At 37.3% G+C, this 576,716-nt stretch overlaps 2 protein-coding genes and 1 long non-coding RNA gene across 7 annotated transcripts in view; all 3 read right to left on the bottom strand.

Moving 5' to 3' along the window:
* The window catches only part of LOC138104601 (uncharacterized), a 7,630-nt gene extending 5,780 nt beyond the window's left edge, over positions 1 to 1,850 (bottom strand). The window contains exon 1 of the long non-coding RNA XR_011148154.1: positions 1,730 to 1,850. This is a non-coding gene — a long non-coding RNA (uncharacterized lncRNA). The remainder of the gene's footprint in view (positions 1 to 1,729) is intronic.
* A 99,747-nt stretch (positions 1,851 to 101,597) lies between these two features.
* On the bottom strand, positions 101,598 to 414,742 carry GRM8 (glutamate metabotropic receptor 8). Its single transcript, XM_068996167.1, has 10 exons — positions 414,137 to 414,742; positions 357,408 to 357,624; positions 274,793 to 274,928; positions 274,156 to 274,310; positions 273,079 to 273,216; positions 223,280 to 223,480; positions 169,042 to 169,178; positions 144,767 to 145,702; positions 106,749 to 106,995; positions 101,598 to 101,735 (listed from the first exon to the last, which is right to left on the bottom strand). The coding sequence occupies exons 1-10, from the start codon at positions 414,644 to 414,646 to the stop codon at positions 101,686 to 101,688; spliced, it is 2,727 nt and encodes a 908-aa protein (XP_068852268.1). The 5' UTR covers positions 414,647 to 414,742; the 3' UTR covers positions 101,598 to 101,685.
* Positions 414,743 to 454,296: 39,554 nt separating this feature from the next.
* On the bottom strand, positions 454,297 to 468,157 carry ZNF800 (zinc finger protein 800). Of its 5 annotated transcripts, XM_068996156.1 has the most exons (6): positions 468,083 to 468,157; positions 467,374 to 467,484; positions 464,984 to 465,079; positions 461,420 to 461,563; positions 457,260 to 459,015; positions 454,297 to 455,853 (listed from the first exon to the last, which is right to left on the bottom strand). In XM_068996156.1, coding segments are annotated over exons 2-6 (2,058 nt in total). In that variant the 5' UTR covers positions 467,435 to 467,484; positions 468,083 to 468,157; the 3' UTR covers positions 454,297 to 455,852. The 5 variants fall into 5 exon arrangements, with proteins under 5 accessions (XP_068852257.1, XP_068852230.1, XP_068852236.1 ...); XM_068996129.1 differs by having other exon boundaries at positions 454,297 to 459,015; XM_068996135.1 differs by having other exon boundaries at positions 454,297 to 459,015; positions 467,374 to 467,481; positions 468,083 to 468,154.
* Between the last annotated feature and the right edge of the window lie 108,559 nt (positions 468,158 to 576,716).

Genomic DNA, 576,716 nt, shown 5'->3' with positions numbered 1-576,716 from the left:
ATCACTGGCATCTCCTGTAGGGGCCACGTGGCAGCCTCTGCTTTACTCTGGGTGCCACCAAGCCTCTGCATGCTGCCAGGTATGCCAGCTCCTGGAAGAGGTGTCTGAGGGCAGCAGAGGTGATTTCCAGCTCCGAGGAGCTCAGCCAGGAGAGTTGGTCTCCATGGGCAGCCCCAGCTCAGCACACACACCAACGTGCCATCTTTGTGCTCTCCCTGGCCAGCAGCCACATGCACAGCCAAGAGGTTTGTGGAAATAAAGTCTAGAAAAAATGGGAGCAATCATTTGTTCATCTCCACCAAAAGATCCTCAAAGATTTGTGCATAAACAAGCAAAAAGACATGTATTGCACTATGTAAACACTTGATCACGCTTCCTGAGAGGCAAAGAACTCTCTTTCTTGATGCCATGTGAGTTGTCACCTCCACGTGCTCATTTAACACTGGCTTGAAACTCCTTTCCTTGCAACTGCAGTAGAAAGGTAATTTATTAGTACAAGAACTTTAAACAGCCTATTAATATGCTGTTAAAATATTATTACTGTATCACTTTTTAGTTTTTCAAAGAATCTATTTCCTGGAACTTTTAATAGAAATGTTATACTGAAGGAAATGTTTTAATAATAAGTTTGTGAAATGCTACTCATTTTTTTAATTGGAATTTTGTTAACTATATCCTAAATGTCACTAATATTAAGAGGTTCTACTCAAAATATTGCCTCTGACTTATAAGTGTTCTGTCTTTGATTTATTATTGTTTAAAAAGTCACTTTTACCTGCATTAAATGAATATGAAACTGATTAGATATAGGTATTTACAGTAAATAGTTTTGCTCTTGGTTTTGGTTTGGGGTTTTATTTAATTTTTGTCTAATTTCTTTCTTTCCTCTTGTTTCTTTTCCATAGCTTCAATTTTATTCATTTATTTATTATTTATTTATTTGCTCAGTTATTTTCGTTTGGTTGAAGTCTGCGTTACTCAGTGTCACACCAGCTTAGTCAAAAAAGTAGTTTACAAGATGTGGAAAAAGACAGCCAGTGATACCTTATAAATAGGCATTTTAAATGCTGGAAAGTTGTTGGAGAAAGTGAGGGAAATTAAATTTCCCCGAACACTAGCACCTGAAGAACATTCACAAAAGTCATTGATTGCCACAGAAAAGACAACATTATGTTTTGCATGGGTTAGTGTATTTTTTACTGTATTATTTCCAGTCTTGAAGTTTCTGTGTAAAAGTATCCACTGGGAGATCTTGATATTAAGATACAGAGGATATAGATAAGTGGCATTCGTGCTTATATTCAGAACCAGAACATGGGTAATTTCTCATGTCACCACCCTCTGGATATTCTTCACAGTGTAGGGCTACAAACAGGGTTTTAATCTGTATTATTAAAATCCAATAACTTTTCAGTGGATTTTTCTTAGGGGGAAAAAAGTATTCTCTGTGGAAAAAATGGTTTTTCTGTCTCTCTCAACTTATATTGCGATCTATAGAAGGATAAAAAAAAATTGCAGTTACAGGCTACCTATAACAAATCAATAGAATTCAGAAAAGTCAGATGCAAAGTAGACTTCTCCACGTTGGTTATATTTCCTATAACAGAGGTAGAGTGTGCTAGTTTGAAAACAAACCAGTGGGAGGCACCAAGTCAGAATAACAATTTAATGGAAATTAAAGGAAAGGAAAAGAAAGTAAAAGAAAACACTGACAGAGTCAAGATACAACCTGAGTCCCTGTCAGGCAGGGTAGTGGTAGCAGTCTGGTAGAATGGTAGCTGCAGTCTTCTGAAGTGGTGATCCTGTAGAAAAAAGGGTCTGCTCTTCCTCAGAAGGTCCAGTGGTGGCTGTGGGGCTCCTGTCCTCTGGAAATCCAGTGGAAAGAGTGTCTCTGGTGCTCAGAGTCCCAGATTATATCCAGGATGGGATGCCTGGTTCCTCCCTCTGGGCAGAGCATCTCACAATGGGGTAATGAGTCATGAGGCCAAGTGTTGATTAGGCTCGTTAACAGAAGATGGTCTGGAGGGAGTTATCTCTGAGTCATGCAGCAGGACAATGATGGGCCATTAACAGCAAGATAGTCTGGGGGGAGGAGGCAAGGAAACACTGCCCCACCTGATTTCAACAGCTCATGAGGATGGTAATAGAATACACCTCAACCCAGGACACAGAGCCATGTGACATTGCTTTTGCTATCCTCTTCACGTATTTTTTCTGCTAAATCAGCTGTATTGCATCTTGAGGTTCTAGTCCTTCAAGAAGCATGATTTATAGAAGACTAATGGACTGAATTAGAGCTTCTGTAACACAAGGACTTAAAAAATATGCTATAATAATTTCTGTTCTTTTACTGAACTGGGGATATTTGCTTAAGTTGTGTATTTAGGATTATGCCCATGCAGCAAAATATTCTGACTCAGGTCAAACATACTTAAATAAAAATAGTTATTTTTACTTTCTTGCTTTTTCATTCTTTCACTCCCAATACATATATTTAAACACACATGTATATGAAGCTAAAGCTGTTAATTTTTTTAAATTTACTATTTTTATAATATTTTAGAACACTGTGAACTCATGGATGTATTACAATAAAACTACTTGGTTAAATGCTCTACACTGTAAAAAAAGCACAGACAACTAGAATTTATAGGTTTTTTAGTTACATTGCTGGAAAAAGCCCCACAAAACTATCCCTCTGCATGGCTCATCAGAATACAGACATGTCAGGAAATATGACTGTCTAATCATATGTCTCAGTAAGCACTGGAACCTAGTGGTTTCCCAAAATGCAGTGGGAAAATTCAGTGCTCTGTAATCCTCTGAATCTCTAACTGCAGTTCTTAGTCAAAGCACCTGCTTATTAGCAGGAAAATGGTGCAGAGGGAAGAAATGCAGATAGGTAATTCTTCACTATTTTTCTTATGCATTTTATTTAACCTTAAATCTATAATGCGTAAATTCATTTTTAGCAAGAATCAGTTGCACTAGGACATTTTTTCTTTCCTTTTTTGTGTTGAAACAATTGGTTCACAAAGAGACCAAACTGATTGATTTAACTAGATGGAAGTAATAGCTTTTGTACTGAGAGAAAAAATGTGGAATTAACTGGTGTATAACATGAATGACATTTCTGTATCTTTCAGAGCATCATACACAACCAGCTGGAAAGTGGGTAGAAAAAATCCTGGGAATGCTGGCTGAAAACAGTAGTTGATGATCTGTCACAAAATCATTTCCTTTCCTCAGTAAGATGTTCTTTAGAAGGTGATATAAGGAGATTAAGATGACGGATGATGTTAGTGTCACATCTAAACAGTACAGGTATTTCACTGGTCATATGTGTAAGGCTGAAAGTCACCTGGAACTTCTTCAGTTTTTGTCTCTTCAGTTTTTGTCTCTGCAGTTTTGATACATTTTGGTAAGACCCAGCACAAAACAAATAACCTAAATTAAAGCAGCCATTCACAATAATAATACTGGTTCCTTCTTATCATTCATGTCACATCAGAACAGTGCTGATTGAACACTTTAACAACTTTTCAATATAAACAAATGGACAAATCCTGCTTCAGAATTATTTGCTACACAGAGAAACTGCTGGTTCTTATGAAGGCACTTCTCTTTTTCCATTTTTCTTTATATGTGAAAAAACCATTTTTTTTAATATTTTAACCTGTGTAATAAAGTGTCTTCATCAATGACTTGGGTGATGTGATGGAGTGCTCTCTTACAATGAGACTGCAGACTTGGCTGAGTGGAGTGGTCACTATACTGTAGGTTCAGAAAGGCTTCACCAGGCTGAAAACTCAGGAAGTTCTACAGAGGCAAGTGCAAAGCTTTGCATCTATGATGGAATTACCACATGAACAATAGAAAGCAGTGCCAAGGAAAATGAGCTGATGTACAAGTTTAATGAGTTGAACCCTTCTAGCAAAGAAGCCAAACTGTTGCCAGCAGCTCCAGGGAGGGGAACCTTTCCTTATGTTCAACACTTGTGAGACCCCATCTGGAGTATTGGGTCCATATGTGGTCTCTCCCACACAAGAAACACACAATATTGTCATATTGGAACAAGTCCAGTGGAAAGCCAACAAGACGATTGAAGGTTCGTGACTTGGAAGGAAAGGATGAGAGAACAGCATTTATTCAACCTGAAGAAAACAAGGCAACCAATGAGAGTGAAGAGAAGGCAAAGCCAGACTCTCTGCTCCAAGGTGCACAGGGATAGGAAGAGAGGCAGTGGATAAAATTTGGAGCAAAGAAATTCCGATTAGATACAAAAGGAAAATTTTTTCTCATAAGGATGGTTGAACACTGGAACAGGTTCCCCAAGGTTATTGTGGTATCTCAATCACTGAATTAAAAACTCATCTGTACATGTGCCTGAGCAACCTGATGTAATTCGACCTTCTGTGAGGGAAGGATCAGACTAGGAGATCTCCAGACATCTCCGTAACATAAAATACTCTATGATTCTGGAATATTAACACATGTTTTTTCTTTAAAAAGAAAACAACTTACTGCTTACTTGTGGTAACAGTCAATACCTTTCTAGATCTATGCATAAAAATCAGCCTTTTGGTGCTTCTTTACAACTTCTTTTACTTCTGCAACTTTTCTTTTTTCCTCTATCATTCCATCAGAGTTGCTATATAGTATGTAAATTCTAGTTGTTAGTCTTTAAGTAGCCAGCAACTCTTCCCTTTTCCTCATACAATATCACTGTCTTCAAGCCTTCTGTGCTTCTAAATAATGAAAATGGAAGGGAAAAAATTATTGCATTATAGCAATATGAGATCTCTGACTCCTGCTGACTAAATTTGCATCTCTATCAAAATTAGGATCCCAGTCACTTGCAGCTGAAATCTTCCGAAGCATGAAATTCATTCTTTTTACATTTTAATAGACAAAATAGACTTGTGAAATCACATTATACTCTTTACAGCATAGCATTAAATACACTGTCCACTTTATTAATACCCTTACAGACAATCAGGCCTTTGAAAGTTTGTAGACAAGGAATCAGAAACCTGATTAGAATAAGCAGGTTTTGATCATGCCAGTACAATAGCACTGCAGGTTAGTTACCTCTAAACTGCTGCTATTGTCTCCTATTGTACTCATATATGTACACAGATATTAATGTTAGAAACACCTGCTGATGTACGTTTTTGTTCTTTGTATGACTGGACTTGATGGATTTCAGTCACTGAGTGACTTCTTTGAAACTCTGCAGTGTGAATATGAACTGTTGGCACTACACAGAGAGACGAATGCCTGAGCATCAAGGACTGTGATCTCAAGTCCCATTAGAATCAATAGGAATTTATCATCTGGAAGCAAGAAAATTCCTGGCAGAACCAGGTCCTTAGAGTGCCAGGACTCAGACAAAATACTTTTCGTCTCATGAAAAACTGACAGAATTTTTCCCCAAACAGACAAAACCTGCAAAACAGGATTAACAGTGCCTGGACAGAGATATTATGAAGCCATTCCCCATGATGTTACAAGGACTATTAAAAAAAAAAAAAAAAGTGGGATAACACTATTACCGTGTTGCTAGTGCCCTATGGCAGAGCAATAATTAATAATAGTAGTGTACTGATAGCACTAATTAACCGAGGGTATCAAGCTGCTGAGTGATGTAGAAGGAAAAAAAAAAAAAAGATGAAAATTAGAAACAAATCAAGCACAAAAGGGTAGAAAAAGAGCTGAGGAAACAGGCAGACCTGATGTGGAAAAAATTATTTTTCAGGGACAAGAGTGCTTGAAAGAATTGATCATCTTGAAGGGAAAAATAAACTATTGATTCAAAAGCAAAGGAACATGGTAGCAAAATTAGATTGAACATATGTATCTTCATAGAGATAAATGGAAGCAAGATGAAAAATGTGAGAAAAGAAAATTATCATCTTTAACTTTCCAACTCTCCAGTGATACAGGGACACATAGAAATGGTATAATAATAGTCTTTTTTTTTCAGACATACTAAAATAACTTCAAACCTGGACAGATTTTAACAGTGAAGGCAGAAAACCTGGGAATCAATGGATGGCAGCACATGCAGTTTTAACTAGTTTCAGCCATATAAATGGTGGGCTCCTTACAGGTATTTTTTAGCCTTATCTACACCTTTGGGTGTCTAAGCCAAAAGTTGTATTATAAATTCATATACTGGTTAAATGTTAGGGATTGGAAGGAACCTTAAAAGTAATTTAGTCCCAATCCCACCTGCAATGGGAAGGGACACCTCTCACTAGACCAGGTTGCTCAAGTCCTTGTCCAACCTGGCCTTGAACATTTCCAGGGTTGGGGCATTCACAGCCTCCCTGTGCAACCTGTTCCAGTGTCTCATCACCCTCACAGTGAAGAATTTCCTCCTGATATCCAGCCTGAATTTCCACTCTTTCAATTTCTACCCATTATTCCTTGTCCTATTATCTACAGTGAACAAGTATTCTGTTTTGTAATATTCTTTCCAATTAGTACTGAAGCTGTATTTAATTTTATTTTACTGTGAGAGTTTAATGAGACTAGCCATAGTCACCCAGATTTGATTAATATTTCTCTTACCATTATTATGATGCTAAAGTCAGGACAATTTGAAGTGAAAAGACTGAAACATAGGGAGGTTGCAAAGCTTTTCTTTCTGACAGTGTAATTTAATCACTGGAATAGACAGTCTCAAATAATACAATATTTGTGTTGCAAAACAATATGCACTCCTGGGGTTTTATCAGTTTTAGTTTGGCTCTTGTTAAAGGTCAAGGTATGTTTCTCTGAATAGAAAACAGCTGGGGATCCTCAGAATGACACAGCATGTTTTTATAGATCATATTACAGTATAATATATACACTTATTGCTAAGACCTAACAAAGCTTTGTGTAAATCTGAACATGTCGATTTTTATAATTAATCTTATAAAAATAAAAACATGCAAAGTAACAATAATTTTCAATTAGCTCTTATTTAGGTATTTTGTTGCATGATCCCTCAATAACAGACTTGATTCTAAAAATAAATATATAGTAGATTTGTAGATAGAGAACGGCTTTGTGAAACACACCAGCTCAAACTGATACATTACCCTTTCTGTATTTTGTCTACTTCACAGAGAAATCACAAGTGAGTAAAATAATGCAATCTAAATATAAATAATTTTAAATACATGTTAGTTCAGCCACTTGGATATGAGAATATGATGTGTGGGAAATATTAAGTGCAGGGCAAGTCATGCAGAAACTATAAAACTCAGAAGGATGATGGACATGCCTCTGTTGGAAGTGGTCACACCTCACAGCTCATAGTCCAAACAGCAGGTCTGGCATGTAAGAAGTATATTTCTAATGAGCAATATTCCTCAACTGAGAAAATCACCTCCTACTTAAGCTTGAGCTTTAAAGCTAATTTGGCAACCAAAATAGTCTTTGAAGTAGTTTATGTGTTTTGATTATCAAGTTCTTCAGAAACACTGGTACCACTCATGCTGTGTTTGCTGGAGTTCAAATTCTCTCAAAATAATCCAGCAAAGGAAAGGAGTTAGAAACATCAGATTATCCATCACTGAAACATGGGTTGTGCTCATTCCCCATCCTGATTAGTTCTGGTTCAACGGCTGGTGACTTCTTTTGAATGTTTCACAGTCCAAAAAATAATGGTCTGTTACCAGTTTCTCATAGAGAAGATTTACCTCTCTCATAATTTTGGCAGGAAAAAATTAGTACTGCTTTGCGGGTGATGCCCAGGGAATACTGGAGGCAGTACCTTGTGCTAGAAACAATGACTGAACTGTTCTTCTGGGTTGCTATGACCACTCAGTTGCTTGAAACATCAACAAGTTTGCATTGTTGTCTTCTGCTGAAATACATTGCAACAATACTTTTCTTTTACTTATGCTTAATTCCCTTGCAAGACTGTATGACCATTGCTAGTATGAAATACTAGCATTTTCCACTTAATCTGTGGTTTTCTAAGAAATTCAGTGCTGTAGCAAAGAAAGGAGGTGAGGAACCAAAGTCTCTCATAATTGCTGATCAGTATCTTGCATATGTCTGCTCTTTTGCATAGGCATATAAATGTGTGCATATGTGTGTATACAGACTATTTACTATAGAATAAAAATTTTATTTATATTAGAAATTCTATGCCATTGTCAAATAGCACCTCCCCATCTTAAAAACATGGTAATACCAAATATATCAAAATATTGGTTTATGTATTTAAGAAACAGTTTAGTGGTGAACTCAGTAGTGTTAATGGTTGAACTCAATGATTTTAAGGGTATTTTTTCAATTTTAATGATTCTCTGATTCTATTTCAGTGTGTTCCTGAGAGGGAAGCCGGGAGAAGTAATACATGCCAAATTTCTCACTGAGACTATACATGATTGTACTTTACAGTAGCAAAATCTTGCACAAGTATTTCATAAGGAGCAGGAGCTGTATTTCACAAAGAGTGAGTTACATCAAGTTAGTTGTTTCAGGTTTAAGGTTTTATTATTATTCTCTATTGAATTTTTTGGACATGATGATATGCATCAATATAATATCCATGCAGCAAAAGCTATTTCTTATTCTTAGGAACTTATTAATCCTTGAAATTGTCTTTAGTATTATGAACTTTCTTTGCTAGTGATTTGTATTTTCCAACAAATTTTGTTAGTTTACAGCCTTAAAATAGATAGGCACTGATGAGTGGTTTTTTAATATTGAATAAGTCATATTTTCTTATTGATAAATGTTGATTATATCTTTGCAATATCTGAGTTTTACACTTTCTCTCCTTGTTGACAGTATTTAATAAATACCTCTATGTTTATTAAATCAATGAAGTTCATCAGTTAGAGAGAGTAGGATTCCATTCCAGTAAAGAAATATAAAAATACAGGGGAAATATCAGTCTACCTATTGAAATATCTATTGATCTACCTAGCTATCTATGGGGCATCACCCACCTGGTTCAGTTCTATGGTATCAATTACCCTGTCATGTATAAAAACTGGAGCAAAAACACATGTTCAACTTTTAAAAATTCTTGATTTCCTCACCAAAAGATCACATTACATATAATTACATAGGAAAATAGAGTGAATGCAGGTGAAAAAAAACAATGTTCTTTGTCTGGCAAACAGAACAGAAGAATTGCTGCATATAAACAGTGGCATTGATCAGGCATGACATCCTTAAACCAGGGGTAATATTAGAGGTATTTATATGTCCCCTCCTTCTTTCATTCATAGCCCGTTCCCTCATCATTTAACTTCCAAGTTATTACCTTTGTTTTGACAGCAGATGGGGTGATTTACATTTGCTGCATGTATGTTTTTTGTTCTCTTCATACCTCCATAAACCAGCTTTCAAGACTGCTTTCCTTTAGTGAGAAATATTGACTGTTTCTGATTTGCAGCTACATGTCCAGAACCCCGGGGTTCATCTGCACCGTGTTCATCAAAGCGTTTCTTGTTATCTCATGCTCACACAGTTCGGGTACCATGTTAAAACCTGTGTTGTATCTGTCTTGATAAAAAGATAGGTTGTATTTGTGCGTATGGGAAATTTCAATTATTGAGGGGTTTTTCCAGTGTTCATCTTGTATTCTACCACTCCCTGCTGTCACAAGAACTTCTGGGTGTAAAACTGAGGCTTGAGCAAAAGAAATCATTAAAAGAGAAATGCTCTCTGGGTTTTTGAGCGATTAGGAGTATAAAAAGAGCTGGTCTGCAGCATATGTTGAAGCAATGATAGAACTGAAAGACTGGAGTGATAGCTGTGGGTGTTCTCAGACTGTGGAAAAGGCAGAACTCCCCCAGGAATACTCTGAAGACCCATCAGCCTCTTCCTGCTTATGATTTTCTTTTTACTGTTGTGGAGCTGGCACGTGGTAGTGGATCCAGTTTTGCATCTATGGTCACAAGCCAGAAAACCCTGCTCTGTCTCATTGCTTATACAGAGAGTTATTGAGCAGTTGTACTGTCCCAAATTCTGGACTGCCTAGAACTCTATCAGAGAACTGAGATGATTGTATGGTAAATAAAATGCAGAAAAAAACCCCCAGGAGTTGACAAATCCCTATTTTAATGGAGGTCTGGGAGCTATTTAGCCATTGAGTTGTGTTACACAATTCAGGAGAATGCACCAGAACCTACTAGTTAATGGACGCTGTGTTGTATTAGTCCTGTCCACGTGCATCTGTAAAATCACCATGTTTTTTTATAGGATGGAAACTGGACTTTTAGAAAAGTAAGAAATTGAAACATTATTACTTTTCTGGATGTGTTTTATATCTGCAGGAAAGATATCATCTCACTTTGCCTCACTTTCTTATACTTTTGTAAATTTGGTTAAGCAGCAAAATATTAGGTCCTGAATGACACTGTCTAAAAATCAATTCAGTGTTGATATGGAGAGGTTAAAAAAAAGCCACAATCCATGTAGAGTTCCAAAAAGTACTTTGGCATTGGTATTGAACATTACAACATATAATTTACTGGCAGGTGGTCCATAGAGCAGGGTTCACAGCTCACAGATGTCCTCAGGAAGCGTTGACTGCATAAACACCGGACAGGAAATGACCGGCTTGGTAACAGTTCTTCAGAAAATATTTTAGATCATGAGTCAACAGTATCATGCTGTTGAGAAATAAAAAAAAAGCATCACACAGATGCATATGAACAGGAAAATAATTTTAAAAAGGAAGATAAAAAAGAGAGAGAGAGAAAGAGAGAAAGAGAAAGAAAGAGAGAACGAAAGAAAGACTTGCGTTACACAACATGCGGAAAGATGACTGCCAACCCTGAAGATGCTCCAACTTCAAGAACAGAAAAGACTCTCAAAAAGTAATAGAATAATCTCTCATGGCAGATGGGAAGTAAAAAACAGCTTAAATTGCAGTGAGACCGTGCAAGTCTTGTTAATAATAAAGGTGGTAACCATTAAACAGACTGTCTGGCAAAGTTATAGCCTTTGTCACTGAAAATCTAATGGAACAAGTTAAGTTTATATCTGAGGGGGAAAAAGAAGCCTGAAAAAGATATGGGGGAAAAAATGGAAAATAGAGACCAAAAGAGGTGAATTTTGTTCCAACTTCAAATATGTGTATTTCAATACTATATTCAGTAACACTATATCCAATGACTATTTCCTAAAGAATACATCGGTCCCTGAATTTAGCCTCAAACAAAAATTTCATGATTTCTAAAATAATGTTCTAAGACCATAGAAAATGATCATAGAAAATCATTTTATGTCTATTTCATCTCTGTGGTCAAATGAATCCTTAAACATGTTTGCTTAAATAGTGCATTATGTGTATTTCCTCTCTTTAGCCCCAAATCTGGTTGTTAGGGTATTTATATGGAGGACAGAGCTTTCATCTTCCACCTTCTGGCAAAGGAAGATACTGAAAATGGTCTCCTGGTGTCTGATGTTTGATCAGTTTGTGATATTTGTGAGTTATGTAAGTCCTAATTCTGCTATCTTTACTTTCCCATTAATTTATTAAGTATTACTGCTATTAAAAAAAAAAAACAAACTAAAAATCACGCACAAAAATTAAAACTGCTATTGAAAGTACTGCTATTTTCAATGACATTTGCTGATTTTGCATTGACATAGTCAGTTTACAATTCCTATTAACAGTTGCTGAAATTATAGATTTATAATCCAAATGGTTTGACATTATTGTCAATAGCTATTGTTTACAGATGATTGAAATTAAAATGTCATTTTAAAAAGTAAAAAATTTCAATACTAATTTCCATGAAATGTTGATGTTTAAACAGAATGCCATTTTCAAGAATGACCTTGAGCTCAGCTTTGAAAAGAGAAAATCTTTCCTATTTTCTGTGAAAAATGTGAAGACTTAATGCTTGGGAAGTGTGGAGATAAATGCTTATTGATGACTCAGTTAACGTCGTGGAGTGAGCAGAGTATAAACAGGCAAAATATGTCCTCTTTTTTTATAGCTCAACAAGCAAGTCATAAAAAAAGGAAATGTAATGAAATTAAATCAAAACAAAACAAAGACTGACTCTCAGACTGTGGTGCTGATGACTAATTTCAACCTCCTTTTCAAACTGTCACTTTATTTTCTAGGTTTGACTCCTCACCTGGCGACTGCTTGTGTGACATTTATAAATGGAAATGTGGGACTTAATTATGTGAGCACTCCTAACGTTTCATGTGCATCTTTCATGTATTTAATTGCACCTTTGGATGTGCAAGATAGACTACTTCTAGCTGAGGTGAAGGCTGCCCGATTGAAGCGCTGAGTCGCAGGGCAGACCGCCGCTCGGGGCTGGGAGACCGATGCCCACCGCGCCCTCGGCGCGCACAGCCCTCGCGGGGCCTGTGGGACGTGCCTGTGGGAGCTTGCGTCCCTTGGACGCAGACTGATGGATACTGTAGTTGCTAGACCGATGAGGGAAGAGGACGATCAGCTCCACAGCAGCCCAGCAGCAGCGGGCATTGCAGAGGAATTTCAATTAGTCAGCTGACAATCAGCTGCAGTCCCCAAGGAGACAGCTACCACCTCTTCTGCACAGTGCTCTGTCACTGCTACAAAAAGCTCTGTTGTGACACCTCTAACAACACCAGGTGTAGAAGTAGCTACTTAAAGGCCTTTGTCTTCTCTGCATGGTTTAATTTAAAAACTGAGATCTTCTATTCTGTGTTTGAATATGAATGAGTCAGTTGTAAACAAAGAGCTAAAATAGATGAGTCTGACACGGAGAGGTAGCTGAGTCATTCTGTAAACCCTGTTCCTTAAATGTCAGTGGCAGAGGTTTTCTTTTTTGACACAATAATTGCTATTTTAGCTTAATAAACTATGAGGCTTATGCAGCAAAATGGCTCCTGAAAGCTACTGGCCGAGTCGGTGCCTCCACTTTTAAACTTTTCTATCCATGATTTTACTTCTTGACCACTATGAAGAGAAACTCAAAATATTTTATTCAGGAGCTTTCTTTTCATTTTAGCTATTTATTTTAATAAAGAGTGTTTGACTTGTGTACCTCTTTATCTTATGAAGATAGCATTTCTTCATTGCACTATGCCTTTTATACCGTTTAAAAGGGGGACACAATCAAATATTGGTATTAAATCTTTGGAGTTTTCATTCAGAAGAAGAGGTTAGCACAGAAGAGGATTGTTCTATTTTGGTTTAAAATAACTAAAATAGTTCTAGAAAACATTACAGGTTTCAGCAAATATATCCACTGTTTGAATGAGAAAAACTTTCCACAAAACATGAAATAAAATTTCTTTTCTTTCCTCACGACAATTTTGAAAAGACACTATATTAATAAAGCAATATTATTCCACAGAAACTGATAAAACTTATTTTCTGTGAAACATTATACTTATCTGCTATATTGTACATATGCTTTGAAATTTTTAAAAAATCTATTTTCTTAAAATACCTTACCTAGATAGATTTAATGCTTTATAAGGCTAAAGAAATTGCAATATCCTCTAATAAATACTTTGAAAAAAAAATTAAAACTGTTTTGGATGCATATTTCCACTAAATTTTTTTTGCGAGCAAAATGAAAATCTAAATCAGAACATGTTCCTCTTGTCACCCTTGACAAAATTAGTAGTAGCCACATAAGACAGGATATTTAAAATTAGCAGAGACCAGGATTCTCTAGAGTAATAGGTTGCAGCATTAGTTGGCAAACATTATTCTTGGGTCCACGAGTAGAAATGTTAAGTGTAAACCAGTAATTTTACTGTGTTTAGAGCTGATAAATCCTTAGCATTTCAAATCTGGGGCAATGCAAGTTCAAAGGAGTGGTTCTACTAAAGAGATTCTCAGGGAGGGCAGGAGGCTTTTCAGAGGTCTGGAAAAATCAAACACTGAAAGGAAGATGGAAGGTTTAAGCATATTTAGGCTAAGGAAAGAAAAAGAAAGCAGCAGTGTTCATATATATAAAACATAGCTTCTAAGGAGTTTATGCCCTTCTCAAAACTCATTTCAGATCAGACATTAAAGAAAAGAAGGGAAAGTCTGTGTTGGGACGTGCAGCAGTGAGGACTATGAGTACTATAGCTGTTTCTTGGGAGGCTGTGGCAACTCCCTCAGATCCACTTAGTCAGAACAGGTTGTAAAGGTGTTTGCTCAGAAATGGCACAGATACAGCTGACCCAACATTTGCGAAGGAGGTGGGAAGAAAAACTCCCTTCTAATATTGTTCAGCCTCAATTTCTGCTATTTTGGTGATTTTATTATCCAGCTTCATCATACATATTATTAGGCAGAAAATAAAATATTGAAGTAATTAATTCAGAATGTTGAAGTCAAAGCAAAATTTTTGTAATAACTGAAACACAGGGCTATGTCCTGGAAATTAACAACCCTTTCATTTAAACTTTACAGCAAATATTTTCAGATTGAAATATTTTTTTATCTTCACATGTTCTAACTTTCCCATAATTATTATATTATTACTCCATAGAATTATTTCATTGCTTGCACACTGGCTTTTTACACATCATATGTGTAAATACCAGTATTAGGCATTAACACCAAGGCTGATAAATGTAATTTCATGATGCCAGCTTGGCTTAGTGATGGGTTTAGAAATTTCATGCCAATCCAACTAAATAGTACAAAATATAGCTGTAAATTCTTCTTTTTCTTTTTTCAATCTCCTTAAATATTTTACACTGTTCAGTGAAGATGAGACAAATTATAAATTAATTTTAAGAATTATAATGGATGGCAATTACATCTGTATTATTTCATATTTTCATTATTCTAATTATCCTGACAATGGGCTGATGGTGTTCTGCCTCATTGTTCTCATGACAGTTTGCCAAAGTGCTGTATCAGAATGCTAATAGCTTGCCACATCTCCTCTTTGACAGTCAATAGTAAACCTCAACTACCTGATTTTACTGATGTTCAATACTTTTGTTCAGTGGGTCCATATCACTTTAAAGGGGTAGCAACACACATGGAAGAACTAAGAATGGACTAGCTATCAAAATACAGAAAAGGATGAACCATGCTTTTAAAATGATATATTTAATATTTTATTAAATAAGGCATTTCAATTTAAATATGTATTTTTAAACTATAAGGTGAAGGATATACTAGCCCATTTTTCAAACAAACCATTTCCAGCCATATTTTATCTAGGAAATGTATGTGTGATCACTTAGGTCCCATATATTTTATCTGAAAAATATTTTCTAATATTCAACCAACTAAATATCACATGCTTTTGATCAAAATTGATCAAACTTTCTCTTGCAGTGTATTTCCTCAATAATCAAGCAGATTTTCTTTGGCTAAATTCTGTTCAGAAATATGGTATCTTAGTAAAACATAATTGGCTTATTTAATATTAATATACTCATGTACATAATCCACAGCTGTATCCATGTCTGGGGTCCCCAGGAGAGGAAGGACATTGAACTGTTGGAGCAAGTCCAGAGGAAGACCACCAAGTTGATTAGAGGGATGGAGCAGCTTTCTGACAGAGAAAGACTAAGAGAATTGGATTGTTCAGCCTGTAGAAGAGAAGGTTACAGGTTGACCTAAAAGTGTCCTCCCAGTACTTTAAGGGAGCCTACAAAAAAGCTGGAGAGGGACTTTCTACAAGAGCATGTAGTGACAGGACAAGGGGGAATGGCCTCAAACTGAAAGAAAGTAGGGTGAGAGTCAATATTAGAAAGAAATTCTTTGCTGTGAGGGTGGTGAGGCACTGGAACAGATTGCCCAGAGAAGTTTTGGATGTGCCGTCTCTGGAAGTGTTCAAGGTCAGGCTGGATGAGGCTCTGAGCAACCTGGTCTAGTGGAATGTATCTCTGCTTATGGCAGGAGGGTTGGACCTAGATGACCTTTAAGGTCCCTTCCAACCCAAATCATTCTATGATTCTATGATATCAATTGCCCAGCATAATTTTGCATATTCATTTCAGCATGCACATAAATGAAGCTGGTGGATAATCATCCCACTCTGTAAAATATAAATATTCATTTGATTTTAAGTTCACTTAGACATTCTGGCTTCCTTAAATGTGAGAAGGTGTTTAACTGCTATGCAGTAATGGGGCCCAAAGTATTTAATGAGTCATTTATTCAGTGTGAAAGATAAAAATAAGAAGCTTGTTGCTAATCATCTAGCCTTTATTTCTACCATTCCCCAAACTCCCAAGTTCATGAGAAACAAGCTTAACCTTGGAACCAGACTGAAATTAATTGTGGTGGATCAAAAGTCGATTCTGTCTTTGGATGAGAATAAATTAACTGATCTTTATGGAGTGGATTATTATGGTTTAAAAGAAAACAGCTGAAAGAAAGGACAAAAAGAAGGGTGCAATTTTTCTTGGATTTGACAGAAGTTACTGAAACAATAGAATTGGCACAAAAAATAAAACTTCCTTGGTACTTTATCAGTATCTTCTTTAGAGAAAATTTCAGCATTTCTTATGGGTTTACTAGAGGCTGTTGCCATGAAACAGAGGGGCTGCATAACAGTGCTGTATTGAAGAATTGAATTTGAGACAAGATCAGGATGTTCATCCACTTAATTCAGCTCAAGATATTGTTTTTGATGGAGACCACTTATCTGCCTAAACATTTGGCACAAACATTTCATTTTCATCAATTTAGTATTATCTGAAAACAGGAAGGAGTTCAGGGCAAAAGAGGAGATATTTACACTTTTACATATGTGGGTAATAAACCTGTTCTTCTTTTTCTTGTTCTAACATAATTTACATTGGAATAGAACTCAATAATACTAAATTCAGCCTACTGAAGCACTTCTCCCTGTTGAATCCTGGGTATCAGATGAAGCCAAATGTCACAGGAGTATGAATTAGTCATGTTTCTGCCCTCATGATCATCATGAACCTGGAACTCTTTGAAGCAGTAGTAGTGAAATAATTAATTTCCCTGGTCCCTTTGTCAGTTAATTCAAATGTCAAAGGACAATTAGAGTTTCTGCACTCCAAGGCTCTTCACTATATCAATCTTCATGGTTCTTCAACAGCCTCACCTCACTGAGACTCCAAAAACTTACAAACAATTTGTGAATTTTTAATAAAAGAAATTGCCCAAATACTGAAATAATTCACATAACAAAGTTGCCTATCAGCCCAACTGAAGTGACTACGTTTTATAGTCAGTTACCAGATCCGTCCTTTTTCTTGAATAATGTTATATCACCTGTCTTCAGAAGTCTATGAAAACATCGTGACACTGTCACCTAGGAATTTTAATTGTGTATGTAAAGCTCATTGGACTCATTGATTATCTTTCAGTTTGTTCTATCTTTCACTCTTCCCCATTTATCATGATGTACTTAACAACTCAGAATAAAACACAGCCTAAATCAAAATATTAAACATTTTCTACATTTTATTTCTGCTATGTATCTGTCTGTATAGTTAAGGTCTTTTTTATATTCTGAAAATGCAGAAATGATGAGAGATTCATGCTACCAAGCTTAATATCGGTGGTGCAACGAAGTTAAAAAGAAGTACCAAAGCCTCAGAATCAGAAAGCATTCATGATTTCTTGCTTAGATTAGGTTTTTTAGATATCATTTTTTCTTAATATCCTACCTTTAAAATTCATTTGGGAACTTATCTCACAATTTCTGGAGCTTGAAATTCTGTGTAAAATTGTCTTGAGAAGTCTTGAAAATATTTTTTTTCTGAAGGTGTTAATGAGTGATGAGTTATTACTATGTGTGACAACAGCATTAGAAGCAAAAGAAAATGTAAGCACTCTCTATATATTACTTGATTCCCTAAAACTTGAAAGTAAATAGTATGAGACAGTTCAAACAACAGTAACTGAAAGTTGAAGCACTAAATGCAGAATCCTCTCTCAAAATCGCTTGAATAGTTTCAAAAATATATAGTGATATTTTAATATTTCAATTTTAGATTCAACTTCAGTGCTACCATTTAGACAAATTAGTGCAAATATGATGATTTTTTTGTATAAATTTCTGAAGAAAAGAGAAGATAGACGCATTATACAGTCCCACTCTAAGTGTAATTTTTCATCGTTTTATGTTTCATTTCACATAATATGCTAAAGAAAAAATCTGCATAGGCTGTTTTTAACAGTGGTGCTATTTTCTTTGTTTCTGTGCATTTGTGTTCTGTTTCTCCTTTGCAAAACTGACACAACTATTACTGTAATTATGATTTTTAAGAAGATTTCTGAGTATTTTAATTGAATAGTCAAGAGTATTCTTTCAACCCTACTCAACTTTGCATTATGTATTATTTAATCCACTAGATGCTTTAGGCCATTTATATAAAAAGTCAATTCAATGTTCTAATGTCTGGAACAAAGGGAGAAATACTTTGTTTCTGTTATTGAAGCAAGACCTCACATGCAAATTCCCTTTTTTAATTATGAAGGACTTAGCACATACATTCCATTCTCATCTTCTATATAGTAGTGAAGGGTTGGCAGTAAGAATTGTGAGTCTAGCCAGCAAAGGAAAGTAGGAAACTTTCAATGTCTTAGCTTAAATATTTTCTCCAGAGTTAGAAGGCTTAAGTGACTCTGATCAGGCAGCCTGTTTCACTCCTTGTTATGGCTTCAAGTATTTTATCCTTCTCTGTACAGATCAACACAAATTTGGCAATGCTTGTTGTTTTATCTTCATGTCTGGATGTCTTAAACCATATATTAAGGAAAAAAATCTCCCCTTAGAGTATCCTAGAAACTCTTCCTGCAGGGCCAGTCATTAAGAGAAACATAATAATCAGTCAGAAAAATATCTTCTTTAGTGAACTTCAAGGAGACCCTTTTGAGGTAAGATCTAACTATAGCTTAGGAAGCAGGCAATTACTAATAGGATGCTGCAATTGGAGGCAATGCTGAACAGCGCTGCTCACTGTGCTTCTCTGGGGTAATTCCTCTCTGCCATTAGGTAAGGTATATATTTTACACAAAGAAAAATTTCTTCAGTATCTACTAATCATTTAATTAAGGGCAGTGTGAGGATGTTATGAGCACTTATCTGTACACAGTAAAAATTGCAGAAAAACAACTAGGTTTTATCCTGATAGCCTGTCTAAAAGTTACTACCTCAGTTGAGAAGCAGACCTTCATTGTTTAGAGCGTGACCACAATCACACTGGATAATGACCATATAATGAAAAGTCAATTTGCATCACAACCTCTCTTTTCATCAGGAAAAATTTACTCAGAAGAGATAATTTAACAAGATTTTAAATTCTTCTAGGGTCAGAATGAAATATTGTTCTTATCCTGCTCTCAGATCTCCTTTGCAAAGAGGAAAAAAACCTCTCAGTTTTTTAGAGATCTGAGACTGAATGCTGAGAAGAGATAAATAATGACCATTAGTGCCTCTTGGGGAATGCAAAGAATTTTATAAAACACAATTAATTGGCTTTTACTCCAATCATTTGTATATACCTAGGAGGCTTTTTTATCAAAGTATCACCTTTCTGTTCTGGCCCTACAAACAAGAGTAATCACAAGCATTTAGACTACCAGATATGACTGATTAATAACAAATTTTTATTATAATATTTTCCTGATTTTAAAAATGTTTTTATTTTATTGAATAAAAAGCCTCATTTTTATTCAATAGAAGTTTCAGTTGTAATTCCACCAGGAAATAGCTTTAGCACAGCCCTTCTACTAATCACATACTCACAAACCTCGATTTTCAGGAAAGAAAATTTATTAACCTGAGTTAGTTTTCCCTACTTTCTTGGACTTTATTTATTTCTTCTGAAAAGAGATTAAACTCTTGATCCATATTTCCCAGTATATCTGCACCCTACAGCAGTAAACTGCTCTGCGTGAAGAAATGGTGCCATAGCTACACTTTTGGAAGGTGCAAGTAACAGAGTGTTAAACTGAAAAAGAAGAAAAAGAAATGCTGACATCCATGAATCACAGTTCACCTAAGAGCAAACATGATAAAATTGTTCACAGGAAATAAAGTGGTACTGAGATTCTGTGTGAGATGGCACAGATGAATCATCACCAAATAGGGAGCTTCTGTGCATGTCTGTTCATCAGAAGGGACAGCTGAATAGAGCACACAGTAAATATAAGGCAATGACATATATGGAAAACTGAACTTTGCAATCAAGGCTTGAAGCTCCCTTTGGTGACATAAGAGCTGTTATTTAGCTTTCTTGTGTTATCTTTAAGTGTTCTGGTACAAAATCTTTTTTTTTGGGGGAAGATCACCTACACATTAAGATCTCGATTATGAATGATAACATTTATTCAGTTGTTCTTTTCTGATTCTCTGGTATGTTTCATATATTTTAATTTTTTGAGACAGGCAGGCTGCCAAAGTATATTTTCCTCAGTAGTTTGACTTTTATAGTGGCAGCTGGGAACCACAGAAATGTTTTATTCTTTGCTCAGTGTATAACACAGGTGTTATAATATCAACAGCATTTTCCACTCACTTGAGAGACCTATGTGAAAGGAAGATGAAAGGCACGTTGACTGAGTAGGAAATATAATGCAATAGAACTAGCTCCAAGCAGAAAATGTAGAGATTCTTCATCAGTGATTTATGCTTCGAAAAAGAGGGCAGATCAAAAATGTATGGGTTTATACGAGGACAAATTATACCCAACATACTCATATGACTGTTCTTGCAGCAGTTTGTACTCTATTGTAACTTTGCTGGTTAACTGGAAATATTTTGGATTAAAGAATCGATTTTATGTTCATGTGTTTATTAAAAACATATTATCTCTCAACAAAAATGTTAAAATACACTTCTTTCATGATAAATAATTGAAAAGCCCCACTTTAAATATACCTGAGTTAAAGAATTTGTGATTCTTCCCCATTTTTTGAACCAAATATTGGCCAACTCAATGCGGGTATAGAGATAACTTCAACAAAACCAGATCTTTGTGTTCTAAAGGACAAAACTGGTAGATAAGATCTTTCTCAGCAGATTATAGTGGTTGGCACGTGTCTGCCTTGCTGTTAAAACACTTCTGAAGTCTGTGCTATTGAAGTTCTTTGCAAGAGCTACAGAAGAATTTTGCAAAGAATTAATGATAAAAATACAGTTTAGAAATTTAATAGCAAAAATTTATTAAAATAGGTGTGTGGGGGAGGGAACAAAATTTATATCTCAGATATAAATTAAATTTTATTTATTGTTATTTAAGGGATTCAGTTGTTACTGAATGCTCAAACATAATGATTGAAAAGTGTTGATGATCATGAGAACTCTTTCAGCTTTATGAAATAGTATTTTTCCTTTTTTTTTTACCCTCTGAAATGAACTCTTAAAATGGTCATTCAGTCTCTAGAAAAGAAAAAAAACAATATGAGAAGCACTAATGCACAGTCAAATTTTATAATTTGCAAATAGATAACAGACTGAAAATAGCTTCTCTGGATTATTCAATCAATATATGGGAATAGTGAATATACTCACATGGTACATCATGGGATTATGTACTTGTAACAATATTAGATATTGATGGACTCATAAACTTACAAGTTCTAAAAAATCTATTTTGCTGTTTTTACTTTAAAAATCCACATATAGGCAATGCAGCTCTTACAGCTCAACATTAATCCATGGGGTTTAGCATCACAGTGCATCCAGTAATCAAAGTCTACAAAAACTGGTGAAAAGGATTCTTGCTTTCCAGAATCTAACTGTATAGAAGAAACAACATGTTCATGCATGATAGAAACTGAAGGTCTTGAAAGTTTAAAAAAATTCTTCAACTGTAGTTATTTTTTTTCTTTTCTCAGTTTCATAACTCTATAGCAAAAGCTAGCTTTCTAAAAGCCTTCTGAAATGTCTATGTTATGATATTTATTGTTGCACCGTCTCTGGGATCAACTTACTCAAATAATCAATCTCCAAGTAAAAAACAGATTCAGCTATTAAAACTGAATACTTGATTAGGTTTAACATTTTTAACATTCTTATATTTAATATTATTTATTTTATTATCTCTCTCTCCTCTCAGATGTTTGTGTTCTTGGTTTTTATTCCCAGAAGCTACTTTTCATGAGCCTGTAAATGTTTATATTCTTATATAAGCCCAAATGTTTTTCATACTACTGGATGTTATAGCTTAAATGTGCAAACCTAATATTATATTTTAAATTAAGTATAAACTTTAATAAAAACATATTACACAGATAAAAAAAGAGTAAAAATGTCTCTAATACATTTTTCTTTACAAGCAAACCGAGGTAATTTCTTTTTCTAGCTTATTAATTGGTCTGTGATATGCTACCTTTTACAGGTTTTTTACCGTCTGTTTTCTGAAGTTGTTTTAAAATTTCTATGTCAGGGATTTTGAACCTTTATCAGAAGTGAACACCATGTATATCCTTTCATTTTTGACATCTCTCATTAAAGTAGTTAAAAGCTTTTGCACAAACAGTTCTGTCTTTGGAAGCTGAAAATAGATTTCCATCATCTTGAAACCTGAAAATCCAAAATTTGGTCTTTGGATGTCTCCTGAGAATAAGGTCTGATACTGTCAGCAAAGGCTACCAGCATGTCACAATGTGTTTAAGAATCAAAATAATTTTAAAAGAAGGAAGAATAACAATCAAACTGCTGTGCATTCTATTTTGGAAGGGTTTGGTCTCATCTATTTTAAAAAATGAAAGAAAAATCCTGCTTTTCTTTCCTAATTGTCATTTGAAAAGATAAATTCAAATGGTTTTTCATGTTTATACATTGTCAGCTAAATGCATCTAAGAAGTCTGAGAAAACTTTTGGAAAGAGGAATTTACAACCTGAGAGAGAAAGAAGTAAAAAATTAATAAACTATAAAAAGTAAAAAATCTCTAAGCAAAAAGTTAGTTCTTTAGGTTTCCTCTGAGACATTCACGACAGACTGAAAGTAAATGGAGAATAGATATCTGTATTAGCAAACTTTCATCACAAAGACATTCCAAGTAGTGACTCAGAATAGAGAGCAATATCACTGTAAGCAAATGCACCCATTATTGTAGGTAACTACCTAAATGAAGAGGAATTCAGGCTGATGGTGGAGAAGCAACAAGCTTTTCAATTCCAGTGAAAGACCTTTTAAGAGAAAGAAGCTTTCAGAGCAGTTCTTTTCCTAAGATAGCCTCAGAAACACAGAAAATCGTGCTCTGTCTTCAGGCCCTCTGTGGGCTGCTCTAGCACCTGCAAGTTGCAAAGAAGTGCAGGGATCATATTGATGCATCAGTACGGCATTATATGTTAACTCCAAAAAGAAGTGGCATTATTCTGAACTTATAGAACCACTGGGTGCTACTTATGGATTAAATTGTTGTTAACATTCTGGTTAAACTGTTTTTAGCCCACATAATTGCAAAGATAAAAAGATAAGAAATATATGCTATCAACTAGGCTGTTTTGCCCGTCCAAGAAAAAACAGTCTAGAGGAAGATGACTAAAAATTACTAGAAAGAGATAATTAAAGATGTTGTATCTTGCAAACAATTAAAACACAGGAACAGTTCTATGATGATGAGGGAGAGTTGGGGTTCTTCAGCCTAGGGAAGAGAAGGCTCTGAGGAGGCCTCATTGTGGCTTTCCAGTATTTAAAGTGGGATTTTAAGGAAAAGGAGAAGTGATTTTCATATGGGCAGATGGTGACAGGACAAGGGGGGCTGGTTTTAAACTAAAAGAGATTTGGATTAAGTGTTAGGAAGGATTAATTGCTCAAAGGGTAGTGAGGCAATAGAACAGGTTGCCCAGAGAAATTGTGGATGCCCTATCCCTTGTAGTGTTCAAGGCCAGCTTGGATGAGGCCCTGAGCAACCTGATTTAGTGGGTGGCATTCCTGCCCATGGTAGGCGGATTGGAACTAAATCGTCTTTAAGGTTCCTTTCAACCCAAGTGTTTCTATAATTATATGATTCTCTGAAGCTATTTTTAGCTCTAAGTACAAACCAACTTGATCTTCACTTCCTTCCGGTGTCACAACAGGATTACCTTTCCACATTTGCAAACAACATTTAATTTCTCTACACATCTTCCTACATTTACATGTTTTCACGTTATCTTCTATTTACTTTGGAAATAAAGCAATACAAAAATTCTTAAATGGGGTATGTATTTATCATGATTGTTTTCACTAAGTTGTTTTCTTTTTCTTTAATCTTGTAATTGCAACACTAATGGGACCCCTTGGGGATTAAGACATTCCCAAGGTATTTTGTAACAGTATCTTCTCTTTAAGAAGGATACTGAATGTCCCCTTGTGGAAATACTTGCTATTTTTCTGCTTTAGAAGTTCTTTTCTATTCCAAAGTATGAAAAAATTAAGGCTGTGTGTACTACAGGGCTTAGGTTTTATAATATTAAGCAGTAAATTAGGTGACCAGGATCTCAATACAATGAAGAATTAGATACCTTTGGTAGGAGTTACTGACATAAGCAAAGAAGGTTTTACATAAATAATAAGAAATGTTGAAAAGCTGATATATCTTTAAGAAATGTGCCTTCACTGCACTTCAGCTTCAGGAGTGAGCTAAACTTACATATGGATTTGCATACTTCTACCAGTCCAACCAATGAGATTGACTGTCAACTGACTAAAAGGTGTTCATTAAAATCCTTACAAGGGAAATAAGTTTCATCCATCAGGAGAAAGTTACTAGAGTATGCTTGAATTGTTCAAATCCAGAATCTGATGATAAGTTTTTTACTAACAAATTAACTTTGATACTTTATTTGAAAAGTATCTCAATAATTGTTAGTACTTCACATGGTAGGAGGTATTTAAATATGTGTTTCTGTGAATGAGCCCATTTATCATAATTTTAAAAATTTTAATCTACTTCTCATATTTAATTGCATAAAAACACAAATTAAAACAGCCTCTTATAGACCTACTGCATTTATTCTCCATTTAGCTTCGTGCCAGTTCTTGTTGATTTTCCTTCACCCATAAAAAACTGATCTTAAGGAAAATTTTGGTCATCTTTATATAACACCTGGATCAAGAAGCATTGCATAGAACAGAATAGTATATTTACAAAAGTCATAAATGGACTAGCAAATGTTGGGCATAACAAGTTTATAAATCTCTTAATAATTATCACTCTAATGCAGATGACATTCAGTACCAATAAATTACAAATAAAGCATATGAGGAAAGAGTACTCTGAACTAGGTATTGCCTTAGGAAAACCAAAAAAGAAAAGTTATAATAATTCTTTGAAGACTGTTCAATATCAATACAGAAAAACAAAAAAGTAAGCAAAAAAACCCCCTCAAACACTGTGCAGTTAATACAGAAAGACATAGAATAAAATATGAAACATCATTATTCCAGTACATAAATTAATAGCAGATATAAATATTTGACAGTTAATCTCTGAAAGTAAAGAATATTATTGGAAAGTCGTAATTGTGGAGGGCTTTAACTAGAAGGAGATCAGATAATTTGAGGTATAGTGTGAGTTCCATGCAAATAGAAGTTACACAGACAGATTATTTGGCCTTGTCAAAAAATGGATATATCAAAGTCTGATTTGCACAGCGAAGGAGATAAATTAATTATTCACAGTTTCTCAAAAAGTAGGCAGAACCAAACTATATTTTCCATGACAGGATGAAAACAAAAGGTGAAATCTAGAGTTCATTATAATGAGACAAAGTAAGCATGAAGAGTTTACATGGGTTCATAAACTGATTGTACCAATTCATTGAGGAGATTCAGAGAAACTTGGTCTCAAGCACTTCAGACACAAATTTTAAAAGGATGTGTCAAAAAAAGTGTAACTGTCTGCTTACCTTGCCCTGCACTTTTTCCTAGACATTCATTTATGACTCAGTGTCAGAAATATTGGACACAGTCTCTGACAGAAAAAATGAAGAAACCTCTTGATACCAGAAATATGTTCTATTTTTATTTGTTTAGCCATGAGTCATCTGCAATGTGATGACTATTGAGAACTGGCCCCATGGGCTCTTTTAGACACCACTCAGGATATAAACTTACCTGTTACTTAAGGATTTGGGGAACAGCAAGGGCCAGCAGCTCCAGGAGGACTGGTCAAACTCAGCTTGTCTTGTGCCCTCACCAAGGAGCACAGTCCCATGGGGTATGGGCACACCAGGCAGTGCCAGATGTTGGGAACAGGTGCATCAACAGATGCAAATATGGCAAGTGATGACCTAGGTCCAGAGGATGTCCAGAGACCCAACTTCAGAGAAAAGTAGATGAGGTCTGAGGTATAAAAGTGAGGTGATGTGACTCAATGTATCTTAGGGAAAGAACTTCAAGCAGTGTCAATTTATGTCCCCAGTTCAGATGTGATAGGTGACAACTCATAGCACGGCCTCAGGTATTGAGTCTAGATATTAGTGCAGCCCTTTGTGCTCACAGACTTGTGCATTTCACTCTGCTTTTTGCAGACCCCATAAAAGAGCAAAAGGCTGGATTTGAGTCTTTCAATGTACATATGCTAGTACTTATCTGAACACCATAAGCATATAGCAAGGTACGAAATCACAGTAGCATTTGACATTGATATAGGTTTATTCTGAATTCAAAAATTAATCAAAAAACCTATTCTGCAAACACATGGAGGTATTAGTAAAACTGACACTTCAAAGACAACTGACAGCTAAAATTTAATTTAGATTCTATAATGTCAAGAATGAGTTGCCTTACATCTAAATAGACCATAAGAAATCATCTTAAACTTGAAGGAAGTCATATGTAATCTTTCTGAGAAGAGGAAATGAAAATCAAATTCTCAACTCTAGTTGAATTGAAACATCCCAGGCAAAGGTGACAGAATAGATAAAACATTTATATTAAAAATGCCATGTTGCCTGGAGCTTATTGATAAATGCTGCTTTATTAGACTCAGCTATTGCTGACGATAAACGCATACAACTTCCATTGATTTCCTTCAGCTTATATTTTGATAATCATTCAGAGTACCAGTACAACATGACATTTCATGCTACTGAGTCAAATTGGTCTTACTGAACAGTCATAAAAACTGTAGAATCACTGAATCATTCATACTGGAAGGAACCTTGACAAGTCACCCAATCCTGCTCAAAACAGAGACAACTTTAAATTCAGACGAGATTTAAAACTTTGTTCAGAAGAGCCTTGAGTTACTAAAAGAACTCAGATTTTCTGGGAAATACATAAAAAATCTTAATAATTCTGATAGTGATTTTGTTTTGTTTCAGTTTTGTTGGATTGGTTTGATTTGGTTTTTCCTAGCTAGGCTCTCAGAACCTCTTTTGATTCATTTCATGTCCCCTGTCTTTCATTCTTTCATTGGGTCCCTTAGTAGAAGGCTTGGCTCTATCTCTTTGGTTACCTACTAGTAGGTATCAGAAGTCTGCTATTTACTGTCTCCCTATATTTTTTAACTTCTTCAGACAAAAAAAACTTGATCAATTCCCAGTAAGACAGAATAACATTTCTTAATTTGACCAATTGACAAGTCCTCAGGAGCTGTTGGCCACCTTTGTTGCCAAGGCTCTCCTGGCTCCTGCTCATCCCACTGCCCACAAGCACACTCAGATCCTTTTCACAACAGCGGCTCAGCCAGCCTGCCCCAGCCTGTGCACTGCTCAGAGCAGTGCACAAAAGGCTGTGGCTGCCAATTTTCCTGGGGTACTTTCTCCAATCACTGATGGGGACTAAGCCCCATGGTGTATTAGCACCCTTGTGATTTCAGAATTTAGAAATTTATTTTTATTACTATTATTATTATCTTTTTCATCGTTATTCCTTTTTCTTGCCAAAGTTAAATCGAACAAAGCATGTGCACATACACACACACACACACAAAATACTTCTTAATTTCACTTTCAAAACCCTATGATTTTATTTTTAAAGTAGCCATTAACACTTTTTGTTATTATTGTTCTACTAAGTGTAATAAAATGTGTGCCTCACAGGAAGAAGTACAGAAAAAAGACAGATTGTTGCTTAAAATAACAAAGCATCAGGGAAAAAAATTGCCCCAAAATCTCTTGATGAAATGTTATGTCTAGTCAGGAAAATGGTAAAACTCCTATTAACTCTGATGATAATTGTGATTCCACTTCATCCCACCACGTAAGGCCTGGGTCAACTCTTTGGCACAGTAAAATATTATCTTGGGAAGCAGCCAGTAGAGAGTTTTCTTCTGCCTGATGCTGATAGGGAAGGACTCAATAATCTAACCTAAACAATGTCCTCACATAATAAGGAGCAGCTGGACCTTATAAAAAGGTGGCTATACTTCAAAAGCAGCCTTCCTTAATGCAGAAGTCATGTCCCTGTACCTGTCCTGAGTATGTTTTCTGAAAACAGCAGGAACAAAAAGCTCAAGAGGAGAAGGCTGAAACATTTTCAGTTTAAGAAAAGAAATTGACTGCCAGGAAATGACACTAGTTTAAGGTCAAAGTTTCCATATAAAATGTAGTTATTTTTGTTTATGTGTTTTGAAGTATTGTTACAAATATACTTTATTATTACAGGTTTTGAACACGTTTGTTTATATAGATGATAATATTCACATTAATTCTGGAAGAAGGAAAAGATATCAAAGTCAAGAGAAAAATTTAAAAAAATAATCAGAAAAGGACAAGCTATAAATCAAATATTTTCCTGTGATGTTTTACCAGATAAGAGGCAGAAATGTAACTTCACTTCCCATTTGGCATCCATATTTCCTGTAAAGCAGCTAACCACTTTCGCATGACCTCAGAGGTTCATCATTCTTTGTGAGTCCTTTTCTCTTTGTCAGCACTTACCTATTATTGCTGCTACAATCTATATAACCAAAGAGACTCTGATGACACAGCTGCTGCAGAAAAAGGTGGCTGCAGTGATTATGGTAATGAGATCACTAATTTCTTGCATAAACATACCTTAAAGCTGTTGCTCTGCTTCATGTGTCACTAGCTGGGTTGATGAAATATCTTGAACAAAATATAAAAATTTTATTAATTCAGTTGTTATTTATTTTTATTTCAGCAACATCTACAAGCCACAATAAGCTGAGACTTCAGCCAAAAATATCCTGTTCCCCTATAAAAACCTATATAATCAATAAAACAGAACTTTAGTCCCTCCGTCTACGTGCTCTTCTATCCCTCTACCTCACTCTTGTAAAACTTCCAGCTGAGGTCTCCAGTCCAAAAAAGACATAGACCTGTTGGAATGGGTCCAGAGGAGAGCCACGAACATTATCAGAGGCCTGGAGCACCTCTCCTGGGAAGAAAGGTTGAGAGAGTTGGCATTGTTCATCTTGGAGAAGAGAAGGCCCCAGAGAAGTTTGCAGGCTTTCAATATATAAAGGGAATTATAAAAAAGGCAGAGAAAGACCTTTTACAGGGACCTATAGTGATAGGACAAGGTGGAACGGTTTTGTTCTGAAGGAGGAAAGATTGAATACAAGGAAGATATTTTTTACAATAACAATGGTGAGACACTAGAACAGGTTTCACAGAGAAGTTGCTCCATCTTTGTTTAATATGAGATTTGACAGTACTCTGAGCAACCTGGTCTAGTGGAAGGTGTCCCTGTTAATGGCAACGGGGTTGGATCTAAATGAACTTTAAGGTCCCTTTCAAACCAAAGAGTTCTATGATTCTATGGTGCTATGAAAGAGAGATAAGAGATCACAAGGAAATAGAGATATAACAATCTTATGTACCTAAATACACCATTTAACTTGCCATCAATAAAATTTTGGAAGCCTCTTCACTCCTAAATTTATCATGTAATAGAGAAAAATATTTGTTTCAACATTAACAAAAGGAAAGGTACATTTTAGTATGTAAGAGAGTCAGTTTTCCTGACCATAAAAGCTTAATTCCTCAGCCCATAAGATATTCACCATCTGTTCCATCGATCAAGACACAGGAGAAATCTAGGATTAGTTCATACATGTGCTGACTCTGGGACTTAACAATTTATTTTTTCATTTCTGCAGGTAATATCAAATTTTGTGGTTAATTACCTCCCATAGACAAGGCCTTGGGCTGCCCACCAGTCCATGGCACCACTGCAGATATATACACAGACACGTGTTGTGATTCCTGCTTTAAAGCCTTTGTTGGCCTAAAGTTGGCCACATAGAGACACAGCTTGCATATTCTTGAGGTACATCTTTTTTGATGATAAGATTTTGTCAGGATTTTTGCCATTGATTTTATTATTTTAGATATGTATTTCTCTTTCAAAGTATTCTTTAATTTTCCACTGATGTTTTGTCCTGTTAAAGTTTCCAACAATATCTGCACAGCAAAACATTCAGAGAATTCACTGAGAATCTGGTCAGGACCTGTTGCTGTTGTGCCTGAAATAGCCAAAGTTCTGATGTAATGCAAGGTGACATAAACAAACTGCCAGAGCAGCATTCCCTTCTAATGACAGCTCAGTGATTGAGCATCTGAATCTATGGTTCAATTATATCTATCTAAAGGTAATTCAGGAAACAATAATTGCTGTTCAGATGCACACTTATTATTAAATATTTTGATTACTATTAATTATAATTATTAATTTCCAAACTCTCTTTGTTTTCCAGAATCGTTGGAATTTTCTGAAGTAAGCCCACTTGTACAATGTCCTCTGGAAAGTCTGTCTGCTCCTTTCAGCTCAAGTCAAAATCTTTTGCTGGCTTGTTTCCATTAGACACCAGATATGAAACTGTTGATCCTTCTGTGCTTTCACTAAAGGAATGTGGTTTATGTTTTCTCTTCTTTTGACAAAGGGCAAGAAAGTCACTTTATCACAAGGATCTTGACTTCAGTAGACCCTAACTCACTTTGATATCAAATTCCCTTTTATTTAGGCAATTTATATTACTGGCATTTTTTCTGACCAAAGCACAGTACAGGAACAGTAATTCAGCCTGCTACAGCTATAATTTCTATTTTTACCTATGTATAAAATTTTATCCTTCATATTTTACATTTCTCAATGTAAATTTTTGCACTTTAGACAATTAAACATAAATTTGATACATATAAAGCTGCCAGCCAGCTTGGTCTGCTTTGGAAAATCACGTATCAGTCTCAATTGATTAAAACTAGAGTTTTGAGTACTTCCTTCTATTTATTCAGGCTTGCTAATACCTTCTTTTTTCATCGACATTCATGTACAGAATTTATGTTTTGCTGTGCAAATACCCTGTTAGTATTTTAGGCATTCTTACTGATACACATATACTCATCTACAATTTATAGACATAAATCAATGAAGAATCTGAGATTATTGAAGTGTACTTTCAATATATATATTTAGAGGTATTGAATACAATACCTGATCTTAAAAACAGTATTTTAAAATAAGTTTCTGCTTACATTTCCTTAGTTCCTTTCTGCTACTCAAATTTGATTTGTGGGCTCTGAACATGCTATTCTACAATTTCAGAATCACTATGGGTTTAGACATTCCTATGGGAGAGTTCAAGGTCTTTTCCATTGTCTCCTCCCTCCTACTGGCCTAGTCCTGAGCTATATGAGATTTTATTTCAAGGAAAACTGAAATAAACAGATTCTGTCATTTAGGATCATGAAATTGTCCAATTTATAAAGACAGCTGAATTTTAAAAATAGTTAAAGTTCCAAAGCAATATCTTTACATATAAACTATTAACTAGTATGATGACCAATTTTTCCAGCTGAGACTGTTTCCCTCCCTATTAAATAATTAAACATTCAATGGGACTGAGAAAGAGAAGGAGAAATTGCAAACCTGATTGTACAGCTTGTTGTTTCGTGTTCTCCTTTGGGACCAGAAAAGCCAGGTTACAAGTTTTTGCTTCAAAATCTGTTTTAATTATTTATACAAAGAGAAATAGGTTCAACTGTATACCGAGAGGAGTTCACACTAGGATATCCAATATCTTGATTATTAGGGTTCTCCCATGGGATGTTGGAAACCTCTCTTTCCATTCCTAGGCCAGTGAATATTTAATAACTTGTACAGAATAAAATTGCTTCAAGACAAACTCACAAAAGATGATCCAGTACCTCAAAGATTAGCATACTTATTTGCAATTGAAAAAGATGGATTTCAACCCTCTCATCAAATCAATACACCAAATCAAGAAGCACAAATGTTTGGAAATGAATTCCTCTCTCCTAATGCTTTGAACTCTGAACTGCAGAGTAAAATAAAGAATTTTTGTGGAACGGAGAATCTGTGGGACAGCTGAACTGGAACGGGATATTTTTTCCTGAAGAGGATACTTTATTGTGAATATGTAATACCAAGAGCTCTTGATACCTTTCTTAAAGTGCTCCCATATCTTGGCATTCTCATTTTGTGAACAGGTATTACCTTTTGTGAATCTTACTTTTAGACAGCTGGTTTCCTATATTATGCATAAGAAATCTGGCCTTTAAATTTGGAACCCAAGGTTATAGCAGTTTGCAGTGTGCCTAAAAGTTAGAAACACTAAAATCCAAAACTAATTTACTTCATTTCAATGCACAAAGAGAAAATATTCATTTGTATCCGAATTGCTTGTACATCTATACCACAGATGAAAAAAGTCTACTTCAAGATGTGTAGCAGTACAGATGAATTCCAGCTGGCCCTCAAAAGAACAGTTTACTTAAATCTATTCTCCATGTAATGCTATGGAAATATTTAGCAACTAAAAGTTCTCAAAAGATTTTGTAGAAATAGAAATAACTTAGAGAAAAGCTATGCTTTTTCTGACATACTATGGTTCACTTAATTGTTATAGGCTTTATAATGTGGATTTATTTATATATTATTTGCATATTTATAGATGCATCTACAAGTATTCATTAGCATAAGAGGTAAATAAAAGCACCAATAGCCTTGTTAAACATTGGAAAGCAAAATAAAGGAAAAAAACCCTTCTTCTTGACTAAAGGTGAAATACATTTCTTTCTCTAAAGAATATTAGCTTCTAAGTGACAAATTCATAGTATGCATGAGTCAATAAGAGTCAGGTAATTGTATAGTCCAAAAATATGCTTATTCCCCTTGAATACTTGTATTACTTAAATATACATATGGTCTATAAATTTCTCAGATTATCTAAATAAAGCTATTCAATAAGCATTCAAAGCAAAACAGGAAAAATGGAAACTTTAAGCACTATCAGAGTGAAAAAAATGACTGCAATTTCAGAGAAGACCTCAGATTTTACTTTACATTACTGTTACAGAGAAAACTGGAATTGCACAGCAAGCTATTATTCTAAATGATCACTATCAATATCATTGTAAATAATAAAAGGAATAATAAATATAAAATGTGCATTATAATTTTATTTATTTCTAGTAGGTGAATCTGAAACTCCTAAGTGAAAGAGAAACTGTTTAGAAGAAACTGCCAATTTTAATACCTTCCCTGAGCAATGAAATAATTTACTCAATAACAATAATATTTGAAATTTATCACCATGAAACAAAATGTATAATCTACACTGTGCAGGGAAATAATTGTAGTAGTAACTGTAGTAATATTATTAATAATGTTACAATCCATAAAACATATTTTCCCCATACAATCACCAAAAAAAAAAAATCAGTAAAACTTGCTTATAGGGGAAAAAGTGCTTTAATTTAACATATTTTTCCCTTTTACATGCTTATTGTGTTATATCACAGAAAGCATATAGCTCATTTTCTTTCCAATTGGTCTGTCACACCATTTCAAACTGCATGTGTATCTCAGGCTTTGATCAGCACAAAGGTAAAAAATTAAACTGGAGTATGCAAATAATTAAAGGTGGATGTGATCCCAATGCACACTATGACCACATCAATTTTCAAAGAAGGCTGTGTCAGAACATACTAAGAGTGCTCTAATTTACTTTTACTGAGAGTTTTTACTGTGTGACCTCCTCTCCATCCAGGAGCTATTCATTTTAGTGTCACTTGCCAGGGAAACAGAAATTGAAGTAGCTAAGACTCCTGTTTGTACATCTGACCAATATGTGTCCAGAACAGCCAGCAAAGGGTTTTCTGAACTGAACAAATTCAGTGTGAAACTGCTTAGAACTAACTGATGAAGATGAGGGTAAATATTGGAATATTATGGCATTTTATTAGCAGATCACGGCAGCCAAATCTATTACTTTCTGCATTCTCAGAGGTGTTAAAAAAATCCCCTGAAATTCTGTCTATGTTTCTTTTAAAATTTTGAATAGAGCTTGAATAGAGTTAAAATATGGTCAGTAGTTCATACTGCCCTTACTTAAACCCTTAATCTTACACAAAACTTGAAGGGAGGTTTATATCAAGAAATTGTTAACTATCTAAAACCAGCATGTACTCAGTATTAGTTAAATAAATCACCTTTTTAGTGCCCTTCCGAGCTTTACAAATAGACCTACTAGGGTCTCATGATTTGCCAGCCATCCTCTGCTACCAAAAAGACCGTTGTGGTTTGACACTGGCCCAACGCCAGGCACCCACGAGAGTCGCTCGCTCACCCTCCCCTGCCACAGCTGGGCAGAGGAGGGAAAAGGAAAAACAATTAACAAAGGCTTCATGAGTGAGATAAGGGGAGGGAGAAACACTTCAATGGCAAAACAGGCTCGACTTAAGTTGTGAATTTATTACTAACAGAATCAGAGGAGGATAATGAGAAATAAAATAAGCCCTTGGAGCACCTTCCCCTTGCCAGCCCTCCTTCCTTCCCACCGACAGCACAGGGAGACAGGACATGGGGGTTTGGTCAGTCCACCACTGAGATTCTCTTCCGCTGCTCCGGGAGAGGCATCTTCCCCTGTGAGGCCGTGGGGTCCCTCCCACGGGAGACAGCTCTCCCTGAACCTCTCCGATGTGGGTCCCCTCTCAGGAGCAGCAGCCACACCGCACCTGCTGCAGCGTGAGTCCCTCCCACGGGCACACAGCCCTCCCAAAATTGCTGCAATGTGGGTTTCTCTTTCCATGAGGTACAGTCCTCCAAGGTCAGGCTGCTCCAGCCTGGAAGCAGGGCCCTCTCTCTCCACCATGTCTCCCACTGGATCACAGCCTCCTCCAGGCATCCACCTGCTCCGGCATGGGCACCTCCCCCACGGGCTGTGGGTGGATCTCTGCATCCCCCGTGGATCCCCATGGACTGCAGGGGCACAGCGGCTTCACCATGGTCGGCACCATGGCCTGCAGAGGAATCTCAGCTCCAGCACCTGGAGCACCTCCTCCCCCTCCTTCTCCACTGACCTTGGTGTCTCCATGTTGTTTCCCTCACATGTTCTCACCTCCTCCTCTTCTCTGACTAGAAACCAAAATCTTGTGACCTTGTTTTGATTTTCTTAACTGTGTCATCACAGAGGTATTAGCAACCTCTCTCATTGGTGCAGTTTTGGCCAGCAGCATGTCCATCTTCAGAGCCATCAGCCATTGGCTCTGCCAGACATGGTGGGAAGCTCCCAGCAGCTTCCTCACAGGAGCCATCTCGGTGGCCCCCCTGCTACCTAAAACCGTGCTGTGCCAAACCAATACACAGGGTACTTTTGTGGTATCTTTTGTACCGCTCAAGACTGATATCAGTTATTACTTTATGGGGAAGAAGGTGTTCAATAAGCCATTTCTGCCTTAACAAAGAGAAAGAGACTATAGTAGATCAAAAATTTTAAATACCAAATACCATAGTTTCAAATTAAGAATTGTGACAAATGATGATCTTCCTTCTTTCCTTCCTTCCTTCCTTCCTTCCTTCCTTCCTTCCTTCCTTCCTTCCTTCCTTCCTTCCTTCCTTCCTTCCTTCCTTCCTTCCTTCCTTCCTTCCTTCCTTCCTTCCTTCCTTCCTTCCTTCCTTCCTTCATCCAATCCTACAGCATTCTTCCATGACAAAATTAATTTTACAGTGTTTCTACCTGCTTGGTTACCTGTCTCCATGAAAGTCTTGAAACTGTCTGAGACATGAGAGCTCACTGTACCTGACAGATTTCCTCCAGAATTCCTCAGTAAAGCTATATCTATGGCTTACCTTGGTTGGGGAGTACTGTTAAACAGCTGTTAAAAGATAAGCATAGCCAGGTTTCTCTCCTGGAAAAAGCAGGTTATAAAATCCTTATGCTGAGTCAAGGTTAGTTGTGCTGAGCATTGTCTCTGCTCTCCTATCAGGCAGCATAAACAAGTAAAGAATAAGACCTAATGACAAACCTGGAAACATAAACAGAACTTTTCAATCCAAAGTATAAAGATTAAAAATATAGATTTTTTCTTATGACAATATTCTGGGTATAATATTTTGGCATTGGGCAGGTAGTTTATATTAAATTCCATTTATATGAAGCACAGTTTGGAAAATGAACATCACTTGGAAATAAGAGCATCATTATTTTTTTGTGGCTTATGATGTAAAGCATGGGAGAAAATCAGTCCTTTGCTTTCCCAGGTTAAGGAAAGGGCAGATCTTCATCAAGAAAAACTTGCTTATGTCTGTGGTTTGGGAGAGACAGGCTACTAATGGTGTTTAACAATCCCAATCATGTTAATTCTTTAAACTGTTCAATAGAAAATGTACTTAACATCTTGAAGTAAAGTATATGGGAAGCTATTATTCAATAAGAATTGATGTCCAATACACAGTTCAAACTGCGGTTTGAACTTGAGATTGAGATTTTGATTTTTTTACTTGGGAGAACTTTTTTCCATCAGTAAATTGGTGAAGTCATCAATTTAAAAAGAAAATGAGAGGGGAAAATAGAGAGCTCTGGTCTAAAAGGTAAGATAAAAAAAAATAAAAATAAAAGAGGACTTGAAGAGTATTTAGCAAAACTGTTTCCTGTTTTAACTGTTTTCTAAGTAATTGTCCTAAATAATTCCTCTAAAAATTGTAGTTTGCACAGCATACTCACGCTATGATATATACACACAGACTGAAAGTAAAAAAGTGTTACAGTGAAGAACTTGAAGCTCTATGAATCATTTTATTGTGAAATGATACAAGAAATTGAAATTCACAGGGAGAATACTAAAGTTAGTGGCTTTTAAGTTCAATGAATTATATCTTGATTGTGTTATGAAAGTTAAGGAGGCATTTTTATTCCAGGAAAGCCTACATGAAGACATGTTGAATGATATCTTCAATTGTAATTTCAGAAAGATTCTGAAATTCTTCTCATCATTTGAATGTTTAACTGTTTCAATTTTGCATTCCCTCTGTTTAGAGATCAGCATACGGAATACCCTTCCTTGTGTCTGGAGAGAAGTACGATCATGGCAGCTGCTACAACCCTTTATGCTATCCTGGGAACCTTAGCAGGTTTCCTTCACTATGCTTCAAAAGACCAAATGTTGCACCCATGTAAACATTGCAGATTGATAAGTGAATGCCAACCAGAGTTATGTAAGTGCTTAACAAAAAATTGTTTCACATGAGCATCATGCATTTTGAAAAATTAGAAGTTGTGCATTTTTTAGATGTGAGGGCTACTAGCGAATAAGACTGGCAGAATTCACCCAAAAGATCTCCTGAGACAGCTTTGCAAAGGAGACACAATCATATTGCTTCTACCTTGCAGATGGCTACAGTGTGAAGTGCTAAACCAGTGTCTAACAAGGTTAGGACTAGAATATGTATCACACAGAATTTTGTATTACTGAATACATGTACTATAAGACACAAACTTAAAACTCCCTATAGAATAAGTGAAGAAAAAGAGACTAGGTAATCCCATTTACTTCAGGCATTTAATTTAGGGTATAAACTACCTTGTAAATCTTCCTTGCTCTCAAGCAACTACAGAGGAAGCCTCCACCACTAGATCAGATAGGATACACAGTATTCAGGCAGATACAGTTGTTTTATGATCCCTATCATACAGTTTTTGAGTTCTTCTTTGAGGCAGTAGCCAAAATGTAGTACTAGTTTGGCCGTTGGTATATTTATATTTACTAACTAAATATTGAATGGAAAATTGTTTAGCATTTAGGATGAAATGAGATTGAAAGTATGCTTGTTTTATTTGATAATTCATCTCATGTATCAGTAACATTTTGTTTTAATGATATAGCTGTATATAAGATAAATTTCTGTGACCTATTTTCTTATCCCAATCTAAGAACCCCTATGAAGAAGGAGAGTGGGCTATAAAAATACATTTTTGTAAGTGTGTTTTCTCTGTTAAATGAAGGCTTTTGGCATGTCTTAGTGTCTAGTGTAAGTGTTATCTGTCAGTGTGAGAACTGAATCAAAATCAGCAGGAAACAGAAAACTTGCAATAAGAAACACTGTCAGGAACAAAGGAAACCAATAACAATTGACCAGTAGCTAATGAAAATGGATGGAAAAAAGGAGAAGAAAGAATTGACAAAAGAAGACTGCTCATACTAAGGATAAATAATGAAGTAGTATTGTTTATCTTCATTTGGCTATCCATCTTAAAGGATAAACCCCCAATGTAAAGAAAGATAAAATATGAACCCTTTCTAAATTTGCTCTGAATGCAAATTGACTCCTGTTGTGGAATCTTCTGTCTCTCTTCTTTTTCCACCTTAAAATTTATTTTTTCCATATGTGTTACAGACACCTCCTCAAAAAACAAACAAGAAAACCCCCCCCCAAAAAAAAACCAAAAAAAAAACCAAAAAACCAACCAACAAAAACAACCCCAACAAAACAAAAAACCAACAAGCAAATAACTAAACAAACATGACGCTTTTCTGGATTTGTTTTGTGTTGTGCAGTTAAAAAAAAAAAGGTTGTTTAGCTCAAGAATAATTTTGTAAATTTGCTTTTATCTATTCCATTTTTTAAATTTCTCACCTCTCTGATTTTTCTAAACCTTGTTATGATTATAATAAAGAACAATTATGTTTTCTTTGTCTTCTAAACTGAGCATATTCTACCAAGCATCTCATTTAACAATTGTTCAATTACTTTGGGTGCCAAGATCCACAGAAAAATCTGCAATTTTGCTTTTCCTTGGTTTATAATTTTATGGCTGCCAAAGATCAGTAGAAAACAATTAAATCACATAGTTTTATAATCTACCAGCTGCTATAGAATTACTTTAGCACCTTTTTGTTATTGCTGTGCTCTTACTCTTCTTTCCTGATTTTAAATGATCTATTTAATGATCATACAATCTATGATCACACAAATTAAGACATAAACAACGTTAGAAATATTTCACCTGTTCCTCAAATATATATAATGAAATAAAGTGCATTTGGAACTAAAATTCCTTGAGAAACAAGGCATCTTCATTTAATTACTCTAAAAATGTAATCATTCTTGCATTGAGAGGAAAATGCCACTACCTAGGATTTATGATCCAGATCTAAAGACCTGCTAGACAGATGTCAGTCATTTATGGTAGGTGAAAACTAAGTAAAAAAATCAGAATAATCATGACTTTTTCTCTAAAAACCTTAAGGGTCTTGTCCCTTGTGCTTGTTTTGGCTGGGATAGAGCTAATTCTCCTCATAATGATCTGCTGGGGGGAATGACTGAATGTCTGAGTGGTTCTTAGTTGTCAGCTGAGGTTAAACTGACATCCTTGACAACTCAAAAATTAATCAAGTTTGTCCACTAACTGTTTTTGAGACCATAATAATCACCACAAAATGCTTCTGCTTAAATACAGGATAGATATCTATTCCCAGTGGAAATCTGAAATTACAAAAAAAGTTATTTTTGACATACTGGAAATATGTTATCAGTTATTATCAAAACTTGTTTAGAATCACTTTTAAAAAGTAAAAAATAAGCATTTTTTAAAATATGACTACTCTTGAGGTATGATTCATCTCACCTAGACTTTGCTGTTAAATTCACATATTTTTTGTTCCTAATGCCACAATGTAGGTTATTCTAGTCCCTCAAGAAGTCACCTTCAAAAGATGATTCATCCTACCAAAGACATATAGCTTAGGAAAGTAGGAATCACACTCTAGAAGTACGTGTGTTGCTTTGTCTGCTTTGGAAGGAAGACAGACAAGCAGCTGAGACAACAATGCAAAGGCTAAAGATGTGACTTGAGTGCTATTTCCAGTGGCTTTTCTACCTTCCCATGACAATCAGAATTTGAAACGTCTAGTATTTTAGACAATATACACATACATGGGTCAACCGTTGGAAATTGATCTGTCTTGATTTTAAATTCACTCTGAATGAATCATTAGGTAATTTAAATTTAATTTAACATTTAATGTTAATGCTTGCAACTACTGACTTTTCAATACATAGATTTCTTCTTTCTCAGATTCAGAAATGTATGTCCTGGTCATTCATGTGCAGCTGTCAATGATGGCATTTTGTCCTAGATTTATGCTTCAAGGTTTAGTGTTTCATTCATTTGCTCATGATTTGCATTGCCTTGTATGGCAACTGCTGCTGCTTTTTAAGATAGTAATCATTTAAATCACATTACCTGGCATTATTTGAAGAAGATAATATTATTAATATGCCAAGTGATAGTCTGCAGGCAGTAATTGAATGAAAACTGATTTCTTACTTTATTTCTGAATGATAACTCTAGGTTTTTCTTGATGACAATAAATAAAAATATTTCAAGAAATCCATGAAAAGATTGTGCTGTAAAAACTTTATAAAACCCAGCACAAATAGTTTGCAGTTTTCCTAAGTCAATAAAAGTCTTCTGGTTCTACTCTGATCTACTGTATCAAGACAATAAAATCTCACCCAGAAATTCCCTCATTCAGCCACTATCTTCTGCTTAGCTTTAGGGCATAGCTTTATGACAGCCAGCTTGGATTTAATGTGGTCTGACTTACAACAAAACAAAACAAAGCAAAACCCCAAAGAAATTTAACTTTAGACTGAACTTTAAGGATAAAATCATTAATTCAGTGGAATGAATTGTACTTTTGCCACTGATGCCTTTCAGATTACTATATCTACAGAGAAGATTTTGAAATGCATAAAACCATGTCCCAAGTCTGGGAATCAAGCGATGAAACTTTTATGGTGGAATCAAATTGGTACAAAGAGCTGCTTTCTACTTCCTTCCAATTTATACACCAAAGACATACAGATAATTCTGCTGTAGTACCCTCATAATCACTGAAAGTTTATTATATCATGAATATGGATAGCAGTTTTTAAAGCTCTGCAGTTGAACATCAGTTTTTACTAAATTTCATATGACTTTACTATGTGAGCTGGCTTATACAATACTGTGTTTTCAGCTGCTAATGAAACATATTTTTAAGCAAGATGCTTTGAGACTGATTTTCCCTTTACCTTTCCTGTCCTCTGTTTAGTGAATATTGATTTTCCACTAAAGAGTTTCTAATGAACTGGAAGCCAACCTATCTTCCTTTATTCACACTTTGCTTCTATACAGTACATTAGCATACTCAAATTACATGTAGATATGTGTAGTGCAAAATATTATTTTTTTTGAATTCAGAAAAATTTGGAAACCCTTTTTAGCAACAAAAAAAGATACAGTATCACTTTTTTTTTTTTTTTGTACAGAATTATTCTAATCCTATATTAACTGTTAAAATTAGAATGTTCCTGCCTTCCATTCTATTGCCTTTACAATGACTCCTACTTAGGATTTCGTATTTTTATTCTGAACACCAGCCAGCATTGAGGATATATTTGTACTCTACCACAAATGATTCTGTAGAGCAGACATTTGAGATCATATTGCTAACTCGGATATTATTAGCGAAACATCATGAGCAGTCTGGATCTCAGGGAAGCACAACTGATCAGCCAAGCTACGCAAGAAATGCTGAATCCTGAGCTGTCACAAAATATAGATAGATGTATCCCACCTCCTTTTTTTTAGCTCTTGCCTTATATATTTACTTTAAACAAGCAACATGGCAAGGGCAAGTGGGTATAAAGGGATAACAAGAAAGAAAAGCTGCTTACCAGTGTAGGATCTGTACACAAATATTCCTTTGCATTACAGAATCTCAATAGTATTTTCAGAAGTCAATGCTGTCAAGAGAAGCAAATTTTGTCTATTATTTAATGTGGAAAAACACTGAAATTTCCAGAAAAATGGAAATTCCAAAACAAATTAAGTTCTTAATGTATTCAAAATTTTATATATTCACTGGCAGAACTTAATCCTAGCCTGAGAATAGGGACAGGCATCACTATCTAGATTGATGGTAAATAGAATCTAAACACTATTAAATCTTAAATGGAGCAAAGAAGCTTCAAACAGTAACGCAAAACATATTTAAGACTATTCTGCAATTTAATTTTAATAAGCTTCAGTATATTATCCATCTCAAACAAAAAAATTGTGGAGATTGAAAAGCTAATTGCATTTCTGTATTTTTTGTTTTGATAGAAAAGAGAGAGAGAAACTTTGAAGTTTAAGGAAGATTGTTGGGGACAAACCCCAAAGAAATGAAAAACATATCCCCAAAGAAAGTCAGAGTCCTGAAGAGAAATGCTGCTGTGTTTGTTTCATGTGTACTTCAACAGTCAGAGCAATACCTGATAGAGCATGTTAGTGTAGGACATCTTCATGAAACCAATTCCAGACACATAAAATTGTTGTTTTTTAATAGAAATAGTGGATGAGGTGCACTGAATTTTGAAACAAAGGGACTAGATTTGAGCTTTAGTTGCTTTTTCTATTTTTCTCTGCTTTAGACTGTAACAGAAATATGAGAGACTAATATTTTAATATCTTGTACATCTTTGATGCTAATAACTACTCCCTTCAAGAAAACAAGTGACCCTGCTTACTTTACGCGTCTATCTAAAAAGCATGTATCAGAAAATTTCAGAAAATGGCTATTTGAACTTGTGTCCTAATGGGATCTCTTTCTACGCAGAGAACAATTTGGTTTGAGACAAACAGGAGTTTCCTACTATTGTCAGTGTGAAATCAGTGCTGAGTAAATACAGAAGGAGAATATTTTGGCACCTTGAGTATTTAAAATATTACCAATATTGTGCAGTTTACACACTTCCACACTTAGGCATTTTTTTAAGGCAGTAGATATTGTCAAGATTACAGGATTAGCACTGAGTCCCTGAAGTGCCTCTACTTCTTTGGTAAGTCCCAATCCTTGAAAATTTAATTACTAAATTTTCTAAGGAAACGGGTTAAGATATTTCAACACATGCATGTAGTTTTAGGTTTTCTATTTAACTAAAAAAGCATCAGTATATAATTTTCATTGTATTTTACATAGATTTATTCAATAAAGTTACAACCAGCCATTAAAAAGTGAAGAGAATAGACCAATATTCCAGCCCACAATACATTTAGTGCCAGGAATTCAAAGTACACCATTACTAGATCAAATGGCAGCCTTTCAGGGTTAAACCCCATGAATTATACCCATAGCAGGCACCCCATGTCCATCAGAATTTGCACAAAGAAATGATAATTCGGATGAGCATATCCAGTTATACCATTTTGAAAAGATAAAAACATATGGAAATTTCCTTCCTAGAATTCACCAAAACCCCTCATATGTGTTATATGAACAATAAATTCTTCAGAAAGATCACACATTTAACATTAGTCTTCGTATTAGTGTCTCAAAGCTTAAAACAGCATGAAATTGAGCATACCATGAGATGAATAGCTGAGACACTTTGATGAACAACTGCTCTACACATTTATCCATTAATGCACTTCCCATTGGGCTGTTCAGAAAAAGATTAATTGGAATTAACATAAAATAAGAAAAAAAAAATAGTTTTGTGTGTCAATTCTCCAATTAAAGAAACAAGCACTCTTCCAAACTTTCTTTTTTTCTTGAAAATGTTCTGAAATCCTTTGCCATAATCTTCTGTGATCTTAGTGATGGATGGAAAGTCATTAAAGATCAAAACAGGCAGAAAGAAACAGGTTTGGAAGTTTTACAATGGTGTATTTATACCAGCCTTCATGGTTTTTTCCCCAAAATGAATGAGAGCTGCTTGTAGTATTTCTGCAGGCTTTGCCAGAAGAGAGTATAAATGTGCTTATGTTACAGTCAGACAGACAAGAGGTGAGGTATAAAGAAAAATCACGTTTTCTAGGACAACATGATTTATTGACTTCTAGAAGAATTGATAAAAATAAGAAAGGGGAGAAGCAAAAAAGAATGAAAACTCAGAAGCTTGTAAAAATGTTCTTGTTGTCTATGTCAATATAAGAAACTAGTGACTGCCTTGCTATGAAGAGATGTCCTGTGTATTTGGGTGAATAATCTGAAATAGTCACTAGACTAACCACTAATAGTTGTTTGGATTTTGTTTTTAATTAAATACAAACTTACACATTTTTGTTTAATTATTAAAAAATTTACCAACACCACCTCCATGTGTGACATATCTCTGAAATCAGGACAAATTACTTGATTCTGTTCTGTGTTTCCTTAACATTTGTTTTGTGAAACAATAAACATCACTCTCATATAGTATCGTAACACTACATCAACGACATACCTTGTTCCTTTTCCATTATAACGCAGCATACAACTTATTCTACTGCACATATTTTCTATTTTGATATTCAGAATTCAGATTCCACAAACAATTGCAACAGTTTTAAGTTCATTCTCTGAACATTTTCCAGCAAACAAATAATTGGAAAATTTGTGAGCAGAACAGAAACACAAACCAGTTTACAAATGGCATAATGGATTTAATTAAAAAATACAAATTAAAATTTGATTTTTTTACAGTATGTAGTTGCTTTGTTATATTGTGTGCACAATTCATTTTGAGAACTACACTGCAGTTATGAGTCAACATTTAATAACTTTTTTATTTTTTAGTTGCTTCATTGTAAATTTTAGAGACTTTCTTGTGAAGGAAAAACAGGGGTTTTTTGTTCATTAAATTTTGGCATATATGGTTCTTTTTCTAATACTCAGAAACTTCAAGTACTAGTAACTAATTCAAAAAATATTATTCTTCTACACAGTAATGAGACAACTTCATTGAAAAGAATACCAGTGTATTGATTTTTTTTCCCCTGCTTTGGATGTGGGGACAAATTTTGCATTTGTTGTTAGTTTTCTGGTTAAGATTTATTGAATAGGATTCAATGCAAAATACTTTCAAATACTGGGGCATGAAATTATTTGTATTTGACAGTACTGAATCTGGTGCAAGAAGAAAAAATGGATATACGGAATATTCTCACAGGCTTCTAAGACTATTGGATAAAATATCCTCCATAAAACAATATGAAAACACATTTTTTTATTCAGGATCTTAGTTGTTCTGTTATTCCCAATGAAGCTTTGTTAGGTCAGATGCCTTCAGCAATAACCATTGCCTGTTTCAGTGTCAGCAAAGGCTGTGCAATTCCTGTGGCCATAAAGGCTTTACAGTATTGTAGTTAACAGGAAAGGTTAACCACAAGGTTTTAACAAGTTTGCTATCCACCATTGTTTGCTATTATACATCATCAAATACCGAAGAGATTCTACCCAAGGCAATGCTGCCTGCTGATTTGGAATGGCAGACAAGTGACTTAAAGAGTAAGAAAACAACATCAGTCAACATGACTGACCCTTACACCAGAAATTTAAAGTTTGTAAGACAAAAGTCTTTTGCTTCACTAGGCTTTGTGGATTCACTGAAGCACACCATGTAGAAGCTGTGATGGGAAACAGAAATAGACGTGTTGCAAATAGTGACACTAAACACTAATACATTTACATATTTTTTTTAACTACATTGATATGACACTCTTACCTGGAAAACATCCAGCTGTCTATTCCCTTTATTGAACATATCAGTGAAATTTAATGTATAAATACTCAATATTATTGTATATTTATGTTAAAAATTATTACATAATTATATATTAATCAATGCATTAAATCAGTCTGGTTTAATTTTCACCTGTATTTTAATGTCTTACTTCATGAAGTGTAAGACTGAAGGCTGCATGCTACTGACATATTGAGTTCAAAGGCCTATGCTCGTCCTTTTTAACAGCAAGCAATGCTAATAGAATTAATCATTAACAACTTTTTAATAGGGTCAACTGCAGCTATGGAATGGGAAGGATAATATTAGCTTATACTTAGCTATGTCCCATTGCAATCAGCCACATATTAGAGCATCAGCATGAGGCATTCAAAACAGTGATTGAACAACAGAATTTTCCTGAAGTGTCCACAGTTTCTTCTATGCAGAGGCTTTCTGACAAATCCTTAAATAAGTTTGAAATTGCAGTTTACATGAAGAATACTAAAAATATTTTTTTATTATCACTTTCCAGTTTTGATTTCAGTTGAAGAAGTCTGTTATTTTAATCTTTGAGACCCAGTATCATAATTGTCATAAAGTATCATATTGTATCAAAGTATCATTGACTTTCATACACAGGTGCATACCTTTTAGGATATGCTCAGAGAATTGAAGGATTTTTTTAAAGTATTTAAAACTTTCCATATTTTCAAAGTTAAAATTTATATTCAAATTGATGAAAGTGGGAAGCCACAAAAGGAAGAATGGAGGGAAAAGTGAAAATTCAAAAACAAAGCTCAATTATTATTTTCACTTTTCCTCTTTTCCCTTTCATCTTATGAGAAAGAATTCATTAGCAAATGTCTCTAGTGTGACCTTGGTTTTGTGGCAAAGTTACTATAAATAGATTGTACTTCGATGCTGTTTCTGAAGTTGAGTTCATTGATCATTCTACTGTCTTGCAGGAGGACAGTGTCCGCTATGACTCTTTTAAAGTCTGTAATGAAGAGTACAATGTCAGTGATGTACCTTGGGATTTCCATAAGTGCAAGAGCTCAAATCTGCAAAGTGCTGTGGAAGAAAGGACCTACTGGTGGTATAACAATGCTTGGAGCAAACAGCACATGCCAAAGAGTACTCAGCACCTTGCTGGACTATCCCAATGGTCAGAAGATTACAAAGGATGAAAAAAAGCATCACTAATCTATAGCTCATCTAGCATATACATTATCTGCAGAACTAAGCACTACCCAGTCACTCTTACATAGAGAATTTTGCTCTTTTTTTGGAAGAAAATATAGATTATTTTGATTCTTCAAACTGTCTGCTATGTTTCTTTGATAGAAATAAGACATTTGCAGAGTAATTCTTCTAGCACTAGTAGCATTATGACAAATGCAGCAAAATTCATTCTTTGTTCCATATTTTTAATGTGAAAAAAATTGAGTAATTTTTCTTCTGTTATATCCTCTGTCATCTAAAGTATTTGAAAAGTATCAAAAGATCCAGGTAACTATATATTTGGCTACCAGACCTAAAGAATCTAGTGATCTATTTTGCAAATTCTGGATAACCAGTGGCTGGTTAAATAAGGTTATTGAAATAAAGTTAAATAAAGTTCTTGGGACACTGCTCTCAAGTTCTGATTTAAATGGTAGTCACTAAATGTGTTTATCTCTACTACATTTGCAGTCCTATGCAGTTTACAAGGATTATTCAGGTAATTAAAATGCTATGTGTTCTTAAGTAATATTTAGAGTTTAAGTTTAATCTTTGCTTTCAATACTCAGGTGGCTGCTGAGAGAAGATTTTGGGTTTACATTATTCTAAAAATAGTGACAACTTTAATCCTTGATTAATCCTAAACATTCACAAAAAGAAGAAAAAGGCAAGATACAGGCCCACAATGCTCTTGATATCAACCATCCTGAAAAATGACCCTGTGCAAGATACCAGATTCACACAGCAGTCCGTTCCTCTGTTTTATCCTTTTGACTTTGCAGGTGAGGTTAAGCATTCATAATAACTTAATCTGCTCTTGAAGTTCCTTTTTCTTTTTTTCATTCTTCGGATAAGAGAACACAGACTAAAGGAGATTTACAGTTAGGTAGTCTTGGTCTCAAACTGCTGAAAGTTATTAAATATAAACTTACTTTTTCTATCCTCTTTTATGGCCCAGTGATCAGAATAATTGAGCTTCATGAGCAGAAGGTGTCTGTATTCAGTCTACTAAATTCATGGATGTTCCAGCTAGTAGAACATTATTCATCAGAATATTTTGGACACTAGTAGTAATCAAAGAACAATTGTTGTTTTCAAAATTTATTACTGCAAGAGTGTCTATCCTAAAAAAATTCGTAGTTTAATAGGCAAAGCTGTTAAGGTTGGAAGGCAGAAAGAGTGAAGCATTAGTTTAACACTGAAATGCAGTAACTCCCTACTAAGGAAAGGATTTTTTAGGCATTAGGTCAGTAATATGTTGTAAAAAAAATACATGAGAAATGAGAAGCAGTACTTTTATATTTCCTAGCCATGGAAGGGTACTTCTTTTTAAAGAACAGGCTGGAGTGTTAGAGTAATAAGAGAAGTGAAAATGCCTGGGATTAATTAAATTACTTAAAAGGCAGTGCAATGATTGTGTATAAAGATATCTGAGGCAATTGGAAATGACCATAAAAATGCCTGAAATAACAGATGCTTAGGCCTGAAAATGATCAATAACATGACTGTGAGACAGCTGGTTTCATTAATTGAAGAAATTAGCTAACTGGTTAGGAACTTGCATCAGTTAGATCAATTAAAAACAACTAACTGAATAGAATGAGAATTGTGCTTCATTGGTTCAAATAAAATAAGTTTAGTAAAAGATTTAAGAAATCACAGATGGGTGTCTAATTAATAACAGGAACAATGACAAGAAAGGTCTTCAGTGGTTAAATGAGGAAAAAAGTTTGAGCAGATGTAAGGGATTGAGTGCATCGAGGGCAGATACCTGAGGACCTTAGAGTAAGGGTTAGGTTAATTGAAATCTATTGGATCAGACTATAGGGGAAGTGAATGGCTGTCTTGTGTGCAGCCTTTAGGATAGCTTAATCCTCATCCACTTTTCCAAGATAGGATTTTGAAATATGTGTCACAAAAATAGTGAGAGGCATGTTTAAAACATCTGCTAGGGTGCAAAAAAGTAGAGGTAGACACCATTCGTTTCTAACTGGAAAAATATGATCCATAAAACTTCATACCATGGATTTCCTAGGAGCACCAGAGTTAAATAACAATTTTCATTTCGGTGTGAAAGTTGGTTAAAACATAAAAACAGCTCCAGCAAGACATTAAAGAGGCCTGCCAGTACCTAGAGGGGGCTACAAGAGAGCTGGAGAGAGATTTTTAAAATGTTGTGTAGCAACCTGGTTCAGTGAAAGGTGTTACTGCCCAAGGCAGTAGGGGTTGGAACTAAAGGTTCCTTAAGGTGTCTCCCAAACTAAACCATTCTATGACTTTTTTTACTGTAGCTGCCTATTGCCCTTATGAGTAGGTAGTGCCTGTGAGATATGAGTTTTCCAGATATTACTTAAACATATATAAAGAATTCACATGAAATACAGGATATGTATAGACTACATTTTACTATAGATAGAGGATATTATTAGTATGTAGTACTAATATGGTTTGAAAAGTGCCAAAAATTATTTTTTTTCATTTCCTAAGTAAACCAATAGCTAAAAATAAACAAAAGAACCTTTTAAAATGGTAATGTGTAGAATTCTCAAGTAGCTGTTTTCAGCTTATTATTTGGGACTGGAGGAGGGAAAAAAGTGCACAAGTTTATTACTCCTCCTACTCTACAAATAATTATACTAATTAATTTAACAGTTGTGGTATGTTCTTTTGATGGCTCTATAACTAGCTTCCATTTGCATTAATTCTCCTGGTAATTATGCTTATTAGAACATCATATATTTAAAACAACATTACAAGCACCCATCTCCTAAGGCCACGCCAATATAATAAAGGTGTAGTGTTTTTAGTTTTGCCACATTGCAAGTACTTGACTCCAGACTTGACAAAAAGCATTTTGTATTCAATTAACCCTAATGATGAGCTATCAGACCTGTAAAATGCTGCTAGACATTACATTACCTAACACAACAAATGAATCCAAATTCTCAGCAATAGTAGGGTCTGATTCAGAACATTTGTTCTATATCGGAGCTTAATTCTGATAATTGTTTTTATACAGAAAAATCCTATCATGGTAATTCTGTGCAAACCCAGCTATATATGAGTATTGCATTTTAAAATTCCAGCCTCGCAAAGTCATGCAATCAACAAAGAACATTTTCAAACTTTTTAAAAATTATTTCTGCATTTTTACCTCTGAGACAAGGCAATAAGCCCTATGACTCACTGATAAACTTCTTAGGTTCTAATGAGAATGTTCTATAGCTTTCAGGTACATCTTCCACAAAAGGTTTGGAAAGAATTCGTCTTGAGGATAGAACATGTCTGCAAAGTAAGAACAGCAAATCTCTTCTACAAAGGGAACTTTTTACCATTTTTGCAGGCAAAGGGAAAGAAGGAAGGACTTCATTCTTTCATGAGAGTTGCTGTGACACTCTGGCATCTGTTTCTAGAACCAACCACTCCTTGTTCCCATGATAAGGACAATATTGTATTGATCCCTTTTCAGAAAATATCAACAGAAAGAGAGGGAATTAAATGACAGGTCTAAACTCAGAAAGTTGAAGTCTGCACCAATTAAATTCATCAGAAAAGAGTTCTTCCACTCTCCTTAAAGGAACTAGAACTTCATTCCACAGATTCCACAATTATAAAGCCATAAAATACTACTTGTGCAACAATTAACTTCATCACATCAAGTGAATTCTATTAAACAGACCAGAGATCCCAAAAATAGGAAAAGAGAATTTATAACTCTTGAATGTTGTAGCTATAAAAAAGAAGACATATTATACAGAAAATGCACATTATTTTCAAGGAGATTTGATTTGTGTTCTCTATATAGATACTTCTACTTTCTGTTCATCATCTTTGCCTTTTTTTGCCATCTAAAAATAATGTTGGTTTTCCTACTGAAAACACCTGTTGTTTTAATTGGCATGGGCAAAATACTTTTAGTATTTAATTTAATTCCTGCTTGTCATCCATAGTGGCTTCTTTACTCTCCATCTGTTTCTCTTTTTGAAGTCTGAGAATCTTTGGAAGAGTGGTACAACTCTTTTGCCCCAAGTGTTTTTTTCTCATCACAGACAGGGACTGCTTTGGATCTTCTAATCCCAAGGGGTATCAGTCTCTTAAATTTAAATATTAAGAACATAATAGCTTTTGATTTCATATGTATAATATTAACATGTTAATTTTTTATTTTGCCTTCAATAACAAAGCATTAATTGCTGCTCTAAAGTTAATGTATTCCCCATATTCTGTTTGCTCTAATATGTATATTTTAGCTATGTGTCCTCAGAACACTCTGGATACCACTTTGAAGTGTTGTTCATTAATTAATACAGGGTATTAATTACAATTGTTCCAACTAAGTTTTGCATGTGCAAGCTTGAAACTTTTTGCATTTTATTTCATGAGATAGACCAGGAGAGGGATGAAGAACTTGTGTTACAAAGCATTTTATGACAATCATGTTTCTACGACACTAAGTGTACAAAAACTGGGGTGCTTTCATATCTGGATAACTTCTGAAAAAGGTCATACACTTGTGACTATGTGATGCCTTTTTGATACACATACATAGAGTTTTAACAAATGTACTGAACTGTGGTTTTCTTGCAATATGAATAGAAATTATACAATCCAGTTTCAAAATATCAGTAAAGATCTATTGTTTCCACAGCATGAGAAGAAATAAAATTCTCCTTTCTGAAGTTCAGATATGTTGCTGATACTGCAGGAAAAGATCTGGTGGAGGTTCCCCAGGCCTCATGCCAAAAATGTCTTTGAAATCTTATTGGAAAAAAATCACAGCATATGTCCTGCTTGCATCTTCTGATTTGAAGTTAGAAACTTGAAGTTCTTACAGTAATCAAGTAGTGCAAGATTTTTTTATTTCAATAGTTTTAATGTTTTAATATATTTAAATCATTAATTTCCACCTTGGAAATTGGTGATGGGTTTTCTCTGCTTTCTAGGTAAATAGTTGTAGTAAAAAATACGGTTTTGATTTCAGCAATCATTCTGCAAAAGCTCCTTATAATGTGCATATGCCTTCAGTTTTTCTAGTACAAACATTAGCAGGTGTTATCCTGTGTTCTACACACAAAATATTAGTCCCTTGTATTAGCTCTCACCAGCAACACAGATATCCTTAAAAAACAGCAAATGAAGTCCTGCAGAAGCTTGCAGATAAATGTTCTGAAGCACTGTGATAAAGGAGCCAACACAAGCCCACTTCCTTTCCTTTGCCTTTCTCATTGATTGCTTAAACATCAAAATTACTTAATGTTCTCTAAGCAGGAAATTTTATATGCACTAATAGAATTAGATTCACTTAGGATAACATTTTTTAATTAAGTAAGGTACTGGGAAATTCACCTTGAGAAGATATATTAGGATTGGTTTTCATGGATATCTCTCTACTTGCTGGAACTATTTGCATGAAATTCAGTATTCATTAAAGGATTAATAACATTGTATGAGAGGGCCAATAGGAAAAAACTCTTGAAATATATATTTATTTATAAAGGGTTTTTTAAATTGCTGTATGTCCTTATAAGAATAATAATAGATATTTCAATGGGGATTTATATACAAATTGGAGTAGCATCTAGGTGGGAATTCCGAAGGAGGAAAGATGCAGACCAAATGTTCGTCACAGCCATCACAGAGAACTAACTGCATAAGGGTTTTTCATCACTCCAGATAAATGGGCATATGAGCTCCTTCTGGGAATGACTGGAAAAATATATCTACCTTTCCTGTTATGTCAGACTATGTAACACATTGCTGCTTAGCTTAAACCTACTTTCTATCTTTCACTGTCCTTTGAAAAGCAATGTAAATTTTGACTGAGTAAGGAAAGCAGAACTGATCTCATAAATTCTGCGTTCACTTTTGTACTTCCATCTGATGACACTAAAACAAATATATTTTGAATGTGCCATATTGTATTTAAAATAAAATAAAGTAGGGTGATTATTTTTGATTAAACAACTAACAGTTGGACCTAGCAGCCCCATAGAATGGTAAGAAGTTTCTAATTTTAAATGTGATTCAGAAAATGGAATATTAATCTTTTCTGATATTAAAAGAGTAACTAGCTATATAAAGATACTCAGTAAAATTGCTTTATAAGTTATACACAGCTACTGTGAACTAGGTCCTAAAAATCCGTTTATCCTCATGGTAAAAATTATGATTTTGATCACATCAAGAATGAATGACGCTGACATTCTGTATAAACGGAGCTGAGCTCCATTGCCCTGCAAAAATAATTATATTTAAGTAATAAAACATGTTTTAAACTCTTTTTCATTTTTTTTTTCCCCTCAGTTGATGAAGTACCTCTTTATGTACTATCACTGGTCTCAAAATCCTTATGTGATTTCATTCAGGCTTTCCTCACTTGAATATTCACTGTTAAGGATCTTCTAGTGGGCTTTTCATCTCTTTCTACTCCGTGTTCTTGGGATGCACTAAAAATTTGACTTTGCCACCAAATATCTGTATCCCAGTATTACATTTTCTAATGCAGAAAGTGGCCAGCAAGCTTTCAGATGGGTCTAGAGTTTAGTACAGCACTACTGGACACAACAGTCTGCTTATCACTCCACAGAGGCCAGGGCTGGGATGATAATGTCACAGATTTGATTTTCTCCTTTCACCATCCTAAAATGCACTCAGCAGTCTGACTCTGTCTTGTTTTCCAAATTGTGGGGGTGAAGTCAGTTAGTGATTTTATATAGATATGGTAGTTAATAATTATTGTATGTGTATCCATGAACCAGAGAGACAATTTGAATTATTAATTATCTTCCTACCAGATCGACCTGGTGATCTATCCAATCACCACTAGGTAAACAAATTCCTACATAAAAGACTTCTGTATCTATTCTTCATTTAAGCATTTTTCTGATACAGTAAGATAATATTATGGCTAGTGATCTTAAAATTTTTATCAAGTTTACATCTCTATTACAGAGCTTTGCACAAGTCATATTTAGTGAATTTTATAAAGTACTCAGAATTTGGCACTGGAAAGCAGAAAGCAGACTATGATTTATATTGATAGAAGAGTGACCATGCTCTGCAGAGAGAAGTGTGTTATACTTTGATTTAGGTGAAATAATGATTTGCTGTGACTTATGTATCTCAATGCATATAGATATCTAACACTCTTTGAAGAAAATAGGAAACTAAATGAAGAACAGGTAACAAACACACTATTTAATTCATTGACAGTAATTTAAATCTGAATTTTACAATTTTTTTTTTTTTTTAATTCTTACTACATAACCAAATTAAGCCACAGGGTCTAGAAGCTGAATTCAAGGCCCTCAGATTGATCATTCACTATATAAATGCCCTTTAGCTTCTGAAGTCTAAGTCCCTAATTTTCCTTCTATGCATGAAACCCTTTCCTTCAACAGGAAGCAAAAAGAAGGCAACAGAAAAGATCATTCCACAGTTACTACTTCTGCTGTTTCCTCTGTTAATCAACCAAGATCTTAAACTGTTTACCTAAATACCACTTATTTTCCTAATGTTTTGAAGTAGGTTGAGTTGCAAATGCATAAGCATTATTACACATATATTTAGGGACATACAAAAGTAAAAGAAAATGTGATCCCTGTGAATGTGTGACAAAAACGTTTAATAGCCTTTGGGAGCACAAAATAATAGATACTGTTGCACTTATAAAACTGGTCTGAATCTGATGTTCTTTTTATATTACAAAAAAATATATATGTACACTGTCCACATTTATTTTCATTTTTACCTTCTGCTCCTGGTATTGCAAATCAAAGGGATTCTTCTTACCATTTCTTTTTTATTTAGTATTTCACACATTATGTCCAATAATTCTGGTTTTAGAGAATAAAAGTATTACATCCATAAATAGTGGTTTTAAACAATAAATAAATATCAAGAAGGATCTAGGCAGAAAAACTAGATCATATGCAACAGATGGCAGAAAACCTCTTGAAGGCCCTAAAGTCCTTCAGGAACAGAAAATTATACTACCAAATATGCTTGAAAAGGTGCCTGAATTAATGAGGATCTTCATGATGCAAAATATAAATCTCATTGATTTAAGGCATCACATCAAGCTCTTAGTATTATGTAATATTATTTGTTTTGATGTATCAATACATATTATTTTCAGTGGTTAAATTAAAAAAAAACCAAAACAATATTTTGTTCAATGATGCTAATTTGTGATTTACAAGATCTGCACTAACATATGCTGCACAATACCCATTTGGTATAGATGTCCTTTTATGTGTTTCTTAGATGTTTTCCCACATAATTTTTGGTACTTGGGTCACCTATGTTAGAATCACGCAGTACCGTACAGAGTAAGGTTGACACCACCAGAAAGGGGTTCAGGTCCTGTGATTCACACTTTATAGATGCCTTTCTCTTTTCATTTGGCAGTTATACTCGTCAGAGTAACTAGAATTGTAGTAAGACTAGAGTCTTACTGAGGGAGCCCTTAATTGTAGTATATATGGGATACTTTAGGTGAAAGAGGTTTGCCTACTTCTAGTTATTACTATAGAGCTTCCTCAGTGTTGATATCTGTTCTAGGAAACCAGAAAAGACAAAGCCTACCTTTCATAAAGTCATTATGACTGTCATTATTGAATTATATTTTCAGCCTTCAACTTATTATTGGAAATCCTAAATTGTCTTCAGGTCTTAGAAGTGATATTAGTTACATTAAAATTCAAAACAGTTGTTCCCCCGCTTTGCCCTTTTACCCTTTTTCTCCCTTCTGTTTCTGCTACTAATAAAATGGCAAATACAGCACTTAAAGTTTTTTACTGGCAGAATAAAAGTTGTTTGTCACTGGAAAACCAGTATGGGAAAAGCCCACAAGTTGCATCATTTCTGTTTTCAGACAAAATAGAAAGAATGTACTTATACAATATGGTTATGTAAATAAGGAAGAAGTGATACAGTTTTAAGATTTCATCCTGTTAAGTCAAAAATCCCTGATACTTTAGTCAAGAATCATAAGGCAATTACCTTGGGAACTCCTTGCACAATTCAGTTTTAACAAATCTTAGACAACTGGAACAATGCTAAGGAATAAAAGCCTAGTAACATATGCTTAATCTTATAAAAAGATAAAAGAGGATAAACCAGAGGACAACAGTTTGGTGTTACTCTTGTGTAAAACAGCCAAATGGTTGTTTTTGCACTGTACTAATAAAGATTTAAAGCCAGCATGGTTTCATGAAAGGATGGTCTCAGTTTTTTTGGTAGGATTGTTTTTCACAAAACTGCACATTTGTTAAAGTAATTCTATTGCTTTGACACACCTTCTCCTCCAAGGCATTTTAATTCTACATAACATTTTTATTAATAAGATTGCATTAGGGTATTAATCAGTAATGCATCAGAGGGACTAAAAATTGTATCTCAAAATATAATTGTTACAGATGGGGTAATAATGAGCAGGGACATTTCTGCTGGGGATCCTTAAGTGACAGACTTTTGGCTCACTCTATAGTACTTCCTGTTATGATCTCCATAAATATAGGAAATCTTAATTGAAAAAATTTGAAAATTGCATGCAAAAGGATAGAAAATATTGAGAAGGAAAAGTTACTAATGCATACTCTGCAGTCACTGGACTCTCTGACATCCTCATATCCTTCCTAAAGTCATAACTCTGTTCTCAGTGTAAAATCGTACTGCCTCTCACTGAAGTGCATGGAAAGGCACTACAAATTATTTTAAATTATATTTCTACCTTACCCCCCCCCCTCAAGAAAGAGGGGACTCAAGTTTTGCACAATATGTGGGGTTGGAATAGTTTCATGCATTCCTGATAGTCCTTTATCTTTCACCTTTGTGAATTGATTCCTATCCCTCTTAGTGTTTCTCTGCATGGGCCCCAGGGAGTATAGGATCACCTGTGCTGTCAGTAAACATAACATACACAGCTCTACATCTAGATGGTGGCTATAATCAAATCTTGTGTTTCATGGTTTCAGCTTGGTTCTTGCAGAAGTCAAGATTTTTTTTCCTTCTTTTCCTGCAGAACTGACTTGAAATAATCAGCTTTTCTTTCTTTCTTTTCTTGTCCCTATGAAACATTACAGATTTTAGACCAAATAAACTGCCCTAAAGTTTACAGAGAGAATAAACAATGTGTCAAGAATTCCATTCCCTTGACTGACTCAGCAAGTTATGATCACAATGAAATCTCAATCTGGGAACGAAAACAATTTTTCTTTAATATTGGCAGAGAAATCTCTTTCAGTGCCAAAACTTGGATCATTTTCTTGAATTGTTTGGCTATATCATATTCCAAACCATGATTTCAAAGTCCTTGATTTTCTCTCCTTATGGTGCAATCCAAAATTTAAGTCTTGACAGGCTTTAATCAAGCTAAAAGCTGTATCATTTTTTATCTAGCAACATACCAGAAATTATAATTAAAATATCAAGGTGTCCTATGCTTTTAACTCTATGAAATAGTTAATCATTCATAGTGCCTAGATCTTGTAAATTACCAGTCTTAGGTTTAATTGAAGAAGTTATATTGTTCCAAAGAATGAAATTTTAAAAATGGGTTTGAAAACATTTAATTCTAAATAATTTTTAAAAATCATATGACTAGTTTTGGTTCTGCAGAATATTAAAGTTTGCCATACAATCATTGGAGAGGAAATTACCATCTTTGCTCGGCATATCTAGAACCAGAAGTCACTCTCTGAATAGCATATGAAGTCTGATTTCTACTCCCCACCCATTCAATGAGTTTGGCCTCTTTAGAAAATAAAGAAACTGCTGTCAACCTCTATAAATGGAGTATAAAGGCAGTGGTATTTCTTTTCAGAAGCTTTATGAATACAAAGGATACCTGTCCTCACCATCTACAGACCAGTAAGAAACCAGCAAAATAGAACCAAATCAGAAATGCCAAGTTAAAAATCTTTTGAACATACATGGAAGTAACTCTTAAAATTTAATTCAGTATGATGCATAAAATGGATATCAATAGACAGAGAATCATAAACTCACATTAGACAAGGTAGTGATATATTTAAATTTTGGGAGCGTCAGAAGGAGTTGAATCATAAGGACACAATATCTATCTATCTATCATCTATCTATCTATCTATCTATCTATCTATCTATCTATCTATCTGCTTGTCTGAATAAGAGCCTTGGGTTCAAGGTGAAATCAAAGCTCTATGTAAGGTTTCCTACATATCTGGGTTCTGTCTAAAAAGCAGAAACTCCACCTCTTCTGATCTTATAGTGATAGGATAAGTAGCAACACAACATCAAGCTCTGTAGCCCTTTCATTACTTAACCTTGATACAGAACTCTGAAAATGCAAAGTATAAACATAGCGTACTTTTAAAAGAACTTTAAACACATGCATACGTTGCTTTTCTTCTATTTTGCTTCTGTACTTGTTTTTGGTTTTTTGCATTATTATCAAATCAGTTTCTAGTGACAAAGAACTCTGTTATCATTTTTTTCTTGTTGACAGTGGCAGATTTATTGTAAAATTCTGAGGAAGTTAAAAAAGAAAGTAGATATTTTTAAAACAAATACATTTCTCCAACATACTGAGTGTTCATAAACAATCAGTATGAAAAATTAATAAACACCATACACAAAAAAATACAAAACCAAAAACACAAGAACCCCAAACAAACCACCAAACAAACAAACAAACCAAACAAAAACAGAAATCCCATCTTGCAGGATGAATCCTTGATGTATCCATGGATAAATGCTGTGCGTCCTGGTCAACACCTCTGAACTGTGGGCCCCAACCTTTGTCCATACTGGGAGATATATCACAGCAAACCATCACTCCCTCTCTGCTGCCATTCTCTGTTTCCTTTGAAAGAAAACTCAGGGGCATAATGATGTGCTGCTCAGGGCAGTCTCCTCACTATGGACTTGTATTGTACTCTTGTATTGACAGTACTGTATAATATAGTCACAACAGCAGTTCTGAACAGGAAGACTGCTTCAGAAACCAGGCATGCCTATTGCTTTTTTTAATACTATGATCCATTATACTGTTGTTTTAAATATTTATATAATATTATTTTTGCAACATTTTTCCTTGGACAGGACAGAAATCAGTTCACCATATTAAACATGGCCTAATCTGGCTGTATTTTTTCTTCTCCTCTGCCTAGTTTCACCTGCTTTATTATTTTTCCTTAAAAACCACAAAAGTCTTTATTATATATGTGCCTGAAATATATTCACATATATGAATTCCTGACCTATCTGGTTTGTGTTTGACATAGGAACACAGCTCCCACAGAATGCATCGGGCAGAAAATCAGGCAGCGCAGTGTCATTAACACAGTGCTACCGCAGCTGGTAGTTCTTCTGAACATCCCTTAAACTTCAAGTTATACTCACTTCTAGATAGCACTAAAAATTACTAGAACATAATTTTCTACATTTTTTTGGTAAGAGCAAGAAGAGTTAATTAAAGTTTGTAGCATATAGTTATCTGCTACTTTTCATAAATTAGAGCAAATAACATTTTCTCTTTGTTTGGTTGGGGTTTCCTCTGTTTTATCTGATTGGTTTTTCTCCAAAATGATCATCAAATAATGAAGAACTTTTAATCTCTCACAAGTGACCTCAAAGTGTAGTACAGTGAATTTTCCTTTTCTACTTCATATATACTGTTCTAATTGTCAGAAAAAATAGACTATGTGGTGAAAAGTGTCCATGCTCTAGCTATACCTTAGGCAAAAGGACAGCTTAAAAAAAAAAAAAGGTGTCACCAAGTGATTACAAACTAGAACACCTGCAGTAAAACTTTCCTTTTTTTTTGTGCTTGACCCTCATGAGTCACCTAGCTGCCAGTACTGCAAATCATTTATTGATTTTGTTGTATCCAAGGTTTTTCTTTTCTCCTCTTTCACTTATATCAGAGAGATCTATGACACAGCAACTGTTATTTTGCCTAACACTGTGAAGGCACATGAAAATATAATTGCACATCAAGTATGTTTATTACAGTATGAATAAATTAAGTGAAGACTCAACAATTGGAGGAAAATGTATTACTTGAAGAAAATATATTTCATAAACAGTGAAAAACCCTCAAACACTAACAATATCAAAGAGCCACAAGGCTCCATATTCTATTTTAAATGTCTAGTTTCTCATTGGAAGTAGTACTCTATGTTTCATTTTTCATTTTCTGATGCACAGTTACACATGCAAAGCATGTATGAGAAATTTTAGATATTGCAACTTGTTACAGTGTCACTGCTAAAAACCATATACATGCATCATGTTACCCAGGCCATTTCCTATAAGTATGCCCACCTCCAAAGAGCATTAAAATCATTTATAACATTTCTTCTTTATAGTTTTAAAATATTTCCATTTTTACAAAGGCGTGGCAGATTTTGCTCAATCCAACCCTTTTTTTAAAAAAAATTATGTACAGAGAAGGTCCACAGTGTTATGCTTTAATTCTGAGGTATAAAACCCCCCCACTTTTATACAAATGCATTTTAAAAGTCTCTCTATCTGTCTTCTGATTCCACACACAGAAGAAATCTATCACTACATTATATTGTGGAACTACTGCAGGCTATCGTTAGCATTTTAATAAAGTCTACAACTGGGTGTCATGATACAGAAATACAGAGAGCTATTCTTTTAATATCTCAAACGAAATCATTACTCTTGTGATAGTGTGAATCTTGTATTGCATGGCACAAGCCACAGAAAAACCCCTACTCTCAGGGTGTTTAAATCGTTTATTGGCATATCAGTAGTATTTTATTGATCTAGGTACAGCAGACTAGAGACCTATAAATTGGCATCTGTCTTCTTTTTTAATCAAATTTCCAATAGTACAATATTCAAACATTTTAAAACGGTACTGAAAGAGTGAAGCATTTTGCTTTTCATAAAGCAAGCTGCAGTAAGGTGCTTTGTGTCATGAGATTGAATATATCCATCATTACTCCATAAGTATGCTTATTTTAAAAATGAAACAACTTCCTTTTCATGGTGTACATTAATTTTCAAATCCACTCTTGCAATCTGAGTGTATATACTAAAAGACCATCATTTATATCTTAAAAACAAATAATTTTTCTGGCCTACACTTTCTGCCTTTAAAAAAATTGACTGTTAGCTAGTTTTAAGTGTCAACCTCATCAATTTTCTCAGTGAAAAAGGAAGCAAATGTAATTATTTAATTCTGCAATTCTGTAATTTGTTATAACTGCCTTCCTTCATAAATCAAAAAAACCTGCTTTCATTAAAGTCAGAATAAATTTCAATTTTACAAGTATGCAAGAAAGGGCAAGATAATATAGTCATTTTGATGTCAATTTGGACAAAGAGAGGCAGAAACTTTCCTGATTATTACTATGGATATGTGTAAAAAAACAGTTGGCATTTTCAAAATCTGGTGTAGCCAATCTGATACTTTCAAGTCTGTAATAATCCATAGCATGCATACATGTCAGTATTTTATCTAGTAAGTGCTTTTGCAAATGATGATATGAGCTCAGCTTCTGCTTCTATTAACAGTGAAATTTCTTGCAAAGTTGACAGAGGAGGTGCTTTGATGAGAAAGCGGTTATTATGCTTAGAGATCATTTACCCTCTCCATGGATGTTAAAGCTGCTGATGGATGCTGTAAGGGCCACCAGAGGACCAAGGGATTCCTCCTGCCCAGGTGCTGGTGCCTCAAGGCTCAGGGTTATCCAGAGCTGGATGATGGGCACAGCTGCTGCATTCCCATTTACAAGTCCAGCCAGCAGCAAGGCTGAATGTCCCTCCCAGACATGCACAGAGGACACTGACACAGCTGTCTACCTCACTGCCACAGCCAGGTAACAGTGGCATTTAACAACACCCATGTGTACTGGGCGTATGTCAGTCACCAGAGTTGATGTCACACACAACCTTACAGAGCCCACTTCTGTTGTCCTTCAGTCAATCAGGCCTGAAGCTCACATAAATGCCCCTGTGCTCTGGATTTGCACATGCACATGCACGCACATGCACATGCACACACACGCACATACATGCACACACATTCACAGATCCGTCGAGCATCACCATCCTCTGTCTGATCACTACCCTTATGGCTTTCCAGACACTCTAACCTGTTCCACTGATTTCCCACTCACTGGCTGGTCCAGCCTGGTGATGTCTAGCTAACACAAATGAACTCTCCCACTTGCCTTAGTATCCACACTCATTTCCCCCCCCTCTCCCCCCCAGTACTCGCATGGACCCTCTGCATTGTCCTGAGACCACTTCCTTGCCATCTGGCCCACACACATCAGGTCAGAGGCAGCCATGCAGGCAGTAGTCCCTGTGGCTGCTGGCCTGTAGGTACATGGATCCTATCCGTACTCCACCTGGTGCTGGGATCCTCACTTGCTCCAGCTGCCTGGCACCACGGGCACAAGGGCCCTGTGGCCAAAGGTTTGAGTCTGGTTTCTGGCACTTGCACCAGTCACTGCAAACCTCCAGCTGCTCCACAGCTAACACATGGAACTGTATGAGCCAGGTGCCTCCCAGCTGCTGACTCTGAGCTCCTCATTCCCAGTTGCTGGGACCATGAATGTGTGGGCTTTTTCCAGGGTCTTGCTCCTACTGCTGGTACTTCTCTCAACTGTTCCAGCCTCTTAGACACTGCAGTACCCACATATGGGTTGAAAAGTGAGATTATATAGAAAGACCATTAGGAATGGATCCAGAAAGAAGATTTGATGGCTGCAGCTATTGAGCAGCCTAGCAACTGTTTACATGATCATTTAATATTTGCTTCTCTCTATTGTTCCTCACTTGTTACCGCACCTTAAATATTTCTCAGTAAGTTTTGCCTAGTACCACAGGCTCCCTCAAATATCCAAATCCTCACATTCATCTTATTTCTGCCTTATCAGTTATAAAGTCCAGGTTCTTATCAGTTTTAAAGTTCAGGCTGGCCTTCTCCAAGCCTGTGTTCCATCAATTGGCAGCTGAACATTTTCCATCATGGTTTATCAGGTTTGTGACTCTGATTTTGCTTATTGCTTTCCCTTTCACTTATTATCCCATTGAAAGTAGAAGTTCCTTGATCTGCCAATCTTATCAAAGCAGATGGTCTCACAGACCACACATCCTTACATAAACATTTTCTCAGTTTTCTCAGGTGAGGGCTATTCCTACAATTGTTGCATGGTCACCTGATGCTATGAAATGGAAGTGCAATCATAGCAACTGTCCTTTTTTATTTACAGCTTGAATTATACCAAACCTAATTACTTTGATGTATTGTAGCCCACCTGCAGAGTATAGTGGCATTTTTTCTTATTAATAAAGGATGGGGTCATTTTGTACACCTATAGAAACAATAAGTTGTTTCTGAATATTCAGTAATTTAATGTATGTCATAGATTAAATGTTTGTCTATTTTCAGGACTTCATTTATAACAGAACAAGCTTGAAGCATGAAAAGCCTTGAAAACACTAGAAAGAAACTAGTTTCTCATAGGAAGCCATTTTACAATATGTACGTTTTTACATATAATTTGGAATTCTTAAGAGAAAGAATCATCCATTACCCAGCATAAAGACATTTTAGTGAATATTCAATCTATTATGGCAGCCATAGTAGTTACTCAAAATGCATATAATGTAGTCAAGTCTTTAGAATTTATGACTATTAATTTATGCTATTATGTAATTTTGGAACCAGGGAAGTTTCCTTAACTATAGTTAGAAAGATATAAATACAAGAAAAGAAAAATATAGATAGAAAACAGAAAATAATCAATATTTATCTATGTTGCTGTTCTTTTCTGTAAATATCAACAGTATTTTAAAGGCAGTTGTTTTCTGTGTGTATGTGTTCCATCAACATATATGCTCTAAAAATCAATAAAATATCCACAAGTGAAAAGCTTGATATTAATTTTTTGAAGGGACACTTTATACCATTGCCCTGTATCATCTCCATGTCCTTCCTATACATAAATTGAGTATTTCCAAGAGTTCATTTTAAAAAGGAAAGGACAGAAACAAGAGCAACTTGTCAAAGTCCCCAGTCCATACAGCTTTGCTAATATATAGAAAGAAATTAGCATCCCACACATAATAGCGATCTGGTGAGTGCCTGTGGGACTTTGCAACAGAGTTTGGATCTGTATCTCCCTGCACAATTCTAAAACAAAGACAATGGATTGGTTTTTAATGAGGGCATATTGTTAGTTTCAGAAGAAGTGCAATAGCAGTATTTTTTGTTCAGGTACAGCTGAATAAACATCAACTTCATAATATTTAAAATATATATCGAGAAATAAAAAGGTTATTTCTTTTCAGCAATTCTAGATTGAACCTATTATTATTTATCATCTAAACTGTAATATCATTTTTCTTTTTCATAAATACTTAGGAGGCCTCTAATCACAGTATCCTGGAAAGAGTTATTGCTGTGGTGTTTCAAAGCTTGTGATTATCTTTTGGCAAAGATAGTGTTGTGTTTATGCATCCTATATTCTGCTGGTTCATACATACAAAATAATATTTCAAAATGTCAAATGGAACAATTTCTTTTAAGTTTGAAATCAACATACTTAGTCCTTCATTATGCTGTATGGAATACATTTGATTTCTGGCAGAGAAAATAAGATGTTACCGTAAATGTTTCAGGCTAGACCAATATGGAAATAGCACTGATTTAACATTTTAAAATTCAGTTGGGGCTGTAGACTTTTTATATTCAAGACTCCCACTGATTTAGAAATGGCTGGAGACACATGGCATGAATGTAGAGACTTAGGAATGGTGTCTTTATGCTTTTCTTTTCTTTTTTTTTTCCCTGTGGAATAGCACAGTCTATAGGCAAAAAAAAAAAAAAATCATTAGCAAACAAGTAAATTTTAGTGTCAAGACTTTTTGTTGCAGAAGATAACAACATGGAGGATTTTTGTTCATGTCAGCTACTAATATCTTTTTTTTAGCATATGCATTATGTTACAAGGTAATTGTACAGCCAATGATGTGTCCACTTTTACAAGTCATGAAGTGGGAAAATACAATATCTTGAACATCAAAACACACTCAGAGTTTAGATGGGATAAGAGAAATGGTATGTTTGAAGTTATATGGGAAAATTCCAAGAAAATGAGACAAAAACTGATTTCATTAATAAGAAGAAATTTAAAAAAAAAAAAAAAAGACTCATCTGAAGCTGTGTAAGAATCTGATGGAAAGGAAAAAGTTATATGGGGCTTTTTTCTCACTCATCTAGACCTTAAGATCACTGTCTAGCATATCAAAATATAGAAAGCACTAGTATAGATCAACTGATAAATCATACCAAGGCCAGGCTGGGCGGGGCTTTGAGCAACTTGGTCTCATCCAAGGTGTCCCTTCCCACGGCAGAAAGTTGGAACTAGATGATGTTAAAGGTCTTTTCCAACTCAAACCACTCTATGATTCCATGAGTGGTTCTTGTTCTTTAAAGGTGTTCATGGCAGCTTTCCTCTTATCATGGGTAAGATGCTGTTGCACAGCTGACGCAACAGTTGCAATCAAAAGCCCAACTCCCAGAGCTTAAATTTACAAATTAAATGAGATGGGTGTCAGAAACTGAAATATTATATTTTATGACTTAAACATTTCCTTAAAGGACTTTTTAAAACTGTATTACAAAAGCTGAAGAGAACACTACTGCACCCTGACTGAGGCCTGACACTGCTCGCTGATGAAGATAAGATAAAGTAAGAACTCAGGGCTGGGGACAGTCACTGAGCACAGGCTTAACACCTCCAAGATGAGGACCACAGCCCCAGGGCTATCAGCTGCCAGGCTCCCACAGACCCCCCTGCACCAAAGGGTGGAGGGAGGAGAGGCTCTGGGTATCTTGGAAAAGCCTCTGGTCAGAGGTGCAGTGACTGCCCATCCTCCACTGTGCAGAGCCCAGCTGAGGGGTGCTCACCACAGGGGGAAGCTCATCCACAGCAGAAGTGGTGACATGGCCCATCACAGGGGCCCCCCCAAGGGGTCCCCAGACCCTGCACCAGAGCACCAGAGATGATGCAACAGACCCTCAGTGTTGCAAGGGACAGTGTGTCAATCCAGCCCCTGCAAGAGGAGACACATGGACGTTCCCACCTGGCCCACAGTGTATATTAATCCACGGAGTTCTGCACTCTGGTGTGTGGCGGCGCGTGGTGTGGCACCATGTAGCGGCGTGGCCACAGCGGCAACGGGGGACCCTCACCACCAGCAGACCAGATGGAGGGGAGTAACAAGACGTCGTTGGGACCCTCAGATGGGTGATTGCTTCCACCTAACCCCTGTCACCTCTCCCTGTTCCCCCACCCCCCACGCACACTTCTTTTTCTTTCTCTCTTTCTTTTCTCTTCCCTTCTCTTTGCCTCTTTTGCTATTAAATAAAACACATCCGTTTTTTTGGCAACAACATCTAACCTCGTTTGGTTTTAATCTCATTTCTGGGGATATTTTGAACTTTCTAAGTTCTTTCCGGTTTATGCACAGAGACTTAGCTTGCTTTGCTTTCCTGGGTCTAAACCGGATCGTAACAATGGGGGAACAAAAGCAAAATCCAGAGTCCTCAGCTACATACAATATAGAGGAAGAATCAGGTATTTCAGAAAAAATGGATCCTGCAGAGTCAACATGGTAAGCAAGAGCTGCAGAACAAGTTTTACTAACACGGTCCAGCTCATGGCTTGAGCTGGAGCCGGATAATGTTTCTGTCAGGACGACTCCACTCTGCCTTCCTGCAGAGGAGCAAAGGAAGACTGCACCTGCTTCCCAGCAGAAAACGCCCTAAGTTCCCCATCTGCTTTGCTGTGTGGTCAGAATCCTACCAAACCTCCTGTTGCGTCCATTTGACAGCAGAAGCTGAGGTCGCACAAGGGAGGTCCAAGTCAACTTTCTTGCCTAATGGATCTGCACAATTCCTCCCCCTCTCTAGGCATCTCTGAGATGTAAAACCCTGCACTTCATTCAGCCCTTCTGTTACTCAGGCCTCCCATTAAGGGTGCAGCCCAAGTCTCCTCTTACAAAAGCAGAGGTCAAGTGTTCCCTTCAAATCAAAGTCAAGTGATTTTAGCCAACAGTTCCACAGTTGTGAGATTTAGATAGGCAGCGGTACACTTGCATCCAAATATTTCTGTTCCTGACAGGAATCAAATTCACTTTTTTGACTCAGTAAGGTCAGTCTAAAACCATTAAGCTATAACATATTTTTAAAAAGTGATAAAGCAGTTGTTCATCTTTGCTTGGCATACTTGAGGATTAACTGGAATCAGAGGAAGAAAGGACAGTCATAAGGACAATCGATTCTCTGACCGAGTGATAAAAGCATTTTTTGGAGAATGAACTATGTTCTATTCCCCACTTTTAAGAGTGATTAGAGTTTTTTGTAACCCTTTCCTTTATTTTTATTTAATAAAAAGTGCATTAACTTTTTATACAAAGAAGCATAATAGCTACACATTGAAACACAAATTTGCAACCCATTTCATTTCCTTACCAGGCATATTGGGTGAGCTCTAGCTGACCCAAAGGCATGAAAAGAATATAATTTTTAAAAAGTGGTGATTCTTATTATGATTATAGAGGAGTATGCAAGATTCTTGTTGTAGTAAAAAGAATGTACATTCAGTGGAATAATAATCTTTTTATTTTGAATCTTGAACTATTTATGTGTCTCCTCTGTGGTACTTCTGTGCCACCCATGCTTGATATCATTTTTGAACTACACAGATATAGCAGGACTTTTAAGTACCTACTGTACCTAGTCCCCTCATTGTGATGAAAATGAGAACAGCTACAATGCTCCTTCCTAAAATGCAACTGAACATTCTCTGACTCTTAAATCAATTGTTTGCTGGAAATCTATTAAAATACCTACTTCAAAACAAGGGCTTCCACACTAGCTTTTGTTGAAATAATGACACCAGAGTAGATATTTCCATACCTTGTCTGATGCAGGAATCCTGAGACATATTATTCTTAAATTTCCTATGCCCTCATTATTATTTTTGATCTTTACTCCCTGCCTCCATCCCCATTTCCTCCAAATGATTTACTGTTAAAAGGTTTAATAGGATAATAGAAGCCTACAGAACAACCTGTGCAAACCTGCTCTAAACAGTAATAACTTCAGGTTGTTTTGAGATTAGGAGGAACACAGGAATGCACAGAATTTAATTAACAAATCTTTTAGTAGTGCTAGCAGAATAGACCACCCTTAATAAGAATCCATCACTGATAATTACTTTCTAGCCTGAGTAAAAACTTTGTATGTCAGAATGGTAAAACAGGATTGTTTATCTATTATAATTTTATGGAGAAATAAAGATATTTTCAGTGATCAGACTAATTGCTTCTGTACAGATAAAATGGAAGAATAAAGGATAAAAAATAGAAAATATGTGGGTTTTCTTATAGAAGTAATTGAAGAGTTGACTTAAGCTAATGAGCTATAACACAAGTCATAACTTGAGAGAGAAGAGAAGAAAAAGAAAGAAGAAACCCCAGAAACCTGAGTAATGTAAGTTGATAACAATAGATTTCAGACACTCAGTTTTCTTCTTACGTATTTTGTCCAAACTCTGTGTTAGTTATATAGAACTAAACTGTCCACAATAAGCAGAGGACTTCTAGGCCTCATTAGATCTCAAGTTTCCCAGTTGCAAGGACACATATTCACTAGTCCGCCCTTAAAAAAAGAAACATGCTTTTTCTGTGCTCTTAATTGGAGCCGCTTTAAAGATCTATAAAGCGATAGCAGCAGCACAAGTCCTTTGGAATAATTCTTCCAGCAGTTGGCTTCTCTGTGCTCTGTCTGAGCAAGTCACAGGAAACAATGAGGTTGCTTCCTGAAGCCTATTTTCTCAGTCTAGTAGTTTCTCCAACAGCTACTGAATAATGATTTATTGGGAATCCGAAATCCATCTGCCTTTTGAACTCCAGCAATGAGATAACATTTTTTGAACTCTTTTTTTCCTTTATTAAGTCTTGCAGTATTTATTTAATCAGTACTTTTTTTCCCCCTTTCCCTCTATTTTTAATGAGGAACAATTTGCTGCTTCTGGAATTTACAGGTGAGCTTGGCAGAAAAATATACCTATCCCTTTTCATCTGCATCACCTACCCAGAAACTAGCTCTTGTAACTGAACTAGTTAGTCCTGCTTCTTCATACTGTCTAGTGCATTTGGATGTTCTTCTGAGTTCAAGACACATAAGAATTTGATGCATTTTCAGCCTCCCTGGAAAAGAATTTCGAGTGAGGGGATAAATGGAAGGAGCATCAATTTCCCACCCTTATGTTTAACATAATACAGAAAAGCAGACAGCTGTGAGCTTTTGCAGTGATAGACTAGCAGTGTAAATAGCCATCCTGAAGTAGCAACATACACATCACCTTTAATTTAATGAAAATAAATATAGTGTTTGCTAATTTTAAATCATATTTCAAATCCTTCTAAATCCTGGACCTTCTCCTATTATTTCTACGCAGCAGCAATTTGTTCTAAATTGAATTTGGACAAAGTAAATCTAATACATGCCAGTCTTGATGGCTTTCTTGCTATTTGCAGTACCTGTTCTGTCATTCTTAAGACTCTTCCTCTAACCTGAGTGACTATCTTCCTTCATGTCTGAGTGCCAGCTAAGCTCTGAAAGTTAACCACAAGATCCCTATACTCAGAGAACTGGGCAAGTCAGTAGTTTTCTGCTATAGCCACTCTTGAAACACACTTTAATTTATCTTGTGGACAAATCTGCCTACTGATACACAACCAGAAGATGCATCTCTCTGTTAGAGTATCAAAACTGACTCTTCCCCTAAGAACATAAATAAAATATGCTGTTCTGCCAGTAATGTTTTGGAGCACAGACAGGCAACAGTAAGCAGTTAGCAAGAAAACAAGAACTGGTGTAACTCCCTCCTAGAGATAATGAAGGCTTAAGATCTCCTTGGAAAGACAATTAGTATCTAGGGAGTTTATCATGGTAATTAATTTTACTAGGCTTTCTGGAAAATAACTCCAAACTCTCAAGCCTGCTCCACGGAAAAGATGACATGATTATTTGCAAAGCTAATTGAAAAAATGTTACATAGCTACAGCAACAGGATTAGCAACATCAGAAGCAAAGCAGGGTGAATGAGTGGAGTGTCCTGTATTTACCAAAGTTCTTTACAGAGACTGGAAAGGCTTCTCTTCAGAAACAGTGTTGTGGACTTTCCTATTACTTCACAGTCAAACCTAACTAGCTGTGGTTTAAAACCAGCAGAACTGATAGGCTTTGCTGCCTAACTGTTCCACTGCTGCCTAACATTTTACATTTTATCACATTGCTTAGGAGGAATCCCCCATGGAGTTCTTAATGGTAGCAAATACTAGCAGAAATGTCAAATGAATGATTGCTGCACATGAAAGGAGGTATTTGATTTGCTGTACTGATTTGGTTTTGAATAAAAACAGGCTGTTTTTTATTTTAATGCAAAATATGATGTATGGTCTCAGAAAAGTCAAAAACTTTATGTTTTGTTTCAATGAGCATTTGATCTACATGTATTATTTGTACACACCCATTATCATGCTGAGCACAAAAGAACCCCCTTCAACTTGTTCATGACCTATTTTTGATCTTTCTCTAATCCTGCTGTTCAAAAATATAATGAAACAGACCATGATGTCACAGAAATCACAGAAAACACATCTTTGAAATTAAAAATAATATTGGAGAGTTTACACACCTTTGGAGTTTTTTCTGGCAAAATCTGTGGAAAACATCAATATGGCATTATGAAAGGAGAACCTTTACAAAGGACTGTTGGATAGACTTGTAGAAGGTACCTAGAAAGCATGGATGGTACATGGGGTTTCCAAGAATTTTCTGATTTCATTGATTTAAAGGAAAATTCTCTTCACAGGTTCCTTTGAAGATACATCTTGTAACTCCAACTGCAGTGAAACACTTTTGAATATGCCTTTAGATACCAGTTTGACACTTTAGGCATTTAAATTGTTTTAAATTCTTGCTCTACACCTCTGTTGGGGTCTCCTCCCCCGCCATGTAGCCCTGAGGGGAGGCACGGGGTTTCCCTGCCCCTGCTCAGCCTCGTTCCCCATTGGTTGGTTTGTGTTCCCCTGCGCGGGCAAGGACCCTCGGGTCCTGACTGTAAGAGTCCCTCGGCAGAGCCCGGCCATGCGGCTGGGGAAATAAACATCTCTGAAACATCTAGCAAGAGTCCGTCCATACATATTTCTTTTCCACGGGACTCCTGGTTTGATATAGGCATGTTGCAGTATCCCCACTGCAACACACCTCTAGCAAACTTCAAGGAGAAGGAAGTGGGAAACAAGGAAAAAACAGACACCAAGAACTCAAGGCTTTTTCCAAAGGTTACTTGACATTCATTGGATGCATAGCCAGTGGGCTCATGTTGGGTGTTGAGATGGGGATAAGCTTTGACACCACTCAGTTTTGGCCACCCAAATTGTCTATTTGCTAAGGCATTCTCTGTAGCCTTTATCATCAGCAGGTTGGAGTAAGTTCCTGCAGAGGGTAGTTCAAGGGATCCTGAGGTAGAGTGTTTTCAGTGCTGGGATCCTGGCTGGCTACTTTACCTAGCTAAAGCAGGTAGTGAAAGTTTCACAAAGTCAATAGACCCTATAATATATTTTTTTAACTATTAGTTTACAATACAGAAATACTATTCTAACAATAGAAACCATTTGAGCATTTCCAATTGTGGGCAAAGAAATTCAGCATAGCATGGTAATTTTTGATGCATGATTTAATTATTAAGGAGCACCAGCATTATATTAGCCATTAATGTTATTGAAAGCATATTTTCACTCCCTCTCAAAGTGGGAAAGCTTATTTTCAATTCCATCAATACTGACTTTGTATTCTCTGTTCACATTTAACATATTTTAGATTTAATATAAGTTCTCCTGTGTGAAAATTCAGAATTGACCATAGGGTTGCTGTGTTATATATAGAATACACAGAAGCCTGTTGTCTTTCCATGGATGCAACTATTTTATTTCTTCTTAATCCCAATTCTTTCATTAAAAATTAAAATGTGGACACCATTTTAATTATGAGTTTAAATGCATAATGAACTGAAAACTTAATCTTACTTCTACAGCTTTTGGCATGGAGTCCTGTACATCTCTAGACTTCATTACAAATAGAAGTAAGCAGGCTACAACTGACCCTGTGTTTGCCTCTAGTGAATTCCAGTATATTCTTTTATATTTATTGTCTTAAAAGCATAACAATTTCAACATTACTAAAGAATTGAATGAAAATTGGAGATACATAAGCCCTGAATAAATAAAATATGTTGCTGAGTGATGGGAAACAAGAATTTTACTCAAATGACAGTAATATATACAACGGTCCAGCCAGCTTCCTACAGGTATCAGAATGACTATTTAAGTATTTCCCAGAACAGAAAAAAATTCCATGAAGAGATCAGTAAGGGTATTATGCCTCATAATACTCAACTCATTTTACTAGAATATAAAGAATGTAAGAAAAAATACATTCTGCTCCCTCTCCTGCATTAGAGGAAGAACAGATTTGAACTTGGATCCTTTGCTTCAGCTGAACAGCTTAACAGTCTTTTATTTCAGAAAATTTCAAATTGGGTATGTGTGAGATGTCTCATATGGAGCACGGAACTATCCTGGAGGTTAGAACACACAAGTAGAAAAACTGACTTCCAGTTATGTATTCAAATTATTTAAATAAAGCAGAAAAGCAATGCATTCATAGATCCAATAGAGAAGTAAGAGCCACTTAATCCTTGCACAGAAAAAGAAGAGCAAGACAAGGTGGGATGCCTTTGAGTGAGGTAGGTGGGGTTGGTTGAAGTATTGATTAAAAATGTAACATTTATTTATCCTAAATTGACCAAGTGTGCTGCCTTTTGAAATGCTGTATGAGAAGCATGAAGTACTACAGCTTCAATCCCAGAAACTCTGAGACATCCCAAATTCTGTTTGATAGGGCATTTTTTGGTGAATTAACCACTCACTAAGGAAAAACCAATCATTCAGCTCCACTGTGGCTGCCCAGTATCCCAATACTGATTTGATATTTTCTAATATTGGTTAGCTGCCATTTGTCTTGGGATAACTTTCAGTGAGTGATACAATTGTGAATTATGTAAACACAAATGCAGTAACAAATGTCTCTTGCTAATGTTGATGGTTTCTTAGTAATTGTATGTATAATTCCTGTAATTACAATGTTATTTATAATGTTAATTTACTAGAGAGTTCCCATTAATTATTTCTAAATGTGATTGGACTGCTTGCTATTTCTGACACTTGATGCAGTTAGGAATGACGTGGACCACATTTTAATTAATCTTGCTATTGTTTTTTATGTGCTGTACTGTGTGCTGCTTATTTTACAAGTTTTTGTGGGTTTTTCTTCCTTTTCTGCCTTTCCTGGTGAAGTAGCTTGTTGTAAAGATTGTCATACATGAAATCCCTAATTAGCTTGGTCTTTGCATATTAAGTGTTTTAATTAATTAATTTTGAGTTAAATATTTTTAAATTGAGTGTTAAAATTAACCCATCAGCCCAGGTACCAAAAACCAAGTTCCATTAATCACTTGTACACCATAAGTTATCTTTCCTGTGTTTACTGTATACTTTTACAAGTGTTTTAAGATGTTGGATGTATTTTAGTACTTTTTTTGGTGTTTTTACTTGTACTTTGGTTCCAAGGCAAATTTCAAAACCCCAGTTCCAACAAACAGCCCAGCCCCCATAGCCATTACCCTGTAAGTAAGCACCATGGCAACCTGAATTTTAATGACCCTTATCTCAGCTAATACCACCCCTCTGACAAGGATGAGCCATTGGTGGACAGAGATAATCTGTCAAAGGGAAAACACCAATCACCTTAAACCGAAGGGGCAGGCTGTGGGCGGGCTGTGGGCAGACTGGGGCGGAGCAAAGGCACTATATAACAAGGAGCCAGACAAAGACACGCCCCCTCTCTCTCCAGCCTGCTGCGGTGGCGCTCAGTGCTGGGAAGGCCTACTCCTATTAAGGAGCCTTTAGTAATTTTTTTGGCTTTTGGACCAGCCAGAAGCCAGCCTAGCACTGCAAGCCCTTTTTCTCTACCTGAGGTCTAATGCTGTTTCAGCCAGAAGATCTAAAATCCCTGCGCTCCTGGGGCATACCATCTATCGAGCCATAGGATCCCAAATTTTTAATTTTTTTTCACTTTTCTGTTTTCAGTAAATTATTTTAATTTTTAACTAAGAGTTGTCTCATTTCTCACAAGATGCAGCATAGAGCAAAGGCATTTGCCAAGGCGTATTTTAAAAAGCAAGCAAGGAAACAGTAGGAGCCTTAAAAAAATTGTGTATGTATACATATAAAGATCGATCTATCTCAGAAACCAGATATAAATTACACACGTAAGGTCTTATCCTCATATTTGAAAATGGTGAATTAACCTCTTGGGAAAGGTACTGGAGGTGTTACTGAGCACTATTGAAAGGGTAACAAGGGAGTGCCCATCTTGATTGATTCTCAGATAACTGGGAAAAGAAGTGAAAAAGAGAAACTGCCTAAAGGCATTGCACTTTTCCATGTCTGATCCTCATTGTTCTTCAGGAGGTTATCTGGACAAGAAATGCATTTAAAAAAAAAAAACAAGAAAGAAATCAGCAAGACTGGACAAGTAAGGATAAAGTGAAAGAGGTGAATGACAGCTAAAAGTAATCTGAATGACTACAAATGGAAATTTTAACTTAAAGGATCTTAAAAGTGTCTTACTAAGCACAAAATATTTTTTAGCCTCAAAAGCTCCAGAAGACCATCTCCATGGCAGGCCAACCTATTTAAGCAGAAAGGTCAGGCTGTCAAAGAAACTAAACTGCCTCACAGAGCTGTAGAGCAGATGGTGAACTGGGAGGTAATTTAATGAACTCCTCCAACCTCCCATCCTTCAACATTTCACACTCGGCTCCACAGTTAGCAGTGCAACAGATATGAGTTCACTGAGTTCCAGGCACAAGTAATTATCCTGAGAAGAAGGAGGCAAAGCAAGCTTCAGCCCCTTTGTGCCATTAAGAGAACTCTAGTTTCATAAATAGTTGTCTTCCATAATCTGTTCACCTTTTCAGAGTTGTCTGCTTCTTCCTTTAAAAACAATGACCTTTGATCCTGGATAATGTGTTTGCTGCTGATACACAGGGAAGAGCAGAGTCCTTGGGGTAGAGCCTTCAGTTTTTTCTCCCATCCCATAGTTTCCCTGGTCAGGGACTATATCTGGTCACTTGGGACAATGAACATTGACCCTGGCATTCTGAGATACAGCTCAGAAGCAATCATGTTTCTAGCTGACTGCATAGTCCATTTCCTCATACAAAACTTACAAAGAAAAACACACAAGTAATGATTTTGGTGCAAAAATTGAGGTCAGTGACCAAATTTTTTTTTATATAACTCTCTCCTGTAAATTCTGGTACTTCTTCTCAGGTTAAAAATTTCCTTTTCATCAGAATTAAAAATTATGAAAGTTCAACTAAAAAGCAAATGTTTATATGTTACCATACTTTCTCATTCAATAGGCAGAAATATACCTGAAAAATGTGTGATTATAATAAATTTTTGATCAATTATTACTATGAAATTAACAGTGACTTACATTATCTCACGTGAACTAAATATCTGCTAGAGTGCAATTGTTAGCTACTGTGATGAAATAAAAAGCATAGTTAGGACCACAAATTCCAAGTACTTTCAGCAATCTCAGATAATATTACAATATCAGATCCCTGTATAATTTAAAATATTCAAAACTTTCATTGAAAAAGTGCAAACATTTGTGTTTATTTTTAAACTGACTCTGCACATCCTCTCCTATTTATTGCTTGTTTGTAGATTTTAGCAATTGTATTTGTTTAAGAACTACTATTTTTCTAAGCAAAAATATCATTAGCACTATCCTTCAAAATGTGAACTGGGAAAAAAATTGAAGAAACATGGGATTGATTGTGTTCTGAACCTTCTGACAAGACCTAATAATTCATGCTACAAATAGTTTGGTACCTTATGAAATTGTGTAAAAGCTAGCATTCAGAACAATAAAGCATAAGAAGTGAAGTTTTATATGTCCTTCTCCTAAAATGTATGCAATTCCTAAAATGTGTTAATAAAATAAAAAACTTTACATTTTTTTTCATAAAATAGAGAGAGTCAAAATGTAATTAGATATTACCCAAATTAATAAAGGTCATTATTTTTTATTATTTTATGTGTATTAATGCGGGTTGGGACCCTGATCAAAACTGTATAGCACAGTTCCATGCAGTCACTCATATCAGAGAAATCTTTACCATATAAAAAAGGACAAGGGTATCTGAAATCAACTGCAGTTAGAAATTGCAGCATTGTCAAGGTCAGAGCCACCAAAAAACAAGTTAAATGTTATGTGCTTCAAAGACAAACTGGTCCTGAAATACAGTGGAATCTCCTACCTTCCAGAAGTGCCCATGAGCTAGAGCTTCACCTCAGGAGACTGAAAGTTTGCTTTCTGAAGACTGACTGACTGCAGCTCATCTCTGTTCATTCCTCTGTCTGCTGACAGAGCTGTTATGAATATTTTTGATCAAATAATCAAATAATATAAAAGGGTTAGCTATGATTATAAATAGAAAACTGTGAAGTGTCAGGTACAGAAATATCAGGAGTGCTGTGCTTGGAATGTGTAACTGTAGAAACCTTGCCAAGAAGTTACTGGACCTTTATGTTTCGGTTAAGAAACTATGGAGACCGCCATGCTCACCAGTTATGCTGCTTGAAAACCTGCTACCCCTCCCATCTTGATTTTAATATCAAGGATTCCAATCCATAGACCTCAGAAGAAATAGCCAATGATTGTTTTAGGATAAGAATACTGATGCAGTTATTAACTATTGGAACCAATCATTATAAATGTTAAATTTAAGAGTGGGCATAGTATGCATAGTATGCAAAAAGAACTTATGTAACAATGATTTAGCAGAAAAAGTATATAAAAGGGGTGGGTTTGGTTTGTTGAGTGGGACATGTTTTGGAGGAGCTATCCCTGGTGTCCCAATAAAGAAGTGTCTGCTTATTCTCATCAAATTGTGTTGGATCCATTTCTTTCACCCCGTTTGTTGACAGAGCTGCCTATTAAACAGGTGCCAAGAAGTATATTGCCAAGCATTTTAAAATCAACCAAAATCAGTGTGCTGCACCAACCTGGCCTCAGAAACTCCACTTCTTGTAATTGCTAAATCCATGAACTAAATTCCAGTTCACTTAACTGTGGCAGTTCTAAAGCTACTTCAGGGGGCAAACAGATAAGGATAGCAACTCTATTATCAACCTCAGGGCAAGCTATTCCCACCTGCCGAGAAAAAAGGTCTATAGATATCTGTCTGCATTCTTCTTTTCATATGGCACATTGGCTATTATAACAGTCTGCAGGGAAACAGAATATTCAATCAGCAAATTCAATTTTCCCACTTGCAGGGAACAGGGGAGGGAATTAGGCTATATTTGCCTAACATAGTGTGCTGATTATGAGCTCTAAAGGGGTTTATAGGCCCTGTTGACCACTCCTGCCCAATGTTTTGTATGAGACAGTGATTCTGCAACCACAGGTTGCTCTAAACACATTAACTTTTGCTCAGTCTAGCATCTCCATGCTGCTTATCAGTTTTCCTAAGATTCTGCTTGTAGACTTGCATTCCCTAAGAGTCTTTGCAGCACACCACAATCCCACCTAATTAGTTGGAAATATTATTATTCAGACTGTGTTGCAGGATCTGAAACAACAGGCCACAGGACAGTGAGGTATAGGAGAGAGAAAAACTTACCTAGTAAAAATACCTCATTTTCATTTAACCCAAATTATTATATAAACTACATGGGGGCTTGGGAAGGCCGCAAGAAGTAGGACAAAATGCAAGGGAAAGTTGGCTGTCCCAGGTGGATGTGATAAAGCCTCCAAACCATAGAAAAATAAGTTTTTATGTCATCTTGAGTGATGGAGGGGAGTTCAGCAGTAGAGAAGAAGACAGTAGAAAGATGACTGACATGTGAACCACAAACCACAGAATCACAGAATCAATTAGGCTGGAAAAAACTCTGAGATCATTGAGTCCAATCTATGATCACACACCACCATGTCGACTAAACAATAGCACTAAGTGCCACATTCAGTCTTTCCTTAAACACTTCTAGGGATGGTGACTCCATCACCACACTGGGCAGTCCATTCCTATGTGTAATTATCCTTTCTGTGATGAAAGTCCTCCTAAATGTCCAACCTAAACTTCTTCTCATGCAGTTTTAAGACTACGTCCTTTTGTGCTATTGCTGGTTACCTGGGAGAAGAGGCCAACCCCACCTGGCTGCAACCTCCTTTCAGGGAGCTGTAGAGAGCAATAAGAGCCTCCTCTTCTCCAGGCTAAACAATTCCAGCTCTCTCAGCCACTCCTCATAGGACTTGCATCCAAATTTTTCACCAGCTTCATTGACCTTCCCTGGAAAGGCTCCAGCACCTCAATGTCCTTCCTGCAGTGAGGGGCCTCGAACTGACCACAGTACTCAAGGTGTGGCCTCAGCAGTGCCACGTAGAGGGAGAGAATCTCTTCCCTGGTCCTGCTGGCCACACTATTTCTGATGCAGGCCAGGATGCCATTGGCATACAGGCCATATAGAAATAATCACATAAGTGTATTCTCATATAGTTGTCTGTAAAATCAGATAACACCTAATTGTAAGTTCACCTGGGCAGATGGAGAGTTAATTTGATACATCCCATTGTTGCTGATGTGTCACAGTCACTCAGTCACTCGTCAGTCACACCATAACCATAAGTGACAGCCTGTACTATCTGTTGTTCTATTCTCTCTATTCATTGTAGTGCCAAGGGAAGCTTTTGTTGCCACCATAGGTCTCCCTTGCCACCGGTGGTCTGTAGGAACTGACTGGTGAGCTGGCAGCACCCCTTTCCTCAGTTGGCTGCTCTGACCCACGAGCACTCCCAGTGGTGCTCAGGAAGGGGGAGACTTCTGATAAGGCTTCCAGCTTCTGTACACCTGATACTGGCTCACTAACATGAGCTTTCTTGCCTTGCTATTTGATTAGGATAGGTTTTAGGACAAGATATTTTTGCCAGCATGTCTTTTTGACAGAAGATGAGATTAAATGTTGCAATGAGAGAATGTACAACAGCAAGCCTACTCCCACAGTGAGTACATCATAATATGGTTTATGAGATTTTCTTCCATCTTTTCACTATTAATATCTTCATAGGGCTAAGTACCAGCCTCAGTTGTATTGTATGTAAGATAGGTCAATTGAAGTGACTAATTTATCACCGAAATCTTCTAAAACTACAGATGCTAAAAAATAAAATTCCTCTTAAAAATTATGTTTATTGTGGTGTATGAATGAAAGCAAAATTGCAAACAACACTCTAAGATATTATAGCAAGAACATTGGTAGACAATGAAGAACATATTTGTTCTTTCAGATGTATATGTTTGGTTATTTCTTAATAAGCATGAGAATTGCATTATATAGAGATCAGAGAGCTCTCATACAGAGCATGTGGAAAAGCAGACAGAATTTTCAGTTCACATGTAAATATCTTTGGTATACTTCATCTGGATTATAGAGTTTGGGCTGAAGACTGATTATTATTAAGCAGTAGGCAACAGTATATAGCCTATAGCTGGTCACTTTACAGTAGGTTTGTCCTGCAGGCTCTCTCCCTGTGCTCTGAAGCATCAGTATTTTCATTTCAACAGGTGGAATGGAGACTTGCTCCCTCTTGTGTTACCTTACTGCTTTGTATTTAAACCACTTTAAAACTGGAATGTGTGCTAACATTTAAGCTACTGTATAAACCCCACCTTTGATTCACTAAGAGCTATGCTTGCCCCAAGAAAGGATTTTGCACAGTGACAGGAATGGAATGGGTCCTGTCTAAGCTGCTACAGCAGAGGAGGCATTTGCCCAGATCTCATCCTGTGCCAGTTGTTTCCCTCTGGCTGGGTCTCAGCAACTCACTGATCTGCATGCAAAAGCCATAAATTGCCTTGTGCAGGCATTTGGCACCATGAGGGAGGATGAGGGAGCCACCTCCTTCCTGCATGGCATGGTGCTGGGACAGTGGGTGACTGGAACTGGCTGGGGACAAGGATCAGAGCTCAGCCCAGGACGTACAAGAGGATGGTCTGAGCAAGAACATAGTGCCTCATACACCACTGGATTCCTTCATGGAATTGATTGTGTCGTATTTTGGGCATCCTGTGAAAGAAATTTGTAGCTGGGTAACACAGAGTATCGATCAGTATTTGCACCAGCTGGCCAGTAGAAATCTCTGGAGGGCAGACAAGATTGTATCATTCTTCAAGGCAAAGGGATGTGCTCTGTAAAGGGAAAATGGTGTGAAAAAGTCATCAGGCAGAGCAAGAAGGAAAATAAATGCAAGGAAAACCTTCACTAGGATATAGATATATAGATATAGATGATATAGATAAAAAACCTAAACAGAAAATTATAGAAAAATAAAAAGCAGTCACCAAAAACCCCCCACAGAAGCCAAACCTTTTGGTAGGTACCAAGGGTTTGGACAGTCTTTAAACTGAAAGAAATAAATTTATTCTACAGATCTATATATGACTGGGTAAATTTATTTCTAAGCTAGGAAGATTGCAGGTAAGATCTCTGCCAAATCATGGTGAGTGGAATTGTCATAAAACCTTTTATTTAAATACTCTTATTAAGCAGGGCTGAGTTTTTTTTCCTATAGAGGAAGAAAAAAAATAATGGAGGAATAGATGCTTTTAGCAGAGAGCTGTGTTTTAACAGAGGAATAAGGTAGAGGAAGAAACAGACCCTTTGATACAGAATTTCATATATATCTAATGTCCATGTGAGACATTTGGATACAAAAATCTATATTTTTCTGCTGTAAAGCTCCTGGTCAGTCCCCCATGAGGTCAAGTGAGCAATAAAGCATCCATTATGTGACCCTTATCTATGGGTGTATGTATACTTTAAGTATCTTACAGTACATTTAAGTAATGGAAAGAGCTGTTACACAGTTGCATGGAAGGACATAATTTATGCAACATAAGTAGTACAAGAAGAGAAAAAAAGAGTAAAAAGAATAAAAAATCGCATGGAAATAACCAATTCTTACCATGTGAGCATAGGATCTGCCTTTTGACAAATTTTCATCAAAGAGTATGAGGGTGAAAATCTAATGTCCTTAAATATCAATACTTTCTAGCCAATGGTTCAAAACAAGAAAAGGCCTTTAGTATATTAAAATCAAATGTTAAAACCCCAGAAAATAACTAAAAATTCAGAGTTTGATATCAGAAAGGGGAAAATACTACAAAACATTGATTTTTCAAACCTTGAGGAAAAAAACCACTATTAAATCAGAATAGATGATCACTAGTAACCAAGGGAGGACAACTTACTAAACTGATCACATAAAAGTATATTTCTGTCTTTTATCATCATTAATTACCCAATAATCTGAAATATAGGGGTGAAAGGTTTCACTTCTTCAGTAGGCAAATACTTCTGATGCATCATTTTCTGAGAATTTATTCACAGTTCTACTGCTCATTCCTGGCAAAACATGGACAGACTACAAATGGAGAGAGGGTTTGAAGGTACAAGTTAGAAAATGCAAACAGGGCAAAAAATAGAAATTGTATCTAACTTGGTTTAGTGGTAATTGAGCTTACCAGGTGTAGCTCTTTGGGCCTGTATTACCTTCAAATAACACAAATGACCTATGGAGCAGCACTACAGGAAACAAATCAAAGCTGCTGATAATGCAGATGTCCTTAAAACTGAGAGTCCAGTTATTTCAGTAAGCAAAATTTAAAAGTAGTAGTAAATAGGCTGATGAGGCAACTTACACTGAAGTGATGAATATCAGGATTAAAAGCAAAGAAGCAGACATTTGTAAGTGGTCTAAATCCAAACTCAAACCTCAGACATGCACTTTCATTGCTGTACAGGTGAGGGAATACACAAAAGCTCCAACAGCAGGAATAAATTCTTGCTCTGGAGGCAGACAGTTGTGCTGGAGGTAATTTCATTCTGGATGTACAAAATGATGATGTTCTTTTCTCGGTATGCATAGTTAATGGATTTCTTGCAACACAAATTCCTGCAGCTATAGTAGGGTCAGGCTGCTGTCAGTTTTGTCTTTGTTTGAGAGACAAGATCTTGTCTAAATGCTTCTCTTCTGAGTTCATCAGATAGGGAGCAGGTAGAAGGTTCATCACAAAATTATTTTAGCCTTTGATGAAGCTGAAGGAAAAGCAACTTTCTGACCCCTTGTCAGTACAGCTGGATTGTGGCATCCTTGGCATATACATCAGCTATTGTCACATAAATTGACATAGAACCCCATGCACTTCAATTTTCAAATGGCTGGAGTATTTTACTGCCATAAACCAGTATTTTCTGTGTTTGGTTTCTTTATTTGATATCTCAATTAAGTACGGTAGGCTCTTATAGCCTTGAGTATCTGACAGTTTACCAGAAGACCTTAATAACATGACTGAACTGCTTAGAAGATTGAAAATTTTATGCTTAATGACAATAAAATAAACATTCTGTGATAAAAGCTAAATAAATGTTTTTATTATTAAATATTTTAAAAATATATGGGGCTCAAAGAGTTGACTCTACTTTTAGCATGTTCTACCTTTAAGCAGGAAGCCTCAAGAATATTAATTCTGAATGAGGTAGATAGTTTTCAGCTCAGAAATAACACTTGTGCTCATCACTGGGAATAAAATGAGAAAAAGTATAAAGCAGCTTCTCTTCTATCTTACTTTGCTTCAAAACAAACGAGGCTAACACTCTGGACCCATCCAATTAAAAACAGCTGGAAAATGTTCTAGGCCAATTTTTCCATTAGGCAAATAGCTACAGGCTTTAACATAACACGTCAGTTTTCTCAATAGAAGACTGTAAACTGTTCCCTAGGGTCTACTGGCAGTGTGTGAGATGCTGGTTGGAGAAACAGTAGTATTTTAAACTTGTAGTGGAGCTTCCCTCTGGGCAATTAGACCAATACCATTCTTGCACAGACAAGAACTGGCATGAATGATTGGGAATGTGTTTTCCTTGTCAAATGGCTTAGTTCCCAGGGGTCTGATTCTTTAGTCCACTCTACTTGTAACTTGGTTCACTCCTGAATTCTCTTTTGAAGCCAACCAACTGGCTGCTTTTGCATATAATCTTGACGTAAAACTCTCATTACCTTGCTCCAGGGACTATTCTGTGTAGGAAAATAAGGAAGGAAACTGCAGAAAATTCTGCCTCCTTCACCCTGCCTTAGCCTATAAGGCTTACCCTGATTCTTCGGATTTCCTTCATGGAAGGAAAATAGGTACTTATATGCTACATATGCTTAATGTTATACCTGAAACACAAAAATATCATTTCTGAATGCCAGTGAAACAATACTGATTTCCAATTCTAAATGTTCTAATTTACAGCTTCATCCTGAGGCCAAGGGTGTATCACAGGAAATCCAGAAGCTACTTTTGTCCAATGCAGTGCAGTGTAACATCACTCCATGATGAAGGGTTCATCATTCATACAGACATAGGAGAATCTGCAACTCTTGACTTGGAGGCCTGGAATCACTCCCAGGCAGCACATCTTTAGCAGTATAAGTATAGTCTGTGCATTTGTCACTGAGCCAATGACTTCCACAGCTTCTGTCTGTATTTGATGCCTCCATTCAAGAATAGTCAAGATGATACTTTGCTCATGGCAGAATTGCAGGAATGATTCAAAGAGTAACTAAAAGTCACATTGTGACTTTCTATCTCTTTAGCTTTATAAGAAGGAGGTTAAAAGGCAAGCTCATTACAGCCTATAAGTAGTGACAAAGACACCAGAAGCCTGTCAGTGTGCCAGCACATCTAAGCAGAAAGGAGAATATAGATATATTCAGGTTAGGAGAAAAAAAAATTGGGATTTTTTTTTTTTTTAATAGTGAAGATATTAACCTTTGGAACATATTACTGAGAGGAGTGCTAGATTTATCATCACTCAGATTTTTTAAACTGAGATAAGATTTTATTTCATTTTTCCAGAGGACTTGTCCTGGTTCAAACTGGAATTAATTTAGGAAAGTTCTTTTCTTTACAGAAGGTCAGACTACATGGCCCTTTCTTGATGGGTAATCTATGAATCTATTAACATAACAGCAAATAATGCTGACGATAGAACTCAACCAGCCATTTGTCATGCTGATAAGATCCACCCTCTATAACATTTAGACTCATGTTGATAGAACTCTTAATTTTAATCACTAAGATTCTTCTTATTGGGCTGACTAACCACGTCTTTTTATTGTATAACCCACAAAATAGCAGCATCCTAGTTCTGTCATTCCTACATGTAATCCATATTTATTTCCATACTATTACTGAGACTTGGGATGTAATTACAATATTAAATCTGTTTTAATACTTTTATACTCTGTTATTTTTATCTCAATTGACTCTACTGATCACCTTCAACATACTACTCCATTTCAGTTCAGGTTTCTGGCCTTGCTATACTCCGTTGTACTACTTATGTTTTCCATTCAATAGCTCTCTTTTAATGACTTCTATGTAGATCTAATCTACCACACATAGGACCCATATTTTCTCTTCCTTTCACATTTTCCTCTCATCTTGCTAATTTCAGATTGTTCCTGCATGATTGAAAATCACCCTACTGCATAGAAACAGAAGAATTGATGTCAATATCAGATCGCTACTTAATCTGGCACATGAAAACAAGATTTAGTCTGTATGTATACATGTCTTTATTCATAACTGTTCTCATCTCTCAAGGAGAAGAGCTAAAGAAGAAGCATGTCTGAGTTTGCAGCAGGAAAAAATTAAAGTATGAAAAGTTTAGTTTACATGATTTAGAAAGTCGTATGTTGAACTGATACAGAGACATTATCCTCCAACTTTCTTTCATTTCATAACATGTTGTGACAACAACAAATCAGTGTTTCAGAAATCTCTTTACACAGGTCTTTGCTTTCATCTACCATATCTCATAACCCTCTATATGAAGGATATTATGTATGAATTACTATTCTGCACATGGATTTGCTATTTTCTCAACAAAATACATTAGCTTTGCCATTTACAAGTATCAGGGAAAACAGAAAGAAATTTTGTCTGGATAATTTGAAAAGCCCCTTCAGTTTCTTTTATAATATAGCAATCAGACTTGACGCTTCAGAAATTGGGATGGAGTGACTGGATTTTGATATTTGTTTTTCCTATTTCACATGGTTCTATTCAAATAATCATGGAAAGAAACATCTAAATTTTTGCAAGAACAGTCCATTTCTGTAACAGAGATTCAGTGCATACACACTTATTGAGTTTCTGATTAGTTTAGACATTATTTTTGTCATTTTTTTCATTATGGAAAAGAAATATAATTTTAAATTATTTTGATTTTTTGATATAACTTCTCTTTTTTTGTCTAAACATATGCATAAGGTCCACACCACTAAGATTTCTCAGTTATCAGTCTAACACATTGAGATAAGCATTATCTAAGATGCTGATTAAAATGATGTCTTTTTTTGATTAATACAGTTCTCTATAATTCTAACCAAGCATAACTTACAGGATATACATATTACATATTCCATGACCTGACTACCATTTTCACATTAGAATAAAACTTTTTTTTTTTTCCTCAGATGCACATCTTGAATATATTTCTCTTGTGAGGTTCATGTTCAGATAGTTTGTATTGCCTTTCACCGAGAATATTATCCATATTATGAACCGTATTCTTTCTTTCCCTTGATATATACTTCTCATCATATATATTTTGGATCAGTGCTGTCTTGCTTTGATTCCTATATTAGTTTTGAATTAATGCCAATTTAAATGGCTCTGGCTTGGCCTTCATCTGTGTTCCAATACTAGTTCTGCAAGAAGGAGACAAAGAGCTTGTAGGGATTTATGACCTAATAGTATCCATTTTTTTTGGTGTGGAAATAGTACCGAGGGACTGAACCTGAGAGGTAAAATGTTAAGCATGGTTGATACCAGGCAAGTGTGGAATAAAGATTCAACTACGGTTGATACTGGGCAAGTGTGGAACAAAGATTCTCTATCCAGAACCAGTTAACAAGCTGAACATGAAACAGAAGACAATACAGGATATATTGAGAAAATAGTTTTTGAGATTACAAAAATTCAAACTTTCAAAGCTCCTCTGCATGAAATACTGTTCTTCATTGTATAAAACAATTCATTAGTATAAAACAATTACTTACTCCCTAGTACACACACCAGATCACATAATATGGTGAGTTGGAAGGGTCTCACAAGGATCATCACACCCAGCTCCTGTTCCTGCACAGGATCATCCCCAAGAGTCACACCATGTGCCCCAGAGAAGATTAAATGCTGGGTTAGTCACTGCTATATTCTCTTGACTCCTTAGTCTGACTTTTTGCTCATCAGAATTCATTATTCTTGAGCTTGGAGGAAGTGAACCTTATGAATCAATTTATCAATCAGTATCAACCAATTCTCTGGGACATCTGTTCCCTACAGTGCCTCTTCCAACAGGATTCTTTTAAGAAGATCCCTGACAACACCAAAGTTAACTCTCCTGAAGTTCATGGTTACTATCTTATTTGCTACCTTGCTTCCTCCTTGCCCAATACTGAGCTCCACAATCTCATGATCATTACAACCTAGGATTCCCCCAGCCTTTACATTACAAACAGGGCCTTCCCTGTTTGTTAGCATAAGGTCAAGCAGTACACCATTACTTGTGGGATCCTCCACCACCTGTGTCAGAAAGTTGTCATCAATGCTTTCCAGGATCCTCCTGGACTGTTAGTGCTTTGCTGTGTAGATTCTCCAGCAGATGTCAGGGTAGTTAAAGTCCCCCACAAGAACCAGTGCGTGTTATTGTGAGGCTGCCTCAAGCTGCCTGCAGAAGGCCTCATCCATTTCTTCCTCCTGCTCAGGCAGTCTGTATCATATACCCTTAACAAAGTCATCCTTACTAGTCTGCCCTTTTTTCCTAATGTGTCAGGTCTCAGCTCATTCTTCAGACATCCCAAGACAGAGCTTGATACTTTTCAAGTGTTGCTTCACATAGAGAGCAGCTCCACCATTGCGCCCTCATAGTCTATCTCTTCTAAACAGGCTGTAATCCTTCATGACCACGTTCCAGGTATGCAAGCTATTCCACCGTGTGTCTGTAAACACAGGGATCCAAGCCCTGTGACTGCACTCAGATCTCTAGTTCCTCCTGTTCCCCATACTGCACACATTGGTGTACAGGCACTTTGTAGAAGCATTTGATTGTCTCAATATCCCAGTAAGGGTGCAAACGGATGCTCCATAGAACTGTCTTATGGTTACATCTGTGGCTGCTTTTGTTTGATCTGATGTATTCCACAGAGTATTTCCTCTCTGAAGCCCAACAAATCTATCATTATTTTCTTCACAGTGAAGCACGTGATAAGCTTATTGTGCTTCCTGCTCTCTCCTCCCTACCCTCATGTTCATAGCTCTCCATAACCTAGGAGTTGTTACACTGTGCGAGCAGGCACTGTGGAATGGAGTGCTTCCAAAGACAGGATCCTTATTTCACTGATAAGTGTGAGTGCCTCAGCACTGATATCTTCCTCTCACGTCTTCCAGAAAGATTAATGTTAACTAGATTTTCATATCTTGGATTCCTAAAAAACATGTGTCTGATGAGACGCCAGATCTGTAAATCCCTAGCAGCTGAAAGGTCCTATGCTGCCATGAAAAGGATTTTGGTGACCCTCTTGTCTTTTGCATTTCCCTCTAGTTAATGTAGTCATGTTCCCCCACAGGACCTTGCTTTTTACAGGGCCCATTCAGTGGCACTCTCCAAGTTCTGTTCTTGAGGAATCTGTGCAGCTGGTTTAGGTTTCTAGATTCTTCTGGAAAGACAAAAGACTAGTGACTCCTATTATACAATTTCACTACATGGTTAATCAGTGCTTACACAGTTGCATTAATTCAGTCCATGGCAAATAATAATGTGGTTTTTCTACCTTTATTTCCTAGCTGTGATTATTATCAAGATTATATAATGTCTTGTTCATGTAAAAAAGATTCTACGTGGAATTTTTTTGGTGATTGATTCGGATAAATTATCTCCTATACCCTTTTAGTATCACTATGCTCTCACCAACAGCTAGTGAGGTTTACAAGAAAAAGAAACCTTTTGTATTCCCAGATGTTCAGCTCTTCTGCCAAAATAAGAATTGATTTATGAACTGAGTAATTAAAAAGTGATATGTTACAGAACAAGCAATCTAAAATTATATCAACTCAATAGTCTTGAAGTTATAGGAAATGACTGGCTCCTTTAACATTTTACACAAGATTTTAACCTAAGTCTTTTAAGCAAGATGACACACTTATTCTTAATTCTCATTTAAATTTATGATATTTTTAATATTCTTAAGTACAAAGTGTTTGAGACATTAAAATGTACAAATTCAACTGTATGTTTTATGCCAGCTAGACAGGCAATTAACTGTTTGGGTTTTTTTTCATGAACACATTAATGTTTCTTAGTTACAAAACATCAGCTATAATAGAGAACACCTTTCTAAATGTTCACAGAACACGTCAAAAAGCTTAGAAATAAACCTGACCCATTTCCTATCACCAAAGAAAAATCACAAATACCTGCCGTCCCAGAAGAGGAAGGAGAGAGGGATTGCTATGTCAGTAGAGAAATAAAATAAGTATTATCAGTGCAACCAACATAATAAAGAATCTTCAATAAATGGTTTAATTTCTGTCAAGTTCAAGCTTGCACATATAGTTTGAGTACTCAAGCATATCTTCTATGATACTGGAAAACATAATGCAATTTTTCCTGTTTTGGGCAAGCTTTTGACTTCAGCTATTATACCCAATAGAGAAATAATTCTGCTGCCTCTTTTAAGTGAGTTTCCTTGACCAGTCAGAAGTATATTTGCACGTCCCCACTTGCTATAGCATTAGAATGTATGAGAGCCTTTATGTTTTTGCCTTGGTTACATCCATGTAGAATAAAGAAACATGACTCTCTCCATTCTATGGTAAAAATTCTAGCAGATAGTTCCACAAGGGTTTCTAGGTGTTTAAAACTGAAGATACCTTCATTAAAGCAAAGTTAGCATAAGCCTTTAAAGACCCAAAGTAGTATTCTAATCTCTGTGATATGTCCAAGATCCAGTTGCACTGTGCCTTTCTTCTCTTTGGCATTGTGGACACCTTAAATACCTGATCATCTTCTTGATGAGGCATCTGTTTGTGTAATACAGTAAAATGTACAAGCATACAGGCAAGTGTGCAACTCCTAATGCCTTCAGTGGAACAACTTGCCTCCTTGAAGTTATGTATATATAGATATAACTAGTTGACACTATTAATTTTTTTCTTTAACACACTTACTTCTTTTTACCATCACTTTAATTCACTATCAGCCAGTTAGATTATTTCATTCTTAAAGGCTTTTCTTCCACATATGAAAGCTATTCAGATTATGATCCTTCAAGGTTTCAAAAGATTTCATAGTTATTTAAGATGGATAAGTAAATAAATAAATAAAATTGGCATGTGAAGAAGAATAAAGTTTCATTGGGTACTCCATTTTATTGTGGCGAAATCCCATAGGATCCAGGTCTATTACTCCCAGCTTAACATGAAAAATTGGAAGCCTGTCTGTTACTGATATTAGCTGTATACACCTTGTGCTTCTATGCTTATCATCAGCCGGAAGTATTGCTGAAATGCATTTTTATTGGTGGGATTCTAATATTGGTTTTTAGTCAATAGAAATTAGACATTAATTCCTGCAGATTATAGAAGGAAATAATTCATATACTGCTTTCCTACCTTTTAAGTAAAATTCCCTTCCATACTTCGGTTTATGTTTGCATCACAACATTCCCTAGCAAAACCTTGAAGTAAAAACTGAGGTGAAGTCCAGAGACTTAAACCAGTCTTAAGCTGCCAGATGTCTGTTTTTTTGTTTATACCACTCCGAGAAAATAACGAGGCTTTAACAGAAAACTTGCCAAAATTTTACAAATATTTTCTAAGCTTTAAAGATATTTACAAGATTTTCCTTCCCAGGAATAACACCATCACATTTTTACACACGAAACTACGTTGATTTTTCCAAGTAGCTATGTAGTCAGTTGTTTGGCTTTTAAAAGGTTGGTTTTGTGTTGAAACAAGTTTGTAAAAATTTAATGGGTGATATTCACAGAATCACAGGATCACTGAATAGCTGAAGTTAACAGGCATCTTTGGAGATGATCTGGTTCACCCTTTGTTTAAGGAAGGTCACCCTTGGCTAGTTGGCCCAGAACACGGCTTTAGAAGATCTCTAAGGCTGGAGGCTTCACAACCTCCCTGGGCAACTTGCACCAGTGCTTGGTCACCATCACAGTAAAAAAGGGTTTCCTGGTGGTCGGAGGGAAACTGCTGTGGTTCAGTTCGTACTCATTGCTTCTGCTCCTTTCACTGGTCACCACTGAAAAGATCCTGCCTCTGTCCTCTTTGCCTTGCGTTCAAATTCATGCTTTCTAGAACTTTTAGGTCCCTAGTTTTCTGAGATATTTCAGAGAAGTGGACTGAATTATGTTGGAAAGCAAATAGAGTATTCTGTTTTACCATGAATTTTAAAATACCTGAACAGAAATATATGCTAAAACTTAGTTTTTGATAAAATATTTAGCAGCAAACATCTCTAAGTAAATGTTGATTACTAACAAGTTTGTGGCTGTGCTATTATCATTATTTTATATGATTGTTTTCATTTTAAACAAAATTATAACAACCTAAAATGTTTGCTTTTGAGAAGGTGTTTAATTCATTGTGTAACAGCTGTGAGATTTCAGTTCTAATTGCAGATAATCATCTTCATGAGGAAACTCTGTACTCAGTGGGTAAGTTAGGGGGTTTTTAGATCATTATGTATTTTTGTAATTTATACATTTTGTATATTTTTTATTTCCAATGGTACTTTTAGTTATTCATTATAAATACAGTTGTGATACTTTAACACACATTTTAGACCTGCTAATTGGATAAATTTTTGGATTTTTGTTCTATAATCAAAATGCTTGTCAAATTTAAGATTTTCTCATCTGTTTCACAAGCTATATATTCTTAACCATTTTATCATTCAGCTTAATTATAATATCATTTTCTTATCCTTAAGCTGCTCCATTTACTGAAAGAATATTTTATTCTGTTCCAAAGAGATTTTTTTTTTCTCAGACACGTTCTATATAAATTAAAGATAACTGTATTCACAATGGAAATATCTGTCTGCACCAGATTTTCTCTCTGGATGCATCTCAGTCTACAAGTATCTATTTTTGCTGAACAAAAGATATTTCAATTTTGTCAGTGTAACTGAAAAAATGCAACTATTTGACAGTTAAACGCTACTTTAAAGTTTCTTGGTAATATTTGAATGGCTGAACTAGTTCATTTGTTACATATTAAAACCACAGGGTTGATAAAGGAACACCTATGGAAATTTTTGCTTGTGAGAAAGGTTTTCCTTATGGAACAGAAGTGCATATACACACAGAGAAAGCATCCAAATCATCTGCCCTTGGAATCATCATGGTTTTAGCTGAACTGTAATAGTGGAGAATTGCTGCAGGTTTAGCTTCACTTTGTGTTCAGTGAAGAGCTTCATTCCAGTTCAAAGCCATTTAAAAACAAACTTTAGACTGGTTTGAACTGGGTTTTAGTGGATTTTAATTTTCCATGTGATCCTTTGATTGCAGCACTGTAACACCTAAATTGCTTTGTGCATTTACCCCAAAGCAGCAGGAGTTCTGTGGCACTGCTACAGGTACCAGGCACTCTGCCCAAGTCATAACCTCCATCACAGCTCCCAGGTATTCATTTTCTTCCTATTTCCAAGCTCCTCAGAAAGTATCACTTCAGGATCTCAATGTGGCAGGCAAGGTATTGTAACAGCCAGGTTTATTTTTTCAGACACTGATAATTTAGTGACCTGGAAATTATACCCTTCCTATTAAACTTGTATTCTCCCAGACATTTCAGGAAAAACTGGATGCCCTCATCTCTCAGGATACACCAGTATCTTACAGAAAACCTCAGATTAGCTTCACAGAGAGAAGAATTATTTGTTCATAAATGATAAAGCTACTTGATTTCTGGAAAACATATTCCAATCTATAGAAGAATTATCAGTAAATCATAATCAAAAAATGTGACATATACATAGAATCAAAAGTTTCAATTTTTCTTAGCTTCTAAAAATAAGCTTCTAAAACAAAAAGAAGCAAACTCCAAGCAGAAACTCTGAAGAAATTTTCATGGAAAAAATTATAAGTACATGGAGCATCCTAGCGGGCATTTCTATTAAAGCAAAATCACTGAAGCCATCCAAAAAACAATTACATTGAATGGCTCCCTGGGGGAGACTGGGGCTCTGAATAGAAATAAGTTCCTGAAGGATGAAAAGTCTCCAGTCCCTAAGCTTTGTATTGCATATTGTAGTTAAAAGTTAGTGGTTTCCATCATCAAAATACGGGCTACTATGACAAGGTCAATTAATAAAAGTCTGCTGCAGATAGATCACTGTGGCCTGACAAGCCTGTTCTAAACAAACAGGCAGGCAGACAGACACCTCTAGACCAACCATATAGTATTTCTTTGGAGAAATTCTTTAGTCCTGGGTTGTCTCAGAGTTTCTGATCCCAGACAAGCTAAGCAGACAGCACTGCTACAGAATGGACTGATGGTTGCCAATCACTTCTTTCCTGTTTTCTGTGAATCACACACAGGGAGCTTTGCAAACTGGTTGTGTCTCAGCTGCAGGCTAGAATGCTTCTAAAATCAAGTAAAATCACAGATTAGCCTCAAAAAGGGAATCAAAATTGACACACTACAGCAGTGCTGAATAATGGGAAATTATCTGAGCGTCTCAGTTATTGTCTGCTACAATTATCTATGAGAATAACTCACCAGTTGTGCTTCTCTGGATGTACTTTCTCTAAGCCCAAGTACTTTCTTCAGATACTGGTGATTAAATACAAATCAATGTATAAAAAGTGCTGATGAAATACAAAATAATAATAATAATAATAATAATAATAATAATAATAATAATAATAATAATAATAATAAAGAATTCTAGTAACTAGAATATGTCATCCTGCCAAAGTATTCCAAACATGCTCACCTAGGTCAAAAAGTTTAATGATATATTTCAATGGTATGAACAGTACATGTTTCATTTTAAGCTACTCTTCAAATTCTTATAGACTGTATTTTCTAGAACAGATTCTGTGGATTTATGTGCTTCAGTCAGCTTCTGAGCATGCAGTCTGGGGACTTGTTGCCGGAACAAGACATTTTGAAGTGGTGATGGAGACTCATATCGAAAGCAAGCACCAGTTTCTGATATCTCCAAACTCATCTTCTCTTGGAGGTGTCTGAAGGCTGACTTGCACATGCTGATTTATCTTGATCCTTACATACAGGGAAGTACCTGCCTGAAATTTTTCAGCTTCACATGGATCCACTTCTGCTTATGTCCTGGGCTTCTGTTAGTGTCAGTACCACTGCTTGCTGACATAAGCTAAAAGTTTGTAAGTAAGGAGTGGAACTACAGTAGAAAAAAAGTTGCTATTTTATTGTGATTAAAATATTCATCAGGTTCAGCAGTATTTTAAATAAAATATGGAAATTACCATGTACAAAATGCCAACAGCCAGCAATTCTTTGTAGGATATTCTAATTATTTCACAGAATGTTGGATAATTTGTTTTATCTTACTGCAGGAGATTTCTGCCTTTTTTGGTTTTTTTTCAGGAGTTGTGCCTCTGTAGATTCATTTAGTTTTTAAGCAAAGATCTGGCTTACTGAATACTTTGATCTCTTTGCATGTCAGCACATTGCTATTTGCATTTTATATCGGAATAGAAACCAGGGATACCTAGTATGTCAGTCAACCTACATTTTTATATTTTTTACTTCTTTTCTGAAAGGCTGACTCAGTCTACCCCATGTAAAATTTGCAATCCTGGGTTTGTATTACAAATCTGATTGTTTCCAAATTCAGCTTGCAGTGGAAAACAGACACGAGTGAAGACACTGCTGAACCTTAATTATGACTTGATACCAGTCTCTTCAGTTTAGTGTCTACAAGCAATTTTGAGGTCCTTGATTGTAAAATTAACTTCATAAACTCCCCTGTGAGGTTAGAGGGGCTTATCTATTGGAAATTTCATTATCCAACTGAAAGAAAACCCACAATCTACCTGTTGCTGTCACTTTACTGGATAAACAGTAACATCTACATCTTGAGTCAGGATGTGCTGCAAGCCCCACGCTATGCAAATGTTTTTCAGGTGACTTGTGTTGTTTCCCTACACCAGAGAGCTGAGAGTCTCATTTGCATCAGTAGCACACCAGCCCTTTGGCCCTGGCAGCTGGTAGTTCAACTCCACCGTACCAGACAGAAAAGCTGACATTACACTTTTGCTCTCCAGAAAAGGTCTTGCTTTGATCCCTGACCCATATCTATGGAAAATTCACCCACATGGGAAGTACTTTCAGTGATGTTTTCCTACCAGAAAAAAACATTCTTTTGTCATTAATGCTGCTTAGGGAAAACCTGGCTTTCAAGCAAAACCTCATCAAACGTAGGTCATAAGCTGTGTCGGGTGTCATGGTGCTAACAGGTAGGATACAGTAGGAGACAGTGATGGAAAAAGTGCAAGCACCTGCCTCAACAGTATTACTTCCCTCAAATGGACACACAGGGTTCACTAAAAAGAGTTTGTATGCATACAAACTGCTGACCCTCCTTGTTCTTTAAAGGAAAGGATGATGTATTTTAAAGAATTTTTTTACAACGGAACCATGAGCATGATTCTTTCAAGAAAAAAAAAGCCATGGAGCAAATCATAGGATTTCAGGTATGTGTAGCTCTGCTCTGTGTTCTTTTCAAGCAGAAAGCATGGTGTGATTACTTTTCAAGAGCATAGTACCTATACTATCTCATTTCTGTTTTCATGGCAAAGCAACATACATAACTATAACATGCACTGAATTCATCAGACTTTCTAAAAAAACAAGTGTTTCCTTTCATTCACCTGTAATATTTATGTTGTTGCCAGTGCTGTTGTTTCTTCCTTTTCTGGTTTTATGTGTGGTCTTTTTCTTGAAGTAACAGCTCATTTTTCTTAGGTGAAGAAACAGGTTCTGAAACACCGATATTTGAAACTATCTCTAGAACACACTTTCAAGCCATCTATCCTAAACTTTCAATGCTTTAGACAGTAATTTATAAAGTACCCTCAGTCTGGCATTTGAAATAATCACATTATTGTTATTTTATCTTGCAAATTGGGTGCTTCATAGCTGTCATTCAGTGAAGAATACCCCAAATTTCAAATAAAACTAATCTTTCTGTCATTCCTTGTTCAGTGTCACACTGCAAACAGTGACAAAGAATGGAAGCTCTCACTAGAAATGATAACCTCTATATCAAAGTTATTGCAACTTCTGTATTTTCAGGTAAGTGTATGAGCCACAGAAATGAAGAAATAAATAACATATTGTTTTTAGAAATGTTTATCACTTGTGATGAAAAACTATGAGGAGCTAGGACAGAATATATGGATACAGTTATATTTACTACTCTGTATCCTCTCAGAATTATGTGCACAGTAAGAAATGAACATCTGATTTAAAAAGAGTAGATGAGTAATATTGAGGTACCTTTACAGTCTGTAATATGTGAGATATGTAAAGAAATGGATAGATAAATAGAAGTATTGGTAGGCTCATCTCTGATTTACTATTTTAATTATTTAATTTTACTATTCTTGTAACAGGCAAGTTCTCAAAAATTTGGCAGTTCAATATATCTGATGCATTTCCAACATTTATTTTCACCAGTTAATTCTGGTTTTTTTCTTTATTTTATTAAAAATCAATCAAAATTGCCATTCAAAGTCTAATCCAATTGATAAGATTTTCTAAGAAAACAGTCACTGAGGAAGAATTCCAGCTGCAGCCTATGGAAACTGTCTTTAGATATGGATGGTTATTCTGTTCCTCAAAAGAAAGAAATCAGTTGTCAGGAGCAGTGTTACCTTCTTTAAGCAGTTTTCACCCTCTTATTCCTCCTATTTGTCCTTTTCTTGGCATGTATTTACTCTATTGATACGTTTTCTTGCATGATATCAAAGCCAATACTTGAATAAAAAACTCTAAATGGAGTATGACAGAACTACCAGAAGCTGTACTGAAGAAAGATTGTGGCCAATCATAAATCAAACTATAACTGTTTAAAAGTTCATCAATTCTCAAGCAAGATTAGGAAAAATAAAACTTGTAAGTTAAATAAATAAAGTTTATTTTATTAAAGGTCATACTTATTTGATATTGATGTGATAGTGATCACAAAGACAGTAAAGACACAGCAGCTAACCTGGGGAGTACAGTAGGCTTCCAGAAACAGAGCAAATGCTGTATCAGGTAAACAGGAAGAAAAAAAGGCTTTCAAACTAGCACTGTATATAGCACTTCTTAATGACATCAATCTTGAAGAAATATTTGCAGAATAACACTAAACTTTGGCTTGTCACTTATTCAAAGTACCTCCAAAACACCTGTGCATGAAGCAGGAAGTGATATCGGCCATGCAATTTACATTTTCCTTCCTCTGGGTTGAGGATGAAGTTAGTGCACTTGCAGTGTTGCAGATATTAGATGACGCTGTGTAACAAGACAGTCCTTAATGCTTGTACAGGCCAGGGTATGTTTCTAGGTGTGCATTTCTTCTATATTTGACCAATAAAGATGAGAACCAGCACAACTCTAACAGTAATTAAAGCTATCAGGCATACATAGTTGAATATGTAGCTGAATATGTAGTTGAATATGTTCAATATATTGGGCACCTGGAAATTTAAAGTTAAGTAAAAAAAAAAAAATCAGTTTCACAGAGAAATTTTCTCTTTATTTTGGTAAATATTGTCCAGTTCCCTCTCAGAACAGGCTATGATGGACCAGTAAAGCTCCAGAGTTTTTCTGAAATCCTGGCACTGAATTAGTCATTGACAAAAGAGAATGAGCTAATTCATTTGTAGAAAGACAGGTGTTGTCTTATTTGTTATGTTGCAACCTTTGATCACAGCTTACACCTTGTGAATAAAATGTTTTTATTAAATTTTCTTGAATTTCAAAGAAAATATGAGTCTATGTTCTTATTTGCTACCTCATCCAACACTAACTCTGATGGTTTCTGTTTGTTATTTTGTCGTGTTTTCTCACTGCAGTCCCATGGAGTATGTAAGATTAACACCCTCTCTGGGGGTGGAGTGTGTCATTTGCAGAGGTCAGTACCTGGAGCTGACACAGTCCTTTGACAGTGGCACTTTTCAATATTTTGTGCTGCTTCTGGAAGGGTTTTAGACACTGTGATTCTGTCACTGCTCTTTTCTTTCATGTCCATACTCCTCTGCATGTCATATTACTGCCCTTCTACAAAGAGACAAAGTATTTGTTTAATACAAACAGGGGTTTTGTTAGTCATTCAGGATATTGTGCATCTTACTGTACTTCTAACACTGTTTCAGCTTTGGAGACACTGCTCTTTTCCCTGCCGCTGTACCACTTAAAATATTAAGTTCCTGGGAGCTAGTGACCTGCTGTCACACTGTAATGTCAAATGAGAAAAGGCATTGCTCTCCATTAGTTTAGTGTTTCAATGTGATGGAGGAATTTACAGTTATCAAAATACATGAAATGTGGAAAGACTTCTACAGTAACCTTTTAAGACAAACTGAAAATCTTCATAAGATTCCACTGCAACAAGCTATGCACGCTCCTAATTTGTAGTTCATTTCCTGATAAAACTTTTAATATACTCATTAGTAAGGTTTCCAATTTCCTTCAAGTTATTACAACCAAAATGTTTCCATATTAATTTGTCTTTCACATCAGCCAGCTTATTTTCATTGCACAGATGCAACAGATTATTTCCACCAAAAGTATTTTTCAGTTCTCATGATCTTACTAGTAAATTTAAGACAAGAAAGAAGCTAAATTTTAAGTTAAGTAGGGGACAATACAACTTAACATATATTCAGAAGTACAGGATGCAGTCCACAGATAAGATTTGTTCCTTCTTGTATTTGCTGTAACCCATGAATAACAATAGTTTACTTTCCCAGGAAGCATAATAAGGATTAGTGGTACACATACCTTGCTCTCCTATTAGCTTCTGAAATTTCAGGAGAAAGTCTGAAAGAAATTACTTCTTGCTGAGAAAAAGACCATTTCACATTTAGTTGCAAGAAGTCATAATCCACAGCAAAGAAACATGCATGCGAAGAGGTGTTTTCTGGATGCAAATAATTGCAGTATCACAAGTGCTAAAGGTGCCATTAAATTAGATACTACCAAAACTGGTAAAAGTAATGTTTAGTTCTTCTGATATTGAATTTTTCTTTTCAAAATTCAACCAGAATATGTAATTTCTTAATTATGCCAGCTGGCACATAAGTTAATTGAAAGTGTAATGATAAGCTATCACTTTATTTAATGGCTGATGTGATAGTGAAATATGCTGGATCATTTATGTACGTTTTCAAACCAAAGGCTGCTGCTCCCTCCACCATTCTATGTCTTCTGCTTTCACATTCTGCCTTGAAGTAGATGGATAAATGAGTAAGTTGTCTTTCAATAAAATAGATTTACAAACTATATCTGTTAGGAATCTTTATTTCTTTTCTTGTTTAGTAATAAAAAGTTATCTATTAATTTGAAGAGAGATAATGCTATTAGTTGAAAACCCTTCTGTGGAAATTGCTATTTGGTCGTTTCTGGAAAAGGGGATTTTTGATGCAGTGGCTCATAACTCTTTCTATAGAACAGTTAAAGTATTGTCTGTTAGTTCTGTTTGATTCCTGGTTCATTGACCTGATACATAGAGTCATTCAGATCTCATTGTACTTATCCTGCAGTCACAAAACAACATTAAGGACTTGTTTATGCTGTCAGTAAAAAAAAGTTGTGTGCCCTGATAGAGTTGTTTCAGCACAATCACATAAATTATCAGTAATAGCAATTGAATAGTCTGCTTCTCCATGAGCAAAACCAAACTCTAAGTTTGTAGAATAACGACTTTTTATAATTTTTGATGGAAAAAAATTTCTGTGCCTAGTTATTAAAATTCAAGATCTCAGCTACTGAATGACTGTGAAATCCAAGTGGACCATTCTGTGCATTTGTATGAACTGCACAAAACCACCCTATTGAAGCAAAACCTGAAGACCAGTGCTGTTCCGTAATTTATGCTGTGTGCTTATTTATCTGATTAGTTACATTAATGCCAGTGGGACTTATAGCCTTAATATATGTTTCAGACAGAATTACACAGAAAATGCACAAATTAATTTACATTCCATTTTTAACCTACTGTTCAACCAAAAAAAAAAAAGTATATTGATCCTGGAAAATCTGTTCAGATAAAATTTTCTTCAGGCCACTATGAAACTGGAAGTTATTTAGATAACATATATTAATCTTTACATATATTTAACATATATTTATGTGTATATGAAATGTGCTTTTAAAGGCAATTCCCATTACTGCTTTTTCAAATGCACAGGGCTATGCTTAAATTATTAGGCATGGATATTTCAAAGTATTTGAAACGTCTTTTGTTCTGTATTGAAAATTAAACTTTTCAAAGGCTTCTTGAAAAGAAACTCTGTCAAAATATTGCTTTTCAGATAAAACAGATTTTCTTTCTCTTTTAGGAAATCCATCCTAGACATGAAAGTCTGTCCTGCTAAAAATTGATTCTAATCAATCTATTTTCAGACTAAAACTTCAATTTTATGAGATATCAGCTAACCAAATAGAACTAAAACTGTTTTATTTATCATTTTTTGCATGTTTCACTGCATTACCTGCACCATCTATATGCTTAAGAGTAAGCACGTTAGTTTATAGGTTTGGCTTTGATGTGCGTGTGGTATACACAAAAAAGGAAATTTCACACTAAATATCACACATACCAAACACACAATACCATACTATACCAAAGCAATCATCAGATAATACTTCAGACATGTAATTTCTGGGAAACACTAAGTATGTTTTATCAAATACTTTGAAAATGGAAAGTCACTGTCATACAGTTGCCAGCTATGCTGGAGCTTAATTATTGGCATAGTAATAGAAAGAGATTCAGTTTCAGATACTTCAACTTTCATTCATGTAATTTAGGACCAACCACAGCTCCCTTAAGATATGTTATAAAAATACATCTGCTGTGAGGATAAAAGCACAAGGAGCCATCCAGGCTAAGTCAGGAGACATAACATTTAATAATCAGCTGCATGTGAAGACCCATTGACTTGATGAATGGTAAGTACTCTACGGAGTGAAAAAGTCTTACAGAACATCCATCACAGGTATAGTAACAAAGAGGACCGTCCCTATCTGTATGTTTTAAATTCTTTGGAGAGGTTCATTAACACTATAGATATATATGTGATTTTCTCTTTCTCTTTGCATAGTTGTTTCCAACCTCACACAAGGGTGGGAATTAGAAGATGTGAAGATTGTAGATTGGCATTTATTTCTTTGATTTGTAAGTGTTTATAAGGCAATAGTACATATATTCACTAAGCTACTGCTTTCCAAATTCTCCATTGATTTCTCTTCTGTTATTTCAAAGTCACCTTTATTGAGATATGCATCTGCTACATTCCCCTGTCAGAGACAGGATACTAGGCTGAATAGACTTTCAGCTTAATCCAGTCTAGCTGTCATAAAGTCTTACAAACTGTAAGTTCCAGAAATGAAAAGGATCAAAATTATTAGTGGACACTCAAAAATATAATACAATCATACAAAATAATTACTATCAGGACTCCTTTACTTTACAAACATATAAAATGCACTTACTTTGAGGGTGAGAAGAGGGAAAAAATCCTTCCATTAGAAAATATAGTCACAAAGCTTTGAACAGATAAATTCACGCACTGCAGAGTACACACACACACGCATGCAGGCAGGCATGCACGTATGTACACACACAGGTGCACACATACACGCATACATACACACATGCTTAGAGTTTACACTGCATTCTTCTGATGCCATGATTATTATTTTATTTGTACACCCACCTTTACTGCACATTCTAAACAAACAATAGACAACAGTGTAAGGACTTTTCCTTAAAACTGCAACAAAACAAGTCTCAACATTTGCAAAACATTCCTTTATTATTAGAAATAAATTATTTTGTATAAAAATTAGCATGCGTTGACCATTGCATTTATTTTAGCATAACCCAGGACTTAATTCAGTCAGCCGTCACAAGAAACAAACTCATCTTCTTTTACGAGTTGAACAATGTAGGACAGGAAAGGAAATTGTCACAATCACAAAAAAGTACTTACAAATATAACATCAGACATGATTTATTTCAACAGCATTTTTTTTTTTTCACAAGCTAACATTTGTTTTCCTTTTGTGATTTGCTTCCTTTTGTGAGTGAACAGTTCAGAAGCTTGACACTCTGTCTCTATGTTATAAAACTGGACTTTTCCTTCCCCTGTCTCTTTTTGCCTTTTGCTCTTGTTTAATCCTTGTTCTTTAGGAGACTGACTATCGATTTGAATGTAGTCTACTGATATTTTCAAGACTGAATTCTGGTGGTGGTAAAGTCTATGTTTGCAAGATCCAGTCCTGCAGATCTTCCAGTGAATTTCATCCCTGCTCAGTTTGCCTGATTGCTGTAACTGACATAAGTTGTCTTGGTAGAGGAGGCTGTAAATCAAAAAAACCAAAAACAAACAACAACAAAAAAAAACAAAGTTCAGGATTTTTAGACTCAAGGGAGGAGGAAAAAAACCCATATTTAGCATTTGAACTCAAACAGTGCCCTACTATATTTCCAAACAATATGGTCCATGTTCATGGAATAAAGAATGTTTAAGGATGTATATAAGCAGTGAGTAAACTGGATCCCAAGTTCTGGGTTCTTCGTGACCACTTATTTTGTTTATGACTAGGGAAAGCAGAGGTCAATAGAAGGGAACAATGATGAGTGGTTTCAGCATACCCACAACAGAATTTCAACATCTGGTATTATTTTGTCTGAATTCGATATAAACATTTTTTAGTTTAGAGATTGGATTTTTCTTTCTCTTCTACTTGTTGAAGACAACTTTTCAGCTAGTGTTGGTTTGTCCATCTAGAAGGAGACTTATGCTCCTTGAAAGGAACAAAGCCTAACACAGGAAACATTTCTCCAAATTACAGAAAAGGAGTAGATAGTCCCTACAGAACATATTATCTGGAGAAAATTATGGTTTCCTTATGTTGATGGCCAGCTGATCATATTTCCTTTTGATCAAAGCTGACACTCCTTGTTCAGAATGAGACAATATGCTGAGAGAATTAAACAGCTCTACTATTACAAAAGTGAACAACTATGAATCTTTTATGAAAGTTTGTTTCAGGTTCTAGCCCTTACACCTTTGCTATTAAAAAAATATAAAAAATATGCTATAAAAATATGACTCAAGTCACATCACTCAAGGTTAATGTAATGGTTGGAGGAGGGAAGTGGTGACATCCGGTCTCGTAGTTAGTTCTCTAATTTTAAATCATTTGGGTACATGGAAAATCAGACTGCTGAGGGACTGAATATCTTTTTTTCTCTATAACAAGGTCTATGTTACAATGCACAAAGAGGAATTTGACTTTCTAAATATGTTTTATATTCCATCTGCTACAGATATGTTCTGCTTATGATAGCGAAGATTGCAGTTGGCAAGATGAAAATAACAGGATAGCAAAAATGTTGCCTGGTCTATAGATTCAAATTTTCTATTTCCATACCTTTCTTCAATTTCTTTCTTTTTTATATATAGAGTCTGGTGAGAACTGCTGAGATAGATAGGAAAAGCATTCTTCATGCTAACTCCTAAATTCAGCCCAACAATCTGATGATTTGTGAAGAACAGACTACAGAAACTGAGAAATGACAGTTTCTCTCCTCTGTATCAAAGATTAAACTAAATAAAGGATCACTAAAACTGATGCAAATAGTGGTTAGCATAAATAACTAAGTTTACTTCTTGATTTTTTGTCATGTTTTAGATTGTCTGAGCAATTTGAATCTAATACTGCATTTGCCATTTTTTAAAGACACAACAGAACCAGACCAGTTTAATTCATCTATTACTGTAATCTTTTCCCCTAAGAATGTATATATAAGAACGAATAATCAAAAGAAAGCTGAAAAATGTAATATTTCTTACTTTCATTCGCACAGGTAGCTCCAGCACCTCATGTCTGGAAAAAGCTAATTCATGAAAGGACTGCTATTGGCTCACAAAGCAAGTCTTTCTCATAGTTGATTACAACATTTGAGCACCAACATGAAATAGTTTTATTTGCATGTATTGGGACACTTGAAGCAAATATAGCCTCATTTACATCTTTCAGATCTTTCAGATGGCATGTACTGCTCCTGTCTGAACTCTCTCATGCTCCCACAGCTGGATTTCTGAGAGGATTCTATTTTTTCTTTTGCCCTGCTAAGTTCCTGCACAAAATAATGCAGGACTGATGAAATGGCACCAAGTTCTTCAACCATAGAAGGATTTTTTTCAGAGCTAATAAATAACAGATAAATGCACATCTGCAAACTCTGCACATTTCAGAACAAAAGGACAGAAAGATCAGAGCCATTTTTTTCCCCTTTCCTTGAAAGTAGGGTCAGATACATGATCAGGTTAAGTTAGCTTACCACATTATCCTGTATGAGCTGAGTTCTGTGATAACTTTACATTTGCATGTTTTTAGCCCACAGCAATGTAACATAATCAGATTTATCACAACTCAGTAATCTGAATAATGTGAGGATGTTTGCAAGAAGCTCAAAATACAAAAATAATAGTTACTACACCTCAGCTGATATAGAGTTATTTGTTAAATTGCTGTAACTTTGTTGGGTATCTGAGAATTAAACAGTTTTGATAGGATTAATCTAGAGCTGTCAACAAACAAAAATTACCTAGTTGAGTTCTGAGTGTTGTTACTTTAAAAAATGATAGCACAGGAATTTAATGAAGGCAGTAGTTTGAAATGCATTAAAACTAATCTCATCTCCAAACAATGTTTGGGTCTTTTTACTTGATAAATATTGCATATGTCTTTATAGTTATGTGGAATAAGTCTAGAGTTCATGTTTGGGGATCTGAAAGCTTCAGCAGCTGGTGTCCTTCTCTTTAAGACTGTTAGCATTTCACAATAATAACATGAACCACATTTGGCAAGCCGAGATGGCCAGAAAAAGTAACGGGCTTGGCTCAAAATATTTCTGGAAATGAACATTTTTACAGCTGCAGTCATTACTTTGCTGTTGGAATGAAACAAAAAGAAAAAGAAGAAAATAAAGAGAATCTAAAGCAATTTATAATCATTATTATGATCTGACCCATATTCATTTAATGTACTTGTCATTGCCTTCTGCAACTGCACCTGAACAGGTTTTTTCCTGTTTCCCAGAAACAATTTGTTTTCCACTGAATATGGACCTACTTCCACAAATAAACCCATGAACACAGGCATGTGGAAGACAACATAGAATAACGTGTTACATGGAACAGGACAAACTAGATGGAGCAGAGCTGCCTCTGGGCGGGAAGTAAAAGGGATTACATGCCTACCTCATCCTATTTCTCACCTAGTTATGAGCATTGCTGTCATTAGTAATATTTGTGCTTGGTAAATGGGAGGCAACACTCACTGCCACTTCTGGTACACTAGGAGTAGACTGATATTTTGCAGTCAGTTTCATATACTGTCACTGAAAAGAAAGATCTACCTCACGTGGAGTCAGCGCAAGAAAAAATTTTGTGGTGTCAAGAAGTTGTTACTAGTGACCTAGTGAAAAGGACGTATGCTGCATTGTGCACTTATAATTCACAGGAACCTTCAAAAGTTTTGACAATAACTATTTCAGGGAAGAGAGAAACCCATCTTGAGGTCTAGAACTCAATTACATAGGAAGAGCTTTCTGGAGTGCAAATGACTCGGACTGAATTTTTGCCTATGAAGCATTATGATGGATGAAAGCCTAGTCATATAGTCCTAGTGAGCTCAAAATTATATAGATGTGTTACTGTTAAAATCATGTTTAGAGCACAGTAAATAAGCATTACCCTGCATACACACACTACTGGAGAAGCAGACTGGTTTCCAGTAGCATCTGTTTCTATGAATTATGCATAATCATAGCTTAAGGAATACCAATCACAGCATTTCTTAGTTAGGCACAGTAGATAAACTGATCAGATACCCAAGACTTTATTAACACTCTTTCTCACCCTACTGTGAAAACCCTCCTTTATCCTCTCCTCAGAAGTTTGTCATTTTGCACACTCAGCAAAATCCACCTCTCTTTTCCTTCTCGTTTGGAGACTTCTGAAGACTTGCAAAATTATTGAGTCTTTCATATTTCTATTCTGTTATTCGATCCAAAAAGAATTTCTATGCCTTTCTTGTTTGTCCTTTGTTACATGTCATAATCTGAAGCTGTATAAACCCATAGTTCACTCTAGCAGTTTTACACATTTTGAAGGGTCATGAGTTTTTCCAGTGAAACAGTTTGTACTCAGTATCTTCCATGCATCAGCAACTATAGTATGGTAAACTTATGGGCTACTTTTAAATAGTCTTCAATCTATCTTGCAAACTCTGATAGAGTTCAGTGGGGGTTGCATTTTTCAGAAGTAAGTACAATATTTTAATGCAAACTTGCTACTGCCTCGTTTCAGTGTGCTTAAACAAAATAGTACTATTTAATCACCTATCACTATCATCAAAAAGTAATAAAAATTAAAAATAAACCATGCCGTTTGCAGTAAAATGACTGAGAAACTTAGCTGTTACAGCTGCTGCCCCTCTAATGTGACATCTAACTTCTCAACAGAAAACAATTCTCCATTGCTAAGCACTGGGGTAAGGTTAATGTCTCTGCTCGTATTTTATTATTATTGTTATTACGAAGTCCAGTTGATAAGATGATATGTTATGTGGTGGAATGGAAGCTGTAACCTCTGTTGTCTTCTATACCAGAGCAACTTAGAAATGTAGCAAGATTCAAGAACTTTCCTGACATGGGAAAGAATTTTTTTCCCACTACAAACCTACGATATATCAGAACATGTAATGATTAAGCTTCATATGAATTATCACAATATTGTACCAAGATGAGTAAGACCACAACAAAAACCTGGATGGCAAGCGTTATTCTGGGAAGTGTTAGTCATGAGTTGTGATAAAAGAACAATCCAACAAATTAAAGTAAAAAGATAAAAACCATTCTTTTCACTTCCTTATCTGACTTCAAAATAAAAACAATGTTAGCTGTTTTCATTATAGTTTTTTTCAACAGCCTTTGAGTTTTGAATATACAATGATGACCATAAATACACCTCATGAACTGTCAGGACATACCACTGGCACAGCAATGTACAACACATCAAAATAGCACTAGCTAAAACAAATAATTTTTAAAAGATGTGGCTTTTCAAAATCTGCTTGTGCTTTTTTTTTTTTTTCCTACTAGCCTCCTGTGAAAATCAATTTCTTGGAAACAACTCTAGACATTCCTGAATTCAGCAGTACATGTCTGACACATCTCTGGATTCATGCAGAACAAGCAACAAAAATAATTAAGTTTTTTATTAAAAGAAAGTGCATTCTTGTGAACGTACATCTATTAAGATGTGCTGCCACTCTTGACCAAGTCTACAGATGACTTACTGTTGGTTTCAAGACTTTCACAGAGTTCAGTCTTGACTTCGCCATTTGGTCTGTCGTTTCCTTTTTGTGTCAGTTTGCTTTGCATTGTAGCAGCTGTCACTACAGCCTTGAAGCTCCGCTTCCGTTTTTGAACATTCTGCTCTGGATGAAAAATGATAATATAAACCTTGGGCATGTAGAGCATGCCCAGAGACACAGAAGCACTTAAACTCATGGAGATAGTAAGTGTTGTTGTCTGGATGTACATCTGGGGAAGGAAAGAAACAACAACATAAAAATCATTGTTATATTGATTTAATATAAGAAGGAAAACAAAGAAATTATCTTAAAAGTACTATCTGGAAAGGGAACATACATCAAAAGAACCCTTGGATTTGGTTGCTTTTAATTATAGCTAAGTATGGCTGTTTCCTGTTGGGTTTATAACCTTAAGAGTAGGCAGTTGAAACAACTCAATATGCATGAAATTTCATTCTCATAAAAGTAACAAAGATGCTACAGAAAACACATTTTTAGAAAAAAAACAGTATGTCTGGACAAGAAAATAGGAACAATAGAGTTACCCTTGTGTCATCTATTTTAACAGACAGAAGCCTCTACACCAATATGCCACATGGTGATTCAACAGTGTGCAGCATGGCTCAACTGACAGCAGCATAATGAAGAATCTAATGAAATCTTTTATATAGTCTGTGAGTTTCAAGCTGGAAAAAAAAAGTTTTCCATAGTGATGCTTGAATATTCCTGTGTGTTGGAGGATTGTTTTTTTGTTTGTTTTTTTGTTTGTTTTCCATCCTACTTTTGAATTCTAATCGCAATTCTCCATTGGCACACCATAAAGTTATTAATATGTCATGGTCCTAACTAAGAAATCAGAAAACCATGAAATTACCTCACAGAAGACATCAGTTCCCCATAGATACAAAGGAAAAATCTGGCATTTCAGAGAAAGTCTGTCTATTTTTTGTTATCACCTACAAAAAGAAGGGAACTCTGGTCTTCCATAATACCATAAAAGACAATTACAATGATCACTCCATAAGAACAGCAGACCAAAGTTTCTATTTGAAGAAGTATTCAGCTAGTATATTAGCAATACCAATTGTAGTTCTGCTCAACATTTATTTTTTCTTAGGAAATTATTTTTTATTAGCCATATTATGAACAAAAAATTACAGTTCTGTGTTAAAGTAGGAAATATCTCAGTAATCCTTGTTATAATGAAAAAGATACTGAAGTAAAACATCCTCAGTGCCTTGGCAGACGATTCAGTGACATTATTGTCAGGCATGATTTTAAGCACGGGCCAACACCATCACATTAACCTGAAGATAAGATGGTAAGTCTGTCTGCAATGTCAGCTTCAGATCATCATTTTTTTTGAAGTGCCCTTGGGTGACTTGGCCCTTGGCAGAAAAGTAGAGATATAATACACTGTTGTGCACTATTATAGTTGAACATTTTTAATGTCTTTCAGCCTACAAAGTTTTTCCATTAGATACTTTCTCCTTAGAGATCACAAATAAACTGTGCTCTCTCACTTAAAGCAATCTTAGGTAAGAAAAAAAACGCGTTCTCAACCACCTAATAAAGTAACTGTATAAATGTACAGAAATACGAATACTATGCCAAATACTACATAGAAGGAAGGATACTCCAATCTACTCTTCAAGAAAACACTAACAATTCTTCAAAATCTGTAAAGACTTCAACCAGCTTTCAGGGACAGCACCAGACTGAAAAGACAATCAGGACTGTCTTTCTGTTGTACTGAGGAAAGTTATAGGAGCAACACCTTCCTTCATTTCAATCATACATCAATTCAATACTTGAGGAAATAATATACTCTTTTCTCACACCAGTGAAATAATTCCATTCCTTTCAATCTCCAAAATGACAGTGGTGTGCCTGAAAGCAGAGCTATATTGTGCATGAACATTTCTAATGAAAACATTACATGGTCAAATTAATAAACAGTTTTTTCCAGACTTCTGTGGGAGGACCTCTGTGCAGATGCATGTTCACGTGCAGACAGCACCAACACATCTGTTTCTCCCTGAACCAAATTGCCTGATCTCCAAACAAACTGCTACAGCAGTGGCTTTTAGGGTTAAGCATTGCTCTATGGAGCATCCAAAAGCAATATTTTGGTTCCTAAGGATGAATATATTTCCTAATGGGATTTTCAAAACTGAAATCATTGCAAGCAATACATTTAAAAAACTATATTGTGTATGAAAGTTCCATTAAACACAAAAATCCTTTTTGAAGTCTTACCATTTTTCAAAATCCAAGTCATAGCAGTTAAGTGCCTACCTAAGCCTCACCCATGCATTCTGTAACAATGCCTGGCATTTAAATATGTTTCGGACTTTTTATTTCTTATCAACTACACAAGTTCTAAGACTTTCTCTCCTGGTTCAGTGTAAGAGTGGCATGATAAAAAGGATAAAGCTCTGAATCTTATAGGATAAAATACATGCATTAATTTAATAGTAACATTAACAAATCTATACATTATAGTAGATCTCAATGATCCTTTTTTGCAATAAGAGGTGCCACAGTGCCAAGATCTTATAAATACTAAGGAGATTTCTCTTAGTATATCAACATCAGCTTGAAGGTTTGCAATCAACTAATCTTCATAAGCGAAACAACTCTAAATCTCATCATACACTGAAATAATAAGAGCCCATGGATTTCAACACAGGTATTTTTCATTAGATATGTCATTACATCTAATCTATTTTCTGTGGATTTAATTAATGACCAGCACAACAGCCTATTTTGAAAAATCCAAATCACAGTTAGTTTCATGTTGCCGATTACAGTTCATATGCAATGGGGTTTATTTCTAATGATTGCTCTGTTTCTGAACCATCACTGTAATTATTGAAATATTAACACTAGGGTGAGCTGAGAGTTTTCTGACAGAACAGTTTTCAAATAGTGAATCTAGTCTTTAAAGGGCTTCAGACTCTGGAATCTTGTTTTTCTTGGATCACCCTTACGACTTACTCTTTAATGAAGCCAATTAGAAAGAAGGACTTAAAGACACTTACGAGACCTTGAGAGAAAGGCTTTGAACATATATTAATGTACACATTGTGTGTGCGCGTACCTCAGTCTGACTTCATAGGCTAATGCAATCGCATACTCAGCTGGATGCTGAGTTGTCCATGACAGTCTAATTCCTTTTCCTACTGTAATCATAGAATAGTTAGGGTTGGAAGTGACTTTTAAAGGTCCTCTAGTTCAGCCCCCCTGCAGTAAGCAGGGATATCTTCAACTAGATCAGGTTACTAAGAGCACCAGACAACCTGACCTTGAATGTTTCCAGGCATGGGGCATGTACCACATCTCTGGTTAAACTGTTCCAGTGCTCACCATAAAAAAATCCTTAATACTAGTCTGAATCAACCTTCTTTTAGTTTAAAACCATTACCCCTTGTCCTATCGCAACAACCTCTACTACTTTTTTAAGTGGTCATTTGCAGGCTGAGAGTCTGTTCACAGGACAGGAACATCTCTTGCATTTAATTTTTCCTGTCTTTGGAATCCCCATTCTTGCAGCCCAATGAAGCCCAAGTCTAGCAAACAGGATACCACACACTTGGTTTGACTTTTGTCTGACTTTTACCTTGTTTTATTCCTGACAAGGGGACAATGATGTTTTATGGCTGTGCATTCTGGGTACTTTTATTATTCTGGGAACATAACTACCTGTAACTTTTACAGAATTAGCTGCTCTAAAAATCAAGGAGCAACAAAAGTAGTTCAGTTTAATAAGATATGAGGTCTGAATAATTTTTCATGTGTTTCACAGTGGTAGCTCACTCGAAGTTAGAGGAGAATAAAGGTCCCTTTTTTACTATGATTCATAGTTACACAGAAATGAATTTCAGCACTCCTCACACTAAAATCCCTTCTGAACTACAAACTTTTTGTCCAATAATGCCTTTCATAAATGTAACAAAGACTGCTATATCTATTCTCCTTGTTCTTGACAGCCAGAGGATATGTCAGAAAACGAAAATCATGGTAGCACAAGAAAAAAAACCCTTTAAACTACATGAAAACTTGAGGTCTAAATAACTTTCTGTCTCCATCCTTCACCTCAGCCCCACCCCAGAACTGATACAAGACTTCTTATGCACAATTTTAACCTCCACAATCGACAAAAGATTCCTCACAGTAGATAGTCTCTCATATGAAAGATTTAGATCCCCACTCAGACACATGATCTCTCTATCCCACAGGTGACCTGGACCCTTTCCTCATCAGAAGGATCCTACAAGTTTGGTAATAGAGCCTTCAGATTATCCTAACTCAGCAGCTAAAATGCATAATGGCCATTGATTCTAGGACTATGTATCTCATATCTTTCTACTTTGAAACTTAAAATATTACATAGGAAAGACTGGGCCAATGAAACACACTATTTTAGTAAAACCAGCTACTCTGATGAGTTCTTGAGTTTGAAAGTAATTAAACTGAATTGCCTTCTTGGTAACCTGAAAAATTTCTATGCATCAAAGCAAGTGTGTGCACTGAATTGTCCCAGTGCAGGCAGCTGAATGACTGCCTCTCAGCTAGGCTTTCCTGCTTGGAAATAAAATATCCCCCAAGTCCCCAGTAGTGTCTCATCAGTTTGGTGCTTGCTGAGGCTTAGTTCAACACAAAGCAACTACTTTCACTAAGGGAAAAAAATCATGGTAATGTCACAACCTTGTCCAGATTGCTTCCTTGTTTTGAGTCCTCCCCTACTTTTACATGTAAGATAATATTCAGGGTCTCTCCAGAATTGTTGATTTGCTCATGCTATTTATTTTTCTCTTCTACTCAGTTTTAATAAGTCAAATACAGTCAAACAGACTCTTACCCAGTCTGTTCCCTAATCTGGTTTTAATAGTATATCCTTGAAAGGCGGAACATATGGCTATTGTGATGCCTTGAGTAAATTGAATCTGTTTTCCACTTTGGCACAAGTTCTCTAATTCCTGGTAGTTGTAAGAACACAGATGAAAAAGTCCAGCAGTGAGTGAAGTGGTAAACCACAGAGGGAAGTCTTGGTACATCTCAGACTATGAGTGTGCCTAGCATAGATTCAACTCAGCTACTTGCAGTCCAAAGAGAAGTGGATGCTTGAAGAGACACAGCTGGTCTAATGACTTTCAGTGGCTAATTCTATACAATTTGCCCTTTAGAGGCCTCTTTCTCCACAGGATAGAGCAACAGCCTTAGTATCAAACACTGGAGTTTGAACCATCCTGCTGAGACAGATAAATACAGGCACTCTTGAATATGTCCCACATCACTAGTAACAGAGCAGAAGATTGAAATATGATTTAATTTTTCCTTTATCCTTGTTATCAAATTCTTTATGTCTCTTACGTGAATCTTCTCAGCTGCTTCAGGCACTTTCATATTTTAAGGCCAGAACCACAGCAAGCTTCATTTCCCAGTAGTTTTTTTTGATCTTATTCCCTCCTTCCACTCTTCCCTTCATTCTCAGCTGCTAGAAGCCTTTACCAGATCACTTCTGTCTAGGAGATAAATGATACATCATAAAATGAAGATACATATCACCTATCTACAGGCATCCCTCATATTGGGAAAGACAGCAAAATGTGCCTTCTTTCTTTGTGGTGGAGACAACATGAGTCTTTTTATTCCCAGGAAAACACTGAAAGCATTCATAGCCATCTTCCCTGTGCTGCAGAACATAGAAGGTTTAGGAAAAAGACAGTCCTTTTCTTCTTTTAAAGTAATGAACATGCCATACACTACAATTAATTTTGTGTGTGCTGCTGCTTGCTGAAGAGTTGACTGGCTGACAAAAATTGTTTCACAGTCTTGTTCACAGATTAGAAAGAAACACCATGGAATGGATTCCACACCAAAGTAACAAGAAAAACACTAGATACAGGTAAATAGATATGAAATACATTTGAAACCAGGAGAATGTAAACAGGGAGGTAACAATGCTGGCAAGGTGCCAATAATTGACCAAAGGATTCATGCTTCTCTGCAGAACCCCATAAGCTGACACCTACAGGTTTTTATTGCTTTCAGTGCAAAACACACTTTTCTATCTTGACCCGTGGGAAGAAAATTTTTTGAAGGAAAACAGGTACAAGTCAGTCATTGTTTAGCTCATATAACAAGCTTATTTTCCAGGTATAAGATAAACCTCACTGTATGAGTCTTCTTCAAACATTTGTTCAGTTAGAAAATGTGGGAAGCTACATTACTTATATATTTTTAGCCTTTAAAAAACATTTCTTACCAAACTAGAAATTAAAACGAGGCTTAAAGAAGAAATGTGAAAGCCTTCTCACAAACATGAAAGTACAACATTCATTAGATTATTATCTCAAGAAGTAAATGTAGGCTATGATTCTTCACACAGCAGAAGAAAACAAGTGCTGAAAAAACATATAATCTTTATTTTTATTCTTAAATTTCTGCTGCTTTCAGAAAGTTATGAGAAAGGAAAGCTCTAATAACAGATTTCAAATTAAATGTGTTCCACATTTAAAAAGTATGAAGTCTCATTAAAGCTTGGATGTGAGAGAAGCTATAAAAGCTTGGAGGAGTCTTAGTGGAACATATATATATGTGCACTTCAGAAACTGAATTATGGTGACTAGTTCACTTCAGATTTTCCACTTAAGTCTAATTTTGACCTTACCTGCAATATTTATAAGTATTCCCTTTCTACCCATAAATTATTTTATTCAAAGAAAGGAATTGCCTTAGTAGGTCTTTTTTTATCATTGCATTTATTATTTTAAGGTAAATAGATACAGAGAACTTAGAGACGAGAACTGCAAAGTTTGCATTGCATAGCCTTCCCTCCAAAGTTTTATTCCACCTCAGGTCTAAAGCTAATCTTAGTTCACTCAAACATTTCCCAGTGATTTCTCAGTACCTGATTTTAGCACAAAACTAGACTAGGACAGTTTTATCCCAAACAAAGGGGAGGGGAGAGGAGGGAAGAGTTCAAGGAGATTTTATTGTGGCCTTTCAATATATAAAAGTGGGGGGGGTGGTGGGGGGGGTGGGTAAGAGAGACACAGAGAGACTTTTTACCAAGGCCTGTAGTGACAGGACAAGGGAAATAGTATTACCCTGAAAGAAGGTAGATTTAGACTGAAGATAAGGAAGAAATTTTTTGCAGTGAGGGTGAGACACTGGCACAGGTTGCCCAAAAAAGTCGTAACTGTCCTATCCCTGGAAGTGTTCCAAGACCAGGCTGGATGGGGGCCCTGAGCAACCTGGCCTAGTGAAATGTCTCCTTGCCCATGGCAGGGGGGTTGGAACTAGATGATATTTAAAGGTCCCTTCCAACCCAAACTTTTCTATGATTCCATGATTTATAGCAACGTGGCACTTTCTTAACATGGCAGACAATAATGTCAGTTGTCATTTCTGTTGGCAAATGTAATCTCTTATCAAAACATTCTAGAAAACCAGATTTTTTGATTGGTTTAATTCCTTGTTTTTTCTTCTCTTCCCTTTGCCTGTTTCAATATGCCAGTTTCAGATGCTTTAGCTCCTCCAAAACTGCTAATTTCAAAAAGCATTCTGTTGATGTGCAACCCCTGTAGACAGTTTTACAGATAACATCACACAACATTGGCATCAGAAATTATGTTGTTTTTTGGTAAAAGCTGGAGAAGATTAGACAAACAAGTGTTGTATTATCAAACATTTTACTCACTGGAAATAAGCAACATTATTGAAGGGAAAGAAATGTTCAGCTTTACTTCATCTGCAACGTTTACTACATTTTATACTAAACTAGTAATAAACTAAAGTCTGATTCTTCACTGTGTTCCATCCTCAGGATATACATATCATGGAAAATCCTAAGTACTGCCTTGCAGACTTTCAAAGTAATTTAAAATATCAGTATGTAAATTGATTTTTTTTCCTCTCCTAAATTCTCATAATATAATTAATTTTTTCTTCTCCTATATCACACTATCATATAGCTAGCATATACCACAGCACAAAATTTATTGCAGTATTATGGTTTTTAAAGTCCATGTGAGCCATACCTTTCATTAACCTTACTACAAATAGAGCCAGTTTTCAGTAATTGACCAAAGACTTATCTCTGTTATGTCTCTTGTAATGTGCATGTCAGTCCTGATAGTCAGGAATACTGAGCTCCAAAAGGTCAAATAGAAATTTAACACTCATTTTTTGTACAGCTAAGCTAAAATACCTCCAAACACAAGTTAAAAAAAAAAAAAACAACTAAAAAAAACCAAACCAAAACAAAAAAAAAAAAAAACCAAACAAACAAACATAAAAACATATTGGAAAAAGACTGTGCTGCATGGAAAAAACTGAGGAATGAGATTAATTAAATTAATTCTTATTTATACATTAATTGAATCTTCAACATAATGTACAAGTAGGATTTTTATGGTATATTGTGTTACATTTATGATCTTCTTATTGACAAAATGCTAAGCAAAGAATTTGTCTAATTAAAATCTTAACAGCCTACTCAAAATCATAACAAATCTTATTATTAATCCAGTTACAATTATCCTAGCTTTTACTTTTCAAATTATTATTACAGGAAAATCTCATTAATAATGTAGCTAAATCTGTATATACATAAACTTTTGACTACCAGTCCCTTTTCTCCAGTGATACACACCCAGTCCCTGCTCCTCTGGTTCCTCAGGCCAACAGATTCAGCCTTCCACAAGATAAATAGAAGGAAGAGAAAATTTTGTTAAAAAGCCAGTATCCCAAGTCCTTGATGTTGATGTCTGGTATTCCTTCCTCCTTAGCCTTGGATCAGGCTGAGGTCGTATTTACACATTTTCTAACACTGTGCCCTTATTTCCTCTTTTTTAAAATGAGTTCTCCTCTAAACTATCTCCACCCATTAACTGCTTATTGATTGAAATTAAGTCCCAGTTATTTGTTACTGAGTCATTTTACAGGTTTGTTAGATCCTTACCATGTACAGTATTCAGAGACCTAAGCTGAAACAAGTTTGGCAGCACTCCCCACTGCTGGACAATTGTTACCACAGCCATCACAAGCTCAAGATATTAAAAAAAAATATTCCAAAAGCCCACACTGACAGGTCAATATAAAGCCTGCAGCCTTTTTCTATTAACAACACACCCCCCCATACATATTTATTGAGCAATAGCTGGGTACTCTATAAAGGCTTATTTCCAACTTTATTTGATAAAAAATACTCCTTTGTTATAAGATTTCCAAAGAGCCTTCAAATTACTTTCATATTACTTTCAAATACAGCAAAATTAAAACTCTCTTTTGTCAAATACATTCTATTTTGCACAACCTATCTAGATGAGATGCAGCATCATTTAGAGAATAATTTTACTTTTGCGCTTTTATCACTTTCACAAAACTTTATTTTTTCTATAAGTGGTTTATTATTAATTAGGTCTTCGGGTATCTACTTTGAATGCAGATTGAATTTAGCCTAAAGCTAAAAAACTAGCAAATGTGGCAGGTGGACTATTTAAAATAAATTCATGTCAATTCAAACATTTTCAATTATAGTCCCTTTGAAAACATGGGAGCTGCATTTCAGAACACTTTACACTCAAGGACCCAGTTGACAAGCCCAAAATTGTCACTTTCATATGCATAATCGACTAGAGATGAAAAAGGGAAAGCAAGACTGCCTTATAGTGAACTAAGGAAAGATGTTGCCAATAAAAATTAAAATATATGGTCTGAATTTAATTCAAATACCAGGATTAAAATAAGAACTAAATGTTCTGCTATAACACAAAGGTCATTGATGTTGACTGACACATTCTTATAATTAGAATATATCACTGAGTAGAAATTTTTTCTTGTCCAGGTTTGAATTACATTGAGTATTAAAATTCTGGTTTTTTTTAAATTCCAAATGCTTACTGAAGATCTATTATTTATGCTCATAATGCAGCGAAAAAGGTTAACCCTAAGTGCTGGTTTATTAGACTATTAACTACATTTAGTTTCTTTTTTTCTGAAGTCTTTTAAATATGCATAACACCTGAGCTAAAGAGATAACTGTGGTCTAGAAACCCTGTAAAACGGCCTCTAACTCTGTAATAATTAACTTGGTACTAGGTTTCATTTTAAAATGTGTTTGCTTATTATTATGCTGCTTATGTGTTGCACACATAGCTTAAGTGTCAGGGTTTAAATACCTGATAGAGACAAAAATTAAGTGAAGTACACTTGCTCAGAAGATAATTTTATTTAGCATCTTCAAGTGGGGCATAATTAAGTTACTCTGTCATAGAAAATGATGGAGGCTTAAATAAGTAACAGCTGGTTACCCCAATGGCTGTACAACTGAAGGGCAGCCTTTGGCAGGAAAAGCTGTACAAACACAATCAATACATTATGCTAATGGGAACAATGTAATGAGCAAGGAAGCAGCTAAAACAGAATGACAAAAAGAAAAACAAACAATCAAACGTGTCCCTGCAGCCCTTAGCAAGCGTTTCAATTGCAATTTGTGAACAGAAATCTTTCAACGGCTGTACTCAAGTACTAGTCTTATCTAGAAATGTTTGCTGTGTTCATTCCTTATGTTGGAATAAAGTTAATGGCAACCAGATGAATCAACTGATGGCTGCTTCAATGAATTTACACCGTATTACTCCAAGTGGTGAACTGGTCAAAACTTATAAACTTATAAAAATATTTTTCCATTAATTTTATCTCTGATATTTTAGCAAAACTAAATTAACTAAACTGTAGTATAAATTAGAGTTAAAAATCTGCACATTATAAAGCTATTTCCTCTCTGTTGCTACTAATCTCTAAAGGTCTTGCCTTGGTGTCATTCTGATTTATTTTGTCCCATAATTGATTGTGACATGTCTCCAGTACAGATTTTCTGTTAGATTTATTCACTGCAGAAGACCATTGTGAATTCTCTAATTCACTCTGGAACAGGAAAAAACACCCACTAACCTGAACTGGATTTTAGAAGCAGACACCAGGTTCCTAGCTTCAGTGCAGAGGGTAGGTATGTTGCATGCTAAATACATGTTCTGTGCTACAACTAACCCACAGCCACCCAAAGTCCACTTTGAAAAGTGGAAAAGCAAAAGACTTTCAAAATAAGTGTTTTCAAATAAGACTTTTGACTGAACCTATGTTGCACACTAAACATGATATGTTCTGTGCTACTCTGAGAAGCTTTAAATTTCCTCTTTGTTTACCTGGAGGATTCTTAAGGCAAAGCAGGATTCTATTGACTCACACAGAAATGTGCAATATGATCCTAGAGGACCATCCCTGTGCTACCTCAGGAGAGGATCTCTGGAGAGCAACAAGGTAGAGCAGTGATGACATATATGCCTTCCCCCTCTACCCCTCTGCCTTGCCCATGCAAACCATCCTTCTAACTTTTACCTTCTTTTTGCTATTTGTATGTTCAGGATTAATTGAATATAGGTTTTTTGGGTTTGGTTTTTTTTTGGTGTTTTGGGTTTTGTTTTTTGTTGGTTTTTTTTTTTTTTTGTTTGTTTGTTGTTGTTGTTTTTTTTCAACTTAACTGCAACCTTCTCTGGTGAGGTTTCAATTAGTTTATCCCAGATAATAAAACAGTGAATACAGTGTAGTTTTGCACTGTTATGATTTTATTATTGTTTATCTATTTGAACCCTCAGCAGCTACAATGTCAGTTACCTATCACAACAGGTGATACTGAATTTTTTCTAGATTCAGCATTAGAATATCTCTGATGTCATCATCCAACATTTGCTTTTCCTCTGACACTCCTACCTGTCAAGAATATTAATCCTGAAATAAAAACCCTAACATTTTAACTTTTGTGGGAGCAATGCCAGAAGATAGAAACTTATGTCTATAATGTATGCAGCAGGAAAGGTGTATAAATTGCACAGCAGAACCAACAACAAGGTGGGCTTGTGACTGATTCAGAGCTGACTCTAGTATGCCTTGGCTGCAGTATACTCAGGGACAAGATGAGTGACCCAAACATTCATGTTACTCTCACAAATGCAGTTAATTATACAGGGTGAATGTGGCAGACTGGGATGTTCAAGCATCCATCTGTTCTTGCTATGTTAACACTGTATAGAGAAGATAAGCCAGTGCATTTTCCTTTAGAGATCTGAAATACTTCCTGTACTGTCACTGTTATCATCTGCCACAAGACTAGGAGAGATTTGTTGTCAGCCTGAAAAGATATTGTCTACAAGGGCAGAGCAGACCTAGATTCAAGCAGAACGTGAAGTACAGCTACCAAGAGATTTCAGTTTCCAGCTGTTCAAATTTGAACTCTAAACTTGGGAATATGTCAGCCTGAGCCATGAGAAGCTGATGCAAAATCAACTCTTAGCTTTTTAACAGATGCAATACTCTTTGATCTTATACGATGGTGTCAGCATTACTGCTGAGAGGAAAATGGCTCATCCCTTGTGTGATATTCTCAGTGCTAAAAAGAGGTTTTGTACCAGATCAAGACCTGTTTTTTCCTGAAGCTGAAAATCCATAGAAACTTACAAAAATCCAAACCAGTTTAATTGAATAATTTAATTGCATTATTTCCAAAAAGACTTTTTTTTCATTTATAAGTATAGTTAGTTCAGGGTGGAAGGGACCTCAGGTCTCTAGTCCAACATTCTCCTCAAAGCAGGGTCAGCTGTGCAGTCAGACCTGGTCTCAGGTCTTTATCCAGCCGGGTCTTTCAAACCGCCAAGGATGAAGAGAGACTGCACAGCCTCTCTGGGAAACCTCTTGAACTTCACTGCCGTTGGAGGAAAACATTTTTCCTTTTAGCCAGACTAAATTACTTTTGTTTCAATTTACGTCCACGGATTCCTGCTCTCCTACCACCCCCACTGTGAAGAGACTTGCTCCATTCTCTCAGTGACCAAGCATAGGCACAAGGGGCTGCTGTTCAGTTTGTCCAGAGCTCTCTCTGCTCCAGGCTGAACAAGCCCAGTTAATCAGTCTCTCCTCACAGAGCAAGCACTCCAGTCACCAACAGTCATGATGGTCCTTGTGCTGAACTTCCTCTAGTCGACTGCTGTGTGTCTTGGGAGGTCAGTATTTCAGACGTCTCCTAATGAGAACCAGGTAGAGAGGGATAATCCTTTCCTTCAATTTACCTACCTGCTTCTGTTAACAGAGCCCAGGAGGCTGATGGCCTTGTTTGTGACCATGGCTCTGTTAACTCATGCTCAGTTTGATGTCTGTGAGGCCTTTGTGACCTTTTCTACAGAATTTCTCCCCAGTCTGTCAGTTTTCACCCTGTATCATTGCAAGGTCTCTAGCTTTCCATGTGCCAAACTTTGCATCATGCCTTGTTAATTTTATGTGGTTTCCTGTTGGTTCGTTCCTCCATCCAGTCTGTGTCCTTGTATGACAACCCCTTTCCTTTAACAATCATTTATACCCCAATTTGTTACCATCAACTGTTTGGTTGTTGGTAAAGATGTTAATCAGGTCCCAGAACAGACCTCTTGTGGCCTTCAAGTAGAGTATGACGTAGATCCATGACTCTCTGATCCCCTTCATCCAAACTGACTCTTACCTATCTGATGCACACCCACCAAGACTATAACATCCTAAACTTAGGTACCAAAATATTGCAGAACACAGTATTTGACAAAAGTCTTGCTAAAATCAAGGTGAACAACATCCCTAGCTTTCCCCTCATCCAAAACACAGATGTCCCATTGAAGAAGGCAGTCAGGTTAGATTGGTATGTTGACTATTTCCAGAAACTTTCTTCTCCTCCATGTGACCAGAAATATGTTCCAACACGGCTTGCTCAATGATTTTTCCATAGACCAAAGTGAGACAAATTGACTTGCTTATATACCCAAATTTTTTTAGCTTAGTTTTAGTGTTCTTAAAATCAAGAACTACCTAGCTACTTATCTGAAAATGGGGAAAGAAAAGGTGTCACCACAAAGCAGATAATGGTAGTAGTTGTAATTAAGAGGTGCTACTTCACAAGTCATAAAGTAGTAGTAATAGTAATTAAGACATGTTGCTGAATTATCTGTAATAAAAAATTGAGTGGTGTTACTGAACAACCAATGACTTTATTAATACTTTTCTTTCTTTATTTCTGTGGTATATGCTTGGCATTTTGACCTTTCTTGTTCCGTCTTCTTGAACAAATAAAGAAGACCGAGATAAGGACCATACTTTAATTTACTATAATTAGATTCAATTTGCTAATTATGGATATTTAAGTAACCTAAATAATAATTATCTCAATAACAAATTAGTATTCAAAGTGAGACAATGAAATATGGTGAAACTTGTGTAAAGCACATGGGATTCTGATTAGTTCAACTAATAATCTGTATTTTTATGGTCTATCTTACCTGAATACTATACATAAATTAGGGGGTTTTAGTCCTAAAGCATTTTATAAATGTTACTTATTAATATAAAGTCCTTTCTTTAGTATTGCATATCCATTGCTCAAAGCCAACTCAGAATTCAACAGATTGTATGTTTTAAGATGTTGCCAATGTTTTAAACAGAAAATCCCTTTGGTTTATATTCCTATATATTCAGATTGTTTTTGCACAGCTGCTGTAATGATTAAATAGGACATTCCATCTCTGGAGGAAAACCAACTCCATTAAGTGAAAGAACTAAAAGGTAGTTTTCCTTTGTCTTCCTTAAAATAAATTTTAAAAGGCAGTTCTGTTTTTTTCTACTTTTAAACTATAATTAATATGTCACTGTATAGCAAAAATACAAAGAGCAGTTGCATGCAAAATGGAACATGACCATGCAATTGCCAGTCACTAGATAGTGGTTTTCTGTCATTAAAGAAAAAAAAGAACCATCACTAGATTTGTTAGTTATGGTTGCAATGTGTCTAAATACAGGGACCAATACTCTTTTTTCTTTTAAACTAATGGGATTATCAATTTGCTTTACTTTCAGTGAACCTGATTCAGTGGGCTGGAATACAGCCTGCAGCCTACAAAATGGTGGCCAGACAAAAGGGCCAACCTTGTCAGTTCCCTTAACTGCTTTCTTGGACTGTTCAGATTTTAATACTTTACCTTGCAAGTTCACTCATTTTTCAATGTAAAATTTAATGCTTGTCTAAACTAAAAAGCCTCTGTCACTAGCCAGTCTGCTGGGGCTATGCTGTCAAATCCCCTCAATGTGTGCCAAATAGAGATACTCTCCTGCCAGCACAGTTACATCACCTCACTGAATGACAGATGCAAAACTAACATTAGCTTTCCTCTTTTGGCATAACCACACATTGGGATTTTGCCAGTGTAACTATATTAGTCAGGTTTGGTATGTGAGTGTGGGCTGGTTAACTTTATTTTCTGCTCTCCACATTTGTTGGCAATTCTTTGTAGACATGGCCTAAGAATGCTACTATTAATGATCAAAATGGCAGCTGACAACAACTTCCATCTATAAGGTATTTAACTTACTAAAATGTCCTGGAAGTTTAAAAAAAGTACTCTTAAGGACCACAGACTTCTGTTTGATTTGATTAAAAACAAACAGCTCACGGGAAAGGTTTCTTTTAGCTGTTTGATGAGAAATGCCATGGTCTTTAGCTGAAGATTTTCCTATATTAGACTACTCACAGACTCTCCTGCACTGGAAGGATAATATCCCATAATATCTTGTCAGGTGTAGTTCACACCACAGCTTGTTTCTCTCTTCTTTAGCTGTCAGTTTAGGAACTCCACTTCTACATAAAAGTTGGCTGAAACAGGGTGCAAAGATTTTTTTTTTTTTTTTTTTTAATTTGTGGTGGAGATACCTAGGGCTGGTCATATGTAAACTCTAAATATTTTTGATATATAACTGCATACACTGTCCATACATTATTCTGCCTGGCAGAACCTCACCAGTCCCTCACAGATTTTACTGTATTTCCTTCAATCATTGATATAAACCTGGAGAACCAACTAGCTGTTACTGTTATTTTATCAATGGTTAGTAAATCTGACCTGTATTTCAGGCATCTACAATATTCATTTTCCAATAGGAATGAAGTTGTTTTTTTTATGCTTTGGAAATCACAGTGAATAGCAAACAAAGAATAAACATGGTGCAATAAGATGTATGTAGTTATTTTTATTATTATTTAGCTTTATAACTGTATAAATAATCTGGCCTGGAGTAGGAACAGTCCAGTTAAATTTAGCACACCACTGTTTTTATGCAATAGTAGTTTGTGTAAATTGTGTTTGCGACAGACTATTATAGTACTAGGCAATATTTTGTATGGAAGTAACAGATGAACCCATGACAACTCTAACTAAAATATATCTTTGCTAATAAGCCCACCATATTCCATCTATTGAGCTTCACTGAGAGGTAAAATAATATACTAAATATCTATGGAAAGGAAATCCATGTTATTTGCCAGCTACACAAATCCTCTAACAGCCACAACATGATCCTAGCCACTGTCTCCCTCATGAGCCTTTAAGAATGAACCCTTAGCTCAGGACACTTTGTCTCCCTGTGTCCTACCTTGTAACTTCTTTTGCTTTTACCTCTGAAGGCATTTTTATATTGTTATTATCTGACTGGTTGCCTGCATCACTGACATAGTATCCTGCCTTCACTGGCTTTCCTGATTGGATGGCCTAATTTTTGCCAACAGTAGCACTGAATGAAATCATTATTAATGTCCTGAGACTATTCAGGTGAAGGCTAAGAGTACTTTAGAATGAAGGATATAATAGGAGACAGGAAGTATGGGAACACTTAGAAGATTAAAAATAATTTCCTTTCCTTCCCCACAGCCTCCCCACCCACCCCCGCAACAACAATTTCTTGCTTCTTTTGGGCTGTAAATGGGAACTCTAGAGTTTATATTAGCTGTGTTTCTACCTTTGAAAGGTAAAAAGAGTGAAATCTAAATCAGATACAATATTTATCAAATTTTGCAGACCCTTCCTCTTGTCATTTTCTTACCAATCAGTTGCTATTTCTGCCACCATTTTCAACCTCCCTTTCCCAGTGTTGTTCGCTCTAATCACTGGCAGCCCCTGGCTTTTACTCTTTAAATATTTCCAAGGAATGTTTAAAGGTTAATCAAAAGTGTCCATGAGCATTTGCCCTCAAGTGGTGAGCTCTTGTACCACAATATTGAGGAAGGAGGTGGTAGACAATTGCTCTGTTCCCAATAATTTTTCTATTGCTCATACATACAAAACCCTTCTTTTATTCAATGTTGTGTTGCAGACATTTTGCTTTAATCCACTTTTTAATCCACATTACTCATAATTGTCCTCCACTTCCACGAAAATACAAAATCTACAAAAAAGCAGGAATGCTAAAGAGGGGCTGAAAGTCCATTTAGCGTCCATATATATGCTCCAAGCAAAACTACATTTTTGAAGTTGTAACAGAAATGCAAGAAAATAGGGAGGATGCTTACTGAATCACAAGTCAAATTGTATAAATGGAACCATAAATATATTATTCCACTGTTTACTCAGCTCTAAACCTGACACTTAACAAGAAACGTTTAGCCACATGAGACAGGAAATTGAATCTTCTCACTTATCCACATTCACGCTCTGTCTCTTGCATTTGATTTGTGCCAGATTAACAGAAGAGAGTGAGTGATGAGGCTAAATTGTTCCTCCCTGTGCAGAGGGAATGCAGAGATCTCCCAACAGCAAGTGGCTTTCCTCACCATATGTGCTTTTTCATCTTGGCCCAATAGGGCAGGAAAATGAATTTGAGGATTTTTAACACAACACATTATGTAAGCTTTAGCTGCAGTGCTTTGCTCCATTTTTGCTTTTGGTGGCTTATTCACACACATTTCACAGAGAGTGGCTAAGCTCAAAAGTTGGAAAAGATTTAACAGTGTGGCAAGATCTATGGAATTCAAATTAAATTTTTTATATGAGGGTGAAATTCAGGTTAGCACTTTACATATAATTGTGATGTAGCTCAGTAAGCAGGGCTCTGTTTTTGTAGACATGCAGCATACTTAGTCATCAGTTCCCAAGTAGTCCAAAATCAGCCTACAAAATAGGAGAATTTCATGCACTTGCTGAAGATGTGAAACCAGAAAAAAACCAGTTCAGGGAGTCTTATCCAAACCAGCTGACAATGCCATTGTGAGGACTTAGTCAGTGACAGACCATTCTATTTGAAAGACTGCATCTCCACATGAACATGACCCTATGCAACATTTTTCAGCCAATTAGTGGATTCTTTAGTGAGCATTCTGTCTGTGAATGTTTGCAACACATGAACCAGACAATTCTGCATTTTTTTTAATGATAGACTATCTTGTTGTAATCTCACTTAGCCAACAAATGACCTGCCCTAATTTCAGCATTTCACATGCATCATTTAAAGCTGTTTCTTTAAATGCTGAATGTTCATGTCAACACTTGTTTGCACCACATTGCATGGTGGACAGCTTTGAATGAGGCACAAATGAAGTCATGGTCATCCTTGTTTCTTGACTTCATCATGTTGATTGTTGATGATCCCCATTACAAGGGTATATATAGTATTGATACCAAAAGGGATGAGATGAGGAAATGGCTGTAGTTTTGATGCCAGTTGTGAAGTCAATGAAGCTCAACAAATGCCCTTAAAACTACATGATGTCCACTTGCCTCCTAGAAAAAAAAATGGAGCACTGGTCAGACACCATGATGCATTTTACCTTTGTATCCCAATCCAGGACAAATCAACTTGCAATACCAGATGCTGAAGCCTGTAAATCTTACCTCTGAATTTCTGAGGAAACAGTAAGCTCCTTGCTACCATTTTTATGACTGTGTAAAGAAAGTTCCTGAGAACAGAAGAGATCTAATGGAATCCATAGTTTTAAATATTTTCTATAGGTATTCTTACATTAATATATCTCTGTACCACTTAATTCTTAAAAAGCTAAATGTATTTTGTAAGTGGACCAAAAGAGCTTTCTTTCATATTTTATCAACACAATTTATAAAGCAATCAAATGTTTGAAAAAGTTTTTTTTTCCTAAGCTATGGATGGAGTTGATTCAGACAATTCGTTTCTTCATAATAGATTTAGGGCTTTCTTCCAAAATTTAGATCATATTATATCAGGTGATCTTTATTACTTATAGACAGGCCCATGAAACAAAAACAAAAGTACAAAAGCTCTGTTCAGAGTGAAGGAACTTACACGTTATATTTTTGGGTTTATGTTTGGGCTAGTAATAAATAATCCTACAAACAATGCTTCCTCCCCCAAATAAATAATCCATCTATGTCTACTTATATTTTCACTTCTATTCAAAAAGAGAAACTAAAATTTAGACAAACAGAAGTACAAAGTAAGGCTTAACTAGCTACATATGCCTACATAACTGCTAAGCTAACTACATATACCCCTTTAATTAGGGATTCTAAAGTTATAGATGAAGATTCTGAAATTTATTATCTGTAATTCTAGGAAAGTCTAAAGATTTTGATGGCACTGATTACATGACTGAAGGGAGTGTGAATATAAAAGTTTTTACTTGCACCAATTAACTGAACATTGAAATCAATTTAAATAAAGCAAAGTGTACCTCAAAACATTCTGAATCTCAAAGTTTCAACAGAATAGTGATGCTATGTTACCATAAAACTTTAAACTCTCAATCTTTAAAATCACAACTGTCTCCATTCCTCTCAGTGAAAACCTTTCAAGTTAGCCGTCATTCGAAGTTTTTATTTTCCTATGAGTATCATGCTGTGAGGGTTTTCTGACAGTGCATTTGAGGGGGTAAAAAGTACACTAATTTTCATTCTTTCAAAATCCTGTGACTCTGCAGCAGTCAGTCCTTTCTGAATACATGTATAACAAAACGGGGGGTTTACTTCCATGCTCCCCCTCTGAAAACAAATTATCTTCCCAGTGCTCTGCCAAAGCTTAATCATATTTCTGCCACCAAGTTCTTCCACTATTTCATGCATTTTTCATTTTTCTTTCTTGTCAATACTAAAAAGTCAGATAATTCACAGCTACAAACTATCAGAAGTTACAGGTTTTTAAAGGATCTGGCAATAAAAACAGGATTTAAAAGGGACAAGTTTATGTGTGCAGATATGATTGACTGAAAATGTGTGTGGGATAAACTACCAAAAAGCTTATCTTATCAAAGTAATATAGAATATCAGAGACATGAAAAGACATAATAATATCTTCTGGAAGTCACATCAAATCGTATGTCTTCTGATAATCAAAAAAATTGAAATATTTCTTAAAGCTAATTTTTTTTCATGTAAAATGCATTCCATTTCTCTGATAAAGAATTCAACAACCACAATAATGTTCTCTATAAAAAACAGAAGTTACAAGGTTGATGTTTATGGCTTATGCAAAGGTTAAAAAATTGACATAGCTAAGATATTTAGTAAAATTATTGTATAATTTAGTAAGTGTTTGCTTGCCTAAAGGTCACCATTTCAGACTACTGAAGTACTATGAGTTTAAGGACTCCAGTTATTATTTTTTTTAAATCCCATATATATTAACCATTTTAGCAGATATAAAAGTTTCTATGCTATTGTAACATTACTTTTTATATTTGAAAACTTCTGTACATTGCATGTTCAGAGACACAATGTTTGATAAATACTGCACTTGTAAATGTGAAAAGATGACAGACAAGCCATTGACAGGTGGACACTGACATTTCTATGATCATTATAAACACAATTTATAGTAAGAATGTGGACTTGGGACCCAGCAAATTGACTAGAAGCCTAGGGTGACTATGTTCACATACACGAGTATATATTTCTAAATTTGGCCAAACCGGTACAACAACATGTCTGCATACTGTCAAATAAATCCCAGCTTTGGAGAACAAATATTGTCTTAAGCAAACTGCATTGTCCATCTCCCTTACAGTGGGCTCTTGTATTCCTTTATATTAGTATATTGCACTATGATCTTGCATTCCCTTATTCATTGAGCTCTATCCACCAACTCTGTACAAATACCTTGTGACCAGCAAGCACAGTGGGGGTTATCTCATTTACCCTTTTGGTTGAAATATAATGCAAACTTATTTTCCTACAGTAATTATTCATTTTTAATATTTTTTAAAAGCACAGCACTGTAACAGCTACTGAGAAAAAATTAATTCTATCCTAGCTGAAACCAGGACACAAGCCCTTTAAGAAAAAAGCCTCTGTGAGACAGACAGCCAGAAGAAAGGTCGACTGAGGGAGGTTACCTGTCCCCATCTTACTTCCAAGGCAGTAACTAAGCAGTCTGTCCACAAGCCACACAGCACTTTTCTGTCAGAACAGGCACCCTGTAGATGAGGAGACTCCTCTAAAAGAAGAGGTACTTTTTAAACTGTTGGTGTCACAACAATTATGTCAGATTAGGAAATTTCATTAACTGCATAAAACCTAAAAGCTTCCACTAGGATGAAAAGTCATACATTATGCATTTGAAAGGTATTAAACACAGTGGTTTGCATTATCAGATGAAAGCATCTTGGAGTAATCACAAATAATTGAACATTTTTTGTCTCCACTTAAAAATATACTGTTGCTATGCAAGTGGAAAATCACAGCATGTTTACAGATGCATATTTTTTTAGCTGCAGAGAATACAAAGTTCAAACTTCAGGATTAAGACATGAAGAAATGAAGACATAACTCTATATGAAGGAGTATTTTTCATAACCACAGCTACCTAATGATTGTAGGTGAGGTGCTGGTGTTTAGTTTTACTATATTATTTTTGTATGGAATGATTGACCAGGTCTCTCACATAAAGTAGGGTTGCAAAAAACAGATGGGGGACAAAAATTCAAAAGCTCAAAAAAAGCTTTTCAGGAGCTCATAAACACTAACAGCAATGCCATATAATGCAAAACGAATAAGAAGGAAAAAATGGTGGCACAAAAAAACCCACACAGTTCTATTCTTCTACTGCACATAGCAATTTTATTTTTAGAAATATATACTATAAAATGAAAAATACCTTATTTTTTAAATGTTAAGGTATGTAGAAGTTACTAGAGTAGATTAGAACGTGATCCATGTGGTCAAATGCCATGACTTACAGAGTGGCCAAAGCAAGGGGAAGGTAAAAAGAGACCTAGAAAAAGCCACTCTCTGAAGTCCTTATCTTCATTATTAATCACTAGAGACTGTATTAAGACCTCAAGTATGATATTTCATCCCTTAAAAATTGTTTCTAGTACTAAAAAATGGTACTGTGCACTATCATTATAATTTAATTATTTTTGAATATTGTTAGATTCTTGTTTTCTGACAGATGTGTGAAGGCTTATCTTCAGAATTAATAGTTTTTTGGGATCTACCTCCACACTTTTGTGAGTGTATAACATACCACAGTGATGTGCATTGGCATTCGAGTTTAGCCTCTTACTCCTCTGCATTCAGGTCCTGTGCATATTAGAAAAGTAAAATACTTATCCATTGGATAGACAAAACTCCTACCACAGTAGAATCCCTTCAAAGTTGGCTGCAGCTGAGCATCCATTCTGTATTTTTATATTCAGGTACAGCTGAACTTTTGATCATGAAGCTACATCAAATTGCTGAGGAATGCAGGCATTGAACTGCTTGTAAATGCCAGGCAGAGTCACGAGCGAACAAGTCCTGCCTTGGGTGCCAGTGCATTTAGAGAGGACTGCACTGAATTCTGCATGGAATCACCAGTAACAAAGACTGTTGTCATAATTTTTGATGTCACTAACAGATTCAAGGGCAGCAATCATCTCAGTGGAGATATCCTGAGATATTCTTTATCTCCTGGGAAAGGAGCTGTGAAATTTTTCTCTGTTAGTAATCAGCTCCCATTTACAAGTAACTGTAGCTGAAGGCTGTGTTTCCCCCAGGGCTAGTGCAGAATATTGTATACAGGACTCCATGAAGGAAGAATGCAAGATAATGAACTTAAGTCAATGACAATTTTTTTTCCTCTGATTTGGCAAATAAGCTGTCATTTAAAAATTGGTTGGGATTGAATCAGATGCATTTATTCTGGTTTTGCTCACAGAAAAAACAAACTCAATAACGTTAACATTTTTAATTAATATGTGTTTTATTTATCACTGTATATTTTCTTTTCAGGCCCTTGAAAGAAAAACAAATTAAATCAAATAGAGCTATGAGAGACAGAAGAGGTGGTGGCATCCTTTTACGTCATAAATATTGTTAAGATATTGTTGTTTTGCCTCATAACCATTCTTGAGATTGGAGGGACTTTGTCTCATATTCCCCAGAACAGTAGCTTCATAAACTTGCTACAAAGCACCTTGGAATTATATTTTTCCATATCTTCAAATGGAAATGTTTTATATGAATTAACAATTCAAGATTCACTGGAACAGGAATCCATTGGAAAACTGGATTCACTGAAACCTCGTAGGTTCCTTGGCATAATTAGCTCCTTTACAGGATATGATTCTCAGAGACAATGCTCAGCAGTAGTTCAGGGTTCCCACAAATTTCCAAATGCAGTATTGACAAAGCCTTGACAAATATGACTCTCTCCATTTTATACAGTCACTATCCCAGCAGGAAATGAATTCACAAATCCTACATGTTCCTATGATAAAGAACCCATATTTGATTCTATTCTATTCTATTCTATTCTATTCTATTCTATTCTATTCTATTCTATTCTATTCTATTCTATTCCATTCCATTCCATTCCCTTCCATTCCATTCCATTCCATTCCATGCCTGTTCTTGATGAACAGCACTTCTGATGACCATGTAGTAATGGCTAGGAAGATCATGGAATTAAATATAACCGTAAGTAATATTTGCTATAAAACTCCCCTGCATGCCTTGGGTATGCAATTGTGTCTTCAAACACATGGATATAGACTCAAAAAAGTGGCTTAACATACCTTAAACCAACATGGAAAACTGTTAATTAAACTGAAATTTTAAAGTAGATCTTCATGCCTGGACTTGTAGGAATACTGGCAACAGAGGTGAAGACCATTGACCTGGCATTCTCATGCTGTGAAAAAAAAATTGGGATCTGGGTACAAAGCAGCAACATTTTCTGTACAGTGATCATGTGAAAGTCTGTCCAAATGGCAAACTTTCAGGACAATGACTCCACCAAATATCCTGCCCACCTTAATTAACATTATAAGTGATCTAAACACCATTTGCTGAGAATTAATTCAATATTCCCACACATAATTTTCCATCTAGTGACAGCTAGTTTCTCCTCATTTTCATAATCCAGTCAGAACACAGAAATAAAAAAGAAAGCCATTACTAAAACTTTTTCCCCGTGCAGTCCTAGGAGACCTCTCATGACAATCTTTAGCTAGTCACTCATTTGAAAAAAGTCCAGGAAGGTTGTTCAGTGAAAACAGAAATTTGCTGCTTCCATAAACTTTCCAGAACAGCCATATACAGACAAACAATACAAAGGAGCTGGACTTTGCATAAACTGTATATATGTAGTAGATACAAAATTGTCAAGATTAGGAAATCAAGTGCTAGATGGCTGAATTTATAGCAGAATATCTTGGGCATGTAAAAATATTAGACTTCTAGCCTTTCCAAGAAAACTAGCTCCTTTTGTTAAGGTTCTCTCCAGCCAGAATGGCTCCCTAAACACAAACAACCTGTTTGTTAAAACATTTACTCAATAACTGTTCTGTATCTGTGAAATAGCTACATCTCCTATTAGATAGCTGTTTATTCATCTGAAATAAGCAGACATGATATCTGAAACTATCAGATATCTGCATATCTATCATATATCTGACCTTGGCAGACAAGTATATTTTGTCTCACCCCCTGCATCAGGGGGGACTTGCGTAAGTAAAGAAACAGAACAAGGGCCCATCTTTGAAAATTACATGTACACTACTTTCCTTAATGTTCTTTGACAAATCTAAGTACTTGAAGCTTCTAGGAAGTAACAGGGCTTCCTTTTCTTTTTCCCTTTCATTTTTAACACAGATATTAATCATATGCTTTAATTAGATTGTGCGCAAAATACAGTCATCACCTGAATAAGAAAACATGCACACCTAAACTTCTTAAGGAGAGAGTGTGATTCTTCAAAATAAGTAAAAGAGGTCTTGGTTAGGGGAAGAAAAAAGAGAGATGAACTGTGAATATATTGAAAAAGTTTTTTCGACAAGAAGTCACTAAGGCATAGAGTGTGGGGCCTCTGTGAAATATACTTCACCCAAGTGGGTGGCTTTGTAGGAGGAAGAGAGTATTGTTTACCAGAGCTGAAAAAGTTAGGATAAAAAAGGAAAAAATAACTGAGGAAAGAAGCACTCAGGTGCTCAGAAACACATCACTGCTGGCTAACCTGACAGGTTAGATCTAAGTTACTTGCTTACACTCTGTCATTTTAAACAGCATGGAAGTGCTAACTGCAGTAAAAAATAGGTCTCGTCACTGGCTCTCAGGCATTAGATTTGTTGGAGAGGTGCTGATGGTTTCATTTTACAACCATAGGGGTCTAGTCTTCTGTCAATATGTGTGCACAATAACTTTAAGAGGAATACCTGTGTTCATACGTGGGCAAAGAGACCCAAAGAGCTTGTGTTAATATTCAGATGAGAATTAAAATCAGGTTTAATCCTTTAATTCAATAGATAAGAAATCTAGCATAATTTTACAAAAGCCTTATTTCAGTCTTTATTTCTGTAGAGGAGACAGAAATTACTAATTAGGCTTATAGTCAAAGAGTGCTCTGAAAGGTATTAGTACACTCTATAAAATGAAACTGACAGCACTTAAAAATCTCTTCATTGCAATTAAAAAAAAAAAAATCTACCTTCAGCCTACTGTCACTGTTTTCAAACACAAATAACTTTTTCCAGCAGTGAGGTGTAGAAACCACATTAGCTGTTGACATATAGAAGAGGCTGGTTCAACTGCAGTTTTGACATATCCTTGTACATTCTGGTGACCCTGAGAGAAAATTAATATAGTCAAATCCTAAAATGTCTGGCTCTGAACCACCTTCTCAAAGCAAGTGCAGCTGGAGCAATGCCCACTGACAGTGCTTCCCTGTAGCCCCCAGTCTGGCATGAAACCTGCCAAACTACCATACAGAGCTATATGGGTACAAAGAGAAAGAGAAAAGCCAAAAAAAACCCCAAGGAAACAGTCAGTCAACTAGATCTGCTTGTTACATCCCTGCCAAGGAGAAAGGAGGAAGCATACCACATATTTCTCTCTCCTCATTTTATGCCTCCCTTGCACATAAAAGCTTCTACGCTAAAGCAATATTTAAGGATATAATGTACTAAACGCTTTCCCTGTTTTGGGCACTTAGAAAACCAGAACTGCCTGTAATGTATTTTTCATACCATTCTCCTTGTGTGCAGGAGAATTCAAACACACATGGGCTGTTTATTAAAACTACAAAAAAGCACAGAATAGCCAGCTCAAGTTAGAGCCAAGTCAAATATGACCTACATTTTAGATAAAAAATGAAATTTTTACATACAATGTCGAATTCCCCAGTTATATCCTTATATAACACAGATGCACAAAATTCCAGTTTACTCAGGTCCCTTTAGAAAAGCTTTCAACAGCTTGAAATATAAATGGGATGCATACAGAGGAAGTATTAAAGGAACAGCTCAGGTATCAACATTTCTTGACATCACTGAAAAAACTTCACTCGCTGCTTGTGGCTTTACCAGAACCTTTCAAAGGTAAAGCACTAAACAAAGGAACTGGAACTTGGACAAATGTGAGAATGCTGGAGGGAGGGGAGAAGGGAGGAAGGCAGGAAAGGAGGGAGAAAGGGAGGGCAGAAGGAAGGAAATGTTTGTAAAAACATCTAAATTTAAGAGTGAAAGTAACACCAGTAACAAAACGCCACTGTCTATGTCAGCAAGGGAGAGGAGGAAGATACATAGAGATAAGTGGAGGGTCTAAGTCCTACGTCACATAAAAAAGAACTAGGATTTTGGATATAAGATGTTAAGGATATAAGATATTGGGATGTAGGAAGAAAAGTAGCACTGGCTGCAATGACTGCTCTATCTTTGACAAACCATCAAGTAAGCAAGCAGGGAAACAAGTGAGGATTTAAACAGCAAAAAGCTGAAGGTTGAAAAGAACAAAGGTTATAGCTGTGGTAGTGATTGGAAACAAAGAAATTACAAGCCTCATTGACAAAGCAAATAATGTAGAGGAACAGCAGAAAAATTTCCAACTTGGAATCTGGAAGCCTTGATGGAGGTATGTGATCTTTGTAGATCAATAAAATTTTATGCAGTGTGATGGCTCAAAGGGATAGGAAGTGATGTGCTCTGGAGGAAGCTGCTTCAGTTTGTACCATAATCTAAAGCACCCTTTCAGTAGATCAGTTCTTAAGGAAAACATATGGTGCAAACAATTCCCTTACAGAGACTGTTTGTAAAGCAGTTTTGGGCTTTGGGACCAATTTCAGCCTCATGCCACATTGGTTTGCCTGTGTCTTTTTGATGACTAGATTAGGAGATGGATGCTTTGCCTGCTGTGAGCTCTTCTGCTATACCTCATTTAATTATGAGTTCTAACTTCTAGAAAAGACATTTGCAAAATGTAGTGTGCTCCTCAGCATCAGAGCTAAAAATCTTTTCCTTTATTTTCCATTGAACACCATCTCATAAGTAGCTCCCCTCTTTTAATCTCCTTCTGACTTTGCTCTTATGTAATTGGGAAGTGTTTGCAGTACATGAAGGAATGGCTTTCACAATACTTGTGAATACTTGCTCTTAATCTACTCCATGTGAGTTCGGTGGAGTTAAAAAAAGGAAAATCAAGTACTTTGTCTTTCTTCCCTTCATTGTTCAGTTATTCTTATTGTGCAATGGTAGAAATAAGGATGTTTTCCATAGAAAATAGATTTATACTGGTGCTGTGTCATCAGTTCTATCAACGAGCCTGATAACACCACTTTAAACCCATCCATATGCTTCACAACATCAAATGAACCTTGCAATGCATGTTTCTTAATGACCTTGGTAATCACCATGAAAGCAATCATTTGACTGTTCTACTAGGGTCATGTTTCTGGTAAATTGACTGATTATGAAATCACACTCAAGTCTGAAAAGCTTAGGAAAAGAAAAATTCAAACTCTATGGACACACTGAAAATTAATGTCTAAACTTAAGAAGATATTTCATATTTAATCTACTTTTATTTGGATTACTAAAAAAAAAATATATTATGTTCTGCTACATTTAAATTTTGACTCTCTTGGACGAGCTCACATAGATCTCTCTATTGTCATTTCATTCCCTGTCAGGAAGCTTCACTGTAAACTGAAAGATAAACTTAAAAAAATAAGTGTATATAACCAATTAAAGTCTTTTTTTTTTTTAACAGAAATTTCTTATATATGTATTAAAATTATTGCTTTTGTTGGGCCTTCTATACTAGCTATTCTCATTTCATGAAGAAACAGCTTACAGTAATGGGCAAATAAATACTTGTACGTACACACTCATATGCATATTCAGTATTAACAATCTAATTAAATAGTTATTCCCATAATAGACTTAGTTTTGCATTTTAAGAGTAAGCATAAAGGTCACTAGTCCATGTGAAATCAGACTAGCATAATTTCTGGTTTCTGGTATTTCTATCTTTATGAGACATGAATTTAAAAAATCACTGTCCCTTACATGAAATTTTAGAATTTTATTGTATTTATCAAATCTGTTACAAACTTTTACTGGGCTTATATCTCATTAGATTCTTTTTTGTCTGGATATTGTCTTTTGATAGGATGTCCAACTTACTGTCATCTGCTCAGCTGTACAAATTATGACAATTCTTTAACAGAATGGTCACAAGGGGCTGAAACATACATCAATCTACTGTGCTTTCCATAACAAACACTTTAGCTGAGTCAGCATAATTGTGCTTCAAAATGTTATTTGTCTAAAGGAAATACCAGGTAATATGGCATTCATTAGGTGCTGATCACCTAATGGTGATCAAATTCAGCAGTGTGGTGGTGAACTGGTGTCAAGTTCAAGATGTGGTATGTGATGAGCTTGTATAAGCATCGCTATTTAGGCTGAGCCTATGCACGACAACTAACCAGTCCACAGCATTTTATCCTATCTGTAAGACCAAAATATTGATACTGCTATGAAACCTATGCAAAATTGGAATTCTTGTCATGGGAGATAAGAAAGACAACGAGCTGAATATCTACCCAGAGCCAAGCTAAAAGCCTTTTTAGTTTTTTTCTTCTTTCATACATGTGTTTACTTGTTTTCAGTAAATTACAAGCATTGCTAAAGCTACAATAAAGGCTATTGATGTACTGCTTCCAACTTGGCAAGAGCTAGCAAGAACATGAAGTTTCACAAGACCATCTCAGAAACAGTTCCAACACAATTTCTAAACAGTGTTCTATTTAAAGATTTTCTATTTGTCTTAACAAGAGTATAAGTGTAAAACATAGTTCCAATTAACTTTCTCTTACCCATAGCTTTTTATCATATCATTCTTAGCTGAAAAAAAATCCCTCTTCCTGTCTACTTACAAACATTTTTCAGTGAATGACAAATTTGCTTAAAGATATTTTCTATACAGTTTGCGTTTTTACTAGTTTTATATTACGCAAATTAAACCTTGCAGTGCACCAAAATCCTAAGATTTTTTAAATGCTGGAAGGATTTTTCTTAAACTGCACTTTTTGAAGACAACCAGATTTTTGGCACTGAAGAAATCATAGCCAAAAGATCAATATTTTTGTGAGGTGAATCTCATTTCTAGAAATACAGTATCTAAGGCATAATTTTTTTATATTATCTCTATGAAACATTTGTGGTCTGTCACAAACTGCTTGCTGTGATTATTGATCTTTTTTTTTACAAAAAAGATGAAGAGTTATTTAGCTATCTGTGCTTCACAAAATTGTTTCTGCTTCTCAATTAGGATTAATTACTTATTACAGAAGCCAGCAAGTAGCCAAAAAGATCTTTTTAAAGTTCTTTAGCATGCAATTCCATCTTCATCTGTATGTTACCAACTCTCTGACATTCCCCAGGATGGGGTAGGAAGCTGATCACAGGCAAATTTAATTTTTTTGGCAGCTCTTTCCTGACTTATGGGAGAAAAGCCATCATTCATGATGGGGCCAGAAGCAAACATGTCAGACAGGCAAAATGCCAGTGTTTTCCATTCTGTGGCAGGTGCACATCTTTTCAATGTATACAGCTAGGTATGCCAGCTCAATGTTCATGCTGGAACAGACATGGAACTATGCAGAAATGAAAAGGGTTTGCAACCCTCAGGTGCACACATGAGCATCTCACCAGGCTAAAAAGAAATAGATATATTTTACTAAATACTCCACTTCTTTCTTGGAGGAGCTGGCATTTTCTCTCTTTGTGATATCTCCTAGGAAACTTGTAATTAAAATCAGTGCTCGGTGTACATAATCAAAATCCTAGTAGCTTCATTAATATAAAAGTAATCAGGGAAATGAAATCTCAATCTAAAAGCAATAGGCATATCTTAAAACAATTAAGTCCAGTCTTTAAAATTACATATTCATTAACTTTGCACCAAGTCAGTCATTCAGCAAGAACACTTGCTGAAACTCGGGTACCCACTATGCTGAATTAAAAAATCTAAACAGGGGCTAGAAATTTTAAAAAGTAGTATTTTCTAAAAAAGTCAGTACTTGGCCTGAAAACTCATAAAAAATCTTTTTATAAGTGTTTTTTTTAAAGTGCAAGGCTGGTGTTACAGTCAACAGTCCAGACATTTTTCAGTTTAAGAAAGTGGAAACAGTTTAAAACTTGTGGAATTATGCTGTTTAAATATCAGAAGTGCTCTGCTTCCAAAGTTCAATTTAAACTTACAAGGATAGAAAAGACAGAAACTGAAAAAAAGCTTTCAAAATGCCTACAATAATTTAAATTACCCAGTTCATTGGTTTTGTCTCAGTTATCAATTAATAAACTTTACAAAAAGAAAAATGTCATCACATTCTTTTCCTAAAAAATAACTTTTGGAATGGGTTCCCACAAAGCAATTTTTGAAAGAAAAGAGGATCTCTATATTTGACTGATTTCTCATTACAGGTACCTTTTGCAGTTCGTGCTGCCACCCATGAGAAGTATGACTATTCCTTTGTCCTCTAACACTAGCTCATGGGAGGGTGGGGAGGGAAAAGAGATTTGGGGGCTGCTGAAAACATTTGTTCAGCCAGTGGGTGGACCCAGCAATGGCCATGGCCTGCACTGCACTGAATATCTTGCAGCTGAAGGGGAACATGCTGCCTCAGGGATAAAGAAGGAGCAAAGGAACTTCCTCTCAGACAGAAACGGAGCAGAGGACGATTGGGCAATAAATTGCAATTTGGTCACACTCTTGTTCATGCCTTTTTTTGACACCCTGCTCCTACAGTAGAACAACAAAGTCCTAATTTCTGCCAAATATTAGATCAAAAGTTCGAGTAAATTATGAAACATAGAAATAATTTAGCTCATGAAATTTTACAATTGAAAAAACATGAAATGAGAAAACAGAATGAAAAGCTGCTCCATTCTTAACATGATTTCCAGTGAGAAGGAAGGATATTTCTATCAGATAATCTGGTGAATTTTAACTCATTTTCTGTTCCAAAACATAGAATAGAGTCATTGAGGTTGGAAAAGACCTCTAATATCATTAAGTCTAATCATTGACCTAACACTGCCAAGTCCACCACTAAACCATGTCCCTTGCAATATATATCTGTCTTTTAAACACCTCCAGGGACAGTGACTCCACCACTTCCCTGTTCCAATGTTTGACCACCCTTTCAGTGAAGAAATTTTTCCTAATGTCCAACCTAAACCTGCCCAGGCACAACCTGAGGCCATTTTCTGTTGTCCTATTGCTTGCTACCTGGGAGAAAAAACAACACCCTCCTCACTACAGAAAGTTGTAGAAACAAGCTAAACAAGTCCAGTTTTCTGAGGTGCTCCTTATAAATCTTGTACTTTAGACATGCAAAAATTCAAGTACTGAATTTTTTTTTATAATCTTGCAATTCCTCCCATATTATAAAAATTCTGAATAAAAACCACTAGGAGTGCAGAAATTGAGTTTTGAACGATGATAAACTGCTGAATTGTGGAATGTATCACTTCAGCAGTCTTCTAACTTTTGCTCCTGTGAAAAGGAAAATGGGAATCTATTTCAAATATCCCTCAGATTAATCTTCATGCTATGTACAGTGTTGGCAGCAGAGATTCGAGTTTAATCAAGCCAAAAATAATTCATAAAATGAAAGAAATGTTAAAATTATAAGTTGCCTGCCTGGACTTTTTCCTGTGATGTGTATTGCACGGACTACCTGCAGAGCTAGACTCCGAATATGATCAGGATTAGAAGAGAATGCTTAGAGGTGAAGAACAAGCTCAGTGCTGTCCTCTCCATTAACACAGTCTGAGGAATCATTAAGATGCTGCTTTCTTGCAGTCACAGGAATACATTTAGTCAAGAATTCCACATAATAAACATAAACACACGCACACAAAAGATGATTTGTGAAATTTTTTAGAAATATGGGAGAAGTAAGAGGTCTCTACCTGAACTATCATTAATAGATGTTTTCTTTAAACTAATGAAAATATATTACTACACTGATGGAACTACCTCTTCCTTCCTCTGAGAACTGAATTTCTTTATCTTGACAACTACAGCAGTAATTTACAAGTCAAATTAATAGTGGCATACTTTTAGTATTGTTGCTAACTTCTTTTAATGTTACTAACAAACAAATGGATATAACCGCAAGATCCACTGAACAATAAATCCAGCATGAAAACAGCTGGAATAGTAAGATCATAAGGATACTAATTTATGTCAAGACTTCTACTATAAAATTACAACTCGTTTTGTCTGTACTGCAGTTATGAAAAGAGAGGTCAGACTTGTCAGAACAATTGGAAATACATTAAAATTTGTCTGCCTTGTTAGATTACACCTTGCAATTGCTTCCAGTTGGAGGAGAAGAAAAAAATTATTCAGTGTTTTTAATGGTCTTTCCTTAGCAGAAAGTGAAACCTCTCTTCTTTCACAATATGGGAAACAATTATTCATCTTCTCATTCAAAACAAAATATTTCCAGATTAATATAATAAATTATGTCTGATAATAATGATGTGTGATAATAACCTGTGAATAAACATGATTTATCCACCTGTCAAAAATGCTAAAAGGAAGGAAATTTACTAAGTTCAGCTTATCAAACAGGGTTGTACTTCAGACAGCCATCTATCCTCAGAAGATTTTAGTGCAATCTGCCATTTTAACTTAATTTTACACACGGATTCAAACACATGTTTTAATCACTCAGCTATTCAATATATTTTTCAGTGGCATTCTAGTCATTATGACATTTCAGACATCTCTATCCTAGATGATGCCAGTACTTCCAGTGTTTTGCCATATACATGTGCATGACATAGATGAAAGCCATATTCACAGAACGCCTTTGGACAGAATTTCTGCCCTTTGCCTCTAAAGCACCTTACTGACATTTATGTAAGTGCTAGAAAATTAATGGTTTATGTTTTAGGGGTCCATTCTTCATTCAGTTTAATGATACACTGGAATAATTTAATTTTTTGTATAAAGTTCCTTTCATAAACAAGGAGCTGTCAAAACAGGCACGGACATGAATGGAAAAAATCATGAACTAGATTTAAAAAAAAAAATCACACAGGACCTAAATTCAAGGTTTATATTTTCTCTGCAGAACATCCATAAAAATGACAATCTCAAAATGGAATGTTTCATGCCACAGGGTGTTTATATTCTGCTTCTCGAAAATAAGGACAAATTAGTACATGCGGAGATCAATAAAAGCCACCAAGCTTGAGTTATGCAGGTTATTTTGGATTGATACTTTAATCTTTTTAAATTATGCATATGTATATATTTAATTTCTTTAATACTATACAGTAGCTTTCTCAATGTTATATTAGTTTCAAACTTATATGTAAACTGAGATAATACAAATTAAAAGAAACAGCATCCATTATAAAGCACTGTTAAAAATGTTACAAATGTCAAGACTATAAATCAGCATATTCCCATTGCATCTTGTCAAGTTACCTTAACTTTTACTATGTTTTTTCTTACGGATATGTCACCACATGCAAATTCAGGCATTTAACTCAGCTGCATTCACCAGCTAGAGACCCAAGGTTCCTCATGAGCACAGAGGAAAGAGAGGAGTTTCCCATTCTGTGCTTCACAGCAAGAACATATCATCAGGATTCCTAGCCTGTCCGCAGATAAGTATTTATGCTTATTTAAATAACCTTCATCATGCATATTTGAAGTTTGATTGGTGCCAACACTCAATTTACAGATTTACAGGCTTACACTCCTCTAGACTCTATACAGAATCCTTAGCAAACTTATACTTTTGGGAATTGATCCCCAAGGCCACTAAATATAAGGGTACCTTTTCTAGGGTGAACTTTGAGTTTTGGATCTAGACATCTACTTTCAGCATTGATGGTACTTTTTTTGTTTATCAGTGGTATTGACAGTGAAATAAAAGCTGCTCAATAGGTTTTTTATTTAACTAGTGTTGACTGAATATTTAGTTAACTAAGTACAGCCTCTTTTTCAAGAAATGCTTAGTAACTTCTGCTACTATTGTAAGCACTGCTAATGTCAGGGAAAACTGAAATTCCTCAAAACATTTTTGAAAAGTTTTAACTACTCATTATTCAAACAGAAGTGTATCAAAAGTTAGTAATTGGAAGTACCCCTGGCAAGTAATGAATTTCATGATAAATTTTTTTACTGTCAAAATTTCATAAGGGAAAATACTGCTTTAAAATAGCACTTTAAAATCCCCAGCTTTTATTGCTCTGTTCTCTCTGAGTAAGCTCAAGTCATAAAAAAAAAAATAATTTCAGTATTCTAAAATAACTGCAATGTGAGTAAGTACTAACAAAAAGTACGTGTACGTTTTTCATTTGTTTTATCCTCCAAAAAGATCATAATATCAAATTTCAAATAAAATATTCTAGAATACATTAGCTGGTCCTTAAAATGCTTCTTCTGGTGTTATTCATTAACTGACAAATTTTAAGTTTATTCAAACCGTGTATATATGTGCACTAAGATACTACATTTGTATCCCATTGTATTGGTTTGGCACAGCCCGGTTTTAAGTAGCAGGGGGGCCACCGAGATGGCTCCTGTGAGGAAGCTGCTGGAAGCTTCCCACCATGTCTGGCAGAGCCAATGGCTGATGGCTCTGAAGATGGACATGCTGCTGGCCAAAACTGCACCAATGAGAGAGGTTGCTAATACCTCTGTGATGACATAGTTAAGAAGAAAATCAAAACAAGGTCACAAGATTTTGGTTTCTAGTCAGAGAAGAGGAGGAGGTGAGAACATGTGAGGGAAACAACATAGAGACACCAAGGTCAGTGGAGAAGGAGGGGCAGGAGGTGCTCCAGGTGCTGGAGCTGAGATTCCTCTGCAGGCCATGGTGCAGCCCATGGTGAAGCCGCTGTGCCCCTGCAGTCCATGGGGATCCACAGGGGATGCAGAGATCCACCCACAGCCCGTGGGGGAGGTGCCCGTGCCGGAGCAGGTGGATGCCTGGAGGAGGCTGTGATCCAGTGGGAGACATGGTGGAGAGAGAGAGGGCCCTGCTTCCAGGCTGGAGCAGCCTGACCTTGGAGGACTGTACCTCATGGAAAGAGAAACCCACATTGCAGCAATTTTGGGAGGGCTGTGTGCCCGTGGGAGGGACTCACGCTGCAGCAGGTGCAGTGTGGCTGCTGCTCCTGAGAGGGGACCCACATCGGAGAGGTTCAGGGAGAGCTGTCTCCCGTGGGAGGGACCCCACGGCCTCACAGGGGAAGACGCCTCTCCCGGAGCAGCGGAAGAGAATCTCAGTGGTGGACTGACCAAACCCCCATGTCCTGTCTCCCTGTGCTGTCAGGGGAAGGAGGGAGGGCTGGCAAGGGGAAGGTGCTCCAAGGGCTTATTTTATTTCTCATTATCCTCCTCTGATTCTGTTAGTAATAAATTCACTTCACAACTTAAGTTGAGCCTGTTTTGCCATTGAAGTGTTTCTCCCCCCCCCTTATCTCACTCATGAAGCCTTTGTTAATTTTTTTCTTTTTCCCTCCTCTGCCCAGCTGTGGCAGGGGAGGGTGAGCGAGCGACTCTCGTGGGTGCCTGGTGTTGGGCCAGTGTCAAACCACGTGACCTATTCAGAGAAATATTTTAATTGTATGGAATATGTAAACTGTTATGAAGATGTCTGTAAGACTCTGTGGGGAAGCGTGTTTTTATTTGCAGAAAAAAGTAGAAGCACTTTGAAAAGTATTTGAATTACAGAGCTACTGTATTAGCATTTTTCCCTCCTGAAATCATTATCTGAAGAAAAACAAATCATTTAGATAGAAAAAATGCAACTAACAAGTGAAATTTAGTGTTAGAAGCTGTGTGATTTAGCATCATTTGTGTATTCGGTCTTGGGTTTCATAAAAGAAATGCAGAAGAGAGGTTCATTAATCTTATCTTTGGAGGTTGAATCCAAATCATCCTTTACTACAAGGCAAGGTAAACCAGAGGAGTAAATCGAAGTCACTGCATGGTCGCCAGCCAAGAGATATATCCTATTTCAAGACTCAATTCTTTTAGTCCAACTACTTGCCATAAACCTGATTGGACCAAGCTGTTAAAGGTACCACACATTTATACAAAAAACCCTTTTTTTAACTTAAGCCTGTACATATAAAAAAGTCATAATTTAAAAACAATTTACCTAAATGTTCTCCTATGTCAAATGAGATTTTTTTTACTTACTCTATCTGTGATAAGCTATTACCTTGGTACTCACTTCCCCTGACTTAATCCAAAAAGCCGTGAAAATAAGTCTGATCCAATTTAGTAAGCCTATTTCAATTTTTAGAGAGGAAAATGTTTTTTTCTGCCACACTGTCTCCCCCATACAATTCTTCTGTTTGAATTAGAAAGTATTTTATCAAGGTATACAAAACTGTTTTTTAATTCCACAGGCAAGGGTGCCCCCTAAACTAGAGACATGTCAAATCTTTGCAAAATTATAAGTGAACACATACTGACTTTTCCAATTAAATTAAAATGTGTATTTGAAAACATTATAGAAAACACTTGCTAGAAGGAAAGACAATTTATGTAAAAAGACTGTTGACTTTAATTTCTTATTTTTAAGATTTTCCATATATCAAATATTTGCCATTTTGAAGACTGATGGTCTTATTACTGCTTTTCCCTGCTTAACTTGTCATTTTCACCACTGTCAGCTCAATAAAAAACTCACAGTCTACATTTACCTCTGCCTTCCCATTAAAACTGAGAGGAGAGTTACGTGTCTGACATGTTTTGCATCCAAGTATGAATCATTTAATTTCTTATTAAAATATCAGGAAAGTGTTTTCTTTTTGCACTGATGTAATAATTAGTGAATTATGTATTATATGATTTGACACACACTTCATTTACCATTCATTCCTCCTATTCTATTTTTGGTTCTTTTAAATTTTTTTTAAACTTTTTTGTGTCAACCAGAGACAAAAGTAAATCTTTTCATTCTGCCCCGGCATTTTTCTTCATTATTTTTGACAAATGTAAGTTGATCTTCTTAGATTTGTGGAATGCAACCAGTTCTATCAGATCTGTGGATGATAACAAAGATTGATAGTGCTTCATGTAGCAGGCCACAGCATCACTGAAGGGCAATAACAAACATTAGAAGAAACAGTCATTTAAGGTTATATTGAGAAATTGTCAACATTTTTATGCCCATCACACAACAACCACAATCAGTTGATATATAGGAAACCTACCTTTTGAAACATATACCTTATTGTCTGTGAATTCTGACAGTTTGTTTGCCATTATCATTCAGAATTACTCATTTGTAAGAGTGAAAACATTTTAGTGCTGTAATTATTGAGAGATGAAAATAGAAAAAAGAGCAGTGTCTTGATATGTAAACATATCATCACTTACCTTCTCTGCTGATTGGGCTGTACCAAAAAAGATTGGAATGAAAGCTAACCAAATTATGCAGGTTGTGTACATAGTAAATCCGATGGGTTTTGCTTCGTTGAAGGTCTCTGGAACCCCTCTTGTTTTAATAGCATAAACAGTGCATGTGACCATCAAGAGAATACTATATCCAAGGGAACAAATGAGAGAAAGATCTGAAATGTCACATTTGAGAACTCCTCTGGCATTTTCTGGTTCAAGTGTCCTCTGCTCTCCATAGTCTACGATGGTATGTGGTGGATCGATAGCAAACCAGATGAAGACTCCAATAAGCTGCAAGGATATGAGGCTGAAGGTGATCACCAGCTGAGAAGCTGGACTAATAAATTTAGGAGCTGTGACAGATTTTTTACCTTGTTCAAATATTCTGTGAATCCTGTTTGTTTTGGTAAGAAGCGCAGCATAGCTGAAACACATGCCAAGTCCTAAAAAGATCCTTCGAAATGAGCAGACCACTGTATCAGGAGCTGCAATCATTAAAAAAGTAATGGAATAACAGAGAAAAATCCCAGTCAGGAGCACATAACTGAGCTCCCGCCCAGAGGCCCTGACAATCGGTGTGTCATTGTACCGGACAAATGTCACAATCACAAAGGTGGTGGCAATTATACCGAGAATAGCTATGAAGACAGGCACAATGGCCCAAGGAGAATGCCACTCCAGTTTGATTATAGGGATAAGCTGGCAATCCGTACGGTTGGCATTTGGTCTTTTATTAATGGGACACAGTTCACAGTTGAATTCATCCACCTGGTAATGGTACCCCTCACAGCGCTCGCAGTGCCAGCAGCAAGGCACTCCCTTCACGGTTTTCTTTCTTTCCCCAGCTTTACAGGGCAGGCTGCAGACAGATGCAGGATGTGTGCGTTCTCTGTTAGCCCACTGCATGTCTTCTACCTGTGGGTATAAAAAATTAATGAGACTTCTATTTTCCTTCATTTATACTATCCTAATCCTGGCCACAGGTTTGTCATAAATCACTACATGCTGACAGCACAAATACAGTTTACCATAATAAGAAACGTGTTTCTTTCCCTTGCACTGACTTTAAAAAAGTGTTAAATGATTGTGTCCAATAAATCATTCATGCCATAGGCTTGATGAGTATCATTAGTTTCTATTTACCTCTTTACTGCTGACTAAATTGACATCTGTAAAGATATTTATTAACTCCAGGCTAGTTTAAAAGCAAAAAAGCCCCATATGCAGTGCTGTAAAAAGTTAATCACATGCAAATATAAATATCAGTAGTTCTCAAACATTTAATTACAAAATAAGTCTATTTTCTGAGTGAGCTTCAGAGGAATTTCTGGTAGAGAAATAGATTAAAATCTCCATGGATCACCTCTGGCAGAACAAAGAGTGCCAGAAAAGAAAGATCTGTGATGCCACGCCTTCCAAGAATGTGGGTATTTTATACTTTTCCACCTTCAAACACTTGAAATGCTCAAAAGTGTTTTGTTTACATTTCTAGAAAATTAAAATAAGTATATACTGCTTTCTGAGTAATAATGGAAAAAGATGTAATGACTATTGCTTTATTTCTCCTGATATAAAAAGTCCAGGGATCCTTTTGTAGCACAGAACAATACAATCTTGTTTTAGAAATCCCAGCTTTCTCCACAGCACCATATTAACAAAATATCCTTTTCTTCATCCACCTATCTATTCTTCCTGCATGCCCTGCAAATAAAATCTGAATAGGAAACTCTGGGATTTAAAGAATTTCCTGCTTAAAATTATCACTCAGTTTGGTGCCAGCTGTCCTTAGCCCACCCTTAGTAAAGCTGTGTTCTGCAGAGGTCACTGTGAGCGAACCAGAGCTGTGGGCGGGGCAGAGCCACTTGTAGGCACCAGAACCACTCCTTGTTTCTTCAGGCCCCACCTTTCATTCCTTTGTGGGGCTGTGAGCACTCAAGGACAAAGGACTTTCCTTGTTCTTGCCTATTAAGTACTTAGCACTTTTGTTTCATCTGGAGTCTTTATTTATAAGTGAAACAGCAGTAACAAAACTTCAGGCGTCAGGAATGTTTTCAGTTCCTGCTGGAGGAGGACAGAATGAGGACAGCTTATAAAAAGGGATAATTTTGGCCTCTAAAGTTTATTTTTTCAGAAAATTTTTAACAGATTTGAGAGGAAATCACAAGGTAGCATTGCTGGCCTTATTTGCCTTCCCCAGAGAGCCAGAGCACCAGTTACAGCACTGCACAGGGTGAATAAAGCAGCAAAATGCAGCCCATCTCCTCATCTCTTCTGCGCCCCTCTGGTGTAGGACTTTGATGTTGCTCTCCACTCCAAGGGGCAAGCAAGGGACCACACAGCAACAAGGAGACAAGAGTCGCTCATATAACCAGCTCTGTGAGCCCTCAAAGTCACTCTAGGACTTCAGTGGGAGGGGATTCTGAATCCCCAGAAGTCAACCAGGTTTTATATCAAAAACTGTGACAACTATGCGGAATACATCATCTGGTGCCTATGGAAAAGAAAATAATTTAAGCAATTAGCTTCCTAAAAAACACAAGAATAACCCAGTTTTGTATGAAACAGCTTTGATAGAGCTACAGCAGAGCACTTGACACACTAAGAAAAAATTCACCCCTGTTCCAATCTCCTGATTTTAATCACTGAAATTCTCAAAGCCCACATTTTGAAACGCCTATTTTTCATCTACTAGACGTGAGAGAAAACATGCTATGATGAAATCAGCATGATAGGAAAGACAATTCTCCTTCACATTGTTGCTAGAAGAATAAATACAAAACTTGTGATTTAGTCACATACTACAATAGTGGGGGCAACAGTAGGCTATGGTCATTAATCCAGCTCTGTGGATAAATTTGGGATGACTCAGAAAGAACAGTACCACATATTGGCTAGATTATAGCACATAACACAGAATCACAAGGAGAGTAGACAACACCTTATCCAGCAAAAACTTAGAATGGCATGGACAGGCAATATCTCATCCAGCAGAAAGCCTGACAGGATAAAGCTTAGGTGTCCAATTTTCCAACACATTTGAACTAGCAAGGTGAGTTTACAGCAGATCAGTATTTAATACCATGAGGCTACAGTGGTTCTTATCTGGGATTAAGCATCCTAAGGTCACATTTACTGTATTGTGAATCGATGGCTTAGATAAGGACAGGGAACTCCCTTTTGTCTTTTAGAGCTTCTACCTTACTAAAAAAAAATTAAGAAAATCCTTTTATTTTACAGCTATTTATGATTTCACATACTTTTGTCTTGACACTATTTTAATTGACTAAAAACATGCTTAAAATCGCTTCCTGGTTGGCAAAACATTAAAGTGCCTGAGGTTATGCATCACATTGGCAACAACTAATAACACAGTCCTACTTCTGAAGTTAACTAGTAAAGATTCATATTATGTTTTTCACTCTGGTACATCTGAACAAACTGCAAAAGATATAATTTCCAGCATATGAAGTTATAAAAAGTTATGAATCTTGAGAAACTCACAGGATAAAGAATTTTTTTTTCCTAATAAGTTAATTATGAATATAAGCACTATTGACTGGTTAGTGATAGAAAAATTCAAACAGGAATAGACTCTTAAAGCATAAAAAATTCTAAATCAGTGTAGAAAATAACCAGAATGAATGGCTGGGGCAGGTGGATTTTACAAGGTATAAATCCTATGTTTTAAAACCTGGATTGTCTGGATTAATTTTCTAGGCACAAAAAAAACCCTCCATATTTGTCGTGACCTAGATTTATCAGAAAGCTTTTAAAAAAATATTATAAGTTCTTGCTCATTAGTTTTATATTTCATTTTCTATTTAAGAAGGAAGAGGAGATATAGTCCCAAGAAACATTGGCCAGTGTTTGAAATTGAAAGTCACTTCAAGATACTTGTACATCTGAGAAAATTCTGGCATTGTAGGATGTTAATTCTGGAAGTTTGTGGAAAGATGGGATTCTCCTATGAACACAACCATTGACAACTCAGTTTATAGCTACATTAACAAGCAATGTGCCACAGTAAGAACCAATTGGCAGAGCAAAGCTGTTAATTCTGAGGACTTGATGTTCACATTGGTCTGTATTTGAACTAGTCTGCAGAAGAAGGTTGTATTGACCTAATTTTAACATAGTTCAGTGGGCTGAACAGTGGTAATGATTAATGAAGATTGCTGACCTTCTGGAAGGCATATTCTGTTTTCATTTCAGCCAAAAGCACCCCGGTTCACATAGCCCAAGACCCACTCCACAATGAATGAGTGTGCTAAGTGGGAATAATTAGTAGATTCATTTCACAAGCTGACTCTTGGTTGAAACCGAAATGCTGATGTGTGTATATCCTCAGATTGCTGCTTAGACAATCCTGTAGTAGAGGCAGAGGACAGGGCAGGGAAAACTATATCTCAGAGTGAGCACTGGGCTTTTATTACACTTGAACATGTCTGTTAAGGGTTTCTGTATATGCAGCAGTTAATAACTGAAAAGCCATGCTAATTCTGGTCATCCAGTTCACTCCCAGCTGTCTTTGCCTGTAATGTATTTTTGAGCTATTATTTTGCATACTATCAAAGTAATAAGTAACTGCAGTACAAAACATAATTACAACATAGTCTTAAAGCTCTATCAGTTCTTTCATTGATGGTATGTATGAAAGATTTCAGTTTCTTGAACTTGTATAGAAGATTCACACATGTCATTACTTTTCTCTCTTTATGAGCTAGTACTGTTGATCCCAGTTCTCTGAGATTAACTTTATACAATAAATGACAGCAGGAATTGTTAAGAAACAAGAAAACAAAGGAGGATAATTTGGGAACATAGAACAAGGGACAATTATAATTTTCAGAACTACTGAAAACCTGTAATAGTCAAGCTTTAAAGGGAGTTTCTGGATGCTCAGCCTCTTCTGAAGAACATAATTTTTTATGTAGACATAAACACTTAGCAGTGGAACTTTCAAAAGTGCCAAGGGGAACTTGCTCAATACAGCTAATTAATTTAAATGAGAGTTAAGTGCCTTGTCTGTTTAACTGCTTTTGAAAATCCCACTATGCTTCCATCTGCAGTTTTCACAATATAAATACGTCGGAAAACTTGCCCTGAAGTGATCTAGAAGTTCAAATGTTAAAAAACTAACTTCAGGGGATCTTTAGGCACACATTTCTAAAGAAGAGTCTCATGGGGGAAAGAAACCAACAAAAAGGCCAAAGTCAGACAAAAGAAACACAGAAAAGAAGGTGCTTTTTGACATTGAAAAATGATTAAGTTCTGCATCTCTTCAGCTCTTACTGATTAAAATGTCTGGGTCTGCAGCACACTTTATACTGCTCAGACCCTGACAAGGCTGAGCAGGTCTCAGATTGTTAAGTAGCCTTGGGTAAACATGGTTTCAAGAAGACTTTTTTGGCACCTCATTTTCATGTGACATCTTCTAGATGTGGTTCACTACAGTATGATATATTACAAGGCAAAGTTTGTTGCTAAATGTATCTGACATCATCTAGATCAACTGGACTGGGGTAGCCTAGCTCTGGATCTATTATTAGTAATGGTTTAAACATTATTTCAAATTTCTTTGAGTAGCTTCTCTGAATTTTAAAGTGTCTGATAGATGGATGTGCTATAATGAAATACCTCACATTTCCCTAAGATGTGGTTCCGTTTCCTACTAGTCCAATACTTACCAGAGTGAAAATATCAGAAATACTTTGACAGCATGTCTGTAAGACATGTATTCATTTTCTATGAAATGCATCATGATACAAAAAGTGAATGGCTTCATTGCTCTTTCAATGGACATAAAAATCATCTCTACATGAGATATCTGCCTGATTGAGCTGCAATTTGCTTTACCATGTTAAGATTTGTTCAATGTGAATTAAGATTCACAGTTCACTAAACCATACAATGCAGACAAAATGCCATTTATATCAAAACCAAATAAACACCTCTGTCTATGGACATTATCAACACAATTCCCTCTAATATCTAATAATAGAGCTAAAAAATTAATGATGTGAGAACTTGACTAAAAGAATACAAGGTTGACATGATTCAGTAAGAACAGCACATTCAAGTTCCTGTTACCCACATTCTTCCAATCATCAGGCAACTCATTCCTTTAGCAATGCCCTCAGCAACTGGAGGAGACTGATCAAAAATGGTGTTAATAGGTAAAATATAATTTCTGAATTATGTGTCCAATTTATGTGTACAAAACCACTCTGTTTCCCATTCTTAATTTTCATGGAGAAATGTATCACTTACTTAATTCAGCAACCCATGAACAATACAAAGAAAGACACCTGGACACCTTCAGAGGGTTTTTCAGAGTGCATTGCTTGGGTAATATTTAAATGTTTCTGATTATGCTATATTATCACTTGCAAGAATTTTTATTTTTATTTTAAATCTTAGAACCTGATATTCATTTTAAAAAATGAAAAATAAATGTTTAATCGTCTTATTGTAACAAATGGAATTATATGAGTTCTGGACAGAGTAATGCAAGTGGTAATTATAAGAGTTGTGGGAGCAGACAGACATCTCATTTTGTAGTCAGTTAGCCAAGACTTTTCAGAAGCATCAAGAGTCTTACATATAAATTCATATGACTTTTAATAGATATTCAGATTCCTAGTTATTACAATGATAAAGAACTGAAATATCACCTCCAACTATCACTAAGATTTTTCTTATTTTTGTCTCAAGTTCCTGGAAGTATTTACCTTCTGACAAAAACGTCCATCAAAGGAGCATAGCAAGTAAGTGAATTAAGGGAATTTCATCTAGTATTTGCTTTTTTAATTGTCTAATATATCTCTTCTCACAGTAAAAGTTAAAGTCTTTAATGTACCTTGTCCAATCAAGTTATCTGAACCATCAAAATCCAAAATTAAACTGAAACTTGTTCAACTAAAGGAATTCATTATGAGTCTAAAGATAATGATCATTGCATTCAGTCTGCCAGACTTATCCCTCTTGAGAAAAGCTGGGTATAACTACAGACTAAACTTACAAGTATTTAAGCAGGCATGTGCAGAAGGGAAATAAGTCAATGACAAAAAATACAATTTATATTAAAATAAAACAAAACTCAGAGTTACTCCAGATTGCCATGGCAGTATAAAATCACTATCATTACAAAATTTGCCATAATTGCTCTAAACTATTTACATCATTCACCCTATCCAGATGTTTTTCCTAACAACTGTGATGTCATTTTCTGTAATTTTAGTCATAGCTATTCCAAGAGCTCTGCAAAGAACATGGAATTATATCTTTGAGTTTAACAGGTACTGGTTGAAAATAAATGCAGTCTAATATCAGTTTGAGAAGGAGTCTGAGAAGCTTGATGAGTATTAAAGGATCAGTCTAAAATACTACAAGGCAAATAATTTTTTCTCTTTTTCTTTAGGATCAGAAGTACAGGTTGTTGTTAGAATCCAGATGGAAGCTGATTTCTCCTAACTGTAAATCCACCTGCCCAAATTTCCTCCTAGGCAAACCACTTATCTCTCTCACAGCTTCCTTAAAGGAAAAACAGTCAATGTTATTTTCATTTGAATATTTACATTTGAATATTTATATTTACATACTATTTACATGAATGTATGTATGTATAATTATTTATATGCAAGTATGATATAAAATCTTCTGGACCACAGGAAGGAAGGAAGGAAGGAATTCGGAAGGAAGGAATTCGGAAGGAAGGAATTCGGAAGGAAGGAAGGAAGGAAGGAATTCGGAAGGAAGGAAGGAATTCGGAAGGAAGGAAGGAATTCGGAAGGAAGGAAGGAATTCGGAAGGAATTCGGAAGGAAGGAAGGAATTCGGAAGGAAGGAATTCGGAAGGAAGGAATTCGGAAGGAAGGAATTCGGAAGGAAGGAAGGAATTCGGAAGGAAGGAATTCGGAAGGAAGGAAGGAAGGAAGGAAGGAAGGAAGGAAGGAAGGAAGGAAGGAAGGAAGGAAGGAAGGAAGGAAGGAAGGAAGGAAGGAAGGAAGGAAGGAAGGAAGGAAGGAAGGAAGGAAGGAAGGAAGGAGATATTATTAGTGGTGAAGCTTTGGTCTCTAAGCTAGGACTTAGCCTATATTGCTCTGATACAGTCTGACTCCGTGACCCTGGGCAAATTTTTAACCTCCTTGAATCTCAACTTTTCAGTCATGGAGAGAAGCTGTCATGCAGACAGGAGGAGTGGAGGCACTTTCTCTTCAAATGTGGGTAAAAAGTTCAAGTAGGGATATTACTGATATCCATCTCTCAGGTCTATAAGGTTTTTGTGCCCGATAATTACTTGTAATTTAGAAAGTCTGGCTAAAACAACTTTTAAAACTGAGCAATATATTTTCAAAGAATTAATACCAGAAATTTCATAATATGTCAGTGCTTTCTCATCATGTCAGAATGTTTCTTGTCTTCTCCAGTTTTCAGAACTGCAATATCACCAGTCTCTGGAATTACTAAAATAAAGAGAATGTACTTTTATTGTTCCAAACATATTAACAAGTCATTCTCAGCTAGGGAAAAATAATTATAGGGAAGGATGCTTTAAGGCAATACATAAAAATTGAAAAGAACACTATAAAAAAATATAAAGTTTCTTATGTTCATAGAAGAAATGTTTAAATACTTGCCTTGCTTTATTAATGCAAGTATGTTATTTAGTGGGCTGATACTATAATTTTGCCTCAAAGAAACCAACCCTACTAATTAAGCCATATAATTCATGACTGCTGAGTACTTACGTAGAGGAACACACTATGGTAACCTAAACCAGGGAATAATCATACCACTGTATCACAATATACAGAGAGTGTTTATTAGTGCTATACAGTCTTAAAATGCTAGCCTTTAAATGGCTTGGGATCTATCTTACTTTTTTTCTTTTTAGTTTTAATTTTTTTTTACTTTTACTTTTCTCCTCCCATGATTTGATTTCGTCTCATGGGGTACAGAATTGCTGGCCCTAGCAGATACTTGGTACAAAGGTAGGAGGAGCTGCAGTGTAATACCTTCTTCAATTTGCCAGAAAACAAACATTAATGTGGTTGGAATGCTTGGGAAACATCATTTTATTCTCAAATGCCTTGGGGAGTAGACAGCACAAAGTGGAATGATTAGCAGGTCATCAGGTAAACAGCTACTGTTACTACACTGGGTAACCACCAAATGGAATTTTACAGAAATCTAGTAGGCACTTCCTTTCAATATATGCTTTTTTTTTTTTTTCTTTACTGAAAGCATGAATCACAATTAATTTTCAAGCTTCTGAAGATAGCCTCTTGATTTACAAAAGAGACAAAAAAATCACCCTCAACCAAATCAAAGAATCCAAACAAACCAAAATACACCACCACAGAAATATCCTATTCTAGATGACATTGGCAGATTTTTGAAAGCGCTTTCAGTGGTCTACTTTCTATATTTTGAAAACATATAACTAGTATCAATGTATCAGAATGAAAATCAGGTTTCCAAAATTATTCTTTACACAGACCATTTTCACATAGACAATCTCTATCACACATCCTTACCTAGAGGCCCTTACTGCCCTTACATGTCCCTGACATGCACTTGAAGAGAATTTTATGAGCATTTACAAATAAAACTCATTATGTACACACAGGGATTGAAGTCATTAGATGCTACCAAAAGCAGACTGTGTCAATTCTTTGCCTATATAAGTAGACAAGTGTTTAAGAAAAGACTGGATGTGGCACTAAATGCCATGGTCTAGTTGACAAGGTGGTGTTATGTCATACATTGGACTTCATGATCTCAAAGGTCCTTTCCAACCTAGATGATTCTGTGATTCTATGTCCACAAGCACTCAAATTAAAAACAAAGAAAGAAACAAGACCCCCAAAAACTTGCCAGATTTTGAAATAAATGGGCTTTTGAGAGGAAACCTTCCACCATCACACTTTTTTGTCAACTGATTAGTTTTGATCAGCTCTAGTACCAAACCATAATGCTTGAAGTACTTTTTTTCTTCCTGCAGTTGATCATGCAGAAATAGCCTGCAAGCATACCTTAAAGAATTTAGTGCTTTGAGAAAAGGAGCATAGTTCTGGCAAAGAGTTTTTTAACAGCACTTTGCTTGTGCCTGGAGAATCTCCTCAGTTCTGCCCAAGGACCATGACTAGTTTATTAGCTTAGTTGCATTTCTTGATGAATTTTTTAATACCCATAACCCATGCTCCTTCCGAAATCCATTTCTTTTAGCCACAGTTACTGAAGTTAGAGCTGGCTTGCCCCAAGCCCAGTGCTCCGTAGCTACTGTATTTCCCTCCAATCTGTGTCAGCTGCCTTTCAGTTCCAATGGCCCTCAGATTCTCCCTTCACAGCTCATAGTAGACAGAAGGAACACAAGGGGTTGAGTACAGTTGCCATTTGATTTTAAAGGAATTTAACATAGATTTTTTTTTAATTTTAAAACTATATCATTTCATAAATCTCAGTGTTTCATGAAAAATATTCACCATGGCATGTTTTTATTTATTGTATTGGTTAAAGGTGAGTTTAACAAAACAAGAGCTGTTGTCCCCAAAACTCCTTCATGATGGCCTGTGAAAAAAAGGTACTGGGCTGGACCTTTAGCTGATTTAGTTCAGCCCAATAACTTTAGTACAGTTATGCTAACAAGTTATTATTTCTTAAGAGGATGACCTGTCACAGTTTTTACCTTTAATATTTAACTGTTTTAAAACTAGAAATTAGCCAATCACAAAAGCCCCAGTTCAATATGAAGAAAAAAATGCTGATAGGCTTTAGTTTTAATCCTACCCCATTATTTTTAAATGGCTTCATCTCTTTCCTGTTTCTTTATCAGAGAAAAAGGTGCTGTATGCATGAAACTGAAAAATGAATGCTTCTAAATTCCATCCTGCACAACCCTTCCTACAAATTAATACCGACATACAGATAATATATTCTTTTTATTCCCACACTGCTCACAGACCAAGATGTCAGTTGCTCTAAGGGTTATACAAATCTACAAGAAAAAAAATGTGGTCTCAATCACAAAGAATTCACAGTCAAACAATAAGATAAAGGAGAACAGAATATTGGCAGAATATAGAACAGAACCTCCTAAAAGTAATAAGGCAATACAGATCAGCATGATAGTCAGCAGCCGTAGTACACCTCCAAACAGGGGCTCTTTGAGGAAATTTTGCCAAAAAATATTTTTAACAAGGGAACTGAAAGAAGAAAGCGGGGCAATTTTGCATCTATTTCCTGAGCTTTCCATCCAAGCAAAAGCAACTCCAAGATGGTCAGCACAAAGGCATTGGCTTCATCAGTGACCTTTCAAAAAGTAACATAAAACAGAGCTGAAATATCCTGTGCATCTTAGCTTCTAAACAACGGTTCAGCAAAGTGAAGCACTTGAAATTTTGGGAAAAGTTGCCCTCACCTCAGCAACCTTCATTGACTCTGGCTGGAATACATGGATCAAATTTATTTACTTGTTTCAAAAAAAAAGAGGCACTATAACTAAACTGTTCCTGACACATTTTTCAACCTGTTTTTAGGAAAAAAAAGCTGTTAATGTGTATTAACATTGTGTAGTACATTAATATGTGTAGTACATTCTACCCTGAAACACTTCAAAATCCTAAACACCAGGACACTACTTTAAGATGATTTCCCACTATAATGGCGCATATCTTATTTACAGCTCCTCCTCACAAAGAGTCAGATCTTTTCATGATAATGATTTTGAATTGTCAGCACTACATAAACAAAAGAAAACACATTGGCCCTTTAAACACAGTTCCAGACAGGTAGCAAAACCACATACACAAAATGTGTGAAAGTCTGAACTAATTCAGAACAGGCAGAAAACAGACTGCATTTTATACTGAGATTTCCAGCAGCAGGGGAAGAGCTCTCACTGCCAAGTCTGTGCTGTTGCTTAGAATGAAGAGTCAATAATTAAATTGAAAATTCTGCAGAGAGACCTAGTGATCTGGCAGGAACAAAAACAAGCACGAGGAAGAAGTTTAAGCTTGAGAAAAGCTACAGTGCATTTAGTCAGGGGGAAAAAAGCCAAACCAAAGCCAAAAATACTTCTTACTAAGGAAATAAAGGTGAAGATGGTCAAAATGAGAGGAAGTGGGGTTTCATATGGACTGAACATATTGGGATTTATTTTATAATATTTAAAGAATTGAGTAGATAGAAAGCTCTTGAGAATTTATGGGGAAGAATGGAGAATTTGCAAATGGGAAACCTTGTGCTTACATTCTGAAAAGGGAGGGACTGAAGAAGCCAGGGAATTATCAATCATTCATTTTGACTTGGATTCCAATAAAAATCCTGAAAGAAATAAACAAACACATTTCAAAAACACAGAGAAAAGAAACAAGACAACAGCCAAAAGGGATCTCTCATCAATGAGCTGTCACATTTCCTTCAGTGAGAGGGTAACAGGCAATGTGGATGAGAGACAAGCAGCCAGGTGTCATTTATCTTAACATGAGAAAGATTTTTGACACCATCTCAAATTACACTCTCAGTCATAAGCAACCTAGTGAAACAGATTTAGCCCCTAAGGGCTAGGTGCAAATTATATCAGAAAGCCGCAGAAAGATAAAATTTGCAGTTGATTTACTCTCAGAAGGGAAGGGATGGCACAGGGTGTGGCTTGGAAAGGTCTATTGTTAGTCAGCTGTTATTCAATATTTGTAATAACCATTCATTCAGTTTGGATGATAAAATAGAGTATATGATGATCAGATTTGGGCAGTAACACTGGAAAAGGCTGAAGCTATGCTGAAGGTCAGGATTCATATTTCAAATGATACTGCAGAATCTGAAAAAATGAAGCATACAGTTTAACAGGGACAACTAGCAGTACATTATGGGTCAGGAAGGACAGAGGTAGCAGCTCTTCAAAAGAAAAAGAGATCTCCGGGCTCTAGTAGGTTGTGATATATTGAACAAGTGTCATACTGTTGCAAAAGGGCAAAATGCCAGATAAATGCAGATAGATACAATAATCTTTCCCCTCTGCTCTCTACTCATGGCTACATGAAATTATGTTTCTCCTGTACTCTGCACTAGTGAGACTGCAGTCAGAACATTTTCTGAAGGTTAGATCATTGTGTTTCCCTTTGAAGGGGAATCAGATGGGGAGTCCAGAGGAAATCAGCAAAGATCAGAAGCATGTTTAGAAAACATGATCTATGTGACTAAATTGAACAAACTCCTGTTGTATAGCCTGAAGAAATAACATAGCCTAGGAGGTAAAACAAAAGTCTTCAAATACATGAAAAGGATTCAATGTACACTGAATAAGATAAGATATAGGCTTAAATTATAGCAATAAGGAGTAAAGTTAGGTATTTAAAAGACACTTCAGAGAGATAAGAGTAGCTAAAAAATGAAAGATAATGCCTTCAGAAGCTGCAAAGTCTTCACCCTTGGAACAACATAAGTGTAGAAGATGTTCACTTTATCCAAGGGCTAGAGAGTCTCTTGAGATCCCTTTAGCTGTCTTCTGTAACGCAAAGGCAGATTTCAGGTACTAAATATTTTGAAAAGAAATGAAAAGATTATAACTAGGCCAGATAAATAGAAAAATATCACTTACTCTCATGACAACTAAATTCTTTAGGCAGTCTTTTGCAATTTCACAGAATACCTATTTAGGAAAAAATATTTACAAGAATAAAGTAAATAAGAAATGGTAGTGATCCTACTTTTCCTATGTCTTGTATAATTAATGATGCATTTTAAATATTGTAGGGTAAATTGCTTTTGTTTATGGGAAAATGCTTCTCTAAGTGTTAGGGAAAGAAGGTCTTTGTAAAAGAAATCACCACTGCTGCAATAATAAACTGTTTTCCATATGAGGGAACTTAAATCAATTTGGGAATTATTAAGCACCTAGCATGTAAAAAAAGAAGTCCAAATTGGAGTCCTATATGTAAATGGAAAAGTCTCCAAGGATTGCTAGAAAAGTTGTCCTTACTCACTAAAGTGATGCACAACCTGAAGCAAAAGAATATCCTAAATAAGTAACCATGTTTCCAACTCAATAAATCTTTCATAGCTTTCTTCTAGAGCTCTTGCTAAAGACATAGACAGTCTTGTATTCACTCACAAAACTTCGAGTATAGGAGCCAGTTGCTTGTGTGCCTTCCAGCATTTGCTCAAGGGATACAGGACGTTGCCTTTGAGGGATTATCAGCAGATCAAACCCACCAAACAAATGAAAGCCAGAAAACTTTAGAAGTCACAGCACCATCTCTAAAGCACTTATGCAAATCAATCTTTACAGCTCACCTGCTCCAACCAGCCCAGAGTGCTGGAGATTGTCCAGCCTCCCAGGGCAGCCCAGTACTTAATTATCCTCATGCTTAGAATCTTCCAGCATGTCTGCATTAGATATCTCTCACTGTAATTCAAATCCACTACTACTCCTAATAGCCAAATTAACCATGCCTAACAGTTTGTTCTTTTCCTGAATAATCCTTTCTGTATTGGAAGAGATTAACATAACCCCCCTCTGTGCAGTTTTCTTCAGACTAAACAACCCTAGTTTGCTCAATCTTTCCCTAAAGGCACACTTCTAGATTGCTGATCATTATAATTGCTTGCAGCTGGACTGTCTCCAGCTACTTTACTTTACCAAGTGAAGTCTCAGTTCTGCTAAGAAGCTCACAGCATTGAGGAAGAGAACAGATTAATTACATCACAAGTCCAGGAGTTCCTTGCTACAATGGCCTCTGGTGATGCAAATCAGTTAACCATTCTAAAGCTATTGCTTAGCTTTATGCCTAAGTTTTCCATAACAGGGGGGTTCACTTCAATTCCTGAAGTTATCAGAAAGAACACTGCAATCCTCCTTCTTTGACCCAGTCATTTCAAGTGTATTTTATTGACATATTCAACACTAAATCTGTTTATTGCAAGCTGAAGTTACAATTAAATTAACAATGCATCCTTCATTCCCTGCCTTAAGATGTATTTACATCACCACTAAACTAGTGATACCATTTTGGGTATTTGGGAAATAATTAATTCCCTATCTTTAAATAATTTTAAAAAATAAAGTGTTTGGGGATTTATCAGGATGAAAAGTCCTGGATAAATATTAGATGGCTATGCTAAAGTAATTAAAATAATACTAGTGCAAGATGAAGAGAATTGCAGCAAAGCAAACAGAAAAAAATAATCATACAGTAATGTTCTGTTAACTGCTGGTTATTCTCTTTCATCATATAATAGCCATTGAAGACCTCTTTTGTTTTCCATTTAATGATTTTTAATTTAGTGGTAGACTTCCATTATGTACCACAAATGAACAATAATTAAAGAAATTTAATCATTTAATCTACAGGTTTTTTGCTTTTAAGGACTTTTAAACAAATTGCTTCAAGGTTCAAAGTTCCATTTTCAACTTACAAGACATATATAAGTTTCAGGGTGGGAGGCAAAGAAAAAGACGGAAGAGGCTGCGGAAGAAGCATGCTACCTTTCAGACTGGCACTTCATGAAACAATTCACTGCAGACTTGCTGAAACTGACTGCTATGCCCAGTATCTGTTTGTCTGTGCTAAAACTCACATTAGCTTGTACCAGGGGAGCAGCTAACCCTGCTATCAGGTCCCATATATGAAGGCAGAATTCTCTGGAAGTGCATATAAAAGTTCCTGAATTTGTATTGTTCTATCAGTGCACATTTTTTTACTGTGAAAGAGAAAAGAGTATTTTAAAACACAAGTGCTATGCTTGTCATTCCTTTCTGATTTATTGAAAAAATAGGAATACTCCTGGTCCTGTTAGCTATGGCTATTCAAAGAACAATTCATTTTAATCATAGCACTTTTACAAAGGATTAACACAAAAAGCTATAAAATATCTACCACCCATTCAAGAATCCTGTGACAAATTCACAGCCAAACATACAACTGCAGCTCCATAGTTCTTTTGAGAAACCTGACTTTCACTCACCCTGACAAGGTGAGAAAAAAATCACTATTCATCCTAACTCTCAAGCAGAGACTGTTTCACTGGCAATTTGCTATCATTCTAATAAAGAAAAAATGGTTATCAAATTTCAGGATATTTTCTCAGCATCTATCTTTTATCCATTTTCTTTTTTATTTGTTTGCTTTTCCCTAGAGAATCAGTCAAGAAGTCTATCTCATTGAGGGGGAAAAAGACTATTCAGACCAAAAAAGTAAAAAATTTCAGAAGGAAGACAAGTTGTCATTCTTCTTGTGTTCTTCTAAGGTCATTGGCTCTTGAATCCAGATTCTGTTTTGATTTTCAGTCATGTCTGAAATAGCATCTGTCTACTATGGGCACTTAAAATCATTTAATGCTTTTTTAACATCTGTATTCAGCCTATTTCCTCTCCATTACAAAGCTTTTTATATGAGTACAATCTATAACCTTTTGTCTTGGGTGACTTTATCATGTGTATCCCCTATTGCTGCTCTATGCCCAGAAATTAATTTTGTGCCTTTCTGTGCCTTTAAACTGAGCCTGAGAGGGGGAAGAGGAAAAAAAACTGAGCAAATTTTTCAAGCAGTTCAGCTACGGGCAACTGGAGCTACTTCCTTTTTGGTAGAACTTCCTTTCTGGGACTTGCGCTCCTTCAATTCACGCACTCGTGCTGCCAGGGCAGAAGTGGGAAAATTTCTTTTTTCCTGAACCTGGTGGGGGAAGGTTGGTTGTAACCTGCCTTCTATCAGAGGATATTTTTCCTCCAAATTTGTCCAAACCGGCACACCTTTCAAAATCATAAAATCTCAATTTTATTCCACATTTCTTGAATTTTTTGTCTTGTCTCTACTTTGCATCTGCTGTAGCCTACTGTTGACTTATCTCTTTAGTCTAGCACTGATCCTTAGCAGATACAATTTTCATATTGAACTATGACAATCCTGAGTCATACTACTTGACCAGTGCTAAGATCAGGACTAGCTTTGTGAAATCTAACTAGTATAAAACCATAATAGTCTCTTCTATTTTCAGCCTCGAATAGAATAAAGGAAGACAGCAGTATAATTTTGAGAAGAATAGAAGAACATAAAACATTTTTGCTTGTCTCACTGTGTTTTACTTTTAACCCAGCATCAACAATTTTCAGTCAGATAACATGGGTAGAGTGAAAGTTTGAACTCTACTGCCCTATTGCATGCAGGCAGAAGAACACCCTGCAGGCCATATGATTGTCATATTTTGTTTATAATCATATACAGCACTAAGTGCTTCTGTTGTGTATTTCACTGTATTGTGTTCTTTTGTTACAGACAGGCCTTAGGTTCAGCATTTTAAAAACATCTATCAATTATATAATAGCTACCACAGGAAAAAAAGAGGTTTTCTGACTTCTTTAATGAAATATCGTGGCCTACAGCAAAGCTTGAATCTTATTTAATGCAGTTACAGAAAACATCAGAAGTTTTTGGAGCCATTTTCTTTTACCATGTCACAAGAAAGGAAACTAATGCATTTTGAATCTGTAACTTCCAAAAACAATTGACTAATTTCAATGTTGATGGCTTCCTTCAGTATTAGGTACAAGACATGAGTCCTAGAAAAGAAGAGAAATCAAATACTGATTCAAATCTCTTTGTGATCTGGCTGCCTGCAGAGAAGCTCACTGTCAGCGTGAGGTTCCCAATTTTTACTAGTTCACCAATCACTGTGCTTAAGGCTGATGATGGTTATGGCTGTCTCTCTGATAGTTCATCACATCAGTGTAATTTTAATTTATGGTTTTCATAATAAATCAAGATCATTATGGAAAAATGGATGCCCCTGAGTCATTTATATCCTCAGTGCATACACTCTATAATTCTGAGACCTTATGCATCTTATTATTTCTAAGAGAATGGTAGAAATCTGTTATTATAAAATCTCTCTTTTCTTTTAACAGACCTCTTGTGCTCTGGTGAAAAAAAAAAACAAAAAAAACAAAACAAAAACAGAAACAAAACATACAAAAAACCCAAACCAAACAACAAAACAAATACAAGTGAATTCTGTCTTTAAAATTCACGGTTTTTGCTTGAAACACAGAATCATAGTAAGGCATGTATTGGAAGCAACCTGAAAGATCATCTGGTTCCAGCCCCTCTCCTGTGGGCAGGGACACCTTTCACCAGACCAGGTTGCTCACACCCCATCCAACCTGGCCTTGAACAGCTCCAAGGAAACATGCAGGGCTTTTATATGCTTTGGATTTCTTAAGGAGTAGTATCACATAAGTGGATACCCACTCGAGCATTTTAACGGCATCAGCTAAATGTGTGATTTTTGAAATCACCAATAATTGTGTCTGCCTGAAGACTCATCAATCAAAATCACTAACTTGGAAAAATATGGATTTGTATCTGCAAATTTTTTCATATTGGGATTTTTAAACACAAATTTTGGTAGACCAAAACAACATATAAGCTTGAAATGCAATCTGAGTGTGTTTCAAACTGTGTTTAAAATATGGGTCTTTTTAAAAAAGTCAAATATTAAAATTCTTTAATATTTAATCTTTTCTTTTTCCAACTGGTATTTAGCTTTAAAAATAGAGCATTTTTAATAGGAGAAAAAAAGATGTTCAGAAATGAACCAGAACAAACTGAATGGGTTTCTAAGGAGAGGAACTCAGAAACTTGTTATTAAAACTTTAGGACTGTGACTATTTCCGTCTACTGCCACTGACAAAAGCCACCAGTTGACATCTCAGTCGAACCCTTATAACAACACATGCGGTACAGAACACAGTTTCTAAAGGGGAATTCATTATTAATCATAAAAAGAAGTTGATTTCAAATCATAAGCACCAGGAAAAGCAAGCTTGTTTCTGACAACTTTCCTTGTACAGAGATTACATGGTTGAGAGCTCAAATTTGCTAAACCCACACATTTGTAGAGAACTTTTACATGTGACCTGGTATGCAAAATACTGTTGCAATATGAATAAAACATAACTTTTGCAGAAACAGCCACCTTTGCCTGGATTTTTATTCATTATAAAAAACAGAATGTTTTTTGGAAGAATGCATTTTAACAGTCAGACTTCCCTGAATATTGTTATCTTTTTCCACTGATAAAGAAAATAAAATTAAGAAAGTAAACAACAGAAAACACTGACAGTTAATGTATCATCAACAATCAGAAGTTCTAAGGCAATTATTTTTTCCTTTAAAATGATACGAAAAGTTTTAAAGGTCTGGTTGTTTCCAGTACATTAAGATCACTTAAAGTTAGGAAGCCTTGGAGAGTAAAAGGACTTTACTAAAAGAGGTGTAAATTTACATGGTCAGAATCATCAGACAATCAGGTTCTTTGAGACTATTGTTTGACATTTCTAAATATTTGCTTTCAGAGTTTCCTTGTGTCTGTCAAAGACTGAGATACATTATTCAAACTCAAGAATCATGAAAAATTTAAATTTGGAAGATCATTATTGTTTCTTAATTTAACTTCTCTACTGTATCAACATTGTCATGCATGTGTTTGTTTTGTAAGAATAACAAGAGTAGGACTGATCAGTAGTCATGAAGTGCCTGTATCTGGAAGCTATAGTTGTTTCAGAGGAAATCTAAAAGGTCAGTTGGCCTAAAGGAGAGCATTAAAGTTCCCAAAGTCTCCATGAAAAAAACAGCACCAGAGGGGTCTCTGCAGCTGGGGAAGCCTGCTGAGAAAGAGCCCCTCAGGGAGCGTCATACAGAGTCTTTATGCAGCCAGAGTCAGCACTTTCTGCCCAAAGGGAAAAAAATCCAGCACTGCAACAAGAAAGGAACAAGTCTGAGGCTTGACCACAAGGACCTTGCAGAGTCTGTGAAATTTTGAGGAGCCAGAGACATCAGGAGAGCAGTCATGAATCCTGAGGGTGGTGACCGGAGACAGACTAGGGCTGGCTGCCAGGTGTGAAGCCACAGCCCAGACAACTGACCTGCAGCCAAAACCTGATATAAACTAGCAAAGAGCATCCTAAGGAAGAGGAAAATGGAAAAGGAGGGGGAATGAGGAGATCAGAAGTAGAAAAGGGAAACATTTAGATTAAGTTATTTAGATGGAATATATGTTCTAATTTGTCATACATTAATTGTTCCAAGGGTTGAACTGTACTAAAAACCTGATGCTTTCATGATTTATTTTTCTGACACAGAAAATAAATGGATGAATAAAAACTATAAATGTTCTGAAGCACAATACCAGGTGTATAGACGAACACAATCGTAAATACATCATAGCTACAACGTTACCACACAATTTGAGGAAGAAATATCTGTAAAAACCAGTGTAGAAATATCTATAGAGGATATCTAGTTTACAAACATTCACTAAAAATCATAGTTACATGTGTCTTTATTAAAAGGAAACTGTAAGAGAAGGGATACAGAGGGAAAAAGTATTATATTTTAAAAGCATCTCCTTTAAAGAGCAGCAGGGTAAAAATTGGTCTGCCATCTTAATACTGCTTCACTTTCAATAAATATAGATGTTTTCACAGAAACTAATGAAAACATCCACTGTGTTCCCTATGATTCAGTGGCAATCAAAAGCACTATCTAATTTGCAATATGATGATCTGGAGTATTGACAATCATTCAAAAAGATTACTTGGCTTTAATATATTTTGTCTAGTAAGAGGAGGCAACAGCTTTACCACAGCAGACCATCATCTGTCATAACTGCCATCAACACCTGGCAAGAGTTTAGTGAATGTAGAAAGAGGGGGACAGAGCCCTGTGTGCCTGCGTGCACCCTGGTCCGTGTGAGCAGGGGTCTGCAGCAGAGCACGGGGCAGTGGGGCGAGAGCAGGACCCTAACACAAGGCTGGGAGCAGAAGCATCCCCTGCAGGGCACAGTGCCGGCCCATTCACACCTCCACATACTAGACAGAGCTTGCCTGAGAGTTTGAACAACCAGTTGGATCCAGCACGTGAGCTCATGGAGGTGAAAAAAGAGAGACAAACAACACTCTTAATACACCCTTAACTAACGAGAGTTAATGAGGGGCATTTTAGATAAATCCTTTCCTGTTAGGTTTGTGGTCAATGTGGTTACCATGGTGTGGTTTCAGTAATGTGAGTAGCCATCAATCCAGTCATATTTCAGAGTTCCCCCGAGTACATATACATGAGGCAGAAATAATGGAACTGAAAGCTACCAGCTTAATGAAAAAATTTAGCACTTTAGGGGGAAATAAAAAAAGGCAGATCAGAATGGAACTAAAATTGAAGCAAAGTTTTAGGTAGCTTTTAGATATTACTATGCAACAGATATGTTAGTACTAGCATTTGTGCAAAATGTATATATCAGTTTTGAGTTCATTTAATAAACACTAACTTTGCAGAAAAAATGTAACAATTATGAAAATCTGGAATGTATTCCATAATAGTTATGGTAAGGGTCTAACTGTGGTGTTTTCCAGAAATTAATGTTCAATATTAATCTTTAACTTGTTTAACCATTTTTTTCCTTTCATCCCTTTCAACAGACAGATAGCAGGTTAGTGAAGGGAAATAACACTGCCACACAATCTGCAACACACATCTTCTGTTGGTAGGATTTTTTTTCTATTTGGGCAGAAGAATTAAATAAATGAGTCCCTGACAAGTAGTTACAGATATTAAATGGTAGATATGCTAAAGTGGTTTAACAGCTGTGGCTGAAAATGGGGAGCTATCATATGTGTTATTGTGGATAGCACTGAGATAATTATTGCAAAATAGTCTGAACAGGAGAATAATTTGTAAATATTTTCCTACACTGTCTTTGTTAGTCTTCATTAGGAACATCTCACATGGAAAACCAGAGATATTTGAAACCTGCTTTTTCTGGTTTGACTGAATTCACTGCATAAACTCCCTTTGGTGGATCTAGTCATCAATTCACACTGTTGCCCATCTCATCAGCTTTTAGCAAAACAACATTGGTATTTCACATTTGCAGAAGTACCCAAATGGCTAACACAACTCAAGTAAGAGTAAATACTGTATAGCTAATAAGGAAAGAGATTAACTTAATTTTTCTTTTTCTCTCTTTACATAAAGACATCTTCTGCCAGAAAGAAGTGCCTTGGACCCAAAAAACTTTTCAAGTCAAAGCTTGATGCCTATCTTTCATATAAATACTACATAACATATCCTCTGAATTTTATTGGGATGGCGATTTTCCACCCAAATATAATTCCATGCCCAGGCAGAACTTAACTATCCCAAAACCTGCAAAAAACATTAAGACAGAAATTAGAAACACCATCTAAGGACGGGTAAATTGTGGCTTCTTATTCCTTCTGCTACGAAGTAATAAGGGACAGTACAAACCCTAGTTATTCATATAGAAAAACACCAAAGTCTCCCTCTATATTCAAGGAACATTTTTATTGCAGTAGTTCATCATCCCAATGTTTTAACTAAATCAGAAGTGGTTAGAATCCAAACTTGTCTTTTATTAAATACATTTCCATCATCCTATATTGTTTGGAATACATGGGCAATTTACATGTCCCTATCATTTTGTCTGACACCTTTTATTCAAGGAAGAATTATTATTTCCCTGCCTAACTTAATAATCACTCTGAGGAATAACAGATATGAAATGATTCAAAAATATCATCTGAAGGAGCAGATAATTACACAACCCATCTGACTTGAAAATATAAAGAATTTGGTTCGGGCTATTGTGCTATCTGTTACTGACTTCTCAAGAACAGAGAAGATAGCACAAGAAGAAAGAAGGCACAAGAAGAAAGGAAGAGCTTTATTTTGCCAACTGACAGAGAATAAATAATCAGTCTTTTTATGTGTTTAAATTAATTTAATATTCAAATGAGTATTCTTCAATATCAGTATTGTAATCAAATTGGTAGAATCATAGAATCATTTAGTTTGAAAAGACATTTAAGATCACTGAGTCTAACCATTAGTCTAACATGGCCAAGTCTACCACTAATCCATGTCCCTAAAGGCCACATCTACATATCTTTTAAATACCCCCAGGGATGGTGACCACTTCCCTGGGCAACCTATTCCAATGCTTGTTCACACTTTTAGTGAAGAAATTTTTCCTGTTGTCTGATCTAAACCTCCCCTGGTGCAACTTCAGGTAATTTCCCCTGTCCCATCACATCTTTCTTTCAAGTAGTTGTAGAGAGCAGTAAGTTCTCCCCTGAGGCTCCTTTTCTACCCAACAGAATAACCAACCCCAGATCCCTCAGCCACTCCTCACAAGAACTGTACTCCAGACCCTTCACCAGCTTCGTTGCCCTTTTCTGGACATGCCCCAGCACTTCAAAATCTTGTAGTATTCAAGGAGAACCTTACTGCTCGCTACAACTACCTGAAAGAATGTTGTAGACAGGTAGACATCAGTCTTTTCTCACAGGTAACAAGTGATAGAACAGGAGGAAATGGTCTCAAGTTGTGCCAGGGCAGGTTTAGATTTTATAATAGGAAAAAAATTCTTCCACTGAAAGGACAGTCAAGCAATGGAATAGGCTGCCCAGGGAAGTGATGGAATCACCACCTCTGAAGGTATTTAAAAGACTTGTAGAGGTGGCCTTAGGGACATAGTTTAGTGGTGGTCCTGGCAGATTAATGGTTGGACTCACTGACTTTAGAGGTTTATGCCAACCTTAAAGATTCTATGATTCTATCAGCTGCAGCCTCTCCAGTGCCAAATACAGAGAGACAATCACTACCCTCGTCCTTCTGGCCTCACTATTTCTGATACAGACAAGATGCCATTGGCCTCCTTGGCCACCTGGGCAAGTGCTGGCTCCTAATCATCTGAGTGTCAACCAACATTCCCAGGACCTTTTCCACTGGGCAGTTTTCCAGCCACTTTGCCCCCAGCCTGTAGCACTGCCTGGGATTGTTGTTACCCAAGTGCAGGACTCATCACTTCAACTTGTTGAACCTCATGCAATTGCCCTTGGCAATCACTCCAGCCTGTCCAAAGCCCTCTGCAGAGCTTTCCTACTCTCCAGCAGATCCACACTCCTGCTCAGCTTGGGTCTCGTCTACAAACTGACCAAGGGTGCACTTGATCACTTTGCCAAGTTAATTAATAAAGACATTAAATAGGCCTGGCCCCACTACTGAACCCTGGGGAACACCACTTGTGACCAGCTGCCAGCGGGATGTAACTCCATTCACTGTCATCTCTGGATGGCTTGGCCATCCAGCCAGTTTTTTACCCGGTGAACAGTGTGCCCATCCAAGCCATGGGTAGCCAGTTTCAGCAGGAGAATACTGAGGGAAACAGTGTACTTACATTTAGATGAAGCTGATTACTCCACTGACCAATTACTTTGTATTCTGTACTCTTGTTGGTGATTTGATACTGAAAAATATCATAGCGTCCTGGAGCATCTCCATTTTCATTGAAGACCACAGGTGTTCCAGCACTCCCTGAAAAAAATATTGAAAGCAATAAGTACCTTTAAAGCAATTAAAAAATATATATTACAGAAAAAATACCAATTAGAGATTGAACAGGTTCTTCATAGTGCAAGTCTAGTATGATAATAAATTCAAAAACCTCCCAAAGACAAAATGTATTCCATTATCATCATCACAAAATCTACCCTATCTATGCTTCTATGAAAATAATTTTAAAATATAATCCTTTGCAGTCTTTTTCTCTGGCTTTTTGGTTGTTTGGTTGGGGGTGTTTTGTGTGTGTATTATAGAACATTAGGAAATTCTAGGATAAAACAGAAGTGAAGAAATTTCTTTTGAAATTAAGAAAGACATAATTTCACTTTAGGATGCATATACTTGGTAGTACGCGAAAAATAGCAATCTTGTAATGAACTACATTAAAAATTTCCCTGTTAAGTACAAAAATATTATTAATATCATCAACTTAGGAACCAATACTCATAAAAGACCTTGCGATGCAAATGTTTAAATTGTGTCACAGTTAATATGCTAAGTTTCTAGCACTGACCACCTGTGCAAAAGTATTTTATCAAAATAAATTAGAGGCATCAGCTGTGCTTGTTGCACTCTCCTGTATACATGACACTGCCTGACAGAAAAGGCCATTGCTGAAGCTGTCAAAAGTTATAAATCGACACTCTGTTCTTACTTCAATCAACAAAATGCTCAAAGATTGAAAACTACACATCTACCTTGGCAACCAGACCATCCAAATTAGAACACATTTTTATGAATTCCCTCAAGGTGACATCAAGGACCTGCACTCCTACAGAGACTTTTCAAAACTACACCCTTTCCCCAAATTTTTGTATGTAGGTGAGTCATATTTAGAGTTGAGGTCCATTGAAGAAAAATTCACGTATGCTAATGTCCTATTTCAGTGACTGGAGATGAAATTTATCTTTACTGGGGGAAAAAGACAAACCACCACAAAATGCCCCTATAATGTTTTCATGTTTCTCCATGTAAATATCCAAGAAAATAGTTCACAGAAAATTCCTACACTATAACACATCACCTAGAGGCACTAAGTCCACTGTGAGTGGTTTCCAGAGAATGGGAAAAAAAAAAAAAAGCTTGAAATTCTGGATACATATAAAGCAGAAGTAAGCTAGTAGAAGTGGGAACAGTCTACACACTCCAGGATTTCAGCATAAATTCTTCTTGTATGGCTGTTTGTCTCTCTCCCATAAAGTATTTTGTTCTCATTTTGTATAACAGCTTTCGTATAAAACTGATATCCAGTGAAATAAACAGTGTTTTGAGAGTGACAAGTGGCACATTAAATACTGTGCCAATTTCACAGTTCTGCCAGAAAAATTCTGGCTGCAAAAATTGGACGTGAGCAACCATGGAAGAAGAGTATCAAAAATTATGTGTGGTAAAGACTTAAGACCCCATGAAGATAGAAAAGACTCAACAAAAATTTTTGAAAGCTCTTCATGCTTTGCTCCCAGCTCTTTTTGACAGAATGAAGGGCAAGAAAAATCCCAGTCTACAATTTTTCAAGCAATGAAATTATTCTTCACTGCTCACATAGCAGGTTGATGCAATAAATTTTTTCCACCCAATAAACACATACTCAGCCGTTCTTGGTGTATAGTTATGGAGGTAACCTTCAAAACATTACTCTAGAGTAACAATAGAATTCATCTTTCCACTCAGCAGCATTTGAAGACCTCATGGAAAAACTGTCATTTTTATGAACGGATAGGAAATGTCCTTTGTATCCCTTTAGACCAATGAGAACTTAAAACATTATTATGCTCACCAATATGAGTGTGAGCCTATGATATATAGCTGGCTTTAGAAATATCATCTTGTACTGGTTTTGGTTGGGATAAAGTTAATTTTCCTCATAGTAGGTTATATGGGTCTCTGATTTGGATTTGTGCTGAAACCTGTTAATAACACAGGGATGTTTTAGTTCTTGCTGAGGAGCACTTACATAGAGTTGAGTTGTTTTCTGCTTTTCATCCCACTGCACCACTGGGGAGGCTGGGGGTGCACAACGAGATAGGGGCTTGTGGACACAACCACGACAGCTGACCCCAACTGACCCAAGGGATATTCTCTAGCACATATCATGTTCAGCATATAAAACTGGGGAAGAAGAAGGAAGAAGGGACATTTGCAGAGATGGCATTAAGTCACTCTTATGTGTGATGGATCCCTGCTTTCCTGGGGATGATTGAACACCTGCCTGCCCATAGGATGTGGTGAATGAAGTCCTTATTTTGCTTTGCTTGTGTGTGCAGCTTTTGCTTCACCTATTAAACTGTCTTTATCTCAACCCATCTGTTTTCTCACTTTTACCCTTCCAGGTCTCTCCCCAGTCCAGCTGGTGGGGGAGGGAGCGAGTCTGTGTGAGGCTCAGCTGCAGGTGGGGTTAAACCACAACACATGTACAAAGAGACGGACTAGTCCAGACCAGAACCATCTTTTTTGTGTTCTCCGCTAGAGCAAACAGCATCTCATGCTGTGCACCACAGTCAATTGGGACATAGCAACTTGCTAAATTCAGCAGCCTCTCCAACTGAGTCCAACAAGATCTTTCTCATATGGCAAAAGTCAAACAATCCTTGTCAAGTTAATAAAATCAGGCTTGCTAAAAGCTGGAATAAGTCACTGAAGATTTAGACTCTCTAACACTGGGAAAAACCACTATCCCTTTGTTAAATAGCAGACTGCAGAAAGTACAGTAAGAGTCACAGTGCCTGCTGTAAAGTATATTTGGTTGTATTTTATCAACGATGCCATAACTTGTATATTCTGTTAACAAGGAGACTGTTATTTTAATCCATGTCTTATATCTTAAGACATATTCCATTGTGGAATACATATATATATATTTCACATATTCCATTGTGGAATGAAACATTTAATGAACTCTAACTAGGAGGCATTCATGACTGGATTGTGCTAATAAACCATTAGCTGCATAACCAGGAAAGAAAGGTTAAAGGCATTTGAAGAAAACTTGTGGATTATACCAGTGGTTCCCCAAATAATGAATGCAAGATGGTAGCAGGAGCCTTCAAAGCGTAAGGCCAGAATAAAAGTGTAGGATAAACTAGATGCCTCAAGGCTATAAACAAACCACCAAGATTTAATTAGTATTCTTAGAAAATGTTAATCTCATCTGAAGAAAAATATGCCATGGTTAATGATCTGGATGAACAGTTCATCTGAGAATGGACAGTCCTCAAATTGAAAAGGTTTTCTAAGAAAATATACTGTGTTGGATAGTCCATCAAAGTACATACTTCTGTGGAAAAACTGATTAACACTGTATAGCAATCAGATAATTAAACCACGTGGAGAAGCACTGTAGCTGACCATAATAACTAATTGCATGTGTGGAGGCAAACCTGGATTCAGTATATAGCACTCTAACAGATGCCATGGAAGTATACAAGTGCCTTGTTTTCTGACAACCAGATATGCAGAACTGAACATTCTTGATATCTGGTACTGCCACATACACTGTATCGTTACCATGGCAGGGAATGGCATCATAGTTCAAGATAGAGAGTGTTTAAATCCTCCTCTTATTGATCATTGAGGTCTGCCTGATAAATTTAACACACTGTGGAGAGAAAGCAACACAGAATACAACAATGACCTGAGGTAGTGAGCCAGAACTACATAAACTCCAGCTTAGATTAAAAAATATTTTGGGAAACCACAACAAATAGTGTTTGGATAGGTATTTATATTAGAGAATGAACTTGGCTAGCTTCATTTGGGAACCACTTTCATTGGAAAACATCATAGGGAAAATGTTACTTTTGCTTAGGATAAATGTTCCTATAATGCTAGTGTAGACCACCATAGAGAATAGAAAGAAGGATACTTTTTTTAAAACAATTTCACTCATATAAATTTTAGAAATATTTTTAAAGCAATCATTTAATATAATAGCTAAAAAGAAGTGATGAAACTATATCTTTGAGCCTTTTCACATTTTATCCTATATGTGGTTATGTTGCCATGTGTAATTTTAACTCATGAATGACTCAGGTAATTGTATTCAATCTGTCACCATTTTAACTAAATTTTTAATTTACTCTGGATGTTTAAAACAGAAGTACCTGGTAGAATTTCCAGACTACATAATAAGCTTGGCTAACTATGGACAATCATGTGTGAGCTTTCACCTTCTTCATCTCTCCTTTGTGACAATCTTTTTCAGTTTGGTTTGGCTTGGGTTGGAGTTTTTTTAATATAAAGACATAGTTACTAACTTATTTTGAGATCTGCTTCTGAAGTATCTCTTTGCTGAGCAAAGGACATATTTACATTTTTTAGGTATAAAATAATACTCTGGTACTGAAAGAAATTCTCCCTCCTCCTTCCCACTTTGCAGCAATTGGCATTAAACAACTCTGGGTGTTAAACTAGCACCTCAGCTAGACATTTCAGAATGTGTCTGTGACCTCAGCTGTTTATGAGCCTTTCAAAATGCAGGTTAAACTAGCCAGAAAAGTTATTTAGAGAAGGAAAAAATGGTAAAATGTATGAGGTTTTTAAATTGGATTCAAGGATGCAATGGATCCTTTTGACTTTTCAATGCCTTACACAGATATCAAGGAGGACCAAGATAAGCAACCATTGTAGTACAGGTCCTTTGTGCACTGGACTTGAAAATTCACATTCTTCTGAAGAAATCTTTAAATATATACCTTGATATTCTTGAGATGCTAGTGAGCAACTACCTAATCCTTCATGTGCCTACTTTGTCAAGTTACATTTCACATGATTCTAAAACATCCCTGCTTGTACTGCAGACTGTAATATTATATCCCTGTGAGGTTACAGTATGCACTTGGCCAATGCCTTCCAGTGAAATTCTCTTTACTTTTCAGGAAGTGGAAAAGAAGTGGATTGACTTGTGAACTTCATGTACAGTACTGGCCAAGTGCATATAAAAGTGATTAATATATAAAAGTTCTTAAATTAAAAACAGTGCTGAGCCTTATTTAAAAAAAATAATTCTTTTAAATTAAATCAGCACACTTGGATTCTTCTTATATGAAAATATTAAAAAAAGAAATTCTATATTATGAGGCCCTGCTACTTCAGTACCTTGACAAAAGGGTAGAAACGTGGCTGTGCTGATAAGTATCACAACTGCTATTTACAGAATATTCCAACTCTGGTGGAGCTGCTTTCATTATAAAGCTTGATATCAGATACAAATCTTTTATTTCTGAAATTAGATTTCTGTGGATTGATATTAATTTCTTTTTTTAAATCTGAAATTAAAATTACTTAAGCTGAGTCTTCATCCTTTGAGCTGTTCCACATAAGCTACTTTATCTGCTGTGAATCTAAAGAAGTAAGCCTGGAGTCAAGGGTAGGCTTAGAAGAATGGAAGTCAAGCAGCTGTGTAGTGCACTATAATACAATAAACTATTGGGTATCAAAACTTCAGAATGCACCATCTCTTAGCATTCAGCTTTATGGAAAGACTACTCAGATTTATAGGATCAACTCTTATTTCATTATTTCACGCAAATACTTTCAAGTACTAGAGTTAAGGGTTCCAATTTTTTTAAATTATCATTTCATTCTAAGCAGCTGATAAAAGGAAAAAGTACTACAGAGATGTGCATGAATTAAATTGTTCTTAGGAAAGTAAAAAGAGGGAGAATAACCATTTGAACTTTCAGTACTGAGAGTTCCCAGAGAAGAAAAATGCATCTGTAAAATTAAACAAGCTGTTTGTTGATGAGACAAATGAAATAGAAGGTTGAAATTGAATAAATGGAAAGAGTAAATACAGGCTGTTATAACATGTAATACTTGAAAAAAACAAAAAAAAACAAAAAAAAACACCAGAAAATTTTAAACAACTAATCAGAACTAGCAAAAGTTAATTTGTGAGTGTCAGGCTGTCAGAGAAAGAATACACAGTGTACCAAGCTGTGTAAGGTTTGTGATAAATGAAGCCGATATCTGCTCAATCTCCACACAGCAGACATTTTCAAACAATGAGCAATGTGGTTACTAAAATAAAACAATGAAGATTGTTTTATACCTATTCAAAATCTGAAAGGACTTCTTTTCATGCTTACCCTACATGTCTCAGTTCAAGATTAGGACAATAAAACAGGATTTCGTCCAGTTGCAGTAAACACAGACCTTTACTGACATTTTAAATATCCTAAGATATTGGATACATCCACTCAGATATGCAGAATATGCATATGACAGAGAATCTGTGCCTTTCTGAGGCAGCAGCTGGAGGCCAGATGGATACCCTGGGGTATCTTAAATGGCATTCGATGCCCATGTTTAGGCAATTTATCTTATTTACCACAGGGCACATTCTGGCTGTTCATGTATGAATGCATAAAACAGAATGAAAGAGAAACTAGGAATGCTACAAGAAATGAATTATATAAATATTTTGGGCATATGTAATACAAATTATGGTGGTACCCTTTACAAGGCTTATAGAGAAAGTAAAAAATTTGGTATTGAGATAAATTGATATAAATCAATTCTAGGTCAGGCAGTACAACTTTACATTTTTGAAGCTGATGGACAAGAACTTAAACTGTGATTTTGCACAGAAGGGTATAATATATTTGATGTCTTGGTCCTCAGCACAGTGAAAAAATAAAATTGTGCATTTCTGTGAAAGGAATAGTTCATTCCACTCTTGTACAAGAACATCAGGCAGGGTAGGTACCATAACCACAAGGTATTTAAAATAACAAATAAAAAGTAGAGCTTTTTTCCTTACAGAATGTATTAGAGCTCCTTCCCACATCAAGCTCAGAGACATATCTCATAAAACTTACCCTGAAATGAGTAAAATTCAGAGATGAGACTGAACTCTAGCCTTCAACAGTATAGGAGTAGTAAAAAACAATTTGCCCTATCATTAATTAGTTGGTGTAACAATGGTTGTTAAAAGCAGTGATCTAAATGCAAACTCTGGTTCATGCAGTTGTTCAGTTACAACTTCAAGTCTTTACAGGAGAAAACTTCATCTACATTTTCCATGTTCCCTACATTCACTGTCCCAGCATCTGCTCTCGGCTACTCTCAGCAAACGTACTGCAGTGGTGAAATTTTTGTTCGTACCCTCTAACAAATAACTAAACCTGGAATATAAAAACACAGAACTCTAGCTCCTCTCCTTACAGTACCTTGAGTCTACTATCAGAAAATATGTATACCTGTAATACAACCGTAGCACAGATTAAACTTTGAATTTTGGCAGATAAGGAATTAAAATAGGAAGACACCAGTCTGTCCCCTGCTGTGGTGTCATAGAATTGGGAAGGTGGATTTATATCTCCCAGTCTGTACTCAGCCTGTTCTCTGCTCAACAAGGCTATGCCTTGACCTCTCCTCCCAGTGATGGGGCAATGCTATGAGAATGACTTTCCCTATTCTGCTGCTAACAGGGAGGAGTAGGAGATGCAGATGAGCTACTTCACAGGTAGGTGATACAGCAAGGCAGGAATTATCACTGTGGCCTTGTCAGAAACATCCGTCAGTCCTAGGAAAAGAATGTGATGAAGGAAGTTCTGATGGGGAAGGAGCTACTGAGGAACGGAAAACGAGCCCCTTTGAACCTCCCCTGCCACTTTAGCTTTGTTCCTTTCACCTCCAGAAAAGAGACAGCTCTGTCCACACATGGGAAGGGGTTTTGAGGAGAAGAGAGGAGGCAGAGAGTGAGACAAAAAGCTTGCTGTTCCCTACATGTAGCCAAAAAGCTCAGTGCTACCAGCATATTTGAAAGAATCCAGCCTCTTTTTATTCTGTACTCAAAAAATCCACAGAGACAGATTTCATCTTGAAATCTACAGCACACATTGTGTGCCAGAGAAGATTGATTCAGTTCTACAGCTGAAGAATCCAGCAAGTCAGAAAAGCCAAAAGCTCAGGGAAGGGATATTGTATGCAATGGGAACAGATCACTCAATCCCCTAAAGACCAACACATGGTATAAAACTCAACTGAAAGATAAATACTACTCTAGTAACATACTAAAATAGTAGCAGGGTGATATGACATTATCTAGTACAAGCTAACAGCTTGTACTGAAAGAGGAAGTTATAGGAGGGTGGTTAGATTTCTCATATAAAAATGTGTGAATAGATGCATAAAGTTTTGTTTGCCCGGTATTATAGACTGGGTAGTATCAAATGCTCTTCAGTGGAAATTTTTTTTAAATTATGTGGTTGAGCATTCTTTCTTTTTAAATATATTTTGCAGCACAAGTAATAGCAAGCACATTTCTTGTAGTCCTTCTGAGAAGAGTTCCTGGTTATGATTTTCCACAAAAAAAAAAAAAAAAAAAAAAAGAAAAAAAGTAGCTTACACATATGCTGGGACATAAGTGGGAGTGAAAGTGTGAGGAATCTTTTCCACAAATACAACCACAAGTAATTTGTTTTAGTACTACCAAAATGAATACACTTTAAGTAGACATGAATTTCTCTATTAAATTAGGATCCGACCCCAGCAACACAACCATGTTATGGGCACAATATATGCCCAGATTAAGAGTTTTCATACCATTTATTTATGTCGTCATGATTCTTCTCGAAAAAAATACTCCTTTCAAGATGCTGTAGCTATATAAAGCCATTCAAAGAGGTCAGAAGAGTTTGAGGACACCCAGGAGTGCCCAAGATCTTCTGCAACTTTGTTACCTGTAACTCTAATTAGTAGTATAGAATAATTATCTTCTGACCATAATTCATCAGTTTATCTCAGTGGATACAAGGACACACCAAGATATATTTGAGAAGTACATGGCATGAAGAGCTTGGGTGCACCCTGCCTGTATCTGTCTTCAGCATTAACTATCATGAGATGCTGAGGACCTTCCTTACCCTACTTGTTCATTTTTCCTGCTGTGTGGCACTGTTTGGTAGGGGTGTTGCTGTGCTTCATCTCCCCCTTCCTTTTATTTTTTGGGGGGGGGAGCAGGGAGGTTGTTGGGGTTTGTTTTTTTGTTTTTGTTGGTTTGGTTTGGGTTTTTGTTGGTTTTGTTTTACTAGTCCCAGAAAGAAGTACTTATTTCAGCACTGCTGACCTCAGTGACATTTTTCATCATGTTTCAGGTAAGAGTCTATCAAGCTGACAATTGAGAGAGCGTCTTTCAGGTGATACCAGACTTTACTCATCATCTTGTGTATACTGAATACGAGAAGGCAGAGATGAGTTACAGCTGTCCCACTTCAGACTCCAGTCTGAGCATTTACTTCATGCCAGGATGAAAACACGCCAAGCAGACACATAAATACCTCTGTGAACTTCAGAAGTCAAAAGACGCTAAGATAAAGTGTTTCAGATAAGGAAACTTTAGTGAATATTAGTAACTCACAAGTGACTGTACAGTCTCAGAAAGAGAGATTTCTTCTCTTTCCACTACAGAAGAATACTCCTGCTACTTACCCACATGAGAGAAAGGAGATGTGGAGCTTAGCAAAAACTGTGCCCAAAAGGTAGTGGGGCTCATACAAGGAAGACAATCAAAGAAAGCCACACATTACTGTAGGAATCAGTACAGATTGTGATGTGCAGGAACTAGTTAAGCTGCAAGGGATGTCTGCAAAAAAGTGAGCATCTGAAGAGCCATCTATATTTCTAGGTGCTTTTGGACAAAGGTTTTTAGAGTTTGTCCAGTCCCTCAAGCAACTCCTCTGCATTAATAGATTCCTGAGGCCAATGAAAGGCAAATAAAAGTTCTTTGCCTCAGGTAATAGCTGCCTGGGGAGCAAGGCAGCATCCTGGTGAGTAAAAATAACAACCATCCTTAGAGTAATTGTTAAAATGTCATCAAAATGGGAAAGGGAGTAAATGGGCTAGCTAACAGGCTTCATCCCCAGTACAAGGATTACTCTGCCAGCTCCAAGAGACCTTTTATTTGTGATTTTGCTCCTCTGCCTCCAGGCTCTTGGAAGTCCTAGACCATGGCCATAGTTCTCAGATATCATTACTGATATCTTAGGATTCTGGTATTTCTTTTCTCAGCCTTCATTATTTTTCCAGATAGGATATATTGCTAGAACAAAAATTAACAGAGAACAGGCAAACAAAACCAGTGGCACATAATCATAGCTGAAATAATAGATTGCAGAGAGAATGAAGGAACTAAACAATTTCCTATTTAAGGTTTATATGAAGTGTAGTTTATTTACCAAAAATATCCAATACCCAACATACAAACCCACAGCTGAAAGCAATTACCTATAAGAATGTTCTGAAAGCACATAAATAATTTAAGAATTCTCAAGCAAGAAACATCTGCGTCCTTAACACTGTCTCATTGGGATTGTCATTATGTAACAGACATAAGTCCATTAACATTTCGTTAACAGACACCTGAAACATAAATGCCATTTTCTTCTCTGTCTAACCAAGCTTCATATGCAAATTATTATGACCAATGTACTCTCAGTCACCCATGAGGATAGTTCATCTTGCTGAAAAAGATCCTGTTTGACATTGAACTATTTCCTGTTTTTTTCTGGAGTGAAATCAGCTGTGTGTTAAGTAAAATAATTAAACAGGTTAAAAGTATATCAGGGCATATTGATTTCTATCAGTTGTCGGGGATGAAAACCAATCTTGCTCCCAGTACTTCAGCTGGGGCTTAAACTCTGACATTTAGAGAAGACAAAGCTCCAAAGAGGAACTGTTAAATATCCATAACCCATTTTGTAGCTCAATTTCTTTTGTGCAGTCTACATCAAAAATGGACTAAGTCACACAACTATGCACACATGCGCACACACAGAGCTTCTGGCCACGCTTCAATTACCACAAAAAATTTGGAGAGGCATCAAGCAGAAACATCCCTGTCTGAATCACAGTTTTAGGTTTTCCAAAGTATCCGAGGTAATGTTATTTCAGCCTTATGACCTTGTCATGTCTTGTTCTCTGATGTTTCTAGAATGCAAAACCATCTAATACAATTCACAATAAATGCTACGTTATTCATTAAAGTATTACCTTGTGCCGGAAAGAGGGAAAGACTAAAAGCAGTTACTGAGAAGCCTGATGTGCAAGGAAAAAATGCTTGAAATTCCTGAGTACTTCAAGTCTGCACAGCAATAATTAATATACTGAAGTCAAAGGATGAGTAATTTATAGGTTTTTACAATCTTGTTTCTTTTTAATTACAACAACCATTAGTGAGGAACTGATGTCCACTGAAAATTTACTCTGTTGCCATGGTTATTTTAAGGCACTTGTAAAGCTACTAATCTCCAAAGACATAAAACTATATTAATACTATAAAACATTTAAGAAGTAATTTTAGTTTACAATGTTTTAAAAGCAGTTTATGGGTCACAGTCTTAGTGAACAACTGACTTAAATTTGGAAGTAATTTAAAACACCTATAACCTATATACTCACTCCCATGCTTCCCACTTTTTAAAGACCCTACTTTAGAGATCATACTCAGTATGAGGTCAGTCCATGGAATCTTTCAGTATTAAATTTCCAGAGACTTTAATTTTATACCTTTATGGTTGTTGTGAAGGAGTATAACTGGAATTTTTTCACTGACTCTTGTCTAGGATACAAGGTTATTCACCTGTTTAAATGGATCGTATTAGAAGCTGTTGATATCTGGGGCAGTAATTTATTTTTATTGAAGACAAATGAGGACAATTTTTTTTAACAGGAGAACAAGTCTATATTAGAAGGACAATATAGTCTCTGCTCAGCTGATCTCTCCATTCAAGGAGACTGGTGATGAGTGTTCTTCAGTAACATATTTTTACAGGTATTGTTCTGTATTAATATTAGTGAACACAGGCCATATTGCTAATGCAGTAAGGTTTGATATCTCTATCTCATCTACCGGTATGAGAAATTCACATTCCAAAAACTGTCACTAGAAATAATAACTACTAACGTTTTTAGTATTACTGAAATTTTATGGCTAATCCCAAAAAACTTCATTTTGGATCCCAGATACTAAATTCATGTAATGTGAGAGAATCTTTTTAGCTGGCTTTAAAAAATTCTGAATCCTCAGGACCACGGAAAAAAGCTTTCATATGCAGCCAAACTTCTAGTCAAAAAAACCCAGATGGTGCAAAAGAAATTCTCCAAGAGTATTTTTAATCTTAAATTTTAAAGGCTTGTTTGAGGCCCTTGCTCAAGACATCTGAGCTCATGGTATTGGAACACTTAGTTAGAGCAAGTGATATGATGAAAAATGATAACATTAGACATCCTTCAAATCTTGGCATTATCTTCCCTATATATCTTAAATATGTAATAACTAAAAGGCATAAACATCAAATAATACTGATTTCTTCCTTCAGTATAATAAGGAAGACAGTTAAATTCAGTTTAACTAGCTAATTAAATTAGGCTTGCCACTGATTTATACTGTGGAAAAAAACACAGAAGTTTAAAAAAAATCTGAAACCCAAGAGATTTATTTTATAGATGTGTTGTTTGGCTCAAAATTTCCAAAATAAATCTTTCTAGTTGATCACTGTACAATGAAAGTAACATAAAAACATACATCCACTTTTTTTTTTCTTTTGCAACAGTTATCAAGGTTTTTAATATTTAATATGCTGGTTTGAAGTCCTTAGAAAGATATTATTTTCAGTTGGGCAAACAAAACAGACATCATTCTTCTTTGAACTCATACTCAAGCATAGTAATGACACTGTCCTGATTACGTGCCACAAAGGGGTTGTTTTTATCTGATTTAAATGTCAACCTACCGGAAGCTCATGGAGTGCAGGGACCTGTTGAATTGCCAAATGATGAAATCACACACATTGAGCTGGCAAAAGACATGCCTGGCAAGCAGGCTGAACCCAGCAATACTAGGTTGAGAAAGAGACTCACACATGAACAGAAGTTAAAAACGAAGAAAAGAAAAAGAGCATCTTGCTTCTGGTGCTATTCAGAATATCAAAATATCAGCTTCTAGGACTGAGTTGAAGGTAGTGTTAATCGGGTTGTCAAATTCATTTGATTATGCCCAGGTGTCCAAAATCTAAGATCACGGCATTTAAAAATAATTCATAAATTAAAATTTAGTACCTAGATTTAATGATAGATTCAATGCTGTTATTGGAACTCATGTAGCCATAGTTTCTCAGGTATTTAATATAAGCAGAGTCTTGCCAGCTGTTTGAAGCCTAGTGAAGTCTCTAATAATAGCCACAGAAAACAGCACTGTGTGCTTACTTATCGTCATGCAAAAGGCAGATCTTTTAAATGTCAGTAAATCTAGTGTTTTCACTGATAACTGTGATGCAATATGAAGATCTAACTGCTACCATTATTTCAAAGACCACATAAACCCCCTGATTTCTCAATTGTAGCTCTACCTGCTTAAAATAATTTAATCATTCTTGCAAGTGGTTAGAGGAAATGCTGTACTTATTTATTATTGCACTAGCTACCTGGCAGACATAAACTGGAAAAGCCTTGTATAGATTCTCATGTCCTTTTGCTATTTCCCTGTAAGAAAGCTGTACTTCTGTAGCCCTTAAGAGTAAAAATCAACATTGCCTCTGCAGCCTTCAGAGCAGAGCAAATCCCCTTTCAAAAAAAAAAAAATATATGTATATATAGTTCAGATTTTGGTGTGATTAAAAACACAGTAAAAGGTGTGATAATGGGCATCTCTGCTTATTATAGCCTGGGCAACTGTAATGAGACACAGCCTGTGTTAATTACTACAATTTGAACAAGCTTCAATCACAGTATAAATACATCTGTGTATTTATAAGGTAGTGTTAAGTCCTAAGAGAAGAAGGTTTAGGATTTGATGATCCCATTGTGTAAACTACAGCTAACACTCTACATAAGCAGTATCTGGGGTTTTTAATCCTATTGAATGATTCCATAAAAAGATGATTTACAGACTAATTCCCTCCCAAATACTTACAAGATAAGACTCTAGATGCTGATCTTACAGAAACTGCCAAAGAGCTACAAAAATTCCTTCAAGGAAGGATCCTACCCAAGAGAAAGAATACTCTGCCATTACCACAGCCTGTCAGCTTTCTGCTGCTTTCTCTTAAAGTAAAAACTCCAGTGCTTCAGCCCACTCAAATATTGCTGCTTTCTATGCCCAAATCATACCCCAATTGGAACAACAGCTTTATCACCCATCAAAATTCCAATAAAATGAGGAAAACAAAAGTATGACATTTTATTTAGGAAAATATTGCAAAGCCTTTTCAGATTCTTAATGCTATCTCTGCAGTTATCTGGTGCCCTTTCAGATTTGTTCCTTTTAAGGATAAGTTGACATATGAAACGTAGTTGCAAGCTTTAGTTAAATAAAAAGAGTAACGCAGATAAAATCCTGTTCTCTTGAAACTCATCTAATCTTTTGGCTGTTTCTACGGTCTGAGGAAGTATTAGGTCATTTTGTAGCTGATTGTCCCAACTCATCTGGGCAGGAAAGACTGCAGGAAGTTATCCCTGAGCTTCTTCAGAGGTGCCAACACACCCACTCAGTATAGTGCATTGTCCCTTGGCAGCACAACCTCCGCGACCAGCACAGCTTTCTCAGCATGATGCGGGGTCAGGGTGAGGCACCCGCATGTTGCAGTATTCCATTCTCTCCTGGACTCTGATCTCTGAAAGCATTATGTGCAGTTCTGCAGAGTTTATATGTTTACTTTTTTGCAACCAGGTATACAGGTGCCAGACTGAGAATTTTCACCTTTCTTCACCTTTCTTCTTGCAGTCGGAGTATATGCATTCACGTGCCAAGCTTCAGATGGAGTGCTCTCACTTGATCGTACCTCATACCTGTCTGATGATATTTCATATTTTGCCTTCTACTGCTCTTTTTCCACTCTCTTTCTCACTATGACATTTTTGTTTTAATATTATAAAATCTTGTTCTGGTCATTGCACTCCTTTCTTGCTCTGCTTTAATTTTTTGCTGCTTGTTTCTTTAGGATGAACAAAGCCACGTCACAGGGTAGAGCTCAGCTTCATAAAGAGTTATTTTATTTTTATTTTTAATAGTTATAAATATGATACTATTAAAGTTAAAAATAAAAAAAAATCCCAGCCAAACCAAACCAAAAAAACAACAAAAGCAAACAAAACCCAAACCTGTTTTGCAAAAAGGCACTTAAAAAGTCTGGTCATTTAGAAGATTTTCTTTCCATATATAATCCAACATATTTAAAAGGCTTCAAACTTTTTTATACAGACTCCATACAGTTACTGTAATCTCTATAAAAGAAGATCCTAATTTGCTCCAGTCAAGCTATGCATGGGAGATAAAATCCACCTGTACACCATCTGTTCCAGGACTGAGAATGTGAAGTAATGAACATTTAGAAGAGCACAATAATGCTTCAAAACACCATGAAGAGAGAATCACAGTATCCATCTAAGTCTGTAATGATCATTTCCTAATACAGTGACCTAAATCTAATCAGTGATGCATGGTAATATATGAAAACACAGTCTTTAACACCTGCAGCAATACATCTCACCTGTGATATGCTGCAGGTATTAAAGGACTCCAAGTCCTATTTAATTAATCACATTCTGCTTATCTAAATATTCCCCCCGTGTTCATATAAACTGTTATTTCTCCCACGTCAAAAATTTTACTGGCAGCTATGGAATTTTTGCTGTTTACTTCTGCTGAATAAATTTCTCCTTTTGTCTCTGAATTGTCATAATGAACATGTTAAGGTACAAAATTAAATCCTCTTCTTCAGAATTGCTTTATATCATAGGGAGAAAAAAATACCCTTTAGCAATATATTTTAAGTTTAAAGCTCTCTAAGTTTAATAACACAAATAATAATCAGATTTGCACCTAGGATGTTAATGCTGCATTTGTATTTTCTAATATTTCTTGTATTTTTTTCAATCCCATAGTAAATATTTTTAAAGATAAAGGAATACCCATCAAATGACTCTTTGTACCAGAACTTAAAAATAGATTTAAACAAAAGTATTTTTATTAAGAAAGATATCAACCAAAAATCTTTTTCAATGAAAATATTTTTGTGGTTTTTCACTGTAAATTTTCAAATTTTTTTTCAGTTAAAATATAAAAGGCTTATGAATTTTTTTTAAAAAGTGCTTTATTAAGATAATATCAATTCATATAAATCTGTATATATTTAAAGAACAAGAAATCCTTTTGAGTTAAGGCTGGATGCATGTCAGAAAACAAGCAAACAAATCTCATCTGTACATACTAGATATTTCTAGATCAAACCGAAATGCAAAAGGTTGAGCTAATCTTGGAGTAAATTTAGGAAGCTTTCTTGAACTACACACATTATCTAACTCTACAGCTATTTACTTACTACCAATTCTAGAATCATTAGGCAATTTGTGGGAAATTTTATCAGAAATCAGTACACAGAAATTGGTGTTCAGAGACATGAAACTCGATTTATCTGGCTTCCTAATAATACTCAAGGACTGTATTATGGAACTGTGAAAGATGTTATGACCTATGACAGTAATCTACTTCATATTAATACCACATGTACCATATTCTGCAAAAAGAAAAGAGGAATGAATGAATTTTTACTGTCCTAGTGTTGTGCAATACAATAGAAGTTACTCAAACAAGTCCCTTTTCACCATAAGAAAACATAAGAACGACATGGACCTGTTGGAGCAGAGCAAGTCCAGAGCAGGCCATGAAGATGTCCAGAGGAACAGAGCACCTCTCCTATTGAGGATAGACTGAGGGAGTTGTTCAGCCTGGAGAAGAGAAGGCTCTAGGGACACCTAATTGGGACCTTCCAGTACTTAAAGGAGGCTACAAGAGAGCTGGAGAAGAATGCTTAACAACGGCATGTAGCGACAGCACAGGAGAAATGGCTTTAAACTGAAAGTGGATAGGTTTAGATTAGAGATCAGAAAGAATCTGTTCCCTGCGATGCTGGTGAGGCACTGAAACAGGTTATCCAGAGAAGCTGTGGATGCCCCATCCTTGGAAGTGTTCACAGTCAGGTTGGATGGGGCTCAGAGCAACCTGTTCTAATGACAAGTGTCTCTGCCTGTGGCAGGGGAGATGGAACTGGATGATTTTGAGGTCCTTTCCAGCACAGGCCGTTCTATGACTCCATGATAAATTCATAATTTTATTATTGATAGAGAAATCCAAGGGTCTAGTTTTCCTGGTGTTTTAGTGCTTGGTTTACATGCAATGAATTATCAAATGCAGAAAATATATAATCATCAAAATGAAAAAATAAATAAAACTTTATCATTTTCAGGTATGGTTTTTCAAGTACAAATAAAAAAAAGCCTTTCCCTGATATTATCTTTTAGTGTCAGCATATTTAATACTAAATTGCAGAAACAGGTGCATAAAAATCTCCTAGAAAGGCAAATAAAATATATTCTAGTTAGATAGGCTTCAAAATTCAAAATTATGGTTTCTTAAAATTTACTGCATATTTCCTCTTTGTAAAAGGATACTGCCAGCATAGTGCCACAAAGACATTCAGTTGGTTACTGAGCACAGTTTCAAAGACATCCTGTGGAATTTATCTGTGGGTATAGTGAGGGACAAGGCAGCAGTCCTTGGACTGTGCTTTCCAGGGATTGCCAAATAAGCTAATGATTTTTTTTCTGGTAATGTCAATAGCAGGGAAAAGAACAAATATGCTTTCCTGAAGCTTTAAAAGACAAAGAGCTTTATGGTGAAACTAGAATGCACTTCAGGTTCAGCGCAGAGAAAAGTGAATCCATATATACATGGAAATGACTGATATTTTTGTGCAGCCTATGCTATGCTGACTAACATCCCTGTTCATTGATCTGTACATGTTTTGACAGATGAAAGATGGTTTTAGACCATAGCTGAACCAAATGCATTGTAAACAGAAACACAAAAACTAGATAAACTATCAAAAAATGTACTGTGATACAACACATGCAGTAGATTTTGGAATAGGTGCATTTTCCCCAAAATTGTTATAAGTGATAAATGAACCTGATAAAGCTATTATCTTCCATCAGAAGTTTGTCTGAATACAGAATTTGTGATAAATCAGTTTCCAATAAGGAGCTGTTTCTCATTTGGCGGCATAGACCCTTTCACACAGTAGCAAAATGTGATTTCATAACCAGCTCCAGTCTGTGGACAAGGCCAAGTTCACTGAAACAGAAAAGTCAGCTACAGCTATTTTTTTGCATCTAGCTCTCCATATCAAATTTGTCATCAGAAGTTTGTCTAGGCAAAATGATTCTCGCTTTTTTTACTTCCATTTCTTTTCTAGGAACAGTATGTCTGCTATTTAAAAATGAAAGCCGTGATTTTGGGTGAGCATTTTTTGCATGATTTCAGGGGAACGCAAATTAAATATTTGCTACAGATTGAAAAACAAGTAAAGAAACACTGCCTGTTTTGCAATAAAGTTTGAAGTAACTATAAAAGGAAGAACAAGCAGAATGGTAGAAAATTTCACGATACACTTAAGGTAATATTAATTGCTGGAAAAAATGCTTAAAGACAAATACTTCAAATTATACTGGATATCTCCACATTTTTGTAATAATTTTGGATTCACATTGACTTTTATCCCAGACAAACCAATTGTCTTAATTCTTAATTGGAAAGCTGTAGAAACAAGGACAGAATGATGCAACATCTTCTTCCATCCTTAATGCCTCTTTACAAATATTTATGTTCCAAATGACAAATCATGTGACTAAAGCCAAAAGTTTTTGAGTGAAAGGGAAGAGTGAAGGCTGCAGTAAAGAATATTGCCAATAAAATTATTCTCAGAGTATCTTAAAGTCTTTCATTATTTTATTTTCTCTTTATTTTAGCCTGACATCTGGATGTTTACACACCTATAGCATTGAAATACTTAATTCAGTGTAGTTAACTTATGACATTTTCTTTTCAATTGATTTTTTTTGAAGAAATAAGGAAGTTGCTGTTTCATCACCACAAAAAAACATGCAGAATTTATATTTTTTTACAAGAAATATTAAGAAATTAGTTAAAATTTAAAATGGAAAATTGAGGACAGTTATTTTAACATTCTCTTCTATGATATATTAGCTAAAACTGTTTAAATTTTAGCTAGTATATCAAGACATTTCTCTTGCATATTAAACAGATAGAAGATGCAGTTGATAAAAGTTCATGAAAGACTCTTGCTCAGTATCAGGCAGTTCAGGATAAGAAGTCTCATGATTTTATTTTATTTATAAAACTTAAACCTCAAAATTTGAAAGTAAGGAATTTTTTTTAAGTCCCAAGTTTCTCATCTGTATCCACAATGCATATTCATCATATGAATCAATTTATTAGCTTAAAGGCTTTCAATAATTTTGAAGTCAACACAAGATAATTTTCTTTTTATTTATCATAACTATATTTTAAACACAGTCAACATCTTGGACTTATATAAATTTTACATTTAGAACAAAGTGCAATCTGTTGTACAAAATTGCTGTTGACATAATTCAAAATACACATCAGACACGAACCTGACAAATCATCAAAATACAAAACATTAGCTAAAAAATTTATTTTAAGCTGTCCTCTTGTTAGTACCCTAAAAGAAATATCGATTGTTTTGGGGTTTTCAGTAACGCTTACTCTCTACTTAATTGTCTGTTCACCTGGCAAATATTAAAATTTCAGAAGTAAAAGACATTTAACTGTGGTTCTTTAATATATTATTGAAAATATTTTTTCCCCCCAGAAAGTACCTATAAAATAGAGAGAAAATAGCAGGGGAGATAATAGCATACACTTTCCCTTGTTATTGCTGAACATATCTGTCTGCATATTTCAGCTGTATCATAGTAAGGTACTTTGCTTTCATTTTATGTCTTATATTAAAACAGGTGGCCCACAGGTTTTACCATGAAAACTTGTATGTTTTGAACACACCTAGACTTCTACCTAAGGAAGTTATGCAATTGCAATTTCCCACATTTCTGTCATCTCTCTGGCCATTCTGCAAAGGTACAGAACCTATGACATTTGGGGCATCATTAAGGGGTTATGCCTGTCAGCTCAGGCTAAGTATTTATAAGTCTGAAATATCAGTTTCAGAAAGGATTCAAGTGAAAAAATGTAAGCCCACTGAAAGGGGCGGATTTCATTTGCCTAACTTATTTAAAACACTAAAGACCCCTTAATTTACACTCTGGTGCCTCAAATCAAGATGCAGGAAGACACTTCACTGGGCTCACATTTTTACTACGTGGAAGTAACTTTCAAGCTCAAAGTTTGATTTACCTTTGTTTGCTTAAAAAAATCCAAATTGAATTGAAGGATAAATGAGTAAAATGGTAATGCATTTATCTTATACACAGCAAACTTCCTATGGACTTAAGTCAGCTGCTGATGAATGGAAATGAACACATGGGTACTAAGCCATTCTTAATATGCTCATAATTGAGTTAACCTAGTTAAGTGAATTCACTTTTAATTTATAGCAATGGAAGCCTATTTCCTAGCTGGAATATAGCTATTGAAATGATTTACCAAGCTTGAGATGCAATGTCATAGGATGCACTCCATTCTTCTCTTTTAGCTAAAGATGTCCTACTGAAAACACGTTGTCTAAAAACAAAAGCAGTGAAATTGTATCAATTTACAGTATCATTGTCTTCTACTCCAGCAACTTTCCACTGAAAGTATATGCCACTGGGGAACATTCTGTTAGTGTCTATAACAAAAATTCCTTTGGAAATGCGCACCACAGAGAGCTGGAAGAGCTGTAAGCATCCACTGAGCAAATGAACATAGTGCATTGAACTCAGATATTCTGAAAGCGGCCCTGAGTAACAAGTACTAAAAGAAGCATGACATCCTGTCTGACAAGTACCAGAATACTTGAATATGTGACACCTGCCTCAAATCAATTATTATGGATTGGAGCATGTTGCATAAGCAGAAGCCTGATTCTGGTTAAGGAATTCAAGTGGTGGGAAAATGGCGTTGTCCCACCAAGCAGAGCAAGATGCACTTTTTCCCCTGCCAAGCAGGCAAGTCCTTTGCAGTCTACCCATCCTGTTTCCACATGTCTTATCTATGAGCTTCCTGTAAACTCTGCTGATGTCTCCTCAGGATCAGTACCCCCCTCCTCTTCACCTGTGGAGACATTATCTTTTCTTTTTCTGCCCCATTTTCAGCTTTTACTTGATTCCCAGGTTAACTTTTTTCTTGCCATTAGGGACTTATAAGCAACTTCACACTCTAAAAATATAACAACATTTCTAGTTTCAGCTTGTCTAGCTTCAGCATTCAAACTCTGCCATGCTGGCAAAATTGCAATGAAATTAAGTTCTTCTTTATCAGGGTCTATTTCTTCATGAGACAAGAAAGAATAAAAAAGACCTCTTAGCCTTTCATTAGATAAATGTTCTCAACTTTGTCATTGTACAAAGTGCTTGCTAAAATCTTGTAGCACTTTTTTTAATGTCTGCAATATGCAAGCACAATTTTTAAACAATGAATACTAGAAATGGATAATGACTTTCAGTGATAACACTAAAATGCCAAAGACAGTAATTTTAATGACACTTTTCATTATGTTATTTATACACTCAGAATCACATTTGTTTCCTTACTAAAATTCTTTCCAATGAACTGAGATTCAGATGATTATCTACGCCACGTCCTAAATTATTTTCTGGTTCCTCACTCATTAGGACAAAATTTAACGTTCATTAATTGTGTGTCTGTGGGTTTTTTATTAACAACAATAACAAAAAATGTTCCAGAATATAAATTCAAAGAAAAAAAAAATCAAAGAAATTGGGGTAATTTGCTTATTTTTTGTAATTTTTTTCTTAGGCCCACAGAAGTTGATAAACCACAAGCAATGTTAGCATTGAAGCAAAATTACTAATTGATTAATGCCCTGGTAAAGTGAGAAAAATGGGTCTTTTTATATCAAAAGATGCATAGGCATATTGCAGAAATGTTGATGGACTCATTAGCTTGCTTGCTTGAAAAGTGCTGTTAGCCATACCAACGTGCAGTGTAATGATTCCACTGATGCATAATAGAAGAGCAAAACCTGAAAGGGAGCAAATACAGATGCACCTGTTCAATGCCCAAGGTGACCGCTTAGATACTTTTGATTCTGTTAGAGCATAACCAAAAATTCCTTCAAGCATGATTAGATTTGCCCTCATTTTTGCATTTTCCTGTAAAATATAAACTAGCTTTGCTTTACATGTTTTAACTGTACTTGCAGTAAGGGAGTGTCAATATAATAATGTTTTCTTTAACCAGATAATATAAAGCATAAAAAAATTAAATTAGTAAGAAACAGAAAATACAATCTACTGAGTCATTTGAAAGTTGTCCAGAAAAGCAAACAGGATCAATGATCAAATGGTTAAAAACGCCATATACGTTACAGCCTAGGTAAGAAATTATCAAAGGAAAGCCCACTTTGAAGAAATCTGCCCCACATATGTGTCTGCTGGGCAGAAGAGACATCTTGATCTGTATGGCATATGATGTATTAGTTAAGGGAGCATGGACTCAATCAGTATAGGTAGGATTCATCACCTCACTTAGCTATTTTTAATTGATATATATATATAAAGCAGAAAGAGATAGCCAGTGTGATTCATGTTATTCTAAAACTGGTTTTAATACAAGCGGGCGAATCACCCCTCTGAAATTTCCTAAATTTTTGATAAATTGTTGGAAGAGTCTAAATGGCTAAATTAAACTAAATGCCTGCTTTTTCTGTTAAAATTAGGTGAAACAAAACTGGTGCCTTAAATATTTAGGTTATGTAAAGATAATTTTTTTAAAAAAGCTCATTAGACCCACACCATTGCTAATTTTCTCTAGACAAAGAAAAAAGCCCAACCTGAAAATTGTGAAAATTAATCTTAATCTACTTTTGAAATAAAAAGCTAATTTGAATTATTCAAATTAATTTTCTTTTCTGCAGATGAAAATGAGATCTTCCATTCAGGAAGATAAGGTTCAAGCATACTATATTTTCTAATTTCTTTTTATAGGATTTAATTTCAAGAGGATATTTTGAATTGAACAAACTCCTTATCAGGTAAAGACTTTCCTTCATTATATATAGCAGTAATTATCACAGCGTGAAAAATTCAAGTCTTGCTAATCATTAAAGACAAATCCCAATTTCATGGTTCCTATCCATTTTTCTTTTTCAATTTAGCAGGTTCCCCCCAGATACTTACTTTGCTTCTGAAAACCAAAGCTATTTTTCAGTGTAAGAAGAGACACTTGGGGCCCACAAATATTTTTCTGTGTCAAAAGGCAAACTTTCTCAATAATAAAGCTAATAGTAACTAAAGACAATTAATGCTGCAGTGTACATATACATATTCTCAGTATACACTGCAAAAGCTGCAGATGCTAACAGGAGCAGGCAATCAAATGAATGTAATGCTGCATGTCCAGACTTTCTTATGTAATTTCATTTTGTATAGAAAATTTATGATCTGGGCAATGCAAACCTGACTGCAAATCACCAGCCAGTCGTTATTGCCAAAATAATTGACAGTGGAAGCTATGGCCAAAAGCAGCTGCTTCACTCGACTCTCTGCACTGGATTTGTATGGCCAAGCTTTGGTAGTGGGGGAGATACAGGGGTAGCTTCTGTGAGAAGCTGCCAGAAGCTTCTTTCATCATCCAGCAGAGCCAATCCCTGGTGGCTCCAAAGATGAAAATGCTGCTGTCCAAGGCTGGGCCAGTTAGAAATGGTGGTAATGCCTCTGTGGTAACAGATTTAAGAAGAAGAAAAAAAATGTTATTGCACAGTTGTAGTTGCAGCCAGAGAAGAGCGGAGTGAGAGCATGTGAAGAACAACTCTGCACACACCAAGGTCAGTGGAGAAGGAGGGGAGGAGGTCCTCCAGGCACCAGAGCCAAGATTCCTCTACCACCCTTGGTGCAGATGTGGTGAGGCAGCTGTGCCCCTGCAGCCCATGAAGGACAACAGGGATGCAGAGGTCCACTTGCAGCCCATGAAGGAGGCTCATGCTGGAGCAGGTGGATGCCTGAGATGCTGTGAATCTGTGGAAGACCATGGAAAGAGAAGCCCACCCTAGAGCAGCCTGTCCTTGAAGGACTGCACCCTGTGGAAGAGTGACCCACACTGTGGCAGTTTGAGGGGTGCTGTTGCCCGTGGGATGGATACATGTTGCAGCAGTTTGAGGGGGGTCGCTGCTTGTGAGATCGACTCAAGTTGGACAAGCTCACGGAGAACTGTTTCCCATGGGAGGGACCCCATGGTGCAGCAGGGGAATGACTCCTCTCCCTGAGCAGTGGGAAAAACAATGGGTGATGAGCTGACCTCAACCCCCATTCCCATCTCCCTGTGTCACTGGCAGGGAGGACATAGAGCTGGGAAGGAGGAAGGGGTAGGGGGAAGGTGTTTTTAAGGTCTGATTTTACTTCATATTACCTGCTCTGATTTTGTTAGCAATAAATTCAACTAATATCTCCAATTCGAGCTTGTTTTGCCCATGATGATATTTCATGAGTGATTTCTTCCAGTCCTTATCTCAACCCATGAACCCTTCTTTTTTTTTTTTCTCTCCCCTGTCCAGCTGCAGAGAAGAGTAGAGAGGGGCTTTTATGGGTGCCTGGCATCCAGCCGGCCCCGAACCACTACACTCTCCTAGTTTTGTTGCATTCAACTTGACTAGTAGTCACAGGTCTATTTTTCAGCACCTTTGTATTTCTACTGTACACACCTGTAAATTAAAATCAGATTTCACTCTGAGATTATATAAAAGCAAGCAAGATCTGGTTTAGCCCATCATTTATTAAAATGCCGAGTTGCACTTTGCTCCTTTATTTTTCTATTTCTTATGGTGTTTCTTACTGTTTAAAGAATTATGGATTTCCTGGATAAAATGTAGTAATAAATATAAAATTCAGATCCACTGAACATGAAATTCAGGACTGGTGTTCTGCTCTAATAGATCTCACTTTATCTGTTTTCTCCAGATGCACTGAAAATATCTTCCCTAAGAAGGCAATAACTTAAACATTTGTAAAAACTTATTAAGAAGGCACAGCATCCTAATTCCTTTAGGATACAAGCAAAGGTTAGTTCCCAGGCTGCTTTTAAAAAGAAAGCTTACATTACAGTATTTCAGGAGTGCATGTTTTCTGATCTATTTTAACAGCCAATAACTATCCCAACCTCTGAGCTACCAGTCAGCAGAATGACAGGATACTTTTCCTTGTTGTGTGTTTAACAAAAAAGTTTTGAGTAATATTCTCACAGAACTTCCAAACTTTAAAAAATAATCTAAAGGTAAGAGTTTCAAGGCTAGTTAATGGGATCCAGATTCCCAATCTGTGCAGGAAAATGAAAAACATTGTTTGATAAAGCTCTGAAATTAGAGACTGGTGAACTACCATATTTTATATATATAATAAATTTATATACATATATATGTGTGTGTATAAGTATATGTCTATATAAGAAATTGTTGTAATTGTTTATAAAATATGGTGAGTGGGTGAGTACAGACAAAAAGAAATGAGTCTGATCATAAGCTAAGCACAAGTGAGTAAGAGAAGTATGCTCCACTAATTGCTGTAAGAAATATTACACCAACCATGCATTATTGACATCGATTTAACTAGAAAGTGTGATTGCCAAATAATGTTATGAGATTTTTCTACATTGCAAGTCATTTTTACAAAAAGGAGCTATGAAATTGAGCACTTCATTGAACTCTGATTGTAGGAGGATAACTACATAATTAGGTCTTAAATCATTACAACACATATGAACACATATTTTATATCAGCCATTTAGCAGACCTGGAAAAATACAAGCAAAACATATTAATATATATATTTTTAAACAAGATCTGCTATTAAATTTATATCTATAAAAACCCCAGGTATTTAAGCAAGCAATGAAATAATGTCAACAGAACTCTATGCTGTTACTCCCTCTGTTTCCCTGGAGGCCTCTCTCACTGTTTTTCTGTATCATCCAATTCTGCAAATGCAAGTGAGGGCCCTGGCTAAAGCAGCAGAGAGGCCGAGAGCCTCAGTACAGGAGGCTCTTAGGACAGAATTCCATTGGCTTTGACATGAGCTTCCCAGAAGGGAGCCAGGGCAGCCTTAAGAAAGAGGAATGCTGTGGTTTTGATACCTTCTCTGTCAATCTATCAGAACATTTATTTACTTCTGATTGGTTTTTTTTCTCCAGAATTTCTTTTTGTTATTTAATTTTGTAAAGGTAGTGGCATATAAGAAAATTTTTCTCACATTTATCCTGAATCTTCAACTGAATTGTTAATGATAACTACAGCACAGTGTAACCCAAATCCTACAAAGGAGTGCTGCAGTTTTACCTCCTGACCTCACTTAACTAGAGAAAAGGTTAAATTTCAGTCTAAAATAAAAATTTCTGTTAATTTCAAATACATGTTGCACTGAGTTATGCAAGAAAATAAATCTAGATTGTCCAAAGTTAAAACTTTATTTCCATTGTCAGTTGATTATTTTTTAAACTTCTGTCTTCCCTGCTTTGTTCATTCTGATTAGTATTTTTACATATACACATCTCTCATAGTTTTCTGCTTAGGATAGCAGAAATCTAATTCTGACTCAAACAAAATTTGCCATGCAAAAGCAAATTTTCAAGGCTCTGTCTTAGGCAGGTCTTTAACATGTTCCTCCTGGCTGGTAGTAATGCAAGGCTTGACATCCAAATGACAGTAATGGCACAGTGGGCTTGGGAAAGAAGTTTAAGGAGTTAATTATTCAGTAATGGAATGTTACCATATTTTTCAGGGGAAGCAACTTAAATATGTTTATTAGAAAAAATATGTACTGCCTGTCCAGAGTAATACTTGTGTTTCAGGTATTAGTTCTTCTGATTCGAGTAATAGAAACTTGTCAAAGAAGGCTGAGAGAAAAGAGGATGATTTATAAACATGTTGTGGTGTTTGCTAATCAAAAAAAAAAATTTAACTGCCTGGGAAAGATTGTGGGATTGCCAGACTTTAAAACACATTTTCCCTGACAGTGCTAGAAGAATGGAGTAAACAACCTCTCAAGGATTTACCTCACACTATTTAGAACATGATAAAGGAAAAACTCAATGGTAGTAGCATAAACATTATCCATAAGTTTACAATTACAATTTTATTTCACATTTAGATCACAGAGGCAAATATCCACTGCTTAGATACCCAATCAACATATTTATTTATTTTCATAACACTCAAAATTTCATTCCTCTGTGTTAATACTGCCTTGGATATCAGTAGATGAAAGAGCCATACCAGAATATCTACCCATAAAGAAGCTATATCACAATTACCAGTGTAAATACCATCTTTATTAATCTTGCATTTTTTTAAATTTCCCAGGATGTATAATTTTCAGCATTTAAGCAAGCAGAGTAGCCCAGCATACACATTAGTTTATTAGTGGGAGATAAAATTCAGATAGAGATCATTACCTTAGAAGACAGAAAGAAAACACAACTGCAATTATTGATCCTGATTTTAATGTTGTGTAAGGTATTATTTGGGCAAGGAAGCAGCCTTCAAAAAACACGAGGATTCTTATTAGGAGTCAGAAAGAAACAGGAGAACTGAAATAAGAGGGCTCATATTGCCATTGTTTTAAACTCATTGTGATGTCCAAAGGAGTATATCAAACCTCACATTTTCAGGTAAACTGTCATAATTTCAGAAGAACTGAGTATGATTGGTAAGTAATTTTCCTCATTGTCAAGGAGTCTAAAACAGTGAAAGAAATTAATCACCTGGCATCTACTTTGTGCAAAGGACTTCCAGAATTTATACCACTATAAATTCCTTGACTCTGCATCCAAAGTAGGATCTTAGGTCATTAAAATGGTTGTCACTATGAGTAAAAAAATTCATCTATCAAAATAGTCCTCAATTTGCATATCAGAGGCCATAGCCAATTTACAGTGAATGCACAACAATTGGGGTATTTCTGTATCCAAGCTGTCCATTGCTATGAAAATAATATTTATCCATCTCTTTTGCGAGTTTTTGCTGACATCACATAGATGAGGAACATAAAGTAATTATGATAGCTTATCATACCTTTCTCCTTAGAACTCTGTATCTTGGAGACCTCTGCAGTATTTAATAAACTGTAGCCATATACACAGTATATAAATAGATCATACAGCAAACAAGTAAATTAGGTTTGTGCAGGCATTGTTCTTATTGAAATCACAGGCAGAAATAGGACAAGGTCAGGCCTTACAATCCTTTAACATGCAACACTGACAAAATGTTGATATAACCATATTGATTTCAATAACTAGATTTTGCTCTATGCCAGTGTCAGCGCAGAAGCAAGTCTACACACATTTTCATGTCTGCCTCAGCTTAAACAAAGCCCACTGACAGAGTTGTTGGCACCAGCAACTACTTCACACCTTCACTGTAGACTGCTCACTGCAAAAGTGACCTCACTAAGCCACCAGTAAAACTTTGTACTAACATACTATCATGCCAACATATGCCAGTAAGAAGTGGGTGTAACTTTTCAGCAAGAAGATGGTGAGATAAAACAGTCTCATGCCTGAAAAAATTCAAGAAAATTGTGAGATGGCTGAGTTTTCTTCAGAGATTTCTAGTTTGGAGAATTTAAACCTCAGTCCCAGATGATGAGTCATTCATAAAATTATCTTCATTGACATCCTTTACACCAGTTTCTAATATCTGTTTCTTCATTATTTATGCTATCTATTCAATCAATGGCTATTACACATTTCAGTTTGTTTTTTTAAATGCTTATTAATGACACTACTGACATCTCTTTTCCTATCTGTGACACCAGGCTTTTACTTTCTGTGTGGTGAATTAATGACAGCAATTAGCTCTGTGCCTTGACAACACACAATTTCTGCCCAAGGGCTTCTTCAAACATAAAGGAGAAGAAGATTGATTAAAGCAAATGCAATTAATTTAATCTATCTTGAAGATAAATGGTCAGATGTAATACATATGACATCTTGAAAATCTAGATCATACTCTTGACTTGAATAATATGACTTCAAGTTTAGATTCTCATTATCAGAATTAGGCCAGGTATATGTTTTTAGTCAGGGAAAAAATTGAGTGAAATGTACATACTTAGTTTGGAAACAGGTTGGTTAAATGAATAATTTTTTTTTTCACTACCAAATCTACTAACCCTGATAATCCATAATGATTATGGGGGTGTTGTGGTTTGATGCAGCTAAGTCTCAAGCACACAAAATCTGTTAAATCTCTGGATTTCCTATTCTGGAAGTGCAGTTACCCACCTGTTGCTAAAAGCCTCGAAAGAAAATGGATGCTCAAAAATCAGTTTCTATGTTTAAAAGCACAGATTTTGTGGGAGGCACATATGCAAACATAAAGTAATGTTTACAAGCATGTGCAAACTTGAGTGAGTGCCCTCTGAGCAACAAATGTCAATTTCAAGCATGAATTCTGAAAATGAAAAAAACCCACAGATAGGCACTTCTAAGCAACAAGAGGCAGCTTTAGAAAAACAGTGAGGAGATGGCCCATGAAAATCAGGCCCAAAAAACCACACAAGTAATAATTTTATAAATTAATACTAAAACTGTATTCTGTTTGATCTGCAAATACCATTTACAGCCTGAGAAGCAAATTGTGTCTTCCAAGTATTGATATCATTGCATAAATGAAGATTTCTAGTACACAAATCATGCACAATGCATGACTCTGTGGAGATGGATGAGAATTTGGATCTAAATGTTCAAACAGACAACAGAAAAAATTAAAAGTACATTACGAGAAGTACAGAATTGTGATAGCATAACATCAGTCACACATAGTCATTAAAATGTTAAAGGAGTGCTTGGGCAATTCACATACCTCATACAAGATCAAAAAACTGCTTTCGAAATTGGAGCAAGATAATTGATTCCCCCCACCCCAGGATGGTTTCAGACATTTCCTGTCATGTTGAATTTCTGAATTTGAGACAATGATGATATCCAGTTATATTATTTTTGTTCTTTTATGCAGTGTGACATAAATGATATGAGGCATCTCAACAACACACAGCTGAACACCAGAAAACTTTACCAGGGGCTTCACAGCTTCTCAAAACAAAATGTATTTTGTGCCTTCTTTCAAATTTTTTATATAATGAAGATGATCTACATTATTGTTACACAATTAAGTGTTGCACATTTTTAGCACTTTATATTTCATTAGAACTTGATTTTCTGTAAAGCTCAGAAGAGAAATTGCATTCTGTATTTACTAATTTACATTGGGTGAGGGGTAAGGGGGTAAGGAATAAAGATTTACTGTATGCACTGTAATGCATATGACTGTAAGCACTGTTCAAACAGCACACATAGGAGTTTTGATCACCTTCAAAATTGTACTACGACTTCTAATATAACATTAACACAGTGCCACAGTATTTTGAAGAATTAAAGAGCTTGTTCTTACAGAGAACACCCTTCTGTTAAATACCAAGTAAATGGTGAATTAAATCGACGTTCTCCTGGTGCTGTACTGACCTGAGCATAGTCTTTACTATAACATTGAGGAGCTACAGCTCTGACAGAAAGCTTGGCTAAAACTTTATGAATTTTATTAAAATATTTTAGATTCCAGCATACACATCAATCACAAAATGGAAACAATTTTAAGGGGTTGTGGATTCTTTAGAAAAAGCAAGATAGAGAGGTTAAGTATCATGGTATCACCATACATCACCAATTCAAGTCTTTCTCTGAAGCAAGGTCTCACACATTCCAGCCAAAGAGTTATTTTTTTATCTGTACATCGTGTTTTTTTCTCATCCCACCCCCTTCTATTATTTTTATCCATCTGCATTTACTGGGAAGTGACTATACTAAAACATCCTGGGGAAATGGAATTTATATTTTTCGTAGTAAGGTTAGGCAAGGATTGATGTTACATTGCTGAAAACTGAAGGGTCTTGTAAAAGGAAGAAACACCCTCTTCAAAACAGGAGCCTAAGGGTTCTTATTCATCTCTGTTTATTTGAGACTCTGTATTGAACCAGACACATCTAATTAATGAGTTGTTTTTAAAATATGTAAACGACAATGCTACCTAAATATCCCAAGAGCTTTGGCTTCTATAAGCCCACCTTGTCTCATTATTTTCAGGATAACAGTAAAGCTAGCATAGACTGGAAGTTTTTGGGTTGTTTATTCTTCAGATAAAACACTACCCAGAAGCCAAAGTAGAGAGATCAGCAGAAATGTTGAGGTATCAATACAGCACTATTTTTGTGATGTGTTGTTTTGTGTAATTGGTGTATTTGGGTTTATCATTTCTTTTTTTCCTCTCAAAAGATACAGCTGTATCAGATAAGTCATAGATGATTCAAAAGAGAAGCCTGTTTTGACTAGACAGAAACACAGAAACAAAAAAAAAAAATACTGTTTTGATGAAGATGCATATGTAGATTATAAAATTTATTGAGAAATAATTTTCGTGGCAATGAAAGAACAAAATAAGCATCAATGTGATCAGGATGAAATTGACTTTTAAAAGCAGGTCTGAAGCTGACTCAGTGTTGAGGGTACTCTTTTCCTCTGCTTGTACTTACAAGAGTCTGCCATTTAGTATGAATTATGTAGGAAAAAATGCTTCAGTCCTTGGTTTGCTAGGATGAGTCTGACAGGAGATGCCCTAGAATTAGGGGCCTCCTGCAGTGCTAAAACACAAATTGATGCTAATCCCTCCTCACCTACAGCAGGCTAGCAGGTCTTCCCATTAGTATGCAAACCATTTGTTACTGGAAAAAATAGGGTTATTCCCGCTCTTGATATATTCCTTCTTGATTATTTGTTAGCTTTAGCAGCAAATGGATTTGGCTTTTATCACTGTTCTTTAAACCTTTTGGGAGATTAAACCTGGAATACGTACTGACCACATGCTCCTAATCCTTCCAAAACATTTTTGGTTTTGCATCACTTTTATATGTGCTATATAGGAATGAAACAAGTAAAAGTTAAGCCCCTAAAGGATTGGGTTTTATTACTTTGATAAATGTAAAAATTTAGCAGGCATATACCTCAAATCTGTGATTTCAGTGATGAGTACAAGTACATGCAAAAACTTACATTTTAATTTTTGCTTGAGACAAAAGCATTAAAAATCTTATCTATGTACATTTCCAGCAAAGTAGTATTTTTAGGAGTACAAATGCAGTAAATCCTGTGAAAATGCAAAGCATAAAAGGTAGTTAAGAAAATTATTAATGGTGATATCAGCTCAACAGTAAAAGTGTACCTATTATAAAGTGCTTCCTACAGAAATCCAATATGTTACTTTATTTTAATAAGTTCTGCCAAAGAATCAGACAATATACAGGCAAACTCTCCTCAAACATCCACCTAAGAATAGTTCGCACCTCCAAAATCTATCTGAAGCAATTTTCAGCCCTGCAATTAAGCCAGGTTTCATTCGTTTCTGTTTTCTTTTTAATTCTCCTTTTGCAGAGATAGAAGGTTTATGATTTTTAGAGAAAACTAACAGGATGAAAATGAGATACAGAAATAAAAAGGTATTTAAAGACAATCTATTGCACATTGCAATGGTCCTAGTTTCATTTCCTAGTGCATCAGTAATATCAGGGTGACAGCCTGGCAAACATTTCACATGGAAGGTTTCACAAAGAACTCAGTCACTCTGCAAATTAACTAATTCACATTGCAAACTCTCTAAAAGTTCAGATGTTACACACTTACATGAAATTCTATTCAAAAATTATCTAGATAAATAGAAATCTTCAGTTATCTTGAATCCTGTTAGTATGATGAATAAATGCTACTTCACTTCCTCCCCCCCTGCCCCTTCTCACATATGTACATGCACAATTAGGGTCTGATCTTCTACATTAAAATTCCCAAGCCAGAAAGGTTCTGAATATGTAATGTAAATTTTTTCTGACAAAGGTATTAATTTTAACGATTCTAATCTCACAAACTAATTATAACAGTTAATAATAATAATCTATAATAATATATGAATATTTTTTTTAATTTTTCCATTTAATTTTATCTTTTTCAACTACAAGAAGTATAAAAATAATTTACCAACACAGGAATTGCAAAAGTGAAGGGCAACTAATAAGGAAATGTAGAATAAAATGAGATTTAGAATAAATAGATGTTCATTATAGAGGTCTGGCTGATTTTTTGGTTCATCAGTGGCTGGTTTTTTAAACTAGACAGATTTGTAATGGAATGAATTCATATGATCATTTAGCATTATCAATTTGCCTCAAAATATCATCGAGCATTGCAGTCGAAAAGGAGCAACATTCCACAGCAAGGAAAGAAAGCAGTTGTTGAAATCTTATTTTTGATTCCTACTAAATTCCACTTGAAATATTGCAGTGAATATGTTTCCAAACACTACCTGAGGACACTGTAGAGATGCAGTACGACAGCACTGGCCAGGTGTCAATTATTTCACTCGTTTGCTAACTCAGAGTACTGTTAGAATGTCTGTTACCAACCTTGCCTTCTTTTAGTTACTGATGAATAAATTTATTATTTTCATTTTATTCTCTTAATGTTATCAAAAGATTAAATATTAGACTACTTCCTCCACAGAAAGTGCAGTTCATTCAAGAAATATTTTTAATAAATATATTTTAATATTTTATATGTATTTATATATTTATAAATGTATAATATTATGTATTATATATTATATAAAACTATGTAAAACTATATAAAACTATATAGAACTATCATATATCATATATCATATATATATTTGTGTTAAACATATCTTATATATTTATATTTTTATTTAAAAATATGAGTTCATAGAGACCAGCTGGCCATTGCTGGGACTTTGATTATTCTGCATTACCCACTTATAAGCCCTAAATATGAGTATTCTGGAAGTTCTCTGTAAGGAATCTAAAAAGCAAATTAGTACTGAAATTTTCTGGAAAGGATTGAGAAAAAAGTTTTCTCATGGAACAGTCTCAAAACTGTTGGTCACAAAAAGCAAATTGATGACAGTTTTATGAGAACAGCAGATGTTTCTGCCTTTTTAAAGATCACACCTTAAATGTCATTCTTAATACTGCAAGTTTTGAGCATTTTGGATTTGGCCCTTTTACTATATCTTCCATGATTCCTAGATGTCTCCTAAATATTATATTGTTCTAAGAGAATTCTAGATATTCCAAATAATTTATCATATGTAACAATGTGCTATATAGAATAGAGACATTAGTTCGTGCCTCCAAGTTTTATACACATTTCTTAAGGGCACATTTTATAAAACTACAAAGGAACGATGAGTTTTAACATAATTAATGTAAACTCTCACAGATTTTAATGATCTTAACAAATTTCAATAAATGACACTTTTCCACATTAAGAGACAATTCTTACCAGGGACTGAGGGAAGGTAAAATTCAAGGAAAATGGAATTAGATAAACACAGTTCTTATTTTAAATTGGGGGAAGGAGGGGAAAGTCACAAAATTAGTTCAATTTCAGTTCCTAAAAAGTGGTAGAACAAATAATCAAGCATTGTTTGAGCATTTACAAGAGAAGAAAGTTGTGAAGATGAGTTACAGTGACAGTGAATTCATCAAGAACAAGCCATGTCAAAATAATTTTTTTTCCCTCATGGCAGTATAATAGGCCTTTTGGATACAGGAAAAGCAGTCACATTGTCACTGTGCTTCCCTTTAGAAAGCTACCCAATGCTCTCTCTCATGGCCTTTTGATAGGCAAACTAGGGAAACAGTCCCTGGATGGAATCAGTGAGTGTTGTTATTAACAGCTCACTGTCAGGCTGGACAAGGGTTTGCAGTATGTTCCACAGCACTCTGAGTGCATTCAGTACATTCTTTAATAATTTGGATAAAGAAATCAAAAGTAGGGTTATTACATCTAGAAGCTGCCAGACACCATTCTGAGAGATCTGCAAATGCATTGTTTCAAAATAATCCCAACAGATGGAAGTCTGAAGAAAATTAGGTACAAATAAGGGCAAGGTCTGAATTTCAGGGTAGAAAAATGAACCACTTCATTGCAGAAGAGAAAAGACTGGCAGAGAGCAATAGTATCCCATTAGTACTGGTAGCTCTGTCACAACCTGGACATGACAACATTTTATGTAAAGATGGAACTTTGAAATTTTTAAAGATTATTTTTAAACATTCTTCCATCCCATCGAATACTAGCAAGACTATCAGTGGAATATTATAACCCATTTTGAGAACAGCATTTTAGGAAAGATATGGGACAAGAGAAGCTCCAGAGAAGATATTAAGAGAAGAAAACCTTCCGTAAGTGGTTAAAGGAAGCAGGTTGGTTAGGTCGAGAGAAGAAGAGACTGAGGAGCAATATGATATATCAAAAATGTTAAAAGTTAGGAATAATAAGAAAGCAAAAGTTCTTACTTTTGTCCCCTGTGGATTTGAGTTTAAAATAAACTGAAAAATTAGGCATGGCTTGTGGTGAAACTTAACCAGAGAATTTACTCAAATCTGAAACTATAAAAATCATTAAATAAGTGTCTCAATTTTAAATATAGATGTGAGGAGTAATGATGTGAATTTAAAACCACATATGACAGGCTTTACTAAAGCAGTTAAAAATGTCATTCTTCCTTAGACTTACATTCACCCATTACTTCTTAAGGTACTATAACACTGAATCCATTAAAATAAGAGAAACAAAAAAAAATCAAACAAGCAAAAGCAAATCCCAAAACCAACCAACCAATATAAAAAAAATCCAAAACACCAATCACAACTCAAGTCCTCTTTTTTCTTTCAGTTTTATGTGTTCAGAAACTCACAATATTATGTAGCTGGAATGGAAACAGAAATATTCCAGTTTTCACATCATAACTTGTAGAAACCTGTCTGACAAGTTTTAAAAGTGATTCTGAATCAGATTTCAGTCATAACCAGACTGCTAACTCAAACATGTCTATGTCTGAGGTGAGCCCAGGGGAAATATCTACGTCTGTGCAAGAAGTGATTTAGTTTTGCATTAGAACTCAAGGCTAAAAATCATACATCTGAGATCAATAGGAATTTTAAATTTAATTATGTTACTTTTTTGTTCATCTCTCTATTTTCTTAATGGGTTTAAGCGACTTTTTCGTTAACGTTGTTATGAAGTATTTACATAACCAGAACAAATATTGAGTATTATGAAGACACCAGTTTGATCTGCTCTCTTTCAACAACAGAGCCCATGTCCTCTTTCAGAAGATGAACTCCACAAGTCTTCAGATAACAGTGACTGACAAGATATCCAAGAACATCTGAGACTCTTAAGTCTTCACTGCACTGCTAGTGCCAGATTTGCAGTGGGTAAGGAGCCATAAGACAGGCTGTTCAAGTAGCAACAGTAATTTACAGCTGCTGCTTTCCCTCCTCCCTTCTTTCATTGGGCTCTCTACTCTTTCTTCATGCTTTGATGATTCTGACTGCGGAAACCTCATTGTCCTTTAACAGCAAATGAGTACAGTTCTGTTCAAGGATCAGCACCTGTCATTTCAGAACCTCGAGAAAATTAATAAAAGGCTATAATTTTAACTCTGACTAAAGTTCTTTAATTGTAAATATCGAGCAGATAACACATTTTTGAAAAAGGGTTGTGTTTGTCAACTGAAATCATATAATGATCTTTATAACTTATGTGTCATCTCTACTGTTTATAAGTATCTCTTTTGTTACTTAAAACTTCCTGAAAGAAAAGATATTCAGGTCACTGCCTCCAGAAAACCTCTTATATTGTCAAATTTCTTTCTATTTGGTGTCTAAAGTAGTTATTATCATGCTTATAATGCATCTTAATCACATTTCTGCCAGCTGAGTGCTACTTACAATTCCATTAAGGTGGCCACTAACAATAGTTAGACACATGCATAACTTTACAGGGATAATGCCACTAAATTCAGTGCATCAATAGATGACTTGCTTGCTAACAACAATTTTATGCCTCAAGAAGATTCTTAAGTGCTTGCCTAAATGAAAGGTTGTAACCTGGATTTTTAAATCTGACTATATGTTATTTGATATTCCATAAAAAAGCTTGAAATCAATTTTTCTTCAAGACTGTTAAGAGATTTACCAGGTGAAATAAATTATCACAATACCACTGTAACACTCAAGGACTGCACAACAATAATACTGTATACCAGTGCTGCTGTGTCTCAACATTTCATTAGGAATAAATAATAGGTAAAAGTCTGAATATCTTTATGTATATTACCTAGTTGTTCCTGTAGAATGAGACCTCTATCCTTGTCAATAAGGGTACTATTGATCATGAAGAGGAATGAGCTAGTTTGTTTCCACGTAAGTAAAAGTCTATTTAGCAACACCCCGTAGTTTATGGAGTCAATAATTACCTCTTCATATACATGCAAAACTCAAATGCTTCAGTAACACGGAAGAATCTTAAACCAGATACAAAAAGGGATATCATTTTTTTTTTTTTATCCCTTTTCAGAGGTAAAAAAACAGCCAAGGAAACAGGAATGACAAGGAAAACTGAGATAGAGGTAGGCCTCAGACACAGAAGGTTGCTCAGCGTTTTTAGGGCTCTGCTTGTGTATAGCCAGTGAACTCCTTCTGGGATAGCCAGGGATTTCTGGGAACTCCTGAAGAAATGTCAGGACACATGCTTCATCAGGAAAAAGCAGCCACGGGGCCTGTGACTTCCAGCAGTTTGTAATGAGGCTATTCCTTATCAAAGGATTGCTTTGAGCTTTGAGCAAGCAGAGACAAGTATCCTTTCAGCTTGTGCTGGGAAAGGTGAGTTTAAGGGCCAGCCCAGCGTGAAGTTCCCAGAGAAGCGTTTTCTGCAGATGATGTGCAAAAGCCTTCTGGAAACCCTGCTGCTGAGAGGAGTATTTGTGTGCCAGCAGTGGGGGGGAGTGACACAGTGTGTCCCAAGCACACACCAGAGCAGCTACCCCAGCTCCCAAGGGATGATGATGCATCTCTGCAGGCCCCTTACTGGGGGGGCATCCACCTTACCAATAGAGGGGAGCTGTGACAAAGGAGGGGCAAGAAGGGTCTGTGCTTATTTGGTGCAGAAATGGAGACTTGCAACATGTCCAAGCCAGAGACTTAACAAATGCAGGAGAAAAGTTCCTTCTCTGATGCAAAAGGGTCAGAGTGGTTGTAGCAGATGAGGTGCTAAGTCTGAGCAGCACACTGAGGAGGTGAGCCTTCCTGTCTCCTGAGCACTGGTGGGACCAGAGCTGGAGAACTGTGTCCAGTAAGAGACTTGGACTTACTGGAGTGAGTACTACAAGAAGTCATAAAAATGGTAAAGCAGCATCTTTTATGCAAGAAGAAGCTGAGAGAGCTGAGATTTTCAGCTTGCAGAAGGGAAGACTTGAGAAAGGAATCTTATATCAATGTGTGTAAATATCTCATTGGGTAGGGGCAGCCTCTTCTCAGTCGCATCCAGAGACAGGACAAGAGGCAATGGGCACTTTCCAAACCAGAGAAAATTATGTTTAAGCATAAAATAAAAAAATTTCAGTGTGCAAGAAGCTGAACAGTGGAATAGCTTACTCTAAGATGTTGAGTAGCCTCCGTCTCTGGAGATATTCCACATACAATTGGATGCAGATCTGAGCAAGCTGTTGCTGTAGCTCAGTCTACTCTGAGCAAAGGGGGTTGTACTAGACACCTCTAGAGGACCAGCCTGGTTTTGTGAGCAGTAACTCTGTTTCTGAGGTCAAGTGATCCAGATTTTCAGAAAGTTGCAAATGATCAATCACAATGACATGATATTTGCAACCATTTGGCCTCCCCACCAAGCCAGGAGAGGTGTAAAATAGCCACAGGCAACACTTTTTGATGACCCATTTCCTGCCAGTAAATACCAAACAAGGAGTATCTGAAAAATCAGCCTAATGTGTTTTATGAGCCTCATCCTTAAAAAAAAGGGGTATTGTTATTCTGTGCATGTATTGTCTTATGTGTGACTCTGTGCAATGCGGACTACACAGTGCAGAGTGAGAATGGAAGATGACCCATGAAACACCGACATTATTAATTGTTGTCAGTCTGGTGAAAGGGCTTCAGGAGCTCAGCCCTCAATAGCTTTATGTTGGAGGAACTAATAAAGGGTCAGGTACTTAAAAAATTGCACCTGTAGTCAAGGCACTCTTATGATATGTGCGATTCTTAGGTTTATTCTGGCGTGGAAATTTATACTACTTTCTCTTTAGAAGTAAGTAAGACTGAATAATAAACTAAGTAGCTGCAGATATGTGTAAATGGAAACAAATCTCTTCGTAAAAATGCAGCTCTAGATAATAATTAGAATCTAATAAGTAATTTTCTTCTAATTTTGAAAGCATATAAAACATAGATACTATCATAGCCAAATTAAGTTTACAATGACTCTTGCCATTTCAGCTGAGCCAACAGAGGAAGAAGCAGAAAATACAATCCATGTAACAGATCCAATGAAATTAAGAAAAAAATGCTTATAACGCAGAGAGTGAAAGCCTTTGTTACAATTTCACAGATCTCCTGTGTTACAGATGGAGGTCTTTTCTAGCCTTACGGTTTCTATGATTCTATGGTAATGCACAAAATATTCCCAGAAATTAGCATAAGTAATTTTAATTAAAACAGACACTTTTTTTTGAAGTGCTACTTTTTAAAAACATGCTTCCAGGAATGAGATTGGACAGGTAAATGTGGAAAATTGCACAGAAATTATATAACTTTAGGATATACACAGTGGAATGAGATGCAAAAATCTTCTGTTAGTCATTTTTCTCATTCCTGTGAACTGCTCTTTTAGGATCCATTTAGCAATTAATTGCCATCCTCACTAGATGCTAATATTGCAACAGAAATCTACGGAATAAATTGTGCCAGCGCAAACGAGGCAGTGATTGGCAGGCCATTCTTAATTATGGCAGTAGGTTTAGCACTTGTGTTAATCTGAAATTCATTAACATGTCTCCAGACACCACTAGTTAAATCCAGTTTGCCAACAGGCAGAGTCTGCTCTGAAATTAGTGCTTCAGAAAACCTTGCTTATTGCCTGCTGTCCCCTGAAAAAAATTCACTGAGGTCAGGTTTCCTGACATATTGTTTGACTGGATTCCCAAAACAATTCCACGATATTCTCAAGAGGCAACTCTGAACACGCAAATCCTAGAATGAGGTTTGTGCCAGAATCACTTATCTACAAGTAAATCTCTTATTTCTTCAAACAGATTCTTAATTCCTCTTTTTATACTTTATTGATGTGGTCTTCTGGGCTACATTTTCATGATCAATCATTATTCTACCCATATAGAAATCTCTGTGGATGAAACAGACAGAAATGCAAATAAGGATAAAAGCTACATAAATTTTTCAGAAATGGATCATGCCAAAAATCCTGGTGTCCTTCTTTGACAGACATTATTTACTTATTTACAAGGAAAGCCTGACAGATATAATCTCTCTGGATTTCAGAAATGTATTCCATAGGAGATGACTGATTAAAATTGAAAAGGTGGGGATCAGAAGCTGGACTGTAAAGCAGATCAAAAAGGAGATCAAATGGGTTGTGCTGAAAGTGTCCTGGTATTGGTGGGTTCCCCATGCAGTTCTTCAAAGTCTATTTTGGAAAATTTTAGTGTTTTCACCAGTGACTATGCCCTCAAGGGGCAAAAAAATGCCCTTTGGGGACATAGATGTCCTAAAGAAATGTAACGGCAGCATGAATATGGATGGAATACATTGGTAACATGGAATGAGAGCAAACACCACATGGCAGAATTTGGATAACCTTAGGGACTGAGGCAATAAAAATAAGATTTTATGTATATCCTGAGGCATATACGGGCTAATAATGGGAACTTTGCTAAGAGTGCAGAGTGCCCGTGCTTCTAGATACAAAAGAAGAGGAAATGTGTAAGAGTTCATATACGTCTCACACTAGATTCCTGCCTTTCTCTTCAGTCCCTTTCTTCAGGCACATTAAGGATTTATTACCTACCTCTGTAAAGTCATAGAATTATTTTTATCTCTAATATAATCACATTGGGATACACTGTATTATCCAAACTTTTCCCCAGTCTTATTCTGTAGACCTTCCTTATTACAATGCCAGAGCAGTAAATCTTGCAATGATTTTATGTAGCTCTCCTCAGATCCCTAAACAGGCCATCATATAAAGCCAAAAAGACAATGTGTCATTAAACTTTTTGATTAATCTCTTCTACATCTAGCATCCAGCTTTCTGTATACATCTTCATTCTTATTTCTTTTTCACTCATGTTTTAAATGATTTTTTATATATTTCTTAGAATATGCTGCATTCTTTCTTGGGAATGCTTGGTCATTTTGCACTGTATGGACAGATGCTGTAAAGATGGAAAGGGTGAATGCTGCAGAGCAATGAATTATATAATTATTTTCCTCATCTTATTTCTCTAGCCATGATTATCAAATTTCCTTTCTTAGCAGAGTGTTGACAAATGACAGTTGAAAAATAACATTATCTTGTTGGACTTCCCAGAGTCCCCAGAATTAAATAGAAGGCTCTTCTACCACACTCAGTCTTTTTTCCCAGGAACTTCTCCAGTTTGCTTAAGTTCCAAATAATAAATAACTTTGTAAGTACTGTTGCTTGCTCCCATGAACACTTTTTTTTGTTTAATGTTCAGTTCCCCAGCCTTGTCAACCTCCATCACTTATTGTCAGAATTACTTCTTTAAATGTATTACAGACACTCAAATGTCTGCATTTACATCTTTTTATCCACCAATTCTTCCTACCAATTTTGATAGGCTTTTTATGACCAATTTTATTTTTATTTTTCCTAAATTGCTTCATCTTCCTTTCCCTTTGCAAGCTTTGCAAACTGCAGATTATTTTCAGTTTTAAAGGTGTTTTCATACTGGTATAATTTAAAATCTTGTTTCACAAGATGCATTTAAACAATCTTCTTTAAGATTAACAGTTTTGTCTGTAAGGAGATTTTAGCATTTGGTTATGTCTTAATTAGTTCATACAATCTCTGTGCATGCAAGGAAGAATTCCATGTAGATTGCTTCTACTTTGCTTTTAAAGCAGACACAAAATAATAGTCTAATTTTATTATTAAATAATTTATGGTTATTATTACTGCATTTGTTACTGATAATTAGATTAATATCTCTTTGCAAAGTAGTGTTATTATATAACTTTTGCACATATTCTAAGTTCCTGCCATTTATTTTTTTTATGAGGTAGACATCTTTCCAGTGATGTACAATAATAACTCATCACTTTATTCCTAGCTTCCATCCTCCAGCTCATTTTTTCTCCAAAAAAAATGGGATAATATTGGAGTCCTCTGACATGTTTTTGGAAACAGATAACTAAAGCTCATAGAGTTTTATAGATTTGCTCTGTTGTCATTGGAGGCATCTATACAGAACAATTCATCTGGCATATTTTAGAGGATTAAATGATGAGGCAAACCATGCCCCACTAAATGACTTTCTCTCCATTCACTATAAAAGCTCTGTAATCAACTAGTTTGTGTGTAGACAGCTGCACTCATCACATCTAATGTGAAACAAATTGAATTCTATTCCTACACTCTTCGGCTATTTGATAGCTAAAGTCCCCATGTTCCTGTATTATCCATTTCTACACTTGTGCCCTCTTCCACTTTATCTAGTTGCATAACACACAAAATAAGGCAAACCCAATACATCATAGTAGTTTTGCTACTACCTTTCACAATGCTAGGAAAAACTGCCCCTTTTATCACCTACATCATCATGTGTCTGTACTATTTCTGTTATTTCTCGTGGGGAAAAATGAAAAAAGCAATACCATGTAAGTAGTCTTTTTCTCTAATCTATGTACTGTTCAATATTTGTAGTGTGTCAATCTGCTGAAGTTATAAGCCCTTCTGTTTTTCTGTGCCTAACCTTATTACTTTCCATTTCCTAGCAACAAATCATATGGTTCAGGCACAGGCTTGTGACCCTGTTCTATAGGAGTCATGTTCACTTGTTCTCACCCTCAGTGCTTTTTCCACAGTCTTCTATTATTGTCAGGTTTCATCATCCTCCAACATTTCCCTACTGAGAGCCCTTCTTGCTACATATCTGTCCAGCAATTCATACCAAGATCTGTGCTCATTCCTATTTAATACTCCATTAGAAACCATTACCAGTCAGGACCATGAAGATAAAAGATTTAAATTTTCAGAAATATTTTTTCATTGATCTGGTTGTTATTGATTCTGACAGAGAGATCTCTGAGGGAGGACAAAGAAGCAATTGTATCCGTAGCAAGGAAGAAAAGCTAAGAAAATTTATAGCCATCTTTACAACTTTAGAAGTGGCAGAAGGCCATAAAAAAATCAAGAAAATAAAGGTAGATAGATCTATATTAATTTTTCATATATGAGCCTTAATAAAAGATCTATATGTAATCTCTGAAGACAATGAACGCCATGAGAATTATTCCTGTTTTTGATCACCTCCCATTTAGGCACTGTACATCGACACGAGGTCTGTGTTATCACAGACTCCAAGGACTCCACAATCTGAAAATCACCCATAAAAAACAGGACAACATTTTTATAAGACAAGGAACAACAGGAAGGGCCGGTCTTCAGATGACTGTTTTAGTGACCAAGATCTGAGTTCAATTTAATTATCTAAAAACTGTCCACGTGGCAGCAATTTGCATTTCTAAGTTACTGAATTACCAGCATTTACAATCCCCTTTCCAGAGGCTCCTTAGCCCAACCAGTGAGGCACACATCTTCTACTTTACCCATATTGCAGCTCAGATCCAAGGGAGAGGCACACTTATTTTTGCCTATTTCTCCGATCTGAGTTGTGCCCTCCGGACAAAAATCAAGAGAAATGCAGCTCCAAAATCATAGGGATCCTGGATGCTGAGGGAGGCATCTCAGCTCTGCTGACATGGCAATACCTTGGCAGAAGGGTCCAAACACAGCAGCCAGTTGTGTCTGCGTACCATGCAATAATTCACAAAACACTGTATCTAAACCACACCTTATCCCTTCATTTGCTGTGCAAATTGATGTGTGCACTAAGAACTAGAATTAACAACTTTGATTAACAACTTCGAACGTCTGCTCAAACATTGCTTTCTTTATTTTACACATTCCTCAGAATTTTCTGTTTCACTGTACAAGGTTTAGAGGAACTCACTTATTACAATAAGAACAAAATCACGTGCAGTTTATGCCCAGGTAAGAAAGCACATTGTGCATAAGCAATATCCCTTGTTGGTAAGAAATGGTGAAAGTGACAAGCAGAAAAAATTACCAGTGTTTGAGCTGCAATTAGTCCATGCATAAGGGAGGATCAATACAACAATTTGTAACTATCAAAAGCTGGAGCCTTTAAAAGCCAACTGGCTTGGCAGAAACCTTCCCACAGTGGCTGTATGTCAATATAAGGATTATTTTCAAGCACCTTTAGTTGTTTTTCTCTAACATGATAAGCAGTGGACTCTAATATCCTGAGGCTTTCTCTTCAGATCTCTGGGTAGGACTTGGAAGTACCACACCAGAGAATGCACTAAATAAGCCTTTCAAGTTTGCAGAGTCTGGCATGTTTTGAGGAGTCTAACTGCCCTGTAGCCACATATCTTGCATGCAGATGATGACTTGAGGTTCCATATATCATTTTTGCTTTCCTTTAAAATGCATAATAATCATCTCTAAAAAGTGGGACACAGCTACCATAACTGGCCATATTATGAGTTGTGACTTGATGCTACCTAGGGATATATTTATAAAATGTGATTATGTGTGACACAGGAACACTGCCAATACATTTTTGTCTCTCAACTCAAGATCAAGCTATATTGGAGTGAGGCCAGGGTAGTCCTCGGGTAGCTGAAGAATCACACAGGAAATCCAAACATTGATCCAGCTGGAGCTCAGAGTGAGCAGTAATGTGTCTTCTGTGATTGTACCTGTTTGACTTGCCTTACAGACAAAAGAAAGAAATCTATTACTTAGGTCCCCATAAGATACAGAATTTTGCATTTCTTCTCATCTTAAAGAATTTGATGAGTATACATATGGCAAACCTTGAAAAAAAGAAATTCTGAGCAGGCAGCAGGGTGCAGTGCATGGGTGATATATAGCTACTTCCTTTGCACCAAGTCTGTACAAACTCCATCCTCTGCCTGCCACAAGCAAACACAAACTCCCTTGTCTTTCCACTGAAAAACATACTGCTCCCAGGGAAATATTAATTTAGTGAATGTCAAGGACTATCTCGTACTGCGCCGCTCTTCTACTCCTGCAAGTAAACATATGTGGCAGAGAGCACATCTATAATCTCAGGATGTTTTCTATCCCTCAGACAGCTCAGGTAACCATTATGTTTGTTATTAGGATGCTCTCCAAGCTCCTAGGAACTACCTTGCAGTATGCAGCAAGTGCAATACCCAAACTCAAAGCCACATTTAAGTGACTAGATGATGCCCATAACAAAAATAAGTAATTTTATATGCAAACTTTTTTCTATCTGTTTGCTCACCAGTTAAATGGGATTTTGGTTTTTCTTATCATTTTAGGAATCCTTTAAAGCTGTTAGAGTGACTACTTTTTAATAGCTTGTGTTCAGGTTGATGAACACTGGTAATCCAGACCCAATAAAATAAACACTAAATTTTCTATTGAATATAGTACAGTTGAAACTTTATAAACCTAGTGTTGATAAACATAATATTTTTGATATTTTTTTGGTTAGAATATGGATTTTTCCTTTTTTCAACTAAACAATGAACAGGTAAAATTTAATGTCTACTTTTCAAGAAATATTTGTGCAAACCACTGATGTTGCTCCATTTCAGAGTGTGAAATAAAAAAAGTGAGTCAATTCAATTAAGTTAAATACTCATAATCTCACAGCATTCAGATTGGCTTATTGGATTTTAATGCTTCCAAGCATTGGAAACTTCTAAAAAGTAAAGAAGTAACCAGAATCAATTTCTGTCTGCTGTGATATTTGAATTTTATTGCTCTTTTAGGAAAAGATCACAGATTAAAGATAAAATTATTGCAATCATCTTTTAAGAACATTTTTCCTTGAATAATGAATCTGAATAGATCAAAGTTTCTATTTCTTTATTATTTGTTCTAGTGTTAAATTCTACTTACAAATGTCTTGAGAAACCCTGAATCCTTATGTGCTTTAAGTTAAAACATGTGGGAAAATGTTACAAGGAGATATGTAGTTATTGTATACCTAGAATTGCAAATACAAAAAAGTACTGCAGCAATAGACATAACATTTTGGGTCCAATCTTTTCAGCATAAAACATAATGTGCTATGTGGCCAAAAATTATTGGATACCTTAATCGTCAGAAATAATAAGGAAATACTTCCTTTGCTGGGTTAGAGAAACTTCTAAGATACACTATCTTCCACATATTTAATATTTCATACTATTAGAAATGCTTTAACCAGCCATTGAGAAATCCTCTGACTCAGCTGACTGCAGAAAACATAGAGAAGTAGATGAGTTGTTATGGTGCCTAAATGCAGATAAACAGGATCTCTCTGGGAGCCTCGAGAGGTACCAGCCTTTCCCAGTTATTTAAAGAATGAGACTCTTACAGTGGACTTCACCAGCTACTGAAACAGGGGAACCAATCAGCCTGTAAGGGATGAACTGAACCCTGTCATTTTCCTCTTGAATACCTTGCTTAGATTCCTCGGATGCTCCCTGTTTTTGCTTATGGTCACATTTGGTAACAAGGTCTAACACATCCAACTTGCTCTTGAATCCAGTATTGCTTTGATTATACACCTGAATTTGGTTGATTACTGCTGAGTGCACCTGTCTAGAGCAGAAAAACTAAACAGCGCCATCTGATGATTTCAGCAGTGTCTATTAATTATAAAATTATTCTCTCCTCCTGTAATTCCTATGCTACAATATTTAGTCTACCTGATTCCACTGCCATTCCCTTTAATATAAAGAAAATATTATTTTCCTCTTTATATTAGAATGTAAGATTTTTCAAGATAATTTCACTGACAGTGACCTTCCTAAAGAATTACTCTAGTTTTTGAGTTTGTCACCTACAGGCAATTATTAGATAGATCACTTTTTACATGAATGAATTATAAATGCAGCTTATTTATACTATCAAATGCCATTAACACAATCTTTTTCCCTTTTTTCTTTGATAGTCTCTCTACTGTGTCTTATTTAATTTTTAAGTCAATTATGTAGGAAAATAAAAAAGGCTCATATTATTTAGTTACAGAGGTATTAAAACTAATCCATTTCCCCTCACATCTGTCCTGATGGCTTTCAGAACAATTGTATTATCAAACACGTCATAAATCAACAAATGGGAAAATTAAAAATTTGTACAAACATTCTCACTTAATTTGATAGATTTAAGAGGAGATTTTAAATCTAAACATTCAAGTTAGGAAGCTTTCCAAGGTATTCTTTTCCTCAAAACAGGGCTTCTTCCTGTTAATAAAGGTAAGGATATCTGAAGGGCTTAAAAATGCTGCAGAACTGAAACTGTGACTTTTTTACACAGACTAAAAGGTAAAAAACCACAGTTTCTTTGCACTCGTATACTTTTCTGCTTGGAATGACAAGGGTTAATTTGTTCTGCTCCTTGTTACAGCTTGAATTTTTCACTTGATCATATTAGAAAGGATATATCTGAATATCCTTACCTATCAGGAGATGCAAATCAATTTTCATTGAGTAATGAGAGTAAATCCTTTATCACCATCCCTACATATTAATTATTAAAATACCATATGAATTAGACCTTGTTTCTCAAAACAGAATTGACCTCAGTCAAGTTCTGCATCATGAATTTTGTATGTGGAGCATATATATTGCTCAATTAATCAGTACTTAAGATCTGTACATAAGCAAAAGCACAGCTATAAATTGCACTTGCTTTTAGGTTCTACCTTCTAATTTCACACCAAGCATTTTCATAATCACTGATTTTAATCACATGGATTCGTGAGGTAGCTCAGAATCACAGAAGCTCCAAGCTCTGCTTGCTGCGCCTGCTTACATTATGGCCATACATTACTTAAATCCATTAAGAGTGATTCAGATTACTCTGCAATCTTACAAACTTGTACAGCCACCTGGATTAATTCCATTAAAATAATTAGCATGCCAAAGCAGAATTTATTTGAAATCATTCCCTGCTAATTCCCAATAATAAATTAACACTGGTAACAACTCTTTTATTTATTTAGCATAAAGGCTTGGAAAGCTAGACATCATTTGTTACACATCGTGTGCCATAGTCCCCAATGCATTTGCAAACCAAGTCAGACACCTGTGAAACTATGACAAAAGTACATGAAAAGAGTTTTGAATTGGATTTTATGAATTCAGGTCCATGTTAGTTTAAGCTTTAGCCATGTTTTCAAACATTTTTCTGCACCACCAAGATTTCTAAAAAATTACATAGAATTATGACATGTGATTTAATTATGACAGAAAAAACATCACAGATCTTAATAAAACCCCAGCAGACATTCCCCCTGCATCTCCCACTTCTGCAGTTGAAAGCCGTATCTATTTTTTCAGCATGGTACTGATTAGGGAAAATAGATTTGCTACCACAGTGAGTCCTAGCAAGGTCAGCAGAGTTCAGCCCTTTCCAATTCATTGTCAATCTTATTTGGCCATATCTGATCTACTCATCTGCTATTATCTCACATTATACTTAGACATTTTTTTGACCCTATCAGAGTGTGGTACCAGTGGCATCCTATGATCCCAAGTGTTTCTGACAGTAAAAACTTCTATATTATGAGCTGCCTGTAAGAAGTCATAACTCACAAAAAATGCAAGATGTGCCTAATATAAACTATTTTTAAAAGGTTATTTTCTCTATGGGTACTTGTAGACTTGAGAGTAGGAATTTAAAAAACCTGAGTGAGGAGCATAGCACCCGTACATTTTAAGTGGCACATTTAGTTCTATTGTGCTTAATGCCTCAAAAAATGTCAAAACTTATCAGCCTGAAAGTACACCATTTTAAAGCTTCTGTTTTAATGATAAATAATTATTTGAGAATGCAAATTTTGTACTCAGTGAAAGAATAGAGAGGTGTCAGCTTTCTTGAAGAAAACATTTTAAAGAGTCTGAGCTGAATATTAAGTCAGGAGAGTTTTGCATAGATTGATGTCTTAGCAACTTCAAAAGATAGCAGAAGAAGATTAATTTTGTAAATGGCTGATTCCACAATAATGATTCTCTAGAGGGTTCAAAATTCTTTATGAGAAATCTCATTCTTCTGGGTTTTTTTAAATGTCCTGTATAGATATTGTTTTCTCAGTTAAAAAAAAAAAAAAAAAATTACAACGTAGAGGGATCATTAATTGTTATTTTAGTCGACACCTGGAGTTAGCCTGCTAGCTTCTGTTCTTTTATTCTCATTCTCTGGTATTATTCTGCCCTTTCAGGATGGATTTTTTTGATGTTCCCTTTTTAAACGGGGTTAATGCTTCCGTGTGTCTCTGTGTGTTCAGCCAAAATTAATCTTTTCTCAAAGGCATTAAATTAACATATCTAAAAACAAATAACAGCAAGGCTTACTCATCCACTCAGACTATGAAATTAGTTCCAGAAGGATAGAGTAAAACACTGTAAGTCAGGGTTAAGTGATAATATTTTTTCTTTCCTTCAAGTCCAGATAATGTTATAGAATCACAACAAGACTGAGGTGGGCAGGGAACCCTGGAAATAAACTAGTTCAACTCCTCTTCTTAGAGTAGGCTCAGCTAGAGCAGGCTGCCTGTGTCCAGCCAGGTTTTAAGTGTCTCCAAGGATGGAGATTCCACAACTTTTTTTAAGCAGCCTGTTCCAGTGTTATTGTAGATTTGTCACAAAATCTGAGAAAGCAACGTAGTTGTGTACTTTGTCCAGCAAGACCAAAGACAAGGTTGTACACTTAGAATATATTTCAAGTCTTTTCTTCACCAGGAGAGGGAAGTGATGTTGCAGTGCCCTCCTGAAGAAGCAGACAACTTTTACCTAAGCACTGATGGCAGAGCGGAGTCAGTGCTTCCCCCTATTCTCTGCTCCCTTCTCAATTATGCTTGCTTGCATAAAAAAGTCAAATTACCAAGTATCCCCATTACTCCTCAGGATAAATAACCCACCAAAGCAAATAAGACATCTGTTTCCAAGTATGTGAGTAGAGGTCAAATGCTGCCTTTACCTTTACAAGTGTAAAACTCAGATTGCAACATCTGTAAATACATTTTGTTACAGTGTTACATTTGTGCCTAAAAGTACTAAAATGTATAAATGTAAATGTAAATACAAACGTACGATTAAAGGTAGGCCAAAAACAGCTGCGCTACACTGCCTATAAAGAGAGAGTTTGGGAGGAGAGGGACACACACACAGAGGGGAGGTGGCAGGAAGAGTTTTATTCTCACCCAAGAAATAGCACTGTATCCATGCTGTAGTTCTTTGCCAGCAAGGAAGTATAAAGATAAATCTTTTTCTTAAAATCAAAACAAAACTACCTTTGAAACACTTCCATTCACTGGAATTGCATGTTGAAATCTTGTTCCTGTTAAATGATGAGCACTTATGTTGAATTCAACAGAACACTTCTCATGAAGCACTCAACACATGCCAGGGTAAAAACCCTTATAGAACACCTGCTTGTTTTGTAGATGGAAGTTAAATGAAGTTAAACAGAAGGAGAACACCAGAGCAATGTGATAGGAGAATATATTGAATCACACCACAATTATGTTATTGTGCATATCACCATTTATGAACCTAATTAGCAGAAAAACTCTTCTCTTTACAGAACTTTAAATACGGAACAGAAAATATCTCATTTGGATACAAAGAGTGATAGGAAAAATCTTTCAAATGTGGCACCTTATTAAAATAAGAACCCCTTAAATAATAATATTCACTTTTTTTCTGGGAAAAAGAAAAATAGGACCATGAAACTTTCAAAATGTCTAAGTATTCATTGATCAAAGAAACAGAATGGTCTGGTTATGGTCTGCTAAAAGTAACCATGAAGAACTCAAAGTACTAAGTGTGCCATATATCAGAACACTGCTTTTATATTTTCGTTTAAAAGTTCTTTAGAGGTGCACAGCAATAAGTTGTAACAAGTACATGTTAGAAGTTTCTTTTCCTATTAAATTAAGTTAATTTTTTAAATGCCCATTATGAATGAAAAGGAATTAATTTTAGAGACCATTCTTTCCTAGCTGTCCTATGAAAAACACTGGCAATAGTAAAACAGGAGTCTACAGTCAGCAGTAACTCATATTTTGTGTACAAATACATTTCTTTGTTTCTATTACCAATCAAGTTGTATCCCATTTAAAATCATGATGAACTATGATATTTTCTGCATTTATCATACAACTGAAAGAATATCTAAGCAGAAGCAAATGTCTTATTAATCACATCAGTTCAATGTGAGCTGGTGGTTATGATCACCCTTCAGTCATGAAGGTGTCATGGAATATTACACAGATGAATCCTTCAGGGAAGCAAATCTTCATGATTTTTAAATTAAAAAAAAAGTAAGCAAAAATAAATACAGTTCAAAGTGATTTCTTGCAATCCAAAGCAAATCAGTTACTCCAATAAACAGAAATATGTGTGTTTTCTTACCGTTGCAAATACCATCCATAAAACAGACAGAAGTTCTTCAGAATACAGATCACATTTTGTGAGGTGAAACCCACTAAGTTGAATGTGTAAGCATATTAACTGGACTTGAACCTACTCATTACTACCTGAGTGAAGAGGGATATACTGAATTAAGTGAGGTGAGAAGCTGGTTTAATATGCATAAGGGTAGGATCATGTGCGGAAATCAATACTGAAGAAAAGGAAAAACTGCCTGTCTCAAAAATGCCAGTTACTTCTTGATTTTTTTTTTTTTTTACTGTGAATATGATTGTATATTGTAATTGACTACTCAGACAGAATTTTGGAGGATTTTCCACCCCTGTAAATATTTAAAACCTGGTTGGGAATGGTCCTAAATAATCTGATTATGCTGATCCAGAACTAGGCAGAGGGTTGGAGTAGGTGGAGGTCCTTGCCAGCTTCAGCTGGGCTGTGGTCCTGTGATCACTAGGGTAGAAAAATGGTATCTTGAATGGCTAAGAAACCCAGGGTTTTCCTTTCATGTATCAATTAATTTTTAATGTAAGACATTGTTAATGATTGAGGCTAGGATGCACATCAAAACTGACTCACAGCATTACTGTTTATTCCCAGCACAGGAGGTCTTGTAACCTGTATAAATATTCACCTCTGTCAGACACAGCAGTAGTGCTGTCCTGAAGAACAGGAACTTTGGATTAATAGGAAAAGATAAAGTGTTTAAGACCATCCTCTGCTTATGCCTCCAAATGCATGACTAAGAAAATAAAATAATTGGTTGGGCATACAACACACCCAAAAAATTGGTACACCAGTATATAATGTGGACTAGCCTAGTACAGGGAACATTTAACATATCCTATGGGACAGGAAGTTAGTCTCAAATAAATGTTTCTTTTTCTTTCTTCTTTTTTTCCCTCTCTTTCAGTAAATCACTATTTCAAAATCAAATATATTTTTGTTTGTGTCCAGAATGCTTTAATCTCCCTTTATTGCCATACTTAGAGCCAGCAACAGAAATCATGACAGGTATTGATGAAATAAAATTCTCTGGGGAGAGGAAGCTTTCATATAAAATGTAAATCTTATTATGCTAAACTTTCATGCTCACCAAATGAAAATAGATCACTTTGTGCTTTAACAACACAGACCCAGAAAAACATCTACTGGAAATGTAGGTAATTATCACTGCAAACCTTACAATATGCTGCCTACCTTTGTAATCATCACAATATTTCCCATTTGCCAGCAACATACTATGTTCCAGGTGTTCTTTAAAATCACTAACGAGTCATTTAGACTCCTTATAACATTATAATCCTGGAGACAGGGTTTCCCTTTTCATAAAAATTGCATAGGAAGAAAAAACTGCGATCTGTAACCAGCATTTGTATGAACCAAATGTTCTGGTGTATTACCTAAAGCAAAAAAATCTTCCAGTCAGAAGTTAAATTCAAAATGACCTTGTGTTTTTTCAGAAGTGCTTGCAGCTGAGGTCATTGGAATAAACTGTGATAGAGAGCGCTTCTCTCCACATGGTTAGAAGGCATGTGCAGTACATGAATTACCACCAAGTAAGGAAAAGAACCCCAACCAAAACAGAGCAAAGCACATCACTCAATTTCTTTGTAAAATAATGGCAAATATTGTCTATAATAATTATGACTTCTAATGAAATAATTTAGGTTTTTGGCAACTCTATTTCTCCATCTAGTATGTTCTACACATTTCATATCTACATTAATAAATTAATCCTGTTCCTTATTGGCCTCTACTATTAACAGCATAAGCACCTATAACTGCATTTCCCCAGAAGGCAGATCCCAGCTGCATATAATCTTATGTAGTGTTGTTTAAAAATATTTATTGTAGTTGTGTTAAAGCTCACTAAATTACTGAGCCAAAAACAATTATATGGAAAAGAAGCTGGAACTGCTAGTGAGTATTTTAATTTAAATTTAAATATGTAAATTGAAAGTAATTTCACTATTTGCTTATGTAAGGGAATTATTAATCAATTTCAGAAGAAGGAGATTTTCAAAAGGGTATTTTTTTAATTCATTCTCTTGCAAACACACAAGCAACCACTGTCAAATGAGTTTAATCTGTCAATAAGACTGCACGAGTCCTCAATTTGTTTCCATAATAGTAGCTTTTCACTGGAGTATTTTGATCGACAGATTCATATTTTTAACATCTGCCTCTTTTGGGAGCAGCTTAATGTTAAGAAGAAAAATGTTAAGATGAAAAATACACTGGGGGTTTCAGAGCAGGTGGAAAAACTCACAGTTCTGATTAAATGAGAACTGCTTCTAATCCTGTTTTCCACTGTGCCTTAAATGTATCCTATATAAAGAATAAAACCCAACTTGTCACTTATGGAACATTTAAAGAAGAGAGAGGCAAAAAAAAGAGTACATGTAACTTACCATTAAAGTTTACTGCCCGGATATAGCTGAGTAGTTCTTTACCATCAGTTGTGCTCATCCTTGGGCACAGACCAATATATCCAGGACAGAGATCTTTATGCATGTTGTGCAGGGCATAGGCCATGGAATACACTGCATCAATGACAAACTGAACTTTCCCTTCTTGTTCATAGGCTGAATCTCTTGCAATTCTTTCTAAGCCTGTGGAAGAAAGAGAAAGAGTTTACTTCTATTTGTGTGTGCACAAGTGTGTACCTGCATGAGCACTTGCATGCAAAAATTCACAGTGGAACATAAATAACTACAGCTGGATTGACAGGTAAAGTCAGGATTTGTCTATCCATCACCTAAATAAACAAGACAAGGAAAAATATGGCCATCTGGTTTTGCCTCTAATCATTCTACACTGTGCCAGGTATGTAAACAGTATGTTGATTTCTGGGCTAGGAAAGAGGACAGAACATTTCACTACAAGAAAAAGATATATAGATGTATGTATTTCTGCAGTCCAGTAGAAAAATTATCTTTCCACCTTATTGATTTTCATTCAACAGTTGTTTATTGTTATTTATAGGACAGTTCTATAGCAGCCTGCCATTCTGTTTTAGATAAATTTAAGGCTATCTTGATTTTCACCCCCGTCTATTGTTTGATAAACATTATTTAAACATCTCAGGGAAAAAAGCTGAATGCTTGCCGAGTGATGTGACCATCTGTCTCCATAGTGAAAAGGGCTTATTCTAAGACATTTTCCTGTATTTACTAGTGAATTATGCTTCACATTGAGAACCATGTACTCTTTGCTGTTTCCTACAGGGACATTTATCCTTCAGAGGGAACACAGAGCAAATCAATACATTATATAACTTTTATTCTGCAGGAATTGTCAAAATTTATCATCTATGTCCAAGTACAAGGGAAACTTTAGATTAATAGGTGATATTACTAAGTGAAATTGTTAAAAATAAAGCTCAGAAAAATTATATTTTAAGTAAAGAATCAACATGAAATCCCATGTCCTATATAGAAATTCAGATGCTGATTTCAAAGCCTCAAACTTTCATTTTCCAAGGAAAAGTGATCTGCAAATCTTGATGTGAAATTTGCCCTGCTGAAACTATTATCAAGTTCCTGTTGCCTCAGTGAACAGAAGAAGAGACACCTAGGTTATCTACCAGGTTATCAACTCATTCAATTTGAAAATAATCCAGTCAATATTATTTAAGGTTATTTAGAATTGAGACAAAAGTTTATGCATAATTTAAAAAAAAATTTAACCCTCAAGCTTATTTGTATTGTTTCTTTTTTATAAACTAAACACAGGATTTTATCAGTTCAAGATATCCATTTTGCTGAATCCAAGTTTATAAAAGTACATGGTTTATGCCTGAAAATATACTGGACACAAGATCTTTCTTTAGATAAAGTATGCAAGCCCATACGACATGGGAAAAAAGCCAGGGAGCATACTCAGAAGCCTTTCTTCTGCTTGCCTGCTGCACTTCAGTACCACCATCTTGCATTACAGTGATAACATATGAACAAATTTGTAATCTGACAAGCAGTAGTGGTTTGTGCTTTAAACACCCCTGAGCACTGGAAGCAATAGATAGCCTTGAAAAATCATGGTGTGCTTTTATTTCTCCTCAGGGATTAGTTAAAAAAAATAAAATCACTACTTCTTGAAAAGCTAAAAACCATTTGGAGAGGAAGGCAGAGATCATTTTTGTGATTTGTACAAGTAGCTTTACAGACACTTTTTAAGACATGTTCTCTAATGAATGACAAATAATTAGTGAATAATGCAACTCTACTGCAAATAAACAAACAGGAAAAACCTTTCCTTGAACATGCTGAAAATTACACAATTAGTTGCAGTGCATTGCCCAGACATAAAAGAAGACATGAAGGATGGAAAACATGAAGCTTAATTAGTTTACAAATTTACTAGCTTATTTCATTTGGAAACAACCTTCCAACAGCAAATGATGGGTAGAACTCCTGCTCTCCACTTTAATTGTTCCTGCCTTGTTAAGGGCTGTGGGACAACAAGTGAAAGAAAGGGTTTACAGAACTGCTGCAGACACAGAGCAGTCAGTAATCTGTATGCACTCCCAGAGCTTCCACATTCTCTAAACAGGATGGCCAGGACAGGAAGAGTTAAAAGAAGATCCACTTTTATTTCCAATATAAATATAATTCCCATCACATAAATGGATATTTATGCATGATGAGGGGTGGAGGGTTGGTGGAAAACAGAGTGGAATCATTTTCTGTAATAAACTCTGTCATAAAAACTAAAGGTTGCAAACACTTAAGCAAGTACATTGTACTAAGTCATACAGATTTTAAAAGAAGGAAAAAAAAGTTTTATTCTTCCCTATGCTATATTGTAGTTTAAATGCATATAAAACATTTTTGCATAAATTTCCTCCATGGCATAAGATTTTACCTTTACTCTTCACAGATATGTTACTATAAACTAATTTTTCATATAAATTACAGAGGAAAAAACTCATTTATAGGGACTGAATAATGTGTTTCTATACATACAAAGAGGTAAGGAACATCACAGAATTGTCATATTTAAATCAGTCAGATCCAAAAGGCATAGGCAAAAGGAGTCTCCGTGCTTTGCACAACTGAAAAACACAGCAAATTGGATTATGTGCTCTTCTTGAGTTTTCATTTTCTCTTTCTGGAATTCTCAAACATCTAAACTAACAATTTATAAAGATGACAAGAACTCATCAACTTAAATTGCACTGCACTGCTCTAAATAAATGTTAATGTATAGCAATAAAATGATGCATATTGTCTAAGCCATAAATATGGTCAGCTCCTACAGATATTACTTGATTGAAAGACATGATTATAATTTTTCTTCAGACTTGTATGCAAACAATATTTTTTTCATTTATAGTTTCACTGTCAGCTCTATGAGGCATGTTTTTACACACATTGGTGACTTGAAAGAACATAAAAATTTGTAGCTCATAAAATAAAAGTTTTAATGCTTTCTTAATGATCACTTCAATTTCTTATTCTACAGTTTTTCTTCTGGAAAAATTGCTTAGGCTCTGTCATTATCAAAAAGAGTGAGAAGATATTCCCAATTCTTGAACTGCACTTGTCAGATCCATGGTCTGACAGTGTGCCAAGAACTGAGATGAGAACTGGGCTCACCAGTTCCTGACCATCTCTTTCTGATCTCCAAAACAACAGAAATCTGGGGAAATGTGCCATGGTGTTTTACAGCAGGTCTCCCAATCCAGCTGTTGAAAAGTGCAAACCTGACATCAGCAGGATGTCAAGGCTCTCCCCAACCAATGAAGTACATAGACATAAGTACCAATGCTATCATCCTGGGCTTGAGAAGATCTAGGAGAGCAATGACACTAGCCCAGGAAATGTCAGCCATTCCTGGACCAATCCATTTGAAATGTCTTTTGGGAACAGTAAAGCAAGCCACAGGAATGATCCTATAAAACCTGTAAATGTGGAAGAGTTGCTACAGGTACTCATGCACCTCCCGAGCAAGAGTGACAAGCTGGACTGTTGCTGGAGGTACTGCCTCCATACCTGCTCATCATTTCCCCTTTTCATCCTGTATTTCTTATGCTGCAGGAAAACTTGTGTGTCCTGCTCAGGGTGGTGTAACTCAGCTATGACAGGGAAAGATAAGGAGCATACAGTAGGAAGGTGAGACACAGATTGGGTGGATAGGGATGTGACTGGTGCTACTAGTCTGAGGGGGAAGAAGGTGAAGCAGGTAATATTGTCAGTTCCATGGGTATGAATTGGGAATCAAGAAATTTCAGGGAACATAATCCAGATAAATTAGGCCTTTACAACAATAAACTAAGATGTATCTTCATTAAAAAGTTAAGAGCAGGCAGGAAGTAAGTGAAGATTAATGTAAGATAGCAAAGGTAATGAATTCATACATAGGTGATGATAACACCTGTGAGAGAAAAGCAACTATCTTAAACAATCAAACTTAAGTTGCTGATCTCACCAGCAATAATCTGCTGCGTGATAAATGTTGCGTAATTCATCCAAGTTTTAGAAAACTTAATGATAATCTTAAAGCACATGTAGAAATAACTTCTGCAAACATATAAGTCCATGACAATAGGAAAACTTCAGAGCAAAGTTCCTAGCAATTCTTCTCTTAAGAATATAAAAATTCTAAATAAGGCAAATAGATATGCGTGTTTTGTAACTTGTGACATAGAGGGAAAACAATATCTTTTATTTAACTGCCCTGTTTCTGGAAATCACTAGTTCTCCTAACATTTCAGAGCAATCCCATTCCTTCTGTCTCACAAATCTTTCTGTTTCAATTTAGTATTATTGAAATCACTTTATGTAAAAAATGCAGCCTACATTATCTCTTATGATTATTTCAATATTTTTTAGATTCCATACTATATGTCTAGTTAAAATCTTAATTTACATTACTTGAAGACAAAAGGCTGAAGTCATGGACCTTGTATACAGCAGCTGGTTAGAGCTTCAAATTGAAAGAATGTTATGATGGTGTAGGGTTTGAGAAAGGTTTGGGGCACTACAGAGCTTTGGGAGGCAAAAGAAGGGCTCCATAGTTTAGGAGAGTAGAGATAGCTGGTGTGGGGATGCAATGTGTGTGGGTGGGAATAGGATCCTAATATTTACAAAATAATCATCAAATTTTCATGTTCCAAGGTTAGAGAAATACTGCAAACTTGACACTATGAACACAAGTCTGGAGTCCCATGTAGGAAACAGGATGCTTCAAGGTATTATCTCCTAACCTCTGGTCAATGGCCATTTTTTCTTCATCGTTCTCCCTCATTGTTTTTTCAGTGTCTAGAACTGAGTAGAATAAAAGTGGACAGTTCACTTTTTATTCTCAGTTCAAATATTGGCTCACTGTAAGCCTTCTTCCATGGTTTTGAGGAAATAATTCTCAAAATCTTATAAAAATAAAAGTTAAAAAACACAGAAGACATCCAACTTTCCTCTCTGAAAACTCTCAGGTAGAAATTATAGAAATGTTCTTTTTTAAAACTTTCTCTTATTGCAGTGTGTCATAGTCTTTCACTTAGAATGGAAATTACTTTTTCATCATCATCTGTTATAGATAGATCTTTTGTTTTACTAACCTAAAAATATTATACATGTGATTTTTCTGCATGATTATTGATACATCTAGCAATGGAATAATATTAATGGACTAATAGTAAAAATTGACATATTCTATGTCTACAAACTCAACTGCCAACTATAGATTAACCTTTATACTATTTTGAACCACTTATTTCTATATTGGCTATTGTTTGATTTATGTATATCATCCTTAAGTTTGGTAACCTTGGTCAAAATCAGTATTTATCAGGAAAAGGTTTAAAAAAAAATCCCAGAACAAAATAAAATATCAGACTGGCATGTCTTGTCCTTCAGCCAGTAAGAACAGTTGGCTTAGCAGTGACAAGGAGGGCCAAGAATCTCCTAACTGTAGATTTGTCACCAGCAAGGAAAGATCCTTTACCTGGAGCCCGTATCCTCCCTCATTTCCACAATGCCATCCACTCTTTTGAGACCTTGTCCCCTCTCATCTGTGCTGGGAAAAAAAAATCTTTTATGAATATAAATTAATAATTGGTTTGGGGTTTTTTTTTTTAGTAAGGGGAGAAATCTTTCTGGGATAATGATAGGAGGACAACTAACGTGGAAGAGGGGAGAAAAAATTACAATGATCTTAGAATGGTTTCTCATTAAGAGCTTTTATTCCATTTGCCTCTCTTTATCTGCCTTTTTTATATACACTTGTGCAGAATTTCTGCTCAAAGACGGAGCATCTCTGCAACAGTTGGGGTATTTTTCCAAACTTCTGTTTTGAGAGCTCTGGATTTTGGATCTCTATTAATATGTTTTTAGTTCATAGTTGCAATTCACATTTTTTACTCACTGCTAAATTATTTATCCCTATTACTTGGCTCTCAAAACAGTTTTATTTAAGCTGCACTTGGAAGCAAGGTCAAAGATAAATATTGTGTTCAGCTGATTGTTTCTGTGGGCCAATCCCGATCACAACTAAAACACAGTAATGTGTAAGTGGTCTCCCACTCTTCAGCTCAGGCATGATAATCTTCTATTTGTCAGAATTGGTTAGAACTCCCCACCTTTGCAGCAAGAGTTTTTTCCACAGAAAGCTGGCGTCTGTAACTAAGCCATTGCAGCAGGCTCAGCAGGAAGCACCAGGAGCATATGTTGCTCCTGTTGAAGTCTTCCCGATTATTCAGCTGTTTTCCTCACACATTACAGTTTGATCTCTCTGAACAAATAATGCAGATCTTCATCTGCTGTTACTCAAACTTAAGGGCATGATATACTTTTATGGTGGAGGAGTTGAGTTTTCTAATGGCTGTATGGTAACAGTGATGCATGAGTTAGTTTGCAGAGAGCATCACAAAACCTGCGGCTTCTCTGTAATAGTGTGGTGTCAGTTTAGGAAGCAATTCAGAGAGAAAGCCAAGGATTATATCAATTTTCTCAGCCATTCCAAAAAGAAAATTGAGAAAATTGAGAAGCAGAGACAGTGAAATGAAGCAGTTTAAGTGTCTGCTGTTCTCCAGCAACTGATGGATGTGGGTTTGTGGTTTAGTGAATTGTCTCTTCATGTAATTTTTTGGGGTTATGCCTCTTTACACCAACTCACAAATAAACCCCAACCAACACCCTAAAAAACAAAATAAAAACAACTACAAGACATCAAGACCAATTAGAAAAAGTCTGAGAAAAAAAGAGGTTTTCAATCCCTAGAATAAAACAGATATTTAAAAAACTTCCTATTCAGAGCTGGGCTGAAACTTCACATATTTTAAATATAAAAAAACTTAACTTTTTAAATACAAAATAGCAAAAAGAACATTTCACATTAAGTGAATATGTTTCAATAATTTTCACTTTAACACCAATATAAATGAAGGACTAACTTTTCTTTTTGCTTGGTCCTTTAATTGAAGCATCTAAAAAATTCTTGGCCTGCCCACAAACATTTTTCATTGGAAATATCATAGCATTTTTCCTGACCTTCACAGTTAATTGGACACTTCTTTCAGCAAAACATTTCTAACCATTGCACAGTAATACATACTAAAGTGGAATTAAACCACTGTCACAGTTATATTGTAGTGTTTTGTTCCTATTCCTATATGTGACATTTACTAGAGTGTTTTCTCTTAGGAAAGCAAACTGAGGCTGCATTGCTGATAGAAGATTCCCTATTTCCTCATTTATGTCCTTTGAGAGCGTCCCTAACAACAGTTTGAATGTTGTTATCAGGGTGAAAAATTTCCCTTATTCTAATTAGTGCCTTCATATTGCTTAATTATAGCTCCTTGAAGCAGTGTATAGAATTGGGGAACACAGACACTCAGAATTCTCATACATTTATAAAAGAAGTCTGCTACATCTAACAGGGAGTGTTGTGTAAATCCTCTTGCTGTGCCAAGATTTGCTGTGATGTACATGTTAAGCTGAACACTAATGTCTGCATTAAAATAACAAGGAGACACCATAGCATATGTTGTCTCCTTAGCCAAGCACACTAAGAACCACCCATGAATTTAAAGAAAAGATGTATAAAAGAATACAGTGGAATAAGCTAGATTTCTTTCAGGCACATGACTAGTCAGTATTAATGGAATTGCCCATGTTGGAATATAATATTTAGTAGGAACAGAACTCAAAAGCAGGTATAACATTTTCAGAAGTTATATTTCCTTGTTATAAACAGATTGCAGCTTTGAAACTATGAAAGTAGAAATCTGTTCACCTATACTGGTTCACTTTCTGCCTACAATGTGTCTGACAACCTGAGAGCAGAAAATACCTGCAGAAAAAGAGAAAGACACTTTGGAAGCTTAAATAAAAGGGAGAGAGACTATTTCATTACTAGGCAAGGACCCACAGTAATTAATAAATCTGACATCACAATAGGTTTTGTTAGATTTTGTCCAGTTTTTAAGCCAGAGAGCAAACCACAGCCAACTTTTTGCAAAGATTTCTATATAATATTTATGTGTATTCTGAAGATTTCCTAAATATTTACATGGTCATTTAAATATCACTCATTCCCCTCTTGCTTCTTCTGTTTTTATTTTAGAAAAGACACTGAAATCAGATATTTACATCTCAGTTTTGCTCAACTTTTATACTTCTGCAAATTTAGTACCATATATCATTTAGAAGTATTAGTGACCCACTATTTCTTCAATTCCTCTATATTTCTAGTTTCAGTACATATCAAACTTAGGCAGTTGATTCTATCTTATTATAGTATCCTATTTTTTTAAATCCTATAATTATATCTATTTTTCTTTACTTGTAAAAGTAAAAATTTAATGCAGAAGGTTAATATATATATGTGTCACATTTAAGGTTTTCTTTTGCATATATCAGTATGTGGTAACACATGAAATTATGTTTCAAATTTAAAATCATGAGTTTTACCATTAATTAACATTCCTTAAATTCTAAGCAAAAATAGGGAATTTCAGCCTCAAAATTTGTCAGCTTGAATTGTGAACAAGAAATGTTGCTTTACTGATTTTTCATCAAATAAAAACAGTACAGGAAAAATTTCTTAAATGTAAAAAGAGATGCACTTATCATAATTAAACCATGTCAAAAGTTTTAGTTTTGTTATTTCTGAACAAAAAAAACATGAAGATAAAGGAAAAATGCTAACACAAAGCTCTAAAGACTACGTTGGCAGAAACATTTTAAATGTTGTTCAAACATAGGTGCTTTATTTCTCTCTCAGAATACTGTCAGTATTAGTGTTAGCATGAATAGGTAACCAAATATTTTGCTGAATTTCTCAAGTTTAAAACAAATTATATCTCAAGGAAAGTATGTAGATAGAACCTACATTTTCTAACACAAATTACCCATGGGAATTTCTAACTATGGAAGAAGTTGCTAGTGTAACTAGTCCAGGCACATAGGTTAAAATAACTGGTACCATTTTAAAACCCCACAGGCCACAAGCAATTCTAATGCAGGCTTCAGAGTATGACTCCAAAGCCTACAGCAATGGCTATCAAGAGTAAAGATTCAGTACCAGGAACTGAATTTATTCATTTTCTGGTAGCATTTAAACTCAGAGGACCTTCAGCACATAACAGCAGTATGTATAAAAATCCTTTCTCTGCTTATTTACCATGAGAGCTTTTAAATTAAAGGTTCAGACAAGAAGCTCAAGGGACTTTTGTCCTCAGAAGTATTATTTTTAGTTACAAACTTGATTGATATCGTGCTTAGGAAAGGACTTTCTTGCAATTAGAAGGCACTTTTTGGAAGTATATACAGACAAAGAGGTATCCAAACACATCACTTCGTGAAGCATTTATGGCCACTATTCGTTATGAGTCTATTCGGAGACTAAAGAGTAAAGTTGTACCAAGTCTTCACCAAAAACATTGCAACATCTAAACTAATCACATTAACTACTACTTAACAGAGTTTTAAGCAACTTTCTTTAGTTTGATGAGAAGCTCCAAAAGAGCAGAACAGTGCGGGTTGGAAATTATTGTAGTCAGCTATTTATCAAAGTAGCAGATTTGAGATGTTTTTGTGCCCTTTTCATCACCTATAGATACTGTAGTAATTCAAGGCCTCTTCAGTTGGAGCTCCTTCAATGGAAGGAGCTTTATGTAAGAGGCCCTTTTCTGATATCAGAGTGCTGGGCTGAATTATCATGAAGGTAATGTGGGCTGGATGTATGTTCTGGCTTGGCTTGAAGTCTGCAAGCTAAGGGACAGCAACATCCTATCAGGGCCATTTCTGCAATGAATATTTGATAGCTTTTTGATGCAGAGAATTTAAATATAGATTTGGAATGTACTGTGAATTCCCACTCAGACTAAGTGTTTTGATGTCATGATTCACATGAAGTACTGAATAACTTTAGTCGCTCCTCGAAGGAGCTTTTATCAGCTCAGTGTATTTGCAGTTAGTTGCTGAGTTAGGATGCATCTCATGCAGCTTTAGTGATCTAAGAGTTAATTGTCTAACCTAAAGAAAAGCTTTTTTGCTTCCAAAGAAAACACTCACCCTCTCCAAAAATAAGCATTTAGGAAAACAAGTTGAAGCACTTCCCTGAACAGACTTTCTTGTGTAACTAGCTTAAACCACATAGTAAACTAGTAGAGAACTAGTGCTGTGCAAGATAAATATGTATGCTAGTTTAAAACAGTATCTTACATCCTATTTACTGTTTAGTCAGCTGCTATGTGAATAGAGACTCAGATCCAGCTGAAAAAAATTGTGTTGTTCTATTTTCTTAGAGTTGTTGCAGACTGACAATAGCTATATGTCACATTTGACTTAATTCACAGGGCTCCATGTTACTACTAAGGAGACAAGTATGTAAAAAATTTTCAAGACAAATGTAATGAAAACCAATGTAAAATGACAATAAATGTAATAATGAACCTTAAAATAATTTCACTCTAAATTACTGCTGGATTTCACAGCTTCAAACTTCGAAGAGGAAATTTTTGGAGCTAGACAAAATAGAAGTACCATGACAGAATTTTTATGTGAAAAAAGAGTGGAGTTTTTTCAGGAAGGAGCAGTGGGAGAATTTTTTCAACTGCAACCAAAAAGGAAGGCAATGAAAGCATACTTTTCACAGCAAAGGAACAACTATGAATTTAAGCATGTAAAAGATCCAATAGTAACACTTTACAATATTAAGAGCTGAAGAAAATGTTGCAGTAACTTTTGTGTTTGCCCTATCCACGATGTCTTCCTGCTCTGTCCCATTTTGATGAATCCATCACACTGCAAGTAGGGCATGATGAGGAACAGAAATAGTAGGTTTCACTTAGTGTAGCCAGCAGGAAAGGTGCTACGTGGTTACAGAAAATTAAATGCTTTCTTTTGTTTCATATCTTTTGTATGACAAGAGATAATTTTTGACAGACAAAATGGAAAACACGAGTTCAAGAGCTTTGGATTGCTATAGGCTATAATTTTTTCATGTATTACTGTCAAAGTAAACCTATGTGATTTACTGGAGATGGTGAAACATCATTTTGTCCTACAAGCTGCGTAGACAACTGCGAAACACATGATTTTCCACAGGTGAAAATCTGTAATTTCCCCACTAGTCTAATTAAAGGTGTTTTTTCAGGACCTGATAAAAATAAGAGCACCATCAATTAGAACTAAGGAGCTAGTTAATGGACTGCTTGATGCCATGAACAGGACATGGACGATTGCCTTCTGGAAGGGGATTTCAGTCTAAAACTGGAAGACAGTTTACCCAGTCCTCTTTACACAGCCTAGAAGATAGCTAGTTCTTTAATCACAAACTAATTAGAACTGATTGGCTCATTGCTAAAATTGCTAAATTAGGGACATTATAGACACTCTCCTTGAGCAGGTTGGCTGTACACACTCCATTGACAGCACTCTCACAGCTGCACATATCCCATCCTCACCGTGGTGAAACAGTGACAGCAAGCAACTCAAAGAAAAGTTCCCTTATGGGCAGTCCTGTCCCTTTCAGATAGAATCAATTTGCTCTACTTGCTCCCCCTGTGTGAATCAGGACAATTATCTACAAAGAGCTAAAGAGAGAGCAAAGAGGCTTGTCTGGAGATGGTATTTTGGAGGTGGAGAGAAATAGATATGCTGTCAGAGCTTGTGCAGCAAATTTGAGCATTACCTAGGCTGAGACATACTAAATTAGATGGTGCTGAACAGGATGTCTGTGACTAAGCAACAAACAGCATCCAGAAAATGTCCCCACAGTACACTTTAGGCATCTAATTTAAGAGGAGTCAAAAACCTGTTTAGCCACCTAAATACCTTTAAAATTCAATACTCTATCAAAATATCTGAATCATATATTTCACACAACTAAAACCACAGCCATCTTGAGAATCTGGGGGACTTTACCCTCTGTCAAGGGCCATCAAGAATTCATGGTTCAAACAAGTTTAATTCCTCACAGGGGATGAATCCAACAAATAAATCCAAGTCCACCAAATTCACACTTGGTTTAGCACTTGATAGATACTCATCTTCTGCTTAAAAATGTTAGTGATTAGGCATTACTCATCAATCAAATCTCTCCTTTAGGTGCTAGTACACTAATAATAATAGTAATACTATTAATGATAGTAATAATAATAATAATAAATATGCAAAGTACTGTTAAAGCACAGTCTTTCTCTTGATAGGAGGTACTCACATTGCTGTATTTTGCATACTTAAATCAGCAAGTCCCCTAATATGAACAACTATTAGCACAGTAAGGCTTCAAACTTGCAATTCAGTGTACAATCTTTTAACAGTATTCTAAGCCTGCTGGAAACATGTATCCCAAAAAAGCAGATCTTTAATTGAGTCTGCATGTCATTGTAATACTGAGACAGTGAGGACCTGCTTGGTTGTTTTCATGCACTCTGAAATCAAATGAGAAGGGCAGGAATTTTTAAGTATTCTGCTACTATGGTTGAAAAAAGAGCACATGTGATGAACATTATATTATCATAAGCTTATTTTAGGAACCTAAGGCTGGTCAAAAGTCTTGATCTTGAGCAAAACTGAAATCTTTCCATCTACTTTCTTATCGCTTATTTTACAATTATGGATTTGCTTTTGAAGAAATCCAAACTCCTCTACAGAATACTCCTCTACAAAATCTTGTGCAGTTCATGTTCCAATTTAACGAGTGCAGTTTGAACTCATTTTACCAAAGCTATTTCATTTCTCCTTATTCTTATAACTTGTATCATAACCTTTAGTGTGCAGACTGATGGTAAAATTCCCCAAATCATTTAAATGTTTCACCAGTACATTAGATGTGTAAATGTGTTTTGAGCCCTTCTATATAAGAAACACATCATTAAACTGGAGCAAGTTCAGCAGACAGCCATCAAGATGTTCAGGGGGAGGAGTCACATTCCCTGTGAGGAAAGGACAAAGGATATAAGTTTGGCTAGCCTAGAGAATAAATGGCTTTTGGGTCAAGTCCCACAAGCAGCAGATCCCAACAGGAGATGAACCAATACTCTCCACAATGGCGTACGATGCAATGGTGTACCACGCAGGACATAACGGGCATAGCTTGAAACAAGAGCTTTAGACTGGCAAAAGCTTTTTTCTCATGATGTTGCTCAGACAGCAGGATAGGCTCCCCCCAAAGAAGATATGCAGTTTGTCCCCATCCTCAGAGGTTTTCAAAACCTGACTGGATAAAGTCCTAACTCACCCAGATCCAACCTCACACTGACCCTGTGTTGTGGCTTAAGCCTGGATTGAAATTAGCATCCTGTTTTGAACAAGAGGTTGGACTAGAGACCTCCTGAAGTTCTTTCCAACCTAAAATATCCCATGATCCACTATTAAGATGCCACTGCACCAAAAATGTCTTAGCCAATGACACTGAACAATCTCAAGTGCCTATGTGCAGGTGCATATGTACAGGTGCGCATGCTCTTGCAGACAAGCATGTGAAAATCCACAGCAGAGGGAGTTCTGGGGATTTTTGTTGATTACTCTCTCAGTCCTTAGGTGATTAAATACAGTTCAAAGCAAAGAGAAAACCAGGTGAATTAACATTAAAAAATATTGTTATATTTGCCCTCACCACGTAAGGTATCTGCATCTTTAAGGACGTGTTACATAGATAGGGGTACACTACATTTAGTTTTACTAGTTTGGATGCCTTTTATTTTGACTACCATATCACTTACTGCAAGAAAGGTATAACTGACTTTTACATTCACTCCCATGAGCCTGGAATTCCATGACAGTTAGAGGGAAAAAAGTTTACTGATGGAAAGTGATGGTGAGAACTCTTGTCTCTTTTTAAATACATTTCGAACATTTTCATCAGTAGAGAGCTCACTCACTGTCACCTCAGTGGATACCAAAGTTTCAAAGAACAGAAAGAAAAAAGCCGGAATGTACTTTGGTAAGATCTTTTTTAAGCCATCCTAATGATCTGCAAGTGACTTGTTTGATGACTGAAAGCATTCACAGCTCTTGGCACTGACCTCTTCTGATGGCCTAAATCATCTCATTTCCAATGGAAGTCAATTGAGTAAGGGTGATTTACAGCCCCTCCAATTTTGTCTCAAAATCTGGTATAATGTGAGAATGTCAGAGAGGTAAAGAAAAGAATTTTTTTTTTAAGAAAAATTGCACTATTTTCTCTTAGGGTAGTTTTATTGCTTCCTTAAAGGAGAACGATTCTGATGTTCTCTTACTTTAATCAAAGAGAAGTCACCTGAAGGGATAGAAACTCAAACACAGCCTAGATCATGTAGCTCAAGGAAGCTGTAGTCAGCCTTTCATTTTAACATTCTCCAGTCTCATGGGTACATGCAGTTACACTAAGTTAATTAGTTAGTAATATATACTAGCTGATATACAATTCACAAGATGACCATTATTGTAAGGAATGTAAACAATATTTTGAAATTTATATTTCCCAAAAGCCATGTTAAAACCTAAATTAGATCTGATAACGGTCAGAAAGAGCAAAAGAAAAGGATGAAAGTGAAACACAGTAATATTGTAATTACCATTCAGGATGGAGACAATCCTTTTTTCTGGCCATAATCAGTATGTAATTATGGCCCCACAAACAAGGCAACACATAAAGAAACAGATAGAAAGTAGTGCCTTGCTCTGTGCTGTAAATTTGTGGTCTCTTCAGGTTTTTTATCTTCATTGCCTTTATGGACAATTGGAAATCTGTATTTTTTGGGCTGCAACTTTCTTCATCAGTGACACAAGCCAGAGGTAATGCTGTAGTGAAGCCAGATTACTAATAAAAGCACCTTGAAGAATGACGAATAAAATTATTTATTTGTTTTAAATAAGGCAACGAATGAGGACAAAGTGATTCCATACTGTGCTTGAGAAATAATTCAACAGAAAATCAAAAATAAAAGATTTTTTCTCTTACAAAATTCAATAATAAACATACATCACAGCTTCTTAAGAGGAATAAAAGCATCCAGTTACCTTCTGTTATGATTTCAACCTCTTAATGCCTTGGCATTGAGAAAACATTGTCAAACAAAGAGGGACAGGAACTTTATAAGCTGGTACTTCAGATTAAAAGAATATTTTCAGAATTCCATTTTCTCCATTGATTTATAAATATTATTTGTTAGGACACTGAAGGAAAACAAGTGAAATCTTAGTGAAATCCCAGTGATGCCATTCCACATTGATTAATGGAAGACTTGGCCAATAATATTTGCAGAAAGAGGTGCTAATTGAATGATTATTTGCTTCTTTCTAGTGAATAAACCTATTGATTTATTTTTTGTTATTGATATATTTATTAGTTCTCATCAGTATTCAAAGTAAAAATAAAATCAAACAAAATGTACTCTACATAGCATTAAAACTAGTTACCTTGGTGATTGGTAAAACAGGATGTTAGCTCTGTTACACATTTTTCCACCACAGTTAAAAATATATCATTCTTAGAAATGTAAAGATATAAAGATAAAAATTACACTATCATCCATGATAGACTGATCCCTTCTCAAAAGAGGAAAATTAAGTGTACATGACATATATGCAAACATGTTGAATGAATTGTACATACTGATTATATATCTACTTTTTCTCTTTTTGTTGCCTGGGAGGAAAAGATTTTATTAAGCTTTTTTAAGCTTCAAAGTCTTTGACCAATACCTTTACTATGTAGTTTTTGGTGGGAATTATTTTATAAAACAGATTATCCAATAATAAATGTCTCACAAATCAATGAATCAGCTTTGCATACATAGTGGCAGAATCTAACCTGTATTTTACATTATTTAAGGTTTCTGGAAATAATGGTTGAGATGTTATTTGCTCATAAAAATGCAAGTATAGCTAGTTGTGATTCTTGTCATAAGAACAATGACAAGAACTGTGAGTAAGGAAGAGTCAGCTCATACTCAAAATACATGTGTACCAGCATGACATGGAAAATGTATGTGAGAGTCAGGCTGTGCATGAACTATACAATTGCCATTACAAAATGACTAAACAGGCCTGGCATTGTACTGAACAAGGTGGTTGCAATCTAGGAGACCAGACATCAGTGATTGAATGCTTGCTACTTTTGAAGAAAAATGTTTGAATAGTTGTGACATGTAATGTGCCAGTGTGAAAAGCTAGTTCAAGACAACCACAGCCATGTGAAACCAAAATGCTCTTGCCAACTGTGTAGGGAAGAACCAATTTTTTCTGCCCCAGAATGAGACACTTTTGCCACAGAAAGTCAGAAAGAGAAGGATACAAATCTTGTAGAGCTCAGAAACACTAACCTTATTCCTAACACTGTCCCCAAGAGATGAAAAGGAAGAAAGCAGCATTTTTCATAATCACAAATTACTTCACACATTTGTCAGTTGAAGCCACTCTTTTCTATAACTCTCAGCTTGGCTCTCCAGGCTGTTGGGTTGGGGTGACATGGACAAGTCTCCAAACAACAGTTGACTTTGCCTAGGTCATATTTGGTGCTATCTTGCTTTTTTTCCTTTAGAAAGTTTGCAGGCAGAAATGCATGAAATCATTTGGGAGGGCTGCCTAAGAAAGGCAGCTAAATAAGAACAATGGGAGTGCCATAGTTTAAATCCATTTATTTAAAATAAATTCCCACTATATCTGAAATAACTTCAAATTGACTTGTAAAACTGGTCTGGTTTCAGTGAAACAGTAACAAAGACCTTATAATGCAATGCACAAAATTACTATTATGCAGGGACTTGTGTTTAGGTAAAACTCTCCCTGAGGGTTATCAATAAACATACCTAGCTAACCTTTTTTCAGGATTTGATCTTCAAATTGTTTTCTGAACAACCAGTCTGCAGAAAGCATGCTGTATGGCTCCTCTAGCCAAAAACAAAGGTTATATGTGAACAACAAGCCAGCAAAGGAGAGCTATGGCTGAGGAGGGCTTCTTTGAAACACAGACAATGTATAGATGAGAACAGTGGCAAAAAGATTGATGACTCTTCTTAATAGTCCCATCAGTCCCCTCATGCTATTAGGATGTAACTGTTTTAGTGGACTCATTGGCATCACTTCTGGCTTCATGGGACTGAGATAAGGCTAATTTTTTTCAAAGCACAGTTCTCAATTTCTAACTCAAAAATAATTATGTCTATCAGTAAACTGACCTGATGATCCTGATGTTACCAGAATATTGATAGCTTTTAATTTCTACAGCACTCAGAATTTCCTTTGGCAACATCACACACACACACTAAATAAAATTATTCACAAGAGTCACCTTTTTTTTTAAGCCTCCAGTGCCAATAGCTGCTCCTGAAACAACTCGGTATTTAAGAGAGGGAATACAATAAGGGATGTGGATTTTTTTTTTTTTTTTAATTTTAGCATTCTTATTAGTACAATCAAAGCATCTTACTATTTTATTTCTCTTTGTTCTAGACTCTTATTAAAGGAAAAGGGTGGTCTTTCTTTAAAGAGTTTAACCACTTATTCTTCACGAAAAATTTTAATCCAATTAAAAATAACATTAATCCCAGCATGCAACCACAATAACATGACTGTGGATATAATTATTAATATTGATAATAATATAAATTTTAAATGTGTTGTGCATTGTACCACCGATGCTAGAAAAGTAGCACATTAAGCAAAGTTACCACACTTGTTACCAGGAGACAAAACCAGTTCACCAGGTAAGAGTTTCAGGACACCCCTCTGCTCTACTGCTGTTTAACTGCATTAAGTTCACAAGCAAGGAGTGTTCTGATTTGAACCTTTGTAATTCATCAGAACACAGACTCTCAAAAGAGAAAGTCTGTTTAGTCCATCTCTATCATCATACTGACAGTAGGAACACAAAATAGCCTGTGGCTCTGGGTGAGTTAATTATCTACTTTTTTCCCCTAGGACACCGTCTTGAAGTACTAACACATTAACCTTGTGGACTGTTCACTTAGACCTTCTGCACAGCATGAGATTACTACTAGTCTCAACTGGTTAGTGTCAACTTCCCTGCTCTCTGGGGTCACCCAGGTCACTCCTCATTGCCTGGAAGATTAATTTCCCTCTTAGGGACAGAATAAGCTTAAGCATACAAACACTTGAGTTAAGTGAACACTTGAACATATTCTAGAAGAAGGAAAAACTACATGAATCTGATCTACTGTTTGTTCTGATAAAAATGGGACACTATCAGCAAACAAGGTCTTTTCTTCACTAGAATATATACTCATATCTATTCTAGATGTGTATCAAAATACCTATTGTAATGAAAAGAACGAACTCTTCAAAAGTGTGCTTTATGGTTTCCCAACACCATTGAATGTTATAAAGGTTTCTTTATGTATAGATACAATACATTTATATACAATACAGGCGGTGAATCTTCATCCACTGTAAGTCACCTGTATTTATAATTTCTTTGCAATGCATTATATAACTATCCTTCTAGTAGGATAGTGATTTTCCGAGCTGCATCAAATGCAAATGCAGTAAATGTTTATCAGACTATTTTAAGCACAATACAAAGATTTTAAGAATAAATATATAATTTCCCAGTTCTGACCACATGTTTTGGTTTAAGCTTTTACTTTTCACTTTTCAGCTACTTTGGACAATGGAAAGAGTTTCAGCTGATTTACATGTTGGTTCTTGGTGTAAATACTACACTATTGAGAGAGACATTGATTCATTTAACTGTGGAAGTATTGCTGTGTAGCTCCATGGAAAGACAGGAAATCTTTTAGTTCTTTCAGTTCTGAAGTATTGCTTGGGTTTGCCTTTTAAAAGATATTTTCTGATTATATTCTTGTTAGTGAAGCCATAATAACACTCTAGTTAATTAAACTGTGAGTTTTGTAAGACAGATATAATGTATTACTAATATAAGTATATTTTCTGAGCAGGACAGAGAGAGATTGCATTTAGCTTCATTTCAGAGTCCTCATCTTTTTTAATTTAAGAGCCATTTTCTTGGTACGAGTGGGGAAATCATTGATGGCTGATGAGCATGTGAGCCAGAAGCTTTTAGATCCCTATGCATCCTGCTGAATAGTGTGCTTCATCAGAAGCCAACATCTTTGTCAACATATCAGAAAAATTGCATCGAGACATCTGACCTTATACCTCAAAGGAAGAAAGTGATAAACTACTGAAAGATATGGACAGTGGTTTACATTAAGCCCTAACAGACATGGCTTTGCAAATTTTAGAAATTTTGCTTCCAAGCTCTCTCAGCACATATCTGCCATAGAGTTTCTGGGAAATACAGTAAAACTAGTATCATGTCTCCTTAAAGTTTAAATTTTTCAGGTAGCTCAGTGAAACATTTGGTTATGAATAGCCATAGGAGGCCAAATAATCTCATAAGGCTGGCTGAAAATTTGATCCCAAAGTTGTCTAGCTTCAGAATGAGCAAAATTTTGTCTTTACTAGAAAGAATTTGTGAAAACAAAATTATGCAAGACTCAGTCATATCTAGATACTGCATGACACCTACGGTGACTTAAAATAAACTCTATCAAGAACACTTCAGAAAGGAGACTGCACCAGTAGTAGAATTCCTGAGTTTAGGTGATTTACTAGCTGTACTTTAGCTACCCTTTGTATGACACACTTCTAACAAATTCAGTAAGATAAACAGCAAGTCCAGCCATTTACATGACATATTGTGAATAACACAATCAATTAGAAGGCAGTTCAGCTTTTACTGAAATTATTATGGATATGTCTTCAGCTTTAATTCCCACAAATATTTTGATACTATTTTGGAGGGATACTATTTCTCCAGTCCAAAATGAAACAGGGAAAGGTGATTTTTTTCTCTTAGAGTAATTTGTAATTATTAAGAGTAACATTATTAAAGTATATTGACAGGTGTCTCATGTCACTCAGTTCTAAAGTAAAATTTCTCACTCATTAAAACCCAAGAAGCACCCTATTAGATCCTCTAAGTCAACCTACTAGACATAAAATGAGTTTTAAAATAATGAGCTACTGATTTAAGATTAATGCTTGATTAGCTTTGTGAAGTTGATAATAGTGACTCTTACACAGACTTGCCAGAATTAATGGGCCATACAAAACTGACACAGAAAGGGCAGCCATTGTTCAATTATTTTCATTAGAACTTCCTTATTTAATGATGGAGTGTCATGTGAAGCATGGTATGCTTCACTTTCACTTGAGATTTGGAAAATATGACTGTCAAAAAGAAAGTATCATGGCTCTTTCTCATCTATACCACAATATTATCTTATTTTATGGTTTTTAATGTGTCACATATTTCGGAGATTGTAATGGGTACAGGGAAGCAAAAAGTTTAGGAGTTAAGAGACAAAAACTGGAAGAAACCACAAACTGTACACAGGAGTATAACTTTCTCTGTATGTCCTTCTGACTTGATAATGAATCAAAGTTACAACATAAATAAACTAATGTTTGGCTTTGCAAGACCAGAATGAGCCAAGAATGCATTATAGATGTCAATGATACAGGGCTAAGTGTATCCACTCTATCCAACAAGGGGACATACATGGGGTGTTCTTCAGGTGGGAGGGATTTAAATTCTCCTCTCTTTACTCCACAAGGCTATTACATTTATTACTGGTTTGGATTCATCTCAAGTTCGTGGCCAAGAGAAGATGCTTAAGGAAAGCAATTACACTGTCCTTATTTCATTACTTCCACAGACTTAGATTTACAGGTAATATGGAAAAATCAGTAAAGAACAGAGAAAAAGAGACTATTCTGGATTATGGTTGCAGCAGTCATCATAAACCCTCTGGGTATCTGACATATCCTCAAAATAGTCCACCTTCCTCACTAACAAGTTTCCTTCAAATTCAGTGGTCTAGATAACTCAGCCATGGTACTCTGAATGCTTTAGTAAGTATACATATACATATATATATACATATATATATGAACACACACATTTGCATTCTATTTCCCTGTGTACTCTCCCAGAGGAATAAGGACTTTGAGCAGAAGGACAGTCTCATTAACCTGCCTTTTTATAACAGGATTCTGTGTAAAGGTTCCAGCCCTGTAAAATTCAATGTAGTTGTACTACAGATAGAAATGAGGTGACTGCTAAGCACACAGCTTTTTAGTGTATTGAAGTGCTGAAATTTTTCATTCCTTTCCTCCCTATTCCCATCCTGCATGGCTTATTCCGACTGATGCAAACTGTGGCAAAAAGAAGACAAAAAAACAAGGCTGAGGTACTCCCATAAACCCCTACAGCTGCTCAGGTCTCCCAAAAGCATTGGTCTGGCACAGCTAAGAAGTTGCTGGTTTTTCCCAATGTTTAGGTACCCAGAGAATGAGAAGTAACCCATGAACACGTCACCTTCCCCAAGTCTTCATACCAAGTAAAATACTGTTATCTCAGTAGCTTAAGGATTCTGTAGGATGAATCTGTAAGCAGCCAGCTGAGATGAGTTTATGGCTGCTTTCTTCTGCAGAACATTGATAGTACCTGACGTAGACAAAAGCTCTTGCAAAAATACTAGTGCCATCTATTTAGCTTTGATAGAGGAAGAAAGAAGCTCAGCCACGCTTAACTAAATTACACTGAACACTGAGATGTGAATATGCTGTCAAAGTTAAATGAAGTGTTATGCAGAGATAATATTCTCTCTCTTTACAAAGACCCAGAGCTAATCAAAACAATTAACTAAGCTATTAACCATACCAAACATAGTGACTAGTACTGTTTAGTACTCATCTCAAAAGAATTTCTAATTTTTCTATGATTATGGAAGAAGGAAACACATTAAGTGTGGCAATTGAAAATTGTGACTATTCTAGAAGCATCTCTGATGAGTGTGTAGGAGACCTAATAGTAAAGGAATTATCGAGAGCAGACAAGTTGGTACTAGATGTGTCAGCCTGACACTGTTCATGGGGGTGAGCTGTAAAGTAGGTCGAGAATTAGTCCTTTTCAAGATAAAATAATGCAATTTTTACCCCACCTAAATGTTAAGCAAAGTACTTTTCTCACTAATATTCTGTCTTTGATTAGTAGACAGCAAAAATAATGTGGTAGCTCTTGTCCTGGCTTACTCTAAAATCAGTTAGAAGACCCTGTTTCTACCAAATGCATAGATTATCATCAATTACTAATTTATTAAAGTTCTGTATGGAGTTTCAAATTCTTAATAAACATGCAGCAATCAAGTTTTGTAAATTACAGACCCATCTGGATGTCAAGTATTTTTTTTTATTTTAAAGTGATTTTCAGCATATGCATGATTTGGCAAGGCTCTATGGGGTTCAGCTAACATGCCATTTGAATGGGAAAAGACAGAACTAGTCAGCTTTTTCATATCTCTGCCAGATCTCAACTGCACCTGAGACTAGCATCTGAAGTGGAGGTTCTTTGCACTTTTACTATTTATCTTCTCTTGATCTAATGCAAGACTGGATTTTTAAGTGAGAACCTCTCCTTAAGGGAGAATTCTATTTCAATTATATTGTCACTATTGTTGTGATACAAAGCTGTAACATGACCTTGTGCTGATTCAAAAGCTGAGTTATTTTGGGCACAAAATGCTGTATAATGAAAAATACTTTACATTACTGTAATTCTAAGCACCTTTTGAGCAGCCCTAAGTTAACAAAACCCACACTCTGTAATGTTATGTCTTTTTTTTAATCAGAGAAATCAAACATCAATGAAAATACTTCATAAACCAAATTGATATATGGCTCTTCTCCATCAGTCACCTCACTAATCTGTCCAAAGTTATGGATTAAAAGAAAAATGTGAAATCAACCCCACAGGGGTGTCTTTCCATTCAAGAACCACAAACTTGCTCTGAAAATTCAGAGTGATTGTTTAGTTTTCTCACTCATATAGACGGACATCTGTAAAACTACAGGTAGTTTTAGAGAAGCCTCATGACCAGTTGTTCTGCTGGGAATTGGATATTTAGGTCTCAAAGGCAGCTCCAAGAAATTCAGCCACAAAATACAGAGCTATCAAGTATGATTTTGAGTGTGTCTGGTCTACCTTCATGAAGAATGGAAATTGTAGGTTCTGCAACAAATAGATGGAAATAAATGTTAAAAAGACTGAGTCACAATAAATTGGGTTTGTTTACTGGGTGTATTTTTTTAATAAATAGGACAAAAGAAAAGTAATCTTGATAACTTTGTGAAACTATCCTGCTCCTCTAAGCATTAGTCTTTACCTGTCATTTCAATGATAGAGGCCCTGTAAGGGCCACTATCATTGTGTCACTTTTGTGTCAAAAGTGTCACTTTTATATTAGTGTGTCACTTTTATATTAGTATGTAATAACATAAGTTCAATCCTCAGAGTAAAAAGAAACAAATATGAAAAAAAATTATGGTAGATTTAAAAAAAAAAAAAAAAAAAAAAGGTTTTGGTTAAATCCTGGAAGCTGCAGTATCTGAAGGTCAAACAAGTAGTGCTGCACAGACACTGTTGGTGGTGGGTAACAGTAATACTAATACCAAAGTACTTTACATTTAGGAAAGCAAAATGCGAAGACAAACTTTAAGTGTCAGGGGATGGGAGAAGTGGGCTCTTTCTGCAACTTTCTGTGTTATGGGAAGCTCTGTGCCCCCCAAAGTGTGACAGCTATAAAAACTTCTGAAAAAAGGGTAAGTCAGTGAAATCAAGTCCAGAAGACATTCAGTTATTAGGACTGTTTCAGTGAAACTGGCAGACCTCTGAGAATCCTTTGCCTTTTTCTACTCTCTAGCCTGTATAAAACATAAAACAAAATGGTATTTTTTGCACAGATTACACATTGGCACCCAGCATGCAGTACTTGAGAACATACTGATGATAGCTGGCTGTGCAGATCAGATTAGTCTGGAGCATTTGGGGAAAAAATCTGCCAGTCAGTTCATCAGCAGAGAGACTGCTGGAATGAAGAGAGGCATTAGGAGGATGCTAAAGAGAAGAGAAAAGGAGAAAATAAGTTAATGAGAGGTGGATTGTAACAGACATAGTGGAAGAAGAAAGAAGAAATAGAACAGTACTGCTAGGCTGAAAAGAGAATAGCAGCAAGGATAAAGCTGATAGAGGAACAAACTCTTGAGTACTGTATATCTAGATGTTGTTTTGGATTTCTGTGCTATTTAAACTTTTGAAATTATTGGTTGTAAATCTGCATCAGAGTTTAAATTATATGAATGCTGCTATTCTGATTCACAGCTTGTTAGAACTGAGGAAAAATAGCATGTCCTGTACTAAGAGGGACTCTTTATATCTTAGAACCTATTTGTACTGTTATTTTTCAGATTACATTATTGCTGTGAAGTTCCAGACAACATTAGAATTTAAAAACAGTACAAAATACTTGGAGTCACAAAAAAATAATTTTAAAAAATGAATCTCAGAAAGTGATATATCCCTTTGAAAATCCTCATATGCCCAGCAGAATGCTCAGCCTCCTAATATAACCACATTTGTTTTATAACCACTGCTTTCCAGAAAGAAGAATATACATGATCTTAATGTTTAAAAACAACTCACTTACAAATCTGCAATAGCTATAAACACAATCAGCTGCCAAATGCAGCAGTAACCAATTACAACACTGAGTGCAGGAATGAGCTAGAGCTGTCCATTGGCATCTTCTTCCATTTTGCTTCATCCTCAAGGTTGAATATTCTAAAATCGTTCTTTTCTTTCAGCACCTGGTGGTGGTGCTGTTGCTCCTTGCTGTACAGTAGCTTAATCTCCAGGTTTTACCTGGGATATGACCTCGAATTTATTAGAGCTTGTTATCTAGCATAGAGTGCTGGAGTAATATTGGTATATTGTCCCCACTTCTTGGTGGGCTGTTAATTCAGGTGACCCTGCACTTCCATAGGTATATGTTAAACATTTGAAAAATCTCCTAGAAAACTACCTTCTTTTGTAATTAGGTTATAACAAACAAACAAACGAGCACAAAAAATGCCAGCTTAAAGAAGGAAAATTAGATATTAGGATGAGAGGAAAAAGAAAGGGAATTGATCAAAAGTGTTTGAGTTGGAAAAGAAGGCAAACACACTGTATTTGGGACAGTATCATATCTAATCACTCAGGCAGTTTTCCAGAGAGGAATTTCATTCATGTAACTATTCCTATTTAGTTCAGAGAACTAAACTTGCTCATTTAGGTGACTATAGAGATCATAAAAATGCAGAGCTGTAAATAGCCCCCAACCTGCTGTGAGTGTGCTCATAACCAGGAATTATAATTAAGAAGACAAGTGAGTGCTATGTCTGAAATACTCTTGCCAGTGTTAAACACAGTGTAATTCCTGCAAAAATTTACAGATCAGAATTTCTAGCATTTTATAAGACAGCTGAATTCTAACAGAAGAAGTGTATTCCTTTGACTTATTGTTTGTTATGAGTATCAGGTATACATCACAGTAGATGAAAAGCTTGCTTCAAATGTAAAAATAAACATTGCAGGCTGAAAAAAGTTAAGCCATAGCAACAAGAAAATCTAAAAAGAAAAAAGCAGCAGTTATGTAAATTTGCAAAATCCTGCTAATTATTTAACCTTATTTTAAGGAAAGCAAAACAAAACCCAAACAAATCCAACAAAAAAGTTCTGCTAAGTTAACTCTCATTTAAAAGTTCTCATATTTATGAGCTAAGGGGTACATAATTAAAATGTATGAACTAATATGAATTAAATAGTGGCAATGGCTTTTTCATGCTTTGAAAATCATCTACATGTCAAATTCGAACTATCCTATTAAAGAAAAAAGCAAACACAAAAGACAAAAACATGACTATGTCAAGCAGGACCAGATTAGCTCTTATGGACTCTAGGTTTGAGGTTAGGGTACCAGTTTGGGAATAACATTATGAGTTGAGAATCTCAACCTTCATTTAAAAAGTGGCTTTCATTGGTAAGAGCTTAAAAACAGAAATTAGGATTAATTAATGGCCATATATGCAGATAACTCCAAGGGATTTAACTATAGCACTGAAATCAGTCATCATGGAAAGAGCAGAATCACACCCAAGCAAAGGGAAATAAGCAGACATGAGGTTTGGTGTCCTGTATTATCTAATACCCTGAATTCTGTTCTTCAGTTGTTGCTGACTTACATCATATCTCCCTTCTTTCTACTCCTCAATAACAAATGCAGTTAGAAATACTATACTGAGTGATCTTGCTTTTGAAGCACATTTTCCTTGTTCACATACACACACACACCCCCCAATCTACTTCTTTGCCGGTGCACATTCACAATCTACACAACCTAGACAGTCCTAAAGCTCTAATAAAATCAGGAAGACAGAAAGTTCAGGGAGGATGAAGGAAATATAAAAATTGGGGGGGGGGGGGGGGGGAGGGGCATAAAAAAGCCCATGTAGCTAGAAGAAATAAAACCAAAAGAATAATGACTTGTAAGAGGATATGACTATAGTGATCATATTTTTCAAAACATTCAATGGTGAGAGAAAAGACAAAGCAACAAATGTGACAGTAGCATCATGAGCAGGAAGAGGCACAGTGATGATGTGAATGGAATGGTTATGTACCTGCACAATTGTATCTACATCACCTGAGAACAAAATTCAAGCTCTGAAAGTGCCAGTGTTAATTTGAAGAAAGGAGCTGCATCCCTCTCTATTAGTCACACTCAAATCCATGCTTGTGTAGTAGCATCCTTCCTTGTTTTGAACATCCAGCATGGAAAAAAACATTTCTTCTGGCAACCCTGTGACTATATGTCTATGTGAGGGCAATTCTTTCTTAAAGTGAACTGGGGTGATACATCCCTTCTTTGGTACTGCAGTTGCACAATTTGCATTATAATGGCATGGGTTTTTTTTATTTTTCACCTAAATAAAGTGCCTAAAAAAGAATAAGAAAATAGGAATTTAATAGTCACTGACACCCTTTCCAAGCACTTTCTCATTCATCAACAAAATAAATATAACATTTCTAATACCAAAAAACTCACAGGCAATCAGCTCCAGAATTTTAGCTAAATAAAAAATAGAAATTAGTATTGTCCATTCCTAAAGTTTGTGATTCTTTTGAACTGATTCATTTGCAGTGCAAAGCCCTGTACGTGGAGAGGAACACTCCCGTGAAGCAGGAAGTGCATGAGTCATGAGTCATAAAATAAAATATAGAAAATTGAAAAAAGGATTTTCTTTGTCCAGGGGAGCTGCATTTGGAGCATTCTAACATCCCATTCCCCCAGATCAGGCAAAACAGAGAGACAGAGGCAACTTTATAGTTGAAAACAGACCATCAGATTCATAAATTAGATTCCATGATCTAAGAGCCCACATTTACCAGGAATTTAAATCAGTGACCCATAAGACCTCTTCTGAGCTTTTATCTTACACAGATATTTTTTCTGATTGTTATGAGTAATTGAGGATTGCTGCCATACCACAGAACAGGAACCAGTATAATGTAAGGTCATTGCCTTTGATGTATATTTTTATATTTCTACATAGTAAAAACACTGAGGGTTTTGTGAAGAATTAAGTTGTGATGAAAAATACCTTTTGATAATTATCCATAAAGCTTCCAACCTATAAAACCAGAAAATGTTCAACATCAGGCCTCAATGCACAAGAAAGTGCATGGAACAGCCTCTTTTAAAGTATAATTTTCTCTTAGCGTGCTTTGCTTTAGCTCGGCTTGCCAAGCCTTTCTAATAAAAACATTTTTTCACTGTGTGAAATCAGTGTATGTCTTCCAAATAAAATTATGCACAATGTCAGGTAAACGTAGTAAGACAATCATATTTTTTATATTTTGATTAAGGTACCTCAAACAAAATTTGAGTTCAATTACCTCATTTTCTTGTAACCATGTATAAGACGGATTCTGTAGTCTTCCCCATGATGTGCTGTGTCCATAAAACTGACATGATAGGCAGAGTCTCCTTATTCATTTAGGAAGATAATGATATTGTCCCATTAGGGATCATATCAATCTTGGTATTGAGTAAGATACATTGTTCTGTCAGTAGAAAAGGATGTGAGAACAGGCAACTGGAAATGAATTCCCCTAGAGAAGTGTAACAGCAACCTCAAAGCGAAGTATTTCTGGAGATCAGTACAATGCCATCCTTTCCTCACACACTCCTGCTTGCAGCCGCTCTGGGTATTTTCGTGATTGGAACAACACTAATCCACAGCACCCAATCACCTCTGCCTCTCTTTCTACGTCGGATCCAGCAAGAGCTGAGACACTGCTTGTAAGCACGAGGGGGACCTGGCAGCAGCAGCTGCTCTAGTGCCTGGAGTCAGGAAAACGCTCCTGGCTGCAATCTCTGCTGATGGACACAGAGACGATCCATGTGGTCTGGGGAAACACACAGACGATGGTTTGGGAAACCTTTTATCCAGAAAAAATGGAAGTCTCCTCTCCCCTGAGGAAAGTAACAAACCCCTCACAGTACTCATGGTGTTGTGTTTACCTCTTCAGACACAGCTGCTTAGCATTGAACCAAATCCTATTTTCCTGCTGGCACGAGATGGAGCAGGTCTCCCACACAAGCATTGATAAACTGTGAAGGGCTCCCCATGTCTTAAAATGACAGGTACATGGTTAAATCCTTACCAAACAATGAATTCGGTCAACAGAAGTAACTCACAACAGCTGAAGAGCAGATGTCTTTGACTCTGCAATGGGGCCAAAGCTGCAGAGGTCAGATTCATCACAAATTCATCCACAATGAGGATAGTTTTTTTTTCACAGAACACTTTGCAACTCAGAGGTTAGATGTGCCCCTTCCATTGCCTGTTGCCATTCTGACTAGTGTCAACTCTTCTGTCAGAGAAGGCAAGTGATCTCATGCTACCAAAGGCAATTATTTCAAATTTGTTGCTAAATGATTTCTGGTAAAACCAGTATGATGAGCTACTAAACACTCAGTTCATTAGCTGTCATCCAGTTTGACATTTCCATCTTTCAAGCAGTATTGCAGAAAATCAAAGATATGCAGGGCTGTGCTCCAAAAGCTGCAGAGACAGCCATACTGTCTTCAAGAAAAGGGACTACGAAGGCTATTGTTAATGGAACATGGAAGATTACAGTAACCCACAGGCAGATAAAAAGTGTTTGAAAATTAATTCTTCATGTGCCCTTTAAGCACACGGTTAGGCAACTAACTAATAAAACAGAATAAGAATGTAATAAAAAAGAGAATAATAACAGAACTTAATAATAAAATAAGAATATTCTGGAGACAGAATAAGAAAAAAAACCCTTGGCACAAATGACTGGTCTTCTGCTGTGGCACTTTAGAAAGTCATCCTATGTAAATATGGTACTCTGTACCCATGTGGTAGTAACTATTTATAGATAATAGGTGAAAGCAAAAAAGTGCTTTTTAACTGAAGCCCTTTAGGACAAAATTGTCATACCAATATATATGCAAAGGAGATAATCACTATTCTATAGTACATTATATATGTTATGTTACAATACCTCTTTAATTACTGTTTACATTACCTACTTTAGTCTTTAAGCCATCAGATATTTGAATCATCTTCTGCAAGAGTTTAACTGGATTCCTTCCTTAGGTACTCTCTATAGAAATGGAAGAGAGTGTTCTGTTTTCTTCCTGTCCTTTTAGTTGAACTAACTAAATATTTTAAAAAACCCCTTTATTTTCATTTCCTAGTTTTATTTGTTTCTTTTGAGATTTCTCTTTGCCATGGATTTTAAAATCAATAATTTCTTGGTCCATTTAGAAAACACAAAACCTACTCTAAAATGCTTTAAAATCTTTACATTTTTAAAAAATTTTCCAGTTTTCCTCCAGAAGACAGGTATATAGTGTTTGCCAGTATCTGCTTAAGTGTTAAATGCATCTATTGCTTCCAGCCATCCTACCATCCATACCTCACCTCTTTTGTATTGTCACCTTCTGTATGTGACATGACAGGGATGACACAGATATTGATGTATTGAAAGAAATGTTTGATGCCTGTGATTTAATCCCTGGATCAGAAATTGTGTTCCTCTGTGTGCTGTTTATACCGATCCACTCAGGGCAATTCCTCTCCACTGGCATTATTAGACTTCAAACTGACTCCCACAGCTTTCTAAGAAAATAATTGCCAGCTCCTGAGACCCTTCAGAAACCACAAGCAGAGCAAGCATACACACTGTGGCACTCTTAAACTTGTGCTGCTCCTTAAGCAGGAGAGGTCTCAGTGCTAAATAACTTCTACAACTAGTTATGCTTAAGTTTTCATTTAGCAAAGGAAAATGTTAGATAATACATTAAGAATAGGAAATATAATTTTTAAAATGGTAAATACAAAATATGTAAAATATTCTTAGGACTTAACAGTCAGCTGACTCTGTTTTGCTCCTAGTTATTAACTGGTTCATCTATCTCAGTGATGAGACTTTGGAACAATTCTACCACCTTCTCCTGAAATTCTGCTTCCCTTGGCTCTCCATCTTTGACCACTGTACAACTTTAGTGTCTTATTGAGGAAGTCAAGCCTGCAAATCTGCTGCCTTCAGCCCAGCTCTGCTCAGAACAGACCCTTCTCTAAGAAAACCATCTTTCATCAGAGATACTCTCCCTTCTTTGTCTTTCAACCCACTTGTTCACTTGTTTGATTTTTTTTTATCAGCAGGACAAGCAGTCAATATTTATATAAAAAAATAGTTGTGACGAAAATGGCTTGCTGAAATCTCAGTCAATATTGAGTACCCAATTGCTACCCTCAGCTTATATGAACCAACCCTTCTACAAGTGCCATCTAAGCTACTTACATTCTTTGCAAGGGAAAAGGGCTGTTTGATTCCAGGATCTCAGGTGTAAGAACAGATTGCCAAATATAGATATCTAAATTGTAGTCACAGGACCTTCAAATGCAAATACATTGCCATTAAAGAACTGTGGCATTTTTTTAGAGACTAATTTGCTAGGCACTTAGTATTTCAGTACAGTTAACTGTACTGAACAGAGTTCCGATCTCAATTTCTCTCCTGCTTCCCTTTAGAGATGGATTATAAAAATGCTGATTTCTCAGAATCACAGAACATGCTGAGTTGAAAGGGACCCACAAGGACCATGGAGCCCAGATCCTGGTCCTGCACAGGACCATCCCCAGGAATTACACCATGTGCCTGAGAGCACTGAGCTCAGACAGGGCTGGTGCTGTGACCACTTCCCAGGGCAGCTGTTCCAGTGCCCAGCCACCTCTGGAGGAAGAACCTTTTCATAAACGTCCCCTGGCACTTCTTTTCCTTGCACTATGGATGAGGAGGCTTCTGCTCCCTCTTTCTAAACTTTGAATTTTTCTATCTAGTACATAGGTTTGAACATACTGCCTGTTTCAGACTTCTTTGCAGGAAGGATCATTTTCAGCATTGTAGGACCAAGTGACATGCCTGCTATTAGATTCATACATTTGAATTCACTGTGAAATCTTCAAAGAGTCTGCACAAGAAATGCTAGCAGCACAAACAACAGATTTGGGACCCAACATTTTCTTCTCTTCCTCAAATTTTGTGAACATTGTAGGTCCTCAACTTAGATTTCAGGAGTTGCTAAGATTTTTTTTTATAAAGTAATTTTCTTTTGAATAATTTGATGGATCTGTGATCTAAACCACATTTGTAGATTTTTCACAGGGATGACAGATCAGTGATTTCCTCTGACACTAAAAAGTGGCCATTATCTTTTACAGTTTAGTCATTTTCAATATTCAGTCTGCATTTATCTAATTCAAAGAAGAGTCACATATCAATGAGAATTTCTAAACATTTCTACATTCCTGCTAAGATCTCTTTATGTGACTTTGCATGCAGTTAAGTTTATTCCTATCCATATAAAAGCCTGATGGTTATATTTCTGCACAGTAAAACCCAAATAAATACTGAGAGTCATAAAGAGTTCCTTTTATTTCTTTAGGCAGTGTACTAAAGCAGTGCAGAAAAAGCTAATAGGTTCTGCAAAGCCATTGCTTTTTGCCCTTGTGCAAGTGAGCAGGACAGGAGAGAGAGTGACTGAAAAATTATTGTGACAGGCTCTCAGCTGGCCATAACTCTGAAGTTGGAACCACTGTACTCTTCCCTTAAAAGTGACCAGACTAAAGACACGAAAATAGCTTGTGGCATCAATGATTTATTAAAGCACACACTAAAACAAGTGACTTTTCCATGTCCAGTTAAGTATAATATGGTGAGACAGAGTAAAATAAAAGGGTTTGCAAACAAATCTTTCCCTTATTCACTACACCTCACAGAGTAGGTACTTCCATTCTTGTTTTCTAGGTCAAAAATTTTTATCAGCTTCCTGGACTGAAACAAATTTGCTGCGGTCTTCTCAGGGTCCCCATCAGGTTCCCCTTTCCTTCAAGGAAGCTTCTGCAAGCCCTTCTATATATTTCTGCCAGCTCCATGCTCCCCTCAGGAGTCTCTCAGCCTGTACTTGTGCAGCAGCATCCCCACTCATGACATTTATCACTCCCCGTCTGTCCTATCTCACTCTCCCCCATAACCATGTTCAGTTGTCCCCAGAAAAAAAAAAAAAAAAAAAGCAGTTTCTTGCTTGTACCATGATACTGCTGCTGTAGCAGTGTGAGCACTGCTGACAGGCAGCCTTCCTGCCTGCTGCTCAGCCACATTCCTTCATGTACACATACAGTAAAATGAGTGGGAGAGGATATTTATCACAGTGATTTCCAGTTACTTATCTGGCCCGTGTGCAATTAGCACACAGTTGCATGACAACTTATCATACTTATTATTTCGAAAATCAACATGTCATTGACTTCTTCAGGGCTGGAGGGAGGGGACATTTACATTAAGACTGACTACAGATCCCAGCTACAGCAGCAATCTTGTCCAAAGAGCAGTCACTTGTTCTCTGTAAGTTTCCAAGGATGCTGTAAGGCAAACCAAGTTGGAAATCACTGTTTCTCTGAGGTAAGAAGAGCACTGTTGTTCATTGTCTTTTAACACTCTCTGTAGCAAGAGAATGACTTTGGGCAGCCTCAGATTTGGACTCCAGTACGAACAGAAGCTTCTCTTCGAAAGGACATAAGAACCTCATTTACTTTGTGCAAATAGAAGTGCCTCGTATTGCAAGCGCCAGGAAATACTCCTTCACAAGGAGGCACAGTGCTGGAAGTCACTGGTATCTTCACTCTTAAAGAAGTAGGGTTTCTCTGGACTCGGAAACTTATGAAGGTACTGGGGAAGATGGGGGCTGTCATTTGAAGTACTGCTTGCATCAACAAACTGGAGATGCCATGAGAAATTTCAACCAGCATCAGGTTTTTTAGGTTTTTCCAAAGTAGGAAAAAGACAACAAAGACTGACCTACAACATTGCTGTCTCCCTAACTGCACCAGAGCAGTCCAAGAACAAGTCATACATTACTGCCAGCTACCCTGCAAAGGAGAAGAGGAAGACAACATGATCAGAATGTGCTATGCTGATGTAAAAAATTAGCTGTATTTATTTTCCTCTTAAACCAATTGATATTTTTTACTGAAGATTAGCTTTCTGGATATTATTTTTAAGGATATGATGGCTTTCTGCAACTGCTTTGAATTGAAATATTTGTTTCATGGTGAGAACTTTTAACATTAAAAAATAGCTTTACTTGCTTTTTTAAGCCCAGTTACATTTTTCCCCTAAAGCTCTTTGGCTCTTTGGCTCTCCTTTATAGCTGCAAGGAGAAGTATGTTATTATTTTTGGAAAGGTAGCTTTTCATATTCTTTCTTTATTACTTACCTTAGTCTCTTAATCTTTTCTGGATATGTTTGGGTGTTTTTTTCTTCTGGAAGTTTATTTATCTTTTTCTCTGTACAATATGTTCTGTACTTCCAAACCTGCTAGATACTAATTTTACTTAATTATCTCTCCTTAAAAGTTCACCCTCTTAAAATTATTATGTTTCAGGTTCTGGGGCTTTCACAAAATACATTAGAGCATTCATCACATTTTCCCTTTCTTTTCTCTCTCGACATCAAATTGCCTTTAATGGAAAAAAGAAAAAGGAAAAGAAAAGGAAGACTTAGCATCTAATTTGCAAATGGAAGGGAATAAAATACATTTAATAATGTGTTAATAGATAGCACACATTTTTAATTAAATTTTAATATGGAAAAAAGCACAGTATTTTCATAGTATAGATTGCAAATAGAATTGCAAATCTTATTTATGTATCAGTTGCCAGATTTACTGAGCTATTTCAGAAAAAGCTCAAAATTTTAATATAGATGGTATCTTTCATTTTAGTGAATATTAGTGTGTGAGATGATTACTTAGACTGATATGGCATAAAAATGAAGTTTAGTGTTTGCAATCAGGTTGACAATGTACTCATCGTAGGTGAAATTTGCAAAGGGTGGATCAGCCATGTAAAAGCCCTCACACCTTTCAGTTATTTACCTTCTAAATTTCCATGAAGCTATAAAAGTGGTGCCCAAGCACCAGTTTAGATCTGTGCTGGAGTCTGGCATTCTGGCTGCACCAGGGGAAGGTCCCACCCACAGGGGTCCCACCCTGGACACCAAGATGTCTATGATAGCATCAGGTATGAGACACAAGAGGTAACAGTATCCTGGACTACTTTTGTTCCTGACAAAACCTGATGCCGTAGAAGTACATCTTCAGTCCCATTCCTGCTCCTGGCCTTGCAAGACTTTGTGGCATAAACATGGATTACACTTAAGTTTTTATGGGTTACACTTGGGCTTTTAGTGGAGCCCATAAGTTGCACCTGTCCTGAACATGAATTCCTTGTTTGACAACAGAGTCAAGACAATGATTTTTGTTAGATTTCTGGAGGCATTTGTCTTTCTTTATGTCTATAAAGGCATCTAGGCAGATCAATAGCAGTTTCCTTTCACTTCAGACCTATTCACACTGGTTTTATGTACATTACGAGTCCCACAGATGTTTAGGTCTTAAAGTCCACCTAAAGACACTGCATAGGAGGTCTTCCTCACAGTCTCTAATCTTTCATGAAAATAAAGGTTATTAAAATTTTCCACCTTCTTTTTATTCACAATTTTCATTATTCCTAACAACTTTTATAACAGAACATTAATCGAGAATGAACATTGGACCTTACAAATGCCAAATATTACAGTCTGTAATCTTAAAGTATACATCTTATTTCTTTAAGGTCTCAAGACCAAAATATTTCCTATCAGTAGCATTTGGTTCAACCTGGACCTGAAATTATCAGTACCGTTCATGGGTCACAGTTTATAATTATCTTTTCTCTCTCAGACCTTATTAATCACACAAACCATCTATAATAGACACTATAAAAGGCTTTATTTTGCCTGGTTTTGCACATAAATACTGTGTTTGTATTTACTTCAGATACAAATGGTGCCACCTGCTCCTCTTAGTACCCTGACATTTGGTGCTAATTAGATGGACTTGCATTATCAACAGCACAGTAATACAGCGCTGCAGCAGGCTCGGTTACCATGGATCCTAATGCACTCAGCATTCCACAGGAAATTTAGCAGAGCATAAGAAATAAATCTATTTCTGTGTGAACCTGCACCAGTTCTGTGACACTATTAAGGTACATCCTCAAAGTCTTTTAAATTCAAGGGTAAACACCATTATTATTTCTAAACTTTTATTAATACATTCTACCACTGAGTCACCATGTAGGTGAAACAAAATTGCCAGTCGATTTTAAACACCCTGACAGTGCTAATGGAAACAAATCATGCATTCAAGCTGTAAAGGAGAATGACTCTCAACTGGGGATCAGTTGCCACAAAAGACTACTGGCATCTGTAAGTGAGAAAAGTCAAAACAATTCATACTCATAGGACTGTCACACTGAATAGTTGCTGTGAAAACTCACGCTATCTGTTCCTTTTGAAGCCTACCTGAATGTACCTAATTATTACACTCTAAGACCTAACAAATGGGCTAATCCAAAAGTTGCTTCTACAGAGTGATTTGATATCGTTCAATAAACTCGACAGATCAAATTAAATGAAAAGGGGGAGGAATGGATTATGGTGCAAGCAGAAGGTGAAGAAAAGATATAAAAATAACTAAGAAATCAAACCATTAAATAAGCAGACAATATAAAAATAGAATTCTTTCTCCCTTTCTTACAGTGAAATGCATATAATTCTCCCCATCTGTTCTAAGGCCCAAAAACTCTGTATTTCACAGTTGAGATAAATTAGCAATTTCTGCTTCAGGCATCACACTCTGATATTCTTTGGGGTTCCTCCTTCATTATCAGAATTATCTGCATTTCTGTCTTGTACATACCTTTGAGTGCTATGGTGCCAGAATTCCAGATTCTTTCAGAGTTGAACCCAAACACTCACATCTCAAAGGAAAAGTTCAGCACATGAGTGATGAACTGCACATCCTCTGTTCTCCGAATGAGCTTTTTTAACTACAAAAGGCAAGTTTGAAAACTAATGCCTTCCCCTTGTGATTAGAATGATTTGCAGTAGTATGAGGCAACATGCTGCAAAATAAGGTAAAAACAGAGATAGATCGACTTCCCAAAGCTAAAAGCCTCCCAGCACAATGCTAGGAAGTATGAGGTATGATACACAACCACACAAGGCTCAGGCTGCTATCTCCATGCAGGTTCTTTAAGCGTCATCACAATTGAGTTCTACTTAAAATATTTAACCTTTAAAAGAGGAAATTAATTTCAGAATCACCTTAGTAAGCTCAATTTATGTAAGTGACACAGCCCAAGACAAGTGGAGGAAGACAGGTCAGGCAGCATCTACAGGTCTAAAAAATGTTATGGGGTAGTACAATTAACAAACCACTGCATGCAACAGATAAGAAATCAAGCAGGTAAGTAACACATGATTTGGGGCAGGATAGAAGTAACATTTCATCTCTTTTCTTTCTCTCTCCTTTTTGCAAGGTATGAATGGACAATGGACCTCTGTTTGCATAGCATAGTTCTCACAGCCTAAGGTATTACCAATCTGTCTATATTTGAATTACCAGTTGCTAATTGTGGGAACATTTCTGTGCCTAAATTATCAATTCCAAGTGTCAGTGAAACCTCACAGCATGAACACAATGCACATTCCAGAAACAAGAAATCTCAAAGCTTGCACACGGCTTAACAAAAAGTAAAATATCCTGATTGACTGAAGATTTTGCTTTGTTTTGAGTCCTGAAAACCATTCATTCTCCATGGTCACTGGATGCTTCTCCTCCACCAAAGCCTGCCAGCTCACATAATTTCACAGCTGGAATGGTGTCTGTGTCCACATAGTTGAGTGCATCAGTGACTTATGAATAACCAAGAATTTGTCTGTTGTATGGCATGAATACTGCAAAGGAAAAAAGAGCTGCTCTAACACCTGGCCAAGAAAAGTCTGTCCATCAGAAAGAGGGGCTTGGTTTTAATAAATTTTTAGTGGTGAACATGGCAGTGTTGGACTAGATGATCTTAGAGGTCTTCTCCAGCCTTAACTATTCTATGAATCTTTGGACACAATAGTCCCCACAAATAAGGGAGGACATTAAGAAATCTTCTGAACGAGGAAAGCTTGTGATAAAGATGAGATTTCCACAATTACCAATGTACTTTGAATTAAAAACAAACCAAGGAAATCACATCTTTCTTGAACAATAACTCATTAGGAACCAAATATAGTCCATTTCTGATGTCATCATATTGCCAGAAATTAGTCTTTCAAAAAGCTGAATAACCTATCCCTGTGATACAAGTGCAGTAATTCATTAAAGTTTTCATCCTATTTTTTTCCAGGGACAATAGGCCATAAAAGAGGAGGCAGAAATGCTCCAATTTTTGGAAATGTTTAAAATAAAATAGTTCTACAAGAGCATTAAACTTGCATTCTTCACAGAGTTTCATTGTCTTGTAGGAATTGATATAGCTGGGTTTCAGGAAACACATAACTATGTGGTGAGTTTACCCAGCTCTCACATGACATTCTACTGCTGCAATCATATCTTTGATTTTGAGGAAGAGGTGAAATGCCTAATTTAGATAGTTTCTTCTGAAAAATAGACCCATAGAAGGATGTCTCTTTCCAGAGACATGGAAAACTACTAGACACCATTGTCAATGTTTTTATCTGTGTGATTCATCATAATCAGCATGTCATTCATGCACATGGTCATTATTGTCTCCATCAACTGTGTGTTAGATAAATATTTACTGTTCATTCATGTACTGTACACAATAAAATATTATACTCTTCTCTGATAACAATTTTTTTTTTTTCCTGGGTCTCAAATCATACATTTTTGTCCCCATCTTAAGCTATAGACTCACAGGGAGGCTTTGTTACAGAGTTACACTTCACTATAGAATGTAGTTCCATCACAATAAATATGCTTTCTAAAATACTTTGCAACATTTTGGTTTGTAGGGAAAACAGCAGAGAAAATCAGGACTATGTTGAAAATTGAACTGCTGCATTTTAGAACTGAACTGGTTTGAAGCTCTTGGTTACATGCATTTGATTTCTGTGTTAGAAAACACATTATAGTATCTTCATTGGAATGGGGTAAAGTTTAATTCTCTTTTGCTTTGAATTGTAAAATGGACTGGTTTAATTTCAATTTCAAATGTCAAAATCCTTTTTGAAATAGAAGATTGATCTTCTTTGCAGTTCTGCTTCTCAAGAGGATTTCCTGAATAATAAATCAAGAATAAAGGTTTTGACCCTTATAACACTTTTTCTCATTTTCCAAAATAGGTTCTTAATGTGTAACAGCAGTCATTGTAAATGTTTCCCTTCACCTAAGACTAGGAACAAGGGAGAGGGGACTGGGAACAGTTCTCCTGTGGCCTGAAAGCGCTTGCCAGCACAAAGAGGTCCAGCCCCAAGGCCCAGCTCCCACAGCATCAGGTTCCCTTACTCCAGGCTGCCTGCTATTAGTCTTAATAATTTCCTCAGTCCTTCACCTCTCACTTAGACTTTCTAACATGGATTGAAGACCAGTAACACAAAGATTAGAGACAGGAGACGGAGTTAGGAAAGGCAAAAGATTTTGCTCCAAAAGCATCCTCTGTAGACCTGCATACAGATAGGGATGACAGTGGAATTAAGGGAAGGGAGATTTTATACAGGAGATTAATGCATACTGAGACATATATACAAGCATGCTGCTGACCATGTTAATATTTAAAAATTGAATGCTCAAGAGAGTAGATCTGTATGAATGTCAAAACCCAAGGAATAGGGTTATATCATCATCACTTGATCAGAAAGTCCATCACATACAAAGTTGAAGAACATATGACCAATGAAAAGTATTAATAACGCATTTTTTCAAGTAACTCCCTGTTCTCTAGGGAGGTATCATAAGAACACAAAGTACAAGCACTTAAAATTACTATTTCCTTGTGGAACTGGCTATGGAACATTTCTACATGAGTAGAGAATATATTTAAGACATTCCTCAGGTAGTCATAATCATTCATAAGATCCTTCAGCTGTGAAATGCTACTGAGTTCAGTGCAGTCCTGCACAGATGCCTAAGTGGCCCCCATACAGCCTACCTTGCATGAGTGGAGCTGTATTTCTAAATATTGAACAGCAATTTATTTGAATGCATAATTACATCTGAAATGCTTGATCATAATGTAATTAACTCCTCACTCTGAAATAAGAATTAATTTAAACTAGCATTAAAAACTTAAAAAAAAATACTTTGGAAAACAAAACAAAAATATTCATAAACTTATTGATAAATGAATCAATAAACTGAGCCATAGCAAAATGTACATAGTCTTATAAAAGATTTACTAAGGACTTGAACATCATGAAAACATGATCATTTGAAATTTCACATAGCCACATTTCAGACAAGTAAATATCATAATTAAACATCAGCCAGAGATACTGTAAATGACCAACAAGAACAGAGAACCCCAAGAAGAGAAAGGATGCTGATCTTTATGTGGATGAATGCACTAGACCCTGTTTGAGATAGGATTAAAAAAGATCACCTTTGTAATCACAACCAATATACACTCAGATACACTATTCTAAAATTGAATAAAAATAAATATATAAACCAAGAAAAGAATTAATACAGGATTTTTTTAAGTCCCTATTTAAGGAGCACTGTAAAAAACTGAGGAAGGTTGTAAAACCAGCATTCACATTCTAAAAACACACTTTCTTTTTTTTAATGTCACATATATTACTGGAAGTAAACATAAAGCATTGATGTTAAAGGCTCAAAAAGCAAAAGGCAACATGATTCAATACTACAGTGAAGGAGGTTACAAATAGTTTAAATTCTTTTTTTCAGAAGAGTGATTCATGTTAAATGAGAAAAAGAAAAAAAGAATATATATATATATATATATATATATATATATACACTGTGGAAAACAGAACCACATAACAGCAGACCAAGAGAAATTTCAAAGAGTAATATGCACTGCCGTCCACTCTTACAAACAATTTTGCATTCACTGATACTAGAAAATTTCAGAATTTAGTATTGCTGAGATCAAATTCTTGGTTGGTTACCCTTTTCATAGGATGTTCAAACTTCTTGTCTCAATTTCAAGGTTCTGTTCAACTTCACTACAAAACCTGCTTATTTTCACCCTACTCATAAGATCTAACTCTTGACTTCTGAAGTGAAAAGCAATGTAGCTTTCCTTCTGATCATTCCTTTAAAGCTTTTCTTATCCTACTCAGCCTTTGATTACTGACCGCTTTGAGTCCACAAAGAATCAAGTTATTACTCTCATTTGGGGGTCCAGATCCTCTCAAATCTCATAACTCTTCATGTCAATAAAGCAACACTCATGTACAGCATTGAAGATCTGGCCGCTATATATCCTTTGTATTTTATCCTACGAAACTAAGTTGCAAAATCTTTGGTCTGGTGTTTCAAACCCTGTCTCCTTTATTATCATCATAAACTACATGTAAGATAATTTCACAGTGGAATGGGTAAAAACATTTCAGTTAAAATGGGAAGTGACCTTAAAAAATTTCAGATTTTACATGCAATATAAAATGTCATTTCTGAAATTGAAACAACTGGACATGGTGGTGTTTGGTCAAAGGTTGGACTCAAAGATCTTGGTGGTCTTTTCCAGCCATAACAATTCTGTGATTCCAACATATTCTTCATGGCAGTTCTGCAAATTGCAGGGATTATTCTATTGCTCTCCAACCCAGCACTTACAATGCTCTTAAAACTGCCACTTTTAGAGATCTGGTGAATTTTTCAAAATTTAAAAGGAATAAAATGAATTTGTTTCTTTTTTGCTGCAGTTTCAAAAGCCACAGTCAATTTAAAAAGTTAGCTTGAAGTGCTTCTGTTGCTGGAAACTATTTGTTCATTTCAAGATGAGAGAATAATTGTTGATCTACCTGAGAGTCTTTGAAGAACTGTTCTTTCTAGAGTATGGCTCAGGAAAAAATCTACCAATTGTCAGAATCTAGCACTAAGAGTGAAAAAGTGCCCTTATTTTCTGAGTCAAGGAATGCTTAAGTGGCACTTAAATTCCACTGGACTCCGACAAACAGGTTTATGACATGCAAATGCCCCCTCATTTTTCTTCTTTGTTTGAAAGAATAGAACAGGAAAAGACTGTTCAAAAACAAAATCTGAAAAATGCAATCTCTGGCCCAAATATATTATATTCAAGCACATGGAAAAGTAAAGAACAGATTGGAAGCAAGGGGACCCTGAACAGCATGACCTCAGCACACCACCTGCCCTATGACTGCAGAGTTTTTGAAGGCATTTGGATCTTCTTATTTTGCGGGGTCAGGTGGAATGTATGTACTGCATAGACTTTCCCTTTCACTATTTTACATTTTAACACAGTAACAAGTAAAACAATAACATTCTTGGCTCCAAAACTTCAGTAAATGCTGAAGTCAGAATAGAAAACCCCAGAGCATTAAACACCAATTGTCTACTGATACGACCAAAGATACCACCAAAGGAAAAACACCTCATTCCACGGTATTGCTTTAATAAACTGAAAGTAACTTATTTTCCACAGGGTATGTGAGATCACAACATCAGCTGTGTTTGTCTGAGTGACAGATCACAAACATTATGCAGATTCATCAAAGATTTTAAAACTTTAATTTCTCTGTCTCCTGGTATCATCTCTTCATAGCATAAAAGGATTTCAGCCAGAATAATTAAATATTTAATTTTTAAACAAAATCTAAATGTAAAACAGAAATATAAATCTTTTACAACAAGTCATTTTAAAATATTTTTGCATAACTCCACAGGATATTACATCCTCAAAATCTGTGGTATTATCAATAAGCAAATAGTCACATACTCAGATCTGAGGAATATTTTCTGATTATTTGTGAACAGAGGGCTGTCATGTATTGACTGCCCTTCTGTTTCTATGTGTGAAAGTACCTGTAAGGATGCTAAATTATCTCTAAACATTTAAGTAATACAGTCACAATTAATATAAACAAATATTAGAATTATCACTGGGATCTTACAGGAACTGGGAAGGAAGATTGCTTTGTTGAGAAGGTGATGATCAGTGCATGGAATGGGAGTCATTTCACTTGGTTCGAGCAAACTAAAAGTGGAACACCTGATTCAATTTAGTCATCTGGGTCTATTTGCAATCCCTAAAGAGAGATGGGCATCCTCACAGGGTAAGTCACACCAGTCTAAGCAGTTTACTGAGACATATGGAGGTGGCCTGCCAGAAGTTGGAGAATAAAGTAAATCCTTTCTCATGAGCTCCATCCAAGTGCAAGCCTGCAAGCCCTAAACATGTGTTACTCCAGAGTCCAAATCATTATGCCTAGTCATGCAGTTAAAGCCATATAAGCTCAGTATAACAAATGTACCTTTTCTCCCCTATACCCTGATTTTAACACAAATTAAGGACACTTGTGTTTCTACCTGACCTTTCATAAGAACCCTTCATACAAAAACACCTACCTCAAATATTGGATACAAATAACATTCTGGAAATACTGAACCATAATTGGTATATTTAATCGCTACATTTGACCATTGAAAGACAAATTCTGACCTCCTTTCCTACACTGAATTATACTAAAGTTCATTGTGTCTGTCCCATTGATTTTGCAGGGACTCCTTGTGCAATAAAATTCTAGTTGGTAGATTTAAAAGCATCTACATCTGTTTACAGGTGACCAGTCTGAACTGCCGTCCACAAAAGATGAGCAATTACTTATAAATCAGGGACATTTCATGAGTGAATAATTATTCAATGTATCAAAAATGTTCATGATATAAAAGTAATCCTAGGTATTTCCATTGCTACTTGATTAAATGATAAAATAACTTAGTTTACCCTTAGAAATTGTATTATAAAATTCATATAATTATTAAAAATATAGTTTTACTTCTGGTATTGGTGGTATCTAACATCAAAATAAGTTCAAATATATTTTAATATCAAACATAATTAATCAGTAATTAATCAGTAAAGATATCACAATAGAAAGATAAACAATTTCTTTTGTTTTACCATTTGCTTTGCCCTTGTTCTCATATTTTTTATTTAATTGCTTATATCCTGTAAATCAAGTACTAACTAATAGAGAAAAGACAGTTTTGTGGGAACTTTTGCATAACAGTTTATGTTGCAAGTCACTCCATATTCCCTCAAAGTCTTTTGGGTCCAATTGATGTGATGGGTAGCAAAGATTCAATGGTCAACTTGGCTCCTGCTTATGCTGCAGATCTGACCACTGTGATTTTTATGTGCAATTACTGTACTTACACGAAACAGACATTTCAGAAATATAAATAAAATGTCAAAAAATATTTTTTGATTTGTTCAGCAGATACTTTTCAAATGGGAATCAAGAAAATGGCAAGCAACAACAAAAGAATAAAAAGAATAAGAATTGCCCTTTCTAAATCTTATGCCTAAACATCCCAGTCACAACTCAGAAATCACAAAGAGGGAGAGCAACAGCTATTTCTGTGTATTCTTTTAGAGTCCCTCCTGAGCCTTAGTGCCTTTTGAGAATTGTGCTTAATGCATGTATCTCAACTGCACCTATGCCAGTTTTCTTAATTTTCTGTAGGTCTCATCAAGAAAAAAAACTACTTTAGGAGTGATTTGATGGTAAAGGAACCATTATTCAAACTAAGTAGCAAGTCACTGTACTTCTAAAAGATTCACATTCTGGTTTTCAATTTTCCCTATAAATTTTTCAGAATGTGACTGCATATACACACGAGTAAATTTACTTCTTTGTATTAATACTTTTAGAGAAAATTGTAATTTCAAAGAGGTTAGTTAAGAAAATAATTAAATACTGTCCTTGCAAAGTTCCTAGGTTTCCATGGTTTCTATTATACTGCACCATGATTTTTTTTTCAGTGAAGCAAACAGCTCATTTTGATAGAGCAAAGTGAAATTAAGCTAATTGACACAGGTCTCTATACTTTTGGAAACTCTTCCATCTTTATTTTTAGCAGCACAGTCAGTCATTATAGGCAGTTAAAGGCTGATTAGGTTTGCAGAGTAATTAGAATTCTAACCATACAAAACAGGAGGAAGACTCCTTCTGTGGGGATGTACATGAAGAAGATTTATAATTAACATTTTTGTTGAGGTTTTATGAAAGTGACACATTACATTGATATTTTATTAAAGACCCCATTTTGCTGTTCAAAGACCATAATGTATGCCTTCAAGGGATTCTATGGGCAAAATCCAGAAGAAATCTCAATGGAACTGCCTTCCTATGTCAGATATGAAATTGAGGCTATGATTTTTCCCATTAACACATGATATAGTAAGCAACCTCATTGCATGTTACATTTCTATCTGCTTATGCATACAAACACAAACATATATCTACTTGTATAGGCATACACAAACATATACATACAAATAAAAAAAGAGGACTTCAGAAATTTCTGTTAGATTGAAATCAAATATTAGCAGTCTGTGAGGTTAATTGAAGCAAATCTAAGTAGATTTCATTTAATTCTTGCCCTTCTCTCTTTACACTTCATCATTAATGCTGCTTTCTTTTACTATCACTGTTTTGCTTTTCTGAAAGAGTGACATTGTATATTGTCAGCACCTCTATTCAATGCAGTTATTAAAAGAGTATTCTGCAATATCTTTGTTTGATTTTCTAATATTTGAATTCATCCTTTTGTAGGCTTCTTCAGAAAGACAAGATCTAGAAATCTACATTAAGGTGGGACTGACAAGTAATAGCTCAACAACCAAGAGTCAGAGCTAAGAACAAAATGCCAGAAATAAGTCTGGTCAGTTCACAGTATTTCAAAGTAATGCTAAATCTTCAACTACCAAAAACTGGCCCACCGATCAGTTTCTTCCCAGTAGAGTCAACTGGGAAGCTGAGTGTGTGGGAAAACTCTCCAGGAGGTTAAATTTAAAGTAGAGCAGGAGGCATAGAGTCTCTGCCATCTCCTGCAACCACCATACATGCCCTTCCTCTTGAAGAATCAATAGGAATCAAAGTTTGAATGATTACTGTCTCTGCCTTTACGGTTTTCTGCTGGGGCACAGGGATGAGTGAAAACCTTTCCATCTCCTCACTTCTCCTCCCCACAGAGAACCCAGTGCTGGAGAAAGACTACTGATGATCTCTGAAAGGTGCATGTCTCACTGAATATGTTTTTATTGAAAGCAGAAAACCTACACCTTGAATAAATATGTGAAGTAAGGCTTCTTGTAACCTCTACATATGGTTTAATCTTGGTAGTGTTCCTTTCTTTTCAATTTTGTTGTAATAAGACAAATGAGTTTTCTCTGCAAATGTGTTTCTCCTTCCCCGAGTAAAATAGTTTAAGGGTAGTCATTGAATTATTGTTTCATGCTTACTAAGTTAATGGCCCAATTTTATATATTTTTAATTCCAGGAAAGTCAGAACAAGAAATCTCTAATATTTTTCAATAAAATATTCTAATATTGAGGATTTGATCAATGTACGTTCACATTCAGAAACACACAGAGCTAGCTTCAAATCAATAGTGGCAAAAAAATTACTTTTTCAAAGTTTAGGTGAATCATTGCTTTCTGTAAATGGCAAAAATCAGAAAACAAACAAACAGACAAATTCAAAAGAAACTTATTACTTTATGCATCTCCAGAAAACAAATTCTTTTATTAATAAGAATCAACAGCAACCACAAATAAACAGGATTTTAAAATTCAAATAAAGTGTTCAAGTTATTACAACAGTAGGCTGCAATACTCAGTAATGTATAAGAACAGAAGAAGGTAAGAAGGCTTATGCCCTTGTGTAATTCTTAACCTTAAAGGAAGATAAATTCTTTTCAGACTTCCAGTGCTTTAAAGACTGTTGATTTTACATGGAAAAGAAAAGAGAGAAAGGTTTTTCACTATTAAGCATTTTCTTGTATCTTCATAGGGAAAAAAAATGCTTGAAATTGGATTATATCAGTAGCATCCTCACTGCAGGTAGCAAAAATTTAAAGCTATGAATAACTTGACTAAATAGAGAACAGGGATAACAGTCTTGTTGTTGTTGGGAATTACAAATGTTATATGAAAAAAAGATTCAAGTACTTCCTAAGTAAGATAAACAGGAAGGTGTAATAAAACACATCTCAAGCCTGAGAAAATTTTATACCTATCAATTTGCCTTTTAATATCATTGGAGAAAGAGATTTTCAGATTGTGACTGTATCTCAAGCTTTTGAATTTCTTTCAGTGTACTACTGTCTACTGACATCATAATATCAAGAATCACAGAATCATCAAGGTTGGAAGAGACTTTCAGGATCATCTAGACCAACTGCCAACCTGGCACCATCATAATCACCCCTAAACCATATCCCAAAGTGCCACACCCAGACCCCTCTTGAATACTTAAAGAGACAGTGACATGATATACAAATTGGACTCGTGGGCAAAACAAAAAGAGAATCTTATTTTCTGCAGTGCCCAGACAAAAATACAGGAAAATTAGAATAAATTGTGGTTTTAAGGTCAGTCTTCAAGTTCTCAACTAGAGATGGGAATAAAGAATCAGATAATCACAGAACAGGTCAGGTTGAAGGGACCACCTCAGGTGATCTGGGCCACCCTCCCTGCTCAAGCAGGGTCATCCCAGAGCACATGGCACAGGACTGCATCCAGACAGTTCTTGAATATCTCCAGTGAGGGAGACTCCCAAACCTCTCTGGACCACCTGCTTGGTCACCTGCATGTGCCTTTTAAGAATTGAGCTGAAAATTAGGACTGAAAAACTACATATAAAATATCAGAGAAAACCCACTGGAAGGAAATACGGCAGTGGGGATAGGCCAAGGTTCAAGGTTTTCAATATTAAGTTATAAACAATTGAATGCAACAACTCATATTCTAATTTAAATTTGGGGATTCATTCATTTTTGTCCTTTACCACCATTGTTTCAGAGAAGACTTGGCCATGAGGTAATGCCTTTGGCCTCTCAAGGGAAAGATAAATTCATGGGTGGGATATTCTTTAATTTTTAGCAGACATAGAAGATCATAGTACACACTCCTCTGTTTTGAGGGCTGTGGTATGAAGAACCAGACAGGATTTCATTACTGCCTCTTTTTTGTGCTCGAGAGGCCCTGTCAAATGAACTGGGGTATGTCAAGATATCATTTTTAATTCTCTGAATCTAAACTGGGCTGAGGGTCATTCCCCCATTCTCCACCTACCCTTTTCCTTAAATCACAGGAGGTTTACTTTGAACTTATGACCACCACCACCACCTCTTGATTCAGTTTACTTAAAATGAACATATTTTGGGTACTTTTGTTAGCCAGTCCTTTAAATTTGAGTTAGATAACCATAGGGATCATGATGAATTGCCAGTTTGTGTCAGATCTGCTGCTGTTCAAGGGGAGACTTTTTCTATTGTGGCAAGCCACTTTTAACTGGTTTTAGTCAAGAGTCCTATCACTCATAGGTACTTTGAAGAAGAATTCATTGTTTTTTCCCCTGCTGGTAAAAATGCATGTGCAACCGTTATATGAGGACACCCATGTCTTTGTCTCATCACCTGATACCATGTTAACTTTCTGGGCACAGAAAATATGTTTTCTTTCTACTTTCAGGTTCAGAGAACATACCATAATTTTGTTTCATAAAATATACAGAAATCGGTTTCAAATTAGAAATTATTTTGGATCAAGATACAGCCTATGTATTTCATACACTACTTTTCACTTGGTAATTCAATTGACAGACGAGATGAGGCTGAGACAAGTCATAAAACCATCTGTGGTAGCATTTAGAGCTTCCAAAAGTACAACACATACACCAGTCATTCCACCTGAAGAACATAGAAACCCCATCTATTTTCCACTTAAAATAGTAATAACAAAATAATCCCTTTCCAGAGGTGGGTAACTATCTAGCCATGACTTACTGCTATATGAATCAAGGCCAAGGAGTAAAGGATTAATGAGCTATCATTTAGCTCAGTGAGGAACTGAATATTACCCTTTTGTGCGTGTGTAATATGTGGTAAAAGGCTGAAGAAAAGGCATTGCTGAAATGAGAGTGAATGCATGGCTCTGATATTTCTGTGTGAGTTGTATCTGTGCCTTGTGAAGCCCAGTGAAGTAAGTGTTTTGATGGCACAATACACATACAATAAATCTGATGGTCCAGAAAGGACCATGCAGGAATGCATGTTCTTGGAGACTTCACAGTGTTTCTGTCTGACAAGCCCAGGAGAAGTGGGGTGCTGGCGTGCAGAAAGTTTGGAAGAGCACCCCTATAACAAAGGCTGGATGAAAGTGTCAGCAAGCAGCCAGAAATCTTGGGACAGCACGTGAACAAAAAAGTTCATGTTTCATGGGGAAAATATTATTTGGTGAGAGAAGAGACTACCAGAAAAATCAAGGCACATCACAGATCACTTATGTATGTAGTGCAGCAAAATTGTGTACTGCTGCTGGCACTGCTCACAGAGATGGTGGTCACAACCAGGAATGCTGGGAGTGGTGGCAGCAATTAAGGAAATGACACAAGGAGTCCTGACATTATGTAAAAGTGTCTACACAAAAAGTAACATAAGCACTCTGCTGTAGTCACAGAAAGTAACACTCTTGTAATAAACTTTTCAAGTAACAGCGAGAAAACAACATCTCATAGAGAAGATCAAAGTTAGCTGCTGCTATGTCTGCTGTTATTAGCTGTTGTGACAATTGCATCTGGGTATGATGCCTGAGCAAGCAGGTTTGCAAAACTAGTGACAATTACTTCAAGTTTTTGCTAAAACTTTATAGAAGCTTTCAGTGTTATAATAATATGATATAGAATCCCTCTTTTACACATGGGGACAAGTAATAAGAACACATTGATTTGCTTTTTCATTCATCCTCAAACACAGTTTGTAAACTAAATAAGGAGTTCAAGATTGACCTACCATCAAGACCTCAATAGTTTAAACAGAAATTTAATTTTCACTGTATATACTTCAGGGTTAACAATATGAGAATTACCATGATGCACACACTTGCTAAAAGAAATCTTATTGACAACTACAGATGGGGTGAGAGAGGAGGTTGTTGAAAACATAAATGGAATTGAACCACTGCCACTGGTCTTTAATAAAATCTGTACCATCACTGGACTTGTGCAAATTAACTACTAAATTTCTCATACATTGTCCATGAATTTTTTTTTCAGGTTTAAGAAAAAATGTCACACATTTCTTACAACTCAGCGGTATGCACTGGAGAACTGAAGGGAAACAGAAGAGTGATGAAAAGAAAGCAGTTCCTTTCCTGCACTCCTATAAACAATTTACAGATAATGTTTTATTTTCACAGTTACCTGTGCATTTCTTGATATTGCTATTTCTTTTTCCATGTGATCCTAACTTGCATCCAAAATTCTCCTCCCAAAATTCTGCAAACCAGACATTTCTTCGATTGTTAGCAAGTGTTCTGCTCCGAAAATATCTATCAAATCCTACATTGAAGAGAAGTGAAAGAAGCATTAAAATATTATATGGTACAAAACCAGTAATTTAAAGACAATATCAGATTTTTTATAAATACAAGAACAAGAAAAATCTTTAGGCACAAACAATTTTATGAGCATAGTAGCATCTAAGGATTAGATTTCATTTCAAGAACACTTAAAAACATGGGGTACCTCTTTGTTGAAAAAGAGGACTTCCAGGACACCTAAAATTCTGCTTCTGTTTATATCGTTAATGACACCAGTTGAGAAACTAAAGATTCCTACTTAAACCTGATATCACCAGCCTTACCCTTGCAATCCAGCAGTCATAATGAAATCATGATTAACACATCCCATCTGGATTAGCTCCTTACAAGTATTTCCCTGTGGCTAAATTCTCCATGTAAATTCAGTGGTGCTTATTTTTCCTAATCAATTACCAGTTTAGCACACTTACCCAGACACTAAGAGGTGTTACTATATTCTGTACTCTCACAGGAATAAAGTGCTTCAAACCAACTTCCACTTCATCCACCAAGTCAGAATCTTTCTCAATACAGTGGCTTCATAAAGCAAGTTTAGGAGAGGAAAGCAGGACACAGATCAATCTCGTCCCCAGAGAATTATCTGATTCATTATCATCCATCCAATACTCTCCTTATTTGTCCCAAAGAATGAGCAGGCAGTGGTTAAGAAGCTCTCCACCCCAGGTGTCATCATTATTAGACAATTAAAAGATCGCCTAGTTACAGATTCAGCATCTCCTCATCTCAACAGATATATTAAATTATTGTTGGATCAGGCCAACTCAGGTAACTTGGTCAGAAAGCTTTCCCTGAATTCCCAGTAGTCAAGGACTACATGATATTTTAATTACTTTTAAAGAGACCTACAGTACTTGCACTTTGACAGAAAATGAAAGGTTTGTGCCACTTGTGTCCTTACCATCTATGGACGTTCTTTTGGGTAGAATGGTTACTGCTCCTTCCGCAATCTCCTCCTGCTGCTGGACTGGTGAAATTTTTGACCCCCAGCTGTCTGAGCCAATCCAGAGGAAATGTCCAGACTGATTAGCTTTTTTGGCTGCTTCCAGTACTCTCCTGCAAACAAATAGCAAATGACCAAGTAAACAAATCACATTTACAAAGAACCTGAGAAACCCCAGCATTTATTTTGGTCATGCACAAGCAATCTTACACTAACTAATTAATATGTAGTTTTCACACTCTAAAGTATATTCAATAACATCTGTAATGAATTCAAGATACAGCAATATACAAATTAATTTGTTTTATCTTTAGCCATATTTTTCTAGCATTCTTATTGGTTTCTTCCTTTTCGGTCATCAAATAACAATCTATTGACACTTCACTCTTAGGAGCTAGGGGCAGTCTAGAATTACAGAGAATAGAGGACCAGCATACTCTATAATTTCTACAACTCAGTTTCTTATCATCAGATTTACAAGAATTTTTATGTAGGATTGAATCTGAAACCTCTTTGTTAGTCTATTTTCCACCAGCCAACCAAGTATCTTTCTGAAGAGGAGCGTCTTCAGAACACAAAATTAGGAAACAGGCACCTAATGTCATCTTCATTCGCAAACATGATCACTGCTCGAGCATTTGGAGTTTCCAACAAGCGCTTAATGATCTTTTCAAATTCTCCTGGTCTTGGTTCCCGAGGGATTTTGAGTGACTGAGCAATGCAAACACCACCTAGGAAAAATTAAAAGGATAAAAAAGGAATTTTAACACAGTAAATACCCGCATTTCAAATAATTCTTAGCTAACCTGGCAAGCAGAGAAAGCAAGGTGCTAATCTGAGATACAACAGCAGGGCCAAAAGTAACATTATCTACATGTTTTGAAATATGCTCTGTACAGGCTTACACACTTAATGCTGCATTAAAGACTATTACACAATTACCTGTTACATTATATTTTAAATACATTTTTAAAAAAACCTTCTGAGGCCTGTTGTCAAGCATCACTCTCTGGCTCAACTGGACTGAGTTCCCCAGACCTACCTAATCTATGCCAACTGACAACCCAGCATTGCATTGAGCCATGGATCCACAATCTTACAGTTACCTTATGTTCATAATGTGGCTCTTCAGTATCAGGTACTGTCACACACCTCTGATTTGTCAGCAGAGAATTTGCAACGTTCTTTTATGAACGAATACACACAGACCACTTTTAATTGTTAGTAGGACACTCTTAATTGAGTTGTTGTAATTATTTAAGAAGTTGTCATTGAATATTCTAAATTACTAATCAGGAAATGAACACAAACTCAGAGATTACAGTTATATTTCTTCCTGACAGACAGTACTAATTGAAATCTTTATATTTTACCTGTTAAGAAAAAAGGGCCAATTTCTACAGAAAGTTAGAGTTCTATCAGCTTTCATAGACCAGTTCATGGGAATCTCTACTCCCCAATTACAACACTGTTATCTGTGTTTGAGCATGCAAGAGAAAAATTCCTTGAGCCTGTTTCATGAATCACTGAATCCATATTGCTACCAGCTTCCTATAGCATAGATGGTCTGACTGTTTGCTGATTTGCTTATTTTAATTATTTTTTATCTAAGAAATATTGCCTGATTCTCATAAGTACATCTAACACCCACCAATGTTTATTCTTGAATGTTGTGATTCCAAGCATAAGAGCCTATTGTGGGGAAACTAATCATGCATAAACCCAGAAAATTAAGAAAATGAGATGATATTTAGCTCTGACAAAAAGTGACATGTTACTAGACAAAGCCAAGAAAATTGTACATTTTGCATCTCTACATCTAAATACTTCTACATTGAAGATTGTTTTCAGTATGAATGTGTTTTAAAAGAGATCTATTTTTAATGAGTTTTAAAAGAGATATTCTATTTTTAATGAATGTTGGTATTAATCTTCTGATTTATAAGATCATTTGAGGCACATACATTTCTTTGCATTAAATGTAGTTAGTCAATTAAAGTTACAGTTAGATGGCTGTGTTGTATATGGGGAAGCTTTCCAACTTTCTCATCCATCTTGTCTGTCCTATTAAAATGTTAGAATTCTGTTTTTCCAAAGTACTTCACAAATTAGGTTGATGCACACCTTCAGTGATAGGATTTGAACAAGGGTCCAGCCAGGTGAAGCTTGGCACATAGATCTATGTGATGGTGTTATCAAGGTCCCTTGTGTAAGTTTTCTTAAGCTTAATGAATTAATCTTTAAGCAAAGACACAAAATTAAGGTATTTCTGAAGGTATTTTTCTTTATTTTACTCAAAAAAGTCAGTATGAATGGTTCAAAGCTGCCCCAAATGTGTCAGTGATTAAAAGGTACTTGGACAATGCCCTTCAGGACCTGCTTTAACTTTTTGGTTAGCCTTGATTCAGTCAGGCAGTTGGACTACATACATGATCATCATAGGTCCCTTCCAACTGAAATATTCTATTCTATTCTATTCTATTCTATTCTATTCTATTCTATTCTATTCTATTCTATTCTATTCTATTCTATTCTATTCTATTCTATGTAATATTTAAAAATGGTGTGAATTCATTCTCAGATTTTGTGCTGCCTTTGCAGAGTCTCATTGGCTTCCATAGCTCTCTGCACAGATCCTAAGTTTGTATCAAGTTCAGACATGGCATAAATGAAGCACGAAATTATCAACTGCCAGTTTAAAAATAACAACTTTCAAATTACATCACCCAGTTTTAGTCACAGGCAAGCATATCACCTTTTTCAGTTATGCATCAATTACTTGGGATGTTACATTATTATTTCATTTCATTGAGAAACTCATTCTACAGCACAGGCTTGTCCTGAATTCTTCTCTGGTTTACACAAAAGAAATAATATTTGCAAGTCAGAATACCTGCCATTTCTAACAAAATTTTTTTTTATATAGGTCTTTACCATCCATAAATAGTGCAAAAATATAACGTAAAAAATTTATCTGCTATAAAATGGAATATGGAAACTTTTTATGGCAACAAATTTCTTCATATTTTTATGAATATCCTGTCTCCCCATGATGGACAATTAATATGCCAACAAATAAGCCTATATAGCTTATGATCCTCATATTTACCAGGTATTTTTGAAAATCCAGTAATGAAAAAATGGACACTTTGCTGTGAAAACTTTAACCAGTTATCTAAGCTGATATTAGGCTATAGTGATAGACGCTTCAAAGTCCTTTACTTTCTTTCTCAAGTACCAGGGCTGAAATGTAAGAGAAATATTCAGCAGATATCCTGTGAATTTAACAAACAGTAATTCACTGTTAAAAAAAGAAACACTTGAAAAAAAAATGCCAAGCTCTCAACTGTCCCCAAAGTCATTCAGCACAAAAAGTAAAACAGATCCTAAAAATGATATAAAGGAATAATTTGTTACCTCATATATTTTGTAAGTGCATTTTTCAACTACTTCTATTCATGCAATGACCCTTAAGGAAAAAAAATTATTCTACCCACATAAAACTCAAATGCAAATATTACAAAATGCATATATATCATAAACTACATACATCCATCTACAATCTGTGTGAAACGGATATCAAGCAAGAATAACTGCAGTATCTAAAAAGGCTATTTTCAGTGAAAACAGTGTAGAAGAAACACCATTCCATCATTGCAGCAGCAAGTTCAGTCATGACTGTACTGTGTATCTCGGCATCTCTGCATTGAAGAATGTGTTAAGTACTACTAGGAGCAAAATAAAATGCACTTCAGCCTTGTTGCTACATGTATAATTAATTGTGTTGGCTATCTCTAACACACAAAACACTGTATACATCCTTAGCTATATATTGCATATACAACTGTTGCTCAAACAAATAACAGGACATCAATTTTCAGCTAATGATGAATTGCTAGATCCACAAAGGTATTCACAACATTACAGTGTCTAACCTCTTGGCACCCTGCTGCCTTTGAAATCTACAGACTGGGCTAAGTGCCCAGACACAGAGAGAGAGAAGTGGCTAGGGAAATGATTCCTGTCAGCCAGCAAACTAAATAAAGAATAATTATTCCTCCAAAATAGGTAGCAGAGGTACTTAAAGGACAAGTTTAAGGCTAGTAGTTAGGATTAATCTTATGAAGCACGAACAAAAGAGAGATCTCCCCAAACTACAAAAAAATAGGGTCTGAGAACAGATGTCTCATACGTGACACCAATGGATTTACCATTTGCTGCAGAGGTACCAAAGGGCAGATGGTTCAGACATCTATGGTCTCCAGAGAATTTATGGCTCTGAATTATAAGAACAAATAGTGTTTCACTCCGTCAGCATTTCTAACTGATTTGGTATGATGACTGCTTGTCTCTGTTGCTGGTTTCTAAAATCCTTCATTGTCTGGGGATGTACTTAAAAAAAACGCATAGGTCTAAATTTCCCTGGGCTAAAATGATGATAAATCTAACATTTGTATAAGGAAATGAGAGCTAACTTTCCTCTTACTGAAAAGAAAATTATATGTTTAAGCCCCATCAATTAAAAGGACCTATGATGAGGCTTCAGAGAGCACTGAACTAAAAGCTGTTATTGCAATAAAGGAGTCAGCCAGCCAGACTCATTTCAGGTAGCTACTACAAACAGAAATCAGTAATTGTACCCACTGCTATTGTATCCATTCCCTAACTCATATATGACACAGGAAATGAAATTAAGAGTTTGCATCTATCACACATTTCAAAGACATTAGGAGGGCACTGAAGGAAAGTAGTTCTTCAGCTACCGTGGAGGAAAATAAGTCTTACCCCCAAATTCTGCTAAGCCTCTTTTACCTGTTTTCAGATTTGTAAAGACAAGGCTGTCCTCAGCCAGCCCAGAGCTTGATTGGAGAAATAAAACAGTTAATATGAACTACCTTGTGTCAGTGGTGACAAGTATCCATTTGTCTTCTGTCCAGCAGCTATGAAGTGCCATACCCAGCACCTGGGGCAAAGGGATGATAAAAACAAGGAGAGCGGAGGTGGGAGCTGGAAATCAGGCTCATGGCAGGAGCTGCCTGACTCCTGATAAGGGGCTCAGTCCGGCCACTCTGCACCATGGTTACAGCTGGAAATTCATATGCTTTTAAAGGCAGAGACATAACCAGACTGGGTCTACAACAACAATTTTTTATCTCTGTTGAGATAAAAATCACGTCTTAAAACCAGGCTAGGCTTGCTTTGCTTATAGGTACTCTGTATAACACAGCTTGTGGGAAACAGGTTATCACTAAACAAACAAACAAACAAATCAAAACCAAACCAAACCAAAAAAGTGATATTTTGAAGCTATTGTCAGTACAGTGGATAAATAATGAGATGAATGGAAAAAATATGGATATGTAATACCCATATAATTTTGGTAAGTAAACATAATAATATGTATAATAATAAATACTAATTTTTGCTTGTGTGGGTTTTGAAGTCACAAGATGACATGCTGATTGTAAACTGTTAAATACTCAACTATATGAAGCTGTGTGTCAGATGTTGAAAGCGTATTTGGAAAATAGCAAGTGGACTTGGTAGAAAACTTGCACAAACTAATTAATTTCCTGAAAAAAAGACTGAATGATGAAGCTCAATGCAAATACAAAGGCTGAATTTTCTCCCACCCCAGGTAGGATTCAGCCCTATATTATGGATCAGTTAAGTAGGATACACAAGAATGGTCATTGTTTTTTTATCAAGAAAATTGAAGACAATTTTCAGTTCAAAGGATCACTGCTGGGACCACAATCATACACTAAGAACCAGTTTACCCTCTAAACTATTTCCCCACATAAATATAAATATAAATATAAATATAAATAGCCTTACCATTATAACAGGGAAGAGATCAAGGTATGCATTTTGACTACCTATTTGTTAGCATAAGGAGGTGTCCCTCACCTGACTCAGTACACAGCATTGCAAGTCAATTATTTCATGAGAGCTTCATCACAAATCACATTGTTCCTGAAAAAGTTCAAGACAAATAGCTAGGCCACATCTGGAATCCAGTCCTACCTGGCTGGAATTTCTCAGCTGCCTTCTTTTTTTTTACTGTGAGTTATATGAGTTATATGTCACTGGTCACTAGGTCAACAAAATTTTAATGTAAGTCTGTGGAAAGTTTCCAACAGACATGATAGAAATACGTGAAGGCAGATGAGTTCTTATTCCAAGTAGGGAAACACATGTCAGAAACTCAGAAGAAGCCTCAGCAAGAAACTCCTGTGAGACCCACGGGGTGCTGCTGCAGGCAGACAAAGCCTCTGTGTGACAGAAGACTGCCTACTTCTGACAATATGACATGACACAGAATATAAGGAAAAACACACAACTGCATTTCCCCTCCTCCTGTAGTCCTTCTACTGGTTATATTGAAAGTCTAGAAAATCTAGACCCGGTTATACGGAAAGGCTGTTCCAATGGCCAGAAACCTAGATCAGTATGATTATTGAAGATACTAAAAACTAGAAGATGCTCCAAACTCAAGTTGTGTTGACAAAAGTCAGAACAGTTTTGTCACTTAGTGAATCCATCAAGACATTCTTTTTAAGCAGAGAGTTCATTATATTAAGAGTTCTCAAACTTGGATGGTAAGAAATCAGATTGTTAAAGAAAAATAAGGTAAGTGACTGTTCTGCATGGGACTTTTACAGATGTTGATAATCAGTCACTTTTAGCAATTATTATTTAAACTAAAACCAACCTTCCACAAATCTTGTGTGTCCCTAGATTCCCTTGAGAATAATTTTCTAGCGTATGAGTCAACAGGGAGTGACACCTAGGAAGATATAATTACAAGATGAAGATAGGATTTCTCAAGCAGTAATTGTTCAAAATTAAATGTCTCCTTAATGCCAAAGTGCTGTTGCTGGGAGGTCTGAATGCAGCCATGCAATGCAGCCTCCAGAGCTACCTTTACTTAACTACCCCAAGAAATGGTACTCTCACTGATGCTGCTATATGGACTTCAGGGTAGCTTAGCTTAATGAGTAAGAACCTGAGCACTCAGCATGCTCTGTGCTTCCACCAACGCCAATGCCATGGCATTTTACCTGCTATTCATGTCCAAATCTGCTAAAATAAAATCCTATTCCAGTGTTGGAAGTCACAAACTAACTGCACTAGGGAAATAAACCAAACTCACTGACTTACTTCTGCAAAGGCAGTTCATTCTTCAGCCAATAGTGGCAGTACTTTTTGATGTAAGGTAGTAGAAAGAAAATAATTTTAAAAAATAAGTAATATAAACAGTAATTTACTCTGAATTGACAAAAATGGCACTTAGTATCCAATACACTTAAATATAATGAAGGATGAGAGATTTTGTTATAACCTTTGAACAGACAAAAATGTTCTGCATTTCAAACCCATATATTGGTGTTTTATTTCCTTTACATAAGTAAAACTGCATCTCCTCAAAATCCCTTAATATTTATGACAATTTTTTTTTTTATTGCACAAGCAGGTTGGTGATGCTTTTTCACTAACCTGTCAGGTAAAATTATGAGCTTTTCTACTCAAAAATAACAGCTGTTAGGAAATCAAGGTTTCTCGTTTATTATAGTGTTTTAGAAAAGGCTTTTTAGCAAAGGGTTTATTGTTTGGTCTTACATTTATTAATTCTTTGCCAAAAAAAAAAAAATTAGAAAGCATTAAACAAGACCATGAATGAACATACAACATTCTCATAAATGCAACTCACCCATTCCTTTTGAACCTGTTTTTCACATTCCTACATGTATTCACAGGCATACAGCCATGCATATTTCACAAGCACATGGACTCACACAGATCCTTACACTCTGGTCAAAGCAGATGTTTATTCTAAAATATGAAAGGAAGACAATAAACCAGCTCTGCCGCTATGTGAGACCACTGGCTACTGGCTTCAGTCATCAGAGTCAGTTTCTAATGTGACATGAAGCAACAGAGATCTGCTATTTTGTACTTCCATTCTGAAAAGTAAAATATTCTCCTTTCATTTTTTTTTCCCCTAGAAGAAACATTTCCAAATGTAGCACTTCGGATTCTGTTAACACCAGCATCTGATGGAAAATAACTGCAAAGAATATTCCCACCATTTCCAAACCTACAGATTTTTTTTTTTCAGATTTGAAAAAAAAAACCCACCCCAGCCTACAAACAACACATTTTTATCCTTTGATTTTTAGTGCTATTTGTGTAAATGACAGCCAGCTTTCACAGTCTTGAATGTGAGAGGCTAAAAGAAAAATCTGTAGTGGAGATGTTAATGAATGGGTAAAAATCACCTAGCCACCCAAAAAATATTCTGAAAAGTATGAATCCTGGGAGGTTGTGAGAGAGGATGTTTTTTTTCCACAGTGACTCCTTGTATAGTTACTTCAGAAAGGATATGGGATGCCCAGTCAAACTTCAAAACAATCTGTGGCCAAAACAATGTAATTGAAATAGGCCTCCACTTACATTTACTGGTCAGCTGTTGCAGTGCTTTCACAGCTATGTCTTTTTATCATCACAGTGGGTATAAATATTTCCCTCTGGGGAAACATTGTTCTTGCTACTTGCAGATTTAGAACTTGTAGAGGCATAATATGAAAAAAGAAATACACTGCTATTTTCTGTTTTCTGGCTACATGCCAGGTACATCCTTAACAACGAAAGGAGACCTTCTATATTTTTGGGGTTTTTTTTCTTTCTAAAGATCTGGGAAACCTAGGTTATGAAAAGAAATTTCATACATTCTAAAATATGTTTCAAATTTTGCTTTTAAAGTAACATCAGTTCTGACTTATATAAAAGTAATAGCATGAACTCAAAGCCTGGCATGTGGTTACCTAAAGCGTTTTCTTCCAAAAGTAAATTTGCTTGAATGTGGCCCTAGTTCTTTCCTCCATTTCTCTACAATTCCCCATATTAGTGGGCCTGACTAGTTGCAAAGATTTGGGTTTGATATTCTGGGGAGTTGAGATGCTAACAGCCAATTCAAAGAAATGCTAGAGGAGGGTCAGGCATAAAAATCATCAGTTTGCCCCCAAGTGTAGGTCCCAAGTCACAATACACAGTGGTTCCTAGAAAATCATGAAGATGACACAGGAGCCTATAGCATTCCTTATAAAAACATTTAGGCAGGAAAAGAAAATCTACCAGAAGAAGGATGGAATTTTGTTTAAACATTTATTTCTAAATAAATATAGGCTTTCTTCTTTTAGGATACTTTGCTCCCTGCAGGCCTCTTTATCAGTTTTTATTCCATTCCCCATCTTGCTTATTTTAAATATTTTACCACTGGTATAAAAGACTTTTCAGTTAAGTTGTCCTGGGTTGCCTGACTTTAATTGTAGGCTGCTATCCTACTTCTCCCTTACATGCTATTTAATGCTATCATGGTGTTCAGGGATTGCCGTCACCTCCTTTGAACTGAAATGCTGTACACGGGCAGGGAACCCGACTTTTAATCATGCCTTCTATGAAAAATGGCAGCTGTAATTAATGTTCTCATCCTGAAACTTCTTGGTCTGCTCTGTGAAGTAAAGACATTTTTCTTCTTTGTGGTATTAAAATAATCACAGTTTTCTTGTATTCAAAAAAAAAAAAATCTGCTTTTTGCTATCTTCAAGTAGAAAAATCAATTTTTATCTTTCTTCATGTATATCTACAACCCTAAAGTTCAATATCAATAAATTATTCTTAAAATTAAGTATGATTTATTTAGATTAGGTTACCCTTATTCATCCAATATTTATTTTCTCATAATTTGAACTATCCAAATGGTTTGCATATAAAGAATTACTTTAATGAAGATAAGTCTGAGTTTGACTAGTGATGTTAGAGCTTGAGTGTGACATTCAAAAAAAGCCTCAAATTGGAAATTCAAAAAAATGGCCTCAAAAAAGAACTGTCAGCTAATTCTTTTTTTGAAACTGGAAAAAGATAATTCTGTGGTTTTCTCAACATGAAATATGTGCACAAAATTGCAATGAAAATCAAGAAGGGATCACTTCTGACAGGGGATCTTGTAGTTAAATCTAATGCCCAGAAAGTAAATATGATATAGATTCACAGTCTCCTACAACAAAATGGACATGCACATGGATACAGTGGGCTATCCACATACGTTTTAAAGGATGAAATGACATAGTGGTTGGATTTCTTATCTTATCAATATTAAAACATTAAGATAAAATAGGAATTTTTTTTTATTTCAAATGAACAGTATTGCGGATTTGTTACTTGGGTTCTTTTTTTAACTCAGTACAAAATAACATGTCAGCACTACTGAGACAAAGCAAATAATACTTAAGAAATAAATGTTTTATTTTCTCTGTGTATTTCTGAAATTTCACATAAAAAATTTCAATATATGTTTGGTTTTTTGGTTTTGGTTTTTTTTTTTTTTTGTATCAGAGTTCTCAATGTAGTGGAAGTACAGTTTCTGAGTGGTTCCAAGTGTAGTCAGTCAAATAATGCTACCCTGTAATGTCTGGATCAAATGGTTTCCATATGAGCCGAAGTGTTCATATTTTAAAAATAAGCATTTTAAGGCATGAAGGGTGTCCCATGCTGCTGTAGAAGTTTCTCAAATTATTTATAATTATCTTTACCTAAAAAAACTCCCTTTTTATCAGTTTAATTTTTAATGTTTCTAACTTCAATTTGTAAACAACTCAGTCTGGTTATACCTTTTTCATCAAACACTGACATCCACCTCCCTCATTCTTCCAAACACAACAAATTGTACATTATTAAGTTTTGTGGTCAAGTTATATTAAAAATTAGGAAGGGTGGCTTTATTTCATTAAGTATTTAGGCTGCAAGTTACATTTTCAAAATTCATATATCAATATATATCTGTTTTGATGTTAGCACCTAACTCTATTTATCTGACTTCAAAGTTCCTTAAGAGCTGGACACTTGGGTAAAAATACCATTAGGATCTAAAAATATTAAGGAACTTTATCTGCTGACTTCTCACCAATGTGAGTAATAAAAAAATTGAGAGAATAAAGCTAAGTCTTATATATTGCTTCAGGTCTTTATGTTTCTTTACACCAGTTGAAAATACAGTGATATTAAGAATCAGCAATACTTCTTCTATAACACAGCAGTAAAATGAAAGAGTTACTGACTCTGCAGCTGTCCATGTATATAAACTTACAGAAGCCTATCTAATTTTAAAAATGTAACTGAATCCAAGTTGGCCACACAGATCCTGTAGCTTTAAAAAATTTTGCTGCACTCTCTATGCATTTAATACCAAGAGTCTTCTGTCTCTATGCCTTTAATAGCAAGTGGCAAGATGTCTCTTGAGAAGAAGTTCAGGAGTGAGCAGATCAGCTAATTGGTCATTTCTTGAAGTATGATGGGATAAAGGATTAACTGAATTCATAAAGGTCTAGAGAAAAAAAAAGCACTGGGTCAAAAATGACTAATCTCATTTCAGACATCCTCAGATAGCTTCAATAAGCCTCCGAATTTATAGCTGAAGGAAACAGCTGAAAAGTGTTCAGAAGACCTGTGCATGCAATCAAAGAGAGATTGCAAACTGAACACAGTTGCAGTGTCAGTCTGCTTTAAGGTGTGTACAACAATGTAGAAACATTGGGACAAGAGTAATGAAATGACAAGACACTGAAATGGCTTTAATTCATAATAAATGCTGAAAAGATTCTTGCCTTGTGTTCTTGGACAAAAGATACTATGTACATGCATCAGTGCAGGTGTCTCGGTGAGCAGCTGCAGTGAGAGCTGCAGGTTGAGCTCTGGGGGGCAGGAGCCTGAGGCAAAAGACAGTGAGCTGGTGCCAACCTTTTGCACAACAAAGGGCATGGGGACCTGTATCACTGCCAGGTGACTGGGTATGCCAAGCATAAAAGGCAAAGAAACCTTGTCTCTGACTGTGGAGTGAGCATAGGGAGCGAAGCAGGGCATCCGTTGGCTCACTGGAGCTGCCCGCTGCACAGGCATTTCAGATCTAGCCCAGCTGGTCTGAGAGTGACTGCCAGAGAGGCTCTGGGATGGCCAGACAGGAAAGTTTCCTTAACATATAAAATAAATTACAGAAATACAGCAGTGTTTACTTTTATTGAATATCTGTTTTTCATTTGAAGACTCAAATAACAAAACAATCTTCTGAATTAATCCTACCTTTTAAGTGATACAGCAGACATATACTAAGGTTTCTGGATAGGAGGTCTGATGAGTTCCTGTAACAGTGGGGATGCACTTGCCTTACTGGGAAAGGACCAGCAAACAGAATCAAATGTTATGTAGTCTGTCAATAGTTACACTAGGTCAGGATTTAAGCCTATCTATCCTTTTTTCAGATGCTAGAAACATGGCTTCATTTTCACTAACATCCATGTGAAAGGAACAAAGGTTCTACCTAACATCAAAGTTGGAAAAACATGGCAAGAAAGCTGCTATCCATGCAGGGAAAAACAGGAAAACCTGCTCTTTCCATGAAAGTGCACAGCTAATGTAAAATCCCCTGGAAAGAATGGAAGCCAGTGGGAAGAAGAGGTTTCGCTCTCTTACACCAAACTTGGAAAGTCTCAGCTAGGATATATGGATCTCACTCAACCCCAGCCAAGCTGCTCAGTGATATCAGATGAATGAATGCAACTCTGTTCAGAATTAACACTACAATAATACAGAAATCCAGATACTTCTACCAATGCACCTATCAAATGGAAGACAGGCTTAAGACATAGAAAACAGATCAAACACTAGGAAGGTGGTTGGACCGCAGTTTAATCCTTGCCACAGAGCGGCACCCTTCTTTGTTATGCCAGAGACAAAAACTTGTGAGTGCTCTATAGGCTTATTTCCATCTGATTTTAATGTTTTAGTATTACAGTACTCCAGATCTAACTCTTTCCAGGTGAATAATACCTGTGCTACAGTAAATCATCATTAGCTGTAAAAGAAATGGAAGGAAGTGTTTACTTTGTCATAGACTATATATTCACGGTATACAGTAACTGACAAAAGATGTCTGCATCTCACCCCCTTCTAATACAAGGTTTGATAGATCCACCACATTTTGTAGAGAATGAGACAAAAAAACATGCCAACAATGACACAAAAAATGTAGTCACCAAGTACAAAATTGCTTTTATGAGCATTGCACAATAGTGGACACTATTATGCTGTTAATACAAGATGAAATAAAAGCCTATTTCAGCATGTATCTAGTCTCCTCCACATAGACTTTTGATCAACAAACTGCCTCATCAAGGGCCTGAAGGATTTTCCTCTGTCCACACTACTCATCTGATCACGATTTCAGTAATTTGGGACAATTCACCACATGCAACATTTTTAAGCATCCTCCATTATGCTTTTCTTTTTCCCAAAAGCTATCAAAAATTATACCAGACAAAAATCTATTATTCATGGAGCACTTATATCTCACACATTATAAAAGAAAAATGCAGAAACACATGCTTTCAAAATTAATTAACACTGAAATGTATTGCCCATCAAATCTGTCAAAAGATGTAATGGGGAAAATGAAGGTTCTTAAATTTACTCTGACTTATACCTTGAATAAAGATATATGATGGGCCCTATGGACCATGAGAAAGAAACTCCACCTTGCAGTAACTAAAAACCCATTCTATATTATTTGACAAAAGTAGCAAGTGAGAATAAAAAAAATGAAGATAACACAGAAGACAAAGAGAAGATAACAAAGCAAGCAAGGACTGGAGAGATGTGCTGTAATCACTCATTGTTCAGTGTAATGCACAAATAACAGTGCTGATCCTGAAACAAAATCTTTGGCAAATGCCTACTGCTAAAATAATAATACACCTTTGTTTGCAATGCTTTATGATTAATCACTGTCAAGTTTTGAAGTGGAAAAAAAAGCAGTAGGAACGAATCCTTTATTCTCCAGACTTCCAAAGAACTCTCTTGCTCTGCTTATTTAAAAAAATTTCCTCAGTGAAATACATACTTCTGCTGTAAGAAAGAATAGAGAGACAAGGATCTTCCAAACCTTCCATAATAAATCTACTATGGGAGTTTGCATTGAAATTTTCAAGTCAAATGCATATTTTCAAATCCCAGAAGAATTCAATAGAAGTTAATAGAAATTTGAGTATTAAAATTTTTACTTTTTCATATTCTGATTTCTGATAGCAGCCAAAATACTACAAGTTTGAGAATATTTTTCTTTGTATTGGAAAGATCACAGTCAGCCAAAGATGTACGCAATTCCACTGAATTCAGTATTTGAAGAGACAGTACTCCTTTCCCACCATTTAGAGAGTTTTCAGTGATGGAAAGATGGAAAAGAAGGAAATAAATTTCAATTGTGTGCAGGTTTTGGCTGGAATAGAGTTAAATTTTTTTATAATAGATTGTGCAGTGCATGTTTTGGATTTAGGACAAGAATAATGTTGATAACATGGGGATCATTTCATTATTGCTGAGCAGTGCTTAGTCAGAGCCAAGGACTTTTCTGCCTTAGAGTCCAACCCCACCAGTGAGGAGGCTGGGGGTGTACAAGGGGACACAGCAGGGACAGCTGACCCCCACTGACCCAAGGGATATTTCAGATCATAAGGTGTCAAGCTCAGCATATAGACCTGCAGGGAACAAAAAAAGGGGGGGGGGGGGGGGGGGGGGGGGGCGCGTTTGGAGTGATGGCGTTTGTCTTCCCAAGTCACTGTTAACCCATGATGGGGCCCTGCCTCCTGGAGATGCCTGAACACCTACCAGCCCATGGGAAGTAGCAAATTAATTCTTTGGCTGGCTTTGCTTGGGTGCACAGCTTTTGCTTTACCTTTTAAACTGTCTTTATTTCAACCCATGAGTTTTCTCACTTTTACTCTTCTGATTCTCTCTCCCATCCTGCTGTGAGGCTGAATGAGCAAGGGGCTGGGTAGGGTTTAGCTGCCAGTTTAGGTTAAACGACAACAAACAGTAAAAAGCAAAAGACAGCTCTGAAGAGCACAAATAACTTCTGCCTCTTTTTCTTGTGCTTGTTTCTTGCAGAGGGACTAACTTATTTTAGAACAGAGTAGCCAAAAAATGAAAAGAAAAGGAATATAGGAGGAAAAAGAAAAATGTATTAACTGCAGAATATCACTCCTGATAGCTTTCCAATGAAGAAAGCAACATTATATACATACAGCAGTTTAAGACACTGAAGCCACTGTGTACAACATCTGTTTACAAGAAGAGAAGTCAGGGGCAGTGAGCTTGCTGTGCTCATGCATTTGCTCACAGTGGCATATGCACACACAGTCTACTGGAATCCATACCAGATATTTGTGTGCAATCTACAAGCCATGTTCCAACCTCAGGCTTCAGATTTAGGCTCCCTGGGTGAATGCATAAGGATCTCAGTGTCCAAATATAACTCATCTGAGCTTTTGAAAAACTGTAAAATGTTTAGCCTGGGCTAGCCCTTTTCACAATTACAACTTTACTTCTTGATTCATAAACTAATCATTGGCAGGTTTTCCATATGAAGTCAACTACATGCATAGCAGTCCTAGTAACCAAAGTCTAGCCATTTTCCACTCAGACTTGCACAATTTTTCCTCTCCTGTGAAACTTCTACTCACTTGACTTATGATTCATCTCTTGCATAGGAAGAAAAACATGAAGCATGATATTAAAGTTAGGGAGGAGAGGAATAGAAAAGGGACTCTAAGGATCTTCAGCTTCCCTGTTAGTCTCAAAAAATATATTCACAATACAGCGTTATTCTCTGGAAACTCCCTCTGGATGAGAAAACCTACAAAAACCTACAGTGATTCATAGAGTCTATGTCTGTTTCATATCATATCTCACCCCTGTCCCATGAGGAAGACACTGTCCTATACTGTTACATGTGAAACAGAACAGGAATGCTTAGTCTCCTCACCACCATAACTGTAGTCAAGACCAAAAGTACTTAAGGAAGGAAATGCATCTGTCATGCACTTACAGATTCCAGCAGCAAGTCTTTGTTGTAAAATCCTATCTGGAAAAAGGACATTAAGAGCACAAAACTATGTGCAAGAGAATTCACTATTGATCAGCTTCTTTTGATGCTGTCCGATTTTTTATTGGAAAATAATATACTAATATCCCAGAAATCACCTTTAGCCATCTGAATGGCTGTTAGATTCAGGTTAGTCCTTTAGAAGCTGAAGGGCAATGCTGCAGATGACAAAAGTCCAGAGGCAATCCCACATGGGACTTCCTAAATTGAATTCCTGCTCTCACAGTGTTGCTGTGTTTTCCTCCAAGTTGCATGCCTCAGACTGGTATTGCATGCCAAGCTCAACTAGGGCACAGTGAGAGCCTGATTTAAAATCAAAGCCAACAGATTTTTTTTTTTTTTTTTTTTTTTAACAAGGCACAGTGAAATGATGCCTATGGCATTGGAGAATTTACAGACAGTCCAGGTCCCTGAGACAGAGGCAGTGAAATGAAACAGGCAAGGACCTATCAAAAACTAACACAAGGACACATTGTACATAGAGCTGCCTTCTGAAGCTGCAAATTCTGAGAAATTATCAAGATCATGTCTTATTAGATAACTTAGATTTTATTCTCAGAGCTAGCCAAGAAGAAGCCCAGCTTCTCTCAAGTGCTAAATCTAGTGACTAGCAATGGAGAGGATAAGAAAAATGTTTTAGTTATACCTCAGTCTCCTGGTATTTTCCCATTGAGCACCTTCACACTATTTTCAGAATATCTGTCAAATTCTCTCATCAATTCTCCTCAGATACTTCTGTCTACAAAGCCAAGGTCATCCTTTCCAAGTATGAACCAGTACAGTGGAAGTTAAATGACTCACTCAAAATCAGTTTTCACAGACAGGATGCAACAGAAAAAAAGTTACTGTAATGTAAGGTTGGGTATGCAGAGTTCCACCCCACTAAGAGATGGATACCAACACTCTGTCAGACAAAAACTCTGTTCATTACAGGAAAACAGCATGTCCCTGAGCAGTTACAGTGGAGTTTGAACACAAATTCATTCTTCCGCTGATTTCACAGAATCTTCACAAAGAAATGAAAACTCTCACCATCACTTCTCAGACCACCTATGGGCAGCAAACACCTCTACACACTTTGACAGTAATTAATAATGAAAAATCAGATAAATTCAAAGAATAAAGGATTTGTTGCATTTTGTCACTGAAGAGACTAGGAAAAAGGACTATTACTATAACATGATTATTATGGTTGAAGTCTAGAATGGACAAAATTCTTTCCTTCTAATAAAATTATATGTATGTTATGTATAAATAGGAAAGGTTACTTTTTTGCATCTCTGAAGAAGGACTTAGTTTCATATTTTTATTTGGAATAGGGGTTTTTTTGTTTTTTTCCCCACATTTGTGGCTGAAAGTTCCCTGCCAGCTGTCATTTAATTAAATTTCGCTAACTGAGCTCATTGGATTTCCAGTTGCAAGGGAATCTCGATCGGACAACAGCCGTTATGGGTCTGACCAAAGGTTCATCTTCCCTGACAGTCCTTTTCTGGCTATGACTCATAATGGCAGAGTGGAAGAATAAACATATGTGCTGGCACATTGTCCTAGCCTTCGATAATCTCCAGCTCGAGGGCTTTTTCAGAGAAGGTGCCTTTATGCTCATCAAAAGCCCTCGCTAGAATTTTTCTTCATTAATACACTTAGTCCCCCTGAACACTGGTAAAAGCTATAGAATATGGTCCAGGGGTTCCCTCAACATCAATAAGCCTAAACTTTACAGTGACTAAAGATTAATTTTCCTTTTTCTCTTTTCATTATTACAGTGTTAAGCTCCAAAAAACACAGTTTGATCCCAATGCCGTGGCAAAGTCTTCCCAATGTTGCATTGCAGCTTTGCCTTCTAGTTAAGCTGGTGGTCTTATTCATCCTATATACACAACACTTTTCCCCCTCTGTTAGGAACAGATCTGCCAAGTATATTTAGATACATTTCTATGCAGCTTCCCAGAATATTCTAGTATCTAAAACTGTAGATATATTTTTATATTCCCATATGTGCGTCTGCAGATTTTTTTCATGAACCCCAGAAAACTGGCCAAGAAAAACAGCATATGCAAAAACCTGAATGTACAGTCATATATGCACATCTCTAAAGGCTGCATGAAAGTCTTTTTGAAGTAACAAGTTCTTTAGTTTCTAGCACAACTGAAATCAAGGACTAGATATATTTGACAAGAAATTTGGTGCTCTGGAATCAAGAGAACTTTATTTTTTTTATGAATGAATCAAAACATTAATTACAGAATAATCCCAGCTATATTTTCTTAGTGACTTTTTACAATGGCCTAGCAGTTGTCTGGTACATGTTGAACCCCTTCTTGCTATGTGTTCAAATATGGTGATTTCCTACATCTGTTTCTGTTTGTACCTATCCAGTAACTGCAGTGTTTTAAGGTAAAGTTCTCATATTAGATGTTGAAAAAATCTTTTCCCATGCACCTAAAATAATTGTATTTCTAACAATAAATTTAACAAGACAAAATTGGTTACTGATTTGAGTTTGCCAATTTCATTAAGTCTGCTTCTAGAAGTCCTATTTCATACTGCATAGCTCCCTCTGAAGTCACCAAAAGAGTTTCATTTTTCATAGTTTGGAATGTTCATTAGATATTTATATGAAAAACGAGAACAAATTATGCTACAGTAGATAGAACAAAAACAATTTCATAGGGCAGTAAACTCTCATACTCCAGGGCATAACCCAACTGGTAATTTATAGGGTTAGGCAGAAGTTTTGCTCACGGACAGATTATTTTGAAGAGAACACAATTAAATGTTAAGCACCTTCCATCAAAGCATCCATTCTGTTGTAAACTGGACAAAATATGGTACCACAATTTCTTTGCCTGTATCTTTGTGAAATCAGCTCCCTGCCTACCACCTTTGCTCGAGTGACTTCCACAGCAACCTTTCTCAGCCCAGACTGCTCTCAGTATACTTCACCCAGTCAAATTTCAATTTAACTAGATGATGATATTTTTTAGGATTTAAAATGTGTTTCCAAGCCTGTTTGCTTCTTCATTTTACTTTCCTACACCCTTTTTTCTTTAAGGTATGAAATGACCTTTTTTTTTCAAGTACCAAGGCAAAGGCTCTGTGTATTGCTTTCATACTGCATATACCACCCTGAAATACACCTACATTTGAAAGCATAAAATATCTTCTTTCCTCATTTGCACATGGACTCTTATGTGCAATATCTAAAACTGTATTGATCAAATTTATCCAAGGCTTGAGGTAAATGAAGATAAAGAAAAATCCTTTTTAAATGTAGAAAGGTTAAACATATACATACAATTATCTACCTTGTTATTAATACACTTTGAAAAATGTTGGAATAAGCAAAACTCCTTGCCCACTGCAACCACTGATCAAAGAGTTTTTACAAAGCACCAGAATTAACTGTCTCTGAAGTGATCATTAGTGTGATTGTCCCTTTAATTCAAAAGTGTGTTGCATTTGCTTAAGCACAATTTACCATCCAAGTACCTTATCATTTAACACCATTACATTTTGCAACAATTTTTCAGTGAATGTATCTCACGAAACTCCTCATCTGTAACTTCCTTCCCCTTCGGGTTGTATCATACTTCTGGCAAATAGGTTCAACCTCATACAATGGGAAAGGAATTAAAACAAAGGAAAGGACAAAGTGATTTAAAGTTTCCATGAGACTCCAAAGTAACTTCACAGAGTAACATAAGGACCTTTCACTCAATATATTGCAAAACCACGATCCAAACCCAGAGTGCAGCACAATGAACTATGAAGGCCTGGCCATTAGAAGTAGAAACATCCACTCTTCTTGTTTCTCATTTCTTGGAGAAGAAATGAGTTTGTCCAATTTTAAATGCAATAAATAAGGCAGGGAATTTGCTCTCATCACTCCCTTCCATCCAATAGCCACACAGTGACCACTGCAGCTGGCTTTTATGGGTGAGAGGGCTGGAAGCAGGTCCTGTGGAACATTCTATCAGCATCAAAACAAGCTGATGTCAGCTCCTCATGAAGAGGCAAGCATGAACTTCCAACAAGATGGAGCACAGGGGCAGCCTGAGGTGACAGCCATGCACTGGCCTCCTCCCTGCCTCCTCAGAATGTACATACCACTGTGGTGAGGGACCTGCCTTACAAACATCCCAAGCCTGTCCATAGCCAAAATATCCACCTTGTCCAGGTGCGTCAAGGTTGGAGACTGTGTCTGCAGCCTTCCACTTACCTCTACTTCCCCTCTCCCCAAAGCTGAGATTCCTCTGAGAGAAGAAATACAAAAAGTTTGCTTTAACAAGACCCTTAGCATAAGCTGCTTGATAACTTAAATCACGAAGATCTTCTGTGACATTACATTAAGTTCTGCCTGATAAGAAAAAAATTAATGTTGCACAGACACAGAAATGTTTGATTAATTGTGATTCTTGAATGGTATTTAAGAAAACTGTGCTTTCAGAATAAAGCAGCATGATTTGATTTCTGAAATACCCTTGTGTTTGAGATACCCATTAACTTTATAAGCAACTATTCTCTACCTCATTGGTATACAGTGTGCAACTATAGTTCTCTGAAATTAGAGCAAATCCTACCATCTGAACTTTAATCAAAAAATCTGTTAAATAATAACAGAAAGTATTTGTCACAGAGCTGTGTTTTAAAGAAAGGAAGTTCAAAGACCCTTCTTTAGGTTCACTGTGGTTTAGAACAATTAATGATAATAGCAAGAAAGAGTTCCCAGTATGGTGACAAATTACAAACAAAAGTTATTTGGTTACTTTTTTTACTGAAAATTCAATATCAGCCTGCTGATGGTAAATGAAAGGAAACCACAAGGACAGGTATTGACATTTTGTATTTCTGAACCCATCCTTAGGACATCACATTCTTTCTTTGGCATTTCTTTCACATTTACTTAGAACACGATAAATATATCTATCCAGGCAACTATATCAACACCAGGAGCTTATTTTATCTAAGTTCAGGCGCCTTGTGTTGTTATGTAGGTGGAAAGGCAGATTCGTTTCTCCTTCTTCCTTGAGATGAGTAGGTGTGTGGAAAAATGCCATATGAATCAAATTATCTTTGATTCATCATTATAACATTCACATCATACAAAATGATTTGTGCTTTGGAACCCATATTTTATCCATGCATTCCTGGCAAGTATACCATATACAAAAGAAAAGATAAAAATCCAAGGACTCCACTGATTGAAAATTCAGTTTACCTCTGCATGTGCTCCACATTGGTTTTTTTATAATTCTTTTAGCAACAATTTGTATAATAATAATAATTAGCAAAACCCTTCTTCAGTCAAATCTTTTTGGTAAATGCCTCCTGAAGGACTTAGAATCCCTTTCTTTGAAATACCTACGGTTAGAGTAAATCACATTAGCTACAACAGACAGCTGAGCTCAGAACTGAGAATGTTGTCTTTTAATCCACCTGGATCTCCTCTACTCCTCCCCACACATTTTGTGGGCAAGGAAAATCAAAGATCTTGATTACACAGAATGCCTCACAGTATTTTCTTCTAGAGAATTTAAGCATAATATTAAGTACGTGTTGCACCACTCCTGAAGTCTGCAGTACTGGCATTATCATAAATCTCAAAGTGACTTCCTTATTTGATCTTTTCCCAGCATGTGAACATGCAGACACTGGAAGCATCTGTGGGATTCTGAATACATCTGAAGTAATGTGCACATCAGTCTCCTGCTGAATGGGTCTAAATCTACAGCTTTTTTTGTTCAGGACATTGCTTCAAGTTGACTTGCAGTGCAAGAGGATTCCTGCAGAGGCTTTACTAAAGTCCAAATTCTGCAGTCTGACATAAATAAAATGCAAATTCTCAGCTTTTTACATGCAAAATATATCTGCTAACAACCCTCTATTTCATTCATGTGACATGCAAAACCAATTGGGAGAGTGATCTGTGGTGGAAGACATTGTTTTGTCATCTCATTCCAGTCAAAACACTGAGGATGTGTTTCTATCTGACCCATAAGCAACTCTCAAGAATCATATCCTCTTCTTCATCTAGAAGAAAAAAAAAAGTCAGTAGAAAAAAAGATATTTCCTATTTTACTTGTAGACCAAGCAGGGTAAAGTTTTGTTGATTTCTGATGCTATAGGAGTGAGATAGAGTATCCACAATAAAAATATTAGTAAAATAGCTTCCTCATCTGAATTAAAAAAAAAAAAAAAAGCAACAACAAAAACAAGGCCTCAGTTTTCCCAGGCTTATTCCATCCCACCACAGAAACCTCCTGAGCATTGCAAAATAGCAGAAAGATACTGGTGAGTAGGGTTTTGGGATTTCAAAGGGGTTATGCTTAATTATTCATACAGCAAATTCAGTGAAAGGTATTATTAGTTCTCTTTTTCCTCAGTTCATTTAACACAGGTCTCTCTGCTTCTTCACTTAGTGTTATTATTTCTAGGTGTGAATGTCTTTTCTGTCATGTGAAATTGAAATCAATCTCATTAACATACAATTTCTTTTTAGATTGCATTTTCTCTCTTGTCTATAGCTAGTATTCACTATTTTGCTTTTTGCTTTCCTTTTTGTTGCTGCTCTTCCTCTAGAATATGTTTTGTAATGTAGTTTACACAAAAGATTTTATACAAAAAGTAAAGGATAATCTAATTTCTTTTTACCAAAGAAAACAAAGTCCACTTCATACAAGGTTTATATCTATTATTGTTGCTATTCAGGGAGGGTAGATGATGAAAACATCAGAATAGCTAGTGAGGGTGTATCCTGCATTATTGCTGCTCTATAAGGACAGAGGGAATGGAACAGGAGACATTGTTGTGTTTGTGGTCATTAATTTCTGTGCTGCAAAAAAAGTAACACTGAGCAGATGCACTTTTTTTCTGAACAGAAGTGTTTTCTCTTCCTAATTAATTGGGGACTTATTCAATACTGGCTCAGCAATACGAAATTGACCTTTGAAGATCAAAGTGATAAGCCATATGGGGCTAAATCTTGTCTCTCTTATGCATGCTAAACTCTCACATATTTCAGATGAGTTTGCATCAGTATTTAGACAAGTGATCATCATACACCATGAAAAACAGCTCCTGGGGCAGTTTAATTTGTACATCCAAAACTTTCATGTTTCACTTTATTTTCTTCACCCTACCCTCCCTTTTTTTGGGTTTCTTCTGGGAAAGTTTCATCCCCACTCACATATCCCTCAATCATCCCATTTTGCTTTAGCACAGTTGGCAAACTTCTTGCAACACACAAAATCCTGGGAGTGAGAATACTAGCACTGCATAATTTAGGAGAGCCTCCTCATTACACTGCTTCTTCGTTTCAATTGTTTGAAATTCTTTTGCACCTACAGGCATATGTAGAAGCCAAACCAGGATCCAAGTGTGCTTACATTACATTACTATTTCTTGAATACCAACAGCCAGAGGGTTAAACTAATAATTCAGAATCAAGCAAACATTTTTCTTTCAAAATACTTTACAAACTAGACTGACTCTACAGTTTTGTAATGCATAATATAGTTTGTATTGAAAACCCTTATTACAATAATACTGTATCTGTCGTCATAAGGATTGTTTTAACTATTTTTCCCCTAAAATACTCTTAAATTTAAAGTAAGTTCTGCTGGTGTCAGAAGGGAAAACTTGTAAGACCTCAACACCAACAACAATAGCCAAAAATATTTTAGAGATTTATGTACTCAGTGTATTTTACTCCCTTCTCACTACCACAGTTGCATTTTATGATGAGCAACTATCTAGACACAGAATATAGTCTATGGTCTACAGTCATTCTAGTCTTTAAAAGAAGTCTAAAAAATTTCAGGCTTCTGACATTGTCAAAATAGCCAAATAACAGGTTGAAGGTGTTTCCAGTGGTCTAATAATTCTTCAAATGCATGATTACTGGATGACAGCCACACTCATGGAGGGCTGTACTGTACCAATCACAATCTAGATAGGGGAGAAGTTCTTTAAGTTTCCAGCAAAGTCCTGCAGTGGTATTGTTTAGACAATATGGGAATAATAGCTGGATGGTGTCAATCAGCATAGTTCCTTGATTGTCAATACAGATATGTTTGATAACACAATTGTGAATATAACTTTTTTAGACTGGTTGAAGATGGAAATAAGAATTATGCAACCTCACTGTATGCCATCTTAGAATCAACTAATAGCCTGAAAGGAATTTGATAATATTCATCAAGATGTTTTTAAATTACGAGATGGAAAGACAAGACAGATGGCGATTCACCTGGAAAAGTGAACAAATCTTTTTAAGGGTTTTCTAATGTCAGGTTCTTCTTATTTTAAGACATCTTTTTGAACGCTGGAAGCAGAGGCAGCCAAAAAACACTACCAAAACTCCCAATCAGTGACCTTAGAAGGTCAGATACTGCAGCAATAAACATAAAATCAGGTACAAAATGACATTCAAATCTGGTACTCTGTTATGTTTCTAGGTTACATTTTTAAAAACCCAACACATTAAAGTAAAAAATGGAAGACCTCTCAAGGGTGAGACACTAGAATGCTGCATTTGACCCCATTCTATGAAATGGTGAAATACCTACCTACAAAAGGGTGAAGCTGACAGGATATCCTAACTAATATTTTTGAAGTACCTCAGATCTCTGTCTACATAAATTCTGCATAACACTTGCAAAATATACTCAGGATACAGTTCTTCACTGAATTAAACCACTCACATTCAGTCCCACTATGGTAATCTGTTTCTCTCAGAAGTGACAAAAAATATTGCAAGACAAAAGAGCTATTTACATAAATTATGATGTTAAGACATGAAGAAATGGAGACATGCACATGGTTAGGCTAGAAATTAGAAGCTTCTTAATTAGCTGTGAAAGAGTATTATTTCAGTAGATTTAGGGAGAGGAATAAAGCCCAGGGGTTTTAAGAGAGATCTACTTCTTCTATGGGATCATACATCCTGATTACTCTAATCAGTGCTCACAATTTCTTCAGTCAGGTACATTCATGGAGTTGAGAGATGTTCCCAGAGCTCAAGTCAGCATTATAAGCAGTAAGAGAGAACCATAGTCCTTCCTGCAGACCCAGGAGGACTTGTGATGCTGCAAGCAAAGGCCATGCTCCTGGCTAGGGAGCTGAGCTGTGACCTGGATTCAGTTCACTGCTCTGCTATTCATCTCTCATGTTTCCTCAGGCACATCACCATCCCAGAAGCTTTTCATCTGTGACAGAAATAAATACTTCTTGCCATCAGAGGTAGGTACAAGGATCAATACTCTATGGATTTAAGATACCAGAGTAACAGGGAACATTTAACTACCTTTACAGGGTACTTTTAATTCCAAAATCTCAGTTTTTATTGGCATAGTCTCTCCAGCTCTGTTAGGCATTTACATTTCAGGCCAGGTGACAGAAGCACTGTTAAGAGGGCAGAGACCAGCAAGTGAGGCAGTTCCCAGCAGAGAGCAAGAGGCAGCCAGGGATGACTCACTGCCTGTGGTCCTGCTGCCTACTGAGAGCAGCCCGGAGCCTGGACTGCACTGCGGCTGCTGCACCAAGGGGAAAGGGAGTGTGTGTGTGTGTGTGTGTGTGTGCCTGTGGGGAGTGTTGAGGGGGAGAGTCAGGCTGGAGGGCAGAACTGGACCCCTCTGAGCATAAGGAATTGCTGTCCTCTGCCTCCCACAGCCCCCCGTACAAGAAACACGGCTGTTTCTCTGGGTCTTTCTCCTCCTGATTCACTTCCATCCTCCTCCACTCCGGGCCATGCCAAGAGAAGCGCAGCTTTGGCCAGGGCTGTTCTGCCGTCTCTGGTGAAACAAAATCAGTTTCACCTGCTCTCCTGGGAGGCACTGAGCTGCTGCTGGCTGCTACATCAAACAATTGCTCTGCCACTGACACCGTCACAGCTGCTTTTAAGTTCAGGTGCTGGCACGCTGCATGTCTGCTGCTTTGTTACTGCCTGGTGGATGCTTCTGATGACTGCATCCCCAGAAGAAAGTGTTGGGATTAGTATGCAGCTTATCTGTATTTAACAGTCAGCCAAAATATCAAAAAGTTATGTATAAAATTGTATCTCTGTTGCTACCTAAAGGAGTCTATACTCTTCTGTGTTTTTCCCATGAACACTGATTGTATAGTATTTTATTCTATTAGGACTTTTTGGTACATATTTTGTAGTTGAAGTCAAACATCCAGCTTGTTAGCCTAAAATTCACAGATTGCCTCCAGTGTTAAACTTTCACTTTTAACAGGACACTCAGATTTCTGTTTCTAGAACGTGAGGTTAAATCACAACCCCCTGTGGGGCATTTCAGAGGATGACTCTAAATAAGCCAAAGATTATAAATTCACAGTAACTGGCAAGAAAGGAAGGCCATATAAAATTCAAGAAAATAAACTAAATTCAATAAATATGCTTTATTGATGAGTTAGTGGAGAGTAGACAGTGCTGCAGAAACAACAGCTTAGAAGACAGATCACTGTCTGGGCTAGTAAGAGTTCACACCCATATCCGGCTGTAATTCTCTTATCTCCATACAGAAATCAGGTCTAACTCAAATAATCAAAAAGGCAACGTAGGATTTGGATCTAAGCCCAAAGTTGCCAAAAGGTCAAGAGTATAGAAGGGCTTAGCTCTAATTAGCAGTTGAGGATCTCATTTACATCCATGGTTTCTGCATGTGCACAACAACAGGAAAGGAAGGAAGAAAATGTTTTGCACAATGACTCACTGGAATGTTTACCTTGAAACACATCCTGCTTCAGAGCTTTTTAAAGTAATTCTCACCATAGGGCCTCCCTGCCTTTACAGCACTGAAGTTTGAGTCTCTTAAATGCTATGTAATCCCATGGCATCAGTATTTTAAAACCCTTTACCCTCAGATTAAGTTAATAAAATTTAGTGACTTCATCATAAAATTGGTCATTTGGCGGTCTTGTATCTGACAAGGTTTCTATGATTTTTTTGTGGTTTGCTTTTGGTTTTTCAGGGGGTTGGTGAGGTTTTTTGGTTAATCACGTAGGCCCCATCAATGTTTTTGTTTTGCTTAAGTAAGCAATTTCTTTGGGATACAAAATTTTGACTAAATTCTTTAATCAGCTTTTGCTCAGAAAATGTTTATTTCCATCTGCACTACAAATGCAGGATTAAAACAACCTATCAACTCAGCATAAGCAGCGAGTCATCTTGTCAGTCTGTCCTTTCCTCTCAGGGATGCAACTACTGTATTCTGTAGAAAGGAAATAATAGGATTAGAAAAACATTGAGGAGAAGGGGATGTCAAACAAAAGAAAAGCATGCTGCGGTTCTAAAGCAGTCTCATCTAGTACTGGGAATTGTAATCCATTTGTGCTAAAGACTTTGCCTCTGTTAATTAAACAAAAAAAAACCATGAAAGGCTTATAGAGTTTGATATTGTAGTGTGGCCTACAGGGAACGTAATTAAAACACGTTTGAGTGTGTTAGTTTTGGCTTGGATGGAGTTAATTTCTTTCATTGTAGCTACTAGGGAGTGTGTTTTGGGTTTCTGCTGAAAACAGGATTGAAAATACAGTTACTTTAGCTATTGCAGAGCAGTCCTTACACAGTCAAGGCCTTTTCATACTGTCCTGCCAACGAGGAGCCTGGGGGTGCATAAAAAGGTGGAAGTGACACAATTGGGACAGCTGACCCTAACCAACCCAAGGGATAATCCAGACCATATGGCATCATGCTCAGCAATAAAACTAGAGGGAAGGTGGCTCAGGGGCCACCACTCACAGACTGGCTGGGCATCAGTCACTTGCTGAGCAATTGCTTCCATTTGCATCACTTGTCTTTTTGGAGTTTTACTTCTAATATTTTTCTTTTCATTACTATTACCATAATTCTTAAAAGAAAAATAAGTGAACTGTTCTTAACCCAAAACTTTTCTCACTTTTCCAATTCTTATCTTTCCAATTCACTTCCACCTGTCCTGCTGGGGAAGAGAGTGAGTGAGCAGCTCTGTGGAGCTAAGTTGCTGGCTGGGGTTAAACCACAACAGAATAAATGCAATTTTAGTCATTAATAAGCATTAGTAAGTAATCTAAAGTACAGTCAGTCATACAAACATACCATATTTAAGGATGACAATGCGTGAGAGAGCAAGCAATCAAATAACCTTAGAGATCCTGTACTCACTCACCAAAAATATAATGCCCAACTACTTTAGAAAAGTGATTCTATACATCTTTGAAGGAAATGCAAAAATGTGGTCCAACAGGAATAACTAATTTAAGCACTTTCAGCTCTTATGCTTTTATTGCCATTAGACAGTTTTATTAAAAAAAAAAATACTATTTAAATAAGTCAATATAACATCAGATATACAGTATAATTTTAAAAGAAAACCTTGTCAGTCTATTTTCTTCATTTTCAGAGACACAAATCAAGGGTTTTTTCATGTACTCCTGTATTGGCTCAGCTTCAGGTAGTAGGCTAAATAAGCATTCACTTAAGACTTAGTTCTGTTGAACGAGGGTGGTATTGAGAAGAATGACCTTCTCTGCATATTAAAGTTTACATAAGAAAGGTGAAAAACTGTTTGTGACCTTGTAAAAGGCCATTCTTTCCATTTAAACAGAGCTGCAGGCAAGCACAGATCATCTTGAATAGTGTTAGGGCTGTGTGCTAATCACACTGAATCTGTGAGCATCTGAATATTGGTCAGGAAAACACACAAAATAAAGGCTGAAACCTATGTCTACTGATAATCCATCAGCTTTAAAAGCAGAATCAAAAACTGTTTTGAAACTCAAGGTTTACGGTATTTCTCCTATCAATACCAAACAAAAACCAGAAAGAAAACAAAACAGAACAAAAGGAACCATACCACACTTCCTCTCTGCCCTCCTCCCACTCAAAAAAAACCAACCACAACTTAAAAACAGACAAACAAAAAAACCCCAACCACTTTTTGCTCAGAAACTATTTTACTGTTCCTGGAATAAGTGAGCTGCAAGTCTCAGAAAAGAGGACAATTGGGATTTCAAACACAGAAAGTCCAATGAGACTGTGAGATGCGAGACAGCAGTCTGCCTCACATGTAGCTCAAGGTAATTCAGATGAGAATTCGCTGTTTCGGAGATGAGCTAACCCAAAGCAGAACGAGAGCAATTTGACATTCCCACTCGCCGCAGTTTGCAAAGACAACCGATGTTTACAGAGGTTTGCTTATTGTTCTCACAATGCCTTTTCTTGGCCAATTCTTGTGTGCAAACACCATAACAACACAGTATAATAACACCAGCCTGCTTTAGGCCCCTGCATTCCCCGGTGCACGTTCAAACAAGGCTTATGCAATTTGGCCCAGATGCATGAACATTTCCACGTACTGAGGAAAGGAGAGAAAAAGCCAAGATCAAAGCCTCTTCTCTCCCAGGTGAATCAAAGAGCTACAGACTCACCCTCCCACCCCACTGAGCTTAGTTATTCATGAGACACAGGATGTTCATCCTATCATAAAATACTACTCAAGCAGGGTAAAGCTATCAGTGAATACTTTGGAAAATGCTGCTGGAAAGTACTGTAAAGAAGTACTCTTAAGTGTCCATCTGCTCTCTGCAGAAAACAGGCTGCTGAGATGTGGAAATAAAACAAATGTTCACAGAGAAATACAAGTTACTGAATATTTCTGACCCTCTAAGCTGCTAAATAAATAATAGGAAAAATCATGAAGAGTCCATAAAGCTTTATATTTTAGAGCCATTCAAGCTTGCAGCTTTTGTAGTTTCACTAGCCAGCTCCATCACTGGTCTGATCAAGCTCTACTTCATAGGATTTCCACCAGACTGCTCCCTCCTCGAGTATTTCCAGGGCCCATCTAACAGGACTTGCCTGACAACTAATCTGCCTGCTTGTGTCCCTGGGCTAACCTTACAGATTATACCTCAACTCCACCAGCCAGCTGGCGCCCCAGTTCGCATGCCAAAAAGACAGGAGAGCTATTCCTCAACATAACCATGTCACACTGAAGGTATTCAACACCTAGAGTTAAAAGCAAAATTGTTAACTATGTAAGTATGAAAAATACATGGTTCTGTAGATAGGTAAGTCTTACAAACATGCCGAGTTTCTCACCCTTTTAAGCTGTACCTTAAGTATCTTCATGACATTTCAGTGCATCCTGAGTTACTTCTGAATCTTGGAGTCTTTTCAGCCCAGCTCACCTTAGCAAGACCAACTGTTAAGCCATGTACACACAGTTCCTCTCTTTTTACCTGCAGTGTTTTGTGATAGGCTTTCCAGGTGATGCTGGCAGTTTATCTCTATGTAAAAAACTTGGCCTCTTTATACTGTGTTTAGTCTTATTCCACCCTCTTCCTACAGATTAATAAAATGTATTCATTTTTGGTCAAGGGGCAGTCACTAAAATTTAAGTATTGTCCTGAGGCTGAAGGGTATATGTTGGAAAACTTGTCAGTAGATGTAGATAAATATTTGCCAAGTATTCATGACACAACATTTTCATGACTACAGAATAATTCTGTAATTTGATTGGAATTCATGTAACATATACAAGTTCCCCTAATCATCCCATGTACTGACTGACATCTCTTTGAGATGCTGCAAGGACAGGCAGCATCCGCAGTAGTTGCAAAATGTGCATTTATGTAACAATATAAATGTATCTACTCTAATTTTAGCTCCTGCCGGCAGGGGAAAGCATTTGCAGCTAAAATACAAGGTTTGAATTTTTTATGAACAATTTATTCTTACTTACTGTACCACCAACCATACTCACACACAAATATAATGCAAGGGATTTTCCTGTTATTTTTTTCAGCATATATGTCAAATCTCAAATATGTTCAATTACAGCTTAGTTAATTTTCTACATTTCTTCTGACTGTTCAGCCCCTGTCCTGTAAATGATGAGAAGCTCTCTGCTGTGATTGCAGTATAGGCTCTTTCCTTTCACTATTAATAATCCCATTGAGAAATATGAAGCAGCCATGCAAGGTTTGTTTAAGCTTCATTATTTTCCTAATTTTCCAAAACTGAGTATTTCCATTGTTATTACAAGGATAGGTTATACTGAATGTCAATTAAAAAAATATTTTCACATTCAGAAATATTTCCATGCTATACAGTAGCAGAATAAAGGGGCAGAGGAGGATGGACTGTCCCTAAAGATGGACACTACACTCCTTTTTCATTCCTTCAGTTTATATTATGTTCAGGTTTGGGATTTTTGTTTTGTTTTAACTGGTTGCCATGTGAACACTGGCAATAAAGTATACAGCCTTCTATACCTGCTAATGTCTTCCCATTTTGAGAAAAGAGAGGCAGCTTTTAATGTATCTCTCTCTGAGAACAGATTGTGTTGCCATCTCGACCTCATGCAAAATGAGAATTCAAAATATCATAAGTAATTCAGTAAAACTGCATCTTGCACCCAGCAAATCTGCCAGCATGCTTTAATTTGGGAGCAAAACTACTGAGTTTATTCTTCCAAATACAAAATCATCACTAACAGGACTAATAACAAGTGCTATCAGTGGAATAGCTTTTGAATATTGGAATTTGGTTATTCATCTGAACTTCCTGAAAATTGAGCATTTAGTAATGAAAAACTTTTATAATTAGTATCCAACCTCTGCACAAACCACATTATCTTGTAGATCAAGAATTAAGTAAAATGCAAAGGAATATAAAAAACATTTGTGATGGAGATGGAAGAAGGAAAGAAAGAAACATTCCTTACAGGAAAACAACACTTAGATTAATGCCAAAAAATAACAGGATTGCTAAATATGATGGGAAGGAACTTGTACATTCCAGCCATATGCTGAGACTAATCTCTTCTAGAAAAACTGCATTCAATACAAGTGTATCTGGAGAAGAGCTCTTAGCTGGGTACAAACCATAGACACTTGTACTCAATTTGTAAGGGGAGGAAACGGAAGAACAAGAGGGAGAGGAAAAGCTATATTAAGAAGTCAAATTGCAGGAGCCCTTTGACTGCTATTACAAACTGAAGATATCTTCAAAACTGAAAACCTGCCATTAATCTCTTATTTACATGGAAAGCACATGCTTCTTTTTATCTGAAATACTTACAGTAATGACAGGAGCTGAGACGAGACAGATAAACACAATATGTCTGGTTATCAAGAAATTTAGATTTCTTATCTAAATTTGGGGTTGAAGCTGATATTTGCTTACTGTGAGCAGATAGTGCATCTGCTCAGTGAAACTTATGTTCCCATCATTTTTATTGCTAATAGCAGAAGTGAAACAGCACTTTCATGGGGCCCATTTTTTCAGGAACCAGTCATTTCTAAGGGGGAGGAAGTCCAGTTACTGAATCATCTCCAAAATCAGAGATTATAAATCCCAAAAGTTTACAATGGCAAAGCCTAACAAGAAGCTAGGCACAAATCTATAATGTTCACTCAAAACTTTTTAAGCTAAAATTGTTCTGAGTGAAGCATTTGAGCTAAACAAACAGACATTCATAATGTGACTAATTACAGGAAATTTCCAGGAAGGACTGGATTTTTCTGCATTTTTAATCACACTTGGTAAACAAAGCAGCTGTATACATCTGCTTCTTTCTGTGCATATCTGCTCTAAAAGTGAGTGACTGTGAGTGTCTATGTTTATTTATCAGTTTGTTTAATTTTTTAGGAGTTCTGGAAGCATGTGTGATCTTTAACAGAAGATCATATGGTCCTTTCAGCAGCTGTGCTGCATAAAGGAAAACAGATATGTTTCTGCTTTGCTTAACCAGCTAAGTCAAAGTCAGGGAATATAGGAGGTACTATTCATGCAAGAAAGATATAAAGTCATCTCTAGTTGCTTTTTGGGGTTTTTTTCAATGTACTCTGCCATGCAATTTGTTGGCATTTTTATAGGCTAACACAAAAGACACACCTCTACTTTGATCAAAGAATTGATTTTGGTGGTCGGCTTGAAGTCTCCGTACGAGTACTCGTGGCATCCAATGTAGCACTTTTGAAAGCAAATGCAGAAGACATGCAAATATAGCAATTCAAGCTCAACCATATAATTCATTAAAAATCTGGTTTTGTCACACTCTGCTTTGTGTCCATCTCAATCTCTCTCTTATTTACATAAAACTCCCACTGATTACACAGATGATGGTAATTATTCTAAATCATTCTACGGGAGTGCTGCCAAAGACACATAAACCCAGGTCTTGCTGTACACGTGTCATATAATGGGGATATCAATTACAGAGCCCAAAATTGAGTTTATATTATTTCAACAGGCACACATGCTCTTACATTTATCAATCATTAGGCCACAGTTTATCTATTGATCTACAAGCAAATTCATTGCAGTTGGATAGCATTAAGTACAACTGCTAGAGAAGTGTCTAGGCATATCTCAAGATTTTACTCATTTGTTCTTTTAACACCACAGAGTTATACATAAAAAAGAGGTAGGTAATGTCAACATCATATCATTCTTTAAGAGTAAACACATTTCTATTCCTAATACATGAACAAAACATATTGATTCTTGAAATAATTAGTTTTGCTTATTTTGAGAACACACCCTTCACCAACAATTGAATGTCATGACGCCTATGAAGGTGTGAGGCGGGATGGACAGGAGGACTGAGTGACTACTTACCCCTCATAATTTGAATGCAAGACCATTCTGCCAGGTGCTCATGTCATTAAGGTGACTGCACCTCTGAAACGAGTTGGTTTATATTTCAATGATACCTTATTGTTTGGCCCCCTATCTTACATTTGCTGAATCAACACTATCACAAAACAGCAAAGTCTGTCTGAAATAGCAACGTTTTAATACATGATGATTCATCGTGACAGGACTCTGAAAGCCCTGTGGCATGTGCAGAAAAGCTTTAAATAGTACATAGTTGTTAACTTATTTTAATTAAAAAGGCAAATGCACAACAGAGATGAGAAAAATCTTTCTGTATCACATCACTTTTATTTGCTCCACTTACCAGCACAAGATTGTTTTTGTTCCATAAAGAAATTCTATTTTAAAAGAATGTCTTTTTCCCCACTTTCATATTTTCCTTTCTTTTCTGCATAGCATATCTAAAGGCATAAAGCTCCTGGCTGCAAATACTACAGAGGATCACTAAATATAGGACAGCATGAAAATATGTCGAATACATTTGTCAGCACTGTATTAAAACAGAGCTGCATAGCAGAAAGATTCCCTCCTTGTTAATATATACTGACTTTATCACCTTTCCAAGGTGAGAGCACCCACACAGGTATCATAATCAGTGACATTTTTGCAAAGTGCTTCAGGATATTTTATTTTTTCCTCCATAAAATGCATGTGAAAATGTGCTAATGAAGGTTACATTACTTTTTAATTTTATATTATTAGCAGAAATTCAGTATTTCATTCAAACTACAGAGGTTTGAATCTCCCTCGTTTGAAGTGCTGCCAGCACAGCTGCAGAGTGCATCTCAGATTAATGGGAACCATGACAAACAGAATGAGTTAACCCAGTGCAAACTTTCCATCACTTATGCACAGCAGGTAAACAATTGCAAACTTCCATATTTTCTCTGCACTGTGAAGTCATTGCAGATGACATTAAGTTGTTATGTAGCAAGGGACATCAAAGCAGTATGTCACATCAGCAAAAAGACCCAGAAATAGCACAAGAAATATCTCCACAAACTATTTTCAGTCTTTCTCAGGAAAACTACTGTGAAGCTGCATGGTAGAGCTAAAAAAATTACAAGAGTTTGCAGAAATGGACCAAGGTTTCTTAATGAACAACCTTTCAGCTTCCTAACAGCTCTGCAGAACAGAACTGCTGTAGAATTCTCTACCCAAAAAAAAAAAAAAAGAGAGAGAGAGAAAAAAAGAGTTTTGCTAATGATAGAATCCCATAATTGATCTTTTATCTTTGAACACATCTGTGAGATCCATGATGCCTCCTGAAAACCTCACATTAAGAAAAAAAAAGTGCCAGAAACCATCCCTTCACCAGACTTTAAAATTAACTAGTTACTTTTATTCTTACAGGTAGCAGAAGATCCACTGTGTATGCCAAATTGTGATGAGGCATGTTTTAGCACCATGACCGCAAGGGAAGGAAGCTTTTGGAATACACATTTAATCTGCTCTGTGCTACCAATTGCTGTTTCTTTAAAATCTGTTCCAGAGACTGGCAGGGTTCACTGTCTGCCTACATGTTCTACAGCCCTTGAACAACTAGGAAGCAGTGTAGGGACATCATCTTACTGGTACTTTTTGAAATCACCACAAAGGAGTTTGTACATCACCAGTGTCAAAAAGCTCAACTATGCTCACATCAGAAATTACAAATTTTCATGGTGATTTTGGTACAAGTACTTGCACCACTGGAAATATATAATGAAAGGCAAGTGGTTGTGGGTTATAGTAGAACAGTTTATGTCTGAGGATCTCACCAATAATCAAATACAGGTATATTCATTTTCTTAACATTGGCTACTTATTGAAGGCATATTTAGCTGTTGTAATAACCATAAAAACAAAACAAACAAAAAACCCAAATTCTCTTTCTCTTCATGACTGCATATTTGTATTGACTCTCTCCTGCTCCCAGCAAATTACTTGGGTCAAGTACAAGATACTCCTAATAGCATTTGTTATCATGCAGACTTCTGTCAAATAGCAGTATCTTACATTTCCACTGGCATTTCTTATCATTAAATGTCCGTGTAAGTCTCCTGGTTTTAGCAGATATCTTGCCTACTATTATTTTCTTCTCACATTTAAATCAATAATCCTCCAATCAAATTAGTCATACTTAAAAAGCTTACACCTACCTGCTAATTCACAATACTAGATGACAGATGAAATGCAATGTTATATGAAATATCTTGCACAGAAGGAAATATGTTTTCTACACCCATGGTATAAAGGGCACAAAGAAATGAGATTAAATTACAGCAAGAAAGATTCAGGTTAGAAACAGAAAAAGCATCCAAAGAAGCAGGGCACCTAAAACACTCAAGCAGGGTGCTTGAGGGTGCTGTGACACAACTGTCATTGGAAATATCTAAGAGCATAAACAAAAATCTACCTTGAAGTGTTACAGGTCTTGTCAATCTTGTTGTGGGTGAGATGGACTAAATAACTCCTTGTAGTCCTTTCTACCCCAGACATTCTAGAATGTGCAGGAAGCATGGAAAATTCAAAGTTCAAACATTGGATTAAAAAAAGTTTATACTACCATCTAAATTAGTATTTGAATTTATCTCTAGAGCCTACTTCGTTCTTTAAACACCTGTTACCAAAAAGCACACCCCTCGGGAACTGACACTTCTAAAGTAGAGTGTGAGAATGAAGGGGAAAGCAAAAGCATCCAATATAACCAACAGTACAACTGATGAGACATTCACTTTTATTCTTCTTGCCCAATTGGGATTTAAAAACTCGTAAAAGTGACATGGCTCAGGTGAAAAGAATTATAAAGAAAAGCTACACAGTGCAACATTTCTTAATATTATTTCCATTCATAATAGCAAGATCTTGTTTAAATATTAATGAAAACGCCACTGACATATAGCAAAGTAACTTAGACATGTCTCCTCTACTCACAGCTTCAATTTCTCCAGGGATTATCTTCATACCATTAGCTACATATTTTGATGTCAGAAACATTTGAAATGTAGTAAGACAGGAAGAACCTTAAAAGCACACACATATCCAGTGGGAGACAAGTAACACAAAGAAATCTGGATCTATGTTCCAGGGAGCCAAAGCACCACAGGACCATGGCAGCAACCATCCAGCCTGCTCCACTCCAGCAGAGGTGATCACCCTGTGGAGTCATCCCACCGTTCACCCCTTTTATCTACACTGCATTTCTGGACCTGCCAGTGCAGCTGTTCCTGCAGTGGCGCCATAAAAACCCAATCCAAAGGAATGATCCAAACCACTAAAGCTTCTGTACTCATAACTCCAGTAATGCTATTTACTACTACCTGCACTAGTTTAGCTCAACCTGAGTTCACTATGGTCAGGACATAATAGCATGAGTAGCTGAGTTTGTTACATGAAAGGACAAGGGGGGAGAATGACTCTGGTTGCAAGGTTTATAACACTCCCAGCTGGCCCAGCAGCAGCTGAATGAGACAAGTGTTCAGGCCTCCAAGGAGCAGAGAAAAGTGATTATGCTGTTTTTTCCTGCTAGCAGAATGCAACTTGGCATGACATTTCTGTGTTTAACAGCATCCGTCTTGCAACATTTTTCTCTGGGCAGATAAAAAAGTCCATCCACAAAGAAATTGTAATCCTCTCCCACACTGTGGAAAGATGAATGGAGATACAATTAGAGGAAACTGAGAAAGTACATTTGCATCCTAGAAGAAGTTTTAACGGTACAGAAATTATAGAGTAAAATATAGTTGCTGTTTCCTGAATGGGATGTGGTTGGCATGCTCGAAACCTATTCCACGATGATTCCCCATAAACACAATCTGCAACTGTGAGCACGTGCTAAAGGGGGATTGAATGCAGGGAGTGGAGAAATCATGGCGAGGCACTATTGAAATCCTTGTAGGGAGGGGAACTCGACGGTACTTTGCAGCTGAGAAACTGCATAGCACGTGTCAGCCAGGGGAGAGAGGGGAAGATGTCCTGCTGCTGAGCCAACAACTGTGGTAGAATCACTCTCCTCACAGGAACTTGGTTCATTGAAGCCAAATGGTAACATTAACACACCCCTCCATCCCAAAGTTACCCATCTCCAATGTACAACCACCCCTCACTGGGCATGTGCTCTATATTCTTTTTGACTGTACTCTTATAAGTGAAGGGAGAGAATTTTACACCAATCAGTAACAAAGGAATGCATGACTAGAGTCACTCAAGCTCCACCTAAACAAATAGTATGAAAGAAAGTCAAGAATGGGGGAAAGATCAGGGCAGACTCCATCATAACTGCTGGGATCAGTCCATGGGCTGAACCTGTCTTCACCCACAGGGAGGCCTATCAGGTGAGAACCCTACTCTATGTGTGCTGAATACTTTTATTGGGGATTAGAGCTTGCTGTGTTTTGCTTTGAATATGTTTTGGCAGTCACTACTATTACCAACAATCCTTGAACCTTAACCTGTCACAATTTTATATTAATAAAGACTGTATTTCCATAAACCATTGGTGTGAGTCCTTCACAAGAGCTGGCAGTTGCCTACAGCAGGGAATATACTCAAATAAAGAGGAAGACCTGCTGAGGGGTGTCCCTTGTGCTGTTGGTGTTTTTCCCTCAGTCAGTCAAACCACCCTCCAATCCAGCAGGAATGAAGGGTCCCCATGACAGACTGGTCAGACACAAGGGTCTCAGCTTTCCTGGGGTGCTGAAACCCCATGACAGACAAATTAAACACTAAGGGTTGAGTAAATCTCCCCACACTAAGGGTCAGGGAAACCTTCCCTTTTCACATGACAAACATCCCTTTTTCTTTATTCTTTCCTCACTTTAGAATACTTTACGGAGAATTATTTGGCAACGAATAATTTCTTCTAGTCTCTCCTAGCCTCTGTCACTTAAAAGCTGCTGTAATCAAATTCTAACCCTATTTTCAGGTTACAAAGTAGTCCATAAGGTTAAAAAGTTAAGAAAAGACATCTAACCTCCGTGCTTTAAAAAAGCACGGACAAATTGCCTGCTTTATGGAGACAAGGAAGCTAAGAAAAGTTCTCTGATGACAGTTACAAAAGAAGCAAGACTTGCAATATTCAAAGTCACATGGAAAAGATCAGTAAAACGCTCTGGTATTTAATACTTTAACGTAAGACTCTATAATTAAATGTTAGATTTTCTATTAGAGAAATGATCAGATTAAAGACAAGTTGATCAAAGGTTTAAATTTAATTTGGCTACTTTAAATACCCTAATAAAGATGTTCTGTTGATTCTCAAACCAGCAGCACTTACATTTAAGAGTATTTCAGGGAATGCCTCATCACATTGTGAACTACAGTGTATTCTTCTGTACTAAGCACAAAATTCTGTTCTTTTAGGGGGAAAAAAGAAAAGCACACAAAGATTTTCTGCTGATCTCTGCAGGCTAAAAGTGTAAGAAAACTTATATTGTATCCTATCCTTTGAATTTTCTCAGATTAATCGCACACTACACTCACAAACTCACTTTCCTAGAAAATGGTATTTTAATAGACTTTAACCCATACCTCTTCAACTGCATTTTGTATTCATTGTCTTGTTGAACAGATTTCTCAGCAGAGGATCAAACCTGAATCAACAACGCAAACATCGCCTTGTTTCCCATCATGTGTACTATATAATGCATAGGCCTATCAGGACAACGAGGACATTCCCTTCTTATGTCAGCTAAAAAGGGAGCTCCTTGGACATCATAAAGAGCTTACTACATCTTACCCCATAAAAGAGTAAATTATAAGTAATAACTAAAACACAAGAGCTTTACTAAAACAACAATACGATAGGTTATATTCTAGACACCTATGAAAGAAGAAATGACAATGGCATGAAAAAAATTAGTTCATAAAAAAGCTGAGGGTGTATAGCTCAGCTAATGGATAAGAATGAAACTTGACAGTAACTGAACAGAAGGAGCAAGCAGTCTATCAGCCAGCATTTCAAATATGGCATGGACATTCTTAGCTCAATTGCCTTGTTTGGGCTGGGAGTGACGCGGAAGATCACCTTGTTCCAACCCACTGGCTGAGAGGGGACAGAAGGGACATCTTCCACTGCACCAGATTGTTCAAAGTCTCACCCAACACTTCCACTGATGGGTCATTCACACCTTCTTTGGGCAACCTGTAGGGCCTTACCACCCTCACAATAAAGAATTCCTTCCTAAAATCGAATCTATCTTCTTTCAGTTTAAATCCATTTCCCCTTGTCCTTTCACTACATGTCCTAGTAAATAGTTCTCTCCCCCTTTCCCATAGGTCGTCTTTCATTCTGGAAGGCTGCTCTAACATTTTCCCAAAGCCTTCTCTTCTCCAGGCTGAACAACACCAACTCTCTTGGCCTGTCTTCTTAGGAGAGGTGCTCCATTCCTCTGACCACACTCATGGTTCTCCCCTTCACTCACTTCAGTTGCTCTATGCCATTCTTGGGCAGGGGACCACACAGCTGGATGTAGTACTCCATGTGGGGGACTCATGAGAATGGAGTAGAGGGAGAGAATCATAACTAGGCAAAATGAGTTTCCATTACATCTATGGCATGTTTCACTAATGTTGGGTAATTTGTTTACTCATGTTCTTAAGTTCTTATGAAATAAGGGAGAATAAATGCTCATGTGTTTCCACAGTCCCAAAGATGATCCAGTCTAACTTTAAACCTGTAACAAAGTTGATGCCTACACTAAGACCCTTATCATTCTTATCCCTTCATTGTCTGTATAAAAATGACAGACTTCGTCCACAGGCATTTCAACCCAATCAAAATCTCAGCAATTTTTTCTCACTTTCTGTCTCTCTCACATGTAGGCACCTAAGGGTATCTAAAATGAAATGGGAAGAATCTGGGCCTTAGCTGCACCTGCAGTCAATTAATCAAGGGATTAAATGCTTCTACTTAGCCACTGCATAACATTGAGTCTGAGCACTAGAAGACATGAGAATCTGAACCCAATCCAAACCAAAAACTTGAATATGAATCACAAACTGGATTCTGAATCTGAATCAGTCTTTAAAACAACACCATATCTAATCCTTAGTTGACTCTGAAGTCACAATTTGAGTTGTGGTTGATTTTTGTTAAAGGGAAAAAATATATTTTCCAAATGTTAAGGTATATTACTATAAATTCTCCAGTGGCTCTACTGATGATCACAAGAGGTGTGGTTATTTTAGCAGTCTGGAATTTCAGAGGGAGGAACTGTAGGCACTCGATTGAATGGTTTAACACATAATTCTAGTAGTGATGGTTTCAATAAGTTGAATGTCAGGAAAGAGTGCATGAAAAGAATGCAATAAAGTGTGAAATAGTTTCCTAAGAAAAATCACAGAAGCAGCAAGATGTAGCAACCTAATGTTAGACACAGAAAGGCACCTCATATGGTAGAAAAATATATATAATACATCCATAGGATGAGTTTTTATTCATCTACAGTAATGGACATACATATATTGGCTCTCGTGTATATGTGAGACAAAATGTGAAAAATGTAGCCTGTTTATATTTAAAGCTGCACATGAAGGTAATGAGAGTCCACTTTGACAATTCTGATGCTTAGGCTATTGCTTCTTTTTAATCTCTCTTACCACCTGAATATGAGGTTAGGAGAAATTACAATACATGGTGTCTGATAACAGGAAGGCTTTTTTTTAATACTTCATTTTTGATTTTTTTTTTTTTGATCAGCAAGTAGAGAATTCTAAAAGTTAACAAAGCTTCTTCAGTTCATGAAAGGATATCACTTGCGTTCTAAAAGGCCAGAATATCTGATATCTATATTGCAAGGTACAATTCTTGAAACAGACCCATAAATCCACATAAAAGAGATTGTGATATTGAGAAGGAGAGCACATGCAGGATGACAAAACCACGAAAATTAAGTGTTACTACATAGTTGTTGGCATTGCTTATTGTACAAAAAAGGTTCCTCCCCCCTTGAACATCTCAGTCTTCTTTTCACAACTGGATATTAAATGTGTTGCAGTTTGGAAATTACCTTTTTATTATATACCTTAAGTAACACTGAAACTTTGTTCCTGAACACATTAAAAAGACTTTTTTACAACAAAAAGAAGATTTAACATAGCTAGGTATGATCCTTAAAACCTAAAAATAGTACTGTGGAAAAAATAGACTCACACAATTTTATAGTTTTCTGACCAAAAAGAAAATATCAGAAGCACAAGTAGCTCGAAGAAGAATAGAAACCCCTGGAATTTAAAAAAAAGGGTTAGCCATACAGGGAAAGGAAATTGTGCTATGTTTTCAAGTTCTGCAAACAATGGCAAGCAGCTCTAGCAGAAGGTATCTGCTTTCATTTGCAAACATGCACTTTTTTAATAAGAGTCCTTCATTTTTTAGTAATTTCTAATGTTTGCAATAGTATGATTAATGTTGGGAGGTTGGGTGCTTTTTTTGGTCTATTGATCATCATTAATTTTGTTACAATTTTGGAGGTTTTTTACTTCAAAATACTTTTATATTTCAATATTTGATTTATTTTTTAAAATCTTTTTCCATTACCACTCTGTATTTGAAATGCTTTTACAATTTCTATCCTCCCTCTTTCCTCCTGTTTCCACTTGCTTGTTTTCTAGACAACTGTTCTAAGTGTGAGCTCTGGAAATGTGAAGAGACATCCGCTGTTCTTTCTTCATGCAACAGAGCCTTGGGTGGCTCTATCAAGAATTTCTCCATATTACAAGGTTATAAAAAAAGAATTTACATCTCTCAGACTCAAAAAGGCCAGAATCATTAGAATTTTGTCTACTATAATTAACTGTTTATAGAGAGAAAACTCAAAGCAATCAGGTATTGCACTATAGAAAAAAAAGAGGTTTTAAACAACTCTCCCATCAACAAGTCTTTGATGTCAGGTTTGACTTCAGCTTGCTCAGGAGCATAGGAAGGGACAGGGAATTCTGCAAAATCCCTGATGGACTCTCAGAAGCCATTCCCTAACCCACTGGGGCTGATGCTGCTCCTGGTGGCACTCAGCCTTCCGTTAGTATCTGGATCATCGTCTCCCCAGGTACTCAGGAGCCGGCAGTAACAGACAGTTGTGACATCCAATGAAAGTTGCAGAACACAGAAATTTTCTTATATCTTGCTCCAAACTTTCTTCCATGAAATTTTACTTTGCAATTCTATAAATATATAAAATCAAGATTTTACTACCTGAGATGTGTCACCTATTCAACACTTCCTAACATGTAGTGTCAGTGAAATCAGTATTTTCCACCAACCTATTGACAACCATGTCTATTATTGCTGATTCCCCAAATTGTGTCAATCTATTTGGCTGAAATTGCTATTACTAATTTGTTACATAATTAATCACTAATTTAGAAGTTTATCTCTTTTTTATGAAGTTCTATGAATGCATTGAATCCAATAAAGTAATTGGAACTTTTTTTTCTGAGAAATTCAGAATCCATTATATAGTATGATTTTTTTTCCTGTTCTCAGTGGTTCATAATAAATGAATAAACCTGATTTCAAGATTCCTGCTCAGGAGGAATATCCTGTCACCCAGCCAATGACCTGTTGCAACATCTATTATTAGATGCACTATTTAATTAGGATATACACTCAGGAGATCTTCTTAATCAGGATGTCTCCCAGTGAACACATTTAGGTCCAGCAACATTCATTGGCAATGACTTTCATAATGGGGATAGTAATTTCCCTTAATTGGGATACCTTAACGTGAGTCAGTGTGTTAAACTAAGACTTGTAGTACTTCTGTCTTCTCTGACAAGAGCTTTCAGATTTTCTTATGCTATGACAGAAAACACATGAAATATGCATTGCCCTGGTTTCAGCCATGAGAGTCATCTTCTTCCTCATAGCTGGTAGAGTGCTGCATTTTGGTTTTAATATAACAATAAATGTTGAGGACATGCTGATGCTGTAGCTGTTGTTAAGCAGTGCTGACGCTAAGTCTGGGAATTTTCAGTTTCCCATGCTCTAGCCCAGTCTCTCCTCCTTTTTTGAATAGGAGGTCAAGCAATTAATACACAGATGCTTTTCCTTCTACCTTTCTGCTTCCTGGGATGACCCTGTTTGCCTTCATGGATGGGTATGTAGAGAAGATCGCAAGCCAGCTCACATACTGCACAGTTATTTGGTTGTCTACTTTTCCCTTCTACACATTTTAAAAACCCTCTTTTCCTATCTTGAGAACCACTGTAAGGTCATCAACAGGGCCCAATTGTGACAGCTAATGATCGGAAGAGACCGGAGGCCGAAAGCCATAATTTCTCACAGTAGATCAGAATTTAGAGATGTCTCAGAAAACTCTGTATCCACATATTAGAGAAGAAAAAAGCAAGCAGATGTGTTATGTACCTTGATTAAACTGCCTCCTTATTCACCACCAATTCTATCAGCTTCAGTTGAAGAAACCCTACCAACAGGCAATTTTTAAAAAGAATAAGAAGCAAAATCTGCAGCCTTTATGTACACATATTCAAGTTCTATCTCCAAGAACATCTACTGAAATATTCTGAGCTAGAAATATGCTGCTCATTGGCAATCCAAGATAACCAGGAGCTTATTGATCTCTCTCCTCCTCCTCCACTAAGAGAAAGAAAGAATGATAAAGAACTGCTGTTGAGATAAAATGCACCATACCTAACATCAAATATAATGCACAAAACCAGAAAGTTTAGGAATAGCTGTTGTCAGCACAACATCAGAGAATGATGTTTCTTTTTTTTTTTCTCCCTGTTCTACCTTTGCCCCCTAAATTCAACAACAGATGGAAAGAAAGCAAAAGATATGAACATCCTGGGAATGCACAAAATCCTGTGTGATTCTACAAGCATATCCACAGAAGCAGATGCAGTTACTTGTTCACTTGAGGTCTGAGCTGGTTGGATATAGGCCAGCTCCAGTCCAAAACTTATAGAACCATGTTACCTGGTTTATTATTTTAGGAATAGCACTGTGGTAACACATGCTGCTGGCTTGCACTCAGCTGTCTCAGAGCACAGATGGAACTGTCCAAACCTGTTCATGTAAACATGGTCTGAATGTCACTGCAGATCTCCATTTGACGAGCTAGGACAGGAACTCCATGGACTATACACAATGAATCTGATTCTCCCTTCCCTAACACTCATATAGGAAGTAATGACACAAGAAATTGTTCCCATGAGCACAGGTATTAAAGCAATGAGAACTAGATTAGCAGCATTTTCAAAGTATACTAATTCTACCACTTACCTAGCGCCCAGTTATTTCCTTTTCCAGCTCCTGAGGAGCTTTTTCCTTGCACTTAAGTATGTCCAGGATAGATTCTGATGCCACAATATGTGACCAAATACTGTATTTCATGCCTCGACAGTTAATACCTGGCAGCATATTATAGCAGCACTTCTTGACTCAAATATCCCTGAATAGAAATTATGTTAATAGAAAGAAATTATATTACGAATTTTTTGTCAAGTCACATTGATGATTTTTACAGAGGTTCCTCATGTTATGCCCCTATCTGGCAGAGTACTTGAGGAAATTCTGGATGGAAACAGCATTCTGGCCTCTTACTGGTAATTGGAGAGTGGGTGGGAGTTCATTTAGAGAGCATACTTGATCAGAAGGTCTTTCATGTCTGATCTCTCTCCTCTTTCAGCAGTCAGTATTAAATGTTTTGTAAAATGAAAAGGTTTATATGACCTTTTTCATTCAGTTCCTATTCTGAGATGCAATTCTTTTATTTAAAAGAAAATCTAGAACTTATTACTAACACTTGGTATTATCTCCTTCACAGTATATGCTACATCACCTAGAAGTTTCTAACTTAAACCCGTAACTTGAGGTTGAAATAGTGATTTCTATTTTCTTGTGTTTTTTGCTTAGTTTCTGAATTCCCAGATGCAGAAATCATCTTTTTGCACAACAATTACCACAATACTAGTAGTCTGCAGCATTCAGTAAAAAATTTCCAGATATGGAGGATAGTATTCAACAGTGGAATTACCTTATATTTGCGGTATTTTTAATATCTTAGATAATAACACTGATTTTAAAAAGTCTTCCTAAATTTCTGCAGGACTATTTTAGCTATTAAATAATGCAATGTTTTTCATTCTACAAAGCATATCTTCATTTCCTGAAAAGAGACACACAGACTAGTTCAAATCACCTCTTGACCTTCTCTTCAGTGAGCTCCTTATGTCTCCCATCATAAGATATACTTTCTGGCTCTTAAACATTTTCTTTCTCTGAACCTTCTATTTAACTGCAGAACTCAAAACTGAACACACTATTTCAATATTAGTCTCATTAGCACGTATAGAGGAAATATCTCTTTGCTATTCTACTACTTCATTTATATACCTAATGATGTCATTAACCTAGCTAGGCAAAGCTCCTTACTGGATATTTTTCTTGTAGTACGCTGCATTTAAATGTATTCAAAGTCATGTGGCTTAGGTGCATACATCTTTTCTGTTTGCTCAATTTTGTTTATAGGTATAACTTGTTCTGAACATTCTATACTTTATTTTACCATTTCATTATCCTTTTCATTACCTATAAATATGAACAGCTCCCCACCCAAGTCCTGAAGTCCTGCCCCCCTCAAACTTAATATTTTCTATTTATATACGGGAAATACATCTCTGCTTCTGTCCAAATGATGCATATTGCCTTTTTAACATGTTTTCTCTAGCTTATTCACTGAATTAATTAAGTAGGTTTTAGCCCTTTTAGTTATACATTCTACACCTTCCATAATGTCTGAGTGTACATACCAGTGTAAGGCTTCTATCTAGGAGGCTAAACTCTCCAAACTGAACCACCTTCCAGAAGACACCAGATTTTTTCCAGACTTCATAGGCCACCTGAACAGATTAGCCTCCCACCTTGACTAAGTACGGTGATGAACGTCAGGCCACAGCATTCTCTTTTCTTCATCCTACTGCCACGTGCAGTCTATTTCATGTGACATCTGGAGAGCAATATCACATTTCTGCAGCACTGTCTGCACTCCTGTTTCTGCAGAGCTAGATGAGAAAGCAGTTGGGGTTCATCTGAAAGAGGCTCACTGTGAGATGTAAAAGGCAACATCAAGCATAAAAGCAGCTAGAAGACTAAATTGTCTCACCAGACCCTTAATTAATTTTGCACAAGTTATTGATGAGACAGATCTTCTTGGTACTTTTTCTGACTTGAAAAAGTCTTTAAATTCATCACATTGGAATGAAAATTCCAAGTTCAAGTCCTGATTAGTATTTTTGAAGAATTTTCTTGAAATATCCACACACTCAAAATATCTGTAAATGCCTGTGCTATGTGTATGGGCTTTATGTGCACAAACACACACAGAATGGTAAAATTTCTGTGGAATTTGACAATCAAGCTTAAGCAATCACACTGGCGGGTCTGAGGTTATCTACTATAAACCTTTTATATACCAGATTATTAATCTGATCAAAACAATGTCAGCACTGCAGGAAACAGCTTTGATCATTTCATCAAGCAAAAATGGTTGAATTAGATTTAGGAAGAGAGGTTGCCTGAAAAGTTCTCCCAATTCTGGATTCCTATTTTAACTCTTTAATACAAGTCTACTGATTTTGAGGTCCATAAAGTGTTGCTTAAACGCTGTTCAAGCGCTACTGAGAGCTACATGTGCACATGCACGAAGGCGTGGATTTGCATAAGTTCTACAAACGTGTCTTTCATCCAAGAGCATTTGTTCAACCACAAAAAAATTAGAAAGACATAGAAATTGAGAATTTATTAAGAAAATACACTTTTGCTTGGTTTTATTCAAAGAAGATTAAAAGTAAGATTAAAACTTCCAAAATTACTACGTTTCTCAACATCTCCCGAGCCTTGCTCATCACAGTGATTCTGACTGGCGACATATAGCATTTTACAGTTTTTCTTGAAGCTGAGAATCTTCCTGAAGCTGAGAAGACGTCAGTGGGAGTTGATGATGCTGAGTGATTTTACCAGCACCTTAAATAATTGTATGCTGCATTGCAGATCTTAAGTCTGATGTAGTTACATAAAATTATATGAACAGATTGTGAATAAATTGTAAGTAATACAACAGATTGTGGAAAATTGTAAGTAAAATCATATTCATCTTTTGATATTGTTGTGCTGGGTTTGGTGGGGATAGAGTTAATGGGCTTCATAGTAGCTAGTATGGAGCTCTATTTTGGATTTGTGATCAAAACATTGTTAATAATACAGAGATGTTTTTGTTATTGCTGAACAGAGCTTATACAGAGTCAAGACTTTTTCTGGCCTCACCCCACCAGTGGGGAGGCTGGGGGTGCACAAGGAGTTGGGAGGGGACAGAGCCAGCACAGCTGACCCCAACTGAATCAAGGGATATTTCAGACCATATGGTGTCATGCTCAGCTCAGATAAAGTTGAGGGAAGAAGAAGGAAGTGAGGGGGACATTGGAATGATGTCTTCCCGAGTAACTGTTGCAGGTGATGGGACCCTGCTTTCCTAGAGACAGCTGAACAGCTTCCTGCCCAGGGGACGTGGTGAATAAATCCCTTATTTTGTATAGCTGAATTATTGAACTATTAAACTGTCTTTATCTCAGCACATGTGTTTTCTCATTCTTACCCTCCTGATTCTGTCCCACATCCCACTGGGGGGAAAGGAGTGAGCAGCTCATTGGTGCATGATTCTTGGCTGGGATCAAACCACTACAATTGTACAGTCTGATTATATAAAAAGATCATGTTGCACATTATAAAACATACAAACATAACAAAACAACTGCTTTTCCAGTTGCTGTCATATACATGAAAACTTTTAAAATAGAGTAACATTCCATCTTGTTACAATACCCTTTGCATTTTTACAGTTCAGTTGGGCACCTTGTCACAACTGATCATACATCTTGGTGCTTTTTTATGGTTTTTAAATCAATGTGAATATTTCTTCCTTTCATTAATAGCATTTCATGTAGCAAAATTGGTAAAGCCATTTCTATTTTCATCATAGTTTATTCCTCTTCCCCAGTCCTCATCCATGGAAAGATTTGTTGGCTGGATATTGTTCTGTTAAAGATATTTAGCAGATATGACTCCTTTTATCCGACGCACACATTTCAGTGCTATTTAGTCTAAATAATTTCTATTGTAATAATTTGCCCCAGGACTTTGAAGAAAACAAGTTTATATGCTGCTAATATTCATTTACTACCTTTGCTTCAGGCACAAAAAAAAAAAAAAAAAAATCAGTATCAACTGATAATTCTTTTCAAAGAAAAGAGGATGAAACATTCTAGGGTACACTCACATAGAGAATTTAAGTGGACATAAGTTCCATATAGAGAGAGAAAGAGAACAATTTGTTTTTCAGTAATTCATTCATTTCTCAGAATATTTTTCCTTGTTGATGATATCCAGCTTTTTTGAATGGTTTTCCATAAAACCAATGTTCTTAAATAGACAATCTTATGTGCTAGATGGGTTGGGAGGAAAAGGAAAAAGGTGTCCTATTGTCTCTGTGCACATAAAATCTTTTGATTCCTGTCTTTATCACTAAGGTCCTGGTAACACTGTTACAATCTCTTCCCTTGTAACACATTGGAACATTACAGATATAGCAACAGGGTGGCCACTTCCAGTCACCCTGAAATGCTTGTTAAAGAATCAGTGAACAGTCCAGATTTTTCACAGGTGAAAAACAAGGGCAACTGTAGATGAGGTGGCCAGCCTCATCTCATCTCTCACTTTGAGCAAGATCCAGAATGTCCTACATCACCTTAATTTGAACTGTAGAGATTTTAAGCACTTAATAACCTCAAGAATAATCAAGAAAACAAGTTCTCTTGGACTCTTACACCAAGTCCTGTAAGTGCACAGAGAGATCACAACTCCTTCCATTTCTAAAATTACATCCCTCTTGAGCAGGTGTATGCTCAGCAGTAGGACATCCCTACTTCAGGCCTACTTATGGTTCCCATGGTCACCTTAAGGCAGTAGTAAATCCACCTTTGAAGTCTGCTTTGGCTGGCATGCTCTGAGCTTATCACAAAAATATCAAATGAAACACAAAACACAGTCCTTTAACTCCAATATTTCTTCCATGTGATGGATGAGAAGCTAACATCCAGGTTGATACTCTAGGAAGGTAGGCAATCTCAAAAGCTATCCTAACAGTCATCAAAATCCTCCTCAACTCTCAAACATCCTAAACAACCTTCTTTGATTCTATATTTAATTCTTAACATTTATTTTCTGTATCCTTACATGATTTTTATATCTTTCTATCAGAAATAGAGACAAATTTTGCTCTTTGGAGAGGGTTCTTTTAATCATCTTCTCTAATAACAGAAATTAAGAAAAAAATATGAAGAAATTGAAATGATTTTCTTAAATTCTTAATGTAGAATTCAGTCAAACAAAATGGACATCCAGAGCTGCTTTAGGGGCTGCAAATGCCCCCTTTCCTGTGGGCACAGCAGCACCTGAGGTACCAATTCTGCCCTTGCAGGGGTGGCACAGGAGCAACAGGAAACCAATGCCTTTGGGGAGCCACAGCTGGAGGCAAAATGACCTACCCAAAAACACCTAAATATCACTAAGTGTCTTTTTTTCAGCCACTGAATTCTGCCCTTTTTCTGATAATAGGAAATCACTGCACAGAAAACAAAATGGTACTGTAAAAAATAAAAATACCACATATCCATGCAATTTCTGTCAATGTAGTAATACTATATATGACTCTAAACAAAATTAAAATATAAAGTAGCAATAAATGGAGGAAAATAAAAAATTCCATTTTGATAACAATAAAGATTTTGTTATATCCACTTTTTTCAGTATCTCTAAACCTATTTTTTGGGGGCAGGGAAACAACAACAATAACCACCATAACAAGTTTCATTAATCAAAACCAAATTTCATTCTTTACTGTTCCTTCCCAAGGTAATAATGTTGGGTTCCTAAAGACAGCGGTGGCTATCCATGTCACTTTCCTGATTTCTTTTAGTGTCTTCCTAGCTCCAAAGTGCCCAGCACCGCAACATTTTTTCTAACTGTAGTGTTAGCAGCTCTAGAAAGGGGCATTGTCACCTCCTGTTCTATCTGAGATACCTCTAAATCTAAACGGCTTTGACTTTTTACTGCCATATTTCACAACAAACTTATATCTAATTGTCTATTATTGCCCATAGGTCTGCTTTTCAACATTATTGATTTCCATCAATCTTCTTCCTGTTGAAGGTATTTGGGATTATTTTTTCCCCAGATATAATCAATCTTACTTCCTGCCCATTCTTTAAATCTTCTTTAGGATCCTGCCAGTACAGTTCTGTGAAACACTCCCTTAGTGGTTTTACATGAAAAAGTCCACAGAGTATGTGTATGTATAATTACCATTTTCTCATTGTTTCCTGGAAAAATAAAGAGGATTTGCTCTAGTAAGGAACAGAAAATCATTATTCAAAGTCACAGAGGAGGATTAAAAAGTCACTTTCAGCCAATATCACCTTTTTGAATTGCAAAAAAACAGTGGGATTGCTCCAGTACCTTACTCAGGCAGACAAGTTCAGGCTTAGAGGGAATGGCAGAGTTCAGCCCACACTAGGTTTGCACTATGACATTTTTCCTCTCACCAGGTCAGGTCTGAGTAAGCAGGAAGCTAAGAAACCCACACCAGAAACCCACACCAGAAACCCACAGGTGTCTGAAGCAACAGCAGGGAATCAGGGGACCAACTGCTGAGGGCAGACAGTCCCTTCATCTCTGGAATCCTCCTACTTAGAAATTCAGAAGTTATACAGCATCTTATTTAACATCGTGGAATACAGAACACGTTAGTTTTTGCATGCTCATTTCCATAAAGTCCAGCTGTAGTTGCAATGTATAATCAATCAACTTTTTACTGTTGTAAAAAAAATTATGAGTATTTATTTACCTTTGGACTGTGAAAACCTTGTATTTTTGGAGACACGCCTTCTTATACAATAAGAAAAAAAGCTCCAAAATCAACCTACTCTAAAAAACAGATTTACCAGGCTGGGGTTTTTTTAAGTTGTTTCTTGATGTGGTGATATTAATAACAAATGCATTACCTTGACAAATGTTTATGGCAAAGCAATTTTGATTTCAAACTTTACTCTTCTAACTCCTATGCAAGTTAAACAAACTAGATAATTCTTTCTCCTTAGTTTACTTCTGATTTCCTTCCTGAACTTGATGAAAAGAAATTACTTTTTAGTACTAAAGTTCTAAAATTTTCTATAAAAAACAATATGTCAAATTTTGTCTTATAATGCAGCATAAAAATCAATCTGAACTAGAGTTTCCCTACAGATTTCCACTGCAAGACCCTTGTTGTGATTCAGGTCATCCTGAGGCTTCCATAATGAGCACAGAATTTGCCAGCATTTTTGCCGAGTAGGTTCAAAATGAGACAGTGACAGTCTGTACCTTCTGAAAAAAGGGCATTGAATATTTTTCAATATCTCAACTCCAGCAAGACATCCAAATTTTGCTGTTCATTTTAAAAAGCCCCCTCTACAAAGAAATGCTTCAGACAAGTTTTATTATATTTTTTAATTCTCCATAAGGCAAGAAAAAGATAACTTTCTCCCTCTTTCCTGTGGAGGACCTTCTCAACTTATACTTTTGCTACTACCCCTGTGAAATCATCTGTTGATTATCAATGCAAATCTCAGTAGAAAGGATTATCTAGCTATATTTAACTAAAATGAAAGCACTGAAATGCAGCGACAGTGATTATATTTTTCAATATTCATTATCATCATTTACTTTCCTCCAGTCCAGCCACTATCTATAATAATTCACAACCTGTTTCCATATACTATGAAGCCTTTGGACAGGGACATTCTCTGTTCATCAATACAGTGAGCAATATGTGAGGAACCCAACTTTCATTGAAACCCTTGGGAGTTGTTAGGGGTAAAAAAGAACTAAAACTAGCTTATAGAATTAAGATAGAGAAAAAACAAGACTGAATTCTTATGAAGCAACCCCAGAAAACCAGCAGTTTGATTATTCATAAAGGTCATAAAAACAAATCATGAAGATCTTTCTTGGTTTTAGATGACTTGGAAGAAGCTCAGAACAAGGGGAAGACAAGTGGCAAGTTATGATGCACTTTGCTTCCCAATGACATTAATCACATCTTCCATCACTTCTTTATACACAGTACATTTCATACCTGGGTTAAACGTGTTAATACAAAATGAGAGATGCCTGAGTACGCTTGCAAATGGAAGCCATAAACACTTCAACCAAGTGTACATCCTGAGTACCCTCCAACAGAACTCAGAACAGCAATAACATTTCCTAGTCCTTGTTTCAATGTGTATTTTATGCATTTTTTAAGATTCTTTTTAATTTCACAGTCTTTGATCCCCATTTTTTTTTGTGTTATCTATGCTACAGATTCTCACACAGATGCTATCAGTGCTCCCTAGCACAGAAGCAGAAGGAGAGTGAGTGTTTCTCACTTCAAGAAGAGAACTGTGCCAGGCAAACATCAGAATGCAAACCAAGCCATCATGACACTAAAACCAAAGGAATTAGTGTGAAAAACCAGTTTCATAGAAAAAGTTCACGCTTGGACTGTACAGATCATTTGGTTATCTACGGGACTGTGACATAGAAAAATTACAGATATGCTGGTACATTCATGTAAAAAAATATTTTCCACTGCTGTGCAACAGATACATTCATGCTCTGGAGACAAGTTACATTGCACTAGGACAGAAGCCCATGTCCAGGCTGATGCTGTAGTATTATAAGTGATGCATTAAATTTGTGTCCCCTCATAGTTTGTTAATGTGCATTTTACCTAAAGTGAAATCCTGTAAATGATGGAATTAAAAAAATGGAGACTCTTGCTGGAGAATTTGCAACTCTCCCCAAGGATTTCATGATTCAAATCTTGAAAAGCACAATTAAGAAATTTGGACAGATCTGAAGACAGAGCTGGGAAATTTGCAGAAGTAACCTACGGAAAGGGTGTCAGATGTTTTCAGTTTGCAAGGACTGGAACCCAAGAGTATTGTCCATCATTCTGAGAAAATGGCTCCTGGGTCACATCAACATCCTGTAGCTTTAAACAGTAGATTATTGATAAAATGCAGACACTTTCCTGCATGAGGAAAGCAGTCCTTTTATAACTATTCTTCAACAAATAAACTCTAAAGGAATAAACAAAACTAATGACTGACATACAAAGGATCTCTGAGATCAGATTTTCAGATATGTTGTTCTATCACTACTAAAGACTTCATCTGAAAATTCAGGTTCTCAGAACTGAAAATCAGTCCTGCAAACCCCATTCAGAGATCCCAAACTGCTCTAAAAATGTTATGACTATGCTAAAAAAATAGTATGAAAGTACAGTCTCCTGTGTTACAAGAAGTTCAGTCTCTTCCTGCACTTAGAAGACTGGAAAGTTACGCAACATGGTCTTGACAGTTATCCCAGTAGGAAACTGGAACTGATGGGTTCTGCTGCTGGCTGAACAGGACAACTCCTCCTACACAGGCAAACTCACAAATAGCTCAGTGACAACTTACCACACTTTACAGCACCACTGTGCATACCCTTCTTATTCTTTCTCCAAAATGTTTCACTGATCTTCCTTGACAACTTCTGACACTTGATAAGAACTACACACACCACTTTCTATCGTCCTTTACTAGCCTACTTGACCCCAGCATGAACCTAGTCACCAAATTTGAAACATAAATAATTTATAATAACTCATAATGTGATGAAAAAGGTGAAATACCAGGTTTTACCCTCAGCTAAAATCCACAAAGAAGAAGATAAAAACCATTGGCATCATTTGGATCCAAGCCTGACTGTCTGAAATGACAGAGGCATAGGTAGCCTCCCAATCAATTTTGTCTGTCTCATAGGCCACCCTGCCAATAAGATGACTACACTGTTACTTTTAAAGCCTCATAACAGGGACTCCTTGGCAAGGTCTGTTTCTTCATGATTCATACTTTAAATATATTTTAAAACTCCTGCTTTGATGTGCCTACCTTCTGCTCTCTCTCTAGAGTCTATTAGAGGCCATACTGTGTTTTCCACTAAGTGGTGACAGGTCTGTCACCTTGAGAATACATTGCTCAAGGTAGTGTTTACCTCGAATAAACAGGAGACAATTTCTGCATCAGATGAGATCAGCAGAACAGAAGCCTTTAGTTTCATGAAAACATCAAAAACACTGTGAAGGGCTCTGACAGACATCCTCTAGCAAATCTTGCTTTCAAATTTTAAATATTTTCATATCCACTACACCAGTAGTCTCCCAGATTTTTTGATCATGCACCTTTATCAGTAAAAAATGTTCAAGCACACACCTCAATATATTTTTATTTATAGACTATATACATGCACTACTGTACATGTACTATTGTGTTGTGCATATATGTATATGATGCTATTATTAATAATAAATTGTATTAATATTATTATAAAAATACCCAGAAACAATAACTTTTAAAGGATAAGTTAAAGATGAAATATAACACTACTGTTATGTTTGGTGTTTGGGGTTTTACATTTTTTATTTTATTCATACTATTAAAAAAAAATCTTCCTGCTCCCTAACAGGTTGGTTTGCACACCCTCTGTGTTGTGCAAACTCCACTTTGGAGATCGCTGCATAAGTCCACCCTTCTTCTCTGACAGATAATATGTGTCTGTGCTATGGTTACACCCCTACAGAGATAAAATAGAAATACAATGCATATTTATCCGAAATATATTGATATGGCAGCATTGTACCCTAGAGGTTACTGAGACCCAGAAACACAGCCCTTTCTATTACCTTTATTAAGGGTACTCTGCTGTACAGCAGTAGGGTTGGGCAGACAGCTGTAGAAAGCAGGAGAGTGCATCCTAAGCAAATCATGGTCAGAGTCACTACTGAACATCTGTTAGTGCCAAAAGGCACTCATGTGATTGTTCCATGTAGACCTCATTGCCTTTATTTTCATTGTGCTGTGAAGCAGTAGGAGTGGAACGAGATCGTATAGGGAGCAAAAACAAACTGTCAAAATGTTCCACTAGCCTTAGGCCTGAATATTTTGTCTCTTCTCCAAAAAGTATATATAAATCAGGTAATCACAAATGACAGCAGCATCACGGAAATTGCAGGGTCTAAAAGTTAGATAATAGAACATAAAGCAGCCATTCAGGCTCTATTTATCATCATTGGGCAGAAACTAGCCCCTACCAGAATGGTGCTAATCTCATCCCTTTTCAAATACTTAAGCGAAGTCAATTAAATTGGTTTCTGAAGCTGCCTTCATCTTTTTAAGGTGAATGTGAGGCAGGTCATGATAACCAACACCATCACAAATGCAGAGTGTTTTAATCCTTAAATTAGAGCAGGTGAACACCACCCTGCCTGCCTACCTGTTCTACTGCACATGCCACAGATATGGACTTACACTTGAAAATGCTTGAGATAAAGTTTCCCTCACTATATATATAAGCAGCTTCATTTCTTACCTTGCATGCTGGTTCTGACTAGGATATAGGGGTTTTTTCCATAGTATGAGACTATGTTTTGGATTTGTGCTGAGAAAAGTATTGATAACACAGGGATGCTTTCGTTACTTCTGAGCAGCGCCTACACAGAGTCAAGGCCTTTTCTGCTTCTCACCCCAGCTCACCAGTGAGTAGGCTGGGGATACATAAGGGCACAGGAGGGAACACAGGCAGGAAGCTGACCCTAACTTACCCAAGAGATATTCCCTACCATATGGTGCCATTCTTGCCATTTAGAGCTGGGTGAAGAAGAAGGAACTGAAGGATGTTTGGAGTGATGACATTTATCTTCCCAAGTCACTGTTATGCGTGACGGTGCCCTGCTTTCCTGGGGATGGCTGAACACCTGCCCACTCACAAGAAGTGGTGAATTAATTCATTGTTTTGCTCTGCTTGTGTGCACAGCTTTTGTTTTACCTGTTAAACTGTCTCTATCTCAACCCACGAGTCTTTTCACTTTTATTCTTCCAATTCCCTCCCCTATCCTGCTGCAGGGTGGGGGAGTGAGCAAGGGGCTGCTTGGGGCTTAGCTGCAGGTGGGATTAAACTACAACACCCTACATTCTCCTGAGAGGAACATCAATGAGACAAGAAAACAAGGCTATCACTATAATTGTGTCACTGTCACCCTGTTTTCACATGGTTTCTTATTATAGCTCCTTTTAAATTTGTGACTGTGGCATTTAGAATACATTGTATACGAACAGTATCAGCACCCAGACAGATGTCTTGTGCATTCACAATGATCACAGCTTTCTGACCTTTAGACAACAAGAAAAAGAGGAATTATTATTCAAGTGATAATTTACATTTTGGTAACATCTACAGGACTGTACCATCTTACTGTATACTTTGGACACACTATCTGCCCTGTCAACCTCTGAGACAAAAAAAAAAAAATCAAAACAAAGACATGGAGAACTTACACATCATACAAAAGAGCTACTGGCACATCAACAGCCTTTGGTATGCCAGTCAGGACGAAAAAAAAAGGACAAAGCTAAAGAGTAGGGAAGGAGGACAATGAGGGAAGGGAAAGAGCAAGAGGAAGGGACAGGCAGTGAGAATAACAGGACAAGACAGCCCATGGGAATAAATACACGGTCTGCCAAATGAAAACAGCAGTTTCCACTGTTCAGTGCATCCAGAGCAGCCTGTTAGCAGCAGTGAAATGAATGGTCACTGGGCTGAGATAGTGGGTTTCTCTCTATCACCCAACAAGGACTTTTATCTGCAGGCAGGACAGGTTCAGACACTTCCAGGTATCAGGTCTGCTCCAGGAAGATGTGCAGCAGACCTTTCTGTTAATATCCCTGTGATGTGTGTATGGAGAAAGGGGATATAAATACAGACAGGTCTTGGTCTATTGCTGTTCCTGCTACTCTCAAGTACTCTCTAAACATCAGGATGACCACAAGCATGGCATATGCTATTGGAACAGACAAAATATGTCCCTTGGGAAACAGACCTGTTTACCATTCATATTATCTAAGGCATCTTTTCCTCCTATTGCAATGTAAAAAATGCTTTTAACTGATACAGACATTCCCAATACCCACAGGAACACATCTCTCATTTCACTGCTGCAGTTTCTTTTCAGTTTTCAGCAACTTCTTTGTACCATTAATACAGTGAAGCCGAAATAACAAAATTAACAAAATACCCAAGTATTAGGGAAGACAGAAGCATTTTGTCCTTCTTTCTTTTCTAAGCTTTTAATAGACTGATAACTCTGCTGCCAGTTCACTGCCATGTAAATCGTATTAATCACAGTAGTCATGTACCTAAAAGGTCAGAGTGCTCTTTTACCTCAGACCTTTAGAAACCAAAGCTTCCTCTTAATCTTTTGTTTTTATTAAAAATCTCTCTCAGCCTCAGAAATAACACTGTCTATCCTCTTTCAACAGGTAGCTTTTATTTTATACTTCTGATATATGCTTGAATATATGCTATTAGGTTACCTATTTAACAAGTAGTTTGGCCAAATTTTACAATAGCACCTCTCCCATTGCTTCAGGAATTGTTTTCCCATCCCAAGAATGCTATCTTTTCCTCCTAAATCATTGTTTTATGTGTTGTGAATTATTAAAACATGGCAGGTTCCACTCCTGAAGTATCTGCATTCTGGAAACGTAAAAATTAGCTCCCTCATAGGCAATTTTCTACCACTTTAAAAGACTTAAAACTTTCTAGAAGGGAGGCAGCCCTACATATGATCATGAAACATATAACAAATCACAATACTTCAGAAAATATTTAAAGGTCCCTTTTTGAAGAGAAGATAATCTTAAAACATATTATCAGTTGGTTTTGCTTCAGGGAACTTAAAAGCACTGTGTTTAATTTTCTTGTGTCACTTTAAAGATCTACAGCCAGAAGTAACAGAAGGTACTCCAAACGGTAAAACTTCCAGTTGAACTAGACAGGTAACCTTATGCTTAGAGAGCCTAAAATTTTTCACTTGTTGAAACCATTTATAATTAACTTTTCATGTTCTTTAGTAATTCATATCTTTCTAGCTTCCTGTAACATACTACAGCTAGTAAAAATGAAATAACAAATCCCTTAGGTTTCAGGCTATATTTTTCTGTCAGACAGAATCTTTGTAGCCTTGTTCATTGGTCATCTGTGTGCTTTAATTGCCCTCCTGTTTAAAATAGTCTTAGCAACAATAAAAAAAAATAAAATCATAACATGAAAATGTAACCCAGGGCTTGTATTCGCAAATATATTTAAAGAAATCAAGACAATTTTAAAAAAAGACTAATTGACTTAATAAATGACAGAAATAATTTTAGGCTTTCAAAAAGACCACTTTATGAAGTATTTAGTGAAGTCTTCAGTACATACTTCACCTCTTCACCTGCAGACATTTTAATCTGCATCTTCTAGCAATTTGATTTTTGGAGAGACTATCTTCAAAAGAACAGCTACCCTATCAACAGGTGCCATACTGTAAGAGCACATGTATTCAGAGAATTTAAGGTATTTTCTTGCAAATATTAGGGCTTTCACCAGCATTTAAATTTTACCACTTTCAAGTTCCCATTTTCAGTAACTGTAAGAGTGCTTTTTTTCGTTTACAGACTTTTTTTACCTCAAGGAAAGATTATCTGTTCAGCATTATCAAAACTTCACCATATTTAAAGTACAGGTTGAAACCCCAGCTTTTGCTTTGCATCCTGGGAAAACACGAAGTAACTACAACAGACACAACTTATCTGTGATTAGTTGCAGTTTGTAGAAGCCTTATACAATCACAAATATCAAAACCACCATTATTTCCTGCACACAGGGGGGGTTGCCACTTTTTCCTCAGTGTAAACAGTGAGAACATAAATATTCTCAGTAGACCAAAGGGCTGGCAGCTTCGTTTTGTTATAAGCCAAGAGAAGAGATAGAGATGCAAAGGCAACATGATCAAGTGTCTTCTCACAGTCCTACTCAAAGGGTCCAGATGGATTGCCTTCAGAGTTTAAATACAATCACCCCAGCCAGGGGTTCTGTAATCCAGAAGTTAAGGGGGAAAAAAAGAAAAAAAGAAAAAAAGAAAAAAAGAAAAAAAGAAAAAAAGAAAAAAAGAAAAAAAGAAAAAAAGAAAAAAAGAAAAAAAGAAAAAAAGAAAAAAAGAAAAAAAGAAAAAAAAAAAAAGGAGACTGTGGTAAGGCCCATATTTATTACCCTGATGCAGGCTAGTAATCATCAAAAGATCTAAGATTTTCTGAATTCAGAAAAAAATGTACAAAATTACATATTATTACCTTTCTAACTTTTCTGATTTATGCCAGCAATGGATGAATGGAACCTCCCAGTTATTCAAAAGAGGAGAAAACATGAACGTGCTCTACATACTGATTCCTCTGTTAAAAAAGGTATTCTTCAAATTTAGAAGTGGAGAGTTTGGCTCAGCGACCAACAAACTGAGCTGCAGCTCAGATAAGCCTTTGGGTTATTACTGTGCTCTGTGGTGATCCCAGTGGGCCTGACAGATGGGCACCTTGGCTAATTTTTGCAGTAGAGGATATGACCTCAGTTTTATACCGTCCAACAGCCTTTAATATCTCTTGTAGTTCTTTAACCATGACATCTTCTTCCACAGTCTTTTTTATGGTTCAGGTTAGCTGTCTCAACACAGATTTAATACATTGTCTCCATTCGTTCTTTATATCTTAATTGTATAATTAAACTGAAAGACTAGGATTTAAAATGCAGAAAATATAACTTTTTTCACTGTAGTCCATAACCCAACCAGTTCTACTTCTTTACTGAATTGTTCCAGGGACTGCCATAACAGATTATAAAGCTGTAAATCATCTGTATGTAGTATATCCAGAAAGCAATTTTAGTTTGAATTAAAAGATACCAACAGGTGCACAATTCCTTTGACTGCCAGAAAGGACTGTCCAAATACATCCCAGTTTGTATTTTTCCAGATACTCAGCTTCACATTTTCTTTAGCTGCAGTTCATGTTCTACAGTCAAAGGAAAATTTGTTCCCAGTGATATTGTGTGACAGCTGCTACACATGGCATCACTGCATGCACTGTCTGTTGTAATCACTAACAAAATTTAATGCTACAGAGTGGTACACGTTTCAAGTGCATGGAGTTGTTCATTTTTTTAAATGACACTACCATTAAAGCCAGTGGAATATCACAGTTTGCGACATTTCAGTTCTGTAACCATGTACCCACTATCAGGGAAGGGCCTTGAAACCACTTTACATGAATGCAGTCATTTCAAAAGCAGAAGCTTTATTAATGGCATGAATCTTTCAATTAATTACATCATGGTAAATAAATTAATCTCTACAAAGCCACAGATAATGTTTCAATAACGTTATTTTTAAAAGATAACTGTATGAATTGTTTTGTAATGTTGGATGCACAACGCTAGTATCCCATAACTCTGCAAAACCATTTCTTCTCCCACATCCACAAAAAAGATAGGACATTCAGCTACATTGCCTTGATTCTGAAGGCACAAACTCCTCACAGAATTGCAGAAATGTGTCAAGACATAATTTGAAAGAACAGGTGGGCACATTAGAAGAAACCAAATTAGGTTGGGTGAGGCAAAAGATATCATTGACTTCAGAGAATAACTGTGAGATTTATATTGAAAAAAAGGCTAATAACAAACTCCTCATAAAAATAAATATTACTACTGCATTGCTGATGAGGCCTGCACCTAATATTCATGCTATCATCAGGAACACATTTCTTTTCTATCAGATTATTTTTGGGCAAAGGTTTATACATCCCTGTCATGCTCTTGAGTGCCCATGAAATGGCAGTAATTCATGAGGAATCATTTATTCCTTGAATTTTGTCTCCTCTTATGCTTGAATACTGATACAATTAGTGGGCAGTTCTCAGACTTATTTCAAAACTGGTGTATACAATTATTTTTCATGAATATTTCTTGATAGGCAGATTGAAAATGAGTTGTTCTTACTGAAAATATCAGAGCATCAGGGTTTCAACAAGCAGATGGAACAGATTATTTTCAACAAGCTTTGAGGGGAAAATGTTTCCAGTATGGCCCATTTCATTACATCAGATATCTTAAATTCCAGTATTGAGTTAGGTCACTCTTGCTGTCATCAAGAGGTCACAATCCCCAAGAAAGCAACAGAGGATTCTGCACATTGTGCCTGTGCAGGAAGGAAAATTAATGTCACTTGCCTGCTCTTCTGAAGCTATCAAGTCAGGGGATATCATTATTAACATTTGCCATGCTGCCTTTAAGAGGCAGTTACAGGATTTGCCTTTTAACTCAAAGCCATGCTTGGATCCCATCATAACAAGCTGAGAAAGGCTTTTAGACATCTATTTTCTCCTCTCATTTCAATAAGGCTCAGAAGGCCCTTTTGACCACACATTTCTTTCTAGAGAATGACTGTTGGAGGTGCTTGTATCTAGTTTGGAGCAGCACAAGAGTGCATTGTGTCTCTTGCTCTTTACACTACCAGAGTAATTACTCTGAAAAAATCAGCCAACAGCTGGGCATCAAAAACTATGCTTACTTAAACTAAACAGTACCCACTTTTATACTGCAGCTCTGTTTTCTACTAGCTTCTGAAAAGCAGCATATACTTGCTGGTCTAAAAAGAACTGAAACAGACATATCCAAGTTATCTGGCCAATTTCCTCCATGCTGTCATGCCTTGGGATCCTAATGTGGTCAACAGCAAGAATTACCTGCAAAGCCTATTCAAATATGTATACTAGACAGTCTGTCTGTGACCCAGATTCCAACTGTAACCCACAGAATACCATAATGTTACTTCTGAACTGTTTATTCTGCCTCCATCTGTCATCTTACAGTGATCATCAGCCTGTTTCCTTCATAACTTCTATGCATTTTATTAAAAAGAGCTTCTTCTAAAGCATCATTTCCATAATTGAACATGAGTGCCTAACAGAACGCAATGTGCTGAAGTCACGGGGGCAGAATTATAATGGATGTAAATCCAAACCAGCTTTTCCTCTTCTCCTACAGTGTAAAGAATTAAAGATGTTCCTTTCTTTCTAGAACAAAGTATTGTGCTATGGGACTAATCCAAGCATTCATTTCATCCATTTGCAGATTTCAGCATATTTTTTCTATGCAGTCAGATGATGTATAATACAATTAAGAGCTCTGGAAAAGGAGTAATAATATCACTTAAATGTTATGAAAAATCTCACAAAATGCTAACTTGAGAATATGACTAACATAAGAATTTATTTAGTCACCTATAACAGACTAATTCTCTTGAGAAATCCTAACAAAGCTGGAAAATCTCTGCTTGCCTAGAAAAGAACAGCTTTGCTGTATCTCTCTGTCATTCAGAGGACACTACGCTCAAGTGCACAGGAACATGATATTAGATGGAATTGGATGGGTCCTCAAGCCCATTCCCAGTGACAGCAAACTGTCTGGCAAGAGATTCACTGAACATCACTTTGGGCCCTCATTCAATAACAACCAAAAGTTTAAGGCCTGTCTCCAAACACTTTCAAAAACCAGGAAGCTGAAGAAATAACAGCCAAGCATTACAGTAATTCACATAGTGCAACAGAATATAAAATGCTTATAGAGAAATCTTACCCCTGGGATTAATACCTAAAACACCCACTGGCAGGGCTTGAGAGTTTACAGGGAAAACTTTTTCAACAGCACAGTAGTAAATTTGCTTCCTAGAGCATCTTTGTGCTGAGGTTCAGGTCTGTGGTTTTTTACATCCAGAGCTAACCTGCAGCTCTCTATTCACATAACTGGGAGATATATGCAGGGAGAGAAACACCGTTGAGGGAGAAGACCCAGCTTTTTCTCCCCATGTTGTGTCACAGCAAGGAGCAAACACAACACAACACAACACAACACACTGGTGGTCCACAGCTCAACACTCAGTATCTTGCTTTGGAGGAGCTGAGATTACATTTATGAACTGCTACCACAGCAACACTGGACAGCACATCCTGGGTGAACGTGAAGTAGAAGAGGGTTAAGCGCTGTAGCCCATCAATAAATATTTGCACAAGACAAGATCAGTCCAGAAGAAAACCATTACACTCCTTGGTGCTGGAGAATTAAGGAAAAGTCAGAGGAGGGTAAAAATTACTCAGATAAGAGTGTTTTCTCTGCTAATCTGTGGTGCCAGAGGAAGGAGATAACATTGAACCTTCTGCAACCCCACCTCAAGCACACCCCCACAATGGATGCATTTTGGGCATTGATAACTACAGTGGACAAACTTATGTGGAAAGTTGTGCTTAGCACACCATTGAGACCTTTTACCTGCCTTAGTCCAAATCAGCCAGTTCCTCAGGCACGTCTTGGCTGTCTACATCTTTGTGAAAAATGTCCACAAATGTTATAACTCTGAGGGACCGAGTCAGACTTGCATATTAAGAACTAATTTCTGTTCATGGTTGAAGAAAACACTGTTAGACCAGCTGAAAATAGTAGAGAGTTAAATTCCTTCACTATTTGTTTCCAGCTGCAGTCTTTGACAATGGCTTCTTTATTTATATCCTGCAAAGGTTAGGCAGCACCTAGGCAAAAACCACATTATGGGACTGACAATTTATTTAACTGTGGTGATACTAAATTGCTGTGTATGTAGGAAAGACACTATCACAGAAACATATTTCTCCTTTTTTCCTTTACTCAGGTTCTGTTTTTACAGCCTAAAGCTACACACTAACCACTCCACTCACAGAGCAGCATCAGGTAAACTATATTGATGAATCCCTTCATCACGTAATATCCTGGGGAGATGCTCATTACATGCTTCCTCCAAACAGGCAATAAGAAGCCTATGGCTTAGGTGCGATTAAAATCTTGACATTTGCCACACACAGTACTTACAATTACTGTGATATTTACAGTATGCCACACTGAGTTCTGAATGCCACAAATACTATATGAAGGTAAATATTGCCATGCATGAAAGTTGTAGGCACTGATGGTGTCTTATAAACAATATATAAATCATCAATAAATAAAAGCCTTTACGTGATGCCTTTGTTTTTCTCTTGGGCGGGGGGGGAGGACAAGGAGGCAGATAATTTGGAAAGAGACTTTTTTCCTCTTTTTATTTCCAATAATTACTAAGAAGAAAAAAAAAACAGTATTTGCTGAAAGAGCTCTAATCTCAGAGGTTAAATAAGGGGCCATTCATTTAAAACCCCACACTGAATTTTGACCACATTATCATCAGGCTTTGTACATTCCAGATTTATTCTTGTTTATTTCCTAAAGAAACAAAATCTGTACAATAAGGCTATGATGTGTGTGGATCAATGTACCCTTTTTCTAGCATATTGCATAATCCACCAGATTTTTTCACAGTTTTGCAAAATTTGACAGAGAGATAGAGGTCCAAAAGCTTATTAAGTACATTCATCTTTTGTGAAAGCACAAGGCTGATTAAAGACAAGATTCAGTTAAGTGGTGTCCCTTGGGGAAAGGCTAATTTCAGCTTTTGGTAGACACCATAGCACCCACATAGGACAGAGTCACTTCAAATGCTCCAACAACAGATAAAACTTTAATCAAAAGTTCTCACCCAATTCAACCATAAAATATTAAGTCATAGTTAACAAGACTACATTATACCCATGCTCATCAAAACTCTTTTTATTCCTTAATTTTAGAACCAGAGATGTTTGCAGCTTAGAAAATCCTAAAGCCTTTTATATGCTCACAGTCTCCTACAAAAAAATGAATAAATTCAGGGAGAGTGGATTGATCAAATGGCTATTAAATATAATGGCCTAAGTACACTTCATGGTCTAGGAAATACTGGTGAACCACTTTCTACATACATCCCGTTCCTAGGAAGTTCTTTCTTTGCCACAGACAGAGACCTGAGCTATCTGGCCCTTTTATTAGACCCCATTGGGTGCTTTAAGGCTCTTATGTTTTGAGAATTCTAGATAATTACTTTAGTCATAATTAAATTTCACTGACCACTTTTACAAGAAAAATTCAGGAATTTGCTACCACATCCCTTAAATGAAATGGTGTCCACATTTCTTAATATTAAACAATGGATTGCTCAAAATGCCCTGATTTCCTTCCTATAATAGTTCTTCTACTGTCATAGAATACACGTGGGATGAAATAAAATCCTGTTAATGGGATGATCAATTTAGGCACTGTCTGACTGAAATTTCAAGTGTCTGGACCCAAGTGGGGACTTCTCCATCCACTTAAATTGACTCTCTAAAGAGTTTAGGCAGTCAATAGAAAAATGCAGAGGAACATCTCACTACCAACTCCCTCCTTCTGCAGCAGACCACTGATCCCTTTTTGTTAACATATATAAATCAAAAACCATGCCAATTTGAATCAAATATCAGTTTTTCATGTAAGTATGGGGTCTGTTCATAGTAAATTGAGAGAGAAATGAAAAAGAGGTAAAAGAAGAAAGAAAGGAAAGCAAGCAGGTGTCCCAACACCAGGGACCTCGACTACATTAACTGAAAAAATAAACAGGTTTATTTAAGATAATTTATTAACATAATTCCCCTTGTTTTAATCACAGACAAAAGAGAAGCTCTTGCTCTGACACAGCCCCTGTCACACTTTTTCATTCTCTTTTCCTGATGCTTTCAGAGACTTCTATATTTAGTTAATTGTCTTTGTTTTAAGTTTCTTTAAACTGTAATTGTATGATCTTCTAGATTTTGGGTAACTCCTTTGCCACAGGTAATCCTGGAAATATAATTCCTGTTTGATGAAACTAAGAGTTGCTAAATTAACAAAGGACTGACTACAGATGTGATTCTTGGTTTTAGTGGAAATCCTTTTTAAACAGCAACTATTTTCAAGGCATGCTGTGAGAAAATAAATAGGTTTGTAGGTTCATATTCTTGCATTTTATTTTCTGCCAAATAAGGTACTAAATTTACAGATATTGTTTTTCTGTTTTATCTGAGATTGGGGATCTAAGCCTGCACATCTGCTACTCTCAATCTTAGAGATTCCAAATTAAAAGGCCCCACTCGAACTAATTTCCCCAAATAATTTTTAGGTTTTGCACCTTCTGTGAGTGGGCATGTGTGCAACCCTACAGGTAAAGGCACCCTCCTAGACAGGTAGGCTCTGGTTGCAGTCAGCCTGGGAAGGTCATTCACACATCTCCAAAAATCAGCATCCACTGTTGCTAGAGTAACCTCACAGATGACCACAGCATCAAATGATGTAAATCAAACTCTTGATCACAGCCACTGTTTCAGACTTCTCTGAGGATTTTTGAAGTGTTGAGGACATGGCATGTTTGCAACCAGAAGCCTCAAGCAGGAACTTTCAAAGGAATGAATTTGGATATCTAAGAGTTAAGATGGAAAAAAACAAAGGCTGGAAGGCCATCTGGAGCTCCGACCTCATGTCATACTACAGAATTAATTATCTATTATTCACCCTTAATTCTTCTTTCTCATCAAGCAACTGCATCTCGTTTTCCCTTTTCCCCCCCTTTCTTAATCTGAAAGGCTGTCATGAGCAAGTTATGAGAAGTTAAAGCTTTTTTCGCCACCACAAAGATCCTGTGGTAGCATATAGCATCTGTAATGCTTTCATTTCACCTAGTACTCTGCCATCAGCTTTGGTACTTTGATCTCTGTCTCTACTTTTATACCAACACCACTCATTCAACTACCCACTGCCACCACAAATGTGTACATACACATACCCTAAGTTCTGCAACTCAATACAATCAATAACAAAACCTGAAAAAGCAGGAACCACTCCATTATTGGAAAAAACAGCACAGGATGTTGCATCTGAAACTAAATCAAAAGTAACTATTTTCTGGCAACTAGTTTAATGTATTAAAATAGTGCAAGTCCACAAGATACCTTTACTTCCTTTCTTTCCATAAGTCTGAAATGGACAAATACCAGGTTTGTTTCTGCCTTCCAAAACTTGTTTTACTTCAATAACTATGTTGCTCTTGATGCATAACATCGATCAAAATCAAGAGATTACACCTAATATTAAATTTTATAATGAATTTATATTAAATGCAGAAGAGAGATGAATATATGCCATTTTGGCATTTTTTGTCATATCCATCATCTTATTCCTAGAGATTCAGTGGTATTAGGATTACTTTAATACAAAAATTACAGGTTCTTGCCCTCTATCCCCTCACACTGCCTCTGTGATAGAATGATTGCTTTATATTTTTCTTATCTGGTTAGCAGTGAACAATGATTTCAGTAAGAACAAAATGTTGATGGAGCAAATTAATTGGAGAAGGGCTGAGGCTAATCTTGGTATCTCATCATGCTATCTTTTAGTGGTATCAGGCTTATTTCAATTGCTTAATTGTCTAAAATCTATTTATTCACATGTTCAGAAAGGAATGAATTAGAACGGTGGGAAACTCACTCACTGTAGAAGCAAAGAATAAATAATGTTGGGTAAGCAAAAGCAACAGCACTGTGAAAACTCTCTCCCCATGTTCTCAACTGCACATGGCATAGTCTGCTAAATGGTGAATCATGAAGATCTCGTAACACTGGGATACCTCTCCTTTGGGGACAGCAAAGGAGCTTTTGCACAAATAACTAAGATTTGAGCTCAGTTTTACAGGTGAATATTTGGTATTGCATTAATATTTTTATTGTTTTGGGGGTTTTTTTAATTAATTAACCAGAATTCAAAAAAAGCGGTCACATCCGGTATGCCCTATAATCCATAAAGCTACAACGGCTTCAACAACAAACTTTTCTAATTGAAACCATGATTTAGTATGAAACACACTCTCCAAGCTAAAAGGGCCACATTTTTAATTGGATTGGAAAATCATATCTCAGAACTGGAGTGAAAAAAATATTTGTGGATGTATTTCATTTCTGTTATTTAAGACAGAGTGAGGTAGAACATACGGATTTTGTGCACCACCAAAAGAAACATTTATTCAAGACTTGTGTTTCATTTGAATAAATCCATATAACTGTGCAGGTGGCCCCAGCCACTCTTTCTCCTGAGAAGAACTCAGACAACCAGCTGTGGTGGTCACCAACCCAACAGTCACAGTGAGAACCCATGATTCCCTTGTTCTGTCTTTTGCATGTTTTCCCCTGATTGGTTAATATTTTGTCCTCCCTGTTTCATATATGAAGTTATGTATATTCATTTCTCTTCTTTAATATGTATTAGCTCTAGAAAGTTCTTTGTTCCTCGATGCCACATTGGATCTTTCCCTGAGTCCCTCCTATGTGTTGTTCCCATTGGTTCCCTTCTTGTCAATCCCACCTGCTTGTCTCTATCCCATTGGCTGAGGAGATCCCTTTCCCCACCTATTCTGTACCCAGTATAAGATCCCTGGACCCTCCCCCCAATTGGCCTCTTCGTCCCTGTCATTTCATGGGAATAAGCCTGTGTGGAACACATACGGAGAGTCCCCTCTCCTTTCTTCTCTGCCTTCACCTGTGTTCCTGCAGAACAGCGACAGAAGGATGCAGCCCCTTTGGGTGAGGAGCTCTGCCCCTTTTCATTGTGTGCTGGGCACTGAGTGCCGCCTTCCAGAGGGGTTTCAGCATTGACCTCCAGGCTTCTTTGTGTCGGCACATGAGGGGTAAAACCCCCTTCTGCCAGCTCCCAGTGGCTGAAAACCCTTCCAAATCCACTTAAAATGGAATAAAATTACAGAGTCATCAATTAGAATACCATCCTAAACAAGTGATAAATTGCTTGAGCAAGAAAGGCTGATTTGATGGGGCAGATGGAACCCAAACTCAACTTTCAAGCTTTGAGCATGTACAACTGTTCTGCCCCTGAGCCTGAGCAAATCCTAAGACCAAGAGAGTGTGCAAAAGCATCATCTTGGTTTCTGAGTCAGATTCCACTCTGTTTCAAGCAAATGCATTGAACACCTTAAACTGCTCAGGTCCACTCTTGAAACTGACTTTGTTTTCCTTACCTTCCTGTGCATAAATTAAACCGAACTGGGCAGAATTCAGGGGCTTACTTCCCTGTTCAGCAATACATTACACTGCCTAGAATATCGCTTCCTAACAAAACATAGCTGTATTTTGTTAAGCACTTTATTAGACTGAACGTAATGTGAACTCAAAGCTGATAACAGACAACAGAGGATATCCACTAAGCATTTTTTCTCTCTGTTTATATTTTTTCTTTCCCTTCTTTCATTTTCCGTTTGCCCTGTTTTCTTCTGTGTAAACTCTGTAATTGGACTAGGGGAAAAAGGCATTTGAACACAATGTATTTTACCATTTAAGCCTGTACATAATCTTTTTCTTACACAAGGTTTTCTATGGCTGTATAACAACTGAAATAACAAATGAGCAGAATGAGTTATTTAGAAGGAAAGAGAAAGTGACTCTCTAGCCAGTACAGAAGTCCTTGAATGCCTTTCACCATTCCTCCTGAGAGGCACCTGAGGTGTAGGTAGCCCAGAGGGGCTTGTCACAAGCTTTCAGTGCCTGTGGCAAGTGTACATATGGGAACTGATGCTCTTCCGTCACTAACACATTTCCTGAACATATCTAAATATCCTCTTCCAAAAGCCTGTCTCCTTTGAAATTGTTTACCACAGAAAGACAAAAAAAGATGATAACTCCAGTTAAATTGACCTTACTTAATGAAACTTACAATTTCATGGACATTATTGTGAAAACTGGCCATTACCATTGCTTTCTCTTTGAAAAGTCATTCTACATCTCAACTGAACATTTGCCATCACTTGAAATCCTCCTCTCCCCAGCCAACCGTGTGTTTAGACTCTACCAAGGTCCACATAGGAAGAAAAGCATCCTCAAATCTCCAGGGCTTTAAAAGCCTCTGTACAGTCATCACTGCCAATTCATGTACATCTGATTAATATCAAAACAATTAAGGGATTTAACAATGAAATGTGCATTAACTATAGCTAAAAGTCCATGACTAAGTATGTAAAAACTTACGCCCTCAATACCATTCCATAGGTTACTTTTTAATATTAAACCAAATTCTTCACACATAACTGGAGGAAAAAGAAAAAAAAACCCACATATTTTGCATGCATTTTAGCAACAGAAAGAATATCTTCAGGTTGGCTCTAACATTTCATTTCTGTGAAAGGGGCATTATAGTTTACAAAACGAATGATTCTGTGAAGAAAATTAAAAACATTCACTAATTAAAATATTTTAATAAAATATTATTAATATTTCTACCTCCTGAATAAGCTTTGAAATTATTTAATCCATAAAATCCCATAATATAATGGAATTAATTATGAGGTTTGACAATTCTTATAAATTGAGCAGCATGATTATCTGCACGCCGTTAAGTGCATTAACATTTTAGGTAGAATACTTACAGTTGTATATCTGAATTTACTAACCATAGCAAATGTTGTAATGCATCTCACAGCAAATCCAATATGCCAGCAGAATGTATGACAATGCACGTGGCAGAGCGCACACAGACCTTCTGCCTTCATCTGGCTCACCTCTGAACAGAGCAGCCAAAAGGGGCTCAGTTTGTGCTTTATTCTCCTGATCATGGGAACTCTGCCAAGTCACCAAGGACCTGGGCAGGCTCTGATGAGTTATACAGCCTCCATCCTACCGTGAAAGCAGGGTTTCATGGTACTTGTACCAAACTTCAGCTTAAACTTTTATGAAATGAAGGTTGCTTATTTCCTGGGACTACTCAACACCATTCTCTCTCATCCTTCTGGGGCCTAAAATGTTCCAGGATTTGCATTCTGTATCAAGGGAAGTAGTCCATGCAGAAGATAAATAGACACCCACCCACCCTCAAAATAAAGCAAAATAGGTAAAAAGGAAAATAGGAATCCTTACAAAAAGATAAAGAACTTCACAACAAGTTTAGTTCAGGCTTTTTGTTCGCATTTTTAAAAGAAAACAGATCTGGACTTGGCACTCCTGAAAACAGGTGTGATTGATCTTACTTTAGAGAGCATTAACATTGTCAGGGTTAATAACATCATACAAATCTCATGGATCAATTAATGACAGTTAAACATTTCTAGCATAAATGTTTGTAGGAATCATTGAGATGTTGAGATTGTTTTTCTTAGCCCTCCCTCCCTCTCTCCCAAAATATCAACAAATTTCACAGATGTATGCATTTCAATGGACTCGGTCTTCAGTTTTGAAATCTACAACCTCCTTGTTCTTGTGTTTTCAAGGGGGTTGAAATTTTGTTCCTCTCTGTGACATCTCAATCACAGCACTTTGGCAAGCAGCCCAAGGAGATGACTTATGAAGGCATATGAGGAGCAGTCTGCCTTCCTGTATGCTACCAAAGAGTGTGCTCTGGATGAACGTGGCAGGGAAATTTTGGGATGCATACACATTCACAGTCACAGCAACACAGGGATTTATCTGTATGACACCTCTGCTACTCAAGGGTATTGTTTTGTAACTCATTCTCTTGATTAATTTTCTAGTCAAAATATCCTGCTTTTATGAACAATATTAAAGACACACTGGCATTTTTGTTAGATGTCAGCATTTTAAACAATTAGTTCTCTTTCAGTTTCTTCTAAAAAGTGATGAAAAGTCACTAGTCATTATGTATTTAAGAAAGAAGAGGAATAAACAATACTATTTTCATCATACAAAACTCTGTCCTTGATAGGACCCAAGAAACAGTTTGTTTTCCAGCATGAGGAAAAAAAATCTTTTTTCATAAGCTGTGAGGTTTCAAAGTATGCATACTTCTGCCATCCCAGTTTAAAGTGGTATCACAGCTTGCAATTTGCATAAAAATTATGCATTTATAACAGAAAAAAATCTATGAAGGAGTCTTTCCAAATATTAGTGAGGCATACACATATGCCTGTTCTTTCTGAAACCAATAAGAGCAATTCTTTGAAATATTATTCTTTGAACAGAATTCTCTGGAACTCCATGGACAGTTCAGTAGGTAATAGAATTGAGGGAATGACTTGTATCTGAATTGCTACCCCAGTCTGGACATCCAAGAGACAGCTGTTACTACTAAGCTACCCCGCTGCAAGTTTAATAGCAAACATGCACTTACTGTGACTCAGGGCACAATACGGCCCCCTGCCCTTCAACAACAGAAAGGAAGTAAGTAAAGTGAAGACAAGAATATCTCTTTGACATTTATAATCAGACATTATTTGCTTTTAATATTGCAAAAATACTGGCAGCATTGTAACATTAAACTTACTCAACCCTTCTACATCATTCAGATGAGCAAAGCTCAAGAATCTTGTATTAGCATGGCATATTAAAAATAGCAGCCAGTGACAACACAAACTGTTGTTTCTCAAGCAGGCTATGGATACTTCTGTATTGAGGATAAGGGGAAGAAAACAGTAGAACAAGTAGGGAAAGTCATAAAGAAGTAAAATGAGAAATGAAAATCCCGCTGGTAAGGCCCTGAACACATTGAAATTTACCATAATATAAAGGAAGGAAGATAATGGGCTCTACTATCCTCTATCTCTCCTACTATCATCTACCTACTATTGAGATATATCACAGTACAGTAAATAACAGTGTGCATAAAGTCACATATATGTTGCATAAACATAGAATGATGAACAGCTGTTTTCTCTCTTTGCTTTCTCTTCAGAGAAAAAAAACCAGCACTGTCTGTTTTAACAGTTTCCCAGGTGTCCATAGGACTGCCTAGGAAAGTAAACCATAGAACATGCACACACATATATTAACAAAATTTACCCTATGGAAGTTAGGAAAGATAATTACTGGGTAGCATTAATCTTTATGATTATTTTTTTCTGATAGATATTACCATTCAGACAAAAATGTTGAAAAATCTTGAAAACATAGTCTCGGTTGCATTTGCAATTAATTTTTGCATTTATTTTTTTCTTTTTAATACCACAATGCCTAATTGCAAAGCCATCAGATGAAACATTCATTTTCTATTTCATTTTATAGATTTCAAAAATGAAATTATACTGAAATCTGAGCAAAACATGCTTCAGCTGTAATACAGAAGTTTGTACAAAAATCATAATGCAATTTTCCTCTGTCTCAATTACTAAACTATCAGTTGTCAAGAGTTCTGAAGAGAAATTCCAAGTTTCATTTAGTGCTAATCTAACACTTGAAAGACCATGGGCTATGTGACTGAGTCAGTGGCTTCATATGCAGCTGGATGATAACAAGAATTCAACCTAGCTAAGTTACTAACCTTCACTCTCAAACTACCAGTACCACTGGCTCAGTAGCAGATATGAGCCAGTGATATCAGGAGGGGCATACAGTTATACAAGATATATTTACAAGGTAAGTTCAAATCTCTCTGCATTCTGCTTTTAGTACTTAGATAGCATGCAACAGTAGTTACTACCATAACCAATATATCAGCTTTGCATATAGAATATTAACATTCATAATAGAGCTTTTAGAAGACTTTTGGATGAATAGTTAGAAACTGGGGAGTGGGGCGAGAGAAGGGACTCCTGAGGATCAAAAACAATGAGTAGAAGGAATAAAAAGAAACAGTCAAAATTCAGCACTGGAAAAGGCTAATAAACATGTGCTCTAGAAATGTCTACTTGGGTTTGATTTGCATAGCACAATTCTCTTCAAAAGGAGAGGGAGAGTATTGAATAGAAAGATTGGAAATGTTGAAAATGCTATATAAATTATTTGAAATAAACAAGAGCAGGGAGAAGAGACAGTATTCACAAAGATAGATAAACAAGTATGTCATAGAAAAATATTGACTATTGACAAATACAGTGGAGAACAGGCTGGCAGAAATACCTGGAATTGTTCACACACATTATTGAGTACTAAATCAGCTATAGCCATTTGTTAATAAACTTTGAGTGTCAAAACAGATTGCTTTTGGAAATAATTTGCTTGATTCCCAGCAGCCAACAGAAAAAGCTTACAATTTGTCAGGATGCATAAAGATTGGGGCTGAGAATAAAAATGAGATTACAGTGATACCACATAAATCAACAGTAAAGCTTTACTTGGAGTGTTCAGTCATGGCTACACAGCTTAACAGAGATATAAATGAAATAAAGGATCCAGAAAGTGACAACAGAAACCATTAAACTGCAATTACTTCATATCTTCTAGCCCAGAGTTAAGTAAGAAGGCACATTATAAAGGAGGTTAACTGGATTCTCCTGCATACCATATGTAGCATCCAAACAAGAGAATATTTAACGAGTAAGGTTAAAATGGTAACAGAAAGAAATTATAACAGATAGAAATTTTCATGCTTCAGGAAATCGAAGCATCAACCACTAAACACCTGGGATTACAGAACACTCCTTGGATAAGTATTTCTGCCAGTGAACTAAGAACTTGGTGTCTTTCTGTTCCGTGTTGAGGCCACCACTGGAGACAAGATATTGACTCGCAGTGTCTGACTCAGTCTGACAGTTCCAGTGCTTCATGGTTTTAACTGCAGCCACAGATCACAAAAGAGCTGATACTAAGAGTATATTGTTAATATCAATCATTATTGTGATAATTGTGTGAGGCATTGCTCACACAATTTTTAAAAATTACAGTTCTCCAGGTAGAAAGCAAAGCCTTCTAAAAAAAATGCTAAATATTTAAAACTGATAGGAACCATTTCAAGACAAAAAGACATACAGAGACAAATGAAATTTTCTCAGAAAACTCAAGAGCCTCAACAATTTGTCTTTATCAGGTGTACCTTCTTAACATGAATGAGACTACAGATTCTAGACCACTGAAAACCCTGAGGATGGCTCAGCTGATGAGAGCATGATGCTAACTACGCCAAGGTTGTGTGGGTTCAATCCCTTCATGGGCCACTCACCTAAGAAATGGATTTGATGATCCCTGTGGGTCCCTTCCAACTCAGAATATTCTGTGATATCAGAAACAGTTCTTCCTGACAGGAGCATAACCAAGATTATAATTCAAATGCTGGGAACCCTTTGACATGTTAACAAAAGAATCATGTAAATACAGCCCAAGTCCATGTCACCATGGTCCTTCCTGTCACTTTTATTCACAGTGCCCTTAAATACAGGCTTTCCTTACAAAAGCCTGTGCATGCCAGGAAAGCAAAATGTTGTGTTGGCAAAGTTCACTCACACAGGCTCTGATCAAGGCTATGCCATAGTCTGCCTGTTTGATCCCTGATTCATTCACACCACTACAATACAGAAGGTGCTTGGCTGAATCTTGTGTGAAAACAAGTTTTCTGCAGAAGTGACAATAACAGAAGTCTATATAAAAAAATAAAGGACAGAGGAACTCAATTCTTAATAACGGAGGGGAAAAATCTCACTGATGGCAAAATCCGTAAAGCTTCTGGGACTTATTATTAACAGACTTTTAATTTTTTTTAAAACAATTAAGCACAACCACTGTGGAAAATAAGCTGTCAGTTTTTTTCCAATAGCTGTCCTCTGCCTTTCACCACAAAAAAAATCATAATACAAAAACAAAGCATGCGTAGCTTTACTCAGACCACAAATCCTATTGGGCGTCCTTGATGATTATCCTTCTACTATCCACTTTACAAATACATGTTCTTAACACAAGAAAATCCACAGCTATTGAGTTAAAATCCACTTCCTGTTAATGGGACTGTGTGAAATTTGGTCATAAACAACTAGAATGACTATATTTTGGTTTAGACTTTTCCCAGCGTTGCTTTCACATGAGTTTTTAAATTATGTGTGAATTGTTTGCTCTGGGATTCCTTCTAGCAAAAGAGAGTCACAGAGTCTGTGAGGAGCTACAGGCTCAATGGTAATACATACCAATACACAGAACAGCAACACTTGAGAAATTCTATTCCTGTCATCTCAATGATTGGATGACACATTAAACCCTATATATTTATCTTCCTTTTTATTTCAGAAATTTTAATAACAGTTTATATGGCCAGAAAAGATCCTTTATAATCATAGATGTCTCAAGCACAGTATAGGCTACAGTTTAAGCAATGATTTCAAAATTTGGCCTTTCCTTTTAGGAAGATTTCACCTAATGATTTCAGCCTCAAATAAATATACCAGTGTCCCTTAGTAGTTTTAAGATGCCTTTTCACATCTAATATTAAAAAGCACACCTTACATCTTACTTGAAATGATTTCCCTAAAACTACTGACTTCAGTTTATAGATACTAAGACTTTCCAGCCTGCAAAGAGTAAAGTGCTCCTCATTTGAAGAAAGAGTTTTCTTCATTAAAAAGCTTGTTTATTATGGCCATCACACACTGTATTTCAACAAAAATATTTTTGTTTAATTTTTAAACTAATAATTCTGTTTTCTTAAAATTAGCATAATCACATTTATAATTGTGTTTGTGTTTATACATTTTAAAAATTGAATTAGATATCATGACTGAGTTAAGAGGTTTGAAATGGCTACCAACAGGCCATTGTAGTAAAAACACTGCTGAAATAAACTTTCCTGGACATCTTTATTATTCTTTGAATTTGTGTTCACAACCAATGCAAACATCTGGTGTTCACACAAAGCAAAAAGAAAAAGGTCCTACTACAGAGACTTCTGTAGTACTTATAGTACTGTAGCTAGTGAGCTTCCTATAGGACATTCTAAAAGTGCCTTAACTAATTGACTGAAGAAAAAAACCCTCAAGAGCTATTAAAGTCTCTCTTCCTACAAGTACTGGAGGGTCAGAGAGCATACCCAGAAAGTATGCTTACTGCTCCTATCTCCCTAAAACTATAGAGAAAAAAAATAATTATAGCTAAAGATTATCACATTGATTAGCACCACTGAGAGAAATTAAAATAGTCTTTCATTTTAAATCCCTAGAAATTATACTGTTCTTTATCAGGTACTAATTGGTACAAATATTAAAAACTGCTGGCATAATTTTCAAGCTTTTGCAATATTAATACACCTACCATCTGATTTTGTAATTTTTCAACATTACTTTGAAGCTCCTGTAGCCAATTATATAGTGTTATTATTAATTACAGCTTGCAGCTTGAAATACAGTGCTATCAATAGAGTTTTATCTGCATAAATATGAAAATAAAACTTAAAATTGAATTAAACTGTTTATCCTTAGTGAGGGTATGTTAGAATATTATTAGTTGTGAAAATTAATTTGTTATGCCTGAAAACAGCCTATAAAGCAGAAATATCTCTGGGGAAAAGATTACATTTCATGTATTGTATTTCTTTCATCTCCATGTTGCAAGATTTTTTAATCTTCTATTAAACACTATCTTGGGGCTGGGGGAGAAGTCCATTCATCTTACTTAACAAAATACAGAAAGCTGTAGCTTTATATCAAATATATACAGAGATTACTGCAGGAAATGTGAATTAATCTTAACAGCAACACATCTTATTTCTAAATTATCAGTGTCTAAGTGGAAAGGAAATGTTACACCCCTTAAGTTTTATTTTCCTGCTCAAACCTCCTTCCCCACTTCCCAATAGACTTCCACTTTCTCCATAGAAAGTTTGAAGTCCAAAAGTTGTTAAAGGTAATTCTACCTCTCTGGAGACATTCAAGACCCACCTGGACATATTCCTCTGTAACCTGCCCTAGGCCACCCTGCCTTGGAAGGGGGTTGGACTAGATGATCCTCAGAATCACTTTTAACCCTAACTATACTGTGATTCTTCTGTGAAGAAGAAGTCCAATAATTTGGAGAAAAGCAGAGATACAATGCACGATTGTAAACACACTAAAAGAACTGACAAGAGACAAACATGATTGAAGAACTGTTTCAAAGAAATGTCACACACCATTCCCTATGTAAACAAAATATAGCTACCCATGTTGAAGTCTAAAACAAATAAAGCTACTGAGCATTCATTCAGCACATGCATTCACTATCATTATTATATAGTTTCCATTGTCACTGTAATAATAAAATATTATGAAAGATCATAAAGTAACTGTAGTCTGTCCTCAGAAAAATGCTGTTAACTGCAATGTACCAGTATAAAAAGAGTAGGTAAAACTACAGAATGTTTTTCCTAAAAACATGTATTCAAGGTCACACCCTGATATTAAGTGAATCATTCTCTTCCAGGATAAAGCAGTCATGACACTGTTATTTTGACCAGTCAAAAATTTTAAAAATGCTCTTTGATTAAATGCTCTTTGCTGTCTTTACACCTCTGGCAAGACATGCAAAATCAACTTACAAGCAAAAACGGGCAAGCAGTGCTGAAGTTTCTCACTTGTTCTTAATGATCAGCTCTGTTACCTGCCTTTATCATTTTTGCTTCCTCTTCTAAGAGTTTCATAAGTGTTTCACTGCCAGTACCTATCAGCAGTTGACCAATAGTGGTGAATAAAATCTGTTGTGCAGCATTTCATATCTTATTTGTAGATTTGTTACATTTTCCAGTACAAACATCACACTAACTGAGCAAGTATTTTGAACACAAAGAGATTTGTCTGAATCAAATGCTTTTGTATTTTGGAAAAGCATCTGATGATTTTCTCTCTAATGGTAAATTCATTTGGTTTCTAATAACAGGGGGAATGAACCTTTAAAAGAAAGTTGGATTAGAAACTTTCCAACATTTCTTTGGTCAAAGATAATGAACAGTAAGTAAACTGAAGACTAATATTTAGCATGACAGTTTAATGAGGACTTGGTAAAATGTGCTTCCTTTTTTTCCTCATTTTAGTTTGTATCAGTGAATCAAGTTTCAGTTTAATGCTTAAACTCTTAAGCAATTATTATGAATTTATTCCTTTGGTCAATGTACCAAAATGATTTGATCATGATGTCAAAATGATTACAATGGTATCATTAACTTTTTAATGGGAGTAGAAAATTCTATAAATTTAATCATTGTCTTCAAACAATGCATGGAAGAATGAGTTGGAATAATCTCCTTCCATCGTTGTCATGTAAAATATTTAATTTCCAGCTCTGCTTTGTCCCAGACAGGATCTTTGTCATTAAAATGAGAGCAGATTTTGATATGTAATATATTTGGTGACATGTCAGGGTGGCACCACTTTGACCTTTTCAGTATTGCACATTTCATTTGGCAGCCTGTTTCTTCCTTTTGCTTCTGTTACTGATCAAGAAATAGAAGTAGAACAGAGAGCCAATTAAACTAGAAATTAGAGGCAAAGAGTCAAAATTACTTAAAAATATAAGTTTATTAAATTAATCTCTATTTTAAAATTATGTAAAACCCTAGCCCTTTTTCAACCCTCTACTTTAAAAAACAATACAAATAATAAACAAAAAACCTCAAGTTTTCCTATTTATATTTTCATGTCTGCTATCTCATGTCCTCTCATACAATAAATTTTTTTCAGAAGTGAATATATCAATATTTTTCACATACTTTCCTCAATTTTTTTGCTTTTCATTATGCTGATCTTCACATTCATTTTGCTTCAAGTTGTTGGCTACTTATCTTAAGCAGGACACAAAGTACTCAGCAAGGAATTGAGCTGTCCTGTACATTTGTATGCCAGGTGCACAAGAGGCATAGTGTCCTGATTAGGTTCTCTTAACGCACAGTTTATTAACACAGAGCTGGTAAGTTTTGTTGTTGTGTGCAGTCTTATACCATGTGATGATTTCTATAGATTCTATAGTCTCAGACCTCACAGTTAGATGCTATTCAGTTTCCATTTTAAAAGCCTTTCCAGCCCTATGGCTCAGATGAAAAGTCTGAGGGCAGTGGATAATGGGATCAGGCTGAAAGGGACATAAAAAATCATTCCAGCCCCAAGCAAGAGCTAAGTACACTTACATAATCACTGGGCAGGTGTTTGTCTAATGCATTCTCCCAGATTCTTATCAATGGAGGTTCCAAAATGTCCCTAAGCAAGCTGGTATAATACTTAATGTCTTAAACATTAAAAGAGGCTTTCTCCAAATCTAGACAGAATCATGCAACAGATTAATTCCATTGCTTCTGTTTACATACACTGTATGTTGATGAACAAGTGGTCCTCTACCTTTCTGCAAAAGCCTATTTGAAAACATTCTTTTCTATCTATCACCTTCTCTTCTTAGTCAACTCTTCTTCAGGCTGGCTAAGCCCCCCCGCTCAGTTGCTTCTCACAGTCCACATTTTCAAGACTTGTCTTCGTTCTTGCTTGCTTGAGGAGTTTCCCCTTTTCTGAAGTGAGGGGCAAAACCTGTACTGAGTCAAAATGATGTTCCACAACTGACAGACAAATTGGAGAATTACTCAAATTATTTTACAGATGGTATGTCCATCTGCACATTCCATTAAAACATGAGGAATATAGGTTATAATTTACTATCATCCTTGCTTCATTTTTTTAAACAATATTTTCTGACCAGTCTCTCTGAATTCCTCATTGTACAGATCCTTCTTGCAGAAGCCAAATGTCTTCTGGTGTCTCAAATTTGTCCTTTTACGGACACTGTTTTCATATTTGGACTCGAAGGATTTCTTCTAGATGCTCTCCTAGTCCTAGTCTTAGTCCTTCTGACCTTAAAGTAACCTCCAGATTTTACAGCAATCTTTGTTCCAAGTCCATCTGGGTTAAATATGAAAACGTTGGCTATTACCTGATGCAGTTTAAACAACTGCCAAATACCACACAACATACTCTTTCATTTAAACAGAAATAATTGCTTATTGCTTTCTGAGCAAAATTTTCTAAATAGGGCTGCATCGAGCCTATTTACACCTAGATCACTAGAATACTGTGGAGAATACTGCATGTGAAAATTGAGATAACACTACAAAATTTGAGAGGTGTGACACATCAAATGCTTTTTCTCCAGCTATAACCTGTTATCCTGTCAAAGAAAATTATTAGATAGATTTGATACTGCTTGTTCTTGACAATTCTGCATGGGTTATCAATCATGTCCCTGTGGTTGCATATGATTTACCTGATTGTTTACTTGAACATTTTTCTAGGAAATAAAAATTACTTGTCTGTGCTGCCTCTCTCTGCTTTCCTTCTTCAGAACCATTAGAGTCCCTGATACCCACAATAGTTGGTAAGTTGCTGGGAGCACAGAGGTTGACAAAAATCAGGTGTGCTAGTAGAAAACATAAATCATAAGCAGGAAAAAAAAATCAAACCACAAATCACAAATTATTATGCTTCTTGGTGTTACACAGATTTTGTAATATTTAGGACACCTATTCATGATTTTAACTGCTTTGAATTCACAATTCTGTTAATAATGTTTATTTATGCTATTAATGTTAATTATTTATCAAATTCCAATGGTGGGGTTTTTTCCAGGATCAATGAAGATCCAGCTGACACAAACTCAAGTAACTGTGATTATAATTACAGTTTTTGCTTGCACCCATCTGAAGTTCTCTCATACTCCTGGAAATGGGAAACAGTAAAAAGTCCTGTATTTTATTTTTTTGCTTTCCTAACTCAGAACTAGCCATGTTGCAGATGATCTCAAGAAAAAATGATTTTTCAGCCAATGAATCAGTGATTGTCTGGGGAAGCCAATCTATTTTAAATAGATGAACCATCTCTTTTAGATATGAATCGTGAAAGAATTTTCCATGCCTTTGCTAACTCCAGATCAAAGCAATGTACAGTAGACAGCTTTGGCTCTCCCATGAATTCACCTAGGAGCTGACAGCAATGACCAGAAGCTAGAAATCAGTTAAATGATTGAGCATATTACATACACTGATTCCCTAATGTCGAGAATGGCTGTAGTTTCATTCTACAGCCAGGTTCTTACAAGTAATCACTTACCTTTATGGTTCAAGCATAAGCACCTGAAACACATGAGTTCCTTCCTGTATGATAGATGCTCTTTATATTCACATGCAGTTAGTGAAAGTGGGAGACATTATCATATTTCTCACCCAAGCTGATTCAAAAGAGCTGGAGTTTATATGTACGTGCCCTGGAAGTCAAATCTAGTAGATTAACCCAGGCTTTCTCAGGAAGGACAGGAAGATTGTTTGCGGGGGCAGTTGTATGTCATTTAACACTGTACTGGGTCTTTCAAACCTCCTGATACTCATCGTCTTATTCCTTGGTGTCCAAAACCTACAGTTCCTGAGAAACAGCCATTTTTGTCAGGCCAGAAAAAACTATGAAAGTGTGAAAAAATTTTTTTCAAGATCAAAGGGACTTAAATATACTTCTCATAATGCCTGTATTTGTACAGCACATTTTATTGTAGAGGAAAAATGACAGGGTTATGTCTTTTACTTCAGAGTGGAGGGGTTTTGTTGTTTTTAAAATTCATCAAAATTAAAACCTCTAGGTTTATCCATGCTGGAACAGGAAAAAAGCTCTCACTGGACTATAATTTTCCTAAGATAAATCAAAAATTGCATTTCCTCAAATCTGGCTGTAGTTCAACAGATGGTTCTTTTTGCCCCTAACTCATCAAGGAGGCTGCCCTTTCCAAAAGGGTCAAGAGATATATATTTTCTGCCTCTTTTCTTAAATTGCTGCTAGAATCATTACCTTGGCAGACACGCAAGAAGCGAAATCACCCCCTTGAGCCCAGGTAACACGCCCACGGTGTTCTGATCACACTGCATACACCTAAGCAGAACTCAGTGATGCTCTGCAACTCGGCAGCTATAAATACCAAACCTGATAAACACACACTCACCAATTTCTCTGGAGATCTGGGTGAACGCCTCCACACCACTCTCTCCATAGTTGCCTTCGGAAGCCAGCGTTGAGACATAATTCCACCCAAGGGCCGTCACGATGTCAACCATGGCCTGTGCCTGGTAGGAGTCTGGTGGGACCACTCGAGAGAAGTAGTCATACCTGGTGTTATCGCTCAGTTCTGGAGCTGTAGATGCATAGCTGATTTGAGGTATCTGCAAACAGAATGACAAGTCATGCAAGCCAATCTAAAAACATTTTACAGTTTTTACTTGTATGTTTGAAATGCCTGTAATAGGTTATACATGGGCATTGTGCAGAACCAAATATCTTGTTTTAATTAAATCAGCTGATCAGAAAGCATCTCAGATTTTGTATAATGTCAGTCAAGCTTTATTGTGTAACACTCTCACCAAGAAATAATGCATTCAACCTTGCTCCAGATGTCATGATTGTTGACATGTAAATGTAACAACTTCTTTTTTCATTCTGGCTCTAATAGAGACAAGTGAAGTAAAAAAATAGAGGGGAAAAGAAAAAGGAAGAATTCTTACCATAACGACAGAAAATGAAAAGTTCAGTTATGATGACTATGATTCTTGAAATTTGACTAGGAAAATGTGGATTATTTCCGTTTTTTTTATTTTATTTATGTATATGTGTGCTCCCATCTTATAACTATTTTTCAAGCTTTCTTTGTCATAGGTTTTTCATTTTCCAGTTTTAATAGTGCATTGTGTGCAATTTAAGAACGTGAAGGCTATGTCTTAATTAGCAAAAGCTATCTGATGAAAAAAAACCACACCTAAAAAAATTACCTGTCTTTGATATTCATCTAGAGAAGGAGAAAGGTTACAAGGATGGTAAATTTCATAGAAAACACCTCAACATTCTTAGTAGGAAAAAACCTAAATAACTGAAACACATTTTAAAATACATTATTATTCTCTTAGGAAAAAAAAAAAAAAGAAGGGTGGTTTTCTGTTAACTCTTATATAGGTGGTTCAGCAATGTCCAGAAGAGACATTGCAAGCAATACTTACTTATTTGGAAGAATATTTTAGTGCAAGAAAATTTAATTAACATTTATTCTAACTTTAAAGGAGAATTATCTTCTTATTTAAAATAGTAAAACTGATGAAATAGTCATTAGCTTGCAACAAAAAGATACTCCAAATATTGCATTGCATTGTGATCTATATTAATAATAGGTGCTTAATTCATGTCACGAAACATAAAATAGTCTTCAAGAAAGCAATCTGAATGGAGTTCCTGAGCTGATTCTGTTGAGAGCCGAGTTTTGGAGCACCAGGCAACAGGTGATCTGGTAAATACACACTGTCCTATTAGATGTTAGAGTAGAAGGTTTCAGTGCAACTGTTATGTCGTGTACAGTGCTTCTTCATGAGACAACTGAAAAAGGAATCTGAAGCAAATGTAAGGAATTCAAATAGTCTGGTCATTAACCATACCTGCAGAGACAGTGTAGACTCTTACAGCCTGAAAAAACAGTTCATTGCTTAAGGGTTGGCACAATCATTTCTCAGTCAGAAACTAACACAATAAACTCTTATGTATCTTGGCTGTATTCTTCTTTAGCAAATTTTCTGCACATGGAAATGCCTCAGAATAAAAGTCTTAAATGTTGTTATAATAACAAGCAAAGAGAACAGAAAAGAAAAGGAGAGGGAGGATCACAGAAAAAGTTAGAGCTTATATTTCATGGAAATCAATATTCCTAACATAGAAATAATACACCAAGTAAAACTAAAGGATAAATTGTTCTTATAAAACTTGCCTTGTATAAATTGCCTTTCTTGCAGAAACTGTATGAAACATCTTTATCTCTTTACAAACAAAATATTTTTGGCCTGTAATAAAACAATTATGCATATTTGGAGCACATATTTGTTATGCACAATTTAGAGCTTTTCCAAACTTGCTCTATTACTCTCTAAAACAGTCTTTCTTTTTTTTTTTTTTTTAACAGACATAAAAGAAATAAAGACAACCTTTGTGATTTTACTCATTTTGCTCCTTGGTGTTCCATTTCACAAATATTATGTCATTATTGCTTTGCTGAAAGTTATTTCATCAATAATGTCAATAAAATCAACACCAGTAAGAAATCTTTTAGACTGATACTTTGGCATTGAAAATCTTGAAGCCTAGACCACAGACTTATATCCATTAACTCTCTCAGTTCCTGTTTCTCTTTGGACGTGAGATGAATAATAAAGCCTAGATATGTGTTTGTAGGAGAATTATTGGTTCAATCAGAGCAATGAGATGTTTCAGATCAATAGACATAATTTATGTACTATGAATGTCATTTTTTGAGCCTTGGAAAATGTAGAGAAGAGATGTTACTTTCCTACTTTTCAGCTCTTTGCAGTTCAACTTCCTCCCCAGAGTTATTTCTAATAGCAGTGGAAGAAAACAGAAGGTAAATACAGTACAAACACAATACCCTGAAATCACTGGGCACACTAGTAAGCTTAAATCACCACTGTTTTATAACACCTGCCAGCTTTTCACTAGCAGGAAGGAACAATATGCCATGTGAAAGTAAGGAAAAATACACTCTCTAAATAGCAAGCCAAGCTTAAGTTTGGAGGAAAAAAAATGGTTCTTGCAATGAAATATATAATTACTTTCCTCATTTCTTCTTGTATATATCCCTCATAGTTATAAAGAACACTATGTTCAAGAATTTTCTCCCCAGAATTGCAGATCTTCCACCCACAAATGCTTCATGGACTTCTTTTTTCTTGAAAGCAGTTTATGCAAAAATAAATAGCAACTTTCTTCCTTGCATGCTTGTAAATGTACAGTTGTATACAGCAAGGTCTGAAAAATAGCTTTAACATTTGATAATTTGGGTTATGCTCCAGTTACATAGGAAGCGAAAAGACTGAGAATGAGACTCAAAGAAATTTTTTGGCATGAGGTCAAATTCTTTGGATTTAGTGGTTCAATAATCCATGAATGAAAAACATATACATTAAGATGTAACAACTCTAGTTATGGACTGTATGTTTAATAAGGCATTTTACGTGTCCCCAAGTACATTTTACAAGATGGAGCATAATGCTGCCTAAGCAAGGGAACTGTTATGCTCTATCAATTCAGTAATGTGTGTTTTTAAAACTCCCTAAATACAGACTCTATTTCTACTTTAACTTCCACTGGTCTCTTGAGATCTAAATTTGCATTTTGAAAAAACCTTCAAAGAAGGAGTTTTATTTCTCATGCTAGATTTCTCAATCTATTTTTTCAAAATTGAATGCAATACCTGTAACATTTACATTGTATTTAAGTGGTACATATCAGTGTTAATAGTGTATTTCCTTCTCTTTTGGGGAAAAAAAATATTATATAACAAATTTGAATTGGTTCTTGCACAACATCTGTCACATTCACCGACAATTACTAAAAGCATTCATGTTTGACTGTTAATTGATACAATTTTTCCAATCTTTCCTGCCCTATGGTTTGGCCACTGTCTCCCATTAACCTATAACTTGCTGATAAACCCAACTTCTAGTGGGTGACAGACTTGAAGTCTTTGAAATTATTATACAGATGAATTCATAGAAGCCTTATTTTTATTATTTTTAAACCTTAAACTATCTATTAAATGTTTAAAACCAAAGAATCCTAGTGGGATGTTTTAAAACAACATCCAGTTTTAGTTATATACTGGTCTTAATCCTGATACTTGCTGAACTACTGCCAAAACTACTAGTAATCCTTCAGTCCTTCCATCTAAGTCAGTGGTGGCTTCATTTTATTCTATTATTCAATCACTGGCATCAGAAAACTATTCTGCATGCTTAAAAATATTTAAAAATTTGGAGAAAAACAAACAAAAAACCAAAAACAAAATAAAAAACCAAACACACACATACACACAAAAATTGCTGATAGCTAAGCAGAGCACCTAATCCTTGAAGATACATTCGAGCCAAAATCAGCAGTCCAGAAAGTCTGTTTTTCCTGGATCTTTCTGTATATATCTCCTAGCTGATTTAAAATCTGTCTCTAAAGATCATCCCTTCCCAGAGGATTAGAGAATATGGAGCAGGTGCTTTCAGAAGTGACTGTCCACAAGCATGACTGTGGCAGCTCTTCAAAGGGAGAATGACATCAGTACGAGACATGCACCAAGCGTTACTACAGAACAGATTTGTACTTCCTTGTGGAGAAAGTGTGGACAACTTCAGGAGTGTCAAAGGCAGCTAATGTAACTTTCCATTTATTTCAGCCAAGTGGTAAACCACTTTCGGCTCCTCACACACTGAAAACAAAAGCCACCCACTACTCCTGGATCTAGGACTATTCATAGAGGAGCATTCCTATGGATCTCTTCAGCGGGTCCAGTGCTGGCATCCAAACCCTAAAACAGAAAGAGTTGCACTGAGGATGACAAAGGAAACAACATGACCTAGTTGTGCCCTTCCAGAAGAGTGTCCTCACCAAAGCAGGCAGTTTTTAGCATGCTTTCTCTTGAATTATATGCTCTCCAAGTTCAAGGCAAAAGTTCACTAGAACCCTTTTTACTGAGCTTTCATATCCATTTGCATGCTACATTTGACAATGTAAAGCATCAGCTGGCCATTTCATATGCCATCTTCCTTTACACAGTTTTCCAGCTGAAAGCATGATTTGGGAACAAAATAGCAGACAGTGAAATGAGCAAAACTCATAAGAAAAATGACCTGAGAAAGGAATCACCATCAATTGTAAACATTAGACATTATGAGTTACACACAGCAGTAACTGTGCTATACAGTCACCAAGAGTAATGGGCTTAAATCACTCACATCTTCAGTTTCACTACCCACTCAGTCCTATCACTGCTGACTTTAACATATCAACTAGCATTTTATTTCTCTTTACCATTCTCTCATCACTGAGCAGCCTTTTTTTTTTTTTTTTTGAGGAATATTAGCTATAGCACATTAAAAATTGAAATAATTGCAACTAAAAAAATGAAGTCAATAAACTTTAAGTTAATGACTACTCAATATCAACTGGCATTTTACCACCAACTAATACAGCTTGCAAAGGAGTTAAAGTACTTGGAATAAAATTTGACTTTGGAAACATGTTTTCAACTTGATGATTCTTTGAATTTTAAATGTCTATAATTAATCATTAATGGCCCTGTCTCTTCAAGATTTTTATTCCCTGTACAGCAAGAAAGAGTTCTTTGAGAGTACCAAAACTTCACAGCAGTGAAATTAATCCTCAGGGCCTAGATATTGAACAGCTGCTGGAGAAGAGCTGAGGTCACCATACTTTGGCTATTAGTGACATTTATAAATTGCCATCAGCCAGAGCACCATCTTAGTTTGCTTCTGTTTCTGAAAAACATCAGCCTGCAACTCAGTAATGCCAAAGTCATTCAGGGAGGACATTGAAGATTCAAAAGAGTTTGTAAAGCTTAATAACATCCTACTCTATACCAAACAGTACTGAAAATGTCTTTCATTATTACTAACTACGGAGAAGATGAAATGCACCCTGGAACATTTCTCTCCGCTGACTATAAAGGGAGCCTGGGACATTAATTCAACTGTTCTACCCACTATGTAGAGCACTGGTCTAAACAGCTACATGTCTTCCATTGAATCTCACAATCCCACTCACTTTGGCTACACATGATTATTAAGATGCCTTTTGTCCAACTTTGTCCTATGATGTCTTCATCCTTCCCTCTATGGCAAACACTGGAGAGGTCACTCATCATCATTAGATACCTCATTTCATTCATTTCAGAATAAACCAATATTAAATCACCCTGTAAAGATCTAATGCTTGAAGACTCATTTATGCCTTTGGAGATGTGAGATGCCCCATTCAATGCTCAGAGCAGCTGAGCAGGGTGACACCTTGACAACTCCACCAGCTACAAACCAACTCTGCTAGAGCTGATTTTATGGGAAAATTTCAACATATGAAGTTTTTTGAATCAGCCTCATTCTGTGGATTTTACTGTGAGGAGGAGTGATCCAAAACAATACATTTTCACAGTAGATAAATTCATGTATTCATTTATATTTATAAACTCAGGCAATTCTAATATATATTTATTTAGATGAATACATTGTCCCTGGATGTTAAGGACACTCAATGACAATGTTTATCATGTGTCAAGCAATGCATGTTGTTGAGGAGTTATCACAGATTTCTATCTCTGCCCCCCCCAAAAAAGGTTGATAATAACTTGAGCAAAAGCAAGAAAAACACAGGTATGCTTTTCACCCAGATGAATACATTTTAAAATACATTTAGTTCAAAAATTTTAGTAGAATTTAAAAAGCTTTGGAAACTGAAAGAAGAAAAGTATAACCAGAAAGCTGTCATTAGCTGACTTCACTTGGTAGGCAGGATTTTTTAAACTCATTTGAATTATTCCAAGTCATTCTACTTGCAGTAAATATCACAGCAGTTCCTGTCAAGGGTGCTTGCAATTCATACACCTAATGATGAGGAGGTAATGGATAGGTCACTTAAAATATTTTGGAAGTTCCACATATATTTGTACAGGTTTTGTGCAAAGATATGGGGTTTTGTGATAAAATGCAACATATCTGGTTTTTGCCCCAAATACAGGAAGAAAAGTGATCTATCATACCTAAATGTTTAAGAGCAAGAACTGGTAGATTATTTTACTTTTCTTTTTCTCTTTGTCTTTCATTGGGTTAGTTCTGCTGCCAGTTACCTTCTGAAGACATATTCCTGAACAGAATATAACTTCAATGATCAGCACTGATCTTTTCATGAAAGCGCATAGATGAGAATCAATGCAGCTCCATTTGTTGCCAAAGAAATTATTTCTGCAACTGTCATAATCTGGTCTAGTATGTGAAAAATTGCAGAGACAGATGCAATCGCTAGCCCAGTGGAAATATGGGGGTAAAATCACACGTGGAAATCCTCTTTCATTGCTGATTTTCTCTTTTTTTTCCCCTCCACTGCAAATACAGTAATTATCTATCATACTTATTTCTGAGAATATTGCTGGTGGTCAAATGGACTAGCAACTACAGTAGTCTGAATAAACTGAATTACCCTAGTAAAAGTAATTTTTTTAGTTAATACATATAATTATATAGTATCAGATAATGGGCTGAAAAACTATTAAAGTTCCATTGCATCACCACCTGCCAGAAAGTATCTTTCACAAAGTCTAACAAGACATGCTCCAGCAGGTGTATTTCAGTTTAAGACCTGACATTCAGCCCTGGTAGAACAGGATGTGACAAAGCAAGAATGTGTATAATATAAAGTATGCAATATTAAGTGTTTGAATTTGATTAGGTTCATTCCAGTGGGTTGAAGTAGGTCAGGGACTCATTAGAAGTCATTACTTTCAATTATACACAAGGGATACTATGGAAAATAATATGGTATCTCAGTCTCAAATCCCACAATAGATACAGCATTTACAAAATAAATTCACCACTGCAGAAAGTATGGGATGCACATAGGGCCAAAAATCAAAAGAATATTTATGCATTATGAACATTTTTACAGCTGAAGTACATCTTGTCACACTGTGCAACACTGTGTAACTCCAGAAGGATGAGAATCCATCTAAGGACAGCTTGAATTGTCATCAATGTTCTATGCAAGAGAGTCTATTGATAAATGTTTCACAATGGCATTTTCTCAGTATGGGAGCTCTATCCCTATTTCCACATCATTTTAAATCCGGGGGTTTTCCTCTCTGAAAACCAACTGGGTTAAGCAGTTGCACATTAAATTATCCACCATCTTTAGGCAGCCCATTTCTAAATATTTTAAGGCCATCTGAGGTCCAGGCGCTGAATGATAAACGGAAGAAGCAGCAGATCAAATGAGAAATATTCATACTGAGATCAAATCACAAGGAGGGGGAATGGAGGGGACCTTGAGCTTGGGAATTGCTGGTAGCTCTTCCTTTACAGAACCTTCTGTTCTCCAATCATCAGATCAAACAGAAAGCCAAGGATGGTCAGATAGCTTTAGGGACTTTTAAACTATTAAAATTCCCTTTCTACTTGTTGGGGAAACCCACACAATTATGTGTATCAATATATTAGACTTGTGTCAGACTCTGCTGAGCACAGTGTGAACTCTGATATTTCAGCTTTTCCAGCTCTACTTTCCTCATTAGAGCTTGTCATGTCAGTGTCTGGAAATCTAATCTCTTTTGATGAGTTTGAGAAAAATATACAAAAGTGTGCATTCCTTTTAGCCTGAACTAGGAAAGCCAACTTTTTATTATTATTCAGCAGTGACAAATTTACCTAGTAGCTCAGAGTATCCCTCAGCCAAAATCAAGTTTCCTTAACATTTATTTGATAATTTGTACCATGGAGAGCACAGCAAGCAATTTCAGAGCCTCGCCCATGGGTTCATGCACTCATCCATGGAAATTTTTCTGATTACAGAGACCATCACTATGGAAGTAAGTATGAGATACAGGAAGAAAGGGAAAAGCATTGGAACAGACTGCCCAGGCGGTGGTGGAGTCACCATCCCTGGAGGTGTTCAAGACATGACGACATGGCACTTAGTGCTATGCTCTGGTTGACATGGTGGTGATCAGTCAAAGGCTGGACTCAATGACCTTAGAGGTCTTTTCCAGCCTTAATGAGTATGTGAAGGGGGGAGTGCTCTCAGCAGCATGCAAGATGGGATGGTCTGCTTAAGGGACAACTCTGATCTTTGCATTCACTTTTTACTGCTGCAAGGCCAGTCCAGCTTACGTGACTGGCTGAGCAGTAGTGCTGTCCTTTTGCTACCCATGCTACCACCTTAACATCATGAGATACAAGTGATTGAAAAATATTATAAGGAGGAAAAGTAAATTTTGTATTCTTGACAGGTCTCTCCACACTGTGGACAACATGAAGATGTGTAAACAGGGCTCAGCTGGCCAGACACATATGCCCAGTGCTTTAGTGGGTGCTTTCACATGTTCTACAGTACACTGCCTATGCTTCAGCTATGGGTCAGAAGGCCCAGCTTTCCAGTAATCTCTCTGTCCCATGCTAATGACTTGGATACCACATATCATAATGCATTAAGGAAATCCCTGAGTCACCAAAGCTATGGATTCCTTTCACAGCACATACAATTCATATGGGATTATAAAGCATCATCTTAAACCCATAAACTACAGACTTAGAAGAAAAATTAAAAGTATCTCTCTTTTGTTTGTGTCCAGATGAATTTTCTTTGATTCTTAACACAATCAAACTTGGCTGTTAAACAATTTTACCTTGAGTTTTTAACCTTAAAAGTTATAAAACATTAGCCAGTACCAAGCCATTTCCAAAACGTTCAATATTTCCTGTATTACCACAGTGAAATGCTAAGTACAGTTGCTACCAGTATAAAACTTGAAGAAGAAAGCAAAATATTTACAGAGGAGAATGAGGTGGAGGGGGAGGGAAACAAAACAAAAATACTGATTGTGTTAATTATGTGATAAAAGTGACTTAAAATAAAAGAAATAACCTAGTGCTCTCTTTCCTTGTGCCTAACGGTGTCAGTGTCTGAAAGCTTCCAAAGTACAACCTGGCTGCCAAGGGGCTAATCTTACTTGTCCCTTTTGAAAATCCCAGGCTTGCAACACAGAAAAGCAAGTGTAACTGCATTATCCACCACCTGGGGATTGTTCACAAGAATAACTATCCAATCTTAGGCTAGAAAAAGAAGTCTTGTAATTCAGGCTCAGAAGTACATTGTACAAAGTACAAAAACATGCCTTTCCCTCTACCTCCACCAAAAAGTTATATTGAAACCTGCATGTCCAAGCACATACAGCAGCTTTGTACCCACCATTTCCACCAAGGTATCCTGCAGACAGACTTTGGGGTCTTCATGATGGACATGGTTCTCTGGAGACTGATCCACAGCCAAAGAGGCATAACAGCACAAACACTGCTAAGATTAGCAAGACAATCAACTTTCACAAGTACCTGTGTTTCATAAATTTTGCCATTCCAATAGGATAGGTACAGCCTTACAAATCATACTCAACACACACAAACAGATCACAACACAAGGAGGCTGTGCCCATGGTCAGGGGTATAAGAGATACTTCTGAAGTCTGAACTTATCCACCACATGTTTTGACCCTATCAGCAGCCATGGGTAAAGTTTCCAAAAAGTAAAAATTGTCAGGAAAGTCAGGAATTCAGAAGAAATTATTATACTTTTATATAAAAGTACTTTATGTATCTATAATATACATACACATATGCACACACATATTGCATATGTTGGGCTTTTGTTCTTTCCTTTCTGATAGAGCAGTTAGTGGTTTATACTTCCCCACTGCGGAGGCCACCCAAATTTTATCTCTAAGCTGATATTGCTACTGACTCAAATTGAACAAGATGAGCTTTAAGAAAAGCACAGACTAAGGTACTTGAAGAAACAGAGAAATCTTGCAGAGGCTTCTTACCCATACAGCAATATATTCTCCATTTAAAGGAGATCATTAGAATATGGAGGAAATATTTTTTTAAATTGTGCTATTTCTTCTTGGACCTATTTCTATATATAGCTACATATAAGAAAAAAGGAGAAAATGTCAGGTATATCTCATTCTTCCTTTCTTTCCTCAGATATTTCAACAACCTCTAGTTCCCTCCTGCTCTCTTCAGGATGCTCTCTCTCTTTTCTCTACATGAACAGCTTCTTCCCAGATATCCTTTTTCCTTCACACCTTTTTTCCCTACCTCTTCTCACTCTCTTCCTCAACCACAATTTGACTGAACTCAGAAGGGAAAGTAGACAGTGGTTGGTTCCTAAACAGTGATTTAGTGTACTCAGTTTGAGCTCTGCTTCTCTCCCCTTTGGTAGCTCATGTTCAGAGATACTCAGTGGAAAGGGCAAAGGGGAACTCCTCTTCTGTGAAATACAGCTGGACAGGGTCACTCCTCCCTCTCATCTACTGAGTAAGGCTTCCTTTCCCACAATAGATATTTTTGCTCTCCGACTGCATTGGGAATACATCCACAAAGTCAGCAAAAGCAGTATTTGATATAGGAAAAAAAGCCTATATTGGATGAGCATTTCACATAATTTTTGCAAATTTGCCTTTTCCCTATTTTTATTCATTGCCATTTAACTACAAATCAGTTTACTGTTATCACCACCATACAGCCTTGTTTGAGTGTGTTAGCCTTAGCCTTCCTGGCTAGTGCAATGGAGATTTCCTCCCTAGCTATGACTCTCCAATATCTCTAAGTCCAAATACAGAATGATATATAAGTCCTTTTGAAGGTTCTTAAAAGTCCTCCTCAGTTAGCTTGATCCTGTAAGTCTGAGCACACCATCAACATTCTACTTCAGCAGCTCAGCAGGATGATGAAAGAAGAGGGCCTGAGGAGCTTTCAATAAGTTCAAAAAGCTCCCGCACTCAAATTTTTTCCCATTTCAGCAATCCCAGTAACAACTCACATTTCTGACAGAACGTCAGTAGTCAGAGGCAGATCTTGCTGACAACCACTTTCAGTGCCCTGAGAAGTGGCTCTCCTGCCTGCCTTCCCACCTGCAGGGATCAGCTCACCTTTGCCATGCAGCACAGCCAGGCACTGCTTCAGTTGGCAGCCAAGGAAACTTTGACCCTGGGGCTCCACACAAACCTTTTTTTTTTCACCTAAAAGGGTTGAAATGCTCATGTCAGCCCACAATGTATTCCCCAGTACTGTGTCTTTCTTTAGCAGAATAAGAAACCAATCTGTTCTGTCCTACCCAAAAGTTGGGAACCTTAATATTCGTCAGCTGTTGAAGATTTTTCCTATGACTGATGCAAAGCACTTCTTTTTAAACCCAGCTTTAGTACAGATCTTTGGAAGATAACCCCATGCTTACCTGACAGTGCTTCAGTCTGCAGCTACTGTATGCAGTGCATTAGTGCACTGACCAGGAGTCTTTGGAAATCTCTTCTATACTGTGCACAAATGATTTGTATTAGGGACTAGAGTGCCACTTCTGAATACTACAGCAGCTTTTGATGAGTGAACATCTTTTATTTTGAAATTGTTCTCCCTCAGTCTGTTGCTGCATATGTTAAAAGACCCCATCAAAAGCAAAATTACACTAAACTAGATTTAAAAGTGTCAAGTGCATTGAATAAACATTGGAGACATCAAAAGCCTGAGTGGATGCTCCTGACAACAAGTGGTGTGGGAATGCCAGCCTGTGCTGAGCCTGATACAATCCCATTTCTATCTACTTACTGAAATTGCTTCACAAATACATTTCTGCATATCAATGTCACCTATCCAGTTCCAGGCACTGGAAGAATTGGTTTAAAATTGCCAGATGAAAGATATCAACACATTTTTTTCAATGGAATATCAATGTCATCTACATCTCTTTCAAAGAAAAAAAAAAAAGAAAAAACAACCCACACAACTTTGAAGCATTTATTTTGATGTCTTTAGTCTATCTTCACTTTCGCAGTTTGTAGATCTTACTTTTTTATCACAAAGGCTAGAAAGCACTGAAGTTTATTGAAACAGAATTTGTGGGTTCTGTCAACATGTGAGCTGCCTACATAACAGAAGTTCATCACCTTGAAATGGGATTAATATGATACATACTGAGCTAGCCAATCAAAATACCAAGCAAGAGATGTGTCCAAGATCACGTTTCTCTTGTAGTCCAAAGACATCTTCCACACATCAGAGTGGTTCAGATATCTTTTCTAAAAAGAAGTCTGGAGATAAGGATACTGTTGACAACTCTATTTAGGTTTTTTAAGAAAAGTTAGTTGCCAATAAGCCCACATTTATACATGTGCATCTTCACTCTTAGTTGAGAGCATTTCTTCTGTGTAGGGCTGATGGGAGATCATCAAGTCCCTTTCCTCTAAGTTAGAAACCAGTACAGACAGAGTTATAGCAAAAGGCAAAGTGCGGAACATGGCTCTCATGTCACCTTTAGCATGCGTACAGCCAGAACCAGATCTCCCAAAGGATTGCTCTAACACTGAAACACTGGCCAGACTGAGATGGGAAGGACTCTCTCACCCTCCCATGGCAGCAGGGCCCTGCCTGGATTGGTTACCTAAGGCTGGAAAACAAGTGCAGCAGATGGAATTGCAGAGCTCCATTCTATATCTGACCTGGTGCAGGTGCCAGGGTCTGGCCTTGGCTTCTTGAGGTACATTTGACATTGAAAAAAAAATTGCCAAACATGTAGGAAATAAGGTAACTGACAAGGTGACAGCTTCCATTGGGAAATACAATCATAGAATTGCAAATTCTAAGAGAACTTCACTGGCCAAAATTAGACAGCAGAAGTTTCACAGATCCAAGAACATCTTTAGAGATCACAGACTGAGATGCCCAAGTGCCCCTTTATGCACATAAGAGGATTCTGTGAGGTCTTACTTTTTCTCTCTGGGCTAGATAGTCCAAATATAACTCTTCAGATCTATGAAAACAATTAAGGGATACAGTTGTATTATGCAGTTTCAAAATGAACCTGCAAATCTTCTGTGTCAGGTTTCTGAAGAATTGCAATTTCACTTCCTACTAGAATAGGAGAACTTCTGCCTGACAGAATTCCCCATACAAGTGAATAAAGTTATTTTCTATATGTTTGTACATCAATCAGTTTATCTCCAAGCATTTTTCCCCTTCCATGTTTTACATTTTATAGCATATGTCCTTTCCACTCACACAAGTCAGCTGAGCCAATAATTAACAATATTTCACTTGTGAGAGAAAAATTTTAGCTTTATATACACAGGTGTATATTTAGCTTTATATACACAGGTGTCACAACAATCAGGCTCTCTTAAAAAAGAGTGAATTGTTTCAAATGAACTTCTGCATGCACACAGGAGAGCTCTGTACAGAATATGCAAGAGCAAAAGCAGAGACACTTCCAGTGCCTGTGCTGGAAGCCAATAGCCTGTGATCCCCTCTACCACCCTCATGTCAAAGCAAAAGGCACCTTCAGACCTGACCCTCTGCACAGCCTGGAGCACACAAGCCTCAGTGCCGGAGTCTCCCGGGCCCGCTCTGTTCTGCAGCCAGCTGCAGAGCAAAACCTGATTTTCAGGCAGGCAGTCGGCTGCAGAAACCCAGGCCCTGGTGCCTCGTGCTCTGCCCTGCTAGCCAACAACTGGATCGCCGCAGGTGGGAGCAGCACAGGGCTCCCCGCCGCAGCGCAGCCTGGCTGGGGGCAGAGCACAGCCGCAGTGCCACAGCAGGCTGGAGAGGCGCGGCTCACCCCGCTAGAGTGCAGGCAAAGCCTTGCATTCTTCTGAGTACCCCGAGAACGAAACCTCCCTCTGAGCTTCTGCAATTCGGGGAGGGTGCTAGCGCTGTTGCCCCTCCGCCCAGCCCTGTGGGATCACAGCCAGGGGCTGCACACATGGAGAGATACGCTGTGTGGGACACATGGAGCATCTCATAACTGCAGCAATTGGAAGACAGCACTTCTGGGACATGTCCTTCTAGTCAGGGGTACATCAGTGAGAATAAGACACTAAGTGCACAGGTAGTATCTGCACTTTAAGGCTTTTAGACTAAGTTATAGGGGCACAGAAAAGCTCAGCAACTGCTGGTGCTGGCTAGTCCGGAGATTATTTAAATCTTTGTGCAAGAGCTAGGCCAACCATATTATACCACCACTTTTCCACATGGTGATTTTTATTTCCCCCCTCCCACAACAGAACTGCTCACTTCAAACCACAAATCATTGCTATTATTAGTGGTTTTTTCACACCTTTTCCAGAAAGAAGAGAAACAAACAGAAAAGCCCCCTTCAGACCTCTGTTTCAGTTTGGATGCATCAAGGTCACACAAAACAGAAAAAGCCTTTCTTCACGGGAATTATTGGGTTGTCCTCATACTACCATTTCATCATAGACTGTGGAAGTCTCAGCTCTATAGAATAAACTTCCAGAAAGACAATTAAGAACCAGGCTCTCATGTGATGTAAGCATCAACCTCTCCTTCCCATAGTTTTTGAAGATATAAAACAAAACTAATGCAATTTTCCCACATTCTACAGAGAATAAGATACTCAAGTCTCAAACTATTTAATTTCACTATTTAAGTGTTTATTAAGGTCAAGGAAGCTTTTCACAGCTGTGGAACTTTACCTGAAAGCAGCAGTTAAAAAATAAAAATAAAACAGATGATCAGAAATGTGATCTTCTCAGACATTTTTTTTAAAAACTTCTATATCCACACCTACATATTCTCAAGAAATAGGAAGCACTTGAGATTTTTCTCACACTGCATCAATTTCCACTTCTTATCTTACTTCAGCTCATACCTATTTTAGAAATTAAATCTAAGAAAAAATTAACATGTTCAAACCTACCAGTTAATAATAAATTCTTGATGTATAGTCAGAACAGATTAATTTGTTTTATCTGTTTAGAATGCAAAAAGCATCATGTTAAATACTGAACTCTCTCTCAGAATGTGAAAAAATATATTCTCTTTTTTATCAACTGCAAATATTAAATCTAAAGAACAGTTGGAAGGTAGAGTCTGGAATACAGGCTTTGATTAGTCAACAGATGTTCTACGGAGTCAAAACTTACTGACTCCCTGAGTTTTGATTTTTACTGTTAACTCAAACAGTAACTAAATAGAAACCCTAACCTTCCCCCACAACTGACTACAGCCACAACAGCTCTCTAAAAACCAGCACTGCGCTAATACTTCATTATATCTGCTTGAGGGAAAGATTCCTGTATCTCAGACAATTTGCACCTGCTTGTATGAGTCACCTGTTAGTACAGCTGCTTCTTAATGATAGTGCCTTGCAGCTGAGATAAGAGTGAATTCAACAACTAAAGATCAAGAGGTGATTTGAGAATCTAATACATCAGTTTCTTCCACTGAACAGAAAACTTATTTCCTTATAAAAATAAAATCATTACATGATCCAATAGCTAAAATGAGAAAAGAAAAACAATTTGGAGTAGAAATAAGATAAAGATATTTAATGTTGAACATAACAAATAACTGCAAAACTTTGCTGGGCTCTACTTCTTGCTATCTAGTGTAAAACAGCAGAGTACAGAGTCCAGACTTCAGGTCAGCAGACTTTAACTTACCCAGGAAACTGGCAGGTGTGATCTTAGGGCAGGTCTGAAAAGCAAAGGAGCTCAGGGAAGTGGGCAGGTCTGACAGCCAGCCTCCTACAACTGCAAGAGCACTCCTCGAGAGTATTCAGGAAGATCATTAATTTTTTCAGAAAATCTGCATGACTGAAGAGGGAACTTATGGCCTTAAAAGGCAATACACAGGAGGAGGATGGAGGGGCCAGGAACAAGAGCTTAAAAACAAATCATTCCAGACCACCCTGATATCTCTCTAGAGTATAGTGATGGAGTCTGTAGTCAAGGATGGAGCAGGAGATGTCATTTACATTGATTTTAGCTTTTGACTCTGTCTCACACAGTAGTCTTGTATCCAAGTTACAACTTTACAGTCTGCTGGTGAACAAATGGACAGGTAAAAATCCAGCCAGACTATCTGGGAAGGGTCATGACTAAGGGGCCACACCCCTATCTGGAGGCTGGTTAAAAAGTTGACTACCCACAGGGGTCTATTCTGGAACTCATTGTGTTTAACATTTTCACCAGTGACCTGCAGGTTTCTGAGACAATGGAATGCACTTTCATCAGGTTTGCACATCACACCAAACTGAGGGAAACAGTGGATACACTGCAGGACAGGGCTCTCATATAAAAGGACCTATACAAGTTTGAGGAACAGGCCAAAAGGATCCTTATGAAACTCAATAAGGACAAATGCAAATCCCTGCATTTAGGAAGGAAATGGTCCTTGCAATGATACAGGCTGGAAACTGGTGCATGCGGAGTGGCTCTGCCAAAAACACCCTTGAAGAGAGCAGCATGAGACAGCAGCACCCTGGCAGTAAAGAGGACTAGAAATATCCTGGGCTGTAGTAACAGGAGCAGGACACAGAAGGGATTATCACTCTCCATTCATGACTGTGGGTGATGATGCACACTAGAATACTGTGCAATGTGTTGGGTCCCCCGGTTCAAGACAGAAATGGATAAACCACACCAAGTTCAGCAAAGGGCCACCAAAATTTTTGGGAGCTTAAGTCCTTGTCCTGTGAGGAGAGGTTGAGGGAGATGGGATTATTCAGCTTGGAGCAGAGTTGGCTCAAGAGGAACTAAACACCAGTCCTTCAGCACCAGAAGATACAGACAGACTTCACAGCCATGGGGTGGCAGGGTAAAAGACACCAGACAAAAAGCTGAAACAATAAAGGTTCAGACTAGCATGAGGAGAAACATTTACACCCTAAGAGGACAATCAGACAGTGCAACACACTGCCCAGGGAGTATCTCTCCATTCTTGGGGGTTTTCAAGACCCAACCAGATAAAGGCCTGAGCAAGTGGTCTGATCCTGTAGCTGACCTTGCTTTGAGTAGGAGCCTGGGTGTGCTGGTTTATCCTACCTTACTGGTGCCTGGATTGAGCCTTGAGTTGTCCTCAGTGCTCTCTGTAGTTCATGAAGAGAGACAGGAACCTCCACTGTGCAATTCACATCTAAATGGACTAATCAACCTCTACTGGAGACCTATTTGTCTCCAGCAACTGCAGAGATTAGATTAAAGTCACAGCCTCAATAATATTCAGATATCTTTCTGTGTACCAAAGAAGCAGCAAATATTTGCCTTGATTCTCATTTAAATACAGAAGTTAAATGGAAGTACACATTATCTGACCTAATTTTAGTGCTTTGATATGTCCTGACAGAGGAATATAACAGTCCCTGAAAACATGCAAGAACCAAAACCTATGCAGATTTTGTTGCTACCTTAGAGAAAGTAACCCCAAAACCTGACTGTGCAGCTGCAATTCCTAAGACTTTCTGTGCAGAAAAGGTATATAAAATTTCATATAGTAAATCATGAAAATTGTAAAGGAGATTTACAAAATACTGCTGAACCTCAAAAACCAAACACACATGAAACATTTCATGGTAGATAAAGAGACTTCCAATTGTATGGGCAAGAATAGCACACTGTGACAGCACAAAAAGGAGAATTTGCATTGAACAAAGAAATAAACATCCATGATTACTTAAAATATGCATATATGCACACGCACATAGTATGGGAATAGACCACAGCAAAAAGTGAGGTCCAGTTCCTGTCGGTAAGAATGGCAACTCTCTCTGCAGCAGCCCCAGTGGCATTCCTCACTAGCAAAATGCCAAGGAACTTCTTGGCTTCTCATGCATCCTGATTTTGGTAGTATAACATGGGCAGTAAAATGAGGTTAGGCACACGTGCAACTCTCTCTGCTAAGGTCCAGTTCCCAGAGGTACATGGTGTTCTCCCATGAGTGAGGGGCACCACTAGCCCTAAAGATCACTAGGAATGTGAAAGATGACTTCCACATCTTCCTTCTCTTTTTCATATACAGAAGGAGAGTCTTACTGAGAATGACAGTCTCCACCACACAGAAAACTCAAGATATTTTAGCAACATGCTCTTTATGTATTTGCAAAAAAAAAAAAAAAGAAAAAAAAAAGAAAAAAAAATTCCACCAACTAGCTAAAAAGGTCAATTTCACTGTAGCAAAGGGATGAAAAACCTTATCTGCATTTCTGCCCTTTCCTCATCATTTTGAAGATGTTCTTTGTAAAAAATGTCCATCTCATATAATCAATTTCTTTTTCTTAAATACTGCTATGTTAAAAAGCTCTTGAAAAAATTTATTACTTTTCACTAGCATTTACCCCTTCCTCCAGAATGCATAGGGTCAGATTTATTTTGCTTTCCAACCTCATCATATACAGCTACCATTCCAGCAGCACAAGTGCCACTTCAGCTCCAGCCTCCTCAGCATAATGAGCCTTCCCTTGTGCTGTGTGTCCTAGACCATGAAAAGAGCTCTGTGGTTAAGCCATTGTGAAAATAAGTCAGCGGTCTGGTTACTAAATATTTCTGCAGGTGAGAAAGACTATTTACTTGTTATCATGCTTACCATTTATAAAGGAAGAATAATCTCATTAGATATAATGTTCCCTTTGCCCATTATCTGTCTTTCAAGAATGATGGAATTCCACATTAACAAAGTGGTCTCAATTTTTTCCAATGTAAAATATTTCAAAATACATACTTTAATAAACCCTCAGTCTTTGTAATTAGAAATCAAACTTCTGTAATTTCTTTAATAAAGCAACATACTAACTATGCTACAAATAAATCAAATAAATTAACATTTTTAATTAGGCATAACAAACAATTAAACAGATGACATTTAAAACTAATTTTCTCTACCGGAGAGAACATGATTTAAATCGGTGCTGAGCCTAGCACCCTCCTTGTGGATATTCCTTCAAATGCAGTGACATTCAAAATCATCATAACATTTTCAGAGACAAGTCTATTTCCATTTTCCAGTATTTGAGGTTTCACTTTTAAGCCAGGTTTTTTCAATTACCAAACTTCCGTAGAAATGCTTCATGTCTTAAAGTTTCTGCTCAGCTCCATAGTATGTAATTGCAGAACAGCTGCACAGTCATACCAACCACTGATAAAAAGGCATTACAAACTTCTAAGCAAATCATATTTATAATGCATAATATTAAAGGCCAAAGAAAATCAGTAGTACTTCAAGGGAAACTTCAGAAAATAGGGCAAGAGCATCTTGGGAAAGTGGTAAATACTGTGTAGCAATGAAAAGATGCAGCTGTCTAAAACATAACTCCCGTACAGCACACTGAAAAGAGAATTACCTTACTTTTGGCTGTACTTTGTCTCCCAAATTAAAGCATTATCTACAGTTAACTGCTTCAAGGACTGGAGTCAAAAACTCCTAGGAGTCCAGTCCAGGAAAGAGTAGGTACTTTTAGGAGTTACCTGATTCTAAGCACATGGGTCCTCTCCCTGACTTCACATATTTCAATACAGCAAAGATTTGCCCCTCTGAGCTATTTCAGGTGATCCAGAAGACACAAAGGAAATGACCTATTTCCTACTCTGAAAGTGTTCTATAATTCTTCATTTGTAATGGTGTAAGTAAAGAGTGAGTCTGTAGGAATCAGAGGATTAAGGCTCTGTAAAGGCAGTCAGCAAGGAAATTTAGCAGGTGCACATTTCACTTGCAAGCTTTGCTTAACAATTGTCACCACATGTATACACACTTACGGCAAAGCATCAAATGGTAAAAACACAGCAAAGATGTTTCGTATTCACTAAAAGGCGACAGACGAGTATCTAGAAACTGCAAAATGCAACACAACATTTCACCCCGATCATTTTCAAGAAAAATAAGCCCAAAACTATGTCATGAATATAACTATTTTTCTACTGCCTGAACTAAATGTAGTATGGTATCTTCCTGCTTGGACTGTATGTGTGACTCCCATCAGCAGAAATGAGTGCTACGTATGTGAATTTAGGGTAGAACAAATCTGGCCATGTATATGTCATCTGGAGTGTGAGAAGGTAACAGTAAATTTGATGTAAAGAAGTGGGAAGTTGAAGTAGTCATTTTTGTAGCTAGCATGTTGCTATTGAAGAGGTAGTTGGAGAAATCTGTTTGTGACACATATTACATCCATCAGTTTAAGACTATAGCCAGTCTGTTTCATACTGACATACATATATAAATACATATTTAAAAATACAAAAATAATAAGTTGTTAAAACATTTGAATTATGACATAAGTAACTCTTTCTGCTTGGGAAAAAGCCTCAGGGGAACAGTTCTACAGACAAGTCCCTGCAAGAGAAATGCTTCCAGGGAATGCCTCCCTAGACAAATCTCCTGCTAAGCAGAATGCCTCTGGCAAAATGCTTTTGGTAAAATGCTTCTGAAAGATGATGACTCTCTTGACAAAACCTGTGCTCTCTCTCTCTCAGAGTGCCCAAAGCCAGGCTTTCATCACTGCAAGGAGCAGCCCAGCAGTGGGATGAGCTCACTGTCTCTAACCAATAAAAATAAAAATAAAAACTGCAACCAATTACTGCCTGTATCCCAATGATTATAAAGTCAGAGATTTCCATAATCACAGTTATTACAAATATTTATACTCTGATTAGGTAATAGTGACAAATAACTGCCAGAACTAAGGGATTTATGTGTGATAGAGTTACTGAGAAATAATCATACTGGAGTTATGCAAATTACTCCTCATCAACCAATCTTACTGTAAGGATTTGCATATGTGATTACAAATGTGCAGTAATACACATGTAACTCTGAGCTCTGCCTGCCTGAGAGACAGCTTCTTCTGTGGAGTATTTAGTTATCTGAAAAATCCTGACATTACACTAGTACTGAAATTTGGTGTTGTTTTTCACATTCATTGTGTTATCTGATAAAACTATATCTGTTAAGAAATTCTTGTTCCACAAAAATCTTAAATCATATACTCACAACAAACAAGACTACTGTAGTTCCTCTCTTCCTCACTAATCTGTTTAATCTCTCATGATCCCCTTGCTGCAACTACATCCCTTGAGGAAAGCCTTTTCAGTCCCTATGAGAACTACCTGAGAGTGAAAAAGCAAAAAAGTAAGAAGTGACCATATTTACTACAGCATAGATAAAGGAGATCAGAGCACACAGACAGATAAACATGCTGTACAGATATTCAGAAAATGTAATTTATTTTTTTTAATAGATAATCATGTTCCAAGCATACTGCCATAGCTAAAAATCAGTAGCCCTGCTTTTTGTATTAAATCCTTTAGAGCTAGAAAACTGACAATTTTCTAGCTATAGGATCAATTTCCTCTTGTTTGGATTCCTTGTCTCTTCACTATGGTACAACAGGTCACTATGGTATAAAGAGCCTTGCAACACCAGCTTTTTGGCACTGCAGAAAAATGCAGGCAGGGAAAGGAGTACAACTTTTCAAAATATTATGCATTTTTATTACTTTTCTACCTAAAGTTCTTGTATATCTGTTTAATGATTAATCTGAATATATTTGATACATGGAATTTTCTACACATAATATTGAAAATGTTAATATATGCTGATAGCCTGGAATATCTGGTCACATCATCATTTAGACCTGTGGCCAGATCCTGTTTCCCAAATCCTGCCAGAATGCAAGTGTACAAATTCCCCTTTTACTTCCAACAGCAATCCAGCCTTCCAACCTACATGCATAATCCTTCAAGTATTTTTCTGCTTGTCAAAAAGTTCTTTTGGCATTTGAAGTATGTCTTTCATAAGAACAAATCTATGATGAAATAGATTGCTATTATCTCTAATGACCTTGTTTGGGAAAACAGCATTTATTCTCATAATGCAAAGAACTTTGATTCATAACATCAGCTTTTACAACACTCACGTTTCCTAATGCCACTCCAAAATATGTTATTTTTACATGGTCATTGTCTATTTGCTTTTCTGTATATATTGTGCTGTTCTTTTCTGTTGTCAGAAAAGAAAAAGGAAGAAATTATATGCATAGAGATCTTTGCAAATAGAAGTATCATTGATGATACTTGAAGGTAATTACAAAAAAAACCCTAAGGAAGGCTCTTTGTAATACTAAAGACAATGAATATAGCATTTTCAGATACATGCTTATTCAAATAGTTTATAAGGTGCATAAGAGCTGGGTGGGAAAAGATTTCTCTACCCCAACAATAATTTCAAGATTTCAAAATATTTTCTGTTCTGCATGAGGATGGAAACAAAACATGCCCAGATTTTCTATCAAAAATAAAACAAATACATGGTTTAGCATAGGAGATGTTTCTAAAAGGTGGAAAATCAAAATTTAAATGTCTAACTAGGAACCAAAAAGTGTTCAGTTGGGATTGGGGGATATCTGGGAGTTGTATGTGTTTATAAGCACAGAAACTGCTTAATAGATCTGGAAAACTTTCCAGATTAGAGTTTTAGGGAAACTATACACTTGCATTAAAAAGTTTGATTCAACTAGCTATAATTTTCAAAGAAAAAAAGAAATGTTCATCACAAAATTCCAGACAAACAGTAGTTGCTAGTATCCAAATGTTGATGTAGTAGTCATTTTATCCCATTTTATCTTTGTGGAGTTTTCTATTATTTTGTAACAAGTGAATCATTTGTCAATCAAAATAAAATTACAGTCAATTTCAGACTGTGGTGCTCACTCAAACCAGATATCTAATTAGATGTAGTCAACGTTATGACTCATAAACTAATGAGATCTCCCCTTTCTATCCTTTCAAAAAGGAATAGGGATTACCTCACTTGAGAAACACTGTGAACATTAGACCATAGTAATCATGAGATCAAAAACAATTTATTAAAACGGTCTATTCCATAAGTATTGTATAAACTTACCATGTAATATCCTATTAGGACATTGTGAGTTCTTATATAATAATGGAAAAACATTCCAAAAATCACTTACAGAATTGCTCTTTCATTCATTTCTTACATTCAAAAGAAATAAAAACTGTCATTTTATCCTTGACAAAGGCTAACTTGTAGCTATAGCAAAGCTCTTTCTCACAAAACTGAAAAAGTTACAATTCTCATGCCTATACACCAAAAAAATTGTGGGGATAACATCATGATGCCATGGTTGCTTGTCATCACCAAGTCCTGAAAACAGATTTTAGTTCACTTTTCCTATCATTAAAAATTATAGGAAAAATTCCAAGAATGCATGAGGGTTTCCATGTTTTGCTTTTTAGAGAAAAGCTTTAAGCTTTTAAAATTAAGTACCTAGAATATTAATGCATAGTTAATATTCTGAATCTACTTCTTTACACTGATTTATTTTAATCTGCTCCTTTTTTGTTACAGAATGTAAGCCCACCCCCAGAATGATTAATTTAGGCACTGGTGTACACCCATTTCTAGTACCTGCTGAACTCAAGTGTAATCAGCGTGACTAGGTTTAAACACACCTTGTACATTAAGGTGAGAGCCCTTGCCACCCAGCACCAGGGCACTGGCAAAGAGGAGAGGTGGAGTCAGCAGGCTGTCTATTAGGGTGCAGCTCAGGAAGATAGCTCTTGCTCCTGGAACCCTATATTCATTTTGCTTGACATCACCACTGGTGAAAAAAAAGCATAAAAAGAAATACAGCATCATCTAATTCCTCCCAGTGAGAATCAACTTGCCTTTGCAGTGGCTCCTTTTGCCTCATGAAACTGGCATTCCCCATTGCACAAAGGACCACACTCTAATGTGTTATAATGGCTTTGCCCCACAGAATCATAGAATTATTTAGGTTGGAAAAGACCTATGAGATCACCAATTCCAATTGTTAACCCAACACTGCCAAGTCCAGCACTAAAACCATATCCCTGAGTATGGCATCTACTCATCTTGTAAATAACTCCAGGGATGGTGACTCAACCACTTCCCTGGGCAGCTGGTTCCAATGCTTGACAACCATGCCAGAGGTTTGGCAACCACTAAAGATGAAGGAAATATGTGGACAGTTCTAAGTTAAGACAGACTTGTGGTGTCCCATTTTTCTTGCTTGTAATCCCACCAGGTCCCAACCCTAGGAAAGAGTGAAACAAACTGGGATATTTCAGAAGTCAATTTGTCATAATCTCTGCAGAATACATGGTGAGTTCAATCAAGTAGCTGCCTACAGCCCTCTCTGTTCCCTACCTGCCTCCTTTGCAGCAGACTCTCACCAGGGCACTGGTGTTTAGTGCTCCCAGAATCATGGGATGGACACAAAAGCAGGAAAACAGAGACATTCCTGGAAGAGATTTCCCAGCATTTGGGGACTCCCCTTCAAAATACTTGCAAAGTGTTCATTGCTCCTTCGTTAGCTTTCTGCTGCAGGAGCAGAGCTAGTGCTAGGGAGAATGTTTATGAATCCCACCGCATAAAATTAAATCAATGTGCCCTGAGACTTGGCCCACAGCCTGGCTGGGGATGACCCAATCAGTCTTATACAGACTTGAGTCTCAAGGTAACAAAAGAGCTAACAAAGAATGCTAAGGACTCCAAACCTGACATGTCAGCTACAAAGTACTCTGTTTGGTAAGTCTCAAAATCAGTAAGTCTCAAAATCAGTAGTGCTTACTGATGCCATGAAGATTTTTGCCCTTTCCTTTATACCCCTGTTATACCTTTTTACAACTTCTGTATTCCTAGTGCTTTTTTGCCTCCATTCTTGGACTTGTTTGTCAAGCTAAGAGACAAAACATTTTAGAAGCTTCGTAGCCAGAGATCAGTGTGCCCCAGACCCCAAGGTCCTCTCCAGAACACATTCTGTAAACCAAGATAGAACCATCCAGGGGAAGGTTCCTTGGGGAGGGGGGCTCACTTGAGCCTCTCATTGGGGAATCTTTGATAGATATGCTAATTAGTAAAACCTATAATGTTATTCCCAATGTTGGGGAAGGGGGGTCAGAGAGGTGGAGACAGAAGACGAAGACAGAGATAGACTCGGTGGGGTACATCTCGATGTATATGACCTGGACGTGTACACCTAAGGATCCTTAAAATAAATACCAAGGTAAAATCCCTTTTCCCCTTCTAACCGTGTGTGACTCCTGATTTTAAGACCAGGAAAAGGCATCATTACTCTCTTCTTTTTTTTTAGCAATGTGTTATGCTTCTATAGAACACAAATACTCTTCCAAACCTCTCTCACTATCAATGATCTTTTTTAGGAATAATATCTGTGAAGGATCTCACAAAGTGTGTTAGCTGCAATCAGTACTTCCTAAATGAAAACTTTTATGGCTTTGAACTCAGGAACAGAAGGTTCATGTGACAGCTCGGCTTGATTTGTAATTAGTAAATCCACAGGTCACTCAGCAAGAGTTCCTACTGCAAAGGATTTTTCTTTCATATCTTAGGACAGGACCTGACTCCAGCAAGGTTGAGGCTGGTGGCCAGCTAATTTGGGTAGCACATGATGCTGAGCATCTGCTCTGAAGCAGATGCTAAAGCTCCTTTCTCTTGCAGACACACTCCTCTCTCTGTCTCGAGGTCCTAGTAGAGGGTGCAAATAGAAACAGCAGGAGCCCACTGGTCCTATTTATATCTATTCCACATACCCAAGTTCATAATTCCATCAAAATGCTAAGGATCTGTATCAAAGGACATCCACAGATGTGCTCCACTTCAGACAAGTGGTCTGATTTTTGGGAGCCGGGTCACCACAATGGGACAGCTGACCACTCAGAAATTCTGCAAAACAGGCCAAGAAGAATAAACATTGGTCAAGATGAATCCACCAGTCATGCATGCTTTCAGAGTGTCTTCACCCAAAATAATTTAAAAACCTGAAAAGGCTTCAAATCTGCTGACCCCAGTTATTCAGTGATATCTCTATGAGCTTTGTGGCAAAAAATCCAGAAGCCTTCTGGCAGCTTGTCTACTAAATCTTCATTTTGGCATGAAATTTGTTTACAGGACAGAGATAACAACCTTCAGTAGTTTTTTCCAAATATCTTCTAACTTATTCTACTGAAATTTTAATCATAAGCCATGATAATGTCTCAAAATCCAGTTAGAAAAAATAATTTAATGGGCAGCATAATAGGGATGAATCTTATTCAGACTAATTCACATTAAGATATCATAAATGAAAAGAATTTTACTATGGTTTTTAGTAAAAATTATATCCATTCAGTCCAAAGACAGAGAGCTTAGATGTTTGCATATAGATAGATAGATAGATAAATAGATAGATAGATAAATAAATGTAAGTCCTAGTGACAAAGGAGACCCAAGGAACACACACTTTTAATCCTTGAGTGTTGAGAGATATTTTTAAGGTTATATTTTGCCTACTTTCCCCATAAATGTTTTCATTTGATCTTAAATGACCTGCCAGAACAGGGGCCAACTATCAATTCTGTGCTGTAGACATCTGTACCTAAAAAAATGAACTGAAAAGACCATAGTTGCTTCACATACACTAATTAACTATCACAAGAGAAGAATTTTGAGTCACTACAAACAGCAGCCAGCTTTGAACTTAGAGGTGAAAGTGCACATACTACAAAGCTCAAAAATGTCAGGGAGTTATATTAACATCTGACTCTCACTCAAAGGAGATTACTTCTGGTGTTGAGGAATAGAAGAAATCATTGCCCTCTGGTGGCCAAAATGGCATTTTTAAAGCATCAAAATTTAAGCAGGGTATATAGGGACAATAATCCACTACCCTGTAAGTACAATGAAAAATCTTAAAGGCCTTTCTTAATTTTTATTGATATTTATATAAATGAGAATAGTATGGTCCTGTCTTTCATAGTTTCAGGATAGAGGCTCTTATTAAATCCTTAATCTAGATGCAGCTTTTCTCCCCTTACCAGAGTTTTTTCCAGTTCAAATTCAACTTGTGTGAACATACACCCATGAAATGTACTACCTACCTTAATTCAGTGTCAGGAGCAAAGAACATTTTCAGCACCTAGTCACCTCTATAGACAATAGTTTGCATTTAAACATAGTAATGCATGATTGCATCTATGTCTGAGAATGCTGTTTTTTCTAGACAGCCCTATAGACAGATGAGAAGTACAAACTCAAGCAACACAGCCAACCTAACAGTGGTTCTTTCACGGGGAACAACCACTCAGGCTTCCCCCAGTCCACCTACAGGCAAGGGCCAATTACTTTACTGGTGCCTGGGATGCTGCTGTGAGAAAAGGGATTTGTTGTGCGACAGGAAGAGGGAAATATAACTCCTTCACTCTGCTGAGGGCATATGCACACGCTGCCCATGTGCCACATGAGTGGATTCAGAAAGGACACTGCCTTCTGTCGCACAGACTGCCCACACACGTGTTCTGCCTTTGTGTCAGCAAAGACTGATGCAAACACATAGCACAGCACACTACTGACTACATACTGGTCATACCAGAAGGCTTAAACCAATCTTTTATAAGAGCTCTGTGATCTTCGCCACGCTTCTGTTGACATCCTGGTCGCACATCATTTGACAGACACTTTAGCAGGAGAGACCCTTTAGGTCAGCTCCTTGCTTAAAAGTGACAACTGTTCTGTAGACACAGCAAAGGAGAGGAATCATCTGAACCTCTCACTTCTCTCACAGCACACCTGAACAGGTCCCACTGCAGCTGAGTGCATTTCTAGAAGTCAGTGCAGAAAGTGCGGCTCTGAACCACCCTTTTATGTCCCCAACTGTTCTAAGCACCACTCCTGCACCTAGAAAAGTCACAGGAAATCTGTATCTGAGAGCTAGTTTAGCAACATAAATTTACATTCATTTTATCCACGGAAAACTTAAAAGACTCCTGCTTGAAGGCTGGTTTAGCCCACCAATTTTCTTAGGAATTAATACTTTTGTTTCATTACTTTTTCTTGTAACTTCATTCCATCACTGTAATTACAGATTTTTATCACTATTTTAAGCAAGGAAGAGAAATGACAGCTGAACAAAAACATTTAATGTGAAGGGTGTATAAAAGAAAAAAAGCCAAAGCAGAGCAAATGCAGAAAATGGGTCATCTTGGAAGCTGCCTATGTTAGAAAGGGGTCAGATGAAGCAAGACAGAGTAAAGGTTATGGTCTTTCCAATCTATCAGGTGGCTTTATTGAGTTCTTAAAGGAGATAGAAACAGGAAGAACTCCTTCCTTAAAGGAAGAGTAAGATCTTTATCCTCCAGTCTTAATGCTTATTCACATAAGCAGTTACTTTTTTATGTCAGAAGACGTTTCTTGTGTTGCAGAACTGACTTCTGTGTTCACACCACCTGTAAGCTTAAGCTGTTCTTACTATCTACTTAAATGTGGTTTTATTAACTAAACCATTCTTGTACCAAAACCTGTCCATTTTATCTAAGCCCAAGTATCAAAGCATTAAACTTCATATACTGCACCAATTAAAGATGTGAGGTATCAGCCTGTGGGTTTTTTTGTCCAAGTGTTCTAAAATGTGAATTACTTAAATTCAGTCTCAATTTCTGTGAATGTAATTACCTTTTGAAATAAAATTACAAAGGCTAACAACAAACAGAATGACAGAATCAGATAAATTTTATGAATACTATATTGTCTACAACAAATGAATAATCTTTTTCCCAAGTATATCCTGAAATAAAACAATTGTCATCTCATAGTGTTATTCATTTCATTAGAGAATGATAAGCTTCCTGCTCTATGGGAAGCACTTTTTAATTTTACAGCTAAACAGCTTAGATTGTTTTCTTCTGTCATTCTTGGCAATTAAATATGCTTTATTCTGGCTATGCCTACAAAGTACTAAGTGCAAGCAACATTTCTATTGATTGCAGTGATAAAAATAGTAATCAAGCACTTTAGGATCTGATCCAGTATCTGGGGTTTCTGGAATACTGACATTCGAGTAGATGTTATGGAATGGTTGTGAAACCACTAGCATTTTTATAAAGATCAATGCAGTTTTTAAAATTGTTATTATTTCCCCTAATTGTCATGAAATTAAGAAGTGAATGAACAACAATTTCAAATTTAAGGGGGCCATGCTAAAACATAAGCATATATCTTCCAAAAATGGGACCAATGTCTCTTTATTAAATGTTACCCACAGCAGATATACACAGAGACCATTTTTGGAAACACTAGCTTTTAACTTTGTTCCCAAATACAGTTAATTTTTAAATATAAACACAGCTATTTTTAAAATATTTTCTTCAAGCTTGTAAGTAATTGAAAAAGTTTATTTTTTGTGTGTGATCTGATCCTGTATGGGCATGTTTCTTATAGTAAATATTAACAGGAGCTTAAAATACCCATAAAATTATGACTGTGATCCCATCCACGTCATGTAAGTTTTGCTCTGGGAATTTCTTTGCATAGTGTTAAATCTTTGCCTTATGGTAAAAAACAGTGCCTTCTGCTTTAAAACTGTGTGAGATGCTTGTGCTAGGGAAGACTCAGCAGAACAGAACTGCACACATCAGCAAGACCCTGAGCATTTCATCAGGAAAATCTCCCAGGGAAACAAGAATTTCATCTGGAACAGCAAAGGCAAGATGGGGCTTTATTAAGGGGATGTGTGCTGCTGTGGCTGAGATGGGCCACGGCTGAAGGGTGTGCGGGTGGCACAGCCCAAGCCCTCGCAGCGGCTCCAGCACCGGCTGGCTGAGTTTATCTCAGGTAACGTTCTCTTTCTGAACATATTGCAGCAAAGGCGGGGTTTAGTGGGTTCATCAGGCCAGACGCTTTGCCCCTTGGTTTAAATGGATTTTCTTAAATACTGTACATCACAAACAGTGATGTAAAACAAAAACCCCCCAAGATATTTTGTTTTGTTCTAAATATAACTTATAAGGACTCCAAAGGAGTTCCCATAAGATTGTTTTAAAACTTCAGAAGATCAGCCAATTTTCAGAGCAGTCTGGCACCTTTTAAATGGCAGTACTCTTCTTGCAGCAGTGCTGAGGCCATTCCACATCATGTGGATGTAGATACCCTGGTTACATCACACATGCACTCTCACAAGTAGCTGTTACATTACTTAGTGTAGAAGAGGTTAGCTGAGGTCCCTGGTTTAGGTTATCTACTTATAGATGGCATCATTTCCCTCTAAATTTCCAAGTTCCCTCACAGGCACCTCAAAATGAGCCACCTTATCTAGCTGGACAGATAAATCTCAGATGACAATCCAGCTGCTTGCAGATGGTTTGTCTATGATGGCAACACCATAGAAAGACAAGACACAACATTCAATTTGGAAAAGTTTATGAAGAGAACAGTCTGAGGGGATGATAGAGTGGGATTTTAGAATCCAAGGCTCCAATGTCATCTGAATATTTCTTTTAAAAGTATTTCTGCTTATGAGCCAAAAGCTATGTAAACTGCTGGGTAAGACACCTCAGACAACTGAGAGTTAGGATTTCTTCCCTCCTTTACTGGAATTTGTTGTGATCAACAGAAAGGTTTCTACTCACATTTTCCTTCAGCTTTTTTTCATTATATACAGAGTCTACAGCCACTCTGATTAGGAAACTTAAAAAGCTTAGACATTAGCTGCTTAAGAATTAACTTCTTAAGATTTAACTTCTTAAGACCATATAAATTTAGATCCTCTCTGCTGTGACATTCATCCAACAATTCAAGCAAATGCATTTTGATTTAAAAAAAAAAAAGAAGAAATTCATGCAATTCATAAGGTAATTATGCATCTGCAAATACTCAGAACTGTACTTTCTAGTTTCATTCTTTAATCCCAAGTATATAATACACATTTATTTCCAATAAAAGCTTTACTAGCAAGGTGAACAACCTCAGAGCAAAGCTGATCAACTCTAAGAGTCTTCCAGACTTCATGTTTCAACCACATCTCTGTTCTCTGGATCATTAAACCAAAAGAAGTGCAGAGTCAAGAGTTTCTTTCCCCGACATCATGACTCACAATTGTTTTCTCTGATCTACTACTGACATGAATATACCTTCCATGAGAAATGGATATAACTCTTCTGGGAGACAGACAATAAGCAATATCTGGTGCAGCTTTAAAGGCTTAAAAATTACAAATAAAATAGCCCATGTCATGCTGTTTTCAGATGCGGAAACATTTTAAAAGAAATTTGTTTCATTGAAACACTGATATTTTAGCCTACTGATAAATTTTTGAATGTATTTTTATTTCCTACAATCAATTCAAACTTGATCATTTCTGGATCTAGTGCTTTCAGGCTTGAAATTCTTTTGTCCAGGTTGAGAAGTATATGCCCGAATATGATTTAATTTAAGCACTGTAAACACTGAGATGGATGCCTAAACTGAAAAAAAGAAGCAGGATAGAATAAGAGGGCCTAATTCTGTCCTCAGAATTGCCTGTGCAATCATCTGCTACTTCAACAGATGTATTATATTGAACTGTAAGACTTGGATAAATTAAAAAGAGCTATTATCTGTTATAAGCAGATCATATATCAATAAAAGTATTACTATTACTATATATCTACTCCATCCATCTGTCAGGACAAGATTATCTTTTAAAAGGGCATTTTCTGCCACTTTCCTCAGTCCAGGTTAGATGTCACATGAGATATGACATATTCCTTCCTCAGGAGGTCAGTTGGTCTCAGAAAATATTGCAGACATAAAAAAAAGATAGTCAAGGTCAATGATTATTTCCTTTATTTCATTTAATTACTTATTATAAACACTAAGACCGCCCTAAATTATTCAGAATAATTTTTCTGCAAATATATAGTGCATGTAATCTTTTCTTCCCTGATGATAAATAAAAGGAGCCAAAATCTCACCTCATCACGTGGATTCAATTACAGGCCTTTATGGAATTACTGCTGCATCCAACCAATTTCAATACAGCCTAAAATGACTGACTTCTTTGAAACCCACTATTCGGGCCTATTAACTCTGGTAAGATTTAATTTCAAGTTGATCAGCCTTCTTTTTCTATGATTTCTCCTGTTTCCTAAGTGGAGCATCCGTGTGCACGAGTCCCTTGTGAGGACAGTGTGCCTGGAAAGGCTGCCAGCCACACTGCTGAAAAAGGACCAGAAGAGTCATCACACTCCCCTGAGTTATTTGATGCTGTTCAGTCTCATGTTGTACAGGCTGCTTTTACTCTTTTCCAAAACTGCAATCACTCATCAGATTTGCTTTCTGTTCCATCCTCGTGTCTTCCAAGGTATTTAATCTTGTAATTCGTTTGCTCTGCATCACAAAGAATAGCAGCATATTTCTCTGAACTGGAATCCATTACATTTTGAAAACTAGGGAAAGAAGCCTAATTTTCCTCATTTTCATGCTCATTTTCATTATATCTCTGGCCTTCTGCTAGACAGCTATGCATAATTTATTATGTATAAGTACAATAAATATATTAATTATATTATTTTTTCTATTTGTATTCATTTTCAAATATATTTATTATTTATTTATAATTATTTTACATATTTATTAAAACATGTTATTATTGGTTTTGATGCTATTGTTATTATTATTTACTTATATTTATTACTCATGACAAAATACTATTCGAATTAGAATGAAAATCAGGATTTCATGAGACATTGCAAAAAAGTTTACTAATACCTAGCTTCATTGTATCAGGCTGTAGTTGTGCCAAGATCAACAATTGCCTTTGTGAAGCTGTCATTACAAGACCTCTTAAACTTTACAGACCATTAAATAGGTTTTTTTATGCATTTAAGCTGAAAATTGCAGATCTGCTGCACAGCAGAGATACAATGGTCTTCACTGCGAGACTCAGTAGGAATGAGATAGAAAGATTCTGCTGTTTAGGAGTGCATATGGATTTCCCAGCAGCTTTCTAAAAGCTGGGAAGATGAACTCTGTCTGTATGTGGATCTGTCCAGCCTAATCACACATATCATTTCTTTTCTTTCATTCAGGGACACCCACAAATTCCTTCCTTCTGTTCCTCAAGAGTCATGCAGTTACATGACACAAAGTGTGCTCAAGCACAGTCCAGAGTCCAGATTATATTATGCCAGTTCCTCTTACTTAAAAGCCTTTTTTCAGCTTTTGGAGTAAACATAACAGACAAGGCTAAGGACAGATTCATCCTGACATACAATCATGTACATGGTAGAAACCACAGCAAGTCCCATATCACAATTTTGTCTTCATTCAACACCTAACAGCTGTGTCCAGTCTTAACTTGGGAATAACCTGGGCCAGTTACTGGCCATCCAGGCCACCATACTTTCTGGTATAGGTGTGAGCTACTGGCACAGGGGACAAAGATAAAAATATAAAGGCTGAAAAACAGCGAAAAATAGTCCAAACCAATTTTGTACATATTTTACAAGGAACAAGATCGTCCAGTCTCATTCACCACACGAATTTATGCTTAATCCTGATTTCCAGAGGTCTATGACATTATTTACTGGTTAAACTGAACTAAATGTTGACAGATCTGACCTACTGAAGGTAGGGATGGATGAGAATTATGGAATTTCCTTATCTGTTTCTCAGCTAGGACAAAGACTCATAGTAATGTTCTATGACTTTATAAGCTCCTATAAGGTAACATACGTCTGTTCTTCTTTCATCTGGTCTTCCAAGCAGTCATTTCTTGCTGCATTTTCTTCTCTAAGTCACTGTATAACTGCCATACTTTACCTCTTTTAAATTTTCCTAACAGTGATTTCTCCAGACCACAATAATATCTGTTGTTCACCTTAGAAATGTTGCTCTAATTTGTCCATATAGTAAGAAAAATATAGGTGAAAGATCATATAAAATTTTGACATGAACTGCTGACTCTGTCCTCCATGTTGTGATCCTTTCATGAGAGCACAATGAAATCACACTGATCATTTCTATAGCTTTATCACATAGCACACTTTATCTATTTACTGTCCTTACTGGATAGTAGTTGCTATTATCAGTTATCCTTTTTTTTTCTGTCCTGGTACTGGGAAATGCCTTTTCTTTTCCTGAGTTTCTGGTGCCATCTGCATTGCTAGTGGTCTTTGTAAGTGGTCAGACATTTTGAGGGTCTCGGTGATTATGCATCATCTGTAATGATTGATTTGTCTCTGTTTGCATTTTCCAAGTACTCCCAAATCTGTTTTTTTTTATCAGTAGCTGTTGTTACATGATCTCAATTGTCTTCTAATTGCCAAGCCTTCCTTTTCTTTCCATTTCTTACTAAAGGCAATATTAGGAAAGGACTTCAATCCCCTGACTCTTTTTAGATCACATTTAATTTTATATGTGTCTTATTTATTTTTTAGCTCCCTTTGTCTCTAATCTATTTTTCAAGTTACATTAGTTTCTTCTGGAAAGCCTTGTATAACTCTGAGTCATTTCTGAGAGTCAAACTGCATAGCTACCCCTTCCAATTCTCTACTTTTTCCTCTTCAAATCTTTTTTTAGGATCTCACAGATCTGAAAATTGGAAGCAATTATGCTATTTGGAAGGAATACATTTCTTGCTCTACTTTTCATGTGTGAAGGTTCACCTGCTTATCTTTCAATGCCGTCCTCAGTTCAAAAGCATTCCCTTCTCCAGCTTGGCAACCACTACTCCAGACAATACTCTCTTTTTATTTCACCTTTTACTTATTGTTTCTTGGTACTGTCTGTCTCCAGTCCGGGCTTTTGTGCTGCGGCAATCACAGACATGTTAGCAAGAGTAAAGGTAATGATGCCAGTGCAATTTAACATAGCTCCAAAATAGATGTCAGGGATTTACAGGAATTTGGTAACACATACTATTATCCCTATCTTATTTGTACAATATCTTAAGTCAAAGAACACTTGCCTAGAATTTACCTTTCCCTTAATTTGGTCTTTGGATCGGTGTCTCCCAAAAAACAGGATTGTTAAAAAAAGCAAAAAAGGTTTAAGAACAACTTCATTTGTGAGACTGGCAGACTCTAGGCACAACAGTGGAAAATGCAGCAACTTTTCAAGTCACATGTCTTAAGGTTATCAAGTGATCTTTTATGGGAAAGGATCTCCTAGGGTAGGAAGACCTTTCTCATTTGATTAGGGAGGAAAGCATAACAGAAATAAAACCAGAGGAGGACCAGACACTGCATAAAGCAGAGCTTAGGAGTCCCATTGTGCTTCTATTTCAGAGACAAATTCCTTTGACAAGAAGAGGTCCAGACAGTTCAGTGAATAACATTTCTTGATTAAATGATGAACAAGTTACTGTAATAACCTCACAGTATCTCTGAATGCTGTATGATATTAAATATGCTTTTCTGCTTTTGCAGAGATAAATTTATTTTCAAAAAGGTACCCTTTAATTGTAGGTTTTTTAAGGAAAAAATTTTACTCATGTCAAAGACATCAGTAACTGATTTCTAAGCTATGTCATTTGATGCAGTGACACTTCTCCCATTGAAATTGGGACCATAATATTATCATTTTTATTATTATTATCAGACAGGAGTAAACCAAAAATTATCCTCTGTTTTCTAAGGTGTGTAGATTTAAATTTGTTCCCTCTTCTTTACTGCTACACTAATGTCACCATTTTCATCTTCTCTCACCCCTCTGCTTGTTTGAATCTACGTTGCCTGGAAAATACAGACCACATCCTTCAGCATGGTCCTGTGATGTTCACTCATCTGCCAGCTGCCAGCCAGCAAGTGAGTGATAACAGCTAGAATTTCAGTCCTGGACACATCTGATAGCCAAAATCCCTATTAAGTCCCAGTCCTCTAAAAGAGGAGCAGTATCTTTGATTCGTACCCTTTCCAAAGCCATCATGTGAACTATGAGGCTGAGAGGAGATGAAAGCAAAAACTTTGAAACTCCTTTCACATGTTTGAATACCTGAGGCTCCCACACTGCTTCCAGAGCTGCCAATCCCTTTAGCATAACCCTTGGTGATGACAGAGCATTCCCAGCCACACCAAATGCCCTTACTGCATCAAGCCAGAGGTTCATCTTAATAGGGCTGTTACATAGCAGTGGAACCAGAAAGGTCCCTGAAGATACTGGCAAGGAAAAAATGGGTTTGCCTATTAAAAGGGTGCAACTCCAAACCTTTGTCATTGATAGTAACCCATGAATTGCAGTATTCCTCAAATGCTACACTTAAAAATGCGTCTCAAGAGCACAGAAGCCATCTATTCAGATGTACTCACAAGTAAATGTGACTATTTTTAAGTCTAGGCAGAGGGTCTTCAAGTAGTCTGTCTCAATCCCTGCCTGTGCCAAATCTGACTTCATTGCTTCATTTTGCTGGCCAAATTTGAATTGTAGGTAATATGCCTGCAATTCATGATTTCTGAATTTTTCCATTGTTTTCTGTTAAAGTCGTTTGACAGCTCAGCCCAAGCAGTTATCATCAGATAATGATGAATTCACCACCAGATAATAAAGCACTCTGGACAAAAAATACCTGAATGAATTTTTTGCAGGTACTTAGCAGGTCAGGTAGTCTATCAAATTGGGTAATTCATAAGCTGATTTTACCTTAATGGATCTGCTTTAAGTGTGCACAGCCAAGGTCAGCACATTAAGATAAATTTCTAATGTTCATGGAAGAAGAAAATATTTTTGGAACTTAACTTTTCCCCTAAGACAACTGAAGCTAAAGTTCCTCTCTATTAACTAATATGGGAACATGTGAAAGGCTACAAGGATACCCATTTCCCATCTGCCATGATGCCAAGGAAATATTTCAATATATTGTAAGAAAAGAACACATGTATTAGCTGACAAAGTGCAAAGTTAATGTTATATGGAGTGTGATTCCAGTAATTACTTGGTCTAACACTTTGGATACCCACTCTTGTAAATTCCAGCTTCATACCAAATACAAGTCACCCACAAATCATCTGCAGTTCCTCTTACAGTAGCATATTGGGACAAACCAATGATCTATCTTTGGCAGTGGTCAGTAATAAATACCTCATGAAAGAGCAAGATAATCAGCACATCTTCTGCCTTTGCATCTCAACAGATCATCTCAGACTAAGCTATTATAGGGAATAAAGGGGTTGTGGTAATACAAGGGGACATATATTGCATTTTGCTTCACCTCCATTAATGACTTTAAACACCACTTTGGAGGACAGGATGTAGCCAAAAAAGAAATCCACAATTATCATTTTGCCTTCTTGAGAAAAAATCCTTATGGAGAACAAAATTCACACATATGCAAGAAAAATCACTACCAAAGCTGTACCTAATTGTGCAATTAATGTTTCCTTAAAAAAACCCTGATCTATTCTTATATATAGCTCAAGCAATTATTTATTTGGAATACCATAATTGTACTACCTTCATCACAGAGTGGACATTTACTTGTTTCAATAGAATTACTGTAACCAGTAAGTTAATGTAAGCTCATAACAGAGATGCCATCATTACATAGATTTATGAGAAGAGCACTAAACATAAAATTGAGGTAATTGCCTGTGTGCTGCCAGGCTATTTTGCCAGTTAATATAAATAATATCATTCTCAGCATGAGCCACCAGAAGGACATCATGCTCAAAACTAATTCCTCACCTGCCACTGTCAGAAATTTTCACTATAAACTTGATGAAGAATGTGTTGCGCAGTGCTACTGAAAATCATATATTACCAGGGAAAGGTGGTTACCTCAAGTACCCCAAACAATCTGTTGTTTTGTTATGTTACCACACAAAATTGATTTAATGCTGCAATTTTCCATTTCTCTCTGGACCACAGACTACTAATTTATTAGTCACATATATTGAAATTTCTCTTTTTCCATCCATATATAAATTTTCATAAGCAAACTGAACAGATAGTATCTGTTTGGTTTATTTTCAAAACTTGAAAAAATAAATCAAACATGAGGTTCTGCTACTCAAGCTATTCAAATGGGTCCTATGAAGCAAGCAAACATTATATGCCATACAGAAGAACAGACACAGGAAATGTTGGTATAGAGATAATAATTCTGTTTACTTGACTTATGCGAAAAGTTAAACAGAACAGTTTTTTGTACTTTCTTAGTAGACAGTGAAAGAGCAAATTGGAATGGATGCTACAGTATGTATTTGATTATTTTATTCGAATTTAATTCCTAGCTTCTTTATTTTTTTGAACTGAAAAGGAAAAAAGTGATCTGCATGTCTGAAACAGTGAGTCTGGAAATTTTTGACTGCCAAGATTTGCACAAGAGCGAAAGCAGGTCCCCCAGCACACAAGAATGCTTGTCTGTGACCAAACTCCTCTTTACCTAACAGCCTCAATGTTTATCACCATGAAGTCTAAACATTGTTTCAGCTGAACAACAGAGATTTAAAACCCTATCATACACCTGTGCCTCTGAGTCTTCTGAAATACAGGATGATACCTGAACACAATCACTGAATCACTGTCATGCTCTTGGTCACAGCAAGACCCAAATTGTGGCACGTACAGATGAACCCAGGACTTACATCATGTACTTCTTAAAAGTAATACTGAGGCATACCACAGGTGTAGCAGAGAAAGATCTCGAAGAGCTGGAAAAGTAATGAGGCTGATGGCAAATTACAGCATGCTTGATTGCTCTGCAGCCAATTCCAGAGTGGTGCAAAGTGCTTTAAAGCCTAACAGCTTTTAGGAGAACAGCTAAAGAATAATGAATAGGCCATGTTAAAGCTAGGGATTCCCAAAGCAAATTTTGTTTGTTCCAATAAAGTTCATGGTACTGGAAAAGGTCTGATATTATTATCTTACAGGGAATGGGCTAAGACAGAAACATTAATAGTACTTGTTCCCTTGCAAAAGGAAGTTGCGGAGGGACTATGATTTTTGCAAACAATCTCCTGCCTTCCCATCACCCTGCATATACCAGAAACCTCCCAGGTGAAATGAATAATCAAAGGAGGTGTTAATAGCCTTTTCAGGAACAATTGTATTCTTGAAAACATCCAATAAATGTGGAAAATTTCTGGGCAAATAACTTTCTGAAACCTACTACACCTGTTCAAGACTGTAGGTGTGGTGAAGAAAACATTAAGCATGGGAGTTTGTATCCTGCTATTCCATGACATGTTTTATAATATTATGGTTCATTATAAACAAGCACACTTTCTGTGTGTTTGGGGAAATGGAGTGTTTCCAGCCCGAAAAGACATTTCAAGTGCAAAGAAGCTTGAGACTTTATCTATCTGAAAGTCAAGCAGCAGAGATAGATTTCAGGTGCTGAATGCTTTCCAGCCAATTAATCTTTTAAATAGTCCTCTGGCTCAGGACCCTGCAGGCCACAATATTGCAGTAGTAAGTTAGTATTGCTCACATGGTGGTTGCAGGCTGAAACAGATGTGTCTTCTGTCCTCAGCCTCCTGCTGCAATAGCAGTGCCCTGACAGTACCATGCCCTGACAATTTTGCCTTCCATCCACTGAATTTTCAAGAATATATTCTATGATTCTATGCCTAATTTTCAAATACTCTTCCAGACTACTCTTTTGAAAATTTTAAAGCACAAACAAAACCGTAGCTGTTTTCCTAATCTCATGCTAAATCATCATGATTTTGTTAAGGCTTGCTACAGGACAATATTAGCAACAACTTCTGGATTAAGTCAGTATTTGCTAAATTATTTTTGGTTTTAGTTAAAGAGACAGAATTTTATATTGCAAGATACATAACAGAAATAATCGTGACCCACAAATTCTATTTCTTTTGTTGGAGTGTGCACACCTTGAAATATCTCGGGTGACTGAACTAATAGGAAAACAATACATTCAAATGATACAACTGGTATCATCTTGCTAAGCTGATGGCAGGAATGTAAGATAGCACAATCAACAGAGAGCAGGTATATTTGCTGTAATTTTTCTGTAGATTTCCTCCCTGACACAGTCTCGTTTTCTTGCCTTTCACAGGCAGTTTTCTCCCCCTTCCTCCCCACTGCTCACCTCACCTGAAGGCTGTCAGAGACCTTCTGGCTAATACAGAGATTGCAGTTCCCACCAGCATGCTCTTTTATGTCTCACAGATATTCCTTGAAAACTTTAGAAACAAGCTGGATAAGTAAAAAGGTTCACGGAAAACTGGCTGCAACAACCAACCAGTTTCTGGCTCATAATCAGGAAAGGAGTGCCTAGAGTGGCTGTAGAGGAGCACTGGCAATCTGGCAAGAAAACATTTCCTTAACAGAATCAGGCATTGGCATAAGAGCAATATCAGCAGCAGCTAGCAGAGGAGGACTTATCCCTGTGGACCTTCCTTTCTATCCCTGAGCATAAGCTTATCCAGATAAACCCCAAGCTACCTAATTTACTATCAACGTAAAGAATTTTTAAAAATATATGTAGTTATGATGGTCTTATTAAATGAAGTATGGTTAAAGTACCTCACAGAATCACATGTGGTTCTGAGATTTACAGAAGTCAATGCTGTCACCTTTACAACTCAAAGCCTTGCTGAAAAGACATTCAAGTTTATTTGCTAAGACCTATTTTCCATCCCTCCATGTGGGCTGGCATTCATGGTACTTCATTGTACATTAATACCAGTTTATATCAGTTATGTTATTTTGCCCCTGGCAAGGACTTGTTGCCAGATTCGCCTTCTTTTTCCCTCCTTTTCAAAATATTGGCTTATTCCTGTTTCCTGGCAGTGCTCATGGAATAAAACACCACTTAGCAAGAGGGATAAGGCAGACAAAGACATTTCATGACAACAGGAAATAAAAATCAATTTTACAGTCTACACAGTATTAGCAACCCCACTGCCTTCTAAGCACTGCAGTAAGCCAGAGGGTGTGGAAGATCCCAGCTGGGAGTCTGAATGCCCAGCCTGCTCCCCTGCTCACACCTGCAGGTGTGCCTAACGTGTACAGCACCAGCCTTTTGGGGACACCTCACCCAGCATGTCTCACTCCTCTTTTTCTGCTTCTCTTCCTAGCAGGATCTCAAGTGAACAAACCATCAGCTCTCTAGGGCTTGAGCCTTTTTTACTCAGTTTTCTAATTTAAATTTCAGTGAATGTTAACATACAGTGTAAACAGGTGAAAAAGGCTGTTTCTATTTAAGTCCTGTATATTAATCACCTATGGGAGATTAATAATAATATTAATAATAGTGATGATGAAAATAATAAGGGATAATAATAAGCATGATAAACATCGACATAACTACATGTGCAAAATGTAACTGAAAATTAAATGCTAGCTGCATGCATGCATATGATTCTTTGCTTTGCAAACATGCAATAATTGGCAAGTATCTGCAGATGTGCTGTGAGTGCAACTCAGGTACGTTCTGTCTGTCGTACTGAAAGAAAGATTTTAATGAAATAAATGTCAAGATGATTTCTTGGATGACTGCTTACACTGGGATTTGATCTCTTGTTTATACTTGCTTAATATCCATAAATTATGGCATATGTTTCACAAGCATGTAATTACACTTGTCATTCTGTGTGTTAAATTCCTGAGCAGTGCAGACAAAGTGTGTAGTGATACACGGCCAGTTCAGCCATCATTTGCGGCAAGTTAAATAATTTTCAAAAAAACCTCGCATGTAGCGCTGTAAAATGATCAAGGATACATAGGAGTAATGTTACTTTTGGTTTTATTAGCAGCAGAATTTCACCAATTTTGTTTTCTACTGCTGCTTATTTGATAATCCTTTGCTTAAGAATATATCAAATGCTCTTAAGATTTTCTAGGACAGGTCTAGCTGCATCTTGCATTTTGCAGTATTACTATCAAGGTTTGTTAGAGAGAATTTTAAGTCATTCCTATGATCATCATCCACGCCAAAGTGCTACACTGGCATTTGTGATGATAAGACCTAAGTATCCCTTTCACTTTTTTATAAGGTAACAATAAATGCTTCCTCATTTACACCATTCTGTAATGCTTTCCAGCAGAACTAAAGGAAGAGGAAACCATTTTGCACTTAATTTCAGTGAGTCAGTTAGTGCCTTTACACCAGCTTCAGACATTCCCATTGCAGTGTATGGAAATTGAGCCCATACCCACAAGAAAACCCTTGGCCTGAGATACTGAGATGTCCGTCCTGCAAAGCCAGCGTTCAGCTGCTGCAGGCTTTCCTGGCACAAAGAAGAACCTGCCACTGCAGGCAGGGTGGATGATTTTTTATTTGTTGGCTAAGGGTAGGCTGCTCCAGCACATCAAAGATCACACATGGCTGGTTTCTGTAAACCAAAGCTAGGACCCCATTCGATATATTGCCAGATAAAATTTGATGCTAATATTAGCATATGCATAAGGTGGTTCGAGGCATAGGGCAGCTCTGCTTGTCCAATCTATAGCAAGTTCGACCTAGGGATATGACATTTCTCATGTCCTCAGGGGCCCTTGTGCAGTGCCCAGGGGTGGCAGCTGGGGGTGCAGAGCATTGCCTGTGCTCAGTTCTCAGGCTCCTGCCATCATTTTCTGCCCTCCTTGGCATGTGACATGGTGCAGGTAGAGCAGAATTCAGCTCTTACAAAGTGGGAATAAGTATGTGTATAATGTTTCTTCACTTTTTTCCCCCTTAGTGTTTAGAAGAGAAACTTTTAATAAAATCAGGAAGATTCATAAAGACATCCAACTCCATAACTTCATTAATCTGAAAAGTGTCTCAAATAAATTAATGACTACTGTATTATTTTATTAGAACTTGCAGAAATGTTGGCTGTATGCTGCCCTTTCCTCCTCCTGCCCTCTCCACATCCTGAACCTTCAGTTAAGGAATGCCACATCACTGTTTAGAAAGACTAGTATGTTCGGTTTGAAAAAAAAAAAGCTTCCATTGTAGTCCAGTTATTTGCTTTATTTTTCCATTTTGCATTATTTTTATGATTCATTTTCTGTGTGTTTTAATATTTTAATGGTCTGTAGTGTATTATAGGGAGGAATCAGGAGCACTGCTGCAAATAGGAACTGTGAAGTTAAATACATTATTTATTATTATGAATCAGTCTGCCTAAATAACAATATTCACAACAGTCTGAAGAATGAATGACAAATATCACTGTCAATAGCTGCTGTGGGAGTGTCCTCCAATGTTCCCTATTCAAAACAAAAATTTCTACTCTTCTTCTATAAAGTCCTACATGTAAAAAAAAATCAAAAGTAATTACAAGCCTGTATGTCAAGAACAAAAAACGCCCATATTTTATGAGAGTAAGTAAATGAGACAGTTCATGGCAAGGGTTTTGCACTGCAGAGATATCAGTCCTAAATACTGAAGGAGCTGCTTGGCATTTAGACAGTTCAAAACTGAGATGGTCAGTGCTATGTAGCAGTAGGTGGTTAGAAACTCCCAGTCTTTGAAAATCACTGTGTCTTCATCTATGACCAGCAAACATATATAGGCACTTCCAGAAGTCCACTTCACTTCAGACTCATGTGGGATGACTCAGCCATTCATATGAATACAGGGGTCTGTCCTTGAGATCTCTATTAAACTAGACAGGAGAAGATGGGAGTGAGATGAATTTTGTGTTACTGCTCTGGCCAAGACTTTCAAGCTTAGTCTTTAAGAGAAATCTTGGAAATCCGTGGCTAAAGTATATAAAGGAACGTTTCAGTATTCAAAAGTGCTTTACTCTTAGGTCTTCCCATGGCATTTAGTGGGACTTCTTTAAAGGTTTTCCTTTGGTTCTGGTCTCTGTCATCATGTATCTGTCATTTTTTTTGTACTTTATCCTCTCAATGCACAAGTATGTTCTAAAGGAAAAATGAGGCTGCAGTAGCTGCCTGAATTATACTTGATAGCCTGGTGGATAAAGTACTCAGCTGGGAACAACTAACCATTGAGTTATAGGGGTTTTGGACATGAAAGTCTCTCCTGCTGAAGCTGTTCATGTTTTCACAAACAATTAAACTTCCATTGGACCCGCCTGAGAGTAATTCACTGTATAGTCCAGTATTCAGTGAGGAATGGTAATAGCTAAGTTCAAATCATTACTCTAACGAACATTTAATGAATTTTAGCATGGATGAAATAAAATTTTCCCATTGTGAAAGCTTATCATCAGTGAATAGACAGCATCTGGCAACAGCAGCACTCACATGCATCCAGCTGTTTAGAGGTAGAAGAGCAGGCAAGAATTTTCAAGAAGATGCACCATTATAGACCCACTTTAACAAACAGTTTTGAGATTAGAGCTCTCCAGGGAAGGTCCTACACACAGCAGACTGGTGAGATAAGACCTTTTCTGGCAGAAAGAGAAGTCCCAGGGTGGAAGTTCATGGCATACTGCATGCACAGGCAGCCCTGTTTCTGCAGAGCTCATAATTTTACCATAAAGCAGCCTTTTCTGTCCTTGTCGGAGATGAGCTGTCCCATCTCCTAAGTTATATTTGATTTCCTTCTCTGAATCCAAAAGAATTTACCCAAGAGCCTTGTTTAAGTCATGAGTAAACAGTGTGGCAAGAGGGGCACCAGCACTTAATGAATGGTACCCAAGACTGACATTTCAAACCCATCACTTTTATTTTAAACTCTAAAATCTCCAAAATAGAAATAAAATATTTTGTTTCACACAGAATACATGTTATCATTTAACACAAAAGAAACCATTTTGGAAAGCTTTTCTCAACAAAATAAAACAAAAACCAAAACAAACAAAAAACAAACAAACAAACAAAAACCCCAAACAAAAAATACAATAACAACAAAAAAATAAAAACCCAACCCAACAAAGAAGCACCCAAGTTTCGTTAAAACATGATCATTTTGATTCAGAATAAAATCAATGTTTATTTTCAGCTCAGCTGTCAAACTAACTAATTATTTGCAGAGCCTTGCTCATAATATTGTATTCATGCTTTGGCTAGATTAAAAACAACAATGAAAGACAATGAAATTTTAAATTAGAATTCACCTTTTCTAAAAGGTGTGGAATCTCCTCTTAGCTCCTGATCTACTCCTGGTAAATAGATGAGGCAGTTATTCACCACATAACTGACAGAAGCTGCCAATTCTTAGGGATTTTTACTCAATTTAGAGATAAGCAAGCAAACTTTTAATGAAACCATCATGAAAAATGAAACAAACAAAAAAAATGGTTCCTGAGACAGTAAGAAATATACTGGCATAATGGTCAGCTAGCAAGTCTTTTACAAGATTGTTTTGATTGTCTCTCTTCTCAAACGTTTAAGAACACAAGTCCTCTTATCCTAGTAGAACATACACTTGCACACACACCTATCTTAATTTTCTTAAATCCCACACTACTTAATTTCATGCTTTGTTGTAAGAATGATAGACGTTCGTTTTTTCCCAATCACTCTAATATAGATTGCAGATATTAATTTTAACAATTTTAATATTATTGGGCAATAATCCAAATACTTTTTCCTGACTCTGGAGCTCTCTTTCTTTGAGTGCCATAGTTTCCTAAGGGGGACGTACAGCCTCTGATTACAGGTCAGGCAGGCTTCACCACTTGCTCCTGAGACTGATGACTTGCATATTTAAATTATCCTGTGAGTTGGATAATCTCCTTTCATAGCAAAACCCAGGGGAGAGAACTATGTAAGAGGATACAAGGAATCCCTCGTTAAGGACTAGCTATCTGAATACTTATGTGCCCCCACCCCTTACTCTTATATCTGATTATCAAGGAGCCTTTATAGTCACAAATCCCTTCAGCCACAGAAGTGCTCTAACCAAGGAAGCAGGGGTGGGGGAGCCCTGGACATCAGTCCTCCAGAGCCACTGGGCGCTCCGTTCCACCGGCATCATCCGTCAGGCTGAGGATTCGCTGCTCTGTGACTTGCCCAAGGTCACACAGAAAATCTGTACTGAAGCAAGACAAAGGATGTAAGGCTTCAACGAGCAGTACCACACAGCAAGGGAAGTCTGTCACACTCAGACAAAGCTTTGCAGCTTGCCATTGAGCCAAGTGATTATGTGATCCATACCAAAAATACCCGGCATTTTCATCAGCTTCTTACATCTTTACTCTCATTCTTTCCTGCAGGCCAGCATAATTATTTGATGTGTATGCAAAGACACAACAAAACAAGTACAACTGGAATGGTGAATCTTCATTCCTGAAGCACAAGTTCTTTGCTATTCAGCCCAAAAATAGAAATAAGGAGAGAAAAAAAAGCCCACAAGCTTTGAAACTTGGCAGGAATGGCAGGAAATCATACCTTGAGTCACAGGGCACTCTCAGCATCTGTTCCAACTGCAAGCTTTTCATGCTCCCATATACAGCACAGCTACCTTCCTGTTTTATTCCAGTCACCAAAACTAGCACTAGAAATACTATTTTTTCTTTGCAGTCTCAAATAACCTACATATCCATTTTTCAAAATGCTGTGTAGTTAGTGTTGGAGATGTGAACTAGCTCACAGATGATGAGTTTTTGTTGTTTAGATGATATTTGGCAAAACAGTTCCCAGTGGGTTTAAACAAGAGCTCTGACTGCACTTAGGATTTGCAAGTGGAAGTGTTTGCAACATGCACAAAAGAAATGCTAGTTAATAAGACAAATGTTTACACTTAAAACTTTCTGAGGGCATCATCAAATCCTATGCAACAAAGAAGATATAAACACGTTATTTTTCTCTCATGTTTCATGCTTTTTAATAGCTTTTACTTTCATTACAAACACTTCAGTTCTGCCTGAACTGTGCACAAAGAGAATCAGCCCTTTAATCCTCAGGACAATACATGTTTTCTTCACACTTTAGAAAGCAAATATAGCAGCTGGTAACTTTCAAATCCTGTGCTTTGTTGTGCAAAAGATGTCAAGCAGAAACCTCAAATTTAGAAGACGGAAACACTGGCTGCTCTACCTAGATCATTTTCCTACTGGTACAAAAAATGCATATTTTTATACTTCTATCCAACCTAATTTTTAGAAATCTAGGAAGTAGAAAATTTGGCATTTTTCTTATAATACACAACTGGATTAAACTTTAGACAACATATAACAGGCTACTTCTTGGCAATATTTTTTTCTTATAATCAGCCCATATTTTAATTCCTGAAACAATATCCTAGATCTAGTTATATGTGTCTCTGCTCTACTAACTCCTCTTTATGAGTGGAGTTTGTAGTGTTAGGTTTGTATTTAATCCATATTACAAAATGATTATTTGGAGAGGCATGTCTGTGGAGATCAAATTGCCAGCTCCCCCAAGGTCATTATTGTCCCATATTGAAAAAAGAAAAATCTCTTTTAATTGACTGTATCCCTATCTATTTTCTGACTGCTACCAATAGTGCATCACCATGATAATATCTGAAAATTGCATAAAGCAGTAGAGGACCCATGTTTGCTTTTGCTATGTGCCTGCTGGACAAACTGTACTCAAAGTCTACTAACGGTGATGACACAATATTTCAATGGACACAGGATATTATTTGCCTCTGGATAAACCCAGTTTTAGAGTGGTACAATTCACTGGCTTCCCTGGAATTCATTGTTCTCTCAGGGATTCTTCCTCATGTAAGCAAGACTAAAAGTCACACAAAAATCACTCTGTTTCCCTTTTGAGTAAGCAGAATTCAACAAGTAGGTCCTATGCAGCTGGCTATAGAAAAATATACATACTTACACTACTTGTCTGCATTTCATGAACACAGAAGAAGCCAGAAATTTGAATCCTAAAACAGGTCGTGCCCCTGCATCAAGACATCCACAGTCTTGGGATTCCAAGGCCTTTGCACTTTCCATTCAATGTATGATACCAGCCCTGACAGCCTATTTGTCTCTTTCTGTGGTTTTGGTTTGGTCCTGGACACCATAGCAGTGAGCACAGTCTGAATTCCCCAGGTTTTTTATGCTGCTCCTAATGATAAATGTGTTCCTGTCTCAGATTGCCAAGATATATTCTCTTCTCCCACGGCACTGTCTTGAAAGGTTGTTTGGACTATGTGGTCCAGAGCCAGTGAATTTACAGTAATATAATAACATAGCAAACATCCTTTACAAAGCACACATATATGTGCTATATATTCTCTCCTCTCTATTATTAGCCAGTAGGTATTGTCTTATATAGCACTGAATTTCAACATGGTCCACTTTATTTAACAGTCCACTCACATATCATCCAAATAAGGAGGTCAGTCTGGAGACCTCCTGCAACCTCACCTACATTCACACAGCACATCTTCCAGACTGGCAATCTCTTGTCTAGATGACAGCCCTCAAGGAAGTCAGCTCTTCTAGGACACTTTTTGTGTTTCAGCATTACTGATAAAACCAAAGCATACTTATGGCACCCAGAGAAGAAATCAGAATGGCAAGAAAACCAGCCCTTCTTTCAGTTCATTTCTTGGGCTTTGTTTCCAAAGTGTCAGGCCTAGAGAGCCATTGCAGGATCCATAGTTTCTCTAACAAATCACCTAAGTAGAACTGTCGTTAAAAGTTTTCACTAAGACCTTAATATTTCACAGCACTTTGCAAGCAAAAACCAAAGAAAATTTATCTGAATGAGAGTAGCCATCACTTTAGGGGATCCGTGTTCCTGCAATGCGATGGAGCTGCTTAACAAAATTGTGCTCTGCCTGGAAGACTGTGATGGCATTTTAAACGTAACAGAGCCACACTCAAAGTAAAAATCTTATGGAGATTGTTAGGTACTTTTCAGAGAATGATACCTAAAATGGGCTATCATACTTTTGCTACTTTTCAATTTATAGAAGAGCTGTGTGCAAAATGCACCAGTGAAGAAGGAATAGAGATTCTGATTCTGCCTCTACAAAAACCGCTTCTACATAACTAAATGCTGGAGGCACCTTTAGTGAAAAAACATAAGCCAAAACTCAAAAGACTAATTATTTCACCTCAGAGAATTCACTTTTGCTCCTGTCCCACAGTCTCAAGCTGTAAAAGAAATACAATAGGAAGAGAGATCTCACAATACCATGGAATATCTCAGCATTGCTATCAGAAATAGTTTATTTCAGAGAAGAGTTAGAGCCCAGTATCTACCTGAAGTGCCAGATAAGAAATCCTACAGGGAGGTAAAAAAAATAGAGACCCTTGTCTGTTTAGAATTCAATCTTTCAACAAGCATTTCCCTTTTTTCCTGTTATTCCCATAGATAGATCCCTGTCACAAGTTTCCTAATTTCCAGCTCTTCCTCCTGCTGATCCACTCATCCTCACAACCTGCAGAAACTGAGACTCAGTCAGAGTCTTGCTTATTCAGCATGACTGAAAAAAATTTCTTTGAAGACTATGGAATGAAATAGCCACTTGAAAAATTCTGGCAACCATGGTCAAAAAGTAGCTTTTCTTAAGACAACTAGAGAAAGAAATAAAGCATGCAGGAAAAGAAAGAGAAAAGGAGATGAGTAAAATTCCTTCCAAAGGAAAGTGAGGAAGAATTTAAGAAACTGGCATCACCCTTGCAGGTGTTTGAAATCTTCTTATAAAACCTCCTATCACTTCCATCAAAGGTTTCCAAAGCCTTCCAAAGAGAAGAGGTTCTATCTGATGCAAGTCCAAGCATGTATCAACCCATAATCTTTCCGTAAACAAGATGCATCCATACTCATAGATCTGATCCAGTTCCCTTCTGAAAGCATTTTATTCTTTCTATTGAGGACACAGACAGCCAAGGGTCAACAGCCTCTGAATTTAAGGCTTTACTTAAATGCTTAATTTTCCTGTCAGAGAGATAGGGGACATAATATCTTGCTGGGAGTACATATAGATTCCAGCCCAGAGGAGTGTTTTGCTCTTGGCTATTTAATTCATTCCTGTGGAATTAGTGTCCTCCAGTTAGGCTTTTGTTCTGATGACTATTTTTCTCTGATAAATGCTAGGAAGCACAAGGATATACATTTAAGCACTCTAAACCAGTTTAATCCTAAAAGCACAATATGCTTTAGGGAAAATAATGAGAATGGAAATAAGAAAACACACAAAATCTACCACTTGGCTGAACACAATAGCACCTGGTTTCTGATGACAGTCAGAATGCAGGACTACTCATATTGCCCAACTGCTACTGTACTGAAACAATTAAACACCAGGGGGAAAAAGTCGTCTTAATTTAGTTCTCATTGCAGCTAATAAAACTAACATTGCTGTAGTACAGCACTGAAAAAGCATCAATGATCCTTGCAGTGTCTTGGCTTCCCTTCAGTGTGATGTAGGAGCAGAGGAGCTCTGTCCTGAGAAATCAGCAGCAATGCCTATGCTGGTAAATCACATTATTTCAGAGCACATCTCTCAGCAACAGCTCTGCTGCCTCCACTGTCAGACTGTCAGGACAGTCCATAACTCGGCCACGACCTGTGCCAGCCAAGTCGCCCAATTTTCTGACAGGCTTCAGAAGTCATCATGGGTCAGGAATCATTCCCTCCTGGTAATTTACATGCAGCCCCATGATTTGGGGAAATAAAGGAGTATGGGATATGGGTGTGGATTGCCTGTGTCAGCTGGCCTCAGCCATGAAAGGGTGAAATAATTTTCTCTGCATATGCAGTGTCCTTCAGGGGAGGGAAATGATAGTGTAGATATATATATAGATATATATTTCTTGCCCTCAGGGAAGTAAAAAGAAAATTAGATTGTTGGTCTTTAACAGCTACAATCTCTTTGTAAGGTGCTCATGTATTGTACTTATGGAATGACATAAAACCCTCAACATTTAAGACAGCTTCAACATGCCTATGAAAGCAGGGGAGACATCTCAAACATTTAATTAATGATAACCAAGCTTCTGATTGTTCCTGTGAAATGCTTAAACACAAGCAAATCAAAATGACAAAAGAGAAGCACAAAAAGGTCAGAAGATGCTTCTCAAGCCTTGTAGCAAACCAATGACAAACAAACGAAAATAATACAGAAAAGCAGATTACCCTCTTGGTCTAACCACAGGTTCCATCTAGGACTGTGAGAAACCAAAATTCTTAAGGTTTTAGAGGAATATTTAAGGAACTAATATACTGTAAAATAATAAACGAATGCATCAAGTTGGTTTTGTACTCTCTTGCCTCAAGCAGCTTAGCACAAATCAAATTTGATGTTAATAAGTGCTAGCAGTTTTCACAGAATCTGAAAACCTATTATTTCCTCTGGCTGCAACTAAAAAAATTGGCAACTGTTTCATTACTGATGCTAGCAAAGTACCTCTTGTACCTATAATTTTATCTTGGTGTTGACCTGGTATTTGCCTCTCTCAACCACACACATTTAACCTGGTACTGACAGAAGAATCATGGTTGAGTTAAAAGAGGGACTTTGCATAATCAAGTGTCTACTGCCATGGAAATATAAAGATGTTGCGGAGCAAAGAGATATGAATGTTTCTTCTATGTAAAAGAAGTTCAATTATGAAAAAAAAATTCCAATAAAGGTATTTTCCAGCCAATAACAAGAGAAGATGCTCAGGCACTAAACAGATATATGAATGTACTAAGCTACAAAAAAGCACTGTAAAATTAAATGGCACGTATGGGTTCCTTTTATAATTAAAAATTATTCAGAAAGTGCAAATATTATCTAGAACAAAAGTAAAATAAATATGTTCATTTTAAGACTTATTTCAAAATGTTTCAGTCATCTTCTCTCTACTTACAACAATTTTTCTTCACACTTCACACAAAATTTTCCAAATATGTTTTAACCACCAGGAAAAAAATCTTCCTATTACAAATTTCAAATGGTATGCAGTGGAAAATATTGACACATGTAGCAGGACACAGTGAATGGAAAACTTATATATTTCAATCAGTGCAGCACACTTTTTTATTAATGAGTACCAATATGTTGGGTGAAATTCTTGAGCCTCATCTTTACTTCTTTAAAGTATATTATACAGCTTTTCCATTATGGAAAGGCCCTGCAGTCACACCTGGAACAGACTGACTCCTGCATCTTCCCAGAGCCTTTGAAGTCTGTAAAGCTCATGAGGTGCAAATATTTCTGTAGACATAGAGTCTAGATCAGGATCTGTGTATGCCTCAGGTTGCCTCACAAAAGCATGTTTGTGCTGTCTGAAATTAGGTGGTAAAATGTTATTACATTTTATTTACATCATATTCCTTTCATGAGATGCACTCCATTGCCACAACTTAAATTCAAAGCCCAGCATTTATGAAGTTCAGTGAGATTAGCCTCTGTACTATGGTAATGCCCTCATTTCTGGGAGGCCTGTCTGCCGCTCTGTGCAGGTCGAGAACACAAGGCAGCAAAAGTGCCACATGGCAGCCAAACATAAAAAGACCTGCAACTAAGCATAAAAATAGTATCATACAGGTATAGCTCTAGTAAATGTACAAAGATACCAGGCAAAGATATACACTAAAATCCAAAATGAGGCAATGAAACAATCAAAGCGAATAAGCAAAATGCTGGTGAAACTAATATATTCACTTCTAGATTTACTGAAAGAAACTGTCCCTTGTACTTTGGATGGTTGCCATAAAGTTGAAAGTGTTACTCCGTAATACCATTTGTACTTGTACTTCTGAAGAGGTGAACGTGTACGAAATGTATAAGGCAAATGTGCATGAAGTGAATATTAGTCCCTCCAGATAGCAGCTATTAAAGTGGACTACAGCTCTGCCACAAAAAGGGAATTTGACCAAAAAGAGGCAATAAGTAATTTAGCCTTGGGAAACTGGTGAAAACAGAAGGTAAGGCAAGGAAAAGCCAGGCAAGGCAAAGCAAGGCAAGGAAAGGATCAAAGCTGTTGATGAATATTTGGCCTTATATACATGTACATAAATACATACATAAAAGCTTGAGATCACAATTCACCAAGCATACTGTCCACCCATCTCAATTTGCATGCAAACCATCATCCCTAGGCTGCTCCTAGTGTGACACTGGCTAGAAGATGTGTGAAGGTGACAGATGGAGTGCACCGAGGAGTTCAGAAATAGTATGTGGTGTTTAGATGTGAGGACACTAGCATAAACAAATGCCTCTCTTTTTCCAGCAGATTTTAACCACTGACATAAGTTATTCAGACATTAAACAAGTAGAAGCTTTGAATACAGGGAACATAGTACATGAAGTGAGCTAGGTTACATAGTCTCTTGTTTCCTCCAGGCCAAGTTTGGGGGGCCTGGGAAACAACCCAGATGCTTATAAGTGTCACACAAAGCAGATAAAAGTTCCCATCTAGTCACGCCTAAGCACCCTACAGGAAAACAGAATTTCTGAAAAACAAATATAAGGAAGGAAGTAAGAGTAATATCTTGACAGATTGAGTCAATAGAAAGGTTGCCTCTGTGATAGTGAGAGCTGCATAACCGAGACAGCCAGCTCCTCAATAGATCCTACCAATCTGTGGTCCCTTGTCTCTGTGTCCTTTGTGAAGCAGCCCATTCCTGATGCTCCCTGATAAAAACAGCTTAAAACTATGGCAAAAAAACAACAACTGTATGATAATCAAGGAATAACAGGTTCGATTTCACACAATTAATTCCATGCTCCAGTGTTTCATGTGTGTAAAGTGCCTCTGAAAAGTCTAAAACCATCAATGAGTGAAATTTAGTCTGTCCAAATTTGTACCTTAATGTTTTGGACCTACAAAAGGGTAAGTCCTATGGAAAATCACCTCCTAGGCAGCAATGCACCTCAAAATTCACAGAAGGAGAAGGGAGAGAGAAGAATTCAAGGCAAGCCATTTGAGGAGAAAGTCTATAGATAGAGGTCATTTTCTGTGGTGGCCTCCCTCCCCTCTTCTCATGAAAACACTTAGATAAAAGATTACCTTGACTATCAATCAAGGTTTATTCTATCCACCAGATCATCAGATAGGACTATTGACCTGTATGTTTTCTGTTGTAAAATCAATAAAAGAAAGAAAAAAATTTGCAAGAAAAAGAAAAATAGCAGCATAAAAATCCAAGCTGCTGAGAGTAGTATTTCTTAGGTTATCTTTGTGTATTCACATTGAGAGATACAATACACTTCTCACAATTTCATTACAAATTAAAATTTTGCTGGATAATAATATTCTCAAAAATATGTAGTCCTGACATTTTGGAACTTCAGAGTAGGTATTAAAGCAATACTGAACTTCAAATTATAGGTTCAACTTTCTAAATAGTACTGTTAAACAGTAACATGGATGAATCACACTCATCCTGGATAAAATGGAAACGGGCATTTGCATGACGGTGATTGCTGACTTCAGGGAAAGTACAGGCATTTACCCCAGCTGAGTGTCCCACCTTGACATACATCAAGATACAGTAAACACAATTTCATGCCTGGAGCCTCTGTGAGCACAGGCCAAGGCCCAGGTCCTCAACTACAGAGCTGTGGGGATGCATCAGCTGAGAATTTCAGCCTATGTCTTTGGTCTGAGTACAATCCAAATGGGGTTATACATCTAACTTTCTGGAAAATGACCCTTAATTTCCTAATCCTCTTGACTATAACCAGTGTCAGTGGTTTCTACAGTGCTTCTAACTCAGAGCCTTATCCAGAAGACTTTACTCATAAAGATATTCACTTCTGAGAGGAAGGTGTATAAACAGATTTCACATGTTGGTCCACCATTAGGCATTAAACATCATAATTTATCTTTTTTTTACATTATTAAGAATATTTGTACAGGATCTATATTTAAAACTAAAAGAGATGTCTCCTCCTTCTGCCAGCAGCTGTGTTACATCAATTAAATGGGTAAATAAGATCTTTCCCCAGAGGGGATATCACGTGACCCTCTATTGATTAAGACTGCAGTAGAATGTTATTTGCAATCTTATTGCATAATGTAAATCAGGAGGTAGCTGTCAAGGTTTCAGAAGACAAATTGCTGCTATCTTAGACAATTCATAGGCCTCTTTCCTTCTCGCTGCTCTTAATTCACAGTTAATGCATGTCTTACCAGGCTTAGTTTCTTAAATCAGTCTATAGAACCGTATTCAACTCAAAACCGGGTGTAAGTCGTAGTCTACGTGGCCCTGCATTATAATGGGTATTAAAGTGACCGTTCAATCTATCATTATTTCAGAAATATGCATTATTTAATAGGATAGCACAACTTCAAAAAAGGATGTGAACTAAACAAAAGACACCTCCCACAACATGCATGATGGTTCCCAGGATAGATAAGCCTCCCCACCAGGCACAGCTCCAGTGGTGCTCTCCATATAAAACATTTTTTAAGTCTTAGCTCAGTTTTGTGTACTTGATTTTCACAAGTAAAACATATGGCTAGAACTAGTCCACTACTGTCAAACCTGTGCAGTAACTGCAGCTGAGCATCACTTTCGAGACTGAAAGGAATACCTAAAACAATCCAGCAGTCACTTTGTTCCTCCACTGAACTGTAAATCCATCATTATTTCCTTCAAGGAAGAACCAAAGGGAAGGACTAAAATCTCTATTCAAATGACTGAAATACACTTTGCTGAGAAACTGTAAGAAAAAGCCAATCTTTCTTTGTTACTGATCAATCTCAATTACAACCATTAGAAAACAAATGCAACACTTTTCAAAATACATGACAGCAATATTAAACATTACCAGAATCTTCTGCACCAAAGTCAAAGAAATGGTCTTTAAGTGAGTTTTGGTGATTGTAAAGTTGTATGAAATAAGGTGAGATTAATGGATGAGAAGAACAGTGGGTGGTAGGGCAGTAATAGATTCAGACATAAGTTACAGTTGTTCCATGTTCCATAGAAAAATGTGCTCAATTTACCATCATCTGTTTGCCATTGCATAGGATTAAAAGTTAAACACCTGCTGCCTGATCTCTTCCATCCAAGTTGATTTATTAGAATGTGTTCATCTTCCCATCTAACTTAGCAAATTTAAAAGTGGCAGGTTTACTTTTCCATTATCTAGAATGTCTGAGCTTCATAAAGTATTTGGAAGCAAATGCCAGTAGAACTGTTGCCTAAAAATAAGCTCTCACAAAGTGATAACAAAGTCTGGAAAAAATATCACCTTGTAGAAAATGTGGAGGAGGTTAAAATTTCAAGGAAATCAAAGATATTACAGCACATTTCATTTGGCTAGACATGCACATCAGTAGCACTAGATTATTACTGGCATATCTTTCTATGTAAGGAAATTATCTGGTCCTCCAACAAATGTAGTTGTGCTAAAATCTTATATTTCATTCTCCTGGAAATTTGGGAAATCAATCCCAACCCAGTCTTGATGAGCATAAATGTTCAACTTGGACCAAATTTGAGTAATATAAAGTAAGGATACAAATCCCTAAAGAATTAAAATGTACACAGATTGCTCAGAACTTTAAGAGAAGCACTTGGCACCTTAAAATTGGGTCTGCAAATACTGCTTTGAGGTGTTTTTTGCCCCTTTTGTTTGAAAGGGCAAACCAGCCATTTCAGATTTTGAATGTGGAAAGTGTCCTTTCTTTTTTGAAGGTATCACAACACAACTACTTCACTTATTTCATTCTTCTTTAAATTTAAAAGAAAGATAGAAAATGTTACTTACCTTAAAGAGTCTTAAAATATTTGCGACCATAATGGACACAGAACTTGCTGCAGCACCTATCACACCTGATATCTTGTCTGGCTTAGTGAAAATAGGTGGGTCACCGTTTGCACACTTCACGTCTGAACCATCTTTTTCTATCAGTGCTTGCACAAATGTTAAGGATTGCTCCAATGCATAAGTGTCCCTGGAACACGTATCAAGGATACGGACACCTAAGGTGATATTGGCAAGAAGATCAGGGTCTTTATTAATCTGATCAACTGCATACAGCATTGCCTCCAGCCTGTGGATCCCCTTCTCCTTCTTGAGCTCCCCACAAGGCACCCCTCTATCCCCTTTTGCGTGAACGGGGAACAGTCCTCCCAAGATGATGTCCCCATCCAGTCGAATGGAGTGGGCATATTCCTGGCCGTGAGTTCTTTGCATCAGAGTGAGTATCCAGTAGAATTTGGCTGTTAACAGGAAGAAACAATGGCAGGAAACCAATCGTTTCCCTTCGTATACCATTTTCTCTGAAGACGTTGTTGCTATCCAGTATCCAGGTTTTCTTCTTGCTAAAGGATGAGGCTGACCATTTGAAGCTGCACTTTCTGGAGGCTACCATCAGTGCCCAATAAGTAATATAGAACCATGTGGTAGGTAGGTAGAAAAGTACAGCAGAAGTACATAAAATGTGTTTTACAAAAGATGTCCACAGATGGAATGGGTTGACCAGCTTTTCTGAGGCGGTTTTTCAATTGCTCTTAATTGATGGTGAGGAGTAAAGTAGTATGTCTGGTCCTGATGATAAAAGGAGGTCAGTAGCTTATGTCCTTGTATTTTGCCCTACAGCTGAGGTACTTCTGGAAAAAAAATTAAAAAATAATTTTAAAAACCAGTGAGAAATACCATTTACTTTAGCAGTTTTATACCTGTCACACAGTGTATTTACTTTTGAATAGCAGTTACATCACCTAGGTTTTACTTTCAATGTTCTTTAAGTGAGCAAATCTTAGCCTTCAGTGAATTTGAACACCTGGCTGCACTGTACTATGAGCCAGGAAATTGATGATGCCAGCAGAGCAACAGCCGAATCAGGGGAACTAAACTTAGCTTGGTATTCAGATTCTGAACAGTTATTCATATCTACCTTCGCATTGCGTGACACCCAGAAACAGACCTGACCCATAACACATTGTATTTTCTGTTTTGCTGCATTATTCTGTTCAACTGTATTATTCTGCTCCAGCCTACAGAAGTGCAATAACCACTTACACTCTCACTCCGGGAGAGGTCTCATTTATGACAATGGAGTAATCAGGGTGCCTGAATTTAAGTACTTCAGCCAATGCAGTACAAGTACAATTCAATTCATTTGAATGTTAAACTGATTATTTCTCCAATGGAATTAACTTTGGGGGGGGCTAACTATTTATCTAAATCTCCTTCAAGATAATGTCTAACACTAAATTATTTTTATGAAAAGGTAGCTGATTTCTCAAGCAAAAAGAGCACAACATATTATGTTAGGAAACCAGCTGAACAGCCAACATTCCCTTTCCAACATTTGACTTGAGCTGAGGTTTAACATTAACAAGGTCTCTATTTTCTGCTTGCATTTGGACCACATTAAATAGGAACAATGTTGTGCCTGCACTGACATTTGGAGAGATCCCACTGATTTTAACGAGATGAGGATTTCAGCCTACATATCTAAACACCTGACTGACTGTTATAAATATCTGCAAATTTCCCACACTTTAATTCTCAAGTGAAGGCATTTATTTATTTCAATTCTTAACAAAATTATACATGATTGAATAAATTTTTAAACCTCTGAGGAGAAGAAAGGGAAAAGTAATTTTACCTGATACTAGATTGGCACACTCTGGGCAATTGCATCTGAACCAGTCTCTCAATACATCTGTTAGAGCAGTGGACATCCTAAGCTACAATTCACCTGATCGGTTTCTTTAAAAAATTTTTATTTACTATGAAATTGATCACACTGAAAAAGTGTCTATGTCACTCCCTATACATAAAATCCAGGCATCAGGCTCATCTGTAAATATCTACTTTGCCCTTAGTGATCTGACTGGTTCCTACCAAAAGTATGGTCACACTGGAAGACAACCACAGACAAAACCACAAAACTTTTATGTATCATGTGGTAACAAAACTCAAAATTCACTTTGATAATGCTTTAAATTGATAATCCTCTCCTTACATTAATTTTGCTACGTTTTCCCTAAATGATAACACTAAGCTCAAAAATGTTGAAGTAGAGTCTTCAAATTATGACTATTTGAAGACCTGAGAAAAGGATTCACAATGGAAAGTCTTTTATTGAATGTGAAAGTGTCTCACTCTGATTTGGTAATAGGACCAGTTGAAAATGAAAGATTTAATGGATATGAATAAAATCACTGCAATTGAGAGCAGCACACAGGACTTTCCATGCCTCTTGACATTTAGTTTTGCTTGAATTTGGCCCAGGGTTCAATAAAAATGAAACAAAGTCTATGCTGTTTTATGTGATAATCCCATCGTTCTCCCTTGGCTCTTTTTGGGCACACAGGTTATGAAGCTGCCTAGGCTTCAGCTCTGTGAGCCAAACTCAGAGTCATTCACAAACTGAACAACTTGACTCACACTACAGTGTGATTTGATCCAGGCCCATGGGATGTTTCTCATACGGTCCACGGTATAGAGAAAAGATTGAACTACTAACTAGCCACAATTATCTGTTGTTTTGACTGCCTTATTAGAAAAAGCCAGTTATGGGTTCAAAATAGTAAAGAGTATACCTAAAATAGGTATGGAGGCAATTTGCTTCATGTTTCCACAATGAACTCATTAGTCCATGTATGTATGCACAAACCAGACAAGGAGCAATTCACTAAGGGAATAAAAGATAAGACTACTCTTATTTAACACTATATGGAGAACAAGAAAGCACCACTGAAAAAGGGAAAATATTCCTGAAGGAAAGAAATGCTGCTTTTTCTCTTTTTTAGCCACAGGTTAACTCCTTACAGCCAAAGAATGCCCAGAAATTAAAGCAAGTGTCAGTCTTAGTGCAAACAAATAGTGATGAATTCAACTATTGCAACCCAAATTCTAACAATAGAGAAGTTACAGTGAGCCCAAGTGCCAGTCTAATACTTTATCTGGAACTGACTGAAAATCAAATAAATTGGCAATTAGCATTTTTCAACATTATAGTCCTCATAAGCATTAATTGCTTTGCCTCAGCTTGCACGGATTCCTGAAGAAGTATGTTTCTTACATCAAGTGTCCAGTGCTTGTCTGTAAAACAGAAATAAAATTTTAAAGTGTTCTTTTTAAAAATTTAAGACCTTTTAGTCTTTTTTTAATGTTACCTAAGAAATAAAAGCTTCTATTATACTGCCTAATTTATTCATGGCACACTGCTTTTTATATATTGATTAATATTACCTTTTACAGAACATTGCAAGTCTGTGTAGCTAAGCAGAAAGCATATGATCTAAATTAATTCCATTTTTATCAATGAATTTTAGTGAAAAAAGTATAGGCCTCTGGGCTATAAAGCCTGAATGAACTTTTCTCGTGTGCAGAGATTTCATTTGAAGTAAAATGCTGTCCTTTTCCAATTGACCATAAAAGTTTGAATTAATGCAAATATATTCTTGATTTACCATGTTCCCCACTGTAGTAGTTGGTGTTCACTAGCAACTTGAGTTCAGAGAAGAAAATTTATATATTTCCCCAGCACAGCCCGGGAGTAAGTGCACCACAAAGCCTCTCTTCCAGTCACCTTGTAATACATGCTTCTCTCGGGTTTATTTCATTAAAAATATCTGGCATTATCAGAACATATTGCTATTTTTAAAGTCAGTATTTCAGCACAAACCTCCACTTGTTCTGCTAGAATATATATTTATTTTTAAACCTAAGGAGGCGGGGTACTGCAAGACAGGGGAGATGGAAACTTCTGCATGTAGTGTCTGGTTCTGAAATTACTTCCTTCATAAAATCATTCAGCTTTATCAGATATTTGGTACTCAAGGTTGCATATTTTTGTACCACACTGCCAGAACCAATGCATCAGAATGAACCCAGACCAGTCATTACTCCAACCGCACACTCATTGCACTAAGAGACAAGCTCGTTATGGAACCTCTTTATGTTAATGAAATGGTCTAAATAATGAGTTGAGTGACAGATAAATACTTAAGTAAATATAGGAAATGCTTCTATTTTGTTAACGAGGTTCCTGAAAGAGCCGTCTTCAGCTGGCACTGAAGTCTTCACTGAAAACATGTAGAAGGATTCAATATGTTCATCAGGAAATACAGTTTTAAAAAATCCCACAATTACAGACAGCCGCAGGAGTGAGGAGTACTCTCTGCAGCATAAGCAGGATGGACATTTTACAGCTGACATTGCTATGCACACATACATGAACCCTTTACTGAGGGAGTAAAGGTAAAGTAAAATAAGCTATCAAGTGAGGGGGAAAATACCTCAGAAAAAATATTTAAAATTTTGTTTGAGTCAAAAAACTAATTTGTCATTGCATTTAAAGCATGGTTGGAACTGCACTAAGATAAAATAAGACAAATATTCTGTGAATTAGGATAGGAGAAGTTCTAGAGTGAAAACCCATTCACAAAAAATCAGATTGTCCAGTCAATACAAAACTGATCTGGTTTTACTGAATGAAAACAAAATAATGGCAATTTCCGTTATTAAGTTCTGAGAAGGAAAAAAAAGAATAAATGTGATTATTTTGATGTTTTACTACTGACACCTCTGAACAATGAAAGAATTATTTTGCTAACATTACTCAATGTTCACAGAAGTTGCTTCTTTCTCCTGTACAGCATTCCACAATAAGCAAATAGCTTAATTTCCACACAGAACAGGTAGAGTTGCCACCTGCATACAGTAGCCCAACACATATAGAAGATTAATGGGTTTTGCTGACAACAAAAGGGAATTTGGAAAACCTTTGGCCTTGACATCGCTACTCCTAACTTGCAAGAGAATTCTTCACTGATGTAAGTAGTCTTATCTACCTTGGCTCTTCTGTAATGGTTTGCTGTGCCCCTGCCACAGAAGTAACCTTTACCCAATAATCAGGACTTCAAGGCAAATCACTCTCAGCATCTCATTTACAGGAACTATTACAGGAACCCTATGCAGTCTGATGTCTCCCCTCAGTCTGATCAGCCCCTTTTCAAATACCCCAGAGCACCTGCCTTCACTTCCTACTCTGCAAATATCCATTTACCAACGAGCTACCCTGTGAAAATCCAGCACAGGTCCTTCTGCTGAAGTGAGACAGAGAGGAGCCTACAATTTTTAAAAAGGAAACAACATTGAATATTTTCATCTGCCCTTGGTTGGACTTAAAGCTGAATGAACCCCATCACTAATAACACCTTTAGAACAGGTTCCACCTCTGGTCTAGCAAGTGATGATCAAGATTTTCCCAGGCACACTAGGAGAGCTTTCTCTGTTGTTTCTGCTTTCATTTGACCCTCTTCCCACTAGAATCTCGCTCCCCAGTCTGCACAGCTGGGTTCAGAGCAGGCGCTGCTGGTGCAGCCCAGTGCCCTGCAAGAACGGCTCTGCCCGGACAAACGCAGCCGCCCGCCGAAATCGTCCCGGGGCACCCTGCGGGAAAGTCCCACACTGCGTCCCACGCCCGATCCCGGCGACGGCCCCGGCGAGCCGGCGAGTCCCCCGGGCAAGTCCCCTGGGCGAGCACCACTCCGCATCCCGCTCTCCGTATCCCGCTGTCTGTATCCGGCGCATCGCGCGCCCCTGCACAGCACTCCGAGCAGCATCCCGCGAACCGCACCCGCGCCCTCCGCACAGCACAGCGCAGCGAACTGCGCGGACCCTGCACAGCACCCCGCGCACTCGGCACCGCACCGCGCCCGGCGCCCCGCGCACATCGCACAGCGCTCCGCACCGCACCCCGCACAGCGCTCCGCACCGCACGCCGCTCTCTGCCCCTCCGCCCCTCTCCGCCTGCCTCCGGCGCACACCGCCGGGAGCGAACAGCCGGCCACGCACCGGCTTTCCGCGCGGCTCCTCCGTGCTTTCCCGGCTTATCGCGTGCTCGGCACCTTTCCCGGCCCGAGGAAGGGCTACCGCAGCCAGGCCGGCCCCGCCCAGCGGAGGGGCCCGGGGAGCGTCCCCGGGCTGGGCGAGCCGGCTCTCCCCGAGCAACTCCGCGACCATCGCCCATCACCGCTGCGCTTCTCCCTTGAAGGGAGCCCCCTATTGTTCTCCACTTTACTTAGCCGAGCGATTTATTATTTTTCTTCTCTTCCCAGGCTCATCCGTACCCCAGCTGGCGTGTGCTGTGGAGGGATTCCGGCACAGCCTCGTCGCGGCTCTCCTCGCAGCCTCGCTCCTTCCAGCGAGCGGCCGTAGGAAGGTTTGAGCTGCCTCCCGCCGCGGCCTTGCAGCCCAGGCGGGCCGTGGGCGGGGGACGGCGGGCACATGAGGATCTCCCGGCTGGAGCCAGGCTCCGCCGGTCCCCTCCGAAGCCTGGTCGCCGGCCGGGAGGACTACACCTCCGTCAGCGGCGATGCAAAAGTGACGCCTTTTATTTCCAGCCGCCGGTGATTTCTTCCTCTCCTTGCATCAACTGGTCAGCTTTAATGCGCTTCTGCTCCCCCCTCGAAGCAAACCTAAGTCTCTTTTAATGAATCCCTGGTCCCAGAGGTCAGAAGCTTGCAAACTTCAAAATGCCAACGCCGGATTTCCATGCAGTTTGGGTCACTGATTAATTTTTTATTACTTGATTTGTGCTGTACGGATTTTTTTGTTTGGCTTTTTTTTTTTCGTTTCTCTGTTTTTTTGTTGCTGTTGGTTGGTTTGGTTGGTTTGGATTTTTAACCGTGTCATACATTCACCTGCCAACACTTCGCATTCCTGCAACCAGCACATGTCAGCGCTGGGGATGCTGCTCCACGCCGAGGACAGTTAAGCCCTTGCCTTGCGCCCGTACAGCCTCTCGCCTTCTTCCTCGGGGCAAGAAGCCCCCGATGCCCGGCGGGGATCCTCCTGCCCCTTGCCTCCCCAGGGACGCGGGGGTCTCCCCTGCGGAGCCAAGGAAGCTGAGCCCACCCGGCAAGGTATGGGCGGGCGGCCGGCACCTCGCCCGACCCCGGCCCCGGAGAACTTGGCGGCGGCGGGCAGGGCTGGCCCGTGCCCCCGGAGCGGCGGCAGCCCACTCTTCCCTCCGGGCCAGCGAAACATGAACCAGGAGGCGGGAGCGCGGGGGAACCCCTGTGCCCCCCTCCCCCGGGGGTGGGAGAAGACCCGGCTAAGGCGGCCAGGGGGAGACCTCACTGCTCGGGAGCTCCGAGATTCTCCCTTTTTGCTCGCTGCTGTGACGGCACCGTGTCCGGGATCTCTTTCGTTAGATCTGATTGGGGGAGGATATTGACAATAAAAATTATAAATAATTAATATTAAAAAATAAAAGCCCCCGGCGCCACGAAGCAGGTGGAGAGAATTGCCCAGGATTCCCAGCCCAAAAATCTTAACTGAGGCAAACTCGCATTATTTGCCTTCTCCTCTTTGCTTAAAATAAGAACTAAAGACGACACACACAGATACACAAATACCTTGATCGAAAAGAGTGTCATATCCATGTAACTGCTGAGGTCCCTGGAATTACACTTGGTGTCGATCGGGAATAGCATGAGGTAATTTCTGTACAAGCCTCGTCTCAGACAGCTTCCCCCAGCAGCGTCAGCTTAATATGCGGGAGCTCAGTCTGGGACAGGTATCCGGGAGAGCTGTTTCAGTCGTGCTGTTTAACACTCGCGAACAGCAAAGCCGAACCTGCTCCACTGACTCCTTCCTCACTTCTCATCCCTTCGCCTAAAAAACAACCAACCCACAAGGTAACTTTTTGGGGTCAGTGGCTCAGCCCCCGTGACGATACCAACCCTCCGCTGCCTTGCCGCTCAGTCGCAGCGGTGGACACACGCACCGGCCCGACAGAGCCGTTCACAGATAAGCAAGAAAACGCCTCAGCCCCCGCCCCCGGCCCAGCCCCCCGCGCCGGCGGAGCGGTGCGCGCCAGGAGCCCACGGCTCGGAACGCTCGGGCTCCGGCGGGAGCGGCACGGCGCTCCCTGCGCTTACCGCGGCTCTGGCGGGACGGGCGCGGCACGGAGCCGCGTGGCACGGCACGGAACGGCTCAGCGCGGCGGGGCGCGGCTCGGCTCGGCACAGCGGGGCGGACGCGTAGCCACACTTGTAGCTGTTCTTGGTGCTGAAGGAGGCGGCGCTCCGCGGCAGGGCAGGGCAGGGCAGGGCAGGGCAGGGCAGGGCAGGGCAGGGCAGGGCACGGCACGGCACGGCACGGCACGGCACGGCACGGCACGGCACGGAATCCCCAGCTGGTCGCGGTCTGCGGCTCCGGGCCCGCCCGCCCGCGGTCGGCACCGCCCTCCTCCGGCACACCCGCTCCGCCCGGGGCGCGGTGCCCGGCGAACGCGTGCCGCGAGATTTCTGAGCGGGGGAAGCCAGTAAGGCTGAGGCTGTGGCAGTGGGGGAGCGGGAGCAAGGAAGGGGACAAAGAGGGGGTCACCGGCGCGGGCCGGGTCTGTTTAATGCGGTCTCCCCCAGACTGCGGGGCCTCCATCCCCACCCCTCCTTCCGCGGGCGGCGGACTCGTGTCCCCTGCCCTAGGATCGATGACGCAGGATAAGATTCCCGACGCTCTTTGTCCCGTCCCCGGTTTTGGGCCGCAGCTCGGATGCCGGGTGGCGGAGTTCCCATTTATCCCCAGGCACCAGGGAGGTTTCCGCAGCGCGGAGCCGGGGCCAGCCCGGACGGTAAGGGACACAGCCGGGAGCACCTCGCCGGAAGGCTCTGGAAGTTTGCTCCTCTCCTAAAGGCTGCCCACCGCACCACCACGGCACAGGGACGCCCCGCGCCGCCCGGCGGGAGCGCCCGGCCCGCCCCGCGGAGCCGCGGGAGCGCAGCCCCGGCGGGGCCGCACCGCCCGCCCGGCAGCGCCCGCCGCAGCCTCGGTGAGAAGGTTCCACCTCGAGGGCGCTGCCCGCAACTGCACCCGCGGCGCGGCCCCCGCACGGCCCCGCGAGCAGCACGGGGCTCCAAACCCCACGGTTCGGACGGCCGGCTCGCCAGGCTCCTGCCACCAACCAGATCTCTTCCCTTTTCACGCTAGTCTGAACTGCTTTCCTCAAAAGGAATAATATTTTTCTTTGCTTTGCCCAGGGCTGCCTCACTTACTCAGAACATCACTGCTGGAAGGAGGAATTCCAAGAGCGCTCAAATATGTCCAACCCGTGCTTCCATGATCATCTTTGTTGTGTGTTACTGCTTGTGTTTATGTTAAAGGCCTGCCCCAGGCAAACCACGGGACTCAGACAACATTCGATGAGTCGTTCAAGCCTGTAACTTCTCTTATGGAAAACGTCTTTTACAATTGCAAAATGGCTCTGGGAGACCAGCCAGGTCTTAGGCAGGATACATTATCTCATGTTTGCATTTGTTTTTTCTCAAAACTTTCCATGGCAGAAGATGGAGGAGATGTTATTTCAGTGATCTATCTCAGAAATCTGGAATATAGTCGTATTGGTGACTATGTGTCCTGATGTCCAACCACGAGCAAAACTCCATTTAAAAGTGGATATCCTCCTTTACTCCCATCAGGAAAATAAGCCGTGCATGAGTTATCATCAGTGTTGGATAGACCAATTTCAAACTGCATTTATACTCTGCCTCTCCAGCAGCTTAACAGAAAGTTCAGCAAAGCAAAACCAAGTGATGTCCTGAGGGCATAGCTGATGCCTGAACTCTTGTGTGAATCTTGCAGCTGGAGAAGCAGGCTGAGGTCAAAAGGATACAGAAACCTCCAATGTGCTTCCAGCTTGGCCACCAACCTGAATGTAACCTGATGCCTCCCCCTACTTCTTCTAGCCACATCTTTTCTACAGCACAGTTTTGGGGACACTGAGGGTATTTCTTTTACATATATTTACAGTGAGTACTACAATGACTTTTTTGGTGGGAATACGATACATAAATGCATAACTGAAGTTTGCTGTGTTTTAACTAAATTCAAACAGAGAAAATTAATTAGGGAGGAGGGAAGATAATTAGAAGCTTTACATGAAAATGGCCATTCAGTGAGGATAGATGAAACAGCAGAGAGGCAAAACACAACCATGATTCTTTGAGCAGGATTCGTTCTGATTCAAACCCAACAGTAGCTAATGTCAGTTTGTACAGAAGGCTAATGCCAGGGCTGGTGACAACTACTATCCACACAAGTAACTTGGAAGGCAAGAAATCCAGTTCTGGAGACCAACCTGTCATAAAGGACCTCTTAAACCATCTTTTTTTTAAGTGGGAACTCCTGACTGTCACAAGCAGCATCTGACACGTAATGAGACTGGCATGGCCATGCTAAAATGGATCATAGAGGCACGGCCTGAAAGGCTGCAGGTTTAACTACTGCCTGGAATAAATGCTGACTGTAAACAGCTCTTTAAAGCCAAGCAAAACCAAATGCATCAGTCAGTCTCTGTGCCTCTGTTTCTCTTACACAGAAGATGTTGATCCTCAATGTATCCAAGCAGTGTATCCAGTGCCATTTTGCAATTGCAAGTGGCAAAGAAACTCATGTTCCAATGGCACTCTTCCATAACCTCAATCACCAGTGCAGTTTTTAATGACATTCAAATGAAGCTGATTTTTTTTTAAACTTTGAAATGGTGTGAAGTAAGGCACTCTTGAGTTCTGGATGAGGTTTTTGTTGCTACTCAGGTGAGAAATGTGACTGAGTCATTCAAATATGGGAATTAAACCCACAAAGGCAATAAAACCTCTTGAATAATCACTGTTCAGCAAAAGCCTGCTGATTAATAGACATTAAAGAATACAGAACCACAAAGTCATTGACTTCCATTAAAGTGATAGTGGATACTATGGTTAGAAGATGTTTCAGAATAATAGTGTTTGAATTTTTTAAGAAACATAATCATTAAAAAGAAAAGAACTTGAAACTTGGGTGCTTTGTGTGCACTTTAAGACTAATATTTTACTACAAATTTTATTGTGTGGAGAAAAAAGAAAAGGTGGAGAAAAGACATTTCACAGCAGTAACTATGACAGAAAGTATTATCTGGAGGCCAAAGAAAGTGTGCAACCATCTGTAAAATAGAATATACCTTTAGAAGGCCCCAACTGTGGCTTATTTCAAATACATGTTCAGCAGTGAACAGGAGATGTAAAAGCTTAAACTTTAAAAAGAAAGATAGCCATCATGTAGGAAAGGTAGCATGGTTTCCAGGGAAGCTATTTTCAGAAGCAGATTATTTTCAGTTTCTAATTTCCAAATCTGTCTAAAAAACTCCAGTATACAAGAAGATTTTAGCAGCTGGAAACCATTGCCCTGCTGGAAGGAGCAGCATAAGAACACTATTCAGTTAATGGGTTTTTGAAACTTTTGAAACAGCAGGAGACTTAGTCCCACCACAGCCAAACTATGAAGCAGAGCAGAACAGATCTGGTGGCAGCAACCACAGTCAGCACATCCCAGAGATTGCTAGACAAGTCTCAGTGCTGAGGCAAGTCTGGGGTCGAGCCGGGAAGTCAAGCTGGAAGATCAGAATCTTCGTTAGAGTGGTACATGGCAAGGCACAAGCATGGCTACAACAGCTCGGGGAAGGGCAAAGAAGGAATATCAGACCTTAAAAATCTTCTAAGTGATGCTGGGGAGCCCAAAGGAGATTTCTTACAGCTTTCTCACAAAGCTGTCTCCTCAGCAGCCTCACCCAGGGTCACACCACTGTGTCATGTCAGAGTTGCTTTGACCATTGGTGCCAGAGCCATAGGAGCAGAGTAGGGCTCTTGGCCCTCACTTATATACTGGACAAAGTCTTCTGTCATATTCTCTTACATCTTCATTTTCTGCACAGAGCTAGAGGATGACAGTGACACATCTGTCCAGAACATGTCATAAAACTTGACAGGTTTTCTTAATGCACAGTATAAGAATTTGCCTCTCAATGTGATTGAAATGTGAAGGAGACATATCTGGAAGTCAAAAATGGTGGGCAAATACTACATTTAAGTGAAAGATATAGTATATTTACAAATCAAATACAGTGTTTCCAAAATACAAGTGGATGATGAATCTGCAAAATATTCTCCCACACCAGTCAGAACTCTGAAGTCAGCAGAGAGGGTTGTGAAGCAAAATAACATTTTCTAAAGAGAAGATACTTGATGCTAATTAACTAAAAATTACAACACCCCCAAAGGGAGTTATCCATTCTTACACTGTTATAATGGGGACAGTCTCCACTAGCATGTCTCTAGAATAATGACTGTATAGTTTTATAACAATAAAGTATCTATACAGGTACTAAGTTCAGCTGCTTCTAAACCCCTAGTCTTTCATTTTGTCCTTCAGTAAAGGAAAAATGAAATAATGTTTAAGAGTGTCTTTCACTCTAAGCCACTTTACAAAAACTGATAGAAAGCTATATATAGTGATTACTTCACCAGCCTTTGAAATGCTGACATCTTTGAGGTGAGGTACAAAAAAGGTTTATAAATCAGAAAGCAAAACCACATTACCTTTTCAACGTGTGAGCCATAACCTTTCCTCTTAAATGACAGTAGATGGATACCACTATTTTACATAGCTGTAAAAAAAAAAATTGTATTATATACCCTTCCAAATAAGTTATTTGCATACACTGTCATTTGCCAAAAGTCAAGTGGAGCTGATCAGGTTCTGCCTTGTTCCAGCCACCTTGTAGAGTGTTGGCAAAATCCTCTCAGTTAGCAATGCATGGAAATAGCTAATCTTCAAATCTGGTACTCCTGTCATTTTTTGTGGACACCAGAATCTGTCAGAAGACTTTTCTAAACTAAGCGTGCAAAATCTCTGTGTACTCCCTAGATAAAAAAAGACATACTCAAGGCTTGATATAAAGTAAACTTTGATTCTACTTTTAATACTGCCCATTAGACAACCAGAAAACAAACCATTAATCTATCATCTAGACTTCAAGGCATTGCACTGCACAGCCAAACATTTCTTTTCATGGCTTGTTGCAGAAGCAATAGAATTTTAGCTCTAGGAATCATAAGAATCATCAAAATCATGAAGGAAGACTCATTTGAAGTAAAAAATATACTTTTCTTAAATGCGATTGTAAGTTTAAATGTTGCAAGACCCACCCTCATGCAGCAGGGAGCAGGGAGGACATTTTTGATGAGGCTCTGAGAATTCCCCTAAACCCATGGCTTCCATACAGTGTCCATACAGGCAGCAGATATGTACCCAGCCGAGCATTTGGCCTGAAGTTATTCTCTGAATGGATATGTAAACTCACCTGAATGATGCTACGTAGATTATGATGTCACTTCATGTGCCCAGATCCATCAGAATGTGGGTGAGAATGTCCTACTGGTCAATTCCTCTTGAAACTGTTCTGTAAGAATCACATAAATATATTTGTGGGTTCTCAGAGGTGACTTTTCTTGGGCAAAATACACAGGTCTTCAGGATAGATTCTCAAACGTCTAAGACGTAAACTCCTGTATTTAAAACATTCCTCTAGGCTCCCTGTGTAAAATAAAAATATGGAAATGAAAAAAAATAGCTCCTTTCCAGGCAGTGAGTCATCTGATATTACCATAGACATCTAAATAGAACATGTAAATCATGCCTCAGAAGTGTCTTTTTCTCTCCATAAACTATAAAAAGAGTTTAAACAACTGGCTCAAATATAAATGGCTGCAGTGTAGATGATCAGAATGAGGTGAGTTATATGCACCACCAGAGCATGGGAAGATGCAGACAGTAAGACAACAGGTCAGGTTCAGGGTCTGAGAGGACACACCACCAGTTCATGACTGGTTTCTCATTGTGCCTTTTCTGGGGGTAGCTAATGCTCCAGCAGTAGTAAGTCCTTTCCTCTACCTTTCTTCTTCCCACAGTGAGTTGCTGACAAATATTCAAAGTGGTCTTAAGAAGCCAATCAACTCTGTGCCAAGTATTTAAATGCGAAAAAGATTTAGAAAAAATTGTATTTATTAAGTTTTATATTTAGAAGGAAATAATTCTGCAATTTTTTTTCCTAGAACTCAACTGGTACAAAATTAATCATTTGAATTAATTGCCTGTGAAAAAAACAAATGGTCAGGGTTCAGTTTTTTGCTGACCTTTACGTGAACAAGATGTAGTTGAGCTGCTGCTCAAGATTCACACATGATGACGTTTCACATCTGTATGGTACTTTGTGGGGGAGTTCACGTTAACATTTCAGCTTGGATCATGAGCACACTTTTGAAGTAAACCTTCCAGTTGTCCCTTCTTATGATGTGCTTTGGTTAATGTAACAGAGCAGTCTAAGGGCTCACGGACTGGACTCCTCTCAAGGAAAAACAGAAACTGAAGTTGCACTCCAGGACTGCACCCAACACATTACAATCACTGGCAGACCAAACTGGAGCTAGTCTGAGGTGATCCACATGTCATGTGGACATCAACTCATCAGCACCAAATATTTTGCTCTATAGACCTGTGCTGGCCCATGTGACTTGGTAAGATAAATATAGCCCCTGCCAGATTGAGGTTACAGTCTTGAAAACTGTCCCAGTATTCCCTTGAGGGCCAGAGCTGAAAGACTGCACTGAAGCTCTAAGAGAGCTAGACCTTGTAACTAATTAAAGGCTAACATGATGCATGGCAAGATTCACGGGAAGTTTCACACTTCACTTAATAGTTACCAGTTGTAAATAATGTACAAGATTCTATCTTGTGTGTGTAAAGTGAAGGTAGAACTTTTTTAATACACTGGAGCGTCAGAAAACTTACATGTAACTGTATTTGCTGTAGGTTCTGTGCAACTGAAACAACAAATTCCCTATCAGTGTTGTTGGGAGGAAGATTAAGTGTACAGTGACACAACATTCAGTCAGTGTTCTGCTCTGCACCTGTGGTTTGGGAATTACATTCACTTGTCAATGATAAGGTGATCTTAATAAAACCCTTCATTGTTTAAGTAAAGTACAAAACAATGAATGGTAGTAGTTCTATCAAGAAAGACCAATTGTAATGTCAAAAACAATGAATGGTAGCAGTTCTATCAAGAAAGACCAATTGTAATGTACTCTTATGATAGTGGCATTTTCATGTATTAAAAAAAATAACCTAGGATATCTAAAAGCCACTTAGTCATGTCATTGGTATTAAGATAATGACTTATTTTCCTGTGCTTCATTGCTTAACTCTGACCTGAAGACAGGTAACCAGGTGAAGACAGGTATAATTAGGTGAGTATTGTACCAGACACTGAGTAGAGACGCTTCTGCAGCAGAAGCATTTCCAGTTCTTAAATGCTACCTCATTGGTCTTGTTGGATAACTTGGGAATGGCATAGAGCTGTTTCAGTGTGAAATACAACTACTACAGCAACTATACTTGTAAAACTTGACAAAAATGTTGTGTATTTATTAATGTCTCTAGCTGCTTCTCCCATATTGCCTTGTTTCCCCTCAATATTAACTCTTAATGCCCACAAAAGTGTTACTACAAAAATACGTGTGCCCATTGCCCAAGAAAACAGGTAAAATGGAGGAAAAAGCTTTTGAACTCAAGCTGAAGCCCTTTCCCTGAGCAGAAGAAATAATTCAGGTATCCAGCCAAGAGCTTTCAAGAAATGAAACATTCCTTTGGAAACATAATATCTCTGTATTTCCACTGGGGATGATCTTGTTGGAATGTCCATAGTCTAAAACTATTTGGCAGACTAAGAAACACTTGAACATTTGAAGGAAGATGAAATAAGCAATGAATGACATAAACATAAAATAAATAATTTAGGATCAGACAAAAAATATTTCTTCTTTTTTTTTTTTTTACCCTAAATGCTGTTACATTGCTTTGTTATTGGTTTTGTTGGTTTGGGTTGTTTGTTGCTTTATTTTTTTAGTTTGTATTCAACACTTAAAAGGAAATTTGAAAATAAAGGGCTGGAGTTCTGTAAGAGGAGAAACTGATGGGAGCACACCCCTTCCTCCAGTCCTGTCGCTGGGCTATTCATTTGCCATGCCAGAAGCACATGAAGGCATCCTTTTCCTGACTCATTGCACCCAATGATTGAAACCAGCACTCCCTGACATCAAGAACTTCCCTAATATCAAACATGCTCCAGGATGGGTTTCATTGCACATGTTTATATTTGCCTGATATATATATCTTAGCTTGGACTAGGACTGATATTTTGATGCAAGCTTCTTTTTCCCCCTGTTCACACCACTCACATTGGACCACAGAGCTGTCTTGGACCAAACTAACAGGATCATCCTCTCAGATGAAACCAAAACAAAGGCTATACCCCAGCTCCATTGGGCAGCCAGACCTCACCACCAGACCAGTCCCAGTCCCAGGTGACACCTCTTGAACAAGGACAGTGTGGGCACAGGGCCCTAGGGCCCACCCCACAGATCTGCTCCTGCTGTCCTAAGCGACCTGCTCTACACATCTTCTCTCCCTCTCTTGTGCAGTTCCCTGCTTCAGGTCAAAAAACACCCACTGGGCCAGAGAGTGTGTTCAAGAGGGAGCCCAAACAGATGTTCTGACTGGGGGCAATATTCCATCTTTTGCTCACTTTGTAGTGATAATGCCCCAGTTCCCTTCAGTTGCAGAAATGCTGCACAAACATTGAGAAAATAATGAAGATTTAAATCAGTTTCAGGTCAGGAGAGATATTTTATCCTGTAATGACTATGTATTGAGGTGTCCCAAACATCCCTTTTCATTATTTTTGCTTCACAGAAACATTTAAAACCTTGTACTCATTCTAAATCAGAAATTTAAATAAAAAGAAAGTGTGCTTTAAAATATCAGTAATTTTCATAAAAACCAAGTTTCTTCCAGTTCTGTCAGGAAACAGGTTTGTGAGGATAGATCCACATAAGCACTATTGCTAACTGTTGGATCAGAGCCCATAGAAGAAATGGCTGCAAATCACTTTTGCCATTTCCTAATAACAGAAAAAAATCATATAAAGAGCACATAGTGGTTTATAAAAACACTAGTTTGTTGATCAACAGAAAGAAACATTATTAATCATATTATTTCAATGGATTTACAAGTCAAAGACTTAAAAATTATTTTTCTTTCCTGCAGCTGCACTGTATTCCAGTATAAGTGTAAACTGTATTCACTAGTCTGAAATTAAACTTCTACAAAATTAGCGTTACAACCTGCAATGCTTCATGCTTATTTTAAAGTGCAGTGAGATTGGATTAAAATATGTTAAGTATGTTAACATATTTTTATTACTTGTGAGCTTTTAAAACATTAGCACAGACTCTTGTTTGAAATTTAAAACACATGAAGCAATGAGCAAAAATAAACTTCAGCAGCTTTTGCACACATTAAATGAGCCTGTCCATATTACAGAATAACTGGTTTCACAGCCTCTAACAAGCATGTGTTACTTACACCGGTGCTTTTCAGGCTGGGGTTTGCAGGTCACAGGTGATGAGGTGCTAAATGTATTTACCACTAAGATGAACAGCGCACCATGACCTGTGACAAGTTTTGGAGCTCACAGTGATCCTCCAGGAAGTCCAGGAGCCAAGACTCACATACCCCATTGGATTAGGCATATAACAGTAACCCTATGCTTTTTTTTTAAACCAGGAGGAGAAATAGTTCTCTCCAGAGCAACCACTTCATCCTGAAAGGGGGTGTCTTAAAAAAGGTGGTAAATGTACTTATAAATGTCACAGTCTCTCTCCATTGACTACAGAGGGAGTCTCAGGAGACTAACAAGGGGGGCATTAGCTTTAGACACCTACAGCCACAACTATCTAGACATAAAGACCTGAGCCCTTGTTAGGGAAAAAAAAAAAGGGGGGGGGGAGGGGGGGAAGACAAGTAAAACAAAGGTATTTGTTCCAGTTTCTGAAATGGGTGGGGGGCTCTGGATGGGTTTGCTGTTTCCTCAATGCCCTCAATGTCCCCCTCCATAACTTCAGAACAGACAGCCCAGATACTCCTGCTCTGAGCCTTGGTTTCTCCGTCTCTTCGTGTGAAAGGGCTGCCTCTCCTGCAGGAGCTTGGGAATGGAGGGGAAAGTAGTACAGTCTCACACCACCACCCAGGGCCACGCCTGGGGCACACCCATCCTCTCGGTGCAGGGAGCACAGTCCAGCCAGAGGATCTCAGCAGGTATTGGGGCTGCCACTGCAGCAAGTGGACTGTGTGTGTGCTGTGTAAGTGTCCGTGCTAGGGTGGGCATCTCATCTGACCATTTCCACCTAAATCCAGCCTCTCTGCCTAATCTAGATCACTGTCAGCACAGATATATTGGTACTCACACAACTGAAATAGGAGCTCTGCAGCCTCACATACTCTGGGGAAAGGAAATACCAAAACAAAACTTAATTGGAAACAGGGTTTTACCCTGATTCAGCACATGAGTTTTTTCTTCCTGCAAGCCCACAGGGGCCATGAAAATCTTGCACAACACCTTCCAGAGAGGAACCTGAAATTGAAGCAAGCTTGTGGTGGTGTATAGCACAACCATATTCTCTAGAAGATTTCCAGAAGGGGGTTCATTTGGGTCCAGGTTTTGCAGTACAATACAGCTATATCTCATGAACTCGCTACTGGATAAAAAGGATTTTAATGCTTTGCACTCATAACTGCAGCCATGTGGAGGAACGTTTGACTTGAGCACAACCTCATTGGAATTCTGAAATGCTTCTGCTTCTGAGCTGAAATATATAAAGTTGTCACATCAGCCATGAAAAGAGTTTAATTGACTGAAAGGAAGTTAAGACTAAAACATATATACATTTGCTAAAATAAAAAGTAATTTAATCTGGTATTTGCCAGTTAAAAATATGCTTTTACAATTAAATTTAAAATCTCTAGAGAAGTTAATTGGGTTAACGTGGGTAATTTTTAAAGCTCTTTCTCAGTGGAGTCAATTTTAATTTTGGGATTAAATGAACAGCTAATAGAGACATTCAGATTTTTTGCCCTCATACATTTGATGTTTGCTTAAAGATTTGTTTCCTAACAATCACCCCTTCAAAATAGCACTGACTTCAATAAGTATTTAGAACACATCCAACTTATTAAAAACTTAAAATAAGCCCCAGGTTATTACATTTGCATCCATTAACAACCTTGCTTTGAGAAATGGCTTTGCTAAAAGAACATGTTTTAATCTGCTGGTACTACTTGCTTGCATAAAGACTAGAGGGGTTTAACAATTTTTTTTTTAATTTAAAAGTTATGCAGTCCTCAGCAGATATTGAGGACATACTTGGTACTAACAACACTACTACATCCTGATGCATTGTATTTGAAACCACAGTGCCTGCATGTGCCATATAACACAATAATTCTTCAGTAGAAAAAAGCATGAAATGAAAATGATGTAAAATAGTGGTGGAAAGCAGAAAACTTGTATATGGACGCTGACTCCTTGCAAAACTCAAGCTGAAATATTCTCTTAGAGTTGAAAAAGTTACCAGGCCTTTTAGGCTTGCAATAAAGCCTCATTTAAAAGTTTTCTAGACAGTAGTTTATATGTGATTAAGTGATCTGTAATGCCACATGAATGAATAATTTATCTATTCTGGAATGACCTGAGAGATTTCTTGTTTTCGAGCCTGATCAGTCTGATACCCACATCATCCATTTACCACTTCTAATGTTCAGCAGACTGTTCTATAACTCTGCCAGGTTCAGTTCTGCAGCTACAATTCAATCAAAAAATCATGTCAGGGCTCAGAGTTGTATTAGCTGAAATTAGGAATGTTGGTCATTTATTATACTTGGAGTCTTATTTGTCTTCTCGGCCTCAGCTTTCCACTAAAGACAAATTCTCAAGGTTTTTATACCAACTAAAGAAAAATATTTTTTTATTTTATTTTTTTAATGGAAACTTAGTGCATCCTGGTTTTCATTCACCTTCCAGGTCTTTACAAACGGTCACATATTTCACAAGAGTTATGGCCCAAATCACAAGAGCTGTCAGCACTGACATTTACCCATCAACATTACAGGGTGAACAATTGCAAAAATACGTATGAAATCATTAGAGGTATAGAAGAACAGTTCAGATATTTTTTCTACCTTTTTTGGGTTAGATCCAATGAAAGATTTAAAGGTGCCAACACCTAACGTTTAGGCTGACTTCCAGAATGAAATTCAGAGTCAGATACCTGAGGTCCTTCCATAACTTGAGATAGGTCACTCAGTGGAAGAAGACTCCTGAACAGTGGTGAGAATCCTGCTCTCCCCATTCCACTGCATTCTGCCTCTTCACAGCAAAATCCTTGTCAGGCTGCTGAGCCACACCCTCCTGGTTTCACCAGCAGACTTCATGCTGCTCCATGGCTACAGTGCTTTGCTACAGCAGAGGGGCTGTGAGCCTGAAGTCCCTCAGTTGGAAGAGAGCATCCCATGCATGTCTGTGCCTCCTGGGTGAGTGCTCCAGGTATGAGAGGTCCATTAGAAACACTTTACACATAATTACCACTTGGGAGGGAGACAGTTTTGGCAGTGTGCCAGGCAGGCTCATTTCAAGGGATTTTGCATGCTCTTCTGCCTATTTTGGGGATGCACTGAAGCTTTGGTAGGGAAGCAGCACTGCAGACTGAGATGCAGAGGATCTCCAAAGGCATTTAGAAATCCTCAAGGTTAAGCAGCCATTGGGCAGGGACGTTTGGATAAAAGGCACCAAGAGCTCAGTCCAATTATCCAACTGTAAAAGGTGTCCAGGAATGTTTGTCCTGTCCAAGGGAGGGGCAGGTGGGAGATCACCACTGGCTACACGGGAGACATTCACTTCTCTGGAGTGGTAGCAAGAGGCCAGCAGACACACTGTAGCTTCTTAAATGGAAAGAGGTGACAAAGTTTTAGCAACTGAAATAAACCTATATAATAACCAAATCCCACATTAGGAAGAGCACTCTTTTACCTTGCTTCTGGACTTTGGTGTACTGAGAAGATACTGTCAGCAGCAGTAAATATCAACTAGTTAGAGGTGATAACCAGATGAAAGCACAAGTTCACCTATATATTTTACTATGCTAATAAAATGTTATGGAAAACATTCCATGCCAGAGCATGGAACCTAGTTCTGCAGCTGCACACTGCAAAGCCTGTGGGAAGTGGGAATACAATTTAGATGTGGCTGCCTCAAATTTCACTCTCTTTTTAAGGTCAATTGGACCATACAATAGTTTACAGCTGTATGGACAGAGAAATCTGTTCATGGGTCTTTCTGAGAAAATCCACTAGTTTTAGAGTGAAAGCCCACCCAATGAGATTTGTAAGCAAAATAAGCATCTAAACAATGACATGACTAAGTGCTTACCACAGCAGTCTGGTTTGGGCACAGGATGGAGAAGGCTTTTGCCAATTTCTGTTTAGCTTGGCAAACCCATGGCAAGTGTAATCACAGCAAATATATTCCCAAGCCAGATGACATACACAGTTCCACAGCTGATACAAAATGGGCAGATGAAGACTAGAGTATAATAAAACAAGTTGAAATATTCTGTGACAATGATAGCTTTGCATACTACTGCCCTCAAAGTATCCAAAGGATCTCACATTTCTTTCACAGATATGTACTAGTGAAATAGTGAAGTCAAAGATGAAATTATATCCAATTTTACATACGGAAAATTTGATTTTTTTTTTAATGTCACAAAGGCTGATATCGCACACATTTGCTACAATAGACACTCAAAGAAATCAAACTCAATCATGAAACAGAAAGCAAGACATAATTTTTTAGCGTCTGCATTATGTGAGCAGGAGGAAGGAGATGATATCAACTTGCCAGCTGGAAATCAATAGGAACTTGGCCAACCAGCCTAAGGCTTTTTTTTCTGTTGTCTTCTCAGTTTACTAAAATAATAATTTGATCTCATGTGCTTCAGGAATACTGGACCTTTGAAGATCTGAACATTTAAATCCTGTGCATTGTAAAGCAAACACTTTATGCACATTCTGAAGTCCAAAGCATAGCATGCAATCTTTATCTGGTCAATCATCCTTTCTGTCATGTGCAACACATGATGCTGTGATCAATTTAGATATTCATGACTAAAATGGATTTGTTTTCCTTAACAAACTTTCTTTGTAGTTTTAACAAGTCACAAGTCCAGTTCCTCAGGCCAGAGGAGATTAAGAAACCAGTATATGTATGGTTCATAAAAACAGTAAGAAAACCGGAAAATCGTCGTACATTTCTGCCATGTGCTGACTTTGTGCTGTACATGTTTGGCTTTTACATATTAGCCTACCTGTTCTGATAGGGCCATCAGTTACCTGGTGTCTTTTTAGTGTCATCTTCTTAGCAATCTCAAATTGCAGGTGTCAGTGAGAATACCTTAATTTACCACAGCAAAGGTCCTTGCTGCAGTGGCTCAAACCAAATACAAGGCTGAAAAGTATCAAAAAGCTTATTAGAACTCAAAGTAAAGTAAATTCCTCTCCCCTACTGTCTGCATGCCTTTGTTGTGAAAGACAGTCCTCAGTCAGGTTCTCCAAGCATGCACACACACACAGTTAGTGACTGCATGTTTTTCCTCTTTTCCTACCATGGCTGAGGTAGTGGGCTGTAGCTCAGAAGCCTGACCAGACTGAATATAATTGTACAATTTTTAAACTGTAAAACTGTTTTTAAAATTGTAAAATTATTTATAAAATTTTCAGCTATTTTATATATAACAAACAAGCATAGATGCCACCTTTTGTTTTTCAGAACGGGAAGCAGCAAGTTTGTTACGTGAAAGGTACACAAAGTCCCAAAGAACAGGCATGGCAGAGTGAGCTGGGACACAGGACAGTTCTTGTCTCCCAGCTTGGGGCCATGCTCAGGGACTTACCACAGGCTGCCTTACTCATGCTGCTTTACCCTTCTGTCCGGCCGATCATGTGCCATCAAACATGAGAGGCAAACGTGTAAGGTCTTACCAAGACCACTCTAAGACTTTACAGAGGTACAGTCGAAGCCGTTTCTCCAAATTACAGCCAAACAAGTATAAAGTTTCACCTGAAACACCTTTCCCCATTGTGTATGTCCAGGTGTAACACAACTGTAGCTCAAACAGCCTCCCAGCATCTGAGAATACAATGTGTGTGAATAGTTCAGACAGCCTCAGCATGCCACAGGAGCTAGAAGAGCCTTATCCTTGAGTTTCTTCAATACAAGAAAGTTTGGGAGAAGATTAACATTGATTTTTAGGAAATATTGGTATAATGTGGAAAGAAGGAAAAAATGGCAAAAAGTTAATTAGATATTAAGAAGGTTAAAAGGGATGACCTAAAGGGGTAGACTGGTATTGATTGCTCACAAAGTGATGGAAGGCTGATAGGGATGCCATTTGCCATGAGTATGGTAGCATAATTAAGGTCATTCAGTAAGAATTATATTAAACAGGCTTTGTCACACAAATATCATTAGATTAGAAGTTTAGGTGATAAAGTAAATTATACTGACATAGCAGGCTTTGACAAACTATTTTACATCGTGGTGAAGGACCTTCTGTTTAAAAACAAGTATAGAGTTATAAGAAAAATAAGATGAAAAAACTTCATTAGAGTATCGAGTTCATCACCTACTTGCAGATTCTTGAATATAAAATGGATTTCAACTGAAAATTGGGTTTATACATTTCTAAACAGAAGTATTTCAAATGGTGTTGCACAGAATTTTTTATTCTTGGCTCAACTATGAGAAATACCTTTATTATTGAAGTGAATACAAAAGAATCACTGCAGCTAGTGTACAAACTCTGGCAGCATGCCAGAAGTGATAAGAATGGGTCAGTTCCACACAGAAACTGTGGTGCTTGAAGTACTAGTTTCATTCAAACAAAGAATATAGGTCAAACATCCAGATCTGGAAAAGCAGTATCCTGTAATTCAATGACTTAGAGAAGAACTCTGGTATAAGGGAAATACACAACTAAAAATAAACTCATAACATGACTGTGTGATTATTAGGGCTAGTATGATCTTCAGATGTGTAAATAAGAATGAATCTGTAACAAGTAGGACAATTGTATACTGCCCAACTGAGATGAGCTAATTGCAATTTTTTTCCTGACATTCTTCATCAGAAAATTCAACATTCTCCATTCTCAGAGGGAGGTGAAGTTTAAATAAGAAAAGAATTTTAGAAAAGAAGATGAAGATGTTTTGGTTTTCATTACATTTCTCTTGAGTTTTTAAATATACATGATTTGAGTTCAAATTTAATATGTTTTTTGCATCTTTGGTGACATCATATATTAAAAATTTTAGCAATAAAACCTTTTAAAAGTCAAATTGTAATGAAACATCTCATGTTTGCTGTAAGATTATTTTTGAGCATACAGTTATAGAAATTGTTAACGTCTTCTCTTTGTCTTCTGTTTTCGGAGAGAGAATTTCTGAAAAATCCATACCTTCTGTCAGCTGACATTGTAATTCAGATATTGGAATCTGAGTCCAATGTCAGTATTTAAGAATATATGAAGCCAAGAAATGTTATTAACAAACCGCAAGAAGGTTCCAAAATTGGATTTCTTAAAAATACATTTTTAAAATAAGGGTTTGGATGTTTCCTTAGCTTATTAGAGCAACAGAAGCACAACGAGACCTAACACGAAAATCACAAGGCAAAGGAATTCTAAGGGAACATTTATTACCCATTGGAACAACTAAGCTGGGATTACTGTAAATCAGTAAATTTTTGCAGCCTCTAAGATGACATACTTTGCTAGAAGGCATGCTTGCAGCTCAGTTACAAACACAGGACTCAATACTGAATTTCAGCAGGGATGTCCAGCAGCTCGCACTGTGCGGGAGGTTCTCACAGCTCCTGGGTGTTGCGGTGAACTATGACCAACCCCAGGGTCAGCCGGATCAAGCGGACCCAAAGGTCCATTGGTTTGATGCTGCCACAGCCCAAAAGCCCTGAGTATTCATAAGGCTGCGAAAAATACATAAACCCGTGCCTTACCACGGCCGCAGCCCTCCCCTCCCCTCCCCTCCCCTTATTTCTCATTTTTGGTTGTATTTCCAGAGAGTTCTGTGTTCTTCGGTTGTTAATTGGCCCTTGTTACGCCTCCCCGCCTACCCCTTCTCCCATTTGCTGCAATCCCTTCTCCCCGCCTCAGTAACACCCCCTGGCTGATGTTCCATTGGTTACTGTGGGTTTTCCACGCCCAGATCGTGGCAGCACAAGACTCCCTGCAGGCCACGCAGCTTTGGCTTTTCTCTGTGGGTTTTGCTCCCTAATGAGCCTGTTCTCCCACGGAGTCCCTCCGCCTTTTCCCTACCTCCGTGCGCGCCCTCGCCGCCCGTGGCCAGGGCGAGCCCGAGCAGGAGCTTCGCCGGCCCCACCGCACCACGGTCGGTGTCCGTCCGTCCGTCCTCGCTCGAGGCAGGCAGAAGGTTGCTCGGTGCCGGGGACAGCGTGCTAGCTGGCGCGGCACCGTAGCGCCTGGGTTTAAGCTTATGAGCACGGGAAGAGAGAAAAAGCAGCACTCAAGTCACTGCTGTGGTCAGGCAGCTGCCTTCTGTAACCCATACATGTTCGCAGGAATGAACATCACTTACCAAAGGGTCTGACAGGGAGGAAAAGGGCCACGCTCTGCAGCGTGAAGCACTTACTGAAGACGAGAGATGATGTGCATAGACGGAGGTATTCTGAAACGTGCACAGCCATACTACCTACAACACTACAGGCAAAGCACCCAACCTTTCTATGCAAGTGCTAAAAAGAAAAAAAGATCAGCAAATTTTTAAAATTGCAATAAATCAGAGTATAGGGGGACTTGTCTGAACAGGACCCAATGGGTGAAATTATTTCAGTCCACAACTCAGTGGTGTCTGTGGGGGAGCAGAGGAAGAGCTAAAACCTCAAGTACAGAGAACTAAAACAGAAAAAGAATCAACACATGCCCTGCTCCAACACACGGAACACTTGACATCACAAAAAAGACCCTTTTCCATACAGATCACCAGCACCTTGCTTTTCCTCCCTGCCAGTCAGTCTTCCTGCAAGTGTAACTGCAACCCCAGTTTTCTTTAAATACCACATCTGCCTGATAAATTGTTCCTCTTAAATCCACAGCACTAACAGCTTTACCTTACAGTTTCAGATTAAGAAACATGGCTAATCTTTGCATAACTCATGTTTCAGGAAAGCAGACCTATTAGTAAATACACATCAAATTGTGAAACCGTTACAGTATAAGAAATCTTTCTTAATTTAGGTAAAAAATCTTCTTCTTAGATCATATAGATCAATCATAAGCAATTTTTTTCCATTAGTATCAGATAAGCAGTCATCTTCCTGATTTATTAGGAATTCAACAAATACAGCTAATCTGTATATACTCACCTCTCTCCAGCCCTAGACTGCAATTTCTCAGGCAAGAGACTGTCTTTTCCTGAATGTATGGAAAGTGTTCAGCTAAGTGTGTGCTCTTAAAAATATAAAATTATACTCTGATTTACGGTGAAGTTCTTCTTCCAAAATCCCAGATGAGTAATGATATTCAGAATCCTGCTTTACATTTACCTTGTTTTATCAGGAGTTTCCTTCTAACAAAACACAACGGTAACCATACACGTCCCGCTCATCTACTCTTTCCCCATGCACTCACCATTGCTCAAGACAATCTCTCTTGCTCAAATGCTGTGGCAGAGATTCTTCTCTATTTACTGCTTCTAAGTCCTTGTTATTTTCTTTTGAAAACACAGTATCAGCCAGAACTTAAGAGGGAAAAACATCTTTGCAGAGCTGCTTATTGTGATTATAACAACAGATGAAGCAATGAAATCATCGCATGGAAAGAGAACATGCCAAGGAGCCTGCCAGCTCAGGGAAGAACAAAAAGAACTTCCCAGGCATGAGGAGACTGGATAGAGTTTGCTATAACTCAGGAAGTCACTGAATCAGCTAAAGCAAGGACTCACCTGAAAGAGCAGATACTGTTGGGATTTTTTAATTTCCTGTTTGCCTTTCCTAAGAGCTCTAAGTTTGCTCAATTAAAAACTTAATTTTCTAGTTTTTATTCAAATAAAGTTTGCCTTGTTTGAAATTTAAAAAAGGAAAAAAAACCCATAAACTTTAGCCTAACTTTAGTTAGAATATGACAATATAAAAAAAGACTGCCTGATGCAGAGTCCCATCAGGGATGAAAAGATGACTGCCCTTAGTGCTGTCCCCACGATGGGAGCAAGGAGGGAGGCTTTCACACTGGGAAGCTTCACTGCTGTCAGAAGTGGAGCAGTAAGTGTGAAAGAAGGGAGGGAGTGGAAAAATACAAGATATTTTGACTGGTAACAGGCCTGCTCACCTCCCCACACACCAAATGTCCTCCTGCAGGGAAGACAGGTGCAAAGGAGAACAAACAAAAGAGAATGAAGAGGAAAAGCAAAGAGCAGTCAAAAGTGAAATGAAGGATAAAGGAAAGCTGGGAATCATGACATCAGTGGTAGCAATAGAAAAAAACAGAGCAACAACTACACAAGAAAGTCTTTCCTTCCTATCATCCAGGTAACTCCATCATTCTAAACTGAGTCAATCAAGTTCTTGTGATACTGAGTCCCAGAGCAATGAGACAGCTATTGTTCTCATGAGATGATGTGAGAACACTCAAGTGACAAAGGTTGGAGAAAAATGTTCAACTGCAATTGGAAATGATATAAAATATACATCATGCATCAAAAGAAGTAGTCTTTCTTGAAAAAATTGTATTTAAAAAAAAAAAAGAAAATGGTATAAATGCTTAACTCCTTCCTAACTCTCAGCACCTGGATATGAGAAGTGCTTCTTAAAAAGTAGTTTGTAATGCCTCTGATCTCCCCATGAAAAATAAAAGTTAGAATGGGCCAATGCTGCAAGGTAAACACAGTTGCTGTTGTTGGTACAACTCTGACTTTTAACTTAAAAAAAAAATTAGTTCATACCAAAAAAAGAGTCACAACTGCCTTTTTCTTTAACCACAAAGCTTGTCTTCATTTAAGTTTGCAGGATCTGCTGCCAGCTGAGATAAACTGTAACTCAAAAAGGACATTATAGTTGGGGGATGGAGTATAGCATCACAGTCTTTCTTTCCTTTTCTTCCAGTATATCAGCCAATATGTCCTCTGCAAACTGACCTGAACAATACGCAATAGCAAGTCACAGTTTTCAACTTCTGCATTCTTTTAGATGTCACTACTGTATACATGTTTCCCAAAATTAAGTTGAGAGAATGTCATTAATTTAATACATAAAGCCAGGAGAAAGTAAAAATTACAAACACGTGGCCAAAAAATTCTCAAGTTGGGAATCTAGGTTTGCATTCTCTCCCAGAGTATTGTCATATATGAGTTAGCATCAGAACAGAAGGATGTGTCACATGGGGTTCACTAGGGGTCTGTTCTGGCTGCAATACATTCCAGTATTTACTCCATGATTCAGAGAGTGCATATTAAATTTACAGACGGCAAGAACGTAGAAGGAAATAAAACCATTGCAAAGGAAAAAATAGTCTGGACAAAAAATGGAAATAAAGTCTGGGAAAAAGAAAACAGAATGCACCCCAACAGGGACAAGTTGAAGATACTGTAAGAGCAAATGAACCATACAAATACAGAACAGGAAACAGCCAATTAGAAATCAGTTGTGTAGAGAAGGACTTTCAATGATATAAAATAGAAGCCGAACAGAAGTCAACATCCAAGCTATAACAGGTTTCTTAAGGTACCAACAGAATTATGCATAAGCCAGAATACAGAATCCAAAATCTGTAAAAACCCTCTGCCCTGCAAGGCACAGCTGTGATACTGCCTTGTTCTCACAATACAAAAATAAATAAGTAAATAAAAATTCAAGTGGGCCAACTGGAAGAAATGCATAGGAGAGTTGCAAGAACAGTTCCAGGAAACATGACCCTGGAGGAAACACAGAGCAGTGAGTTTTTGAGTCCAAACAACTTATGACTAAGACATGACATGCTAACAGCCCTCAAGCACATAAAACACTGCTGCAGGGAGAGATCGAACAGTTAATTTCCTACATTCATCCAGGAGAAGGAAAAAAGTAACAGGCTTAGATTTTAATAGCAAGGTTTCCACCTCAAGCCAAGAGAATTTTCTGTTGGCAAGAATAATGAAATGTAGAAATGAACTGCCTGAAGAAGAGACCAGACAAACCTTCCTTGAAAAAGTCAACTGACCTTGCCTCAGAGTACAGAGAGACTCCACATCTTCCTTGCACCCCCATCATTCTCAGCTTGCCTAAATATTGTCAGAAAAAGAGTTAACATCCTCCATCCTCAAAAGCAATCTCTTCATCATGACCAGCTGGCCTCTTTCACAGATTAAATAACGATGCCTTGCTGTGTTCCTGTTTCTCACCTTCCCCAGATCACCACACAGGATGTACCAGGTCCGGAGCTGCTGCCTCCCCTCTCCAATACGCTGCACATGTGCCCGAGCTGTCTCTGCTTTCCCTGAGCAACGCTCTAGAGAGGACACAAAAGCCTTTACAGATGATTAATAGCTACCTTTCAAGGCTTAATGATTTGGCTAAGAAACTACATCTTATAGATCAGTCTAGATAGCTAATCTAGATCTTGGCCAGCTTTTTTCTGCTCTTTCCAAGAGGTAGACTGAATATTCAGCTCAACATCTCTCCTGCTTTCAGTCATTTTTCTCCATTATTAACCACCTATTTAGACAACCATTTCCAAGTTGCACCACTTTACTCAACAGACCATCTCCAGCACATTACCAATGGGTAAGCAGAGAATAAACCTTAATCAAAACAAACTGTCACTAAAGACTCAGAAACAGTTCAGGAATTAGTCCTGTTTTACAGTTCTATGTGTTCTGTTTTCCAGTTTTCAGCTCTGCAATGATGAGACTGCATTTTATCTAAGGGAGAACACACCATTTTACTACACATTAGGTAATATATACAATTCCAAACAGCAGAAGTTCTTTCCTTCTGTTGCTGGAAAAAAAGATGAATAATAATGTTAAAATTAGTTACAGCCAGTATGTGGTAGATGGACTGTTGCCATATGGTGGTTATGTAAATTAAATGACAAAATAAGGATCTAGCATTTATAAGCAACTTTTGCACATTTCAAAAACCCAGCCTGCCTGTGAAATACCTATGAGCTCCCACTTATGGGAAGAGATGACATCAAAAACTTGGGTTTTTTCTGAGACTCTGAACAATTATTTCAAGGAAAACATAAGCCTCTTATTTGCCTAATGTACAAAGAACATCAAGTCCAATCACCACTCCTGTGCATTACACAAAGTAGTCTTGTTCTCCAATTAAACATCTATTTTCACTTGGTAAAATTATGTCCCAACACCACATCATTGTGTTGCCTGTCTGGAAAGGTGCCTGACTGTACTTCGTGGATGACTTAAATGCCCAAACTTAGGATAAAATGATTTCTCTAAAAGCTGTCAAAGCCACCTACTTTTCCCCTTGACTAGACAGGGAATTTAGGACCACCTTTAGGAATCCTGATACTCTATGTGCTTGTCATTGAAACATAAAATGCGGGGACAGCTGGGCAAGATTAAGCACTAGTGCGCAGTAAACTTTAAATATGTTCAAGAGGCAGCATTTCAGACTCCGTGTGTAACTATCATGGAGAAAAGTGTATAATTTAAAGTAATTTTTTTGTGATTTCAGCAGGCAGGGGCAATAGGTATCAAACAGATAATTGGATCAGAAATCAAAAAACAGTTTCTTCTAAAGCTGGGTCTCTATTTTAAAAGACCAGCTCTTATTTCTCAGGTTATACTGAAAGCATAGCTGCCGCTGTGAAAAATAAAAGTTGAAATTAATTATGGTATATAACAGCTTCATGAATCCTTGACATACAGCACAGATTAGATTCCAGACTCCTACTGTCCCACCACACAAAAGCATTAGTATTTTTTCTTCTAACCATATGCACAGAGGCTAATTAACACAAAATCCTTTTTCCTTACTGGAAAAGGAGTCTTCAGGCTTTATTAGAAGAACAGGAAAGCAATTAACTAAAGATTAAAGGGGCTCCATCTGCCTGAAGCATGATAGAAATTGCCAAAAGAGCAGGAGACAGGTAACAGAGGATATAACAAAAGGGGGGTGGGGGAGGGAGGGTGGGAGAAGGAGAGAATGAGCAACAGAAGGTTAATATTAAAATCCCGACTGGAGATCTTTCTCAATAACCTGTTGGAAGTCAGCCAGAGGGGATAACTGTAAGGAAGGCACAAGCTTAGGCAAATGTCTATGGACTCTGTTCAGGTCAGATTACCTGATCATAATGGTCCTTTCCAGCCTAATAAATCTAAATTACACATGTATGAAGACAAAAGTGAATACGAAGCACAAAATCAAAGGAAGGTTTAAATCTAAGTTGAACTAAAACCCTTGCATTATTATCACGATAGCAAAAGGGATATGTAAAAGGCACTAACTCTATTCTTAACATCTCTAGCCAAGTATTTATCCCTCTATCAGTCTTCACAGGAAGTGCTACATCTCATAGGGAGTAGCTGCTTGGCATCTTTCTAAAAAAAGACTACAGGACAACTCTGCCAAAATTATCATCCTCTTTGACTCTCCTGTCTTAGGGCAACACTGGGTTTGTAACATATGATCTCCCCATATGGATTTCTAGCACTGGAACATTATTTAAAAGCCGTAAAAGTCGCACAATTCTGACTAAGTGGATCTAACAAGCTATATTCCAGCACAGTCTGGTGGAGGTGGAAGGCTCCAGACTCATACAACCAGTCCTTTTGCCCTATGACAAACTGCAATACATCTTAACTGGCTTACTTCTGTCAACACAAAAGTTGGCATGTATCTGAAGTCTTCCCTTGCAGTGGGTACTACAGGGTCAAGAAAGGTCAAAAAGGGAGGTATGAACTCATTAGAAGGTCAGTAAGTCTCGGGGGGTCCCAAGCTCCTTTGACATGTACTGCTAGAGTTGTCAAAGGTCCTGTCATGAGCACTGATATTACATTACATATTAGATCTACTTAAAAGTCCATTTTGATGGAAAGATGCAAATGTGAACCACACCAACAAACATGTCATATGGCTCCTACAACACCATGGATGGATTTATCTGCCTGGAGTTCTATGAGAGACCACATCCAAAAATGGGTGCTGTTGTGCACCTCACTACGACTCACATGCTCTCAGTGACTGCAGGGAAAGCTGACACCCCAGAGCTTCTCAGGGACCATCAAAACCCAAGAGTTCCTTAAAGATAGTGACTAGTCCAGTGGATCAGCTGTCAATGAAACCATGACAGTGAATCTGGCAGGTGCAGCATCTTGTTAATTCTATTTCCCCTGCAGACAAAAACAATCTGTATGTTGGATGAACAGCTTCTCCCTAATGACTCTATCTGGACATCACTGATATTACAACTGATACTACCAGAATCACAACAATAGCCCTAAAGAAGAGCCTATTCTTATATCAATTCTCTTTTCTCTTGAGACAAAACAGAATTTAATAGAATAGTGTCGTCTTTGTTAAAAATTTCAGGGCACCGCTTATCTATAAGATAGTTTACTTGACTGCTGTTTTTAGCTAACACAGAAAGATCTGCAAATCCCCAGTGAACAGAAAGGACTGAAAGTTCGTGGTGGTACTGGTAGCATTTCACTCACCTTAAGAATACACAGACTGCAGTAGGAAAACAAATTAATCTAGCATTGATGCAACTCAAACACCTTCCTGTGCTGTCAGATGTTTGTTAGAGACATCTGGTTGCTAGGTGTGTGCTGTAATTGCAACAGCTGTACAGAGACAAAGCAAGGATGGATATGAGGATGGAATGATCCTCCAACTAAAATTCTTCAGAGCCTGGAGCATACTCCTTACAGAGCTGAAGCTTGAGCTACTTGCACACCTCAAAGCTTATAAAGAGCAATAGATATGACCTCGTTGAAAGGGGCTGTCTGCAAGCAGACATAAACAAAAGGCCAAAAGAGTAAAAGAATTCCTGGGAATAGCAAATAACACATCTTTCCTTTTTCTCAGAAAGGGTCACAGTGTCAAGGAAGCTGGCTGAGATATTGCATTAGTTGCAGGTACTGCAGGCAGTGAAGAGCTGGGGTACAGCAGGAACACCCCAGGAAGCAGAACAGGAGAAGCTGGGAGCTTCATGACACTGGTGAGCTAGGCAGTCTCCTCGCTGACTTAATGCACTCTCACAGTACCCATGCAGTGCTAAGTTTTAGTGTGCAGTTTAGGCATTCAAAACTTCTGGATGTTCAGAATTGCAGATAACTACTGCAGAGAGCTCATTTGCAGCAAACCCATTATTTCACATAAAAATTGCACTGTGTGTATCCAACAAATCTGACACAAAGGGCTACAGAATGCTTGCACATGTGAATGGGTCCACAGACAACTGATTGGCACCCACGCATTAAATCATGTATGTCCTGAAGAGGTCTGATTTGACTGTGTACAAACAAAATAGCCAAGCTCACTGCAGATAAGTTTTAATTAGTATACATAAACATTTCTTTCCAGGCAGAATTAGAAGCTGTGAAAATGAGGGGCTCTGATGTGCCACTACTGGTTTTAGCCACCATCCAAGACACAGAACAGTCATTATACTGTATACTGACCTGCATATACCTCATTATAGCTACCAACAAAGTATTGTATTCCCTGCAGTTACTGCTCAGAATATGAGATACTGAGATATTTTCCATTTTGAAGAAGAACAAACAAACAACAGTAACAACAACAACAACCACCTCAAGACAAAATATTACACCAAAAGCACACAAATGCTCATTTGGAAAACACACTACCTGCTTTTTAATTAATGTTATGCTCTTTCTTTTGGCAGAAGATTTGTTAAGTTGAAATTAAGTGGTTGTCTTTACCAAAAGTATAGAAGAGATGGTGTCTATCTGTAGATATGACCCATGTTTCTCCTTTCTAAACGATAAGTCTGGGAATAGAATAGGATTCAAGGTCTGAAAACAACATGTTTACAGGTGCTAAATAACATAACAATGCAGAAATTTCTATTTACGATGTCTTCCACCATCCCCAAGATAAAGTTTCTGCATTTTAAAAGGTGGAGGTAATTTTGTGTTCAGCATTTTGCCTTTTAAATATGAAGCTAAGTTAAATGAAGCTTAGAGGACGTAAAAGACATTAGAAAAGTACAATTCCTGTCTTGGAATTCAGTAAGGGACTAAATAACAAAAAAGGAGCTTAAGTGCTATTGAGCTGCACAGGTTTTCAATGTGTCAATTTTGAGAGATCATCTTGGTAAATGACACCTAACCCTGTTACAATGCATTGTCCTCAGCTATTCCACAGCCTTGGGGACAAAGAGCAAGTGCAATCAAGCAAACCTTAAGTCTTCATCCTTACAAACATCATTCAAGAATTTCAAATGTCACAACCTACGATCCGCTTACAGAAACCACATTAATGACTCATTCCTGTGTCAAAGGCCTAAGGCCAGTCTTTCCACGGTAATTCGTCTTCGCTTTTTGAATATGCACCTTTTTTCCTAAGGACGTGCTTACGGAAGGAGGCCGCACTAGAAGTACCTGTGGCTGGCTCGCCGTGTGCCCGCCCCGGCGCGGTCTCTGCGGGCTGCCTGCTGCCACCTCGCGGCACCGCCGGCCCGCCCAGCCCGGCACAGCGGCTCTCGGCAGGCGGAATCAGCGACAGGGAGCACCCGAAAGCCTTTGTTGGAAACAGTTACGATACGAACTGAAATCACTGATTTTCATTCGCTTCTCCGAAAGTCACAGCAGCAGCAGCAGCTCAGGCGTTGCAGGGTGACAGCCCACCTCACCCTTTCCATCCCAGAAAAGGACCAAGGTGTGCTCCAGGCATTGTTGGGTTTCCTTGGCACTGACTCCCCACCCATATTCAGGCTCCCTTCTCAAAAGCCAGTGCAAACCTGAAAAATCTTATTCTTCACCAGCCCTGAGCTGGTGAGGAATAGATTTTCTTTCCATGGAAAGAAAATCTTTCTACTGCTCTGCTTGCATTCACCACTCCAAACGTGGGATTTCTTCTGGGCTCACTGACTCCTCTTCCAAAGTCTCCCTGGTCCAGGGAAGAGGAAGTGGCATTATGGCAGTGTACAGTCACAACCTAATAATAACAACTATAGACCTACTGCCCTTCCTGTCCACATAAAAAACACTTGCCCAAAGCATTTCACTCTTTATACCAAGGCAAAGACAAAAAAGTTTTTTAAGGCTATGAATGCTGTAGGAATTATACTGTTCCTCTCACATGCACTTAGTATAAGGCAGTTCAAACAAATGCACCAGCCTCAGGTGCTTTCATGAGTCTTGCCATAGTTACCTTTTTACTCTTATTTATTTTTTTTATGTATCGATTCATTTATTTTTGCTCCAAAGTTAGAGAGTGTAGCTGCAAAGGCAGCAAGCCTCTCTGGAGCAAAGAAACCAAGATTTGGTAATGATTGGAATTCCGTTACATGTTACCTTCAACCTCTCCAAACAACAATTTAATGACTAAAGAGAAAACAATCCAAGAGCACCAAATCTCAAATGAAAAAAAGAAAAAAAACAAAACCCAACACAAGAGAAAAATAAACACTTTACTTCTAATTCAGGCACACAGAAATAGGGAGAAAATAGGGCTGGACAGGGCCTGAAGTTGTCGAGCCATTTATCAGGTGCCTAGTTCATGGAGAGAAATATTACTTCTGGCAGCTGTTTTTCTAATCTATTTTTAAAGGCATAAATATAAGAGGATCCACATTGTTCCTGCCTGGATTTCTTCCTGCTCTGCCTTGTCTTTTTCAAAACCACCCTCTAGAAGCCTCCATAACCAAATTCTGAACTCCCAAAATCAGTGGTGTTTGGATCACCTCACCCTCCAGAAAAAAAAAAACAAAAACAAAAACACCGACCCAACACTATCAAATGTCAAGCGTTTTTAAAGCAGCTTTCAAAACAGAAACAAAAAATTCTACTATAAAAATTAGGGGTTTAAAGAAGCTAACATGATAAGTACATAAATAATTCAAGATAACCACAACCAAACAGTAAAACATTAAAAATTGAACTGGGAACTACACAGGTAATAGAAACATAAAAATGATAGCAAGCACCTTCCACAAGGGAAGAGACATTTTATGAAAGAATAAGGTAATTGTCTCGTAGCTGCACTAATGTAGCTATTAAAGCTACATAGTTTTATCCTTTCCTTTTTTAACAGAAACTTACTCACACTTAAGCCTTACCCCTCAAAAACTGTTTAAAAATATGTTAGGAATTCTACTACTTTTGGATTATATTGTCCTGTATTATACTGGTGTAGACAAACAATCTACTGAGATAAGAAAATTAGCTCTAAGATAAAAAAACTTTTTTTTTTTTTGGTTTTCAAGATGCAAGATGCAGAAGTATTTAGTCTGTTACCAGTTGTTTTGAAGCCAAGAATGCTAATAGTTTGCTGGCCATTTCCAACCACCATGGGTCAGTCCACAGCTGTGCAGGCACTCGGTTTCAAAAGCATCCTCCATGCTTCCCAGTACATTTCTCTAAGAGGAAATTTCCTTCTGAAAGTTTCACTCAAAACATAACCGAGTACCTGACTCTGCACTGCTGCGATTATTTGCTTGCCTTAACATTCACAGAGAGATAAAATAAGGAAAACAAACATCCTACCACTGCACACAGATAAGTAAATTGTAAACTGAAAGACAGCTTACTGAAAACAAAAATTTGAAAATAACTCTTCAAAGTGGAATACCTTCAGTATCACCTTGAATAGTAGAAAAGCAAATTCTGAAGTTAAAATCATGAAATAATGATAATTAAACAGTAACTCAGAATAGCAAATGCCAGATGAAGTACAATTTATGAGATGTTTGCATGTTGTTATACTGCAAAAACAATGACTTGCACAAATTGAACTGATTCCAGCCTGAGCTTCAGGACATTATTGAGACATAAGAAAACAGTCCCTTCAATCTTTTCAGCATCAAAGACCATTTTTACAGTGCCTAAGTTGTTTGCATATGCAAGTATTCCTTGAGGAAGCAAATGGCAGTATTTATGTACAGAGATTTAATAAAAAAGACCCAAGTCACAATCTCTTCAGTTCTGAGCAAGGTCAACAAAGTCATGCACCTTGTTTTCCTCATGTATACTAATGGTAACAAGTACTCTGAAACAGCACAGACACCCGATCCGAAGCCTTGTGAACCCAGCCACCACCTAATGTACTACCACTTTGACACCATGCAGAGAAATGTCTCACTGAATTTGGAAAGCCATTATCACTTTTATATCTGAGACAAACTACTGATCTCTTTATCTGCCAATATCATGAATGTATTTTTGATGGAAAATGCAGCTTTACATATTTAAAGGATGATGTGTCCATTTTAGGCCTGTTCATTCTTAGGTAGTTGTTTCTTCAAAGAGAGGGTAGCAGTTGAAATTTAGATGGATGTTATGAAGGAAACTCATTACAATTTACACATCTATTTCAGTCTAAGATTCTCCCCACCTGCCTTGCCACAAGACAGTAACTTCAAACAACCCCTTTGTTTGCTGCAGAAAGTCACAAGCTGAGAACTGTAAAACCACAACATCCTGGAGAAGAAAACATCTGAGCAACAGAGTGAAAAAAATGTAAGCACATGTACACGTAAGATCTGCTGCAAACCCCAGACTGTGCTTTTTGGTCTCTGCTTTGCCACCGAGCCCACTCAACTCTTTCAGATAACATCAACAGCTGTGGAAGATCATCAAAGCAGACTGTTTTGCCCCTAATAAAGGAGGCTCAAAAGCCTAGGCTCAAAGCATGCAGGTAATGTGAAAGAGCAAATCCAGCTCAGCCAAGAGAGCTGACCCAGCTAGCACTGGAAAGGCCTATGCTGAGAAGACAGACCAGGTACAACCGAGCTGCCTTAGACTGAAATGGCAGGAAAGCATCAAAACAAAAAAACACCAGCATTATCAGAGGCTAGCAAATGTAGTGCAGGGGATTACTGACACAGAGAACCTCAATCCTACCTATAACTGAGGCAAAACCACCACAAGATCTACTTCTTAAGAGTAACATTAGAGCAAGATGAAAAAGCACATTCTCCTCACCCATCCAGACTTCGAAACAACCATGGCAATGCAGTGAAAGAATACATAGTGTCATCTGTTTTGCAGAAAATGTATTTGGTCTATGTGCTATCAAAGTTTCAGGTGATCTTCATTCCCCACTAAATCTTCCAAAGTCAATGATACTGTTTCCTCATTTGAGACATTATTTCAAGTATACAACAACTCTGTTAAGATTACCAGTATCTTGACAATACCCAAAGGGATGAATGAACCCAAACAATCCTAGCTTTTCAAATTACATTCCACTTTGTGTCTATGAAGTTACTACTTTAAGACGGTAACTGATGGATACTGTGAAGCAAGCTCCCCAAAAAAAGGGAGCTAAAGCGTATTCCACATCACTCACTTCCCCTTTGATGCCCTTTTCAAGATGGGCAGAGAACCTTTATACCCAACCAGCAGTCCTCCTTGCAAGTCACCTCATTAGTACAAACACCACAGCTTCTCCACCAATAAAATCATTGAGGACCTGTTCTTCTCTACCCTTCATCCTCCAAACAACACACTGATCTACCTTTGTGGTTAACCCACTGTTCTATTTCAGTATTCAGCAAAAGGGAATGATGTAAAATACCTACCCACAGTTCTTTCAGCCACCACTCCAAACTGACCCCATTTTCTAAGTACTTCAAGCACCTGACCACTTACACAAATCCTTCACACAGTAGATTTTAGTTCATCTCAAGAGAATCCAATCAAAAACAAATGGTGGTAATGACCATTAACTATCTAAGGTACAGATTTCTTTATTCTCCTATAAAACTGAGGAAACCAAGCACTACAAGGACTTCAAGCCCTGAAATCTAACATCTCAGACAGGAAAGACAAGTAAAACATAAAACCAGAAACCACTCTAAAAATAAAGACAAAAAAAAATAAAACCAGGAAGACCAACACCCTCAGCTGAGAGACAGTTAAGATGATTCTGAGACTCACGCCAGCATATTTACACCTTAGCAAGCCTGGTGCCACCAGTATGGCAGATTGTTGGTAATGTCATGTCCCTGAAAGCTAGCCACTCAAGCCTTAGCATTAGAAGACATGTATCACTTTAAAAAAAAATAGACTTGCATACAAAATGTTTAGATCATTCCAAGTTTTCTGTAAAGTAGCTAACATTCATTCTAAATAAAAAACTCTTCTAACAAGACTCAACATTAATTCTGAAGGTCCACTAAAGACCCTATATTTGTCTTTGGCTAGTGTAAGTGAAACGAGCCAAACCAATGTGCCCTATCAATGATGCAAGACTGCATCTTAATTAAAAACTCTTATCCAGCATGCTGGTGAGCATAAAGCGTACCTTTGAAATAGGAGTAACTTCATCTTCACATATTTCAAGATACAGATTACACACTTACCCAGAACAGACAGCAGAAACCACAAGGATAAACTGAGAAAAGAACAGTTATTCTATCCCTATGTCTGCATTTTAATTTTCCATTCTTAATCTGCAGGCACTTAGGAACATGACTTAAAATGCACTTACATTAATTGCCTAATGTATTCTTTTACAAAAGAATTAACAATGGTTATGGCAGTTCTTTTTTATATCCAACCATGAAAACAAGGAACCTTCAGCAGCCATCAATGTTATTTCCAATGGAAAACTAGGTAATCCTATTTTCTTGTAAAAAAGTCCCAGGAGAGCCTATCTTCTTCAATATTTTGTTCTAAAAAGGTAACAACAACCAGAGTTCCTCAGTTAAGAAAGAGATTCCTTTACAAAGGACAAAAGGCAGTGTTTTCTAAAAATATAGCAAGGGTTGACCACCAGTGTGAAGTGTTCACTCCACAAGTCCCAAATTTTTAATTAAAAAAAACATTTATTACAACATAATATTACAAATAACTAGCTTCAATGATCAACAAATAAAACTTTACAAAATGCAAACAATGTAATTTCCAACTGTGGAGTGACAGATATCCCAAGTGTACAAACACAACATCTTTTTGTTTATGCCCACTTAAAAATCATTTCCAGTCTGCTTTATTTTCCATCAAATACAGTACATTTATCCAAACAAAAGCATGTACATTCAATATAGAACATTTTGAGCAAAGCTACAATCTTAGTTCCCATTCACAGTATTTTTAGTGCAATGCACTAACAGGGCCAAATAGTTCTCTATCCATAAAAGCATTTTTACTCCTGATCTTGTGATCAACATTTAGATATATTTTATACAAAAAGTATACATGAACACGAGGCACCTCCCTAAGTAAGGGAGTGAACCAATATAAAAAACATGGTATTTCTTCTGATGTACAATACCTTTCAAATTGTAGCAATTTGACACAAATCACTAAACAGAATATTTTCTAAAAGGTAAAAAAAAAAACCAACCAACCAAACAAAAAAAAACCCAAACAAAAAAACCTAAACAACAACAAAAAAAAACCCCAAAACAAAACCCATGATCGCATGAAACCCACCAAGAACTTCATAATGGTAGGCATGCAACTGTTTTACTACAATCTTGACTAAAAGGTTTAAAAAAAGGTATCTAAAACATTTTCCAATTACACAAAGTCAAGTGCTACCCATAGTGGTCATATATGATTTTGAGAGAAAATATATTTTGAGTTTCTCCCGAACTATCCTCCCTTTTTATTAATATTTAATGAAATAAGCTAACATTATAAGTGGTTGTGCACAGATTGTCTATAATACATCAGCAAATATTCACTACCTTCATATTAACATTAGTGTGTTGATCTTTTAAAAATAAACTGAAAAAATAAACTGCAACTATCATTAAAGTGCTTGTGTATAATTTTTTTTAAAAAATTAAAGAATAGAGGAATGTGGATATTGTCGTAAACTTTCTAGATGTTTACAAAGTTTTCCTATGAACCACACATATGGAAACAAATGGAGGTCTTTGAAGTAACTTCAGCACAGTGAAACTCAGAATGTCCTAGAACTGGGAAATTATGAAAAAGTCAATATGAACAAACTGAATTTATGGCAAATACTAAAAATTAGTAGAATTCAGCCAATACACACTACATTGTTTGCTCTTATACATTCATTTGTAATAAATTTAAACCAGTATATTACACAACATTTACCAAAGTAGGATATCACATCAAAGTTTGAGTTGTCCATCAATTAACACTACCAGGGAGGACCAGTATGCCTGGATGATGAGTTTTCTGAAGATGACTTCCTAAATGAGGAAAAAACACCTTCTTCCGAAGCTGCTGTTCATTAACTTGTCTCTAGTGGACTCTTATTTAATTTCAGGAAGTTTGTTCTATACTGTGTCAAATTACAACTGCATAGAGATAACTGCTAATTTAGAAGCGCGCGCATTTCATTTTAACTACTTCAGTGTTTTGGGAAGTGGCACTGTCCTACAAGCAGTCAGAACGGTTATTAATATAGTAAGAAAAAAAACAGCTTATGAAAATATTTCCTCCTTATAGTACCATTTTCAAGAATTAGCAGTTCCAACAACAAACTAAAGTCTTTTTCAGTCAAATGAACTTCAGAATTTCCGAACATCACTTGAACCTATCTGAAGAGAAATGGGAATAAATTAATACTTTGAGTTTACCCATATAATTCTGTTTTAAACTACACAACGTAAATAATTTATAAGGCTAAATTTTTAATTCATATTCAAAATGCAGAAGCCACTCCTCCTCTAAAATTCAGCATATTTCAGGATCCAACACAATTCATTTTTGAAGTTATGTCTAATTTGGCCAGGATTTGTTAGAAAGTCACAAAAGCACCACATCACAATTTAACATAACTAGGTGGTTATTCACTATGAAAGCTGAACTCAAATCAAATCACCTCCTGGAAAATAGCATTTCAGAGTTGAAATATAGAACAAGGCACATATACTTAGTTTTCTTTTTACCAAATATGCTAGAAAGATGGTTCTGAATAAGGACGTTAGAAACCCCTACAAGTATCACTACAGTCTCTCTTCATGATATTTTTGTACAATCCCCAACCTTCAGGCATCAGTTGGTCATTCTGAAATACAAACTGACTGTATACAAATATTTTCTTTTTTAAAAGGTCTTCTAAAAATAGACCAACTTTAACATGAAGGCTATGGAAAACTGAGTAACTACAAACACAACACCTCTGAGTGTAAAAAATTCCCAGAGTACCACATAAGCAGAAGTTTAGAAAATTCTAAGCCAGACTTCAATACATACTGATGCTTAAATCAAAAATTTTGATAAGATTTGAACAATTTAAAAAAATAAATGACCACAAGTCTCCAAACCCAGGCTTATATAAAAAAGCACTAAAAGAATGAAATGCTAAATTTGAAGACTTCAATGGTGTTTGCAGGCACCTAACCCATAACGATTTTAAATCAAAGCAACTAAGCAACCAAATTACATGAAAAAAACCTGTTCTATGTACTTTTGTTGACAGTGTGTAGGCAATACACATTAAAATAAAAATTTAAGTTTACAGTGCTAATTTCAGTAAGTTCATAGAGATTTTTTTCTGTTACCAGATTTTACTTTAGTATTTTTAGTATTTCTTCAAGTGGTCACAGCAAAGTTAATTAAATGAGTTAAGTTATTCAAACCAAACAAAATTATTGCTAATTTTTTTAAATTACTATTTTAAAAATGTATGTATATTAACTTGATTATAACATATGCCTTAAGACAGTTTAAAGAGTTAACTCAGTACAGCTCAATCTAAATTCCATCCTCCTGCAATGACAAATTTAGATTTTAACTCTAGCAAAATGCTAAAAAAAAACAAAACCAAAAAAAACCAAATTTGACATCTATTTTTGCATTTAAGCCACTAAATCATAAAATCTATGGGAAAATATGTTTTCAACAATAAATCAACAACAGCAAAAGAAAGGCAGTGGTATTGTTGGGGGATTTTTAAAAAAAAAGAAAAAAAAAAGACAAAACACTTTTTCTTTTTCCTCACCAGACAACAGCTTTAGATCTTGTACTTCTGCCTTTGGTTTTACTTTCTTCAGGTGAATGAGATACATTTGCTTTGTGGGTTTTCTTATGATGTTCTAGAAAAGCTTTTCTGGCAAATGCTTTCCCACATTTATTGCATCGGTGTAGAGAAAAGTTTTTTGTTACTTTTACTTCAATGCCAACATCAGCTCCTTCATACTTTTTATTGGGAGAATTAGAGGTGACATCCTGTTTTGAACCAATCTGTTTTGTTTCATCCCTCTGAGAGCCTCTTTTTGTCACCTTATTTAAAACAAGATCAATTGGCTTCTTTATTGCTCTTATTTCTAAACTTGCAGTTATTTTCCCAAGGTAGCGTGGTGACTTTTTATGAACCACAGTTATGTGTCTTATCACATCACGCTTGCGACGCGTTTCATAGGAGCAGAGTGGACATCTGTAGTATTTAACATAAATATTATTTCCATCTGTGTGTAATTCAATGTGTTTTGTTAAATTCTGTTTAGAAGTAAATTGGCGCTTACAGAGTTTACAGTAAAGCTGCTTGAAGTCAAAGCCAGCTGAAAGTTTTGGCTTCCTGGTTTTTTGCTGGCCACCTGCAGCAGATGCATTGGTTGATTTAGGGGTTGATTTAGCGGTTGATTTGCAGGTTGATTTAGTGGTTGATTTAGAAGTTGATTTAGGGTTTTCGGGGTCCTGTTTAACTTTATTTTTCTGTGCTGACGGTGTGTTCTTTTTCTCATTTGAATGATTTGTTCCCTTTAATTCATTGTGTGGAGAAAGCGCAATGGAAGGGGGTGAAGGTTCTACAGAATCTGCTGGTTCAACTTTTATTTCTGTGCCATTGGCAGTATTGTTGGGTCCTTTCTCTCTTTTAGAGTTCTTTCCAGAAAGAGTTATCTTGTGAACAATTTGCATATGCCTTTTCAGCATTATTTGTGAACTATATTTTCTCTTACACAGAAGGCATTTGCATGCACTTAAATTGTATTCAGCCTTTGAAGACGACTTTTGTTTTCTGGTCTTAAAAGATTTTTTAGCAGAAACTGTATCCAAGAACAAAGGTTGCCCAGGCTTTGTAGCTATATCAGGAGTAATGGAATCCCTTCTTAATCCTCTATGAACTTCATCAAAATGCCTCCTTACATTGGCTTTTGTAGCAAATGATTTATAACACACAGGACAACTTCTGCCTAATGTTACGAGAACATTCTTATTTCGTCCTTTTGCGGAGCACTGGTTTGGTTTCTTTTTTGTTTCTATGTACTTCTTTAGCTCTTCCATCTTTTTTTTGTGTACTTTTCGAATGTGCCGGCGTACACTGCGTCTTGAATGAAATTCCTTCCTACAGAGGCAACAAATCAACTGGTGGCCATAATCAGCGTTATCCAGAGAGTCCAAGTCAGGATTTACTTCTGGTGGCTGTTCTTCAGGAGTAGCTATCACTTTGTTTGTAACTGGATCAGCAGGAGGTAATTCTACAGACTCCCCAGGTGGGACTGGGGCTGGAGCTGAAACAGTCTTGGGTTGCTCAGTGCTGGGTTCCTGTATCTGTACCGGAGCTTGATCAGGGTTATGGCTACTTTCTGTGTTCTCATCTGGGCTATCAGTCCTTGACACATATTGGAATACAGCATTTTGATTAGTTTCTATCGGTTCCAATGTAATAATATATTCTCGCTTATCTACCCTTGGATAGATTGCTTCAAGAAGGTCATTTATGGCTTGACTCTGCTTATCTTTTGTATCTGGGAGGTCTGTGAAAAGAGGAAAAGGTACTTTTTAATGATTTGGTAATTTTCAATTATTTAAATTTCAAAGTAGCTTTTAACCACTATGTGAATTCAGTCTCCAAATTTCCACAAATCCTCTTTTGTACTCTCTGAACACTCAAAGGCTTTGAGTAATCGTTACAAGTTGCCTTTTTATTAAAAGCCAACATCGGAAATAACCCTCCCGGCGTGCTAATGTGAAAGCCACCTGAACTAAAAATTTGTATGACTGGAATTAAGCTGGTCTGGAAAAAACTGTATCAATTGCAAAAATAACATCATTCAACTAAGCTTGTTCTGCAGGTGTGCAACTAAGCCTGAAGTATCATTAGAAACCGATTTTCCTACTGTGGGATACAGGCACTCTCAATAAAGGGACCTAATTCTGGAAATAAGCTCTCTCTGTGAATTCTGAACAATCCTTACCAAAGAATGAAACATCTGTGTAACCTGAACATTGCATGAAGATATAAGTAGATAATATTTTACAGGTCTCAGTAATATTCTCTTTTTAAATGTCAAATTACTTCAGTGCTCTAGTTCCTAGTGTGATACTTGAAGCATCTGCACTGGCACAACTAAGAAGCCAGGGTCCTACAGCAAAAAGGTGAGGCACTGAGATGACACAGTTCAAATTATTGTGAATAATTTTAAAGATGTGAGTCCTGGTGACAGCTAATTAAAAACCCACACTTAGTCAGAGTTATTCCTTCCACGCACCCAGCAATACATCAAAAGTGTCAGTACAAGAAATATGCTGTTTTGTTGCTCCAAACTCATTTTTTAACACTGAATTTTTAACAGCTTTTGCAGTCAGTTTCAAATGGGCCTATCTATATAGTTTTTACCAAAAGTAAAAAGTCCTTCCTATTTTATAGCACCTTTTAAGACTACTTCGTGACTATACTGACTGAGTGCATGTCAAAAAACTTAGCAGGGAATAGTCTTTGGAATTTTTCACCATGGGGTGCTGAACTTCTATTCCCACCTCTTGTTCACTATCTTTTATTTATTGAAAAAAACTCCCACTTAGTTCAATAACTATACTCAATTTTATATAAAACACAAATATTTATACAGTTTTATTCAGACCGTGTAGTATCCTTCCCTTCATTTGCACCTCTCATACTGAGCAGTGGAAATTATTTTATTTGTATGTTACTTCATATAACATATGAAAGTTAATCAGAAAGTTAAATGTAGACTAGAATGTCAGGAGCTGGACATGAAATCTTTCCTCAGGATAATCTTACTTTGCTTAGAAACTATTGCATCTAAGTCAGATGCAATTCTAACCTTTCTTTGAAACTACAAGTCACCTGTGACTATAACTGGCCAAGCAAGTTCATTTTAGGAAGGTGACAGTACCAGCCTTTTCACCTTCTCCTTTTAGTGTACACCACGTGCAAAAAGAATCATCAAAATATATCTCTGTTTGTTCCTAATTTTTGAAATATTGAAGCAGGAAGGCATTAATCAGGAAAGAAAATTCCTCACTGCACCTATAATGATCTAGTCAAGAGATCAGGAAAATTAGAAAGCTTTACAAAACATTTTTGAATGCTGACACATTTCCAAATTAATCAACTTTACTCAGATCAACAAAAAGTCATCACTGGAATGAGACTCTAATAAATTTCTTTTTCCATAAAAATATAGTTCTTGTTTTTTTCCTCATCATTTAAATCCCTTCTTTTAATAATAAAGTTTCTTTTCTACAACAAAGATGCTGGGCTAGTCATGATCACATAGAATATGTTAAAGCCGCGTAACATGAAGTGAAGCAAGGAAAAAGAGACAGCATTATTCAAGCACAGAGCCTTAAATAAAAGGGTAAACTTTTAGTCTGTGTTTCATACTGACTGAGACCAAAAGACTGCATCCATGACACAAGCACTATAAGGGCTTCCTCAGTACAGGAGAATAATAAGGATATTGACCCAGGTCACTTCACAGCAGCAGCTGAAGTCCATCAGAGCTATGACAGCCTAAAACTGAAACACCCAGTTAGAGCCACTGTTTTCTGTAAGATCAGTTTCCCAGTCCTTTGACATACTTTTGGTATCTTTCACAGTAAAGGACAGATGGGAAAGAAAAAGGGGAACAAGGAATAGAAAGTGTTAAGAGTGACACTCTTAATTAAAAGGCTAGATGTATAAACTAGCTATCTAATTGTGATATTGGCATGGCTCTTGATTGTTAATTCATATAAAGTCATTGCTGTAGCTTCTTCAGTAACATAAAATTGATCTACATATGTTACTACAGAAATTTCATTCCACCTCCTTTTTTTGCATTTTTGTTTCAGGTATCTTTGTGTAAATGGCAAAGAAAGATAAGTTTTTCAATTTTATTAACTTTATTAAACACTTAAATTAATAATACTTACTATCATCCATCTGAAGACTTGGAGGACAATAAAACTTTTTATGAGTAATTAAATTTGGTAATCCTCTGAAGAGACTCCGGCACAATTTACACTCAAAAATGGTGTCCACATCTTTTAACAAGATATGTTTAAGTTGTTTCGTTCCTGTAATAAAAGAAATATTACACTTAAGAAGGTTTTCTGTTCATTTAATTCATATCATCCCATGAAAAAGTGGAAACATTTTAGACCATGAATAATTATAACAGCATTTTATCTTTTGTTAATGCTACTTCATTTGCTCTGTAAGTTTATGATACATGCTCCAAATTTCACTATGAAGACAAGACCAGGATGAAAAAACCCCTCAAGGATTACACACACTACAGTTTACAGAGAAAGCGCAATGATTTACAATAAAAACTAACGCCTAGCATTAGGAAAGAGTTCTTCCTACAGTATTCAGTTGTTGCAATACAGTTGCCCAACAGGAAAGAATCAGCACCTAGAGCATTTAAAGAAGCCTGTAGTATTTTTTCTTTAGGGCTATCCTACAGTGCTAAGAAAACAAGATATATACAGCTATTTCATGTAGAAATGGTACCTGGTAAGGCAAAAAAACTAAAGCATAAAATAGAGCAAAGAGAATAGCTAACAGGTCAAGAAATGTTACTATATGTAGGTATCTGACCCAAGTCCAAGATAATAGAAATGTAGGCATATTTTCAGCCTGATGAAAGGAAAATACATACAACTTAAATCTGAAAGATGTCTGTTAAAACACTGAGAGTGTGATAAAATATTCTAGCTTTCCAGATTATTATGCATTGTATACAAAGATAGTTAGATCTAGCACTGTGGATGTATGCCAGCTCCTGTCATTTTTTTACACTTCAAACTTACTCCTTCATTTCTCATCTCATGAAAATTATGAATGTAATGCCTAAAATTAGCAATAGGTTACTAAATGATGCTTACCCACTCCAAATCAGAAAAAAGCACTAACTAACCAAATTCAGCTAATTTATCTATCTTCATTTTTTTTAGAATTTAATTAATCAAAACTAATCAAACAAGCAAAAATATCATGCAACTGGACCATGAATAAATAATATCAAACACCTATGGAAAAGCAGCAGCAAGACATCCTCAAGCTGAAATACAAGGTCAAGTGCTCTGTCATCTCATCACACTTCTCTTAAGAATTTCTTTTAAAGATCAAACTCAAGAGTCACACTGCAGAACTATTTTTGAAATTAAATTCTTTCAAATATTAAGAATACCATAATAGGCAATAGTTCTTCAATACAAATGGGCCTTACCAAGAAAGCTTCTTATTTCTTGGTGCAATAGTAGTACTAGTACTACATCTGAGTTGCAGCAAAGCACAGTGTCTTCAACAGTTCCTTAAAACTGGGATCCAAACTTGACCATCTGAGGCTTACCACGGTTTCTGTCCCCTCCTATGCCTTCCCAGGCCATATGTCACTGCTCTCTCTTTGAGTGTTACTAACCTCACCTTCATTTGACCTGCATTTTACAAACAGACTACTGAACAAATATTTAGATATAGCAACAAATAAAAATTGTACAGAGTTCCCCCCAGAAGCAAGCAACATTTGAATTTTTGCATATAAAGAAAATCTGGCTGAACAAAACTGAAGATGTTCCATGTAGATAAAATTCTTGTGAGATACCAATCTATAATAGAAACAAAATGCTTCCAATTTGGTGAAGGCACACAAAGAAACAGAATTCAGCCATGGTGTTCATGCATGCCCTAGCCACAAACCTCCCTCTCAAAAAAAAAAAAATTCTCCACTATTACCCAATCAAGGGACACACAGGTTACTCATTCTCTCTCCTGTTATATTGATATTTCAGTCTTCTTCTGTTCAGGACTGAAATGTTTTTTTCCAATACAAATTACTGGATTTAAGAATTAGTGGATGAGATTAAAGGATTTATGACATACTAGAGATCATACTATATGACATGGTAGTTACTCTGGCTTCAAATCATCCTTATGCAACTATGAAGCTTTTCACAGGTGGGAGTAAAGAAAAATAATTGATCCTTTTGAATCAAAATGTAGACCTTTAGGAACTTCTGGAAGCAGCAAAAAAATTTAAAACGTCCACTGGTTTTGTGGACACAGCAGGCAGAGGAAAACAGTATCATCTCCTTACTCTTCACCAACTGCAGACTGTGGCAACAAGTCAATCTCCTGTCAGTATATGCTGCCTCCAGCTTACTGGAGAAGACTTACTGAAGTCTTCTCTATTTTGTAGTTACATCTGATTGTATATTGTGATGGTAATGCAGGTGATACCTTGTCAAATTCTGTTAATATTTGTAAGTGTTGATGCTAGAATAACATCAAAGTCACAAGAAATTGGTAGAGAACACTGGTCATAAATATCTCTCTGTCAGAAATACCTAAGTTTATGCCTTTTGCAAGCAGTTTCTTTTTTAGAAAAAAAATTAGATTCAAATTCATTTTTTATTCTTAATGCTTTGAATGACAGAAGCTTTTGATAAAATTACTCTGTCTTAAATCTCTATTCCTTTACTACAAGAATCAAACATTCTCTTTCCATAATGAAATGTTGCTTGTTCAAAACTAGCCAGTAAAATCTTTGTCTAAGTCTTCTTTCCTTCTGTCCAAGCACCCTGATGCAAGTGACTGATGATATCAAAATAAGTTATCAATTTAACACCTGCCAGTGAGGACAATCTGGAAGTAACTCAAAGTATCTGCAACCCATTTCTGCTATTACTAGTAGATATTACATTAATCTTCTTCAGATTACATTAATCAGCCAAAGAAGCCTGTCACACACATCTGAGCCCTCAAGCAATCTCAACCAAACTAAAAAAGCTTACTAATGAATAATCTCACATCCTGTTTTTGTATTAAGTTATTGAAATGCTAGTGGACAACTTAAATACTGTGCCCTTTTACAAGACTCAGACCAGACAAGTATCTCATTGCACAGCAACAATGTTTTTATACACAACACATTTCATATATTTAAAAGCTCTGTGTGAAAAAAATCTAGAAACACATAGACAGTAGCACTAAAGACCTAGAGTTGTGAAAATAAAATGTTTGGTTTGCCACATCTGAAGTATAGAAACAGCTTGAAAACATTGAAGGTTTCAGTCTTCCCTGGCATGCCTCCCCAAATGCTTAATTGTGCATTGCTATGTATTGCAACTCCCAAAAACAATCAAGGAAGACATTAAAAGTAGTATGATAAAGCAATTGAAAAAGTTCAAGATAAAGTTTTTTCTTCAGCTCAGGAGTTTTCTGATAAACTCATCAATAATAGCAGCAGAAAGGACACAAAGCAGAACAACAAACTTAATTTTTAAGGTTTTTCAAAGATAACTATACAGCCAGATCTGTATCTTCATTACTTTCTATGAAAACCCACAGGAAAAGGAACACCTAATTCCACAAATCTACAAATATTTTGCAAATATGCATAAAGTCAGGTGCTGGTTATTTTAATACACTGAATAAACATTAGTCTTTTAACAAGGTAATGAACTTCATAAGGGTCAGGCATGGTTTCATACCTGATCGAAAACACTCAATGATTTGTTGAATACCAGATTTTGACGTTTGCAGAGGCTGCTGCAATAATGGAGGATCACCAGGTTCCAACAGATGCACTGAAATATATAAAAGGATAGTAAGCCATTAGAAAACACTCAGGTGATTTCTGTAATTTAGGAATTTTCCATACATACAGTAAACTAGCTAAAAAGAACAGCCAGTACTACTGTAAAAGTAGCCTTACTCTAGAATTTTTGTCTCTATTGAATTAAAAAACAGTCAACACTGAATTTTCCAGCTATGACACCTTCTGACAGTTTGCTGTCATTTTGATCACTTAAAAAAATGTGTATTCAAAGCTACATTTAACATAGAAACATATAAATACATAAAACAGAATTAACTCACTAGAAATGTCCGTCAATTAAAGTAATTCCCCAGAACAATCTACTTGACTCCCATCATTAAAACCAAACCACATGTACAAAAAAACATTACCAAATACTATATTACCAGCATTACCAAATACTTCACAGCATACTACCTGACTTCAGTGTTGCCAGTATGCACCTAAACACTGAACTCAAATTTAAAGCAGCAATAATCAGAAAAAAAGCATAAGCATAGCTAAATAGTATATACAAAAAAAATCTATCATAGTATTCTTGACCAAGAAAGCTACATTCAATAAACTCTTCAGGTTCAAGTAAACTGCTGAGGGAATACTTTATTTCTGATGTTTCATTCCACATCATATTCTTTGCAAAAGCTATTGAAACTAAAACATATATTAATCAGGATCTTTTGTCATTCCAATATGCAGTATTTACACACATGAAAATTCACAGCATTCCATTGCAGTATAGAGATATGACAATTAAGCTTTGCCCAGAGGGAAACACGAATTTACAGGAATAAGAGCACTTATTGAAGCATGTGTTTGCAAAATCATTAGTTAGGTCTTCTTTCAAATTTCTTATTGACTAAGTAGCTAGCTTCGTACTTCATAAACTGGCTCCCACCTTATCCCTTTGGTTTGATTTTAACCCCATTTCAAGGCTTTAATTTCTAAATGAAGCACTGAGCATCTCTAAGAAATTTGTATTTAATAAAGGCCAGTTGAGGCATAATATAAAAACTATTTAGAGATAATAAGTGCAAAAAGACTAAACAAATTTTGACAGGAAATTTGAGCTAAAAGATAAAAGGTTATAAAAAAATTCTAGCTGAAAAGAACATCAGAAAGAAAAGTACTGTAAAACAGGAAAACAGAATGAACAATTCACTCAACTATGCTGGCTCCATAATATACTATTATATGTACAAACACATAACAACCATGACAAATCAGCTAATCATTTGGGGATCTCGAACACAATGACATATTGTATTCTACTAGCCTACTCCCTACACTTCAAAATAAAACATTTTGGTTTGTATACAGCTTCTAATCTGCATGTATAACACCTACTGACATCAAGAGGAGTAACATAGGTAAAGAAGACCTAACAGATCACTGTTAATTTGTCAGGGAAGAAAAATATTTTAGTTTTTTAAAGCATTAGAACAACTCAAAACCATTTCATCATCAACACAAAAAAATGTTTCTACTAACTGAACAATACCTACTCTCAAAATTACATTTTATTAAAGGAGCATAATCAAAGTCACCATGCTCACACTTTCATCTGTTATTTCCCCAAACTTTCTTCTCAAAACAAAAGGGAAAGCATCCAAATAACATCTTTCTTTCAAAAACAGAAGGGAAAGCATCCAAATAAACTCTATAACAAGGCAAAAAGAAACAAAATTGCCTTTAAAATTACCAATTATAACAGTAGACAGAATAATTTCAAAAGCATCTAACAGGTTGGCTGAACCTTCAGAGTACTCATTACAGTTTTCACTGATGGCATCTTTCACATCACTCAGCCATGGAATATAAAGAGTTGTTCTAGGACATAGTGGGGTTTTTCTCCTCTGAGACTAAGATCTTCAATTTCATCAGGGTTCACCAGGGAAGACAGTGTAAAAATACAAACTGCAAACGCAAATGATTGCCAGAAACATCATTTTACAAAAAAACTGAGACCACTGCACTTTTTGGAAACAAAACGGTAAGTTGTTGTATTTATACAACTTCTTGCCTTCCTCTGCTCACTGCATACAATGTCCATGTGGTGGCCTGAGGATTATCCAACATCCTGCAGGAACTAAAAAATTCTCTTCCTGAAATGATTTTACGGCGACAGTTCAAGGATACAAAAAAAAAATTTCCAAACAAAATTCAGAAACTTTTTATACCTACAGCTGACACTAATGATATACGTTCACAACTATCACAGCAGTTCCTGCACGCTTTTAATGAAGCAGATACGCAAAACAGCCAAAGCATCACAGACCACTATACCTGGCTCACAGCATCCATGGTGATGGTGGTCAGTCTGACAACACTTGTCCCTTAGAGGCATTTTCCGTGCGCAAGACCTACTTTCCTTCTACATCCAGCAGCTCGTTTCTGCTAAAATAAGCAAAATAGCTGTCACCGCCGAAGCACAGGCGGCTCCGGAGCGCGCGAACCGCGCACACCCACTTCCTACGGCGGCACGGCCGGGCAGGCCGGAGGCAGCGGCACCCCTGGCGCAGGAGAAAGTTCCCATTGTTTTCGGCAGGTCTCACGACGCCCTCTGCAACGGCCGCGGCGAGCGCAGCCCCGCTCCCGCCCCGCCACCACCTGCGCCTCGGCCGGCGGGGGAGAGCCCCGGCCGCCGCCCTCCCCACCGAGCCCGGCCCGGCCGCGCGGCCCCGCGCCCCCTCCGTGGGCGGCCCCGCCGCGTTCCGTCCCCACCTCGCAGCCTCGTCCCGCAGCCCCACCGACGAGACGATGTCCCTGGGCTCCCGCGGGAGCGTGGGGAAAGCCGCGTCCCCAACAGCCCGGGGCTGCAGCGCGCCCGCCGCCGGGCCGGGCGCTCCCGCGGCGCTGCCGGAGCCGGAGCGGGGCGCGCCCGCCGCCCGCCACGCGCAGCCCAGGCGGGAGGGGCGCGCGGCCGCAGGTGACAGCGGGCGCCGACGCCGAGACGGAGCGGGCGCGACGGGCGGGTGCCGCGGGCCGGCCCTACCTGGAGAGGACCGGTGGCTTCCCCCTCCTCGAATTAAACTTTATTCGCCCCTGTCCCGCCAGAGCGGCGGCCGCTGACCCCGGAGCCGGATGGGCACGGGGGCAGGAAGTGACTGCGGTCCTGGCGGCGAGCGCCCGCCCAGTGCGCAGGCGCCGCGCTCGCCGCTCCCGGTCCCGGCCGCACAGGTGCCGGGCGGCGGCCGCGGGACGGGGCGGGGGCGGCCGGGGCGGCCCGGCCCACGGGGCTGTGGCGGATCACGGAGGAGTCCCGGCGGGCCGAGGTGCACCGCCCGCCACAGGACCGGCCCGCCGGGTGGAGCGCGCGGCGGGAACCGGCGCCGTCTTTGTCCCGCCGGGGAGAAAGGCCCTCGCTGACCGCCTCGCACACCCCTGATGTGCAGCGCTGCCCTGAGGGCACCGGTGCCCGCACACCAGTGGGACCAGCCAGCGTCCCTGGAGCTGGCATTTCTGCCCCCTTTCAGCCTGGTCTGCGCCATTACAGTGTAAAGAAATAGGAACCAAACCACCAGTTGTTCTAATAGACCTACCAAGGAAAAGGATAAAATAATGTTTTGAACACCTGGAGGAAAAACTCGTGTTCCGAAAGAGAACTGTGTGATCACTATGGTAACTACCGGCCACAGAACGTCGGTGCAGTGCAGTGAGCGGGCAGGGCAGCCGGTGTCTCCAGATACGTTTCCACAGGGTCCTGCTTCGTCCTGTGCTCTTTTAGTGCACTTCTGTAGGCACCTCGGGCTGTTGAAAAGCTGATAGTTGGCTTTTGCCAAGGGAAAGGGTAAGATTAAGTCTTCCTACACTTAAGGAAAAGCTTCTGCCATTGAAGAAAAACCTTCTGCCGTTGAAGAAAAATCTGTAAGGAAATGTCAGGAATAAGCACATCATTACAGGAAAAATGCTAAGTGATGGTAGAAACACAGAAAAAATCTGTCGAACTCTGGTTTGTAATAGCATCACTTAATGGAGATAGGACTCATGGTTTCAGACAAAAGTTCCAAGTCACATTACAGTCTGAGAGTAAAATGTCTCACACTTTCTCAAATCAGACATGGAGAGAGCTTACCATCCGTGGCCATTAACTTGTACCCAATAATGTCTTCTTTTAAAATATGGGCATTGATTTAACCAATAAGTCATCTTTTTCCAAAGCAACATGACACCAAATTCAAACTCCATCAGTTGCATTTGGATTTTGGTTAATAAACTGGAAACACCTTAAGTGTCAGAGAACAGTTCAAACACCTGAGTGCCAAATAGCATCTTAACTGAAGTACAGCAGAAGTCAGTTGAAACCTTTGTGTCAGACAACCAAACACAGGTCTTTGTGGGTGTCCAGAGATGCTCTCACCTTGAGCTCTGCTGTGTTTTAGACACAGTGGAAGAGGCATAATCTCCACCAGCTGCAGCTGCGTTCAGCCCATGTACAGAGCACGTGGGTAAAACTGTAAAGCTCCTGGATAACAAAGTGCAAGGAACACAACTGTCAGCTCTAGATCTGCACAACAGCCTACTGGCTGTTGTACTTGCCCAAGAAGTATCAAACTTAGAGAATTAATATTCCCCACCTCCCAGGAGATGTGGGAATCAGGCTCAAAGATGATCTTGCATTCTCACTAATGCCACTGCGCTACAAATGTTGAAATAGTAGGGTTATAGCAGCTTAACTTTGCGTCTTGGGCATTTACTATGAACATTAGTAGCCATGTCACCAATATAATTTTACTGAGTGATCAAAAAATAAGACAGGAAAAATCAACCTGCAAACCATAAACCAGCAATGAAAATTCATAATCTTTTGGTTGTGTTTGGGTTTCTGTGTTTAGCCACTTTCAACAGGATTTTTTTCCTCCTAATCCAATGAAAGTTTCTCTTTTTGTAGCTTATGGCCTATATTGTGCTTGCATGGCAAGGTTTTGGTAGAGGGTGGCCTATAAGGGTGGCTTCTCTGAGAAGTTGCTGGAATCTTCCTTCACGTCACAGAGCTAATGCCAGCCAGCTCCAAGATGTACCCACCACTGGTCAAGGCTGAGCCAGTCAGTGATGGTAGTAAAGCCTCTGTGATAACATATTTAAGAAAGAAAAAAAGTTACTGCACAGAAGTAATTGTCACCAGAGAAGAGAGGAGAGAGAATATGTGAGAGAAACTGCCCTGCAGACACCAAAGTCAATGAAGGAAGATGGGGAGGGAGGAGGTGTTCCAGGCACCAGAGCTGAGATTCCCCTGCAGCCCATGGTGCAGGGCATGGTGAGGGAGCTGTGCCCCTGCAGCCCATGGAGGTCCACGGGGGAGCAGAGATCCACCTGCAGCCCCTGGGGGACCCAACACCAGAGCAGTTGGATGCCACAGGTCACTCTGTGAGAAGCTCACCTTGGAGCGAGTTCTTGGCAGGACCTGTAGCCTGTGGAGAAAGGAGCCTAGAGGAGGTTTGAGCAGGTTTGAGGCTAGAGCAGGTTTGCCGGCAGGACTTGTGATTCCATGGGATACCCATGCTGGAACAATTTGTTCCTGAAGGATTTCCTCTCTGTTGAAAAGAAGAACCCATGCTGAAGCAGTTCATGAAGAACTGCAGCCTGTGGGAAGGACTCATGTTGGAAAAGTAGAAGGACTACTCTCCCTGAGGAGAAAGAAGCATCAGAAATAACATGATGAACTGACCATAACAATAACCACCTGTCTGCGTGCACCACTGCTGGGGAGGAGGTAAAAAATTGGGAATAAAGTTAATCCTGGAAAGGAGGGAGAAGTGGGGGAAATGTGTTTTTAAGATTAATTTTACTTCTCATTATCCTACTCTGATTTTGATTGTGTTCAATTAATTTCTCCAAGCTTGGTCTGTTTTGCCCATGATAAGTGATGCCCATCCTTATAGCAACTCATGAGATTTCATTATATTTTCTCTCCCCTGTCCAGTTGAGGAAGGGAGGGTATAGAGCAGCTTTGGAAGGCAGCTGCCATCCAGACAGTGTCAGCAGCCATTCTTTCTTGTCCTTTTCCTATTCACCTCCAAAAAAGTATAGTTCCTCCTTCTTAATAACCCCCCATGCAGTGAAGCATTGGGATTATGTCTTCTCAGTGTTCTCGTCAGGTTAAAGAATGTGAATCACTTTAGCCTCTCCTTAAGTCACATGCTTCAACCCCTGGAACCATCTTGGTTACTTTCTTCTGGATACTTTTCATCTTCTAAGTATCTCTTGCATACTTAGGAGTCCAAACTGGACACAGTATTGCAGATGTGGCCTCCCAAATGGCAAGTAGAGGAGTAATCATCTCCCTTCACCTGCTGTCTGTAGGCTTGTTGATGTGGCACAGCATAGTGATTAGTCTAATTTACGCCAAAGCTGCAGTGTTGACCCTCATTTCACTTTTTCACTGGGACCCACAGGTTCTGTTTTGCAGAGCTGTTATTTCATTAGTCAGTCCTCAACCTATACCATTGCATGGGCATTTTTGCCCTGGGTGCAAGGCTTTGTCCTGCCAGGACATTCTCCAGTTTGTTCAAGGTGTCCTCACACAACAACCCTGTCCTCTGGCATGTCAGACACTCCCTGGTTTCAGCCACCCATTCCATCATAAAAGACAATGACATGGGTTGTACAAAATGTGCCTTTCTGCCTTCCCCCTTTCCAATTTTAGAAATTCCAGCTAAGGTCAAGTTCACGAACGCTGGTGTTTTTTGGGAGGTGAAAATGCATATTTTTGGAGGATGGCCAAACAGCAACTGAAATCTATTCTATCTTAAATGCATTTTCATAACTTTTGTTTTCCACACTTAAGAAAGACCAGAAAAAATGGGCACTGACGCATGCATGTGTGAATCTTAGTAATTTAGCTGACCTTGTAACCTGTTTGTGTGTGGAAGACCCTAATCTGTATATTGCTGTGTTTAACTCCTCAGGTAGTTTACAATGTAACTAATTAGTAACTTGGGCACACAACCACACCCAAATTTTGACCTGTCAGACAGTCATGTGCAAAGCATCTCCGGGACTGATAAAAGCTGCCAGGACAGATGGGGTAGTTCTACCTGACGTAGCAGAAGGTGCCTTGAAGGAGAGTGCTTGCAGAGTGGAGTCCTTTCAGCCAGTAGACAGCCATTGCATATGAGAAATTTGGATCAGGGTAGCAAAGTTCCCAGCAAAGATCACTTCACAATACATTGCTGCAGTTGTTCATCCAAGAGGTTTAAACTGGAACTTGGATCCAATTTGAGTTTCATTGAAAAGAACAAGCACATGATGTTGCCTGACTTCGAAAAATAGAATATTCCTCGGTAAAATATGAACAATAATTGGAATTTATAATAACATTCTTTTTGTCTTATACAGATAAGATTCAATGAAAATGAAAAAGATTTTTAGAACAATACATGATTCTTTCTACAATCCATAATTAGCTTGTATCCAGGGAACACGGAAATTCACAGTGAAACCAGATATAGTGTAAAATGTACAGAATGCACTTGCATATAACAAAGATAAGGATGAAAATACTTTTGATCCATTTCATGTAAATTCTAGGCATAAAATATATTATTGGGGGGGGGAGAGGGAGGGTTCGAGTTTAGCTTTCATTCCTGGCTAATGCTCTCAACATAACCAGCAGAGTTTGAAGCAGAATCTTTATTTATTCGTTGTCTTTTAGATGATGGGGAGCTGGTGAGAAGTTTTGAACTAAGGCTTCTGTTACAACTTGATGATCAAATTCTTTTTTAATTGTTTCTCAGTTGTGAGTATGGCTTTGAGAAATGAAAAAATTTAGAACAATTTCTCTTAGTTACTGGATTGTGCTTCCAAAATATAAAATGAAGTATGCTAGCAAGGAAGGTATATTTTTGGTAGAGGATATTGAAGAGTTATCTCAAACAGTTGTGATAGTAGGTTTAGTATCCACTGAGAGGTTTTGTCTTGCCAAAGGGCTGGTAGTAACACCTGCTGAGAGGCCTAGCCATCTGTTTAGACATATAAGAGCTATAAGATTTGATTTCTAAACTTTTCCTCATACACTATGACCGCTAACATTTTTTCTGTATTTGGGGTGCATTTTGAATGAAGCACCTGGCTTCACAGTCATTCTTCCTAGGAGAAAAGAATTGTAAGTTGGAGTGAATTAATGTTGTGATGCTGCACTGAAGAGAGTTCATTTTTGCAGAGATGAAGGTAAAGTTGCATTAAGCCTGAAGGATCCCACATGTAATATGTGCTAACCAAGTAGTGTCACAAATCATAGTCATAAAGTGTTTTACTGCAAATACAGATATTCCAGTATTCCTTAATATATCACTCTTAGTCTATTTACTGATTTGATGTGGCTTCATCTAATGTCACTGCTGAAAGCATCCCATGAAACCTGTATATTCTAAACTCCATATTAAATGAATTGTAGACATAGAAGCCTGAGAGAAATTCAGTCTCCTTCAAGGGCAGATAGACCCTGCAGAAGGACCTCAACAAATTAGAGAGATGGACAATCACCAACTGTATGAAGTTTAACAAGCACAAGTGATGGAATCTGCACCTGAGACAGGGCAGGTCTGACTGTGTGTGTGTAGGCTGGGGAACAGGAGACTGGAGAGCAGCACTGCAGAAGAGACCTGGGGGTCCTGGTCCATGGCAAGTTGAATGAATCAGTTGTGCCCTGGCAGCCAGGAGGGCTAGCTGTGTCCTGGGGTGCATCAGACACAGAATTGCCAGCTGGGCAAGGGAGGGGATTGTCCCACTCTGCTCTCACTGGGGCGGCCTCACCTGGAATGCTGGGGGCAGTTTTGGGCACCACATTTTAAAAAAGGTGCTGAGTAATCAGAGAGCATCCAAAGGGGGGGCCACGAGGATGATGAAGGGTCTGAAGGGGAAGCCATGAGGAGCTGCTGAGATCTCTTGGTCTGTTCAGCCTGGAGGAGACTCAGGGGAGTCTTCATTGTGATCTTCAACAACTTCACAAGGGGAAGCAGAGGTACAGACACTGATTTCTTCACTCTTGTGAGTAGTAAACAGGATTGAGACAATGGCATGAAGCTGAGTTGGAGGAGATTTAGGTTGGATATCAGGAAAGTTTTTCACCAAGGGGGAGATTGGGCACTGGAACAGGCTCCCTAGGGAAGTGGTCACAGCATCAAGACTGACAGAGTTCAAGAAGCGTCTGCTTTCAGGCAGATGGTGTGATTCCTAGGGTGTCCTGTGCAGGGCCAGGATTTGGACTTATCAGTCAACCTGATGGGTCCCTTCCAACTCAGCATATTCTATGATTCTATAATTGAGGCACATTAAGATTCCTTTGTTAGAGTCTCTGACTCTGATGGCCAAAGGGGTAGAACACTTGCCAAGGAAGCAGAATACCTTGATTTCAAATTCCTAAACTACAAGTTAGAGACCCCTTTTGTTAAGCACAAGGCACAGTTAAATCAGGAATTCAAGAGCTGGGAGACTATTGAGAAAATAGCAAAAGCAGCCTGATTCTATTGAGAGTAATCTTAACTTGAGGAAGGGGAAAAACAATATTGAGTTCTGATTGTGATTTATTTATGCTGTTTTATGATTAATGCTGTTTATTTATTTATATCCAAAGATTCATAAATGGGAAATGAATAAACTAGTCTTTAGACCACAGACGTGTTGACTTTCAGATGAAGGTGGGATCACTCAGACAATTCTATGTTGCCTTTTCCTGTATCAGTCACCTCGAAAAAGTGCATTAAAAGCTTTCTATGTACTACAAATGGAATTATGTGAGCTGGTTATCCTGGTGAGATTTTATAATCCAATGCAACTTGTTTACAATATTTAAACTGTGTATACTTACATGCTTTATGTTTTTGGTGAAATCTTGAAATTAAATTCAGTTATATTTGCATCAAACCCACATTTGCATAATTGCAATGTTTACACTATTCTTATACCTTAGCCTTGACAGTATCTTACAGAAAATCCCTGAGCTAGAATAATTCTGAATCTTAGTCAATATGTATTCCAATCCAACAAGCAGCTGCATCTTCATGCTCTGTTCACCAATTAACATAAAGCTTCATTACCCTTTTGGGATAGAAATAAACTGCTATATGTATTGTCTTACCCATAATTCATTTATTTACAAAGTTATTAAAACTCATAATTAATTAGACTTCTCATGAGGTCTAATTCCCTTCTGTGCTTTCTGGTGCACGACTATAAAGTTTAGCAAAGGGAACAATTTGCATTGCATCTCTCCCCGGGAGGTCCTTGTCATCATTTGATCGTGGATTCAACCTATTCTGTTGTTTTCCCTTTACACCCTTCAGCTGTGATTCATGGTTGCACAGTTCACACAGAGGCAGGACAGATTTTCTGGCCTAAAAGTATTTAGCTTGTAATTACAGCAGTTCTGTGGAAAGTATGAGCTGGTGGTTCAGTCATCAGCAAGGCTGCTTGTGGGCTGGAATACAGCCTACCCATTTCAGTGCTGCACCTTCTGGCAGTGGGTTCTGGCAGGAGAGTTAGAGAGCATACGGAGCAAATCCTCTTCTTGAGAAAAAGTCTGTGCAGCTGGGAACAACTGAGGTGGCAAGCAGTGACCATTGTAATGCCCCAAGAAGACATTTTGCGTCATCAGATCTGTGTGGTCAATAACCCTCTCCTGCAAGGAACAGGGAAGACAAAGTCTAACTGAATTGATGACATAGTTAGGGTATTTTGAGTGAGACTTGGACACTTGTGCTGTTGGGAACTCCAACTAGCCCAGAAGTTCAAGTATTCTTGTTTCCTCCTCATGGATCGCTGACAAGTACAGCATGACTTGCCACTTTAAAATAGTTTGTCTTGCATACCTTTCTTTAAGAAAGGCAGTATTCTGTGTAAATATTCTCGCCTTTTTGCTTATCTGCCTGGTTGGGTAAAAAAAAAGTATGCTTCTCACAGAACAGATAGTTTCCCTAACAAAAGAATGAATCTAGTAAAATATATTAGGAAAAAATGAAGCACTTGCTTACAGTATTATATAATGAATTTGCATCTTCTTACCGCATTCAGTTTTCTTCCAGTCCAGTGAATTTTCCTGTACACTCTTCCTGTAGAGTGAACATAAAGTTAATTTAATTCATGTTCTCATCACTGATTAATCTGATTAATATAAACACATACAGATATGCAACAAAATGAGCTTCATGCTTTCAGAAATTATTTAATTGAGGCATATATATTCTAAGGCTTTGTGATGTGCACTAGGAAATGGAGGATAATGCATCTGGATTAGCAATTTGAGGCCAAATGCAGACCTGGTCTAGCATGCTGATTCACAAGGTGATCATGTTCTGTAGCAAATAATGTATTTAAAATCTATTCCTAATTATGAATCTAGTGAAGTTTAAAGTGTTGCCAGCTGTCTCTTTCTTATGTAGATGGTGGCAAAGGATCTGTTGCAGACAGAAGAGAGGGGCATAAAGAGAAGATGTAAGAATTTCTAATTCTTTCAGAGGAAAATATAAAGGACCATATTCTTAAACTTAGCTCAAAATGTGCTGGTGAGAGGAAAGTCCTGCAGAAAAGTGACAAGGACTTGTGATTCTCTGTGTGTAGATACATATGTGGTGTACATCTGTGTGCAGTTGGATATAGCATGGGAGGGGATGGGAAGCGGTAGAGTGAGAGAAGTAAGTAAGACAAATAGAGTGAGACAAAAATATCTGGAAGGAGGCTTAGGCAAGGAAAGGGAGAATGACAGATTCATGAGAAGAGGGGAGAGACATGGCACGGGAAAGATTCAGAATGAAAGGATGAAGTAAGGTGCAGTAGCTTAAAAGTAATGCAGGCAAGACTGACAGCAAGAAGCATAGCAGAAAGGGGGATGTGGGGTATGCCCAGCCCCTGCCCTGGAGGGAGGCCTGCTGATAAGGAGATTGCATAACGTCCCAGCAGAATCCCCTTGGAAAAGCAACAATTTTTGGTGAGGGTGAGAGAAAACAAGAACCGTGATCCTCTGGAAGACCCTATGTAGATTCCTTGTAACCTATTGGCCTCTACCTTCTCACACCCACCCTTGTATCCCTATAAGATCTAGCCCTCCGACCCTTTGAGTCGGAGAACTCATCCCTAGCCTCCCCTTTGCAACGGTGCAGGCTAATAAAGCTGCCTCATGCGGAACTGCCATACGAGCCTCTCGTCTCTCTGCTCCCGGTCCAGCCTGGGGTTTGCCTCCCAGAACAAGAGCTGAAGTCACCCTCCCTGAATCACTGAAGAGCTGACAGCCTGCTGAGACAGGCACCTTTCTGCGGAGGCACCCCGGCGGCCGAGGGATTGCCGCAGACCTCTGGAAGACTGTCCCTTGCGGGACACTCTCTCTGGAGCGGTCACGGCTTCCTGGGTCTGAGCCACAGACCCCAACTCGGCCACTATAGGGGGAGGAAGAAGTAGGAAGTCAAGAAAGAAAAAAACCAAGCAGTACAATTCATTAAGACAGGTTTTGTGGGATTTTATGACTTGTAATGTGATTATCTCCTGTTTGCTGACCATTTTCCTAGGTTTTGTAGTAAAAACAAGGAAGCATAAACATAAGCCTCACATAAGCATCCAGGTCCTGGGTCTAATCAGAGCAACAGTGCTTAGAAAATCCAGAAATAAGAACATTTCTATTCAAAAGGAAACAACTACTTTTGTAAGCTTTTTTATACATGTGTCTGTATGTAAATCAAGTCCTATATTGCAGGGCAATCTGAACCTTTCAAATTTTGTTTGAGATATTATGATTTCAGCAGAAAACTTGCAAGATATTACTCAGCATCAAGGAACAAAGACAAATATTTGGAGATGTCTGAGGACAAGCCATGAAAACAAAAGAAATAAGATAGCTGAATTCCAGAAATAATACTGTCAAAAGTACCAAGAACAAGTATTTGTGAAAATGCAACATACAATTAACCCAATCAGCATAAAATTACTGTTTCATATAAAGAAGGACTGCAGTTGATAAATCACAGAATGAACTGGAAGAAAAATGAAAAGTTCATGGCCTAAAAAAAACTTGTGATAGACAGCTAATGAGCTAGTCTACATTGTCTAAGGCAGAGAATATCCATATAAATGAACTGTGGTGCTGCTCTGCCCTCAGTGGGAGACTGATTGGGTTTCTACACTCTGCCTGGCTCTAGTCAGCTTGTGGGAATGTTGTAACACTGAGACCTTGAGCACTGTCAAAATCAGTTGAAATTTTCAAGAAGGTTCCAAAGCTCATTGCAAGACTTACACTGACAGAATGTGCAACAGAGCAAATTTTGCTTCCTTAGGAAGGGAGGCAAAACCTGTAGAAAAGCAAAAAGAGATAGATAGACTGTTGATTGTCACTACATTAAAGCTAAATGCAGCTTGCATTTGCACTGCAAATTAGATTTGCTTCTTGGATGGCAAAACATGACATGCCTAATTTGGACTATAAGTCCAAAATAAAGGACACATTCATCAAAATGAAGTCAGTGGCAATAAAGTAAAGGTACAAATGGGAAGGACAAAGCACAATACAATTAATTAAAGGTACAAATTGGGAGATACAAAGCACAACACAATTCTGGGTAAAAGAAACTGTGCAGCAACTGTGACAGACAAGATTGTGAAACAAGGCTGCTCCTATTTCAATGTTCAAAATCCATGAATGCTTAAGAGAGATATGCACTAAAAGATCGGGAATCAGAAGATTAGTAAGTGATTACATAAATAATATTCAGTATATTATTCAGTATACTTCCATAAATAGTATTCAGCAATAAAAGAGAGCAATTATATCGGTATCAGTAACTATTTCAGCAATCTCCATTCAAGTTGAATGTGGATGGCAATGACAAATAGTGCCAAGGAATCAAACCTCAAACAGAGAATCAATCCCTGTAATGAGCAGGACCAATCTGCTCTGATGCTGACCTACTGGGTCTCTCTTCCACATTTTGACAGTACTTGAGTGAATGAAATTTTTGCTAATGAATCTGAACTGAACTGAGGTTGGCAGAGGATATTTTGGCACAGGATATTTTGTCAATCATGACTCTTGTTAAAACTGTTCTTATCCCACAGCTTCTACTAATTGTATTTTTTAATGTGTTAAAGACAAAGCTGGTGAGCAAATCATCATTTTTCATTCATCAGCTTGGCACACTTTTCTGTTATTTCCTTCAAGCTAACTTACTATGTGATATTTAATTGGCCACTCACAATATATTGTCCAAGCACCATGCCAGCTGCCTCTCAGGTGAATTAATTCTGTCATTTACTTTGCTTATAACACATCTCCTTGAACTACTGCACAGTTACTAATTATATAGTATTAAGCAGTATAGACATTAGAAAACAGTTCTGAAAATCTTGCAAATTTGGTCTTATCACTAGTCTGGTAAACATTTTTGTCTTACAATTTTTGCTGTCACATAGAGTATGTAGCACAGACTTAGTCCCAGACAGCCAGTGAGTTCAGTTTGTTATGTACAAAGGAATAGGCTACAGCCCATAGAGGACTGTAGTAGCCCTGGGCTATTGCGCAGCAAAAGAGTAGTTGGACTTGGTTAATTCATCATTGATGTTAACTCATTTGGTCTTATAAAAGCATTGGAATAGGGTAAACTCACTATATTTTTAAAATGAGGAGGAACACAAGAGAAGGATTTAAAAAACCTGACAGTTTACCTTTGGTCCCTCCAGATAATGAAGCACATACTGAAAGACACTATTAAAAGCATTTAGAAGATAAAGGGGATATGTAAAAGCCAACTTATATCTGCCAAGTACAAATCTTAGGAGGTCACCTAATTTCCTTCTTAATGAGTAATAGGCCTCAAGAAACCAAAAAGTAGAATCTAGCAGGATTTGAGGAAGGCTTTTGATGTTTTCTTATGTGGGATTCTCATTCATAGGCAAGCTAATGTAATTGGAAAACCATGTGTAAAGAAAATTTATCAATGGTTTACTATCAAACTAGAAAAGTATTTTAAGGCTCTATCCTGGTTGAATACAATTAAATATGTTTATACATAACTAGGTGTATTTGTTCTATTTATAGATGATTTCAAATTCAAGGACCTGCAAGCATACAGAAGACAAGCATGAGAATTGAAAATTATTTTGATGAAGTCACAGAGCAGTCCACAGAAAGGACCACAGAATCACAGAATGGGTCATGCTGGAGGGGACCACAGTGATTCGTCTGGTCCAACCTCCCTGGTCGAGCAGCTCATCCCAGAACACATGGCACCGGATTGTGTCCAGATGGTTCTTGAATATCTCCAGTGAGGGAGACTCCACAACCTTTCTGGGCAACCTGTTCCAGTGGTTGATCACCCACACAGTAAAGAAGTTATTCCTCATGTTCAGCTGGAGCTTCCTGTGCATCAGTTTCTGCCTGTTGCCTCTTCTTCTGTTGCTTGGCACCATTGAGAAGAGCCTGGCTCCATCCTCTTGACACAAGACATATTACAAGCTTGGAAATATGAAATCCTGCTCTCAGGTAAGAATAGACACTGTGTGGGTGGCATGCAGGCATTAGTAATTAAAAAAATAATGCTGGGGAATTAGGTAAGGATGCTACAGAGTATGTGTGTACATGAATTTCTGTGAATTATATTCATAAAAAGAAGTGTAATATTAGAATGCAGTCTATCATATTACCAGAATAGTAACAATTATCACAAACTGCTGGAGAAATTACTGAGGTCAAAAATTGTAATAATGACAGGCTTCAATTATCTGCTGTCATGCTGTTAAGATTTCCGGCAATCAGGAGTGAATAGCCCATCCTGAGATTGTAAAGGCTATGGAGAAAATAAGACAAGACTTCTTCAACAGTAAAATTCAAATTTTTGGAAGAGAAGAAAAATTTGAAAGAAGAAGTTTAAAAAAATTTACTTTGGATTGGAGACTTTAAAAATGTAATGCTATAGGCCAAGTGTCAATGCATACCCTCTACTAGGAAGACATCAAAAGTGTTAAAAGCATTTAAAACCAAAATAGTGTTGCTGTGATTACACTATGAGGAAAGATACTAAAATACAGAAATAGCTTTTTAAAAAAATGTTGTCATGTCCAAAAGAGGGGGGAAAAACCCAGATGAAGAATCTCTATGACGCTAAAGGTAAAATCACAGACCAAGTCCAAAAACACTATTCTGAAGCCCTAGATAAATATTCACAGATGTTTTAACCACATTGAAAAGAAGCAGCTCACCAGACAATTAGTGCAACAGATTTGTGATCGCAAGCAGAACTCTACATACATACACAATATCAGAAAAAGCTAAACTAACTCTTTGCATCAGTCTTCATTGAAGAGAAGGTTGTGTCAGTTCTTAGCACCCCTCTTTATGAGTGCTTAGTCTGACAAACTGTCTCAATTCAAATATTAACAAAGAGGTGTTTACAACAAACCACTTAACCATCCTAAGTAACAAGGACTCAATACAGAGTTGTAAAGAAATTCAAACATGAAATTGCTGAGCAGTAGTACTGAAGTATATAACTTGTGGTTTAAATCAGCCTCTTAGTGCCAGTGGTCTGGACAATTAAAAAATATGACACCAAGCTTAAAACAGGCTCCAAGAGAAATTCTGGTTACTGCTGGCTCATAAATCTGATTTATCTTTTCAATCAGTTTTCTTTCTATTTAATTAAATATTATAGAAGTAGATGCATAGATAAATGCAATGTACTGACAGACAACCAGAAGAACCTCTGTTTGGGAGCTATGCTTTACCCTCTGTTACAGATCTCTGAAGGAAATAAGATACCTGTCATCTGTTTAATATTTTTTTCATATAAATTCTGATCAAAGGTGCCTAAATAACTTATAATGTTATACATAAGATATAAAAATAATAATTAGGTTAAATTATCAGATTTTACAATGAGAAGAAACTATGAGAGGAGATCCCCCTAAGGAACTGAGTTAGAATATTTGGTGTGTAAAACAGTCATAACCATATAGAAAAGGAGGGAATTGTGAAAGAACAAAATTTTCAGATGATGAAGTACTATGCATGCTAGACAAACATAAAAGTGACAGCAAAGAAATCCACAGAGATCGCAAAATACTGAAGGTCTGTTCAGTAAAAACAACCAAATAAAATTGTGACAAGTATAATACCATGCACATCAGGTAAAAATACTGTAATTATAAATATATAACAGCTGTCTCAAACTGTGGCATCTATTATTTTTCAGAAAGAGATCTGAAACCACTGGAGGTGGGGAAAAAAACAATAAAGAGAATGTTAGAAATTACTAGGTATAGGGAGAACAAAACAGAAAATCCCATTTATCACTGTCAACTCATCCTGGTCCTCCTTCTGAACACTTCATACCATTCTAATAAGGTGTTTTGAACAGAGGTGTTACAGAATTTTGAAAAAATACTAGAAAGGAGGGACAGTCACTGAGAAAAACAGCAGCTTCTGTAAAAGGGAGGAGAAAAAGTGTCAAGACTTTCCATGCTTGGAGAAGACAGAGAGGGGTGTGATACAGAGCTATAAAATTGTAAATGGTTTGAATAAGATGAATAAGGAGTGGTTATTAATTATTTGTAAGTGCATAAAAACTATCAAGCCCTTAAAGAAATTATCAGGGAGCAATGTAAACATTACAAAATCTTAATATAGTACTTCATATATTATTATTAAGTAAATTGTGGGTCGCATTGTCACAGAATACTTTGGAAACTACAAGGACAAATGAGTTCCAAAAGTGATGGATTTATGGATAAACAGGTGTAGAAATGTCCATTTGTAGCTCTAAAATACAATTGCCTTCAGTCCAGGAAGGTTTTTGACTGAGAAGACATAACAGAGGTAGGATCACTGTTATGCTTTTCTTGGCAGTTTTGCATCCTGGCTTCAGCTTTGAATGTGGTTCTGGTTTGCACTGCCTTTCAGTCAAGCATGGAAGGCCACAGGTTCTTATGAAATGCTTGTGGTATTCTAGACAGAAGTTCTGTAGAAAATGTTTTTGGGGATATAGTATATGCTGAGCAGAGCAAGTGTCAGAATTGTTAGACAGAAAATTGAAAGTATCAAATGGTGAAGTAAAGACATGAATTTGAAGGAATGTTTCTCTTCAATTCACCTCTGGTAAATCACTAGCTGGAAAACTGGCCAGGTTTTGGCATTGCATTTCGAACAAAATTATCCAGAAAAAATATCTGTAAGCATCAAAATAGTCCAAGGAATACAACCTATAAGAAACATGAAAATCATTGCAGGTCTTTAATGTATACTGAAAACTTTCAGTATGTATAAAGTAGAATTAAAGAAGGAAGAAAAATTGTTTACTAAGTCATAAGAATAAAGAATAAAATGTAGAAAGCTGTTGCAAAGAAGATTTGAGCTAGACCACAGAGAGGATTTTTTAACAGGAAGATCCCAAATACTGATGTAGATTGCCAAGGGAAGCGTAGAATCTCTATTATCCTTGGGTTTTAAGACATATGTTAGACTGATATCTTTGCAGTTTGAGTGCAGTAAGTGGGCTATATGTGTTCTACATTCATTAGAGTCCTATTTTTTTCTGACATTTGAGGAATGGCTTGTCTGAAATGTGTGTGATAAATTCATATTATTTTGACTGCATGCTAGCATGCAGCTACTCATGCTGTCTTTGTGTATATTTATTTTCTTTCTCACTCCATCTCTAATCATCTATAATTTTATTTACATGCTCAGCAACTGTTTCTCACAGTCAAATTCCTCTCCATTGGCTTGACACTCACTGCTTAGTGTTATTCCCTATGTTTTGTCACATTCTCCTAGCTCATTTTTCAAACAGCCAGTGGTAATTTGTTGTCATTTTTATAAGAACAATTTCAAATTTCTTTTTACTAACTAATTTTTAAAAGCATGATATGTAACAATTGAACATGTTATACTAAGATCAATACCATCCCCTGATTCAATATATTCTCTCAGCAGATATTTATTCATTCGGTAAAAACCTCAGGTCAAGTTGCCCAAATATTTTGCTTAATCGTGCTTGGGGGAGAAATACTTTTTGCTTCAAATTTAGTGCAATGTGTTAGCAGCATTTGTACTCTAAGGTTAGACTTGAGGATGAGGCAAGGAACAAGGAGCCAAAATGACCAAGGTTTATATGTGTTTCTTTATCCCTGATATTGGCAGCTGCCCCTTGTGGTTGTACCACAGCAGACCCTGCACTCTCTTGGCGTGGTACTTCCACAGGCGCACGTTCTTCTCTGCCCAGGGCTGACCCAGTCCATGCAGGCAGAACCTGAGCAGGCAAGGAGGTCCTGAACAGGCACCAGATTTCTTCCTCCAGAAAGCTCTAAAACCTGTGTCCGCACTTAACTAAATGCTTGCTTGCAAACAAAATACCTAATGGGCCTTGAGAACAAAGCAAGCTAGTATGCATGATGTTCTGCGTGCCCACATCTGCACACTGGAACAGGTAGGATTTTTTGTGGATTATGGATCACTAGAGCAGAGCACACAGGATGCTCCTGAAGAATCTACTTCCTACTACTTGTATCATCAGAAGAGTAGAAAAGTCCAGCCGCAGAAGCAAGCCCCATATTGCATCAGAAGAGGAAATGCGTCTCCTGCCTTCTTTCACAAAAGAAAACCTGAGATAACCTTTCTAGAATATTTAATATCAGCTATTTACTTTGGGTGCAAGGCCCTTAAAGTTAATGAGTTTTTCAAAGGTATTTATCCCTGCTTTCTGAAAATCTAGCTCTGAGAGACAAAAAAAAAATTATCCACATATATTACAATCTTGGCTATTATTCAAAAGAACAAGTATCCATTCACTCAGACCTGTCTGCAGAATAAAGGTCTGAGTGATTCATGTCATTTTTACAAACTGTCATTTAAACCAACAGGTTATATTTTTGTGCAGAACTATCAGGTGGGTAACAGCTCTGTATCTCTTATACTCCAAAGTGTTTCTAAAGTCACAAATATTTTTCTTCATAATCAGACAAAAGCCTTCAAATGGCTTGGGACAAACTCATCTCCTAGAAGCAAAGATAGGGAGACATACTCTACTAGCCTGTTAAACTACAACAGGATTGTTCAGAGATCTTTGTCACTTCATCCTTCCCATTAGAAAAAGCCCAGATGCAGCAAATGAGGGCAAAATAGCTGTGAGGGAGATTACTTATGCCTGATTGAGTGGAACGAGAGAAATCCAGGCTAACTGCATCAGTATCAGAAATGAGCCACCAAACTTGAAACTTTTCATCATTCCACCTTGAAGAATACTATAATCATACCAGAGAATCAGAACAGCTTCTTTTATAGCCGTCTCTCTCAATGTACATAATCTTTTGACATGCTTAGTGTTCTTTGATTATATACCCTGTTTCTGCCTTTTGGTGATTGGCAGTGATATTGTTGTGCCAGTAGAGGTTTAAAGTTTTTGTAATTTGTTCCCTTGTTTCAGGCAGCTAAGATCGAGGTCATTGACTGTTTTCTCTCTGATTCTCTGAAGTTGGGCTTATTTAACCCTAATATTTTCACCCCTTTAAAAAAAAATTGCCTTCATTTAGAATTCCTGTAGAAGTCTCATATGATTTTATGGCACTCCTTCCTGCCTGGCTGCACTAGCCAACCCTGAAATCACTGAAATACAGTATTCTTAAAGTTGTCCCAAGCAGGTGTCTGATTCTTTTCATATATGCCCAGGAAAAGTGTAAGTGTATATATCTACTCCAAGCCACTGTTTCATGTTGACTCTCAAAGGTAATAAATATTATTATTGTGTTTTCTCCCTGTTAGTCCTGAAATGTTTTTAGCTATATTTATTATTGTTTAATTCTATGTGATTTTGACATACTAGTAATATAAGTATCAGTCCTGGTGTTGCCTGATTCTGCTGTAGAATAATTAGAAGGGGTGTAAAAAGTCATTAAACCTTCCCCTGAAGTCTGTATTTGTTATTGGAGTTGTGTAAATGGGGATTAGTAAATGACAAGATTAAAAGAGTAAGAGAAACAAATAGAAACCAAAATGCTCTTTTGCTCTATGACTGCTTAACTTTTTCTCACTTATTATCATAATTCCACTTACAAGTCTCTGGAGTTGAAACTAAGAAAATTTTCAGAAAATTATTTTTACGATAAAGGAATACCTTTAGTTTTCTGCACAGATCACAAAACTCTAAAATATGTATAGACATAAGAGTGATTTCAGTAACTGATTTTACAGTATAAAACAGCATTGTCCATACAGTAAAAGAGGTCATGAAATTATCTTCCATCATTTCCATAACCTAAAATAATTCTACTGTTAAAAAATTAGATTCTAAATATCAACTTCTAAAGCCCTGAGCTTAATTCTGCTAGAAGTACTACAGACTACTGCTGCAGATGTTAAACACAAAAGCTACGTTAGCAGAACACTGAAGTTGCAAAGCTCGTGTGCACCCAGTGCTGTAATGCACTGAGCTCATTTAACAACCAGCTCTCAAATAAACTGTTTTCTCCTCCTTGTGCAGTGTAGTTTATGTCCTATTTATTGTACACAGTTCATCTCCTGCTCTGAATTAATAATTTTCTTTCTTCCATAATAACATCAGTATAGGAACTGAATACTTCCCAAACATTTATTTTCGCAAATGAGATTAGAGATTATTACTTTCCTTCTTTTACTGACTATTAAACACACAGAGACATTAAGGTCAAAGGTGCTTACTAATTTTCAGTAGTCATTTTGAGACTCTCCTGATGTAATTTTTTAGTGTAAGTAGCAGAATACTGACTTCATTAAATTTTAAGTGCATTTGTTAACTTCAGAGGTTGCTATGGGCACTCTCTCAAATGAAACTTCAGTGCTTCAAGTCCAGTATCCCAAAAGCAAATGCAAAATTGATGATCATGTAAGATAAGAGAAGCCTAGATTAATGTACTTGGATAATATTTAATTATGTGACAGAGACAGAAAGTAAAAGTAACTCCCTAAGATTGTCCCATCAGACCAATCCAGTTTTTCTTTCTTTCTCTTTACTGCACTGTTTCCCACTTGCTTATTCTCTACCATTTACGCAAGAATAACCAAACTTTTGGATTCCATAAACTGAATGCCAATAGTGATTGAGTAACAATACTTGCAGAACTCTAGGATGACTGACAGGCAAGAGATGATAACAGCTTTCTAAGGATCCCATCAGTCATTGCAGAATGGGTCTGGATTAGGTTACAGCAGTAATTATCCTGATTTTATTTCTCACCACACCAAGGACTTGATGAAACACCTTCAGTAACAAAAGGTTTCTACCTCTGACAATGTAAGATTTTTATTAGTCAGTCTTAGGCAACAAAATTTGAGCACGAGCATTTAATACTTGCAGTGTGATAGAGAAATAAAACCTGGATGTTATAAGCTGGGAAACTTCAGACAATAATATTGGAGCAATGGGAAGCCCTTTACCACATCATTACAGAGGCAGAAACTTCCCTAATCCCATCAGATTTTGCCTCCTTTTCTTCTGCTGCTGATCTGGAAAGTGGTGTTTTCCCAGTGGAAAGATTTAGACAAATTCCAGGACCATGCAAGGACTTTGAAGTGACCTAACAAGGGACTGAAGAGGAAGGTGGTGTGCAAGGGAAAAGGATGGGTTGTCTGTGTCTCACAGTCAGGATGTTTCCCTTTGGTATGAGCTAGCATGGACAATTAGGATTTGCCCTTATGGCAGGGCCTGGAAGAAAGATGAAGGTCAGTTCCCTCAGTCACATGGGAAATAACCGCCTAATCCCAAGCCTTGGAAAATATGGAAGTAAACTGTAAAAATTGCCTATCTTTGTTTTGATTTGCCTTTATTTAAACTCATTGTTGGTTACCTTTTAATTACACTGTATCTACATGCAAATGACTGTATTTGCTGCAAAAAACTGCAGGCCCTGATCAGATGACACATAGCTGAGTGAAGCAGTTGACACTCCTGAAGGATGGGATGCCATCCAGTGAGACATGGACAAGCTCCAGAAATTAATCCATGTGAACCTTATGAGATTTAACAAGGGCAAATGCAACGCCCTGCATGTGGGTCAGGGAAAGCCCCGTTATCAATACAAGCTGGGGATGAAGGGATTGAGAATAGCCCTGTGAGAAGGATTTGGGATGCTGGTGGATGAGAGGCCGGACATGACCCGGCAATGTGCACTTGCCACAATTGGCAGAAAGCCAATTGTGTCCTGGGCTGCATCAAAAGCGGCATGGCCAGTACAGCAAGCAAAGTGATTCTGTCCCTCTGCTCTTCTCTGGTGAGACTCCACCTTCAGTGCAGCATCCAGCTCTGGGGTCCCCAGCACAGGAAGATGTGGACCTGTTGGAGGGAGTCCAGAGGAGGTCATGAAACTGAACAGAGGGATTGAACACCTCTGCTATAAAGAAGGACACTAGGAAGAACATCAGGACATAGGATTAACAACTCCTGTATGAGGGAAGGCTGAGGGAATGGGGATTGTTCAACCTGGAGAGAAAGTTCTGGGAAGATCTTATTGCAGCCTTTTAGTACTAAAATGTGGCTTAGAAGAAAGATGAGGACGGAGTTATAAATACTGCCTGTAGCAATTAGACAAGGGGAAATTGTTTGAAACTAAAAGAGGCTTGATTCAGACATTTTATATGATGAAGCACTGGTTGCCCAGAGAGGTGGTAGATGCCCCATTCCTAGAAACATTCAAAGTCAGGTTGGACAGAGCTCTGAATAACTTGACCTAACTGAAAGTGCCCCTGGCTTACTGCATGGGATGTTAGACTAAACGACCTTCAAAGAAGCCTTCCAACCCAAGCCACTGTATGATTCTATGGTTCTATGTTTCTTTGATTCTGAATGAACAGAATACTTGTTGGAGGTTAGTAATTGTGATGCTCAGAACTCAAAAGGGATGTAGATGAATGGAGACAGAAATCCTGCCTCCTATCCACACCAGTGAGTATAACCAGCTGGCACAAAGAGCTGTGCCTAGAGTATAGGAATAGACACTGGGATCAATAGAAGTTAGAGCAGGTGTATCTGAGTTACCCTTAGTACGTGTACCAGGGGTGGATTTCAGAGAGTGGATTTTGAGGGAGAAAATCTTTCCTCTCCTCCATCCTCAGTTATGTGACACAGAGGAGGCTACCCAGCCTTTGCCTATGTTGGATCTACATCTATGCTGTACCAGTAGTCACATGGGAGGTACAGCAAAAACCCTAATGATTCACAGGAGCCATTCTAAAGGAGTAAATATGATGGTGAAGATCTGCACCATTCACATTGCAGGTCAACGTGTATGGGCTGTAGCACGTAATGTCTTCACAATTAAAAGACAGCTGATTATGTATTTGCAAACTACAGATTTTTTTCTGCATAAATATGTTAACTGACATTTATGCCAAACATATTACATACTCATGTCAAGAGAATAGAACCCATCTGTACTGCAGAGATGTAATTAGCATTAATTAATACGTTCGCATTGTCTGGTGCTCATATATTTTGCCCTGAAGCCATAAATGTGGCATGGCATTTAGTAAGGCAGTATTCATGAGCCTTCATCTAAATTCCAAACATTTGGATTTTGTGATGCTTTTAGTGTCCGTTGTTATTAACTGTTTCTTAGCATTTATGGAAAGGGAGTTTTGTTCATGGCAGTGTTTGAGACATTGCTGTTCCTGGTAAGAACTTGTTATAGGCAAACAAGTTTCTTCAGCAATTGATACTCTAGCATAAAAGTAAACAGTTACAATTACCTTGTGACACAGTAATGAAGAAACTTGCTTTTCACAAGCATGAAGCAATTAACAACAAATGTTTGAATAGGTTATTAACAAGATACAATAAAATCTTCTCATCCAAGACATTTGGTAAACAATATGTATATATTAATTTTATGTGATTCAGAAACAAATGCACATCATCTACAGTAGCACTGTTTTTACCACTTCTGATTCCACAGAGATCCTCAAACCAGTGAACCCACTATACTCGTGACCAATATGCATTTGTGGAAAACATGCTCCTGTTCTTACCAAAAGACTTTATAGGGATGTGAGACCCTATATATATATATATATAAAAGTATTACAACTTTTTCTGTCTCTGCAAAACCTCATCTCTGGTTCTAGTCATTCTGAATATTGTTGCATAAAAACTGAGTGCTTTGGACTGAATTTCTTCGTTGGAAATCTTTTAAGTGAGTATTAATGTTCCCTCTCAAGTCATAATATATGGAGTCACATGTACTTCTTGCATAGTTTTCTGTAATATTTCCTTTATCTCTCCATTTCTGAGGGCTTCTTCTCCCCCATTTACTTTTAGCTTCAAGCAATTTTCCCCTTTGATGCTTACTCATATATTAACAACAATAGCTGAAATTGCTGGCTATGCATTTAATTGGATAGCTTTCACAGAATTACTGGTTGAATGCCCTGATAACTGAAAGTACCTGGGCTAGGCTACCTTAACAGTAGTTTAGTATTTCTACAGTGAATGCAGCATCCACAGATCCAGCAGAAGCCATGAACATGTGAATGGGTTAACAAGTATTTTCAGCTGTCCAAATTTTTAAAAGCCATGAACAAGATTAAACCTCTAGAAGCAATATGGCCATGCTCTAGGAGTGACAAATTTACCCTTGGATAAATCAGAGGTAATTTTGTCACATTTTAATTGTATGCCTCTAAATACACAGCCTGTTTATTTCTCATGCTTTCAGATGCACAGCTTTATTGTCAGCAGCTGCCACAAGTGTGATTTGCTCCATTTTTATACATCAAGCCATCATGTATGTGTCCATTAGTGCCATAACCTTGATGGGATTTGGCTGGCAGCTTTTTAATGTTCTTAATGATCATTTAGAGTGTGACTCCATGCACCTTTTTCTTGCAGCAATGACACCTTGCAAAATCATCTTCACCAGCCTTAGACATTTATTTACCATCTTCATTGTGCTGACCCAATGTTTTGAAAGGCTGTGTGGAAACCTGGACTGGTTCACTGATGTAACTGAAATATAATTTGTCAGGAAGAACAGCTATTCAATGCACTAGTCTGGTTTACCATGAGAATCAAAAAACCCGAGTCACAGCACAAGTGAGAATCCAACAGAGGATGGAAAATCATGTAATGGATATACTGCAGAGGAATGGGTGCACGGTAAGTCCATATGAAGGCATGTACTGGGGTTGTACCAGCAGGGGCTAGTTTAATCCAGCTGCTAAGATTTTGAGCTGCTAATCAAACGACTCTTTGTAGTTGCATCATTGCAAAATGTGGTGACTCTTTAGCAAGGCTGTTGTAGGTCACTGCTCTTTACTCAGAATAGGTAAGATGCCTGGAGGAAGAGAGTTAACTCAAATTTATCCAAACTGACTCTTACAGCAAAGATAAACCTTAAAATAAATCTTCTGAAGCAGGTATGGGGAAATGCTTCACTTGATTTTTTGCCTGTCTTTTCATTTGTGGTACAATATCACATTTAGAGAGTAACATGATTTTTGTATTAAAAAATAGAGGGGAAACAGTCAGAGACAAATTGTACCTTCAGCACAGCTGACGCTTTTTTATGTTGGAAAAGGAATCTTTGCTTCCTTTTATCAGTATCTTTGTCATCATCCTCAGAATTTAAACAGGATGAAAGTCCTTCTTGGTAAGTCTTTTCCTTCACCTTGGACAGAGTCTACATGGGGAACACATAGACGGGGGCAGTTCAAGCTGTTGGACTGGGGAAACACCTATGGCGCAATTTTGTTGCTAAGATAGAAGCAGTACCTCCTACAAGAACTCTACCAGCCAAGCTGCTCAGGCACAGTAATAAGCTTACTACTTGCCTCTCTGTGCACAGTTATGACTCTGTCATGCATCAATATGTGGGTATCAGTGCCTGCAAAATCAAAACCTGAACTACATACTGAGTATGTGGAGTGTGTTAGATACAGAGATTGTAAACACAGAGTTTGAAGGGGTTTGCCTCATCAATTTAAATTTAGTAAACTTCATATTTCAGCTCAGTAATTTTGTTCATGAAAAGTTTGAAGAATTACATTAACAAATTTCTGAGTTATCCAGTTGGAAACAACAAATGAACAATTTTCTGTAAGTAGGAAAACCACAGGGTTCTTACAATATTCAGATCATTAAAAATAAACTGAATGGATTTCATTTTAACTTTGGAGAAATATGCACATCTGAGGGAATAAGCATGAGAATTTTAGCTTATATAGTTACCTTCTGGAAAAATTAAATTGCTGAATATGAAACACTAAAATTCTAGAGTGCTTTTAAGGAGAAGTCTGTAATGGCAACACAAATTTTTCAATAAATCATATGCAAAAAAAGAAATGTTGCATGTCTGCTATTTCAAGTAGTTCTGTTTCAGAAAAGGATATGCAAGCTGCTGTACTACTTGAAGTTTATTATAAGATCCTATCCAGTTCTACTGATACTTCTGTATACAAGTGTACATAGGCTACTGTTTTTAAATGGAGTTGCATTTTTCTGTAATTCTTTAAAATAACCTCTTAGTTGCATGCCTAATAATGAAAATAGTAGTTTCTACAGTAAAACAAAGAAATCACAATGTAAATTACAGAAAGCACATAATAAAAATTAAATTTATGTGTATCTGTGTGCAAGATCTTTACCAAAATAAATTTCTGTCCTAAAAATCAGCAAATTGGCAATGTTGTTCAGAAATGGGATTTTTTTTTGTTCTCTTGCATTGTAGAAGGCTTATATTAGAACTGACATTCAATCTTATCAATAGTAAAAATTATCTTCTACAGAGGAAATTGCTTGTTCAAGGAGTTTTCAGAGCTCTTGTTTGATGCCTTTAGTGCAGAAACAACAAAAGCTAGTAATTTCTCTTCCAGTGAGGATCAGTAATTTCTTGTGCATTCTTTTAACATTATCTCTGAAAATCAAAAGATAAGGGGGGTAATATCATATGCCTAGACTTGAATATTAGACACCACACCTCCTTGAAAAAGATGGCTGAAAAAAGCACTACTAAAAAGAATTCATGAAGATTTTTGCCTGCAAGTATGCATCTTTTTATAATATTTTCAGGAAGGAAGTGAAGAGGAGATTGTGTTTCCCAAAAGAAAAGCCTAGCCTTACAATTTTCTGGAATTGCTGGAGGTTTTTTTGTTAAACAGAAAACAGAACTCATGAGGAAAGCACACAAGCATCGTAACATTTGTCTGCTGCCCCTTTGTGGCTGTTCTTAGAGTCTCTTGAGGTTTTCAAACAACTGTAATGAATATCTGATTAAATTTACCTAATATCAAGAATTAGCACAACATATATGTACCATTTGAATCCTATATAATTTTTCAAATTTCAGTCTAGATCATAAACAGGTCATGTTAGGACTATTTCAACTGTAAAAGACATCACAGTAGTAAGCATACACAGCAAGATGCAGAAGCAGTAGTTGTGACATCCTAAAGATAAAAATGAGTTTCTAAACTGTAGGGTGAAGAGTGATCCTTCTTTGATTTTGAAAAATTTCCTGTGCAATCAGTTTGTATTAATTTTTATTTATTAATCAAATAAAAATTATCTTTTGCTACAACCTGGTATATTAATGTACAGCCACAGTTTGAGGGATTTATTTAAACCCTAGAATTTCCTAAGTCAGAGTAGGGATATCACCACAGACATGTCTGGTATCCTGATTTGTTCAAGGACAGTGGAGAAAACAACGTGTCAGCAAGATGTGCAGGGGAGAGGAAGTATTGGCCTGGATGGCTCCTGCCAATGGCTTCAATAGAGGGAAGAACCTGGAATCCAGGCAAACCTAGAGATAGGCAGAAAGAGACAAGATTAGCCCTAGAAGGTACCCAGGAAGTATTCTGCATGTTCATTGGCAACGTTTCCACTTTAGCTTCTGGTTTACTGCTTTAATTTATAAAAATTCTCTTGAAATTACTCATAATACACTGTGTGAGGTGCTGAGTTCCTTCAATGCTTTCTGATTGCAATGAGAATCAAAAAATGTTTTCCATTCTTCAAGAAAGGGCCTGAAGTTCGAAGACAATCCACTGATTGTTTCTGTCTACAAGCAGCCTCTTTTGCCCTACCACAATGTGCAGGGCTCAGACAATATGAGACACAACATGACTCAAGGCCAGCTGGCCACATTTTTGCCTATATCCACTGAAGGAGCCAAACTCATTCTGTGGTGGAAGCCAAGAGGACAACCTTCCATTACAGCTCATGAATCAGGACTGAAAAGTTAAGTATAATTTGAAATTTATGGGGCATAAACTCTTACACTTGGCATTGACAGGAACCAGGTCTTGATGTATTCCATGGTGGTGTGGTTTAACCCCAGCTGGCAGCTCAGCCCCATGCAGCCCCTCGCTCAGTCCCGCAGTGGGATGGGGGACTGAATCAGAATGGTGAAAGTGAGGAAGCTCATGTGTTGAGATAAAGACAGTTTAATAGGTGAAACAAAAGCTGCCCACAAGCCAAGCAAAACAAGGAATTCATTCACCACTTCCCGTGGGCAGGCAGGTGTTGGGCCATTCCCAGGAAAGCACAGCTCCATAACACCTAGTGCTTACTTGGGAAGACAAATATCACCCCAGACATTTCCTCCTTCCTTCTTCTTCCCCCAGCTCTATACACTGAACATGACATCATATTGTCTGGAAAATATCTTGGGTCAGTTGGGGTCACCTGGCTTGGCTGTGTCCCCTCCCAAATCCTTGTGCATCCCCAGCCTCCTTGCTGGTGGGGTGAGCAGCAGAAAAGTCCTTGACTCTGTGTAAGCTCTGCTCAGCAACAACAAAAACATCCCCGTGTTATCAACACTGTTTCCAGAAGAAATCCATACCACAGCCTCATATTACCTACTAGAAGAAAATTAACTCTATCCCAGCCAAAACTAGCACACATGGCTGCTGCTGTCATCAAGGAAAATACTTTTAGTATCTTTAAAGGTTTTTCTTAGTAATTCTTTACTGAAAAGCTCTTTACTAATTTTACCTGAGAAAAACCGAAAATTACTATCCTCAACAGTACAGTCTTTTGAGTTACTAGCACCCACATCTCAGATCTATCTGCAGATAATCCTGTCCAATTCTTAAGATCAGTCTAACACAGAAATGCTGTACTCAAAAAGCTGTTTGCATAACATAAGTATACATAAAGCTTATAAAGATCTGTGCTTTTATACTGTGCAAATGGAACAGTAACATTTTGAAAGATAGAGGATATTATAGCTCTTTAAAATTATGTAAGGAGTTCTCACACTGAATCCTGGCAAAGTTTATGTTTGCTTCCCATGTTTAGCTTCCCAGCTGAATTTGATCCAGTGATATGTATAATTTTTTTTTTTTTTTGGGGGGCAGAATCACACAATTTTTTTAAAGATTATTTGCTGATTTGCTGCTGTATTTCTGAAAAACATGCAGCTCCAAAAGATGTTTGTTGTGTATTTTGAACAATACAGATTGTACAGTTGGGTTCCTAATCTAGTTTAGCCCCTGATCAACACCCAGGTAGGAAAAGTTTCATAAAGCCTTAGGTCTCCTTGTCTTGGATTGTATTATCTTTAATTTTTGAAAAATGTCAGCCTCCTTTGAAAAGCCAATATTGCAATAGATTTACAGAAATTAATCCTGCATGGCAGCCAAATTGCTATCCCTTATACTGAATATGATGTAAAATTCTGTTAATTTTTTTAAACATATGAGACATTTCCCCCATTATGTTCCATTTGCTCTCACACTACGAAACTTCCTTTTTGAAAAAAATACGGGGGGAGCTGATAGCTTTACAGAGCACATCTGTAAATAAACATACCACAGCTAAGAGACTCTTAATCCTGTGTACTTTAGCAATATAAATCTGTATGCTGCTTTCCTGAATTTAAACAGAAAAAGGGACACATAGGGAAGTACCAGGGACTATTAAATGCTAATATTCATTATAAATACTTTTCAAATAGGCACAGACAACATCTACACTCTATAAAGCAATAAGCTCATCTCTTGACATCCTTGCTATTTATACAGCAGCACAAATGTATAACTACAGCATCACTCAACTATTTTGACACAAGTTGTCAACACTTTTACCTCAGTGCTGTTGATGATAATAATTACAAATCTAGGGACTGTGATGCCTCTCAAGAGTCCATCCAGCCTGTTGCCCAAACCTAAGTGACAAGGATGATTTGGTGTTACTATCCAGTCCTGGAAAGGTAGGGTGAGAGTTCCTTGATGATTCCCCTCAAACAACGTGTATTTTTTGAGTACAACCTTTCTTCCAAAGGATAAGCCTTTTCTTTTTTTTTTTTTTAATATTATTCATTGGCTTTACTGTTGAGAAGCTTAAACACCTCTCACAGGAGTAAAAACAAATGGAATGCTTTGTCATGGAAAGTTAGATGAGGAGCTAGATACACCATGTGTGCAATTCTGATCAATTTCACTAGCTCCAGTAGGATGAAGTGTCTGCAGCAGCTCACCAGAGGTAAGAAATCTTCCTTAAGGTATAAATGGCTTCAGCTTAATATGAACAAAGCCAATACTGGTGTCACACTAAGGAGTTCATAGGCTGAGTGAAAAAGCAGAATTACATTATTTGCAAGACCCCATATGCCACCTTCTCAACTGATGAGCTTTTTATCAAACCATTGCATTTTTGAAAATCCAGAGGGCAAGATTCTGTAGTACTTTGCATTTCCGTCAATAAGCTTACACTATATCATAGTTTATATTTCTGAATACAAACAATTGGGTTTTTTATAAAGCTACTCTTTTGTCAAATATCCTCCAGCCCTTTAATTAATAAACCACTCAGAGAATCCAGCATAATTTGTAATTCTATCCAAAAAATGGCCTTGGCGCAAAAAAAAAAAGAAGTCATTCAGGTAGGATTAAATTTTTTAATGAAAGATTCCATATTCAAAAGAATAATAAGACTTTGAAATAGAAGTTTCAAGTCCAACACTTGCATTATTTATGCCTGCAATTATACTACTTTTACCAGTGGAACAACAGATCTGTAAAACTGTTGTTAAAATCAGTCTTTGTGAGGACTGCATATTAAATATGTTGCATATTATATAAGTTACGTATTTCTGTGGTAGCCCTGTAGCACATTTTAAAAGTCTGTGATGTTTCAGACAGGTGGGTTTGACCAGTTCATCTAGTTTTTCGCTATATGAAGAGAATATCTTACTAATTGTTGCTTAGTTGGCATAAATCATATTAAATTGCTATGAAAGCACATATTCATTTTACAGATGCTCAAGTCTCCAGCAGGCTCAGGATTTCTTTCCTCCTTTCCCAAATGTGTTTTTCACAGGGCAGTCATGCATCTCCTTGCTTTCCCATTCCTTTCTTCTTTATTGCAAAAGGTATCTAAAGAGAGAAACAGAAATAGAAATCAAGAATTACAAACATTAAAAAATAAAATCCCATACACATTAGAGAATGGACCACCTACCTCATGAATTAGGCCTACAGCAGTTGTTCTTAAAATAGTCTAGACTCAGTATTCAGAGTTAATGGACCTGGTCTCTTGCTCCTGCTTTCTTCTTCTTTCCTGCACCAGGAAAGCAAATCCTTCTTCACAGTTCTTGCTCTCATTGATATCATAGAGAGATTTTCAACATGGAAATTTTCTTGTCAGCAGAATGCAGCCAACCCCATGTTGCAACATTCAATGAAGAAAAGTCATGTCGATTTTATAGTGGAAAGGCATGCCCTTGTTTTCCAAGTGGGTTTTTTTATTTGAAAGCAGGTCTTCAAATAATTGTTGACAGGACCAAGAGGGGAGGGATTCACACAGTAACAATTTGCACTTCTTTTATAAATAGCATTGTAACCTTGAAGATGTCTGATAATTTGAGAGGGAGAATGCAGTGGAAAGTGAAAACATGGAAGATCCATCCAATCCACAGAACATCCTAGGTGTATTTATTTATATTTTGAAAATAGCAGTCATAAATTTACTTTCCGTGTTACTTATAGAAAAATGCTTGTTAATTGAAAGTACTTTTGTCTTCATGAGTTTACATGTGTAGTGAGTTGACTTTGGCTGCCTGACAGACCTGGGAGGTCACATAACAAATACCATCACAGGCACAACACACTTGACTTGAGGGAAATTTAATTTATTTCCAATTAAATTAGATTTGAATAGAAAAAAAAATTAAAACAGCACCTTCCCCCCACTCATACCTTTCTGCCAGGTCCAGCTTCCTCCCTTTATTCCCAATTCTTCCACCCATCCTAACCTTCAAGCTGCACAGGAAGATGGAGAAGTGGGGGCTGTGGTCACAGTGAATCCAGAAGAGCTCCTCTTTGCCAATCCTTACTCCTCACACTTTTCCCCTGTTTCAGTGTGGGTCCTTCTGAGGGGCTGCACTCCTTCAGGAATATCTACTCCCATGTGGGCTCTCCAGAAGATGCAGTCCTTCAGGAAATGTCCATTTGCTCCACAGTGGTCCTCCACAGGCTGCAAAGTCTCTGCTCCAGGACCTGAAGCACTTCCTTCCCTCCTGCTTCTTTGACCACGGCGTCAAAAGTTTATCACACTTTTTCCCTCACTCTTCATTTTCAGAAAGTGTTTTCCCCTTTCTAAAATACATTTTCCCGGACGCACTGCCAACATGGCTGAGAGGCTCAGCTGTGTCATGTGTGAATCAGTTGGAGCCACCTGGAACTGTTGGTATCCATCACAGCACAGCTACAGCCTCTCCTCACAGACACTGCTCCCCAGCCTCTGTGGCCGGGGCCTGGGCACCTGCACCTAGGACAACTTAGAGTTTCCAGAATTAGTAATGTCTTCTGCTGCCAACACAAGTAGCTTCTTGTCTTCTCAAGGTAATACAACTTTCATTCAAATGGTGACACAATGAAAAAAAATTGGGAATTAAAGGGCAGGAATAATGAATGCAAATACCAGACTTCAGATCATGATGCCAGACAAGATAACCAAGGAAAGTAGCGAGAAAACAAGTTGATGTATGTTATCTTGAAATGATAAGAAAATTATATGGTCATATGATGTAAACATTTATCAATCAGAATGAATACCATTAGAGTGAAATATGAAAGTGTGAAATGCATTTCTGATGTGATGGAAAGCAGCAGAAAGTTGATAGGGCCCATACCAAACTCATTTGGAGTTTGAACAGATTTACTCCTGCTGACGGTCCTAGAACAACAGTCAGGAACCAAGAATAAAACATCCTACATACGGATCTCTACGGATCAGGTACACAACTGGGTCCACATGGCCCAAGTGTGCTGAGCATGACATCTGGGCCCGAGGATCTCAAAGACTGGACTCATCACTCATACATCACCCATGAAAACCACAAGAACTTCCAATATGCCTGTACAAAATATGTAACATAATTAAAGAATCAAAAAAGGAAATATGGAAACATTGCAAGGAGAAGAACCTTCGTAATCTTTGTAACAGTGAAATGCACACTGTAGAAATGCCCGATGATCTGTCACTGAACACAAATTGCTTTCATGTTCATGGGCACAAAAAGCTGTTCAGGAATAGATGTTGCAAACTTGTCTGCAGATCTCCATCACAGCCATGACATCTGATCCCCCAGCCTTAGCTTCAACACTCTGTAGACACTAGGAGATCATAGAATCATAGAATCATTTAGGTTGGAAAAAACTCAAGATAATTTAGTCCAACCTTTGACCAAACACCGCCATGTCAACTAAACAGGAGTATTAAATTACATGTCCAGTTATCACTTCCAGAGATGGCAATTCCACCACCTCCCTGGGCAGCCCATTCCAATGCCAGACCACCTTTTCAGTGAAGAAAGTCCTCCCGATGTCTGATCTGAAACTCCTCTGGCAGAGCTTGAGGCTATTTCCTCTTGTCCTGTCACCTGTTGCCTGGGAGAAGAGACCAACTTCTTACGATCTCCTTTAGGGCAGTTGTAGAGAGCAATAAGGTCTCACTTCAACCAACTTTTCTCCAGGCTAAAAACCCCCAGCTTCCTCAGCCACTCCTCACACAACTTACTTCTAGACCCTTCACTGGCTTTGTTGCCCTTCTCTGGATATGCAAAATATTAGTAGAAGTTTAATATGAATGGTGTATTTATATGAATATGAAAGTTAGCAGGCAATGGGCCGTCATATTAGTGGTGATATAATTTGCTGCAGGGAACCTCTGCAGATACCACTTCTATTACAGTTGAACAAATACATTGTGAATAACTGGAAGGATCAAGCTTGCTTCTGCTCAAGAGTTGTTGAAGAGTAGCTTATAGTTTCTTTAATTGTATAATTATATTTGTTCGCAGAGTCACACAGTGGATAATTAGATGAATGAGATTTGCTCTGAAGGTTCAAGCAAGCAGTTCATACCAACCTCTGCAATTTTAAAGTTTCAATTAGATTTCATTGCTTATACAGGTCATGTGTGATTGGATCTGACTGGTGCTGGTATGAGTATTGCTCTTAGAATCCAGAATATGATGCGAAGATTTAATTACAAATTCAAAACATAGATTGATCACGTATTCTCCAACAACATTTCTGTGAACATTCCTGCCTTCACAAAAGACTACAGAGAATAATCCCAAGGCACCAGCAACAAAAATTTCTTATTTTTTTCCACCTTTTAGGTTCACCATGTATTTATGGATTAGATGTGAGATATTTGTTGAGATCAAATATTCAGTTTTAAATGAAAATAGGCATATAAATAATGTGAAAATGTCTGAGCAATGATCTATTTTCACTGCACTTATTTTCTGTACAATGTAGACAGAGTTAAATCCCGAAGCACTAAAATGCAGTGCTTTGACAATTAAAATTATATAGATTTTCCCTCCTACACAATTTTTTTGAAGCTTTCAGGTGCCATTTTCTTCAAGATTATGTGTTGTACCCTACATTTAAAAATGGAAAATTCTTAACATTTTGTAACATTTCTGAAAGCAGGAAAATGTGTATTTTTAACAGTTGCATTATTTTCAAATTTTAATATTTGAATTTAAAATGCAGACCCTTCCTTCTTGAAGCAAGCCAGATCTTAGGTCTTCATCAAAGAAAATCAGAAATGTAGATGAAGCCCAAGAAAGGAACAAGATAATGTTGTTATTATTATATGATAAGGAAAAATCCCCTATCTCTGAGGTAGTGTAAAATAAAGAACAATTACTTTCTCATTTGTCCTTTTCCTTATCTCATTTCCTTTTCCAGAGTTATTCATATGTGGTAATATCTAGAATAATGCCATTAGAAAAAGAAAAATAAATTCAACACAAGTTACCGAGGAATGAACAGTTAGCCTTAGAAGACCAAGAAAAAATAATACAAAAAAGGAGAATCTACCTCACTTCTGCATTTTTCTCCAGAAAAATTCTGGAAATGTGTTTCAACTAAGTCATCTACCAGTGGCAAGTTCATTGCTAAAATGAAGCTGTTGGCAGCATCACAGAAAAGATTAAATTGGTGTTAACACACCTGTGGTATAATTTCTTCTACCCCATACAATCACACCACCTGTCCAGGAAGAGTAAATGCACACACAGCAAATCTAAGCCTGGAGAAAAGGAAGTCATTTAAATCAAGGAATGTTCAAACTGCTGCAACTTTTATCTTCCTTCGCTCAAAAAATATCCTGAGAGGAAGTAGACAGGAGTTTTAGCTCACTGAACTTTCTGTTCTTCACCATGAGTACACAAAAGCTCAGAAAAAAACCCAGATATTCAGCTCTCAAGCTACCAGGCCCCCAGACCTCCAATTTCTCTAAAAACTATAGCAACAAAAAAGTAAAGCAAAATTTTGTTGCTGAAAAGTTCCACATTGTGGGTGACTCTATTTCTCAACCAAACATGCATGTTTGTTGTGCAGAATGAAAGGTGAGAGACAGAGACCAATTTTCTTTCCTACAATGCAAATTCTCAGAGTCAAAGAAATAATGCTCTATAGGTTAAACATATTTCATTTTAACTCTCTCCCATATTCTGGTTTACATTTTGCTTAGCTCTCTTGGGTCAAAGACATAGGGCAAAAATGTCCCCAATTTGCTTTCATTTAAGGAGACAGGCATTTCCAGGGCCAGTCCTAAGCCTGAAGAGAAGGAGCCTCTGATTAAGTCTTGTCCTGGAAGGGCACAGCAATAGGCAGAACAGGCCTGTCTGGAAGTGTTTTCAACAACTAATTTTAGGCTCAAATTGGCCACCTACCCAACCTAGTTCTTTCAGCAGAATCAGCTGTATCCAAATAATTCTCACAGTTGCTTAACCTCACCTTTAAAATCTTGTCTAACTTCTTTAAACCTCTTATCTAGCCCATACTTAAAAACTCCTAATACCACAAGTGCCTTTGGCCAACTTTTTGAGGGTTTATTTGTTCTGACTGTTAAAAATTCCTCCATGTTAAATCCAAATTTCCCTTGCTAGCATTTATGGCTATTTCTTATCCAGCCACCAGTGAATATGGAGAATGCTCTCTTCCTTTCCTCTTCACCTATTTTACAATTTATCTTTTACGTACTACAAGATTGATTTCCCTGCAGATTCTGTTCTTCAAGATAAAATACATGCCCAAAAAATTAAAGGGAGAATCCTGGATTCCAATTCCATCAGGAAAAAAAATTAAAGGCTCAAGAAAAGCTATGGTGACATCTTGTGAGCTTGAGCACCTTTTATCTGGGAAATTGTTATGTCTGCCTCTTGGCTTTCCTCCTTTTGAAAAATATTTGATTATTGTAGAAAAAAAATTATTTTACTTCTTTGTAAGTGTAGAAGGGGGTTTTGACTCTCAGGTTAATTTATTTTTGGTATTCTGCATTTTTAATTAACAGCTCTCTGCTTCAAAGCATGTGTTTCATCAGATTATGGACGTTAATAGACCACAGTATCAAGTTTGTCATGTCACAATTTGTAGCCATGAAAAAAAAGTTATTGCATGACTTATGGAGGATTATACACTCTAAAAATAGTGAAGATGAAAAGACTCATCAAGAAAATTATATTAACCAAGATACATAGGAAAGAAAGCATCTCAATTATAACTAGGTTTTAAAAACTACTACTGTTACCTTCTTTCAGCAAGAAAACTAATCTTTAAAATATATCTCATCTGATGAAAAGTCTCTTAAGGCTGTGACCTATTCAGGCGACAGTTTAATCTATAAAAATTGCATTTAAGTTTAAATAAACCGTTTTTCTTGCCACTGTAATAGACTAAGAGCTCATGGTCAGTGAATTGTGAAGAGAAGTAACTTCCTGGAGAATGAATAGTAATTTCTTCAGTTGCATTAACTCTACTTGCTTGTATTTGTGCCAGTACAAATTTCAATACTGTTCAGAATGTAGCTCATTTTCTAGCACCTCGACTTCATGTTTCACATCACTCTTGTTCATATAACACACAAGCAATGACCTTTTGCATTCTCCCAATCTTCAGGTGAGCTCTGCTTGTTCTGAGATCTGCATGTGTAGTATTACCTCTGGAGGACCACTACTGACACTGCAGTTTTAGCAGCCTAGCCATTAATAACATTTAGATCCAATGCCAGCAGGTAAGAGAAGAAAAAGTTGTTGTTGTTGCTGGAACAACAACTGGGGCTGGAAGGGAGGTAGGCTCTGCAACTGGTCTAAGGTTAAGCCATGGTTTGTGCACCCAATGCTGTAGTTAGAGATATTATGTATGCAACTGCCTTCTGGCTCTCACTAGCAATGATTCTAGGTTATTTAAACTGTTACCCTGAAAGACTTTAAAATCTTGCTTTCAGGGTATTGCTCTTGACATTTTAAGTTAATTTCTTGCCTTTTCCATTGTATTTCTCTGCAGCCAGCTTATTTTGCCTTTGATCTGTTGCCTTCACCTTAATGTTTCATTTCATTTTTACCTGATCAAAGTAGCTGATTGCAACCTTTTTAAGGTAGCTGATACAAGAAGGAATAATCAAATTAGTCCACATTAGCAGATTGCTGATGAGAATGCTGTCACCTGGCAACTTTTCAAACAGAATTGGCCTGATGGGACAGATCAGGCTCTCTTCTTTATATGATTCAAGGCCAGCATGTGGACACGACAGAGCAGGAGTTAGGAACATATTGCACTGATCCCAAAGGCAAATACCCACAGAACCAGTCTAGCTCTCGTGGGTAGCACCTTAGGGGAGGTATCTGTGAGAGTCCAAAGCTCCTGGCTACCTGTGTCCAGAGAGTTCTGGTTTCAGGGGACACTGTTTATACAGTGGGTTATTGTCAGTGAGGTGATACCTGCTTTAAGAAGCAGCACGTCACAGACCCCACTATAAGTTTGAAACTTCAGTGAAGTCAGGGGCCGTGAACAAACAAGGGACCATCAATCAGCAATTTGCCTTGTGATCTTGTGTCTTCACATGAATTTTAATTAGTTAATTTAATTGCTAATTTGAGAAAAAGAGGAAAATATTTTCTACAATGTGAATTTCAGGGGATCAGCTCTGTTTCTGTTTGGAGGATGCATTTTGAAACCTCAGAGGAACATATACCTAGAAGGCCCAGTAGTAGACTCTAGGAACAGGGCAAGTCTGTGGTGAGTACTGTACTATTGGGGCAGCCCTAGGTGGCACAGCCAACTCTAAGAGAGGAAATTCAGTTGCTCACATTACATTGGCAGTTATATCATATTCCATTTCCCAGCAGAGTGATCTAAAAAATAGTCTTATGTTAAATGTTTATGATATCAGTGATTTTCCTGTATTTACACTCAACTATGTCACTACAGACATGAGGTGCATTATGCCCCAACAGAGTGTGCAAAGATTTAGATGGTATTTGGAACCTTAAAATAAATAAGACCTACTGCTAAATCACAAAACTTCTGCTTTATCATCTTTTATATTAATGTGAATCATCTGTAATAATAATTAATACCATGCCAGTCATCTTTTATACTAATATAATAAAGTAACTGATGCATTTTACTTTTGCTGAGCATTTGCAGTTCTGCATCTGTAACTTCTAGTGACATGAATAAGATTGAAGTTAGAGATGGTATTTGATTTTTCTTTCATACATCATATAAAGTGTGACACATTGCAAGCACTGTTGCCATCTTTTTTATTAAAGTTGAACCTACACTCCTGCTTAATTTGCTGCAGCATGTCCTGTGGAATTACTATTCTTCTTCAGAAGATCTGTGACATCTGATATTGCAGAAAGAATTTAGATGACTGCAAACAGGATGTCCTGCCACAACAAACCAGTATACAACCCTCACTCTCTTTCTGTCAGAGAAGAGTGACAGGTATTGAGGACCATGCTTTTTTTTCTCCAGACCACTACTATTTTTAAGCAGCAGACAGTAAGGGGAGGGAGGGGCAGGCAGGGTGAGAAATGAGGGCACAAATTTCTAATTAATCCTTCATGCCCCACATTTTCTGTCTTGATAATCTCTACTGGGTCTGGCTGTGATAGAGTTATCTGTCATCATAACTGCCTATCTAGTGGTGCATTTTGGATCTCTGACTAAACCAGTGTTGATGACACAACAGTGTCTCACTTTTGGCTGAACATCTGCACAGTGAGTAGGTTACTGGTAGGTGAGAAACCGAGAGGGGACTAAGCGAAGACAGCCAACCTGATTTGGCCAAGGGATATTCCACACCACATGAAATTCAGGTTTTGTTTCAAAAAAATTAGACTGTTTTGATCTCAATCCATGAGTATTTTCACTGTCTAGTTTCTCCTTATACTAGGGGTAAAGGGGAGTGAACAAGCAGGTGAGTGGGTTCTCAGTTGCTGGCTAGGGTCAACCCACTGCATAAGCTTTATGATTTTCATCTAAGCCAGAGCAACTCTTGATACTGGGCTTCAGTTCAAACCTGGCTTTGTTTCTATCAGCAACATAAAACAGCAACAGCTGCCATTATATAAGCTCAGTAAGACACTTGCAGGTGTGTCACAGAGCCAACATTTCTGCGACTGATTTCTTGCTAAACTTAGCAACAGTGTTATATCTCATGAGTTAACTCGTGTGGAATGGCTTCTTTAATGCACGCAATGCAAATATGCTCTGCATCAGCAATAGCAGTATAAACCTGCTTATTTCACATATTTCTTCACAAACATTTACACTAAACAATGCAATAAAAATCCTTTGCTATCAACTTCTGTTATCAAGTTCAGATTTTCACGTTCTGTTGTACTGAATCAGAAATATTTATTCACTTACTTTACACAAACGTACAACGGGCTGTCTACCTTTCCCTTCCAAGGACCCAACACAATAGAGCACTGTGCACATGTAGTATTTACATGTTTTGCAACATTTAAGAATCAGGTGCTTTTCACTTCCTTATAACTATTGTATACAGCACCAAGTAGCGCACTGCAGCAGGTAACTCTTGTGCAGTAGTGATTACTTGGTTCCCAAATACAACAATTTTCCTGAAAAAGGCCATTTTAACTAGATGTCTACCATCTTACTCTTGTGTGTTTATCCACTTCTGGAGGAAAATAAGGAGTCTTTTCTGCTTTGCACTGTACTGTTTTAAGCACATTTTTCAAAACGACAAAGAAAAGCTTTAATAAGTTAGCAAATATTATCCTGTCCTGGCTTTAGCTAAGGTAGAGTTAATTTCTTCTCACTAGCTGTTACAGTGCTATGTTTTGGATTTGTAATGAGAATGGTGCTTGCAACACACTGGTGGTTTGGGGTTTTGATAAGTCATATCTGTTTTAAGTCAAGCACTTTTATTTTTCCTTGTCTCATGCTCTGCCAGTGAGGAGATATGCAAATAAAAAAAAACAGCCTGGGAGGAAGCATAGCTGGGACAGCAGGACAGGTGATCCAAACTGACCAAGGGGATACTCCATGCCCTAGACCATCATGTCCAGTATATAAACTGGGGGAGTTACCCTGTTACCCTCAAGGGCGGCCAATCTGGGTTCAGGAAGGGGATCTGGCATCAGTCAGTGGGTCATGAGCAATTATACTGTGCATCACTTGGATATTTTTCCTTTTTATCATCATTACATTATTTACGTTATAACCATATTTTACTTTATTTTCAATTATTAAATTGTTCTTATATCAACATACAAGTTTTACTTTGATTCTCCTCCCCATTCCACCAGGGTGGAGGGAAAAGGGGGAGTTGAGTGAGCAGCTGCATGGTGTTTCATCACCAGCTGGGCTTAAAACCACGACAAACCCATTATCTTTTAAATCACGATTTTAGGACAAGGCTTTGGGAGCTCAGCTTCTAGTATTTGAACAGCTGAGACTGACAGTTCTGCATGACACAACTGCATAAATGAGGAAGACTTAGTGACAAGTGAATCATTTCTCAGATTATAATCTATTACACATAAACCTTTTTCCTTTTTCTGAGTCAGACACTTTCTTTGATATAACTTTGACACTTCCCAGGTTCACAAAATTATAGCACCAACAAAATATTCCTGTTATGCACAACACCCAGTGAAACATCTCATTTTTTACCCCCACCTAGGATTTTCCAAAGTCAGTCTTGAATATCTTAAAGAAACCTGTCCCCATGGGTTTTTTCCAGAACAGTACCCTCAGGGAGTAATAAAATTTGAAAAATTAATAGTACCCTGAGTCATCCAGACAGAAGATAGTTAAATGCCGATAAGTCATAGCAGATGGGATTAAAAATGAGGAAAGGTGTCTCAATATGATGCTGAAGTAAGGAGAAAATTATTTTGTCCCTGGAAACTAAAAAAGATAAAACAGAAATCTCTTTGCTCTTGCATATATCAAATATGTGAAATGGAGATGTCCTTATCTTTTGCTTTCAGTGATGCCACTGTGGGCTAGATGTACTCAGAACACCCCTGCTAGGCAGGGTGACATACAGACATCCAGTGTGTGAATTTTGAAGGCCTCTGGACAGAAACAGATGCTGAGCTGTTCTGCTTAGCTAATATGGGAGTTTACCTGCTCTTGTCTATTAGAAAAGTAGGTACCAAACCAGGTTTCTGCTACAAATCATAAGCTCTATGAGTTGTGTGAAAACTCAGTAAGGCAAATATTTGTGAGGAAGAGATGAAGACTCTTTACAAATTTGTTATTTATGGGCTTAACTGTGATGCAGATCTTTAGTTTAGACCACACTCTTAAAATATTTTGGCTTTGGTGCTTGAAGGTGATCCAGCAAATCTTAGTCCTGTGACATGTACCCTTAATTTCACCTAAAAGTCTCTATTAATAGATTCTTGTTGTCACCATCAGTAAAAGAAAATAAGAATTTACTTGTTGTTGTAGAGAAAATAAGGAAGTGGTTTTTTCCACAAACATGTAAAAGTAACATACTTAACCATTTTCCTTTGATGAATCAAGCCAAGAGACTATAGACAAGTTTAGCACTTATTTAAGAAGAGGGTAGCCACTAGTTCTGCAAGCTTTTTTGCCATCAGCTAGACTTGCACTGATGTATGTCTTTCCTTTCACTTCCCAGACACTGTCATTATCTATTACTGTATCACTAGATGAGCTTTGTTTTATTTAGCAATCTTCAGTATGAAACATTCTCCAAATAGCCTTCATTACCATGCATGACCAGGAAAAAAGTGCTTCTTTTTGTAGCAGTTCTTGAGGACAGGATGTGTCAAAGCCATATGTGCATCAGTGTGTGTGGTGTGTTACTGAAGCATCAGAAGCAAAGCTTCTCTGGCAAAGCAGAGCAGGAGCAGATCCTGAGCAATAAAAACACACTACAACACTGACACCTGTTGGTAACAAGTGTGCCAAATTGTGACAGGGTCTTTACAGTCCTATATTTTCAGAAGACTCAAGAGCTCAACCTAAATTAATACACCTACATCTCCACACGTAAGTCACCCGGATATGAAGAACTGAATGAAAAACAAAAGTGAAGATTTGATGCCCAGTCTTTCTGGAAGTAGATATCCCTATCTGCTGATATCCATGTACAACTGATGTCTAACAACTGTTACAACAAATAAAAACACGCCAGCACATATTGCATGTCTAGAGACTGTTTCCTGAGACCCACGTCAACCGGAGTAAGCAATGCATCCTGCAAAGCACTGAAAGACTTATTGTAATTTAAACAAAAGCTTTTCCATCTGGATGGCTCTAAGTGTAAGATGGAACCTGGAAATGAAATACCAGTCTTCAGGACAACAGCAGCTTAAATGAAAGCTGTCTAAGAACAAACTAGCAATGCAGTATCTTTTCCATTGCTCCCTTACTACAGAAAAGTGAGATGAGTGAAGAGTGAAGTTGTACTGCAGCATTCCTCCTATCCTAGCAGTGGTCTGTGCTTCCACATGGGCTTTTTTATGAGGAATAGCTGGAAGAGGAGGTAAGCTTTACAGAAAAACAAACAAACAAAGAGGCAACTTGATCTGCTTGTGTTTTAGCATAACAACAAGCTTCTCTACTGCCCTACTGGTTGCTCTCACAGACAATAAAGACTTACTACTATAATCAGCTACTATAATTACCCTCCAGAACAAAGATGTGTGATTTGAGAACTGAGGCTTTCCAAGTTCAGCACCTAATGACAAAGCCAACTTTCATGACTCTGTTCCAGAGTGTATTTAGCAAAGCAAAGTGACACATTAGTAACAGCCATCTAAACTCTTGTTGACCTAAGAAGCAATGTTTCAGTATGTACCCTGTGTTTTCTACTGTATGGCTCTAGCATTTTTGGAAAGAAAACATCAGCAACAAATTGAACACTAAATTGAGCTGGCAGCAAATCCTGTAGTCATTCAAGATCACAATAGTCTCGTCTTTACTTGTCTGGTGATTGGTAGGCTCCTTTTCAACTTTTAAAGAATTAATTCAGCCTTCAGCGCATTAAAAAACATTTCCTCTTCCAAGGTAAGTGAGAGTTCAAAAACCGTTCCAGTTCCCAGTTTGTGTCCTGTACAGGCTTCAGCACTCTCCCTGTGACCTGTTTGCTCTTCTTTGCTCAGAGGAATGGTGTCTTAATCAAAGAATATTACTACATCTCCTCAACATATTACTAACTCCTAGAGATGCTTTATGCACTACTGTGACGCCTGCATTTACAGGAAAGAAAACAAGGGATAGGATCAGCCTATCAAATATTAAAATCTGCAGAAAGCACGTTAGATTGGCAGACCATGGTCAGCTGAACTGAACTGTGTTCAGAGTAAGATCTAAGCCTGATTATCTCAGAGGGCTCTTCAGCTCCCAGCTATGTCATGATTTATTCTGAGGTAATTGTCTGTGCCAGTCATACATCTGAGATAGGAAGTACAAAATGGCTAAGATTCACCTGAATTCAAGGTGATTAAGATTTCAAATAAGATTTTCTTTGTTGTGATTCATTCTGTTTCACAGTTCTAGAGTATAGTATCTGTGAATGATACCAGACAATAAAATACTTAGCTTTGTTAGACAGAAGGGTGAAAGAGAAATGGCATAACCACTTTTATTCTTACTTTCTTTACTGGAAGTATATTCTGGTTAATATGGATCCAGCATGATGCTCTGAGTCACAAGGGAACATAACATTCCTGCACCAAATCACAGGAGTCAGTAACTTTAAACCTGTTAGTCTCACCTTGCCCATTAAAACAAAAAGTTTTATTCACAGGAGAATAAACATTTCAAATGAAACTGAGGAAATACTGAAAAAACTCCACCCAACTGGTACAATTTCCCATGAAAAGTACCAGTGGACTATATGCTGAGAAAACACTCTCACACACCCTGACAACATCAGCAGTTGCAGAGATCATGTATTACGACATGTTTGTGAAACAACTATAATGATATTTTATCTACTAATCTAATCAGAGAATCTGGAGATTAAAACAGTGAAAATATTAAATCCTAACATTTCTGCAGCTCTTGCACAGCCTGTCAACTTTTCCAATATGCTACAAACAGATCGATGTAAGTCTTTTGTGTAAAAGCTTTCACCACATTTACTGCCACAGGGTTTTGAGTTTGAGGTTACGGTTTTTTAGTAAAGGAATTATGCAAGTACTGTATTAAAGGCAAAATGCACAGTTCACTCAACTAAAATAATTGAGTCGTGAGTGACAAAATAATTACATATACCCTGGGTATTTAGCTATTTTTATAATATAATTACTAGCTTTTCTTCATCAGGTAGAATAGAGTGCTCTCAAAGATTAAGAGTATTGTGTGAGTTGATTCACAAGAATGCAACTTCCTTGTTGTATATCATCCAGCAAATTAAAAAGTTGCCTGTCACCAATCAGTAAACTTGCATTGCTGAGCACCTGGTGATGTTATTAACCTTACTTATTTTAAACTTTTGATCAAATGACCGGCTTTCTTCATGACCCATGACATTTTTTTTGCTAGTGATCACTCCAGCCTTTAAGTCAGAATCATTATTTCAGAATATAATATTAAATATCAATATTGGTTTGTTGTTGCTATAAAGCCCCATTGCTGATATAATGATGAAGAAAGCTGAAGGAGTGTAATTGCTGCTCAGGGATAACAGGGATGCATTTTGCCCTTACACCTGCTGCATCATGCAATACTAAACACTAATTTGATGCAAACACCCATTTTGCACATACTTTGCAGTCATGAATATGGTAGAAATTGAAGCAATGGAAGTTCTTAAAAGTCAGGGGGACAAAAACTGAAGAGTGATACTCTGGGATTCATGAGATCTGGTCTGCAATTTGAAGAGCAAGGTAGAAGGATATTAACCAGCTAAAGGCTTGGCTGCAGATGCGTAGCAAAAGCCATTTAGATATTTGACTGATTCCTCACTTTATTAAATTGGACCTGATATGGGCATAATAGTATCCTAAAAACATTTCACCTTTTTAGAAAAATCAAATTAGGTACAAAATTATTTTGAGAATACTCTTTTATTAAGCTCTCCAGACAATGAATGTAGTTAGCAGTGTGGATCGAGCCATTGCCTGACTTAAAATAGATGAATAATATTTACCAAATGGCATGATCATGTTAACCTAAAGCATAGTGTTGGATTTCCTCCTGTTCTTGGGCAAAACAACTTCATTCAAGAACCTGGTGCCAGGTGCTGCCTTCCCAGAATTTCTGCACACAGCAGCAGCTGTTCTGGCCAGGGCCTGCTACTTCTCAGTGCAACAGAACACTGCCAAGCAGCTGATTAGTGGTCTCCTGCTTCTGAAATGAACACTGCCTATTGCTCCTCACCTTTCAGGGTAGAATGAGCTTAGCAGAAAATTCTGTTTCTCATATAGGAAACACATCTCTGTGACTGATAGCACATTCTGCTTGGTCTTGTTTATTAGTTCCTTATTTTTTATTTGTCCAATTAAGGCAATATTTACTGTGAGGAGGAAATTTTTCCCTCCCTTCTGATAATGACATTCCCTATCCCTCCTGCTATTCTTGCAGTGTGTTCTGCTGTGCCGTGCCATGGCTTCTCTGTATCTCTCCCACAGAATCACTGTACTGTTACTATGAAATATTTAGAATATTTATAGCAATAGAATTTACCTGCCAAAGCAAGAAGGATTTGCATTTTCTGATAGGGGATTTTGACCAGTCATCACACTAGTCAAGTGCATTGGCACCTTTTCTTCTCTGGCAAGAGTGCAGTCATTTTGCTTGGATGAGGACCTAGCAACAGTTGCCAAATGGGATTATTACAATTCATTATACATGTGACTGGTTTTGAAGACCACCTGGAAGCTTCAGCTAGAGCAGTATGGAGTTATCCATGAGATTAACAGTGCCAGCTCTGAGGCACGCAGTTCACCAACTTTCCAAACCCTGCACTTTCCACCTATTTGCATGGCTGCAGTGGAAGTGACACTCCCTCAAGTCCTGTGAGAGGCATCCACAGGCAGCCTGTCTCTGTGGCACAGGTAGCATTTTAGAGCAACTGAGCTGCGCTAGCTTGGAATCTGAGATTGGAGACATAGGGCATTCTCACTGCAATCCTTTACAGAACAGTCCTCACCTATCTGGCAGAGCCCACAGCTGTCGATCAAATGATCAACACAGTGGAATACATGTCAATTTTTCACAAACTTCTGCTGGAACAATTGATTTTTAAGTTTTTAGTACAGGGTAACTGCAATCCATGTATGCATCTTGACACAGACTTGTGGAGTGGTATACACTAAACATGCCCCTAGCAGCAACACTAATGGGTTCATTGTTAAACATTTAAAAATCCCATATTTAGAGATCAGACCATAATAAACTATTCCCAAGAAAGATAAAAAAATTACTAAACAGCAAACAAGGTAATACAGCTTTCTTTATTTTTTCTTTTCTCTATTTTCTTCTGTGAAAGATCAAGCAGTTGGGCTTCTTTGGTCCTGCTCCTTCTGTGTACCCACCGTTGCTTCCACATTATTTTATTGACAAGCCTCATCCTTCATATCACTTGTGGATTTATATTCTGCTGAGCTCAACTGAGTACATAGATAGTCAAAATCTGATCTCATTACATGTGTGTCAGGAGAACTAACTCCAGGGAAGTTGATGGAACCTAGTTGATTTACAGACTTGGAGCCAAATATTTAATTTACCATCCAACATCTGTCATAACATTAAATTGAAACTCTCCATGGACATGACCTACATTCCTAAAACTTACAGATGGTATTTTAATATTTCTATAAAAAGAAAAATCTTGTGTGCCAGAGAAGTGTACTCAGTTCTTCTCATCTAAAACATCTGATATGCACCCTAATTCCTCAAGGACCATTTATAAGGGCAGCTAGTTGGAGCTAAGACAAAAGGAATAAGAAGAGAAAAGAAGGCAACTATATCAACTGAAATGTCAAGGTGCTGGCTAGCCTAAAGCTCAGTTCCAAAACTAACTGGAATGGAGAAGTCATATATATATATATATGGAGAAGTCATATATATATATATATGTATTTACCACATAGCCACTGATTCCTGTGCATTATAACTTTCAGTGACTTCATCAAAACTACACTTGTCCTGAAAAGTCTGGAATTATCAATCCTTGCTCAGAATGAAATTACTTTTCATTTGGTTTTTGATCATGGAGTCTAAAATATATGCTGCTTCAGAGTTAAACACAGAAGGAGTTCTCATGTTTGGACATACTTTCTCCACTTAGGCTTTTTCTCTCTGCATTTTACACAGCAAAGAGCATTGATTAATGTGAATGTTTTGGCTGTAGTTGTTGTTTGTGTATAAACTTTTGTTAAAACAAGTACTGCAGAATAAATGAACTTTATACAGACACCTATTAAGGCACTAAAAGGCTTGGCTACATTCATCTGAGACGCGTATACATAACGTTTGGAACAATAAAGGGATCAGCAGCTGCAAGGGGTTTGAATTGAATTCTTTAACAATAGAAAAGTTTTTCAGCCCCAAATACCAGCAAAGAGAATTTTTTGCAGATAATCCAGAAGAAAGAAAATAATAAAAAAAAATGCTAGCCAACTTTGCAGCAGTTAGCATAAGGGTGCCATCTGAAACATGTCAGCTTAAGAGTGTCCCATAGTACCATTCTTTTACACAACCATAGTATTCAGAACTGTTTCCCCAAATAATCCCAGATGGCAAGCCACAAAATTTCAATTCATTTTAAAAGCTTTCTTTGCTGTTATTATGTGATTGAAAGTGCAAAAGCAAGTTGCCATTCTCATGGCACTATTTGCATTGGCTATTATCCCCTAAAATCCCCTTTAAACAGCTACATTGTCAGCCCATAGGCCTCATTTAGAACTACAAAAAAGACCAGATTAATTCGATCAAAGGGAGACCCAAGTACAAAATGCACTTTTCAAACTGTATCAGAGTAGGTTCCCTTTACAGATCGCTGCATGGCTAGAGCAATGCAAAAAATCCTTGCCTGAAATAAAGCACTAACAGAAATAGCTGTGCATGTTTCACATGAAGCTTTTGGGGCTCTTCCAGGGTAAATCTCCCCCTACAAATGATTACAATAAAATATATTTTAACATAAGTAAATTAAATAGCAAGCATCTGGTTTTGTCCATTTGGCTTTCTGCCACCATTTTCAGGAGGCACTGATGTAGTGCTTGGGTAATTTAGTCAGCTATAGACATTCCTGAAGTCTCTGTCAACTGGAATTTTTAATTAATTAATTTAACATTGAGCAATGAAACTTTCAAAAGATACATATAAGTCCTTCCAGAATTATTTTCCTTCTAGTGTGAAAAACCCATCATCACTGATGAAACAAAGAAAATATAAAATCTTTTGGTAGTATTTCTGCAAAATATTTTTTCTTAATCTAAGGTGAACCATTTCGAGTCAAGCATAATACAGGTCCATAGATCTACAGCCAAAAAGTCTCTAGTGGCTTTTCCATCTCACCTGGAGTTTGATGACAGGCAACAATGCTGATATTTTTGTTTTTCACAGAAGTTCCTTCGGTGTCTCTGCACTGTCTCGTTCTCTCTGTCTTTACTGGAGTTTGCTTAGTGATCCTGCCATCAGTTCTCTCACCCTCGGTCTGAAGCGATTTCTTCAGCAGCTGCTTTTGTGTACTGAGAAGAACATTTTACAGAGTAAAGAACTGCAGCACAAAGGTAGAGCAACTGAACATGTGCAGCAATATGTGCCATTGCCTCTTAAAGGACACATCAGGCTGAGAGAGACGTGCTGAAAAGCTGAGCACCTGCAACTAATATTACAGTCATTTGCTGTAGGATGGAGCTGACTGGATCCTTTTGTTTGTCACTTCCAATGGGGTTTAGATTTTTGAACAGGACCCTTTAAATATAGCAGTTGTATTTCTTTAATTCTCGTATTTTATGGAATAAGTGTTTGTGTAGTGTCACTAATAAATACTGTGTAGCAAGAAAATGTTCCTGTGGAGACAGAAATAGCTCCCACTGAGACAAAAGGCCTTGACTATCTATGTAATAAATGTAGATTTGTAAATATTATTAATTCACTAGCATACAAACCTTGTTTTAATTCATAATTATGAAAGCCATTATTTGTGATATTAGGAAAAGAGAAAAGAGAAAAAGTTAATGTAAAATTAGTTATGTATTTCGAGGGTGCACATTTCTTCAAAAAGCATGCAGTTACATTGTGAAATAATACATATGCAATTAGAGACATGGTTTAAGATTTTAAAAATCTGTCAGATGTAAACATTTGCATATCGCTACACCTATTCAATGAAAATAAATGCCAGAAGTCAAAATCAGTCAAAATTAGGTGTTTAGGACTTTGTACAGAGCAGTATACAGAAAAGTACTTCAAATAAGCTGCTTTACTTATGTTAGCATTTTCAAGTTTCTACCTAATTCGCTGTCATTCATATGAGATACAGACACTTCTAATCAGTTCAATCCAGTTTAAACTACCACATTTTCAAACTGAATCACAGAATACTGAAGAAAAGATAGTGATAGGCCATGTTCTAATATCACATGCATGCAAATCTGGAATAACTTCATCAAAATCTGTGCATTAAACCGTCATAAAGGAAAAAATTGTTCAGACCAAACAGTTTTCACAGCTGTTTCACACTCTTCCAAGATCCAAGGCCTCAAAGCATTAAACTCAGTCTGAGCTTGAGACACTTGATATCTGTCCTACAGATGCACTGTGTTTCTTTTTTTCTTCCCTTTGCTGTTGTTAGTGTGAGAACATTAGATTTCAAGGTTTCCAAATGGTACTATTTCCTTAGACTGTGTTTTCATATGTCACTCATTAGTGAAATCTCCATTGGTGAAAGGGAAATACACTGATTTATTTGACTGTGTTCCCATTTTAGATTTGCAATAGCATTATATAGTTTTCTTTCAGTATTAGCAATCAGAAATTAATCCTTCTTCTAGCAGAAATTAAGCCATAAGAAGGCTTTTCTTCAGATAAACCTGTAGCAGAGAAAAAAGGGTTGGTAACATCTTTCAGTGTCACAAACAAATATTTTCATGTGTAAGAAATCAATAATTGCTGGTAATCTTATAAACAGCCAAGTCACCCTCAAAGTAAGTAAGTTTTTCCCCATATTCAGATGGAATTTCCTGTGTCAGTTTGTAACTCTTGTCCCTCATGCTGTCACTGAGCACCACGGAAGAGAGCCTGGCTCCATCTTCTTGACACCGGCCCTGAAGGTATTTGTATACATTGATAAGGTCCCCTCTCAGTCATCTCCTCTCCAGGCTAAACAGGCCTAACTCCTTCAGTCTTTCCTCATAAGAGAGATGCTCCAGTCCCCTAATGTCATGGTTTAGGAATGGTATTCCCCATTTAGTACTCCCCCTAAAAAGAAAACTATAGGCTGTTCCACTCCTCCCTCCAATGAGAAACACAAAAAACAGAAATCACAGGTTGAGATAAGAACAGCTTACTGGAAACAGCAGTGAGATAAGAAAACAAACAATAACAGCACCAGTATCAACTAAAAAAAGTGTACAAAGAGAGGGTGATTAACATGCAAAATGCTCCAAGCCTGACCCCACACAGCATGACCGAGACAATGAACTATGGCCAATGGGTTCCCCACCCCACCACACTTCGTTCCACTGGAAAGGGATGTCCTTCTTCCTGGAAGTGAGAGAGGGAGCCCCTTTTCTGCACCTCTGACAACTATGTAAAGTGGTAATGAATAACACAACGGCTTGGTCACACCCCCTTACCCTGACCTGGGCAGGAAACAGGACGCCTGATCATCTTCATAGCCCTCTGATGGACTATCTCTGGTACTTTCTTGTCTTTCTTGACTGCTGTGTTAAAATGGCCTGACACAAATGAGTTCAGTCAGCCTGGGAGTTAGAAGATGCCATAGAGCTTTCTCTGGGAAATGGATCTTGGAACACACAAGGCAAAACGATACGGTAAAAGGAGGATGAGCAGAGAATGGACAGTGTTTTGGCAGAATCAAAATATTACTGCACCAGTTAAGTAGAAAAAGGAATATGAAGAAATATAGCAGAGCTAAAATAAGGTGAGAGATTACAGCTGCACTCTTGCATTATAACAGAGTGGTGAAAAGGATTGTCTTTTCACTATCCTAATCCTATTTTTCTCCACCCTACTATCCGCCCATTACTTAATCCTCCCATGAAGATGTCAAATTTGGAAGCAAAATTACACAAAATCCACAGTCTGATAGCACAAACAGCCCAGCACAATGAGGCCTGGTAGTGTAGTGGCTAATCTGTGAACAGTTCTTGCTTCCCAGGTGGTACCAATAAAATCAGCTGGAGTCTTTCTGCCTCAGTCCATCAGTTGGGATAATTGTACTTCCTTTGCAGTGCTGATCACTTAAATATTTCAAGTATTTCTTGAACACATATCTGAGAATTGTGAGGATGATTTCTGCAGCTTTTAACCTGTTTTTTTAATAGTCTTTTTCTGGAAATTTATCATAAATGTACTACAAGTTATAGCCTTATTTTTTGATTCAACTCTTCTCTAACAAAGGTAGAGATGGATTTTGACTCCTCTGGACAAAAGAAGTGATCATATATGCAAAGTTCCCACAGAGTATCTAATTTCAGACACATCTACATGCTTTTAACAGCTGGTTCTTGCCCAGATTCTTATAGGTCAGCACAAAAATTTAAAGCACCAGTTTTATGTGGATGGAAAAATTAACTGAGAAGTTTCCAATTAAAAAGAAGTAACACACTTCTGCTATTCATGTCACCCATGAAAACAACAGTACTGGTAATTACTCGAACTGGTGCTGAACTAAGCATCTGAGAGAATTTATGGAGTCACTCCTCAGAAGAAACTCCTTCCTATTTTTAGGAGCAAGAAACAAAAGAGAGACTTGCCAGCACTTTGGTGACACAGCAGCATTCGATTTTGATCCTTCAGTCTGAGGCAGTATCTACCTCAATTTCACCTTTCCATTTTTCAAGACTTGTGATAAGTTTGTATGTCCTTCTTATTGACTGAACAGAAAATAAGGCAGTATTTTAAAAGAAAAAATTCTTTGTTTTTCTTTTTGTTGGGGCTTTTACTTCCAGTTTAGTTTTGGCTTTTTGCAGCTGAGATTGCAGACAAGGCAGTTTTATCTGTTAATGATTTAACTAGATGTGGGAATCAGTCAAACGGTATTCGGTGCTTATATTTTTTACAACCTATTCTTTGAACTTTATATGTAATAATCTCGAGACCTCTTTCATAGGAAAGTTGGTAGAATTCAAGCGTTGGTATGAATTTCATTATATTTGCTACTTTGCACTAACTCCTTATTTCAGCACCCTCAGAACAATGTACAGTGATATTTGAAGCTGCTTTTAGACAGACACCCACTTTTCTAGAGGCTCCAATGGAGTAGCACAAGATCTTTTCTGACTCTACGGCCAGAAAATTACAACAACTGAAACTTTTTTTTTCTGGGTTCAGTATTTTATTTGCTGTACTGCAACAATCATCACTGGAGTGAGCTTCTTGGCACATCTGGTTTTCTACATAAAATGAAAGGAACTCAAACATCCAGGTATTTCCTGAATTATTTCCCTTACATCATTTCTTACTCAGAAAGTTCTTGTGGACCACAGGATGCTACCAAAGAGGCAAGGGCCAAAGAACAATTCAGCTGCCATCTCACTGTGTTGAGCACAACAGGTGAAGTTCAACTTTAGCCAGCAGTAGCAATAACAGTTCAAGAGGCTCAATAAACCTGGGAAGGCAAATGTTCAGGTATACAAGACTAAGCATTATGAGACAGGGCCCTTGTACATGCAAAGCCTTGATTTTTTTTTTTTCCCAGCCTTTACCTAGGGCTCCAGAAAAATCCACCATAACTTAAGATTATGTGTTCTCCCACATAAATAAATTAACTCCTCCATGCCCCTCCCACCTTCAGCTAGCAACAACCTAACCTAAATAGTGTTTTGGTTTCCAGATCTTTGTCATCCATAAACCTCTGCCCTATAAAAGCCTCAGAGAGGAAGCCATTTATTTAGGCAGGATGAAATAGGTAGCAGCAAACAGTATCTGTAACACTAGGAAGACACTGGTTTGTGCCTACTCAGAAGATTTGGAGAGCCCATTGGGTCTCCCTATGTAACTTTAAGGAGGTCTCAACCATATTTGTTCAAAAGTTATACAAGTCAGCAATGAGCCAGTCCAGTCAGAGTCTGTGTTCATGATGCTGGTTCAATCTGCATCGGCACACATCAAATACAGACTCAGAAGGTCTGGTGTGTCTACCTGCACACATATGATTTACCTGTTCATACACATTCAGTACCATTTTCTATATCCCAGGGTAATTTGGGAAAAAATACCCAGCTGTTGCAAGCATATAACAAAAATCCTTCTTTCTCCAAGTGTCCTAAAATGGAGCAATTTCCAAAGTAAAATTGGATTTTATTGTATAAGATTGGACAACAGGTCTTACCCCAGCTGCAGTTCTGGCTGACAGATCTCAGGTACATGGAAATGATACTCCATGCTTTGTCACTGCACCAACACAATTTCAGGTGCTCCCATTATTTCTCACTTTTCTTATAGAGACAGCAGCCCTGTGTGAACATCCCCTGAACAGTGCAGGGCAGAGACATGCAGCAAGTACCAAAATATTCATACAGGATTTTCAGAAGCACTTGCACTGGCCCTGCCTCTGCTTTCTCTTGAAATCTGTGATAAACCTTCCTTGTGAGAACATTACTCATTTCTTTTGTTGGTTTTCTTTTTTCATTGGTGGTTTTGGTTTTCTTGTTGGGTTTTTTTTTGTAATTAACTGAAAGAAGCCCTAAACACTTTTTGAAATCTATCTTTTTGTTTTTCAAAAGTCAGTCTAAAGCATAACCTCAAACAGATTTTGGAAAGGGAGCTGCAGCCCTGCCCCCCAATATACTAAGCAATGTATTGTAACAAAGGTAAAGCTTCTGTGAGAGGGTTGTCATCTAAGAAATTGAAATTTTCTAACTAGGGGTTTACAGGGAAGGAAAACTTGCCTTTCCTTGTCATTACTGCTGTTTACTTCTCATTAATTCAGCTGCCTGGTAAAGCATTTATGGGGTAGCAATAGCCTACGGTTCACACAGGGGCTGATACCACCAGGGCACACGGACAGCCCTCATGACCTGGCCTCCATTTCACATACTCCTTTACACAAAAGGACAGCCATCTCCTTGCACCTCTGGGGGAGTTGAAATCATAAGAGCTTTGCCCTTTCCTCTCTTTGCCTCTTTGTTACTCTGTCCAAGAGACCAATGAGCAAAGCCAGCTGCTGCTGCCTCTGTTTGGCACCACAGAGCAGTAGGGGTCTTGGGGGATGCAGCTTCACTGGTCCTGAGCAGGGGCTGTAAGGAGCTGTGTGCACCCCAGGTAAAGAACACCAGAAAACTGAGGAAACCAAGGAAATGGTTGACACTAGGTAGTTTAAAAGTTAAGTGTGACTAGGGACCAGGGAAACTGCAGCTGACATTCCTAAGAAGCCCACCATCCAAAAGCAGGTGGCCAATTTACTGAGGAAATGTTTGGTTGCAAAGGTGTCACAACATCATCTGGTTGATTAGCTCACCACTGCTGCCAGCACATTTAAAGCAGCTTTTTTAATCATTAAAACATTGCAGGTAGTGTAAATAGCTGTCTCTTGACTAAATTTAAACAGCAAAGTCAGATGAATTATAAATCACAGAATTACAGAATTCTGTGTTATATGATGTGTTATATGCTCCTCTTGAGCCCTGGTAGGTGTCCAGCAAGGTCAGCCTCCAGTCAGTAGCTGGAGGAAACAGCCACCAGCGAGTCTTACATCTGGGGAAGTGAAACATCAGTGCTGACAATGGCTCTGATTTCCTGGCAGTGTCTTTTGAGGGATTTCTGTTTCTGTAGATGAGAGCTGCAGCTCTAACCTGGGGCTAAACAGCCATTTTTCTGAGACAGCTTTTCATCCAGAGATGGGGGCAAAGGAAAAAATCCAATATAACAGAATGCAAAGGAGAGCTAGAGAAGTCCACTGGGAGCCTAGGCGGAGGCTAAACCAGGAGCAATGGTGTGAGAAAACATGCCGAAGAAACCTTTCACTTATTACATAATCTTGATGACTGTGGTTTGTTCATTTCATTATTATGACATTAAACTACATTTATTGGAATTATTAAGTAGTATTCATACATTTGTAAGTCTAGCACCAGAAGAATTTCAGTCTGTTTTATAGCAATAGAGCTGAAAATCTTTATAACATAAGGACAGAAGTCCTGCCCCTGTATTTATACACTTAGATTTAGACATATTTACTTAGCTAGTAATGAAAAGAAAATATGCCTATGGATTGATGATACTTTACATTTTTTTGCATTTTTTATATCTTTTTTTAATGAACAAACTCCTTTTCTTTCCAAGTATACAATAAGTAAAGGCTCTATACACAACTATGTCAAATTCAAGAAAAAGGTTGCTGTAGCTATTTTTTTTCCCAGCAATCTGCAAAATCACCAATGTGATTGATGCTGCAAACATTTCTGTGCAAACTTTGTAGTACAAGTAAACCTTTCCTCACAAGCTGTAAAACTCAGCATTTATGCAAGTGATCAGAGGAGTTTTATTATCCATTACTTATTTTCTGTCTTCATTGCAAAGCCCTGGTCAGAAAGGGGTTTAAAGGAAAGGTAGGAAGAGGGTCAGGTGGGATCAAGTCAAGCCTGAAAAAAAGGTTTAGTGGTGTGAACAGAAAGAAAGAAAATTAGGGAAAACGAGCATTTTATGCTCATTAGATTTAAACTAGAAAATATTTTTATCAAAATCAGATAATAAGAATAATAGAAAAGCTGAAAAATTTTATGACTGTAAAAAATCTTTACAATTAAAAAGAAACTTCCTCTCTGGGTAACATAGTGGATAACAGCATTCAATGAGTAGAGGGTTACTAGGACCCAGTGGTCTGTCCTAATAGCTGGGGGATGAATTATAAAAGAAAGGGGAATCGGGGTTAGAAAGGGTGTGTTCCCTTTCTGCCTCCCTTGGGTGCTCTGTGGTTTTCTAGTTTGATTGTTTGATTCCCTGACTGCCCTGTGGACAATAAAACATTCTCTGAGGGAAAGCCTCTAAAAGAATTTGGACTACAAGTTTGCTTTCTTTCTGTGCAGTAGTTCACAAAGACTAAGGGATCCTCGATGCCTCGAAATATCTCCGAATGGCTGCTGCTAGAATTAGATATTGGACTCCAGTAAATTAAAGAGTCTGTTATGGAAGTTTATTTGTGCTTATAGCAGCAAAGGCAATCGTGTCTATATAGGGTGCTGCTGCTGGAAACTTATTTCCATTGTGGTGTCTTCTTTTGACAATGTGTGAAAATTTAACTGGCTGCAGTTTAAGATTGAAAGTGTAAACCATACCATTCGCAAGAGTTGTGTTTTACAATACAGACCTACTATACAACACGCCACTGTAGGAATTGCAGATTAAAACTGATGGGGCGTATAAACTCTGTGTTTGGCTAGGGCAGAAAGAGGTTAAAAGTCTGACCTGCAAACAAATCTGGTGCTAGCTCTACCTCACAATTGCAGCTTTTGGTATGGAAAAATATTTAAAGTAATTCAAATGTGCCCTCAAACAAAGGATCCAGTTAAGTAAATCACAGACTTTCTGACTAACCAGCACAAAGTATTTCTTGGGTTTGTTTTAATCATAACATATTATGGAACATAATTTACTCCAAAAGTAGCCACAAAGTTAGAAAGGGGTCTTTGGAAAAACTTTTGTCATCTAACACCATCTAAGAATGACCAAGCAGCCACTGAGACTTCCAATAAAATAATCTACTGCTATATCATATAATCTTTCCAGATTTCTCATTATCTTGTCACAGTCTCACATTATCCACTTTTATCTGGATTAAGCTTTAGTCTGGCAGCCATAGTCCAGGCCTTACTATCAATTAGATATTCAATGCAGAAGGTATTCAGACCTGCTTAGGTCTTGAGCTCTGGTTAGGGGGAACATTCTAGCAACTGAACAGCTGGTGAAGTAAACCAGGAATGTTTTAGTCATAGTCATTTACATATTACTGACGACTTGTGAAGTTGCTAACCAATACTGAAATACTTCTATTTTTTTTTACTGACAATTTACTAATTAATCTGGGAAAAAAAGTGTTTTCATTTTGGGACATTAAAACACTTGGGAAATATGGAGATTTTTATGGGGTCAGACTCCTAATCTAGTTTTTATATAACCAATATAACTGGCAGAAATCAATATAACAGTCAGTTCAGATACGATTGGTCAAAGGCTCTGCTGCTCTACTCTCAAGTCATAAACATCAGTTTCATCATTCACCTTGCAGTTCATTCTGATTGCCAAGAAACATGCTTCATGCGAGTTGTTTTGTAATAAATGCTTGAGCATGTTGAAAATTATTGGTGAATGCAGACACTCTGCAAACATTCATAAATGTTTCATTTCAAATCTTGATTAGTGATCCTTAAGGACAGAAAATATAGATAATTTTGTTTTAATCAAAAATCATTCAGTGCCTACATTAGCAGTGAAATATTATGATTTATGCCAGCTAGGAGTAACTTCACAGGCATTGAAACTGATTTCTGCTTCTACAGAAGTCCTGTCTAATATGCATTGGATGGAGGTGCTGACAAAGCTCCACATTGGGATGGTTGCTTTCCTGTTTAATTGCTAATTATGCTTACAGGTCACAGTAAAATACCTTGAGTTCAATCTGCCCTCAGACAGCACTGGCCAATGAACTAATCCAGAGTCCATGTAAACTCAACACTCCAATGCCTTTGGGTGCAGTATCCATCAGTCATTGCATATTACAGCTGGTGAGGGGTCAGTAGCTCTGACCGAGGAAGCTGTGACCGGTCTGGAGAGATGGTCCCAAAAGGAATCGCCTTCCCGAGGCCCGGTGTCTCCCCTCAGCTGCTGGCAGAGGGGCCCTTGCAGAAGCTGTCAGCTCTTTAGTGATTGTCAGCTCGTGATTCCAGCTCAGCTCTGCAGGGCAGCCTCCAGGCCAAGCCAGACCAGAGAGAGAGACGAGAGGCCCGTGTGGCTGGTTCCGCACGAAGGCAGCTTTATTGTGGGTCCCCTCTGGCGAAGGGGAGAGCCAGGGACGAGAGCTCTCTCCCTCACAGGGGCAGAGGGCTAGCTTTTATAGGGATACAGGGGGTGGGTGTCAGAGGGTAAAGGCCAATAGGTTACAAAGGATCTGCATAGGGTCTCCCAGAGGATTCTGGGTCTGTCTTTTCTCGCTGTAACTACAAAGTTAGCTGCCTTCCCAGGGGGGTCCTGCTAGGAGATTGCTCCATCTCCTTATCCCTCCAGGGCAGTGGCTGGGCACACCCTACAATTGCAAATGTTTTCCTTGCTATAATTGCAAAACCAATATACTGGTGGTAGGCAGAGTTCTATGTACATGTTGCAAAGAACTTGGCAACACATTTTGGTTCTAAATAGTACCTTTAGCAATGTACTATTATATTAATAGTCTTTCTTTATGGTCTCTATAAATAAGACGTCAGCTCTCCTGTAAAACTTGAGACTCATGTTCTTCCTGTCATATATGACTTCCTACACCTTATACTCACCACATTCCTTCAACTAAATCCAGAGAGTGAGCACATATATTCTGTAAGGTGCTCCAGTGAAGTCATAAACACATCGGCTGCAGTTAAAATATATTGGCTGACTTGGGAGCTTATAGACTGGCAGTTAATGTCAAACACAACACCAGTGTTAAATATCTATGGAGACTTTCTGCCAAGCATCAGCTCCTGTCCCTGCCTGATGGCCAAATGCCCCACTCCTAACACATTCCCATGATAGTTTAATCTGGAAAGGTATTCGCTGAAATATTTCCATGCTCCCCAACAATGTAACTTGAGATGTGTTCTGATCAATGGCTTTAAGCTGAAAGAAGGTAGATTTAGATTGGATATTAGGAAGAAATTCTTCACTGTGAGAATGCTGAGGTACTGGAAGAGATGTCCCAGAGAAGTTGTTCACATCCCATCCCTGGAAGAGGTCATGGCTAGGTGGGATGGGGCTTTGAACAACCTGGTTTAGGGAAAAGTGCCCCTGGCCTTGGCAGGGTTGTTGGACCTAGATTATCTTCAAGGTCCCTTCCAACCCAAACCATTCTATGATTTCTCAGGCCATCTTGCCTGAAAAAGATATGAATAGAAGAGTCCTCTGTGAGAATATAAAATTCTTCTGCATGCACCAGAACCAAACAGCCTTTTTAATTAAACTGCTGGACTACAGTTCACCTACACAGTGTGGTTAATGAACACCACTTTACTTGTCAGCTGGCACTCAAGTGCACAACAAAGAACCAGGGTAGAATGTCCCATATTGGCAGCAACTTGCAGCTAGATTGGTTTAAAACAATGGTGAAGTTATTCTCAGCACAACCAGCAGAAGCAGACAAGATCTAGCATTAGACCATCTAGGAGGAAATGAGATTGGTTCAGTGGTAGACAGGGCACCTGTGTCTGACCTCTGTGCATGTGCAGACTGGGCTTGCAACACAAGAACATCTAATAGACATTATTCAAAACACCAGAGCTGGCTGGTTGGGTACCTGTGTGTTCTGCTTTCAATCTTTGCTCACCTTTTTTATCACATGATGTGAAAAAAACATAGGAGTGGGGCATTGACTTAGAAAAATGATGGATCTTGTCATCTGGCAGAGTAGACACAGAGATGAAGCAATTCCCAGTGAGATTTTACAGGACCTGCAGCTCTCAGGAACTGCACATTTTTGAGCATCAGTTACCAGTGCACTGTTGTAGTGGGTTGGGTTTGTAACCAGGCGAAAACACCAATTTAGTGTAGTGGTTTGGTCCAAAATACTCATTACTCTTTATCTTCTGTGAGATAAGAATTAGGAGAAATGCAAAGCAGGCACCAAACTTGAAAGAATATAAAGAAGTTTATTAACAGACCTAAAAGAGGGAAAAAAAAATTATACCACCTTCAGAACTCTTCTCCTCCCCCCACCTTCCTCCCTCCTCCCACTGACAATGTAAAAAGACAGCCCTTAAGATGTTCAGTCTGTTTACCACTTCCATAATAACCTTGTTCAGTGCATTTAGAAAGAGAAGTCTCTTCTTGCTCGTGCTGTGAAAACAGTATCACACCGAGACAGCCACCCACTTCCAAATATTGTTCAGTCCATTTAGGAAGAGGAGTCTCTCTGCTCGCATGTGAGTCCCTTCCCCCAACTTGCAGCTTTTCCCTCAACTGCTTTCAAGGGTCCACTCTTGAAGTTTTTGGGGTACAATTTTAAGGTTGAGCAGTTCAGAAATAAAAGTTCTCTTCACCCATCTCTGGGAGCATTTCATCTCTAAGAACAGAGGCCCTTCTCCTTCCCTGGGAGCAAAGGGTCTTCCTCATCTTCATCTTTAGGACTATCTCTGGGAGCATCTCTAGGAACTGAGGTTTCTCCTTTCCCATTTGGAGCAAAAGTCCTCATCGCTTCAATCTCTCCCTGTCCAAACTTCTCATGAAATTACAGCTGCGTCAGCATCTGCCTATCTCAGCGCAGGTGCTTCTGCTTACGAGTTGAACACTCCACCCCCCAGATCTTCATGAAATTACAACAGGATACTCTGATATATCATAGCTTCACAACAGACTTTCAGCTTTAAGCATCTCCTCTTTCTCTTCCCTCAGGTTTTCAGCTCTTCACAGCAATAAAAGGGTTAATCTCACCTCAGCATTGCAGCTGGAATGTGGCTTATCGAAGTGGAGAGGGGGGAGAGCCAAGCCGCTCCAGCGGATGGAACAGGTCCATGGCTCCAGGATGGCCGTGTCCCGGCCCAGCCTGGCCCAAGCAGGGCCTGGCCGGGCCCGCTGGCCCCCGCACGGGGCCTGCAGCCACCTGTCCCAGCGCCGGAAACGAGAGAGAGTGCTGGGGGTGTTCGTCTATTCTTAAGTGTGTATCACAGAGGCGGTCACAACTTTAAGTGGCTTAAAGAATTGTCCATATTCAAACTGGCCAGCTGATAGGTTCTATCAGCTGGTTCTATCTTCCTCTATAGAGGAAGCTGTAAGAAGAACATCACTTCCGAGACTCAGCTTGCTAACCTATGACAACTATCATACCTGAAACACCCAGGCCCCAGGCAGTTGCCCCCATTTGAAGACATGTCCAACTGCCTGGGATTGCATTCATGGTAGTGGATTTGTTTGAATGACTTCAAACTAAACCTAAACTGTTTCTTGTTCCAGCAGGGTCTGTAGCATATGGGTTGGTCAGTGTATTAATTAGACAGGAACACTAGCCATGAGGTGAAGGAGTCCTGGGACTCGTTGCACTCACGCTGGTTTCATTGGCTGCACAGCGTGAGCTGGAGCAGGTTCCCGGGGGATGCTTGTTCTTGCTGCACAGCAGCACCATCAAGTGGGCTCTTGCATCCCTTTCAAAACGAGTAGTGTTACTGCGTTTTCAGGAATCAAATGTCTCTTAAACGTCAGATGAGACTTTTCCTTAAGAAATCATTCTTGTTTAACAGCTCCTCTCCTATGACAGATTCCACAAACATTGCTCTTTGATCAAAAACACCAGTGAGCTTATTTCTCATGTTTGTGAAGAAAGATAACTACTTGTAACTAAACTAATTTCATATAAAACTTAGTGTTTGGGTTGCACACAGTCTGATTAGACAGGTGCTTTCTAAAATTATTGTTCTTTCTCATTTCCCCATTACCTACACCAATTTTACACACCAAAAATGAAAGTTAAGAACATATAAATAAGGGGCAGATAATGCAGTCTCAAGGCATGACAACCTACATTTTCACTACTGACATTTCCATGATTTCCTGCAGAGAATTATGGCTTTAATATCTGCCTACATTTTTTTAGATGGAAACCTATCCACTGGTGCCCTGTAGAGAATTATTCCCTTGCTCCTTGTGTTTGAAGAGGAATTGAACACTGCTTAGTGTTTGAGTTTTGTTAGCTCCATTTTCCTTTTTGCTTGGTAACTTGGGATAGTGCTCTTTTACTTTTGAAATGTATAGTCCTGAGCAGAGTAATTCAGAACACTTCAGACAGCATGTATTAATGTGACTCCCCTTTCCAAAACTTACTAGCCTCTGTCTTTCCACAGGGGAAAAACACTGTGAAACAGTCTGTGTAGCAGCTTTGTTGGGTCACTTAAGAGTCAATATATGTAAGTAGAAGTCTAGGACTTGATGTGATCCTACATACCCTGGCAGTTTTCTTGGGGGTTAGCTGGATTCTGTTTCTCACCAGCTCTCAGCAGATGCAAAATTGCCCCCATTTTCAGTGTGGATTACCCACTCCTCCTGATGTTTCACTAACTTGGCTTTAATGTTCTGGTTTGAATCTGCAGCACATGCTGAAAACAGATATGTAGATTGCTTAAATGTACATCTCTAGGCTTCTTCTTGAATTGCACCTCCTCCCTTCATTCTGAGGTTCCTTATTGCTAAGGGTTGATCCTTCCTGGTTGCCAAGTGTCTCTATCATAGCTGCTCTGTCACTCTCCTCCTCAGCTAGATGGGGAGAGAAAATATAGCAAAAGGTTTATGGGTCGAGGTTAGAACAGGAAGAAATCACTCATCAATTACAATCACAGGCAAAACAGACTTGGAGAAAATTAATTTATTATCCATCAAATCAGAATAGGATAATAAAAAATAAAACCAAACCATAAAAACTTTCTCTCCACCCCTCTCTTCTTCACAGGCTTGATTCTATTCCTGAATTCCCTATCTCCTTCCCTGCAACAGCTCGGGGGGACAAGGGAATGTGAACTGTGGTCAGCTCATCACATGTTGCCTCTGCTGCTCCTTCCCTTCCTGGGGGAGGATGCCTCGCCTTCTTTTCCTCCTCCAGGGGGAGACAGACCTCCATGAGCTTCTCCAACGGGAGTCCTTCCCATGGGCTGCTGTTCTTGATGAACTGCTCCAGTGTGGGTCTCTTCCACAAGGTGCAGTCCTCCAGGAACAGAGCACTCCAGGGTGAGCCCCACCATGGGGTCACAAATCCTGTCAGCAAACCTGCTCTGGTGTGGGCTTCTCTCGCCATTGGTCCAGAGGTCTTGACAGGAGCCTGTTCCATCACAGGTTTTCCTTGGGGTCACAGATTCCTTTGGTCATCCACCTGCTCTGGTGTGGGGGCTGCAGGTGGATCTCTGCTCCCCCATTGTACGCCATGGGCTGCAGAGGAATTGCTGCTCTGGTGCCTGGAGCATCTCCTTCCTCTCCTTCTTCACTGACCTTGGTGTCTGCAAGGCAGTTCTCTCACATATTGTCACACTCCTCTCTCCAGCTGTAGTTGAGCAGGCTTTTTTTTCCCCTGTTATCCCTGAGGCACTGAAGGCCTTGGTCTTGTCCAGCAGGAAGTCTGTCTTGGAACCTGTTGACATTGGTTCTGTTGGACATGTGGGAATCTTCTAGCAGCTTCTCATACCTATAGCTTCCACAGCCAAAACCTGCCATGCAAATGGAATGTGTTTATATATGGACAACTTGTCATTTTGTCCAAATTTAAATTGCTGAATAGTAAATCAAATGGTTTAAAAATTACTGAAAGTTCAGTGTATCCTCGACTAGACATCATAGAATTACATAAAAGAAAGGGTTAGGAGGGATTCTTTTAGCCAGATACTGGAGTTTTCATAGCATTCTTGGGCTCCTGTGCTTTATCATCCTAAGTAGACAATTGTGTCAGTAGAATAAAAATTAATTTCTTATTTTTATTGTCATCTTCTCTACTCAAAGCTGTTTTACACACTGGAAGACTAATGTCCTGCATACTCCATTAGATTTTGCTTCCTCATATTTAATTATACCACTTCCTTTGCATTTCATTTCTAAGCATCTTTATCTTAAGATATTCTTCTTTGGACTCTCAAATACAGGCATTTGAGAAAATAGGTTTACTTTCAAGTAAACTTTTAACAGAAAAAAGAGTAGGCAAATGAAAAAAAGACAAGTGGTTTTGAAATGAAAGGATTAATGATGAGTATTTGAAGATGTCCCACAGATTCTGAGCTACAATTAAATGGGCCTAAATCTAACCCATCCCTGTGAACCTGACAACATATGTTTTTAGGACAATACTTCTTATCTTCGTTTGGGAAGCTTTTTCAGTGCTCCCTAATGTATCTGTAATCAAATTATTTTCCTATTCTTCTTTTCTTTTTGGTGATAAGGATATATAAGAATAAGGATATAATGATACAATCTATCTGTCTCTTCTGCCCACTCAGTCAAGTATTGTCTGATTATATGTGTAAAGTCTAATCATAATTTTTGTGCCTGCTTTAAGCACAATCACAAGTAAAATAGGCAGACAGAAATATAATTGAGTTCTGTATATCACTTAAGCAAAGATGAAGAAATACTGATTAAGAAAATATATCTGTTCATCTATTCTCTATTACAAAGTCAGAATGACCACAAAAATTACAATCATTCTCTGAAAGCTTCCATTATATTTGACTGAAAATAAATGGGGAACTTGCCAGTAAAATATTTTAATCTTTTCAGTCTAAAAATATGGCTTTTCCTTGCACACAATCCTGTCCTTTAACATAGCTAGTTTTTGGGGTTTGTTTTTTTCCTGAAAAGGATTGTCTGGTTATGAATAGTGCTTCTTGAAGGGCAAAAAGCTTTATTAAATCACTGTAACCATAGAGAATATAGGCCTTATTCCCATTTTATAGCTGGAAATCTCTGAAGATCTTGATTCATGTTTGTCAGGTGATACACCATCAGCTAGGGCTTTGAGAAATAAAAACTGTAAGCCTTTATGCTTATATACCTCTATTAATGAACTGCCATTATCATGCTACACTGAAAGAGTCCTTATAAACACAGGATCAACCATTTCAATGGGCCCTTATGAGGAGCAAAGTTCTGCTGATAACCAGTTATTAATTAAGCCACGGCATCTCAGCCTTCTCAGCCATCGGTCTGACTGCCCTTTTAAGGTAGCATGAGGGCAGAGCAAGTGGCTAAAAACTTCCTGAGAATCAGGTCATGTTAGTCTTAAAATCATAAGCCAATCTGGAAAATGGAAGCTAGGTATTGTGGGGTTAATCCTTAATTCTTGAAGAAAGTAATAGAAAAAGACCAGAACAGAGTGTTATGTAAAACGTGAGAATATGAAAATAAGGGGAAATGAGTGTTCAGTTCTTACCAACCAGTATTCTCTCATCACATTCCTGGAACTCAGAGACCTACAAAAGTATCTTCATGTTGAAAAAGAAAACAAATAATGCTTACATTACATATTTCCTGGGTTTTGGTGAAAACAAACATGGCAAATAAACATCTTAATATCTGGTACTGGTTTTTGTTTGTCCAACATGATGTTTTGGTAGCATTGAATATTCATCATCACAGATGACCTCGTTACCTTTACTTACTTACATCCCTGTGTATAAAGTGATCAATTGATTTAATTTGACCATATTTAAAACCCACATTCAAGCACACAAGATGATGTGTTAAAGGAAGAAAGCAAAGGTCTCTGATTGCTTGGGTGCATAATAAGTGTAGTTTCAACACTTGTGCTCAAGATGGCAGCACGAAAACATAAACAAATGCTTCAGTGGCGACTTTCCAGAGCTCCACGGGCTCTTCTCTTGTCTTCATTTTATTGCATTCTGTTCAATAAGACTGAGCAGTTTGAAGCACAGAACGGTGGGCAATGAGGAACACCCAAAGAGTAAATATTCAAGAAGGGGAAAAAAACATTAAAATTTGTGTTATTAAAAATAGAATAATGGTGAAATAAGGAGCCTTCTGACAGAAGTTCATTAACAGTTCAAAATACCAAATCAGAAAAACATTAGCATAAACTAGTTTCTGGTGAATTCTACCAAATCTTTCAGCTGGAATGAATGTAATTGTGATGAGTGGCTTCTCCCATCAAAATGACAACTATGGTATTTTAAAATAACATCTTGGTTCTTATTCTGAGTGGTAATACTTTCCTGCATTTAAATGTATTCCCCGCCACAGATGTCTCCCTTCTATCCCTTTGCTTCTCTGTCTTATGAGTTATGCATGTACACTTTCCTATCAATGCACATGCATTATCTAATTGTTTTGTCCCTAATAAATATCTAATGTGCTTAACTGCAAACCACCATAGTGTGTGCTTTGCCTATAGAGATGAAAATTACTTAATTTATTACTCATAGATTATAAAGAGTTTGCTGCCAGGAAGCTTTGGTGGCATGAATTCAGATACATTGAAATGTTCTCGTCAGATATCATTATGAAGGTATATTATTGTGTTTTATCACACAGAAGGGATGATTGCACTAGGGTAAAACAGAAGGGGTAAAACTAGGGTAAACCAGAAACTTTACCGTAAATGACTGACCAACATTAGGAAATATTAGTAGGGTGAGCAGACACAATCCGTCTGGAGCCAAATAAATCCCTACAAAGAACTTTCCAAATGAAATTCCTGCAAAAGCATAGTACTTCCATGCAGGTAGAAACTGGGATATGTTAACTCTCCATGACATTGTAGTAGTATTAGACTAACAATGTTTAAATACTCCAGACCCCATTTGTATCTTTAATCTTCACGTCAGCGTATTTTCATTGACAGCAAATTAGAACAATGTGCAAGAGATGGAGAAAGATGTCTGGTATTACAGGTTATGTTAAATCTGTATAAGAAGAGACTTTTCTGTTTTGTTTAGAAAAGAATGTGGTGATTTAGAGAAGAGTATGGGCTGTATGTCGTGTTACTGACGTGAGTATGTACCTTTCTCTTTAGGAAATAGAGGGGTGGCTGCTGAATTGGTCTAGAGGAGAGCTCTTAGAAAGAATCTAGAGCAGATTTTGCTTTATTCCTGATGATAGTGTAATATTTATGGATTTTCATAATAATTTCAACTTTAAAACAGTCCCAAGTTTGGCAGTGTAGGATAGATCAAGTAAGTAAACAAGTCACCATTGGAAAATGTCTAGACTCTGGGTTAGCCTTTTTTTTTTCCCTAAAATGGGAAAATTATCTGCAAACTCCCACAACATTTGACATTATTTACCAGAGGGGATACATTATTGTAATCTTCTCTCCCTATTAATAGAAGTCAAGGAAAAGAGAAGGAGGTATTTGTAGACTTACTTGAGTTTCTTAGTCCCCGTCTGTAGCAGCATTTCCAAAGAGTCACATGTAGCCATCTGGTTACCATCTGGGTTTTATCAGACAGCATGGGACATTTCCAAGTAGTTATGCATAAAAAACTGAGCATCAACAGTTCGTGTGTAAAAGTACCTGAAAGAAATATACATACTCTGCTATGGAAGCTCCATCATACAGAGCATATGACCAGCTTTTTATCCAGTACTTTCTTTGGGTATCTATTCATTTTGATGACAATAACCACACTGACATGTTGCAGACTGAGTCTGACCTTTGCTTGCTGAACTATGAGCAGTCTAGCTGAATTGTACCTTCTGGTATCAGTGATGTAAGACTGGATTTTTGTAGCACTTACTAGTTACAGGGACTTACACCCCAGCTAAAGGCAGTTGTACATGCTGGCTTCATGGATATTCTGCCAAAGAAAGAAAGCACTTTGCATCTCTCCCATGTTTTTGCTTTGCAACAGTACCTATTCCTTGGGCTTTTTTGGAGCCATAGAATACCCAAAGGGTTGTTATATTTCTAAAATCCATTTCCTACCCATATGCCTTTTTTCAGCATAGAATCATAGAATATCCTTAGTAGGAAGGGATTCACAAGGCTTATCAAACTCCCCATCCTGCACAGGACAGCTCTAACAATTATACCATGTGCCTGAGGGCATAGAGCAGGAATGCAGTAAGCCCAGCATGAATATTTGAGCCTAGAGCCAAATGAATGATTGCATCCCTGTGCAGCTGCCATGGTTGGACAGGTCATCTCTTCAGGTGTAAAGAAAGTAAAAATCTGCAGCATCTTTTTGTAGCATGTCTTGGTTGCAAATGCTGGTCATTCTGCCCTTTGATTCCTCTTATTTCTTGCTGGATGCACAATTTACAGGGCTCTGAAAGCAGCAATATAACATTAATCCTCTCCTCTAAGTGGTTTTGTTGAGACTCTACCATGTGCAAAAAAACCCACCCAACCAACCAGCCAACCAAAAAAAAATTTGAAATAAAACAAAACAAACAAACAAACAAACAAACAAACAATTGACAACTACAAAAAACAGAGCAATCAGTGAAATAAATCAGATGTCATGGCTTTGATACCTCCTGTCCTTTCTCCACATCATATTTCCAGTTCTATTAAGCTACTATTTGAAAGAGAGTGCAGTGGACTGATTCTTTACATACCAGTTACATACACTGGTGTCATTTTGTTTAAGTAATGAGCCCCCACATTGCACCCAGTTAAGGATTTAGCTCTAGGCCTGCTATGACTTCTGGTAGTTTTCTTGACAAAACAGTATGTTACCATCTCTTCCTGAGACCAAGCTGAAAGTGCCTTTAGAAAGGGTTGAATTCATTCATTTGGTTTTATTATTCATCTTCCTTCATGACATTTGTTGCAGTCATATTACTCCTCTGAGGGATTTCATAGTGCTAAGCTTGGATTTGTCTTGAGCTGTAAAAAGCAAAACTCTTGGGAGGAAGGAGTATTTCTGTTCCTATAAGCAAAAAGTCACAAGTTAATACAGATGAAAAGACAGGCTAGCAATATCATTTAAGGTCATTTTGGGTTTAGCTAAAGACAAAAAGTTGAACACATGCCAGAACATTTCAGGAGGGCTCTGTATAGAAGAGGGAATTTGTCTGTCCCCTTGCTTTTCAGTTTGGATTAAAACCAAAAATTCCCCTGCCTTTTAAGAAAGCATATTCATCCACACACAATATTTAAGGTTAAAAATTAAGATAATTAATGGTCTTCCATATAGGAGGAAAATAGGAGACAGGCAGATGGGAGAGTCCTTAGAAAAGCAGAGAATAATTCTGGTCTGAAAAATAAAATCAATTCTGAAGTAAGTATATGGAGATTCCTTTTTTCCTCTCTTGCCAAAGGAGATGCAGGTTGTGGAGACACTGCAATGGAGAGGATTAGGGAATCGAGGCATAAAAGGAGTTAGAATAATGAAAATGACCCAAGTAGTTGTTCTGTAGGAGGACACCCAGTGTTCTTTTGGTATACATCATAGCTGAAAAATGATATGGTAATAAAATCTCTGGAATTCAGCAATAGGGGAGTGACATTGGTATGTACTTTTGCCTTTACAAAAATGTATTTGCATGTTTGCTTACTTAAGGCAAACAGCAGTCATTATAATCTAACCAAAGCTTCAGTTTCCACATAAAAAAGTCATTGATGTACCATGAAAAAAATGGTGTTGGACCTGGAACCTTAAATTTACCAGCTAAAAAGAAAGGAAAAGATATAAAAAAAACTTGTGCCAAAAAACCACACTCTAATGTTCTCATTGATTCATGAAAGATTATTCACAGATAGTTTTAAAAATGTTATGCTTGAGTTAGCAGAATATTTTAGACTATTTTGCTTTTTCTTCACTTGCTGGCTTTTGTCCCTTTCAGGTAATATGCTTAAAGCTCTTTTCTGGCTTTTTTTGGAATATACCTAATTTCTCAAATCACTACTTTCTTTCATGAGTAAGAACTAGGCATTGCAGCTAATGGTGTTCAGAGAGCTTCTTGCTTTTGACTGATCACAGCTGAAAAATAGCTAACTGCTGACTTTGAGTGAGCTGACAGCATTGACCCAGACAAAAGCTTAAACAGGTGTGAAGATGGAAGCATGAAGGCTAAGTCAGAAGAAATTTCTTTATTTCTTTAAAACTGTGAACTTGTAGGAAAAGGCAGTATTGGTGGCTAAGCATTCAGCCACAAAAATTTTAAGTTTTGCTGAGACTATCAGGATTACTGGATGTGGAGGTTTAAGCATCTACATTGCCCATTACTGGAACCTTCTCAGAGTCTGTTAACTCATGAAGCATCAACAGACAGGACTCGTGAGAGAAGACCTGAGTGCTACAATGTAGGTGGGGATCAACACATGATGTGAGTTCGACTGTTTATAGGAAGAATCCCAGAAGCACAAACAACTTCAGATTTCCAAACCCACATTTGGCAAAATCTGAAGTACAGAAATAAGTAAGGGAGGCAACATAAGACCATGGGGATAGGGGGAGATAAAGCAAGAGCAAGAGAGATTGAGACACAGACTTGCTCCATTAGAAAATTAATAGAAAAAGCAAGATGGCAATGAAAAAAGGAAAACTGTTTTCACTAAAAGGAAAAAGGCTGGAACTGAGAGGCCAAGGAAAATATAGATGATTTTCAAGATGCTGAGGAGGAGAAGGAACCATGACTCTCAGACAGAACAGAGAGAATAAAGAACTGAATACTCTTATAATCATAGTGAAGATGCAGGTTAAAGATCTGCAGATTTAAGATTCATTACTCAAGAGTCCTGGATAAGAAATTGTAGATTTGTCATTTGAGCAGATCTAGCAGAAAATGTGGTGCTTGTCAGGATGCATCTAGTAAGAATATAAATTAGATGAAACTGTAAGGTTATAGCGACTTCTGGTAAAAGCCAGAAGAATGGACTAATTATCTTTCATGCCAGAACAAGTGACACGAGTGTCCCATTAAGTGAGTGTCTTGGTTGAGGAATACATTCAGTAATTTAAACTTTCATGGTAGTTACTGCAGTTTTCAAGTCCATATGAAAAAAGCAAAAACATGGCAAGAACAGGAAGCAGAAGGGTAACATAAGACAGCAAGTGCTTTGGAAAAGATCAGAAGGAGGAAGAGTCCACAAGGAATGCAGAAGTGTGGAGACAGAGAGAAGAGTATTAGAGTAAAATGATGTTTTCAAACACAGGACATTTAGTGGCAATATGAGAATGAGGCTGAATAAGACTTGGCAAATTACAAAAAAAAAACCCAAACAAACAAACAAAAAAGAAACCAACCAAAAAACCATTTAGCAACGACCATCTCAGTTTCTTTGAAAACTATGAAAACTACATGAAGTATCATCAGTTTTCATTAATTAACATCGTTCAGAATGCGAAGTGGAAGGTTTAATGTCTTATAGGAGTTCAAGGAAAGAAAAGCATAAAAAATTTTTTCTAAGAACTTGATTAGTGATGCAAAACTGGGAAGCCTCTGCCGTACAGAGGAGTTTCCTGTTTTCGTGCAATAACAGACAACCTTGGAGACTTTTCAAAACAGTAAGGGAATAGCAGTTGATGTTTCAAAATGCTGCAGCTACAGAGCGATAACAAAATTTTTCTGCTATAAATGGGAAGAACTTTGTGATTGTGAGGAAATGAGCTGAGATGCCTAACTAATCAGCCAAGGCCTCTGATTTGTTAGCACAGAGAGGGCTAAGAACCTAAAACATAACAGGAGTACTGATCAATTGTGTTGCAGAATGACAAGCTCAGTGTGAGAGAAATTCTACCAAGTTGCTGCAGATCTTAGGAACAGAGCTATAAATAGAGATACAGGAGGGACTTGCATTGGGCAGTATATATATGTGCATATATATGTGTTGGTGACCTAACTTTCAGAAGACTAGGAAGGAACAAAATAAATCATACTTGGTTTTACATAGCATTTGAATTTAATTACATTATGCAACTATCCAAAAGTCCCCCAGTGAATGTAACCTCTCAAATTCCTTTCCTCTTTTTTATTTTCCTAACAAAAATATAAGATAGGTTTTTTTAAGTGCATTCTAATGGAATTTACAGAACTGACCCTGCAGCTTTCCAATTCTTATAAGTTAGTGAAATTTCAAAGTGTTGAAGTATTCTGACCCTTATGATGGAAATCCCAAAGGAGCAAAAAGCAATAGTGCAGATAAAAAGCCAAAACAAACAAACAAAGTATTTTAAACTAAGTTTATTGTAGTATCACCATATCCTAAGTAATTCAGCTGAAATACTTAATTGCTTTGTCATTCAACACTGCAATGTGGTTTCCCTTCTGCAAAGTCCAGTTCGTTGTTTCACACAATACCTTCAAGATTTATTTTAATTCACATATCCAGTCTACCAGCATCACCCCCAGAATTATGAGATTTTTTGATATCTTTAGACAGGTTTTTATCTGATATTTCTAGATGTTAAGAACATGACTGTTGAGGGAAGTGGGCTTTATTGATAATAGATCCAAGGCTGAGAGTCTTGATACAAAGAATTCTAAGAACTCAATCTTCATTTCAGATCAATGTGTTAAAGAGATTCCTTTTGCTTAGCTTTCTGACCACAAATAGAGGAAAAAACTGGATAAACTTAAAAATAGCACAGCCCTTGTGTCACTAATTTTAAGGCATCTGGATACAGCTGTGCAAGTGTGAAATAATTACAATACGAAATGACATGTTAGTGCTGTAAAAATCTCAGCCTATTTAGTACTGTAAGAACCTTGACCTATTTCTGCATAGGTCCCAGTCTTCAAATCTACATGTAATATCATTAGTCAAAACATTCCATTTATTATAGGTTTTAATCCCTGATTTATTTTTAATAACATCTGACATACTGACAGGTTTCAATAGATGTTTAAAAGTTTCGGTTCAGACAGCAAAAAAGCTCAAATTCTCAAAGCTGAGAAGCTCCTTGACTGTATTATTTTCCCCTTCTGTTGCCAGTTGCTGAAGTCTTCTTGTTGCACTCTCCTTCATTAAAACCATTGCTCAGACACTGTTATATTTCTGTTGCTCTGCTGTCTCTTCCTGTTTGTACTACAAAGATGACACCTCTCCAAGCTGTGGATCAGAATGATGCTCAGGAGGAGAGCTCAGAGCTATAATCTTGGGGGTTTTTTGGCCTATGTGCTGTAGAACTCTTATGTTTCTCACCTTTCCAGTCTGACCTTCATTTTGAACTTGGAGATGTGTAATGATCAACCTCTGCACAGGATGAAAGAAAGGCTACTTGCTGCTGTTAGCATTTGCTTGACTGGTAACAGATGTTCATGACAGAGATAATTTTTTTTAAAGTGTCTTGTGGTCTAATGTACAAGGCATGGAGATCATTAACATTCTGATCAGTTACCATACTTTCCATTAATCCATTTTTCTCACTGTTTGTGAGAGCCAGTGATCACACATTTTCACAAGATGTTATCAATTTAAGAGTAGGTTCTATTCAAATAATTTCAAAAATAATTATAATCCACAAATGTGGTACTAGAATCAACGTTTGATCTCTTTTAATTGTTTCTCTGTGCCCTGTGTCAGTTTATGTGTTATATTCTCTTCAGCAGCAAAAAACCACAGAAAAGACCTGTGATTTTTCACTCTCAAGGACACAGCAGTTCCACTGAGAGTGATTTTTCCTCTCTCATCCCTGTAGAAATCCCTGCACCTGTGCTTGAAGTCTTTGAGGTCTCAGCTAATGAAGTAGGTGCTATTTATAACTCTCCAAATCTCCAACAGTTTTTGATGAAAAACAGTCAGTCCTGAAAGCATCTGTGCCACACAAATAGTCCCTCAGACTTGAACTTTAGACCAGCTCACTCAGAGAAGACAATCTGTCCTTTCTGCCTTCTCTTCCTCATGTCAGATGCTGTGTACCAAGACAATTTCACATTTTCACTTTTGAAAAAAGAAGGAATCTGAGCCATAATGTCAACTGAAAACTTACTAATAATTGCACCAAGTTACTCCTGATCAAGTTTCTGTGGCCTAACAACTTATGCTCAGCTGGCATAAGGAGCCTGTCAGTCCACATTGCCAAAGTGTTATGTGAAGTCATACAGCTTCAGCTACATTCACACAGTTACCACGGCTCACTTCAGCACAGTAAACTTTGAAACACAGTAATTTATCTGGAAGCCTGAGTCCTAAACTTTTACATATTAGTCAGTTCTCTTCCCATGTAGGAAATCTGTGTCAAGAGAGAAGTTTTTGGAGATTTGAGCCGAATAGTGTTAAGTACAAACGTGTGATGCCTTGGCCCACATTCTCCATAGAATCATTGTGGTTGTGAAGTTTCCTGTGTGGTCACACTCATCCTTCTTTTCCTTTGTCAGTCATCGATAATTTCAGTTACACAGATTGACTAAATGACTCTACAATCAAAAGTAATATCTTCCAGCTATGGACAGAAGACATTTTACTGATTGCAGAAAAGTTGATTGCTGCCATAAAAATTCCCTGAAGAGTCCAGATCCAGGCAGACTAGACCTGATCAATTTTCCTGTGGGCATGCTTACCCTTGGTGAGGGAGGGGACAGAGGAAGGAATCAGTGATGAAGAGCTAGCCTCCAGAATCATCTACCCTCTTGGTAGGAATCCAACAGCTAGTAGAACTCTAGTCAGTCTCTGAAAGAAATATTCATGGGAACTTTATCTTTTTTTAAAAAATGGAGGAGTGGAGCTTCCATTCTCTTTACAAAATAGGAAAAGAGTATGGGATAATTTCCTGAGCCTGCATTTAGTACATTTTACTAAAGAATTTTCCTCAAATTAAGCTGACTGAACACCAAAAAAAAGAATCTATGCAATTGCTCTGGCTCCACAGAAACTTGCAGTTGTCTCATTCTTCCCTCCAAATAATACACTCCATATATTCACCTCAGCAGCTCTGCTCATAGCACACTGTGGCACCAGCCTGTTACAGCACAGAGGAAGGACTGAAAGGGTCCATTCTAATGAACATAAACTTCAAGACTCAGCCCTACTGTCACTGAGTCTTTGATTTCAAATGAGGGAGAAAGGACTACTGTGTAGGCATGAAAATGGACAGCCTGAAACAGCCACCTGCTAGGGAAAGAGAGAGACAGAATATACTCATCATGCATGACATAGTAGCAACTATGCTGCTAAGTGTATGCCTCACATACAGCGCCAATGGGCAGTCTATGGCCCCTGAAATAAATCTGTCCCATATTCCCCAGCTGAGGAGAGGACAGAAGGCTGAGTAGTAAGAAGCTTATTTTAGCTGACTGGGTTACTAGAACACGGACAGAATTGACAGTTTTGCTGATATAGTAAAATTGAACTTATTCGGCTTATATGAACAACAGAGAGCAATGAAAAATGAGAGGAGCCAAGAAGACTATCTCAAGACAATCTGAAATGACTCATGCTAATTTATACTGTGGCTCTAATGTTTTCCATTAAATAAGGACTTTGTTCAGTAGCTCTGTTACCAATTAAGCTTGTATAAGCTTTCTGTCACAGAAGCAGGGTCTGGGGTCATTCCAGATCGTGCAACCTGGGAGCATTAATAGGCAACATTCTGGTGGCTCTACCCAGGACCAGATCTACTCAGACTACTCACTTGGTACTTGTGAACTCCACTCTCCAGTGCTATTGACTTGTGGAGGCTTCTTAACTCAGACACAGCAACACATCAGATTTGCCCTAGCACTGTCCTGCTTCTGAGTTCCCTCTGACAAGCCCTCTTGATATCTGAGGCTAAGGCTTTGCAAAACCACCCTTTGGTCCAGTAGTATCAGCTCTGAACAGGAGCTAAGAATCCAAATTTGACCAAAGCCATTTAGACAAGAATTGGCATTTCACAGAAGATGGTAGGAAGAGAGACACCCCCACCAAGTCTGATCTAGCAGATCAGGTATATGTGAGCTATTGGTATCGGGTCTATACCACATGAAAACTGATGAAATGCTTCAACTGCACCTGAGTTAATCCAAGCCAAAACCAACCAGCTGAGAAAAGAGCCAGCTCCATTTTCTTGCATCCATGACATGGTTAATTGGCAACATGGATAAAGAGTCCATGGATAATTGAGAGTGAAGTACAAAATACATCAGCATTCTCTTGGCACATTTGAGTACTGACACATCATTTATTTCCCACAGACTGTGCATACAAAAACAGAATGTTCATCTCTCACAGAGAAAGTGGGAGGATTTTCCATTTTTTTACACATTTATACAATTTTTCTTATAACTGCCTTTTTTGCCCATAAAACAGCCAATTAAACATCTGAGTTAGGGAGAAACCCCATGCCCTGTAGTACTGCTTTTGAGTCCATGTCATTACAGACGTTACCTCAAATACAATGTGAGCAAGACGACAAGTACATCATGAGGGTTTGGGTAGTTGGCTAAAACCTGGAAAATACTTAACCTTTGTTTCTGTGCTCAAGCTGTAGAGATTCCACACATATGCTTTACCTTTTGAGGATGGGGGGCCCCCAAGGGTATCTGGAGCAGTCTTAGAACTACGGGTTTCAGCTTCTTTCTCAAGCGTTATCACAACTTGCATTGAGCCATTCTGTGCATTTTGAGTTTCAGGGATTTCATAGCTTCCCTTACCAGATCTCCCAGCACTAGCATCTAAAATCTCTCTGCAGGTTTTTCATTCCCAGAGGCTTCTTACTGCGATTGCAAATTCAGCTCAGCTCTAACCGAAAACACACTTTTCCCTAAGAGACTTGCAATATAGATCTGCTTCAGATGATCATCTGTATCCAAAGACTGCTGCTTTATGAGAAGATAGGTAATTGAGTCTCTTAAAATGAATGCCCTATAGGTATTTCTGCCATGGAAATAGCAGGGTTTCCACAGCTCATGAGCCTAAATTTTAAATTTTTGTTTCTAAAGTGCCATATCAATTGGTACCTTGTCTAGCTCTTGTAATATTATGTGAGTGAGTTTGAAACCTTCCTCTGCTGACAAGACATTTGGATATAGGTAGAATTTATGCTGTCTAAATATATCCTTAACTAACAGATGCATGAGGATATTTCAGGACCCAGCCTCCCACTGATTTCAATAGATCCGGAATCTGCTTCCTACTTAGAAAATTAGTCACCTGTGTTTTATGCAGATAGATTTTAAGAGTCATGTCTTCCCTGTGTCCTCAGCAGATTGACCTGCAGACAAGTCATAAACACAAGCCAGCGATACCAGCACGATCTTAATTTGTACTTGCTCATGTGGCTCTCATTTTGCTCTTCCTACCTTCTTTTAAAGTAAGTAGAACGCATTTTCTTATTCTAGTAAAAAAATAGCAAACAGAGAAGAAATAATATAAATTGAATAAAAACCAGCAAGCTGCAAAAATTCTATGCAGTATGATGGGAAATCTTTTATCTAGGAAAGTGAGGATTTAAATGGGAAAATGGAAAGTATTACTCTACTTCTAACAAATTATTACTATAAACTGTTAGTTTCTAACAGACTTGGCATGAGGGAGGAAGCCTTGTTGATTCAGCACTTCTGTGATGTGAAACTTTTATGGTGGAAATCAGACTTCAAAAGATAGAATCATGCATAAGAAAAAATTAAATAGTGACATCAAGTCAAAATTAAAAATCCATACTATCACTCATGTTTGCATAGCAAAGGACGTAACAGTTTTTAAAATCAGGTAGGTAGCTAGATAAATACATCTACTGACAAAGCAACCAAACTGAGTAAAACTAATTCATCTTGAGAGGAGCAGAAGTATAGATACCAGATAAAATCTACCTGTATCTTGTTTCCACTAGAGAACATCCTACACTAGTCTTGGTAACATTCAAATACATTGCCATTTAGATTATAATGCATCCAAAAAAGAGCAGCAAAACTGGAGAAGGGTCTGAATCACAAGTCCTATAAGGAGCTGGAGGAGCTGGGGTTGTTTAGCCTGGTGAAGATGAGGCTCAGGGAAGACCTTATTCACTCTCTACAACTATCTGAAAACAGGTTGAAGTCAGGCTGGGATCAATCTCTTTTCCTGAGTAACAAACAATAGAAAAAAGAAAATGACCTCAAGTTGCACCAGAAGAAGTTTAGATTGAGTATTACAAAAATTTCTGCACCAAATTATTACTGAGCATAGGAACAGGCTGCCCAGTGAAGTGGTTGAGTTGCCATCCCTGGATATAATTTAAAACCATGTAGATGTGGCATTTAGGGACACAGTCTAGTGGTGGACTTGGCAGTGTTAGTTGTACAGGTCAACTCAGTGATCTTAAAAGTCTTTTCCAGCCTAAATGATTCTAGATTTCTAATACCAGGAATAGTTTTGCCGACAAATATGTCAACATGAAGAGTAAGAGAGTCTGGTCTGAGAACTCACATAGCATAGGGTTTAATAGGGTAAGGGTGGTAACACTTTAAATTCTAGTTTCACTATTCCAGTATTTATTACATATTTCATCCTTATTCACAGGACCCTCCATGTTTGTGCTTTCTCTCAATACTCTGATCTGAGAAATCACCATGTTTGTGCATAACTGCTAATGCTTCAAGAAAGGAAAGAAGTTAGCCCAAGAAAATCCTTAAAAATAAGAGTATCCAGCTTTCTATTACAAACTAAGGAAGTTGCTCTTCTGAACAAAGACCAGTCATGATCATTCTCTGTCCTTTAATTTTCCTGGAGGATCTTCACTCTTCTTTTTTTTTTTCTCCATCCCATTATTTTGTGAAGCACTGTCATTTCTTTTTGATTTAGTTAGTACAAAAATTGCAAGTGGGCCCAACTGTCTGAAAAAATATGCTTTTTATTCAGATTTTTATTAATTTTTATTAGTTATAAGCATGTAATAGAAATCAAGTTCTGCAATCCAACCTTCTGTCTTCAAAGTTAAGCTGTTGCATGTGAAAGTTCCAAATATCACTTCTTTACTCCCAGACATAATTGACACTGAACAACCAAAGCACCATTTTGGGTTTGGAGCTCTAGGCACCTTATAGGCTTAACATACTAAAACAAATCACTTCAGGAATGCCTTGTGCTGTTTGGATACTAGGCTCAGGAATCTGTTGCTTAAGCAGACTCACTCACATCATGCCATCTGAGATTCCCTAAGGCAACCAAGATGCATCAGTGAACCATATGATCATTGTCGGCCCCTTCCAACAGAAATTATTCTATTCTATTCTGTGCTATTCTATTCTGTCACACTGACAGCATGACAGGTCTAAAAGGAGACCTTCACTGGAGGCAGAGGGGATATTCACATGCAGCACCATGTGCCTAAATTTTTCCCATTGACTCTGTCCCAGGTGTCCCACAAGTCATGAATGCCTGACCTGGCTGTGTTCTGGTCTGTTTGACCTGTCACCTATTACATTTTGGGGCACAATCAGTTTTACTTGTTCCAGTTGTGGCCAGTTAACAAGCTTTCTGGTGCAAACAAGCAATGTTAGTCATCTTATCTCCCCTGTTACGGTGGAGAAGGTATTGACTTCAGAGGTAACTCTTTACGGCCTCAGAAAAACCTCACATGACTTTCTGCAGCCACTGACTTCTATCAGAGATGTGTGTGCAACAAATTCATAGTATTGTAACAACTAATCTTACTGAAAGGAGACAGTACGTGTCTTCAGCTTTTCCTGTCTGCTCTTTTTTCTGTAAATCCCAAGCACTTCTTACATCATCTTCAAAAGCTGCAAGAATTCTAAATCTTATCTTTATATTAAACACAATACCTGCAGTAGGCAAGCTGTGGCTCATGGGTTATGAATCCATATTGCATTAGACTTTCATACTGAAAATAATAGAGATTAGGGATTACAGGTTGAAATACAAATGTCATACCTATTTACAGTCTTTAATATGTCCAATCGACAATGTCTGGGAGAGAGACCACTAATTAGCATAACTCCTTAACCCGTTATCATATCTTCTAGTGCAAAGCTACACTTGTACAATTAGAATAGCAGTTTAGGAGGAGTATAAATGATTTAGAATGAGCAGAGTTTTTCCTTGGACAACACAAACAAATCAGTTTTTCCTCAGAGGTCATTTTTTTCTGCACTGTCAAAAGAGTTCATTTGCTTGACCTAGTTTATGTGTTTGCTATAGATGACAGGCATTCTTAAATTCCTCAGGAATTCTGTTAGGTTCTCAGAAATCCACTTAAGACTTCAGTATTCACATTCTTCTTTAATTTCATTTAATTCTTGTACCATCACTTTGAAAACACACTTCTTGTGTTTCAGTTTCATATGGAGGATTGTGTTATCTGTATTTCTGTAAAGGGTCAGAACTAATATCCTTTGCCTGAGTTAATTAAGAGTCATCAAGGGCATAAACTGCATTAAAGACTTCTACTGCCAGAGAAAAGTCTACTTTCTATTAATATTTTTCCCATGCCACTGGAATCTATTTCATGTGGATGAAGATGGAAGCTAAGGTGAAACTCTCATTTTTCCAGAGAGCTTCCAGTGGTAATAAAAGTAGCCTGCCTAAAGGTCCATTTGTTTTCATTTTCAATAAAAATGGTTTTATCTCCTTGAACTATGAGAACAGTAAAGAAAACAAATCCTTTTCCCATTCCAAGAATTCTGTAATTGAACACATTTGCCATTGCAACAGCTGAAGGCAGGACACTCCAATCTGGCTTGTGGCTAGCCCTTGTTGACAAAGTAGCCTTGAGTATCTCTCTAAATATTGGTATTATATCTGATTAGGTTACAAGCTTCTGGTGATAATGTTTTATTAAGTCAAATTCATTAAGTGCAGAGCTGTTAGTTTGCTGTGGAATGGTGTGCAGACATATGTATGGTTATCCCAGCTGCATTGTGACAAATGGAGTAAAAAAGTATAGGAAATGGGTCACAGGAGCACAATCAATAAACTAGTATTTTTTCTCTTATTTTTCACTCCCAGAGTCCTGTTCTGCAAATACATTAAATTCCTAACTGCCTGACAGAGGATGGTATCAATCTGCATGTTAGCGCTTATTGATTATCTTTGCTAGGATATGTGCTGCCAGCTACAATAACCAAGAGCATTTCGAGTGAAATTGATCACATCAGTCCTAAAAGTTAGAACATTTTTGTGGAAAGTCCACATGCAACCATCTGATTTAAAACTTTTTAGCTTTGAAATCAATATTCTCAGACCACAGCTGGAGGAGATTGTTTCTAATGGATTTTTTTAAAGTTGTTTATTACTAAGTACCAATACTAACATAGTACAAGTGAAGTTGAGGCCATGTTGATCATATTTATTTTATTATTTTTCTAAAAAGCCCAAGAATTATCTGCATTATGAAATAATTTATCACAATAGAAGCAGAATAGTAGATCAAAGCAGTTAATGTAGTGGCCACCTCATCTACATGTTACAAGGTTTTGGATAGAGATGACTAGTTTCAGGTGGTCACCACAACCAAATATTCCAAACACCATTGTGAGTTAAGGCTGTCCTAAGACCCATTCATCAGTTTTGACCTCTAGGTTCCAATTAAGTGCTGAGTCCATTGGATACAGATCTCAAGTAGACTTTCTTGGCTAGTTTTCTCTGAAAGTGACACACACCAGCGTGGCTCTGCAAACTAAACCAGTGCACGCAGTGAGTGACAGTGATCAGACATTTCACTTCAGAATTGTTGCACCACTCAAAGCAAAATGTTAATTTAAATTCAGAAATCTAGCCTTTATTTTCTGTTTCAGTTTTTTTATATATATACATAAAAAGAAAAGAGGAAGGAATATATATATATATTACCTTAATAAGGGAAAGAATCTGAAGATACTGTAAATAAGACTTTTCTTTTACAAAGGAGAAGCAAAAACTCCCCACCTTCCCCTGTCAGAACTACACAAGGGATCTAAATGTTTGCCCAGAGTTATCAAACTGTGACCATATACCTACAAAACATGAAGCAGCTCTTGCTCGATGCCACACACCACTGCATCATGAATAGTAAGCATTGTTTTGGTATTGCTGTCTGTAGTACAAATACACAAAAAGAGAAAGAGAGGATGGCAGCGGCTGTATGATTAAATATAGGAAAAATACTTTTGGGAAAGGTTTGGTGAGAGAGCACACTATCAGCGGAGGAAAAATAATGCCTGAATGCTCTATCAGAAATGCAAAGACAAGGCAGAAGCACACAGCAAACCAAAAACTAAATAATGAATAGGCAATGGGGCATCAGTGAATATGCCAGCAGGTTACAAAGACTTCCACAGCATTACAGATTTCAAAATGGAACAGCAAACAACAAAGGCTAATTAAAATTATATGCACCATCACTTGGATATTGCAAATTGTAAGCAGAATTATAAATTTAGTCCAAGATTCTTGAGCCATTCAGTGGGGTCTGGGGAAACAGGGAGCATTTCTTGTGTTCCTCCCTGAAAAAGGGTGTACCATTCAGTTGGTAGTAAGTTGGGTTACAGCCCAAGAGTCATCACAGTGTTAGTAAGGTGAGTCAGTGCTTTATCACAGAGATACAAGTATCGTCCACAGACTGTCTGAATGTGGTTGTACATTCACCAGAGTAGTCCAGGGAAGGGGAAACTGGCAGTATTCTGATGCAGCTCCCAATGGGAGTTCCTTGTCTGGACTATCACAGGCCATGGCTGCACTGATTTAAAACAGCCTACACCAGGGAGACAGAGCCCAAGGAGAAGAGGAACACTTAATATTGCAGATACAGAAAGCCCCACTGAAATCAATTAATTAATGAACATATTTAAACTATATGGGGAACAAGTAATTAATACACTAGATACATAAAGAAAACAGAAAATAAATCCTGGCAGTATACTGCAGCATTCTTGTAGCAAGTTCTGTATGAAGGCTAGGATATCTCCTGGACATAATTTATTTGGAAATAGTTAAGAACAATTTAGCAACCTCACTGCTGTCTCATACCTGTCATTCTGTTGTGAGAAAAAATATATAGAAATAATGAAGTGAACGGGAAAAGGAGATGTTACTGCTAGAGTTGGCTAAACTGCTCTTACTTGAACTGCATATTTGCATATACTTAAACATTGCTCTCATGTGCTTTCAGCTAAATTAAACATGACCTGCTCTGCACTATTGTTGCCAAAGCCAAGAATTACAGAAGTGAATGGTACATTGCTTAATATTGCATAGCACTGAATAGTTATAGATGCTTGGGAGCACGATTAGGAATCAATTTACAAAGGAAGAATATCAGTTTAACCACCAGAAGGGACTGTTGAAATTTGTGGAAATCCAAATAGATGCATAGCATTCCAGTGTATTACTGTGGAGCCAACTTTGAGGAATTTGCCACAGATAGAAATAACACCCAGTGTTATGATCAACAACACCAGGGAAATAAATAGAAATCTCTCTGGCAGAATTGCAGTTGACTGCAGTTCTTGGGACACTTGAGAAGAGATTCAGCTTTTCTAACTTCAGGCATTTCTAGAATGCATACACTTGACCTATTTTGGATATCTATATTAGGACGAAATGAATCATACATTGGAAATGTTTTTCTTAAAACTGACTTTAAAAGAACCTGGATGAGTTACTCCAAGGATTAGGTTAGATGAACTGTATTGTCCTCCCAGGCACTCTGGCCTGAAGCAAAGAATAAAAGCAACCTGGCAGGTGCTTGTGCATTACAAAAACACAGGAAGACCTAAACAGCCATACATATTTCAGTTTCAGCAAGAAAGTCTCAGAGCAAATTATGCAATAAAAATTAACAAATGCAAGTAGTTGGGTTTTTTTCAGAGGAGCCAGAAGATATACACTATCAGTCTTTGAGAAATGTGGACATAATGGAGATATCCAATGTGTACAAAAAATCAGACATTCAGATCACACATGCCATGATATTTCTAAGATTTATCTAGAAATGGAAATTCTATGTGGCAAAAGAAAGTTAGTGATTAAAAGTAGTAAGACTGAATTAGAATGCTGCGAACAAGGAAGAGAATGGGAAGTTGATTTTGTGAGGAAAGCATCTGTATTCTAGTGATCCAGTCAGCACAGATGCATGTTTGATATCAAGAGATACATTCACCTTAGAGCTTGTTGTCTTAGTTATTTGAATGTATGTTAATTAGTACAGATATCAGTAGTGGAAAATGTAACATGCATACCAAGACCAAAAACCACCAGCAAGTATACTTCAACTAAATCTGACAATTTTCTTTGAATAAACTATGTGTTTAGAAGTAAGTCACATGTTTTGAGCAATGATGAAACTCAACAAGGTAGACTAGCATGTGTGAAAGCCACCGGCACTTTCATTCCCTAGGAATGTAAGCCATATACACCTATGTGGAGTTGGATGAAACTTTTATGACACTCAGATTTGATCAGCAGGATGCAAAAGGAACACTGAATGCTGAGTGGCTGATACTGAATGGAACATCAAACTGCCTGCAAGGTATGCACAAGGCTTATCGTATGATAGAAAGCCTTTTAAAAAAACTCTCCCCAAATCAGAGGAAAATGCCTTACAGCTTTGATTCATTTTCTCTGTCACATCTAGCTTCAGTAGACTAGAGAGGTGACCTCCCTCCAAAGCTGGAGCAGTAGCTGTTATAGCATAATCCACCAGGTATCATGAATCAGATATTTTAACTGCTGAAGTTCACAACCAGTGAATTAACTTAAACTGCCGTGACTTCAGGTTATGTACCTAAACCAGATGTGAACTGTAGTAGCTAATGATTAAGCTACCCATTCTCGTCATTGCTCCATAGCACCTATTCTGCCCCTTCTGGCAAATCGTAAAGGATATTCACCTAGATTATCTTCAAGCACTGCATCTAAAATCTAGGGAGAGTTGTTGGCTCCTTAGCTGCCAAACAACCTAATAAAATTCAAAAGTTGTTGTTCTTGTTACATCCAAGGTGGTATTGTTTTTATGACGTGTAATAGAATATTAAGTAAGAAGGTTATGATAGTCCTGCTTAATTCTGTTATCTCAAGAAGCATAACAAAAGAGACATTACACCTGGCAGATTCTCAAGGCATGTTTATGTAATTCTTCTGCAAGAAACTGCTAAGCAGGGAAAAGAATTACTTCCTGAGAGTAGGGGCTTCTCAAAACTGAGGCAAAACAAGCTTCAATTCTCACACACAAATCTACAAAACAGCATCAAGGTCTAAGGACTCTTGAACTATATCTGACATCTCTTGCACACTTCATCCAAAGTGTTAAACCACAGAGCTTTATCACAAGGAAAAGGAAAATGTAATAAACACTAGTTTGGGAACAGTGGGTAATAAATTGAGAGTGAATGAGACTGGAGGGCCTAATGTGAAAAACAAGGATACAAAGTTGTGTTGATACAACTATATCACATTATTCACCTCTCCTGTGCTGTATAAGGCCGTGTTCACAAAGCTACAGTCTCCTTAGTATTTACCTGGCCCACCTGTTGGTCTGTAGCTGGATACTTCCAAAGTATCCTTCCAGTTCTGTGCCCTAGACTCTCACCAGTGTCTGAATGCGGGTGGGCAGCTGTCACAGTCCCACTCCTCCCTAAAAGGCAGCTTCAGAAAAGGCCAAATGGGGGTCAGACCTTAAAAAACATTGACACCAGGGAAGTTCATATGCCACCTGAAGTGACTGATAGATATGGTACCAGGCAGGGAAGCCCTCACTTACCTCTCTGATTTACACTGCTGTTGTGTGGTCTCATTTGTCTGCCATTCCTCCTGCCCTTTGACTCTTCCTGGCATTCTCTGGGTACTCCCTGGTCTTATGACTACCTGGAGTTTGACAGCGAGCATGCTGAGGTTCATTCATTACTCTCCTTTACTCAGTGCAGCCTTTTGTGCTAAGGGTGTCTTGACAGTTGGGCACTCTGACACAGTTTCTTTAGCTTCCAACATCTTGCAGAAGGATCTCCTCTGCTCATCAGGACTTTTTGGAGATTCTCAGGCCAATCTTTTCCCCATCCACCTGCATCTGCTAACAGCACATTCCTTGCCTTCCAAGATCGTCAAATCACTGACCTTCCAGATTGTGTACAGAAATTAATTTCATGCAAATGAACTAACTGGGTGTAAAAGTACTGTAATGTGGAGAAAAGAATGGAGACCTAAGAGCCTGTGAGGGTCTTATTTCTTTCCTCTTTCTACATGCACACTGATCCGTACAGCCTCAATGGCTTATCCAGCTTTACTGAAGTGGCTGAGTGTCACATCAACAATTTCTAGCTCAGAAGTGGGACTGTGAAAGATCACCCTGAAGCTAGTAATGTTTACTAATTACACCTTTGATGGTCAACATGTTACAAGAAACCTATCTATTATTCGTGTTATATTGTGAGAGACGTGGTATACTCAATGCTTCCTTGACAAGCTAAAGTCTTTACTTTCACTGGTTTTTATCACAGCATTCTTCATAACTAAAGATGTCTAATAATTAAAGGTAAAATTGTCCCCTTAATGCTGTCATGCTTCATATCTGGGCTTGTATCTATAGTCACCTCATTAAGCAACAAGTCATATGGTAATTCAGCACATAAATGAACTCCACAGCCCCCTAAATTTCCCGACCTTTCTCCAGCAAGTGGGTAAGGTAGAAAAAAATCTTGTTTACTTAATAAGTCATAAGCCAGGAAGGATGAATCCAGGCCAAAATCAAGATAAACTCTGCACTGCTGCCCTGGACTCCCTGTAAAGCATGTTTGCACCTCAACTGCTGCACCCATCCAAGCTGCAACTACAAACTTCCCTGAACTTGTGAGCTACACAGTAAAAATTTTACTAAAGTTTCATACTGAACTTTATCAAAGTACATACCAACAGCCATATAATATACCTCACATACATGGAGTAGTCACATTTTCCACTTTTCCATTCCAAGATTTACCTGGGTTGGACACAGAAGTGAGTCTCAGGGCAATCTTCTATCTCAGTTTCAGCAGTTCCTTTAATTCTCTTGGTGCCTGAGACAGAGATTACATGAGTATACCCTTTGGTTATGAAATGCATCCCCAGCCTGGGAGTCATACTGGAGCTCTTTGTGAGCCACATGTGGTCCAGAAGATTGTGTGGCCTTGTGCTATTCTGTAAATGTAACAGCTGTGATTGACATAGAAAAATGAAGTAAAAACACATTTATTATACTTTCTGGGTTTTTTTATCTCCCAGCTGAGGTGGAAGCATCATTGGCTGCGTCCCAACAGCAGTAAAACTGTTCAACTTCTAACCTCACTAAAAAGTACTGTCAAAATGGTATTAAGTCAATAGTGAATGCCTGAGCCTGTGAGAGGAAACAAAAAGTAGTTCATAGATACATGAGTGAGTTTACTGACAACTCTGGGATTTGCAATACCCTGATTTCAGAGTCTCAGGAGTGATAAATAGGCTGTCAGAGTGAACTGTTTGGGCACAAAAGAATAAAGAATATGCCAGGACTGGGGAAGGGAGGGGAGCTATTTCATTTAACTGAAAGAAGAATCAGATGACCTGCCACAAGCTTTTAAATGTTATACCACTAAGAATTATAAATTGGAATAGGAATTGTCAAAAACCCCTGATAGACAATGTCATCTATATCTAGTTCTTTACCACACATCCTTCAGTTTTAAGCCAGGACCTTCACCCCAGTGTTACAATCTTGATCTCTCGTACTCTTCTGCACCTTCTCAGAATCTCAGTCCTTTTTTCCTTCTCTTTCCATCCTTTACCCTACCTCCTCAACCCTGTGCTCCTTATCCTCCCAGACTTGTCTTGCCCCACAACTTTATCTGGAAGCCACATGGTAACCAGAGCATGTCAGCTTTCTACTGTTCCAGGTATCACAGATCAACTGATGGAAGGTGGCAGGTGGGCAGGGCAGCAAGGACCTTCAGCAGGTACATGAACAGTATGCTCCTCACTGGCTGGGGCAATAGAGGGTATCAAAAATCTCCCTGGAGGATAGGGACAAGAACCAAAACACAAGAAAGCTGAAGGCCTCTATACAGGTACTCTAATCCTCCTATGGATGAACTGAAATGTACAGAGAAATACCAAGGGATATGGCATAGGCATAAGAGGATACATGTTTCTCTGTGTTACAGAAAAGAGTCCTTAGGGATAGGACCTTTTTTTTGTTTCTTCTAGAATTTTGCATCTTTAGTTAACACCACTGGAAACTGAGCAATCAAGAACAAATCCATTTTATTAGCCAGATGTGAGACTTTCATTCTTGGCAGCTGACAGCTGAGAACTTGTAAATGTGCATTCACCTACTTAATTTTTAACCAACATCATTGCCAACTAGCAAATTTGCCCTGACACTCAGTAATTTCTTTTGTCCATCTTCCCCCATCTCTACCTCAACAATGAGGGAAATTTGTTAATTGTTTTTTGTTTTGTTTTTATTTCCTATTCTTTTAACCATCAGGAAGCTGCTTTCAGAAAGCCATCTGCACTTATTCACTGCCAACACTCAACACGATTTTAATAAGCCTTGTGTGGTTTTGACTTTAACGCTTGTTTCCCTGTGCATAAAAGCCTATTTCCTTAGCTGTCGCCGTTTGTCACTTCAATAAAGTTTCTTAGTTGCTTTCTAAGCAGGACAGTTTTCACTCTTACATTCTCAAGCAACAAGTTAAATCTGAGCATAATGGCAACACTGATAATTATCCAAACTAGTAAACATCCATTTCTTTGAGCATGAGTTTCCCTCTGACCGGAATACTTCATAGTAGATGCAGATATCTACAGAAATACTAAATTTTGAAAAATTATACCAATCATACTTTAGGGTTTAATGACAGCATATATGAATGACTTTGGAATCAAACAGGCTCCTTTCACAAGGTGATTTAATGAACTTGCATCTCTACAAAGCACACCTGGGATTGGAAAGTAAAGTCTGGTATTTTTCTTGCTCACAACATCACTAGCAGTGACAGTTCTTAGCAAGAAGGGGATTTCTGCAAGACTGATGATAGATGTTGGGAGGGACTGCTGGGCGTTCTCATTGCTCTCCTGAGTAGTTGCAATAGCAATCTTCATTAATAATAGTAATATTGGAGAAGTAAAAATTAATTAATGTCATCATTTGGGTGCTGTTTGACAGGGAAGACAGAGTTTCTCTAACCGCTTCCAGCCGCTCATCTTTCTAGGCTCTTCTACTGATGGTATAGAGTACCCACGTCTCTTGCACCATCTCTGCCTCTCAGTGAGGCAGTTCATTCACCCTCCTGCCTGGAAGGTGTCCATGGAAAACAGAGCTCTGCCCTCCTGGCAGACTGTGTTGCCCTCCTGGTAAGTGAGAAGATCCCGAATGAGTGGGAGAGACTGTGCCATCAGGTGGACAGAATATGAGAACAGGATGGGAAAATGAAAAGAATAAGATTATAGGATGCAGCAGGAAAGACCACCCTGAGCAAACTGCTAGTCTATGCATAACACTGCAGCCTTAGTGTTTCCTTCCAGCCTCCAAGTTTTCTTTCATATTGTGCTTAGATTGTAACTGTTTTGGCCAGGGACTATTTCTTGTTAAATATCCTCAGAAGATAGTATTTTTTACTAGATGAGTGTTGAAGCTGGAGTCAGAGGTCCTGATTGTTATTCTTACTCTACCCCTTTTGTGCCCACTTGCCAGGTATTAGGGAAATGGTTCCATTTTCTTTATTTCTGATTTCCCCATGTCTGTATTGTCTGTTTAAATCTGATGTCTCCTAGGCAGAGACTGGAACAATTAATCCTAATCCTTGAACATTAGCACCTAACCAAGGTGCTAATAAGTACATAATATTTGTAAATAGTACACACAAGCACCAACAAAAATTCAGATGACAGAACAATCCCTGCATTTAACACTGAATTAATAATAGGGTAAAGGAATGCAAAGGAAACCAAATAACTCCTCTGTACCTGAGAAAGCTTTGCAGCAGAAACAAGAACAAGGCTACAGTGAAAATTCTAAATCTCTAGAGTAAACATCAAGAAGGTGCTGTATTTCATTTTCTCATACAGGCTTTTCAGCCCAGAACCACACTTTAATCAGAAAGATTTTACAGTCCAGAGCTTTCTGCAAATCTCTGTTTAATGTAATTTTAATACCTTTTGTTGGGGCCCTCCCCCTGCCATGTAGCCCTGGGAGAGGGGCCCTGGGGGACGCAGGGGTTTCCCTGCTCCTGCTCAGCCTCGTTCCCCATGGGTTGGTTTGTGTTCCCCTGCGTGGGCAAGGACCCTCGGGTCCTGTGATTGAGCAGTTCCTCAGCAGAGCCCGGCCATGCGGCTGGGGAAATAAACATCTCTGAAACATCTAGCAAGAGTCTGTCCATAGATATTTCTTTTCCATGGGCCTCGTTGTCTGATACATCGTGTTGCAGTATCTGCGCTGTAACAACCTTTGGCATATTTTGGCTGCCAGACTATTATTCGCTTGATGCATCTCAAGCAAGTTTTAAATTACGCTGTTAAAGCAAAAACTATTTCAGATGTGGTAGACAGTAAAATGATTTTGTGAAACAACATTGTAGAAACCTGCAGCTACTGTCCATCATTGAATTCTCTGCATTCAGTTCCAATATGTGTTCAGTTTATAGGTAAAATGATGGCTGGGTGGGTTTGCTAGAAGGACTTTGGCCTTGCTAGTCATGGACCTGGAAAATCAGGCTGGACTTATATAGTATTATTACAGCAGATCCAGGGTAAGGTTGGAGGGAGAGCAGGGTAAATTATGCTTTTAAGATTAATCTTTTCAGAAGTCTATTTTACAGGGAAGTCATGTTAAAAAATGTGCCCCGCTGCTTGGGCATCAACTCCTACTACAAGAAAGAGGAGACAAAACTGAGAGAAAATAGAAAAAATACTCTTCTTAAAATTGCTTGCCATCAACAGATAATATATATCCTCAGTCTAAAACTTGTTCTTTCTCTGATCTAGACTCAGACCCCGATCCTTATCTCACAAGGGTTGAAACCAGATGATCTTTAGAGGCTCCTTCAAACTCAAAACATTCCAAAATTCTATAAATAACTGTCTTGGGCATTGAATTACTGATAATGAAAGGCAGAAAAACTATTTATGGAAAAGTAGACTTTAATGTGTGAGAATGTGAAACAAAGTACTGAATAATGAGGATTTTCTGGTGTTTCTTTAGTTCTGCAGTTAGATTGCTACAGCATGCACCTTGTCATATATTTAATTTGGAAATGAGATTAGTTAATCAGCTAAAGTAAGAATCTAAAGGAAATGAGCTCCTGTATCTGCCTCACAACACAGATTGTAAGTGAAGAACCATGAGGTTCATACTGTGGCATACCAACTTTGTACTGCCCCAAGTGTCTCAGATCAGCTGATGGATGGTCCTGGTGAGCAGGGCAGGAAGGGCATTCAGTGGGCAGGTGTACCTTGCCTGTCTGAACAAAAAAGTGTATCAAAACTCTTCCTGAAGGAGGACAAACAAGAACACACAAGAAAGCTGAAGGCCAATAAATGGAAAATTTAATCCTCCTATAACAAAACTTTGCTAAGGACACATTGAAATTTACAGGAAGTTTCTCATAGTCATCTCTCACAATACATGGATGTGGGAGGAGTCGTGTTTTTCTGTCTTAAAAATCAGTTATTAGGGATAAGATTTTTTTTCATTTTTTCCAGATGGTTTACACCCATAGCTATCACCATTAGAAATATAGTCATTAGGAACCAATGTATATACTAGCCAGAAATATGCCCATTCCCAGCCAGGTGTAGTGGGTTGACACTGGCTGGATACCAGACACCCACCAAAGCTTTTCTCTCACTCCCCTCCACAGCTGGACAGGGGAGAGAAACTATAACAAAGGGTTCGTGGGTTGAGATAAGGACCAGGAGAGATCACTCATCAATTACTATCACAGGTAAAACAGGCTTGAATTAGAGATATTAATTGAATGTATTACTAACGAAATCAGAGCAGGATAATGAGAAGTAAAATGAGACCTTTAAAACACCTTCTCTTCGTCCCTCCCTCCTTTCCAGCTCTATCTTCTCCCCCTGGCAGCACAGCGAGACGGGAATGGGAGTTATGGTCTGTTCATCCCACTTTGTTTCTCCTGCTGCTCAGAGAGGAGTCATTCCCCTGCTGCACCGTGGGACCCTCCCATGGGAGACAGTTTCCCGTGAACTTCTCCTGTGTGGCTCCATCACATGAGCAGCAGCGCCCTGCAGTAATGCGAGTCCTTCCCACAGGGAACAGCACCCCTCAAACTGCTGCAGCATGGGTCACTCTTCCACAAGGTGCAGTCCTTCAAGGACAGGCTGCTCTAGGGTGGGGGCCTCTCTCCACAGGTCTCCCACAGGACCTTAGCCTCCTCTAGGCATCCACCTGCTCTGATGTGGGGCTCCTCCACAGGCTGCAGGTGGATCTCTGCAAACCTGTGGACATCATGGGCTGCAGGGGCACAGCTGCCTCTCCGTGTCTGCACCATGGGCTGTAGAGGAATCTCAGCTCTGGTGCCTGGAGCACCTTGTCCCCCTCCTTCTCTATTGACCTTGGTGTGTGCAGAGTTGTTCCTCACATGTTTTCACTTCACTCTTCTCTGGCTGCAATTACAACTGTGCAATAACATTTTAAAATTTTTCTTAAATCTGTTACCACTCAGGCATTGTCACCATTTCTAACTGGTCCAGCCTTGGCCAGCAGCATGTTCATCTTTGGAGCTCCCGGGGATTGGCTCTCCCAGAAATGAAGGAAGCATCTGGCAGCTTCTCACAGAAACCACCACTGTAGCCCTGCTGCTACCAAAGCCTGGCCATGCAAACCCAATAACCAGACCAGACATTTGGCCCTAGGGATCTGCTGGTCAGTCAGATAACGACTCCATATCACAGGTAACTGTGGTATAGATTAACCAGGTCTGTGCATGTTGAGCTAAATTAACTTCTGCCTTGTTTGATTGGCTTATCTAGTCAATCTTCAATTTCTAAAGGTTTAACATCCCTATGTGGGATTAACATCATAGTCTCAGGAACAGAAGAGTTCTTTAACAATGTGGTTTAAGACTGTTCTGGCCCCACAGGCCTCTTTGCTTGCTTATAAACAACACTGTTTTATGGCACCATGTTATAACTGAACAGGAAACAAGGCTAGCATTAAAAAATCTCTGCAAAAAAAAAGGAAGTGTTTTTTAGTTCTTATTTTAGCTAGCATTCAAATTGATGTTTAAATTAGATACCTCAAAGTCCTTTCATAGTCTATAGAAAGAAAATGGCATTTCTAGGATACATCTCATCTGATCTCATTGTAATGTAGATGTGATCTAAAATAAAGCAGACAAATCAGGCCTTGAAAGTGCCTATTTCTCTGCACTGACTATAAAAGGAGCACAGGCTGGCTAGCTCAGACGGAGACCGCCTACGCTCTGGATGTCTAAAGATAGGTGAGATAAATCCTGCCATACATCTGTTGCTGTTTCTCATATGGATTTCCCCTCTTTGTTGCTCTTACACATGGTGTTTCAGTATAATATTGAAATGCCTGTAGACGGGTAGGTGAGGCACACACATATATGTGCGGTCTCTCTTGATCTCCATCTGCAAAAACAGTGCCTTGGGATACAAGGACATCTTTTTCTGGCAGCATAGTCAGTTTAAGAAGATTGCATCTATTGAGCTGAATGCTGACATTTGTCAGTCAAACTGTATTTTAATATAATTTTGTAATGCTGAAAATCTCTCTTCCAAGAAGGATGATTGAAATATTTTTGGGATATCAGCAGAGCACTCCTGATATTGCCAGACACAGAGCTCATTCCGCTGTAACTGTTCTCTGGCATTTCAAACTGTGTCTAGATGACCAGCTGGGACATACTCCTGTCTTTTTGAGTAATGTTCCTCCAGCTGTCCAGATCAGGGACTGGGTAAGGAGCTCCCTGCAGTTCCCTGTCAGACACCAATGGCTAACAACAACATCATTGCCCCAACATGAGGCAGGGATGTGGCTCAGGCTGGGGGAGCCAAGAGTTCCTTAATCTGTAATGATTCCCTTTACCAAGGAATTTTACCAGACTTGTTTCTTCCTGCACTGAATAATATTGAGACCTTCCTCTCCACCACTTCCCAGAAAATGAGAGCTAGTTTTCTCCTCAATGCCTCAAATGTGTTTAGCACTGCTTGATGCAAGCATAACTTCCTCTCTTCTTCCTATCTCTTTGCAAGGTTTGGTGTGGTAGGCATGTCCTACTTTTCAGGAAATCCAGAACAAGTTCAAAATGAACTAGAAATGGGGAAGTGGAACTGAGAGATTTGAAACCACAGAAACCAGTAGCTTTTATTAGAATCTGAAATGTGGTAATGTATTGGAGCATATCTCAGATTTGTAGCAGAAAAAAGTATGCACCATCACTACAGGATTTCAGCTTCCTTGTAATTTATGTAATTTATCTTCTAATATTAGCAGGCTTCCAAAATCTCCTGCTGTTACTTGAATATCTGAGGCTCTAGTGCTCTGCACTCCATTCTCTCTCTCCTCAATTTCATATCCTGGCTCTGTCCCCAGACTGATCAAGCCTAAAGCTCTCTGTCTCTTTTAGTTACATTGCCATGGTTGCTGTACATGGTTTGTTAGCTGGCCTCAACAGCAAAACTAGGTAGTCCTAACAGGTTTTCATACTTAGTTCTCCACAAAACTGGAAAGTTTCCATGTATTTCCATTAAGTTCATGCCTGTGATCAATGCCCAACTTTCTATCAATACCTATTATTTCTCTTATAAAGCTTTGGTAATGGCTCACACACACATTGAAAAGGAGCATTCTTTCTTTGTAGAATGTACTACAGATAATATTAATTTCTTTATTTTTCCAGACTAGTGAGTAATTTTTGCACAAATAACATGGGAGTATTTCCACAGTACCAACACAGAAAATTTTCATTCCTAGTCTGTAGCAACTCACTCCATAGAGACAACATTTCTTCAGGTCATCAGAAATGTTTCTACAAAATGCTGATGTTGATCTAATTGGTTCTTTTTCATTTGTTTCTTTGCTCATATGTTTTCTAACTTTATTCACATTCAATCACCTGATTAACTGCATGGGTTTGCACAGTTCAGTGTTGCCTTTTTTGGGTAATAAACCGTACTCTTTTTCATATTTTTCTGTTGATTTCTCTTTTTGCACTGCTGTTTTCTGTAAAGAGAATGTGAGTTTATTAACAGAAATGATAACTTAATAAGGTAGTACAGTATTTCCCACTGTTGTGACAGCCACCATTATGCCAACCATTTGGCTATTCTTGGTAAACAGCTTGAAGTTGTCATTCAGTGTTTACTAGAGCATTTGTAAAAGCCAAGAAAGCCTGAAAAAAAAAATGCTATTTTCCAGGCTAGCAAAGAGGTAAATAGCTGGAAGTAGCAGCCACCCTCCTGGTAAGCATATTATTTCAGACTTCTTGTCCATTAAGAGCCATTGCTGACCTTTGACCAGATCTGCAAGGCTCTGAATACTTTCTGGGTAAAGAATGTAGAATTTATTACAAAAAAATATATTTGCTTGTCTTCCAGTGAGCCTTCTTTCTCCTTATAAAAGCTAAATATATTTTGAAGCATAAAATCAATTGCCAAATTGATTTTTTTGTCTCACACGCTCACCTAGGTATATGCTCAAATCATATGTAACCTATCATTTACATGTTATGTCAAGCTCTTTGCCCTCTGGGGCAAGCAAAACAAAAAGTGATATTCTAGAAGACACTGTAAGACATGTCTTTGTAACATCTGACCTGCTCTGTGAGCTTGCTTCAGTAGCCCAGGACATGAACTGGTAGCTGTCTTTGCTCCTATCACACCAGCAGCTGATGTGGTCTCGTCTTCATGACTGAGCTGTAAATGCATTCTGACTTCACGCACATAACCATGTTGGAGAGATGACATTGTGGAGGTGTTAATTGCCTCGTTGATTCATGGAAATTATTTGTTTTACATTGAGCCTCAGGAGATTTTGGGAAGGTAGACTGTGTCTTCTAATCTAAAATGACCTTAACAGAAGTTATACATTTTCAAAGCTTTTACTCTTCACATTTTGTTTCACACCATTACCTTATCCTTCTTCCTTGGCAATTATCTTCCCTTACAGATGCCAGTAAAGCAAAATGAGACTATATTTCTTGTTTGAATATATATATATGCAAACACATATGTATGCATATACACAAAGCTATTTAAATCAGAATGCCTAAATTGAAGACTTTCCTTTATGTTTATTGATGCTAAACTTAAATGCCTTACAGACCAGATGCAGAAGAATTTCTGACATATTTTGGTTTCTTGAAGAGGGAAATAATGTTTAATTGTTAAACTTGAAATATTTTAAGCTTTACTAGATATTGATTTATGGCTCTTACACTGCAGATTATCAACATAACAGAACCACATGCAAAAAATATTCTGCTTTGGAGCTATAAAGTGTTAGAGCTGACTTTCCCCACTAGGTCATAAACCAGAATGAGTTATATGATTGTCAGTAGCATCCTTCTATTTACAGAAAAAAAACCAAGAAAAATATAGCAGAGGCAACAGTCAAGTAATGGAAACACACAGTTTACTTTTCTGGTTTAGGAAAAGCTTAATGCTCTGTATTTGATCCCTTGTTGCAACACTTGAACAATTTGCTTTAATTTTTTTGGTTTTGGGGTTTTTTCGAATTTGTTGTAGTGCACTGATACACATTTTGTGTTGATGGATAAGACAAATATCCTGTGGAGCCTTCCAAATGAGCCATAGAAGCAGAAGAGTTTATATGATGACCAAGGTGACATATCAGAGTCCATCAAACTTACATAGGCCTAGAGGAGCACAGGGTCTCCTTCTTAAAGAAGCTACAGACAGGTATGAGGACACAGCCCAGACAAATAAGTTCAAGCTTCTGAATTCTAGACTTCTGCATCAGAAAAAGGGGAGACAGATAACTTCTGGCTTTGCCAAGAAGAATGAGGACCCAACTCTGAAGAGCTGAGTGGTGTGAAAGAGGACTTTATTTATTAACTGTTCTTTAGAAATTAAAAATGTATTATGAGGTACTTATATTGGAGCTGTTGAGGTGGTTGATAGAAAGAAAACCAGCCTATGAAATTTTCCCTGAACAGACTGCTGAGTGAATGTAGATGCTTCCTAGAAAGCACCACTGGAAAGGTGGAAGAGTACTGGTATGATGAAGGGTACAAAAGCTACTTGCAAATTGCATTTCCAATGCTATCTTTCATTCCTGTCATATCCAGTGTTAACTGTTGCTCTAAGCAGTACCTTAAGTTACTGTCATAGACACAAATTTAAAAGACGTTCCCTTTTTTAAATTATTAATTTTGCCTGTTATGCCATGTCTTTGTGTCCTGGGGTGATTTTTACTTTGCTTCCTGCCTTGTGTGTTAGTCTGAATATTACGGTCATGCACTCCTCCAGGGAAAAGTACAGTGATTTCTTCAACCCACACAGCTGTGGATATGTGGCAAGCAGGAGTCCAGCAGGAGAAACCATGACCTAGTATTTAAAGTACTAGGTGCCAGGCTTCAAACACCTGCCCTAAAATAAACCCCCCGTGGGCCCATGAAGAAGCTACTCAGATTCTCTGTAGTTCAGTATTCTTCAGTAAAATAATGAGTCCTTGTCCCTCAGAAGTAATCTTATGGAAAATCATATCACTAAAGCTACAGGATAGTTAGGCATGAAGGTTGGAACTATCAGCTTTGTTAGGTAGATGTAAGGTAAGGGGCAGCAGTTTCCATCCCAGGATAAGAGTCCATGTAAGATTTAAAAGGAGAAGACTAAAAACAGCTATTATATTAGCCACTGACAAAGCATTTGCTGCCTTTTTCTTACAACATCTTCACTGCAGACATTTCTACCAATAGCCAAAACCCAAATCTTGCATTACTGAAGTTATGCCGTCAATTGGAGTTGATTCAGACTTTGTGTGTGTACATGATTACCATACTTTGATAATTATGCACACAGCAAGAAAAGCAAAATTTCATCTGAAAGAATCTGATTCAACATCTACAGGCAGCTTCCTATAAAGTCTTGTAAAGTACATCAGTAAATCAAATCACCAATAACACTTTGCTTTTCTATGGATTGTTGAAAGCAGGCAAAAATAACTTAATGTATTTGCACTTTTATTTCTTGTTTATGAAATCAGTAATTGACAATATAATTTCATTTCTTGCTGAATCCTTCTTAATCATCTAAATTTACTAAAGGAAAATTGTACAATGTGAGGTGATGCTTCTCGACAAAACAGCAGCTTGGTTCTCTGTACCCTTGAAAGCATTGGAGGGGGGTTGTGCATTTTATCTTTTTCTTGTTTCTTGTAGCAATTATTAGCATGTTACAGAAGGGGAAATGTTTACTATAAACACACAAAATAGAAAATCTTGCAAAATCATCAAGTTCAAAATTCATTGCCTTTCTTGGCATCTGTGAAGGTTTTGCTTGAGTTAGAAACAGACTCAGGCCCAAAGCTAAGGTGGGAAGAGGCAGCTGTGGAAGTCAGAGGTCTCAGCAATATGTCGCAAGACTGGAAAGCAAAGGTTGTGCCATATTTTACTGAGTCCTTTTTTCCATTCACCTACTGCAGTGGCAGCTTCAAATACATGTAAGAACATGTCAGCTTAAGAGAAGCTCTGGCTTTTGTGAAAAGTTGTCGTTATTAAAGTTGAGCATTTCATAAAATAAATATTTGTAGGAAATAATCTTCCTCTTTAGTTCAAACAATTAGTTCTTTCTTGGCTGAATAAAAGATTTCAATTATTCTGTTTTCCTTCACCAGAATACCCAAATATAAGGTATAATTCAGTGAAAGTTCACTGGAATAGTATGTTCTCTTATTTTTAGTCTTATTGGAAAAATAACTTTTCTAAAACACCTAACATTTTGGGATTGGGTTTTGGGATGGGGTTTTGGGGAGTTGGCAAAACGAAGCAAAAATCGTACCTCTAGAAACTAACACTTTTAAAGACTTTTATGTTTAGATGAGTTTGTTCTAACAGTATGCAGCCACATTGTTCATGCATCTTTTTCTACTTTTCCTTATTTCCCTGAATTATTACCTCTTCTTACAGCCTCATCTGCTGTAATTTTGTACTTTTCTAGTTGCCCCTTGTTCTTGATGAAATGTTATTCACTTAGGACCTTCATCCACTGGAAATATGATTTGTTTGCAAATGTAATATATGATGGAAAGGACTGAGAAATTTTGTTTAAGATTCTATGAATGTCAGAAAACTATACATAGCAATAAAAAAATTTTGGGAGTCATTTAATGCCGAAACATTATTTTATGTGTCCTCAATGTAGTTCTTCCTTTGTGTTAAAAAATAGAAGAGATAAATAAAGATCACAGAAACACAAACAGAAATAACTAATAAGAAGCTATAATTGTTAGTTTCTTTGCTTCTCTGTGGTTTGTTTTTTTCAGTTTGAGCAAGGAAGTGATAAAACTAAGAGTGCATAAACTAGAAAAAGCATGATGGCAAATCAGAGACCTGCAAGGAACACATGAAATGATACAGTCCAGGGAAAGGCTGGGCACAGCAGTCAGTAACAGACAATATTGGAAGCCAGGAAACAAATGAAGACTATGCATACCAACCCACGCTGAAAATGGGAAAGGACAGCATAGGATGACCCAGCAATGAGGAAAGAAGAATGGTCTGTGGGAAGGTGAGAATCAAAGACACTGAAGAAGTGGGCAGGTAGCCATGCTAACCAGTGAAAGCCAGCACATTTCCAGCTGGTTCAAGGTATCCACATGCCTCTCTTGATTACCAGCCTGTGACTCCTTTTGGCTTGGTCCCACAGCCTTTGCTTACAAAGTTTGTCTCGCGTTGTTGCTGGTGATCAGCATACAGACCTCTTTGTCAAAGAATGTGCCATCTGGGAAAATTCCACACTCTGGCATTGAAGAGAAGGCTGAGCATGATTTGGTTATTACCATTCGGTGTTTGTACAGAGTGGTGGCTGCATGTACTGTGTGTACGACACAATCTAGGTAACACAAACAGTAAGTAACCAGTAAGTACATCAAACAGTATGTGCTCAACAGAGGGAGTCATAAAGCACTATTAGCCTACTGTCTTTCTGTAATGAGCAGCAGTCTTCCTCTGAGGGGTGGATGGGTGCTGTAGTGTTCACCTAGCAATACCAGTGATGACAAGTAATTTTAATGACAGTTGTCACAGTGGTGTTTTGGTTTCATTCCAGTTTCAGATCACTCTTCCTAGGAGTATATAAGCAGAGTCTTGATAAGGGTCTGGAATTCTTTGAGATCTTGAGTGGAAAAAAATGATAGAATCTCTAGGTTATTCAGATTTGATCCATTCCTTCAACTAAATGTCTAGTAGATATGCTTTTGACTCCTCTGTTCTGTAACCACAAATCCATTTTTGGAAATCCATCCTTTCATTTGCAAGGAAAGCCAACAATCAAGAACATTATTCATGTCATTCAAAGGGAAGTCACAGTGTAAAAGGTGGTGTGGTTTAACGCCAGGTTCAAGGCCAGGCTGGATGGAGCTTTGAGCGACCTTGTCTAGCAGAAGGGGTCCTTTGGCAGGGGGATTGGAACTAAGTGATCTTTAAGTTTCCTTCCATTTTATGATTCTATTATTCTATGATTCAGTGTATGATACTTTCTCCTTAACTTTTTTTTTGTGAGATTGGTGCGAACCTGACAGCTGCTTGCTGTTGATACCTCGTTTTTATCTCTGATGTGGTTTTGGAGTACATGCTAGGGCATCTACCCTGTTCCAGCTCATTCATGTGTTTGCTATTTAATGCATGAATTTGAGAAGGTTCTGAGTAGCAGCTTATGTGAAGTAGAGGAGTAGTCTCAAGCCATTTACTCTTGAGAGGTGTCCACATTAAAAAAACCCTCCCCGTATTTGCCAGCTGAAAATCAATCAAAAAAGCCCATGGAGGAATGAGTCTGAACTTCCTTTTAGGTCAGGGTCTGTGTAGTTTGGTACATCAAAACACTCTCATTTTCTGCTATTCTTTCTCAGAGATAATAAAAGACTTAATTTTTAGAAAGACCAAACCTGTATCTTTCACTAAGCATTAACACATAGAGATCAATATATCCTTACAAGGCTTTTATTACCTGGGATGAGGAATGCATTGAAATGATATCCAGACAATTACTACTGGGAGAAAAAAAAGAGAAATCTAGTAATAACAGATTTGTAAAATGATTTAGAGAAATTAGGTTGCAAATATGTGTGCATTCTTGAGGCTATCATGTTTTAATATGATTGTGAACAATGTTAGGAACAATAAGGGAGGTTAAAGATGCATCAGCAGGCATAGCACTGAAGGTAGTTTACCTTAAACTGCACTGGTTGTTGTCTCTTTTCAGCATAGTTATACAATGATTCCTCCTCCATTTCTGACATGTTGCTAACCACTACCCAAGAGAGAAGTAAAAATACCAGAGATGGTTTCTGAATCAACTTTCACTTGAACACATGATGACTTTTGTATTTTACACCAGCCTTTGTTCATGAGGAAGTTTTGTATGTGATTGCTTTCTTTGACACTGTGTTAAGACAGCACAAGGAACAAAAAGTCAGTGTTCTTGCAATCCCTATTAAACCAAAATTTTACCTAAAATGCTGTCAAAACAAAATGTGAGTCTAATCCATTTTCCTTTTGAATCACTGACTGCACTCAATTTCTGCATAATCCTGACTTTCATTTCCATTTCTTTCAACTTCAGTTTCAGCCCATCACATGAGTAATGAGGAAGAGAGCAAAATCATTTGCCCAGACTTTTTAAGGTTTAGGGATTTGTAGTTTATTTTATCCTCATGACAAGTATTATCAATAACTTGAGTGCAACCTATGCTTTATAGGGTACGTTTTTTTCCAAATCTGGGGAAAAAAAAGGGTGGAGGACTGAAAATATGCCATTTGGCATTAAAGAAAAAAGAACAGTTCGCCTCCATCTTCTCTACTCAGATGGAAGCACACCACAGACTAAATCTGGTCTCCAGACCATCAACTGCACCATTTACTGAGTGCAGTAAATTAGCAGTAGCCTTCCCTTGAGTACTAAAAGCAGAACTTAATAAACATTTGTAAATTACACTATAAATAATCTCTTCATGACCTTTTTCCAGGTTTAGTGAGAATGGGCTTTTATTTAGAAAACCCCTGTGAGAAAGAAAGAATAAAATTGTATTTAATGGCAGAACAGTGTGTATATAGTGTGTACATGTTTTGAGTATATGCAGCCTTCCAAAACAGAGGTTAGAGTGGGAGACATACCATGTTGCAGAGCTGGTTGATAAAGCTCTTACAAGGGTGGTTAATGAAGAATGGGAATGCTGGACAACACCAGATTTGTCTGTGAGGAGAAAGAAAAATCACAGGCAGAATATGGATGATTTGTCCAAAAATATATGGTGATGGAAGGATAGAACCATTATAGTCACACCCAATGTATCTACAAAAGGCCATAATGAAATCGCAAAATTATCTAAACATGGTTGGATTTTAAACACTGAAGCACTGAAAGCCATCCAACCCCTATAAAAGAGCATTTGATTTATAAGGAATAACATAGTGCTGAGGGTCCTGATTCAGCTTTTATTGTGCCCAATAATATTTTGCAATGAGATACACCATTTTGGAAATAAATTAATGGCAGGATGATCAGACACAGAAAACTTCCTTAAACTTCTTGTCCCTGAAGGCATCCCATGTAGGTAACTCTGAAGCAGCAGAAAACGTTTCCTACCTCTCTGCACATTCCTCTGGCTGTATTGGGTCACAGTGGGAAAACTTCTCTAAGAAGATGAACCTGAATCACACACATGTGGTTTAGAGTGCTTTCTTCATAAATACCTCTCCTAAAGGTATTCTCTCCTAAAGCATATGAAGCTCCTTTTAATGAAAGTGCAGGATTGGGACCAGATAGTCCAAAATCTACCATATTTTTCTTTCCCTGAGCCAAATAGCCTAGAGGTAAGGATAACCCTCAAAACAATTTCCATCTTACTAGTTCTGGCCTGGAGAAGACTGTTCATGCAACTTACCTTAACCATCAGATTCTAAATTCCCAAGTTAGGTGGCCATTCTACATGTGTAGTAAATAGACAGAGCGGGCTACTGTAAGAGGTGATGTAAATATGTTCCACATGACTTCAGGCACTTACTTAACTAAATCACCCTGATCAGTGGAGAATTAGGTATCTAATCTCCAGAAAGCAACTTGGATTGCAGGGTTTCAAAAGCTTTTTCTCAGAAGTGTTTCTTTCTCTCTCTATCCTATAACCTCTCTCCTTTCCTCTCTTCCCTCCCCATCTCCCCCCTCTCCTCCCCCCATTCCCCACCCTCACTTTGATTGCCTAAGTAAACAAGAACAGGTCTGATTTAGCTAACCCAGCTTAGTTAAATGTTTAAGTGAGATGAAACAAAACCAGGTCTAGGCCCCTAATTTAGAGATCTAAATGTAGATGCTGAAAGGACATATTGTAAATACCTGCCATACTAGCATGTGATAAACACCAGCTCTTCATTTAGTAAGGAAATACCATTCTCTTATTGTCCTTGTCCATCTGCACAAACAAGTCTTCATAAATATTCTCAATTAATGTATTTATTGCCTACCTAAATTAGCAGCACTTCTGATGATTGGAATATTTCAACCAGCAGCTGAGCTCTTTGTACTGCGTGTTCCTTCTTAACAGATAGACTATTGCTCTCTTAGTGCTTTAAGCAAATAGAAGACTCAGTTGTACTGTAAATATAAACAGAATTGATACCAGCAACACAGATCTTGAAAAGCTTCTAAACAAGACAGGGTGGCTAGCCACTGTTATGCAGTCAAAGAGGACAGTGGGATATGTGGCAATGTAAATTAGTGCTCAGCTGTGTGAAGCCCAGTCTTCCCCTAACCAGTACTTTGGGGACCTACTGTTCTTACCACTTGGACAGCAAATGTGAACGATGTAGTTTCTTTAACTGATGGAATCAGACATCTGAATCTGGGTGGTCAAATTTAAAATTTAGAAGCACAATGCTGCCTGATTATCTGTGAAGCCAGGTTGTAGCCAGAGGCATGCCTTCAGAGATCTACCACAGTAACCAAGACCAGAATCCAACCTTACATAACATCCCATTAAAATAAAAAAGCAGAACTACTAAGCTGAAAGGAACACAAGAATGACAGTGTGCTGAGCTGAGTGATAAATTCACAACATACTTTGTCTTTAATGAAAACAGAGCTAGTTTGTGAAATAGTAGGAAAAAATGAAGCAATTCAAGGGGAAAAGGTTATATGACTAGTTTTTTTGTTTGTGTGAAAGTATGTATGGTATGTTCTCAGGGTGACTACAAGAATTCAAGTGTGTTTTTAGCTGTGTGGCCCCAACATCACAAGTTTGTTCTGCTTCACAAAAGTTATAAATCTTCTCCATCTTGTCAGGACTGTTTTTGACTCATTTACATAAAGTCCATGGCTAGAATTTATGCTTTTCTCTAGATAATTCAAAAGACTCCCATCACTGTGAAGGTAGCATCAGAGGGAGCCCCTGTGCTAAACCTGACTACAACACAATGTGTGGATAGAGAGCTGCTGCCCGTGTCCTGAGCCCTCCTAAGCCTGTCTCCTGAGAGATTCATGACTGAAAACAATACCAGTGAAGATCCAATCCTTCTAACGTGGTAAGATTCACAATAAATACCAATAATTTAGAAAAGCATGTGATTTTTGTCACAAAACTTTAATTATGGTGAGTATAGTTTCAAGTGCTTCACCTTTACTGAGTTTCAGAGGTTTTTTGAAGAATATCCAGAAGATGAACCTGAGTGGCTACAGGGTTTGCCTCTACACACTTTTCACTCTTTCATATCTTCCCATTAGTTATCCATATCTGCATATCATGATGCCACTTCATCCATCCTGTATAGCCATTTTCACATGCTGTTATAATCCAGTTTTAAGGTTCTTAGAAATACCTCTGCCCGAATTAAGCTGCAAATGAGACCGTATACCAGTGACAATAGTAAGGGTTTTATTTGATGGTAAATATGAGAGAGTGAGAAAGCGAGAAAGCAAGAAAGAAAGCAAGAAAGCAAGCAAGAAAGCAAGAAGCAAGAAAGCAAGCAAGAAAGAAGATAGGTGAGGGGGACAGAAAGAGTGACAGGGACAGAATAAGGAAAATATCACCACTCTGTGGATCCCAGCGATGTTGGTTGATCCTCTCCAGCTGGTCTTCCCAGTGGTGAAGCTCCCCCCAGAAGGCACAGAGTCCCATGGGTGTACATGCTCAGGCCAGGTGGGCATGTCCAGCCATGGCCCCCTGGGGTGGGGGGCAGTCTCTCACAGCAGACTCTGGGTCTGTTGCACCATATGCAGCCCTGTGGGGCCGAGCCTCTCACGTGGAAGTCCCATGGATGTCCCGTGGATGTGGCCTGTGGGGTTGGGGGTTCCACAGCTGGGCCAGTTTGTGTAACAGGGGATGGGTGTTTATTGCCTCTCACCAGAGGTTGCACCATGCACCCAAAACCTCCTCCTCCCCCCTCGGCTGGGGGGAGTCTGTGTAAACCTGGCTTCTGTGAGATGTGCTCTCCCCCACCCCAAACTCAACTGGGGATAGTTGCAGCTCATGGCTTTGGCCTTTTGTGGATGCATACCTTTCCCTCAGCCTGAGATGATTCAACAATGCATTTCCCTTTATCTAATCAACAGTTTGACTTTCAGTTCAAAGTCCCACTCTTCAGGGAGGCTTCTTCGGTTGTAGCTTCTTTATAATGAGCAAAACTTTATATCAATGTTTGAGGCATGAACTATTTTCAGTCTCTGACACATGCCATGACACTTATGGCAAAATTAGCCCTAGAATATGCCTTGCAGCAGACCAGTAATTGAGGTCATCTCTGAGCAAATCAATCTTTTGTCACTTCTGCTCTGCTTCACTACAAGTATATGCATGTGCATTGTTTCATCCTGTGCATTGTTAAAGCTTTCTCCCTCTCTTGCATAAGCCAAAAATAATGGACAAATTAATTGACAACAAAATTTGAATGCTTCAAATACCATGTGAAGCATACTAGTGCAAAAATTATGGGCAAAACTTCAACAGGAAAACGAAACCTCACTTTCACATATTTTTTTCAGAGTTGAAACATTGCTTTGGATTGCTGTTTCACAGTTAGCTCCCTTACCGTTTATTCTTCCTAGAGGTTTACAAGCAAGTCTGTGGGACAGTGTGAAAGTCCTAAGCAAGGAGGTTGTCTAAACAGAGCAGCTCACAGCCACCATAGACTAACTCGCCATGGGAAAATACTCTGCTGAAATAAAAAAGTAATGTTAATCCTACTTTGCAAATTAAATAATTGCTGAAATTATAGACAATTCCACAGGGTGGAGTCACTCCAGACAAACACACAATTGTCCTTGCCACAATAATGAATTTGTCTCTGTAGAGGCAAGGCCACTCTGGAGTCACATGTAAGCACCCAGTAAAAACCAAACAAAAAAAGCTAAAAGATACTCCTGCCAACCTCTTCATAATTTCTAAGGTAATACAGGGTAAAAATGAAGAGAACAAGTGGTGGTAAGGCTCCAGTCTATTGTAGCTTTCTGATGGTGTACTAGTTTGAAAGCCAACCAGTGAGACACTCAAAATCGGAACTACAATTTAATAGGAAAATTAAGATAAAGGCAATAATACAGAAACAGTGGCTTAAACTGATAGAGTCAGGATACAACCTGACACCCTGTCGGTCAGGCTGGTGGTAGCAGTCTGATTAAATGGTGGCTGCAGTCCTCCTGAAGTGATAGATGTGGTTCTGTTGAAGCAGTGATCCTGTAAAAGGGTCTGGTCTTCCTCTGAAGCTCTGGTTGTGGTTATGTAGCTCTTGTCCTCTGGGAACCCAGTAGGTAAGGACCACTTGTGGTGTTCCAGACCTCAGATTATATCCAGGTAGGAGGGCTTGGTTCCTCCCCCTGGGCAGAGCATCTCACAATGGGATGATGTAATTTTATGAGTCATGCAGTGAGGCTTGATGGCACATCAAGAGAAAAATGTCACTCCAGAGGGAGTTATCAGGGATGCGTCATGATAAAGAACACTGCCCCACCTGGTTTTAACAGACGGTGATAGAATACATACTTTTGGTTACATCTTATATTGTAACCTAGGACAGATGGCAAAAAAAAAAAGGGTGAGGGAGAGCTTAAATAATTCCCAGTATAGCTCCTAAATGTATGCCACAGCAGCACAGATTTTCTGACTCCCAACTTGCACTTACACCATTCAAACAAGCTTCTTTGTTTAAAAACTTCAAAAACATGGTACTTCAAGTATGTTTATTGGTAGGCAAGCTTCTATTTCACTCTGGTCAAATTCCAAACTGAATAATTACAGCCTGTCTGCTAAAAACTCCCACCATAATTTCATTTGGCTCTACTGTTCTAAACTACTGTGCAGAATAGCTGCATGCTAAACAGCTTCCCTGTAAAAACGGGCAAAGCAATTACACATGCCAGCAAAAAGGCTCCCCAATCTGTTTAAAAGTTTGGAAAGCACTTCAGGTTTTACCTGGGTGGAAGAGGCAATCACCAACCAAAATGTGCTATATGCAGAAACATCTGTGTTTAAATACACAAGTACAGAACTTAGCAAATACACTTACAAGGCATGGTCCACATGAAAGCATTGTTTTAGGAAAAAAAAGTCCATTCCAACAAACTAATTTTGTTTTAATAGAGGAGGGTGTCCTGGGGTGAAGTTATGAAGCCACTTTATTTCTGAACTGTCTGCTCAATGCCCAAGGACGCTGTGCCTGTAAAATGGACCCGGGGGGCGGGGCCATGGGACCCGAGGGGGCGAACGGCTCAGCCCAAGGGCTTGGCAGGGCTCGGGAGGGAGTGCACTGGGAGCACTGTACTATTTTTTGGGTTTCTTTTGTGTTCCGGCTAGCTGGGAAAAGGTTGTCTTGGTTTTTTCTTGGTTTTTTTCCCCTTCCCTTGCCTCACTGCCTCTCTTCCCTCCTTGCCCGTCCAGGGAGCCTGCGGGGTGGCCCCAGTGGGCCCACGGGGTGGCCCCGGCTGGTCCAAGCCGGTGTCTGTTCCCTCTCCAGGAATTTGTTGTATTTTGAGGGGTTTTTTTTCCCTGTTCTACCCTGTTTTGTTTGGTGTTAATAAACAGTTTGTTTTTTCCACTCTCACTTGCTGTGACCCACTTGTCTTATTGGTGGAGGAAAAGGGGAGGCCCTTTTCCCTTTGGAGGAGACACTCATTCTGGAGCGCTTCCTCCTGAAGTTTTGTCTCCAAAACCGAGACAGAGGGAAAACCACTTTTAACTATTTTCTCATTGTTTTCTCTACAAAGATTCATGGACTGTGGTCTCTCTAGAAAGCCACAATTCCACCCATACTTCCTCTATATGCGGTCTGTGAACGTCATACTCTTCACACATTTTCCCAATAAATTGTCTGCACTAATCTTTGTTGGTAGGTGTCAAAATATTTCACAGCAAAAAGCCACAGGATGTGTTGTAAATAGCAACAAGACCTGGTTTTGCAGATATTTTGCTTTTTATAATATACTGGGAATTCTATCTATTTAAACAGCCTCACTGCTTCTGTATGGCTTATCGAGCTGAACAAGTGAACTGGATATACGTTATCTCCACTGCTTTTCTCAAGATGTGAAATTGAGCAATAAAGTAAATTTTCTTGATGAGAAGGTAGATTGTAGATGGCCTTTTGGTACAGCACCAGCTGAAGGAAAAGGGCTTCTCAGTTACTCATCCTCAGGAACCTAGACAGGAAATCTCACCCTCAGATTTTACTCTTGGTTACCTGCTCCCTTGACAATATCTCTGCACACTGTCCACACAATGCAGTCATTCTCTTCCAGCTGATGAACTCTGGGTATATCTATGTCAAACAGCAAAGTATTTTGATTGCGACACAGGCCTTTGAACTAAAGCTTCAGAGGAATGTTGGCACAAAACTAAGCAATTAGTTTAAGTGCTCTCCCACTGAAATGTAATCACCATCTGAAATAAACCAACTCCGACTTCAGAGAGCAAAGAGAAGTTGATTTTGGTCAGAAGTCCCCTGGCAGGGGTCCTTCTCACTGGAGAGGACTGAAGAGGTGCCACATTTGCCCTCTGGTGACTAGGCATGAACGAGCCTTCTCGGCTCCCAGAGTCTCCTGGTGCATTGGAGGTGGGGTGGGACCTCTTGTGGACCCCCCCTTTGAGTAAAAATAGGCCTAGAAATATCATGAGAACTGGTTTACTCAGGCATCCTGCAGGTCTCCTGAGCCTGTAGGAATGTCAGCATTAGAGGTGGAAGCCGGGACTCCTGGGAGCACTCGAGATCTCAGAGTGGCTCCCAAGGGAGCGCAGAAAGGAGGGCTCAAAGCACCTGGGGCACCCATGTCTGGATAACAAGCTGGTGAGTAATCAACCAGAGGATCCTTCACCACATTTCATTACACTGCTTCCTTTCTCACACGCTCAAAACACTATGTTAACCCAAGGCTGCACTGGACACCAGCAAGGACAGAACATGATGACATCCTACTAGACACTGGAAATGTACTGATATCTTCCTATACAGTCAGATGAAGTCCTTGGTAAGAAAAAGCTCTTGTAAAGGCTTTGATGACACAAGCTGACAAGTAAGGAGTTACACTCTTGGCAGTGTGCTTATGTCAGAAACTCACACATACAAGGATCCTTCTCTATGCTGCCCAAAAGTGAAGGTTGTTGGAGCATGCAAAATACAAGTAAATAGCAAGAATTCCTAAATAATATCAATAATAAAAACCTCTTACTTTTGACCTGGGATAGTTTCCCTGATGATACATCTGAGAGCAAGATATTGCAGATAAGGGCAGAGTGGAAGGAAGAAAGCAAGCCCTCTTGCAGCTGCCTTTACTTTAAAGAAAAAGGCAGTCAGCACTATGCCCATAGCAGATCTGCACAAAGGCTGATGAGGCTGTGCCAAAAGATCCTCACAAATGTGAAATGGCAAATATGATAAACTGGACATAAGAGAGCAATAACAATGCAAACATCTTGACAATAAGCAAGAGTCAAATGCCTAAAAATATCTTCCCACTTAACTCTGGAGGAGATAAATTGGAGTCTGTGTACTGCATAATACTGCCTCCCTACATCCTGTGAAGAGACACATCCAGGTGATTCAGGTGTTCGTCACACCCCAGGCAAGCCTGTCTCCA

Source organism: Aphelocoma coerulescens, chromosome 1A (genome assembly GCF_041296385.1).
Source record: "Aphelocoma coerulescens isolate FSJ_1873_10779 chromosome 1A, UR_Acoe_1.0, whole genome shotgun sequence".
Taxonomy (NCBI): domain Eukaryota; kingdom Metazoa; phylum Chordata; class Aves; order Passeriformes; family Corvidae; genus Aphelocoma; species Aphelocoma coerulescens.
Note: the sequence above shows the minus strand (reverse complement) of the source record. Positions and strands in the feature narration are given on the sequence as shown.

Coding starts and splice junctions, on each gene's coding strand:
- ZNF800 (XM_068996129.1), bottom strand. CDS start 467,434: ATGCCTCTAAGGGACAAGTGTTGTCAGACTGACCACCATCACCATGGA. Junction 461,564..464,983: donor CATTGAGTGTTTTCGATCAG/GTATGAAACCAT, acceptor CTTTTATTACAG/GAACGAAACAACTTAAACAT. Junction 459,016..461,419: donor AAGTCTTCAGATGGATGATA/GTAAGTATTATT, acceptor CTCTTTTCACAG/ACCTCCCAGATACAAAAGAT.
- GRM8 (XM_068996167.1), bottom strand. CDS start 414,646: ATGGTATACGAAGGGAAACGATTGGTTTCCTGCCATTGTTTCTTCCTG. Junction 357,625..414,136: donor ATATTTTAAGACTCTTTAAG/GTAAGTAACATT, acceptor TTCTGTTTGCAG/ATACCTCAAATCAGCTATGC. Junction 223,481..273,078: donor CAATATCAAGAAATGCACAG/GTAACTGTGAAA, acceptor TTTCTTCCACAG/GCTTAGAAAGAATTGCAAGA.